This window comes from Patella vulgata, chromosome 7, assembly GCF_932274485.2.
Source record: "Patella vulgata chromosome 7, xgPatVulg1.2, whole genome shotgun sequence".
NCBI lineage: Eukaryota > Metazoa > Mollusca > Gastropoda > Patellidae > Patella > Patella vulgata.
In genome coordinates, this window is record NC_065885.2 from 35,045,617 (window position 1) to 35,622,332 (window position 576,716).

At 35.4% G+C, this 576,716-nt stretch overlaps 13 protein-coding genes across 33 annotated transcripts in view; 6 read left to right on the forward strand and 7 right to left on the reverse strand.

Annotated features, from left to right (window-relative positions):
* Positions 1–49,610: 49,610 nt before the first annotated feature.
* Positions 49,611–237,421, reverse strand: LOC126827477 (pleckstrin homology domain-containing family G member 7). Of its 5 annotated transcripts, none has more exons than XM_050556841.2 (20): positions 237,289–237,421; positions 138,876–139,785; positions 131,088–131,287; positions 128,841–128,881; positions 96,661–96,774; positions 77,008–77,087; positions 72,673–72,845; positions 68,196–68,239; positions 65,326–65,424; positions 61,064–61,216; positions 59,394–59,489; positions 58,842–58,943; positions 58,300–58,416; positions 57,776–57,950; positions 57,502–57,617; positions 56,718–56,811; positions 55,368–55,450; positions 54,357–54,495; positions 53,949–54,046; positions 49,611–53,408 (listed from the first exon to the last, which is right to left on the reverse strand). In XM_050556841.2, exons 1-20 carry the CDS (start codon positions 237,299–237,301, stop codon positions 53,202–53,204), a joined length of 3,054 nt encoding a protein of 1,017 aa, XP_050412798.2. In that variant the 5' UTR covers positions 237,302–237,421; the 3' UTR covers positions 49,611–53,201. The 5 variants fall into 5 exon arrangements, with proteins under 5 accessions (XP_050412798.2, XP_050412796.2, XP_050412801.1 ...); XM_050556839.2 differs by lacking the exon at positions 237,289–237,421 and adding an exon at positions 183,760–183,841; XM_050556844.2 differs by lacking the exons at positions 128,841–128,881; positions 131,088–131,287; positions 138,876–139,785; positions 237,289–237,421 and adding an exon at positions 117,205–118,259.
* Positions 237,422–249,714: 12,293 nt separating this feature from the next.
* Positions 249,715–265,228, forward strand: LOC130010525 (E3 ubiquitin-protein ligase MIB2-like). Its single transcript, XM_056102604.1, has 18 exons — positions 249,715–249,955; positions 250,919–251,090; positions 252,737–252,843; positions 253,067–253,261; positions 253,688–253,812; positions 254,410–254,517; positions 254,980–255,087; positions 255,254–255,470; positions 257,405–257,541; positions 257,794–257,942; positions 258,651–258,807; positions 259,610–259,776; positions 259,992–260,121; positions 261,038–261,137; positions 261,845–261,921; positions 262,426–262,580; positions 263,047–263,280; positions 264,184–265,228. Exons 1-18 carry the CDS (start codon positions 249,748–249,750, stop codon positions 264,590–264,592), a joined length of 2,955 nt encoding a protein of 984 aa, XP_055958579.1. The 5' UTR covers positions 249,715–249,747; the 3' UTR covers positions 264,593–265,228.
* A 9,713-nt stretch (positions 265,229–274,941) lies between these two features.
* On the forward strand, positions 274,942–291,414 carry LOC126827478 (E3 ubiquitin-protein ligase MIB2). Of its 3 annotated transcripts, none has more exons than XM_050556848.2 (19): positions 274,942–275,073; positions 277,287–277,575; positions 278,516–278,687; positions 279,499–279,605; positions 279,872–280,066; positions 281,135–281,259; positions 281,878–281,985; positions 282,447–282,554; positions 282,716–282,932; positions 283,673–283,809; positions 284,061–284,209; positions 284,889–285,045; positions 285,679–285,845; positions 286,055–286,184; positions 287,088–287,187; positions 288,013–288,089; positions 288,407–288,561; positions 289,029–289,262; positions 290,124–291,414. In XM_050556848.2, the coding sequence occupies exons 2-19, from the start codon at positions 277,368–277,370 to the stop codon at positions 290,530–290,532; spliced, it is 2,955 nt and encodes a 984-aa protein (XP_050412805.2). In that variant the 5' UTR covers positions 274,942–275,073; positions 277,287–277,367; the 3' UTR covers positions 290,533–291,414. The 3 variants fall into 3 exon arrangements, with proteins under 3 accessions (XP_050412805.2, XP_050412814.2, XP_050412806.2); XM_050556849.2 differs by lacking the exon at positions 274,942–275,073 and adding an exon at positions 276,638–276,817; XM_050556857.2 differs by lacking the exons at positions 274,942–275,073; positions 290,124–291,414 and having other exon boundaries at positions 276,610–277,575; positions 289,029–289,266.
* Positions 291,415–344,095: 52,681 nt separating this feature from the next.
* LOC126827033 (uncharacterized) lies at positions 344,096–365,673 on the forward strand. 2 transcript variants are annotated; one of them, XM_050556189.2, is made up of 4 exons: positions 344,096–344,285; positions 361,825–362,132; positions 362,749–362,856; positions 363,333–365,673. In XM_050556189.2, the coding sequence occupies exons 1-4, from the start codon at positions 344,255–344,257 to the stop codon at positions 363,807–363,809; spliced, it is 924 nt and encodes a 307-aa protein (XP_050412146.2). In that variant the 5' UTR covers positions 344,096–344,254; the 3' UTR covers positions 363,810–365,673. The 2 variants fall into 2 exon arrangements, with proteins under 2 accessions (XP_050412146.2, XP_050412147.2); XM_050556190.2 differs by lacking the exon at positions 344,096–344,285 and adding an exon at positions 358,855–358,962.
* Positions 365,674–367,921: 2,248 nt separating this feature from the next.
* LOC126827031 (uncharacterized) lies at positions 367,922–372,432 on the reverse strand. The gene is made up of 6 exons (XM_050556187.2): positions 371,835–372,432; positions 371,397–371,662; positions 370,844–370,924; positions 370,137–370,253; positions 369,510–369,628; positions 367,922–369,087 (listed from the first exon to the last, which is right to left on the reverse strand). Exons 2-6 carry the CDS (start codon positions 371,634–371,636, stop codon positions 368,262–368,264), a joined length of 1,383 nt encoding a protein of 460 aa, XP_050412144.1. The 5' UTR covers positions 371,637–371,662; positions 371,835–372,432; the 3' UTR covers positions 367,922–368,261.
* A 26,608-nt stretch (positions 372,433–399,040) lies between these two features.
* LOC126827030 (ribonuclease D) lies at positions 399,041–406,791 on the reverse strand. Its single transcript, XM_050556186.2, has 6 exons — positions 406,749–406,791; positions 404,169–404,424; positions 403,316–403,396; positions 403,086–403,202; positions 401,195–401,316; positions 399,041–400,863 (listed from the first exon to the last, which is right to left on the reverse strand). Exons 2-6 carry the CDS (start codon positions 404,406–404,408, stop codon positions 400,026–400,028), a joined length of 1,398 nt encoding a protein of 465 aa, XP_050412143.2. The 5' UTR covers positions 404,409–404,424; positions 406,749–406,791; the 3' UTR covers positions 399,041–400,025.
* Positions 406,792–410,001: 3,210 nt separating this feature from the next.
* Positions 410,002–419,916, reverse strand: LOC126827032 (ribonuclease D). 5 transcript variants are annotated; one of them, XM_056102203.1, is made up of 6 exons: positions 419,780–419,916; positions 415,161–415,437; positions 412,761–412,841; positions 412,531–412,647; positions 412,098–412,219; positions 410,002–411,800 (listed from the first exon to the last, which is right to left on the reverse strand). In XM_056102203.1, the coding sequence occupies exons 2-6, from the start codon at positions 415,398–415,400 to the stop codon at positions 410,963–410,965; spliced, it is 1,398 nt and encodes a 465-aa protein (XP_055958178.1). In that variant the 5' UTR covers positions 415,401–415,437; positions 419,780–419,916; the 3' UTR covers positions 410,002–410,962. The 5 variants fall into 5 exon arrangements, with proteins under 5 accessions (XP_055958178.1, XP_055958177.1, XP_050412145.2 ...); XM_056102202.1 differs by lacking the exon at positions 419,780–419,916 and adding an exon at positions 416,544–416,637; XM_050556188.2 differs by lacking the exon at positions 419,780–419,916 and adding an exon at positions 416,456–416,633.
* A 5,405-nt stretch (positions 419,917–425,321) lies between these two features.
* LOC126827493 (ATPase family AAA domain-containing protein 3-A) lies at positions 425,322–445,620 on the reverse strand. 2 transcript variants are annotated; one of them, XM_050556882.2, is made up of 15 exons: positions 445,361–445,620; positions 444,327–444,403; positions 443,396–443,557; positions 442,637–442,706; positions 442,340–442,505; positions 441,716–441,785; positions 441,085–441,240; positions 440,386–440,442; positions 439,737–439,862; positions 434,163–434,287; positions 432,685–432,736; positions 429,566–429,636; positions 429,103–429,270; positions 427,880–427,988; positions 425,322–426,972 (listed from the first exon to the last, which is right to left on the reverse strand). In XM_050556882.2, the coding sequence occupies exons 1-15, from the start codon at positions 445,551–445,553 to the stop codon at positions 426,772–426,774; spliced, it is 1,803 nt and encodes a 600-aa protein (XP_050412839.2). In that variant the 5' UTR covers positions 445,554–445,620; the 3' UTR covers positions 425,322–426,771. The 2 variants fall into 2 exon arrangements, with proteins under 2 accessions (XP_050412839.2, XP_050412840.1); XM_050556883.2 differs by lacking the exon at positions 445,361–445,620 and adding an exon at positions 444,895–444,962.
* A 3,900-nt stretch (positions 445,621–449,520) lies between these two features.
* LOC126828537 (uncharacterized) lies at positions 449,521–469,448 on the forward strand. 6 transcript variants are annotated; one of them, XM_050558345.2, is made up of 10 exons: positions 449,521–449,639; positions 454,753–454,892; positions 457,581–457,758; positions 457,990–458,083; positions 458,288–458,429; positions 459,196–459,352; positions 459,884–460,054; positions 460,827–460,955; positions 463,519–463,632; positions 464,533–469,448. In XM_050558345.2, exons 2-10 carry the CDS (start codon positions 454,788–454,790, stop codon positions 464,835–464,837), a joined length of 1,395 nt encoding a protein of 464 aa, XP_050414302.1. In that variant the 5' UTR covers positions 449,521–449,639; positions 454,753–454,787; the 3' UTR covers positions 464,838–469,448. The 6 variants fall into 6 exon arrangements, with proteins under 6 accessions (XP_050414302.1, XP_050414303.1, XP_050414301.1 ...); XM_050558346.2 differs by having other exon boundaries at positions 449,548–449,635; XM_050558344.2 differs by lacking the exon at positions 449,521–449,639 and adding an exon at positions 449,651–449,768.
* A 1,241-nt stretch (positions 469,449–470,689) lies between these two features.
* On the reverse strand, positions 470,690–521,225 carry LOC126828536 (msx2-interacting protein). 2 transcript variants are annotated; one of them, XM_050558343.2, is made up of 19 exons: positions 521,024–521,225; positions 516,535–516,807; positions 495,530–495,658; positions 494,148–494,279; positions 493,547–493,740; positions 493,169–493,280; positions 492,458–492,546; positions 492,136–492,284; positions 491,543–491,668; positions 489,859–490,086; positions 489,432–489,589; positions 488,947–489,096; positions 478,821–488,440; positions 476,526–478,153; positions 476,210–476,324; positions 475,303–476,072; positions 474,895–475,095; positions 474,527–474,685; positions 470,690–474,139 (listed from the first exon to the last, which is right to left on the reverse strand). In XM_050558343.2, the coding sequence occupies exons 1-19, from the start codon at positions 521,104–521,106 to the stop codon at positions 473,996–473,998; spliced, it is 14,460 nt and encodes a 4,819-aa protein (XP_050414300.2). In that variant the 5' UTR covers positions 521,107–521,225; the 3' UTR covers positions 470,690–473,995. The 2 variants fall into 2 exon arrangements, with proteins under 2 accessions (XP_050414300.2, XP_050414298.2); XM_050558341.2 differs by having other exon boundaries at positions 476,517–478,153.
* Positions 521,226–521,908: 683 nt separating this feature from the next.
* LOC126828835 (deacetylase Oant_2987) lies at positions 521,909–554,995 on the forward strand. Its single transcript, XM_050558832.2, has 5 exons — positions 521,909–522,291; positions 545,155–545,271; positions 550,080–550,230; positions 553,546–553,631; positions 554,357–554,995. The coding sequence occupies exons 1-5, from the start codon at positions 521,991–521,993 to the stop codon at positions 554,992–554,994; spliced, it is 1,293 nt and encodes a 430-aa protein (XP_050414789.2). The 5' UTR covers positions 521,909–521,990; the 3' UTR covers position 554,995.
* A 1,741-nt stretch (positions 554,996–556,736) lies between these two features.
* LOC126828836 (uncharacterized) lies at positions 556,737–569,761 on the reverse strand. Of its 3 annotated transcripts, XM_050558843.2 has the most exons (4): positions 569,531–569,761; positions 567,464–567,593; positions 559,059–559,160; positions 556,737–558,694 (listed from the first exon to the last, which is right to left on the reverse strand). In XM_050558843.2, exons 3-4 carry the CDS (start codon positions 559,150–559,152, stop codon positions 557,604–557,606), a joined length of 1,185 nt encoding a protein of 394 aa, XP_050414800.2. In that variant the 5' UTR covers positions 559,153–559,160; positions 567,464–567,593; positions 569,531–569,761; the 3' UTR covers positions 556,737–557,603. The 3 variants fall into 3 exon arrangements, with proteins under 3 accessions (XP_050414800.2, XP_050414798.2, XP_050414799.2); XM_050558841.2 differs by lacking the exon at positions 567,464–567,593 and having other exon boundaries at positions 569,531–569,760; XM_050558842.2 differs by lacking the exons at positions 567,464–567,593; positions 569,531–569,761 and adding an exon at positions 564,192–564,311.
* A 1,891-nt stretch (positions 569,762–571,652) lies between these two features.
* LOC126827368 (CTD nuclear envelope phosphatase 1) overlaps positions 571,653–576,716 on the forward strand; it is a 20,434-nt gene continuing 15,370 nt past the window's right edge. The window contains exons 1-2 of the mRNA XM_050556661.2: positions 571,653–571,885; positions 575,699–575,765. Coding sequence (XP_050412618.1) covers positions 571,787–571,885; positions 575,699–575,765 — 166 coding nt within the window. The 5' untranslated portion in view covers positions 571,653–571,786. The remainder of the gene's footprint in view (positions 571,886–575,698; positions 575,766–576,716) is intronic.

Here is a 576,716-nt window from a genome sequence, read left to right on the forward strand (position 1 = left end):
TATTTCTAATTCCAACTGTTAAGGGTTTTTTGCGTGCATGCACTTTTTTGTCCAATCCGAGCGACTAGACACCGTTCCTTGCCATGCCCTCCATCCTGCAGCACTGACAAGAGGAAGCCACTCAGGGAAATCCCGAGAGACTTTCACGAGGAAACCTAAAAACAAGTGAGTGAACTAGAGCCGTACCCCCTGAGTCACCGCGGCACCCGCTAAGCCGTTGAAAGTATTACCCTAGTATTACTAATTTATTGTACACATAAAACAATAACACCAAATAATATGAAATTCTAATCGGAACTACATTTCTACAAAGTTTTTAACCTTCATTCTTGCCCTACACAACATACAAGTTACAAAATTAGTAACTTCTTTCTCAGACTGAACTTTATTGTAAATTAACGTAAACGAATAAACGAAAGTGACGTTAGGTCTTAAATTGTTGTGATTTTTCTATAAACACAAGGTGTGGTCTTTTATATTATACAATAATAGACCTATATACATTTATATAGTTACAGAACTCGACCGTCATGCCGGCATTTTTCAAATTCTAGAGTATTTTTTTTTTAATTTTTATAAAGCTCACCTGTTGAAAACTAAATACTTAGGATACATTGCATAATGTTTATCTTAGCTCTTATTACTATCTGAAAAATCAATGCTTTCCAAGGTTAGCCAGCGCTTTAGAGGTAGTTGCCATTGCTATAAAAAAATAATTATATAGATTTGAGGTGATTTGACAAAACAGTCAGATCGGGGACGTTTAAATTAGGTTGTATGCAAAATTTGATACAAACCTGTTGCCGAGATATAGACGTTTTGCCTCCACGAGTAACACAACACTTTCAAAGTAGCAATATAATATTATATATATTTTTTTCAATTTACAAGAACCAATCACTATCTTTTCATAATACATACTAAATTATGGTCATCTACAAACTTATTGAATCTCACAGACTGTCACATTTCTTAAATACGTTTGAAAACTCTTAAATTGGCTGGCTACCAAAATAACGTTAATTACGTTTTAGAGAGATAACCAATGGCCATTATTAAGAATATTGCAAGTACTGGAGCTTAAACTGTTAAATTTCTAAACCAAAATTGCTTTATTCGTCCATTATAAAGTAGACTAATGAAAACAGGCTATTCAGGGGCGGATCCGAGAATTTTTGCAGGAGGGGGGTTGCCAGGTTCATGTTAAGGAAATTTGACAGTTTACAATGTATGATGCCATCATCGTCCCCAAATTACCTAGGCATACATACACGCTGAGATTTTTAGAGAGAAATCCAACACCCCGTTTGACGTCAAGTTTTATTATGAATTATTAGGATCACATTGTGATTCACTTTCATTGATGCAAAGCATCACATGAGTAATATCATGTCTTTTTCATTATCTCGTGCTTTGAATGCCCATCCCATCCCACCATCGATGATGAAGGACAAAGCACACGACCGTAGCAGATAGTGATAATGACTCTTTAATTACCTTTATCTTTTAAATAGTTTTCTTATTTAGAAAGAACATTACCAGACTATTAAGCTCTCGTATTTAGAGCCTCTCTTCACCGAAATAATTTCTAAGTAGCCCTGCTGATGAAATGGGGAGGTCTACTGATATAAGAGGAAAAGGAAATTAGCTGATTTTCTCCGGATAATTCGGAGCGTTCTTTTATTAAAACGTTTTTAGCTTACTCCTAGACAACAAACCTTCTCCCAGAAATGCTATCCACTTCGAAATACTGTTGGTGTATGTTTCAACACCTTTTCATAGAAGGCATAGAAGACGTAGGTCAAAATACATCAAGCTTTTTTGGCACCGGGATTCGTAGATAAGCCCCGAACTTTTTGTCGTTAAAACTGAGTTTTTAGTTGTCAAGCTTACTAGATAAATAAACAAAATTAATCATTTTAAAAAGCATTTCCCCGGGTTAATCTCGCATGGAGTATTACTCTAAACAAAGACGTCTTCCGGTATACGCAATGTCTATTTTCCCACGGTGCATCATTCATGTTAATTTATAAACGTGTCCAAAGATACATTAGAAAGGTGGCGATGGTTTGCTTAATTGTCAGCCAATTTATGTTAAGATATCCCTTAGCGATAATATAGAACAGAGATCAAGACAAACACATTTAATGCATTAAAACAATCCAGCTTACGGTTTTGAAAAACATTTTACGAAACTGTGTCTGTTTACACATCACGACAGAACTTGGGTCAAAAGTCACCCTTGAAAGATCCTTCATTCTGCGATTAGATAAACTTTTCAAACAGGTTTGTAAACCACATTTAGTTTAAGATCATTTAGTTGTCGCAACTGTTGTTTTATATAAGCCATTAAAGATAGGATGATATAGGAACTTGTTTATGTAGATATTAGTCTATTTCATAACATTGGCTAGACAGCCAGATTCGCATCCAGAATTGATGACGTGGTAAACAGTCTTTGTTATACATCATGATAAAACTTACGTTCAAAAGGGGCATAATTATTATGTATTAATCATAAAATACCTCCAAAGGTCTGTTGTTGAGTAGAGGTGAAAGATAAAAAAATCTGAAAGTACATAAATTGTTTGGATGAAAAAAGGGGGTAGGTGTGTGTGTGTGTGTGTGTGTGTGTGTTATGGTTAGTAAGATTATGAAGTTTACCGTCCCGATCTTTAAATTCTCCAAAATATAAGCAATTCAATACCCATATGATCGAACACCTAATGTAACGTTTCTGTATGATGTAACTTCACATTTGTGTTATATAAAAGGGACGATGCAAGCCGCTAACCTAAGCTTTGAGAAGAAACGAGTCCCAGCCAGAATCAGCAGCGGGGACCTCCATGATTGTTATTATTATTATTATTATTATTATCAGGTTCATTCATCAAAAAAAAGTTATAAATTAGCGCATCGTCTGTGCACCCTGTGGCATCTAATTAGCTGTCCCGATGGAAGAACATACTATACCGGTATCAAAAATAGCAAAGGTTCAAGTACTGACCCTTGTGGTACAATAATAGAGATGGGCTTTGGTTGTGATAAGATACCATTTATGTGAACTTGCTGTCTTCTGTTTGATAAATATGATTTGATCCAGGCGTTTAAAGAGAATATCATGACTGACGGTATCAAATGCGACACTCATGTCTAATAATACAAGATTGATTCCATGATTTTTATCAAGACTTTTTCAAGAATAAGCAAACTCGACATTGGGCGGTAATTTTTAAATATTTGTTCATCAAGTGGCGATTTCGTTAATATAGGTGTTACAAGCGCATATTTGACAGATTCTGGTACTCCAGATAAAATCAGTGATAAGTGGAGAGAAATGGTATCCAAAATTGAATCTTTCTTGAGAATCCATGTTGTCAGTGGATCCAGATTTGCTGTCCAAGATGATCTTGCGAATGTTTTCAGTAGAAATAGCATCAAATCGTTGAAGGTAGCGTTACATTCTGTAGTGCAGTATCAATACTAGTTTTTAGTTTTGATATTTTCTTATCGAAGAAATCATAAAATTCATGGACGAGGATTTGATCCGAATCTGCCGAGGGAAGCTTAATATCAGTGTTGGCTGTAACAACTTTAAAGAGACCGACAGGTTCTGTCCAAATATTGTGAGTGGTCTGAGATGATATCAGGAACAATAGTTCTGACTGCATTACTGTATAATATATCTTTTGAAGCTGTCTAATGGTATCGTGCTTAAGTGGAAGTCAACCCAACTCCTTTACTCATTTTAGTTCCCTCTTTAGTTTTGGACGAATTAAACTGGAACTTAGTTTATACTTGAAGGGGGGGGGGGATCCAAGATGTCTGTTTTGTAACATAATGATTTATTGAAAAAATATGAGAAATATTTGTTATTTCTCTGTCTGTTGGGTTTAATCCGCAATTTGTACCAAAGTATTACCTATTACCGATGATTGACAGACGGTAATTAAACAGCAAGGTGCTCAATTTTAAAACAGTTATTACAAGTGTCTAGTAGCCTTGAACTAGACCACGCAGGTCTGTTAATTCAGGTGTTCCGTATTATCTTATACATAGTTAAAACTACAATGTATTAGTTATGAAAGACGGACCAATATGACCGAATAAGTAATAAGAGTTTCATGATTTTAAAAATATCTTACATATACCATGGGCCGACAGGCTGGGCCAGATGTTGGGGTGGAGTGGAGTGGAATTCCCTGAAAAAATTTCAATATTCGACGGTCGGTAAACTGTAAGTACGCAAATCATTTGACGAGCGCATACTCGTATGTGTCCCTCTTTTGGCACCCTGGGTCTTAAAGTAGTCACAATGTCCACAACAGGAAGACAATACGATGTATGATTCGACCCTTTCGCAATCTTGAATGTCAGTGCCCTCTGGCCCGTTGATTTCAAGACGGGATCACTTAAATTTCAAAGGACCGAGCTATCGGCCTAATTTCAGGGCCCGTCGATGTATTGATGATGGAAGTTTAATCTTTTATATATAGGTTTGACTTTTTACAGTAAACTATACTAGCTTCTGTCTCTTTAACGTGTTATAGATCACTGTCAGTTATATAAATCAAATCTTCTCTCGGTTTACATTCTCAATGACGTCAATTCTCTAACCAAGGTGTTCTTGCAGAATTAATTGTGTAACAGGAACCATGCAGGGAAGTGTATTTACTTCAAAAGAATGTGTTTTGATATAGTAAACCCGCGATTCAATCAACTCAACACAGTAAAAAGGTGAGAAAGATTTAACAAACCTTGCGCCCTTGCACTGATTTCATTAATCAAAAGAAGACACGTGAATGAATATTTCATACCAGTTCAGGGTCTTTGGTATTTTCCGTAGCATCTTTGTATATATCCCAAACTGCCCATCGAAGATAGTGAACACACGGTCCACATACAGGCACTTAAAAGTGGCGGACTAAGACTCCCGACCGCTCATGCACGCCCCGCCCTCTTTTCTATTGACCTCGGAACACATCACGGAGGTTATCCCGGTTTTTGTTCTCGGACAAATCCTGTATCGGTTACTGGTGTTGTTAGTGCCACACGCAAAAATCTCAAAGATGTTCGCATACAAATGTACAGAGGGGTACGGAAACGATGACAGAAACGGTTACAATAGTATTGGCTGTTACAATTCAATAACTGTTAACCCACACATTTCACTTTCCTTTGTTTCTTTAAGAATTGGATTTTTTTGTCATCACCGTTGGCGTTGTCCCACCTCGACCCACCTGTCCTGATGTTTTTACAGCTATAGGGTGTTCTACTACACGCATTCTTATTATCGTTTTATTAGTTAGATAACTAAGGCATTTTAAAATATCATTTCGAATGACCTATCATATCTGTATCCGTTGACTCTTATAAATACTTGGAGGGAAGATTACCGATACCCATAACGGTCAAAATAAAAATTAAAAAGTACCTCACCCAAATCTTACATTTCAAATAATAATATCATAGATATTTCTTGCTAAATGTGTCCCCAATTCGTCACCATTTGAAGAAATACTTTGAATGATACTAACCGATGCGACCAAGCGATAATTAATTCAAAATGTAAAAGGTGGAATAAAATGTACCCCGCCCAATTATTGAAAACATCTAGAAATAACATAAGAATTTGATGATGGTTACAACAAGTCAATTTATAGTATATCAATATCTGACATGTAGAATTCTTTTAACATGAGTAGCACTGTAACATTCATTTAAAGAGGTATTGTCACTCTTAAAAAAAAAACCATTTAATTAATTATGAATTATATCATAGTAAAGTTATCTCTACACCTACATAATCATGAGGGGGAAATTGTTTTTGACTAACTTAAGAATAACATATTTTCACGAGCGTTGGTTAAGTTTTAAAAATTACAAAAAATATGTACTACTCTTAAATTGATTGTTAAAACGTCCATATCTCAGCTATGGCTTGATAGATTTGTCTCAAATTTGCACAAAATCTGGAATGAAATGGGGTTTAACGCCCCACTTTTCTGCTCTATCCGGGTCAATGAATATGGGCACACGCCATACAGTGAATTTGCTATAAGAAAGTTTGGCGATCCGACATACTCTTATTTCGAATTCCAACTCTCAATGGTTCTTTTACGTGCAAGCCAGTGTGTACACGGGCTGTCCGTCCTGCATCAATGACAAGAAGAAACCACGCAAGAAAATCGGGAGGACCTTTCTCGGCAAACATCGGGATCGAATTCGGGACCTACAGGTTAGCGAGTCAGCGCCTTGGTCACTGAGCCACCGCGGGTCCAATCTGGCACGAACATATCTGATGTAACAGTATAGTCAAATCACGTCAAATTGAATTATTGATTTTTCCAAACGACCAAGATCTCTGAAGTGTTAATGCCTCTTTAACAGATGTTTACATTCTTACAAATAAAAATAAAACATTATATAGGTGTATCAGTGGCTCGTTGGAGTAAGATTTTTAAAATAGAAAACACCCTGATTGTATTGTTTTTGGTAGATGTGTATTTGTCAGATACATTTCTGACATAATCTTGACATAAGGCATTCCACTGGCACTCCTTTTGCTTAAAGTCGCAAGAGAAATCCTCTCCAATATCCAATCTGATTAAAACACAGATCCTATTTCGTTTCGTTTTTTTATAGTTCAAAATTTCGTTTTACTTGTCTTTACTACACTAGGATCTGGAAGAGTTGTTATAGAACACGCGTTTTGGTTCATGTGAGGGATTAGCCAATGAAACAGTCCGCTGAAGCGAGTTCTTGGCGTGCGATGCACGGAACTGTGGGTATCCTACTAGAAACATTAACGCTGATCGGTTAATCAAATGGCTGATGTCATAGGGTCAAAAGCCGCTCGAATTACCCTTGCCGCGAACTCCCACTACACCTGGTCAGATCTTCAGGTAGTAGAGTATATATAAACGAAACGAAATATAGATCTGTATTTTAATCAGATTGTCCAATATTAGGAATCGATGGGGAGAGAGAATGGTAAACTGACGTACGTTCGTTTATAGGGCTTGACATCCGCTTCTACCGAGACAAGACGTAAATGATTTTGCTAGCCCCGTGCCACGATTTAAAGCTCTGTAGCACTTTCGGAGGCATGCAAACTTAGAGTTTCCACATGGGGGTTGGTCAAGAGTCTCAAAATTCTTTGCTGTATCATGACTTCTTCCGAAGCAGCAAGTGTTTGTGGAGATTAGCAAGTCACTCATACAATTGAAAAATGACTTACGTAAACCCGTTAGGGAAATATAACTGCCATTTCCGAACGATGCAATATTTTGATTTGAAAGGTAAATTTTGCATTTTGCTGTTGAGTTTACATAATTTATTCAAATCCACGTGCATTTACTGTATCCGGGACTTACCCTTTAATACTTCAAAGTTACTGTTCGATCTATTATGTCCATATTCTAACAGGTATAATATGCAAAATGTCTGTTGAATAATCCCGCATAATAATAATCATCCCGAAAGGTATTTTCTGTCTGATTATTATGGCTTACATGATCGAGCAATCAACTGGTATGTAATGATGTCATAAACCGTTATCTAAATAAAAACATTCTTAAAATATTTTTTTATTTTTTGAACCGAATGCTAGCAAGAGATACATTTTGTTTTAATTTGGAACGATCGTTGAACCAAGAACACAGAACGCACCCGCCGTCCATAACAGTGACTTGCTAATGGTTCGGTTATTAATGAGCATTTTATCCAGTTTTAAAGGTATCGAAACAATCGTTTTACAAGTTTATTTCCGAAACAATGACGACAAATACATAACTAATCGTAGAGATAAGTTGATTTTCAAAAGGCCTGTCCTTGGGATTTGATAATGCAAGTTTCGAAAAAATGGCCGAGTTTTGATATGATACGTAAAACGGACTACGTGTGAACACTCGGCAAACCTCATCTAGCCTCGGCTGTATGACAAAGTACGCCATTGGAGAACTACTTTCAAGTTCCGGGATTACCAACGGCGTTTCCCATGACGACGCCTTTGAAAGATGTTTTATCATACAAATATTTCAAAGTCTGAAGCTGTTTTTCTTTCAAGTTTATCCGATTTTCTTCAAACAAGGACAACTTTGCACTGACAATTCTACACACGCTTTGAACGACGCAATTTTGATAACACCTTTTTAAAAGCGGCAAGTTTTCCTAATAAGTAAACAGGTGCCGCTTTACTTATTAGGAAAACTTGCCGCCCGCATCGCAATTGTATAGGCGTAGGTACATATCACTTACCGTCATACAGCCGAGGCTAGATGTAGAGTAACGGAAACTGCCGAGGTTTGCCGAGTGTACGTGTGAAGTGACGATTCAGCCGAACACAAACGATGGAACATTTTAGCCGAACATTCACGAAAAGATCAATTTCTGCAGGTTGAAAAAACATAAAAAACTGTTCGTGAAATCGAACGTGTTAGATATTTAGACATCTGTTCGTCGTCGACGTTGAAGCCGAACAATTCGCGGAACATTAATTTTTTCCACGCAGCACCAATTAGCTTTCACATACATGTCATGTGATATGTATGCCATTTTGAAATAACGTGATTTTATATTGCAGTAGCAGTGACGCATGTTCGAGCTAAAACATTCGTTCATCTGAGTTACCATGTTCGTTGTCTGCGGTGATTTCATGTGGCGCTAAACTTACTGTACGACCTAAAACATTCGTTCGACTGCGTTACCGTGTTTGTCGTCTGTGGACAAGAAAAACAAAAATATGTGTTCGGTGTTTTTGTTCGTCGACATAAATGTTCCATCGTCTTCATTCGACTTTAGCCCCTCGGGATTATTGCCATATGCCAGTTCGTTGTCTATAACATATTATATTTTCAACTTTTTCTTTAGAAGCACTAAATGTATTTCTTGTTGGTGATTAGTTAGTAAGACCATTATTGTCCATATTTAAATTATCTGTAATTTTATCATTTTTTTTTAGGAAATCATTTAAATTTGGGTGTGCGTATAACATATATTATCTTTCCTGTAATACTTAAGACAATATTATCTGCAATAATTGGGGAAAAGTAGACAATTTAGCGCGCTTTCGGCCTCTTGTCATAGACCTCTGCACAGACTGCGACCAAATAATGTTGAGTAGCCACACTTTTTTCCAAACCATATTTGGTAGATAATTCGATGGTGCTTATTCAGGCTGGATGGAATAAAGTTTGCTGGCCTCATAGGGTCTATATATTTTGTTTGTACCAATGCAGGCGTGTTTAAAAGTTGCTTGGCGACAAAAACAGACAAGTGTCGTCAATTTTCAATTGGTGTATTGATATATTATAGTCCTAACACAATCCACCGATGAGCGATTAAGTTCACATAGGTCCTTGTTTTAAAATTTAAAATTAGAAAGATGTTTTTCTACCTTTAAAGATGTATTCCCAAGAGGGCTGCAAATATTTAAGCAAGCACCGCAACAAAAACAATACGACACAGACATGACATTTCACCATCTCACAAATATTTCAAACATGTTTTTCGCTGCCAACCTTTGCATTGTAGGTTGGTTCCAAAGGTAACATTAAACATGCACTATGCAACAAGAGAAATTAAATTAACAAAATACGAAACTAAATCCAGAACACATGAAACGTCAACAAGTGCGAACATACGGCTTTGATTTACACGGAGCTAGGGAAAAAACAATATTACCGAAGGAGTTTTTAATATTATTATTTGGGTTTTTATTACAAAATACTTTTGTTTGTTGTATTTGTAACATCGTGATCAACGTGCTTAAGATTTCAAAAACATTCCAGATTAAGGGCAGGGCGCAGAACTACCCAAACCGACCAGCAGTAAATGTTCGCTTGGCGAGTCGATCAGCAGCAAATATTCGCTTGGCCGAGTTAATTAGTCTCGGTCACCCAAAACCTCCTGGTCTGCAAATATTCGTAGAATATTTGTCTGAATGATAGAGACTACGATTTTATTGGCTCTCAATATTAACTTTTTTTCTTCAGAAAATTAAATTCTAAAGATAAGAAATGTGTTGGGAATATATCTTTCTGGATACAAAATGTTTCCTAAACATTTAATTTTTGTTAGATTACTTCAATGGCTACTTTTACTCCACCTGGATTTGGCTATATTCATTAAAATGTCTTACCATCTTCCTTGCTGTAGTTGAATAATTGGCATTGAATCCTCAAAAAAGGAATTATTTCGGTTCAATGCTCGTTTAATCCCAATCTCAAGGTGATTTGTATAACCATACAGTCATGTGGCAAGCAAAAACATAAAGTAACAGTAAAAACTGTCAGTTTTAACTATATTTTTGGGATTTAAAAGAGCTAAATCGCTATTCTTTGGCACCTAGAAATGGACACAATTAATGGGTCGCAACACATATAATAATGTAATATGAATGTATATAAACTGATTTACATTCAATCGTTTCTGTTTTAATGTAATTTTTAATCAGTTATGTTTGGCGAATTACGCGAAGAGTCCAAATTGAATGACATCCTTTGGTGTCTGGTTATTCAAGTCTGCACCGTTAGTATTCTCCTATGGGGTATGTTTAGCCTCATTCATCGAGCCTCTTCATTACAAAATGGCACTCGAAAGCATTCTGGCATGCGATTTTGTCTTAAATTTTGTATATCAGAAGCCAATCTTTTCGCGGTAAGATAGACAACCTCAATGTAGATTTAAATTGACCAATAAGTCGTGTCTGCAATGTCGAAGACTGTAGATGATATTGCGTTCTTTAAAATAGGCTAAGTGACATCTTAGACAAATAATATTACCACTTATTACACCATTGGCATAAGAAAGGTTGTGTTTAGTTTCGCTAGCATGACGAAGAGTAAACCAAGATTCCGCCAACAAAGTGAAACAACAAATATTATTTAATTGATGAAATTCCACGCCAATTATCCTGATATATACGGTAGACAACGTGAAAATAAATAAATCACAATCTTACAAACTACTCTAGGGTTATTCCGGTCGGGGGCTCATATAATACCAAAAATATACAAAACACATACGCAATCGTTGAAAAAATCCTAATGTTTTCTTAACATGATACGAGAATACACGTTATAATATTTACGAAGTGATAAACTGGCTGCAATTTAAACAAAATAACATTATAACCATCTATATGCCATTTTAACACATCTAAACCGTTTCGCAGAATTCAAAGAATGTGATCTGAAAGACAATATAGAGGGCTCTTAATACATAGTTATTTGTTTGCCAGGCAACCCAAGTAATACGTTCACAAACAGCTAAGTCGTCCGCGGTAGCTTGTAGACACATATTTACTGGTTAGATAATTGTTTGACAGGCAATACCCAAACCAACAGCTAAGTTGTCCTTGGTAGCCTTATAGACACATGTTTATTGGTTAGAGTTTTGCGGATTTGAAATCCAAGATATGACCCAGTAGGCAACCCAGCCATTCATGTTTCTTAGCGAACATTAGTCTCAGACATTTGATATAAATTTCAGGTTGATATTGCATTTGGAACTTCACACGCTTATGTATCATTTTTTTTTATCTCTTTTTAGACTGCATGTTCCATTTGTTGTTTGAAAACAAGTAAGATTCTTATGAAAGATCATGAGTTCCGGTTGTAAAATATATGCCACGAAAAGCTTTTACATGGCTTTTAATTCATTAAACAAACCATGTTCGACAGAGACAGTTTTTCGACACATTTCTCAAACCCAGTGTGTGAAAACTCAATTTTTTAGTATTTCTAAACGATTACTATGATTAATGGCAAAGACTCATTGCTTCTTTAATGACAAAATCCCACAGTCTTTCAGTTGTATAATATAATATATCTATTACTTTTTATTCTAAAACATGGGCGCCAGTCTGTGTGTTGCAGCAAACCTGCACCCATTTGCGGTTACACCTTAACAGTGTTCAACTGATATGTGTAAATGTTTTCCAGACTGTGGTACGTTTATAAAAGAGGAAATTAACTATCTTGTGGATGCAGATTAGCTTAAAAAAATATATGGTGTGGGTGTTAGTGTTGTCCAATATGTATTAACCATGATAAAATTATTCTGGGGATGAGCATCCAGATGGTGAGTCAGTTTCACGATTTAATGATAAACGTTGTTTTGTGGTATTCAAAGTATCACTAAAGATGATTTATATTTCTAAAAGAAACGATCTTATTCGTCGCCATTCTTAAATAAGGTTTAACGTCTTACACTTCTGCACCGACCAAAATAATGATGACTGGGACATATCATACAGAGTTCTATGAGAGACACCGGTGCTACATCCTTCATTTCAATTTCCAACTGTCAAGGTATCGTTACTGTGACTGGAAATTGTTGGATCGTACCAGAAATGTCCTGTTTAGTGAGTAAACGCCATTCATCGTCGTTCTGTATAAAAAAAAAGTTATAAAAAATTTCGACAAAAGACATTTTCGGAATTTAGGTAAGCAATTCTCTCGATTATTGAAATCCATACACTTTTGTATTGGGGATAACGCAGATGATCTATTCGTTTCATAAAATTTTCAATTTTGTGTAATTATTTATTGTAAAATAAATGTTGAAACATGTGTAATGCCAATCTTCAAAGCGATATAATTTTAAGCTTTTACGGCAAATACACCATAAACATTGCGACAGGGTAATGGCACTTTAACACAATGTTCCAACCCGACAAATCCGTTCAGATGCCATAAAACGCACCCATTACCCCTGAAAAAAAAACTCCTAAGAAAACATGTTTTCGAAGAGGATTATCTATTTTCTTACTATAAAAAATCACTTTCCTTCTTATTATTCAACAACCAATCAAATTAATTCTACATCAGAAGTGCAGAAGAAACTACATCCTGACTGATGACGTCCGTTGTTAATAGGTTGATTGAAAAAATGTCAGTCGTCTAACTCCTTTTCTTTGACACCGAGTTAATGAGGAAAACAGAAGTTATTCCACGGTTGTTTTGTTAAAGTTGATATTTTTGTCAGAGTTTTGAATGAGATATGGTTGCAAATTGGCGTCGTTATAGTAAATGTGACAACACATAAACAGGGGGTTATTCAAAAAGTGTTTCCACCTAATTCTTTAGTTTATTTCTCGTCTAGAGTTATTAACCTAGTCAAGGTGATTCAGTGTGTCGAACAAAATAACTACAACAATAACCTTGAATATAACCACATATTTAAAGCGAAGATGTCAGACGTTCCAAATCATTACTAAAACTGGGTGAGGTGTGGATAATATTTAGCATGAAATAGCTTAATAGCGATTCTAAAATTAAAGATATTTTTAGTTACAAAACCCCTTTGAATTAGGTCAAATAATGTGTAGGATTAGGATTATTGTAAGACAAGTTCCATAACTTTTTATTTCGTGGAATTCAAGTTTGTTTACTTATTTTTTGTGGATTATATTGTCAATATGGCTTAATCTGGGAACCTAAAATTTTACATGTAAACAAATCAACACTTATTTGCTTTATCCAAATTAATATCCAAAACAAACAGGTCCACTCATTTTAAGAACGCTCATCGGGTTTCATAGATGTTCTTCTCTTCGAAATAATATCAATGACTGATTCATTTGGATACATACTTGGGTTCAATAGAATTATATGCCCAACGAGATTCGTTTTTATTTGAAATTAAACTCACAACTGACCTTTAAGGAAGTCATTAAATATCAACGCCTTTTGAGACTAGATACAAAAATCTGTATTGTACGTATAGCCAGGGGCGGATCCAGGAATTTTCGCAGGGGGGGGGGGGTGTGTGTGTGTCATGTTCCTGAGACAATGTATCTTCCCCCCCCCCTCCCGCTTGGTCTCTATCGTCATTTTGGTGTATATACATACACATTGAGCTTTTTAAACAGAGAAATTCAACACCTCGTTTGACGTCAATTTTTATTATGAATTAATACAATGACTTTGTGATTCAATTTCATAGATGCAAAGCATTCATTATGATATCACATAATGTCTATATCATTATCTCGTGCTTTGAGTGCCCATCCTGTCCCAAATCTGACGATAAAGGATAAAGCACACGGCCGAGAAACCTTTCTCATAAAAAGTGTTGATTTACAAAAAAATGTATGTAGCTGAGCAGGGTGGTGGTGGGGGGGGGGGTTCGACCCCCCCCTCTAGATCCGCCCCTGAATTAGCGAATGTAGGGACCGTGTTTAATTACCTGTTGGAAGCCATCTGTGGTCAGATTCGGAAATCACTACTATTTTGAGACTATGGTACTTTGTATTTTAAGACTATGGCAATTTCTATTTTGGGACTATGATACTTTGTATTTTGAGAATATGATACTTTGTATTTTAAGAATATGGTAGGGCCTACTTTATATTTTGAGACAATGGTACTTTGTATTCTGAGAATATGATAATTTTTATTTTGAAACTATGGTACGTTGTATATTGAAACTATGGTACGTTGTATATTGAATATATGGTAATTTATATTTTGAGACTATGGTACTTCGTATTTTGAGAATATGGTAATTCATATTTGAGGCTATGGTAATTCATATTTTCGTGCTATAGTTTGCAATGAGAGGGAGAGGGGAGAGCTATAGCTGTTTCCTCATACTTAATTTTGCATTCCAACTGCTTAGCGATATTTAATGTGTACTACCAATATTTGCGAAGCAACCGTTCGTGTCCTTTGGGCTCCACATTGGGATTTGAGACTGGTGAGGTGTCATAATAAGGCTGAATGGGATATGGAACGGGAAAAAATACCCGTCATGCTTGATTAAAAGTTACTTTATTTTATATTACAATGCAATGTTTGTTTTGTATTTTTCTTGGTTTTTGTTTTTAATACTATTATTATCATCATGTATTGTTAACGTACAAACAAGTGAGACGAAAATACATTGTTAGTTACTTATTTAGTTACTTACAAACATATTATGATAGATATCTATATATACTTCAAAAAAAGTAGGGAATATTTAGAAACAATACAAAACTGCGAAAATGCACTGCTGTTTTTATTACAGGTAACCAGTGTATGTTAATAACGGGCCAATTGCCTACACATGCACATAAACAGTTTATATGGGCAGGTTATCTGACGGCCCCATTTCACTCGCAAAACGATACACTGTCAAAAATGAAAACGGACGTTTTTGATTTTTGTCTTAATAATGAATAATTGCTCCACCAATCCTCAGACATTCAACAATTCGTCGTGGCATGCTCCTAATCAACTGTCCAGTCACGATTTGGGACAATCTGACCCACTCCTCTTGCAGTGCCATGGCCAATTGTCGGTTGACGTTGACGTCGACGAACACGTCTCCCGATCATGTCCCAGACATGCTCTATAGGGAAAAGGTCCGGTCTCATGGCTGGCCAAGGCATGTGGACAATATGGTTACGCTGGAGGTAGGCATTCACGACACGAGCGCGGTGGGCACGGGTATTATCATCTTGAAAGATGAAACGTCGACCTGCACGTTGAGCAAAGGGCAGAACTATCAGTGCCAGGATGTGGTCACGGTAGTACACACCAGAAACCCTTCCTTGAACAATATGCAAGTCCGTTCTGCCAGTCATGGTGATTCCTCCCACGCCATAACAGACCCACGCCCGAATTGGTCATGTTGTCTGACGTTAACGTTAGCATGACGCTCACTTGCACGGTGAAATCCAGACTAAATCTGGACTCATCTGAGAGCATTACACGCGCCCATCGACAATTACCCCAATTTCTACGCTGCCTACACCATTAACGCCTGGTTGCCATGTGCTGGCTAGTTAATGGAGGCACAACACGCTGCATGTAGCCGATTTCTAATCGTTTGGGGTGTAACTCGAATTCCTGTAACTTGGTACAAATTTACAGAAAGCTGATTGGCCGTTTGTCCTCGATTTCGCATGACCTGTGTACGAATGTATCGATCCTGGACTTGTGTAGTGGCTCTAGGACGACCTGAACGAGGTCTATCACCAACATTGTGTTTTGTTGGTATCGGTTCCACAGTCTGCTGATCACAGACTGTGACACATTAAGCATGTTGGTTACTGCCAGCTGTGTAGAACCCATAAGCATACCAATAGCACGTAGACGTTCATCATGTTGAAGACATCTACTTGCAAATTAAACGTAACACACTGAAGCAAAGATACGCTAAACAGTAAATCTTATGCAAGAACCGATAGGAAAGCAAACATGGATAGGATAAACCAGCACGCGGCAGTTTCCATCAACCCTTCCTTGAGAGTGTCAAATTTGACAATGAACCCCTCCCACGTGTATGGCGCTATTGCGTGTCGCATGTGCAGCTCAGTGGTTCTGTTGGGGCGAGTGTCAAGTGTCCATGACTGTTTATGAAATCACAACCTGCATAGGTGTTTGCATTTCAATTTCCCCTACTTTTTTTAAGAGTATATCTTTGCCTAGCTATACTTTTACTCGAAGATTACATCAACGGACAATATGTGAATACTGGAGCTGTTCTTGATGATTTACAAATCGAACTCTAATATACATCTGAACAACTGGGGTATAGTAGGGCTGAGGAGGGGGTCTTCCCAGGGAGCGAGAAAATCTTTGAGTTTTGGTATACAGTCGACTCTCAACACCGGGGAGGAGCGTAGAGAGTACTCGGGGTAGAACTTCAAAATAAACTGCATTGTCCATAACAACATGGACGTGACAGACACTAAAGGGGAACCAAGAACCAAGAAGTCATAAATACTTTAGATATTTCAAGAACATCCAAAATCTGCCATTTTTCATGAATTTTTTTATAACCGAAATATGATACTTCCTTCTTTTCAATACTCAAAAGCGCGTGATTTTCACTTGACAATACCATCGGTATTGTCCACAACTTCTTTGTATTTTTAATAAAGCAATATCCTATTTAAATACCATATTAAAAGATGGCCAGAATACACCCAACTAGGTAACCAGTTTAAAATATACTTGTCCTAAACAATTTATCCAACTTTTTCACTGAAGAAGCAATGATATGTCGGGGGACAATCCTATTCTACACGGTCGTGAGTTTTTATAGAACATATGATAAAGAATTTTATTTGAAATGGCGCCTATAGGAGTAACTATATGAAAATAAATTCGAGTTTTCGATAAAATCGATAAGGCAGTTTTATTTATAGTAAAAAATGTCATTTTTAAAAAAATAAAGAATAAACTGTTATATCTGCTCTATAAACAAACAAAGGAATTCTTTCTGATCGTTAAGATTTTATGATATAATATTTGACTCTCAGGCACAGAAAATATACAGTTTATTGGAGTTCAGATAAAACTTATTTACATGTGTTTTTAAATGATGTACGATATGAACAAGTTAAAAAAAAAAAAAAATTAAAAATGACTTATGAATGAATTGGGCTGATGCATATACGCATCGTCACCATGCCACGGTATTTACTTTTTATTCTTCCTTATGACCCGACAACAGGTTTTTTTTAGTCGATAGCGCCAAAGTATTGCAAAAAGTGGCCGACTAAAAAAGATATAGCCTGGATATCATATTATCCAAAATTTAAATAATTTCATACATTTTATAGTGCAAGCAGTTATAAAAAAAATATCTCCATTCAAATTTATCCAAACGTAATTATTTTTGGATATGATAAGTGGCATATATATTATAGGGTGTCCCAAAAGTTTCCGGTCTCCCTATGTAATATGCTATCTTTATGAAAAATGTTATAATTATTTTTCAACATCATGCCCTTGGTTCCCCTTGCTATGAATACACTTGTTCCACCGTTTATTCAGTATATTTAACCCGTCAGAAAACCGCTGTTTGTCACTTGACCTTAAAAACTACTGCAGTGATGACCTCGTCACCTGTCCCAAATCTGCGGCCCCTGGAGACAGATTTAAGCTGTGGGAAGAAAACGAAGTTAGAGGGAAGCTGGGGGAGGGAGATTTTTGATTCACAGTCTTGTGCAGCGCTCACTGTTACTTTGGCGATGTGAACTGGAACATTGTTCTGTAGACAACCAGACACCTTTGCGAATTTACCTCGGCACTTTACTTTGAATCGATCACGCAACCTGCACTATTCATCTGTGTATATATAATATGCACCATTTATGGTGGAACCCTTCTTTAGATAATCTATCACGAATATGCCCTCGGAGTCACAGAACTGGGGAAACATTCTTCCTAGAACTGGGAAGCGTTCTTCCTATAACTGGGAAACGTTCTTCCTAGAGCTGGGAAACGTTCTTCCTAGAAACGTTCTTTTGAACTTTTTTGGGGGGCGTTGGTGACGCCATGTGCTTTGACTGCATACTTACATTTCAGTCAACATTCTTGGCACCCAACGGACTGACAACTTGTTTATGTATAAAAGGTTTATCATATGGATTATTCGTTCCGCTGATGTTTTGCTAATGTCACGTAAGTTGCTAACTGTCTTAACAGTTTAACGTCCTATTGTTCTGCTCCGACTGGGCTAATACGCCATACAGTATGCTATGAAGGGAATATTGCCCGGGCAGTGGCACTATGGCCCACTCTTATATCGAATTCCAACTGCCAAGGGATCTTTTATGTGCACACCAATGTGTACACGGGACCTCGGTTTTTCGTCCATTCCGAACGACTAGACAGCTGTCCTTTCCTTTCCAAGCCCTCCGTCTGCACCACTGACAAGGGGAAACCATGTCGGAAAATCCCCAGACTCCCAGACTAGCGAGCCAGCGTCTTACCCACTTACCTACCGTGGCTCCTAGACGAAGAAGCATTATTATTATTATTATTATTATTATCGTTTCATTTATATAGCGCTACATTACATATCAAAATTTTCCAAAGCGCTTCACAAAGACTAGTCATATCTCTGTTCAAAAAGATGGGTTTTCAGTTTACGTTTAAATATATGATACGAATTTGATTGTCGAATGGTTACAGGAAGATTGTTTCAGAGTTTGACTGAATTACAGGTGTATGAGAATCGGCCTACTCGTTTGTTAAAGTTTGGGATCAAAAGGCGAGTTCTGTCATCGGCTGATCTCAGATTAGATCGTTGGTTGGAATAATATGTGTATAGCGAATTGTATGTGTTGCACAGTATTTTAAAAGAGATGTGGGATTTTACTGGTAGCCAATGAAGATATTTCACATAGGGTATGATGTGTCCCCTTTTTCGTGCTCTACATATAATCGGAGTCCGGTGTTTCAGCTAATAATGAATTAGCGTCAGTCTAGATGCGATGTTACAAGTGCAGAAACTACACCGATGGCACAGTCCCTATTCAGACACTTTCTAACCTTAGAAATATTTCTCAACTGGAAATTCATTTTGCTTACGATACTGTTTATTTGAGGTCTGTTGGAGAGGTGTTTTTCAAAGATATAGCCCAAGTTCTTTGCTTTATCATTTCGTCCGATTACCACTTTACCAATTTTGATCGACACATCTGGAGATAACTTTTATGACTGATGTTTCAGACAGATCGCAATGAATTCGGTCTTTTCATCATTAAGTTTTAAACTGTTGACTGTCATCCATGAACGAATATATTTAAGGCAATTTTCTAATTTTCTCAAAGAATGATTTAAACTATCAGATTCATTCATCGAAAAGGAGTCATAAATTTAAGTATCGTCTGCGAAACCGTGATTGTGCACACCATGGCGTCTAATTAGCTATCCTAATGGAAGAACATAATATCAGGAACAACAAAGGTCCAAGTACTGAACCTTGTGGTACACCAATAGAGATAGGTTTTGGCTGTGCCAAGATACCATTTATCTGGACTTGTTTGATAAATATCCAGTTGATCCAGTCCAAGGCTTACCCTTTTATTCCAATATTGTCAAGTATAAGGAGGATGTCATGACTGACGGTATCAAAAGCGGCACTCATGTATAATTATACGAGATTGATTCCATGATTTTTATCAAGCATTGTCATCATGCTATCTTAAAGCTATATATAGAAAACTGTATATTTTGCTTGCCAAGCACATGCTGGGATACTTTTCTAGCAACATAAGAATTCATTTTTTCAATACTTTTGGCGTGTTTTACATAAATAGCGCTCTTATCGGTTCTCTTATAGGACTCCGTTAATGAATTAAAATATGTAGGTGTGTGCCATGCCTTGAATATAATATGCACTTTGTTAAGAAATTATTTCAGAGCAGGGATTGCCTTACTCAAGCCCGTGTCTAATACGTTAATTTAATAACTGATTCTGATGCACACCTTTTTTGAACCATGAAAGACATTTATTCATCATGTACATTACTATAAACATAATCACATGACCTTTTAATGATAAAATTTGTTAGTTCATGTATTACTTATATGTCTTCACGTATTTAATATACTTGCTAGGTTTTAATCATATTGTTAATTTACAACTGACATTACATTGTTGTTGTCTCCTGACCTTAGATTTACGGGTCAACCTGAACAAATATTTTGGGTATAGTGTAACAAGTGCGAGTTCAGGTTGACATCTCAATTAACTGAAGATTGTATACTCTTCTTGTGATTAAACTTATAGATTTTTGTCAGGATTTTCCCAAGTTTCCGTCAAAAAAGCAATAGAGGTCGTCTACGAAAATGACTAATTACAGCTTGAAGAATGTTTGGAAAGATAAAGATAAATTTTGTTTGCCTCGTACGCTTATACAGTTCTAATTTTCACGTCACGATTACAGCGGATAAACGTCGTTGGTTCGGTTCTCATTGGGTCCACCCATGTAGGTCCGATGCTCATTGGTACGACGAGGGTGGTGCTGGGACGTTTTATTAGTACAATGTGTGTGTGCAGGGTTTGCGGAATAATTAACTTTAGAAAGGACGAATTTCAAATTTTGTAAATTGCTTTATTTGACATAACATATATAACCAACTGGGGTCAGGTGAAGGAGACTCGGACTAACGACTAACAAGCGTCAGGCCAACAAGCGTCGTACCAATGAACGGACCCCGGTTACAATGACGTTTAACTCAACTGGTATGCTTAATTGTTCCGGTACAACTGATATCATTTCTCATTTGAAGCATGCGTATAGAAAACACATTCTTATTCTGCTTTTGTATTAAAGCAAAACTTTCAAAACGATACAATATTATGGTTTCATTTTGAAATAAATTTTTTAATGAGGGTTTATCGTCCGACTTTTCTACAACTTTGATTTGGAAGCTATAGTGACTAAATTTGAATCCTCTAGGTGTCTTTCATTAGATCTGATAATACATTTACAGCCGACAGTTGGACTTAGAATATGACATAACAGGGACCATCCTTCTATTACAGCAAGTGAGTTGATGTTATTAATATTGGTCTCTGACGCATCACTGATGTATTAACGCCATCAACTTACATAGCAACTGGTACATCCCACGGGTTCTTTTTGCCATTGGAACTATAGATATGTGTCATTCAAGACTTTTGTTAATTAGTTATTGAGTAGGACGTTAAACTCCATTTCATTCATTTCATTTCAATTAGTCATTGTGCTTGGCGAGAGCCGGAAAGTAACCAGAGACAATCAGGGCTCCTGACTAAGGAATACACCAGTTTACACGTCCCCAAAACAAAATAAATTCCCTAGAACATTTTCTGGTGTTGCCATGATCGATTATTTTCCAATCGAAAAAATCCGAATGTTGTCAATAGTTACAAATATAAATGCGGATAAATACAATATACTTAACTACATAAAATTTGTTTTTGACATTCTGTGAGATAAAATGATGTTGTTCTGCAGACCTTCAATGACTACAAAATCTTCCATTTGTAGACATAATGTCAGGATAATCTTGACTCACCAAGGTAGATGACTAAATATTACTCATCCCTTCTTTACCAAATAATATCATTTTACACATTTCTCTCGATTGGGGAACAAAACATCAGCCATTTTTAAGATTGATATTCCATATAAAGACTTAAGAGTGTATGCATGCAAATAAATTTTCATTTATATTTATAAAGTCAGTGATATTATGTAAGATGTAACAAAAAATTTAATGATGAAAAGAAATGGGTTTCTTTGATTTAGGCAAAAATATAGTAGCGAAGTACCCAATTGACGTTTTGTTTCGTGCACGGGACAGGGTATGCTTACTTTTCCAGAACACCCGATACCACTTCTCACTTAAACCACGTGGCCGTTGATTCTGGTGGTGGTCTTCGCCTATCGTATTTCATGTCAAAAACAATTGCTCCATGCTTACTCTTTCTGGAACGCCTAATATCTCATTTGAGGAGTTCGCATGGCTATAATGTATTCGTTGGGTTTTTGTCACATAATTATATGAAAAGTTCTACACGATTAAATTTTATATCGGCAGAGAAGATGAAAGTAGATGTGTTTATAACTTTATTTTCTTTTTAACTGTCGAAAATCGGTAATACTTTGCCAGTGGACCAATCTACGAACATGATTTTAAGTTTAGACATATTGCCATCTCGCCAGAGCCTCGTTTAACATGGTGACTAGGCCAAACTGGCCAAACTGTGCCGCCTACTGAGCCCAAAAGTTGAAGACTGGGCGGCAACATACATACGTTTTGAAAATCGCTGACAAGGTTTTTCCCATGTGCCAATACTATATCATGGTGCGTAGGTTTACAAAATCGTCTTTTTGATTGTTTTATGGGTAAATTTCTGTCTGAGGGTCAGCCGCAGCAGTGTTTTGATCTTGATGTTACAGGGTATTAATCAATCCATGGTTTAACAAGATGCCAAAACTAATAGTGTATCAAATCTCCGAAACTATTTTAAGTGCTCAGAAATCGAGTCTAAGGGAGTCAATTTTCAAAATTTTCTGGGGGACGGCCCCAAGACCCCACGCGCTCTGCATCTCGCAGAACATATCAAGCCATAAGATTTAACAAGATCTTTACTTAATATTATTTAGTTTTTATATCTGTTTTTGAGTGTGTGTAGCAGACTATCAAAATGGCGCCATTTTACATCTTATCAGTGACAACCATATTATAAATAAATTAATAAAATCTAAAAATAAACAAAATGGATGTTTTTTAAGATTTATTGATGTATATATATGATTCACTGAAAATTCTCGCTTTTAATATTAACACATCAACACGACAGAAAATAGTAGCATTTGATTACAGACTTCAAAATCAAAATCATATTACAACTACTTCTTTAAGGTAAAATGTTCAGATCTAAAGTACATACTTTTCAGGCCTCTACTATGATTTTAATTTGAAGGTTTCTAAGAAATTTTAATTCTGTTATACTCGATATTAACTTTAAAGTTTAAGACAGTGGTGATGCGTTATCGTGTCAGGTAGAAATATATTCTTAATTGTAGTTGCGGTAGGGGTGGTGGGGTTGATTAAATAAATAACAATAATCAATCTTTTTGAAGAAAAATATGATAGCTTTTGCTCAGTTCATGCTGTTAATTCACGAAGGCTACGTTAGATAGTACGCTTCCTTATCTGGAGACACAGCAGCGTCTTATTTAGAAGCAGTCCAACTCCCGGTTTACCTTAAAAATTTATTTAGGCCCTTTTAATAATTATATAATAATATAAAATCATAAACCTACATATTTTTTTCATTTATGATCCGATTTCAGTAGCTGAAAGAGCAACATATTCTCAAATATCTGGAGAGTCTGAACAATTAATGAATTTATGATGAATCATGTAAATACAAATAAGAACATTTAGTAAAAGGTTTTTTAAACAGCCTCTCTTGAGTTGATTTTACCTTTTGAGAAATTTGTGCTACTCTTGCTACATTTTGGTAACAGAGAAAATTCATTGTGGATCGTCTTACTGATATCTACAATCATTTAGAATAAAGAGGCGACCCAAGATATAATGAGACAGATGTGACGCTTTAGACAGATTCTTCATTTATTCAATAAACGAAGCTTTGCATAATATAAAATCATAAACCTACATATTTTTTTCATTTATGATCCGATTTCAGTAGCTGAAAGAGCAACATATTCTCAAATATCTGGAGAGTCTGAACAATTAATGAATTTATGATGAATCATGTAAATACAAATAAGATCATTTAGTAAAAGGTTTTTTAAACAGCCTCTCTTGAGTTGATTTTACCTTTTGAGAAATTTGTGCTACTCTTGCTACATTTTGGTAACAGAGAAAATTCATTGTGGATCGTCTTACTGATATCTACAATCATTTAGAATAAAGAGGCGACCCAAGATATAATGAGACAGATGTGACGCTTTAGACAGATTCTTCATTTATTCAATAAACGAAGCTTTGCATTTTCTTGGTGAATTATGATATTGTCAACATATGTCGATAATTAGAGGGTATCGTGATTTTACCTGATCGAGTACAAAGTTTCATCAAGGTGATACACATTTCATTGGCCACTATCGGTCATTTGATACGTCCACCGTGTGCAGGTAAAGATCAAATACGATTAATTCAATAACCAACGTGCAGTATGGTGTGATGGATATGGAATAGATTATTCGTTTGTCTCATTTTACGTGACTGTACATAATATTATAGTTTTTCAAATGAAGTTTTAAATGAACATTGTAGATGGATATGGAAGATTTGATAAAACCCATGAGAAAAAAAAAGAATTATGTATTACAGTGGGGAGATAGCTGGAGATAAAAATTAAGTTATACAAATGTAATGGGCCTTGAAAATTTGTCCCTTCCGAACCACTAGGCATATTTTCCTTGTCAGCCCCACATGCGCCACCATGGACAATCGAAGGTCGTATTTGAAAAGAATATCTTCTAGGTCATTCCACTTCCAGACGAGAGTTCAGCACCCGACTATCGCTCTCCTTCCCAATATGTAAGAATATATACAATGCTAAATCTAATAACACGTATTACAAAGATTGTATATCAAATTGTACAAGTATTGTATAGCCGTATTAAAATAGTCAAGTATTACATAGTTTGTATATCAAATTGGCCAAGTTTTAATAGTTTGTAAATTAAACCAGTATTACATAGTTGCCTTCGTTTCGAAATAAATATGCAACCAAAAAAGAATGCCATTTTTAGACTACAAATAATCAATGGTATAACAGATTTTGTTGTTCCTGCTTCGTTTTCTATCAGGCACATATTAATGCATGCGTTGTTGCTTGACCTTTCCGTTCGATATGCATTCGATCTGTAATAGCACGGATTTGATAAGGGATGGGTTTTGGAACAGTGACGGACTGTGCAGTCTGACATTTCGGGTCATTAAGCAGTTTTGCTCTCTGTTTTGTTAGTTGAACGAGTGAGGTCGTTAATATCGCCAAGAATATCAACATGTCCCCGTAATTGATTAAAATCTAATCTATGTTTGACCACCCACGACCTGGCCGGACAATATCAAATTGTTCATCCAGATTCGTCATCAAGATAATACGGTCAAGTGGACACACAAATTGGCGACAGTTCAAACACAAAAGCCACAGCGACACCATCATGTGTGGAATTGTTGAATAGGTCATCAAAACATGTTGCTATTTTAGGGGATTTCCCCATCACAGTCACTGCACACCAAATGTTAAACACGTAAAACTATTCACGTATTATGAATGAGATATTCCAGATAAAAGATGTTATTTTGGGGACTGATAAAACGCGTGTCATTATTAAAGATGCTGTCTAAAATTGGTTTTATTGTGGTCGTCTGCGTCCAGGCGTCACAAACAAAATGGTCATCATATCAGGCTTGTTTTAGATTTAATAGATTGAATAAATTAATCTCCAAACAAATAAATAATTTGCATTGGGATTTTATATCAGGATTAAAAGGGAAAGGCCAGAGGGTTGTCATGAATGATTTTTGTAATCAACCATTCTGAAAGGCATTATTTGAAAACATTTGGAATAATGGTTGGGGGGGGGGGGGAGTAGTTACATAAATGGCAAGGCGTGCACGTATTAAGTATTAAGGCCCGCTTTCCATGTGCGCGTTTCCGTCGGCGAAAAAGTCGGTCTAATATAAATTTAAAGGAGCCGTTTCCATGTATGCGTTTCCGCGCACAAGAAAGCTCGATGAGCGACTGTTTCGCCGGCGTTTTTTCTCAGGTGAAATGTGAGCATGCGGATGTTTAAGTTCTGGCATACAAACACGGGTTCTCCTCCATTAAGTCAATCAAACGCTCTTGTTTCTGCAAATACATGTACATATAAAACGGCGGCGACTGAACGTAAATATATCGGTTCTCGTGCTGTACAGAGAAATCCTTACTTATCACGTCATTTACATGGGATTCCCCATGGGATTCAGCGATTTTTCGGTACACATGGAAAGTGTTTTTCAGTCTTAAATTATTGGTTTTGTTAAATTATTGGAATATTGCTCAATAGCTATTACTTTATCAACAAATATTATGTATTTTGTTGTTTTCTTCATGGGATGGCTTCCCTTTGTCAGTGGTGCAAGATGGAAAGCGTCTTATTCTTCGGATGTGACGAAAGGTCGAGACCAATCGTGTATCCATTGGCGCGCACGTAAATGAGCCCGTCTTACTTAGAGTTATCGATGCAGATAAGTAGGACGTTAAACCCGATTTAATTTCCATTTTATTTATGGAGATTTCTGAATCTCCTAACGAACGTCGGAATCAATGATATTTTTAAAGAACATAAATAAAATATATAAAATCGACTTGACCAAGTTTAACAAAATGTGTAATAGATGTCATATCAAATCTATATATAATCAGTGATTCCCACGGCCAACCATTTGTAATATGATTATAATTCAATATAATAAGCTATAATTATCTTTGACTAGTTAAGCCAAGGGATTAAACCGAGGAAAACTAACACCACTGACCAAATTACTGACCGTGTAATAATGATAAATATATGCTCTTCTATTTCATATACTCTATATTAAGACGATAAGACAATCTTGGAAGATGTCATTTTCAAGATAGATATAGCGTACTTAAGAGTAAATGTACAGCATATACGAATACAACTTTCTTTTATAACGTGATGATGATTCTTAAAACTATATAGTCTAACGGTTCTCTCTGGGGATTTTAAAATATTTATATAAGAAAAGGGTTAGTTATTTAACTCGTTTTAAAGATATATTCTATTAAGAATCGGGAATGTAATTTACATTATATAAAGAATATGATTGTTATTGTCACAAATTCAATCGGTTACAGGGGAGTAACAGTGATTTAATTTTCAGATAAACTGTTTTATAATATCTGCTATTTATCACACATTCTCTTCTTTTGCCTTTAATGTTACCTACACACAGTCTTGTATTTGTTTAAAATTGAAAATTAAAACGAAAAGAATTGTTCGTAATACGTATAAATCTCTGGAAGGTCTACACAACGCTATTAGTTGTTTTGAAATATTTTCTTTTTATTTTCTTTAAAAAGAAAATCAATTACCTTTATGTCATTTTCTCGTATGGTTAAGGTTAAATTAAAGCCAAGTCACTTAAAATACTATTTTTGTTCTTCAAAATACTATTAAGTATATATATATTTAAAGAAATCTATCGTCTGGTATAAGTAATTATTTCTTAAGAACTCACGCCCAAAAATAAATCAACCCTTCATGTGAGTCGAGTAATAATTCAAGTTAGAAAAGAATTATTGACGTACCATGTTAAAATGGAAGGTACATGTAATGGAAGGTAACATCGGGACCAGTATTGAATAGTATTTATTTAAAATGTGCATTCAAAATGAACTATTTAAGAATATCTGAATTTAAAATGTTCGCAATTAGTCAAATTTGCTTTCCTGTGAAAATATGTTTAACATTCAATTACATATGCGATATTTTAAGACACGTCATAAAATTCTACTGCTATAAATACGAGGACATGAAGTAAACTAACTTATTTTAATCATTCTGTACTTGATTAGGAAACTCTCCAATCTTATACATTCTTGTAAAATATTATGTTTTAGTACATATATATATAATTTAAAACATTTAAATATTGGATTGGAAATATTTTGAAAGTTATACATTTGCTATTTAGAAGACTGAAAATGGCCCACAAAACAACTCAAACACGGACCCGAGTGTCCATCCCATTCATTCATCTTTAAGTCGTCAATTACGAAAATAAATCCAACATTGCTGTCTGATCTCGTGTTCGTGTCCTAGGGGCATCATTACGTGGTATTGTCTAATTATTTTAACAGAGCAATAATACAAACACTTACTGACACCACGTAATGTCATATAGGCTAAGTAGTATGTTTTAAGTTTTGAAACAACGCTTATGAACGCAAACACCATTATCCTCACAGTGTTTCGTTTGATTAATCTGTTGACGTTTCCTAGAGAATGGTAATCTGAGAACTGAGCGGAAGTTGTTAAAAGAATGTGTGGCAGTGGTTGAATCTAGACTACATGATCATAATTAAACACATTGATAGACTGTAATCTAAATAACCTTCACCAATCATTAAACTTATTTCAGTTATTAACAGTCCTACAACAAGTGGAATTGTTACTAAAGCTGAATTTCCGACCAATCTTTACTGTTGTCAACGCAACCAGATTGGTGTCAAGGATGCTACTGTAGTCATTATTAGATAATGTATGGTCCTGTAAACAAAGCAGGTATCAAATATCTAAGTTAAATGGTTGCTTTCAGTAAATATTATGTCTTTAAAAAGCCAGCTGACAATAGAATCTAGTCGTTCGGGTGTGACGAAATACCGATGCCTGTTTTCATTAGGTTGGTGCAGAAAATAGGACTTTAAACCCATTCCATTTCATATTTATTTATTTCGGGTCAAATTGAAACTCTCGTTATAAATTAGAATAATTTCCACGTACTATTTTTATTATTATTGTGAATGTGAAATGAATTTAAAATGATTTATGTGTTTACAACATCGCTGTTTACAAAAAATTATTTCATGCGTTGTGACCACAGCATACAGTGACGTGTGAAAACAGTTTTTCTTATAGAGTGGAATGGCAGAAATCTAAACCGTTTTTTGCGTATTATAAACTGCTTGGATAATAGGAGTATAGTTTAAAGCCCCGTTAACACAATTACCGAAACGTAGCTTTTACGTGCACTGTTATTTTGCAAATGGAACTCAATACTCCTATACATGAAACACCATGTTTTCAAGTTCGGCGTACAAATAGAAAGCAAGAAGTGGCATCAGATGTCTTAGGAAAGGTAAATGAAATGGGGTTTAACGTCCTACTGTTCTGCTCCTATACTGGGCTAATGAAGACGGGCATACGCCATACAGTGTGCTATAAGGAAAATTTTGCCCGGGCAGTGGCACTATCGCGTACTCTTATATCGAATTCCAACTTCCAAGGGATCTTTTACGTGTATTCCAATGTATACATGAGACCTCGGTTTTTCGTCTCATCCGAAGGATTAGACAGCTGTCCTTGTCAGGCCCTCCGTCCTGCATCACTGACAAGGGGGGACCACGCCGGAAAATCTGGATGAACTTTCTCGGCCAATGCAGGGATCGAACACCCGACCTCCAGACTAGCGAGCCAGCGTCTTACCCACTTAGCCACGTGATCCCCTCTTAGGAAAGGTATATATAATGAAAAATGCAATCCCAAAAGTTAAAAGTGGTATCGGATGTTTTAGAAAAAGAGAATGAAAATTGTTACCATGTGAACTTCCACAAAAGTGGTTCCAAAAAACTAAGTATGCCTCGGGGCAATGACCACAGCAATGCTTTATTATGAATACATTAGTCGAGATTTGAAGATTTCTTTTAACAACCCATTTGTGGAACAGAACCAACACATTATTCATTAGAAAAAATATTAATTCAGAAATAAAAATAAAGTAAGCTTTTCTTTCTGTCTTACTCTTATTCTTGCAATAAATTTAAGGTGAAAAAAATGCAAATAAATGTGTTAAACAGTAGAAAATGTGTTTAACATGTTTTAAAGATGGTGAAATAACAAAGTGCTGCTGCTTTAATGTCATGTATATGTAATTTGATTTGTGTGAATTAGAATAATTTCTTTGTTCTGTAAGACAGATGTTAGTTGATAATTGTTAGGTATAGAATAAATAATGTATCTTTTTCTCAAAGGAGATAATATGATTCCTAATTATTTGCATCTGGTCGCACGGACGAACATTCCTAGCAACTGAAATATCTTAAATATCTTGAGAATTGTGGCTATTATACAGAGAATGAAAATTATATACACGCCCGTGTACTCGTTGGTGTGTGTACGTAAAAGAACTATTCTCTCCTAGCCGTATCACAGTTGGCGTAGAAAAGCCGGGCGTCAAATCCCTTACCATTGTGGTTGTTTTGGAAATATTCTTGCATAGCGCGTTATGCGAAAATACAGAATTTAAGAAGAAATTTATTTCCCGTTTCGTTTAAAGAGGTTTGCCATTCTCTGTGAGATTATGTGTTGTATCCTTGTACTGTCTGTTGTGTATTTTGTTAGATAGTTGGACGTCATTGTTTAATAGGTATATAATTTGAATCACATTAAGATCCAAATGAAGGAATGAATGAAATGGCGTTTAACGCTCTACTTCTCTTCACCTACTAGGAAAATGAAGACGGAAGAATCCGATAATCTAATAAGCAAAGTCTTAAGTCAATCAGATATCATAAATCTCAAATAACACAGTCACTTAAATAGACGAGAGATGTCTATTGCACAGGTGGATTCTTCTAGTCCCCCTTTGTTAGTACTGTTTGCATTCGTACATAAAATATCGTTATACTATAGTATTCTGACAGTCAGTTGATATTTGTACTAATAAAACGACTTTTAATGAAACATTTGTGAACTCCGGTTGTGATTACACTCCCTGTTCCTTCAAACCCTAGTACGACTTGCGGCAATCTGAACAGTTCATCAATGGGTTTATAGAGCACAGCAGAGATTGTCATCTTATTTAGCGTCTTGCTGTAAAGTATAGTAGTTAGCTGCAGGTTTTCAAGTATTAAAGAAGTAGAATCTGTCCTGAGAGGGCAGTACTGTGAAAAATTGACAAACAAGGGTTATACACTCTTTCATGGCTGATGTAGCTATGTAACAATAAAAACTGTAATTTTGCATGTGGATTTAGTCATGGGTGTGGGGGTGGGGAGTAATATAGTGTCCAGATGATTAAGACTACATTGTCCACATGATCATTCACATCACGTTTACTCATCAAGTGATTCTAGAGTCTGGGTAATCTGGATGGTATATAGATATACACGACACCTGAGGTTGCACAGGTGGATGCACCTGCGAGAATGGTTGGTCATTTTAGTATGATGGATACATATTGCAAAAGGGGGGGGGGGGCATGTTTCAAAATACCCCACTGTACTGGTACTCACAAATGGCTTTAATGATACTTAGTGATTGAATTTTTTATCAATTAATTGTCGAGACAAGTTCGGTGGAATTATTTTGATGAAATTAAAGGTTCAATATAAGAAGCAAGGGTATACTGGTCTAAAAATCTATTAATGCTTACGTAAGTTACGGTCATTGTTCACAGGCCCGTCAGAAGAAAAATCAAAGGGTTGGGAGGAGGTGTCAAAATGGGGTTCCGGGCGAAATTTATCTAATCTACAATTTAAGCCCCTTGTTTGTTTTTATAATATTGTTTTAAATAACGAATGTTGAATACAGTTTGACAAGTTTAATGGATACAATATACTTATAAACAGATGCGAGGGGTGTGGTTAAAATTTGATATGATCGACAATATCTATCACTTAACGTCTTTCATAATAACTCATCTATAGGTAAGAACACACAACCAAAACACGCAAGATTTACAGTTATATGTCAAAAACCGACATTATCCTTTGATGTTATGAAGATCAAAGGGTCACCGACAGCTCTCACCTGTAAAAAGGACATGATTAATGGTGGTCCACTGCATCCTTCATTGTAAATATGGTATGTAAAGAGCAATAATAACAAGTGGTATTTGATAGTATCCAACAATAAATAACCACTCAATCGCACAATACCAACAAATAAATGACCATTTGATAAATGACCCCATGTAGATGTTTATTATGGTCGGGATTGGCTGACCACTGGTCATCGTATGTCCGGTATGCCACATGGATGGATGATCATTGTTGGTTGTTTTTATGAGAAAATAACCAAATCTTGTGGATATTCTTACTTTTATTGTAACAAGGTTGTTACACATGCTACATTTAACAAAACATTTCAGTTTTCACGACTACGGACTTGTATATACAAATGCCTTTTAAATCGACCCCCCCCCCCCCTTGCGTTTTAAATTGATTATGCATGATATCATCGAAACTTCACACACACTAGGCATGTGCTGGTGTTCACGATTCTGACAGATTTAGGACTGGTTTGAGCACCAAGACGCTTTTTTAAAATTTAAATCTAAGCAATGTCGAGTGTGTATAAATACCAAAGGAAAAGTTACAACTCGGTCTGACAAAACTTTAATTTAAGGACATCGAAATGAAATGAAATGAGATTTAACGTCCAACTGTTCTGTCCCAAATGGGCTAATGAAGGCGGGAATACACCATACAGTGTTCTATGAGGGGAATTTTGCCCGGACAGCGGCGCTACTGCCTACTCTTATATCGAATTCCAACTGCCAAGGGATCTCTTAGGTGCACGTCCTACAGGGGAAACCACCCCGGAAAATCCCGATGAACTTTCTCGGCTGACGCAGGGATCGAACACTGGACTTCCAAGTTAGAGAATCAACGTCTCACACACTGAGCCACCGTGGCTCAAAAAAGACATCGAGCCAAGGTGTGATTTTAATACCTTTGATGATTAACTATAGGCTTTTTCGTCCCATCCGGACGACGCTTTTCCCTGTCAGGCCCTCCGTCCTGCACCACAAACAAGAGGAAATCAGGTCAAAAGATACCGTGGGATATTTTAGACCAATACCGGGATCGAGCCCGGGACTGCCTGGTTAGTTCCCCAGTAGCATGTCCACCAAATATTATGACTCCTTCTGATTATGACTTCCATAATACATATGGTAGGTTTCACGATATTAGGCGACCCATATATACATTTAATTTTTATTCGGGAAGTTTAATAATTATATCCAACGGTGTGGGCAGAACATATCCTTTAATTTGATTATTTCATATAGGATTGTCCATGGAATGAATCAGCGTTGAGGATATCCTATCGAGTGTTGGCTTCCAGAGCAGTTAATATTGATTCGTTTCCCAGTGCAATTTCAACAAGTTTAATTAAATTAAAAGGAGAAACTTTAAGAGGAAAGTTTTTTTTTTATTAAAGACTGTTGTTTTATTGTCGTAATCAATGAATACCATAAACTCGTAGAGGTCTATATCGCAGGATGTATCCAATTAGTGTTTTCCTTAATACGTTAAGTGTGTCATAATCGTCTGCGATATTCAGCATAGGTTTTATATTTAAAACAAGCATTAGTGGACTCTACAAAAATTATACAACGTGGGTGTTGTTATCCCTTAACTATTTCTTAAAATCTGACAATTATATTTAATAAACTGATTATAAATTTTTTTTTTCAATTATATAAAACTGTTTCCCTCATCTTAAATTCTAAATGTGAAAGAAAGTCAATAATCATTTTCATTATTTAATATTGACAATATTAATGTGGTGTCTGTCTGTATATTATGACTTGTGTAATTGTTTGTGTGTGATGGATCCCCCCCCCCCCCCCCCGTAGTTACTATTAAGGGTATTAATTATTATATTAGTTTAAAGAAAACGTCGTAAATAAGATTCTATCTTGAGATGTATGTTCGTGTATATAATTAAAAATGAAAATATCGTTCAGGCGTCAGTTAATGACCGTAGAGAAAAACAAGATGGCGGCATGAAATCAATAGAAATAACTGGGCATATTAGACGGCCATAATTTCAATTAAGATTGATCGATTTGAATAATTATTGGCTTGTGTATGGCCCGAAAGTCTGTCTATATTTGCTCTTATGTCTGGTATTGTGTGTCAATAAGGGCTATAAAACATCAGTATAATATTTTACCAAATATTCCACCTGATTTCCTGTTTACATCTTTTGAAAGTCACCTCGAGAAAAATTGAAAACATGTTTTACGATATAAAGATATGTGTCTGGGCTTTGTCACCATTATTCTTTGAGGTATTGTCATCTACCGCGGAGTCGCATTGATGTTTTAGCTTTGAAATGGTTTCGGGTTCCAGATTAGCTGATGACACAGGTGTAATGAGAAGGTTAACACGGTTCATGGTAAATAATACTTATCTCTGTCAAAATACAATGCAATAAGGGAGCGCAGTGTTCCCAAGAAAGAATTCTCGATCTGGAGAACGCTTTAAAGTTACATAGTTTATCTTAAAGCCTTTTACTTTATCCGATAATGTAACCAATGGAGACATGTATCTGTGTATTTTTAAGTTAGTGTGTCTTTAAAATGATTAACATCTCTGACCATGAATGGAAGTCCACGTGGTGAGTCAGACGTGGACACAAATACATGTTTTATTAACTTTGACATACGTTAAGAATAGTTGACTTTTTAACTCGTGTTAGATTTCACTGCCCCAGGGCTATTTTAACTGGGTTTAAATAAATAAAAGAATTTATTGACTGACTGACATGGAAATTTAACTGAAATTTGAACTTAAAATGTAACAATAGTTTTGATCAAAGCTCATCTTATCATTACTGAATTCTTGTCACAATATAAATTGATTTTTTTTCTGGACAACATTTGACAAATTTTCGCTTTTTCGGTCAAAGTGTTTGGTGACCAAAGATGATAAATTGACCCACACCCTTTTCAATAAAATGAGCTGTGGTATGAGGTAATGATCAAATTGGTATAAAAACGAAAGTTGTTAGATTCTAATGAAGGGATACGTATGTATTTAAAATAGCATGATATTTACTGCATTTAAATAATAAATTTCATAATTTATTTCCACGTTTCAGATATTGCTGTTTACTCCGTAGACGTATGCAGGATTTCCTTAAAAGAAAGTGGCCAAACAACGTAAAAACAAAATGCATAAAGAAAGAGATTTGGGAATGGTCGTATTGAGCCAATATTTTACTCATATGTATATTTATCAAGGGAAATTAAATTTGCAGATTTAACGTGTAAAGATTAGGGCATGTTAGAGAAACGTGGTAGTATGACAAGGTTCGGTATTATAACCCCCCCTTTTCAACTAGTTTTTAAATTTACTTTTGTTCGCTTGACTGGTCAGTGTGTAAATGGTAAAGGTCATGTCCATGTCTGTCCCCGTCGCGACTTTTCGGATAATACCATTTAGTCCTCTGTGATTAATATTACACGGGAATAGACAATTAAATATTTGAGTCTCGAAAGGACAACCTATCATGTTACCGCTACACAAAACATTGTAAAGACGATGTCGTGATGCTGGTAAAAATTGTCGGCCGTGAGCCCAGAGAGGGCGTGAACAACTTCGAATCGGCTGGACAGTGGCTAGGTCATGAAATGAACAAGTAGCCTGTAAGTGTTTGAAGTGGGCAGGCAAACGCCAAAGTGATAAACGGTTTTTAAAACAGGTCAACGGAATTTGACCCTTTCTCACCTTAGCGTTATAGTAAACCAGTGGATGGAAGATCGCTTAGCACCTTTCGTAGAAAAATTGCACCGGTCAATTTTAACCCCAATACGACTCCCATTAAACAAGCCAATAATAAGCCTTTAAGAAATTGAAAATACATTTTTAACATATAGCAGTGACTATTCGGGTGGTCAGATAATTTTTGTTTGCATAGGATGAACATGAAGAATGTGTTAGGAAGGGAGCAACAATGGGCATAATCATAGTGTGCACGCGGGACATTCTGAGCACCGAGTAGTTAACTCGCTAACATGTTTGTAGGACAAATAATGGCCTTAAGGTATAATTTCGAGTTGAATTACATTAGTCGTTGGACGATTGTCTGACATGCATTTGGTCATTTTTGTGTTGGGTACGAGTATTTAAGGTATGTCCAAAGCTTGTCACAAAATTAAAAGCATACATGCGAAGAATTTACCGTGTTATAATTGCCCTTTAAATACTGAAACAGCAGTTCACACGGTCAGTTTGTTTCTGTTACAATTTGCTGTTCTAAAACATCATGGATTCGATTGCGCATTCTTTAAATAGAAAAAGCGGTCCCATAGTTTAAGCTTTCAAATCAAAAACCAAAATTGCGCAGAAACAACCCAACTACCAAATCTGTAAGTTTCGAATCCAGACTTCGAGATCTTCAGAGTTGCATAACTAACGTGAAGAATTTCATTGTGCCATTGTGTAAAGTGACATGATTATCACCTACCATTTGTATTATACAGACACGTTATCCAGATATTTGGGGATTTATTTTGTCATTTTGAAAATTGTATTTCTTCGAAAAAGTATCCCAGAGCTTCGGATATCTCTACAGGACTAGGACAAATTATTCTTATTCGGCTGCTTTAAATCAGATGAACCCTAGTATTAAAATATATTTAGGAACGTTTATGACCCACATTACCGCCTCTCTATCCCGCACACCTAGTTCTTCTAGTTATTTTCTCCCATACAATATTTCTCTCTGTAAGATTAACCTTGAACGTTTCTCAAGTCTATGCATTTTCACTTCTTAAATAACGTGCGTTTATTTCCTTATTACCATATTATGTTTTCAAGAGACGTATCCCTTTACAGTTCCATAAAATATTAAATTCACTTGAACATTTAATTGATAAAGGGTATAAAATAACATGTGTTATTTAAAAGATCTATTTGTAATATATTTATAGAAGAAATGTGATATACGTATGTTAACAAGTTCAGTTGTTTTAGAAGAAAATGAGCCATGTCTAGAAGCATCATATAAAAATTATTATGCACTTCTATTAGAATTCAATTTGTTCAATAATAATCGTCATATTTCAGTCAATTATTTTGTGAAGAGGAACTCACACGAACTATGAGATTTGATTTCATATTTAATCTTTCATTCTCCACTAATCCCAAGTCACTCCGCAATATGATCATAAGTAATGTGGCACAAGGGGCGTAACTCACTGCATAACCCCTACAGTACACCCACCTCCACGCCTCAAGAATATAATTTATTAAAGTTTTAAAATCTACATAATATATAGTTAGGGCATTTAGAACAGCTTCTGGGAACTGGAAGACTACATAAATAGATTGCCAACTACCCCCAGTTCGATTAAATTTGTTTTTGATTAATTCGAAATAAAGGATTTCGCTTTTGAGAAGAGAACAAACAAATCGAATATTTCATTGAAACTAACTGGATTGGGAAGGAATGAAATGTGGTTAAGTCCGACCTTTCTACCAACCGGACCTAATGAAACGGGTATACTTAATGTACTGAATGTATGCATCCTTTGTTTCATGTATATTTATATTGTTTTATTTGCATATGCACATAACCTTGTAAGGTTTTTTTATGCAATAAAGTTTCTTCTTCTTCTTCTTCTTCTTCTTCTTCTTCTGTAGTGTACAGTGTCAGGACAACTTAGCATTTCCACCTACTCTTCATTATGAATTCATACAATTAAGAACTCATTGACTCTACATGAGATTTTTTTTACCCGGTTTGCATATGACGACAAGAGACAAAAATATTTGTATGGTTATAGTCACGACGTTTGTTAATGATTTTAAAATGAATAGTCCAGGCGCGGATCCCCCCCCCCCCGGCCCTAGTGAGACTGGTCATCACTGTTCAGACCAGCACCTGCAGCCAGCAATGGGATTCCCAGATTTAAGTTTCTGTTTAGGGTCGGTATGATTACCCTTTGCTCCAATATATGCCCCCCCCGACAAAATCCTGGATCCGGGCCTGTAGTCACATATGTATTTAAGTCTTAAGTTAGCATGCCGTTGCTGTTGTCATGTAGCCAAGTAAAATTCATTTTTGGAACAATTTGATAAAGATCTTTTTATACACGTTTTGTACACTCGCAACAGAACAACACTCATCCCAGTGATATTTCCACCCCAGCGACTGAAGAATGACACGCGTTCAAAAGTAGCCATCAAAGTTAAAGGCGAATTGTAAACAGCAGATCAGATAAGAGCTTTGACCATGGGAAGGGGTCAATTGACCGATCGTCAGGACACTGGACAACAATTTAAGTCAGTGGAGGGTAAATTGGGAACGGCACAGATATGGATAATCAAATTCCACTCGATCACAGCGTGAAATGTCAAGGATGATAGCCATCTTTGATAGCAGTGATAAATTCGTTAAAATTCCTTTCAACATCTCAATCGAGTAGTACTTAAGTAGGATAGTTCACCTCTATTGCTGAATAAAGATACATTTATAGATGTATAGTTGGAATTCCGCTGCGATTTATAGCTACCAGAATGAATTAGGCCAACAATCGTTTTCAGACAGTGCGTTATTCCACACTCCCCCCTTAGGCTCTGGATGAAATGCAAAATCTTTCCAACTAATCACCCACAAGAACCGACAAGTGCGTTGTTTTGACAATATCGCCTAAAGTATTGAAATATGTGACCGATAAGGATAGATATGTTATAGATATGCATATTATAATATCATATCCAAAAATTATGGATGGACTCATACAAACCACACATTTGCATTTTCGCAAAAATATCAAATTTCTTACGACTAAATATACTCTAAATATGTACCTCAGATTGATTATTTAACATTTAATTAATAAACAAAATCAAAATACCAGCGCTAGATAATCGCTCGGATTGGTTTCAATCGGATTTAAACTCCGTTGCAAATAAAACATAGAGTCGTCTTGATACACTCAAGCTGCATAGATCGATGAAATTTCAATCCCACTTTAATTAGAAATAACTTAACTATAGAAAATCAACAAACTGACCTACTTAGAGTAAAACATTTTCATGAGCTTTATCTGATGAAAGTTGAGACTTGTATATTATCTCAGCTATGGATTTAGGCGATTTGTCTCATAGTGTACACTCTAACTGATTTAAACAGGTTCGATGTAACTGTACCGTAAAATCCTGCAAAATCGAAATAGCAACACCCCCTCCCTCCGCTAACTCGCCTTTAATAATTCGTTCTGATTTAAATTCTCATGTCAACGTAAAATATAAAAAAAACGGGACGAAGAGCCACCCTACACAACTGCCGATTGTAAGCCAGTCTAATATAATGGTATTATATTGCGACTTACTTTCCAACTTTACCTAGGGCCTACTTGGTTATGTAGTCATCCTGAACGGATATTGAAATGTTAGTCATTAATAATTAAAAATAAGAAGCAGTAATTAATTAAAACGGAAATGTTTCAATCTATTGTTCCGTCTGTCTACTTAAACTTATATGGTAAGTAAATTAAATTGCTGGCATCAAATAATTATTGTCTGGACGCCTGCATAATGTCAATGACACCGCGTTACTTAAAGGAGAATTCCCAGTTTCCTCGGTGTGTCTCAAAAAGAGGATATGATTAAAAGCAATAATACGTCGAAAGTTTCAGCTCAAATTAGAGAGCCAAAATTATTTATAGGAGTTATGCACTTGCATCTGTGATCTAATTTTCATTGGGTAGTTTGATAAACACGATTAGTCGAAAACACCCCCACCCCCAAACGAACACGAAAAGACTAGATTAACTAGGCACGATGTGATTACTAGATTAGATCGTTGGTATTTCTCTGAAAACGTATCAGAGAGCTTCCGATGTTTTGAGCTTGAATTAACCAGTTTTATTCACTGAAATTAAGCTGGGATGTCTCCTTTAATATTTTAACTGTACTAACCAAATCACATAATGGAAACAATCTGACCCATTTACAATCATACATAGTTATTTTTATGTTGCCTTTTCATTTCTCTATTATCTTTGATCAAGTTTCTGTCAGTGGGTTCATTTAAATCATTAATATACTGCGTTTGTGGTCTAATTGGTGGCAAAACACCTTCGAAAGATTTGCTAATCAATAGAATCTAAACTTCCTCAAATCCAATACGTCTTACATCTTATTAAATGTGGTCAAATAAATAAATACGTCATTGGTAGCGGAAGAGTTTAACAAAGGGGATATCAAATGTTCAAAACTACTGTAAGGCAACCAGGGGGAATATGCTCCGGAATATACTCCTTTCAGCCAGCGGCCTCATGCAAACTTACGTCTGCCCTGTATAAAGATTCTTTTAGGGCAGTCATTTTTGTCAACATAATGGAAATTAAAGTAAAAACGGATGACTCTTAATAAAACACCTAATGCCACTGCACATTTAAGGGGTTTACGAAACAGGATATGACGACCCGATATCACTCCACATTTAAGGGGTTTAAGGCTGTATGATTGTATATAAACCCGAGTAAGATACACGAGTAGAATACATTGAATCAGTTACATAGTTGTGTTTGGTTTAGATTTCTTATGTGAAACATATTATTAGATCACATGTACAATAAAATCTTTGTTATTATTTCAGTAGGCAGTTATTATGGAAGTGGACTACTTGCTTATATGTATAGATATTAATATTTTAGCGTCTATTTAAAACCGCCCTGTCTGGACTGGCTTGATAAAATAACTCCGTCTCAAGGTCGTTAAAAACTGGCAGATATTGCCAAAAATCGTACAATTGTCCCTTTTCTTACTGGGTGTATATCGTTTTCATGACTGTGCACCGAACAACTCAGGAAATGCTACACAATCACTTACAAAACATTCATCTACGCACGTGCTTTCCATCTTGTTCCAGCAAGGGGAAGTGACGGAACTACTTTTTTTCGAAAACAATGACACATGAATTCGTAATCTTTGAATTAATTGTTTCAGGAAGGACGTAAAATAAACAATATATCTAAGAACCTTGGCTCGATTGTTTGTTTTTCTTTATATAAAAAACAGAATTTAGCACATTGGATTATATTCTACATGTATTGCCTTATATGCTAAGGTAGTTGGGTGGCCGAATGGACTAACGCGTGCTCTTTAAATCATCTGTCATTGAGTCAAGTGGTGTGGTTTCGATCCCAAACAGCGTGCCCCCCCCTCTCCCTCGAGCTGAATAAATAAGTGATTTAATAAATCTAAGGTATATATACAGGCCTATATATGTTGTCAGCATTCCCTCGACGATTAAGACCAACTGATACTGATTAAAACCGTTATATGAGGCGAGATAATGAAAAACAACTATTAGATGGAAGAAGCTTTAAATAATATAAAAAAACAGAAATATTTTTTGTCTCCATTGGTCGTTAACTGAAAATTCATCTCATCCATATATTTTTCTTAACGTATTACAGAAATGCTTTCTCGTTCTGGAATTCTTAAAACCACTCTCATATAGCTAACAACTTCTGCATATTAACCCTTGTATTTATTATTTTTATTTCTTAAAGACCACGTTTATATTCCGAGACACGAAATATCTACGAGTCGACAAAATTAATGTCACGTTTAGAGATTTAGCCATACTAAAGGACCTTAACCTCTAACCCAAATTTTCCTTAATATTTGAAATTAAAAACACGATTTAGAATTCCATATTGGTCCATTTCAATCAATATCGATTTGTTATCTTGCCTTGAAAATGTGGGATCTTAATATCCAATATTTAAGACACAGTGAACAACTTATTATCAGACGCCAGTTGTTATGTTACCATATTAGAGACATTGTACCTTGTAACTGTAAAAAAAACCCAACAACACGGCTTTATCTTTTAAGTAATTGTGTTCGTGGTACCTGATAGATGTATTAAGGCTGTGTCAAAGTATTTTAATGATTTCACAGCCAACAAATATTTTTTTATATAACTGAAGTGAAAAAAAATGATCAAAAACGCACTAATAACGGGTGATTTTGTTTGCAGTATTGTGATGTTTATAATAAGAAGGTAACATTTTATCTGGCGAGGTACTTGTCCTATACAAGTATATTGTTAATACATTTGTAAACCTACTTTAGGCAAGTCGCATTGCACCCAGGTCAATCTATGGCTATGAACATCTAACCTACGATTTGGTTCTTGATATGCTATCATACCATACACCAAAAGAGCTATATTAGTTCTATGACGACAATATGTGTCCTTGTCGGCGATATCACTTTGGGGGAAGCGGATGTTAAACAAAGCTATTTCACACACACACACACCGTTTCCTTGATATCTTTTGTTTATTGGAATTTGTCGAATTCGTCCGTTGGACTTATAAGTTTCCTCTGTTCAGATTGATTGCGCTTAATTTGTATCATATCCAATTTTCACGGCCGATATGCATTCTATCGTATTAGTTAAGCCCAAATTTAATATTTGACACACTTTCTAGAATGTGGAATATACTCTTTCTAGAACAACTAACTGTCCTACATTTGAAGAGTATATTATAGATTTTGTTATATATATTATTATGTACTTATGTCTTTCCATCTGAGTTACAATTATAAAGTTTATAGGTATATTGACTTGTGTATTTTCTATATTCTATGGCAATAGTTTAAAATTCAGCCTAGAAGATTTAGTTTCACAATTTTAAGGATATTGGCTATTAGGTCAAGTTACAAGATTCTTTTAAGAGCTGTTAGTACCAAAATACCTCATATTGTGAAACAATGGCTAACAAGAAGTACTAAAGTGGTCATTATAGTTTTATTCTCATGAGAAAATGGTCAGTTATTTCCTTCAGGAGCAGAATTTTATTTTATCTTTAGTTGAGAATGCGAATAAAATAATCAACAACCCTTCGGTCAAAACAACGTCCAGATGTTGAAGTTGATCTTGTACAGTTGAGAAGGAAATACTTCTAGTTTGTAGGAAATGAAACTGGAATGGGGCAAGGAGTCGTACTTGTTGCCCCTGTTTTCCTTGTTTGTGTTGTCGATATTGTGGAAAATGTTGTAACTATTTGACATTGTGGTATAATTATGACTTATTGTTTACTGAAAGTGTTTCACATCTCACAAAGAAAGACGTTGATGGAATTGTGAAGGTTAAGGGTCGTGTAAATAGCTACATCAATTAATTCGGTCATGGTTATGACTTGGAACAGAAATAGCTTTATACGTACGTATAGGTGGAACGGTGACGGAAGCAGATAAAGCAATATCGGAAATTTTGAGTAATATTAGTTTAGCATAAGACTTGACGACACTCCCACACCAATTCTAATCATATACCATTGAGCTGTTTTTCACGGATATTTAAAGAGGCGTTATTCAAGAGCTAAATCTGCATATTGTAGGTCTTTCTTTAGGCCTTAAATGTTATATACATGTAAATTATTAATTCAACATTTATTAGCATGATAAGACCATACGGTAATAAACAATCAATGCAGATATCTTGGCAAAACTACAAACAGTGATTACTTCGCTCAGAATAAAGTAATTTGAAGGAATTTTCAATACATTTATTTTGTATTATCTATTTTTGAACTATTATAGCAAGACCGACCAGTTCTTTATCTAAATCTTAGATAATGTATTTTTCATTTAGATTCAGATTACGTTTCAATATATTAGAACCCCCCCCCCCCAAAGATTGGTCAAATAAACAGTGAATTTCCACGTGTACGATATACATTATACCTCGATAGACTTCTAGCATAATTGGTAGACCCCATTTCAGCTGATTTCTAATGTCACTTTGCGTACTGTGGTCTCCATAAACTAGTGTTAGCTAATATTATAGCCCGTTCAGACGCTTAAGTTGAACTCGTTTAAAAACTCGGGGATCGTTAAACCAGTTTAACTTTGTCCTCTGAACTCAATGTGGGACATTTTAAATAGAAGGCTTGATCTCGCTATAACTACGTATATCTTATCAAGGCCTTCACGTAATACCCCACATATTTCAACTTTCAAGCTAAAATCTCTACCTGTGATAATCGAGTTGCAAAGTTCAAGGTTCATTCAATGTCAAGGTTTCCGTGGAGGTCGCGATGTCACAACCTCTGATTGGACGCTACTGTTCACGTGTCTGTAGATAACATAGCTATAAGTTCGGGAATTGTGAAGGTAAACAAGCAACGGCCAGATATTGTGAAACTCGTAGTCGTTGCTTCAGGAACATCTATGTGGGGCAAATAAGCCAGTTTATAAAACCCAGCTCGCGACCTATTTCGAGAAGGCTTTTTATTTTAAACTGGTTCATCGTGGCCGTATGAACGGATTGGCTTAAAAAACCCCGCTCCAGCACGTTTCTTTGGACATGCCAATACGCGGTATGTTACATTCCTGGGAAAATGGCGGGGTAACGCAGTGCCAGTGTTATCGAAAGCGTGACAGAACCGAATAAAAAATGCGAAGCTATCCTAGGTCAGTGCTTATGTGGAGACTTATTTTCTCCCCAAAATTCTTAAATCTAACCTCCGACCGAAGAGGTCAGAATAGTTAAACTGGTCTGGCTTATAGTATGTGTGAACGCAACACGACCCCGCATCATAACCCCCCCCCCCCCCCAAAAAAAAAAAAACAACAAAAAAACCAAAAAAAAACCACGGCGTCTGAACGGTATATAAGTGACTGGTATCTTGTAAATTGTCTCTGACGGTACCTCCAATGTTATGCTATGGACGGCATAAGTTCATGCAGCTAACACCCAGAATTTACTTTGCATCCGAACGACTAGACGCTGCGATTTGCCAGAATCCCCATCCTGCACCACTGAAATGGGGAAATCATGCAGGAAACTATGAGTGTCAGAACGATATAAGGGGCTATTTTTGTTGTTTTCCGAGCCAACCATGAAGATGTTGTAACTTTTTGACATTGTAGTATAATCCATAATAACGGTTGACGAGTTTCACATGGATGCCCTTCGAAATATCCCTCCAATAATGATCAGGGATTTGGATTATATAACTATCCAGATGTCCGATCTTTCTGTCGCTTATATCTTTGAACAAAACCACATAAAGATTAGAGACGCATCTTTGGTCTTTTTAGAGGTAAACAGTCGTTCGAAAAATAATCTATAATTCATGGTATTTCAAGAATGGATTCTAGTTAAAATTCTTAATTAGGAAATCATTGACAAAATCAGTTCCCCGTCAACCATCACAATAGCAGTCAACAAGATTAAGGGAAAAGTCAGACACTTATGAGGGGATCAGGTGGCTAAGTGAGTAAGGCGCTGGCTCGCTAGCCTGGAGGTCGGAGTTTGATCCCTGCATTGGCCGAGAACGTTCATCCAGATTTTCCGGCGTGGTTCCCCCTTGTCAGTGATGCAGGACGGAGGGCCTGACAAGGATAGCTGTCTAGTCCTTCGGATGATACGAAAAACCGAGGTCCCGTGTATATATTGGAATGCACGTAAAAGATCACCTGGCAGTTGGAATGCGATATAAAGAGCAGGCGATAGTGCCGCTGCCCGGGCAAAATTTCCCTCATAGCACACTGTATGGCGTATGCCCGTCTTCATTAGCCCAGGTTAGGAGCAGAACAGTAGGACGTTAAACCCCATTTCATTTCATTTCAGACACTTATGACTGATGATGACATTGGTGGACAGATGTTTCGGCCTAGGATATTTCGGCCAGTGGACATTTCGTCCTAGGACATTTTGGCCAACGGACGTTTCGGCTAATTTACAAAAACATTTTAGAAGACCTTTTACCTATACTTATTAACTTGCTTTTGATTTACAAGACTTGTTCTAGTGTGTAATGTTTAAAAATACAAGTTATCTAACTTCAACTTAAGTAGGGAACCACGGTGGCAAAGTAGGTAAGACACTGGCTCGCTAGCATGGAGGCCGCGTGTTCGATCCCTGCATTGGCCGAGAAAGTTTATCGGGATTTCCCCTTGTCAGTGGTGCAGGACGGAGGTCAGTTGGAATTCGATATAAGAGTAAGCCCGTCTTCATTAAACCGGTAGGAGCAGAACGGTAGGACGTTAAACCCAATTTGATTTCATTTTATTTACTTCAATTTTAGTGCATGAATGTTATTATAAATACTGTTATCCTATGAAATATGAATTATATAGTGCTTAATGAAAATTAATACATCTGATTACTTATTTTTTGTTGAAGTGAAAACAAAAACAAATGAATCTGTCGAAGAGAAATAAAACAAATAAATCTGTTGAAGAATAAATAAAAAATAAAATTAGCCGAAAGGTCCTCTTTCTTAAAAAAAAACGGCCGAAGAGTCCTTGAAAGAAATATCCTAGACGAAATGTCCTAGGTCGAAATGTCCACTGGCCGAGGCTGCCTACATTCGATGACAGTACACGAGATAACGGTAGCATGAGACAGAACATCTTGACAGTGTCAAGTTATTACGATATACGTCTGATACTTCGACTCACAGGATCCAGAATATTTTATATATATGTTACTGAAAATGGTTGAATCAAGAAAATTAGAAATGTAGAAATGTAATATATAATATCAGTGCGAAGTTAAATCGCCTTCCGTTATCCTCCAAACATGTGGCATCTGAAAAATATCTAAGAATAAGGCGTATTTTCAAAATTCGTGAGACTACAGACTTTGACCGCCATTCCAATCAGCTGTATTGTTAGTGTCGTGAACTTTCGGGTTCGCCTACCCCAGATAAGGTAGAGTATTATTGTTAAAAAAATAATGATGGACAGATTTTGTAACCGTTTCTTCGAATTTTAGGACGAGTAACGCCTTATTCGCCCCTTTTTCTGGAGCTCTTAAATATTTTATGTGACGTAAAGGGGGCTGAGGATGCTTACCGGGAACTACTTTTCAAATCGGTACATCCATTAGCTAACTATTGCTTCATTTTATCTGATTCGTCCAATGGATTTTGTTTCTTGACAAGTTGTTAGGATCGATTATTGATGTTATATTTATAAATTGTATAGTTGTTTATTTAGGTCATGGATTATCTATTAGTATGGAAGTTAATCCCCTGTGGTAATCTGAGAATATAGAGTGACCATTCTGGTTATTGTTAACTATATAAATCATGATTTAAAGCTAGCTTTAATGTAGAGAAGAGATTTAGTTATACAGGCGAGACATAATAAACCGTCGCCAACATGCTCTTAAAACAATATTATGTATTTAAAGATACATTATGGGAGATTAGATAAAGAGCTGGCAGTTCTCACTATAATAGTTAAAAACTAGATAATGTAAAGGGAATTTGATGAAAATTTCAGTCAATGTGATCCACTCTTAACCGAGAATATAGCGATTGAATTTTCGGCCTAACTACTAAAGTCGGTACGATAAAAAAAACATACTCTCGATTATCCAATTCATGATTTAATTATGAATGAAAGTTGAGCAGCAAATCGGACCCTAATCCAGTAAATATCGCAGGCTAGCGATGTCATAGAGAGTTGATTATGGTCTGGATAAGTTAATTAATGTCTAATGAATAATTTTGATAACATTTCAGGCCCAAAGAAAGACCTGCAATAGGCAGTTTAGCTCTTGCATAATGTATGATTAAATGAAAACATTTCAAGTCCCCCCCCCCCTCTTTCTCTCTCTTGTTGACAGTGTTTACAGAAATAACGCATCATTATAGACAGAACTGACATCATTCACGCAACCTATAAAGTAGCTAAGCCTCTAACCCAAAATCATTAAAAGTCTTTGACATCCATATAGACAGAACTGACACCATTCACACAACCTTTAAAGTAGCTAAGCCTCTAACCCAAAATCATTCAAAGTCTTTGACATTGAAAACACGAATTATTTGTCAATTATAATCAACATTGATGTTGTGATCTTACTGGGAAAAGATTGGCTTCTGATATCCAATATTTAAGTCAAAATAAACACTTTGCGTTTCAGCGCCATTTGTAACAAGAGACTCGAAGAACGAGGCTAGACATATTCCACAAGTCATGTCAAACGGTGACGCATATTCTTATATGGAGAGCATGCCCAATAAATACTATCGGTGTAGACTGGAATATAGATTGACATTCGATTGAGAGTTCTGGCCTATTTTGCCTAACATAACTGATTTGGAATTAGAGTAAAAACGGAAACGATTGAATGTAAATCAGTTTATATAGATTCATATTATATTATTATATGCGTTGCGACCCATCTGTGTCAATATCTAAGTCCCAAATATTAGGGATTTAGATTCTTAATCTTAAATATAATATATTACTCCAGATGGTCACTCATTTAAGGTGCTAAAATAGTCAGAGTAGCGAATCGGCACGTGGAGAGGTTGACCACTGTGTGATGGGTATGGCTTGAAGGAATTAACTCATTGAATGACCTTGTGTCAGTTAGTTGACCCCTATCTAGTGAAAGGGCCTATTATAGAGGGCTAAATTGGCGTCAAATTGAATTGTCCAGTCTTTTCATATCTATATTTATTCTACACACGCCTTAGTCAACTCCAATCAACCAAATGTGTGTGTTTGTAAATTCACCTGCGAGCGAATAAACGGCTAACGTATAACAAATAAAGCACCCCACCTCCCAAAAAACCCTTAGAGGTCATAGTTCAAATATTCCCCTTCTAATACCGAAATGCTAAGATAAATAAATATATTATTAAAGAACTTTAGAAAGTCTGGTTGCTCGGGGGTTAACTGGAAATTTTATTAGGATCAAATAAAGTGAGCGTCGTTATGATTGAGACTATTTTGGTCCAATCTGAATATAAATAAACATCACCTTGATTTATCACCTGAGAAATTGATTGACCGATCCAATGTATTTATTTTTATAGACCTCAAAACAGAAATCGACCAGAAATGTTATTTGTATAGAAAATAACTCATAACATAATACACAGAACTCATGGACAGTCATTTATTGTTTACCACGTCGGTATTCTAAAAGTTCGGTTTAAAAGTTTTACAGATGTTTCGATTAAAATTAATATTCAGCTATATGAAAAATATTTCCAATTTCAAATTGTATGAAGTCATATTAATAACTTGAAAAATGATACTGGATATTTGCCTTAAAGATAAATGGTCTATAGAAACCTTTGATGTGAGAACGTTAATTTATCAGCAAGTACCCTTGGTGGTTTATATGAGGCCATTTAACCTGAACAGTTGACCTGAAAGTATCACTGTGTACAATATTGGAATAACCATGAAGGGTTTTTCTCTATCATCAAAGAATGCAGATTAATGATAGTCAACTAAAGGGAGACAACTCGATTTTGTACCAGTAAAACTGTAGGGTTAAGACCGCTATAATATGATACTTCGAAGAGCAATTTTTAAGACGTTAGAACTTGAATCAAGATACAGTCAACAATAGTATTTTCTTTATCGTCATTTTGTAAATAAAAACGTTTAGGTTTAGCCTAAAATGCCATTTCAACACCAGGAATTGCTTATTTGGGACACGTGAAAACTATGTATGCAGTTGAGCTTCATTTTCAAACGTAAGTAAATAAAAGCCTCCGTACAATTTCGGAGTACATGAAAATACAGTACACCAAGTTCAATATGCATTCTAATTTCTTTGGCCTTTCTTTGCCCCCATACACATAAACTCTAGTCAGTTTGGTTGTATAGTTATAAGTTGTGACGGATGTCCCTTCAAGACTGGGCATGATTTTTTCACCCGACAGAGAGTAAATGTGTCAGCTGACATTGTCTTGTGGTGCGATAATAATCAAATAGCCTACGATTTGGATTGTCTGTGCTATATTAATAATATTGTTTACTTTATGTACCATTGGCCCCCAAAAAACCCAGTAAGACGACTATTGAAATATACCTTTATATTATCATACATATAACAACAATGGACACATTGTTAGAGTTTTAAAATAAAAGCTCATTGTTTGTATGTAACAAATTGCAATACATAAATAACACAGTCATAGCCTAGACACAGTAAATAATTAACAATCATGTATAATATTAAAACAATGCTTAGAAAATAATAATAAAAATGATTACGGGGAGCCTTAAACTATAGTCCTACTACGCCTTCATGACAACCAAATATAAGCAAGGTTCACGCTACAGAATTTAACTTTTTATGTTAGAACTTAGGATTAACTCCATGTGTTCATAAATCCATAAAGTACCACGGTTCACACTACAGGCAAGTTGCAGCGTCAGAGTGAATTATTGTCATCATGGTCGGTGGGCTAAAACTGATGACTGCCATAAATCATCGTTTTTGCTGTTCACATTTACGATGTTATAATGCAAAATCCCAAAATCGATAAAAATCGGAAAGGTTGACGTAAAATGAAAAATTATAAAATTGATAAAAATCGGGAAAGTTGACGTAAAAGCTATAGTGTGAATGTAGTTTATCACCCGATAATACATTCCACAGTATATCGCTTGTGTGATAAATTTCATAATCTACTGCGATATCTGAATTAGATTGTTCAGTTAAAAAGGAACTACTTTTTTTATTTTCAAAGAACAGTTCATTTTTTATTAAAAGTAACTTCTTTTTTTTTTTTATTAAAAATGAACTATTTTTATTTAATTGACCTTGATGAAAACACTGGGGCAATATAAAGGACTTTGCAATGGTTGAATTACTGTCAAAACATGATGTATCACTACGCCGTCATGTTATCAGGTTCAGTAAAAGTGAAATCTATAGCAAAGAATTATATTTATTTATTTGTGCATGCAATAAAGGATTGGGTGATAAATAAAATCTCCTACTCGTCTTTTTTTATATAAAAAAATATCAACACTTGTCGATAAAGTATAAAAATAATCGGCAGATCTTCGTTTTTTTTATTTTACTTTATTGACGTGTTTTGATATTTTTTGATATCAAAAAAGACGAGTAGGAGATTCTCTATTTGACACTAATGGGTTATTCATTGACATATGTATATCTACTTGGTCAGTTACAGTTAACGATTACATTTTCTAACCGTTGTCGTTATTGTTTTCGTTTCTGATAAAACACCACAGTCTGTAGCTTACACTGCCGACATTTCATTAAATTATACGATCCATATAGAAGTTTGTCAAGTGTAAACCAAACACAACGTGTACAAACTACTTGTCTTAGCCTCGATCACCCCATCTGAAATTTTCTCCGCTTCGATGACAAACTAAAATTTGTCTGGACAAACCAGCACCTAATTTATCTAACAGAGATAAGGACTCTCGATTGATTCAACATTTCACATGTGCGTGAACTGTATAAAAGAACAGACTTGCAGCTAACATCACGGTTAATATTCGTCGTAGTCGAAGCAGAGACAGTTTGGACTGGAGAGATCGAAACCACAACATGCTGATTTCAGAAAAATGTAAAGCTTATGTATAAATATGTAACAGTTATGAACACGATTGAATGAAGTATTTCAAAGTACCAGTAGGTCAAAACGCTGTTCATATTCTGTGTATTTGCTACAGAATTCTAAAAACTTAGACATTACTCAAAGTGTCAAATTGTCTTTCGTATTAATAAATTAAGGCAAACTCTAAAAAATATTCAAATTTCATGTTTGCGTTAAAATACGTAATATGACAATGTGTGTAAGAATATTATTAAATTTTTGTCTGCCAAAAGAAAAAAGAAAGTATACCTAATTATAATCTCTTATTTATGCATGTTGCTACTAATAATCCGAGAAACACGTGAAAATGTGAAAAAGGACAAGGTTTAGTAATCTAAAATGGAAGTTTATAATTATTTGATATTAAACTATCTTAAAAAAAGCGTTATATACGTTAATGAGACGTCGTGGGAATATAACATGTAATTATTTTTTGAAGCAAAAATGTACAGTTTTTGTACTTATACCGCAGAAATTCCAAATAAAATAATAGCATTGTTTTATAAAAGATAACAGATACATTATGACTTCGCTGCTGCAGAAAACCCGTTGATAGAATGAGTGAGTGAACTTACGATGCTACATGTAGGACAAGACAGAATGGTGATTATCATACGTTACGTTTGACTATCATACAACTTATTTACAAATGATCATATAAACAAGCTTATTTACAAATAATAATATTGTTATTTACAGTGAAATATACAAGCAGTCGAATTCGTTTTTTACAAATTTACATTCATAATTATGATATATTATTATCTCTATGGTGAAATGTACATTTTTATTTCAATAAATATGTATTAACATTTCGATATTATTACATAGAAATATACAAGTAATGTACATTTATGGTTCACAGAGAAATGATAAACATGATAGGTAGTCTGTAAAAAACGATAATACTACTGAAGGTCGCGGGGATATATATTATTTAATATCTAAGGTCATTTATTTTAAAAGTTTGGAATGTTTGTTAATAGTAAGGATTAAACAAATACATCCACATTAAACTAGACGACCATGTGCTAGTAGACCATATTTCATTAGCCCAATTTACAATACTATCATTGTAATATACTGACTAGGGACCTTGCATGGTACCATGAGACCCACTCGCCCAAACTATGCCTTGGTCATGACGGATCAAAAATATACGAACGTACTATGGACCAGGAATGGAACCGCATTCTTAGAATTGTGACGTCAGATCAAAAATCGAAGTCCATCAACAATCGATGGGCAATTGTCCAAGGAACAAACATGCCAATTTTCATGTCGATCGCACTTGAATTGGCGGTGCCATGGACGCTTTTTCGAAGAAGAACAAGAACACATTGGTGGCTTTGTAAGTAATGTATTCCACACAATGCATTGTAAAGTCTACAATTTAAATTTTCGCTGTCATATCAATATATACTTTGGAAGGGGGTGGGGCTGTGAACTACAAATAATATAGAAAATATCAGTTCACACAACTATGTCTTTCAATGGTAGATTTGACTATCGGAGATAATAAATATCTAAAGCAACACAGGGGTTGTTGGCTTGGATGGGGTGGGGAATAGGCATGCAGTAATAATATCACGACGAATGTCGTTATAATGTTCAGGAACACATAAAACAGCCATATGTGACTGGCAAACAAAATAGTTATATTTTCAATTCTGCTATTCCATGGACAATATGAAAGATATGAAAAATAAAATAATTTTTCGAGACAACAATATTTTAATCATGTAAATCAAAACACGTCTTTTCAAAATAACCTCAATAAAAACTGCGCCCAAGACATTGCTTCCTTTAAACTTGTTGTTACTGGCCCAGAAGTTATCTCATTCGACGTAATGGTCTGGTGCGCCTTATGTCCGCGTAGATTGGAAACATTTTATATCAAGTGCGTCTTATTTTCAATTAAGACCCCAACTTCAACTTTCTTTGCATCTCAGTCCTCTATCACAGTAAGCTTTCGGTTTCCTTACAGTTGTTCGGATGTTTAAACCTCTTCACGTCACGTGTCGATTAGCATCAAAGAAATACCGCGTCCATTGATCGGGACTTCCCGTGTATACGGCGCATAACACTGTTTCTTTTCACCCGTCTCGGTGATCGCGACACACTCACTTCCTTTTCCTCCGTTTTTGGGTTGCGATTTTCTTTGAACGAACTTTGACGACTCGTAGAAGTAGCACAAAATTTCTCTTTGGCTTCGTTTATATTTGTCACCCACGTTGCCTGAAAATTAGTTTAAAGTTTAAATAATCACATGGTGATAGATAAGTTACCAGATATTAAGTAAGTTGGTTCCTTCACGCAACATTGCAAGAATACAGTTTTTCAATAATCTTTTACCCGAGTTAACTAAAATATTTAAGGGATTGCTCTTTAAAATGACCAGATCCTAAGACTACTCCGGGTCATATGTCTTAAAAGCAAGGAGAATGAGGTGGGGGAGGGGGTGCGTTGCATCATGAGGTCTGTCACTGAGCCAAGTGACGTGGTTTCGATACCCCGCTTGTACGTGACAAGGAGTAGAGTCGCCTGTTCAACATCGTGAGTTTCCCCCCACTTGTAAAGACCCCTACGCGCAAGCGAATTAATGAAATAAAATTGAACCATACGTTAGTCCCGAAATGATAGACCTCTCTCGGTCTCCCTCTCCCCCTCTCTCTCTGTCTCTCTCTCTCTGTCTCTCTCTCTCTCAATGCGGCGTATAGAAAAAGCGTAGTGCACATGTCAAATATTTTGCACCTGAGTTGATAATGCATCACTCACCTTAGTTGTATCACAAGATGCCTGTAATGTATATACTCCTATAATCTGCTGGAAACGACTAAATTGTGCCAGAACAAACGCATTCTTCAAGCCACTTGCTGTAAAATTAGAATGACATAACTTAGTTATTAGGTATTCTAACATAGAGTTCAATACCAAAGGGGTTCATTTTGGGGTTATTTGACTAACCCTAAGTTCTCTCAGCATCTACTGCACGCTAACAAATAGTTAGTAGAATTAAAATCGATTTTCGTGGATTTTAAAGTTGTTTAGAACGTGTTTAACCAGTTCTATCACATATGTGATATGTGATAGAAACCATCGAACCCCGAGAAAACAATTACGTCACCCAATGTCTTGGCAAGTACAACCGCACCACTTTAGACTATTTGAACCTGATCCACCCACCTGTAGCATCAGAAGATGTGATGTCATGTAATGTAAATCTGTCTAAAGCTATAGGTTGTCTATACACAGTATAAGACGCTTTATCAATACCACTTCCGGTACACGGAGATTTGGCGCCGGAATCCGTAGTCGTCTGCTTCTGAAATGATAAATAAATGATTAAGATGGAGTATATAGTAAGAGTACTAATACACAGTGTGGTAACACGTGGCAGACCAATAAGTGACAACATAACGGATCAAGTCAGAGATTATTATTGATGTATTGATAGTTTCATTTCAAATGGGGACATACTTAGTCGACGCCGGTAGGCTTATTTTCCCATTTCTATGTCATTAGGTGTAGGTTTAGATTATTTGCAAAATTGCTGGGTCAACCGGCCAATGTATTACCAATACATAGATAAGACGATTACGCTAATTCGTAAGCCTGCACACACCAAGACCAGTATGTGCGTGTGCTGTGTCACACTGATCAGAAGTGAATATTCGCTTGGCCGCTACAATCACTGATAAGGATGAGATCGATGCGACTTAATGGGGCACAAATATTAACTTTTTCCACCGACAAATTAAATTCTAAAACATTTTTTTTATGTCTTAGAAAAATATATAAAGACGTTTGAAGTATTTGTAGGTAAAGGTTATTTCCTATTTAGTGTAAATGGGTATTAAAACAAGGCACCATTCTGCCCGAACTAGTAACGTATATAATATGTAAACAATACACGCACCATTGAGCCAATGATTGACGCCGCATGCTGTGAAGCCACGGGTTGAAGGCGGTCATCTTTTACAGAGATATTAGAAAACTTTCGTAATCCTCTGTGAAACAGATCGGTGCTGTGTAGGTTACGCTGGTTAGTCCAAGGTAATTTTGAATATGATATTCGAAGAATTACAGAAATCTAGTAAATGTTCTTGCAATCTGATTAAAACACAATATTCTATTTCATTTCGTTTTTTATAGTTCAAATTTCGTCATATTACAGGTTATAAATTAACAACAAACCTTTCTGGTTCCTTTCTTTGGTTTTGTAAGTAATAATATGTCATGAAATAAAAACATGTGTACATCAACTGCTTTTGTTGGTTCTGAAAATAAAGCAGATAAATTACTATTAACAACAATGATTATCGAAACGATGCGATTTAATTACAATTAAATGAAAATTTCGTTTAGTTTATGTTGTATTATGTGTTAACTGACTGGGCAACATTTTAATCTAACCACCATTATATACTCCTAAAAAAAGTAGGGGATATTGAAATGGAAATACCTATGCAGGTTGTGATATGATAAATAGTCATGGACACTTGACATGCTTTGAAAGTATGTTCACAGATGAAGAACTTATCGCCTCAACAGAACCACCGAGCTGCACATGCGACACGCATGGGAGGGGTTCATTGTCAAATTTGACACTTCAAGGAAGGGTTGATGAAAACTGCCGCTTGCTGTTTTATCTATCCATGTTTGCTTTCCTATCGGTTCTTGCATAAGATTTACTGTTTAGCGTATCTTTGCTTTAGCGTGTTACGTTTAATTTGATCGGGACACGTGTTCATCGACGTCAACGTCAACCGACAACACTGCAAGAATTGGCCGTGGCACAGCAAGAGGAGTGGGTCAGATTGCCCCAAATCGTGATTGGACGGTTGATTAGGAGCATGTCACGACGAATTGATGAAAACCTGAGGATTGGTGGAGCAATTACTCATTTTCACTTTTGACCGTGTATCTCTTTGGGAGTGAAATGGGGCCGTCAGATAAGCTGCCCATATGAACCGTTTATGTTCATGTGTAGGCAATTGGCCTGTTATTAACACATACTGGTTACCTTTAATAAAACAGCAGTGCATTTCCGCAGTTTTGGATTGTTTCTGAATATCCCCTACTTTTTTGAAGAGTATATCACCATCACATTTACAACAGACCCCCCCCCCCCACACACACACACACACCCACCCATCCCACATAACCCATAATGACACCAATAATACGCACCCCGTATACCATCACATAGTCAAAATGTTCACGTGATCTGAACGTCGACTTCAAACAGAATATGTCAGTCGTTAACATGACAAATTAAACGAAACGGAAATTAACATCTTGGCTAAATTAGAGATGGAACTTTTACAAGCACTAGTAAATCATGGAAGAAATAGAAATGTGACAATAATTAGAATGAATACTGTTAATTTGATAGTTTTGAACAATTTATAAAGAATTCGTATAAATTAATGATATCATTTATTGACGGCCAATACAACTTGAGAAAATTAGTCAGCCCAAATAAGTCATTATTAATACAAATAACAACAAAATAGGTAAATCATGGACATAAAAGAAATTTACCTATTAAAATCAGTTGACCTTCATAAACTAGTTGTCTTTTAGGACAGGATAAAAGTTTTTCACACGGCTGTCGACATAATGTAGCCTTCAAACACTGAAATATAAAATTGTGACATACAGTCAGTCTTCCTATAATTAAAACAAAAATATATCGTCTACCGTTCCTCCGGTTTATTTCATTTCCATTTCAATAAATTATAAAACCTAAATACAAAAATAAAAAAGATTACCTTTGCCGACATGTCTTTTTACACGAACAAATATATAGGACTCAGACTAGTAATTATTTCCCCTTATTTCATGATGAATGTAGTGCGAGTTATAAATAGACAATTTATTCCTTAATTTTTTTTCTCCCCTCTTCCTGCATTTTTGGGTTGACTTTTTGGTCTAGAATTGGACAAAAGGGATCAAATTTCCAATTTGGGTAATACTGATGATATGATAGGGGGTGTAAAATGTCTTTCTGCAGAGCAATCATTGTGTCGGAAGTGAGATTTTCACCCCAGTCAACTGCAAATCCCTGTAGCAAAAAATCTAAACGGTCAACCCCCTACAAAATTATGATGAGGAGATTGCCAAATAAGGTCCCCATTGTGCCTATAGAGATTGGAACCAACGGAATGTTGAGCAAAAAGCTACATCCTGTGATGTTACAGCCATTTAACATTGAAGTCAATGGGCAAATAATTGCTAGTCGGAGTCCGTATGCTAGACTGAAGAGCACTGTTATGTTAAAAGTTATCCATCCCTACTTACATTATAAATAATAATTTAGCCTTACCTCTGGAATATATGAACGAGGGTCAAGTTCACTAACTGGTGGCCACGTGATCTGACGTTGTATTTCTTGGACTCGTTCAAAATTCTTCACCCATTTCATCTTCTCTTCTAAATTTTCTGTAAATAAATTGAAAAATCAGAACGATTCTTGAATGCCAAAATATTTTAGTTTATAACCATAATTTCCACATCAAATGCAAACCACAGAAATGGTGTTTTTATGGACGTGTCACAGCGTTAAATTGGTGGTGTACATCAGATATAGTTTTACTTACTTAACGAGGTCTCCATTTTTTGTATTGATTCTGTGACGAGTTGTCTTTCAACCTCGTCTGCTGTATATTTTCTGATATTATTTAAGAGTAGAGGAAGTTTGGTACAGTGCTGCATTGGTGCCACAAGGAGGTCGGTTAGTTGAAGACGATTACATCTGGGATCAAGTTCACACCACTGTCAAAATAAAAACAAATGATCCTGAAATTTCGGAATCATCCGTTTTTGGACATTTTGATTCCACGATTTGCATGGCGCACTTGAACTAATACGTAATTTAATAACAGTGCGGTTAGCAATAACAGTTTTCTGAACTACAATCCAAGATCCTAGTTTACACTTAACAATAATATAAATCTCAAAGTGACAGGTGTCGTGTACTAGCAGATGGCTTATTCTGTGTTGATCACCGGTTACCACTATATAATGTTACCATTTGATTCATCGAAGAATGGTCTCACTTCAGGAGTTTATAACCATTATCACCACGATTCCGAACGCGAGTTAAAATGGATTCCATATTTACCTTTGCGAACTCAGCAAATTCAGGATATACACTCAGTTTATCTAAATAAGATAAAGCATTGGTGTAATTGAGGCAGTAGGTATGGTAGACAGCGCCATCTTTAGTATGGGTTGAAAACTGAGAATATAAAAGAAGCAAATTAAAGAATGAATAAAAAGAATTTTGAATGTTTAATGGCATTTATATTACACGGTTAATTGAATTCCTGTTGTTTAGGGTTGTTTTGCGTGTACGTCAACGAGTACACGGGTGGACAATGACTTTTCGAATCATCTGAAAAACTAGACATTGTTCCATGTCAAGCAAGGCAAGTGAATAAAGGTTGGGCTGAAAAGTATCCTGGAACTTTCTAGGCCAGCACCGGGACTGAACCTCCTGGGCCAGCACCGGAACTGAACCTCCTGGGCCAGCACCGGGACTGAACCTCTTGGTCACTAAGCAAACATGACTAACGAAACGCTAAGGCAGTTTTATGAAGATAAATCTCTTTTATTAATAACTATTATGTTTTTGAAAAAAAAAGAAAAAAGAAAATTACTCACTCTTTGAAATGCTTTGATTAATACTCTTGTTCTACCAAACTCTGTAGAACTCATATCCTTTAGTAACGCCGACAGAAAGTCTTTACAGAACGTATAACTCACCTACAATACAGCATATTAAATGATCGTAATACAAACCGTTAATACCCCTTTAACATAATGAATAAGAATTGAAATCAATTAATAGTTTAGGTAAGAGCCCCCCAAAGTTGTTAGCCATTGGAAATTGAACACAAATTTGATTTGAAATCCAAAGAATGAAAAAAAATATTAATAATGAAAACGATAAAACGAATGCACTGAAGAACCATGCCATCAGAACAGAACGCTGCAACAAACAATAAATGGTATGTCACTTCGTCATTCCTCGATATTTCCTTTTAGTCATTCTTAATCTGGTACCTCCATTTGTGAATCGACATATGATAAGGCTTCTACTCACATTGAATCTAGATTTGATCGAATGTAACACGGCTGCTTTGAAAGTACATGTATTATACATTCATGATTTTGATTTAAATTAGCTTATTTTGAATAAAAAAATCTACTCACATAGCACAATTCATCTAAATTTCCAAAAATATCCTGAGGTTCAGCATACATTAAGTATCCTTCTACTTGCACTTTCTTTAACGGTTCCAGAAAACTCTAAAAAATGAATGGTTAATTAATCACAAGACGGTATTTGACAAATAGTTTTACCAATGTCGGTTTAATCAACCAAGAAGTATAGACAGTCCACTAGTTAAAATACGCAACCCTCAAACCAAATGGGAAATAATATAGATCGTAATATAGTTTTATTTCCATTAATAGAATCTATGACATTTAAACGGGCTAAAATTAACGAACCCTATCTCATAAACTGCAATATGTGAATCTGTAGAGAACGTGCACCATTAGTCATAATTCGTAAGTTTGCAAATTGTTCAAACATTGCAGTTCTAATATGGGGTTCAAATTAATATGGTGCGAATCTAATCATGGTCGATCCAAATTCACACGAGAATTCTATCAGCCTTGGTAGCAATTGATCAAATAAATGCAATCCGATTTAAACACGAATCTTATTTCGTTTCGTGACTTATTAGGTCACCGAAAGTAGCGAAACGAAATAGAAATCCATATTTTAATCACATTGAAATAAATAAGAACCGGAGTCACATGTTCATAAACTAAATAAAAAATGGAATCACGCTACGAGAATATAATTTAGATCTAGTATATTCGTTATCTATTTTGAACTATTATAGAAAGAATGGCCAGTTCTGTATCTCAATATTATATAATGTATTTTTAATTACTCGTAAAGTTAATTAATAATAATTATTAGACGAGAATATCTGTATCTATATGTGTTGAAAAAAAAGACACAAACAACTAGTGGCTATTCTGGTTTATAATTAAATCATTAGCAGTTATTCCAAATTTAGATATCCGAGTTTCCTCGAAAATATTAGATAACCCGATTTCGTCCTCACTAATAACGGGCAAATTATCACGTCAGAAATGGAATTATTCTCTCATTATCTGCAGATTAATACACCTATTTTACAAAGTTAATTAACACAGATATCCATGAAAACATGATATACGTAGAGAATATTTTATTTTAAAATGAGCCGCGGTGACTCAGTAAGTAAGACGCTGGTTCGTTAACTGGGCGGTCCCATTTTCGAAGACAATGTGGGCCGAGAAAGTTCACCTGGATTTTCGGGCGTGGTTCCCCTTGTCAGTAGTAAAGGGCAGAGGGCATGGCACTGGTCAATGTATAGTAGTTCGGGTGTGACGAAAAACCATACACATTAGCAGGTTAAACAATTCGCGGGAACTCTAAAACCGATTTTCTCAAATATTCTAGCCCACCACATCCTATTAATTCATCGACAGTCTTTGTAATTATAGTGAATTTATCAAAATTGGAATATTATTATTAAGGTATATTAAAGTAAAATTCTTTTCAAGCGATTCGCTAACATATTATATTGTAATAGTTTAGTAATACTATTTTCTAAAGAGAAAGCTTTTAATACTTTTCTTAAAAGTTAGTAAAGTGTGGAACATTTTCAGATCAAGTTCCAGTCTTGCAGCATTCACAATCACAGGAAAATTATATTCACCAATTGTTTAACAATTTCAGAATAGTAAGTTGTTTCGGTTGGAAAACGCCGATTTTGTCATTCAATACTGCGTCGCATTTCTAGCATACATATTATACTTACATGTTTTAGCACCATAAGATGATCGATTAGGAACACACATTCACTTTTAAATATTTCCCATACTGCTTCCCGCCTTTTTCTTTCTGTGTCTGAGATTGGTATATGTTGGTTCTGTTTGTCTGTGCTGGCTATCAAATCAGACCAATGCAGATTCTGAAAACGAATTGGTATACACGGTTAACCAAGAACTTTTAGTTTTCTTATTCGATTAAAATGGAACAATCGTTCTGTATTCATGAAAAGTGCCCTTCTATTGAGTGTTTTAAATCTAGTGTTGATTGTTGATTATTTTCATATCATTTTCCCAACTTTGATTTTGGTGATGGTCTGTGACAATGTGTTGTATATTAGAGGTTGCAGGAGTCGGTGTGCGTTGATAGCAATCTGACTTCACTTGCACCACCAAAGGTCTGTCTAAAATTCAACTTGATTTGTTAGGGTTATTCAACGAACGAAAAAAACCAACGCAACAACGCTATCGGTCGGTTACAAGCAGATGTAACCAGGCTGCTGAATGTTTCCAAGAGTAACATTTCTCGCCTTTTGGATAGGCGTCGACAGCGAAGTTCAATACGTGACCGCCCAAGCCAAGCTCAGGCCAAACAAGAGTGATCCCACCTGTCCTGGATCATCACATCCTGTTACGTCATTTGAGGAAACGGTTCACAACAGCAACCTCAGCTGCAGCAGCAATTCCTGGACGGTGTAGGATCTGAGACCAGACAGTCCATCCATAATCGCCTACGTGAAACCGGATTACGAGCCAGACGTCCCGCTAGAGCTGTTGTTTTGAAATACGCCGACGTCGTCAAATCCGACTTCAGTGGGTTCAGACACATAGGGTATGTCTTCAGCAACGTTGGAGTCGCGGTTCCCGTTGCAACGAGGCAATGGTAGAGCGAGGGTATACCGACGACGAAATGTCACGATGCGTTTCTTTTTTTGAAGAGTATATGTGTTGTTTAATATGAATGCAATAGACAGACTTTGACATGAAAACCCCAAACAAATAATTATAAAGGGCTAGTGTCATTATGATTGTAATAAAATCGTACACTTAGAATATGACTATATTTTTCAACCACACTTCTCCATATTGAGTATATATTTTTATTGGTGAAGATGGGGGTTGAATGGCCGAATGGTTAGCACAAGAGCTGTATCATAAGGTCTGTAATTGAGTCAACTGGCGTGGTTTCGATTCCCCGGTTGTACGTGACAAGTTTGCTTGGACAGGATATCTTTGATAGGACCAACATACTTGCCTACAATTACCCAAAAGGTGACACGTGTAATCTTATTTATTCATTTAGACGGCTATTCATAATTTACAATGATATTTACGAGATGACAGAACAAGAGAAAGTGAACAACCTAAGCCTATGTCTGGTAGTGATATAGTTGATCAATATTTGATTGAATCAAACAGAGTTAAATTATATAATATCTATTCATGAGAATAATCTTATCGTTCAGACAGTAATTACACACGTTGCATTTTGTGTCGTATACAGTCGTACATATCTATGATGCGTCTAGATATTGTCTTGCTAAATAACTATCATAAATGATATTGAAATTTACTGTAAATCTGATTGAATTGAAGTTTACTGCAAATAAAAGTTTACTGTAAATTGAAGTTTAATGTAAATCGAAATTTACTGTAAATCGAAGTTTACTAAATTAAAGTCTACTGTAAATTTGACAAAATTTTACTGTAAATTTGACTAAGTTGTAAATTTGACTAAATTGTAAATTTGACTAAGTTGTAAATTTGACTAAGTTGTAAATTTGACTAAATTGTAAATTTGACTAAATTGTAAATTTGACTGAATTTTACTGTAATGTGACTGAATTTTACTGTAATATGACTAAATTTGTAATATGACTGAATTTTACTGTAGATTAAATTGAATTTTACCGCAGATTAAATTGAATTTTACTGTAGATTAAATTGAATTTTACTACAGATCAAATTGAATTTTACTGTAGATTAAATTGAATTTCACTGTAGATTAAATTGAATTTTACTGCAAATTTGTAAATGTGATTGAATTTTACTGCAAATTTGTATGGATTTTACAGTAAATTTGATTTAACTTTACAGTAAATTTAATTTAAATTTACAGTAAATTTAATTTAAATTTGTAAATTTAATTTAAATTTGTAAATTTAATTTAAATTTGTAAATTTAATTTAAATTTGTAAATTTAATTTAAATTTGTAAATTTAATTTAAATTTGTAAATTTAATTTAAATTTGTAAATTTAATAGAATGTAAATTTAATAGAATGTAAATTTGATAGAATTTTACTGTAAATTTACAGTATAGAATTTATAAATTGTACATATTATTAAGTTACTATCCATTATCATTGGAATGTGTCAATTAAATCATTAAAGCAATTTTAAATGCATTGTAACTTATAGGAGTTTAGCAGCGATACATATATGTTAATTTGCCACCCATTATGTATTTTATTCATGAGGAGAGTTTGGTCATTGTATCAATGTTAGCAACTTTGTCGAGAAGTAAAGCCAGGGACTAATCTCTGATACCGATTCCATTATAAACTATAATAAATAACACCAAACGAGCAAATTACCCACATTAAAGTGACACAAAAAAGAATTCCCGAAATTTCGCAAAGCTGCAAGGATGTTTAAGAAACTTTTCTATGTTAATGAACAGCCGCGTCAAAAACTCTAAACGTCAGTATTCAATTACCGTAAATTTATGTCAAAGACGTTGACAATTTTCTTGTTCCTGAATGAAATTAAAGTTCTAAACACGATCCCCAGGAAATGAGTGAACCGTGTTTAGTATCTATTCTCCCTTTACCTCCAATCCAAATCAATTTATTTGGCGAGTAATTTGATTGTAAGGGATATAAGCTCAAATATAGATTATCTATTAGCTTGTTGTGGTCACCTCCAAGTTAACTACAGGGCAAGGCTAAACCAAGTTCAATGTCCGTAGAATTGCCCAATGAAGTGGTTGTTGTACCATTGAAGAATATGTGATTGCCAACAACTAGAAAAACTGTTTTGAAACGCCAGCTTTCCATGAACGGCAACACAGTGGAAAGTACTAAGATTGACAGAAAAAAATATCTATATATATAAAGTATGTCCGAGTCTAAATCTACCGCTATCCAGCACTGTGACAAGTGATGAATCGATACGTTGAAACAAATTTACAGACAGCATTTTAGACAGTGATGGGCATGGTGTAAAAGTTAATAAGTTTGGGCTCAGTTACAACTTGTTTCATCAATGACTGGTGTCAGCTAATTTCAACCTGTCAAGTAATTGAATTGACCGGACTGTCAGAATATAATGCCTGAATAAACATACAGATATACACAAGATGAAAGCTCTAAGTTGAACAACTAGAAGTTTGAAAATGGAATGCGTTCTAGAATGAATTAGAACCCCCTTTTTTGCATGACAATCTTTAGTATTTATACGAGTGCGATCAGTAGTGGTCTCGGGTTGTTGTGAACAATACCAGTATTAATATACATTTTTCAGTTAAAATTTATCAGAAATCTTTGAAATTAAATAATCAATGAGCATCGGCTGAATACCATATCACATACGCGATGTGGCAATTAATAGCTGAAACTTAATAGCCCATTAATATCAGTAATTTACAATTGTCCAGAATCAAGTTAGTCAGAAAGCACATGGAATGAAAGCTCAATATTTGGTTTAGAAAGGCTCATATTACATCCGACATACGCCTTACAGTTTACTTATATGAGAGACAATTTCCCGGACAGGAATTGCATTCTAACTGTAAAGCGTTCTTTTACATGAACGCCAATATGACCCATCCGAACGACTAGCAATGGGAACAAAAAGTCCACTGTAGTATAAAGTGGTTAAAACGACCAGGAATAACAAGTTTACAATAAATCAATGCACTTAGGTTGGTAATAACTAGCTAACACAACATATCTTGCCATAAATTAACGATGGCACGAATCTTTGAATTATTAAATATTTCTTCGAGGTTAATGAGTTCATCTAAGTACTAACCTGAAAACTTATTTATATATATTTCTTATCACCTAGAAAAATAAAATTATGGACGGGGGAGTTATAAGTAAGCCCACAATTAGAATCCCGACGCCGATAAACACCTACAAGATCAATTTGAATTTCTTATGACCACATGAGTAAGTAAGTTCGAGAAGACCGCGTGATAAAATACACCAATTAAAAATTACGTTAATTTACTTGATGTAAAATCTTACCTTATACACAGCCAAATGATTATCTTTAAATTGGGATGGTTTCATCTTAGCAAGAACTTCTTCCAGTTGCGATAAAGATTCTTTACTCCTGGCTTTCATCTGGAAGAAAACAATTGTGCCAGTCTAATATAATGGTGTGATAATCTGCCAACCACTAAGATAATTAAAGTTTCTTAAATTAACCATTTTTAGATCAACTAGCTAGTAATTCGTTAACATGTCATCACTTTTCAGGCCACCATTGGGTAACGACTAACGACGTTAATCCCATCTATTGTTTTTGTTAATTTATTATATGTTTAATCCTTTATGCATTGTTCATCTATCGATATGTCAGTTTTAATTACAACATTTACTTTTATCCTAAGGGCAAAATTATTCATGCTAATGATTTTTTGCTTTCGTATTTTTTTATCGCGTTACTGCTTGTTATTGGGAAGGTAAGAAAATTTTGTAATTGCATTTTAATCAAAATTTCCGATTCTCTATGAAGGTTCAAGACAGACCTTTATTCATGTTCTTGCCAGATCTGATGGTAAAATCCCCCATGAGTCATTTCGTGTTTACTTAAATATGAATACACAACACGAAACATTGCTCAAGTGGGCGAACACTATTTTGGAATCCTAAAATTGTTTATGGCAACCGTTTCTGCATTCTATTAATCTAATAATACCATGTTGACCAGTTGAGTACCTTTTATAGTTCATGCATATATTCATATACAGGTCGTCTGCTAGAAAATCACAGCGGATAAACAATGCAATATAAATGTATGAGATATCTAATAAATATTCCGCTATTTTTGTAGCAGACGATAAAACGAAGAATCTCGTTAAGATTTCGCAAGCTGGCATGCTTGCTTAAAACAAACGTAGCAAACGATAGCAGTTCGGCATCTTTTACCCTTTTGTTCATCCCCAGTATTTAGTTCACGATCAGCAGTGCACTTATTCGAACTTAAAAATTGAAACCAACAGACAGAATGATAAAGAGGGGAAAGTGATGACACGCTATTCTTGGCGTTTTTGCGCTAAGTTCGAATAATAAAATCAGACAATACCACCGTTTCGTGTCTTTCTTTTTTATAAAGTAAACTAGTATGTTAAGGAATGTGTGTTCTGTTTGAATTTAATCTGATAAATGACGCTAAAGCTTTGTTCTCGACGGAAAGTGTTAGATGATTATCCAGTAAACAATAATCTAAACAATATGATTGCTACCGGTTTATATCTGCAAAGATACCGGGGTTCAAAAAGAAAATGATTTGACATCGCAGTGGGCCATTTCCTTTATTGCATCTTAATATTCATAGCATTCTTTAAATATAAACAGCATTGAAGGTTATCTAGTATATCTCTATATAATAATATATCATTAAATACTGATTATGTCAAAATACTTATTGAGTTATATGATTCTACCACGACAACAATTTAATGGACAAATCTATTATTGGCTTTCATTCATAAAATGAGTTGGACCACCGGTTGTTTTGAACTTAGCATTCATCTCAAAGGGACTGTTTAAAGTCAATGGCACATTTATCTTGTTCCCGTGGGTACAACGCCCATTCATCATTCTTCAACTTAGATTAACATCACGATCATACAACCTTCGCCAATTATCTACCCTTGATAAATTAGACTAGATGCAAACCAAACCGTCACTCCAACATGTTCTCAGACAATTTGTATCCAGTCGTATTGATGCCAATGTATACACACTTCAACTTTAATTATTTTGATTTTTTATAGTTTCTTAGCAAATCAGCTCGAAAAAAAAACAGTATTGCCAGCCAAGATAGCATATGACCGTCAGTCAGCGGATATTTTTCCTGTGTCGCAAGATTATTTTTGTACTTGCCATTTATTACAGAACAAATTGAAGCCTTTTTTTATTGGCCGAAAGTGAAATAGTAAATGAGAATGAAAAGTGATATTGTGAGACATAAAATATAATATTTACGGGGATAATAAAGTACGATAAAGAAAACGATGGTAATGCCGATATTATATTGCTGCGATGTTTGTAAAGGCGCAGACCATTAACAACAATCACGTTTTTAAAAACAATAACAACAACCCCACCCCCCCAAAACAGAACAGAACAGAACAGTAACAAAGACCCACCCACCCACCCAATCTATAATTTTCTGATATGACTATACGCAGTAATAATGTACTCTCATAAATCTTAATAAAGGCTTTGCCCAATAACCACACAATATTGGAATATGTATCAATCATATAACTTTTATGTTACATTGTTAAAAGGGCAACAAAATGGAGTGAACCCTCATATTTCGTCCGTAAACCCTCCCGCCGACGCAAGACCATATTCCCAATAGCCCATAAATCAAGCCACGACCCATGTGTACTGAGTGGCGAGGAGTCTGAACCTGTTTAAATAACAAAACACTTGAGAGTTACGTTAGTCACGTACTTTGATTTTAAAAGGAAATGCACAGACAATGTAGTATCTGCTGCGATAGAAAAGTAATGTTTCATGCTAAAACCGTGGATGATAAATAGCACTTTATCTTCTAGTCTTATTTAAAGTATTTTCCGACAAGTCTAAAATATCCCAATAGGTGCAATTCTTTTCAGATGCGTATGTTGGTGTAAAAATGTTCTGATTTGGGATAAAATGTCACTTTTATTGCTTTATTGCGTGGAGCCTTCATAATAAGAAGCTTTATTGTCGATCACTGGGCTTTCACACGACCAATTATGTGCTATTTTACAGTTTCTAAGGATTCCATCCAGACGGATTAGATATAGCGCGGCATTAAAGCGATAATCCAATTTGCCAGGAACAAGCTGATAGAGTAGACACAGATGCCAATAGATTTCATAAAAGCCTCTTACCAATTTTAATAAGGAAAATGGCTGCCGACCTTTCTTATTTGGATCTGAAAGGAGAAATAAGATACATATGGTCAAATAATCATATACTGACGAATGCCGTTAACCAAGTTAAAATAATAACAAACAATACCCAAACCACTCAATGTATTTGATAGACTGTTGTATTTTTTTCTGGAAATGAAATGAAAATGGGTTTAGCGTTCCACTTTTCTGCACCACTTTTTTCTGGAGGTAGAGGGGTTATATGGCGGCTAACATGACATATATCATTTGTTTATTTACATAATACAGAACAATTGTTTATATACATGATACAGATCATCTGTTTATATACATGATACAGATCATCTGTTTTTATACATGTTACAGATCATCTGTTTATATACATGATACAGATCATCTGTTTATTTACATATTACATACCACCATACAGATCATCATTGTATTATACTTAGCATAGATCATCTGTTTATTTACATGATACAGGTCCCCTGTTTACAGATCGCAAACAGTCATTTTGCTGCAATCTGTTGTCTTTTAACTACTCGCCATCCTTTAAAGATGAACTCCGTTTGAAGCCCGATAAGCATGTTTCCCGTTTGAATTCAACAAAAATAAGGAATGAAAAGTGTTTTTATTTAGAAGCTATCGTTCAGACGCCGACATTTGATTGCAAGAGCTTCAAGATGGCCGCATAAATCAATAGTAAATAATCTGAACTGTAGCATTTATCCATTTAATCATTTCTCGACTAATATTCGTTTTGGAAACGCCTACACTTTCTGTATTGCCGTTAATGCTGGGATTCTTTGGCTTTTAACTTTATTATTGTAACAAAATGTTTATATCCCGTATTTATATGTCAATATCAATTATGTACCGAGATGTCTTGACAACGCACCACTTTTATAAATGGGTGATATTCTGAATGTAACAACAATCTTTCATTGATTACCAGTCACTTTAATGACACCATGGGCATGAAGGAAGAAGATTAGACGGATCTTTAAAGGAGTATATACTAAGACGTAACGCATCATATATAAATATTATATCTGTGTGTGCGTGTGTATGTGTGCGTGTGTGTGCGCGTGGGTGTGTGTGTGTGTGAGGCGCACTTTAATGATGTTTTCAAGAGCGCGCATACGTACCACACAAAATCTGGTACAGACATGGGGTGTAAGATGTAAGTTTTAAAAGCAAGGGCCAGTAAGCCTACATTTCCTACAGTTATGCCAAGGTTGGAGCCTGGGTACAGAGAACGCGCCATTGCATTAATTCAACAGTAATCCGTCGCCCGAAGGTTGGGTGCTATCACACCATCCTTCTGCGACTAACCGATCGTTTCCAGCAGACAGGGTCCACTAGACAACGCCTAGACAGGACCGGCCCATTAATCCGGCAACATCTGGTTGATTGCACGATATCATCTGCCCCTACCGCTGCTACTTACTGTGTTGGGTTCACATGAGTTCAGCAATGCTGACACTGTTCGACGCAAACTATGCTCTACCAGACTGTGTGCCAGACGACCTTATCCTGGACTAATTTTGACTCAACCACATCACTGTTTCGGCCATGGCTTCCTCTGTTCTCATGAATTCAGATTCCATCTGATTAACGCTAGCAGGAGGGTGCGAGTGTTGCGTTAGGGGAGGAGGAAGTGCAATTGCTTGGGGAGGCATTAGCTACCATGTAAGGACAGAGTCTGCATGAACGCCTGGGACCTCAGGTACAATGTTTTGATACGTCACATTGTGCAACTTTTCGGTTGTCATCAAGCGTCTGCATTAACTAAAATAACGTAGCAGTGCTCGAATTACCACCCCTCTCTCCTGATCTCTCACAAATCGAGCATTTGTGGGACAGTACTGGACGTTGTCTCTACCAGGGTCTCCAACAGCAACATTAATTATCTCCTCTATGTGGCTGCCAAGTGCTTAGGGTGGATACACAAGTTACTTTCTTGTCAGCACTTTCAGTCTAATCCGTTGCGCGTTTTCATTGTGTCTCAGTATATAATCTACATGTATATCATATTTTTAAAAGCAGTCTTAATCATCGATCACTATTAAGGTGTCTGTCTCTTTTTTCAATTCAATAATTACACCCCAGAAACTACTTGTTACAGTCGGGAAACCCCTACGAGATATTTGAGGTTAATCTAGTATTGAACCTGAGAAAATTATCTGTCCTATCACATCCCAAAGCCATTAAATAGCAATTAAATTTAGAAAAAATATAAATATCCATTAAAATGAGTAAAAACTGTTCGCGCTAAACTAGAATAACAATCAAGGTTGAAAAATGTAAGTTAGTAATTCAGTTTCTTTGACATATAAGTTTGTTGTTTATTGCTTGCAATGTCTGTGTAGTTTGTGTGTCTTGTCCGCAAGTTTGTCTTATGGTTTTTGTTTGTGTGTGGTGCGTTCCTCTTGCATGAAATAACATAATCTCTGTACCCTTAAAGAAAACCGATTGTCATTTGGGGGATTTTAACATCTTGCGTCACCGCAGCCACATTGGAATTGTGACGTCATATCAAATATCGAAATTTATCAATGCGTAAAAGTCCAAGGAACATGCATGTGAAGTTCCATTTCGATCGTGTATGAATTGGCGGAGCCTTAGGCTTTTTTTCGAAGAGCATCACCATCAAGAAGAAGAAGAACAACAACAACAATTCCTGGTAAAAAACAAATTGCTCAATTCCGTTCAGCATTTTGCAGATGACATAAACGAGCCAAAGCCACCTATAAACATTAGTTAGAATCATCTTCTGAGGGACCTCTTTTCAATACGATTGAATCCAAGCCATGAGAATATATACTGCTGATATTTTAGTTTGGGGTCCTTAATTAAATTTAAATAATCTATTACATTTTAGTGTGGACTGAGTCATGAAAATTAGATATGATCAGCGGCTTTAGTGTCGTTCATGGAATCTGTCTTAATCTGACCTAATAAATATATCTTATTATTTACCCTGACGCCGGATTTAGTTATTATTATATATAATATGATAAACGATATCAGAATTTTTCTTTTTTGAACACTGGATAATGGATATAGTTCTGAGAGTAAATAAGTAAGACGTATTTATATTACAGAGGTGGTGGTGTCTTTTCTGCGAGGGTTCATTGAAGAATGATCTTTGGGGAATACGTTTATATTTTCGGGATTCTTTTTTTATAAAACAAAATAGCATCGATTCAGTATATATGCAAATAAATGGAATGGGGTTTGAGATCTTGTCGACAATTTTCTTACGACATTTTGAGACTAATATATGACACTTTACATTTCATGGTTACGTGTGCACTGTTAGTTAATTAGTCTCCTTTTCTTTCAATTCCAACTACACCGGGATCATTTACGTACACTAACAAATTCTACATGGTTCTCGATTTTCGTCCATTCCTAATTATAAAATTTAACTACGTCTTTTTTGCTCAAACCGGTGTCAACCCCAATAAGTGGGAACAAGTCTTGAAAATGTTCCAAGTTATTCTCTACCTACATCGGGATTCCAATTCTGATTATTTTGATTAAAATTGTTTGTCTAAGTATTTCTATGACGGATGTTTTAAATACATTTGGAAGGTGTGATAAATCAACTTTTGTTATTGGTATGAAAATTAACCCTTTGTCAAATAAGTCCTGACCCAAAATATAGGATTTCGACTGAAAAGAAATATTTTGTTCAGATAATCGTTTTTTGTTTGGTATATAGATCTCCTAATCAATCTGAATAGAAATAACCCCGGGGACTGGGGGTGGAATACAGATAAAAGACAAGGTAATTACATCTGGGAGCCCAGTAAAAGAGCAAATCGAAGCATTATGTAAACAGAGTTGTACCACGAAAGCAAGAACACACTGACACGCATCGCCATCCCTAAAAGGTTTTCACGGCTTAATCGAAGTTTTACTTGTCTGCGATATTATGCTAGCTGGAAGCGGACCATAACCCCCATCTAGTATTAATTAATAGTTCGCATTTCATAGGATTATCAGATTTTCATTTGTGATGAAATAAAGTGATTAAAAGTTTAACTACAACTAAAATAGTCTCCCAGAGAAGAAACAGAAATTATGTAGTAGGACGCACAGAATACGACCAATACTGTGAGCAGATATTTCCAAAATTTGTGTGAGCTAATAAACGACCAAATAATCAATCTCGAAATTTCCATCTTACGGTACAGTGCAATCAAATAATCGATAATCTTAAACCCCATACGAATTGTCCTCAAGATTTTTTTCGACCTTTATCTTCAAGAGTTCAAAATACTCATTTCATTAAATCTTTAAATTGATGTAATTTATGCTAAGCTATTGTTCTATACGTCTTGACTGGTGTCGTGCACAAACCAGGTCATGTTCAGAATTCCTAACCCTCATTATTTATTTATATAACAATATACGTAGAGCAACCATTGTATGTACATCGATTCAAGAACAATAAGACTCTTACCTTCGGGATTAACTGGACCTCCTGTCGTTCCATTTCGCCCTGCATAGAAATCCGCGATTGTGTTGCGTTTGATAAGCTTTTTATGGTGTTCCTGAACCAAAAGATCTCCTGGATAAATATTCATAGCGAGATCCACGGAACTTCTTCTCCGTCTAAGTCGACCAGCGATATTACTGCAAAACATTATGAAAACAAAATTAATCATCAAACACTAACAATTTCTTTTTCAAAATCAAATCCCCTTTGGCAAGCCGAAACTTCTTTCTTGAAAACGAATTGACCAAATAAAGACATGAATCCGAATAGATCCATGTTATTATTGTTACCCTTACATCTCTGAACTAGATTAAGGATTAAGCTTAATAATAGAACCTTTCCTGTGATGTCCACAACAAACGCTAATTTCATTTCCCCTCTCACACAAAATGACCATTTATTCGATTCCTACAGTTCACTTACCCAGAACAAATGTGACTTAATCGTGACACTTCCCGTTGAGTTGTGTACGTCTTTGGGTTCTACTAAAAGACAGGTCAATATTGCCAGGCACAATTTTCCAATAATAAAATCTATTGCTAGAACGCACGGTGTTTAGTGTCGACATCTATTGAGCACCAGCGGCGAGAATCACAGAACATTTGTGTCCAATGGAAACATAGAAACTAGCAAAAAATGGTGGTAATTTATATAAAAGCGATAATGAGCCTGTATTCGCCCACCTTTTCAAGAGATACGTAAGAACTTAGATGATATAAGTAAAATATAATGAATATAATATCTACATAGCAACAATGTACAGCAGGATAACGGATATTGGTAATTACTAGTAGAGAGTTCTTGTACTTTGGCGAAAAGTAAACAGATACCCTTTAAAAACATTCCGAGTTATTTAGTAAAATACTTGACATTCAGAACAAAGAACATTGATTAACAAGCGTATTCGTCCGCGCTGCCCGCTAGACCTATTTAAATTCTATCAAATGTCAAAAGTCGATCAGGAGTTTTGTTTCTTTTAATGATTTAAATACTGCAGAAAAACTCTGATCTATATGGCGTCATTTGAACATAATTTCAAAAGCTAAAATATACACGGGAAGGCAACAGTTCGAGTTACACTATATATAAATATCGATAAGAATATCATTGTTTCAATGGCATTTAGTCGAAACGTCGCTCAGTAATTCATAGTAATTGCATTCCGTAACATTGGGTCCTGTGCATGTCGCCATTATATGTGGACTACGGGGTACTTCCTGGACAATCAATGGAGCTTGTTGGGTTTACATATTTATTTTGGAAATTCTATTTAAAGTCTTACTTTTCTGCACCAACTGGGTTAATAAAGACACGAATACGTCATGTAGTGTGTTATGATGGACATTTTGCCTGGACTGTCACGGGTTATGTTAGGGGTGCGAAATATAGGTTTTTTTTAACTATCCCAACGACTAGATACCATTTATTGCTCCCCTCCCCCTCGTTCTGCATCGCGGGGGTTTAACGTCCACTCGATACAAACTAGGTCATCTCGGGACTCACAAATGGTACAAATTTGTTTCATTAATACGTTTTGGTCAATACAATGTCGATACACTCATGTTCATAGCTTCTTGTTTTATTGAGCACGACAAAATTTACATGCAACAAAATAAATGTGTGGTTGCATTGGCGCCACTTTCTAAATCTATTGTCCATAACAAAAATATAATACAGTTACGGTGAAAATTTACATTATTAAATATACAAGGCATATAGCCCTTTAATAAGTTCAATGACGGCGTTTATTTACAGGGATTGGCAACGGGGAAGTGACGTGTTTCATGTAATATACCAATTTATTTATTGCCCACTAGATAGAGTTCAATAAATGTCAACGTATTAATTTACTAGAAATATACTCAATTATTTATGAATGAAATTTTGTGCTTTCCTTTCTAACTATTAGTATTCTAATTTCATTGCTGCACGCGATATCGTTCCATATAAAATTGAACTAAATGTATACGCGTGTACTTGTCCTATAATTAATAATGAGACCTATACATGTACATGATCAGTTTGGGAATTTGGGGGAAAGATATCAACAATCGAACACGGTGGAGTTTAACCCCTCATTAATACTTTACTAGATTATTGAAGTATTTAAGTTAGAAAGATAAGTCTGTGGGTTGGTGGGATGAGTACCCGAGACGAACCATTCAGATCCTTAAAACACCCAATCTGTACTTAAACGACTAAAATCATCCTATGTTCCCTTTAAGCACCACGATCCCGTCTTTATTTCCCTCCACATTTTAAGTGTTTTCAATAGACATTTAAAATTACCAGATAAAACGTTAACAGATATAAGGGCTCATTCCAAATCTATTTTCGTGCTACATTAGGGCAGGTAATACTGTTTGATATAAATATAATCTAATAAAAATTACAAACAAAAGCGTGAGCCAAAAGTTTCGAGTGATCCAGGTGGTCAACTTTTGAATAGTGCGATTAAATAACATTATTTTATACTTTTGAAACAATCATAAATGTTTTTATGCCGACTTCATTTTAAAATATCCAAAATAAAATATTAAAAGAATGGTGCCGAGTAAAAGTCAACCCATTTCTGATCAATGTCTACACTTCATTTAAATACAATACATCACTGAAAGCTCAACAGAAACTGGGACAATACAGCACTGAATGCTCAACGGAAACTGAGACAATACATCACTGAATGCTCAACAGAAACTGGGACAATACATCACTGAATGCTCAACGGAAACTGCATGAGAAAATACATCACTGAATGCTTAACAGAAACTGGGGCAATACAGCACTGAATGTTCAACATAAACTGAGACAACACAGCACTGAATTCTCATCAGAAACTGAGACAATACAGCAATGAATGCTTAACAGAAACTGAGACAATCTTATAGACCAAACCCCAAAAAATAATACGAAAAATATACACAATACAACCACCATGTGACAAATTACTTGCCAGAAGACAGTCAATTTAATGACAGGTGGAAAGTACATAAACATACCATGTCGCGTGCACAACATATGTCCCAACTTGTTACCATTATGCGAAAAGGGCCATAAAGTCACAACGAGATCTAGAATGCAGCGTGGATAAAAAAGATTGGAAAGTATACATGTAAAGAGAAAATACAAAGGTTAAACAATTGAGGACATTTCTGTGCAAGAGAGGTAATCACTTACTGACTCTAAACCGCACAGTCGACCTGGTCAGTCAAAATAACCGATAGAGTCAAGGAATATAGGGCACTTTTAACGATTTTATATATAATAAAAGAACAATGTAACTTTGACGACAAGGAGTTAGCAATAAGTTCTGTTGTGGGATATTTTTTCTTGGCGGGGGGAGCTAGGGCTAGTAGTACATTTGCAAAAGGAATTTTATTAATTAAAGGCACATTTTCCTAATTTAAATCTAACATTATTCTTTATGTAGCAATTTAGATTAAAACAAATAACATGGTCTTGATAGGGGTTTAGGGACACACCGATCAGCTACAATCACTGATAGGGGTGGTATTGATGCGGCTTAATGAGCCCCCAATATTAACTTTTTTCCTTCCGCAAATTAAATCCTAGAACATTTTTTTGTAAGCATTAGAAAAAATAAATAATGGTGTTTGACGTATATGTAGATAAACAATATTTCCTATTAAGTGTAAATGGGTGTGTAAAATGAGTAAAAGGGACCACTCCGCCCGGACCAGTACCCTTTTATGTAAACAATGCATGCGCCATTGAGCCAATGATTGACGCCGCTGGATGTGACGTCAGGTTTTGAAAGCAGTCATATTTTACAGAGTTATTGGAAGACTTTCGAGATACTCTGTGAAACCGATTGGTTTATAGATAGAAATGAATTAAGGTCTCTTTCAGAGTTCGATAGTCATAACGGAACGGGATGATAAAAAGGTTTGTATCAGTATTTATGTATGTGTTTTACTGTCAACGTTTTAAACAGCATTTTATCTGAACAAACACAACAACCCTTTTTCTCAAAATTGCAAATCTAACAAACGATGTAAGCTGATAGTAGATTAGGGGTCGCTTATATCATGGGACATAATTTTAGCACATAGTTTGGCAATGCACAGTGTCTAGTCGATCAGGTGAGGCGCAAAAATGAGTTACCTATACACATTGGCGTGCACGTTAAAGAACACTTGACGGTTGGAATTCGAAATAAGAGTAGGTCGGGCAAAATCACCCTTAAATAGCACACTACATGGCGTTTATACCCGTCGCTCATTAGCCTAGTCGATGCAGAACACTATTGCATTTCATTTCCTATAACAAGCTACTTACGTTGCTCCTTCCCCTTCGTCACATGAATTACTAGGTGAAACTTCCGGTGATAAAGTTGTAGGGGACACATCTCCACAATTCTACAAAAACAAAGAGAAAACATATCACGATTACGTTGTATTTAAGTGAAAAATAATATCAGGTGTGGTGCGACAGGGGTGACTTGAACTCGGTGCCATGCTTGTACCCACCTCCATACACTCTGATAAAGAGTGTTGCGCGCGATCTATTGCCATTATTAGAAAAATATATACCATATATTTGATCCGAAATAACCCAGTCTGTATCAAGGGCAAGAGCCCCCCCCCTCCCCCTCCCAACCCCCTCTCCATCTTTAGAGATTATAGTCCCTTTAAAAAAATAACCATATAAAATTCAGTTAATGGAACAAATTGTTCATGTTGACCATGGAATGGCGAGACGTGTTATTAAATAATGTTATACAACAATATATCTACACGATAAGAGAGACAAGAAAACAATTCATTAACCAGTGCTTTACAAGTAGAGGAGTGTTATTTGTTTTGGGTTAGGACTATACCAGCACTAATTTACATCAGCGACTACAATTTAATGTTATTATCTGAAATGACATTTAAAATAACTGTGCGAACACATGACTCTATTGTCATTTTACATCGATTGTGAATAATCATTGTTAACCCATTATGCGTAAACAGCTATTCAGTTATTGGAAACTGAAGTAGAATACAAATTGAATTACCTAACTTTATTGAAATATGAGCATGACATGCTATAGACATTGCAGATTTGAATAGAGATGCAAAAATACTAATTTGGATTCAACGCCATTTCAACATACCTAGGTCATGACAGCCAGCGAATTCGCAAGGCATCAAGTAATCATTTAATTGTGTCCGTTGTGTAAGGAGAGAAGGACACATTAGAAAATAATAGGATCCACACTTCTTCCGCGTTGACTCCTGTGCCATAGTATAGTCTAAATTTTCATTATCAAAAGTTTGAAGGGAAATAACTCTGTAAGTGTTCGATGTTCATGCCAGAAGGAAGTGAATTGGAATCCCCCTTGAGCATCAACCCTTTAAAAATTGGTTTGATCCCAGAAGGTTTTTAAAATCACTTTTATGATATGTACATAAAGTTTTGTGAGTATAGTTAATGGTAAGATAAGTAGATTTTAAAACTTTAAACTACATTGTCAGTTAAAATTCTGAATCTTTAATGGTCATGGCGTCCAAACATACCTCTCATGGGGAATATACGACCTTTACACAACAACAATTACTAAATGGTATTTTGATGGTCGATCGAAAAATTCATATATTCTTCCGTGGAAGAACTAATCGAAATATTCCCGATTGAAGACAGAAGCAATTATTTGTGATCAAGAACATATTTCTGGTTAAAGTTCAGAAAAATGTTTCATGAAATTGATGCAATATTTTAAATTAAGCTTTCCGCTTGATTAAACACAATTGTATTGTGCAACTTAAGCGAATGGCATGTTGACCTTCTTCTCAGCCCCACCGTTAGCTAACTACGGTAAATATGAATGTACTATTATCGTAATAACACTGAAGCCAATCAAATTCCTAGTTTGGCTATGATCCGTATTCGATAATAATAGCCCCAAATAGCGGACATAGAAGATTAGTCCGAGATGATCGGATTGATATTATCAATACAAGCTTAAAAGACACATAATTAGCTATGTTATGTCAAATAATGACTCGCTTCGTGCACGACATACGTCGGCACGTATAGCTAATTACAGCGATAGCTAGGACTTCTAAAATCTAAAGCTACATAACTGCAAAGGCTACAGATAGTTTCAAATAAACGATAGCCAACGGTAGCGGACATTAGTCCGAGATGATCGGATTAATATTAGCAATACAAGCTTAAAAGACACATAATTAGCTTCGAGCACGACATACGTATAAAGGCACGTATAGCTAATTACAACGATTTCTAGGACTTTTAAAACCTATATAACTACAAAGGCCACAGATAGATTCTTCCGCCAAATAGTTTAAATCACAGCAAAAATCACCAGCTGTATGAATTTTTCAAATAATAGAAGTTGAATCACGTGTTGTAAGATATATGAAAATGAAACGCAAAAATAAAGTATTACGCAATTCACATAAATACCAATACTGTTTGATCTACAAGACGAGGTGAGGGGTCGGACATCACTTCATATATATTTGTTCCGTGGGTTGTTTTAATTTTACGGTATAAATTCAACAATATTCCGAACAGGATTATAACATGTCAATACGCCAATCATGGACACATATGATGCCTGCTTACGACATGAACTATTGTTCCTTTAAGTCATCCAATTTGGTATTCCCGATGGCAGTTTTAAATCATAATCTTATGTTTTTGAATCAAGACGCAGGATATATTCCCTAAATTCCACCTTCTGTTCCTGAAATTCATAGATTTTATAGGAGGAAAGACGTTGGGGTACACATGTAACTTGCGACATATTGCGATTTTTGTGATAACGACCGTTTTCCTAACAAGACGCAGAATATTTTCCTTGGGCATTTTCTGAATTCCCACCTTAAATTATTACATATTATTTCATAGCTGTTTTTTATAGGATGGGGGTGGGGGGTGGGGGGTCCTGGACATTAAGGCTTTGCTGCAAAATGAAGTGTTTTTTGTGTCAGCTGTTTTATACCAAATTCGAATAAGTTCTCAATGTTCCCAAAAGTGAACTAAAATAGGAATTAATCTAGCACCACCTTCAAACACGTTCGGTGACAATAGTAATTTTTGGTTTATTAAAGAGATACCGTATATCTAAACATATTTCCCGTTTACGGATAAATTTTTATTAATTATATACATAACATTCAAATGCATAAATATCTGTATTAATATGGACTGCTTGTTTAAAATAACCCATATTTGCAAAGATATGCAATTAAAATGAGAAAAACATACAAATATTTAACGTTAATTATAATATTGGCCATAATAACCAAATTTACATAAATCTTACTTAGACTGAACTATATATATTTCATCATTTAATGAATCTAAAACTAGTATTATGCTTCTCTTAATCACTAAAAAAATCAGAGAAAGTTCTTTTCAAACAACTGGTCTTTTACTTTAATATTGAGATGAAAGACGTGCATTGAACCTTCTGTAGAGATTCCGGTTATTGGCGAAATTAAATCAGCTGTCTATTAACGACAAAAAAATCAACAGCGCCTTCCTTTCCTCTCTGTACGGCTGATTACGAATCTCGCGATAGTGGAAAGTCACTTAAGGGTAACACAATAACTTGAAGGAATAGCCATCGATTAGGTCGCACTTTGAGAAAATCCAATTTGTTGTAGAAAAACAGGTTATTACGGTAGATTTATTGTAAACTGATCAGTCCACTAGCAATCAACTGAAAAGTGAAAATGGGCTAAACCCACAGGGAACACGTGTTTAGGAAGCTTTCTAAAAGCTTGAAAAACTCGGCAAAAAGGCTCCAGGGTGGATCTGAGACATCGCCACAAAAACACTACAATTACAATCACACATTTAAAATTTTCTTAAGAGGATCTATCGAAAACGGCGAGTTGAACCAGCACAACCGCGGATACATCGAACTATCATTAGTGTGGCAACTAAATCAAGCTTGACAATAATACCTTCTTTCGGTTTCACATTCATTACAATCGCGAAAATAAAGTCGCAATTGTTCTTCCATAAGTATGTGTTATAGTATAAGTATTCTGATTCACATAATTGTCATAATCCTGATCCAATGAAACATGCAAGAAACAGGAGCAGGCTAGTATGTATGAACCTATACACGATGTAGTTATTCTGGCCTCACTCCGACTGGATGTCAAATCCAATCAAGACAGCTGTAATTGGGTACCGGAAGTACAGTGTTGGGTAAATGCTTCTTGCGAGGAAAAATTAGTAGGAAAAAATGAAATAATAAAGTATCAGTTACCGACATACCTCCCGGGCCGGATACAAGACATTAAATTTAAGTTATCGTTTTATACTCTATACGAAACCACGATATCATTCAAGATGCCATGACAAAAATCGTCTCCCTAATCGTATACTGTTAGTTATACATATTATTAAACCTAATTCATACACAGATTGACACCCCCACCCCTTACCCCGCCACCATTCGAAAAAGGGTCGATTACAGTGTTACATCAATTAAACAAGAGTCCCTCATTATTTTTGTCTACTTAGTTAGGGCTACGTATTTTAAGAAATTAATAAACAAACAAAATTTGTGTACTTTTTTATAACGAAGTTTTATTGTTACGGAATTGGTGAAATGAGCGGCTAACAGTAACACAACCGAAACTCGAAACTTCGAGTACGGATTTATTACATGCTATTGATATGGCAATTCGCTCTATGCTAATTTGCTATAATGCTGGAAGTTCTACATAGTACATACTTAGATATACCAGAAACTGTGAACCCCGTAAGAGATTACATCATAAGTATAATATCGTGTATAATATTTTGCATTGATATTAATTTGCGACATGATCAGACTGGTGCTAACAATGTTAATGTAGTTTACTCGGTCTGTGCTAATTTGATAATGACGGTAGTTTCCCATGTCTGAATATATCGGAAGCTTTCAACTCGATGGAAGGTTATAACATAAACCTACTTTTAGTAAAAACTAAAACGAATTATATGGTCTTATAAGATATTCCGCATTGATAATACATTTCATTTTGACCCGGCTAATGCTAAACGATTTCCAATAATTAAGAATTTTATCCGATCGCAATTTCAAATTGAACGCTTATCAAAGAGACAGTGATTGCATTTAAATTGACCTGAAGTAGTCTGTTCTTTATTCATTACGTGACCGAACTTAAGAATGAAAGCGGTTATAATTTCAAATAAACATTTATGCTATAAGAAAGGAGTCTTTCTGCGGATAGAGTCGTTCCATAATAATAATAATACCCCTATAATGTTATGGGAGTGTTTCCTCAAAGGTAATTTTCTGTTGTCATCTGTGCACAGCATAAGTCTTAAAGTGTTTTTTTTTTTGACAAATCAGTTGACTTAATTGAATGCGACACGCGATTAGAAAATCAAGGGGTGGAGTTTTTTAAAGTAGAAAAAGCTGTTACTACACTATCTCACAAAAAGCAACATCTGTGCCGATTTAAAGGTTAATGTAAAGCTCTATACCTTTTTGGTATAGCTGCTCTGCAATCCATGACAATTTGCAAAACTTGCGGAAGGATTTGGGTTAATCAGCATTGGAATATCACCGCTTTTTCATATAAACCAAATTTTTTCTAATAAAAACAATATGTGTACGTTAATTTCTACATCGCATTTATAGTAAAGTTGAAATAACAATGATCCTAGTTAATCATGTGAACTTCCCAAAATAAATGAAACTGGTTTCCAGGAATTCAAGAATGAGTTAGCACTGTTCCATGTACGAAACCTGCCACTAGTTATTGTTCTTGTTATCTAGGTATCGTTTATTTAGATACGGTTTTGTTTACTAAAGAAGAACTACGAAGAATTATAATAGTTTTTCCTTTCCGAACCGCCCCACCCCCTCACGTAACACCCACAGCCCCCGCACCATCACACATCCTCGCATATCAAAAGAATGTGTTTAAACAAAATAGCTGTTTTTATAACTGTTAAGTGCTTTAGCATCTCTAGAGGGGTAGAATGCTTCAAGTATATTGACGTAACTGTTAAATATCACGAAAGAAATCACTTTAAGCGAAACATCATCCCAGTTCCGTACCAATATTGATCAATGTAAAACACATTAATACGGCGGACTACCTTGCTAAATGTTAAGCGAAAAAAAGCAAAAATTAAAAAAAAAACATTGATCGTCAAAAGAGAGTTAAAACAACGTTTAATTTCCGAAGGACTTGAGGATTATATTAAAATGTGTTGTTTAGAATACAGGTATTGAAATTCTATTGTTCGCTATCTTAATCCGCAATAATCTGAAAGAAATGAAATGAAATGGGGTTTAACGTCCTACGCTTGTCCTCGCCAACTGGGCTAATAAAGTCGGACATGCGTCAGAGAGAGAGTGAGAGAGAGAGAGAGATAGAGATAGAGAGAGGGGTGTTAACGTTCAGTCGACACAAATTTTCGGGACTAACATGTGGTTTAATTTCATCTCAATGATTCGCATGCGCGTAGGGGTCTTTAGCAGTTGGGGGTAACCGGCGGAACCTGAGAAAACCCACGAGGTTGGACAGGCGACCATAGTCTTTGTACAATCGGGAAATCGAAACAGCGCCACTTGACTGAATCACATACCTTATGATCCAACCACTCGGCCAACGCATTTGAATTTGTTGTTACAGTTCGTCGCCATGTTTTCTACTGCCCTTTCTTACAATGTTACGGAAGATGCAAAAAAACTTCTAAAAACGGAAGAAGCCGAATCGAACAGTCAGAAAAAGTATTCTGTAGCAGCGGAAGAGGTCAAATCCAACGTGTCATTACCAGCGCCCTACCCACTGAGTCATCGCGGCTCCCTTATCCTACAGTCTAGGAAGTATACAATGCAGCAAGAATTCCATACAAGTGCATTTCGATATTAATAAGAGAGTTAAATGTCTTCGGCAAATATAAGATTAGGTATAAAACAAAACAATATACAAACAAAACAAAACAAGCGACAAACTAACAGATGAACAAGTTTCCAGACACGAAAAACGCCATTTGACCCTATGTATAGTCTGCAGCGACTTGAAAAAGACTAACTGGCTCTGGCGTTTTTTTTTCGAAAACGACATCCCTGTTAAACCCAAAGGTGATAGGAACGGCAAATGTACACAAAAGTCTTCGTTTCTAGACGGGGGGGTAACAATGGACAAATTATATTATATATGCCGGAAATACTGGAATCAATCGACTGTAACATCAACGTAACAAATAACATGATAGATCATTTCTTTAATAATAATATGTGCTATGGACTGCACATAACTTCAGTCTGCGTGTAGTCTCGGTCACCCAGAACATTCTAGTCTTCAACGTATGGAAGGTCGGAGACCGTTGTTAATATTTGACGAAAAGTTCCATTGCCCATGCGTAACCAGGAGTTTTTTTTTAATGTGGTTTGATTATCCAGTACTATTTAGCCAAGTCAAGTAAGAGTTGCACCCCTTCCCGAAATAAATCCCATAATTCATACATTATTATAAAAATACATGAATCGTGACGACGAATTAGGATTTATTTTAAAAAAACCCCATATATATGGCCCATAAAGAGAGAAATTTTACAATAAAATTTTTATAAGAGTGTTGGATATTAAACTGGCAATGCAAATGGATTTTCTGAAATAGCAACATTCTTAAATTCATTTCATGGGCGTCGACATCTTATTTTAGGACTAGTTACCTCCCTTAGACTTTGTTCATGATAATGTAAAAGCCTGGATAATTTAGCCAATGAGCTATTATTCGTAGAATATTTTTCTGGATAATAGAGACTAGTCTGCGTGGAGTTTGCCAATCTGAGTTACAGAACTTAGAATAAACGTATAATTCCTGATCGATCAAATCAGACAATTTGGATTTACATTTATGAATACGATTGCAATTATGACGGAATCAACAACACATTTTGTCCAACTCGTTCTGATTAAAATACAGATCTATACTACGTTTCGTTTTTTTATACCTATTCGATGGTTTCCACTTGAGAAGACAAGTAAAACGAAATTTTGAAAAATAATCAGATTGTGTCCAGGTTTGGTCATATTTATGGAGCGTATTTTGCGAATCATATATTGATTTCAGATAAAATTTATTGAACGTTGGCTTAATGCTTGATATAATGAGTTTGTTTTTATAAATGTCAAACGGCAATGAGGTGGGGCAAACTACAAAGATAATTAAAACTCAAATGAATGGTTGATTTGAATAATTACCCGTAATTAACAGTACACTTGTTTCTATTACTTTGTCTATATTGTCTTAAGAATATGACATGTGAATTAAGCCCTATCCACGCCAAAAATCTATTTTTGATTCGGGAGGGGGGGGGGGGTACTTTGGATCATAAGGTATGCCATTGAGTCAAGTAGCGTGGTTTCGATCGCAAGCTTTTTAGCTGAGAAGGAGTAGGTCGTCTGCTCAACCCCGTGGTTTTTCTCCGGGCACTCCGTTTTTCCCCAAAGCTAAAGACTCCTACGCGCCTGCGATTATTGAATTAAAAGTGTACCATCCATATGGCGCAGTGACCTAATTTGTGTCGAGTGGACATTTAACCCCACCCATCTCTCTATATGTTCATTTACTATTTGCTTTAAACAGCCTCCACGCCTTTGGTCGATATCAATGTGTAGCCAATACAATGGACATACACATGGATTTAATGTCCTTGAGCTCGCCGTTGGTCCAGAAAAACCAAGGTCCCGTGTACACACCACCAGCCATGTTTACAGTCTCGACACATTCATCATTCTAGTATTGATAATTCGAAGGTCGAATAGGTAAAATCCATATATACATGTGGAGAAGGTTTTGCCATAATATGTAGGCTAAGTGTGTATTATACTCTATCTTTATTAGAATCGCGAACACAATGACATAACTGAACTTTTACTAAATAGTGCTCGGTTATATTGTTAGAAACTGTGTTTACGGTAGAATTATGATGTTTTATAACAACCATGTCGACATCCGCCGTAAAACTTGCCTGGTTTATTAATTAACATGTTAATAAACGCGTAAGATTGATTTACGTTGTTAATGTTATCTATATATAATTACTTACATACTGTGCCAAATACTTGGTACGATAGGTTTATAAACACAATACAACAGACACTGATTGGTGGTAGAGTAGTTTTCTTTAGAGGAGACATTATTCCTTAAAATAGTGATGTGTATCGCCGTGCTCAGAGCTAAACAGTTTGACCCTTTGTTAGAAGAAGAGAAGGCATTCCTAATCAAATTAGTTCTTATACAAATTTTGGTTCAGTTTAGAGTGTTTTGCTAGTGCAAGTGAAGGGATTGAGTGTTTCTCCTTTCTAGAACGTCAGAACCCCATGCTCATTTACTTTGCCTTAAACCTTCTAGCTTTGATGGGTCACAAGGCTTTCAAGAACACTTGAGTTCTGATTGCCGTGCTTTTATATTGCCCCATCATGTAATGCTATAATTTATTGCGTTTAGAGAATTACCATCCCACACAAAAGTATATTTATAAATCCTTAGCCAAGTGAAATTGTTTAAAGAGATGAGAAGTAGTGGTTTCGGATGTTCTAGAAATGATGAGCATACTCATTATTCACACATAAATTTCCTGAGAAGTACACTGATCGCAAAATAACTTCAAAGAAAATCGTGTACAATGTAAAAAATTTCGATACATCATTTAAATCATACCGTCATTTTTGATCATCATTTCAGGAATCGTTTATAGTTTTATTTGAAGCACGTCGAAATCAAATATTAAAGTGGGCTAATAGCAAGTATCCATGGAAACTATTGTCTTTTAATAGCCTTTTTAAAATACAAAAAGTTTGGATTGATATCAACATGTGGGTTAATCAGTAACTTCATAGGGAACCAATATCTGATCTCGATAATTATGAGTTAATCAAGTTTCTTGCAGAGCATGGTCAGTTCAGTGAAGACTCGAATAAAACGCCTCGTCCTTAATAGGTGGAATTTTGACGTTTAACTGTATTGAATATTATCTAAAAAGATAATAACTTGTTAAAAGTTATAATTAGTATTCCTCGTTGACTATATATATTAATAGATGAGAAAATTCAAGGCGTGGTGGTTTGTTTTGTTTTTGGACAGTAATTCGTAGATGTCCCTGCCTAATTTTATTTAGGTAAACAGGAGAGAATATAGAATTTAGATTTCTTTTTTAGAAATTCAAAATTAAAATTAAAATTGGTAAAAATTAACTCATTGGATAGTCATTTATCGACCGCTTCGCCAACACAGGTAGATCGTTGAACTGTACAAATCGAAAACCACTATTCCACTAAATTAACGAAACTCGGATTCACAAATAAAGTTAACGAGCACTGACAGAGTAGAACAAGATGTTGATGAAAACATCGTTACACCATGCAACCATGCTGGGTTTGTTAAAGAATATTATGGCAACTCAAGTCTGGTCTTACTGGGCGGATACACAGGTAGCAAAGCGAATATATCAATCGAATTACATTTATATCCAGTTTGATAACCAGCAGTTAACTAGTTCTGACAATTTCTGTGATTTTCTTTGTGAATGTTCCAAGGTATGACGTAGTTTGTTGCATTTGTTTTCAAACCAATATTATGCCAGTAAAATGGCCGTTTCTAATTTTACCAGTCGTCTAGTTGTAAGAAGTCATAAAACAAGCGACCACCTACACGAATCAAAGCAGATAAAAGAACCGTCCTTTAATGGGGATCGAAATTACCGCGAATAAACATTTGATTTATATCCAAATTTTAGTAAAAGTATGACAAAAAATATCCTTTGATGCAAAGAACAAATGAGCCCTTGTGTGTCTTTAAAGGAGATCAAAATTTTCATTTCTATCGAAACTTTCGTAAAAATATCGACTAACAGTAGTGTGGAACATGCAAGCTTACATGTCCATTCACTAAATGTGTTCACCTCGAAAATTCAATGACACTGAACAAATTTGCTCTACAAAGAACGTCTAGTGTTAATACGTGGTAACTTCAAACAACTAATTTCACCAAACAGGACGGTGTCACACTGCCTCGCACGACGAGTGATATATGACCAAACACTTCCTTATGGCAGAGGGGGTTGGGATGGCCTAGTGGTCTAGAGTGCCGCGCTTCGACCTCTAGCTTTCGACCCCTGGTTTGAGCGTAAGTGGCTTGGAGAGAGGGGCGCCTTCTCTACCTCGTAGGTTTACTCGGGGTATTCCGGTTTCCCTCCACAGGAATGAAGCTTGCGTTAAACACTAAGAACAATAACAACATTATGGCAGGGCGGAGGGCCTAACAGGGAACAGCGTCCAGTCGTTCGGATATGACGAAAATGTGCACGTAAAAAAACCCTGATAGTTGGAATTTGAAATAAGAGTTTAAATTATTAAATAAGTTGAAACGATAAAGTGTGTTATATGTTACCATTTCGTCAAAAACAACGTAAACATCGCCGAAGAATGGAGATAGATTGTTATTCAAAATCAACAGTCAAATATAAGTTTATTTTACCCAAATACCGTTGTTTGACACATGCCATCCTTCAATTTGTTGTATTAAAGTTTATTTGTGAGACTTGTTTAAGTCAATAACAAAAAGATTGTAACAAATAATCAGTTTGTAAATTAACGATTCAGAATAAATATTTGTAAGTATAACGACGTCTTCTTGTTAAAAGAACAACCATGTGCGTACAAAATTCTAATAATTAAGACAGAAAGATATTAAGCGGCACGTGTTGAGCTGGCGTTCTCCTTTATCTAAGAAAATGATTAGTACTTTGTTGGTGTGGTCATTGTTGGTGGTCGCAACTCCATTCCACTGTTCTTGAGGTGGGTGTTTTTAAAGAAAATTGTTTCGAACATGACCTATGTGTGTGTGTGTGTGTGAGAGAGAGAGAGAGAGAGAGAAAGAGAGAGAGAGAGAGAGTAAATGGTTCAATTTTATTTCAATAAAAGAGGGGTCTTTAGCAGTGGGATGAATCCGCAGGACCCGGCGTAATCCCACGAGGTCAGGCGACCCTAATTCTTTTCACATACTTACCTGGAATCGAAAACAGACATTATGATATGAAGTGCAGGATTTAGACCACTCGGCCAACGATTCCCCTAAAAACATTAATATAGTTAATAGATAAGTTTCTGAAACATATCTTAGCTTCAAGAATGTCAAGTCGTCTATCTATCTGAATACATGACGCATTACAATATGGCTTCCGATTTTTCTAATATTACTATCTAATTCAATTTTTCAAGCGCCAAAACTATGCAAAAGATACCAGTTATGTAAATTCCGTCGAATTCATTCGCAGATCAATAATAGTTAAACCCAGGAAATCACGTCTCTCAAAATTAAAGACATTGACGGAATGATAAATAACCGGAAGCTGTTAGTCAACCATGAAATTAAAATGCAGTCACCTCAGTGCCAGTTACGGGAAATAAAAATTAGTTTTTGAGAAGGAAACAGATGCGATCTAATGCTATATGAACTTTAGTGATGCCTTTTTTTCAAATCACGACGTGTTAAATTAATGCAGTGACGTTCAAACACGAGGTCTAAAATATACAGTCTATTGGGCATTCTTCGAACAAGGTAAACATAAAATTCATCATTTATTTTTCTCCGACCTAAACTTCTATTGCGAATTTTTGAAATTGCGATGGAGAATTGATACCCCCCATGAGAGGTATCTGGAAGATTTACAACGCTATTGAGAGTGAACACCAATGTTGTCACGCGAATTAAAATCTCTCCAAACAAATTGTAACCAACTAAACTGTCAACTATTAATGCCTAACCCAACCTCATGGATAAAATATTGTCTGGGAACTTATGTCCCAACAAGCGAACCACTCAAAAGCCGCAATAAACAAGAACAATCTGATATTTCCAACCGCTATCAAATTACCCCAAGGATGAATAATGTCTATAATTCTGGATACTGGGCGTTGCTTCATCTATAGGCCTAAATGTACTGAAATTTTGTCTTTTTGTGACATAAGCGACACGCTTATAGTAACTTAGTAATAGTCAACCGTCTACCGAAAATAAGAATTCAATGCACAATTGGCTGTGTTGGGTCCTATTGCTATTCACTTGTTGCTTTCAGTACATGAATAATTCCACATTTCATATAAACGCCGATGGACTTTATGTATATGTATTGTAATCTACAGAATAATATCATATTTAGACAAATTCATTTATCTGAGAAAAGACACATTGACGAGGTCATAAAAAGGTTTAAGCTGCCACTCGTTTCCATATGAATAGATATCATAAACGTATTCATCCAATTGCATGGCCGTGGTTTTTATCTATCTCCATTGGAATTATCCGTTATGACTACTCATTACTGATATGAAGACATAAAAGTGAATTCAACGAGGGCAAGGTCGGGGTTACATGTGTATGGGGGCCACGTAAGTGTTTGCTTTCATTTCCTGTTAAAACATGTTTTGAAAACTTTGCTGTGCTTCGCGTCACACGACATGGAAGTGCCAATCACTCTATGATCAGTGGAATCGACCTCTGTATTTCAGAAGTCCTCGACCCTTTTTGCGACAAGTCTGTAAAAAACCCGATGGATTACGTATTAATAAAGTAATCATTCCCACCGTCCTAGCCTGTATTGTATTCGGCTTGCGTACGTACTTTAAGGCTTGTGATAGTTCGGGTTAGAATGCTAGTGAGGACGTTGAAATATATTCTCGAGAAATAGGAAATGACTTTTTCGATTGGAACATTAATAATATTGATAAAACAATAATCCCACATGGAACTTCCCGCGTTAATGGAATGTCTCCTCACAATATTAACAATAGCATAGTGGTGCCGGTTATAATAGCTATATGTTTTAATTTAATCTTGAATATTTAAGATAATACATTATTAATTTTAAAAGTGAAAGCCTTCAAATTAAATCCATTTAAACTTTCGTGACAATAACTATTATATTCGTTTGAAACATTAATTGTGTGTATGTGCTATTAAAAGGTAACTAGCAAAGGATGAAAAGTTATGTAATGCTAATCTATTGATGTATTAATTGTTTTATTCACCATTGTTTTATTTCTTATAATATTGTACATTATTATGTTTACGTCAACACTTGATCTCGCCAAGCGACAAGAAGTTATTCAATATAAATATGTGATTGTACTTGATACGTCAGTCTTTCAGGTCAATCCGACTTAGTAGCATAAGGTACTTGTCGGTTATCCGTGGTCCTGTAAGTGTATATATATGTAGATAATTATTTTTATAAGTTTCCAGTGTTAAAGATCTGAAGAACCATTTCAGCCTCTTGTAATATCTGAAGGACCTCTCGGTCACAATAGTCTTCACTTGTTAAAACACGTGACAGTCTCTGATACAGTAATTATTATGATCAAATTTATGTATTAAAATTAATTATCTGACATTTAAATAAAGATGTATCATGTAAGCACTAGATTCGCCTATTTCAGGTCTTTATATAAATTATTATTTAGACAATTTATTCATATGGCATACCTGTGATCAACTCTCTAGCTCACGATCGGGTGGCGGAGATTTAAAGGGATTGAAACACAGTGCCCATTTAATGTTTTATTTTGAAAAAGGTGAATCGAGGCTAAGTCTCGAATAACAAGTACCGTCGTTACGTTAATAAACAATCTATACTACATTTTCTCAAAGCTTCAAACAGTGATAAGTCGCTCAGAATAAAGTAATTGAAATGAAATTTTCAATATATCCATTTTGAATGATCTATTTTTGAACTATTATAACAATGTTCACATATCTTATTTTAAAAGTTTAGTTTGTACTTTTTATATAGCATATCGTAAAGCTACTTCTTCAGAACAATCAACACGAAAAGCCAGTGTTCAAAGACTGGTAGATTTCAAGTCTTCTATATTTCCCATTACTTGTTAAGGTGGAAACTAATCGTACCATCATTACGCCCTATTATCTATTCAACTTACCGTTAATTGCTATTTGCAAGTACTTGATAACGAATTTCTCATGAATGGCGGAATTTTGTCCGACAATATCATCAGCTAAATGGACTTGTGTAGGTCTTCGGGTTATCATCGATATCTTTAGCTGGGCATTTGTGCCAGAAGAAGATAAATGATCTATTAGCGTATAAACTCGTTAAGATGGAAATACTACTAGGACTAGCAGGTCAGTTGGGAATCACCCCCGACTTCAATCGACAAAGTTAATTGGCACATTAAAAATCTCAAAAGAAAAAGAAATCTCTGTCTGTTTCCTGCTAGAATACAAAGACCTGTATATATGGATTAGACATTAATTTTATTAAACCTCACTGCCAGAATATAAATTTAAACATTCATTTGGTCCAAAGTGATGCCTTTGTTAATCTTTTGACTGGCATGAGTAATATATCACGACTACGTTAGTAGCTAATCAAATTAAACGTGTAATTTCTAATGGCTGTAAGGTTTGGTTTATAATATTGATTTGAGACAAAAGATACAACAAAAATTCGTTAGCTATGTGAACACCACAAACAAAAAATTAAGCGATATCTGCATGGTGTCCTTGAAACAATGCAGGCATATGCCGCGTCGTACATGATGTCCGTCAATATAATAAGCTAAACCGGTGATGATTTGCACTTGGGTTAATATAAAACGATTGTACTGTGTATTGTAGTTTGTATCTTTTTTTATTAAATATAAATAAAATATACGGAACACAGTGGCTGATGCAGATTATTCGGTTAAAATTCGAGAAAGTTTGAAAAAATCAAGGTGTCAATAGCGAATTGTGGCGCATTTCTGGACCTCATTACGACATTTAGTTTCATCAGGTACAACCTCACTGTGCTGCAACATATAAAAAGATTACATTTACACGTTTCATAGAAATAGAATAAGAAATGTATTTAGGGGATCCCGAGCCACTAAGACCCTCACCAGGATCCCCCCAATGACAGAACAGTACTTCATCAAAAAGAACAATATCTAGGATGGGATACAAAGAGTTAAAAAAAAATAACCATGATTATAGCCTGTTTACAGAAGTGTTATACGTATTATACAACCAGTGATAAAACAATTAAAACTAAGCTACATAGTTAACCACGCAATAGAATCATTGATCGCATGTTTAATGGCTTTACGGCACTTACCTGATGTATTGTTTGAACACCAGGGTCAAATTCCATTATTGTACAAGTATTTTACTGAATTAGATATAAATATTTCAGAGCTTAAAATGATATCGTGTCTGGCATTTCATATTAAACCCAGCATGATATACTGCTGTACTGAAAGGCTGATCTAAATATCTGATTTGAGGTTTAAATGGACATGTCCAAAAGACATTAACGCTTTTCAGAAATATGTGATATATTTTCTACGCTATTCCTCTATGTGCCAACTATATGTACTCGAGTTTGGATCATCAACAAACATATTGAAGTCTGTGGCTCCCGCATTATTTTCCGTGTTGATATGCGGACAGCTGGACTAAAAATTGATTCAAACACACCAAAGGTCGCAGGCAATAATCCAATAAAATAATATAATGAAGGAATATTAATAATATTTCTACAAAAAAATCAATTATCGTTTTGGGATTTTAGCCTAAAACAAATACTTGAAGAACTCAAGAAAGTTAGCCTTTCGTCGTCGACCGTTAACTAAACACATAACGCCACTAACAAGCGGACCAGTATCTCAAGGAACGAGTTATACGTCCAGAATTTTAGGAAGAATTTACGTTAGGAAACATACGTCAAATATCCGTAGTAGAAGTTTAAGTTTGAACTTATACCACAGACCTTCCACCTCCACTCACGATTTCATTTCCATGCGTTTAAATCTACACAGGTGTGCGCAGGAGCTATCGAAGATTAGCAAGATTAGATTATTTCGTCAAATTGATATGGCATTTAAAAAGTTCCAGACAGGCCTACTGAGAATTGACGAGAACGGAACTAATATCAAGTGTCTAAGCTACCACTGTTTACTTAACTTATCACATGCTTAGCTTCAGATGAAGTGGTCCATAAAACTCGGTTGTCATATTGACGTTAAAATTAAAAAAAAATCCCAAGATTGTCTATTCAGTAAAAATGCTGGTTTAGCTCCAGTGCGTCTACAACTCGGTTGTTTTTTTTATACTAAGATGCAAGTGATACGAGTGTTAAATCAAATTTTGGGTAAGAAATCTGGTTATATAAAGGCTGATATCCAGCTATATGTATCTCAATACACATGAGCTTCTGATTTATTTTCATGCAAACAACAATACACAAACGACATGACAGCAGCTCGGGTGACCATTACAGACATGAAATGGTGTTTAACGTTCAACTTTTCGGCACCGACTGGGCTTATAAAGATGAGTATACGTCATGTAGTGTGCTATAAGGGGGCTTTTGCCCGGGCACCAGAGTTCCGGCCTACTCTTAGTTCGAATTCCAACTGTCACGGGTTCTTTTACGTGCACGTCAGTGGGTACAGTGACCATTACAACCTTACTGTACTGTATATGGAAAACATAAATCACACATCTAACATGTTTGTTTTACTGTTATTATTATAATACCTATTATATTATATGCCCAGTAAAGCTCATTAGTTACGAAAAGCAAAGCCTCAATTCCCCCTTTCTTATGAAACCATTCAGTAAAACGTATAGACAGAACATTATAGAACTCTGTTGTGAAAACTCATAGACTCTCATTATATTGTAAATCATCATTCTATTTGTTCAACATCAAATTAATATGTTATAAATAATTAATTCAGTAAACCTTTTAACCATATTCATCATTATAAATCATGTAAGTATACATTTTTCATAATACACTAACGACATCTGCTTCTCCCATGAAAATTCATTCCTGTCAATTTGTTATTTGAATTCAAATTTAAGACTTCCAGTCACACCACTAAAAAATAAATTCGTTGCGAAACTACGAATCTTGTCAACTAAACGCATCGACTAAAGCTTCTTCTTTATTTATATTGACTTAATTCTTATATATTTGAAAGTGTTTTAAAATATTTTTTACTTAAACAAATAATGTCTATTTTAATCAAGGCAACAAACGTTTTGCGTTATTCTAATTGCTAATAACACTTTATTAACCGGTAGTGTAATCAACCTCCTTCAATTTTGTAATAACTTTATTACAATACAGCATGGTACGGTAGAAACAAATACTTCCAATAAACGTTCATTTTGTAATACGCACTACCTTCAGTAACAAACGATATGTATATATCTAAATACATAGGCATAGCAGATTAAATGATTGTGTAAAAAAATGTAGAGTAAACTACACATGAACAGTAAAGAAATTCACACCTAGAAATAAAGCGTTATGCAGAATGAAATAAAGTGCCATCAACCCCAAACGGCAATCCATAGATACAATGTGTGTAGTACTACACGGGCTTCGAATGAGAAGTTTTAACGTATGTTCCTACCAGTGTTAGTGGAATGGATCAGCGATGATAAAATACACATTCTATCCAGTTACACACTAGGTTCCTATGTTTTGAGTAAATATTTAGCAAGGGCACCAACATTAAAAGTCCAAAAAGACAGGCAAATTATAGGCTAAATTAGTGGAACATGGCGTGTCCAAGGCAAAGTAGTACCATGTTTTCTGAAAAGAGTACGTGCACGATACACGCCACTATTTATATAGATTAATGTGCCAATAGTTCTAACATGACATTTATATAGACATAAATATTTGAGTAAATGAACCATTTGGAGTGACATATCTAAAAGAATCAAAACTTTCTACCCAAATATAATCTCACTATCTGAGAAATAATCTGAATCTGAGTTCTTTAAGTGCAGGTTAGTCATTTTAAACTGCAAGATACGGGAGGTAAGAAATACCCTAGAAACGATAAATGTGTAATAAACAGATGATGAAGATAACCACACACCTATTTAGGAGGATGTAGCTATTATATTATCAGATTATGTAAATAATCAGGGGAAAGTGAGCGATCCTTGTCAAACCTATTTGCTAAAGGCATATAATTTATGATTTACAGAGGCTAAAGGTAGCGGCACTTGTTAAACAAAATATTTATAAGAGAGATGCATTTGTTGGTTTTGTACAGGTTTTGGATTCATCTCAATTCATAAATAGATGAACGAGTGTTTCGTCTAGGTTAACAATTTTACTTGAACATATTTCTGGCGTGGATAGTGTCAACTTGAGTTTATCCAAATGTTCGTTGTTCCATTATATATACACTTTGATGAAAACCATACTCATTTAATTCGTTATAGATACAATCAATTTGTTCCAAGCATAACAAGACCGTTGACAACCACATGCTGTGATGTATATTGTTATGGAGTTTCTCTTCGAATATGAGAGGTAGTTTACATAATTATTCCTATGTCATTGTTCTTTTAAATCTGAATGTTGGTAGCAGTAGGAAACGACCGAGAGACCCTGAAAAACCCACGGTGTTAAACAGGGGATCCTACTTGGAATATCGATAAAGTTTCTGCTTATGACCAGGGGAACAATCTCAGTCAGTTTGAAAATAAATCATAACAACCTGATCTGTTAAACAGACAGACCGACACAGGTGACATTAATATACGCCCATATTAATTAAGTGTGGACGTAAAACATAATGGCCTTTTATTTGTTGTCTGAAATTATGCAACTTCCGCCTCCGCCAATAATGATTTCTTACTTCTTATATAATAGACGCCTGAATTGAAAAGACTCAATCACATCAACGACAATTTGGCTACAGTTTAAATCTAATCCAGATCTAACAATTTTGTTATATCCGAAGCAAAGATACAAGTATGACAGCATTGTTTGGTGAATTTATGTCATACTTAACATTGACTTCCAGATGGGAAGCAGCCGATTCACAGACTTTAAATTCCAAGTTGAGCAATATGGACACATTATACAAGATAACGGGATGTCATAATTTCCACTTACCTTCGTTTCAAATATGGCCGCTCTCCTGCCACGCCTGACCACTGGAGGATCTGGTTCGTTTTCATTTTCTTCTGAACCGCTGGTTAAACTTCCTGAGCTCAATCGTCTTGGTGCCTGTAATAAAAAAATAAATTGATCAATTCACTGATGAGATGAAAGAACATAAGAAGCCAAATAGCTCTAAATCGATTTTTTATATTTTATAAACGGTTTAAGATTAAAAATGTTCTTAAGGCGTGCTTAACAAAGAACTAGAAGCTGGGATATTCTCACCGAACGAACTACTGGACCAAAGAATGGTATGTCCTGGAGCATAGGATGCAATACGGTCTTCACAGACTTGCAAAATAATGTAAAACACGAATGTTGAGTAGAATACTCCAGTATGTGACGACAGATTGTTAATCTTTGTTTCGTAACACCTTGCACAGTTTGTTAACACAACTAAACAAAACTTTTCCTAGTGGCAACACGATTTTCTTTTAATTGTACATGTATGGGGGAAATGGTACTTGACACGTTTAGTTTCTTGCTGTCGAAAGGTTCGCATATTTTCACCACCGATAGTGAAATGCCAAATATCCAGTCCATCTCTTTGAAATAGTAGTTTAGTGAAAACATCTACCCTTTAGTCATTATCGGCTGCTGCATGTATATTAACCTGACAATCAGTCCATTATTGTGGTCCTTAGAGGACTCATTAGATTCTAGAGCCTATGTTTGCCACCTCTTCAACGAGAATGCTTTTATGAAAAGAGAGATTTGTTGTGTTTGTATTGCCAGAATGTGAACTAGCTTAAATGAGTATACATTTGTACATATCTTAAAAGGGAGAAATTGTTAAGAAAAGAGAAATGGACTTGTCGTTAAACAGCGAACCATTTTATCCTTTGTTAAAATGCCACAGTACTTCAATCATGTGGTAGTATTATAGCTTTCAATTTTATCATATTGTTTAAATTAGATTCATAAATGACCTTATCCCTTGTTTTTTTTAATGTTACTTTCAATAGATTCTATCAAAGAAACTGTGTGTGGTCGTTGTTTTGAGAAAGAAGTCTGTCTTATATTAAACGCCATTCATAAATAATATTGTAACATAATATCTAGAAAAGTTGCATGAAACAATGTGTCATTATTAAAGGAAATCAGAATGGTTAAAAGAAAGTAGAGTTACAAACTGCTACTAATGATGATTGCTACAATCAAGGCAAGCGACAAGATGATATAAAATAATCAATTCACGATGGCCTACTTAGTTAATACTACGATGTGAGCAACCATATTGGTTTCAATCCAATGAGTTGCTGGGCAGTTATCCCCATGGCACCCTTTACTCCGATTCCATACGAACCCCGATAATTGATGGGATTACAGTGGAATATATTGCTCTGTAATATCGGCCCAATATCATAAGTGCGTGCACTCTTGTTCAAGCAAACTAACAGAATCTTTAGAGTTTTAGCGGGCAAGATATCCCCAAGTGGCGATCAATTTTATCAATTAAATCTTCAATAATGTCACCGCCGTTTTTATTCCTGGAAGTGAATTATTTGCAATGTCTACCGGATCTTTTGTTGCTCGAACACTAAGTCTGTCTACCATTTATTCCCATATACAAAAGGCAAACAACTACTTCAGACCATATACAGAAATAAAGATAATCCGCCTATTCACAGTTAAGACTCGCCTCTCTCTATACCAACGGCTACCGCCATGATTAAGAAAATCTTTAAGATGTTCCGGTACTTTTGAAGTCAGTGTAACTCAGTTAATATCTTGTATTATTTGTTGGACCGATAAGGTATAACTAAGAAAACAGGATAAGACATCATAAGGCCATGTCATTTCACTAGGGAAATAGTAGAATCAGAATCTTGATTAAGGAAAATTGTATTGGGGTTTTCAAGCGTAAAGTCACACAAACTCACTGGTCGTATAACATGCCATTTGAAAGCTTTCCGTGGGACATGTCTTTATTTTTTTTCAAAGAATATAATTCACCCTATAAGCATGGATGAAATAGGGTGGTGATTTTTATTGTAATTTTCGAAGCTTGTCATTCGCAATTTTCTCCAAAGGTATGACCATACTATCATTTCAATTAAGGAAGGTGTAGATATTTTTGTGTTTTAAAACTAGATAACATTTGCACACGATAAACGTGCGACACCATGAATCTATAGTTTGAAAAGATTTAGAGATATTTTGTTCGGGATTTTAAGCCTTCTTTAAATATCACGAGATAATAGGAGAAATTGATGCAACATCAAGTAAAATGCTGTTAATAGAAGTAAGTTTACCCAGTCTTTGGCGATTCGTTCAATGACATCTTGAGACACCTTCTCACATTTAACATATGTCGTACGCACTTTTAAATCCAGCACTATATTTAATGCAAAGAATTATAGCCACTAGAGGTTAAACTGCGGGTCAAAGTTGATTGAAATAATACAAGCTATGTGTGCTGTCGTAACAAAAGGCACAATGTTTAACCTTTTCCAGAGTCATGTGCACCCCGTTTGCACCAGGAGTGTGTTAAATCACACTGAATGCATCTAATCACGTTGTGTATATATAATCACATTGAGTGACCTTTTCCAGAGCCATGTGCACACCGTTTGCACCAGGAGTGTATTAAATCACACTGAATGTATCTAATCACATTGTGTATATCTAATCACATTGAGTGTATCTAATCTCACTCTATCCTTTGTTGTATTTTAATGAATATGCACAAAGGACCCAGCAGAACCAAGTACCTAGTCAAACCGCGACACAAATACCGACATTTCAAGTAAATTCTATGAACTAACTGTAAAACAGGCAATACATTTTTCATTTAGACTGTTTGATTTTTCGCTTCAAAATAATAATATCTGAAAATTTCTCGGTAATTTAAGACTTTTTTGCTGCCATGTCGATATTGTTCAAGATGTCCAGCTCAGATTGTAAGGTTTCATTTTGACACTAGGGTTTGTTTGTCTAATGAATTGACGCCAGGTCTGGGTTATATATAAAACCGTCTATGATCGAGCGTTATTAAATCAAATAAAATTACCCTGAAAACTATCAAAACAGACATGTCTCCAGTGTCTGGTCTGGGGCCATAAAATTAGTTATTTTCACACTGAATATTACTTTTTCTTCCCGCAAACAATATTAAGTAATTTCCCGTCGACTAAATACTTGGTGTATTTTTACTCAATATTTTGCTTCGTGATAGAGCAACGGTGTGCGAGACATTGAAAATGATTTGTACGCCTGGCTAACAGTTAAGTATTTTAAAAAAATATTCCCCAGAATCCCAAAAATACAATTCTTTGATATATGAAGTGAGGTCTGTTGTCTGACTTAGTATGATTCAAATTTCCAATTACCAAATTTGACACTCAGTCAAAAATTTCTATATCATCTTAAACAACGCATCCAACGACATCTGACGATATTACTTTAGAAAGCGCGTGGGTGGGGTGAGGTAGAATTTTGTACTGAACTAGCAGACACGGCTGATTTTACAATACTGATATATTAGAAACTATTTCTCTCGGTGTGTTTGTTTTGTGGATTTCTGGTTAGTTGTTACGTTGTATGGTGCGGCTCCCGTGAACTTAATATTTCAATAAACAGGTACCTTAGGTCATGAATCGGAGTTTGCTATAACATTAAATCAAGACCCGACACCTGAAGGAGAACTATCAACGAAGTCTGTAACTTCAAATAATTGAAACTTTCTGGAACTTTGGTGAAAGTGCTGATAACAAATTGTCAATAGATATCGACCAGTTTAACCTGCAACAACTCAAATTTGAACGAATAAACACGCCCTTGACAGCTATAATGAAAATATTTGTTTACAGCCGTCACGCTATTAAAGGACAATTACCAGAGTCCACAGATTTTACGTTATGTGATATAATTGGTTGAGCTATTATAAATAGGATTTTAACATGGAAATCATCTTTCTTACGGTTGATCCGCAACCAGATTTGGGAGATTTCGGAAGTGACACAAACTATGAAATCATTTACTTTTATAATGATCTTATTGTATTTTTATGTAGTTTACCTCTTGCCGGATTTGCACAAACTATACAAATTACAAAGCAGAATTTCGCATGTGTTCGATTACTACAAACCAGACAATCGAATGTGGTATCTATATAAAAAAAAGATCCACTGAAACTGGTAATATATTCGAAGTGGTTTGAGGTATTTTAGAAAGAGTAAGTGTATGACACTACGGGGACAGATGTGACTTTATTCGGGACCTTCCAGAAAACGACCCGTCACACTATGATCGATTCGGAACTAACTTTGACTTCACGTTGTGCATATGATCAATTAACTCTAGAACACTTTTTACGTTGTGACGAAGTTTATATATCGAATACAACATCCATAATACAAAGGTTATATACAGGAAACCACATACACAGCTATGACATTAGATATAAGCTAAATATAACTTCTCTATCCTCTAGCTTGTGTTTTGCGCCGGTGTTTCCCAGCCTCTCAGCCGAGGAGGCTGTGGGAACGTCTTTCGGAGAATACGAGATGATGTCCTCGCCCTAGCCTCTTAGTTGAGGAGGCTGTGGGTATGATGTTCCCCTGAAATCCGAATGATGTCTGAAGGAAAGTTAACCCGCTCTTCTTATATAGAAAGTATGTGTGCCGTTTTACATCAATGTTATTCTATTTAATTGGACTAATCTGTGTACGAGGTGACAGGACGATAGTACCCTACTTTCAACATTTGATGGTGGCAGAAAATGTCTGTGAGTTAGAATAAGAAACTTGAATCTCGCAACATACCTACTTAGCCTATTTCTCGTTGTCACCCATTTGTTTAACCACTTCAATATATTAAACAGAGCATCTTTCATAGAACTAAAATAAAACCTATAGTATTATAGGTGTACCTTAGTTAGAGAGTAGGATGGTAATTGCTTTTTGTAATCTATGTGGTGTAGGCTGTGGCATTGTAATTCATATGCATAAGGCTTATTGTGATATGGTATCCATGCACGTGGCAGGGGCATAGTATTGTGGTAACTTTTATAAAGATAATAGCATGACCCTAGTTAATATATAGGGGTACGTAGAAAACCCCCCACCTATAATAATCGTTTAAAATATAATCAAAATTTATAATTTTTGTCGCCGCTTCTGAACTCGGGACAATCCAATCTATTTATGAATGGTAGCTTTGGAAATACTATTCTCTATTACATAAGGAATTATCAGTGAGATGAAAATCGTCTGTCTGTCTGTCTCTCTCTCTCTCTCTCTCTCTCTCTCTCTGTGATTTCCTTGTATTACTGCCGGAATCTCTCAATACTTGTAACTAATCAGCCATTGTAAAGATTTATGTGGGACAACTATATCATTCATCTGTTTAACTATTCCTATCACACATGTAATAATACGGAAGCTTGTATTGTCCTTTATGTAGACGAAGGAGTTTGTATACGGTGTTATCCTTACAGCTTGTGTTAGCGTTAGCTCGAAATGATCTCATGTGCACGACGAAGGCAAGAAGAAAAGAACCACCACGTCAAACAAAGATGAAGAAAAAACAGATTTTGGTAGATCTTAAAAAAGATTAGAGTCTAATAATGGAACAGCGTGGTGTTCACGGGATATCGTTTATACCTATACAAGACACCACTGTGATGTATTTCGTTGTTTTGTGACAACTAGACTTGGACACTATAACATAATGTGTCATGACAGCAATTCTTCCGGTAACGTCAATTATACTATTCTACAAGACGACATAAATAGTTCACTCCAACTTTAAGTATAAACCTCTAAGAGACTGACTTAGTCCAACGAAAGCATTTCGAATTTCTTTTCATTAACACATTATAGAATACACCCTTTGTCCATACGTAATCACTTTAATGGTATCATAATTAAAATGACAATTTAAAAAATATAAACCGGTAATTAAATAAATCACAACGGTATCAAAGAAAATGATAAGTATGTCTGCTCACTGTCCATGGTGTTAATATTTGTCAAGAACGTTGTTTCGAATATGATCTATTTGCCAGGACCCAACATTCACGCGTAGGGCGTTGGAAAGGGTTTATTAGGGACACTGATTCCATTTATAATCATCTTAATTATGGGAATTGAATATAAATAACATCACCAGATCTTACTTTTCTACACCGACTGGGCTAATGAAAACGAACATACGCCACATGGTGTGCTATGTGGGGAACTTTGCCCGGACAAAGGTACTATGATTTATCCTTTTTTCGAATTCTAGAACTGTTAATATCTACACGGGACCTCGATTTTTCGTCGATACATTTATAGATTATACATTTTTTTTCCAGATCTATACTTATTACCACGGGTAGTTTACTTTTAGTATTTGTTGAGTTATATTGTTACATTTACACCACATTAACTGAAGTTAATATAAACAGAATTCTATCAATTGCCTTTATTTAGAAGCCTTGCACTGATCAGTGATGTAGCTAAAATTACAAACCATCTAAGGATGGAACCAAGAACCTTAATGTTCTGATCAAGCATATTTTAAAACAGAACCAAATACTTGTATTTCTGATCAATTTCATTATAAATCAGTGATTTTTGGAGTTTTTACACATCGTGCGAACAGTTGTCTGACCGCTCGAAATTTTGCTGCCAGCTTAAAGAGTTCTTGATTTTCTGTGAACTTCCTTGGCGTTAACTTGTACAAAACGCTCCGTCCCTTAATCACCGTCGGATAGAATTGAGAATATATTCCAGTGCATAACCAACAACAAGCTTTAAATAATCTACAGGTCTACTTATTATTGTGATGATTTACATTAAAAGTGAGAAATGCCGCCTATATATCAGTGAATAGGTTACTTCTCTGAGAAAGATTCTTAGAGACCTTTACTCTAGCCACAAGCAACTATCCGAGTCTTGTCTCATAATACAGATATATTCAACATCCACTGTACTAAGAAATGTTCATATAGCGAGCTCCCGCGGATACAAATTTCATGACGAAAAATACCACTCCGCATATCTGAATTATTCATTATATCAATCTGATTCAGTATTAAAATTTTGAACCAAGGTTTTTGCCCGCATACTATTTATACCAGTTATATACACTACAAAACAACAACGCAACAGACCACGAAACAAAAATATTGCGTTGAGAACATTTAACTGTGTTCGGATTTACAATCCCAAGCGTCAACTCTGATTTCCATTGCAAACGACAAAGTCAATCGGAGGTATTATTAAGACATGAAAACATGCCCCACCCTCTCAGAAGAACTCGTCGTTATCAGGTGTTTAAAACATAGAATAATCTCCCTATTTCACGACACCCGTAACAGTCTGTAGTTATGGGGTCACAATTGGCCAGAGTTTATGAATGCCTGCCCCAATGCAATTTAAAATGCATTTCAATGTGCTTGTGGAAATGTCTCATATTATCTATTGTTATTTTGAAATGGTGTAACCCAGATGCCAGCTAGACATCATCTAAGGAGATACACAAAACTATAAATACAATAAAGATGATTTCGATTCATGTCATGAAATATTCATTACAGATTGAATTCTGTCTACAACCAGACGACAATATTAAATATAGGGTCATAAACAAAATATAGTTAAAAATCTATACTTTAAAATGCCGACTGTGGCGGAAGAGAATATTTGGAAAATAAATAAGCAAATTCTGCATTATAAATTTCTTATTCGTGAGTACAAGGAAGCCTTGGGGGTATTCCGATCCTTGGCTACCATTCTGTTGTTGTTGAGAGAAACGGATTTTAAAATCCACACAACACAAACTAAGTCATTTCCTGACTAACATATAGTACAATGTTATTTCAATAATTCGCTTGCTCGAAGAGGAGGGACCCGGAGAAAACTCGTGAGTTTGGGGACAGAACCATTAAGAATCTTTGGAGTACTGTCTTTCTAAGATTCAGTAGCAGGAATGGAAACTTTGAGATATATTAAAATATCAAAACTATGGATGGTTGTATACAAATATTTGGACGAGACTATATGTGAGTTGATATTACTGCCAAAAATGTGAGATCCGTCACTGGCAGAAACATTCTAGGACTAATAATCAATCTCCCTTAGACATCAGTACACATGAGATTGGTAAGTTTGTTAAAAATATTTACACAACAGTCGTGACATACACGAGTAGACTCACTGATTCTAAAGTGTGCTTATAGAAATGGGTGTAGGTTTTAGGTTCGTCAGTACCAAATAAGCTGAACCTACATGCACGTTTAGAATTTAATCCCATTATTAGGGTAACTGATTCATTTGTAGTGAACTTTTCTTTACATGGACAAAGGAAATTCGGTTAATCGTTCATTACCTGGTTTCCTATGCCATATTGGGTGACCAAGTAATTTTGTCTCCCGCCCAGTCTCTCGGCTTTTCTCCAGGTACTACACCAAAACCTCTACATCCCTGTTTTTCAAGCGATATAAGAAAAGAATCAAATGTAAGTCCAAAATAACCTTTGTTAATGTTTAGTGGACGTTAAACAATCCCAACGATGCATCCCTCCATTGTTAAATAGCTCTTCCATTTATTGAAGATGTTAGTCCCAAAATGACAAAGTTTGTGTTGAGTAGAACCTCTCATACTCTTTAACTCAGATCAATGTTAACAATCGCGAAAACTAACAATAACACATATACCATGGCGAATGGATGTACACCAAACTTATGTATTGGTATGTATCTCTTAAAACAACAAATGAATCCACCGCCTTTATCAACTATCGCGCTTTTAATTCGAAGTGAATGTTTCAGATTTTCGTCAACATTTCTTACCTGGGGTGACAATGGTGGAGTTATTATGGGCGAAGAAATCGGGGAAGTTTCTTCGTCGTCCATATATAAAACATCAAATTTCACAATAATCATCGATCCAAAGATTAATCCAATTCCCACGATAAAAATTAAAACTGAACAAAACTTTACCGTTGTCAAACATTCATAATGTATCCAGTTACAGATTATATATATTTCACAATGTCAGAATTCAGCAAAATATAGAAAAGTATCCTTTCCGGGGCACATAAATTCCTGATTAGTCGCAACACGTGGCCATATTTCTATCCTGGTCCTTTTATACAAAATATTGTAGAAAAATGTGTTGTAAGTTGTATAGAACATAGAGCGGTACCCATGAAAATAAGCTAGTCGTACGAATTACACAGCATCTTAGTAAGCCAAGTCGAAAGGCGTATACTATTCACCAAGTCAATAATTGAACACCTTGCCGACAAAACTAACATACGGAACACTTCGTTAAGTAAGAATTTACAACTCTCGAGACGGAGTATTCAGGTTATATACACACACTGAGGGTTAATTACTGTAAATTTTACCATATACCGATGGAATCTTATAACATACGATATAAAACTCAGCATGCAGAGGAACTTGAAAATAAAGACACGTATTGGAAACTGCGTAAAACATAAACAAACTTTGTTACTCGGGGTTTCCCACTGCGAGTCAAGATTTTTTCAATGGAGTACCAGCCTAACGTGAGCTCTAGGGTCGATTTGTGTTGGTTTACATTATTGACATTACCCGCATTTTATATTTGTTCAAATTAGCTTTAAGGAGTGGAAACTGAAGAATGGACGAAGAATTGTACCCATGTCTGCAAGGAGTCTGCTCGCAATATACAGACGTACAGCTACGTTAAATCATTGATTGATCTATGCTCTTGACACCATTACTTTCTTCCTCTAAAATACAATATTACATTGACATGTTTTGGGTGATCTTTCCATAATCTAGAAATCCAACTAGATATTAACGCGTTCGTGTATGGTTATGTTTTTATATATAAACATTACAAAATAACAAATGAAAATAAATTTCGCACATAGGGATGTACTTATTACGATTTTTATTTTCGAAAATCGCATTTGCATTACTATTCTTTGAAATTTTCGCTTGTAAAGTCCATGGTTTTCTAGCTGACTTTCGTCATTTCAATTAAACTCGAGCAATATTCGGTTCAGCCAAGGCATTAGTGTGGCTTATTGGGTGTTATTTCTAACGATAAACCGGATTAAGGACGACTTTTGTTATACAGTTTATGTCATTATAAATCATACAAGAGGTCAGCCATCGGAATTAGTCCATTAGCAAGAGATTACACATTTGTTCCGGCCAGGAATATGTTAAGTTATAAGTCTTCCTAATTACTATTATGTCATTTATCACTTCCGTGATATACAGCTAATTATGGTCAGCAATTTGAAGTCCAAAGCATGAATAGATTGATTAATGAATTTTGTGCCACGATGCAGATTATAACGACGCAAGACATATGCTTTGATCGAACATCACATGTCCTGTCCGCTTGCCTTGAGATTCTTGGTAGCAATGTTAAATTTTTAAACTTTACTTTTTTTCATAACTCCCAAATTTATTATCTTTTAACTAGTGCCGTCAATGCTTATTCAACAATAATCTGCAATGCTTGTTCTTAAAAGAAATACACGATTAATAGACCAACACTTAGCACCGATGGGCAAATATGTTTGGCTAAAACCAATCACAAGGAATGAAGTAATAACCCTTAAGTACTTTTTGAGTTCCTTAATGTTGGATCAATACAAATAACTGACATCAAATATCAAATGTTAACAGTGTGTTTAGAATAATACTATTATATTTGTATCAATAATGAATGATGTTTAATTTGTCGTAGAAAGTACAACTAGAATCCACAGAACCATTCTTAGTTTAGGCAAGTCTCAATTGCTCTAATGCCCGAGGGACTTTCTTCTTATAATTTCTCACAGAAGTAAACGATTACTTATCATTAAATATTTATTTCTTTTAAAAACAAGATCTAATATATTGATCATAGAAGCGTTTACTACTAACATGAGATCGCTTTCCAGTCATCTCAATCTAAAGTCATGTACAACCATACTGAAACGTCGGAATTGTAAAAATGCATCAAACTTGCACATGGTTTTGATGCATGTTTATAGCGTTGTTATTTGATGGCTTACTATCTGTTGGTGGTTGTTGCGCCAAGGTTATCTTCTACCCAGTATCTTCGGTTACCCCTACCCCTAATCAATTTAGATATGCGTAGTGACGGGTGCTGTACACTACGAAGTATACGATTATTATTTCTATAACACATGGTATACCACTTAAAATTTATTCGGGAAGTCCAATACACGGTATATATTCTTTGTTCCTTTTTGTATCGTATGTTTTGTATATATCTACTTCTGCTCTTTTACGTATACTGTGGATGAAAATGTCAATTTCTAAGTACAATTTATTAAAAAAACTAACTTTGCCACAAGATAGAACATTTTACAAAGTGTAGTCTAGTTTTTACAGTCAACTATTGTTTTGAAATTGAAATATAATGCAAAACATTAAGGCAAAAAACGCCAAAGTATAATTTTTTATGTTTTTAATTGATCAGCATAATTTATAGAGTTCGTTGAATAAAACATGCACACTTTTATTTACATAAACCACGAATATTACTAACTGATCAGCAAAAACGGAGTACGCTTGATAAATTGATTTGTACAATAAAACAGATTTATTCTATTGTTTAAACTTAACTTGAGATAGACAAATCGACGACTCCGTATTTCATTAGATAATGGTAATCGGGCGAAAGTCAGAAAACACATTGTCATTTAGAAAGGGTTTTTTTTTATTATTGCTCAGTGATTGAGTTTTGTAGTTTATCAGATAAAATTCAAGAGGCATTAGTGTTTCTTTCGGTTGTATGCAACTGGAGACAGTTGGTTTAATGTTGAAATTGGATATCATTCTTAACCAAATGACATTTAAGATCAGCCCGTTTCGAAATGAGTAAACATTGCGATCGATACGAGTCAATGATCTCGTCCCTCGGTTTGTTGCCTTACTTGCAAAATACAACTCGGAGATATTGGACCATATACATTTACATGTACATATCTATTGAATTTATTAATTATCAGTTCAGGTTAATTTATTTTAACCATTTCTACAAAGTTAAAAGTATGGGATTAGATATCGTAAATTTGCTACTTCGCGGAGATAGTTTGCATGGAATAGCCAGTTCCAAGTCCGTTTAGATTGAGATACAAACCACAAACACGTCTAGCAATGGTATCTCTTTTATACCATTTGCAACATGAGATCTAATTGTAGTATTGTAAAATACATCTGAATTAAATACAACAACAAGTAGATCTAGACATTGTTCTTGATAGCCCCCATCCCCCACCGCTGACAAGGGGAAACCACGCCGGAAAAATCTCTCGGAATCTTCTCGGCCAACACAGGGATCGAATCCGCCCCCCCCCCCCCCTCTAGACTAGCGAGTCAGCACTTTACTCACTAACCCGAAGTTCTGGTTTGATTTAAACCAGCTATGTGTTATTCAATTACTTTCAGTGGCACTATACGTTACTATCAGCACATTTTGTTGTCACTTTTTATTTACGATATTGTCAATTACATTCATCGTGAAGATCGGGTCTCGATTATCCTGTCCTAGGGCGCTTGCGACTTTATTATACTTATGAACCGATTGTCTTCTGATTGAACCGACTTTTTATATCAGGAACTAGTTATCTTATTGTTGCTGTTTTTCTTCTTAGGGTGGCGCTATTTGGAAAAAAATCAAAGGGTTCACCAATTCAAGTACGGTCAGTTGCACATTCATCGAGGGACTTCGATATTGGAAATAACGCCACAATTCCAAGATGGCGGCCATGACGTGAGGTTGTTTCCAGGCCCATATAGTATACTATCGTACTTTGTTCTGAACTGAATTTGTGTAGGAACGTGAAGAAATGCGCACATAACGTAGCATTTTCACCATAAATAACCTGTGACCTGTTTTTCTAGCTAATCGAGTCAAAGGCGACATTCAATTTTTAAACATAATATCACTCCAAATGGAGTTCAAATTGCTAACAAAATCTTGTTCTGTTTTGGTATTTAAACCATCCGGCTTATGCGTGCTTGAAAACCTTTGGTGTGGAGGTTATCTGCTATCCAGTAAACTTCGGTTTGTAAAATCGATTAAAATCATTGCTCTGGTTAGCTATGAGAAATGACGAATGTCATACACTATGCAGGTTTTCTACATGTTTTAAAACACATGGGCCGTTTCTCATTTAAGGAGTTCCCATAGCTAACATATTCTTTGTCTTTCACCATTTATTTTCAACCCGATTCCAAGAATAAAAACATCTCGATGAATTGCATCTTTAAGCAATCTGTTTCTCTCTAGAGATAGAATCGGTGAGAATAGTAAAGGCATTCTCGCTTTAGCAACGCACTGGAATGTAACTCAACGTAATTTCCTCAATTGTTTACAAGTAATGTATTTATTGTGTAATTTGATTGAATTGTATATACACAAAATAACCATGTATGAACTTTGTTATTTAACAAAGGTGTTGAATATACCATACGCGTCCTATTTACTCGTAATTTAAATCTATACTCTTTTGTTTTTCAACGTTTTAGTAACTTAATGGAAAGTTGGGTTTGATTCGTATGTAAGATTTAATATAATTTCCAGGCTGTTTGTTTAGTAATAAATAGATGTCGGGGGTGGGGGGGGGGGCATAAATCTTTAACGGGTTCTATGTGATCTGGAAGTTATAACGTAAAATTAATGAACTTGAATTCCAATGTTATTTTCTATTGGATGCATGTACTGAGAGTTTTTTTTCAGCAGTACCATATTTCTTATTGCTTTATTCATAAATTCTTTTAAGAGCATTCCTGAAGAGGATTAGTAAGCCAGTCATAATCATAAACATACAAGTTTGATAGCAGGGGGGGGGGGGTCTAACGCGCGCGCCTTAGAGCATAAGGTCTGCCGTTGTCGTGGTTTCGATTCCACACTCGGAACTGACAAGGTGCAGATTGTCTGCCTAACCCCGTGGGTTTTCAACGGGTCCTCGGATTTTCTCCCACTGCAGAAACCCCTACGCGCAAGTGAATTATTGAGATAAGACTGTACCAAAAATGACATAGTTTGTGTTTAACATCATTTCTGTCCTTCATACATGTGATCTTAGGTCCCAAAATTGAATTTCATATTATCTTCTGCATTTCCTTCCCATTTGCATGAAGAAAAAAATAAATATCACGAATTCCCAGATTTGTAAATGAAACCAGCGATAAATTGACCATATAAATTATGCTGATAGGTCTAGAAGCCCACTAACAAAGACAACATTGGAAAATGAATACAAATGGCGACATAATCCTAAATATTACATGGAGATATTTGCATAATCTTTGCATAATTTTACTATTACGGTTCGACGCGGTGACATTCAGCGTTCATTTAACCCATATAACATAACTTTCTTACATATACAATTTCACGAACTTTTGACCAATATGTCTCGTCATAATCAAATGATCTGGCAGCCATTCCCATTCGGCATATTAAATTAACCGGTGATTTGGTTAGCTGAGGAATCGTAGATATGACAACTGTGTGCGATATTAGCTTGACGAATCACTAATCACAGAGGTCGCTCCTCATTTCCATTCTCGTGATGATCTCGAAAGTTCTCGTCTATCTTGTAAAGTCTTTCATGTAGTTAGATCATTTTATGCAGAATTCTCATCAAAAAATATACCTAGACAACCTTGAATAATGTCACGCAAGGACGTAGACAGAAATAAATATTGAGAGAGAGAGAGATATGGAGAGAGAGAGAGAGAGAGAGAGAGAGGGGGGAGGAGAGGAGAGAGAGATGGGTTTAACGTCCACTCGAACGAACTAGGTCATTTCGGGACTAACACATGGTTCAGTTTTATTTCAATAATGCTTCAGTTTTATTTCAATCGTTTCCGTTTTTACTCTAATTTCGAATCAGTTGTTTGGCGAAATATGCCAGAAGTCTCAATCAAATGCCAATTTCTAGCGTCTGGTAATTCCAGTCTACATAGTATTTATTGCACATGCTCTCCAGATAAGAATATTATGGCGACGCCCAAGGAGTATTAATAGAATACTCCTAGGCGACGCCGTTTAATTTGGTGGAATATCTCCAGCCTCGTTCTTCGAATCCCTTGTGACAAATGTGTCTGAAGCGCATTATGGTACACGATTCGTGTACCAATGTTAAAATGTTTAGTTTGTCTTAAATATTGGATATCAGAAGCCCACCTTTTCCGGTAAGATCACAGCATCAATGTTGATTTAAATTGACAAATAATTCGTGTTTTCAATGTCGAAGACTTTGGACGATATTGAGTTAGAGACTTAGCTACTTTAAGCCTTAAATTTTATATAATTTATTAATTAGACTTTCATTAACACGACAAGGCCATAATCAACTCTCGATGCCATCGGATGGCTCCGATTTTAAGTAGATTAGAACGGTTCGGTCATTTAATGATTTACGTTAAAAATGGATAAGCGAGACTTTGTTTATTATCTTAACAACGGTAGCAATGACCATCGAGTCGAGGCTACACTGTTCTTCTAATGGCGATAACTCGGCTCATTGTGAAATAATTTGACTGAAAATTTTCTAAATATTCCCTTCTCATTATCTTTTTTTCAACTATTATGGTGAGAACTGCCAGCTCTTTATCTAATCTTACGTAATTCCCCTTTAATTCATATTCATAATTTGGCGTACCATAATAGAGTTTGCTTCGTCTTATGTGAACTAGTCACTGACAGGCAAATTTGATTCATCTATAGCGGCAAAAATTAGTTTCTGAATTATATACAAAATGTCACTGACTAAAGGTCAGTTGAAGTATTAAATTATATAGGTCAATAGGCGTCCTGTTTTAACAACTTACATTTAGCTTTCGGAACGACACATCACACCCTTCGTAATTTCTAGGTGTGTGTTGTGGTGTGGAGGTGGGGGGGGGGGGGTCGCGGGTGCTACTGATCTTGTTTCGCCAAATGAAGTACGATCCACACGAAACATGGCGTGATTGTTCCTTGGACAATTGCGCATCGATTGACTGACTTCGACTTTTTATATGATGCCACAATGCCAACCAAGGTGGCGACAATGACGTCATGTCTGTTGCCTAGTCCATCTCTTGCACTTGTTAAACGATTGGTGGAGGGGTTGGGGCGACGGCTTTGCATATACATCTAAATAGAAAACTGGAGTGGGGGGTGGGGGCGGATGACGTCCTTATACAAAACATTAAGTGACCAACTAGTGTAATAGTAGGCGGATTGGGCTAATGAAGACGGACGCGGACTGTACCAAAATAACTGACACAAGATGTAAGCAAACTCTGCCACGACGATATCTCCCGTCATGAACACTACCAGTACACTGAATCAGGAAATGCAAAAAAGAAAAACTCTTCATGGACTTTTATTCGCCGGTGAAGTATGGATTTTTCATCGCACTTTGTCTATGACGATTTTTGGGCTAGTACCTAATAACAAACTAAGCAATTTACTATCCGCGATAATTTGCAAGAAGACAAATAATTGCTAGTATGCGTAAACAAAACAAGCTTTCGGAGCACACTGAGCCAGAAAAATATATGAATCCCAATGTGGTCTTGACACATTTTCGATAGCTACTTCATTATCGTTAGCATGTATATGGATTATAAGGCAATCTAGTATCGATGTTCTATATCGCCGATGTCATTCCAAATCCCCATAAGCCGGCATTTTTTCGAAAACCTCTCTTTTGCATAACTTAATTTAATAACATAAAATACGTCATAAATCCAAAAATTAAAGTTCTGCGATAAATAGTTTAAGCAACTGACCAAACCTCGTATCACGATTGGCCTGATTTTGTTCATTTCTAATGCTCGTATCTCGTTAAAGCGGTGTATATGACAAAAATTTATAGAGAGTAAATTATTATTATTATTGTTCGATTTATGACTCTCGAAGAGTTTTTAGAAGATCATTCCACATTAAGTTAGCTGCTCTGACGGAGAAAGCATATTCACCAGAACGTTTATTATATTTAGGAATCCTCAATATGCTACGATCACTTGAAGAACGAAGGTTGGATCGCCGGGGAGTATAGAAATCAAAGAGTTCTTTTAAATAACTGGGTGCAGTATCAGAATAAATGGATTTAAACACATTCACAAGAGCTTTGAATTGAACTCATCTCTTGGTCAAATTTTACACGTTCTAAAATTCTCATATTGTTGTCAATACCCCTTTCTTAAGTTACCCCACTGAGTATTTTGACCTGTCTGTGAGCAGTGCCCATCAAGTAAGTTACCATACTGATTATCTTGACCTAGCTGTGGGTAATAACCTTCGAGTAACTTACTCGACTGAGCATCTACACCGACCCGTGGGCAATGTCCCTCAAGTAACAACTTACCCCACTGAGCATCTAGACCTATCTGTGGGCAATACTAGTCAAAAAGGTTACCCTACTGAACATCTAGACCTACCTGTAGGCCATACCCTTCACGGCAGTTACCATACTGATTATCTTGACCTATCTTTTGGAAATACCCTCAAGTAACAACGTGCCCCACTGAGCATCTAGGCCTACCTGTGGGCAAGACCCCTTAAGTAACTTATGCCACATGGCATCTAGACCTACCTGTGGGCAATAACCTCTCCTAGAGTAACTTACCCCATTGCGCATCTAGATCCACCCGTGGTCAATACCTCTCAAGTAACTTACCCTACTGAATATCTAGACCTACCCGTGGTCAATACCTCTCAAGTAACTTACCCTACAGAGCATCTAACAAATACCTATGGGCAATAACTCTCAGGTAACTTACCCGACTGGGTGGCTAGATCTAGACCTACCTGTGGGCAATAACCTCCCCTAGTGTAACTTACCCCATTGCGCATCTAGATCTACCGTGGTCAATACCTCTCAAGTAACTTACCTTACTGAAAATCTAGACCTACCCGTGGCCAATACCTCTTCAGTAACTTACCCTATAGAGCATCTAAAAAAAACCTATAGGCAATAACTCTCAGGTAACTTACCCGACTGGGTGGCTAGATCTGCCATTATGTAAATTACCCCTCTGGGCATCTAAACCTAAAATCTCTCAGGTAACTTACCCGTCTGAACATTTTACCCATCGGTATAGGCAATACCTTTCAAGTAAATTACTTTATTGAGCATCTATCCTACATGTTGGCAATACCCATCAAGTAACTTACCCTACTGGGCATCTAGACCTACCTGTCGGCAATATCCATCAAGTAACTTACTCTTCTGAGCAGCTAGACCTACCTGCTGTGAGCAATACCCTTTAAATAACTTTGCCCACTGAGCATCTAGACCTATCTGTGGCCAATGCCCTCAAGAAACTTACCCCACTGAGAATCTAGACCTATCTATGGGCAATTATGGGCAATACGCCTCGGGTAGCTTACCCCACTGAGCCATATTCCTCAAGAAACTTACCGCCGTCTAGATCACCTCAGGTAACTTACCCCACTGAACATACAATGTAAATACCTAGATGTAGGCAATATCTCTCAAGTAACTTACCCTCCTGAACATCTAGACCTTTACCTTCGATATCCCTCAATGTATTGAGCTTATAGATCTAGGTTGCATCTACACCTACCTACTTATAAGGATTTTCCTTCATTTTGATGCCCAATTGATCTCTAGCAACGCGAAAACATAAGTTCGTAAATTACACAGTTCTAATACAAAAATGTTCACAAACCTCGTATGTCGTAAGAAAAACAAACAGATTTGGGGTGAAAACCTCTTAAGTCCGAAATCTTAAAAATAAACAGACGATAGCTTGTATTTGACAGAACATCTAATAGGGGTTATTTTCAAATGTACAAAAAGAAACTTTTACGCAAATCCGCCAAATATCTGATAAGTTATGAAGTTATCTGTTCCTCCTGTAAAATTTTGATGATCGGAGTTACGAGGATTTTAAATGACACCGACAAAAAGCAAAAGTACAGCAAATATTGTTATGTGATATATTATTCAAATTGTACTTTTCATTTATCAATACATGCACTTCTGAGACAATGATGGTCACTGATATGACTGGTATGTGAGGAAGGGGATATGTGCTGTTAATTGATGTGATCGGTTTGTGAGGAATGGGATATGTACTGTTAATAGATATCACCGATTTGTTAATTGATGTGACCGGTTTGAGAGGAAAAGATATATACTATTGATTGATGTGACCAGTTTATGAGGAAGGGATATATACTGTTAATTGATGTGACCGGTTTGTGAGGAAGGGATATATACTGTTAATTGATGTAAACGGTTTGTGAGGAAGGGATATATACTGTTAATTGATGTGACCGGTTTGTGAGGAAGGGATATATAGTATTGATTGATGTGACCGGTTTGTGAGGAAGGGATATAATGATACTGTTAATTGGTGTGACCTGTTTGTAAGGAAGGCATATGTCCTGTTAATTGACGATTAGATTATATCTATTATTAGAAATGTAGATGTTAATTGGCCCCATAAAGTAGTCAACTATTATATAACACACTATTATCACCACCAAAAGAACATTAACACTAGGATCTATTATAACACAACCCAGTCATGGCTTTTTTCTGAATATTTAATTCCATCACCTTGATCTATGCTGTAGTAATAAGAAGTAAAGTCGGCCATTATCAACATATGTTGTACGTTTTGTCCATGTCTAAAATAGAGCTCAAATAGTATCGTATACAGGACCGAGTATGCTCATCATATTCTGGAATACCTGATACCACTTCTTATTTTTCAAATCTAAATCACCCAATTTAATATTTAACTTCGTGAAATAGTCAGTCTATAATCAACACTATTTCGACTAAAACAACTGCTTTCATATAAATACGTTTTGACCTACTATATTTTCTCCCCTCGATGCCAAAATAGAATAGTCGGTGCCTTATTATACATTTCTATCTTTGGATGTAAATCTGGAACAAATGATCTCTTGTAAGTCTATGAATTTAGTAAATGAAGATCTGCTTCTATATACCGGTATGATATCGGTAATTCTATGACAAAACAAAGCCCAATTACAAAGAAGAAGTGTACAGATCTTTAATGTCTATTTAAGGAATATTCTTTGCTGTAGCCACAGCATCTCTTCTAAATTTGACTTTATAAATATTAACCTAATCAATAAAAAAAATGAAAAAAAAACCAAAAAAAAAAAAACAATCTATATGAAAAAAATTTAAAACTAATAATTATTAAAACTTCCCAGTATTACTTTTCGTCGGTTTACGAAAATTTGCTATACAATTGTTTTCTAAATACGAATTAAACCGAGAAGGAAACGTGATACCACCACCACCCCAGAAGTTGAAATTCAATTAAGGTACTTCTCTATATTCGATTTTAATATACGTGGAATGTTGATTCTCTTACACCATGTAGCCATGTAGGCTACTTTCCACAGTTTAGGTCAACACTTGGCAAGTCAAACCAATTTAAAGAACATCCCAACAGGTTTCAAATTAGAACCAACAGTATCGGGACAAGGACAAACATTTAAAATTACGAAAATTAAAACACTTATCTCAACTTACCGGGGCTGGTTGTCCTGGAAACAAAATCTGGTCACAAGTTAATCCTCGTTGTAATTTTCTATTTTGTTTCCATAACTTTCTTCGCATGGACATACCTTCCGGCTAATAATGGGATGCCTCCAATTTTGATAGATTAAAAACTTTGCGAAGAAGCGGTTCTCGGAACACAGTGATAATATCCAAGAATATACTGCCTAAAGAACATCGCTAATAAGATTCGTGATTTTTTTTCATTTCATCAACAAATCTGTTCTGCAGCTCTGCAGTTACGTTTCGATTAAACCAACTGGTGCTGTTTCCTGAGAAAGGTGTATAATCCGAGTCACTGATTCACAAAGGCATGGCTTTATTTTCCCGGGTCCGAGAGACGTACTAGCACGCGAAGATTCCACGTCGTGACTACTCTTATTTAACTTTAAAGTCGATCGACAGTCACGTCTTGTCTTGGAGGAAAAGCTTACATGCATACCACACAATCCAAACACTACCAATAACTCACTGTTTAATATATTTCATATCTGTGTCATCTCTTGTTACATGTATTAGACTAATTGAACTAAAATAACATAACTGTTATATAAGCGTTAAGGAAGCTTAAACTATACAGATGTCCTACTACTTAAACGAACGAATATTTATACCAGTAAATTATGTCACAACTCAGCTATGAATATTAGAAAATAATCCCTCGTCGTTGTTAAACACAAGTGACGATTGTATTACGAAACAATGACGGAATCCTCGCGTGCCAATCAACAATTAAAGGGAAGTCTGAAATATATAATCCTGGCTATAATTTTAATTTTTTCAACAAAAATAATAACTGGGGATTAGATATGTCAAATCATACTGTGTATAAAACTTCGATTCGCAAATTAATATTATTCTGAAACTCTACGGTAACGTTTCGAACGGTTGTCAAAAATCTAATCTCTAAGTAATACAAGTTATTCCAACAAGTACTAATATAAACAGACAACAGGATACACACTTGTAATAAACACCCAATATATCATGATATGTACAATACATAACACATTACGCACACTCCTCTAGCGGTTTAACCTTTTCCCCCCTAAACACACAATGGCAGCAATTAGTAAATTACTACTAGTGCTGTTAGAACTACTGTCACTTCGCTGACGAACGTGGATCTGTGAGAGAGAAAAAAGAAGTATGCAACACCCTAAAGCTAAATACATGTCAACACAATATAAACACTAAGCTAGATAGCTAGATTTCCGATCTATACCTCTAATCACCATCCTGTCATCGTACGCAATTATCAAACAAACAGTCACCGTACTGGAATTAATCCAATGCGATGGATTTTCAGAAGTTCCCCGTCCACGTGTCTTTTGAGTTTGAAATCGTTCCTACCAAGCGTAAAGACGCTCTATGATTGGACATTCAAGAGATTTTTCCCCGCTGCCTTAATACCTATGGCCCTATTGGTATCGATCCGGTTCACGCAGGAGAATGTCAATTGCAGGCGCTGAAATTAAGGATAATTGTGTGTATGCGGCTAGATCATTGAGTCGAGAAATAAAACAAAGGGTGTCATATGATAAGTGACGAAGGATTTGTAGAGTACAATATAGAGTCATTGGCCGTTCACTCAATCAGAAATTTTCAATCAAAATACAAAGAAGATACAATCGTATTTCCATACAATTTTAATATTTTATATGATAAAAGTATAGTGCTCTCCATATAAAACAGGAATGTTGTTGTGTACTGAAGTCATAATAAAATACTGGTCTGTAAGAGACAGAGGACACTAATATGTTTCAGGCAAAATGGAAACGAAATGAAGCCTAAAATCCTTATTTTCTACACCAATGTGGCTAATGAAGACTGCCTGTGTGTAGACGGGACCTCGGTTTTCGGGCTACCCGAAGGACTATAGGCGCTGCTCTTTGCAGGACTGAATCAGTATGCCCCTCTGTGTGCTTTATTCTAATGGAGAAACTCATAATGTAGGTGGAAACGGTCAACACATTAAGTACACTCATCAATAGTACTATAATAACAGTCTTTAGTTGCCAAGACTCAAAGTCAGAACAGATCCCTAAAAAAACTAATAATTTTAGCAGATATCATTTGGATATAAGTCAAACTGTATTTAACGCTGTTTTCGTGTTTTCATGAAAACGTCTAATATAGAAACACTTCATTAAGAACAAGTACATTCTTAGCTAGGCCAAGTAGGCTTTATATAAAGAATTGTTGGTATAAAAATAAACCCCGCGAACAATGCAATGATTTATCGATAAACCGAAGAAAATAATTCTTCAGGGCTAAAGGAGTTAATGTCGGTTATGAAATCAACGTAAACGTGTTTATTTTATCTTTTATTTAACAAAAAAAAAAGATTTATGAAATCGAATGATCATGAAGTGTCTTTTTAGGAGTTGGTCGCAATAGTATTAGATCTTTATCCACGCATCCCGACTGACATGAAGAAAGTCTCTTTAGATTTTGAAATAAATCCAATAACATATATTGGCAGTCACGACTCGAGGCTAGAATGTATGGATAGCCACTATCAATATTATCTGTGCTAACACCAACATCACACAAAGACAATAGACCAACGAACGATTAATATTAGCAACAGTTCCTAATGAAGCAGTCAGCGTCTCATCGCAGCTGTGAAATTGATTATTATGTACGTAGACCGACTGTGTTATACTAGAACTATTTAATATAACTTAATCAATCTCACAGACACCAAATTACACAATAAAGTTGTACAAAATCATGGGGCAAGTAATCGGAAATAAATGATTGCACCGACTGTTTATATGGCATTATGGTATAACGGAACTATGTGAACTTTTTGTAAAAATGAGAAGTGGTATTAGGTGTTTTATAAAGAGTAAGCTTGCATGTCTTGTGCACGACAACCTTCGCTACTTAATATAGATGAAAAGGGGTTTTGTGTTGTCGGGACTTAAGTGCTATTTCTACGCGACGTGGGATGAATTTGGACGGACGGTGCGGTCAACGTACCCTTTATTCAAACATCTGTCAAGGATGATCAATTTGTACAGTATAAAATTTTTCTTGTCAAATGGGCTTGAAAATTTCTGATTGTTCTTCTTGGCCCAATACAAGATTCGAAGCATGGATATCTTTGTTGTCCCAACCAGTGTCCCGACCACAAGACCTCTCTCTGGTTATAGCTAATTCGAGTTATAGTTAGAACTTGGATTGCGTGACCTATAAGTGCTTCTAAGCTATAAATCTGGTAGTCTTTTATTGTATTGAGCACTAATGTTACACTCTTCTCGGTTCAAAATACTTGACTCTATCAATGACCTTTTTAATGGGTACTGTGATTGTTTATAACCCTTACCTGGAAGAGTCAGAGAAATTTAGGGACGCAGTCAAATGGGACGTTAAAGAGGTAATTTATGCTACATATGGGAGCACAATCTTGAAGTATGCTAATTATAGAAAATAGAGACATGGTATACAATATCGCTCATGGTCATTTGCAGAAAATATTAAAACAAATCTTTACGGTTGGTATTTTCCACTTGATCTGGATTAACATAGATTGCCCCGTAACACAATATACAAAATTTGGTGACAGAGGGGAATAACTCTGAACATAATTAATGGATTAGACAATCAAATGGAAAGATTTAATCATAACTGAAGCCTCTTCAGTGCCAACGCGATTTCGTCATAAAGGGGTACAGCTCTGGAAGGTTTTATTAAATATAACTCATAATATCAATTTCAAAAGGATAAATCGATTACTATCGTCTCTATTGAACAGACGGGCAGTGAGAGTATAAAAAATTACTTATTGTCCGTATTTATGGGTGATAATTGGGAGCTTAATGACATCGAATAATGGCAGGATAATTTATAAGAACCGTTTGCACGGGTCTGCTATCGAAACACGAGTTCAAATCCGTTGATGTTGTAAACCTCATATCTTGATTCTCACAGGAAGACAAGCATTTTTTTATGATTTTAAACATGGTGTACCTAAATCAGTTCTAGTCAGAGTTAAGAATCAGCTCTCTGGTATTTAAACAAATCCACTCGGTTGATACGTTAAAAGTGGTGGCAGTCCGAGTTTATTTAGATTGTCTTAGATAAAAGCGAAGGCCACTCAAGGAACCACAACACCATGTCCAACGGAAATATTCGACAAAATCATAACTCATCCAGCATATAGAAAATAGACCTGTAATAGAGGAAGTTGCTCCAACTTCTCCGACACATATAACCACACAATAATCTCAAAACTATAAATCACTATACAGCGGAACATGCAACTAAAACCAGTCACTTATTACAAAAAGAATCGATACAGGATATCAAAATGATAAAAGCTCTACGAGCAATGAACAAAATCATTATAAAAACTGAAATAAGCTTCATATTTTAATATCACACAGGAGAAAAATAAATCCTATCATCATGCACAAGAATCGCCACTTAAAACGTTTGTATTTGTTTAAGTTGGGCCATCTATTGACATCAGTAGTCACTTACAGCTTGAGAATGTCAAATATAAACCAGCTAATTGAATTCGTAATTCATGTAGTGGTAATAGATCACTACAATAAAAAGTATCTTTTAAAAAATCCAAACCGTTCCCATATTTTTTTATGCTTTTGGATTGTAAACCTATTGTCGGTGGTCCTATTTTTCAACATATTGCTCTCTGGGGATTCAATCAAAGCTCTCGACAATATCTTCCGGAGTAGGACTCCAGTGGGAGAGAGAGAGAGAGAGAGAGAGACAGAGAGACAGAGAGAGAGTTTAACGTCCACTCGACACAAACTAGGTCATTTCGGGACTAACATATGGTTTAATTTTATTTCAATAATTCGCTTGAGCGTAGGGGTCGTTAGCAGTGGGAGGAAACCGCAGGACCCGGAGAAAACCCACGAAGTTGGACAGGCGACCCTACTCCTTGTCACGTACAATCGGGTATTCGAAACCACTCCAGTTAACTCAATGACAGGCCTTATGATACAGCGCGCAGGTGCTAAACATTCGGCCATGATTTCCCCCGACCCCAGTGGGACAATCACCTGATTGTTTACGGTTCTAAGACCCCCCCACCCACCCACCCCCCCACACACACACACACAAATTCATAGAGATAAAAGTATTATTATGTTTTCCCGAAATGACATGGTTATGCTGAGAGCACCATCCGTTTCTTAATTAAACTCTACTAACCATTCCATTAATTCAAACTGACTATAGCCTTGGTTGAAAGAGCAATATTTCGTAATACTTTTAATCGTGTTTTCATTATTTGTAATTAGTCTGTTTTGGATCACATATATACGCCAACTTTTTCATTCGACGATTTAATTAATTACGGGTTATTCTAATCGATTTCAGAGTACGTCGTAATTTGAAAAACATTAGACTAGGCAATTTTATCTATATTTTTATTCACGCGAATGTCTGGTATTCCTGAGACAAATGCTTCCCGTTTATTTTATCGCGGATCATAAAAGCAGTAATCATTACTTGGCGGAAATCTAAAATGAAACAAATACAATGGTCCTCACTGCATTTTATTACATGTATTAAGAAATGTTTCAATATTCATTAAAAGTACGATCGTACTATGGACCAGGAACTGGCCATGTTGTTGGATGAACTTCAAAATTCTAATCCACCAAATCGATGCAGAATTCTTCAAAGAACAAGCATGCCATTGTTTAAGTCGATCGGACTTGAATTGACGGATCCTTAGACTTTTTCGAAGAGCGTCACCCCAAGAAGAATAAGAACAACAACAAGGAGAGTAGCGGTTAGCGATGGGTTCCTGGTCCAAAAATGAAAACAGATAAGCTACCAATTGAAAACGGGTCGAAATTAATGATTGACATTTGTTGAAGCATCGAATCGTGTAGTGTTTTAAAGTACATTGATGTATGCATTGATGTGTGTTTAACTATTTGATGTCCAGAAGACTTTCTGATCATATGGGTACTAGAATTAGTTAAAAGAATTTAGCTTGTTGAATAGAATGCCATTTCCTCCTTTCGGTATTTTACGACATCAAACAGAGACTTCAAAATCAAAAGGCAATATGTTCAATATCCGTGTTAGGTTAACGTGGAAGCGCAAAATAGAGGTATTTCTGTAAACCCACTAGATTAAATTATTTTGTCTGCGTTCAATACCTGGGACTATTTTCTTTCAACATGTAAAAAGAACTTTGCAAACTGTGATACAAGCCTCAAGGAGTGACTTGTGACTGTGTCAAGTATCTCAAGGACTATTGATTCCGCTCTGCCTTCGTTTACTCACCGAAATGAGCTCTAAGAATTCGACCTACTCGGAGAGTCTATTTTTACAATTACATTTGGTCGTATTCTGAACGAGACCAGACCATTAGATTATGCGTTCTTATACCAAGTTCAAAATTCGAGAAAATTAGATTTGTATTATTTTTATAACCGAAATGATTAAATATCGAATTAAAGTTGTTTATTTAGGCAAAAATGTACGACAAGTGGTAGGGGTTACTGTCTATTAGCGGGATCATAGCCACTGAAGTAATAAGACTTGAGTTGAAGCCGCAGTTCCGCCAATAAATCAATTATGTATTTTTGCTGTTTATTGCAGTAGACAAAACAACACGCCTAAGAATATCCCCTCCCCCGCCCTCTACCCCTTAAAAAATAGAAAAAACAAAAAAACAAAACAAAACAAATTTATTTGTTTATTCAATTCTCCATATTCTCAAATCAAGGCAGAACCAGATATATCTGTCCAATTCAGTCTGAAATGTACCCTTGACAGTAAGATTGGAAAACTGCTTTCTTTGATTCTCTATAAATTAAAAGCTGTGGTGGACATGTTGTCGTTTTTACTGTCCTTCAGGTCGCTGTCTTTGTTTGTTCGACTGGATTGTAGATAGACTGCGGACATTAATAATTTGATCGACGAGAGGAAGTTTCCAATCATGTCAGTAAAGGAGGTAGACGTTGTAATTGTTTGTTGGTTATAAATGGGCGATGCCAGACATAACCTAGCGGTAGTATGTATTAATCATAACCATTTATTTTTGATAATATAGTCTTATATCTATTCTCAAAATAATGAGAAAACATCAAGACTTTGGATATAACTGGGTTTTTCGTATGAAATTCGAACTACGATCATTAATTGGCATTGTATAATGTAAATATCATGTTACTCGATGTTTCAAATAGACGTACATTTGTAAGACAGACTATAAACCAAACTAATTATGTTTTTGTTTTTCTGTACCTGTGTCAGATGCTATCTTGTACAGAACTACGTGATGCACTCTGTTTAGAAGTAGGGTACATTTGCATAAATACAAATCAGTATTGTATGTCAATGCATTGTTTCATTCACTGGACATTGGTCTTAATTGAAAAACTAAATGACCATTTTATGGAAGACCTATAAACATCTACGAGGCGTGTTTCGAAATAGTATAAATGAGAAAGTATATTGATTATCGATTGATCAATTTCTTCAGATGGGTCACTTCCGGTTGGGGCTATTTGGAAAATAACTGACGTCAATGTATTCCCGATATCTGAACTATGCGACAACCAAAGCCGTATATAGATAAAGTTGCGACAACTGTGAAGCCAAAAATTTCAGGGATGAAGATAGATATGTCATAGAATTCCGCGAAAAAGAGATAAAACATACATTTTTTAAACGAAAAGTATAGCTGAACAAACTATTATTATTATTATTATTATTATACAACAAAAAGCGCACAGTATTGTTATAAGAATATAGTCTAATTCATAAGAAAATGAAATAAAAGATACACCAGATAAAAGCGCTATTAAATATATTTAACTTGCATACGCTTTTAAAAATAAGATTTTCTGTGCAGACGGGTAAAGTGAAAAATGAAAATTTAAATAGTAATTTGGGAGATAAAACCTTTTTGCCTTCTAGCCGGCAAAATAAATGCCTGAAATTCCATGATTTTTGGGTCTGGAGCCATTCCGAATTGTGTGTCAGTTTTTGGTCATCGATCATTAATTGTATCATCAATTATTCGAAAATAGAAATTTCTTTAATTTGAAAATCAGTGTAACTTAAAATCAGTGTAATTTAAATAAAAGGTGTCTAGCGTGACATGTGTTTCGGGCATATTATGTTTCATCAGTGACATGTGATACGAGATATAGCTCTCCGAAACTTCTTGGTTTCTTTTGCAATTTGTTTGGGGTAAGACGTTATCACTCCCCGCCCTGTGTAAATAATAATATTAATCTAATATATAAACCGCACAAATTTAACAGATACAGATAATGCACATGTTATTCCACAGGTAGACAGACATTGAAGGGGCCCAGTGAAGGAGACGCAGTTGGTTAAGAGTTTGCCCGACTCCTTTGGGTATTTGCGCCCCATTTCCAATGAAATAATCATGTTGTTCTGATGCTCAACTAGTATCAAATATATATTGTGTCTGAGATTTGTTACAAATCGCCTCGAACATGTTCCACACATCTCAACATTTATCAGATTTTTGTTCAATCTATAAAAGCCTACACTCCTTCAAAATGTTTTGTTTAGTCAAGTTAAACAAGAAAAGGCTAAATGGAACAATAGGACAAGTAATAAGTAATTTATTAAAATACACCATTTTGGATTTCATTTTGCCGGCCATTTTGAATTTCTACCATCAAGAATTCTCGAAATTAAATTTTTGAGATTATCGCTTCCCTTTTATTACCAAATTAATGTTGTTTTTATTATTATTATTATTATTATTATTATTTTTTATTTAAATGGTATTATATTACCAAATTTGGCAGTCAATTTGAAAGAAATGTCCGCCATCAAATGAAAAATACATTTTTTAAAATGATTTTTGTAAAATTCGATTTTTCGACACATTTCGCTTGCATTTAAAAAGAAATTATTTATCCTTCCACCACTGAAAGACAGTGATTACGAGATATCGCTCTCCGATAATTCCTGAAGAACGCCAAATTGAATTCTGTTAATCATGTATGATTTTGTCTGACATATTTATCATTGAACCAAACTGCATCGGTTTCTTTTGCAATTTGTTTAGGATAAATTGTAGCCCGTAAAACGTTATATCAAGAAAAGCTATATGACGCCATGACGTCATACTTTTTATGGCGTCATAGTTGGGACTCAAAATGGCGCCTGTAAATGGGTTGTCGTAACTTTCCCTACACAGGGCTTTGGCGACAACAAGATCCTAGATACTATAAGAAAAGCCTGTTAACTGACTTAAACGGCTTCCATGTTTAAGCTGTAAATAGTTGGGGAATAAGTGAGAATTATGGTACGCACTAAAGAATACAAATTGATTAATAAAGTGAGTGCATGCAGCTCAAGTACTAACGGCAAGATATAAAGTAGACGTAAGCAGATAAAAGAAAATAGATGTGGCAGAAAATGTCGTGTTTGTTGTTTACATCAAGTCAAAATGAAAAATACGTAGGTCTGGAAATGAAATTTTAACCTCGTTCACACGCGAATGAAAATTACAAAAAGGGATTACTAAAACATTATTAAAATCAAAATAGTTTTTCTTCGAAAGAACAACAAAAACAGAAATATTTAATCCTTGTGCATCAATGAAAGTGCCCTATAAAGACATGTCTTTATCTTAGTATGAAATAGGATAAACAACCGAAATATACTCTTAAAAATAAAAGTAGGGGATATTGAAATGAAAATACCTATGTAGGTTGTGATATGATAAATAGTCATGGACACTTGACATGCATTGAGAGTATGTTCACAGATGAAGAACTTATCGCCCCAACAGAACCACCACTGGGCTGCATGTGCGACACACAGTAGCGCCCTACACGTAGGAGGGGGTCATTGTCAAATTTGACACTTCAAGGAAGGGTTGATGAAAACCGCCGCGTGCTGGTTTTTCCTATCCATGTTTTCTTCCCTATCGGTTCTTGCATAAGATTTACTGTTTAGCGTATCTTTGCTTTAGCGTGTTACGTTTAATTTCATCGGGAGACATGTTCGTCGACGTCAACGTCAACGGACAACACTGCAAGAATTGGCCGTGGCACTGCAAGAGGAGTGGGTCAGATTGCCCCAAATCTTGATTGGGTGGTTGATTAGGAGCAGGCCACGGCGAATTGCTGAATGTATGAGGATTTGTGGAGCAATTACTCATTATTAAGACAAAAATCAAAAACTTCCATTTTCACTTTTGACAGTGTATCTCTTTGCGAGTGAAATGGGGCCTTCAGATAAGCCGCCCATATGAACTGTTCATGTTCATCTGTAGGCAATTGGCCTGTTATTAACATACACTGGTTACCTCTAATAAAAACAGCAGTGCATTTCCGCAGTTTTCTATTGTTTCTGAATATCCCCTACTTTTTTTTTTAACAGTATATAAAACGGAGGGAATCTAGTCCTTTATTTACTTTTATAACAAAAAGAGACCACAGTGCAAATAGATCGTTACAGTTCTTAACAATAATGATTTAAATACACTTGGGAAATTGAAGCATGTTAGTTGTACGATTCAAAGTCAATTTGATGCGATATACTGATATTCAGTTGTCAGCATGACTTTTAAATACATTTGTATACCATATATTCCAAATTCAATTTCCAGTCATATAAATAAATAATATAGGAATGTCTGGTTTCTTTCTTTAAACTAATTATCATTACGGTAATAATAACACAACGTGACGCGTGTTATATCATTTACCCGTTCAACCATCTCTTTTGTTAAAATTCTTTAATTGGTTAGTCTTGTAACGTAACAATAGTCAACATGACGTAATACGCTCCTAACCAACAACAAGATTGTTTATCCATAATATATTGGAACGAACATTTTTGTTTAGATAAAACGTCGATATGTTGGACATTGTTACTGTCTTGAATTATTTATATTATTAATCCACCTTCGATTTTGTATTTTGTTGAAATAATATTATTGAGTTATAACTCCAGGTCTCTGATCACGAGATGGTATGTCCGTTTAACAGAGAGTACGCACGACGTTTGCCAGAACGTTTCTATTGAAAATATATATACGAAACGCTACACTCCTTTTATTGCCACGGTATTGCAGATCATAAAACGGACGTGGTATCCTGATTGGTACATATTTTCTGTGGTGTATCACTTAACCTCAAACGGATGTTATAAACGCTTGTTCTATACACAAACGTTTGTGGGAAGTTATGATGGTCTATTGGTCTAGAATATCGAACTTTGAACCCTATAGCAGGCCGATACCTCTGGCTTGTGGTTGTCGGTTCGATCCCTAGTATATGTGAGCATATGTGACTTGGATATAGCAGTTTCTTCTGTACCTCGTGGATTTACTCTGGTTACTGTGGTTTAAGCAAAGGAATTTACTAATATAATTGGTTGTCTACAATATCACTCACAGTGGAAGCGCGTGTTAAATCCCGGATTAACCAATCGATTATTTGCTTATCATGAAAAATTAAATGACTAAATTAAAAACAAAAATCATATAAACTTGGCCATCGGTTCTTCACCTGAATCGTATCGGGGGTATAGTAATCTACTTTCATCTGAAAATATATTTGTTGATTACGAAACTATCGGACACAGTCCTGGAAATAAACATGAGAAGATCTTACCTTTCTAACTGTTAAACGAACTGGGGTTCTGTCACAACCATCTGTAATATAAACAACAAAAACATATGATGTTGTTCTAGTAAAACGTCTTGGATAACCTTTGTAATATCCTCTGGTTCGAATTTCTATATTAAATATATACCTCCATATCATCTTTAAGTCTAGTTAAATTTCAAAAGTATTTCATCGACAATTGAATAACAACAGTTTCAAAGTTTGTTTTTAAAAAGATAATTTAATAAATGTCATTTATTCACTCGGCAAATTTGATTTATTTCCAAATATAACAATCTATAGGAGTCATCTGGGAAAATTGTGATCTTAAAGGCCAAGGTCACCTTACAATTATTTATAGGTGATTTTTCATCCCTACATATCTGATTGTTGGAGATCAAGGCGTGGGTGAAACATTTTGTACGCAAACAGCTCGAACGTGGGATGAAAACATATACAGGAAGTCATCAATTGATAATGACTTCTTATTGCGCATGATCATCGGTATCCACACATATCCCTAATAAACAAAACGTGTCACTCGATTTATATTGCGATTTCTACATCTTAACCAGGCTTAGTGTCTATCTGTTCCCAAAAGGATAAGTGATGCCTTCTTTTCATTACCTGAACTCAGAAATAAACCTTTCGGGTATTTAAAACTGAAGGTTTATAAAGACGAAAACATTTGTAAACACTAAATGTTTCTCGATTACATCTTGTACAAAACGGTAGAGATTAAATCTTGTTTGACGTATGAACAGCCGTCCTACGTGACACCCAACTCTTTAATCATGCTTTAAATCAGGCATAATTGGTAGCCAGCCTTGCAACGTGTTGATATCGATGTCAAACGAGCCTCTTCGCGAGAGAGGAGTGAATGACGATAAAAAGTTATTGGTTCTAAATTAGAACATTTAAATGATTGATAAGGCTGTTGTAGTTTGGGATGATTGCGGTATAACGATTCTCGTTATAAACCAATATCATTATAACCCTTATCTCGAATCGGTGATATATAGATGTTATGATTTGGAACACTCGCGAGCCGACTGTCAAATGGCACTCAGTTTTCGCTACTGATGTTTTGCCATATTATGTTCCTTTGTTGTCACGAATCTTGATAAAGCACAAGTCATGATAAGCGACTGCGAAGAAGATTAATGTATTTTGTGTGCCCTAGCCACATATTCCCGATTGACAACCAAGCAATTATTACGTTCTGTATTCTAAAACACTAAAACCTGGATCTCTAGGGAAATATATAACGCCATTTATACAATTCAAACCCATTACATTGAATGGAGTAGATACATTTTTTTTTATGATTTTAATGGCATATTAGGTCATTAAAAGTACAGAGGGACTGCACCACACACCAACAATTACACATAACAAACCCATGGACAAGACACAATAGACAGACATCACAAACAACAAATGCACATATCAGATCAAGTGAAATTATCTGGGGGCTAGCCGTAAGTGTCCACTGCGCTGTATAGACCCGGGTCTGTAGCGATACAGACTTCAGTAAAATGAAGAAAAAAAATAACATAAGGGTAGCAACCCCTTAACAAAAGAAGAAAGGGAATATTTCCCAAACGTTGTATCATACCAGTTTGAGTCACGCTCGGCCATAAGCTATATAGATGTAGGCATATTGAAGGAAAAGAACTTTACAATAACCATTTTCATGAAATGCCGTAAATAGCCAAATTAAACTAAATGGCCTATGTAGGGATCAAAACATTATAAACGAGTAAAAGAATTAAAGTGTAATAATAACAAAAATGGGTTATAAGTCCTTAATTCTATAAAATAGAGAAAAACTATTACCGAATACTAGGAAGCAATCGCAAAAAAATGTGACTAGTCTTGACGGCTGTCGTATACTGAATGTGTACGGATATTAAACTTATCCATCATGTCCTTCGGTTAGTGTCACAAGTAATGCCAGTTGGCATTTTAAATTATATCCACCAGGTCTCAGATGGCTTCGAATCTGAACCAGGTGGTTACTAATTATTCGCAGGGTCATTGCCCTTGAATTGGAGAAAAATAGCTTGTGTTGGTTAATATCCATGGGATCTGCGTCGGTTTCTAATTCAACTATCATTGATGGAGACAAATCTAAATTAGCTTGTTTATTCAATTCACACTTCTTGGGAACAAGGTGGCTTAGTGGGTGGGTTGCTACTGTCCCATTTAATACATTTATAAATTCAATAGACCAAAAGCATTGTATCATACCTGTAGAGCTACCTGAATCTGATTCGTCTCCAGTTATAATGACATCACGCCATAATTGAGGCGATACACAGGGAGATTGTATAATGTCAAGATGCTCTTCATCTGAACTCCCGGCTAATTTTCTGATCTCTTCGCAGAGATGATATTCCCCGTCATCTTCATGTGACGTCACACTGGCATGTCTTGAGAAATCCGACTGACTGAAAAAACAAATCACAATGCAAAGAATGTGTTGCTCAAATGACAAACAAATACATAGGTTTTCTTTGTTTTATGCGAGGGGGAGGGGGTCAATTGTAACAGAAATGATCCAGTTGCTTAATAGTAGTAGGGGGTCCCAGAGCAAATACTGCAATGTTTTTGGAAGATGATGTGGCTCATTGTTATCGGATATAAACATAATATCTCAGCCCCAGGCTGTTCATAATGTACCGGAAATGGAAGTTACGGGTCTCGAAATTCACTAAAATAAAACCTCTTTCAATACCCAGTTGACTGTAAATTAGGTTATCCAGAAAAAAACGCGATACGGGTCTGTCTTATGTAGCGTTGTTGTAAGATGTTAAGAGTAAAATGTCCCTACCAGAATAGCGAGTAATGTTTGACGGTTGATCTGCCTTCATGCTTCAAAATATGTCTTTCGAAAATGTCTATTGGTATCACAATAATTGGATGTCATTTTCAAACGGCTAAATAGTTCGGACACAATTTTAACCTGTATAATTCACAAAGAATGAATTACTTTGACTCGAGCAATGTATAAGCCATTCGTACCCCCCCCCCCCCACACACACACACTCCTCCCATTATCGTCTTAGCCCTTTATAAAACATTTTAGCCATATATGAAACCTCTTCGCCCTTTATGAAACCTCTAAACGCAAGAAATACATACGAATGATTTAGTATGTTAGGTAAACGAGCAGTGATCGCTGGGTGCCTTATTACCTTCACGAGGTTACCATCACTGGGCCTTATCTGTATTTAATAATGTTGTCTAGAATGCTAAGCAATCCATTCTTATTATTGATCTCAGTCACATTTTGCCACAAAGACCAATTGTATTTAAAGAGCGATTCTATTTTCACGAAATTCGTTGATTTGCCCGAGGACTAATTGCGCTCATGTTGGCTTCCAGCTTCTCTTGGACGCCCGAAATTAGATTAACGCCATCACAACGAGACTTAATTATAGTTTGCGCGGCTACAAACAAATCGCGCAGACGTCACAAGGCTACCAATCAACCACCTTTTGTCGTTATTCACGATTATTGCCAGTGACTTGAGTCAATACCAATAACATGTAAATCGCTGAAAAAATGAGAAAGGTCTTGCGCGTAATTTCAATAAATGAAAATAAATAGCATGTGCCTAATGGCGGATGCAATGGGTTATCCGACCGAGGATGGTCCTTACCGCTCTGTATCTGCAGTGTATAATGTTATCGTTGACTGGTCTTTAATTCCCGATTGCTGGACCAAAATGGGAAATCAATGGATCAACCAAGTATACATTTACAAGCTTGACTTGCTCATTGACTATAACTTTAGTTAACACACATCAATTTAATACTTTACGTCCAAGATTATGGATCTTTCTAAGCACATTACATTAATAAATGAATGCCGAGTTATTGTCCGTTACAATTTAGATGGAAAAATGTGTACATTAATTTGTCTAATGTGTTTTCTCTTACATTAAAGCCAGATGCACTATGTTCCCAGATATTATTGAATATCGAGTTAATAAAAACAAATATACTGCTAGTCACTTTATATCTTATGGAAACAAAAATTAAAGGGAAACAGTTTTGTCGATGTTTTATTTCTCTAAAATCTGGTTACAAAATTTAAAAGAAGTAAATGGGTTCGGTAGTTACCGAGAAGGTGTTTATAACTATTCTAATAATTTTGTGATAGCACGAGCCGTTTGAATTAGTGACTGAACGCCTCTAAAACAACCCTCTATATACAGACGGCAAGTTAAAAAGTGTGAAGCCTTTTTAAGATTCCTCTGTTCTTTTGATAATTGCTTCGTTGATATTTATTTGTTATGCAGACGGCTTTTCTATCGATGGTTAGGCTGGTGGGGGCTTATTTACAAAAATTAAGTCCTTTCAATAACGTTCCTCGCTCGTTTGATTTCCCTTGTTAGGAATGCAAAACGGAGGGTCTGGCACGGATGGAACGAATTAAAAACCAGGGTAACATGTCCACGTTTGCATGCACGTAAAGGAACCATTGGCAGGTTAAATCAGGAAACGATTCCTTTGCACTTATGATCGACAGATATTTTAGAAAATATTTCGCTAGATTTTGGTAAAGTTACTATTATTTGAACATACACACATTGAATCCGCCCATGTTAACACTTGAGAACACGATTAACAATGCTTGGAAAAAGTTGCATTCAAAGTATTAATAATTCATATTCGGCATTAACAGCAGCTATTAACCTTTAACAATGTACATGTATCTTTATAAAAATTCAGATTATAGCGATGGTGACGTCAGTGGAATTAGTGACATTGGAACTGAAATAACATTTGTTTAGACAGTTAAATTTGTCTGGAATTTACATGTAAAGGTAAATTTAGATAAAAAAAAAATCGAAAATAGCTTAAGCAAGTATGATAAATCACATACAATAATATATTCCGAGTTTTTTTGTTTTTCCTTTGACGGGTTCAATATGACACCTCACTCCATTTGTTGTTTTCAGACAGAAGCTTTCATTATTTGTACAATAAAACGGCGAGAGTCGACATTTACACTTAACTGTAACCGTGTTTACATTTAGAACGCCCGGATTGTATCGCTATTTTTTTTAGAATAATATTTACATTTATTTATTCGATTTAATTCTAGAAAGTCAAAACGCAAATTCTGTGGATATAAAAACTTATTTATAACAAATAAAGATCTTCATCTCAAAGAATAAATTCGCATCTTTATCTGCAATACAGATTTTAATTCGAATTAACCAATGTTCATGTAAACCCATTATGACGTATCGTGTTAGTGCAAATCTTACAGTAACTAGCGCCACACTACACTAATTAGGTTCCGAATAGCCTCAATCGATAGGTTTTGAATCTGAGAATACATGTAGCACACATGTATAAATACGTCACTCTCCCCATAATGAACAGTTAATGTAAAAATATAAATAAATGGCGTTGTTAAAGAGTAATTCTTCGGACTTTAAATCTCATAAACTAAAGGATCAAGGCAATGACACATTTCCTGATGGACGATCCTAATAAGTCCAAACTAATCAATAAGCAATAAGTGATGGGTTAACAGGAGTCAAGGTAGTGAGAAGGGTTTATTAAATACTTGTAATCGATTCACATTACTTCTGATTAAATCTTCTATTTGATCTAATTCAATAAATGGATATTGAAATAAGGATACCACTATTTACTTTTAGCTAATTATCACGGTATTTATTATTTCTTAGAGTTTCATTACAAATAAACGTATCAACTCCACAAATGAGGATTGTAGATTTTTTTTCATCAATGTTTAAACTGAATGAAACTGTAATTTCAACTTGGACAAAACATGAACTCATTAAATGAAAAGTGGTATCCGGTGTCACAAATATTAATTAAATAGAACGATGGTTTAAGTCTTAGAATTCGCGTTGACTTGGCGAATATGGTGCTGGCTCACTAACCGGAAGCTCCGGGTTTCAATCACGGTGTTCGGTGAATAAGTTTCTCGGGATTTTCTAGTCTGGTTTTCCCTTGTCAATGGCTCAAGGCCATGTAGGCGTCTAATCGTCGGGATAAGACGAAAAACCGAGGTCACGTGCATACCATTGGCAGCATGTTAAAAATCCCCAAACAGAAATCGAAATAGAGCAGGCCATTGTGTATATCAGAGTAAAATTCCACTCATTGCACACCACGTGGCGCATGTCCGTTTGTCCATTTTTTCATAACCTGAATATATAGGGAAAATAAAAACTACAGGGCAAAACGTCACCGATAGTCACAATTGCAGTTTAATAGTTTAAAAGAAAAAATAATTTTTAAGAAATAAGACGTAAATCTCTAAAAAGATGTAGTTTCAAGAGTTTCACAAAAAAGAAATACGTATGTACCATCTGAAACTTTGGAGCATTGTTTTATTCCAAAAGAAAGCTTAGAAAATTTTCTAATTTCTAGAAATTATATCAATTTCTTGAGATTTTACTTTATGTATTATTTCTAGGTCACATCGTTTTATTGTCGCATATAGATCTATCGCAAGAAATCTGTCTCGTTTGGTGTATTCTTGGATTCTTCTTTTGAAACTGACTATAATGTAATGCTTACAGAGTTGCCTCCTCTTTTTCTAGAATATTTGATATATATATTACAATCTTTTTTTTTCTGTTTGCATAGATAACAAAATTAATTTGTCATTTCTGTCAATAGATTTTCACGACTGGAATTTACTGTGTCGAAAAGCTGCCTTTGGGATGAAACGAAACACTGATATCCTATTGTATTAATCCACTGCCACAGATATGGAATAATGATTTCTACCAACAAAACCACGTAAATTGTATATAAAGAAAAAGAAAAAAAAAGAATAGAAAGTTAAATTTTCTTCTCTAAAAAGGTTAGCCATTCTCTTATATGCCCCTCTCATCAATTTTGTAAAACATTGTTTGATGACCTTATTGTTTAGAATCGAAGAAATGTCAGGTATTGATGAATATTTTTGATTTTAATGCACAATGATCATGGTATAAACAGACATGTTATAGGGTAATTCCCTCCGAAAATTACGTCACAGGTTTAATATATCTTTCACCATACTAGAACAGACACCTAGCTAGTTGACCGACATTTTATGTCCTAAATCGGCGATTATAGTCCAAGTATACTTCGGGAATTTTGTTAAGTATTCATTCTGCTTTCATTTAATAAAATTGATTTTTTGGTCTAGAATGGACGAAAAAGGTTTTAATGAATTTTCTGTCAGGTTTTGATAAATATTCATGATTTAGAGGCGATAGGATAACAGAGTTAACGGGTTGGTTGCAGTGCTATGAACGGCTAATAATCACATATTTTTAGTATGCTACTTCAAGTTTGTGTATCTCAAAATTTTGGTGGTCAACCTCATGCAAATTTTGGTGCAAAGACATGACCATTTATTTCTAATGAAAATCATTCAGTCCAACCGAAATTTTTACCAATGGGGAAATTAATGGTGATCTGCCCCCGAAAAGGGTGTTAAAAACAAGAGTTATTCCCCTTGAAACAAAATAAATTTCGCTGAATATTAGATAACTCTATCATCTAATTGTGTGACATTATCTTTTCCATTATTTTTTCTTTGTCCACGATAACCTATCATTAATATTTTGTTATTACCATAATTAGATAATCGTTTAGTGCAAACTTCAACAATGCGCAACCTTCGACCTTCATTTCAAGATCTACGAAAAAACAATTTTTATTTAATGTTTTTCTCTTATAAATATATACCAAGGTAACAAGTGTACTCATTAACCACGCACAGTTGAATTGATAACCAAGCGAGGACTAAGCGACTGAGCAATATAATTTTTTTATCGGTAAAGTATATAGTCTCACAAAATTATTTCTTGACAATGGGAAAATATGCTCTACGGTGTAAATGTAACTGAAATTAAATGTTCAATTTTGTGAGGGCGGATAAAGTCAGCTTTAAAGCTTATATTAGTGTCATTGTTCGGAGAGTATACCAACCCCATAAATAGGATTTAATTACCTACAATAAATAAACCCCCAGGGGTTCTCAGGTTGTGTTATGTGGTTATAAGGTTCATGACCTTTATAATGATTGACAAGTAAAATATAAACAGTAGTTTAATGATTATCGATTTTGGTATATCTCTGTTCATACAATATATCTACGTCGAAATAAATATATTTAGCAAGTTTTATTTTACACTTTTATATAATATAACTACATTGCTGTATACTTTTGTGGGGTTTGGAGGCCGAATGGTTGACGCAAGCGCGTTGGATCATAAGGTCTGTCATTGAGTTAAGTGGGGTGGTTTCGATTTCCCGGTTGTACGTGACAAGGAGTAGGGTCGCCTGTCCAACCTCGTGGGTTTTCTCCGGGTCCCCCGGTTTCCTCTCACTGCTAAAAGACTCATACGCGCAAGCGAATTATTGAAATAAAATTGAACCAGATGTTAGTCCCAAACTGACCTAGTTTGTGTCTACCTTTATGACTGCACTGCTGAATACAAGTAAGGAACTGAAATGAAATGGGGTTTAACGACCTACTGTTCAGCTCCGAACTGGGCTAATACAGTGTGCAATGAGGGAAATTTTGTCTAGACAGTAGCACTACAGCTTACTCTTATATCGAATTCCAACTGACAAGGGATCTTTTACGTGCACGCCAATGTGGGTTCCCAATTTTCGACTAGACACTATTCCTTGCGAAATCCGAGTAACTTTCTCGACCAACACCGGAAACGAACCCGAAACTTCCTAGTTAGCGAGCCAGGTTTCTGCTTCTAATTTGCTTGCTACTTTAATGACGGTGTCGTGTAAGTGGCATGATATGCACACCTTTTTGGAACACCTGATTTTATTGAAATAGATTCATAATATTCTTTGTGTATTTATCAATGTAATAGCAATGTCAATGCCCAGTATTTGCCGATTTTGGTAAATCAACTCCAAAATAGAAAAATAAATCCACTAAAAATTTATATAATTTATATATATTTTCGAATTCCTAATGCCAAGATAATTGAAATGAGAATAAAAGAGGTCTTTTATTCCAGAATTAATGTAACTGATGATTTGATACGATTGTTATTTAAGTGACATCTTATAGTTAGGAACGACAGTTAAATAATCAATCATTGTTTGTCCTTAATATGTAATGGACTAAAATTACGTTTAGAGCAGAGTTTAATGTGAAGTGCGTGATGTGAGGAAGAAATAACCCGTCTAGTATTGCAGACATCAATTTCTTAATGCCACAGTGCTGGTAACACTAAAGGGAGAAGATTTTAATTTTGCCAACTAAACGAACCAAGGACATAGTCTTATCTCTTTGGGGAGCCGCGCTGGCTAACTTACGGTGGTGGCCGAGTGAGAGAGAGAGAGAGAGAGAGAGAGAGAGAGAAAGAGAGAGAGAGGGTTTAACACTCGACATAAACTAGGCCATTTCGAGACTAACATATGGTTCAATTGTATTTCAATAATTCGCTTACGCCTTGGGGTTTTTAGCAGTGGGGAGAAAACCCACGAGGGTGGACAGGCGAGGATTTCGAAATAATAGTAGGCCTCATATCACACGGAATACTTGCGCTGGGATACACTCTCTTGAACCATTGAATAACCCGAGCGGTATTCAATAAGTTCTATCTATTTATTTAAAGTATAAAAATGTTCAGTCCATAAGTTTCAGTGCAAAGTTTCTTATGGCATTCGGGCAACATTTATACCGAATAACAGCAGACCTGTAATTACTCGTTTAAAGCACACTTAACCCTTCAAGTGATCGCAGACCTTTAATTATCCATTTAAAGCCCACACCACCCTCGAAATGTTAGCAGGTATGTAGCTACCCATTCAAAGCCCATGCCACCTTTCAAATGATAGCAGACATGTTACCTAGCATTCGAGATATCCCGGCTAATTGATTTTTTTTCGGGGGGTGGGGGCTGATTAGTTCTCTCTCTGGTTGATTTTGAAGTCTGGAAGCACATCCTCCTATAGACACAATACTATCACTGACATAGAATGCTATAACTGACGAAGAATTAAGTTAACATACCTATCTGCATCTGGATTCTCCAATATGGATTCTAAATCCGATATAGAACCAGGGTCATCTGATAATATTAATGGTATCCGTTTTCGTGATCCAGGAGGAGACTGATATAAAGAGGGGTCTGATAGTCTATTCCGACGAGTATGCAAATCCCGAAACTTAGCTAGTTCATTCTCAAAGCGATGATTTTCGACGGGTCCAATCGAATTCGGACGATCTCTCATAAAGTTATGCTTTCGACGTCTAACAACAGATGTGTGATTAACCACGGTTGCATGTGTTGGTGCTGGTGGATATAGGGGACTACTAGGAAAGCACGGTGTTTCGGGACACTTGGGGCTGTACACAGGGGGGAGATCACACTGCACGGAGACATCACGCTGCCATGGAAATCGGGCTTTAAAGCTTTCGCCTACAATATCCAAGTGTTTGTAATTAGTTTTGCACACCCGACTTTCACTAGAACACCTTTGTAAGTAATTATTATTCAAAAGATGTTTCTTATCACTTGGACTAGTGGCACACATGGTAGTATCGGATGCTTGGCCAGGTTCCGAATGACTATGCTGAAACACTCGCGGTCTTCTATTGATGGTAAATCCACACTGTTCATCACTTTCATTCGAGGACTTTAAACTATTTGAAGGAAGGGAACAGGTGGATGGATGCCTCCGGGTGTTACGGGGACGATTCCTTTCACTCTCGTCTCTCATTTTAAACGATTTGTCTTCTTGTTGGTTCTTGTCAATCGTGAGTCCATTGTGATTCACTTGTGGATGATCGTTATCATCTGATGGACTGTCTTTGCTGTGGAGTATATTTTTGGTGGTGGATATGCGTCGTTTGCATACCGTTGATTTCCTATCGTCTGCGCTGTGTGTGTCAAAACTTGTATTGGTGGCGCTCTCATCAGCTGTAAAAATAACGAGAAGTATTCAATTAGACTCGTGAACGACTACAAGCGACTAACGAGATTATACTTATAGCAGGGGCTTACCTTTTGTAAGCGGGTATTAGGGGGTTGATTCCCATTGGTTTTAAAGTGGTATTAAGGTTCATACAGCAGCCATCTCATCTAATACCGTTGTACAACTTTAGGGAATGGAAAGCAGACCGAATAGGATTAGAAACAAGGGTTTTAAGACATTCAAAAGGATTTTAACCCAACCGACACAAGAAACCCTATGTATTTATCTTGGATTATGAACAAAAGTATAACACTATATGCTTGATTTTACAACTTGATCACAATACAGAATATTAAATATTACACGTCGTTGTGTATTGAACAACGTGGGTATCTCGGTTGGTCGTGGTCACGCCATGCGAAGAATTATTAACCCTATAAATACTCTGACATACTGGTTTCAACAAGAGTATATCAGATAGAGGCGGACGACGTTAAGATAAACTTAATTCTATAGTATTCTGTATACAACGTACGCATAATGCTGCAGGACACCATTTCATTTAATTTCATAATGTTGCAGCATTAATATTCATTTTTAGTAAGGGATAACCAACCAAAGGATTCATACATGTTTTAAAGTTTAAAATAAAAAGATGTAGTATTTCGAAAAAGACTATTATATTTTACAACCCAATTAAAGATGCAGTATGTAAAATTTAGATACGACCTGGCCTTGTATATCTCCAGGAAGTAGCTGATTGTCAAGAGCAATTGAGAGTTGACAGTCGGGAGTTGATTAGGACTTGTCATGTGAATGGAATTCTAAATGATAATTTATATAACATTTGAAACAAGAAAAAATTGCAATATTCAGATGTAGCTCTTGCATAATAGATCTTTAAGCGACTTTCAAGAGTACAAAAATAAAAATAAATTGTTAGCTTACGGCGATGAATTGCAGACAAATTGGGTTGAGTAATCTGATCTTTTAACTCTATGCGATAAAATTTGTTTTTCAAAGATTGGGCAGAAGTAAGTTTATTTACTAATATTAGTTTCGTTTTTGGAAAAAACTGTTGACTGTTGAGCACATAACCGGCCAATTAATCTCTATATTGACAACCGAATGGAAGCTAGTTGTCATTTCAAATAACAAATCAGCCCGTAAAATGCTACCAAATCAACAATTTTATTTCTAATCTAAATCAAAGAGTGGATTGCCCTTGTTGAATTTGAATATATTGCAACTGGTATATATTTTTCTGCGTCTTTTGTTTTAGTATGAGTTATGATCAAAGATTATATTCTGGTATGATGTCCCTTTACTGTTTAATGATGTCCCTGGAAAGTTAAAACACAGAGGATAGCATACTAGGATTTCTTGCCCACTCTATTTTATATACATTTTATTAGATGAATTTCAGCTAGAAACAGCCAACGGTGAGGCTGATATCGCCCCGTCGAAATCCCCAAATAAATAGATGACGCATATCAATTAATTTCACATTTATTTTTTTCAAAAGTATCAAGCAATCAAACTGATTATCTATGCTTTGTCTAAACAGAAAATGTTCTCGATAAAACTCAGTCCGGTTTTGAAGTACCTGGTAGTGAAACTATACACTAAGTTTCATCACTCTACATCAGTTAGAATCAAAGTTATCTTGCCCCAAGGCATCTACCAATGAAATTGCTTAGATCTATTGAGCTTTAGCGGGAAATAGTAATCATTGAACTCAGTCAAGACATTCACCTAATGAACATCTTTTTCTCAACTAAAAGCAGAATTGTTATGTTCCATAGTCTTGACCAATCAAATGACTTATCTCTACTTAGCCTAAGTAGAAACTTCTGATCGAACATAGTGGAGGTATTGATGTGAGGAAACTATACACCGTGTTTCATCACTCTCGCTTAATAAGAACTAAGGTTGTCGTGTCCCAAAGCATCAACCAATCAAATTGCTTATCTCAGCTTACCCTAAGCAGAAAATGTCCATCTTTATTGTGTTCCAAAGTCTTGACCAATCAAATTGCTTATCGTTCTGCTTACCCTGAGCAGAAAATGTAGTGAAACTAAGCACCAAGTTTCACCACTCTCACCATCGTGCCCCAAAGCATCAACCAATTAAATTGCTTATCTCTGCTTACCTTAAGCAGAAAATGCACATCTTCGAACCCCATCAAGGCATTCACCTAATAAACACCTACAACAAGTTTGAACATTCTAGCTCAGTTAGAAGGAGAGTGTGACGGACATACAGACAGACAGGTAGACAGACGGACAGACCCATTTTAATAGTCCCCTGCTTTCTTCGAAAGACGGACGACAACAAGAGTTAACATAACTATCTTTTTACAGATAGTATATTATATAAAAGGTGTTAGGCTCAGGTGCTGTAACGACAACGATGTGCTAAAGAGAAGATAAAACCAGATAAAACCAGACTACCCGAAGAAAACTGGCGAGGTCAGGCATGCGACCATACTTCTTGTCAAGTGCAAAAGATGATCGGTCTTTATATGATCTACAGCGCGTACGCTTGTCCAAAACACCCTGATGATGACAGATTTTCATGACAGTGTGGCTGATGTGTCCAAGGTGAGTTTGCGTTTCTGATGAAATATCGACTAAAGATATTAACATAATCATATATAATGAATGAACGAAATGGAGTTTTTTAACGTCCTACTTTTCTGCACCAAGCGGGATAATGAAGAATCGATATGAGGGAAATTTTGCCCACACAGTAATTGAATTCCGAATGTAAGAGACTCTTTTACGTGCACACCAACGTACCAACCGAACTCCTAGACGCTGTACCTTGATAGCCACCCCCTCCCGTCCTGCATTACTGACAAGGGGGAACCACGCTGCAAAAATCCTAAGGAATCGAACCCCCATATTCCTGAAGCAATGGCCAGAGAAATCCCTCTCCGGCCATTGCTGGATTGGCTTCTGATACTTGAGCTTTTGAGGGAGTGTGTCTATTCTTCCCGTTCAATCAAATCTATCCCAAGTACAGCAACATGACAGCCCTTCGTTTAATCTGGAGTCTTCCCTAAAACTTTAGACAGTGATTTAAGGTATTAAACACGGTGAAAGTATTGTTCGTCTCCAAACAGTATTGTTTACATTGTATCCGTATTGATAGCCTCGTTTGTCACGCAATAAGTTTTTCTCCAATATTCTGCTATTAATTGGGCATAATAAAATCGTGAGTCATGACGTAACGTTATGTAAGCATATTTAATCCAATTTGGAGCTCTGTTTAAAGCATAATGATATGATTAGGCAGTTAGCTATTGGTTGTTAATCGGTCTATTGACCAGTCATAATTTGGAACAGAAATTTTCTTCAATTACAGCAGTGTTAAGTGTGATTAGCTCGGAACACAGCGAGGAGTATGCGAACCCCGGACTTTCTAGCTATCGGACAGATGTCTTACTCACTAAGCCGTAGCTTCCAGATTATATAGAAAATAAATTTTGTCTTGTGACCTATTGAACAACATGGTAGTAATTGTCCTGAGGCTGCCCGACTACCCAATTTCGTTCTACTATCGTTTTGCTAAACAAAATAAATAGATAGATAATGATGCAAACCACAAAATTAGTTAGTCAAAATAATACGCTATAATTAAAATTACCTGCAAAAGGTGGCACATGGCTATACACAAGTTTAAACAGGATATGAATTATACTGCCACTTATCTTCATCTTGATAATCATAATAATACTAATTATAAGTTTTTATCATCCATTTGTTATATAACAATAAGCACAGTTTATTAATTCAGACAGAACATTCGAAGTTAAATTCTGCGCATTGCACAATGATGGTCAAATTATATATTAAAACTCACAACGAATGCACAAATGTTTTGAATGGAAAACACAAACAACTGCACTTTTAATGTCTTTTTTTGTTCAAATATGTATTGGGAATTATTGTTATATTCTTATCATAATTACCGATGTATACCGATGTCACTGAAAATATCCTCATCTTTTGAAGCTCCAACCACCTGTTGCACAGACAACATAATATTGATTTTTGTCCCCAAATGTTTTCCATTTATAATATGTATATTCATTGTGCTGCTGAGACATAAATATCTGACTTACAGCTAGTATGAATGAATTAATTAATCCAAATTAACATACTACTTAGTTTGAAGCCCCTGTCCATTGATTTGCAGTTCAAGCTTTTCACACATTGGTATTAATTATCTAATAAATACTGTAATCCAGTGGCATTCAATAAATACTCAAAACCAGACACATATGATTACAAGTTCGCTATCATTTTCAAAATATTTTCGGCAGTTCAACAAATGGTCTGATAAGCATACTTTGTAACATAAATAGATTTCAGATTCGAACATGTGGTACCCTTTGATGTCTCTGGACGATACAAATTCCTTAGAACATATTAATGACAGATGAGTCTCCAGCGTAATACGGATGACGACAATATTATGACATCACGTTGGATCACAGGTGTTTTACTATATTGATTGACATAATGTAATCTATTACACAGGTTTTGGTATGCATATTAGCTTTACATTCTGCTTATTGAAATACGTGACAATACATATTATTATAAAGCCAATTATTGAATTTCGGTTCCCTTTGTATTAGATATTACTAAGTTTACAGGTATGTTTTGACGCTAAATACTTCCACCGGGTTTCATATTTTCTTTAATATCAAAACCATGAGATCACACATCACAACTCTTTAAGGGTGACATATTGCACTGATTAAAACTAGTCTATAAAGAACTTTATATTAATAAAGATATTCTGAAACAAATCACAACTCTTAAGTGTCATATAGCATTTATTAATAGGTTTTATATTTAAAAAGTGCAAGGCCACAGATCATAACGGGAGGTATTTCCAATTCCACAGTGACACAGATTTTGTTAAACTAGTCCATATAAAGGGTTATATGTTTAAAACACACGATGGCACATCTAGATCACAACTAAAGGTATTTCCAATTCCAAAGTGGTATAGTAGCTGATCAAAGGTATTTATATTTAACAGCCACGATGGCACATAAGGCTTTTCCAATTCAAAAGTGATGGCATATAACACAATTAAAGAAGTTTCCAATAATGGTACAAATCATAAGGGAGATATGTCAAATCTGCTTAGCTACTTAACACATAATGTATACATAAACGATCGAAGATTGTACCAGATCACAATTTAACGGTTTCCAATTCCGAAAGCCATACATTTTTTAAAGGAATTTATGTATAAAGAATCTCGATGTCATTGATTGCAACTAAAAATGTTTACAACATAGTATAAATATGCAGTTAATAATGGGTTACTTTCCCATAAAATAATGCTATACTTACAACTACAAATTGTTTCTGTTCTACGAAAAACTAGAGGTAATGGACTATGTTTCCAATTTACACAAGAATGAAGAAAAATGATCAGATTATTATGAACGTAAGTGAATAGCGAAACATTTCGTGCGAGGTCTATGGTGATTTACTAACCCATCGTTTATGCCGAACAACGCAACCCAGCACTTCTACAGACAGTGACTAAAGTCCTATAAAACTGAAGTCTTGTCTAGATCTGTTTTGCAGATAAAACAAACACAGTTTCTACTTTTTGATTGCATTATTTACGACTTAATGTCAGAATTCATCTATGGTACGTTTAATGTTTAGAGTTTATGCAATTTAGTCTTACATACAATCAGTAGATAAATACGTTAAAATGGACAACTAGGCTTAATATTTTTAAACAGTTCACGTTATACCTCTATATGATTTGGTGGTGTTTTTTAATCGGATTCTAAATATGAATGCATATTATTTTTTCATACTTGCCAATCTCGCTGCAAAAGTTAAACGAATAAAATATATTTGCTAAAACTGAAATAAAGTTACGTTATTATTATTAAGGGCCTTTTATAATCAGGCATTGTGGCATGTGGCAAGCTAGGGTACTATAAACACAAGTTATTACTATTCTACGATATAAATCTGATTTAATCTACACACAATCGCAGCTTCAATGAATTACGGGAAAATGAAGCATTGTCAATGACAGGAGTTACTTGGATGAGAATATTTGTGTCGGCGCCGCGTGTAACGGGTAGTCTGTTATTGGAAAACATTCCAAATGGGCGGATAACAATACTGTGTGATATTGTAATGCTGTTATTTATCGATAGCAGATAGCTTATTAAATTTTCAGGTCAATTGCAACCATTTTGTTGGTTTACATGGCAACGTAAATAACGAATGAGGCTAAGGCACTTAGCAATTGCACCAGATTGATTGAATCTATGACATGACCATTTAAGATCAGAGACAAACCCAGATATGTGTTTTTCCACATTAACAACAGGATGCCGCTATGATTCCTTTCTCATTATTACGTGGTCCTTTAGTAAACTAGATAAACACAAGCCATTTAGGGGGTTAATCGCAACGTCTCACAATGTAAAAGGTGTACGGATACCGAATTCACATAAAGCTAAACTTATTCCATACATTTCAAAAGCATTCTGGAATTCGGGCCATGATAACACCGGACATGCTTCATAGAAGAACACAGTAATATACGTATTATAATACCTCACATACAGATTCCTCAAAATGTTTAGTAAAATAGTTATTCCTGTGTAACACGCTTAGATTTGCCAATACTTTCCTCTCGGAATTAAACTATAGAATGATAACAGAAGCGCAGTGAATGGCTTTCAACACGATACTCTAGTATATACTTATGACAAATTGAATGGTTTCACAATATCTTGCTCGGCAGTAGAAAGGTGTCATTGTTGACCTTTATCCATAATCTAAAAGTCAAGTGGCAACTCTCCATTTGAGTTGTCTGCGATAACACTTAGGTGGAAGCCGACGTTAAATAAAGCTATTTCACACACACACACACTCTTCATTTGAACAAATTTCAAATACAAGCTGTGAATATTGTTTCCCGGCGAAAACGTTAGCAATAGAAAAAAAGAGCATAATATTATTGAGTGGGCTAATAAATTAACAAACCCTTAAAGACGAGCAAATTACGTCATAAACACATCCCAATAACCCCATGTGTTTCTGATATCTGATATGAGAAAGCAATGCTTGTAATTAGATAACAAATATATCGCTCCATTTAGATACATGAAGTGACGGATATCATGCCTAGAGTAGGGTATACTTAATCTTTTAAGCACACGGGATGACACTTGTCAGTATCTGGAATGTCCACGTAATACCGATTTTAGTTTTACTTTGGTTTCCTAGCGTTCGGTAACTTCCAGAACAGATTTTAACCTACCAGACCGAATATATTTAGTTCCACGGATAGCAAGAAAGTTAATAGACGTCCTTTTATCGAAATTAAATCAGTATCTTTGAATACTGAACCCTGATTTTATGCAAACAGTTCCATCAAAGTAGTCCTCAAAGCTTTAAATTTGTAATCACTATACACAGCAAACATAGCTGGGCAGAAAGCACAAATAATTAACATCCATACGTTTACAAAATTGATCAATCGATGCCCTTTAAACTTTTATTAACATCGTGTCATCCTCCATCCTCCACACACGTTGATCAGTTTCTAGTTTGATGGTCCTTTGGATATACCATAATTATAACATCAGATCAGACTAACTGATAAATAAAAACGTGCACAGGATCATCAAGCATACATTGAGTCTAAACAAATAACTCTGGCCGATATCAGCACTCAGTAAATAAGTGAAAGTCGAATGATATTAGTTATGACTCTCTATTCGGACCAAAGGAAGAAATTCCTTATTTATTATTTAATTATCGCAATATTATAGTTTTGGAAACGCTGCTAAACGAGTTAGACGTTTTCCAAGATTTCTTTTAATTTGCCAAAATTCGTTATCAATATATGCATCAATTAAAGCACCATTATGACATCAGGAACCAACAATTTACATAAGATGATTGTTTTTGTTGCAATACGACAGCGCCTTCGGCATTCTCAGACAACTACCGAGACGGTGATTGCGATATTCATGTATAGGCTAATATAAATGATTCACCCCAGAAATAATTTAAGCCAATATCCATTATCGCAATAAACACTTAAATAACAAAATATATTCTAATTAGGAATTAAAACATGTAGTTCCTCAGGCTTCCTCTATTTTGTTTTTTAAAAAAAATGTGTTCTTCGTCTGGCACCCACACATTGGTAGTTTCCTTGAGTTTTCAAGGCTTCCTTGCTGATTTCAACAACAATACTCCTACTCCAGTTAAATTGTTATAGGCCACTGCCACGAGACATCAACACACAATAGACAAAATGGCAAATATTATCATTGGCGACTAGTTATCAGAGGTTTACATTGTATTTACTGTTCCCATAAAGCATCATTTATACCCGGGGCTATCCGAATGGAAATGTCATGTAATAATGTGATTAGTGAGAAAGTCGATGGTTAGGTTGGACGTCGATTATATCAAGCATGCAGTAAATAATATAATGTGACTGCCAAGCTTTATTATTAAATGGCGGTTATTAGTTTATTGCATGCCCAGAGAAACGTGCAAATGCTACTTAGGGTATAAAATTTCTTCCATTACGTTATGTAAAAACAAAACTGATATGATTTTTAGTAATTCTAGCCGTTTCATTATTAGACCTTTGCTGCTTCGTGTATCAACGCACCACTTCTTCATCTGGCCATTATTGTCATTCCTCTCAAAACGTCATTAAAGTATCAAAGTCCTGATAATTTGGGCAATAGAATATTTAAACCAGCGGTTGCCATGCCACATACGCCCACATTTTGCAAGAGATGGATAGAGAACAAGATTAAAAAAGCGATTTTCGTACAATCATTGGCCATAATCCAGGAAGTTATGGTCTGAAATGCGCGAATATCGAAAGAGATTGAGATGTTTGGGATGTACAGATATATTTTAAGTTTCATCAACAACCTTGGTATTACATACCTTTACACTATATGCATACAAGGAGCAGCCATTTTGTCCGGCAGTTTGGGTCAGATTTTTATAAAATTCGAACTCAACCTTCATTGATGTGTAACGGTGATATTTTTAAACGTTTTCTTAAAATTGAATACAAATTGTGACTTCTAGCGGGTCCACAAGCTAAAAGTGTGTTTTTTTCGAACAATCGGGGGCCATAATCCAGGAAGTGATGTTCGGATATGTGCGATTATGAAAAGGAACTAAGATCTCTGTGATATAAATAACAAATTTAAAGTTTCATCAAAATCGGATCAAAATTGTGGCCTCTAGGGGATCCAAAACCTTGATATATCATATATTTACACAATTTGCGTACGAGGGGTAGCCATTTTGTCCGACATTTTTGGTCCAATTTTCACGAAATTACTCAACCGTCGTTAGGGTGTAACGGATCAAACGGTTTTTAAAATGGGATAAAAATTGTGACCTTTAGAGGGACCACAAGCTAAAAACGCGATTTTTGCGTACAATCCGGGGCTATAATTCAGGACGTTACGATCCGATATGCGCGAATATCGAAGGAACCAAAATCTTTGGGTTATAAACATGCATTTCAAGTTTCATCAAAATCGGATGAATGGCGTTACCTGTAGAGTGTCCACAATCAGGGGCCATAATCCATGAAGTTATGGTCCGATACATGACAATATCGAAGGCGCCGAGATTTTGGGAGACAGACCTATATTTCAAGTTTCGTCAAAATAGGATAAAAATTGTGACCTGTAGAGTGTCCACAAACAAATTTTGGACGGGCGGACGTCCGGACGAACACGGGCGACGGTATAATACGTCCACATAAAAATGTGGGCGTATACAAATTGCCACGCCTCCGTTCCAGATACATGAAATGAAATGAAATGGGCTTCAATGTCCTTTTTCCCCACCAACCAGTCTTCTGAAGACGGGTGTATATTATACGAGGGAACGTTTCCTGTACAGCCACGTTTCCGCCTACTGTCGAGGGATCTTTTACGAGCACACCAGCGGGTACACGGGACCTCGGTTTGTCGACAATGCGCTGTTTCTGACAAGGGGAAACCAGGCTGGAAATACACGACGAAATTTAACGCAAGCTCCTTACTAACTGAGCCACCAGGGCCCCCTTTCCAGATAGAACGCTTATTGTACAGCTAAATAATTTCATAGAATTGTTATTAGTTGGTGTGCTATTTTTATTTCCAGTTTTCTCCCTCTCTGTTAACGTTTTCCGTCATTTGTAATTCGCAATACTGAGACAAAATCATCAAATGCATGCACAGGACTAGGAATTAACGTCTCGTCAACACAATACGTCGGTCATTCTGAAATGAGGCTAAAATACGGTAGATGTATTTTTTGAAAGGTCACGTGTACAATGCTATGGAGAGGAATTTTGCCCGGACAGTGGAGTTTCCGCCTACTCTTCATCGAATTCCAAATCTCAAAAGTTCTTTAACGTAGTAGATCTAATCATACCTCCTTTCTCTGTCCATAGAACGCTACCCCTGGTAACCTGCTTGAGATATGCCTCGTTACTCAAATGCAACATTACACATATCACAATTTTTGATAAACATTCAGATTATCGTAATGTTGGTGTCCCTGATCCTTGTCCCGTAAGACTATCCCAAGCTCTGCAGAAATACAAACTTTTGATGGGCATAATATTTTTTGTATAATTGTGTCCACATATTGCCATTGGTGTGGCTTTAAGTGATTGCAAAATCACTCATACAAATGAACATTCGAATAAGTTTGGTAAACCCGTCACTTCCGAGCAAAACAATATTGTAGGTTATATATTCATGTTTTGGTGTTTAATATATATACCTAAACGTATACCTTAACTTTAAATTATTCTTGGTTTTAAATATTAGAATGAAGTCAGTTGTTTTACTAATTTTACTAATTATTTTTACTAAATATTTGTTATACCTCGACATGTCCTGAAACTGAAATTCTAGAAACACAATAATTTTGTACATCATATAAACACATCAAAGGTAATTAAATCTACGCTTTTATGCTTTTATCCAAATCAAAGCGATTCAGTCCTTTTAATACAATTAGCCTTTGGACAAGTGTTATGTCGTATAAAACAAGACTACATAGCTGTTAGCTATCGAAGGAAGATATTAATATATACCCTTACACCGGAAATTCAGGGGTTTGTGAACTATACAAGGGTAGCATGTCCTTCCTCGTGCATATCACCTATCACTTACAGGAGATGGAGCATTTCATACATTTTAACTGTCAAATAGATTCCTGATAGACGCAATATTGTAGGCAGTCACGTACAAGTTGTCTCGCTACAGATTCCACACAGGCACCGATACGGAACAGAAATGAAACTCAGGTAGGTAAATGTCACAGAGAATGAAAAATCCAGCCTTCGCCATTGTAATTACACCACATGACAAGAACAATAAAATACCAAGTTAAGAATCTCCTGCCAATCGGTGGATGAAAAATCATTTACATCCACAATCACAAATGAATATAATTACCACACACGATTTTGGCAAACGCAGACCACAGATGTACATGTAATAAGCTAACGAGACATCGGACACCTTCCGAACAGACACATAAAAAAAATATGGATATCTAAGAGTTAAAAAAAAACTCTCATGGATAATATGGCTTCTAATAAATAAATGATTAAGTTACAAGCGTCCATATGTTAAGAAATTTATCTTATCATAACTCATCTCGAATTTATTTTTTAACAAGGATTGTAAATATTCGTTATCTAAGCACTTGAAAAATCCAATCTTGGCAGCCATCGATTCTTCCCCAAATTACCATCGTTTAAAAAAGTTCATTATGTCCTGTTAGTAAAGCAGTGGTTACAAACTCGTGTATTTTGATAAACAGTGTTTCAAATTACATGATTTATCTTGTTTTTTTACGGAATGGTATCTACAAAAATCAACAAGGTCACTTTGTTAAATTATTTTACTGGATTCTATTTTAACATAGAAATTGAGATCGATTGGACGATTTTCATAAACATTAAGCAACGCAGCTACATGAAAAATAATTCTAGAAATATTTAATGTGGTGATTTTCTCTTTTGTCGGTTAATTAATAAAAAAAACCCACTTAAAATGAGCACATGTTTTCAATAACGGGACGAACATTTTCCAAAAGAATGTCGCCGTACAACTCTGTTTATTGTGTCTGGGGATAGAGTAAAGCAGCATCAGTTTCGTATCTGTTTTCATAAATAACCCATTTTATAACCAAGCGATAATTGATCTATCATGCTGCTTTACTTTTCTTTTCATCGTCTTTATGAAGCACCCTGCTAGACAGCTTTTCAACAACCCAACTGTTATAAAACTTTATGTTCTATTTGCTATTTATTATTTATTTACATTTTATTTTTTTACATATTACCATTATGCATACTATACGTATGTCTATTGCACTTTGTATTGTATAATATGTATGCAGGGCAAAATATCAAGGTTAAGGTCGCATTTTTGTAATCAAAAAAGGTATTATGTTTTTTTAAAAATGAAATAAAAACGACTAATTCATTTCAATGCCGCCAGTGATCTGACTTCTGTTCCCCAGGTCTGGTCTATGAAAAACAAGTACGGTAGTACCATATGGACCAGAAACTGAGAATGACGTACCGCCGCCATCTTGAAATTGTGGCGTTAAAGTCCGTCATTAGACGCACAATTGCCCAAGAACAAGTACGCCATGAGGATCGTAACTTGAATTAGTGACCAGCAATGAAATGGAAAGTGGAACAATCATTATATCCTTTAAGTTAACAAACATGTTGGCTTTTTATACTTTCGATTATTTCAGTGAAATAAAATGAAACCTCGTTGACATTGGAGAATACCATTACTGTAAATAATAATATAAATAATTAGTTTATTCTGTCAATGAACTATGTAATTTTAAACATTTGTTTTGGATGGGATGAGTGGCTAATGGGTCCAGATATCACCATTGGCAGTTAGATTTTTCCAAATCTTCTCTCAGGGGGATAATTAGCCAAATATTCCACTTCCGCCACTACCTACGACATTTTTTTAAAATTATCGGCTCTTGTAACAGTATGAAAAGACTCATACGACCATCTATTAAACTCACAGTTATGGTTACAAGGATTCGATATAACTTACACAACGACTGCTCGAGTTGCTAAGTGTGTTGCTTGGTATACTGTATACAGATACCTTCTAATGTATTTAAATGTCAGCTAAATCTGGAAACGCTGTGACGTAAATATGTTACCTGATTATAGAAATTAATACACTCGAGATGGAAAAGCTATTATAGCTGTTAAAAGATAATAATACCCGGTGTCCATTGCATAATCTATTTATTATTTCTTATCATTTCAGCCTTGATATTTGTTTTGATTTTATGAACAGTTAAAATAACCAATACTTGACAAAGTTAACAGATAACCCACGATTGCAGAATGTCCTGGGTTCAGAATTTGTTATCAGTGCAAGTGTGAGAATTCATTATACCGGACGCAATATTTTACCATTGTTCGAGTACAAAGGTACTGGATGGATAAATGCAAAACTACGGGAGGCTAAAGGGGTAGCAATAAAAAGTCAAAATTTGGATATGAAATATCTAAGCTACCAGCCATCATTATTTGCATCAAACAAAAACAAAGGCTAAAAGGAAAATTTGAAGTTTTAATTTCCATTGCCTTAATGGGTGGATAAATGCGAATATACGGGAGGCTGGTGGGGTAGTAATAAAATGTCTTTACTAGATCCATTGACCAGTTACGCTACATTACACCTCAACAAACAAAGTACATGATTTACCACGAGGTCACAACTTGGATATTAAATAACTAAACTACCGCCCAATTAAACGTGGAAAATGACAGAAGGTCCATAAAAAAACCATTATTTGCATGAAACAAACCGAGGGGCCGAAAGGTGTCATTTTGATAATAATTGACAAGATTACATGTAGCATTAGATCTCGGCATGAATCGCTACAGACATGTTTAATCTTGGAATGCTGTATTTCGTTAGAAAGTAGTTAATGGCAGATCTGGAAAGAATGATTTTCTTTGTACCTGACAATATGTCAAGCACTAATGATCTAGCACGTTGACATTTCGAATTTTGTGCCGGACATGTATAACAAAGACCATTAAAAACACCGAAGAATGATAAATATGTGCAAGACAAACTGCACCTAACCAAAAGCTTGTATTTAACCTGCTTCTTGTTAAGTATAACACCATGATTTGCATAGATAACATACCTTATGATCTAAAGTGCACGCGTGATACTACGGTGATTTATGGCCCCACCACACCCCATGTAAAACAAAACAACACACCATACATAATTCAACCCCACATCTGAACAAACTTTAATTGAATAAAAAATCCAAACCAGAGAGAGAAATGGGGTTTAACGTCCACTCGACACAAACTAGGAAATTACAGGACTAACATATGATTCAATTTCATTTCATTAATTCGCTTGTGCGTAGGTGTCTTTAGCAGTGTGTGTGTGGGGGGGGGGGCAGAGTACCCATAGAATCCTCGCGGGCTTGGAAAAGCGACCCTACTCCTTGTCACCTACAAGCGGGGAATCGAAAACACGTCACTTGACTCAATGACAAGTCCTGTGATCTAATGCACACGCGTAAACCATTCAGCCATGCAACTCTCCCAAAATCCAACTCAACTATTAATATCCTCGTGGCAGTTGGCCGACCCAAGTAGATTTAGGCGAAATCATGTATAAGGTCCATGGTAAAATATTGAAACTCTGGTCAAGGATTAAATAATGTTCTTATATCAACATAAGTCCTTTGATCTTAATGGAACATTAGTTTCGTTCGTTTTACTTGTCTATTTTAATAGAACAACTCTATTTGTGATCTCTTAATTGTTTGGGGCATAATACAATTGTGTAATAATGATTAGATCAAACACAATGGAAAAAAACATATTTTTTAGTATTTACTTTACCGATCAAATCACGTGTTTTTGGTATAATTCGATATTATCGGCCATGATCAACCACTGTAAGTACACACTATAGTAATAAATACGATCACATAATAATTAACTATAATAAAACAGTGATTTTACCGTCTGGTAGGCAAGGGAGAAAACTATCGATAATGTCATAACCAGGAAGTAGCGTGCTGATTTGGTCAGACAGTAAGCCACTGAGACCAGTCTATCAACGAAGCCGTGCAGATTCCCTCATTAATAAAATGATAGTTATCAATACATCTACTCTGTCGGAATACCTGCTACTATTTTGTGGAGTTCGTATAATCAATTATTTGTGTTGTACTTTTAATTTTAAACCGCATGGTCACTGATTCTGTTTACTCTCTGCTGGCTTTTTAAAGGACAATATCGCCCCGTTTACCTAAAACGTAGTGCAGGTACCGTACAAGAGATTGCGTATGCTTATTCGTTCTAGAACCTCTCATGCCACTTCTTGATCACATGGTATGTTTGCACAGTTAACTGGTTTTGTTGTGTAGTATAACATGTCTCTTTATATTGATAATAGTGTAATTAAGTTGATAACAGAAATCACCTGCCCATCTCTTTTTAAATATCATTGTTCTTCTCATGTTCGCGACATTTATCTCCCTGCCATTGATCATGTACGTGTACACACATCATTAGTCATATAGTCATCATTTGTCAGTCAATCGATTACAAGTAGGTAAATTTATTTGCCATATCATGGCTGAGCCTCAAGGTAATATAACAAACACAACCTGACATAGCAGAGACCAACAGGTACAATATCTGTTTCACGATCCAATGATAACAACCCTTAATGAAATCAGAATCAATAGTATCCACTGACTGCACTTGGGTAGGTTTTGTTGCAATGCAGATATGAATTAAAAAAAAGAGGCAGGCTATTTTCCCAATACCACCCTATATTAACTAAATACTACCAAATACCACCACATACTACCTCATTATTGTGTAAAACTAACAGAAAAGTAAAACAAAAATTTGTTATTTATGTCAACTAATCAAATAACCAGGAGTCAAATCAGGTGTTAAAACAATGAAATGGAATGGGGTTTAACGTCCTACTGTTCACACATATTCAAAAAAGAGTAAGCGTACCCTACATCGCAAGATTATGAATTATGAGTAACTTCCGTGAACATTAATGGACTAAGTGTCCTTGAGAAAAACTGTATTTGTTTTAGATAATTGCTGCATTAAATCTAGTTGTAATATCTTCAGAATTGCATAGATATCATTTCAATAAAATGTACTTTGGCTCCAGTCCAGGCCCAAAATATAGATAGAGTCTGTAATATTCATTGATTGATTGACATTAGAACACTATGATCTATTGCACTATATCATTGATTGGCAGCTTGAAATGTGTATGAAGAAAGCAAATAGATGAAATGCAATTCTAACTATCAAGCACAAGAACAGTTTATGACTGCTTTAAGAATTTGGGCGTACGTGTTTTACCGTGGATATTATTATTATTATTAAAAAAAACAACAAATGACTGGGCATAGGTCGTATCAATTGTTGTTGACGGATAATCTCATGTTTCCAGTGAGCAAATAAATGAGAATAATAACCGATTAATAACTAGAAAGTAGCACCCGTTTGTAGTCAAAACATCTAGCCACTGGTCTTGATCTTGTTTTTAAAATAACTGGGGAATAAACTGTTTGAGCTCTTTCCATTGCTTTCCTTATGAGACTCCTATCAAAAAAAATGCCCTTGACATTTATTAATTGAACTGTAACAACACCGGGCACAATTCTATGGAATACGATTACCGTTTATTACAGAGTGATGTTTCAACTAGGCTTCTCTAGTCTCTATTAACATAGAAGCATAACTTGTGTTATGTTTCAAGATCCGGACCAGCTTTCCATATGGAATATTTATATATACTGTTCACGATACATTCTATTATTGTTTCCCCACTATATGCTAAACAGTAAATCGTATGCAAGAACCGATAGGAAAGCAAACATGGATAGGATAAACCAGCACGCGGCAGTTTTCATCAACCCTTCCTTGAAGTGTCAAATTTAACAATGAACCCCTCCCACGTTATGGCGCTATTGCATGTCAAGTGTCCATGACTGTTTATGATATCACAACCTGCATAGGTATTTGTATTTCAATATCCCCTACTTTTTTTGAAGAGTATATATTAAATATGATGTAAGACTTTATAGGGATTTTTTATTGTACATTTTTATCGATATCAGTATTAAGCCACTACTTCTAAATAAAAGAATAACAGAGCTAAGAAACATAAAACCGCACCTTGAAACTAATGGAAAGCAAAATCTGTATAAACAAACATGATTATGTGATTAAGTATTTGTAAACACTATCACACTGATAGTAAGACTGTTATAGACATAATAAAACCGAAACTTTCATGTCATAAAACATAGACGTAGGCTCCGTGTTTTTAAATAATGATCAAGTAAATGTGTAAGCACTAGCTGAAGAAGAATGTTAAAACGATTTTAAAATAACCAACCTGTGCTTTGAGTATCCTTCGAAGATAAAATTAATTGCGATGTATCATGTTGCGCAATATTCCTGGTGCAACAAGTATCTACTGTGGAACAAATAAACCATCTCCAACACTCATTAAGCTTTAATCTCGATAATCCCTTCGCCTCCATAACACGCCTTTCAGAGAAACCACGCGTAAATCCTTTAAACCGCTATTTGGAAACAGTACACGATCACCATATTATACACCTTACGTGAATAATAAACCAATTTAAGAGTCTGTATTTAGGTGGATTAAACTTATTGACTTATCAGAGTCATGCCCTTTTTTTTCTTTTGTTCGTAATCAGATGTAATAACTATATTATGCCAATCACTCAGACAGGATGAAATACGGGTACTTTTTAGCACTTTTACCAGTTTAGCTTTTTCTTCATCAATCCTTAATCTTTAAAACGAATGCATTCATTGCCTTAGCATGTTGATAAGCGAACGCCTTGCACATGGTTCTGTATTGTAAAGAGTTTTACATTGGGAAGGTTAAGCATTACACACACCCAATATCCTTCAAATATGTCCTTGTTGGTTTATAAAAAAAATTATCTATTCACAATGAGGAAAGTGGTCAACTTGACAAAACAAAAAAACGTGCAGTATTTTAAGAGTATGTTTCGTCTGCTATGTTCAGCTCACTTCAAATTAAGTTACTTAGGATCAAACACCCAACGACACGTATGGTATATTGAACTGTTAGCCAAGTCAATTAAACTTAAACAAAAATATATTTTAACATTATACCATATAACAAATTTACCAATGATTTCAAATTTAAATAAATATAACACATCCAAATCCACACCCAAATTATTTTTTAACATATGCACCAGAGTCAAAGTATACCATATAACAAATTTACCAATGAATTCAAAATGAAAGAAAATATATAACGCGTGTACATCCACCTCCACAATAAAGCTTTTAAGACGTAAAATAAAAAGTTCATCCAGACAGCCACTTCAAGATCTCATTAATCACCGATCATTAATTTATTTCACAGGTTAATATATTTCAGAGCCAAAATAAACTTCACGTTTGATTTATAATGCCACGTGGTTAAATACTGGCCATTCAACTAAAAAAAACAAAATATCCAACCATGCCAATTAGCTTTTATTACTTAGAAAATGGACGTGTCAGGGCTTCTATCAATCATAAAACGAAGTAGCCGGCTGAGTTTATCATCTATTGACCACTTATGTTATAATTTAAACTAATGGAGATTAGATCTTAGTCTTTCACCCGCGGCACAAAAATCGCACTTCGCTGGTCATGATACATAAATGTACGAATATATATCAATACAGAGCATATTATAGTAATAATCCAATCCAGATAGTAGTGACCACAAGAGAGTTCAAACACATATAAACATAATATAATTCATTCTAATCCCAGTGGCAACCTAGTCAGAAGTTATTACGACTTTCAGTACAACAATAAGCTGACCCCCTGGCATACGTTAACATAACAAAATACACATCTACAATCTTTAATACAAACTTATGGATTTACATACTGTTTCTACTTTTCTGATCATATGATAATACCTTCAATAAAATATATTTCTTCCTCGTGTTCCAATAGTATCCATCGTATATACTTATTGATGGTTTCCATATGTGTGAAAATGTTACGTTTTCTATTTTAAAAAGCTAAATCCTACGAATTTCCTGTTTGTGTCTTTAATTATTCTCTTTTTGAACATAATATACAATACATCCACTTATATTGTAGACATCCATGGGTACATCAAATAATCTAGATGGTTGTATAACAAAGGTAGTTTAGGGAGCTCCACATATAACGAATAATACACAAAAGGTGCTTCAGGGACCGCTATTATGTCCAGTTTTGTCACTATTACATACCAACATCCTTTCTTATCAATTCTCAAATTTACAGCCTAACGATTACAAACATTATTATTAGTCCAGAGATCAAGTTGTCAGTTTGTAATATAAATGCTTCCTTTAACAGTCCATTTTTCTATAAACAATATTAATTACACAAAATATCACATAAGACGACGTTAAGATATGCAATATGTTGTGGTTGTTGATTAGTCGTCTTAGAAACTTCTTGCCTACATTACTCAAAACAAAGGATATTGTGCTGTAATTCATCGATCATAGTCGAGTAGTCAAGAACAGTATCGCATATAATGATATTATTTTAAAACAACCTGGGGGACTGCACATGTTAATGCATGAATCCTCTGGCAATTTTCTTTGACACAATTAAACACTGACTTGACAGGCCACAAATTGAGTCCCTTTTCTAAACGCTCGGCAATCGATCATGACAATAACGTTGGCAGACAACGCGAAAGTAATTGTTATTAATGTGATTACATAACCCAAGAATATGCGTCAACAGGGAGAGCTACTTAGTCCGGGGTTATTTACAGCGCTATATGGAAAGTGTTTACCATATTAAAGTGATCGAAGGGACACCGCGTAACGTTATAAACACTACTAATATGAATAAAATGCACGCGTTTAAAATACTCTGAGCGTAATAAACATACACATATTTAGACTCGCTAATGTTATAAGAGGGTGAATATTGTATTCAATGTCACAGTATGAATTATATAATATTTCTCACGGTAATTCAAAGCGCTTCATGAGAATAGTTAGTATTCATGACTATGTTGATTTTTTTAAAAACAAAATATGATATATGTATGATATATAAATAATAAAGAGTTTGTCTAAAGTTTGCATTCATGCATGCATTTAAAAAAACATTCTAAAATGTATCCAGATTTTAAGAACTTTATTGAAATGAAACTATACAATGAATCAAACAATGTTCTTTATGCATGAAATTTGTGTGGTCTGTTGTCCGGAAAATGTAAAGAATACAAATATTGAATTAGTCAAATACAGAAAACAAATGTTAGTGGATATGTTTTCTTTTCTATAGATTAACATATATAACGCAAGAGAAAACATCCACAATGCCTATCAAAAAGGACATACATGGTTGGTATTTTTTCCCTACATTCATTCAGATTTCATATTTAAAGTATAAAAGATACAATGCGACAGAAGCCCAAAAAGCATTAAACGAGCAAAGCGATTTTAATAATCAATTGGTGGACCATTATGTCTGTGTAAAATTCCTATTTGCCGATTTCCATTATATAGATGTATTTAATTGAATAAATAATCCTCCATGTACCACTGAGCTACTGTATAGATTTACGTCTTCCTGTTTTAATATATATATATATATTGATAAAAAAAATCCAAATGAACTTCATTTGTGAGATTAAATAAAAACAAGACAAATCTAACCGCAATCGTATTAAGAGAAAAACAAGTATAACTCGATACCAAAGATTCTGTCGTAACATAACCATAACCTTTTAAAAAATGAAACTGACATTGTTAAATCCTCTACACGGTATAGTAGGGAGTCCCGGTGACTTGCTAACCCGGAGTTAGCAGAGGAAGTTCGTCGGGATTTTCCGGCTTGCTTTCCCCTTGTCAGTGGTGAAAGGCGAAGGGCTTTGCAGGAAACAGTGTCTAGGCATTCGAATGAGACGGAAAACCGAGGTCCCGTGTACACTTTGGCGTGCACGTAAATTTTCCCTCGTAGCACACCGCATGGCTTATGCCCATCTTAATTAGCCCAAACGGTGCAGGACAGTAGGACTTTTAACTCCATTTCATTTTTTAAAATTTAATTTCCATCTATCTATAGCTAGTGGCGGGTGTCGTGAACGGCCCTCACCTTTTTAGAATTCACACATCTATAAAGCTTCATTGCAATCTTGTAATTTTAATAAACGAAGCAGTATGAGTTTCTAGTATATTGCAGGTCTTTACTTTGGCTTCAGAAGTTATATTATAAACCATTATTTAAACATTTATTCACATGTCAAGCCTATAATCGACCATCTGATGGCCGATCGAAACGCGATCATCATTTAATAATTTAATTTTAAAATGGCGAATTGGGACAGTCTCGATTGTCAAGTACCCTTTCTACGTTAATAAACAAAACTTCAAGTACCGATAATTTGAATTTGAATAAAGTAATTTGAATAAAATTATCAAATATTCATTTATCATTTTCTTTTTGTGAACTACTTGTATTATGGTAAGAACTGCTATCTAAATCTTACATAATGCATTTTTAAATCTCTAAATTTAAAACAATCAGCATTCAACGATAAATTCTAGCGAATTCCGATGTACGGTTGAATTTTTAATTGGACATCGTACAGAAGGGTTAGTCTAGAAAATAGGACGGTTTAAAACGACTATGATTAAGGAATGGATAATCGTCAAGTGACGAAACTAACAGGTAAACAAATTAAATTCCTTGAGAGGCATTTAGCAATTGATTTATGATATAATACTAGGACAATTATTATGGATACAATCACTTGGTTTATTGTACTGCAAGGTTTCAACAAGATTTCACAAGTCGCTTTCAAGCAATATATCACAAAACCCGTCGTCAACTTACAGGGTGATAGAACCCTTACAGATGACCAAATCACATTACTGTCACGAGGCTTAAACAACTTATCAACCAAGAAACCAAACACAGACACGTACATAGCCAACATAGAGAAAGGACTATGTCAGCTGGCACCAGGCGGGAGAGTAGATTATTTACGTCACCAGATCGCCAACATACTCCAAAATAACAAGCCACCTAAGAACAACCTCACGACAAAACAACACCAAACCATGAAAGAACTAAAGGAGGATCAGTCCATTACCATCGTCTCAGAAGACAAAGGGAAAGCCACGGTCATAATGAACAAAGATGAATATTATAGCATAGTTGATGAGTTATTAGGAGACAACACAAAATACAGAAGATTACGGAAGGATTCCACAGAAACCAAACGCTGTAAACACTATAACATCCTAAAGATCCTTAAAGACCAGAAGAAAATCCCTGAATCCCTATTTCATCATCTGAAATCAACGCATCCAAGACCGCCATATGCTCGAGCGAGTATTAAGATACACAAGAAGCCTGTTAAAGCCCGTTTACTAGTCTGTTCCAGAGACTCTGTCCACTACAACACCGCTCAGTATTTATCCAAACAACTCTCCTTTCTAGGCAAGCACGCAGGCTCCTTCACCAAAGACTCTGCAGAATTTTGTATGAAACTCAACAACCTAAACAGACATGGAAAGATGATATCATATGCTGTCGTGGATTTGTTCACCAACGTCCCAAGAACCGAAGCTTTAAATGTCCCAAGGAAACGACTTGATGAATTAGATGAACCGATCCACCCAACCCTCACCACAGATGACGTCATCATGCTAATGAGAGAGTGCCTTGAGTCAACGTACTTCCAATGGGGGACAATTTCTATGAACAGATTCATCGCCTGCTCATGGGAAGTCCCCCTGTCACCTCAGATTTCTGAAATCTATATGACAGCCTTTGAAGAATCAGCATTACACAATTCCGCTATCAAACCAATCTTCGGGGCTAGAAAAGTAGATAATACCTTTGTTATACTGGAAGACCAAGACGACCCAATTGATCTATTAAACCACCTAAACAGATAGCATCAACGTATCAACTTCACTATGGAGACCGAAACAAATAAATAACTATCTTTTCTTGATGTCAGAATCAAATCCGGGGAGCAAACTACCACAACCAGTGTTTACCGCAAACCTAAACACACAGACCAATATCCATTTTCAATCAAACCACCCCTACAGCACACTAAAATAGCCACGATATCAGCCCTTGTGAAGAGAGTCAAAAACTTGTGCAGTAGAACCAACCGTCAGGATGAAATCCGGCACCTACATGAAGTATTCGTTGAACACAATGGATACCCACAAGAAGTGGTACAGAAAATAATTTAAAAACTCTATCAGATGACCCGAAACCACCGTCACCCCAAAAGAACCTGTACGTATATCAATCCCATTCAACGGCAAGGTATCATACCAAATAAGAAGAATATTACACCAGCATCCAGGGATTGGAGTAAACTTCATCAAAGGGTCAAGCACCATGGACATCCTAAGAGCAAATGGAAAGTTGAACCCAACCACACCCCATCAACCCAAAGGCTGCGTTTACCATATCCACTGTAGCTGCGAGAGTCATACGTAGGGGAAACTCGAGTGGACCAACAAACGGGTGGACCAAAACAAACCTACATCCTCCAACAGTGACTCGGCTGTCGCCGCCCATCTCCTAACCAACCGTCACCACAATATTAATTGGTCGAAGGTAAAAACATACAGAATACACCAGCATGACAAAAGAACGAGGAAAATTCATGAGACCATCCAGATACGCCGACATACCCCGACCCTTAATCGTGACCAAGGCGTTTATCTTCCCAGAGCCTACGACCAGATCATTTAAGTTACGGTCACCAATACAAACAATAATGTATTTGTTATAATTGTTAACTTTTGTATTATTAAATTTACTAAACTACAAATGTAATAAAATAATAAATTTTCCAAAAATTAAGACACCACATATTCAAATTATTAGGCGTTTAAAAATATCAAAAATATATCAAATACTGTAACTATTGTTTAAAACTTTATAACCAAACTCATCATGATATGATTATAATGATTTAAATGTCACTCTGAGTTAACCTAACGTTCTTATATCAATACAATAACTAAAAACTTACTCCAAGTAGACTTATATTCTTATAAAAACATTTAAGTAATCTTGTTGAAACGTTGCAGTACAAGGAACTAAGTGATTGTATCCATAATGAGTGTTCTAGTATTATAAACAAATTAACAGTCTACGGAGTTGGAGAACGTTCATACTACATTAAAGTTTGGAATAAGATATCGGCGTTATGTAGATAAATTTATTTGTCTCATCTTTAATGGCAGGCTAATCAATTTTATAGTCTGACTAACACGTCGAAGTTTAAAATACGGTTGTCCGAGTGGGCTAAAATTCTTTATAAATTTTCAATATGATTAGATATGACCGCGTTTCTAGACAATGAAGAGATACGCAATTGTCTTTGACACCTTTAAATTTTAAATTGCTGACAAGATGTTAAACAAGGATCCGTTTTTTTAGATAAATAGATGGCAGTTCTTGTTACAATCGTTTTAAAACAGATAATGAAAAATGAAAATTTTGACAATTTAGTCAAATTACTTTATTCTGAGCGAAATTATGAATGTTTGAAGTTTGGCAAAAGAAATATTTCCACGATGGTAAACGAAGTCTTAATTTTCAGTCTCTCAATCGACAGTCTTCGTGAGTGGCGTCCATATTAATGTTTAACGAAGATATGGCGGATACTGTCTAATCCACTCAATATCTTAGAGAGTTGATTATGGGGTCGGCATGTAAATAAATATCTAAATAATAATTTTTATAAAATTCGAGGCCAGGAAAAATACATGAAATATTCAGACTTAGCTCTTACGTAATACATAATTAATAGCAATAATAAATGAAAATCCGGCCACATTATCTTTATGATCAGCGGCGGCATCGCCCCGCCCCCCCACCTCCAGGCCTAGTCCCATAAACTTAAAAGATCAGCATATTATATGTGCGTAGCTACCAGAAAGTTTTTCGCTACTGCGGCGCTCGATTCATATGTCACCATTCTTCCACTCCACTGTGGTCTTATACTACCTCATCACTATCATATTCACGGTTATATTGAACCGCCCAGTTAGCAGTACCACTAGTAAATGGGTCGTGGGGCGACAGGCTGTATAAATGTTCTGTCAACTCTCACAAACAGGCAGGTGTGGAGATTCTGTCCCATTTCTGATCCTCTCGTCCACAAGAATTTGCTCCCACAAATGAACTCAAATGACAGGAAACTGACTAACATTTTCAGGCCCAGTCCCCCAAAATAAAAGCTCAATTACACACTTTATCTCGCTATCGTAAGTTTTTTTTACTGCCCTGTAGTCTTATACTATCTCATCACTAGCATATTCACGGTTATATTGGATCGCCGAGTTAGTAGTACCACTAATGAGCGGGTCATGAGGCGTACAAGTCAACTCTCACAAAACAGAAGTGACAGGCAGATCTCTAGATTCTGTTCCTCTCGTTCACAAGAATTTGCTCCCTCGTCCTCCTCTTCGGATTATTCGCTATGTCAACTTGCATAAAACTGCTTTCTGCCGAGATAACGATCGGCGAACAACTATTTAGGCAATACGATCTATGTTGACATTCATTGTGGACGGCGCTCTAGATTAGGGTTAGACTAAAACAATACCAAGGCATTCGTTAAAAGTAAAATAAGAATTCGCATGTGTAGCAAATCATTCTATTATAAATGAGCTATTGCAAATGTCACGTACACATATCATATGAAGTAGACAGTGCTTCCGGATGAATCCCTGTGGACTGTTTTTCAATATTATCAACCATTCATCATAATCAAGGGATTGCAATCCATGAAACCTACACGTATTTAACAAAAAAGAAAGAAAGAAAGAAAAAAAAGACAAACACAAAAAATTAATAAAAAAAAGTATGAAAAAACATGTAGGTTAATATTGTAAGTAATTAGCTGGTTAACTTCATCAGACAAAGGTTTAATGTAATACATAAAACACGTTTTGATCTTAATGAGAGGGATTTGGTGTTGGCGAAAATTAGTTGCAGGTAGAATAATATGGTTGGCTCCTAATATATTTGTCTTGACATTTAAAGTATAATGTAATACATGAAATGCTCTTACTAGAAAATTAAATTTTGTAACTTAGAAAAACATAAGTTTTATGTTAAATCTTCATAAATTTTATTCTAAGGTCCTTACTAATCAGATTTTTTCTTGAATATACAAAAAAACCTGTCTAATATAAAGGGTAGTAACTCTGTAAATGATGTTAGATAGATTTTGTTCTTTTTGATGAGTTCCTACTTATAATCATTATGGCATAGTTAAACGACGCAACGTAACATATTTATGCAAATACAGTAGACTGTTTATATGAAAATGGACGACAAATACGAATGTTGACAAATAAAAATAAACCATAGAAGCGATGGCTTAAATCCCACCTGATTTTGCGAGGGTTTTAACAATTGTATACAAACAAGTTGGTTATTGTCTATGCTAGTGGTCAGTATACCAAGTACCTTCTGACATCAATGTCCAAATAGAAGTGAGAGAAAAGGTAATTTGAATAAAAATTTTGAATATTATATTCATTTCACATTATCTATTTTGGAACGATTTATTCTTTATCTAAATCTTACATAATGTATCTTTAAGATATTATGAACATATTATATTCTAAAAATGCAACTATGAAATGAAATGGGGTCTAACGTCCTATTGTTCTGCTCAAATGTAACTATCCCTTTAAGGTCAGATTTTATATACTGACCAGCTGTGTTTCCCAAAGTTGCGGGGGTTGAGTTTATCTCCATTTTCGTAACAGTCATAATAACACAGTATTTATTGTCAATTTCGTCATTAAATACTGCAACAAATACATAATGAATAGCACTATTAAGTCTATTGTTAAAAAACACCCTAGTTATTTTAAACATATTGTGTACGGTTGACCCAATCTTACAAAAAGTCATGTCGGACAAAACTGTAAACTTCGTCAAAAAATACGGCAACGGATACAAAATAAATAGCATCGGTATATTCGCTGCAAACAACTGATTGTTATGAAGTTTATTTTTAATAGCTTTCACAGTTTGGTTTTATATAGCGAGGGGGGGGGGTGGCTGAATTGTTAGTGTGTGCGCGCTGCATCATGAAATCTGTCATTGAGTCAACTGGCGTGGCTTCGATTTCCCGGTTGTACGTGACAAGGTGTAGGGTCGCCTGTCCAACCTCTTGAGTTTTTTTTGGGTCCTCCGAATTCCTCCCACGTCTAAAGACCGCTACGCGCAAGCGTACTATTGAAATAAAATTGGATCATATTAGTCCTGAAATGACCTAGTTTGTGTCGCGTGGACGTTAAACCCCATCTATAGGGATAAACGATAACATGTTCCCCATATTACTTAAAGGTCAGTGCAGAATATAGATCTTGCAAAGTTAACAAGAATAACAGGTTTTCTTGACTGCTTGTCATGAACACAAACCCAAGATAATAAGTAGGTAATCCATAAACAAATCTCTACTGCAGAGATTGTGAACCAGCTAGGGAACTAGTGAGTGCCCCGAGGTATATTTAGTTCACACAAAATAGTAAACCAGAGATTGTTTATACGTCAACCCTTAAGCAGTTTTATCTGTCTTATTGGTTTCTATGTGAATAGAGAAGGCGATAGATGAAAAACCACTAAGATAATAATAATTTCAATAAATAATTCCTTTCGTGTCTGTGATTATTAGCCAACAAAGAAATTATGTTTAAATGATTTTGTAGTAACTTTAGACTCTTCTGAAGAAACCAAAATAACTTGAAAGACGTCACCGAGGCCCTCGCATTCTTACCGTAAACAGCCAAAGATGTAAAAAACTTATTCAACAAAATAACCGTTCTAAATTAGTTTGAGTTTATTAAGAATAAGCCTAATATATAATATTATATGTATATGTCCATAAAGATTAATTTTGCCCAAATACTTTAACTGAATCTAGAGGCTGGGTAAGACGAACCCATAACAAATTACCAATATCTAATGTTTATGATTACACCCCCCTGATTAAACCGTGGCTGCAAGATCCAGTCGCACATTTCAAAGTTTGAATTTAATAAAATGCGTTCATAAAATGCGATGCGGGACTTGTCATTAGCAAAATATCTAGAATATAACTGTATTATATCTATGTTTCCGAGACTATGCACACTTCAGCACTAGATTTATGTGGAACTAAGTAATTGCATATGTTAAAAGATTGGAAAAATACTTACATTCAAAACAAATGGCCAACTGTCGATATAATCCAAATTTACGCATTATTTTTACAGCTGAGTCAAGTTGACAAGGAAAAACTGCCATAATCGACTGAAATATCCTCTTAACAAGCACCTCAGCACATATTTGATATTTTGACTTAAACGCTGAACACTCATAACTGGCAAATCTCTAACCAAATATAGGTCTATTATAGTTCCTATTGATTGCTTCAAATCGATATAATTACAAGTATTCTCTGGTCATCCGCAAGTCGACTTGAAGATATACCACCAACACCTTTTTGGCATCCGCATTAGCAGCGTCTGTAACCTCAGTGTCAAATCTCAGAAACAGAAATCCATCTATTAATGCCAATGTCTTCAATGGCTTGCATGGAGCGCGCTCTGCTCAACACATCCCTGTGACTACGCTTTCTAGAAAGTTTTCTTTTATCAATAATCATCTATCATCCTTTTCGCACTTACTTAGCTAATGACGCCAGCGTACTGATTAAACGGTATATTGGAATAATGATATTGCGTAATTAAAAAGGGGCGCGATATCAAACGATAACGAACGATAATTAACCAATAAAAAGGGACTTATATTTTCGCTGCGAGGCATTGTACACCATAAATTTAAGGATTACCCAAAAGAGAGTACAGTTCATATTGTATTTGTCTTAAATCCTTCTAACTTGTGTACATTCTAATGAACTGAATGATTTAGGAGCATAGTACGTTATGTAATTATTATTTGTCCGTACCTTGCACTGAAGTACCGGAAACATATGTCAGTCATATAGAGAGTATTCGAAAGGTGCTCCATTTTTATAGAAGGATAATGAAATGGGAGTTAACGCCCTACTGTTCTGCACCGACTGGGTTAATGAAGACGGGCATGCCATGGGGGACATTTTGCTCGGACAGCGGCACTACGACCTACTCATATTTCGTATTCCAACTCCCAAGGGTTCTTTTACGTGCAAGTCAATGTGTACACGGGACTCCGGTTTTTCGTCCCATCCGAACGACAATACACGAATGTTTGTCAGGCCCGCCGTCTTGCATCACTGACAAGGGGAAATCACGCAATAGAAAGTAAACATTTATCTCGTTATAATTTAACTTTATAAAAAAAAACAGGACTGGATTTAATTCCATTCGTTCTATATAGATCTTAATTTTTCAAACAAAACCAGCTTATTTTTGTGTCAATTTTGTTAGTTTCAATTAAATGAAAAAACTATTGTCACTATTTAGCGTTAAGTAATTGGGAACGGAGATCCCAGAGATAACACACGAGACTAAGCAGGCAGCCTACTTTATTGTTACTATCTACTTATTTTTCGAAAATCAGCAATTGATGATCATCTGTACATGTATATTTTATATATTATATACGAGTAGCTGGAGATGAACCAGGCCGCGTTTCGTAAATCCTTGAACTTTAAAGTAGAAAATTAACGTACACGAGTTTGAGAATGTGGTAATTTTCTGGAATTAACAGACTTTACTATCCATTTGTTCAGATTAAACGCGATTTGAGGGATATTTATTGTGCGTGGCATTAAATTAACTTGGGCTTTTAAGTACATTCGCTATTGGCCATGTCCATATTACTGAACGTGTATTACTAAATCAGCTAGTATGTATATACACTCTTTGATCTGTAATTCACATATTAAGTGACACTACTGTGGCTAAGTTGTCATGTAGATAGTTTATTAACTTGTCACATGTTTACATGGCGATCTGACATAAAGACATTTTAAAGGCCGAAAAAACAAAACGTTTTGTTCGAACCGCTGCGAATTAAGAATAATGAATGAATGCATGGATGAATTGGGGTGTAACGACCTGCTCCAACTGGGCTAATGAAAACGGTATACGCCATGCAGTGCGTTATGAGAGAAATTTTTCCCGAACAACAATTCAATTCCAACTCTCAAGGGTTCTTTAAAGTGCACGCCAAAGGGTACACTGACCTCGTTTTTTCATCTAAACTGAACGACTAGACGCTGTTTATTGCCTGGCCCTCCGTCATGCATCAACGACGAGGGAAAACCACACTGGAAATCCCAGGGAAATTCTCGGCCACCAACGGGACCGAACCACAGACCTCGTGGTTAGTGAGCCAGCGCCTTTCACACCGAGCCACCGTTGCTCTCGAATTAAAAATGGACTATCATATCTTTTAGTAACGATTGGTCGAGATTAATTGTCTTCATATCAGACCAATATTCGGGCACCTGGCCAGTTCTGCACGGAAACAATCACGACTAATATCAGACGTATATCAGATTATGGATATCAGGTACAAGGCACTTAGTGGCAATGTTTGGTTTCATCAAAGATTCTCATTATCATGATTTATAGTTTCTTTGTGGTCAACAATAACAACAGGTCGAATTGGAAAAATTTAGTGGTTCAGATAGTACAAAAAGCAGGTGACACAGCACCAGTTATTATGTAACTAAAATCTCTAGACCACGCCATTACGATAGTAGTCCGAGAAGTCAACGATTCTGCGACGATTGTTTGATCTGATTTGAACCGAGTCCTAAGGTCCGGACTGGACGATGATATGTTGACTTGAATAGTTAGAATTTCTATGTCTCATCTGGGATCGTCCACTGACCGACTTCTCAAGACTCCAATTAAAATCATCATATTTTTATTAACCCATCTCTAATGATAAATGAGAATAAAGTCAAAGAAGCACTAAGAAGTCTTCATGATAAATGAGAAATTCAATTTTTCTTTAAAACACCGACAATCTTGTAACAAAGAGCCAAATATGAAATATTATGCCGTGCAAAAACAAACAAGCGTAAACAGTTCATTAACGCAATAAAAAAACACCTTAACAGACATCCATCAAATACGACTATGATTATAGGATTCGATATCTAACGCACGTGCAGCCGAATGCAATATTGAAGGCACTTTTTAAAATATTGTCGATTTACAACTAAGATAAAAATTGTTATTTCCTCTTTGATTTATGGGATTTGAGAATCTTCGAAATAAATTAAAGTAAGGGCGATCTTGGTTATAGGCATCTTTAATAGAAGGCTTGATCTCGCCTTAACTACGTACATCTTATCAAGCCCTTCACGTAATACCCCGCATATTTTAGCACTAATTTCGATTGGGTATAAGCCCAGCTTGTGATCCTATCAGATTCCTTCGTTAAAAATATGGTTGCGATTATCAAGTCTCGCACTTCTAGCTAAAATGTCTACATGTGACAATCGAGTTGGAAAGTTCATGGTTCGATCAATGTTAAGGTTGCTGGAAATCATGGTTGATCAACAAAGGCTGTAAACTTGTCTATTTCTTTTTCTATGGAGGCCGCCATATTTGTTTACAGTGTGTTATGTGCCACGACCTCTGATTGGACAATGCTAATTAGTCACGTGTAAACACAACGAGCGCAAAAATTCGGGAATTGTTGAGTATTGAAGCAACGACTAGATGTTGTAAAACTCGCGGTCGTTGCTTCAGGAACATGGGTTATAGGTGATTGTACGCGATATGGCTAGTTTGGCTAACATCGTGGGTTTTATCAGAGTGTTTCACCTGCCCCATCCCTCACCAATTCTTAATGGTAAATCGCCCTACCGCCCCACTAGCCAATCTTTGCCAGTCTGTAAAAGAGCTATTGTTTTAAACCCCATTTCTCTCATAGTTTCTAGCACCAAGACCGATAACAAAACAAATGAGTCAGGTGGGACTCACTGATAATATAACTGAACAGATTAAAAACATCAATTTTGTTCAGAAATTCAGACATCAATCATTTAGAGTTACAGTGTAGTGTTTACACGTCGTATAGAAGCATTTAAGAACCTGCTAGTCTGAGTATTTGAACAAATTCTTAGCATTCTATCCGGACTGGTAGCGGTCTTAGAATATATGACAATGCTTGTAATGGGAAAACGGTTACCCAAAAGAACAAGCAGTGCACTACCAGAAGCGGGTAGATAAAAATGACGTAACTTTGAACTCGGTTTACAGATCTTTATTTCTGGACATTGTAAAAATACACCTCATTATTTGGGGACTCAAAATACTTATAAAGCTGAATAGGAGACCAATATTGTTTCAGTATGAATTCATTCGTCTAACTCAGTGATTCTCAACTTTTTTTGCCAACGGCACACTTTGGAACACATAAAAAATAGCAGCGAACCTGGTTAAATATATATGAAAAATATCTGAATTTTGCAAAATAAAAACATGGCAAGTCATAGACGGCATACAACCGTAGACACAGACTAGTCATATACACATAGAATGATACGCCCACATTTTGCAAGAGATGGATAGAGAACAAGCTAAACAAAGAGCGATTTTTCGTTCCCGATATGCGCAAATATCGAAAGGAACCAAGATCTTTGGGTTATAAACTTACATATCAAGTTTCATCAAAATCAGAAGAACATTGTCACCTCTAAAGGGTCTACAACCTTGATATACCATATTTTTACTTTATTTGAGTACGAGGGGCGGTAATTTTGTCTGTCAGTTTTAGTCCGATTTTCACGAAATTGAACTCAACCATCCACAAGCTAAAAACGCGATTTTTCGTACAATCAGGGGCCATGATTCAGGAAGTTACGGTCCTATATGCGCAAATACCGAGTTTCATCAAAATAGGATTAAAATTGTGACCTCTATAGGGTCCACAAGCTAAAAACGTGATTTTTCGTACAAACAGGATCATAATCCATGAAGTTTTGATCCAATGCATGCCAATATTGAAGGCAACCGAGATCTCTCGGAGATAAGCCTATATTTCAAGTTTCGTCAAAATTGGATAAGAATTGTGACCAGTAGAGTGTCCACAAACAAATTGTGGACGCTCGGACGTCCGGACGGACAGGGGCGACGACAATATACGTCCACATGAAAATTTGGGTGTATAAAAACACAGCCATGAACTTACCAGTAGACACCAGTTAATACTCAATTGGGATCACGTGGTTTTTCGCATTTTCTTAGTGTGCCGTTCAAAATGTCGTGGCACACTTAAGAAGATCTTGACGCACACCAGTGTGCAATTCAACATAATTCTTCTATGAAGACCAAATTATCCTTTAAGTTTCAAAAGTCAGCTATTTTTAACGAATAAGTCAACAATAAAGTGTAAATATTTGATTGTTCCGGTAAAATATCTCTTATGAAAGCTCAGTTAGTGCAGAAAAGTCGGACATTAAATCCCATTACATTTTACTTGTAAAATATAAGGCGCATATGAGTTTGATTACATAAGCAACAAAACCAAAACAAATGCAAAAGCTAACCTTAATAAAACTCCCACTCCGCATATAAAAACTGGAACACAGCAAAAAAACGAAAAGGAAAAAAGCTATATCCGGGTGTTTTAAATGAATTACCACCCCCACCAAACAAGACGTTTGGGTCACAGGAAAGATTGGTATTAAAGGAAGCTGATTTGACAGATCGTATCTAATGAACCTTGACAGGTACACGATAACATGCATGTCAGATTTGTTGTTACAGATAACAAAAACCACCTAAAAGACCAGATTTTAATAAATCATTCATCTAGGACAAGACATAAACTAGGTTGATAAGAAGACCTATTTGTGAACTGATTTGACGAGTTTTAAGATTCTATGCGTGATGTATGAGATACTGAAAAGCTCAAAGGTTTCTGTACTGAAAACAAGCACATTCTTTGTCTAACCCGATTTGGCCAAAAACGAAAGCAGTAAAAGTAATATAAATCACATCATAAAAAATGAATTTTTTGTGAAAAAGCATTTTTATTTTTATTTTTATGGAAAAATACTTTTTTTTACATATAAGATTGAATCGCATTGCAACGTGTCACATTATGAAGTTAGATTAAGACTTCAAAAGCGAAAGGTATTCTATTAAATAAACCTTTAAATCTACAGATAATATTTACTAATTATTTGATGATAATATACCAATTTTCCCGATTTGGTCACATTTCCAAAGTCTGGGCGGTAAGAATTAACAGAAATCGGATCTTCCCTAATGACTGATTTTCCAAACACATCACCTAATGATGGTGCCAATCGTTTCGAGCTATATGCGACTTCCCCAAATAATCGTGAGATGGACTTTAACGTCCACTCCACACAAATTTTCGGGAGTAACATCAGATACAATTTTATTTCAATAATTCGCTAACGCGTAGGGGTCTTTAACAGTAGTGAAAACCTGGGGACGAGGTTAGGCAGGCATCATTTGGGATCGAAACCTGGCCATTTGACACAAGCCTTTGAATATGAAGCAATCGCGTTAGACCACTCGACAGCGCCCGCCTCCCCTCCATCCTCCAGTTGCCTTGAAAGGTAAGTATACTCTGAAATATATACCAACAAAAAGAATCCAGAAGATAAATGTCATAATAAATATTAAAGATAATAATTTGTACCACTACTTAAGCATAGTCCATGTCATAATTAGAGATATGAATATTAATTAGGTAAATGTACCACCGTGTTAATCTCTTGATCCCAGATCGTATATATACATAATAAACTCGGATAATACGATCAACACTCCAAATTAATACTTGGCTAGATAATACTAACGGCAATCTTTGATAAGAATCTCATGACTTCGTGCTACTCGACGTGCCAATATCTAATGCATGTATAATTAATGTATGGAAGATTAGGGATTACCCATGTTTCATGCCATATTATCAACATTCATATACAAGCCATCTGTATACATTTTATCTTTATCAATATCATTATGATCGTAGGCCATTGCATTTCCAGTAACATTCGCCATTAAGGATATCTGCCATCGATCTGACAACTATGCAGGATACAGTTCTTTGAAATACAGTTACTGTTTGTTAATGAAGGTTTACTAGTCTTGGACAAACAAAGGATGCATGTATAAAAAGTCACTGGACATTGCTTGATAAAGACTAGTAATAAATAGTAGTTGTATTCCATAAAATAGTGTCATACGTGTTTTCAGTTCAAGTACTAAGTCATTGACACAAAGGAAGAACGGAAGTAATTAAGGAATGGATACAAACTTGAAACGACAGATCTTCCTGATCAGCGAATGGAAACGGCTTTTAAATCATGTTGACTTGCTTATGCACCATTAATGAATTTGTAATTTTAAATAGGACGTTAAACTCCATTTCATTTCATTTCATTTCATTTTAAACCTTAAGAAAAAATGCAGTTTTCTATTTTTTTTCCATTTAGTTTCTTTATTCAGAAGATTTTGACAATGTTCAAGCTGGAAATAAGGCACCTGTCACAGACAATGTCAGGCACAGATTCAGGCTTTGCCAGGCACAAAACCTCTGGTGCCTGTCATTTTGTCCAGCACTGATTTGTCTTTTTTATTCATATTATAAATGCATGTCCGGCACTAAGTTAAAAATGTCAGTTACTATTTCATTAGTGCCTGACGTTTTGTCAGGTACATCTAAAACCGTTATTTCCAGGCCTGACAATGTTACATTTCCGTTTCACTGGCACAAGGGAGATAGTAACAAAATTAAAATAAATAATCAAAAACCCCGCAGTTATACTTTAAAAATCTTTTTTTTATTTCCCCACTACCCACCATCTTTGTGTCAGATATTCAGATTATACCAATGTTTCTAGCTTCCCTGTGATCCTCTGAGAAAAATCGTATATCGATTTAACAAAGGAAATGTCTTTTTATTTCTCTAGAATATGAAAGACAACAAAAGGGATTCAATAAACAGAAAAAGTGGTTTGTCAGTTCAAGGCAGATCTCTATTCAGAAGAAACCCGGTACGAATTTTAGATTTATACTACTTATCTTTGTATAAATACGGATGTAAGTTTTGTTTCGGTTTTTACATTCTAAGAATGTCGAGAAAAACTATTAAAAAGCTCTTGCATCACAAAAATATCTAAATGAAACATTGTAATATGTACATCAGACCGAAAGGAATCAGGATAATAATAATATGTATATTAGTATTGTGAAATTATTTATATTACCCGCATGCAAACAATATGCACTCCTCTAAAGATGATTGTCCAACTATAAGGATGGTGGTTGCTTAGCCACGATCTGACCACAAATGAGTTAATTTCGTATAATCCGCATACTATACACAGAACGCCGTGTGAGTAATGTTTTTTTCATATTGTCATATGGACATATACCTGTAAACGATCTTTCTTGAAAAACCGGTATTAAATAAATCAACTAGGCACGTTTAAAGATACGCGTATAGCTCTAAAATAAATTTGGCATATGCAAAACAAATATTGATTCGGTATTGTTTTGCGTTAAATAATGTTTTACTTTTGTAATTCGTGGTCCTTTACTTTTGGCCCTGACATTGACGGTCGCAAGGACAATGGCTAACGGAACTTTTTGATGAAGATCGGCCTAACTTTCAGCTGAGTGTTTGCAATATACCACCTGTTTTCACACGTTAAGATTGAGCATGGGTGGTGGGGAGATGGGATGGGAAGCGATTATAATCAAATGAGACTATACTTTGGCCCGTGACGACACTGACAGGCGTTCGGCGATGACAGACGTTAGCTAACGTTACGTTACGTTAACCTCCACTGATGCCAGACCTAACTTATCACAGGAGAGGTCAGTACACAATGCAGTCTTTATGCTTAGCAAATTAAACGTCTTAGGACGGGGGGGGGGGGGGGGCAGACTGGGGCTGCTGTCTGATAATCTCGTCACACGTAAAAACGATTGCGCTGCATTTCTTAGGATATTTCTTCGGATAGGTGTATTTGACTTAATAAACATCTTGAAAATTAGCCAATGACCCTACAGTTGTAAAAAAGTGGTTTACAGTTAAGATTATATTTCGCGGGGTTAGGGTGATATAAACACATGAAAGCGTTGAAATTGTAGAACAACGTTAACTTTACAATTCAGGTATTGATTTTGATACCGAAACGAGCGATTTAATATTTCAAGTTTCAACAATTCAGTCTGTTATTGAGTCGACTGGCGTGGTTTCGAATCCCCGGTTGTACGTGACAAGGAGTAGGGTCGCCTGTCCAACCTCGTGGGTTTTCTCCGGGTCCTCCGGTTTCCTCCCACTGCTAAAGACCCCTATGCGCAAGCGAATTATTGAAATAAAATTAAACCATATGTCAGTCCCGAAATGACCTAGTTGTGTCGAGTGGACGTTAAACCCATTACTCTCTCTCTCTCATATTTTTATATTTTTAAATTGAATGCGATAAATTGAAATTTTGAAAAATCAAATAACAAGGGCATTTTGACATTTCTTGACATTTTATTATTTTTCTTTACTGAATAACCAACAAGATTAAGGAACGAAAATAACACCAAGTTCGATCGCAGACATTGCCTAATGCAGTAAAGTACCCATTCTACTAGTTTTACAAACGTCTGTAATAGTACCCCCCCCCCCCCCACACACACACAAAAGTTAAATCAACGTATTATATAAAAGCGAATGTCCGTTTGTTTCTTTCTTTCTTGGCGATTGGAAAATTTTAAATAACTTCATAATAAGAAGGTTTAACAAGAAATTTAATTGTGCGTTCTATTTTGTGCAGTTTTGATGATGAAATTCACATTAAATGATTATTAACAATTTAGTCCGACATAACAGAATATCCAAGGGAGAAATTCCATTTAGAAAAATTGAGTCGTGGGAGTTATCCACCTTACACAATGTTTGTGCCCTTGAGATGGAAAGAAGGCTAGTTAAAATAGATTTGTAAAAACAAATGTTTTAAAGAAATTTAATGTTGCTATTCACTTTTTATTTGATGCTTTATTTAATACCGAAATTGATAATTAAAGATTATTTCGTTCTTATCGGTGTAACATAAATGGAGATAAACTTTACCCATATACGGCTCGACATCATGGGTTGTATTCTATTTAGGCATTGCCACTTTAAGCGAACCCGTATTGATCTAAATGGCGGTGTCAATCATTTCCCACAATATCAGATTTACTGACACTATATAAATATATAAATAAAGCATTTCAACTTCTCTTCGTGTCATTCTACATCATAATACCCAATGTTAAAGGAACGCAATCACCTTTAAATAAACAGTAATCTTCTCGCGTATCCCTTTTAATATTTTACAACCAATACAAATCATGACAAATAGTATAATCATACTCCGTCTATCAACTACTTTCTACCAAAACTTCATCTAACAGTCCATGATCAACTACAGAATAATTTTACCATTAACACTAACGGTCGATGATGACCAAGCAAAGAACAAAATAATATTTTATTAATTTTCACATAGAATGGGCCAGGATTCACTAAAATGGAGAATAGTTGTAATGGAAGTTTCTTTGGAGAATATGGCAAAATGTCTAACCACAATGTCGAATACATAAGTCTTAATAACTTTATAATAAAGACATTTTAAAAAGAAATTTTATACTTTTTCATAATGTCGATTTTCTTTTCATTTTAAAATTGAAAGCAGCGGGAGATAATTATACGATTTCTCTACGCCTTTAATGGCATACTGTATCAAGTTATAAAAAAGACTCGTGTCAAACATACCCTACAAACTCACATTACAGTCCATAAGAATCTTTCTTTTCTATTAAAAATATTTGCAACTTGACAGAACAACACCAGGAGTCCTTGTACTCGGGCGGTGGGGACACTGAACTCCAACTAAAATGCGTTCCGAGTTCGAATCCTTATGTGGACCGAAAAGAACGTTATAGAATTGCCAAGCCCGACCATCACTTGTCAGAGGTGGCGCTAGTAAGTCTGCCTGGTCGTTTGGCTGGGTAGTAAAAACGAGGTTCACCTGTGTACACTTCGGGGTGCCCGTAAAAGGATCCTGAACTTATGGAAAGTTGAAAAGACAAGTATTGTATGCGACAAGAAGATCAATACATTAAAAAATCGACCTGTTGTTTCAATATGCATTTTCACGAATATTCGCTAGACCGCGACAATCACTGATAAGGACGACATCGATGCGACTTAATGAGCCACAAATATTAACTTTTTTCCTCCGAAAAACTAAATTCTAAAACATTTTTTTATGTATTAGAAACATAAATAAAGACGTTTGAAGTATTTGTAGGTAAATATTATTTCCTTTTTTAGTGTAAATGGGTATTAAAATGAGTAAAAGGCGCCATTCTGCTCGAATCTGTAACGTCTAATGTAAACAATGCACGCGCCATTGAGCCAATGATTGACGCCGCGTGATATGACGTCATTTGTTGAAGGCAGTCATCTTTTACATAGATATTAGAAGATTTTCGTAATACTCTGAGAAACAGATTGATGCATTTTGTTCTATGATGGTGGGTTTAATGTACGGGAGTGTCGCTTTAAATACAGAAAGTAAATGTATACAAGGCGGATCTCTTAAAATATTTAAAATGAGTTTTCTAGATGGTTTAACATATGATGTCTAGTGACAGTCTCCCTTTAAAGTGTGTTTTGACACGTATATAATGTCTAGTATGGATGTCGCTTTAAATACGTGTGCGTTCAAAATGTTTTAAACAGTTTATTATGTTTAGAAGGAGGGCCCCTTTAAATATTAAACGTGTCTGCTCGAGATGTTTTAAACTGTCTTCGTGTAATATATTTAGTAGGAGTTCCCCTTTAAATCATTCAAAAGTGTCTGCTGTAGATGTTTTAACCTGTCTATAATTCTATTTAAGTGTCGGGTATTTCAAGTGAAAGGGTATCATTACTATGTCAACACCGGGTTTTATAATGCGATAATGCCAGATTAAACTGATAGTGCACATAGAATTATTTAACTAGAGGATAAAGTAGCGCTAAATGTCAGACAAGGTATATTTAGATGAACGAAGATAACATACAGTCAGACTCAACATCTTTCTCTTTGTAATTTGAAATGAAATAAAAGGTCGCACAGTACACTTAAAGTCCCAAAATACCAGAAAACAAGTGAAATTTGAATTTTTAAGATCATACACAGTCAACGGTATTTGTATTTTAAAAGGTGACATTTGGTCCAAGACTATTCAAGTCGATCAATTATAACCATTTAAAGTTTACATAGGTTTCTATCATGAAAACTTTTATTATGCTAATCTTTACATTAGTACATTCATGTCAAATCATTTAATAAATAATTGCCCCGGGCTTAGACATATGAAACCAAAGACCAAACACTTGTTCCGTTTAATAATGGCGGTAAGTATTGCCAGACGGTGTATGCTTACTCTCTCTAAAACATAATATGATACAATGTCCTATTTATTTTGGAATTTAGCATGGACACGAATTCCCAATGTATTTTCTTGGTAAACGGCCGACTTGTGCCAATTGCAGGAATAAGAATTTCCAATGATGTATCTTCTTAAACGACTGCCTTGGGTCAAAGCGTTCATGATCTTATTTATTGTGGAGCTTAGCATGAATAAGAATACCAAATGTATTTTCTTGTTAAACGACCGCCCTAACTAAGCCAATGGCAAGAATAATAATTTCCAATGTTATTTTCTTATTTAAAGACCGCTTTGAGCCAATGGCCACCAAAAGAAATATCGGGAATTGAGACGAGCCCCTCACCCCACCCTTTCGCTGCAAAGTGCATCATTCCCTATTGAAAATAATGCAGTCATAAATACTGAAACGAGATAAGGAATGCAAAACAATATGCATCTTTGTATATATAATATAAGTTCATGTTTATGGTTGAAATAGCTCTGAGAAGATATTATAGATAATTTTGTCATCTTTATTTACAAAACTGGTTATGTAATAATGACATATTTTTTATTAAATGCTTGATTTAAAACTTGTATATCATAAATTCATAATATAGGTTGTTTATATTGGCTATAGTAGGTATAAACATACGCAACACAATTTGATAAAATAAAATGTATGTTTATTCTAATCTATTATAGATTTGAACACTTGTATTCCATTTATAGTTTAGTTCACATTTTCCAGAAACTGGAAAATTCTTGATAACATCCACAATTTAAAAAAAAAGAAGTCTAAAATGAATTATTGTCTTGAAAGTGGACATATTGTTATGTAAGATTTTGAAGTTGGTCCTTCTTGCTATAATAGTTCAAAAATAGATAATGCAAAATGCATATATTTTTCATTTAAATTATTTTATTCTGAGCCAAGTTATCACTGTAGTTTTAACAAGATGTGTGCATTGATTGTTTATTATCGGATCCACGGTACGGGTATATTCGAGACTTATACTTTCTCTTCCATTTTTTAATCAAATCATTAAATGGCCGAAGCATTCTAATTTAGTTAAAATCTCAAGCATCAGATGGCATCGAGAGTTGATTATGATCATGTCATGTTAATCAATGTCGAATTTATAATTTATACATCATTTATAAGGCATAAAGAAAGACCCGCAATAGGCAAATTTAGTTCTTGGATTTTTTAAACAAATCACGTCCAGTCTTTTGCCTAGAATTAAAACATAGAGCTATGGCCATTTATAAAATAGGTTGTCAGGCATCGAAACATAAGCCCACAGCAGCCAAGGGTTGTCGCATATTTATTCCTTTGTAGGTAATTAGGGGCATACAGATCAGATTATAATTTTTGCCGTTTGAGGGTTCACAAGGTTCTACAAACTGAAACAAGGGTCTCAACTCTGGAAATTGTTGAAATTTGACAGGCTTTTTCGTTTTACTAATTTAAATAATGCATATAAATTTCATACAGATTAGATTATCACTTTTGTCGCGAGGTCCACAACCGCCATAACTCTAGAAATTATTGACAGAAATTGCTGAAATTCAATAGACCTCTGTTTCACAAATTTAAATGATGCATATAAATTTCATACATATCGGATGATAACTTTCGTCAATCGAGCATTAACAAGATTGAACAAAGTGAAACAAGGGCCATAACTCTAGACGTAATAACAGAAATTATTGAAATTAAATAGGCTTCTTCATCTCACTAATGCAAACAACATATATCAATTTTAAAACAACTGGATGATAACTTTTGGCGTTAGAGCCCTCACAAGAAATTGTTGACGATGGACGGACCGACGGACGGACGGGGGCGACGGCAATATACGTCCACATTTCTATGTGGGCGTATAAAAATAATTGAATCCTACAATCGCCCATATTTCTCAAATAAAAAGTTTGCAAACTCTAAACTCTAATTATTAAATCGGTTGGCAGACCAAACAATGTCTGTTTAGGACTTAAGGTACGTAACGTTTTCGAGGCATTGTTCTAGAATTTTACAAGTACCGGAGCGTAAACTGTTAGAATTTCTAAACGAAAATACATTTCAACAATATGTACTTTAAAGTTGATTAATGAGGCGTGTAGACACATTGTCGCTTTAATAATATATAAATGAATGATCATAAACTAAGGTAAATAAATTTACATACAAGATTTTAGTTGAACTTATTTTTCGTTCTCCACTTCAATAGAATAATAAAAGAAATACGCATCAAACTTGACAGTTGTTTATCCTTTGTACAGACTTCCTTGATGTTTGGAAATCCCAAGATAATACGTGTAAGTTATGGCGTGATATTACCATTTCGCAAATAATTCTGATGGAATTAATTTCAAACATTTTGACTTTAATTCCAGATTTCTCTGACCATGAGCTCCACAATACGAGAATAGTTCATGTAGATTTAGTGGAAATTCTACCATAGACGAAAGAAAACCCTTCTTGGTAGATGGGAATACTCTTGATAATTCATGTAGATTTAGTTCATGTAGTAATTCTAATGAGGAGCTCAAACAAACCACGCCGAAATACTGAGCCCCAAACATGAACCACCCAAAACCCCTCCCGACACAAGGATACTCGATAGTGATATCGGGTGTTCTTGGAATTGAAAGCATACGATTTGTACGCTTCACCAGGCATATTTTGTAAACCGAATTATGATATAATTATTGTCGAATAAAAATTAGAATGTACGGCAGAATATTGAGTTTGTATAATTTTGTTATCTTGTTTTTCTGCATTGTCTATCATCGACCATTTTGTTCAACCATGTCAATGTATTCCGTTACATTGACTCCATGGTATAAATCAATGCAATGGGGCGCAGGAAAAAACCCTTATATCACGTAATTTATTTAATTTATCTGTTTAGACATATTTAAAGTGTCTTGGTTTCTCACAATTTTCGAAAACCATGGTACCTCAGTGAGTAGGACGTTTGATCGCTAAACTGAAGGTCGTGTGTTCGATCCCTGCTTGGCCGAGAAAGTTCATCGGGGGTTTTCCAGTGTCATCCCCCCACGCCCCCCTCCTTGTCAGTTCTGCAAGACGGAGAGCCTGGTTAGGGACAACATATAGTCCTTCGGATGGGAGGAAAAATCGGGGTCCCGTGTACATATTGGTGTGCACAGTTGGAATTCGGTATAAGAGTGGGCTGTCGTGCCGCTGTCCAGGCAAAACGTCCCTCATAGTACACTGTATGGCGAATGTCCGTCTTCATTAGTCCAGTCGGAGCAGAACAGTATTTCATTTTTTCTCACAATTTTCAGTACAAAGCCCTGTTTGATTCTTGGGGGCATACAACCAAGGAGTTAAACGGTACATACCACTAAGTGACGTCATCTCTGGTAAACGCTTTAAGATAGCAAGAATATTATCCAATACAGTATAACAATGTATAAAGTACATTTAAATATTACAATAGTCGATGATAGTACCTAAACATTCCAACAACATTTATAACTACTTGTACACATCCTAATTTCACATATTTTCACTTAAAATGTTTTTTGTTTTTTTTTTAAAGTGACAGTCATTTGAATAACCACCGAAGTATCACGTAATCTTAAACAACTACAGCAGCGGCTACGTGTTAAACAGTCACATTACTATATATTAAAACGGATACCTTTATGAAGAAACCGTAAGAAATAATGATTGAATCACATGATGTGTGACGCAACTGTCAATATTAAAACCTTATAAAAACTCCATATAATATTATCAGCAAATAATTATAACTTGTTTTGACCCAGTCATACGACACTTTTAATAATGGCTGACTACATTATAGCTAGCTGTATACATAATCACTTCTCTAGCGGGGAAAACTACTATAAAACTACCCAATTTAGTCCCAATTCAATGTGGATAAAACATAATTGTTCATATTTCACATATTTTGAAATGACAAACTAGTAATTTATCCAGCTGTTGGTCTTTGTCTATCAATTTAAACCCAGTTGATATAATTGGGGGGAACACGTCATCACGTGACAAGCTTCTTAGTTCCGCTTACTTGAAGACAAGCAAACATGGCGAGTTATATTCGTAATTCAAACATACTTATATATTCACCAGCATATGCTCGCTTTATTATATGGGTGCTTCTAATGTATCCCGTATATATATATATATATATACATATATGAATAGATACATTGAAAAATTAAAAATACGCCCAGTTAAAAAAAAATATCAAACACTTTTATTTCTTCATTTTGATATACATCAAATCATATACGTATTATTTATAACGATATCTTATAAGGATAAAGGCTTGACGTCATATATTACTTTAACTACTCATCTTTCAATAGAAACAATTTATAACCAATTTTAATGATAACTGGTGATATTTATATATAGAAACCTAGAGCAATTTGTCAGAAATATATTCTACGCTAATGCACACATAAAAAACTGGTATTAAATTTATTAATCCTTTTTTTAAAACTGAGAATCAATTACGTGGAATCGAGAGACAGAGCAGGAACACGGAAAACGATGCAAAATGAATACTGCAGAGTTTATTTTTAAAATCAACATAGTACTGGAACCGAAATGGAAACCAAACTATTCACATATTCCACGAAAGTATCTGTTGTAACCAAGGAAACAAATCATTCTCAAAGCTATGTTATAACATTTGGCTATATATTTTAGAAAATGTCATTCATATATTTAAAAGTTAAATTTAAAGATGAATTATTTATATATATATATATGGCTGGTCGAACTTCCTCTTGTATATTGTATATGTAACAAAATAGGGTTAACGACCTATTTTCTACACCGACTGGGCTAATGAAGATTGCCATGAAGAGTGCTAGGAGCGAAATTTTGCCCAGGCTGCAAATGAATTTCTGTCAAGGGTTCTTTTACGTGCACACCAACGTGTACACGGGACCTTGGTTTTTCCTGCCATCCGAAAGACTAGAGGCTGTTAATAAAAAATAAAGAAATCGTACGTAAATGATTTACAAAATTAAACATTTAGACCAGATGACATAACCGTTTAATTTTATAGAAACAAGGGGTCGTTATTTTATTATATAACTGGTTTCTACAGTCCTCACATCAAAATAGGCATGTCGCCTCTAATTATCCTCATTCTTCTTTAGCCCAGATGGAGCAGGAAAGCAGAAAGTTAAACCCCATTTCCTTCACTGTTATCAGATTTCATTTTATTAATGTCGCAATTGATTTAACTCAAGCTATCATTTCGTATCAACGACTTTGCTGACGAAGACTCTTTTGGTTAAAACTAAAACGCCATTACAAATAATTATGCTAGTCTCTGCTAATGTGTTAATAATTCCTTCTTCGAAAGGTTTCTTATTCTTTGTATACTGGTAATGAATTTATGTTTGCTGTCAACGATAGAAGGCATATGGGGGTTAATGTCAAATATACATTACAGGGTTTGAAGGGTAGAGCTAGAATTAGTACATTAACAAATACTAGGCACATAATTATTAGGATAATGAAGACAGGCATACGCCATGCAGTGTGCTGTAAGAGTAATTTTGCACGGACACCGGCGATATGGCCTACTCTTACTCCGAATTCAAGGGTTCATTTACGTGTACACATAACCTCGACTGAGAATTGATTTCTAAATACCAAATGGAAGTTGTTATTGACAACAATAAAAGTCTCGGGTGAAACGAAAAACAGAGGTCCCGTTTACCGAGTGGCGAGCACGTTAAAAAAAAGCCTTGGCAGTTTGAATTCGATATAAGAGTAGGCCATAGCGCCGCTGTCCAGGTAAAACTTTTCCTCACAGCACACGGTTTTGTATGGCGGTGTGTGCCCGTCCTCATTAAACCAGTCGGAGCGAAACAGGAGGAGATTAAACTTCATTCCATTTCATTTCAAAACCCACACGACAATATAGAGATGACGTGAATATTGTTCTTCATTGAAAACAGCTCAAAGAAATACCTTTACATTTCCTTACCTTCCATTTCTTCAGACTAGATCTCATAAATAATAAATCATCAACCACAATAGCACTGCATATCTTGACAAAACTGCACTAACAGTTTCTGTTAAATAATTCTTTAAGATTTATTTTGGCATGGGAACAGATGTAAAAGTATATATCCAGATTAATGTACATCACATAAGACAAATGTTTTATGTAGAACACGAATATATCCAGGTATATATATAACAAGCGCATTAAGATGATAATGAACATGCACAGAAATTCTGCTAGCTTTACCATATGGCTTATTAATAAAATGTAAAACTCCCCTATACAAGTTATGAGAGGTAATATTTTAACGTTTCCCCTCTGAAGTGACCTTTTTATTGAGCCAAGGGTGATTCCTTATCAAAACAAGTCATTAATTCCTAACATAAACTAACATGAAAACCTGAATTGACCTAATTTATTGATGGTATCAGGTTTTTGTCGATAATAGCCCCCAAAATATAATAATGTTTCTAAATGTTATAATCTATAACGGTTATATTTGTTTTGCTTTACTTTAACTATACATCTATTCGTATAACCAAAATCTAGAACATGATATACCACTTATAATTTATTTGAAAGGCCACATACCTCCGCATGGTTTCGAACTTAGAAATCCAAAACACCATTTCCAGTTTTCAGATCGTCAAAATCCTTGAGAACAAGGGGGGAGGGGCGGGGGATCAGTAAGTAAGGCGCTGACACGCTAACCTGGTGGTTACAGGTTCATCCTGGTTTCCCCCATGTCAGTTGGGGGCTTGGCAAGATACAGCGTCTAGTTGTTCGGATGGGTCATAATTCCACGGCGTGAAATTTGAAACAAGAGTAGGCCGTAGTAGGCCGTAATTCCACCGTTCGAACAATACGTCCTTCATGGCGTATGCACGTGACAATTTGATAAAATGTATGTTTTAATAATTCTTCAAGGATATTAGGCTTTCATGATCATAATATAATGAAGTAAGCACAATGTTTTGCATTACGAAGGCTCTCTATTGATATTCTATCAAGCCATTTGAAGGCCACCTTCACACTGCCAAGATATACTGATACAATCTGATACCTTTAGAACGTAAGTGAGTACTATCGTGTCTTGGAAGGTGGTGGTATTGCACTGATCTCTAATATGCCCATTGGCTTACACAAAACTGCATGATTAATAACACTATGTTCCCCGAGGTATTGCCGTACAGATATGATTAATTTCTTGTGCTTTATCTAGTACTAAAATAATGAACGGTCCCGTAAATAAAAATTAATATTTGAGAATGGTAAAGTTCAAAATGTAACGAAAGATGGGATGCAGCTCCTTTAAACGTGCATAAAACGATAGAAAATTATATTATTTCGTTTAAACGTTTGTGTCCCTTTACAATTAGGTCAAGCGCCATTATTTCATCGTGGTCCTCCTTTGTCAATGATGCAGGACGCAAGGCCTGGCAAGGATAGCTGATTAGTCGTTCGGATGGGACGAAAAACCGATGTCCCGTGTACACATTGGCCTGCACATAAAAGATCCCTTGACAGTTGGAATTCGATATAAGATTAGACCGAAGTGACGCTGTCCGGGCAAAATTTCCCTCATAGCCCACTGTATGGCCTATGCCCGTCTTCATTAGCCCAGTTCGGAGCAGAACAGTAGGACGTTAAACCCCATTTCATTTCATTTCATTTCATTTCCATTTCTTCATTAGATGTCAATGTTTGATAAAAAGAAATATAAAAAATCACTGGGGATTTTTATGACCTTTTTTAAAATGTAATTTAAACATCTTTAAAATTTCAAAAACAATATATTTTGATGTTTGTGGTCTCGAGGGTGCTAAAAGTTTTCGTGAAAATGGTAATGTATCTGACACATTAAATGGGAATTGTGAAAACGTTGGTTTTTTTCAGATTAAATTAGAAATGCCACACAAATGGATAATAAATGTGAGGAATAAACGAAACCAAAGCATTTTTTACAAAGTTCAGTAATTTAGAACTATAAATACAATATGTGGTGATCTAGATTCTATAAGATGTTTGTTGGAATATGATGGCGTTTATGAAATAGGATTTTTTTTTTTTAGACTAACATGTGGTAGATTTCTTTTATGTGGTTACGCGTTCAGTTGATGTATTGCCGCGATTGGTACACAAGTACCACTAAACATCAGGTATTAGGTGTTCTAGAGAGAACAAGAATATCCTGCCACGCGTCCGACACTATTTAAAGCTATTATGAACTTGCCTCCAGTGAATGTGGCATTACATGTAGTTATCTCATGATAATGTGCCACTTTGATCCGTTGGAGCATTTTGTCCAAGGCTAGAATGAAATCCACCGCGGACACCTACCCTTTCGGTCTGCTTGGTTACATGACAATGAAAAAGAGAAGGTTTTCCTTTTGTCAGTAATCAAAAATATACTATAATTTCTACCAAACTCCGTACACAAAAAATGTGTAGTCCTTAAAGTGAGACGTTAAAATAAAGATAAAACGAGACGGGATATTAAACTACACAGGATTATATTAGACATGCTAATGATACAGCATTAAGAAGATAACGAAAGGGACATAACTCCAGTAATACACAACAGGAGGCAGACCACCATTAATTTCCCCATTGACTTCAATGTTAATTCTGGCCTCTTTGCCCACCTCCAACTTTTCCCCAAATTTTCGTTGGGCTGAATGCTTTTCACTACAGACAGAGGAACAAATGGTCATGTCTTTGCACTAAAATTTGTATGCGGTTGACCACCAAAATTTTGAGATACACAAACTTGAAGAAGCATACTAAAAACATGTAACTAGTTGCCGTACATATCGCCGTAGCTAACCTGATAACCCTCTTATCCTTCCGCCTCAAAATCATGAATATTTACCAAAACCTGGCAGAAAATGTTAATTCAAACCCTCTTCGTCCATTCTAGACCAAAGAATCAACACAAATGGGCATGCAAAAGGGGAGAAAAGAGAGAGAGAGAGAGAGAGAATTGCTATAAATAGACGAACTACAACACGGTTGTGTGGATATTGGCCAAAATCAGGGTCCGTATTCAAAGGATATCTTAAGACTAAGATAGTCACTTAACTACTAGATTTCACTTAAGTATACGTAACTTCCTGTAAGTTATGGGTAAGTGGTATTCAAAGGCAGTGTTAAGTATCGAATTTTCCCTTAAATTTAAGCTGTCTTAACTTATATTTAAGTGTTTAATCTTTTAGTGGTGAGAGAGAGAGAAATGGGGTTTAACGTCCACTCGACACAAACTAGGTCATTTCGGGACTAACATATGGTTTAATTTTATTTACATAATTCGCTCTCGCGTAGGGGTCTTTAGCAGTGGGAGGAAACCGGAGGACTCGGAGAAAACCCACGAGGTTGGACAGGCGACCCTACTCCTTGCCACGTACAACCGGGGATTCGAAACCCCGCCAGTCGACTCAATGGCAGACTTTATGATACAGCGCGCGCACGCTAACCATTCAGCCATCCAACCCCCCTCTTTTAGTGGTATTCAAAGGCCAGTTTAAGTGAGAAAAATCCACTTAACGTTAAGTGATCTATGGTAGATACCTTAAAGTTAAGTGAGATAATAATGACTTCTTTTGACCGGAGTACACAATGTAGTAACAGGGCCGTAATGGCGATTTTAAAAGTTAGGGAATTGAGATTGAAACAAAGACAATGTCGCTGAGCGTAGCTGGCATCAAACGTTTTTTGGTTTTTTTTCCATCATCAGCTTTGATGTTGTAGAGCCATAATAGTGTATAAGGTTACTATCATTGCTTAATCAATCTTGTTTACCACGACTGTCATATAATTAAAAAGTTTGATGCGTTTATTTTATTTGTAAATTTGACATTGCGATGACATTCCATTGTAGATTTCAGAAAATATTAAACTACCACGAGAAGCAAGGCATGGTTTATTTTTTTACAATTCATTCCCATATACATATTTGAAGTATATGATGATGACTGCTGACCGAAGCGTGCCAGCAATGATTTACAATGTAGAGTCATGGCCAGGCCTTTGGGATTCTAAAATTTAGGAACTGACACAATTTCTATCAATTTCTAAAATGATAGATTAATAAACAACACTGAATGGTTTGTTCAGTTTAACTTAAAGCCAACGGTTAGAGAGTAGGATTTGCGACCTAACGGTTGCAGGTTCGAGACCCGAATTGTGCGTCGAATTCTTGTGTCCTTGAATAAGACACTTCATCCCTGTATTCCAGTCTACCCAGCTGTAAATGGGTACCGGTAGGATGGTGTATGTATTACACGAAAAACTGTTGCGCTTCCTTGAGGCAGCATATGTTGCCTCAGGGGTAAAGGGAGGTAATCAGGCTTTACCTGTATCCTAGAGACCGGGATAGTAATTGTGTCGCGCTTTTAGTCCCTGCATTACCATGTTTTTATAAGGATAGAATGAATAAACACGCGTGAATGTGCGGACTGTTTCTATTTTATTCGTGTTCTCTTATCTAATGACATTCAATTACTTTTTTTGATTTGTCAGATATACTCTTACAGTCTCATATAACAACAGTCAATTTTTTTATCTTATTGTCAGATATCCTTTCACAGTCTCACACAACAACTTTTGGTCTTCGAAGGAATTATTAGTGGGCAGAAATTCGCCCATGTACCTGTTATCACCCGTCACTTCAATCAGTTATATAGAGGGATAACTCGTGTTTTCCTATTGCGTTCGTCACTTCCGATTGTTGAAACATTGATTCCACATCTATCGTGGCAATGATCTCTGTGATAAAATAATATTTGGAACGTGTTTAACCAGTTCTATTACATATATGATAATGACTGGCACCAATATTGTCCTTTACTAGAGTATAGTGCAGTGCTCTTAAGGGGACATAACTTGCGTGCGACGTGAGTAATTGGTGATTTTTGGCAGTGGAGGATATTCCATAAGTTAGAAATTCATGCTTTTTGGCTAATGTTGGTATTCCATATTTTAAAGATACATTATAGGAGATAAGATAAAGAGGTGGCAGTTCTCGCTATAATAGTTAAAAACTAGATAGTGTAAAGGTAATTTGCTGAAAATTTCAGTCAAATTGATCTACTATGAGCCGAGAAAGAAGCGGGTGAAATTTTTGCATAGTCTCGGTCATCATTACTAAAATCATTAATATAAACAGCATAGTCTCGATTATCCACTTTTTCTGATTTAATTATCAACGGCCGTTAGCGGCATATAGGAATCTAATCCAGCCAACATCGAAGGCTAGCCTTGACATCGAGAGTTTATTATGGTCTGGATAAGTTAATTAATGTCTAATTGATAATTTAGAAAACATTTCAGGCCTTAAGAAAGACTTGTAATAAGCAGATTTTGCTCTTGCATAATGCATGTTTAAGTATGCAGTTAAGTTTTTCCATAGCCAAGTATATGCAAAATAGAGCTTTGAGTACCGATTTAAGGTAAGACACTTGGTTAAGTGGAAAAATTGAGTATTTTTACTTCACGTTAAGAAAACCTTTGAATACGTACCCAGATCTTTGTTCAAAAGTCATCTCGACGTTTGGTTTCTTGGCAGTGCCATTTAGTCAACAGCGATAAAAAGAATGGTTGCACTTTCCATTGTAATGTTGTCAATCTTTATTGTTAATCCATTTTTATATGTCCACATGGAAATTTGGTCGTATATTGTCGTCGCCCCCTTCCGCCGTCCACAATTACTTGTGAATTCTCTACAGACTACATTTATCATCTGATTATTTTGAAATTGATATATGTTGTTTACATTAGTGAGATGAAGAATCCTGTGTAATTTCACTTTGTTGAACATTGTGAACCCTATAACGACAAAAGTTATCATTCGATCTGTATGGAATTTATATGCATCATTTAAATTATTGAAACGCAGAATCCTATTGCATTTCAACAATTTTCGTTAGTTACGGCTAGAGTTATGGCCCTTATTTGACTTTGTTGAACCTTGTAAACGCTATAACAACAACAGTTATTACCCAATCTGTATGAAATTTATATGCATCATTTAAATTAGTAACACAACGAATCGTATTCAATTTCAGCAATATCCGGTAATTTCATCTGGAGTTATGGTCCTTTTTTTACTTTGTTAAACCTTATGAACGCCCGAATGATGAAAGTTATCCTCTGATCTGTATGAAATTTATATGCATCATTTAAATTAGTAAAACAAAGAAACATATTCAATTTCAGCAGTTTCCTGTAATTTCTTCTGGAGTTACGGTCCTTGTTTCACTCTGTTGCATCTTGTGGATGTTCTAACGACAAAAATTATCATCCGATCTGCATGAAATTTATATGCATTATTTAAATTAGTGAAATGAAGAATCCTATTGAATTTCAGCAATTTCTGTCCATTACTTCTAAATTTATGGCCCTTGTTTTACTTTGTTGAACTTGTGAACGTTCAAATGACAAACGTTATAATCCGATCTGTATGACATTTATATGCATTATTTGAATTAGTAAAACGAAAAAGCCGGTCAAATTCCAACAATTTCTGTAAATTACTTTCAGAGTCAAGGCCCTTGTTTCAGTTTGTAGAATCATGTGAACACTCAAAGGAAGAAAAATATAATATGATCTGTATGGAATTGTCTTGTAACTAAATGCCCCCAATTATCTACAAAAGAATATAATTATGTGCGACAACCCTTGTCAAACCCTTGGACGATTTCGCTGCTGTGGGCGTATGTTTTGTTGCCCGGCAACCTATCTTAATATACGTATGCACAATGTCATTACAAAACATGCTTCGCCATCGATCAAAATGGGCGTTGTTAAAACTTGTTTACAAAATGCATAAAGTGTTTGTGTGCAATCATATCAATTACCATAAAATTAAGTCAGTCTTGTCTTTCCTTGGTTAATTTAATATTTATAAACAGCACCAAACAACCTTATGCGTGTGTACCATATTTTCCTTGCAATTAGTAGCTCATATCTTTTGACACATATTTATGTTAATATTACATATATCAAAGTAAAACGTGTGTTTGACTAAATGCTTGTAGGAATGTACTTTTAATATACCTTACATATCGACTATCCATATCTGTCAGTTAAGAACGTACATATTTGTCACTTAAAATAGCTAAGTCTTTAACTCCGTATCATCCACAGTCTTCGACATTGCAAACAACATTGATGGTGTTATCTTACCGTGAATAGATGGGCTTCTGTTATCCAATATTTAAGACACAATGAAAATTTTAAACTTGGCCATTTGTAATGAGCGACTCGGTGAAGGAGGCTAAACATATCTCATAACAGGTCGAATTCTCGGGTTGAAAATCCTGTCACCTTCGCTCCCACTAAACCGGTCTATAAAATCGGACAATCAAGAATCGTGCAATCAATATGTCAACAAAGTTTTCCAAAAATTTTTATAAATTTAATAGTTCAAGCTTGAAATAGGCCAGAAATCTGAGCCATATTTGCGTAGGTGTGAGTTGGATCCTGCGCAGCTATTTAAAATTTAGCCAATCAACGATCGCACTTGCGGGGTTGCGGTCAAAAGTTCTGGGGTCAAGTGCCAGGTCGTAGCATTTGTAAACAAAGCCATGTGCACGACTTACTTTGCAAATTGCTCGCGGTCGGGACGAACAGAGATCCAGTGAACCAAATAAACGTTCCATACGTGTAAAGAAGTGGTGTAAGAGAACCCCCAAAGATATTTTGATCACATTGACACCAACTGAGCATGCGCGTAGGTCGGATGTCCTTCAAATGAGCTCTCAATTTTTGGAATATTAAACTAATCTTGGAAATTATTTAAGTCTGCCAGAACACCAGCACTGTACAGAACCATTCTAAAAACACTACTTCATCAGTGGATTATAAAATATCATGGAATTTAGGTGCTATTCTCCCTCTTTGAGACTTGTTCCTTTGAACGACTCAGCGATCATCGGCAGGCAGGCGGATACAAAATGGCCACCCCAAGGAAAATGAACTTAAATATTACTTTTTGTGCTTTAGTAGTTTTCATAACTGCTATATCTTGCAAACACGGTAACTTGTACGATGCTAAAACATAATTATAGTAGTTTCACAGATCATGACCCACCTTGATACCAACAATATTCTACATGAAAACCAACATGGGTTCCGCTCAAAAAGATCATACGAGTCACAAATTTTCCGAAAGCCTTCGACAAGGTACCACATCGCAACAATACCTTGTCATGGGTTAGCAGCTTCCTTAGAAGACGTTTGCAAAAAGTAAAGTGGTGACAGACGGCGAAACATCCAATTTATCCCATGTCACATCTGGCGTCCCCCAAGGCACAGTGTTTTGGCCTACGCTGATTTTACTGTTTATAAACGACATTGCTTTTAATATATCCTCCTCTGCCATACACCTGTACAACAAGGCCACTGTTTCTATAAGTGTGATTCTAATAAAATCATTCATTTTACATAACAACATACATGTACTTAAAACATGTCTGGCCTGCCGTCGTAATAATGATCATGGATAGAGTAAAGCTAAGATTAAGAATGAAAAAAATCCCAACATATTTTGAAATAAAGGATGAGAACCGTTAAAAAGTTGCAGAAATACTAAGAATAAATACTTTAATAATTTGAACTAGCTCAGAATTGTCAGGGAACAGCTCAGATGGAAGAAATAAAATTTGGCATCTACAATAGTAGGCCTACAGTAGTAGTAGGCCTACTCTGTACAGTGCCAGTTGCAGTTGTAGTTTCGGTTGGACTAAATGTAGATGCTGTCTTCTCACTCTCTAATTCTGCTTTCTTTCTCACATCTTTTAACTGCTTTTAGAGCCTTGTTTTGCCCTTAAAACATCTACAACACGTTGGGTGAAGTCCAAAACCATACTGCCGACTGTATATTCAATATAATATCATTCAAATAATAATCAATTCCTTTGTATCGAAAAATGCTGCAATGGACTGGTCAATAACCTGGTCATTTCCATCCAATTGAAACCAGTCTATACCTCACGACATTTGTCCCACCTTGTGTTTGTAAAGGTTTCTGCATCTTTCTTCTTAACACTGTCTAAGTGAAGAGTACAAGTTAATTGAGCCTTTGTCACCATTTCGTGTAGATTCTATAACTGCAATGTGTTCCCCGTGGAGCACGCCATGTTATGTTTACCAACAACATAAACATGCGAATGTAGACAATAACGAGATCGGTCGATTGTGGAAAAAACGATCACGTGACGCGGCGAACAACTTTGGATTCTGTCCAGTAAACTCGCGCACTATGAATTTTTCTATCAATAAATAATCCGGATTTCAAAGAATAATACCATCGGAACTATTAAATTATTTGTTGAACATTTCAGCAAACGATTATCACTATATTAACTAAACACTGATAAAATGTCTTCTAGACCAGATTTATAGGAACGAAAATGTTTTTGCAACGACAATTTGTGCCCATGGAATGTGGCCTACAAGGGAAGACTACCGGAATAGATTGGAATAACCAGACGCCAAATTCTGCCATTTAATATGCACCCCTTGCGTATTTCGCCGAACATAACTGATTAGAAATTACAGTAAAAGCAGAAACGATTGAATGTGAATCAGTTTATATACATTCATATTACATTATTATATGCATTGCGACCCATTTGTGTCTATTTCTAGGTCCTAAATATTAGCGATTTAGCTCTCTTAGAACAATACACGTAAACTTATAAAGTTATAAGATAATATAAAAGTCGTCTAATATACACTACATATCAACTATCAATAGTCCTTTGGTAGGACGAAAAATATGAGATCCCGTGTACACTGTAGGTGTATATCCGGCTTCAATAACTCGGTAGGTATAGAAAAGTAGGACGTTAAACGCGATTTCCTTTATTCATTCATCAATAACTGCCAGTTAAATTAGCTAAGTCTTTAACTCAATATCATCCAAAGTCTTCGAAATTCAAAACACGAATTATTTGTCAATTTAAATCAACATTGATGTTGTGGTCTTAGCGGGAAAAGATGGGCTTCTGATATCCAATATTTAAGACAAAATAAACATTTTACCATTGGTACACGAATCGTGTACCATAATGCGTTTCAGTGCCATTTGTAACAAGAGACTCGAAGAACTTGGCTAGGCATATTCCACAAGTCATGCAAACGTTGACCTCATATTCTTATCTGGAGAGCATGCGCGATAAATACTATCGGTGTAGGCTGGAATAACCAGACGTTAAAGATTGCCATTCGATTGAGACTTTTGGTTGTATTTCGCCGAGCATAACTGATTTGATATTAGCGTAAAAACGGAAACGATTGAATGTAAATCGGTTTATATACACTCGACATATTACATTATTATATGCGTTGCGACCCATATTTGTGTCAATATCTGGGTCCCAAATATTAGTGATTTATCTCCTTTAAGAACGTACATAATATATTTCACGTTATGAATTATAATATGTAAGTTATAGACCAAGAGCCAGTGACGAAAAAACTGCCTCATAAGTAATAGAAGGTTTGACCATATTAATTGGCAGCAATTGATAGGGCAAATTCAAAACATCCAGTCTTACGAGGTTCCAGTGGGGCATTTGGCGGGGAGGGGCAGATAAAAAGGGCCAAAAAGGGCTAAAATTTGCCTCATAAGTAATAGGATCAGAATTATTTCTAAAATGTTGCCATACAATGTATGAATATAAAAGATATAAATCTGACCGGAAAAAGTGGGGCCATGCCCTTTTCTGACTGGCTTAAAAAGTGCCGACGGAGGCCAAAATTTGCCTCATAAGTAATATGGGCACGTCCCTAATCTGACCACTTAAAATCTGCCCGATCTGCCACGCCCACAAAAAAGGTCCAAATTTGCATCATAAGTAATACGATCAGAAATAGTTTTGAAATGTTGTGGTGCTATATCTGAATCTTAAAATGCAAAATCTGACCGGAAAAATTGGGGCCACGCCCCTTTCTGACTGCCGTAAAAAGTGTGGACGGGGCCCAAAAATGCCTCATAAGTAATAAGATTGGAATTGGTGCCAAATGTTAGTTAATTGTGAGATTGTTTTAAAAATATCAAATCTGACTGGTTTCATTGGGGCAAACCCCTAATCTGACCACTTAAATGTGCCTAATCTGCCACGCCCACAAATGGGGTCAAAAATTGCCTCATAAGTAATATGACTGAAACTGGTGTCAAATGTTAGCTGTGTATTAGCTGGTTCTAAAAATATAAAATCTGACTGGTATCAGTGGGGCATATCCCTAATCTGACTACTTAAATATCACAACCCACCACACCGGCAAGGTGAATACACATTTTGTTATCACTTAAAAGTTAAATCCACGAACTGAAATATGATTCAAATTTGTGTCAAATGTCTGTGAACCTTTCAGAACTTTCTATTTCTGGCCTAATTTACACTTGTTAAATGACATAATCCATATGTGCAACCTGAAATGGTGTATTCTTGGTCTAGATCTAGGGAACCAGCACGTCTATCTCTCTCTATGTCCTTTATCGATGGTTTTTAATTTCTGTCAAATACAGCATGGATCTCTTGACTCGACACACTAAATATTTTAACCAAAATATATAAGAGCAATTGCACCAATTGTTGCTGTGAGGTCTCCAAGTAGATGAAGAAAAACCATTCCATCTATCACTATACAGTCAATCCATTTAGGCTCACTAGACTATTCTGCTTTCAAGGGCCTCCAAAAGCAAAGATGTTTGAGTTATCATGGTTTCAAATGGCATTGTGTGAGCGGATAAGATATAGTAATCATCAGGTCTAATTTATTTTCGATAAAGCAATCTACTCATTATATCTTTCTCCATTTTCAACTGTAGCCTACATCTTGCCGTTCTTTTTCGTTTGTTTTAGGTACCGTTAGATGCAATTGGACTTGGTTTTGACCGTTTTATGGGTTTATCAAATCAGGAGGGGTCTGCAATAACTTCTGAAATAAATTTGTCACGAGACATGTCACCATTTTCAGAAACGTTTAAAAGGAAATCTGTTGATTAATGTTAATTAATATTTCTTGATCCGCATTATTCTTGAATGGATTAGACATATTTAGTATTCCTTCAGTAATTTTGATGCTACGTGCTGTGTTCTTCTGAATATTAGCTTGTCTCAGTTCAGAAGTTACATCTTTAGGTCTGGAAATGCCTAAATGTTCTAACTCCAACTATAGTTGCCCTCATATAATTTATTGAGATATGGACCATCTCTGTCTAGCTGCTATGATGATACTAATACCTGAAAAACAATTAGCAGCTTCTGCATTAACTGTCTGTTCTACTTATAGGAAGGACACCTCTTTGGAATTTGTCAAATATTTCAGGATGTGTTGCAACCAGAGAATCCATCTGCCATAGTTTGGCTGATATAAACTGAAGAATAAACTTGACATTTCAAAGCGGCGGTATGTAAATAAGTTGTTACCAACACGAATACCTCGTGAAAAAAGTGAAATATTCGAATTATTTTCACTTCCGTGTACCAATATTTGACTGTTTTCCCATGTTCACTGACCAGTGTCTTTTGTGCATAATCAATTATTTCATTCATTTCTTTGGAAACATTGTAGCTGTTGAAGAATTTGGTTCACAAAACTGTCTGAAATGTAATACCTCCAAAGATAAAGCTAGCAAAGGGTGGATGCGTTTACATCGATTATAGTGGGTACATGTTAAAAATCAAGTAAGATAACCATCAGCTATTATCCCAGCTTCCCTCAATTACGAATGGTCCTTCAGATTCTCCAATATGCTTCCCAACAGTTTTGAAATATGCCTTTGATAATAATAATAATAATAATAATAATCTATATATAAAGCACTGAATATCCAACAAACTGGTTGCTCAAAAGCACTATCTACCATTATGAAGAGGTTGTCAAATAAAGGACTTTCTGCAGTCTGAATTGTATATGCCATCTTTGCAATAGCCAAGTCATATGTCACTATCATGTATTCCTGACCACACTCTTCACCATTCTGTTGGAATCTCGTTATTATTTCCAAAACAAAATCGAGGGAGGTTGGAGTTTGATTGATTTAAGGACGATAACATATTTGTTGTTGAGGAAGGTTATCTTACCACAAGTGAATTCCATCCTACCTACATTTGTGTATCACTAGTTTCTAATGCATGTGATATCATCCATATGACATCCAAAATCTTGCCATCTGCACAACTACTAGGAATAATAGATCTTCTGTGATAAATCCACTGTTAGTCATACTAAGCTTCTTCCTATATGGTTCCAGATTTAAAAGGATTGGAGTAAATGACCATCTTGTCCGACAAACAGGAAGCTGGTTATAATTGTCAGTTGTTTCAGTACAGGCAGTACAGGTAACCAATGATATCTTCTGTAATCCATGTGGAGCCATACTCTGTTCTTCCTGTGAACTGCATGTTAATTCGTCTCCAGTTCTTCAATGCCGTTGTAACTAATACAGTGTCCATAACGATTTAAAATTAAAATATCAATTACTTTTCTTCGACTTCCTGTTATACTCTTCATCGCCATTACAAGAGTCCAATGTTTGGACGTTTTAATTTTACCACACAAAACATTGTACAGATATCCTCTCGTTGTCTCATATAACAACTTTTCATCTTCAACGGAATTATCAGTGAAATGAAATTCGATCGTTTGTCTGTTACCGCTTGTTACTTCAATCAGTTATAAAGAAGGACAACTCATGTTTGTCATGTTTGGCGTCACTTCCCGTTTCTTCACGTGCTTGTTACACAACTCCCGTAGCGATGATCTCTGTGTTAAAATTATATTTGGGATGTATTTAACGAGCTCTATCACATATTGTGTAATGACTGACACCAGTATTGTCATTTAAGTCCTGTTTTCAATGTAGAAAACTGGGGATGATATTGAGTTCAAGAATGATACCACTTGGAGGTCAGTCGTGCTGTATTGAATTTCCACTTTGTTGTCGAAAACTGCAAATTAATAGTGGGGGCGTCAAACTAGTCAGCATGAGTATTCAACCTCTGGGTGGGTAGTGACAATTAAGTGGTCAGATTAGGAGTTTGCCCCACAGAAACCCATCAGATTTGATATTTTTAGAACCGACTAATACATAGTTAACATTTGGCACCAGTTTCAGTCATATTGCTTATGAGGCAAATTTATACCCCATTTGTGGGTGTGGCAGATTAGGCACATTTAAGTGGTCAGATTAGGGTTTTGCCCCAATGAAACCAGTCAGATTTGATATTTTTAGAAAAGTCTCATAATTAGCTAACATTTGGCACCAATTTCAATCTTATTACTTATGAGGCATTTTTGGGGCCCTGTCCACACTTTTTAGGGCAGTCAGAAAGGGGCGTGGCCCCATTTTATCCGGTCAGATTTTGCATTTTAAGATTCAGATATAGCACCACAACATTTCAAAACTATTTCTGATCGTATTACTTATGATGCAAATTTGGACCTTTTTTGTGGGCGTGGCAGATCGGGTAGATTTTAAGTGGTCAGATTAGGGACATGCCCCACCGAAACCCGTCAGATTTGATATTTTTAGAATCGGCTTGTACATAGCTAACATTTGGCACCGATTTCAACTATATTACTTATGAGGCAGATTTTGGCACCCGTCGGCACTTTTTAAGGCAGTCAGAAAAGGGCATGGCCCCACTTTTTCCGGTCAGATTTATATTTTTTATATTCATACATTGTATGGCAACATTTTAGAAATAATTCTAATCCTATTACTTATGAGGCAAATTTTAGTCCTTTTTGGCCCTTTTTACCTGCCCCTACCAGCCAAATGCCCCACTGGAACCTCGTAAGACTGGGTGTTTTGAATTTGCCCTATCAATAGCTGCCAATTAATATGGTCAAACCTTCTATTACTTATGAGGCAGTTTTTTCGTCACTGGCTCTTGGACTATTATATTGGTATAAGATAATCTAAAATATAACATACATTTATATCACACTCCAGTAGGACGCTAAACCCCATTTCATTCATTCTTTAATTATATCACATTGTAATATCCAATGCCGTGACGGCGGGGGTTTGGGGTGGGGAAATCATTGTAGGTGGCTGTGATTTGTTGTTAGTAATATTTCGTAATCTCAGATAAAGATTATGTTCATAATCTACTGGAAATGTTATTTACAGCTACCAATTCTTCAAATAATTTTAAAGACTGTCTGATTTTTTTTTTTTTTTTTTTTTGACTTTTTTTTAAATAAATGTCTGGAAGTAATAGATTATTTTCATTGTTTTTCTTTTTCAACTAACACCAGTATGTATTTATTCAACAAAATGTTTATACGACTGGCGGCTGCAGAGGAAAAACAGCACGGAACTTTCAACAAAGATGTCAGACGTCACAATATGAATAATTATAATTGTACTGTCCATATTTTTTTTTAACAGAAACATGAAATGTTACTTAATGTTTATGTGATAAACGAGATACCATCAGATAGATAAAATATTGTATAAACATTGTTTAATATGTTTAGCGTCATATGAAGTATATATGTTAAAAATATGACCAATTAGTACAAGAAACTGGCTTATTTTCAAATAAAATTAATTGCATGAAACCGAAAAACATTTTAAACTATTAGTACACGGAATGTGACCAGATAAGTGTTCTTCAAGATGCATTACGTAATATTTAGATAAAGAGCTGTCCGTTCTTGATATAATATTTCAAAAAGAGATACTACAAAATGAATATATTGAAAATTTCAAATGACTTTATTCTGGGTGTTTGACGAGAAATAACGTAAATATCTTCCACTGTCAAGAAGGACTGTTGCTACTATAATAAAACTCTTGTTTCCATTCTAACGTTAAACTATTATATGACGCGGGTATTCCAATCCATTCAATATCTCAGCCATCCGATGTTCTATTGAGATGATTATAAATAATAATTTATATAACATCTGAAGCCAGAACAAAGACCTGCAATAGACAGATTTAGCTCTTACATAATGCGTCTTTAACTAAGTGATATTACGAGGATGGTTTCCATTGCATATTTGATCAAATTGGGCAGGGTATAGAAAGACGGGAAGGTGGGCATACGCCATGTCGTGTGTTGTGGTTGGAATTCTTCGCATTCCAATCGTCAAGGGATAGTTTTACGTGCACATGAGGGCATCGGTTTTTGTCCCATCGCAACGACTATACGCCATCTCATTGCCAGGCTCTCCGTCATACACTACCAACAAGGGGAAACCATCCAGCCCCATACTGACTGACCGACAATGACTACCCATACTGAAATAATATTTTTAAAAAACAGTTCTGTTCTAGATGATACTGATGAAAACATATTACCCACTTTTGATAAATGGTTTTGTTATAAATATTTCAAAATCAAAGTTAGACATTTACCGTTAAAGTATTTTGTCTCTTGTTATATTTATGCAGTTTTCACTAATTAGTGAACGTCTTGCATTCAACAAACGTTGTGTAATAAATGCAATATTATTCAGTTGTAGCAAATTTGTAAAGTTGAAATCGGTAGACTGATCTCTTCTATTTCGTTTAATGTACGGTGACCCACCATATAAATATCTCCAAATATCTCGACAATTATACCACAATATTTTTATATATACCAAGCCTTAAATCAGTTTCGCACATTTATAGTCACTAAATAAACGGTCATGTTGTACTTAATAAGCTATGACCATTTAACCATCTATAAATAATACACTGAAAGATGATTACGAGTGTCGGACATAACATCCGGGCACTTGTGAGTAGAAAATAGGTTACGTGCCCTTGTTTTGAAATTAGTCTCGTTTAACCAGTCTACCGACCATTCTATGTCTGATTGACAGGCCAGGATAATCAAGACTACTTTTTTTACGAAACATAACAGAAAGCTGGAACAAGAAATTGAATTTAGAAACACGCATGTTAGGCAACTCAACAATTGTTTTAATAACCTTGTAAACGTAAGATGAAACTACTGTTAGTATCATGTTCTTGCCTAACGAAAGTGTTTCAGAGATAGTATTTGTACTAAACCAAAAGATGCCGTTCTTTAAAAATAAAACGAACGTAATTTCTAAAGCAGCTGTAATAACCAAAAAGCTAAATTTTACTGCAATTCAGAATCGTCAACAATAGATATTTCACGGCTGTAGAGAATTGTACTTTCTGTAGAGAAAATTTTCACTCTACGGGTCACCCTATTAATGGTAAGTAATATCATATTAAGTTGACCCAATTAGTCCATCCGTTCTACGGTTGAATTTAATGGTTGAAAAATTTATATGACGTTGATATTAACTAATACCTAGATAACTAGTTTTATGTCCGGGAGATTAAATGCAAGTATGTATACGGGTGATACGGTTCGAATCGGTACCCGGTTTGACTTGGTTCCTTATATGGTTGGGACTCGAATAAAAGAGAGAGAGATGGGGACATTTAAATATCTATTTGATTCCCTTTTTACGCGGAATTTATTCTTTAACAACAGAGAATTGATTTACCATGTAGTTTCAGCTGTTTCAGTGTCTGTCTGAAACTCTATTGGCACATTTCGTTTCAATTAGTATTTAATTAAAACAGTTACATGGCATGGGTGATTCAAATTATAATGTATGCAAAACTTAATTCTGTCTAGCCATTGCTTAGATATACACATGTTTGAGCATCGATTTAAAGTAAGTTTTTTTGTAATCGGGTCTGCTACAATCAGGTGAGTATATAAAAAGAGTATACTAATTAGATAATGCGATTTTGTTCAAAACAAATTATAATGCTTCAAAACGAAAAATGCTATTTTCAAAAACTTGTTCAAGCGGATCAGGTCGAAAGTTAAGGCTATATGCAGTTTACATTGTTTTCACGCCATCATATTTATTATGCGATTACAAGTGTTCCAGTTTTAATCGTTTATTCTTTAATTTACTGTCTACATAAAACTTTTCAGCGCTTTTGTCCTTAATTAAAATAATTTGAATTTTATTGACTTTCTTTTAAGTTGCAACAACCAATCCATTCAAATAAGTTTTTGGTATGTTTTTACTAAACAGAGAATACGTGAGTAAAAATATCACAAAGAGATGTCTTGTAATTAACACATTTAAGAATATGTGTTCTAATTTTGTTACGATCGTTGATCGGAACATCACATGGGATTTAATACGTCAGCGAAAGAACAGTGAATCAAATGTTAACAATTGAGTATTCTTTAATCCAAACAAAACCTTTTTTTGGGTTTGACATTTAATACTACCAATGATTTGGTCCACTTAAAAGAGCGTTAAAGCTTTTGGGACCTTCCTCAGTTTCTGAAATCATTTTTGGATTTGATATGATTTGACTCTTTATATATACAGTTAAATCGCGTGCTGAAATTCAATTGTGTGTAAAATTGAAGACCATCCAGTTAACCCATCGTAAATATAGAGACTGTCAATATTTACAACTGTTTTTTGGGGCTTAACATTTTTTAATGAATGTTCTCACAAAACACCTTATAATGCCTAGACCAGTTAGTGTAAGGGTGTTTAAATACAGCCCATCGCTAATATAGAGGCTTGTTAACTGTCCATATTTACAAATGTTTGGGGGGCTTTAAAAATCTTAATAAAGACACAGTCCAGTTAGTGTAAGGTTATTTTAATATAATTCCATTTAAAGTAGCTAAGTCTCTAACTCAATATCATCCAAAGTCTTCGACATTGAAAACACGAATTATTTGTCAATTTAAATCAAAATTGATGGTGTGATCTTACCGGGAAAGGGTGGGCTTCTGATATCCAATATTTAAGATAAAATTAACATTTTACCATTGGTACACGAATCGTGTAACATAATGTGTTTCAGCGCCATTTGAAACAAGGGGCTCGAAGAACGAGGCAAGACATATTCCACAAGTCATGTCAAACGGTGACGCCATATTCTTATCTGGAGATCATGAGTATCGGTGTAGACTGGAATAACCAGACGCTAGAGATTGCCATTCGATTGAGACTTCTGGCGTATTTCACCGAACATAACTGATTAAAAATTACAGTAAAAACAGAAACGATTGAATGTAAATCAGTTTATATACATTCATATAGCGATTTAGTTCCTTTAATATCAATTACATGCATTTTCTTGATGAAAGTGATAATGGATCTTTAAAGATTCTAATGGTACTCAAATTGAATTTTACGAGAAAGCTTAATTATCATATTGATTCACGACACGCGGTACCTGAATTTTCATTTCCATAAGATTGATGACTGCATATTTTCTTTCTGGAAACTTCTGTTTCCGCACAAACAACTTTCTTTAAATGGTATTCTCTACAGAGTTGAACCGTTAGCTAAGCCTTTTCCCCTTCTTACGGCAAACTGATACTTGCACAATGATTTGAATCTCTGAGGATATCCTTCTACTAATATAACATTGTTATCATGTAAAAGCGTACACAATGAGTTGTCTCTAGTGAGCTGATTTGCAATTGATGTTTTAAAGAATGCCGTTCTACACGTGATACATTTTTAAAGATTTTTGGCGTGTTTTTTTTTTTTTCTTTTAAGGATGTACTACGGAAGAGCTAAAAATGACTATAAATCTTTAAAACAGCAGTTTTGTGTAAATACGACAAGCAGAATTTGTTTATGAATATTTCGCCGATCTGAAATTTACAGAGGTTTCTTACAAATACAATAGAAGATTTGGGGAACGAGATATAGAATAGACGGTGTTAACACAAAGACCAATACAAAATTATTAGATTGTTCGGGTGAAAATACGTCGGACTGTCACAAGACATACAGGTAGAGTAGCCCAGTGCCAAGTGGTATTAGATGCTCGTGAAATAGTAAACATATCCGACTCGTGCACGACATCCGCCACAATGTGTATCTAGGAGACATAACACTTTACATTAAGTGTGAGATATGCTATATTAGTTCCCATAATATTCATAAACCAGTAAAAGAGTACTTGTAATTTGACCCATCACAGCGAACCCTCCCCAGCCCCACCCCGCATCCCTCATCCCCAAATCTAATTAAACTTATACCCCACTTTCGCCTCATTTCCTTTTGGTTTCATTTTTACCGTCAGTCATCAAGCTAAAGTAAAGTGTAAGAATATTTTTAATTTAATGAGAATATTATCTCTTATACCCTGTAAATTTTGAATGAGAGTGTCATTGGCGTGTGTATTTATTACTTTAATCTGGTTTGGTTTGCTAATGAATAAATACGAAGTTGAGTTTTTTCAAACAATAATTCTAGATGACTTGAATGGATAGTCATTGACAAATAGTGGTGATAAATAACTGTTAGGTCTAATACAACCTGTTTCCTATTTCTAAAAAAATGAAAATATGTAAAGCTCGTAAATTGTGACACTTTAAGCAAATAAATGTAATACATATACACATGTTACCCTAGGCTATAATCTAACTGTAAATATCATTCTGGCAACTTACCTGAAGAAAAACTCCCTCCGGTTGCTTTTATTGTGTCATTGATAATAATCGTTAGTTTGTCTTTTTCTTGCTTTGAGAGTTTCCTCCGTCGGCGTCTTGGTGGAGCTTTGGGGGCAGCTCTCTGGTCATTAGCAATCCTTATCTTAGATGAATAATTCACTTTTCTATTTCGACATTCTAATATCAATTTCGTTTCGGTTGCCATTATTGAATAATTCCAGTTTTTGTAACAATGTCCTGCGGTTGAATGTAAATTCTTACACCAATACTGAGGTGATACGAAGTATCAATGATTATATTTAAGTAATGTAGCGAGCTCTTATTACTGTTGTAATAGAAATGATTTTCACCTTAAGGTGTTACAACGATGAAACCTTCTCATAACAATACTTTTGACGGATCTGTTCATTGAAGCGAGCGAAATTTATAGGCCAGAGACAAGATGCACTTAATAACCGAGTCTACGCCTATAAATTAATACATCATTTTAAAGGCAACGTAATCTCATTAAAAGATTTCGACTGGATATTCACGAGGGTAATATTTTAAAAAATCACAGTATGTTTAACAAATATGTCGATTTCGAAATAAGATTTTGTGTTATTTTAACAGTTTTATCAAAGTTTGCAATCACCAAATTTAAAAGGTGGCGATCTACTCAAAGGATAACATAGAAACAGAACTGAATGGGATAGCCATGTTTTATTGCTCATAAATATTACAGCCAGGCAATTATATTTCTGTTATTTCTCAAGTCCTTTTGTATTATATTTTCAATAAATAAAATTTAATAGGCTGTTTTATGAACTATTTAACAAATATTGCGGTAGATAATAAATAGGTTACAGGTCGCAAATAGTTATTCTATATAATTATTCAAGCTATCGATGCAAAAGGGTGTCCAACACGAGTAGAATGTCAATAATTTAATTAATACCTTATACAACACGTAATTACACTTTTAAAATATCCTTTCTCGTATATAAACAAAAACCATGAGAAATCAATTAACGCTAAATTAATCCTGCACTCTTTTTAAAATGAAATCCCCGGTGAGCCAACATCCTTTTTAAAGCAGATGATTTAATTAACATCTACAATACGTTATTACTTGTTTATTTGCTGTTTATTACAAGGCGTTTTAAAATATACCCTCTCAGATATAAAGAATATAAATAGATGGTCGATCTGTAAAATGATTGTTATGTTGTAAGGCATTTATTTATAAATTATATAATGCTATTTAATAAAAGTTAAATGTGTAAATTGTAATGCATTTTTAAATGTGTAAATCATTTAATGTTATTTAATAAATATTAAATTTGTTAAAATCAATATATTTTTATATGTGTAAGGTATTTAATGTTATTAATAAAAGTTAAATTTGTTAAAATCAATACAGTTTTAGTCTTAAAAAAGATATGGACTATAGTTTATAACACCATTGTTCTAGGATTAACTCTGGATTAGCGGCAAAATTTGACATCAAAGCCTGCGGCTAAGTGGGAACACCCCAGAATAACCCATCACAAATCAATTAACGTTAATTAGCTTTTTGCTTTGATTTATTACCAATTACGTTGTTTGTTTCACCGACATTCTAATCACCCCCGATTAGTTTATTTGGCTGTCAAGTGATCTACTCATGAATAGTCTCAGTGTCAGAAAATGTTGTAAATCATAGCGACATGAGTTCAAATTTGATCCTTGCATTTTTTTTACTTAGCTTTCGAAAGATGAAAAATGAAGTTGACTGAATGAAAATGAGCAAAAGGAATGTCAAGAGAATGTGTTTCAATCAATTATAAATTGACATTGAATAGGTCGATAACAAACCAAAATTTGAGTAAATCCATCTAAATAAATCAGATATCTTTCATTGCTCGAAATAAATCGACAATAAAATAAATACCACACATATAAAACCTTGCAAAATGTAATAATTGGCTACCCATATCTATAGATAACTTTAAATAAGGAATAAAGTTCATATTGAGTAATTCTGTATATTTATTTCGCAATATGAAACTATAGTGGTTGGACTCAGATACCTACATTTTATTATTCAGCTCCGGGGCTTATGCAAGTTTTTGTAAACAGGAAGCAGGAACAATGAGTACCCCAGCAATTTTAAAGGTAAAAATTTCCAACATCCAAACTCATCCTTTGTATCCCCAGTGTTTTCATTCCGTTCTACTCCACTATACCCTGGTTTAATCCATAGGGTTTCCACGATATTTCAAATTAGGTACGGTCTACGAACCAATCAAGAAACAGTTTACAAACCAGTCGTTACGATTTTATAAGGTTAATTAACCAAATTCATGTCCATTTACTGAATGATTTATGTAAATAATGTATATATTTCTAATTCATTTATAATTAATTGTATTATCAAAATATGTAGTATGTTTCGCCGATTTCAAATATATATAACATCTATATGTTTGACTTTTGTTATTATTATTACTATTCGTTCTTTATCTGAAATGTTTCATTATGTTATGTTTATTTTTATTGAACTTATACTTGGCAATTTCGTCTGGTCTTCATTAATTTCCTATTATGTAATGTGCTGTTAGTAAGTAGGCATTTAGAATAATTTGAACTTCTCTCATTCAGGCGAACTCCTAAACTTGTCCGATCAGAGTTAGCCTACTTGCCTTTGCCAACTTCCTTTTCAATTAACGATGCGTGGGATTGGTCGATAAAAATAGCACAATCATCAAGGGCCAATAATTTGAAAACGTGTCTCCCTATAGATTAGCCGAATCTAGGAAAAAAAGTCACAGGTAAAAAAGTCACAGTAAAAAAAACACAGTAAAAAAACACAGGTAAAAAAGTCACAACTTATATATATTGTATTGTAGGGTGAGTATATCTTTAATCTTTTAAGTTATTTGTCTTTGACAGTCCAGGCTGTCGTCGCCCAGGATGCCATCGGAAATTCACCTGTCAGGAAGGTCAAGAAGAAGTTTGTAAAGATGCAGACAAATGTGCTATAATGTATTAAAATGTCAGATGTGCTGATATGTCAGATGTGCTGATATGCCATATGTGCTAATACGTCAAATGTGCTATGATATCAAAATGTGCTGATTTCTAAAGACTAAAACAGTCTGGTTACATCTGTGTAATGAACATATGTGTAATGAAAGGTTAAATATGTGTTATTGTTTATATTGTTATTGAATTTGAATTTGAGATGTAATAAAAAAAACTGTGACTTTTTTTCCTGTGGTTTTTTTTACCTTGGCAAATTTGTGACTTTTTTACTGTGACTTTTTTTCCTGTGACTTTTTTTCCGCGCACCGATTAACCCAGGGGTTAGTGGAGTAGAACGGAATGAAGCCACTGGGGATACCGAGGATGATCAAAACTATACCTTACGGACGGACGATTACAGCGTCGATTCTAAAAAAAAACACTTGAACATGAATAATTAAAAGACCATTTGTACATTTTATGTTCTTCCTTCTATACAGGTATGTCAACCTTTCAACTTGTTGATGAATTCTTAATAAAATTCTAGCACAATAAAAACGTCTTACTTGATACGGGATGTGTATATATATTTCATTTTTTTTGTCAGGTTTAATAACCCTACCTGTTAAAGGATTCAGATCACCCAGTTTAGATTTTTTGAGCGCCTTAGGTTCAAACCGCGGACCGACCTCCTTTGTGTAATCCGGCTACCATAACTCTAAACAATCTATACATTGTTCACGACAACTTTTAATTTACTTGATAATCTGATAATTTGTCTGAGCATCTAATACATTCCTAAATGCCCCTAAACTTTTTATCAATACAGTCAACCATAATGACGAAGGTCATGCATTACTTTGTCCCATTCGCGGTTACAATGACCGTGAAACATGAACTACAAAATGGCGGAAGGGGTTAGACGCATGTAACTTGGTCTCCCACAACAACATGTGAAAATGGCTCATACACAATAATATACTCTGTGAAAATATGTTTATTTCCTACAAAATGTGGTCACTTGTATTGTGATATCCCTACTAAATCCCTTTTTTGAAAGTAAAGGCGGTAATTTATGAAAATAGCCAATACGTAGAAGTTCTTCAAGTTGTTTGTTTGTCTACTCAATGATGACGTCATCCTGCACGGACTTAACTCAACTCCTCACCCCATTCATCTGTGTCGCCAACAAATGCAATAAAATTATGGCATGAAACTGTGAAAGCTTACATATAATTATAGTGTGTTACCTGTGTGGATTTGTCTGTTTTATTTCACCTGGAAAAAGGCAATCTTGTAAGTACAAACAATCCTTATCTTTGTTATTGTGGCTCTGCACTTTGAATGGAGAAATTGTTCAAGCGAGGACTGTTCACCAGCTCCTCGTCCTCCAGCCCGCCTGAATCTGAACCCAAGCGTTTGAAAAGCAGGAGTGAATCAAATACAGACGACGAAGTTTTGATGGATTCAGTATCAATAAATGAACATGTCATAATGAATGTCCTCAATAATGACGCCATCATATCGAAAATAGCTAATGCCGTGGCATCACTAGTTGCTAACAAACTGTGTGAGAGGGTCGCAGAGCTCGAAAATAGAACAACACAACTGGAATCAATTGTCAGGACCAAAGATGCTGAAATAACGAAACTAAATGATAAATTAGATGATCTCGAGCAATATGGGAGACGGGAGGGGATACGGATCTCGGGGGTCAATGAACTTGTTGAAGAAACGACTGATGATATCGTCATAGATGTTGGCAAAATACTTGGGGTCGACATTGACCATTCAGATATTAACAGGAGCCACAGAGTGGGTGCACCAGCTCGGTACCATAAAACAGACAAACCACGCCCGATAATAGTCCGTTTCAAAGGCTATGCAACTAAACGTGCATTCATTATTAACGCTAAAAAACTTAAAACCGTTAACTACAGTGCATTACCTGAACACCTCAACAAACATAAGATATCAGTAAATGAAGATCTCACCCGCATAAGAGCAAAATTGGCATATGATGCGAGACAAATGGCTAAAGAAAAGAAAATTAATTCTTCGTGGACCCGCGATGGCAACATATTCCTGAAATTAAGGGACGACTCCATCAAAGTTATCAAATCTCAAACAGAACTTGAAAATTTCAAAGAAACAACACGGCTTAAAGTGGTTATACGACCTCAAGCACAAAATTTTGAACGTGGTGCAGCAATGAACACCGATGCCGATAATACTAGTGACGATTAATGAATTCCATGTATAACCATTAAATGGTTAAAATATTTTTTTCTTGTTGAAATAAGAAATGGAATAGTGTATCCATATATCAAACAAACACAAATTAATTTCGACAAATGCAGTCCCTTGAAATCCACCAACTTTTCCGTGGCACATTCTGCTGGCAACTATATTTTAGTACAACGTATGGATCATTACTTTTTAGGGAATACCACATATAAATTGTGATCTGTACAAAATTCTAAATATGCTTCGTACAAACTTGTCATAGGTTGTATGTCATTTAAACCTTACTCGTTGTTATAGTGTGTGTAGTATTGCCACTTTAACTGCGGAATTAGTCATGCATAGACAATCGTTATAGGTCAGCAGATGTTTTCTTAACATGTGTTGTTATAATTAACTAGGCCATCATCAAAATAAACAACCTTGTTTATAAACATACACATGTATGAAATTAATTGTCATAGGTTAAATGGCATGGGTTACATGTCAATCTATACTTTATTCTTTATTAGAATTGCCTGTGAGTACTGTCACCTTAAACCAATGGATTAGTCTTGCACTTGCACATAAAATCGTCAAGTCAACGAAAGTTATATCATTACATATTGTTATAATTCACTAGGCCTGGACGAAAGAGTCACTCTTCCAAAAAACAAAGTACACCAGCCCAATATATTGAAGCTTGTAGAACAAAGACTGCCTACCAATTAATTATTTAAAGTGCAAATATAACATTATGGTTTCTTGCATGCCCCTACTATCGTCATATTGTTGATGAATTGATCCTATTGTTAAGAGCGTGTATATGAAATAATCTATTAAAACACAACTTTAGCAGCAACTATATACTGAAACAGCATAATGTGGTTTTTCAGATAGGGGTCCCTGCATATGTTTTGTAGGATTCACCATAATCGCTCCGAGCCTTAAACTTCACATGTTACCCTACTGTTGATTGATAAGAAACCCAAGAGAATACTTGGGAAATATGTACATACGTTACTCTATTAGTTATCTTCTTATATTTAGTATTTATTGTCTTATTCAAAAGATTTTACTGTTCATTTCCGTTATTTTGTTAATTACCTTCAAAATAAATCTAATATGCCTTATTATGTGCACTTCACAACATATAACATCAACGCATTGTTTTAAAATTGACCAACTTTATTGTATTTCTCCATCTAAAATTTCGTGCTACTTAATATCTGTTGTCACATTTAACATTGCTTCTTCTTCGCCCATTTGTTTAAAACAAAGCATCATTTCAAAACAATCGCTAATGAAATAGCCTTATTGAAGAAATGGGCAGAAGAAGTATTACATGCCTTCCATACTACAGTTATATTTGCTCATGAAAATGTCAGATGTATTATACCTACTTCCGTCGGTATTGAAAATACGATTATTTTGTCATTAATAATTTATACCTTACTTTTACTTAGTGGCAACATACAGCCCAATCCGGGACCAGATAAACATCTGAGTCTCTTATACTTAAATGTACGTAGTATCTCACAGAAACTTGATCTTATACAAGCAGAATTTTCCGATAATGATATCTTGGCATTTTCCGAAACATGGTTAGGTAAAGACTCAAAAGTAGAAAACTTAAACATAGATGGTTTTCATTTACCTGTACTACGTAACCGTGATGATGGATTTGGCGGGGTGGGGATTTATGTTAAAAGCTCTCTATTTTACAAACCTAGACCTGATCTTCATATACCAAATCTTGAAGCGGTATGGGTTGAGATCAAAACTAAGATTAAAACCGTTCTCGTTGGCTGTTTTTACAGGAAACCTAGCTCCACCATTGATTACTGGGACCGAATAGCAAATAGTGTCTCACTAGCTAAAGCTGAAAACAAACCTTGTCTTATTGTAGGCGATTTTAACGTTAACCTTAGGTTAAATACACCATCCAGATTATTTGATATTATAAAACGCTTTAACTTAGCCCAACTCGTTAGAGACCCAACACGAATCACACCCCACTCTTCCACTTTACTGGATCTCGTTTTAGTTAGCTGTCCCGATTTCGTTTACTCAACAAATGTTCTTGAAGCAAGCCTGAGCGACCACTGCCCGGTTAAAGTGTTTCTTACTTTTGATAACCCCCAACCGAAAAACTACACTAGAACTATATGGTCATATTCTAAAATTGATTTTGAAGAATTGAATAGGCACTTTGAAGCATTAAATTGGCAAAGTATTTTTGAGATAGACGAATCCTCTAATAATTTGGCCAATGCCTTTTCTGGTGTGTTGATTAAAGCCATTGAAGATCACACCCCACACAAAACCGTGATAATACGCCCTCGTGATGCGCCGTGGATGAATGGTCATTTGAGGAAAATCATACGCAAAAGAAACCGTATACATCGTCACTCGAAACGTCATAACACGTATGAATCTTGGGAAAATTTCAGATCGTATCGCAACTTTGTTATTTCTGAAATTCGCAAATCGAAACAATTATACTATGATAAACTTGACCAAAACATTTCAGAGAATAATTTCAGTGAGAATAATTGGTGGCGACTTGTCAAATCAATTTCCATTAAACAAGGTAACTCGATCAAAGAAATACCTCCTCTCCATTTTAATAACACGATATTTTACGATACGAACGATAAGGCAAATATTTTAAATAATGTCTTTGTTAGTAACAACCAACTAAGCGACATAGACGATGAGCCGCCGACATTACCATTTAATGATTTCTCCATCGAATACATATTGATGACTTCTTCCGAAGTGCATGATATATTAACTTCAGTCTGCCTTAAAAAGGCCCCCGGGCCTGACAATATAAATAATTTGATATTAAAATCGTGTGCTAAAAGCTTATGCAGAGCCTTAACCAAACTTTTCAATTTCCTAATTGATAACGTCACTTTTCCCAACTGTTGGAAAGAAGCCAGCGTAGTACCGATCCACAAGCATGGTGACAGACATGACCCTCAAAATTATAGACCAATATCTCTATTATCAACCTTAGGTAAAATCTTTGAGAAATGTATTTTTAAATATATTAACAATTTTCTTATTAGTCATGATATCTTGACTCCGCTCCAATCTGGTTTCAGAAGTAATGACTCTACAATTTTCCAATTGGTTGACTTATATGACCAAATTTGTCGTTCGCTTGATAACGGTAAAGAAGTAAAGTCCATATTCTGTGATGTTAGTAAGGCATTCGACCGTGTTTGGCACAAGGGTCTCATCTATAAATTAAACTCTATTGGTATTCGGGGAAAATTACTTAAATTAATTGAAAATTACTTACAAAACCGTCAACAGTCAGTTGTAATCCGCAATCAAAGCTCTGATGTCCTCATGATAAGGTCTGGAGTACCACAAGGCTCGGTACTCGGGCCTCTTCTATTTTTGATTTATGTAAACGATATTACGCGTGGAATAAATGCAAATATCCGTCTTTTTGCGGACGACACGTCCCTATATATGGTAATCGATGATCCAATAGGATGTCAATCCCTTCTAAATGAAGACTTAAAGAAACTAAGTAACTGGTCGAAAAGTTGGAAAATTAACTTTAATCCGCAGAAAACAAAAACTATTACATTCTCGAGAAAACAAAACCCTACCCGTTTTGATCTTTACTTTGATGGAACAGCACTAACTGATATCAAAGACCACAAGCATCTGGGAGTTTATTTAAGTAGTAATTGTAATTGGACTGCTCATATTAATTATATTGTGACTAAAGTTAGTAAATTTATAGATTGTTTCAGAAGTTTAAAATATCGTTTAAACAGAAGGTCTCTTGAGACAATATATAAAGCATTTATACTACCGTTATTCGATTACGGTGACGTAATCTGGAATAACTGTACTAAACACGAAAGTACTGTACTTGAAAACTTAAACCTTGATGCACTTAGAACAATTACTGGATTAGTGAGAGGTACATCTCATAATCTATTGTATAAAGAATCCGGGTTCACTTCGCTTGAAACTAGACGATATCGTCATAAACTAATTTTATTTTACAAAATGGTGAATAAAATAACTCCAGGTTACTTGTCTATTCTAGTTCCTCACAAATCTTCGGACGTAAACCCTTACGAAACGCGGAATTCACAACTATATAGAAATATTCTTGCTAATACTACATTTTATAAAAACTCCTTTTTACCGTCCGTAATAAAAGACTGGAATAATTTACCCGAGCATATGAAAGCATGCCCTAGTATAAAACTTTTTAAAGCACAGTTAACCAATGATGATAAATTAGTACCTAAATATTTTTACACCGGAAAGCGTTCTTCTCAAATAATCCATACAAAACTGCGTCACAATAAAAGTAACTTAAACTACCATAAATTCGTCATGCACTTAACGGACAACCCAGCATGTTCATGTGGCCACTATATAGAGGATACGGAACATTATTTATTATATTGTCCAAAATTTACCAATGTTAGATTCCAAACTATAAATACATTACCAAATATTTTTATTAACTTACAAACGTTAACCAATGGTGATAGCAATAATACCTTACAAATAAATACGCACATTTTCAATACAGTCCACACATTTATACATTTATCTAAAAGACTACAATAACCATCGTAAAATACCATCTAAATTAATTACTTTTCGGTTAATATACATCTGACTTCCACAAAACATGATGCAAAGCAAGCGTATTATGAAATAGTAAGGCAATGTAAGTGACACTAACTGTTAAATTACTTGCATGCACGATTAGTGTGAATATTAAATATTGTACCGTTAAACGTATTTGTATGAGAAGTGTATATATCACAGTTGTATTTGTAGTATACTTAATATATAAGGAGACGAATTAATATAAGCCTTGGCTTGTTTTTGAATCCTTACCTTCAGAATTGTATATGTATACAACACTTATCTTATTTGAATAAAATATTGTTTAAATCAAACACTAACACCATAGTATAGAAAACTACCCCATAAAGATACATAATTGACCTGCTTCGAGATTTTTGATTTTATTAATGGTGACGTTTCAGAAATCTGGTTTCCTCCAGCTGCTAAAAACTCTCTCTCTCTCGCAACTCTAACCATAGGTACCGCCGTTTGTAACCCGTCTGTACTTCTTTCGGGCATTTCAGCCCCACCCACCCCCCAACATCCATCCAGTCTGTACGCCTATGACTATACCAACCTTGTTTTTCTTATAGAGGTAGGGTGAGCTCCAATTCAATTTATGTATAGAAAGTAATTCATTTTAACATAAAGAAAGAGGGCGTTAATAGTATAAAAATCGATCGCAGAAAGCAAATGGTCGATTTTATATTAATCATTTTTTCAACTTTTGATTACTTTCCAGTGCAAGTTATCATATAATGGTGGAATTTATGCAATCCTATATCTGTGTTTGATTCGTGATAGATCATTAAAAATATGTATTGGGTAAATGATAGTCTCTGAGAAATAAAGAATTCAATAATCCATTATCACTATCGGAAGTCGAGTAGTCAAGTCGTGTGGCTGTGGGGTCAAAATAAACTTTCAGGTTTTCTTGGTCCTTAATCAGGTTACAACCATTGATTTTCGTTCACATGGACCCAAACTGAGACTGTATGTTAGCATTATCTATGTATATGAACGATCTGCTTTCTGTAAGATTTCTTTAGATAAAGAACAGTCATGTGACACGTGCGCACCACAGTCGACCTACATACCAAACTCCATCCACCCCCTTTTGCTTCCATGTGGATTTAATAAAATTGTTGATGCCACATCCTTATGGTTCACATGATAATTATTACATACATCTTATAATAACATCTGATAACAATGGTTGTTGCATGATCTGAACATCTCATACCAATGGCTGTTGCACGATTTCTTGCATCTTAGCATTTCATAACAACGGTTGTTGGATGATCTCTGGCATCTTAACATCTCATAAAAATAACTAGTCAATGGTTGTTGAATGATCTCTAGCGTCTTAACATCTCAGGTTATTTTCAAAGGAGATAAGGACGGGTTAATACGTTTTATCCATTGATCAGATACTGTGAAATCGTGAATTGTGATTAACAGGGCACTCTCATCAGTCAGTAAAGAATAATTTTTGATTTGACAATACTGTTAAATCGGTCGTGTTCAAATTAGATTGAATACACAATTAGCATATCTGACTGGTGAAGAAGAATCTTTAGTGCTTATAACACTTGTCAGGGCGACAACCATGAATATTTGTTCACGGAGTCGTGCCTAACATTAGCTGAATTACTGAGGTATTAACTTTAGACTGAATACGATATCATATATTTTATTTTCTTTGGCAAGGTAATAACCCCCTTTAATTTTACAACTAATAAAGACAACACGATTTGGCTGGACAAATACAATGCCAATAAGTAAAATTACTTAATCCCCTTAAAATTGACGTTCGTTAGCAGGCTTAATATTCAGATCTGTCCAAATAAAATTATTGTGGATAGTCTATGGCTTATACTATATCCCGTCTACGAATAAACTTCTTAATTACAGAAATAACAAGCTAATAGACCGTTTCTCTCTATCAGAAAAAAAGAGCGAATCAAGCACTGGAAAGTTATATGGTAGGTAAATTTGTTCAGTGTTAACAAGTTAAAACAATTTCTTTCTTCAGATGTTTAAGACGAACTATAAGAAAAAACCCACTACGAAATGATTTAACTTACTAACATCATACATAGGTAACGTCATGGGGTTTCACCACCTTAAAGTTATAAAATCAAAGAGATTGGGGAAAAGATGGCCACCCTTCGATTCATTTTTTTTTTATTTCCAAAGTAATCAAAAATGGATTTGTCAGGATCTTGAGTTTTGTAGTTTCAACTTAAAATATCGACAGCGAAGCATCTATGGTCATGCATCATATCTGTTGGATCTGTAGGAGTAAACACTTTATTTGAAGAGATAGTGATGTGCATCTAATCAAATGTAGGCTACAGACTAATTTTTACACCAAAAGATCTGCAATCCTAACCATCGCCACTTCCGGTCACCTACATGCACTATGTAGCTGAATCTGCGCAATGGCCATATAGTGGAATGAACCTGTCAGATGTTTGTAATGTTAAAAATATGACATTTAACCTCGAATTCATTGGTGGAAAGATCAGTGGTTTATAAATTGGAACAGTTCATATAAACCAGAGAAAGAGAGAGAGAAATGGGGTTTAACGTCCACTCGACGCAAACTAGGTCATTTCGGGACTAAAATATGGTTTAATTTTATTTCAATAATTCGCTTGCGCGTAGGGGTCTTTAGCAGTGGGAGGAAACCAGAGGACCCGGAGAAAACCCACGAGGTTGGACAGGTGACCCTACTCCTTGTCACGTACAACCGGGGATTCGAAACCACGCCAGTCGACTCAATGACAGACTGTATGATACAGCGTGCGCACGCTAACCATTCAGCCATCCAACCCTCCTAAACCAGAGAAGGACGAGGGGGCCGGAATACTTTGAGTCTGGTCCCGCTAAGCGGGTGAGGGATGTCCGGGGAGTGTATTATACCCTGTATCCTGTGTACCAAACTTTAGCGTGTGGCAATAATTATACCCAATTCATCTACAACGGCGTAATTGCAGTGCCCCCCCCCCCTCCGAAGAAAAACTACCCGCCAAGTCATTTTGGGAAGGCAAGTCTTAACGATGGAATTTCACTAGGGTCGTACAGGGCAGGAAGGCCACCATCCAACGAAGAGTAGGATTCTTTAAAGATCTACCATAAGTATTTAAATGAAAAACACCGACATGACATCACTGGAAGTAGTGAGTTAAATTGAGCGGAATGATTTGTAAAGTAATCAATATTTTCGCAAACTGCTAATGAAACGACGAAGACGTTCTAACCATGTAACCCAGACGATGAACATTGAGTAAAATAGATATTAGCTGGATATAACGACTGCTAACATTTTGGTAATGACTGTTCCAAATTGTTAGGGAATCAAACAGACGACAATTTCGACCCCTTATAGTAGAGAGTAATTTGTGATTGAAATCGGCTTGCGAGCTAATCCGTTATTACTATTATTTCTAAGTAACACTGTGTTCTTGGCGTGTTTGTAACGATAATTTGCAGAAACTTCAGTATAGCAAGAAACAATAATTTCATGTTTCTCCATAAACTTTGAAAGAAAGGTGCACGCATGAACTAATTTCTGAACACAGGAATCGATAATCACGTGCCATTCCCATTCAAAGAATGATGACCTCCTAGGATAGATAACAAAGCATCGTCTGCTCTCGGTCCAAGTAATACTTGTAATATCTACATGTACAGTAGGGCTTATTTGTATTACTCATCGCATGAATTATTACAATGATTATTGCTAATCTAGTAATAGGCACTAAAGTATATTAATTCTAACAAGATTACAAAAATATATAAACGTAATCTACCATGGCAAAGTTTATGAACATGTGATCTTCGAGATATATTTATATTATTGGTATTACCTAGAAGCTTCATGTGTTTGCGTTTTACTCGATACGTTCGTAACTGTAACTGTAGGATTGAATCGGTGATTGTTCTTTAAAATTAACAAACCGTATCATTAAATGGTGTAGATTATATTGATGCATTGGTTTAACGTCTACGCCCTAGGCCTTGAGGTCCGTCAATGAGTCAAGTGGCATGGTTTCGATCCCAAGCTTAGACGTGACAAGGAGTAGGATCGCCTCTGGTTTTCTCCGGCTGCTAAACACTCTTACGCGCAAGCGAATTATTGTAATAAAATCCCCCCTCCCCTCTCTCTAAGCGAATTATTGTAATATATATATATATATATATATATATATATATCCCTCTCTCTGTCTCTCTCTCTCTCTCATCTCCGGCAATCATTAGTTTCCATTTTTGCCAATTATTGTTTGTATGTTTCTTTACAGTTGTACTTCTAAGCTGTCAATTATAATATTAGCTTAAATGAAACATAACAATCAACACAGATATATAAACGAAACTAATATCGGACTTTATTACGGTCACTATCAATAAGCATTATAAATTAGCATCGTTTACTGGACATTGAATAGTTTTAACTGATTAATATTTTTCAGTAATTACTGTATACATTGATGTTTAATTCGTTTCTGTCTCTCAAATTATCAATTATCCTCTCATATTAGGACCCACCCCTTTTGTCAGGTAAAATGGACAGTATAATATACAGGTAAAGAATCTAAGTGTTGGGGTTTTGTTGAGGTTTTTTCATAATGAAAGCACACGTTATAACACAACAGAAATCATCAAATGCGATGCAATTTCTTTTACATATTTCGAATTCTAAACATTTGCCTTCCTACACCTCGATATTCTGCCCACATTATCTATCAAAAGTACAGTCAAGGGTGCCAAATGTTTTTGTTCATTATTTTACATACAAATTACAACGCGATACACGTCACCAAGTTGTGATCTAAATATAAAACACAATCGAAACGCCAGGAGCCGAAAACTCCTCTTCTGCAAGTCACCATCTTCGATTATCAGGAAACAAAAGATACAGTGTATTTGAGATTTAAAGGCAAATTTCTAAACGTCACGAATTTGTGATCTAAAAATAAAAAAAAATCGAAAAGCAGGAAAGCGAAACCTCCTCCTTTGCAAGACCATCTTTGATTCGATTCTTCTCTTTTTTTTTACACAAAAGATATTTGTGATTCAGAGTCAAATTTCTAAACGTAGAAAGATGGAGAATGGAGGCCTTGTCCTCCAACCGAAGCTACAATCTTTGGGTCGATTCCATTTTGTTTTGACGAAACAATAGATATATTATTATTCATACATTGTATTAAATCAACAATATGGTAACACCCTGATAACGTGATTTAATTATGTCAACAGAAAGTTATTAACTTGGTAAGTATGATTTATCCCTCTATATATAATAAATGACAGTTGAACCATACGATAAACTACATCTAGTAATTTATACCATGACATGTAAAAGGTAAATCAGCTTGTATGATAGTCATTATAAATCTAACTAGCTTAATAATAATATAGTTGTGTTTTTATTATATTTATATCTTTATTGATCCTCATAATATGAAAAGTATTACTGAGCAGTGAATATAATAATAATAGTAATCACATAATATAAAATAAAATATAACAAACCCCCCCCCCAAAAAAAAAGTTTAAGAGTTAAGTTTATAGATTAGCATTGTCTAACGAGTCACATTTATATACTAAATGGTGTCATACCAATCCTTTACACACTAGGGATATAAATAATACTGTTTGTTTCCGAACGTAATCGTCGACGTTACACACACAGAGAGAGCCTTTTCACGAGGAATCTATTGTCACTTACATCGCCAAGAGAATACAATTCCACTACATCCAGTCATTTTTGCTTAAATAGCACACAGTCGACAATAGCATGACAGAGATTATATGTAAGAAAGTAGCCACAATATTCACAAGTAACCTTTCCAACGATGTTGGATCATCGACCCTAACGTACGCACACACCTTCACAAATACTCTGCAGGCTGTGCTAAGAGACGGATCTCTAGACCACAGTGAGAAGATAGGTCGGGGCTCTAAGGTCTGTTGGCTTTTACTAAATAATCACATGTCGTCATCCTGTTTGTTTCTATCAGTTTTACAGAATATTTTACTAGTTTTATCCGACATACTTTACTTGGGAAGGTTCTAGATACGATAAAATCCTCGATATAATTTGAGAGATTATAACGTTTTAAAATTTAGTAACAACAGCAATAAAGCCACGTGGTTGTTCTCAACAATTGTATCTGTATTCTAATATACGATTCATTGAGATCTGATAGGCCAGGAAATGTGCTCTTAGTATGAGCGTACCCACTCAGCAAACCTCAGCAGATTCCAGTATCCTACATCTAGCCTCGGCTGTATGACGAAGTAAGCCATTGGAACTACTTTCAAGTTCCCTGATTACCAACGGCGTTGCCCATGACGACGCCTTTGAAAAATGTTTTATCATACAAATATTTCAAAGTCTGAAGCTGTTTTTCTTTCAAGTTTATCCGAATTTCTTCAAACAAGTTCAACTTTGCACCGAAAATTCTGCACACGCTTCGAACGACGCAATTTTGATAACGTCATCGCTGCCATCTTGGAATTTTGACTTCATCGATGTCCCCCAATCGATGCGCAATAATGTGCAACTGGCAAGTCGATCATACTTAAAATGGCGCAGCCTTGGGCTCTTTGTGAAGACCAACATCACGGACAGCCCTTGGGGTCTAGTTGCTTCTCCAAAATGTACCATATATGCTATGTTATAGTCCCGAAATGGCCCGCTTTAGATGACCTACTTTGTGTAGAGTGGATGTTATATACCTCTATCCTATCTTTATATTATTATTATTACTATTATTCAATACTGACATCAACATAATGGGCTTGGTTTCGTATATATATATATATATATATATATATATATATATATATATCCCTGTACTCGGTACTTTGGGGGTAGGTAGGATATTCGAATTTAAGGGTTTGAGGTTAAACACAGATTTTGTTGAATAACGTAAAATGTAGTGCCAAGCGGGGCTGGTAAAAGCGTATGTGTAGATGAAGTGGGGGGCAAGAAGTTGGAGGAATAATACATGATTAATGGCCTAATTTGATTAAAATCAGATGTGAATTCAGTTTGGTTTTCGGTATAGTGACACGTACATCTGACATATTATTGTTTGAAGTCAGCGTTCAGACCACAACAATCTTTTGACCAATAATGTTGTCTATTGGTATACTGTGAATTATATGAAAGTGTAATATGAGTGGTTTGGGAATACACCTGTCAATATAAATGGTGCTCTTCGTGATCATAGAAAGTTGGTTAGATTACAATGTAGTGTAAAAAGAAATGGTCCACATAATTTAATTATAATGGCGAAAGGGTAATGTGGTCTCTGAAATCAAATTCGATTTCTAAGCCCCCTATTAATATTTACAAAAAACGACTATCTCATAACGACCCCAAGTACATTTAAAAGCTGGTATAACCAGCTTATTCATTTACTTTCCACTGGAGATGGGACAGAATTTTCATCCGGCATTTTATAGCTGTCTACAGTATCACAAAAAAGCTAAGAACTTTAAACCACAGTAAAAAACGAAATTGTGTATTTGTCACTTTATTGCATGGTAAGTTCATATTAATGTCTTTACGCTTTTATTGTTGTTTAATCATTGGTTTCGTTTTTCATCCTTTGTTTGAGATTTTTTCTGTCATACACGATGTCGATAACTGGAAGGTTTGTCTTTATATTATTGAGCGATAAACAACGTTGATAGATACGAAATAAGACGAGCCGACTATATTGAAATTCACTTATCGGATGACCAATTTTTCAATAAGGAAAGACATGCCCAATTCCTGCTTGTGTGTGGAGTCGGCCAAGGTTTCACATCATGTCATTTTTAACTAATAACCTCCAGTCAATAATAATAGGACACCGTATATCATCTTCAGTGTGGTGTTATGTTGTTTCGTCTCCGCGGACTCGAGGTAATCAGAAATCAGTCGTGGTCTGCTATCACTTAAAGACCTAATCACACGAGGATATATTACATACATATATCACCCCCTCAAGAAGTAAGAAGAGATAGAGAGAGAGAGAAGGGGGGGGGGTAACGTCCACACGGAAGAAACTAGGTCATTTCGGGACTAACATAAGGTTCAATTATATTTCAATAATTCGCTTGCACGTAGGGATCTTTAGCAGTGGGAGGAAACCGGAGGTCCCATAGAAAACCCACGAGGTTGGACAGGCTACCCGACTCCTTCTAACGTACAACCGGGGAATCGAAACCAGGCCAATTGACTCAACCCAAAAAGTAATACCTGTGTTTAAGGTTACTATGCCAAAAACATAGGGTCGCTCCGTCACTAAACTTTGCGTTTTTTACATGGTTATAAACAGGACTTAAACCGTGGTTTGGTGTGGGGGAAGGGGGATGGGATGGGTAACGTCGGTAACGATTTCGAACCTTTACACAATATTATGGTTAAATATTTTCACCTAAAGTAGAGTCTTTTTATAATCTGGTGTGTCCAATGGTAGAAATTGGTCGTTAGAATCATGATGCCATTTAATGTGGTACATGTATATCACATTACCTGGCTATTGATCTTAAGAAATCAATAAATACTTCAAAGCAAGTTTACTTTTTAAATTAAACAATCTTATTTAACACTTAAAATGGTATTGTTATCACTAAACAATTTGTTCCTAGGGTGGATTAGGAGGAGTGAAGGATGGGCAGAATAAATCTTCATAATCCAGTCCTGTGCAGTCGACAGAATAGAAATCGTTGGTCAATACGAATTATTCTCGGTAGTAGAAAATTGTAAACGGTGTAGTTAATATAAAGGAAACGTTCCCAAAACAGTGTGACTTTCACACAGCATGTTCAAATTTGGCTGTTCTTGAAAACAAAAAACCGAAGTTTGATTTAATAGAAGCAAAACACAAAAAATTTTCTTACTAGATTCAACATTTTATTCTAGCAGAAAACAAAGCTGAAATACAAGAACATCCTGCTGACAATTCGAAATTCTGCATGTATGTACATGTGATTAATTATCGGACAGGTAAATTTGAGGAAAAGACACACACCTGAAGCAACACTATTTTATACAATCTATTTGGAATTAATCCCATTTACACCTTACGTATAAGATATATTTTAATGTGTTTTACCCTTAAATAAATGCACATTTACCAAACAGTTATTTTGTTTTATATTAACTAATCGTTCTTAAATCAAATGACGTACATAAGTTAATAAAATACATTATACAACTAATTTGTAAGTTTGTATATTCTCATTGATTGCATTATGACGTACATGAGTTAATAAAATACATTATACAACTAATTTGTAAGTTTGTATGAACTCATTGCTCTGGTAGTTAGTAGGATGTTTTAGCGAGACAAACTGACGTGTTCTAGGGCTTCGGCTTTTCATTCTGGCGGTCATTTTGAATCTGTCAGAAAAGTTTCCAATATCTATTAACTTTGTCGATTTATTTCCAATACTTAACATCAGTGTAATTGATTATTAATATCCACCTGAACCTAAACGGAAACTATATTACCCTGATATTTGTTTAACTGGTCACTCTTCTTATTCTAGGCACGTTCTCTCTTGCTGCTTTTCTCGTCAAATCTCAGAATCACGTCGACAAACGTGAGACTTGATGAAAACCGCCAGAGTGACGCGATCTGTAATCAGCAGGAGAACCAAATGAATAATAAGACATTTCATTCTGACGTTTTGATATCTACACGTAAAAAAGATTTAATGTTCAAAAGTGTAATACTTTTATGTTGGAATTCTGGCAGACATTTTTCACGTTCGTGAATCACTTTTTAGAAGTTTACATACGGCCACCAAGTTATAATATTTCTTCTGTAAGAATATTTTAAAATTGAACTAGCTTAATTACAAAGCAACTTAAAGGGGACAAATCTAACCTCAAAGATTAATACAAATCAAGGTTTATGAATTTGAAGAACTGGCACGCCCATGTTACTGAAGCAAAAAGGGAAGTAGAGATAATTATAAAACAAGAACGAGTTTATGGGCCAGGGAATATCGAATGGAATTGTAACGTCATATCCTTCAATCGATGCGCAATGTTCCAAGGAACCAACATACCAAGTTTCATGTCGACCATACTTGAATTGGCGGGGTTTTAGACTTTTTTGAAGAGCGTCGCCCGAAACAAGAACAGCAAGATGAGTAACGAGTTCCGGAACCTATGATAAAATGTGGCCATACTTGTATTTGATACACACAAAAAATGGCAATATATATATAAAAACAAGTAATAAAATACATTTCTTACAAAAGAATAACAAATATATAGTTGTGTATTCAGTTATAATTAGACCGTTGTTGTTGTTGAAATTAGTTCTAGGAAAGTGCAGTTTTTATTTTCTCTGAAAAGATTTAATTTGTGTTTTCTCCCTACTTGAATGTCTAAAATCCTGAAGAAAGAACAGACAATTGCTAAAATGGCATTGAATTAAATCGGACTTAATCTGAAAAATTGACGGCAACCAATTTGTGAGTAATAATACCGATTACTGGGAACTTTAGATAATTTAACTGCAAACTAGTTTATCGTCTCGTCAACACAATGGCAATATTTATTCTATGGTTACTAGACGAGGGGTACTCTTTCCTGGATAGTGGCTTCCACCTATTCTTCTTCCAATTCCATCTGTCAAAGGATCTTTTATACGCACTCGTTTTTATAGCCTATCAGAACATGACAAGTATCATCAAACAATAAATATCAGGACATGATAAGTATCATCAGAAATCATCAACCAAGTATAATCAGAATTGACAAAGGAGACAAATTAACGTATGATCGAAGTAACTTGATTGAAAGTACAAAGCAAGGCGCCTTGACATAATAAAAGCAAGTGAACTCGATAAAATCATTTTATAATTGCTATGTAAACATCTTAAAAAGCGCTATTTATTACAATATGTCCGGAAGTCATAATTTACAATCAATTGTAAGGACTTGAACGCTGAAAAGGCGATACCAAACAGTAAACGCGTAAGGGGGGGGGGGGAGGGCGTCGGTCTCAAAATAGATTCAGTCCGTCTCAAGATTATATATCGGCGACTAAATGAATTAATGAGGTAAACAAACACAAAAAATGATAAAATAGAAGGGGAAAATCACAAATACTTGATATATGTATGAATATATCTGTGTATACGTTTGCGTTTGGTTGCTTTGATTGGATATCACAATACGCGCCAGTTTTTCGAAGCTCAAATTAATAAAAACATAGTCATATCTTTGCTAATTTATATACATTTACCACAACAATATTTCGAAAGTATAGGTCCATGTAAATTATCACTTCCAGACGTCGAACAAATTCACAGTCCTGTGTACGTTCTTGCAAAATTCTTAAAAAAAAATAACACGAATTTCCATGCGTAGTACTCCATTTTACTCATGTTATAAGTGTTTGATGACCATCAGAATTCTGCAAAATCCAGAAAATGGCATTTCAGGAACTCTAAATTCAAAACGTGGCTGCGTCATTTGTATTAGAGGTCTGTGCATCAGTCGGGTTCATTTTTGCTAAACAATCCCCTAAACAAAATCGATATGTAGGCCCCTGAGTAAACTTACTGCAGGTCTTTCTTTTGACTTCAAATGTTATATAAATTATAAATTAGACACTTATTAACACGACAAGCCCATAATCAGCTCTCTAAACCACCGTCTGGTTGTGATTTTGAACGGATCGAAACACGATCGCCGTTTAATAATTTAATTTTAAAATGGATAATTGAGACTTTGTTTATTATCGTAGCAATGGTACAGTAAACTTCGCATAAGTCAGATCTAAATGGACTGACTAATTTTATCCGAGTTACGCGAAGATCCGAGTTAGCCGAAGACCTAGTTCATTATCGCCCTGTACGTTCAGGAACCGTCCTATTGAATCCTTGTCGAAATAAAATCGGTTCCCAGTCCATTTTACTGGGCAACTTTTTACTGCTAAACGGTCGTGTGTCAGTCTCAGTGAATGCCTGGACAATTTAAAGGAACATTTTAGTGAGAAAATAAGACCTAGCTTACCTCGCTAGAGTCAGTATGTGCAACACAACATGCTGATAAAAATCTGTCCCCTTCTGCTAAACGGCTTTGGCGGACACCATTGAGGTCTAGATGCGGGGTGGCGTACGTATTTGCGTGGCTTGGCCATATAAGACGAAACGAAATTAAAGAATTAGAGTTTTCAAACATTACAGTTGGGAAATGTGAAGGTTTGTAAAATGAAATTCAACAACGTCTGTAGAAGACCATATGCTATTATGCAAGGATTGGATATGGTTAGATTTTTAATAGATAAATAACAACATCGCTACTACATTTCTTTCCTTCTTAACATCCGCTTCCACCTATGGCGATATCGCAGACAATTTGCTACCACAGGAGTACAGTAATGCCTATGTCCCACTGGCCATTTTTTGCCTCGGTGATGTACTACCGAAAGAAATTAATGAGCCTGTTTTCCCGACAATGCAAACTGCCAATGGTTCCATGTGGCTCGCGATGCCCCCGGAGTTTCGCTTGGACGCCGTTTAACCTGTTCCCGGCGCATCCCGAGACTCATCAATTTCCATCGATAGTACATCCCCGAGGCAAAAGATGCCCAGTGGGACCTAGGCATAAATTATATATCAACAGATCAGTGGTAGTCAGTGTTTATCTATTAGTGTGAGTTGTTATTTTAAAAATAATTAATTGGTCCCTTAATACTTTAACAATTCACTAATGGTCCAATAACAACCCACACTAAAAGATAACCGAAGAGTGTTAGAGTTTTATTGTACTCACATGGTTCCTCTTAATTCCGAGTATTCTGAAAACATGATTTCTTCATTCTGATAGCTGAAATGATTTCTCGGTGTCATCAGTATGTTTTTTTCGGGGTAATTGTTTTCATTATCCTATGCGATAAAATATCCATGTTATGGTCATGTCATTTAATTGGCATATTTAAGGTTAAATCAAAATGTTATTACGCATAAAAATAACATTTATTGGAACAAGTACTGTGGACCAGGAACCGAGTAACGCGTCATCGCAATCATCTTGGAATCCTGACGTCATATCAAAAATTGAATGTGTAATTGCCCAAGGAACAACAGCAAGAAAAACAAGATGAGTAGAGGTTCCTAATTCAAAATCCTACCTAAATGTACTTACAGTCATGATACTCATTAAGATATCGATTTAAAAAAAGTGTTGGTGTGATTGTTCCTTAATTATTTTTTTTCCTTTTTCCCACCTTTACAAAAACATATTTTTATACATCTTTTTTAATAGTATACCCGAATATTAAAACACACATACACACACACACTCTCTCTCACACACCAAAGATAGAATTTTACGACACAGATTTGAAATGGCGCCAACGAGCTGCGTGTTACTAGAATTTAAATAAAAGAACAAACAATCTGTTTATTTGAAATCACAATTAAACTAGCTAGCTAAATAAAACAGGAAGCTATGTTTTACAACAAAATTGATGTAAACTGTTTGACAATCAATAGATAGGTTATACCGAACACCTCTTTCCATTTGATAAATCTCTTTGTTGTCACTTTCACTCTACACGAAAGAAAACGTCGGTTCTAAAAAAGGAGCACCCAGACTTTAGATAAGCGACTACAGATAAAGTAGAAAATGAGCGCTTATTTCGTAATTTTCAAGTCCATCCATTTCCGACGCTTGAAGTATAATATTGTTTAGGGGTTTGTTATGGGTGTTTATGACCGTGATTGCGCCAAATTAAAACTTCTGTATCCGTAATAAGAGAAAATAACAAAGCCGATAAAGATGCTTGAGAACAATTTCTAGTCCAATTCATGTAATAGATACAACCGTCAGTAATCGGGTTACTGGGTTATCTTACTAATTTATCTGTTAATCCGAGACAAGAAAAAGCGAAACGAATTTTAAGCATTGTTATTCTTGTTTAAGTTTCTTGTTTTGCAAACAAAACTTACAATTTAAATATTAACACTTCTTGATGTTTAAAGATTTTTAAGTTGTAGAAGGAAATAAGTCGAAAGTGTGTAATTTTTAGTTTGGTTTCACACCACAAACGTAAAAACGTCGATACCTGTATTTGTTGTTTGATTAAATATACGGCTGTATATACTAAAGTACAAGACAGGGTTTTAAAGCATTACAGGGGAACCGCACTACCGGGGTAAAACAAACAAACACAAAACCTGACGAATACTGGAAAAATCAGACCATAGATTTATTGCATAAAAACATGTACAAGATATATGGATGTTAAAAAACAGAAACAATAAGAAACAAAATGACATGACACAAAAATATACCTGGTCGCCTTGGGTGTATGGTTGCGTGTGGCGAAAGCTGAATGTTAAACATGATGCTAAGGTAAAAGGAATATGAACGATACTTGTGAAAGGTAGTGAGGATATATTTTAGTCCATATATATATATATATATATATGTGTATATATGTAACGAGAAAGCTTCATTTTGGTATTTCAACAATTGTAGTATTGGACCAGGAACTTTGCCCCAAGTGCTACTCATCTTGTTTTAGTTTATCGGGGCGATGCTTTTCCTTTGACAATTCCGCATCAATTGACTACGACTTATGACAATTCTAAGATGGTGCGATGACGTCATACTGGATTACAGGTCAATAGTATAGGTTTGCACCTGTATAACCGTTTCATTAGGAATAAGCTTGACACCGATTGTATTTTGTCTTTTATTGAAGGGGGATGGCCGAATTGTCTGTCATTGAATCAACTGGTGTGGTTTCGATTCCCCGGTTGTACGTGGCGAGGGGTAGGGTCGCCTGTCCAACCTCGCGGGTTTTCTCCGGGTTCTCCGGTTTCCGCCTACTGCTAAAGACCCCTACGCGCAAGCGAATTATTGAAATAAGATAGGTTGCCAGGCAACGAAACATACGCCCGGCTATATCGTCCGGGCAGTCAACAAGAGTTGTCGCATATTTTTACTTTTTTCGGTAATGAAACATTTATAATACATTAAAATCTGATTAAGAGTAACAACTCATTAAGTAATTATCAGAAAACCATTAGAATTTGTTTGTTTTTTATAAAGTTCTGCCCCATGCTAACGTTTAGTATACGAAACTTTTAACATCATGGATTTAGCTGTTCAAGTCATAAAGATTCATTGAAAATCAATATACTATTGTTCGTCTCAAGACCTTAAACTCTGTGTATCAACCTGAAGTCAATCGGATGATAACTTTAGCCTCTAGAGCGTCACAAGATTTTTCAAAGTGATCAAGGACCATAACTCTGGCAGCAATTATCCGAAATTGTTGAAAATCAATATGATTCTTTATCTCATGGCTTCAAACGGATATTAACTTTAGCCTCTAGAGCGTCCACAAGATTTTTCAAAGTGATCAAGGGCCATAACTCTGGCAGTAATTATCGGAAATCGCTGAAAATCAATAGGCTTCTTCGTCTCATGACCTTAAACACTGTGTATAAATTTAAAGTCAATCGGATATTAACTTTAGCCTCTAGAACGTCCACAAGATTTTTCAAAGTGATCAAGGGCCATAACTCCGGCAGTAATTATCGGAAATCGCTGAAAATAAATAGGCTTTTTCGTCTCATGACCTTAAACACTGTGTATAAATTTAAAGTCAATCGGATATTAACTTTGATCTCTAGAGCATCCACAAGATTTTTTGAAGTGATCAAGGGCCATAACTTAGGCAGTAATTATCGAAAATCGTTTAAAATCAATAGGCTTCTTTGTCGCATGACCTTAAACACTTTGTATAAATTTAAAGTCAATCGGATATTAACTTTGACCTGTAGAGCGTCCACAAGATTTTTTGAAGTGATCAAAGGCCATAATAACTTTTGTCGTTAGAGCATTTACAAGGTACAACAACGTGAAACAAGGGTCATAACTCACGGCGTAATTAACGGAAATTGCTGAAATTCCATAGGATTCTTCGTTTCACTAATTTAAATGATGCATATCAATTTCAAATAGATCGGTTGATAACTGTTGTCATTAGAGCATTTACAAGGTACATCAACGTGAAACAAGGGTCATAACTCACGGCGTAATTAACGGAAATTGCTGAAATTCAATAGGATTCTTCGTTTCACTAATTTAAATGATGCATATCAATTTCAAACAGATCGGTTGATAACTGTTGTCATTAGAGCGTTCACAAGATTCAACAAAGTTAAACAAGGGCCATAACTCAAGATGTAATTAACGGAAATTGCTGAAATTCAATAGGCTTCTTTGTTTTACTAATTTAAATGATGCATATAAATTTCATACAGATCGGTTGATAACTTGTGTCGTTAGAGCGTTCACAAGGTGCAACAAAGTGAAACAAGGGCCATAACTCCAGAAGAAATTTACGGAAGTTATTGAAATTAAATAGGCTTCTTCATCTCACCAAAGCAAACAACATATATCAATTTCAAAACAATCAGATGATAAATGTAGTCTGTACAGTGTTCACAAGAAATTGTGGACGATGGACGGACGGACGGACGGACCGACGGACGGACGGACGGGGGGTGACGGCAATATACGACCACATTTCCATGTGGGCGTATAAAAATTGAACCATGACGTAGTTTGTATCGAGTGGACGTTAAACCCATCTCTCCCCCCACCCACCCACCCTCTCTCTCTCTCTCTCTCTCTCTCCCTTATTGAAGTAAAGAGGCACAAACGTATCTAGAGTCATAAATCATTTATCTCAATATATTTTTTACTTCTCTGTAAAGCTTCATTTAGATTTCTTCTGGACATTTCAATCACACTTTTCTTTAGTTTATTTTACTATATTATGTTTAAATTCTAGATTGCCTTACTATCTTGTTAAGAGTAACGACCACAAACACATTCTCCAGTGTCATCGTAAACTCTATAATTGCGTTGAGATCAATGTAATGATAACAACATCTTGAATTATTCCAATCTTTAATCGCTGTTTATGGGATGCTTGTAACATGTTTGGGTTTTTTAAAAACTGGCCCCATGCATGGTAGAGGAGATACACCATCGGCATCCATTCAAAGATGGCGAAAATATAACTGTAAAAATAGCACACGGACGAGTTTTATGCCAGGTTCCCACTGTCGTGCGATGCGTTACGAGAGGATTGTCCATATAGAGTTCACGATCTGCTACGTGCAGATAGATACCTTTGGATACGTTTCGATACGGTCAACACGATCGTAGCATGAATTGTGATAGAGGGAATCTAGAATTAGGTGAAATCATTAGATAAGGGTTGCTTGCATCATGCTTTTCATTTTTTAACTGGTTCCATACATGGTAGTAGACAGAGAACAGCGACATATAATCATAAATGGCGAACATATAACTTAAACAGTACCACGGCGGCAAGTTTAATGTTAAACAGAATCCCTCTGAAATATCATAAGATTGGGTGAACCGCTACACCGAATTAAATTTTGAACCATGATGTTCTTACACCGAGCAAAATTTTCTTTCGATCGACTGAAAATTAATTCAGTTAAAGTGTGTAGCCTGTTGCTACTAAAACCGTTCTTTTATAATTATATATAGATACGTGCATAATTTAAATGTCCACCCATCCTGCTGCAATCAACGTTTCAGATTTTTCTATTTCAACAATGAATCGACGAATACATGAAGTTCATTCATTGCAAGACGAAATCCCATACGATAAATGAGATACCATTCAATTGAAGCTAAATTTCATTCGGTCGGTGCCAATGGGAAGGGTACCTTAGAGCAAAAACTAATTTTCTTTGACAGAAAACCGCCGGGCCAAGTCATATTATTATTTCTTAAGCCCGATTCCCAACTGGCATCAATCGAATAAAATTTAATTATGTCGACTTCTTTAAAAATCAGTAGCCTATTGCTCCTAAAACTGTTCTTTTATTGTGGACACCGTGGCTGATTTGGAATTCTCACTGCGATGAAAAATGGTAATTGCCATTTCAGATTCTCGATTCCATGCAGTCAGAACACCGAATCGACAAATATGTGACTTATAGTAGTTGCCTGAAGTTCCTTTATTGCATATTATTGACTTATGTGAACAATTTGGCGAGTGTTTCAATGGATTGGATTTGAATTTGAACCTTAAATTAATCATGTGTGCGCTTACCAAAGCCATGGTCGACGATCGAAATAGCAATGACCTATCGCTGATTATGGACTTTGATCAACTTGTCCTTACCCTGAAGCTTATTCACAAAAACTTATGAATTGAGCTCTTTCATTGTCCAATAAAATAGCTGCCCCCTTAACATATTTCAGTAAAAGTTTTCGTGAATTAGACCCCAGTATTATTTATCACAGTATTTAAAAGCATACTGCTTACCTTCTTCCACGCTACAACATGGAAACTTTAACAATTTTAATATCCCAATTCTTCTCATATCCCTTGCTAATGATGCATTGAATAGTTTTTGCATATTAATAATATTGCATTTCAAATGGATGCATCACCTAAGGCTAAAAATAATGCAATATGCTTGTTATGTGTCGACATGCCTGTTCGGAAATTACGGGTGTGAGCAGTGATTGATATATAATTTATAATTTATCATAAATATTTTTGATTACTTTTCGCCTATTTGGCCTGAAGCTATACATAGGCCTGCACCCAAATGCATAGGTAGAGTATATCCATCTGTAATAAATATATTTTTATCACATAATATTTATAAACTCCATATTCAATTTGAAAAACAAATATTTTGTATATATAGACCCATTTAATGTTATTTTGATTTGTTTGTACTAAGAATACTCATTGACAGTGGATAAGAAATTGACACTCTATTTGGTCTCTGGGTAAGCATGTCTTTAAATGCTCGTTCTTCATTATCCCGGTTCGTGCAGACAAGTAGGACGTTAAACCCTATTCCATTTTATTTCCGCACTAAGTGTGTCTGTGCAGTGATATCTTTCTGGTTTATTTCTCGTTTACGATTTACCTTTCCGGAAAATGTTTACACATACAAAGAACCACAATAAGCCCGTTGTCGTGAAACAAATCTCATATCCTAGTCCCGAAACCCCTTACTCTATTAGGGTAATAATTTCCGAACGTCTCAAAGTTTAATATGTATCAAAAAATCTTCGAATTGCTCTTTAAGTTGTATTTTCTTTCCAAAAATCAACTTAACTAAATGAAGAAGTAAACAAGTCAAATTGAAAAACCTAACCGAATCTCGATATAGAATGAAATTGGACAGAGAAAATGTAATTCAGTTTCTAAGATATGCATCTTCACGATCAAAAACTTCATTTGTAACAAGATAATATTCATAACTTGTCAAAATATGAAAAGCCTATTGCATCTCAATTTGTCCACTGTATATAAAAAAGTATTATACAAAAAGCGGTTATTAAAGGCACAGTCCTAGCCCTATTTCAGAGAATAAAACCGGTTAAGCCAAAAAAACTATCCGAAGATCTGTGATACGTTTTCAATTTTATAGCTATGTCCAGTTGTAAGGACATGACATATATAACATATTATGCTATATTTTCGGTTGCTTTCGGTTTATTTGTGTTGTTTTCCAGTGAGTAATAGAATGTTGCTGCTTACTGCTGCGTTCTGAATTACTCCTTGGCAAAGATTACAAACTGTTCGATTGATCATTTCCAAATGGGACAAACTTTTTTGCTGAAATTTTAGACAATATAAATAAGTACTATCCTCAAGTTTTGACTCTTGATTTGCATTCTTAAGCGAACTTTTTCGGAGACAGAGTGGTAAGTTTTCTTTTAAAAAGAAGACATCACCTCACTAAAGAAAAAATGCCGTCCGATATGCTCTACATCTGTGTTCTATCAATAACAACACTGATTCATTAAAATAAGGAACACGATCGGAATTTAAAAGATAAAGGGGCAATATTGAAGGAGGATTTCTCCATAACTCATATGGAGATAGTCGCGTTTAGTCCCTTCCTTAAGGACAGACACGTAGGCTAGGTCAAGAAAGTTCCTCGTGCTTTTCCAGCCCATTTCTCTTTTCAGTCAGTGGGGACCTCGTAAGGAACAATGGTCAATCATTCGGATGGATCGCACACTCAAAGTCCCATGTACATTTGGTGTGCACGTAAAAAAAAACTTAATTTGAATTCGGTGAATAATATATAGGTGAAAATGCTGTTACCGGTTCCCCACATAGCACATCATTGGCCCGGTTCGTGCTGAAAAGTAGGACGTTAAACCCCACTTCATTTTATTTGGCTTCACTAAGACTGTCAAGTAAATAGAGAGTTGTCGAGTTCCGCTGTGGACACCGAGTACGAGTTTCTATTGCCATGCTTGATTACACCTAAATAAATATGTGTGTGTGTGTGTGGGGGGGGGGGGGTTGATAGAAAGTTATTTGCATTTTTACTTAACAATAACTTACATTAGGATCGACTGATTTGAATGATATTATTTTTTTTATAACATTACTTTTGAAATATTACTTTTTAATGTGTTCTTTATTCCTAAAATTATGCCTTTAAGAAATAATGCTTGAAATTCACCAAAAATCTCTGTAAATGAATTTATCCACTTGGTGTCTTAAATATATAAATGATCTTACCTGTTGCGAGCATATGTTCTTCTTCTGTTTCTTTTAGTGGCAGGGAACAGTCATGTATACTGGATAAGTAAGATGTAAAAACAAAAGGTGTCCTGGTCTCCCATGTTGATCTATCCAACTTAACTTTGTACACATTCCCCTGCCCTGGGGGAGCGATATGTCCTCTTACAGGTACCGGAACTGCCAATTTAGTTAAAAGTGACGGCCGTTCCTTACACGAACACCCTCGTGGTGTCTTAGCTTTATCCTTCTTACTGCCTGTCATGTAAAACAGCCTAGCGCCTTTCTTAGACATGTTGAAATCTATAAGCAACATGCACTGTGCACTCCTTACTTAATTTCATTTATAATGCCAGTGTGATGAACCGCCTAGAGAGTTCGACTGACAGGCCGTTGTCGCTAACCGTTTCTATAAGTTGTTGAATACCGTTTCCGAGGTATCGCGATGACTGGTTAGTTCCATTGATGTTGAACGAATCGAGTCACAAGAAACTTCAGTCCCAGAAGAACGAGTTCCTTATTGATTAACAAAATCTTATAGCGACTTCTTAGCTGTTTGACTTCTTGCACACTGGCGTGTATGTAGTACACAAAACAATAGCACTTTAACAATGAACTTTATATAAGAACGTCAATGTCTGGCGCATGGGTAACAAATTTTATGTCAATATTGTCTACGTTTCACATTTTGCAAGAACCACTGAGATGATTTCTATGCGGATCATTATTCAAAATCATCGTAATGAAAACTAAACACCGCACGTCATGTGTTTAGAGAGAGAGGAGTAAAGTATTAAAGTTAGATTATTTATCTAGTGAAGATATTAAACATCTTCTATTGACGTTGATTTTCTTATCTTATGCCACACACAGAATATGCTCGAACGATTTCAATAGTATGTTTTGTATTAAGAAACCGGCACAGACCCGGCGTTGGATTGACATTATGGAGATGATCTTAAAAACTCACCGACAACAGTAGTCATGGTACTATGCTCGGATCGGTTAGGGCATCGATGTCTGCCTCCTCTGTGTCACGATATATTCCTTCTATCATCAGCTTATATCTATATAAAACGATCTACGGCTAGGGTACCTAGCGATCGGGTATATACACTGTTCCGTTATGCATCATGCTATCACCTTGAATTAAATCGACCCAAATGTAGCGATCAGTTTAGCGACGTAAAATTTCAACATTCGAGCAATATTTCTTCTTTTGTTTTGTGTGAAGCAACAAGTATCGTTACACGGTGTTTATGTTCTACAATGTTTCATAATTGCCTGCTAGGCTAGGATTTATGTTTTAGTCCGAATACAGAGACAAGTTTCCTCCCCTTACTTTCTGTGTTAAATCGTATTTGTCACAGATAATTATTGTAAAATCACACATTTAATACATTCTGTTGTTTTGTTAAACACTAATGCGCTTATAATGCTTTAAATGAGGAATCACAGTGTGAAAATTGTGAATGGCATATATTTTATCCTAAATAGACGATACTGATAATTACGAATTATAATGTCTTGCGTCAACGCCATTCCACGTTTGTCAAAAATCATATAATGATCAAACAGCCATGTCATAACTGATGAGAGTTGATAATAAAAGCTTTTTTTTCCGGCGTTTACTCGTCCGTCCATTAAATTTTATTTTTGTCAATTATTTTCTCAATCATGAATATTTGTCTCGGCGATGGTTTGGCAGACCAGCCTTTAATGTTGCTTAATTACAATAAAATATATATACATACAACCCCGGTGTAGCATAATTTAGTCAAATTACGAACATTTAAAAATCTTTGTCAGTTCCTCCTTAAAGTCTCATAGACAATGAGGGATAACTCCGAAAAGAAAATCAGGACAAACAATAAAAGATTATCAAATAATGATTTATAGTGGCAGCACATCTAGTGGTATATTTAAATTCCATCACAATGATTTGCTCAGAAACACAAAACACTGACCTTCATTCAGTATGCCTCGAATATCTATGATTTCTGTGTACTGGTATATATTCCATTGTGCGTTCCCGCGCGCTATCTAAAACAAAATGTAAATCTTTACGAAAAAGCAAGCTTTTAACACTGTACAGGTCGACAGGAAGATATCCGCGTAGATTCTGCTTTCTTAGGGACCCAACGATGCTGCTGGATCAGTAAACACGTAAAACATATCTGATGACGGTCAGTTGAGATCAAACGTTGTACGACCAAACACCACTGAACAACTGTTTTTCTTGAGCTCGGAGGATCCCCGACTTATATGTTCAAACGCGTTATTTCTTATAAGCACACAGTAATACTGACACATACACAAATCGTGGTCGAACTACTTAACATCTAAAATCGAAGAAAAAATTCAAATATATTATCAAACTATGACATCTTGATATTAACCCTCAAGCTGCTATATAGAAAACGAAAGATAGTCTAGTGAAATGAAACTGTCTGACTTGCTCTTAAATATCAATATAAATATATCCGTGTGGGCAAAGTGTATTTATATAGCAATATTTATTGAGGATTTTAATCCATGATTACGTCATAATTACGCGATCGGAGGAAGCGGTGCTTGGTATTAACAACACAGCACTAGACACTTGGGCGGAAAGCGGTGTGGGGGTATGCTGCATATTTGAGCCCTCATCAACTAAAAGCAAGATCGGACTGAAAACAATTATCAACAAATAACAATGATGGCAAATTGATTTCCCCATAATAAACAACCATATTAAATTGTTTTCTTTTCCGGAGTATTGACATAGCCCCGTGTTTTGTCCAAGATAACTGTTTAGTGTTAAGAAAAGGTAAGTCGATCACACTTATCGTATATTCACGATTAACAAATAACCCCAATAACCACATGCTTTGAATTTCACGCGCACAAGGTAAGCATCGCCACATACTTGGCTGTAATCTTCGTAGATTGTGTCAGTGAGTGTGTGCAAGTCACATAGCAACCCATTTCCATGGTTGCTATTCGAAATAAAACCTGCGGTCTCTGTCCTTTAAGGTGTTATTTCGAATGACACACATACCCCTAACCGCACATTTGTGCAATTGTCAAGTTGCATTTGGGTAGTTTCACCATCGAAATTATAAGTAAGCCATCTGACGTAAGTTGCCTGTTGTAGAGTTTGTAGAAACCGTATCGCTGATGGCTAAAATACTTTTTTTATATAAATTTTTAGTTGTGTTTCTTGTTTATCTGAGTAAGATTTGGAGTAAATCACGTTTCTAACTATGAGCATTGCTCTATTTTCTGATAATTTAAAGCCAATTTAAAGCCTATTTAACAACTGACATTCAAGCAACATTTCTTCTTTTGTTTTGTGTGAAGCAACAAGTATCGTTACACGGTATGTTTCATAATTGCCTGCTAGGTTAGGATTTATAATTTTAGTTCGAATACAGAGACAAGTTTTCTCCCCTTACTTTCTGTGTTAAACGTATTTATCACAGATAAATATTGTAAAATCACACATTTAATACATTCTGTTGTTTTGTTAAACACCAACGCGCTTATAATGCTTTAAATGAGGAATCACAGTATGAAAATTGTGAATGGCATATATTTTATCTTAAATAGACGATATGATTTAATGTTGATATACTTATATTATCTTATATTACATCGATACACCCTAGCTTTAAGATGTATTCCACTTTATCATGTAGGTGTTAATCGTTTCTATTTACGTCATTTAAAAAAAAAAGAAAAAAAGCTCAGAGGTGTCAAAAAGAACTTGCTGTTAAACTATACATACCGTTACTTAAACTGGAGCTGTGGACATTTAGTGGACAATGTGCAATAAAAGTGGACACATTGGCTAAGTGAAGAGGTTTATAGTTATTGCGCCTTATTGTGTTTTTGCACCACCTATCAGATGGAAAAAGTTGTTTCAATCAGGTTTTCAGCTCTGTAATCGTAAATATAAAGACCAACCAGTGTCTGACTTAATCTATGGCTGTGATATGCTTAAAATTGACTCTTACCGTGCATCCCCATCTGTCCCTGGACACTACGAACCATATAAGTATATTGGATTTTTACACTAGGGTTCTTAAAGTCCTAGTTGGCTTGTCCCACTTGCGTTCTACTTAATTCGAGCTTTTTTCCTGTCTGTTAGCGGTCAGTAGACTAGTTTGGCGCGACTAATTTGAAACCCAGGGCACATATCCGATTTTGCTGTGTACGTGCTGGTAGCTAGGGTGTATATTATGATAATGTATTTTAAGTCTACTTTTAGATAACTTATTAAACAAAATATGGCCGTTTATATAGTGATGATAAATGGAGAAATTAGAGTAAGGCTTATGGTCTCATAATTATCGATATATATCAATATATACTCTTAAAAAAAAGTAGGGAATATTGAAATGCAAATACCTATGCAGGTTGTGATATGATAAATAGTCATGGACCTTGACATGCTTTGAGAGTATGTTAACAGATGAAGAACTTATCGCCCAAACAGTGCCATACACGTGGGAGGGGTTCAATGTCAAATTTGACACTTCAAGGAAGGATTGATGAAAACTGCCACGTGCTGGTTTATCCTATCCAAGTTTGCTTTCCTATCGGTTCTTGCATAAGATTTACTGTTTAGCGTATCTTTGCTTTAGTGTGTTACGTTTAATTTGCAATGAGACGTTTTCAACATGATGAACTTCATATGGGTTCTACACAGCGAGCAGTAGCCAACATGCTTAATGTGTCACAGTCTGTGATCAGCTGACTGTGGAACCGGTACCAGCAAACACACAATGTTGATGATAGTCCTCGTTTAGGTCGTCCTAGAGCCACTACACAAGCCCAGGTTCGATATATTCGTACACAGGTCATGCGAAATCGAGGACAAACGGCCAATCAGCTTTCTGTAAACTTGTACCAAGTTATAGGAATTCGAGTTACACCCCAATCGGTTACATGCAGCCCATTTGCATGCGCGACGACCGCGTGGTGTGCCTCCATTAACTCGCCAACACAGGGCAAACAGGCGTCAATAGTGTAGGCAGTGTAGAAATTGGGGTAATCGTCGATGGGCGCGTGTAATGTTCTCGGATAAGTTCAGATTTACTCTGGATTTCATGCTAACGTCGCCATGACTGGCAGAACGGATTTGTATATTGTTCAAGGAAGGGTCACTGGTGTGTACTACCGTGACAACATCCTGGCACCGATAGTTCTGCCCTTTGCTCAACGTGCAGGTCGACGTTTCATCTTTTAAGATGATAATGCCCGTGCCCACCGCGCTCGTGTCGTGAATGACTACCTCCAGCATCAGCATATTGTCCATATGCCCTTCCCCTATAGAGCATGTCTGGGACATGATCGGGAGACGTGTTCGTCGACGTCAACGTTGACGTCAACCGACAACACTGCAAGAATTGGCCGTGGCACTACAAGAGGAGTGGGTCAGATTGCCCCAAATAGGGATTGGACGGTTGATTAGGAGCATGCCACGACGAATTGCTGAATGTCTGAGGATTGGTAGAGCAATTACTCATTATTAAGACAAAAATCAAAAACATCCATTTTCACTTTTGACAGTGTATCTCTTTGCGAGTGAAATGGGTCCGTCAGATAAGCCGTCCATATGGACTGTTTATGTTTATGTGTAGGCAATTGGCCTGTTATTAACATACACTGGTTACCTCTAATATAAAACAGCAGTGCATTTCTTCAGTTTTGTATTGTTTCTTAATATCCCCTACTTAGTTTTTGAAGGGTATATAATATGGGTTTTTGTTATCATCGGGCACCCTGCGGGTACTAATTTTAGTTCAACATTTGCTGTGAATATGATAGATATTTGCTCTAAGTCGCTCCATGTAGTTTCGGAATATATTTTTAAAAATGTCTTTAGAACGTAATTTAATATCCTTGCCTTGAATTATTTATTCCCTCGATGATTCTCAGTAAGTTAAGTAATATTCTCGCTGATCTATTTGTATTTATATATACCAGCTGTATATCAACGGCATAGAACCCACGAAATCATTCTTTCATGTCATTCACTAGAAATGCTTTGGTGTATATTTACTATTCACAGGACTTTTCTTGCTCTAATGTTATATTTTATTTCAATTTCCTGATTTGAAACATAAAACCCAGAAGAAAATCGATATTGGGGGACGTTTCGTCTTTGAAGCGGCAGTATCCCAGACTAAAAGACCAATCTAGAACTCATTTTGATTGTCTTAAACACGCCAGTCATTGTCTAAAGGATAACTCATTTCTATCCAGGAAAATAGAGCTAGATCAAAATAAAGTGTTGAATTGGGCTAATCTGATCTATTGAGATAAAAATTTTACGATTAAATATTTGTTGTGAATGATTATCCTGCGGTCGACTTGTTTTAATTATTTTTTAAATGTTGATGTTCTGTGTCGAAATGTATTATATCGCAACACTGGCTTAATCTATGGACGTAAAATTTTCAAAGACGACAGATTACCACCCCACTAAACAATTCGACATATAAAATGCAATGAAATCGTCTGTTTTGTTTATTTTTTTTAACCCAAACCAAAGAGATTTACTGATTTATAGAAGAGTGCACGGTGTCTTTAATTTGTACTATTTGTACTAGAACATAGTTGAAATTCCTCTGCTTGTTATCTGTAGGTGTATGCCAACAACTATACTCTAATTAGCTATTTTAATATCTTATAGTGACTAGTGTCAAATAATGATTGTATAATGAGAATTCCATGCTAATTAGTATACAGCATGTGCATTGCATCATAGAATTAAACTTTTTTATTCCATTTTTGCGTGAAGTGATTCTGAAAATGTGGACCTACATGTAAGATGCTTCACAAAAAAAGACTATGACAGAATGAAATGAATCCTCAGACGATATGTGCCAGAAAACAAATGCGACTATCTGGAAAGTAAAGAAGTAACAATGTTCACTCGTTGGATATATATTTATTTTTATTTTATTATTTGTATCTGGGGGTAAGAAAGGATAATCGATTACAAAATGTTACATTTTTATGTTTTAGAGGAAGCACAATCGTACAGCTTGATCAGTTTACATCCTTGAGAATTAAACAATTTGAAGAATCTATGGATTTGTTTAATATAAAAATATATGACCTAGCGAAAGGAATTGGTTGCTTAACTTGATTTACAGTTATCGTCCGCGAACGTAAATGACCTATAATCAGGGTACCCCACCATAAATAAATATCTCCAAATATCTCGACAATTACACCACAATAATTATATATATATAGCAAACCTTAAATCAGTTTCGCACATTTATATTCACTATATAAACGGCCATGTTTTACTTAATAAGCTATGACTATTTAACCATCAATAAATAATACACTGAAAGCTGGTTACGAGTGTCGACCATAACATCAGGGCACTTTTGAGTAAAAAGTAGGTTACGTGCCCTTATTTTGAAATTAGTCTCGCTTAACCAGTCTACCGACCATTCTCCGTCTAATTGACAGGCCGGGATAATCAAGATTACTTTTTTACGAAACATAACAGAAAGCTGGAACAAGAAATTGAATTTAGAAACACGCACGTTAGGCAAGTCAACAATTGTTTTAATAACCTTGTAAAAGTAAACTAAAACTACCGCTAGTATCATGCTCTGGCCTAATTCGAGTGTTTCAGAGATATTATTTCTACTAAACCAAAAGATGCCGCTCCTAACGGTATAGTTAATGATAAAGCAATTTAAAAAATAAAACGAACGTAATTTCTAAAGCTGCTGTAATAACCAAAAAGTTAAATATTACTGCTATTCAGAATTGTCAACAATAGATTTTTTACGGCTGTAACACAGGTACATGGGGACAGGTACGCCCTTATTTTTCAAATTTTTTAATCTGCTTTTTTTTTTCCTATTTGGTGCTAAATCATATAATATTTACTATCAAAAATATTCGTATCAAAAAAAAAATATACCTTCTGATGTATCTAATCTCTTTTATTAGATACATCAGAAGGTATATATTTTTTTTTTTTTTTTTTTTTTTTTTTATACGAATATGTTTGATAGTAAATATTATATGATTTAGCACCAAATAGGAAGAAAATAAAGAAGATTAAAAAATTTGAAAAATATTAAGAAAAAAACCCAGAAAATATTTTGAAAAAATCATATGTGACATATAGCATAGGTTCACCATATAAGGGCGTGCCTGTCCCCATGTACCTGTGGGCTGTAATAGTCGATAGATGTGTAGAGAATTTCACGTGCTATGACTATTATAGACTCATAGACTCTTGTGCTGAGTTCAACTTTCTGTAGGGAATATTTTGGGTGCATAGTGCACCCTACTATAATGCAATTCCAAGGGCGCGAATTGTCTTTCGGTCGGGGTTCTTCATTTACTAGCATTTCGTAACGACTGCAAATAAACGCTCAGCTATTCAGGGGAAGCAACTGTATTTTCTAAATTGAAACTAATTTTATTTATGTCTGAAATTTTACTAGATATTAATGTTTGTATTGGCATTTATTTATTAAATATTATACTGATATTTAATAAATATGACCATCAAGTAATCCATATGTACCAAGGGTAGGTAGTATACTGGTGTGTGTATAATGGGCTCCCAGTATATCTTAGTGCTCGTTATCCATCAAGTCTTTGGGTTCTGAAGGGCTATCTCCCTAACTTCGTGGGTTTTCCCCGGGTACTCTGATATCCTGTCAGATTTATTAATTTCGACTGAATCCACTGCGCCCAGTTACCATAGCCACATAGTCTTATATCATTTAATAAATACTATAAAGCTTGTACATGTGCTATCTACTTGTACGTCTTTCACCACAGTCACAGCGACGATTTATCTATAGAGAACGTTGACTGCATAGAATATTTGACAATGCTAACCTCAACGCCGGATTAACCATGGTGGGGGCCCTGGGGCCCGAACATGTGGGGGCCCCTTATCACCGACCGAGGAGCTGTGTCGGCCAACTCGAGCGCTGAAGGCGCGAAGTCCCGCAAGGGTGGTCTGGGGGGATTTTCCCCCCAGGAAATTTTCAGAAATTGGAGGCCGGAAACGTGATTTCCTGGCATTTCAGGCACTTGTGTCGGAGCCATTTAGAAGTACCTCCCCCAGAAAAAAATAAAATTCTGCCACAAAATTAGCGCATTCTGGCGTTATTTCAGTGGACCAATCCATGCGAGTGCTATGAAATGATGGCATTTCTAGAGCAGGGGGCTGGAGCCCATTGAGCCCATTAAATCCGCCACTGTAAGTGAGCAGAGCTACGTCAAACCTAATTTTGAAGTCGCTCAGTGATAAATAACGGGGTCACTTGATTCGGAATCGTATTATATCCCCTACGATGATTTGATGAATGGAGGCCGTAACGTTACGACCAAGCCGGACTCGATTTTTGACGAACGTCGAAAATATGAGGCGGCATCACCGGATTACACCGAATTCTCGGATGTCGATCGCGACACACCATGGAGTGAGGGGACCCCAGGGACTTCCGATGGAGGGCCCTCGGAGCATCGGAAGTCCCTGGGGCCCCGTCACTAGGTCACCGGCCGTTGGAGTCCTCGGTCCGACCATGCTCGAGGCGCGCAACTGATATTTTTGTGGGGGGCCCTCTAATGTGGGTGGCCTTGGGGCCTGGGCCCTATGGTGCCCCGTGATTAATCCGGCGTTGGGCCGTTGAAGTCCTCGGTCCGACCATGCTCTAGGCGCGCAACTGAGATTTTTGTGGGGGCCCTCTAATGTGGGGGCCCTAGGGCTTGGGCCCCATGGTGCCCCGTTGTTAATCCGGCGTTGGCTAACCTATATCGATACGTTATGCATTGTGGGTAGGAAGGACGTTATTAGGCTGCTATTAGTTTCGCTTAATGAGGAAGTTTTTTTAAAAGAGATCCTAGTTGAAGTTTACATGGTAAGTTGAACATTTCTGTGAATTATGATTTCCTAGATTTTGTTTTAAATTTCGGATAGATTGAAAGTTATTCCTAAAAAAATATAACCATTATTTAGGTATGTGTACATTTGATATCAATGATACATTGAAATAACATGGTTGAATGAAATATTGACGAAGATCATTTGAGGACTAGCAGTGTCGGTATGCGCGTTTGGTGGAGCGGGGAGGGGGGTGGATAGTTGAATGGTTAGCACCTGCGTGCTGCATCATGAGGCCTGTCATTGAGTTAAATACCTTCCTGTTTCATATTTCAATTTATGTGCGGTTATTCATAGATTTGTTAGTGCTTTTCTGTGTTTTCGATTTCTTATCACATCTAGATAATTTTCATAATTTATATCATTTTTTATAATTGCATATGTATATATATATATATCATATATTTTAAATCTCTGTTCTAAACTTAAAATTTTAAACTCTTCTGTGAATGAGTGACCTCCTGCAGATAAGTAATACACTATAGTTAAACAAACGATGAAAGGGTACTTATAACGATGTTGTGGGTGTGGTTTCCGTTATTTACATCAGTTGTTTTATAGGTTTTCAAGACAGAATTAATACGAGAATATTTTTATTGTGGATATCCTACGACGAATACATTAGCAACCCTAAAGTAATCAGGTTAAGTAGATGCTGAAAGAATCCAAGACTAGGTTCACTTCTGCACTAGTTAACCTAGTCACATAGGTAGCTACTAACAGGGCCCTCACAACAGGTCTCCAGGACAGACGTTTCGGTGACGCCCCCCCCCCCCCCGCCATTGCATACTGTATCTGCTTTGTTCAGTGTCTTCGCTCAGTGGCATTTTGGTGATCAAATAATTTTAAAATATAATCTTTTATACTTTTAACACCTTGTCTAAATAACAATTTATTAAAGTTATTAAATTTTTTATATTTATTTCCCCGTCAACTCTCGTTTAATCGAAAAACCCTATAATATGTCTTGGGAAAATCATAATTCTACCCCTCTAGTCGATGAAATATGTCCTGGTTTACACATATTTAGGAGAAGCGAAGGGCGGTGATTTGTTATGTCAACCTCCAAGGTGAGCACTTAGATAAATTGCCCCCCCCCCCTTAAAGAAGAGTCGCCCCGGGCGTATGATCCACTCAGTACCGCCCCCCTCCCCTTGCTAATATATTCGTCTTCGGATATTCTCGTATTAATTCTGTGTGTAAAAATGTCAAGGAATACAACACTTGAGAACGGAAACTGAAACGGAAACCCACAACGTTATCAGTACCCTGTCATCGCGTGTTTAACTGCAATCTCTGTCATAGATGACTGCCTTAACACGTGCTGTCACAGCACGCGGTGTGAATCATTGGCTGAATGGCGCGTGCATTGTTTACATAAGACATAACTGCTTCGGAGAGAATGCTGCATTTTAGTCATTTTAATACCTATTTACACTAAATCGGAAATAATTTTTAACTACAAATACGTCAAACGCCTTTATTTATTTTTCCAATATATCCAAAAAACGTTTTAGAATTTAATTTGTCGCAGGAAAAAAGTTCATATTTCTAGCTCATTAAGCCGCATCAATGTCATCCTTATCAGTGATTGTCGCGGCCAAGCAAATATTCACTGCGGATCAGTGTGGTTTAACTGTAGTGTATTACTGTCTCTGCACGAGGTCATTCATTCACACCAGAGTTTACGATTTTAAGTTTAGAACAGAGATTTAAAATATAACATATACTCTAGGTATTATAGAAATGTATTGTTATATAAAGGATATTAATGGCAGTTCCCGGTGTCCAGCATAATTACCGTATTGAAGATTAATACCAAGCGGCAAATAAACTGCAAATGAATTATCCTGGTACATGCTCATTTCATAAAGGCGACGCGGGAAGTGGCCGAAATAGAAACACCATAAAATCTTCACAGCTCAGTTTCTTTGTAAACTGTGTTCAGTTCACATGAGCTTATTAAACAATGAATTGGTCTGTTTTGGTATATGGTGCTACGTTTTGTGATGGGTATTGGGAATTTTAAGACTCAGGCATATAATAGTGCATCATATGGCATTGGGGGGGGGGGGGTATAGTATATACTATAATATAAAAAAATCTGTCTCAGACAGAACATGGTGGAGATAGAAAGTATGTTACACAACATGGTGTGACAACAAAAGAAATTATAATTTAATTTGGATTAGCGTGTTAATCGCCAAAATCTTTGGGGAGTAGGGGTGATCATCGAGTCAACTGACGTGGCTTCGATCCCAAGCTAGTACATGACACTGAGTAGGCTCGCCTGCACGACCGCGCAGGCTACTCCCCCCTCCCCGACTAGCAAGAATGATTGAAATAAAATTGTACCATAATTATGTTAATCCCGAGGTAACTAGGTTTGTGCCAAGTGGACGTAATTACACCACAGTTCGCTCTTCGTGATTCTAGATAAGCCTACATCTCTGGCTGCACGATTCAGGACAAACACGTTTTCAATTAAAGGTAGATAATACATTTCAATACGAGTATCTGAATTCAAGCATGAGATGTCGACAGTAGGAACTAGAGTTATACGTGGTCCTGATTGGGCTGGCAAATCCGAAGACAGTGGCGCTGGCAGTCTTGGAACCGTTGTCGCTGAATATCATACTAAAGCCAAGGTGAAGGTCGTTTGGGATGTAGGGAACCAAGGAATATATAAAGCTGGAGCCGACGGGAAACATGAACTGTACATATACGACAATGCCCCTACAGGTAAGGCGAGTAAATCAATAATTATGATTTAGAATAACTAATATATATCCATATTTAAATCCACTTTTGAATTCTAAGGTGAATGAACCCGTTATAGAGCTAAGGAAATTGCATCCGTATTTAATATTCTATTTTAAAACAATGTTAATAACTGCTACGTAGTTTGTCGTTAACCATCAAATTTAGTAATCCTATTCTGTTCAAGTAATTACAAAAGCAACACAAGATACAGATTTATGGATACACAATTACTGAGTTTAATACTAAGCGACGTTTCGACGAGGATATTCTTGTCTTTATCAAGCAAACGGGTGTGTTCGTTCGTTCATTTCTGGACTTTAAAGTCCACCTCCACCAAGGATGATATTGTAGACAAAACAGGTATGTGAATAGTAGTCAAATATATACAGAATATGCAACAGAAATAACAATCAAATACTATTAAAGCTTAAAACCTACACAGCGGAAACTCTTACAAGGTTTAAAGGTGGGGGGGGGGCGTGAATATTATTAAAACTTAACACCTTTGTTTAGGGGGCCATTTACAACTAAATATACACAGCGGAAACTCTTACAGGGATTAAAAGGGGAGGGATCCTATTATTTATAAAGATCGATGTATTGGGAAACCAATTAACCTGAGCTATAGATAAACAATAATTTAAAGAGAAGTGTGAATGTACGGGGTATGAGTGAATAAGAGTGATCGCTGATGCAAGGGAATTAAAAAAATATATTAATTCAATAAACAGAAAATCATGAAAGATATAAACCTATTTTTAGACTATAAAACTCAGTAATTGTGTATCCAAAAAATTGTACCTTATGTTAATATATGTTCAATTACTAAATGTCAATCAAAGAAGATAATTACAACAGCTACAGAAATAACCATTTCAATTTACCTAGCCTGTATTAAAGATACATGAACAACAAATTTAGAAGTTTCTTACATTATTTTAGGGGTTATTCAAAATGGAGTGGCATGTGATTCGTGTAAAAAAAATCCAATAGTAGGAATTCGATGGAAATGTCGACAGTGTCATGATTTCGATCTGTGCACACCTTGCTACATGAAACAGAGACATTCCAGTGATCACACGTTCCTTAGATATATGACGGAAGTATCCACAGTGTAAGTATACAGCAAACATTACAACCAAATATTTGAAGGATATGGGACTGACTACTGAGGCTTTTGATATGAATTCGTATATAATCTCAATTAATGAAAAAATTAGAAATTCATGGTTTGGGATGAATATTATTATTATTATATTATTCCAATGTCCACGGTGCAAAATGCTTATGTTAACAGTACAAAATACGTATTTTAGTTTTACAATTTGCAATATCTATTGCTCCACAACACCGATGTCACAGTGTTAACATATAGAATACACTTTTGAATAATACAAGATACGGTAATAGTTGTTTTGCACATTACACTTCTCCATTATGCATTTTGCATGTTCATTTCTCGTTTAAAATATGTTCGATCCCTGCATTGGCCGAGAAAGTTCATCCAGATTTTCCGGCGTGGTTCTCCCTTGTCAGTGATGCAGGATGGAGGGGCTGACAAGGAAAGCTGTCTAGTCGTTCGGATGGGACGAAAAACCGAGGTCCCGTGTACACATTGGCGTGCACGTAAAAGATCCCTTGGCAGTTGGAATTCGATATAAGAGTAGGCCGTAGTGCCGCTGCCCGGGCAAAATTTCCCTCATAGCACACTGTATGGCGTATGCCCGTCTTCATTAGCCCAGGTTAGGAGCAGAACAGTAGGACGTTAAACCCCATTTCATTTCATTTCATTTAAAATATGTAAATAATTTTCTGGCACAATTATATTTACATACCTTGAAAAAAGCCTTAAAGTTAAAGTGAATGGTATATGAAGTAAAGATGCGGGGCTTATCGATCGAAATCGGATTAGCCATACGGAGCGCATGATCTTGCTGAAGTCATGGTCATCCAGCGAATCTGTGTTGCATGCTAGCTTGATTCGCCCATATTGCTTGATGACTTATATATACCAGCTAGGCTCGGTCACACAGAACCTCCTAGTCTTCAATATTCGTAGAATATTTTTCTGGATGATAGAGACTATATACCAGCTTGATTTCGGCTCCTCCTAGTCCTGACATTTTCCCGTATGCAAATGAAGTTCGTTCTAGATTACATACATGTATAAGGTATGTTCTTATATGCTAAGTTCTATTATGCATTTGTCTATAATGCAAAATGCAGAATTGAGAAATGTAATGTGCAAAATAACTATTACCGTATCTTGTATTATTCAAAAGTGTATTCTATATGCTAACACTGTGACATTGGTATTTGTGGAGCAATATAGATATTGCAAATTGTAAAACTAAAATACGTATTTTGAACTGCTGACATATGCATTTTACACCGTGAACATTGAAATAATATTGGCAACGTTATTCTTCCATAGGATTGTTTTCTTTTTTACATACCTCACTGACGACTGCGGATCCTGAAATTCCTGTCAGCGTCGGCTATGTTATGTACTAGACTCCAGAGAGTTTATAAATAGATAGATCAGTAGATGTATTGGCTTAAATTAAAAAAAAAACAACACTATTTAGTTTGCTGTGTTTAGTACACAAGTAAAAAAAAATCAAATAAAAAAAAAAAAAACAATATAAAAATTCCAGATTCGGTATAATATTAGTTATGGAAAGTTAAACAAACCAAAACAAAAGACGAATAAAAAAAACATGTAATTTTAATCAGGTTAATATTCTTGTTCTTTATCAGTACACCTGTATCAAGCCAGGGTAGAAGTAAAAAGATCCAGTTACATGGTATATTACCAGGATCTGACGTAACACGAGGATTAGATTGGGAATGGGGCGATGATGATGGTAAGTGATTTATTGTAAAACAAGATTTAGGCAATCTAATTAAAAAATAGATCTATATTTCGTTTCGTTTTTTATACTTTCGATGGCCTACACTACATGTAGATCTAACAAGTTATAGTGGGAGTTCACGTTCTATGACGTCAGGTACCAAGCAAGCGACATTTGACCCGATTACGTCAGTCATTCGATTAACCAAATATTTTGCTGTGGTGTTTTATTTCAGGGGGCAATAATAGCAGTGGTACTGTTGAGAAATTGACCAAGTGGGGTTCCAACTCATATAGAGGTGGCGTACGGATTAAATGGAGCAATGGAATTAGAAAAGATTGTAGAATTGGTGGAGACGGACGTGTTGACCTAACACTGATTGGAGAATCTACAACGCATCATTGTTTTCCAGAGCTACTTCCGGTTTTAGGTACATCATTTGTTCCACGCTAATGGTAGCGATCTGTGTGTCCAATATCCATGTTCCTGTCTGTTTATTACTAAAGTTACCGGGACAAATTAAACGTGGAGGTGGAGGTGTCATGAAAGAAATATAATGTGAACAGGGTGTACAGGGGTTTATGAAGTCGCTCAATGAAAAATTGGAGGCTATCGCACCAAAAGAGTTATATACAATTTCAATAAATCCATTTGGCGATCATTCCCAAATGGTTCAATATTCTGACGTTTTATGGTTTGATTTCATGACCGAAATAAAGAAAAACATGTGTTTTAGGGGGTATAGCCCCCCACCCACCCCTACCCCCTCCCAAAATCTGAGGGGCCCGCGGGGGTCCACTGTTCGAATGCTGCACACATAAACCCTTAAAACACTGTGTGTTTTTTTAATTTGTAGATATAACTAGATCGGCGGAAGATGAATTAAAAATAGGTGATAAAGTCATTATTATGGATGATGCTGTTACTGTAGAAAAGGTGTTGAAAGAGTGGAGTGGTGCTTGGAATGCAACAGTCAGAAAAGTAAGTTTAAAACACAACGAATTGTGTCAGGATTTTTTTCTACAATAAAATGATTGGTCCAGGTACTGGGCCCAAAGAGATGCTCATCATGTTACTGTTGTTCTTATTCTTGTTGACGACGCTCTTCTAAGTTACAATTCCAAGTTGATGTCGGTGACGTCATGCTCGGGTCCTGGACCAGTGTCAAATAGTGAAATGTATATAAACTCGAATCACTGATACGTAGATCTTCCACCAAGCATGTTTTGAAGCTAGTAACGCCCCAATGCTGAAGTGGAGATCAACAATATGCTGAATCCTCTAGGTAACTAACTAGTCACCAAATAATGGACCACATTATCAATCCCTTTTACCATATTATTTCCATTTCATGAAAAACAAATTTTTTGTCCATCTATATATCATTGCTTTGCATGATGTACACGAACTTCATGTTTAGTATTTCTAACTTCTTAAATTTAAATTATATTCAAACAAAATTGGCATGGATTATCCTGAATAATAAGAAATCTCCGTTTCGCGGGTTCCATATTTAATTGTATAACAATAAAAGGTGTTTGTTTGCATTATATAGTATGAAACTTATAATAATTTCAGTATATTGGTGAGCAAGGTACTGTTATAGATTTAAAAGGACATCGTTTAGTTGTTATCCAATACCGAGATCTACAAAAGTGGACAATGTTTCGCCATTTGCTTGTAAAGGTATGTGTAATTAGTATCTTATTTTGAAAGTTTAATAAACCATGCGAAGCAAGATTTGACTATACCCATAACCAGTGCAGAATTTGTTATGGGGCAGTAATTGATCTTCGCATGAACCATATTATGTTACAAATTGGTCTTTAAAATATGTCACCCATCAACAATTAGCTTCAACATATTGATCCTAAAATGTACACCAAGACATTTCTGAAAAAATTGATTTTCAAATACACATCAACACATTTATGACAAATTGATCTTCAAATGAATATTATAATACACATTTATAACAAATTGATCTTAAAATGAAGAATATGTTATCAGTCATGGGCCGATTGTATTGCACTGTAATCGATCAAATTACAATTGCTTTCATATTTGTATGTTTACAATTACATTATGATTACAGCTAGTTTTGTTTTCAACATAATTGATCAGATTAGTGATTGTTCATTTTTACAGACACATTCTTTAAAGGAAGGAGACTTGATACGTATTATTGACACCCCTGATGGTAAAATGGAAAAGCTTCAAAAGGGACATGGTGGTTGGAATTCTGTAATGACAACGGTAAGGATATTTTTTCCGAGCATTTACGAAAACATACACAATTATAATAAATAGCCCAAACAGAAGACAAAGTTATAATGTTGCAAATCGCTAGTTCATTAGATTGAATGTATTTAAAACAATTAAAATGGCGTATTGTACTGATTTTTAATGGTGACAATTTTAGATAAAGGGAAAACCAGCTAAAGTAGAAAGGATAGATAAAGACAGAGATATAATAGTTAAGTTTCTTGGTAACGAGATGCACCTCAATCCTGTCTGCTGTGATCCTATTGATATTGTGTCATTGTCTGAAAGTGAGTTAAGTGTCATCAATGAAGAAGGCCCTGTTTCTACCAGTAGCAGCACATCCAGCTCCAGTGGTTTTGTTTCCGGTTCAGACAGTAAATATACTCTTCTTATTGTCATGATACACATATTTCTCTATTTTTTTTCCTATGCCGTTGTTCCATAACAAAAATACTGTCTACAAAATTGAGCAAACACCAATACAACCCCCAATTGGGAAATTATATCAAAATAACAGTATCCGATAGGTAACCCGTATCAGTTGTATATGAAAGAGAAATCATACTCTGTCCCTCACACGGCACCGAGTCATTTATTAAAATGTACCTGAACGTATCTGAACGTCTGTGGTTGTGAGATGTCCTACTATTTTTATTGATAATGACTAATATCGTTGCCCAGCTTTTGAGAATTAGACCTTTTTATACGCCCACATTGAAGTTTGGTCGTATATTGTTGTCGCCCCGTCCGTCCGTCGGTCCGTCGGTCCGGCGTCCACAATTGCTTGTGGACGCTCTATAGGCTAAAGTTAATATCCGATTCACTTTAAATTTATGCACAGTGTTTAAGGTCATGAGACGAAGAAGCCTATTGATTTTCAGCGATTTTCGATAATTACTGCCAGAGTTATGGCCCTTGATCACTTCGAAAAATCTTGTGGACGCTCTAGAGGTCAAAGTTAATATCCGATTGACATTAAATTTATACACAGTGTTTAAGGTCATGAGACGAAGAAGCCTATTGATTTGCAACGATTTCCGATAATTACTGCCAGAGTTATGGCCCTTGATCACTTTGAAAATCTTGTGGATGCTCTAGAGGTCAAAGTTAATATTCGATTGACTTTAAATTTATACACAGTGTTTAAGGTCATGAGACGAACAAGCCTATTGATTTTCAGTGATTTCCGATAATTACTGCCAAAGTTATGACCCTTGATCACTTTTTAAAATTTTGTTAATATCCGATTGACTTTAAATTGATACACAGTGTTTAAGGTCATGAGACGAAGAATCCTATTGATTTTCACCGATTTCCGATAATTTTTGCCAGAGTTATGGCTCTTGCTCACTTTAAAATATCTTGTGGACGCTCTAGAGGTTAAAGTTAATATCCGATTGACTTTAAATTGATACACAGTGTTTAAGGTCATGAGACGAAGAATCCTATTGATTTTCACCGATTTCCGATAATTTTTGCCAGAGTTATGGCTCTTGCTCACTTTAAAATATCTTATGGACGCTCTAGAGGTTAAAGTTAATATCCAATTGACTTTGAATTTATACACAGTGTTTAAGGTCATGAGACGAAGAAGCCTATTGATTTTCAGCGCTTTTCGATAATTACTGCCAGAGAATTATGGCCCTTGATCACTTTGAAAAATCTTGTGGACGGTCTAGAAGCTAAAGTTAATATCTGATTGACTTTAAATTTATACACAGTATTTGAGGCCATGAGATGAAGAATCATATTGATTTTCAACGATTTCGGATAATTACTGCCAAAGTTATGGCCCTTGATCACTTTGAAAAAACTTGTGACGCTCTAGAAGCTAAAGTTATCACCCGATTGACCTCAGATTGATACACAGAGTTTAAGATCTTGAGACGAACAAGTATATTGATTTTCAATGAATCTTTATGACTTGAACAGCTAAATCCATGATGTTAAAAGTTTCGTATACTAAACGCTAGCATGGGGCCGAACTTTATAAAAACCAAACAAATTCTAATGGTTTTCTGATAATTACTTAATGAGTTGTTACTCTTAATCAGATTTTAATGTATTATAAATGTTTCATTACCGAAAAAAGTAAAAATATGCTACAACTCTTGTTGACTGCCTGGACAATATAGCTGCTGTGGGCGTATGTTTCGTTGCCTGGCAATCTATCTTTTCTATTAATATAATATTTTTCTAGTGAAAATAAGTATTTCCAATATACCCTTTTTATGCACCAAAGTGTTACGCGGCCGACGAAGCTACTGACGAGTTTATGTTACCTTGCTGTATTTTCTTATTTGTTCAGAAATTCAAGAAAACATTCAAGAGGCGGTACTACAAATACTTCAAATGGGTATTGGCTCGAAAGGGGACTTAGTAGCCGCTGCTGCCCAAGGAGATCTTACCCTAGTCCAGAAATTGGTGAAGCGTGACCCCTCAAAGGTCAGTTTTCAACTAAAAAAGTATCATTATATTTATTGTTACATGATTTCGATTTACGAAAGCGTACAGGAATCTCTAAAGGGAATACCTGTCCACAAATGATGAAAAACAAGACATTGTGGGGGAAAAAGGATAATCAGCCGCTTGAACTCAAAAGATGAAAAATAAAGGCACTATAGGTTCGTAAGATATTTTATCACCCAATAGTCAGGAGTTATTTATAATTATTCATATTAATAACTTTTTTAATAGGTTGATAACATGGTTAAAGAAAAAACAGCTCTTCAGATGGCCTGCTATAAAGGACACAAAAAGATTGTTGAATACTTGATTTCAAACAACGCATCGCCTGAACTTGCTGATAGTGATGGAGACACTCCACTGCATCTGGCTGTTTCAGGGTGAGGGTTCTTCTAGCATCTAGATTCAAATAATTTATATACCCTGATATTCCTTTCACATAATAATGAAATTTCACCGAAATCATATACGCCAGTTACTCATGATACCAGGCCTTCATCAACGCATAGCTTGAAAATGCCTGAGGAAAGATTAATCAGTTTTCTGTCTATTTTAACCAGAGTGCAAAATCATTTATGCAAACATATTTTTACATTTATTCATTTGCGGCTGCATCCTACCGCCACCAAAAGCAGGCCCCACCATCCGACGAGTATTTAAACTTAATGGGACATTTTACTTCCTCAGTTAATCCGTCCACATGCGTGATATCCGAGAATAAATTCCAAACACGTCATACATTAACAGACTTATCGAGTAATGTTCGATTTAGTATTTCTTTAGTATTATAACTCATTATAACTTTTATCAAGAAAACTTAATTTCATATAAACCTCTGCTAATTATTGGAAATCACAGAACTTGCCTATACTTTCATTAGTGTCCGGTTATCTTTTGAAAATTATTGTAAGCTAGAGAGTAGACCATTTACCTCAGCAGTCTATTTGCAGATCTATCGAATGCAGTCAATTGCAGATAAAATGATTTTTCAACCGAAGATATCAAAAGTTCTAATGTAAAAAAGGACTGTAAAGGCGATTAATACACTAATTTATAGAGGTTTAATTCTTACTTTATTCCAATTACAGACAACAATTTCGTGTCGTTAAAATATTGTGTGAGAAAGGTGTAAATGTGAATCAAGGTAATAAGAAAAAACAGACTCCATTCCATTTAGCCATTTGTCATAATAATTATGAAATAGCTGAATATCTTGTCAGTAAAGATTGTAATGTTAATACACAGGTAAGTAATGTTTAGCCAAATCTAGACACTTTTATTCTGGACAATACGTACACCAAATATGTAAAGTTAAAGATACATTAGTTAAAAAAGAAAATATTGAAAATTTCAGTCAAATTACTGTATTCTGAAAGAAGTTGTCACTTTTGGAAGTTTGGGCTAAAAATAGGCATCAACCGTGTCCATACCGTCTACCAGCATTGCCGATCGTTTGATTGACAGACGATAACTCCACCCACATATTCTCGATTATCAAGTAGCATTCTGAATTGCAATGGTACAATCGCTTGGCAGGACTTTCATCATTAGTCTCCGGTAGTGACGTCTGTGACTAATGGTAAACGTTAGCTTGGTCAGTCATTTATTGATTTAATTTTAAATGGACGACTGTTTAAAATCCAAGCTGTGTCCAAGCCATCCGAGGGTCTATAGAGTTGATTATGAGCTTGATATGTAAATAAAGGTCTAATTATTCATTTCTATGACATCTGAAGCCTAAATAAAGACTTGCAATAGGCAGATTTAGCTCTTGTATAATGTATGTTTAAGAGCACAACACTCCAAAAATAAAAGACAAATAAACAGTTGAGAAGCATGCACACAAGAAAAGGACATTGATATTTATGTTTATCGTTTATACTGCCATTAAACCATAGACCTTAAAGTACATTTAAATATTGGATACTTGATTTCGGTTTATAATTCCATTGGCTTTAGTTCGCCAGGAACCAAACATACTATTAGAGTATTTGTGGTGGAGGTGTAACAATCTGGTTTCTTTATATGAAATATATTTTTGTCTTAGGATGAAGATGGTGACACGCCATTGCATGAAATATTGGATGACCCGGTTGAACTGAATGATTCTATGATAAACATGATGTTATCACTTGACTCATTACGTTTAGATATAAAAAATGGAGCCGGGTTTACTGCAATACATTCTGCCATATTGAATGGCATAAAGAAAAGGTAAACTTTCTAATTTTTTTAATACAAATTTATATGGTTTAATATCATTTTGACAAATCTTTTGTACCATGTTTTTATGAAACGTTGTGCTTGTGTATAATAAACCAGTGCTTGTTGTCCTATATAACTGTGTTCATTTTTGTTATATTTCAGATTGCTAAATGCCACTGAATGATTACGACTAATTCTAGCTTATATAAATGTTTATCTTTAAGGGTTTTTGAAAGACTAATAAAGAAAGTGAAGAAATTAGATAGTTTAAAAACATCTACTGGTAACTACACACCTTTACATATTGCTGCTGTTAATGCTAAAATGGAACTTGCTGCACCTATGATTAAAGAGGTAAAATCGCAGTAACAATAATGAATGCTTGGAATTAAAGTAACACTTGCACATTAATTTCATCAACATCAGATGCAACATGCATGTATCAAGATGTAATTTCTACATAGCTACACATGTAATTTCCAAAAACCAACCCAGACAATTTGCTAAAAGAGGTGTCATTGGCCATACTTGATGAAGTGGGGGGGGGGGGGGTACCTTCTTCTATTGAAGTAAAAACAACACATAGTAATTCAATTGTCTATTCGTATTATGTTGTTCAATTAATGTTACGACGGCTATTTAATCTGTTTCCTATTATATTCATTACTGTTACAACAGATACTTTAAAATCTGTTTTCTATTATATGGCATTACTGTTTTCACAGATACTTTATCTGTTTTCTATTTATATTACATAACTGTTTTCACAGATACATACTCTGCTTTATATTATATTACGTTACTGTTTTCACAGATACTTAATCTGTTTTCTATTATATTACATTAAAATACGTCACTGTTTTCACAGATACTTAATCTGTTTTCTATTATATTCATTAACTTTTACCACAGATACATAATTTGTATTCTATTATATTATTATATTACATTACTGTTACATATCTGCTGTTATTATTTTCTATTATATTACATTACTGTTATATTAGGACCCCCCCCCCCCCAAAAAAAAAACGATTTGAAATCATAACAAATAAAATTGTTGATTTTAATATCCCTATTTTTTTTTTCGTAGAATATGTAAACTAGACTATAACTATACGTTTATGATATACATTATAGTTTTCTCATACAAGTAGAAATCATAATGAAAATTAACAAATTATGATTGTTTTAAATATAATGATAAACCAGATACATGCATATATTATACATTGAAATTCCCCAATGGTTTACGCTTATTATTTATTAGGGACATGCAGTAGATGTGAATGACGATGATGGTAGAACACCACTTCACCTAGCTGTAATTAAAAAATCAGAACCAATGATTGACCTTTTATTAGCCAATAGTAAGTTTTACTGTTTGAATATTCATTTTACATGAATTTCTTTTTTCATAATATTTAAAAAGGACTAACTTAATCATAATAACAAGATAGTGTAGGATAAATGCCCAGCAATATACATTATACATAAAATGTAAACATATAATTCACCAGATTAAACCGAATATACAGAATGAATACAGAACTGCCATCTACTTGAACCTGGCCCGGGACATCTCGCTCACAGATATGAAAACTAATATTAGTTACATTCAGAAGTTGCGCCAAAGTCAAATCGTGTGTATGAAAGCACAGCGTGTTACGACCATACATACAACCCCAATTTTGCTATAATAAAAAAACAAAAAAACCCCCAAAAAACAAAAAATAAATAACGAAAGCCCAAAACATTATTAAGATGGGTCTGGGTCATCGCTAACCTGATTAAAGGATAATCTGACGTTTACTTTACTTTGTGTTAAAATCATGCCAGCCATTAGAGTTTGTCTATTATTATATTTTGTTGGCTGTTAAATGTCCCCCATTAGATTTTATCTCCCATTAGATCTTGTTGACAATTAGATTGTGTCTACCATTAGATTTTGTCCACTGTCTACCATTGGATTTTGTCTACCATTAGAATTTGTCTATCATTAGATTTTGTCTACCTTGTTGCCCATTAATATTATTTGAGTATCGCTTCAAATTTATTATAAATTTATATATTTTAGATGCCGATATAAACAGTAAGGATAACAATGGTGATACACCAGCACATTTATCTGTAACAAAGGTTTCCATTGATCAGGTAAACAACGTGGCGGTTCTGTTTAATCTCAAATTTAAACCACAGTGCCCAGTTTATCTGTAACAGACACTAAACCTTAAATGCCAACTTTTCCCCAATTATATGCTATATAATCTCAGGTTCATACACAGTTTTATGTCACAAGTTTTGTAATTTGTCTTAAATATACACATTTTTTATATTCAAAAGAATCATCGATTGATTTATTTCATTGATTTAAACTAGCATCTAAGAACAAACTGAAAACTTGCCCTTTAATTAAATCTATACTAATATTTGTGACTGTCGTTTGTCTGTCTGTTCGGGGTTGGCGGCTACACTAGGTCTGCCCCGAGTCTGAAATTTGGGGTATAGGGGTAGCTCGGACCGGGGAGTAACATAGGCCTGGTGGCGTTAGTCTACCACATCCGGTGTCGGGGTTATGACCCTCGAGCGAAGCCGGACATTCTTCTAGTATTTTATAAAAAGAGAAGAGATGTTCACTATATATTATATATATTGCAGACTGTAGTAGCTAAATTTACTAGAACTGTTGATGAGAGTCTAGATATACCCTATATTTTGGTGCTTCAAGGTGCCAGATTAGATATTAAAAATAGAAGTGGTAAAACACCGCTAGATTTAATCCAGAATGTGGATCGTAGAGACGAACTGTACAGGTAAAACACAAATTATAATTTGTCATTTCGAACCTATACTTGTTACTTGCATAGCGTCTGAACCTTTCTATAAGAAGCGATTAGAGGTTAAAATATGCTGAAGGAAAAAAAATAATGATGGTATTGATCTGAGCTTTGTGCAATTTTAAACTTAACGAAGTGATTCATAAAATATTTTCTGACGTTTCGCCTGTTTTTTTTAAGCAGACCCACTTATTGTTGCTGTAGTTCGGCCACATGATTTTGTTACTTTATTACTAATTAAGCGTTCGCTATAAAAAAAAAGTTTTGTAGTTTTGTTACTTGACTACAAAGCACTCATTCGTTGTATAAAACAACATCTTGTAATTTTGTTACGTCTTGTAATCATTCGCTATAAAAACAAAAAAAAAACGTCTGGTAGTTTTGTATTTTGTTCGATGAGTGAAGTTACATTATAAAATAACAACGTAATCAATATTAACAGGATTTGGTTGAAATTAAGAAAAGAATGTACTGGTACTGATTGTGATACTCCGTTTTACTGGAAATCAATGAAGTCCAGTGATCGTTATATTAGAGTAGAATTAACTCCAAGTACCAAGGGTGCATCAGATGAACGAGAAAGAATACTGAACCTGTTTAATAAAACATCTGGAAACAGACGTGTTATAAAGTTAGAAAGGATACAGAATATTGACAGATGGGAGGCGTATGCTATGTAAGTCCAATTTTATTCATGATATTTAGGGCGAACTGTTGATAGCACACTGTATGGCGTATGCCCGTCTTCATTAGCCCAGTATAGGAGCAGAACAGTAGGACGTTAAACCCCATTTATTTTTATTTCATTTCGACTCTTTTCCTGTGTTCATTTCGATGGGTATGATGACAAGGAGAGTCAAAAACAGGGCTCTGATTTTGTTATTATTTTGTTCACAAAGTTAGGGTTTCTTAAAATAATTTTTACACCTTTACATACTTTATTTTATTATACTCGATTGTTCCAATGAAAGGTCATCTACCTTTCCAAAAAAAAACAAATCGTCGACCTTTCCAGAGACGCATCGTCGACCTCTATATGGCCTACCTGCCCAAACGTATGCACAAAACAACAGACATACCTTTTGTCGACATTTCAAAATTTGCCAACGGGGGATTTCGATAGGTGGAATAGTTTTAGCATACATTTATGGAACGGTTTGGGAAATCAGACATTTTGGACGAAATAATTATACGTGTCGTCCTTGACAAATTTGGTTTTAAGTTTGTTCAAAACTATTGAATGCAGACAAATTAAATTGGCCAAGAAACTCTATGCCTGGATAGCTTTAGCAATAACCCGTCTGTTAAGGATTGGTACGGTTAAAAGTAGCTATTTTCTGAATCATAACAGCAAGAGATTGCAATATAACCGAAAAAAAACAGCATTCTTCACTCTTTCATTTTTTGGGGGGTTTTTTTGTCGGTTTTAGAGAGGTCAGCGACATTCAATAAACAAAAGGAACGTTGAACGTTTTTCAACGACTAGACAGTCCTGCAATAAATAAATAAACATAATCTAACTGAATAAAAAAGTACAATCTAAGATAATTATGACGATGCATTATCAATATTTTTTCAGAAAAAAGAAATCTTTAGAGAGGTCATATGGTGTAGGTTTAGCCAATGAACGTCACTTATTCCATGGAACAAAACCAGAAAAAGTAGAGTCCATCATATCACAGGGGTTGGATTGTCGACTCGTCCAGAATGGTTTACATGGAGACGGCGCATATTTTGCTTTAGAGTCGAAATTATCCGATGGTTACACCGAAGAGGATGACGACGGCAATCGTTATATATTTGTCGCCAAGGTGTTGGTTGGTAAATCTTGTCTGGGTAAAAGGGGAATGAAGAGACCAACGGTCATGGATAAGAAAAGGCAGGATACCTTTTATGACTCGGCAGTAGATAGTGATGACGAACCGAGGATATTTGTTTTATTTGATAATAGTCAGATTTATGTCGAGTATCTTATTACATATCGATAATCTAAAGATTTGATTGGGTCAGATTTATGAATCCGATTTATGTCAAGTATGACACTGTATATAATTCATAATCCAAAGGTTTAATTCAGTCAGATTTATGACGAGTATCTCATTACACTATATAAGCTATATAACGGTTTCGTTCACTCAGATTTTTATGCGGAGTATGTTATCACATATAATCAATAATCTAAATGTTTGAGTCAGAAAACCTTTAAATTTAATTGTGACGTGAATTACGGACATAATCTTGTGTCAATATTTCAATTATTGATGGGATAAACTTAATTTTCGCAAAGGAAAACTAATAAATCCTGTATAATTTTAAAAAATTGTAATATCTAAAATCCACCAGAGAAGCACGAGTATAGTTTTAATAATTGTAAATTAGACAAACAATTATATAACCATATTCCTGATAGATCAAATCAAACGAAACGCTGTAAGGAGCAGGCTTTATACTCCCTTTTGCGCAAAAGATATTGTTTCGGATTTAAACGTTGGCCATATCAACAAAAATGCGTAATAACATACAACAGTGTGGAATTATATGGAAGCCTATAACTACCATTCATAATTTCTACTTTTCGCTTCTTCACAACGCGAAAGTCGAAAAGTAGAAGTTACGACAAAATGTGAGGCGACAACACGGTATACAAGCCAAAATCAACTCGAAAATAGGAAATTAAGAAATAACACACAGCGATAATAGCGCCCCTCGTTTTTTCCTAATTTCTTATTTTCGACTTGCATTTTGCTTGTATACCGTCTTGTCGACTTTCGACTTAGTCATATTTTTGTATTTATTGATATCAGTAAGAAGGCGCCAACACGCATACCAAGCCAAAATGCATCTCGAAAAGTAGAAATTAGGAAATTAACACACCACGCTATTAGCGACTTTCCGACTTTTCGCCTCGGAAGTTGTTGTAGTCTCAGTTTTCCAAGTCGCATTAGAATACGTGAAATCATGGCTCACACTGTATTTCATTCTTTTCCGTCAAAATGGATAATAATTTTTATATACACAAAATGTTCATATTTTTATCCGCCAACTGGGATATTTTATCTGCCAAAAATGTCTGATTAAAATAACCACCTTAGGCTACAACAATTTTAATTTATTATATAGGCCTATTATAAAACAAATTTCCCGTACCGATATATACAATATACAACAACATACATTGGGACAAGACGGTATACAAGCCAAAATGCAAGTCGAAAATAAGAAATTAGGAAAAAACGAGGGGCGCTATTATCGCTGTGTGTTATTTCTTAATTCCTATTTTCGAGTTGATTTTGGCTTGTATACCGTGTTGTCGCCTCACATTTTGTCGTAACTTCTACTTTTCGACTTTTCGACTTTCGCGTTGTGAAGAGGCGAAAAGTAGAAATTATGAATGGTAGTTATAGGCATCCATAGAATTATGGCGTATATAGCGTACCATAATTTCTTTCTAAGGCCAATTCCATAAGTAAGCTTATTGAACAGTAGAAGGTAGAATTATTGACGGATTCGAAAATTATGAGACCAGTTTTAGATTCAGTATCTGGAGTGCGTCTTTCACAGAACTTGTTGTGTTGACCCCGTTTTATACCGTGTCTGTATCGTAAAATCGTGATTTTCAAAATTCCTACCCTGATCTGTGGTGCGTATACTTGATCGTGGAAATATCATTCTCATGTGATATCGTTATTATCTGTTACATTCAGTATTAAAGTGTATTTCTTAAACGAGATTTATAATGATCCATTTATTGAAGTAGTTTCAGTATATTATGTTTGTATTGTTTCGGTCAATCTGGTTAAAACACAGATCTTATTTCGTTTCGTTGGAAGAGTTATTTAACTCGTGTTCTGAATGGTGTCTGTTACGGCGAGCTTTAGGCGGATAATCCACTAGTAACATCAATGCTGATTGGTTAATCAAATGTCTGACGTCATAGGGTCATAAGTCGGTCTTTTGACCCCTGACGTGACCTATCGCTATAACTTGTCAGATATTCATGTAGTGTAGGTCATCGAAAGTATAAAAAAACGAAACGAAATATAGATCTGTATTTTAATCAGATTGTGGTTTCGGTATGCTTGTTTTGTTATATGTTAAGTGATTTCAGTATATTATGCTTGTTTTGTTATTTATTACATAGCTGCCGTGTTAAACGAATCTTAATATGATAATATTTCAAATGTATAATGGATGTTGAAAAGCTAGTCAAAGGCGGCGATATCAGCCGGAGGCAAAATGTTATGGTAACATGATTGTTTTTAATAAATTTATTTCAAAAATAAGTTCTTAATTTTATGTATCCATATATTTTAAAACTTTATTGTATAGCCATACGTTTAGACCAAATGTTTATTTGAGGCCAATGTCGCCATTTGACTTGAGACCTACCAGATGTTGCGGTTTGATTTGGTACCCAGTTTCGCCCGGCCCCTTGTTAATGGGACTGGTGTAAAAAGTACCACGAGTTTCTCTAATTGATTCCCTGTTTCACTTTTTCACTATCTTTATAAAACAACCCGCTAGGAATTTTATAGGCACCCGATTTTTCTCTCCCTGGTAAATACACAAATTGATATAAAAGCAATCCATATCTTAGTCCGGAAATGACCTAATTTTGCGCTCAGATAATTACAAATCTACGTCGGCTATCAATCATCAAAAATACTTTACACTGGCGTGATCGAGTATTTTAAACTATAAAACAAAGGGTTTATTGCTGAAATTTGTTAACATTTCAATAATAATTTGACGTCTGTCTGTGTTGACCTGCCCTTCCTAATTGTTGTTGGAGTCTTTGAAATCGATTAATCAATTCACGATTTCTACGTTTCTCCTCTTCATACTGTTTTTCTATGGCTTCTTTTTCAGCCAATAATAAATCCACCTTCTTTTCCATTTCCGGAATCTTTAGTTGCAATTGAGTAAGATATATCGATTTATCTTGCTTGGAATGTTTCAATTTCGCAAATCGTTTCGCAAAATTCCTTTTTAATTGTAAAAATTGTCTGCGGGCACATTTGAGTTGGAACTGGTAAAACTTCTTTGTTGTTGCGGTTTCCGATGCGCCTCCTTTCTCGTCCGTTTGCGTGCCTGTGTCAGAAGAGTCAGGCGATTCTTTAATAGGATCAATCGCAAATTTTGTGCTAGAAAAGGAATCGTTAAGTTGGTCTAATGTCCAATTAAATATTTGGTTACGTGATAAATACACTCTGGTAAACAATAAAATGGCGAACGTCAACACAACCAGCCAAAATGTCTGACTAAGAATGGTCTTAGCAACAGCAACGAATTCCATAGCATGGCAACGTATGGTAAACATATCATGATAGACAGCAGCAAGAGAATTCCAGCCTTTAGGTCTAAATCATCTTCTCGTTCTGAAACGTAAAACAAAACCTATATGCGGCCAACATGATACAAATTCAATTGAAAGTAAAATAAAATATAAAAATGTTGATTTATTTACCGGTACTAATTAGATCTTCTAAATTACATTTAGCTAAACTAAATGTAATTATAATGTTTGGGCTATAATACTGATGCTCCGATCTGAATGAATGACGAAGTAGCCTACTGGTGTGAGAAAAGTAGGCCTAACCTACAGTACATAGCCCATTTGACTGGACTACTCATTCCGACTAGATTAGAAACTACATTCACCGAAACAATCATTCACATGATTCACCCGTACCTCAGACGGGAAAGTGTATAACTAACCAACAGATTAACTTAGCCACTTACTTGAATAAGACTAATAAGTAAAAACAGGCCATGATGATATTGACCAGCTCCTGTCGACATACCTTTACTTTCTGTGACTTCGACTCCTACTTCGTTTTCTCCGACTTGCTCTGTTTCTTGCGTGAAGGATAATGTGTTGTTCTCGTGAAAATTCAAATATCAGTTTCGGAACATTTCTCTCGCACATTGTTACATCTCATGCACTGCTCCATCCTACTGATATTTCGCTACCATCGAATACTTCATCGACGCTTCTTTGTTCATTCTGTACGGGGGACCTGGTTCTGGGGGATGATATTGCAGACGACGTTCCACTGCTTGCAATCCCAAAAGGGGAACCAAGTCTGGTACTATTTTGATCTTCAACAGCCGAAATGTACGTTTCTGAACCAATTTGATTACATGACTGATATGGCGGCACGTGGTTTTTACCAAATACGGGTAATTCACATGGGCAACTTGCTTTCGATTTTCTAACGGGGATGTACGCTGTTTCTGGGTTATTTTCTTTTCTGTAAAATAAAATAGATTTATGTCATGTATCTAATTATTCGATTCACCCTAATTAACGTGTAATCCGAAACCATCAAAGTAGCGGGGCTGGGGTATTTAATATGACTAGACCGCTTTGATTTTGCGTATATAGATAATACCCGTGTTGAGATAGATCCGATTTTGTGTTCCACTGTCGACACATTAAGATAGTAAACAAGCTAACTTGTTGTTTTAATGTATCAAATACATCAATAAGAAACTATGTACAAAGTTTGGTGTTTCTGGATCAAAGCTATTTTCATAAACAGTGATTGGAAATTGAGTAAATTCCTAACTTAAGTTTAAAAATGCTTTGTGAACTCGGCATCAGATAAACCCAAATTCTAAACTTGGTGTTGACCTAAAATAAAGAGATATATACATCATTAAGATAAATCATTAAAATTTTCAAAGGGGACGTTGGTTAAATCAATATTGATGGAATACTCACTTCTGAACTAATAGTTTGTCCATAAACAGTGTTATTTGTCGGGCAGTATTCAATACGCCGGTCATGTCTTTTGCAAGAGTTAATTCCCCTTGACTACATCCCATTTTCCAAGAATTTTCAGGTAAATACTTTATCCGTTCCCTTATCAAGCGCCTTAAGGCTTCTTCATTTGCAATTGTCTCAGCATTTTGCTGAAAGATACATATGATATGTATTCAATTTTTGATAATATCTGGATTTTGTCTTTGTGGGGGGGGGGGGGCTAGTAATTCCAGATTGTTTTTAGTGATTTTAAAAAAAAATAATCTGTAATCAGTAATGTTTTATCCTAGGTCATTTAGAAGCTCCGAGATAACTTTTAACAATTGTGCCATGCTATTAATTATTACACATTCCGATGGCATCAACGTGTATCATAAGTCATAAGTAGATCTGGGACTGTTACTTTAACTAATCTAGGATTTTTCCCACTGCTTTTGGCAAAGATATACTAACTCTCGTAAATGGATTGAATGGGATTAACAACCTTCGGTCAACATAGTACATGGGCCATTTTGAGAAAAAGATACTGTTATATTCGAGAGAGAGAGAGAGAGAGAGAGAGAGAGAGAGAGATTGGGTGTAACGTCCACTCGACTGACACAAACTAGGCCATTTCGTGACTAACAGTAACACATGGTTCAATTTATTTCAATAATTCGCTTGCGCGTAGAGGTCTTTAGCAGTGGGAGGAAACCTGGGGACATGGAGAAAACCCACGAGGTTGGACAGGCACCCCTACTCCTTGTCACGTACAACCGGGGAATCGAAACCACGCCAGTTGACTGAATGACAGACCTTATGATACAGCGCTCACGCGCTAACCATTTGGTCATCCAACCACCCTTATTAAAGATGCGGTGAAGTGTCCATTTCAGTCACACAATGGGTAGTCAGCAAATGGACAAAACTAAACAATAACAATAAGTGTCCTTCCAACATAATCACTATTTTAAACGAGGTGCCAGATGTTTCAAAGAAAGTAGGCATACCCCACGCCGCGCCCGACATGAACCACCCAGACATTGGAAGACATTGAAAACTGGTACCTTTTAAATTTAAAATGACATCTAGAATCTCATGTATAGTCTCCTCTGAAAAATAACATTCTTTCTCTTTTTCCTTTACTTCCGGAATATTTTCATCGTTATATCTTTTAAGTCGATCATCTAATACTGTACGGTTATCTTTTATTTCTGAAACAAAAAAAGATCTTTCATGATAAAAACAAAATGGCATTTTGTCCGAAGGAATGCGGATGAGAACTAATTAAACGTTACTGCAGCAAATCCAGGGGCAACTGATTAATTATAATTTATCGGCCGATAAATCCCAATGAAATGATGGCATTTTAATCTAAGAAAAACTGTCTAATATTATAATGTTGTTGTTGTTCTTTGTGTTTCACGTCCGCTTTCAACGGGTTGTCTTATTTTATTATACTTAGCGCACGCGTCTTTGCTGTCGTAAGAAACCGTAGTAAACTCACGAGGTTGAGAAGGCAGTTCATCTCACACCAGGGATCGAAACCACGATTACAAGCCTGGTGTGACCTGTCAGCAAGGCCTAGACCTAGCCTAGAGCTCGTGGCGAGACTCTAAAACACTAGGCCTATACGGTATATCACTAGGTCATCCCATATATAATCTATCCAGTGCACTTTTAATTATAGACTATAGTATCACGTCTTCGAAACGAATGGATGGGGTGGGGGAAGTGTAATGGTGTGGGGAGGCTTCACATGTCATCACCGGACCGCCCTACACATTTGCAGGGGTCGCGTTAATGCTGTAGCTTACCGTGATGATGTCTTGCAACCAATTGTTGTTCCGCTGTTTCGAGCGCACCCACAACTTCAGCACTTCCAACAGGATAATGCACGTCCGCATACCGCCCGTTTTAGTAAGGACTACCTGGCTGCTAACAACATCAATGTATTGGACTGGCCAGCCATGTCTCCGGACATGGCACCGATAGAACATGTCTGGGATGAGATTGGACGCCGTCTGTATCGTATCGGAGACCACAGATGCACACCATTGCTGCTTTAGAAGCTGCTCTTGTCCAAGAATGGAACAATTTGCCCCAGGCCTTCTTTCAAACATTGGTAAATTCCATGCGACGTCGCTGCACAGCGTGCGATCTGTTGAGATAAAAATTTTACGATTAAAAATTTGTTGTGAATGATTATCCTGCGGTCGACTTGTTTTAATTATTTTTTAAATGTTGATGTTCTGTGTCGAAATGTATTATATCGCAACACTGGCTTAATCTCTGAACGTAAAATTTTCAAAGACGACAGATTACCACCCCACTAAACAATTCGACATATAAAATGCAATGAAATCGTCTGTTTTGTTTATTTTTTTTAACCCAAACCAAAGAGATTTAGTGATTTATAGAAGAGTGCATGGTGTCTTTAATTTGTACTATTTGTAATAGAACATAGTTGAAATTCCTCTGCTTGTTATCTGTAGGTGTATGCCAACAACTATACTCTAATTAGCTATTTTAATATCTTATAGTGACTAGTGTCAAATAATGATTGTATAATGAGAATTCCATGCTAATTAGTATACAGCATGTGCATTGCATCATAGAATTAAACTTTTTTATTCCATTTTTGCGTGAAGTGATTCTGAAAATGTGGACCTACATGTAAGATGCTTCACAAAAAAAAAGACTATGACAGAATAATATGAATCCTCAGACGATATGTGCCAGAAACAAATGCGAGTATCTGGAAAGTAAAGAATTAGTAACAATGTTCACTCGTCGGATATATATTTAATTTTATTTCATTTTATTTTATTATTTGTATCTAGGGATAAGAAAGGATTATCGATTACAAAATATTATATTTTTATGTTTTAGAGAAAGCAGAATCGTACAGCTTGATCAGTTTACATCCTTGAGAATTAAACAATTTGAAGAATCTATGGATTTGTTTGATATAACTTGATTTACAGTCAACGTCCGCGAACGTAAATGACCTATAATCAGGGTACCCCACCATAAATAAATATCTCCAAATATCTCGACAATTACACCACAATAATTATATATATATAGCAAACCTTAAATCAGTTTCGCACATTTATATTCACTATATAAACGGCCATGTTTTACTTAATAAGCTATGACTATTTAACCATCAATAAATAATAGACTGAAAAATGGTTACGAGTGTCGGCCATAACATCAGGGCACTTTTGAGTAAAAAATAGGTTACGTGCCCTTATTTTGAAATTAGTCTCGCTTAACCAGTCTACCGACCATTCTCCATCTGATTGACAGGCCGGGATAATCAAGATTACTTTTTTACGAAACATAACAGAAAGCTGGAACAAGAAATTGAATTTAGAACCACGCACGTTAGGCAACTCAACAATTGTTTTAAGAACCTTGTAAAAGTAAAATAAAACTACTGCTAGTATCATGTTCTGGCCTAATTCGAGTGTTTCGGAGATATTATTTCTACTAAACGAAAAGATGCCGCTCCTAACGGTATAGTTAATGATAAAGCAATTTAAAAAATAAAACGAACGTAATTTCTAAAGCTGCTGTAATAACCAAAAAGCTAAATATTACTGCTATTCAGAATTGTCAACAATAGATTTTTTTACGGCTGTAACACAGGTACATGGGGACAGGTACGCCCTTATATGGTGCACATATCTGATTTTTTTAAAATATTTTCTGGGTTTTTTTTTTAATATTTTTCAAATTTTTTAATCTGCTTTATTTTTCTTCCTATTTCGTGCTAAATCATATAATATTTACTATCAAACATATTCGTATCACGAAAAAAAAATTATACCTTCTGATGTATATAATAAAAGAGAAAGGTAAAACACTTTTCTGTTGACATTTTTTTCTCCGTGAGGTACCCCTGTTGTTATTTAATTCAAAATTGTGAATAAAATTGCCCTGCCTTAAAATTCAACCTCTCGGTACCTTTCGATATATATTCCTTTCGATAAAAACACATATTTCAATTTTTTTCAAAAATGCTAAGTCAGTTTATTTGCCATAAATCACTCGAGTTTTTTTTACAATTCATCGACATTTTGAACAAGTTGAATAAAAATGACGGAAGTGGTAATACGGGAGACAACTCTGTCAACTGGCCCGAATAAATCGGCGTTAAGAACAGGTAGGCCGAATAAAAATACGAGAAAATCACAGGTGCATGCGGACAGGGATATTGTAAAACACTGTGACAAAAACTGTCTGTGGGGAAAATGGATGAATGTCAAACAAATGCGTTTAATTTAGTTTCAAATGGACACAACTTGGTTATTTTTCATTCGACACACCTTTTCGTAATACCGGTCCATTCCGGCCAGTTGACAGAGTTGTCTCCCTTATTACTACTTCCGTCATTTCTACTGAACTAATTGAAAATGTCGATGAATTGTAAAAAAATCTCGAGTGATTTATGGCAAATAAACTGACTTAGCATTTTAAAAAAAAATTGAAATATGTGTTTTTATCGAAAGGAACCGAGTGGTTGATTTGTAAGGCAAGACAATTTTATTCACGATTTCGAATTAAATAGCGACAGGGGTACCTCACGGAGAAGAAAATGTCAACAGAAAAGTGTCTTACCTTTCTGTTTTATTAGATACATCAGAAGGTATATTTTTTTTTATACGAATATGTTTGATAGTAAATATTATATGATTTAGCACCAAATAGGAAGAAAAATAAAGAAGATTAAAAAATTTGAAAAATATTAAGAAAAAAGCTCAGAAAATAATTTGAAAAAATCACATGTGACATATAGCATGGGTGCACCATATAAGGGCGTGCCTGTCCCATGTACCTGTAGGCTGTAATAGTCGATAGATGTGTAGAGAATTTCACGTACTATGACTATTTATAGACTCATAGACTCTTGTCCTGAGTGTTATCGAACCGTGTGACTAGCCAGAAATCATTTCGAGACAAGGCACTGAAGCGTGCACATTCGCCGTGTCGAGTTCAACTTTCTGTAGGGAAAATTGTGGGTGCATGGTGCACCCTACTATAATGCAATTCCAAGGGCGCGAATTGTCTTTCGGTCGGGGTTCTTCATTTACTAGCATTTCGTTACGACTGCAAATAAACGCTCAGCTATTCAGGGGAAGCAACTGCATTTTCTAAATTGAAACTAATTTTATTTATGTCTGAAATTTTGATAGATATTAATGTTTGTATTGACATTTATTTATTAAATATTATACTGATATTTAATATATATGGCCATCAAGTAATCCATATGTACCAAGGGTAGGTATAGTATACTGGTGTGTGTATAATGGGCTCCCAGTATATCTTAGTGCTCGTTATCCATCAAGTCTATGGGTTCTGAAGGGCTATCTCCCTAACTTCGTGGGTTTTCCCCGGGTACTCTGATTTCCTGTCAGATTTATTAATTTCGACTGAATCCACTGCGCCCAGTTACCATAGCCACATAGTCTTATATCATTTAATAAATACTATAAAGCTTGTACATGTGCTATCTACTTGTACGTCTTTCACCACAGTCACAGCGACGATTTATCTATAGTGAACGTTGACTGCATAGAATATTTGACAACGCTAACCTATATCGATACGTTATGCATTGTGGGTAGGAAGGACGTCATTGGGCTGCTATTAGTTTCGCTTAATGAGGAAGTTTTTAAAAAGAGATCCTATATAGTTAAAGTTTACGTGGTAAGTTGAACATTTCTGTCAATTATGATTTCCTAGAATTAATGTAATTCAGATTTTTGTTTTAAATTGCGGATAGATTGAAAGTTATTCCTAAAAAATATAACCATTATTTAGGTATGTGTACATTTGATATCAATGATACATTGAAATAACATGGTTGAATGAAATATTGACGAAGATCATTTGAGGACTAGCAGTGTCGGTATGTGCGTTTGGTGGAGCGGGGAGGGGGTCTCTCTTTTCTGAGTGGGGGGAGGGGGGGTGGATAGTCGAATGGTTAGCACCTGCGTGCTGTATCATGAGGCCTGTCATTGAGTCAACTGGCGTGGTTTCGAATCCCCGGTTGTACGTGACATGAAGTAGGGTCGCCTGTCCAACCCCGTGGGTTTTCTCCGGGTCCTCCGGTTTCTTCCCACTACTAAAGACCCCTACGTGCAAGCGAATCATTGAAATATGTTAGTCCCGAAATGACCTAGTTTGTGTCGAGTGGACGTTAAACCCCATCTCTCTCTCTCTCTCTCTCTCTCTTCTGAGTGTGGAGGGGAGGGGGGTCGTCTTGTCAAATATGCAATCATGGAACCGTTACTTATAATCGGATATCTAAATATCTTAATTAGTTCATCTGATTTCATTTAGTCCATTATGTGATGATATTCTGGAGTATAGCTTAATATCAGAATGCGGAATTATTTCACTTAAGTAAAACCCAAAATCTATTTTTGCAATTGGTTTTGACAATACATTTTCCAAGAATTTTCTAATGTTTGACTAGAGTGAAAATTAATTTTTACAAAACAAAACAATTCACCTCTGTCTCGAAGCGAGTTGTCAATATTTTATGCCATGTTTATGCGTTTAGCTTGTTTACTTATTCATAGTCTCGATTATTAGTTGAAGCTGAGACAAAATAGGCTGAAATAATCGAGACTTACCTATACGATGTTTTATTGTTACTTGTTTATACATGTCTAAATAGAAACACGTTGTACATTCTCAGGGTTTGTGTTAGCATATTTGTATTGAATATAAAGTATGTCAAATAACAATATGATATCTAAACCAAGTACACTCACGCGTAGGTCAGACGTACTTTTCACTTTTTTTAATTGTCTGTCTGTTTGTGTTTTCCTGAGTATGATGTCTTGTCCGTGTATTTGTTTTTGTGTAAATTTTGTGTGGTGCAATCCCCCTGCACTTACTTTTATGAGAATCAGAGAACAACTGAACGTTTAGATGTCAACATTTACGAACTTGCATCGCGTAGTGTGAACATGGAGAACGTAAAAATGTCGAAATCTTTGCCGTTATTCATTTGCAGTTTATTTGCCGTTTGGTATTTTTTCTTCAATACATTGATTTATGCTGGACACAAGGAACTGCCATGGAAATCTATTATATAACAAGACATTTCTGTTTAGAACAGAGATTTAAAATATAACATATAATCTGGGTATTATAGAAATGTATTGTTATATAAAGGATATTAATGGCAGTTCCCTGTGTCCAGCATAATTACCGTATTGAAGATAAATACCAAACGGCAAATAAACTGCAAATGAATTATCCTGGTACATGCGCATTTCATCACCTTAGAAAAGGCGACGTCGTGTTAAAAAGCCGACGTCGCTTTTTTTTCTCGATAGCTTAACATTGAAAACGGCAACGCGCGACGCGGGAAGTGGCCGAAATAGAACACCATAAAATCTTCACAGCTCAGTTTCTTTGTAAACTGTGTTCAGTTCATGTGAGTTTATTAAACAATGAATTGATCTGTTTTGGTATATGGTGCTACATTTTGTGATGGGTATTGGGAATTTTAAGACTCGGGTATATAATAGTGCATCATATGGGATTGGGGGGTAAATATAGTTTATACTATAATATAAAACATCTGTCTCAGACAGAACATGGTGGAGATAGAAAGTATGTTACACAACATGGTGTGACAACAAACGAAATTGTAATTTAATTTGGATTAGCGTGTTAATCGCCAAAATCTTTGGGGTGGGGAGTAGGGGGTAATCATCGAGTCAACTGACGTGGCTTCGATCCCAAGCTAGTACATAACACTGAGCAGGCTACTCCCCCCCCCCCTCCCGACTAGCAAGCGAATTATTGAAATACAACTGTACCATAATTATGTTAATACCGAAGTAACCTGGTTTGTGCCAAGTGGACGTAATTACACCACAGTTTGCTCTTCCTGATTCTAGATAAATCTACATCTCTGGCTGAACGATTCAATTAAAGGTAGATAAGACATTTCAATACGAGTATCTGAATACAAGCATGAGATGTCGACAGTAGGAACTAGAGTTATACGTGGTCCTGATTGGGCTGGCAAATCCGAAGACAGTGGCGCTGGCAGTCTTGGAACCGTTGTCGCTGCTTATCTTTCTAAAGCCAAGGTGAAGGTCGTTTGGGATGTAGGGAACCAAGGAATATATAAAGCTGGAGCCGACGGGAAACATGAACTGTACGTATACGACAATGCCCCTACAGGTAAGGCGAGTAAATCAATAATTATGATTTAGAATAACTAATATATATCCATATTTAAATCCAATTTTGAATTATAAGGTGAATAGATCCGTTATAGAGCTAAGGAAATTGCATCCGTATTTAATATTCTATTTTAAAACAATGTTAATAACTGCTACGTAGTTTGTCGTTAACCATCAAATTTAGTAATCCTATTTTGTTCAAGTAATTAAGTATGGATACACAATTACTGGGTTTAATACTAAGCGACGTTTCGACGAGGATATTCTTGTCTTTATCAAGCAAACAGGTGTGTTCGTTCGTTCATTTCTGGAGTTAAACGTCTACCTCCACCAAGGGTGATATCGTAGACAAAACAGGTATGTGAATAGTAGGCAAATATATACAGAATATGCAACAGAAATAACAATCAAATACTATTAAAACTTAAAACCCACACAGCGGAAACTCTTACAGGGATTAAGGGGGGGGGGCGTGAATATTATTAAAACTTAACACCTTTGTTTAGGGGGCCATTTACAACTAAATATACACAGCGGAAACTCTTACAGGGATTAAAAGGGGGAGGGATCCTATTATTTATAATGATCGATGTATTGGGAAACCAATTAACCTGAGCTATAGATAAACAATAATTTAAAGAGAAATGTGAATGAATGGGGGCATGAATGAACAAGAGTGGTCGCTGATGCAAGGGAATTAAAAAAAATATATTAATTCAATAAACAGAAAATCATGAAAGATATAAAACCTATTTTAGACTATAAAACCCAGTAATTGTGTATCCATAAAATTGTACCTTGAGTTAATATATGTTCAATTACTAAATGTCAGTCAAAGAAGATAATTACAACAGCTACAGGAATAACCATTTCAATTTGCCTAGCCTGTATTAAAGATACATGAGCGACACATCTAGAAGTTTCTTACATTATTTTAGGGGTTATTCAAAATGGAATTACATGTGATTCGTGTCAAGAAAATCCAATAGTAGGAATTCGATGGAAATGTCGACAGTGTCATGATTTCGATCTGTGCACACCTTGCTACATGAAACAGAGACATTCCAGTGATCACACGTTCCTTAGATATATGACGGAAGTATCCACAGTGTAAGTATAAAGCAAACATTACAACCAAATATTTGAAGGATATGGGACTGACTACTGCCGCTTCTCATATGAATTCGTATAATCTCAATTAATGAAACAATTAGAAATTCATGGTTTGGGATGTATGTTATGGAAGAAAAACGTTGTCAATATTATTCCAATGTCCACAGTGCAAAACGCTTATGTTAACAGTTCAGAATACGTATTTTAGTTTTACAATTGGCAATATCTATTGCTCCGCAATACCAATGTTCTATTATGCATTTGTCTATAATGCAAAATGCATAATTGAGAAGTGTAATGTGCACAATAACTATTATAACGTATCTTGTATTATTAAAAAGTGTATTCTGTATTTTAACACTGTGACAATGGTATTGTGGGGCAATGGAAATTGCAAATTTTAAAACTAAAATACGTATTTTGAACTGCTGACATTTGCATTTTGCACCGTGAACATTGAAATAATATTCGCAACGTTATTCTTCCATAGGATTGTTTTCTTTTTTACATACTTCACTGATGACTGCGGATCCTGAAATTCCTGCCAGCGTCGGCTGTGTTATGTACTAGACTCCAGTGAATTTATCAATAGATAGATCAGTAGATGTATTGGCTTAATTGAAAAAAAAAACAACACAATTTAGTTTGGTGTGTTTAGTACACAAGTAAAAGGTCAAATAAAAAAAAACAATAGAAAAATTCCAGATTCGGTATAATATTAGTTATGGAAAGTTAAACAAACCAAAACAAAAGACGAATAAAAAAACCATGTAATTTTAATCAGGTTAATATTCTTGTTCTTTATCAGTACACCTGTATCAAGCCAGGGTAGAAGTAAAAAGATCCGGTTACATGGTATATTACCAGGATCTGACGTAACACGAGGATTAGATTGGGAATGGGGCGATGATGATGGTAAGTGATTTATTGTAAAATAAGATTTAGACTGGGCGACGCCAGTGATCTGAAGCGTGCGCTTTAGATTATTAGGTCTGTCATTTAGTCAAGTGGCGAGGTGTCGATGGAAACTCCGATATCGCCTCACCCACCCATCCACTCACTCACATACCCATAGAAAGGAAACTTGTCATATTATGCTAGTCTCAAAAAGTTCTATGGAGACATTAACCCCTTATCAATTCCTTTCAATCGCAATATTTTGCTGTGGTGTTTTATTTCAGGGGGCAATAATAGCAGTGGTACTGTTGAGAAATTGACCAAGTGGGGTTCCAAGTCATATAGAGGTGGTGTACTGATTGAATGGAGCAATGGAATTAGAAAAGACTGTAGAATTGGTGGAGACGGACGTGTTGACCTAACACTGATTGGAGAATCTACAAAACATCATTGTTTTCCAGAGCACCTTCCGATTTTAGGTACATCATTTGTTCCACGCTAATGGTAGCGATCTGTGTGTCCAATATCCATGTTCCTGTCTGTTTATTACTAAAGTTACCGGGACAAATAAAACGTGGAGGTGGAGGTGTCATGAAAGAAATATAATGTGAACAGGGTGTAGACAAGGCTCTACATGGCGACTAAATCACTCGCCATGGCGACCAAATATATTTTCTGGCTAGTTAAAATTTTCACTTGAGTCGCCAGCTGGCGACTGTAAGATTTTTTTCTCGTTTTAAAATAATTACAAAGTTTTTTTTTACAAAATTGAATTTGTTTATTCAGCGCTTCGTAAAACCGGAACTTACTAGGGGAAATAACTTCAATTTAACGACAATATTTACGACATTCATATATTTTCTTACATATGCCGAAAATCGTTCTAACTTCTAACTTACGGCAATGTGTACAAAATGTCCGACTACGCATGTTGTTGACCCATTTTTCTAACCCAAACATTAAAGTTATTCCCTATATATTAATAAAATGAATAAAAACAAAATCTTTTAAGCTCTTTCTTTAAAAAAAAAAGGAAGATTCCTCTCAGACACAGATTAAAAAAAACAACGCGTAATATCTAGTAGTGATTTACGTTACAGACTACAGTTAATAGCATTGTAATTTCTGGCTACTAAAATTTTGGTTCTGGCTAGTAAATTTTTAGCATTTAGTAGCCAGTGAAGACTAAATTTTCCATGCCCATATTGACCCTTGGGTGTACAGAGGTTTATGAAGTCGCTCATTGAAAAATTGGAGGCTATCGCACCAAAAGAGTTATATACAATTCCAATAAATTCATTTGGCGATCATTCCCAAATGGTTCAATATTTTGGTGAAAATATAAATAGGTCATTCTGACGTTTTATGGTTTGATTTCATGACCGAAGTAAAAGAAAAACATGTGTTTTAGGGGGTATAGCCCCCCCCCCCCCCTCCATCCCTCCATCCCTACCCCCTACCGAAAACTGAGGGGCCCGCGGTGATCCACTGTTCGAATGCTGCACACATAAACCCTTAAAACACTGTGGGGTTTTTTTAATTTGTAGATATAACTAGATCGGCGGAAGATGAATTAAAAATAGGTGATAAAGTCATTATTATGGATGATGCTGTAACTGTAGAAAAGGTGTTGAAAGAGTGGAAGGGTGCTTGGAAAGAAGCAATCAGAAAAGTAAGTTTTTTTTTACAATAAAATGATTGGTCCAGGTACTGGGCCCAAATAGATGCTCATCATGTTACTGTTGTTCTTATTCTTGTTGACGACGCTCTTCTAAGTCACAATTCCAAGTTGATGTTGGTGACGTCATGCTCGGGTCCTGGACCAGTGTCAAATAGTGAAATGTATATAAACTCGAATCATTGATAAGTAGATCTCCCACCAAGCATGTTTTGAAGCTAGTAACGCCCCAATGCTGAAGTGGTGATCAACAATATGCTGAATCCTCTAGGTAACTAACTCGTCACCAAATAATGGACCACATCATCAATCCCTTTTACCATATTATTTCCATTTCATGAAAATTATGACATAATACGTGTATAAATATTATTATACCCAGGGTGTGAAAAACAAAGGTTTTGTCCATCTATATATCATTGCTTTGTATGATGTACAAGAATTTCATGGTTAGTATTTCTAACTTCTTAAATTTAAATTATATTCAAACAAAATTGGCATGGATTATCCTGAATAATAAGAAATCTCCGTTCCGCGGGTTCCATATTTAATTGTATAACAATAAAAGGTGTTTGTTTGCATTATATAGTATGGAACTTATAATAATTTCAGTATATTGGTGAGCAAGGTACTGTTATAGATTTAAAAGAAAATCGTTTAGTTGTTATCCAATACCGAGATCTACAAAAGTGGACAATATTTCGCCCTTTGCTTGTAAAGGTATGTGTAATTGGTATCTTATTTTGAAAGTTTGATAAACCATGCGAAGCAAGATTCGACTATACCCATAACCAGTGCAGAATTTGTTATGGGGCAGTAATTGATCTTTGCATGAACCATATTATGTTACAAATTGGTCTTTAAAATATGTCACCCATCAACAATTAGCTTCAACATATTGATCCTAAAATGTACACCAAGACATTTCTGAAAAATTGATCTTCAAATACACATCAACACATTTATGACAAATTGATCTTAAAATGAAGATTATAATACACATTTATGACAAATTGATCTTAAAATGAAGAATATGTTATCAGTCATGGGTCGATTGTATTGCCCTGTAATCGATCAAATTACAATTGCCTTCATATTTGTATGTTTACAATTACATTATGATTACAGCTAGTTTTGTTTTCAACATAATTGATCAGTTTAGTGATTGTTCATTTTTACAGACACATTCTTTAAAGGAAGGAGACTTGATACGTATTATTGACATATCTGATGGTAAAATGGAAAAGCTTCAAGAGGGACATGGGGGTTGGATTTCTGAAATGTCAGCGGTAAGGATATTTTTTCCGAGCAATTACGAAAACATATGTAATAAATAGCCCAAACAGAACACAAAGTTATAATGTTGCAAATCGCTAGTTCATTAGATTGAATGTATTTAAAACAATTAAAATTTGGTATTGTACTGATTTTTAAATTGTAACAATTTTAGATAAAGGGAAAACCAGCTAAAGTAGAAAGGATAGATAAAGACAGAGATATAATAGTTAAGTTACTTGGTAACGGGATGTACCTCAATCCGGTCTGCTGTGATCCTATTGATATTGTGTCATTGTCTGAAAGTGAGTTAAGTGTCATCAATGGAGAAGGCCCTGTTTCTACCAGTAGCAGCACATCCAGCTCCAGTGGTTTTGTTTCCGGTTCAGACGGTAAATATACCCTTTCTTATTGTCACGATACACATATTACTCTATTTTTTTCATATGCCGTTGTTCTATAACAAAAATACTGTCTACAAAATTGAGCAAATACCGATACAGTATCAGATAGGTAACCCGTATCAGTTGTATATGAAAGAGCAATCATACTGTCCCTCACACGGCACCGAGTCATTTATTAAAATGTACCTGAACGTATCTGAACGTCTGTGGTTGTGAGATGTCCTATTATTTTTATCATCTGCTCATTTTGTCAAGATGCATTATGTACGAATTCAAAATGGAGCCGACAGTTCTCGCTATAATAGTTTTAGAATAGATAATGAAAAGGGAATATGTTGAATATTTCAGTATAATTATCTCATTTACGGCGGTTCTATAACATTTCTCGCTATAATAGTTCTCGCTATAATAGTTTTAGAATAGATAATGAAAAGGGAATATGTTGAATATTTCAGTATAATTACCTCATTTACGGCCGTTATATAACATTTGGGGCTAATGGAAAGGTCTGCATTAGGCAGATTAAGCTCTTACATAATGCATCTTTGATTGATAATGACTAATATCGTTGCCCGGCTTTTGAGAATTAGGCCTTTTTTCTAGGAATATAATATTTTCTAGGGAAAATAAGTATATCCAATATACCCTTTTATGCACCCAAGTGTTAGGCGGACGACGAAGCTGCTGACGAGTTTATGTTACCTTGCTGTATTTTCTTATTTGATCAGAAATTCAAGAAAACATTCAAGAGGCGGTACTACAAATACTTCAAATGGGTATTGGCTCGAAAGGGGACTTAGTAGCCGCTGCTGCCCAAGGAGATCTACCCCTAGTCCAGAAATTGGTGAAGCGTGACCCCTCAAAGGTCAGTTTTCAACTAAGAAAGTATCATTATATTTATTGTTACATGATTTCGATTTACGAAAGTGTACAAGAATCTCTAAAGGGAATACCTGTCTTAATGATGAAAAACGAGACATTGTGGGGGAAAAAGGATAATCAGCCGCTTGAACTCAAAGATGAACAATAAAGGCACTCTAGGTTCGTAAGGTATTTTATCACCCAATAGTCAGGAGTTATTTATAATTATTCATATTAATAACTTTTTTTTAATAGGTTGATAACATGGTTAAAGAAAAAACAGCTCTTCAGATGGCCTGCTATAGAGGACACGAAAAGATTGTTAAATACTTGATTTCAAACAACGCATCGCCTGTACTTGCTGATAGTGATGGCGATACTCCACTGCATCTGGCTGTTTCTGGGTGAGGGTTCTTCTAGCATCTAGATTCAAATCATTTATATACCCTGATATTCGTTTCACATAATAATGAAAATGTAGGAAAAAGAAAATTTGCAATTATCGTCACAGTTTGAAATTAATTTCACCGAAATCATATACGTCAGTTACTCATAATACCAGGCCTTCATCAACGCATAGCTTGAAAATGGCTGAGGAAAGATTAATCAGTTTTCTGTCTATTTTAACCAGAGTGCAAAATCATTTATGCAAATGTATTTTTACATTTATTCAGTTGCGGCTGCATCCTATAGCCCCACCACAAGCAGGCCCCACCATCCGACGAGTATTTAATCTTAATGGGACATGTTCGATTTAGTATTTAGTATTATAACTCATTATTACTTTTATCAAGAAAACTTAATTTCATATAAACCTCTGCTAATTATTGGAAATCACAGAACTTGCCTAAATTTACATCAAAGCGATTTTCATTAGGGTCCGGTTATCTTTTGAATTTTTGTAAGCTAGAGAATAGACCATTTACCTCAGCAATCCATTGGCAGATCTATCGAATGCAGTCAATTGCAGATAAAATGATTTTTCAACCGAAGATATCAAAAGTTCTAATGTAAAAAAGGACTGTAAAGGCGATTAATGCACTAATTTATAAGGGTTTAATTCTTACTTTATTCCAATTACAGACAACAATTTCGTGTCGTTAAAATATTGTGTGAGAAAGGTGTAAATGTGAATCAAGTTAATAAGAAAAAACAGACTCCATTCCATTTAGCCATTTGTCATAATAATTATGAAATAGCTGAATATCTTGTCAATAAAGATTGTAATGTTAATACACAGGTAAGTAATGTTTAGCCAAATCCAGACAATTTTGTTCTGGAAAATACGCACACCAAATATGTAAAGTTAAAGATATATTAGTTAAAAAAGAAAATATTGAAAATTTCAGTTAAATTACTGTATTCTGAAAGAAGTTGTCACTTTTGGAAGTTTGGACTAGAAATAGGCATCAACCGTGTCCACACCGTCTACGAGAATTGCCGATCGTTTGAATGACAGACGATCACTCCACCCACATATTCTCGATTATCAAGTAGAATTCTCAATTGCAATGGCACTATCGCTTGGTAGGACTTTCATCATTAGTCTCCGGTAGTGACGTCTGTGACTAACGGTAAACGTTAGCTTGGTCAGTCCTTTATTGATTTAATTTTAAATGGACGACTGTTTAAATCCAAGCTGTGTCCAAGCCATCCGAGGGTCTATAGAGTTGATTTTGAGCTTGATATTTATGTTTACCGTTTGTACTGCCATTAAACCATAGACCTTAAAGTACATTTAAATATTGGATACTTGATTTTGGTTTATAGTTCCATTGGCTTTACTTCGCCATGAACCAAACATACTATTAGAGTATTTGTTGTGGTGGTTTAACAATCTGGTTTCTTTACACGAAATATATTTTTGTCTTAGGATGAAGATGGAGACACGCCATTGCATGAAATATTGGATGACCCGGATGAATTGAATGATTCTATGATAAACATGATGTTATCACGTGACTCATTACGTTTAGATATAAAAAATAGAGCCGGATTTACTGCAATACATTGTGCCATATTGAATGGCATAAAGAAAAGGTAAACTATCTATTTTTTTTTAAATACAAATTTATATGGTTTAATATCATTTTGACAAATCTTCTGTACCACGAAACGGTGTGCTTGTATATAATAAACCAGTGCTTGTTGTCCTATATAACTGTGTTAATTTTTGTTATATTTCAGATTGCTAAATGCCACTGAATGATTACGACTAATTCTAGCTTATATAAATGTTTATCTTTAAGGGTTTTTGAAAGACTAATAAAGAAAGTGAAGAAATTAGAAAGTTTAAAAACATCTACTGGTAACTACACACCTTTACATATTGCTGCTGTTAATGCTAAAATGGAACTCGCTGCACCTATGATTAGAGAGGTAAAATCGCAGTAACAATAATGAATGCTTGGAATTAAAGTAACACATGTACATTAATTTCATCAACATGCATATATCAAGATGTAATATATACATAGCTACACATGCAATTTCCAAAAAACAACCCAGACAATTTGCTTAAAGAGGTGTCATTGGCCATACTTGATGGATAGACGGGGTGAAGGGGGGGGGCGGTACCTTCTTCTATTGAAGTAAAAACAATATATATTAATTCAATTGTCTATTCGTATTATATTGTTCAATTAATGTTACGACGGCTATTTAATCTGTTTCCTATTATATTCATTACTGTTACAACAGATACTTTAAAATCTGTTTTCTATTATATGGCATTACTGTTTTCACAGATACTTTATCTGTTTTCTATTTATATTACATAACTGTTTTCACAGATACTTAATCTGCTTTATATTATATTACGTTACTGTTTTCACAGATATTTCTATTATATTACATTATAATACGTTACTGTTTTCACAGATACTTAATCTGTTTTCTATTATATTCATTAACTGTTACCACAGATACATAATTTGTATTCTATTATATTATTATATTACATTACTGTTACATATCTGCTGTTATTATTTTCTATTATATTACATTACTGTTATATTAGGACCCCCCCCCCCCCCAAAAAAAAACGATTTGAAATCATAACAAATAAAATTGTTGATTTTAATATCCCTATTTTTTTTTTCGTAGAATATGTAAACTAGACTATAACTATACGTTTATGATATACATTATAGTTTTCTCATACAAGTAGAAATCATAATGAAAATTAACAAATTATGATTGTTTTAAATATAATGATAAACCAGATACATGCATATATTATACATTGAAATTCCCCAATGGTTTACGCTTATTATTTATTAGGGACATGCAGTAGATGTGAATGACGATGATGGTAGAACACCACTTCACCTAGCTGTAATTAAAAAATCAGAACCAATGATTGACCTTTTATTAGCCAATAGTAAGTTTTACCTTTTGAGTATTCAATTTATATGAATTTCTTTTTTCATAATATTTAAATAAGGTACTAACACAATCAGATAATAAATAACAAGATAGTGTAGGATAAATGCCCAGCAATATACATTATACATAAAATGTAAACATATAATTCATCTACTTGAACCTGGCCCGGGACATCTCGCTCACAGATAAGAAAACTAATATTAGTTACATTCAGAAGTTGCGCCAAAGTCAAATCGTGTGTATGAAAGCACAGCGTGTTACGACCATACACACAACCCCATTTTTGCTATAATAACACCCCCCCCCCCCAAAAAAAAAAAATATAATAATAACGAAAGCCCAAAATATTATTTAGATGGGTCTGGGTCATCGCTAACCTATTTAAAGGACATTTGACGTTTACTTTACTGCAAGCAATTAGAGTTTATCTATTATTATATTTTTTTGACTATTAAATGTCCCCCATTAGATTTTATCTCCCATTAGATCTTGTTGACAATTAGATTTTGTCTACCATTAGATTTTGTCCACTGTTTGTCTACCATTAAATTTTGTTGGCCATTTAGTTGTATTGTACCATTGGATTTTGTCTACCATTATAATTTGTCTATCATTAGATTTTGTCTATCATTAGATTTTGTCTACCTTTACATTTTGTTGACCATTAGTTTTTGTCTATTATTAGTTTTTGGATTTTGTTGATCTTTAGATGTTGTTTTACTTTTGAATTTGTTGAACATACCCATGAAACAACCGGCTTGTTGCCCATTAATATTATTTGAGTATCGCTTCAAGTTTATTATAAATTAATATATTTTAGATGCCGATATAAACAGTAAGGATAACAATGGTGATACACCAGCACATTTATCTGTAACAAAGGTTTCTATTGATCAGGTAAAAACGTGGCGGTTCTCTTTAATCTCAAATTTAAACCACAGTGATTAGTTTATCTGTAACAGACACTAAACTTTAAATGCCAACTTTTCCCCAATTATATGCTATATAATCTCAGGTTCATACATAGTTTTTTATGTCACAAGTTTTGTCATTTGTCTTAAATATACACATTTTTTAAATTCAAAAGAATCATCGATTGATTTATTTCATTGATTTAAACTAGCATCTAAGAACAAAATGAAAATGTGCCCTTTAAATAAATATTTTGTAAAAAGAGAAGAGATGTTCACTATATATTATATATTATATTGCAGACTGTAGTAGCTAAATTTACTAGAACTGTTGATGAGAGTCTAGATATACCCTATATTTTGGTGAATCAAGGTGCCAGATTAGATATTAAAAATAAAAGTGGTAAAACACCGCTAGATTTAATCCAGAATGTGGATCGTAGAGACGAACTGTACAGGTAAAACACACATTATAATTTGTCATTTCGAACCTATACTTGTTGCTTGCATAGCGTCTGAACCTTTCTATAAGAAGCGATTAGGGGTTAAAATATGTAAATTGCTGAGGGAAAAAAAAGAATGATGGTATTGATCTTAGCTTTGTGCAATTTTAAATTTAACGAAGTGATTCATAAAATATTTTCTGTCGTTTCGCCTGTTTTTTGAAGCAGACCCACTTATTGTTGCTGTAGTTCGTCCACATGATTTTGTTACTTTATTACTAATTAAGCGTTCGCTATAACAAAAAAGGTTTGTAGTTTTGTTACTTGACTACAACGCACTCATTCACTGTATAAAACAACGTCTTGTAATTTTGTTACGTCTTGTAATCATTCGCTATAAAAAAAAAAACGTCTGGTAGTTTTGTATTTTGTTCGTTGAGTGAAGTTACATTTTAAAATAACAACGTAATCAATATTAATAGGATTTGGTTGAAATTAAGAAAAGAAGGTACTGGCACTGATTTTGATGCTCCGGCTTACTGGAAATCAATGAAGTCCATTGATCGTTATATTAGAGTAGAATTAACTCCAGGTACCAAGGGTGCATCAGATGAACGAGAAAGAATACTGAACCTGTTTAATAAAACATCTGGAAACAGACGTGTTATAAAGTTAGAAAGGATACAGAATATTGACAGATGGGAGGCGTATGCTGTGTAAGTCCAATTTTATTCATGATATTTAGGGCGAACTGTTCATAGCACACTGTATGGCGTATACCCGTCTTCATTAGCCCAGCATAGGAGCAGAACAGTAGGACGTTAAACCCCATTTATTTTTATTTCATTTGGACTATTTTCCCGTGTTCATTTCGATGGGTATGATAACAAGGAGAGTCAAACACAGGGCTCTGATTTTGTTATTATTTTGTTCACCAAGTTAGGGTTTCTTAAAATAATTTTTACACCCTTACATACTTTATTTTATTATATTCGATTGTTCCAATGAAGGGTCATCTACCTTTCCAAAAACCATATCGTCGACCTTTCCAGAGACGCATCGTCGACCTCTATATGGCCTACCTGCCCAAACGTATGCACAAAACAACAGACATACCTTTTGTCGACATTTCAAAATTTGCCAACGGGGGATTTTGATAGGTGGAATAGTTTTACCATACATTTATGTAACGGTTTGGGAAATCAGACATTTTAGACGAAATAATAATTTGGTTTTAAGTGTGTTGAAAACTATTTAGTGCAGACAAATTAAATTGGCCACGAAACTCTATGCCTGGATAGCTTTAGCAATAACCCGTCTGTTAAGGATTGGTACGGTTAAAAGTAGCTATTTTCTGAATCATAAAAGCAAGAGATTGCAATATAACCGAAAAAAAACAGCATTCTTCACTCTTTCATATTTTTTTTTTTTTTTTTTTTTTTTCGTCGGTTTTATAGAGGTCAGGGAAATTTCAATAAACAAAAGGAACGTTGAACGTTTTTCAACGACTAGACAGTCCTGAATCAAAAAGTACAATCTAAGATAATTATGACGATGCATTATCAATATTTTTCCAGAAAAAAGAAATCTTTAGAGAGGTCATATGGTATAGGTTTAGCCAACGAACGTCACATGTTCCATGGAACAAAACCAGAAATAGTAAAATCCATCATTTCACAGGGGCTGGATTCTCGACTCGTCCAGAATGGTTTATATGGAGACGGCGCATATTTTGCTTTGGAGTCGAAATTATCCGATGGTTACACCGAAGAGGATGACGACGGCAATCGTTATATATTTGTCGCCAAGGTGCTGGTTGGTAAATCTTGCCTGGGTAAAAAGGGAATGAAGAGACCATCGCCCATGGATGAGAAAAAGCAGGATACCTTTCATGACTCAGCAGTAGATAACAATGACGAACCGAGGATATTTGTTTTATTTGATAATAGTCAGATTTATGTCGAGTATCTTATTACATATCGATAATTTAAAGATTTAATTGGGTCAGATTTATGAATCCGATATAATTCATAATCTAAAGGTTTGATTCAGTCAGATTTATGACGAGTATCTCATTACACTATATAAGCTAACGGTTTCGTTCACTCAGATTTTTATGTAGAGTATGTTATCACATATCAATAATCTAAAGGTTTGAGTCAGAAAACCTTTAAATTCAATTGTGACGTGACTTACGGACATAATCTAGTGTCAAGATTTCAATTATTGATGGGATAAACTTAATTTTCGCAAAGGAAAACTAATAAATCCTGTATAATTTTAAAAAATTGTAATATCTAAAATCCACCAGAGAAGCACGAGTATAGTTTTAATAATTGTAAATTAGACAAACAATTATATAACCATATTCCTGATAGATCAAATCAAACGAAACGCTGTAAGGAGCAGGCTTTATACTCCCTTTTGCGCAAAAGATATTGTTTCGGATTTAAACGTTGGCCATATCAACAAAAATGCGTAATAACATACAACAGTGTGGAATTATGACGGATATAGCGTACCATAATTACTTTCTAAGGCCCATTCAATAAGTAAGCTTATTGAACAGTAGAAGGTAGAATTGTTGACGGATTCGAAAATTATGAGACCAGTTTTATTGGTGTTATTGTCCCTTTAAGTGCTTTCGGTATGCTTTCGGTATGCTTGTCTTGTTATATGTTAAGTGATTTCAGTATATTATGCTTGTTTTGTTATTTATTACATAGCTGCCGTGTTAAACGAATCTTAATATGATAATATTTCAAATGTATAATGGATGTTGAAAAGCTAGTCAAAGGCGGCGATATCAGCCGGAGGCAAAATGTTATGGTAACATGATTGTTTTTAATAAATTTATTTCAAAAATAAGTTCTAAATTTTATGTATCCATATATTTTAAAACTTTATTGTATAGCCATACGTTTAGACCAAATGTTTATTTGAGGCCAATGTCGCCATTTGACTTGTGACCTACCAGATTTGGTACCCAGTTTCGTCCGGCCCCTTGTTAATGGGACTGGTGTAAAAAGTACCACGAGTTTCTCTAATTGATTCCCTGTTTCACTTTTTCACTATCTTTATAAAACACCCCGCTAGGAATTTTATAGGCACCCGATTTTTCTCTCCCTGGTAAATACACAAATTGATATAAAAGTAATCCATATCTTAGTCCCGAAATGACCTAATTTTGCGCTCAGATAAATTACAAATCTACGTCGGCTATCAATCATCAAAAATACTTTACACTGGCGTTATCGAGTATTCAAATTAATATTCAACTTAAACTATAAAACAAAGGGTTTATTGCTGAAATTTGTTAACATTTCAATAATAATTTGACGTCTGTCTGTGTTGACCTGCCCTTCCTAATTGTTGTTGGAGTCTTTGAAATCGATTAATCAATTCACGATTTCTACGTTTCTCCTCTTCATACTGTTTTTCTATGGCTTCTTTTTCAGCCAATAATAAATCCACCTTCTTTTCCATTTCCGGAATCTTTAGTTGCAATTGAGTAAGATATATCGATTTATCTTGCTTGGAATGTTTCAATTTCGCAAATCGTTTCGCAAAATTCCTTTTTAATTGTAAAAATTGTCTGCGGGCACATTTGAGTTGAAACTGGTAAATCTTCTTTGTTGTTGCGGTTTCCGAAGCGTCTCCTTTCTCGTCCGTTTGCGTGCCTGTGTCAGAAGAGTCAAGCGATTCTTTAATAGGATCAATCGCAAATTTTGTGCTAGAAAAGGAATCGTTCAGTTGGTCTAATGTCCAATTAAATATGTGGTTACGTGATAAATACACTCTGGTAAACAATAAAATGGCGGACGTCAACACAACCAGCCAAAATGTCTGACTAAGAATGGTCTTAGCAACAGCTATCGCTCCTTCACCAGATACCAAAGAATTCCATAGCATGGCAACGTATGGTAAACATATCATGATAGACAGCAGCAAGAGAATTCCAGCCTTTAGGTCTAAATCATCTTCTCGTTCTGAAACGTAAAACAAAACCTATATGCCGCCAACATGATACAAATTCAATTGAAAGTGAGCTTTAATTTAAAAGTAAAATAAAATATAAAAATGTTGATTTATTTACCGGTACACTATTAGATCTTCCGTATTTGTTTTAAGATTGCTAAACTAAATGTAATTATAATGTTTGGGCTATAATACTGATGCTCCGATCTGAATGAATGAAGAAGTAGCCTACGGGTGTGAGAAAAGTAGGCCTAACCTACATATTTGACTGGACTACTCAGTACTCAGTCCGACTAGATTAGAAACTACATTCACCTTGTGACCTAAACAATCATTCACATGATTCTCCCGTACCTCGGACGGAAAGTGTATAACTAACCAACAGATTAACTTAAGCCACTTAGTTACTTGAATAAGACTAATAAGTAAAAACAGGCTATGATGATATTGACCAGCTCCTGTCGACATACCTTTACTTTCTGTGACTTCGACTCCTACTTCGTTTTCTCCGACTTGCTCTGTTTCTTGCGTGAAGGATAATGTGTTGTTCTCGTGAATATAATTTGGCCTGGAATACTCTGGGACTTCATTGTTGTTATTCCGTTGTCTCTGGTCGATGTGAGCATAATCGTGTCCAGCCATAATTATTCGAGTTTTTTCGCTTTCTTGGCACTAAATTTTTTTCAGATTTTCGTCACAAGGAAATGACGTCAAAAGGCCCTTTGTCTCCATGACACTGACGTTATCGTTTAACTCCTCACGGCGCATGTGGGAAAACAGTCCTATGGACACAATAAAATAACTTTGCTCAAGCTTTGGTTCAAGCTAACTTAATTACCTATTTGATGGACAGACTTTATATTACCGTTACTAAATCTCTATTTACGCAGATTGGGGTTAGCACTTTTATCAAGATTCCGATCAAACCGGACAGAGAGCGACATATATACTCTTTAAAAAAGTAGGGGATATTCAGAAACAATACAAAACTGCGGAAATGCACTCCTGTTTTTATTAGAGGTAACCAGTGTATGTTAATAACAGGCCAATTGCCTACACATGAACATAAACAGTTCATATGGGCGGCTTATCGGACGGTCCCATTTCACTTGCAAAGAGATACACCGTAAAAAGTGAAAATGGACGTTTTTGATTTTTGTTTTAATAATGAGTAGGCCTAATTGCTCAGACATTCAGCAATTCGTTGTGGCATGCTCCTAATCAACCGTCCAATCACGATTTGGGGCAATCTGACCCACTCCTCTTGCCTTGTCAGGGCCAATTCTTGCAGTGTTGTCGATTGACGTTGACGTCGACGAACACGTCTCCCGATCAAATTAAACGTAACACACTAAAGCAAAGATACGTTAAACAGTAAATCTTATACAATAACCGATAGGAAAGCAAACATGGATAGATAAACCAGCACGCGGCAGTTTTCATCAACCCTTCCTTGAAGTGTCAAATTTGACAATGAACCCCTCCCACGTGTATGGCGTCATTGTGTGAGGCATGTGCAGCTCAGGGGTTCTGTTGGGGCTAAAAGTTCTTCATCTGTGAACATACTCTTAAAGCATGTCAAGTGTCCATGACTATTTATCATATCACAACCTGCATAGGTATTTGCATTTCAATATCCCCTACTTTTTTTGAAGAGTATATTCTTTGTAATCTAATGTAAATTAGATTGGTTTAAAAGACTTGATTTATACCTTGGCCTATACCGTTTCCCATATACCGTCGCTTTTTCCGAGGACAATAGCTACCATTTCATACCCTACCTCAGTTACAGTAGCCTATATAAATCTTATGTTCAATAATACATTTCTTATTTTGGATTTCTCAAAAAGCTTTTATTTAAGACCATTTATCATTCAAAACCTCATTGCTGTCAACAAAAACCAAACCAATAATTATAGCATTATTCATACATAGGTATCCCGTATGTTTTCCATACTATTATTAAAAAGAAGTTGCATTTTTTCTTCGCATATGTTAGACAACAAGGCACCTTTATGCCTGTTCCCCACACCCTATTCAGATACAAATCTTAATAAAATATTGCTTATAAAAAAAACACCTTTGTTCATCTGATATACTGAAATATACGCAAACTATGACCACATCTTAGTGTGAAAGCGCGGGACCTGGTATTCGTGACGACCGAGGAATCTGATAGGCTCACAAGCTGGGCTTGTACCCAATCGAAATTAGTGCCGAAATATGCAGGGTATTACGTGAAGGCTTTGAAAAGATGTAAGTAGTTAAAGCGAGATCAAGCCTTCTATTGAAGATGTTGTAACGGTTGTCAAATTTCGACAAGTATTTTGTTTTTATCGACCAATGAAGATAGATCTACACAGCTATTTTTGGTGTTTTGGGACAGAGAAAAAGTGATAAAGAAGCCTGACTATAAAGATAAAAAACCAATAGACCCTGGTATTAAACAGGACTTTTATCTCCGGGTAAACAAACACCCCACATTAAAGGGTAACTGCATTGTTGAAATCATAATTACAGCATAAGAGAGGCCGCGTTAGTCTACTAGAACCAGTAGAGTTGATGATATTTAGAAACAACTTTATAAGTACAAGATGAGACAGCCAGTGTTGGTTTTTTTTTAACCTCGAGTAATGGTTTTCTGGATACAAGGATTGAATTCATTTTAAAAGGGTGGCATATCAATATGTCTTCTTTCGGTATGCCTATTTATACATTCTATGATAGACCAAATATGCATAAATTCGATTCTTGCTATGTTATTTAACAAAGATTTTGAATGACACCTATCACTCGGGTAAAATAACCAAATAACAACAATCATAGTTATGATTGACGTAAGCAGACGCGCAGTACAGAACGCATTAACTGATGACAAGAAACGCTGTCGTATCCCAATCTGCTGAAAACGAACTGGTTTGGGTCGAGTTATAAAGGAATAAAACGTATGTTCACTTCTTGTAAGGTAATATTCTGATTCAGAAATTTCGTAATACGGCGTGGGTGTTCTGGAAGGTGGTATCCAAGAAGTTGATTCGAACATTTCAGGTGTTTTATTGGGAGTGTTGCCTAGCGACATGGTGTGAACTGGACTGGGCGTATGTCTTATATTGCTGTGGCTATATGATTCAAATCGATCTTGGGTTTGATTAAAGTCTGTATGTTCGTCCATTTGTGTTAGATATGGCGATTTGAATTCTGATGACGCACGACGGTTTAATGTTGAGAAAGCAGAATCCTGAACCTGGTTGGTGCTATCATGAGAAATTATAGAGAAATTTCTATAGCAATGAGTATGATGTGTATGATAACCTACAGAACTTGTTACTGATTCCATCGAAGAATCACAATGATGACTACACCTGCTAGACGGAAGAAACGCCGCTTCTGTTGTATTATTTACATCGCTTGCCCTTGGTGTATCGTTTAGAGTTCCTTCGGAATCGGGAGAAATTGTCGAGACCGATGGATTTCCGGTGGGATAATTCTTGTTGAAGAACTCATCCTCACCGGAAGTAAGGTCATTTTGAATGGGGCGGAACAAAAGTTGATTATTTTCCAGAGAGGAGGAAGATCGATGTTTCTGCTGAGTCTTTGTTTTGTCAATCATCTTATCCGAAAGTTTGTTAGTATTAAATCTCCCACGTTTTTTCATATTCTTGACAAACTTTTTGTCTCGCGATTCTTTGTCCGAATCTGAAAATTCAAATATCAGTTTAGGAACATTCGGCTCGCGCATTGCTACATCTCGTGCACTGCTCCATCCTACTGATATTTCGCTACCATAGAATACTTCATCGACGCTTCTTTGTTCATTCTGTACGGGGGACCTGGTTCTGGGGGATGATATTGCAGACGACGTTCCACTGCTTGCAATGCCAAAAGGGGAACCAATTCTGGTACTAGTTTGATCTTCTACAGCCGAAATGTACGTTTCTGAACCAATTTGATCACATGACTGATATGGCGGCACGTGGTTTTTACCAAATACGGGTAATTCACATGGGCAACTTGCTTTCGATTTTCTAACGGGGGTGTACGCTGTTTCTGGGTTATTTTCTTTTCTGTAAAATACAATAGATTTATGTCATGTATCTAATTATTCGATTCACCCTAATTAACGTGTAATCCGAAACCATCAAAGTAGCGGGGCTGGGGTATTTAATATGACTAGACCGCTTTGATTTTACGTCTATAGATAATACCCGTGTTGAGATAGATCCGATTTTGTGTTCCACTGTCGACACAGTAAGATAGTAAACAAGCTAACTTGTTGTTTTAATGTATCAAATACATCAATAAGAAACTATGTACAAAGTTTGGTGTTTCTGGATCAAAGCTATTTTCATAAACAGTGATTGAAACGTTGGTTAAATCAATATTGATGGAATACTCACTTCTGAACTAATAGTTTGTCCATAAACAGTGTTATTTGTCGGGCTGTATTCAATACGACGGTCATGTCTTTTGCAAGAGTTAATTCCCCTTGACTACATCCCATCTGCCAAGAATTTTCACGTAAATACTTTATCCGTTCCCTTATCAAGCTCCTTAAAGCTTCTTTATTTGGAATTGTCTCAGAATTTTGCTGAAAGAAACATATGATATGAATTCAATTTTTGATAATATCTGAATTTTATCTTTTTGGGGCTAGTAATTCCAGATTGTTTTATTGATTTTAAAAACAATCTGGTAATCAGTAATGCTTTAGTTCATTTTAAAGCTCCGAGATAATTTTTAACAACTGTGCTATTACTTATTATACATTCCAAACGCATCAACGTGTATCATAAGTAAATCTGGGACTGTTACTTTAACTAATCTAACGGATTTTCCCACTGCTTTTGGCAAAGATATACTAACTCTCGTAAATGGATTGAATGGGATTAACAACCTTCGGTCAACATAGTACATGGGCCATTTTGAAAATAAGATACTGTCGTATTCGATATGGGGAGAGGGAAAAAAATTGGGTTTGACGCCCACTCGACACACAAACTAGGTAATTTCGAGATCAACACATGGTTCAACTTTATTTCAATAATTCGCTTGCGCGTAGTGGTCTTTAGCAGTCGGAGGAAACCGGAGGACACGGAGAAAACCCACGAGGTTGGACAGGCGCCCTTACTCCTTGTCACGTACAACCGGAGAATCGAAACCTCGCCAGCTGACTCAATGACAGACCTTATGATACAGCGCGCACGTGCTAACCATTCGGCCGTCCAACCACCCTTATTAGAGATGCGGTGAAGTGTCAATTTCGGTCACACAATAGGTAGTCAGCAGTTGGACAAAACTAAACAATAAGTATCCTTCCAACATAATCATGTTTCAAAGTAAAGTGGGTAGGCATACCCCACGCCGGGCCCCACGTGAACCACGAAAGTCTTATGGTTAGCCAAACAAATCCATGATGAAGACATTGAAAACGGGTACCTTTAAAATGACATCTAGAATCTCATGTATAGTCTCCTCTGAAAAATAACATTCTTTCTCTTTGTCCTTTACTTCCGAAATATTTTCATCGTTATATCTTTTAAGTCGATCATCTAATCCTGTAAGGTTATCTTTTATTTCTGAAAAAAAAAAAATCGCTTTCATGATAAAAACAAAATGGCATTTTGACCGAAGGAATGCGGATGAAAACTAATTAAAGGTTACTGCAATGAATTCAAGGGCAACTGATTATCGGCCGATAAATCCCGATGAAATGATGTACAATTAAATATCCATGCGTTTTTATACGTAGAATTGAATAAGCCGAATTAAATAGATCATAGTCTGGAATTCTGCACAATTCCAATAAAACCAATTATTACAATACCTCTTAGAATTTCTTCTTTGGCTTCTAAGGTAAACATTTTTGAACTGCCATTCATTTCTAGCGATATCAAATATTGCAGAGTGTGATATAAACGTAGTAAACTGGCTGATGTAAGATGCAGTTCAATTTGCTGAAACCTCGAGATTAAGGCAAGGTCACTAAATCGTTCATGGGTTGACGCGTTATGTTCTTCGATCCATTCTTCGGAAACATTACCAAATCTTCTGATCTGTTTGGTCAGTAATGTTTTAAGATTCTGCAAAAAATATTCATATTTCTGCCTCTTCATCAAAATGAAACAAAGTTGCAACCCTGAAAGAAATCTAGAAAAAAAAATCTGCAATGATTGACGTCGCCAAGATACATCAATACAATGACGTCATTCTACTGTGACGTTTTCACACTGTGTCGAGATAAAAAATACGATAAAATTATTGGCCTTTAACAGGATACTCTGATTTCGTTTGTGGGTTAGATATGGATTATATTCTCAGCACGGTCGTATCGGACGTTATCTTTTACATTAATTTCACATTGATAGTAGCAGTGACATTCAAAGATCTTTATACCCCACCCCAAAACCTCAAATATTTTGATGCCCCCGTCGTTTTCCTTCATCACCTGGCGGTATATATGGGCTGTTTCAACCACCCAGATTTAGTCAAACTCATACCGTTGGTGATCTTTTATTAATATTACTGATAAAAGCCTAGCCGCTGTTGCTATAAGAAAACAGTCTGTTTTTACTGGCTTGAATCCATAGGTCACGCCAATAAAAAAAAAACACAGCCAAAGATCAAATTTTTACTCCCTCGGTCCAGTCCGCGAAAAATAAAACGTCCAGTTTAGTATTGTTATCGCCCAACGCTGTATGTCTACAGTTAGCCCCGTTTGAGTGGAGAACAGACACGAAGCTGGTTGATCGACATTTTAATTGCTAAATGGACGATTTTATTCTGCTTCCATTTAATAAAATGTGTATGAATAATGTAAAACAGATTAAAACCGCGTTGCAAAATAGTATACTAGTATATCTTTTAAATATGGCGCCCATTTAGGACAGAGATCTACTCTAAAAGTAGATAGTTCTCTGTGCGCAGAATGTATTATCGTGAGACAACTAGTATGTCCATAGCCTGGAAGAAAATATAACGATTGGTGTTCCGATAATTAACTATTAATTATTTTCTAGTTTTCAATATTTTAAATTGTTATATAATGCTGTGTGACATTTTTTTTTAATTTCCAGTGTGCTAAGTAGGGTATATAAACTATAGTTCACTGATAACAGTTGATCTTTGCCCAGATAGTTCCAATTCAGTGAATGTGGAACCATGTGCAGAAAGCGATTTAATATTGATCAGCATTGTTTTGCTTATTATCGCTATACAATATGATACGAAATAAATATTGGTTAAAACCAATTGTCAAAAGATATGAACAACTTGTATACAGCTTTCAAACCCAGAATCAATATCAAAATGTGTATCTTGTTGGGGAGTACACAATCCAGTAAATCTATGACATTCAATCTAATAAGCTTATTTTGTGAATTTTCGTTTTAACATAGAAATATTCAATATATAGACTCAATTGTGTATTCAAAATGAAATGATCTTTAACGCCTTACCTTACTGCACCGACTTGGCCGAGAAAGTTCCCCGGTTTTTTCGAGTGTGGCAAGTGCAGCGTCTAGTTGTTCGGGTGGGTCGAAAAAACGAGGTCCCGCGTACACATTGGCGTGCTCGTAAACACATTGGCGTATACACATTGGCGTATTCGTTGACGAAAGTGCACAAAACATTGAATTTATATATATTTTTATATTTTTTTAATGTCTTTGCTGGTATTCCATTTTTAATGATATTTTATTTGATTTGCCTCTGATCACAAGCCTATACTGCAACTAATAGCCTGTCTACCAGAAAATGATTTTGAATTGCTAAATCAATTATGACATCTATCTGTATAACAACTTCCAGATAGGTTTATTTAAAGATACATTATGGGAGATTAGATAAAGAATTGGCAGTTCTCACTATAATTAGTGCTGATATCAAGTAAAATTTTACGCATCGATGCATCGGACGCAAAGATCGATACTCGCATCGATGCATCGAAAATATTTTGCCTCCATTTTGTTAATCAAAAATTACAGAAATAACATTAGTATTTCCGATAGAAACATAAATTTCCCTAACATTATCATTATACCTATTATAGAAATGTCGATGTATTTGAATAAATTTATTTCAAAAATATTCTTCTGTTATTTATTATGACATGAATATCGTCCGATTCACTTCAATTGACACTCGTTAGCCATTGTTCAAATTTGTTGTGAAGGCGTGAGGGAGGGGGGGGGGGTGTAAGGTGATTACAAGAGCCGGTATGCATTATTTATACGGATCGTATCAAAGCCTGTCTATAGGGATTTATGAAGTACATTCTCTATTGCCCGTGATAGAAAAAAAACTAAATCGTTTTAAAACTAGAGTTAAAAACCGACCAGGAAATATTATCCTGGTGTTATTTATTCTAGTGGACGAACTTGTGAATTCCTCGGACACATAAAGCTAATTATTAGTATTTTTTGCCGATGCATCAATAATACAAAAAAGGACTGAGAATCGAATCAGCACTAACTATAATAGTTAAAAACTAGATAGTGTAAAGGGAATTTGCTGAAAATTTCAGCCAAATTGATCCACTCTGAACCGAGAATTGAGCGATTGAATTTTCGGCCTAGCCTCGATCATCATTACTAAAGTCGGTACGATATACAAACATAGTCTCGATTATATATTTCATGATTAAATCATGAATGAAAGTTGAGCAGCAAATCGAATCCTAATCCAGTAAATATCGAGAGTTGATTATGGTCTGGATAATTAATTAATGTCTAATTAATAATTTAGATAACATTTCAGGTCTAACCATAGATCGTATATTCTAGTACAGTTCTATGGCCTAACGAAAGACCTGCAATAGGCAGATTTAGCTCTTGCATAATGTGTATTTAACAATTATTTGAAAAGGCCCCATGCCTACGTGTATGAATAATATTATTAAGTTTTCTGTCCAACATTATTACGGCATTATGTCGCCACGAACATGATACCGGTATCCAATGTTCAAAGCAAACACTCCTCAATGGAAATGAACTGAATGAGGTTTTGGGAAAGTGGGCATAAGCAATGTTTATGGGTGGGTGGGGGGTGATTTTATCGGGAGGTCGGCGCTATTTCAAACTGTCAGTGAGACCTCAGTTTTTGGTTTCATTCGAAAGACTAAATTATTTTCCTTGCCAAGCCTACCGTCCTGCACCACCTGACACGACGAAATCTGACCGGAAAATCCTGAGGAGCCTTCTCGGCCAACACCGGGGTCGAATCCCGGACCTTCTGGTTAATGAGCCAGCTCCATGCTCACCGAGCCACCTATGAAGCCTTGTCATTAAACACTGGGCTTGAGAACCGGTTAAATCAGGATCTTTCTTCCAAAATCCAGCTCAAATAATCATTGTGAGTACTGTTCTGTGAAGCGTTAGGAAAATTGATCTAATAAAGAAGTTGAAGTTGTCCTTTTTCTTTTTAAAAAAAACTAAAATATGATTATTGGTATTAACCTAGTTTCATTATCTGGGTATACACTTTTATACATTCGTATTTCTCTTTTACCTATATAAGTATAAATCTACGCTTTATCAAATCCGATCCGTGTAATTAACAAATTGAACTTGTTCCATTTTTTAAATGAAGGTTATGGTGTTAATGGCTTAAGTACAATTTCATATCTGATTATTATTAAATTATTCATCGATTTTAACTGGAACAATATGGCTTTGGGAGCGCAACGTACCAGCTTATAGCTATTAATATCAACTCTAAAGGAGAGAAACGCGTGAGTCAAATCAATGAATATGTTAATCCGCCTATAAAAGACGTAGTGGACATTGAATTCTGTGGTGATTATAACAAAGCTACGGCAAATTTCGTTAATTAATCTATATATGTTTATAGGTTATTGCCCGTATAAGTATAGACCGCCGGCTCTTTTAATGAATCACATAAAAAGACTGACAATTAAAATGTTATTAATATCGAGTTCATTGATTCGTCTATGGCTTTTTCCCTAGTTTTTAGAATATTGGTAGGTATATGAATCAATTTTCAGTTGTGCTCTATAATAAAGAATTGTTCAGCCCTGAAGACATATTCATGGTGCATTCTTAGTATGCTACAATGATTATTGTAAAATCAGTGAGTAAGCGGCTTGCTCACTAACAAGAAGTTTCTGGGTTCGACCCTGCGTGTTGGCCGACTGGTTTGCTCGTGACTTTCCAGCGTGATTTCGCAAGGAAAAGCATCTGGTCGTTCGGATGGTACGAAGACCGTGGAAAATTAGGAGGAAATGCCACTTTCCGGGCAAGGTTTCCCTTAGAATACACTACATGGCGTACGTCCGTCTTTATTTGCCCGTGCAGATAAATACTACGTTAAACCACATTTATTTACCTCTAGTAAAGAACATCGCCCCAAGGCCTTGCCAATAAGATTGACACGAAACTTGGCATGCTTGTTCTTTGGACAATTGCGCATATATAGACTTTTTTTTTCTATGACATTTCCAAGATGGCTGCCATGAATAGGTTTTATTTTTATCCGGTAGACCAAAAATGGCGCCCCAAACAACCAGTTTGTCGGTCCCTCGTAACCTGATAACGAATTCTGTACTTCCAGGAGAAAAAAAGCAGCAATATCATATTGTTTTAAAGTTATCAGGATGTCCAGGAAATTGTATCCGGTATATGGAACATTTGTACTGGTTTTATTTCGTTGTCCATTTTATCACAACGGGTCAATTACCTTAAAATGGTCATAGCGGGGATTCTTTCCTATATGATCAAATATAAAACACAATTTAATCTGTTTTATTGTTTTATTTATTTCCCAGCACATCTGTTAGCTGTAGGTATAGATTATCACTGTCAGACCTACTGGAGCTTAAATAGGTCAATACTTATACTGACCTATATATTCACAAATAAATAATAACAGACACAGTGGGTTATAAAGCAAATATATATTTTTTAAAAATATATTGGATTAGATTAAAAACACTCTGGTTTGTTTATTTTATTATTTTTTTATTTTTTATTTTTCTAACTGGAAATATCATATAAGTTACTTATTTAGTAGTTCAAATATTCAGGTGTAAATGATATCCGGTTTAATGTTCTACCTTTTTGCACCAACCGGCATAATGAAGACATACGAAAGGACATTTTGCCCGGATAGTGGTGTTTCCGCCTAGTTTTCATCAATTCTAACCGCAAGGGTCCTTTTACGGACATGCCAACGAGCTAACTACACACAACAAAACTCAAACACTACTCAAAGACTATGGAAAAGAGGGGGTTGGATGGCTGAATGGTTAGCACGTGCGTGCTGTATCATAAGGCATGTCATTGAGTCAACGGTTGTACGTGACAAGGCTAAGGGTCGCCTGTCCAACCTCGTGGGTTTTCTCCGGGTCCTCCGGTTTCCTTCCACTGCTAAAGACCCCTACGCGCAAGCGAATTATTGAAATAAAATTAAACCATATGTTAGTCACGAAATGACCTAGTTTGTTTTGAGTGGACGTTAAACTCCATCTCTCTCTCTCTCACTCTCCCTCTCTCTCTCTCTCTCTGGAAAAGCACATGAAACACGGACATTTTGAGCAATTATGTGTCCTATGTACACTAGTGACAAACGCCGATTTGTACAGAAATGAAAAGAAATAAAATCCTGGGATTAGAGGTCTACTTCTCTGCTTTATCCGGTATAATGGAGACGGATATATGCCATGCATTGTGCTATGAGGACAATGTTGCTTGGACAGCAGCGCTATGGCCTAATTTCGAATTCCAATATTGTCAAGGGTTCTTTTACGTGCATGCAACTATAGACTTCCGTTCTGTGCCACTGACAGTTGGAAACTATGCTGGAAAATCCCAGGATACTTTCTCGGTCAACACCCGGATCAAATGTGGGGCCTCTTGGTTAGTGAGTCTGATCAGTTTTTATTTGAATAAAATGTCAGTATTAATCCATTTGCGTATTCCAGACTGGGCTTCTCTACTTTATGTTTGAATAAACGTCATGATTTATTTAGTCTCGGTTGTCACTCATACTTTCACACTATTATTCAGCAAGATATTGGCTCGCTAACCAGTTCGATTTCGGTGTTGGCCGAGAAAGTTCGTCGAGATTTCCCGGCGTGGTCGCCCGTTGGCAGTAGTGCAGGACGGGGGGGGGGGGGGCTGGCAAACGACAACGTATATTCATTCAGATGGGATAATGTCCCGTGTACACATTGACGTGCACGTAAAAGGACCTTTTACAGTTGGATTTCGAAATAAGAACAGGCCGTAGTGGAGCCCTCATAACAGACTGTATGGCGTATGTCCGTCTTCATTATCCCAGCATAGGAGCAGAACAGTAGAACGTTAAACCCCATTTCATTTCATTTCATTCCATTAGCCCAGGCGGTGCATAACGTAACCCCATTTTATTTATATACGACCAACTACATCGTCTACCTTTAAAAAGATATTATTTGAAATGCGGTCGATATGTAGTGAAACTCGGATCTAGGTTTTTATACTATAGGACAAACCACGTGTGTATATATATATATACGTATACGTACAGGTATGTACAGAGTATTGTATGCCTTTTAATACAGGTTTAATAAGCCTTCAGTGCGTACTGAACTTCCTAATGGTGGGTTAAGTCACGCTTCTATTAAAGTATACATCCATACAAACAATTGTTTTCTTAAACAGATTTTACTTCAATGGTTTTCTTTGTGCGATTTACTTATCTACAAACAATTCTTACAGACACAGATGTTGGGTTGGCGCGTGCATGCCCCCAGGTCAATTCGTGCTGGTGACACATGCGTACTACACGCCCTTTTTCGCGCGCTTTGAATCCACCCCAAGATGTAAAGATATTCACTGTTTTAAGTAAACATAAAGACAATTAAGAACAATTATTTACAAAGTGCAATTATTTTAATAAATGCTACAGATGAATGCGATCGCACACCTGTTAATCATTAAGTTATTATTAGTAGTTCGTTAAGAGCCGATTATTTAAATTCTTTGCCTAAGATTGTCTGTTGTTATTGTAAACTCTAGTTTGGAAATCGACATGCACTAAAATCCATGATTGGGTGTAATTGGGCGATTATTGTTGAAGTCTATTTCTGTAATACAATCACATACTACACTTGGGTTGAATATGGCTAAATATACTAACAACAAGGTATCAATACATCGTCAGTAATTTCAAACCTTTAACAATCATTGTATTTATCAAAAACTACTGCGTACATTATGTATGCCGAACTGAAATGAAGTAAAATGGAGTTTAACGTCTTACTTTTCTGCTCCCACTGGCCTAATCACGACGGATATACGCCACGCAGTATGCTATGGGAGACATTAGTCTTTTACGTGTACGTCAATGTGTACACGGGACCTCAATTGTTCGTCCTGTCAGAACGACTAGAGGCTGTTCCTTATATGGCCCTCCGTCCTGAGGGGAAACTATGTCGAAAAATCCCGAGGAACTTTATCAGTCAACACCGGGTGCGGACCCGAGACGCTCCAGTTAGCGAGGCAGCGTTTTACTCACTGGGCAACTGCGGTTCCATAATGTGTGTCCCAAACGCATCCGTTGCTGTTGTTTTAAGTACTACTATGACTACCAGTCTACCACGTACATGAAAAAAAAGATTATGGTGTTTAACAGAACGCCATAAAAAAGTGTGCTTTGGGGGAAATATTGCGTCGTTTCCGCCTACTCTTCTTCAAAATCCTACTACTACTAAGTAGGCGGGGCAAGTTAATCTCGAAAGGGGACGGCCCCTACACAAATTGCAAAAGAAACGAAAGCAGTTGGGTCCAATCATACTTATATTAGACAACATCATACTTAAATTCGGCCGAAGTCGGCCAAGGAGAAATGACGTAATTAACATAATTCAAAATGGCGGTCTAAAGGAGTTTCTGGGAGCGATATTTCGTAACCAGTGCGTTTCAGTGGTGAGACAATAAATATATTTATAGAGGTGAAATGTTCCGAAAAAAACAAATTTGACCAAACCAGTTTTTTTTTGTTTTTTTTTTATTTGTTTTTTTTTTTCAAAAAAAAAGGAATGTATTTTTCACATAGTGCCGATCATTTCTTTAAAAATGAACTGCCAAATTTGCTAATAAAATTGCATTGTTCCCGTAAGATATGACTTTTACTATGTCTTTAACATGATGTTCGATGTCTCGGAATTTAAAAATGATTTTTTTTATTAAACCCAACAAAGCAGAAATTCAAAATGGCAGCCATAATGGAATTCAAAATGGCGGATTTTAAATTAATCGTCAGTTTCCCCGTTGGGCACAACTTAATACATGTCTTTCACGAGGTTTTCGACGTCATTTGGTTGAAGTCTGATCTAAAAAAAATAATTTCAAATTCGTCATTACATAACATTGAGGTTCTTGCGGTTACTGAGTTCAATACAGACTCCTAAAACTGACTTTGAATAACCTAGATGGTATAAATTTACAACGGCAATCAAAATAGAATCCATAATGTCGATTTTGTCCATGTAGATATTGCTTTTAAAATATTTTAATAAGGTTTTCGGGGTTACTGGATTCTATTTGGTGTTTAGAAATAAATTTAATAAATCCAAACATATGTTTGGCCTTCTTTTCTTGGTGCAATTTTCTCCATTTGGCATGTTTTTGCACCATCTTCACCGGTTGCAATATATCTATTTGCGAATTGCGCCCCTAATATTAGTTCAGAAATGGTTATGCGATCCGTGTTTACTGTGATGGACTGAAAAGATGTATGGTAGTTTCAGGGGTCTCTAGACTAGTTAATGTTGTTGTGTACGTGTTTTTGATGAATTGTTAAGACCGACGCATGTTAAATACGCGCATAAACTATAGAAACACCAGGATATAACCCAGAAAGCACCATTTATAGTCAGTTTCAGTTTTTCAAAAGAAATTTCGCGCCTGGTTGGAGAAAAGTCCGTCTGAGCCGATCCCCCCCCCCCCCGATACGATGGGAACTGCTCAGAGCCCCACGGAGCAAGAATCGGTCCCCTAGTCCGTTAGCGATAGTAACCACAGGTTCAGTTATGAAATTACACATTTAAACAGCCTGTAGCACTTCCCCCCCCCCCCCCCGAACTAGAAATAGATAGTTTATTGGAATTTTCGATGATACGGAACCGTTTGTTCCGCATAGGAATTAGCTGAAGAGGGATGAGGAGATAATTATTCTCTAGTGCCTCATGATGGGTATAAAAATCTTTTGTAGAACCAGATATTTTATGTCAGTGAACCTTTTGTTTCCAGGATATCTATCTTACATAAAATTGTATTTTTGTGTCCAGGTGGATCTGCCATATATTAATCTATCTGTATAAAAAGTTTATGAAAATACACATTTAAACACTATTTAAATATGGTCTACCACTTGTAGCAATTTCACCTCCAAATAAAAATAAACTGTTTATTGGAATTTTCGATTCAACGTAGACGTTCTTGAAGCTGTTAAATACTCGATTAAAATACCAATTGTTAATTTATATAATTTAAGGTCTACCATGTAATACGGAAATTTGTAACACCTTTCAAGACTATATCTTTCTACGCGAACTGACAATAAATTGTTTATTGAGGAAAATGGAAACATTTAGCTTATAACGGTAAAATAATCTACGAATTTTATATGGCGTATTGTTTATACTGATAAATAAAGTGATCATGTAATTTGCAACACGTTTTAACATCCTATCTTTTCCCTCGCTTTTCAGTCCAAAAGAAGTATGATAGTTTCAGGGGTCCCTGAAATAGTTAATGTTCTTGTGTAGTTTGTGGTCCCCTTTAGTTATGAATTAACGTCATTTGTGATGAATTGTTAAGCTTGGCACACCTTAGATATATGCTTAAGCTTGAAACACCAGGACATACTCTAGAAAGCACCATTTACAGTCAGTTTTTCAAAAGAAATTTCGCGCCTGGATTGAGAGAATCCCGTCAGACAGCCTTATTTTACAAGCAATATCCCCAAGAACAAAAAAAAGCCATTTTGGATTGTCCTTTGATTGTCGTTTTAAATTTTCACCATCTGGGCTATTCATAATTAGTTGGTTTTTTTAGGAAGGCATTGAACTCAACAACCTCAAAACCCTTAATATAAGACACATTACAAGCCATATACAACGGAAGCAAATGGCGATTAATTAAAAATCCACATATTGGATTTAATTTTGAATTTCTGAGATCATGGATTCTCGAAATTCATTTTTGAGATTAGAATTGCGACGAACGACATGGAAAACCATGTTAATGACATGTTACAAGTCATATCCAATTTGGATTTCAATTTGAATTGCTGCTGGATTTTCGAAATTTATCTTTAAATTCAAAGGCATCAAAAACTATTACAAAAGACATAGTGAAAGTCATATCTTACGAGATTCTTGCTGGTTATATGGGGAATATGCCATTTTATTAGTATTACGGACAGCCATTTTGAAAGAAATATCTGGCACCATGTGCAAAATACATTTCTGTATGACCATTTTGAAGAATTTAAAAAAGAATTAGTTATTCCGACACCACTAGAATTATGTAGAATACACTGGTTACAAGACATCGCTCTTCGAAACTTCCTGAAGTCCGCCATATTGAATTATGTTAATTACGTCATTTCGCCGTGGCCGATTTAGGCTGAATTTGAGTATGATGTTGTCTAACCGAAGTATTGTATTGGCGAGACTTTAAACAACATCCCTTTCCTGTATTGTTTATTCTACTCGAGTTTTTACTATTACTTAATTAAAGGACAATATTGGTGTCTGTCATTATAAAATATGTGATAGAGCTCGTTAAATACATCCCAAATATAATTTTAACAACTTTTCATCTTCAACTGAATTATCAGTGAAATGAAATTTGATCGTTTGTTTATGGAGGCTGATAGTGGCCATGTTAAATCTCGCCCTTTTCATAACGCGACAACACGACATCACGACAGTATTGACGCAATCATACGACACTTTATTCTGTCGTATCATCGTGTTATTTTTATCGTAACGTCGAGATGTCGACTTATTGTCCTAGTCTCTTTCTACAAGTCACAAAAATACAGCTGTACTCATTAGATCATATATAGGCCTAAGTAGTAGATTTGATAAATATAAAAGAGATAGTAGGAAAACGTTGATTAATTATTTGTTTTCTCAAAATAATGAAACATTTTGTGTCCACAAGTGAATTATATTTGGTATTATATTTAAAAAATCTAGAATTACAATAGCAGGACCAAAGTGAGTTAACTAAGTTAATTCCTTGAAGAAAAAGTGGTGTCGGGGGGTATCACACAAGTAAGCATTCATTGCCATGTGTACGACACCCACCAATATTTATAGATGACTGGAGCGATAGTTTAAAAATGATTTCAGAAGACAGGGTGGGAAGGGGATTGTAAAAAAACCAAATCGGGTCACATTCTTTAAAATCACAGCATTATCATAGTGCAGCACGTCACCCCAATAGTTGCAGGAGTCTTTTTTTTTTTTGAATGAGGTGGAGAAAACGATTCACAGCCTGTCATTGAGTCAACTGGCGTGGTTTTGAATCCCCGGTTGTACGTGACAAGGTGTAGGGTCGCCTGTCAAACCTCGTGGGTTTTCTCCGGGTCCTCCGGTTTCCTCCCACTGCTAAAGACCCCTACGCGCAAACGATTTATTGAAATAAAATTAAACCATATGTTAGTCCCGAAATGACCTAATTTGTGTCGAGTGGACGTTAAACCCCTCTCTCTCTCTCTCCCTCTCTCTCTCTCTCTCTCCCCCATTTGACATCACTAATGGGATTGAGTCCTAGATGAGTAAAAATAGGCCCAGTAATATCTTCAACTATGAACACACTCTAAAAGCCTCATACCCCCCCCCCCCTCACGTCACCCAAATAGATGCAGGAGTTTTTTTATGAGGTGGAGTAAACGATTCGCAGCCGTTATTGACCTTATCGCATATAGGCTTGCATCCGTTTGACATCACTGATGGGATTGGGGCCTAAATGAGTAAAAAAAGGCCAAGTAATATCTTCAACTATGAATACACTCTAAAAGCCTCATACCCCACCCCACGTCTCTTATTTAGTTTTACAAATAATTCCAGAATCAATAAAATGGTATCAATGATGTTTGATACAACTGGAAAATAATATGTCAAAAATTGATTAAACATGAGAAATATTATTACATATTGAATCCGTATCAGTGATAACGTACATTTACTCAATATGTTCCTTCCAATGGATCATCATTTAACATGAAACAAGGAAAGCAGCGATCAAGAAAAAGATTTAAAAACACACACATTTCAATATGACAGTAGTGATTCGGTCATGCATTTACATTCGAGAGTGTCATGCTTTCTTTGAAAGTAATGATTGTGCCAAATTTGAACAAAGTCAGTTTACATTCGCGGCCTATAGGTAGAGTGTTGACAGATCAAACGTACAAAAAAACAAAGAAAAAACCAGACCTATAAAAATATATTTCTAAAACTCTTTTAATTTTGAAATAATATTGTTTTCGCGTGTGCTAAGTGTTTCAGCGAATACATGTAGTTACAGAAAGGGTCTTGTAGATTAAGACTATAGCGCATGTGCAGTTTCAAACTTCCGAGACGACAAGTCGACAAGTCGATGATACGACAAAACCAAACTGTCGTATCATCGACTTGTCGACTTGTCGTCTCGGAAGTTTGAAACTGCACATGCGCTATAGTCTTAATCTACAAGACCCTTTCTACAACTATTCGCTAAAACACTTATCACACGTGAAAACAATATAATTTCAAAATTAAAAAAGGTTTAGAAAATATATTTTCATAGATCTGTTTTTTTTAAGGTGTTATCTGTCAACCCTCTGGTATAACTACAGACTGCGGAACTAGATGTTCAAATTTGGCATAATCATTACTTTCAAAGACAGGATGGCATGAAATGAAATGAGATGGAGTTTAACGTCCTACTGTTCTCTCCTAAACTGGGCTAAAGACGACGGGCATACGCCATACAGTGTGCTATGAGGGAATTTTGCCCGGGAAGCGGCGCTACGGCCCGCTCTTATATCGAAATCCAACTGCCAAGGGATCTTTTACGTGCACGCCAATGTGTACACGGGACCTCGGTGTTTCGTCCCATCCGAACGACTAGACAGCTGTCATTGTCAGGCCCTCCGTCCCGCATCACTGACAAGGGGGAACCACGCCGGTAAATCTTGATGAATTTTGTCGGCCAATGCAGGGATCGAACCAATCTGTGAAAAAAGTCGTCTAATATCTCTGTAAAAGATGACTGTTTTCAACACATGCAATCACGTCACGCGGTGTCAATCATTGGACCAATGTCGCGTGCATTGTTTATATAAGACGTAACTGCTTCGGGTAGAATGATGCCTTTTACTCATTTTAATACCCATTTACGCTACATAGGAAATATTTTTTACCTACAAATACTTCAAATGTCTTTATTTATTTTTCTAATACATAAAAAAAAATTTTTTAGAATTAAATTTGTCGGAGGAATAATGTTAATATTGGGGACTCATTAAGTCGCATCGATGTCATTCTTATCAGAGGCCTAGCGAATATTCACTTCTGATCAGTGTGGGATCGAACACCCGACCTCCAGGCTAGCTAGCCAGCGTCTTGCCCACGTAGCCACGCGATCCTCTGAAAGGATGATACTCTCGGGTGTAAATACATGACCGAACCAGTACTGTCATATTGAAGACGGGCATACGCCATACTATGAGCGAAATTTTGCCAGGACAGCGCACTATGGCCTACCATTATATCGAATTCCAACTACCAAGGGATATTTTACGTGCCAGGCCCTCTGTCCAGCACAACTGACAAGACCTCGTCGGAAAATCTGGTTGAACTTTCTCGTCCAATGAAGGGATCGAACACCCAGCTTTCGGGTTACCGAACCAACGTCTTACCTGCCTAGACACTGCGACTCCCCCGCAAAATATCAAGCACCAAAAACAATGGATCGAGGCCTAGATGATTACACACTATGAAAGCCTCATACGCCCCCCCCCCCACGTCTCTTATTTTGTTTTACAAATAATTTCAGAATCAATAAAATGATATCAATGATGTTTGATACGACTGAAAAATAACATGTATAGCATTGATTAAACAACATAGGTAGTAATGAGAAATATTACATATTGAATCCGTCTTAGTGATAGCGTAGATTTACTCAATACGTTCTTTCCAATAGATCATCATTTAACTTGAAACAAGGGAAACAGTCGATCGAAGAAAACAGATTTTTAAAAAAAAAAAAAACAGGTTTCAATGTGACAGTAGTGCTTCGGTCATGCATTTACCTCCGAGAGTGCCATCCTTTCTTTGAAAGTAATGATTGTGCCAAATTTGAACAAATTCCATCTAGATTCGCGGCCTGTAGGTAGAGTGTTGACAGATCAAATGTAAAAAAAACAAAAAAAACAAAAACCCCAGACCTATAAAAATATATTTTCTTAAACTCTTTTAACTTTGAAATTATATTGTTTTCACATGTGCTAAGTGTTTTAGCGAATATTTATAGAAGGGTCTTGTAGATAAAGACTATAGCGCATGTGCAGTTTTAAACTTCCGAGACGACAAGTCGACAAGTCGATGATGCGACAGTTTGGTTTTGTCGTATCATCGACTTGTCGACTTGTCGTGGCGATAAGTCGATGATACGACAGCACGACAAAATAAGGTCGATGATACGACAAAATCAGACGATCTTACGACAGTTTGTTCTGTCGTAAGATCGCCCGATTTTATCGTAAGATCGTGTGATTTTGTCGTGCCGTCGTATCATCGACTTGTCGTGGCGATAAGTCGATGATACGACGACACGACAAAATCACACGATCTTACGACAAAATCACGCGATCTTACGACAGAACAAACTGTCGTAAGATCGCGTGATTTTGTCGTGTCATCGACCCGATTTTGTCGTGCCGTCGTATCATCGACTTATCGCCACGACAAGTCGATGATACGACGGCACGACAAAAAGCGAAACTGTCGTATCATCGACTTGTCGACTTGTCGTCTCGGAAGTTTAAAACTGCACAGTGCACATGCGCTATAGTCTTAATCTACAAGACCCTTTCTATAACTATTCACTAAAACACTTAGCACATGTGAAAATAATATAATTTCAAAATTAAAATAGTTTTAGAAAATATATTTTTATAGGTCTGTTTTTTTTTTTTACGTTTTATCTGTCAACACTTTACCTACAGGCCGCGAATCTAGATGGACTTTGTTCAAATCTGGCACAATCATTACTTTCAAAGAAAGGATGACACCCACAGATGTAAATGCCTGGCCGAACCACTACTATCATATTGAAACTTGTTTTTTAAAATCTTTTTTTCTTCGATCGGCTGCTTCCCTTGTTTTCACGTTAAATGGTGATCCATTGGAAGGAACATTTTGAGTAAATGTATCATTGATACGGATTCAAAATGTAATATTTACTACCCTAAATGTATCATTGATACGGATTCAAAATGTAATATTTACTACCCTATGTTGTTTAATCAATTTTAGACACATTAATTTCCAGTCGTGTCAAACATCATTGATAGGGACCTACCATTTCATTGATTCCGAAATTATTTGTTAAACAAAATAAGAGGAGGGGGGGGTGCGTAGGGGACTTTCGGAGTGTGTTCATAGCTGAAGGCAATACTGGGCCTATTTTTAATCATCTAGGCCCCGATCCCATTAGTGATGCCAAACGGATGAATATGCGATAAGGTCAATAACAGCTGCAAATCGCTTTCTTCACCTCATAAAAAACCTCCCCTGCACTTATTGGGATGGCGTGCTACACCAATGCGGTGATTTTATGTGGTCTGATTTGAGGTTTTATATAATCCCCTTCCCACTCTAATAAAATAAATTGGAAATCTTCTGAAATCGCTTCTAAACTATCGCTTCAGTAATCTATAAGTATTGGTGGGTGTCGTACACGAGGCAATGCATACTTGTTCGATACCTACCGACACCACTTCTTATTCAAGGAATTAACATAGCTGACTCACTTTTGTCCTGCTATTATGATTCTAGATTTTTTGAATGTAATACCAAATATAATTCAATTTTGGGCGCAAAATGTTTCATTTTTTTTTAGAAAACGAATCAACGTTTTCCTATTATCTCTTTTGACGAGTCTTATTTATATGTATCTATGTATATGTATCTGATGTAATGAGTACAGCTGTATTTTTGTGACTTGTAGAAAGAGACTAGGACAATAAGTCGACATCTCGACGTTACGATAAAAATAACACGATGATACGACAGAGTTAAGTGTCGTATGATTGCGTCAATACTGTCGTGATGTCGTGTTGTCGCGCTATGAAAAGGGCGAGATTTAACATGGCCACTATCAGCCACCATATTTGTCTGTTACCGCTCGTTACTTCAGTCTGTTATATAGGACAACTCGTGTTTGTCATGTTTGACGCCACTTCCCGTTTCTTCACGTGCTTGTTACTCAGCTATCGTAGCAATGATCTCTGTGTTAAAATTATATTTGGGATGTATTTAACGAGCTCTATCACATATTTTATAATGACCGACACCAATATTGTCCTTTAAAACGTGTATGTTGTGTATAATGCGGGGGCCTCGGTGGCCCAGTGAGTAAGATACTGGTTCGCTAATCAGGAGGTCTTGGGTTCGCTCCCGGTGTTGGCGTGATTGTCTTCACTAGCCTAGAAATGTAAGACGTTAAACTATATTTCATTTCATTACTGTATAATGTGATTTACCACATCGTCAACTCCATGCAACTACCAGACCAATTTTTACTGTATAATGTGATTAACCACATCGTCAACTCCATGCAACTACCAGACCAATTTTTACTGATTTACGAGAAAAATATGTTAATATTTAATGTTTTTATAAATTTACACATGAAATGAACTAGTTATTAAATTTTAAACTACAACAAAAGTCTGAGCAAACATAACCTGGTTGGGATTATAAATGAAGGGGAATAGAAACCCGGATTCCCTCAGTTCTTTTTTCTGCATCGTCAGCGCACATTCGAACATTCACCGACATAAGTAAAGCCTGCGACGTGCATGCGTTAACTGAACCCAACAGTACAACTATGTGAATTAACAGAACAGTGCCGTTAATATACAAGTTATTCTGGAATATTACAGGTCTTTTGATTAATAATACAATTTATATTGTTAATAAACAGTTTTTATCAGTTAATATACTGAAAAGTATGTAAAAATACCGACGGTTCTGTGTCTGATAATACGGATAATTTCTTTCAAATAACAAAAAGTTGGGATTTAAAAAACTGATATTTTTTGCAACTCCCCAAACTATAACCAAGATATTGCTCTCTGATCCATTCATAAACTCACTTGAATCTGACAGCCCGTCTGAATTCGTAGGAAATGAGAACCATAAAGACACATCGAAAAAAAGAGAGGTTGCTTAGAAAACAACAACATCAAGGTAAATTTTATTCTCAAAAAACACAACGCTTTACCTCGACGTAGATAATAATTTGCCGGTCCCGTTTTCAGAAAGTACTCGCAATACATACGTACACAATCTGATTAAGATACAGATCTATATTTCGTTTCGTTTTTCATATTTGCGAAGGCCTAGACTCAAGAAGACAAGTAAACAAAATTTTGAACTATAAATAACGAAACGATATGATCTGTGTTTTAATTAGATTGCTGCGTAAACGTAAATCGAACATACAATACAACTGTTGCGTGTATCTAACTTTACGTACCCTTGCGAAATGAGCCCGGGGTGCTATATAATCGGATGAAATAGTAAGTTTTCGTTGCATCCTTAAAATGACTCCAGATTTTAGAAACTTAAAAGAGGCATTAGTGCATCGATGGTCTTGTCCACTTTTTCAATTTAAGGTGATTTGACTATGCAGTTATCTCGGGGATGTTCAAATGCGACTTTTTGCACAGATGTAAGACAAATCCGCCAAGCCATCGCCAAGGCATGTTTTAACTTTTAATTTATGACGTATACGAAAATTTGGGATGGGCGTGCGAGGAGCGAGTTTAATGAAAGATATCTTAAATAAAGTAGGTTAATGCCAGAGTGTTCTATAGTGGGTCATTGTTAATATGAAAACATTCAAGACAAATGGCATTACAGGTAAGAGAAAAATCCACTTCCGGGTGGTTGTGTGTGGGGGGGTGGGGGGGGGGGCGAGCGAGTGAAAACATGAAAGATAAACTACATTAAATAGGTTAATACCTGGAATTTCGATAATGGGTCATTGGTAATGTATGTACATTCAAAATTAATGATATTAACGGTAAGAGAAATAATTTCTCTTTAAATTTCATGGATATCTGATTTATTGCTCCCGCCCTTCGAAGGAACAATAAATCAGGCAAATTTCATCAATGTAACGTATAAGATTTAATTAAAAAGTATAAGGGGGTGTTAAATTTCAGATTATGTATGGCATATGCCAAGATATATAATTCAATGTCCTACTTTCTAGAATTATATCAATCAATAAACGTAAATGATAGATTAAGATATGTTTCGCTGTTTTCTATTATTTCCAAGCCAGTCAATGGCTATTGTTCGTACAGACATTACAATAAAACTATTCTTCAAATTAAGTCTTATCAATTAACCTAGATACTTGTCTTCCTAGAGAAAGACATAAGAATCAAAGGCATAACAATGTAAATCACCATGTCTCAATAAATGTATTAATAAACAAAACATTCCACCTTTGTATTCTTTTCGTTTTCATTGCCAATAATACGAGTTAACTAATTACCCACAATGCCAAATAATTATGGCGTCCCGTTACAAATGTAGTCATCGTGTTCGGTTTAATCATGATAAAAGTATATCCAGTCGTTACTCATTATTTTATTAACCTCAATCTGTTAAAAGTCGTCTGTTTATTTTTCTATTATAATTAAACCCTGCTGTGTTTCATTTCCTGACATATTAATCAAGCTGATAGTATCGGAAACATACATTTGTATATATTTGTAACACTTAATACTCCTATCTGATTAAAAAAATTTTTTATTAAATGAGCCACGTGTACCTAGTAAATATTTTATAGGTCAATTTCCATATTTCCAGTACCAATTATGATGCAACAAATTACACGGTTTTTAAATTTTAAAAAAAAATGTAGTATTATTAAAATATCTGTTCATCCGCAATAAGGGTTATTGACTATAAGGCAAGTATGTTGTTAAATATGATTTAATATAAAACATAACGTTTTCCAATCGAGATATAACACGCAGTTTCCCTTAAGATTTCTAATTCGAACAAATCCCATGGAAACCCGTTTTATAAACTCATTTTTAATCCCTTAATATGCATTTATTGACTTAATTAGACTGATGTGTAGACCAATATTTATTAAATTTTAAAAAAAAGACCCCGCTTTATAAACTCATTTTTAATCCCTTAACATGCATACTGACTTAATTAGACTGATGTGTAGGCCAATATTTATTAAATTTTAAAAAAGAAAACTGTATTACTATTAGGGGGTTGGGGTATATTATAATAGGTTGATTAGGGAATTACTATCAGCTTTGATATTTATCTCTACTTAAGATCAAAGGCGCCTTTCTGTTTAGAATAAAAGTAATTATTCAATATGCTTACTATAAACATTAATTAGATATACACCTACAGATGTCACTCATTATAATTTTCTCCACTAAAATTGGGTCACTTGGCACGTTCTCTTGTTTATCAAGTACTGACCTGATTGAATAGGGTTAAAACATCGCCCTTTGCAGCACCCCGTTGACATGTTTAGTAAGATGACACAAACAAGGATTTGTGAAAAATAAAATATCGCAATAAAAATGAAACGTCTATAATAAAAATATATATATTTTTGACAGTTAAACGAACTAAGCCATAATATTACGATAAAACAGTTGAGTTTGAAAATTGTAAATAAATATAGGTAATCCGAATTTGCATACTGAAATCCTTTACATGTATTTCCATTTGATCTTGTTATTTTATTGTACGGTAATAAATTTCCTATGGGATTTTACATCAGAATATAATACTGAACGTATAAGTATTTGATAGTGTATATTAAAGCATACTAAACAACTTAAATTGATGAAATCCTTCCTGGTGATTTTGGTTGTTTTGTTGAATTCTTATCGAAGAGTACATTTGCCGGACCAACTGATCACCGACAAGAACTGACAAGAGCGTTTATTGTCAACAGCGCACAACGTTATTGCAAAAAGGGGCGACATGGAAAGATATGTTATTCTTGTCTGTGGGTTTTATAAATAGTTTATCTAGTTTAAGCTACACTTACGCCGCTTTATCGAAATTTTAATTATCCATAATTTTCTAATTTTTCCGATATCTTTTCCTGGTGGTCGGGTGATTGATCCCTGCATTGGCCGAGAAAGTTTCTCCAGATTTTCCGGCGTGGTTCTCCCTTGTCCGTGATGTAGGACGGAGGGACTGACAAGGACAGCTGTCTAGTCGTTCGGATGGGACGAAAAACCGAGGTCCCGTGTACACATTGGCGTGCACGTAAAAGATCCCTTGACAGTTGGAATTCGATATAAGAGTAGGCCGTAGTGCCGCTGTCCGGGCAAAATTTCCCTCATAGCACACTGTATGGCGTATGCCCGTCTTCATTAGCCAAGTTCGGAGCAAAACAGTAAGACGTTAAACCCCATTTCATTTCATTTCATTTGTCGGTCGCTTTTCGTAATATTGACACACAAAAAAACACTCTTATCGATGATTATAAGGACCTCCTTCTTTTCTCTACAAACTAACTATCTAATTATTTCACAATTAATATTTATCACGGATATATGTTATTTCGGGATTCGAAAGTCGTGGCCTCATATGAATTTAATAATCCGGTAATACACAGGATCGAAATATTAATGGGCTTAATATTTGTTAGACATACATTTTTGAAGTTCTAAAAAAGTTGAAAGCACCCTTGCCGCAATCAAAATACACCTTTTTCTACTACAATTACCAAAGAATTGAAGCCGAATATTAACTTTATAAGATTATTTTGATATCAGTTTGAAATCGTGGATTAACCCAGGTATATTATGATGTAAGGACCTTTTAATGTTTTCTTGAATGGCGAGCATTAGTTTATTTATACTTCTTACATCAAAATTTAGATTAACCTACTGCCCATTCTTTTTATGGATTGCCTAGTATTATCTATTTGATAGATTTTTTTTTTAATTTCACGAATCATTAGCGATGATGGGATCAAACGAGAATTATTGTATATATATATATTTTATTATAATTCAAAGTTATAACACCCCAGACTATATGTATTCTACACATGAGTATTTTGGGGATTAGGGAGGTTGAGATTGAGGATGGAGGAAAAGGTTAAAATAGCGCCTTCAATAAAACGAAACTAGATTGACCTCGAGGTCATGACACCACCTTTTCACCGTGTGGAACAATTTAAATTGTTATACGGAACTTCATGTGATTTGATTTCCTTCCAACCATTGTTTGAACAACCCGGCGGCGGTGAATTATGAATAAAACATCATGCGACGCACGTTCTTACGTTCTTATCTTTTATTATCAGAGGTTCATTTTAGCCCGCTAACATTGTCCTTCAAGTCGAAATGGACTTTGGGAGTAGAGGCTTGGTCTTCTTGACTACATAGGTTGTGTCGTAATCAACCAGACTTATAGCTAATAATTAAACCCCCTTTCGTTTCAGACAGTGAACCGCAAACGGGGAGTAAAAGGGGTCTGCTTATAGGTTTCTAAACCTCCCGTACCACAATTATTACAGAAGTTTCTAGTATACATAATGACATAATCACTATATATAGACCCAGCTCGTGCAACACCTGTACGTCTGATTGTTTGATAAAGGAGTCAAGTTTTTATCTACATTTATTGTTTGACAGCTTGACATTTATTTCTTTCTTTCTGAATGTTTCTTTTTTTAAAAAAAAAAATAAAAAAAAACATGAAAAAAAATATCGGAGGCTATAATCCCCGCCCTTGTTACTATTTTGATTGATTAGGAGAGCATCTATTATATACCATGTTTGGTTATGGTAAAACCACAATACGTGTACATGCATGTTATTGTAATTCATGTGGATATAAAAAGACCCATATTTGGCAATATTTACGCATCAGCACTGAAAACATGCCCTGTTACTATAAACGTAAAACGTATCCACAATTTGTGGTGACATCAACCACATTGTTGTGTGTGTGTGTATGAGAGAGAGAGAGAGAGAGAGAGAGAGAGATGAGAGGGGTCGAGGGATGGGGGCTTATCGTACACTCAACAATAACTAGGTTGTTTCGGGGATAACATATAATTAGCTTACACACAGGGTTGTTGAGAGGAAACTTAGTGAGAAGGTAAACCTTGTCAAGTACACGATCAAATACGTGCTTATTATAAAATAAAATGCATTTTAAACCTGCAGTATAACACAACCTGAAACCGTCAAGCGAAAATTATCTTTATATTTTCTTTCTTTGGGAAAGTATCATATTAAATTTCTTCCTAAAATCATTGAAATTATCTGTAATATTTTTCTTTCTTTTGGAAAGTGTCATATATTTCTTCTGTATTTACCTTTCATTTGAAAATGTAATATATTTCTTTCTAATATTATAAAAAGTATTTGAACATTTCTTAGTAAGCTTTGGTCTATTTTTGAATCGTCTTGTACTATTGTAAACATATTATTTTGTAATATTTGAAAGAAAGAAATATTGCTTATTGGAACATATAGTAAATACCCAACCCAACTCCTTACCCCAAGAATACGCTTCCGCCCAGACAGGAAACTGAAGTAACCATACAACCATGGGATCGACCCTGTGACTTGCATGGACAACAAGCCCACCCATCGCACCCCCGGAGACGTTAATCTATTTCGGTTTATTGGGCGGGACCAGATCGTTGTATGATTTAGTTTGACTATTTGGGTTCAATTTGCCCGCCCCATTTTCATGTTAATACTAGATTATTTATTTTTATGGCGTTAAAGTCTGCTCATTATTTATGATCTGTTACCTTAGTGACATGGAATAAACAAAATAATAATTGAATAGATAGATAACCATGTAAAAACTACTATTACCCGATATGATATCCATCCAAAAATATTTCTTGGCAACAGAAATGTATTTATATGATATAACAAGGTTTTGAAATTGAACATATGAGATTGAACATAAATTTAAAAAAAAAGGATTATATTGACTTTGTTTATAGATAAGAGTTTACTTTTTGGGCAGAGAGAGAGAGGGGGGGGGGGGTAACGTCCACTCGACACAAACCAGGCCGTTTCCGGTCTAATATTTGGTTCAATTTTATTTCAATAAATCGCTTGCTCGTAGGGGTCTTTAGCAGCGAGAGGAGACCGGAGGACCATGAGGTTGTACATGCGAACCTTCTCCTTGTCACGTATACACAACCGGGGAATCGAAACCACGCCAGTTGACACGATGACAGATCTTATGTTGTGCACGTAAAATAACCTTTAATAGTTTGAATTCGAAATAAGAGTAGGCGGATGTCCGGGAAAAAGTTCCCTTATAGCACACGGTATGGCATGCCCGTCTTAGTCAGTGATGCAGGATGGAGGGCCTGACAAGGACAGCTGTCTAGTCGTTCGGATGGGACGAAAAACCGAGGTCCCGTGTACACATTGGCGTGCACGTAAAAGATTCCTTGACAGTTGGAATTCGATATAAGAGTAGGCCGTAGCGCCGCTGCCCGGGCAAAATTTCCCTCATAGCACACTGCATGGCGTATGCCCGTCTTCATTAGCCCAGGTTAGGAGCAGAACAGTAGGACGTTAAACCCCATTTCATTTCATTTCATTTCTTCAGCCCAGTCAGTACAAAATAGTAAAAAGTTCAACCCCAATCTACTTCGTCGTTTTACATGTATACACACACATCACTGAACATAACCATTAACTGCAAGCAGGCCGGAAGTAATTTCCGCTTGTTGAATATTAATTGGGGTCAGGGAAGACCAATATTACGCTAGAGTAGATAGTTAGGGCATTGTTTAGCGTAGACACGTCGTGTAGGTTTCCCCACGATGTATTATATAGACCGTGTTCGTCTTAATTGTTGTGTCAACATTATGATGATTGATAGCCGCGTTTCGTAATTGAAATTATATATTTTACGTATCTCGCCAACATGCTAGTGGCTCAGTTTAAGACGTTCATATAGTAACATGATATAACCGCCATTTGTCTCCGTATCTTCTTTTTATTGTGATTACCAAAAGGCGGCCATAGCCTTGATCATATTCCTGAAGCAATGGCCCGAGCTCTCTGGCCATTGCTGGCATGGGCGTGGATTTAGCGGGGTGGGGTGCCTCTCCCCTTAGAATCGGAAGAGGGGGACGAATAGGTCTCTGCCCCCCCCCCCCCCGATGACATTGATCGCCAGGACAGATTTTCAGGTTTATATCCACATGATGGTGAGCTTGTTTCTACGTATCTGGAACTGAATCGGGACTTGGAACAAGAATTGCCATTCTTCAAGCTCCAGTTTTCGGCGTTCCTCATTATGTCACTTGAAGTGAGGCAGACATTCCCTTCGGTCGAAGCTGTTCTCAGCTCACACTGCTGAACCCCGCTATAGTTCCTGCTCAGCCGAGCGATCCGTCAGCACTCTGCGCTGTATCAAAACTCGGCTGCGCAACTCCATGTCATCATATTACCCCTAGTTACAGCCTTCATCAAAATAACACTGGTACAGTAAACTGTTCGTAATCAATTATTTCGTTTGGTAATGAAATGTTCCAGATTCCAGGGTTCGTCTGCCCCCCCCCCCCCCAAAGTTATGATAAATCCACGCCCTTGATTGCTGGATTGTCTAATCTTCGTCTCCAAACAGCATGGTTTACATTGCATCCGTCTTGATAGTCTCGTTTGTCACGCAATTAGTTTTTCTGCCATATTCTGCTATCCACTGGTTACTTGGGTATAATAAAATCGTGAGTCACAACGTAACGTTATGTAAACATATTTGGTCCAACTTAGAGCGCTGTTTATAGCGTAATGATGTTGTTACGCAATTAACTATTGGTTGTTAACCAGACTATTAACCAGTCATAATTTGGAACAGAAATTTGCTTTCATTACAGCAATGTTAAATAGGATTAGGTCTATGAAAGTGTTTTAAACACAACTAAGCAAATCCGAGAATGACGGGTATTTAAGACTAAAGTGCGTGTAAGAATACTGTGTCAAAAATGTTATACAAACTTGGCCGGAAGACCCCTAGATCTTGGTACCCTAGACTTTAGTACCCTAGACTCGCACCCGATTAGATTTTATTACATACTTCGAGAAGGTATTTGTTGAGTAATAAAACCTTCTAGTAGTTTATCGAGGGCTGGCCGTCCTTACCGCACGGTACAAATATTATCACCACTAGAAGCACTGTTATATATTAAAAGTAATCATGCTGGAGACTCCACCAAGTATAAAAACAAATCCAAGCATGATCAAAAGAGGCCAACAATGCAAAAGTATAGTACAGCCCAAAAATTCTTATCTATACATTTCAAATGCATAAGAAGTGTTATCAGATCATATATTAATATTAATTTTAGCATACCCTACTACGGACACGGTTTGAAATAGAACGTGTGTGGCGTCTCTTCTTTGTGATGTAAAGAGTTGACTTGGATGCCATAACAATTTGGTTTTGAGTTTGCTTCAACGACACCACAAGAGAAGGTGCTGAGACGTTTGCGTGACTTTGTGGGTACACGAGCAGATGCTAGATCTACTCAAGGTGACCAGAGCAGCTTTCCCAACAACCAAGCTCTTCGCCACACAGATCCCCACTTCTTCCCGACTCCGACAAGAAAATCCGATCGCCTACCAAAACATCACCAGCTACAACCAACTGATCTCCACTGCACCTTCACCAAACGCCACCACATTACCAACCTTCAAGGGCAAAATAGAACTGAAAGGTAACGACGCAATCCACTGGAGCCCAGACACGGATAGAGAGATCATCAACTGCTGGATGAGGAATTTAAACTAGGATTAGGGAAAAGGAATGAGAAGCCGTCTTTAGGACAGACAGTTGTCAATTTGAGCGACAGACTTCTCAACCCCCTAGAAATGAACATTCTTGATAAAGGCCTTAAATTCATCCCAACCCCCACAATAACATCCATAGACCCCATCACCCAGGCAACCGATCGCTTCCAAAGAACACTTTCGTTGACTTATTTTTTTAGGAACAAACCCGGCAGAGGTAAAAAATTATTCACAGTAAAATCCACATGGAAACCACCTAAAAAGTCATTATCACCAGCCATCCTAAAGACTTTCGACGAAATGAATATAGAAATATCATCCATTCAACCACAGTCACAAAAACCAAATCTCAACCGAGCAACTAAAACGGCATTAAACACCCTTAAAAAGGACAAAAACATAATAATTAAGAAAAGCGACAAAGGCTCGTGTTGTGTCATAATGAATCGTACAGACTATATCTCAGAGGCAGAAAAACAATTAAGTAATCCTATACATTACACTAAATTAGACCAACCAATCTTTAAGGACACCGCAAATTTAATAAACAACATCTTATATGAATTGCAGGATAAGGAATACATAACAGCAAAACAATATGATTATCTATCTGCTAAATCTGACTGCCGACAAAGACATCTCTATACACTACCAAAAATACATAAAAATCCAGAAACAGAATGGTTTATACCTAATAAAATACCCAAGGGACGCCCAATAATATCAGACTGTGGCAGCGAATCATACAACGTATCACAATATATAGACCATTTCTTATTACCCCTAGCATGCCAACACCCATCCTACCTTAAAGACACTAACGATTTCATTCAGAAAATCAAACAGTTAAGAGTCCCCGAACACACCGTTTTAATATCCATCGACGTACAAAGCATGTACACGAACATTGATAATAACATAGGTATTGAAGCAGTTAGGAAAGCATTTCTTAGGAACCCGCAAGCATCCAGGCCGGACGAAGAAATCCTCAAACTACTCAACATTTGTCTGAGGAGGAATGACTTCGCTTTTAACGACCAAGTATACCTTCAGTCTTCCGGAACTGCGATGGGAAAACGATTTGCCCCGAGTTATGCAAATCTCTTCATGGCGGAGTGGGAAAGGGAAGTTCTGCCACTCTGTCCATTAAAACCAGATTTCTATGGGCGGTTTTTAGATGACGTTTTCATAGTCTGGACCTACACACTAGACGAATTTTGGACGTTTTTCAACATCCTGAACAATCATCATCCATCTGTCAAATTAACCGCAAATGTAAGCCATAACAGCATAGATTTCCTTGATACTACCGTTTTTAAAAGTAACAACACCAAAATCACAGGCCAATTGGAAACTAAAGTATTTTTCAAAGAAACCGACACACATCAATTATTGTTCAAAAGCTCCTTTCACCGAAAACATACATTCTCTGGCATCATAAAATCTCAGATTCTCCGTTTTCATAGGATATGTACTCAGAAGACCGACTTTGAGTCAGCATGTACATTGGTATTTAGCAAACTACGGGAAAGGGGATACTCCAAACGCTATCTACGACGTATAAAAAACAACACTCTAGCTGAGCTTGCCGCCAAAGAAACAAATAATATACAATCAGCACATAAAACCAAAATTTGTGGCCATCCAAGATGTCAAACATGCAAAATCTTAAACATATCCGACCATTTCCATAACAAAACATATGGCACAAAATTCCCAATATTAGACCAACTTTCATGCAGTAGTTCAAACATAATTTATCTAATCTCATGCAGAAAATGTGACAAGCAATACGTAGGGGAGACTCAAAATGCACTTAGGGAAAGAATTAACGGTCACCGGTCTGACATAGTCACCAAAAAAGACAAACCTGTCTCAATTCATTTCAACCAACCAAATCATGACATTTCAGATCTCATTGTCACGCCAATAGAAAAGACCAAGAGCGACTTTGAAACTTCAGAAGAAATTAAAACGTTTAGGCTAACAAGAGAAAAATTCTGGATTGACAAATTGAAAACAACAGCCCCCCTAGGTTTGAATATTCATACGGCTAGCGCAATAGCTCCTTTTGTAGTTCCATTTAGCGCAACAGCAGCAAGTGCGTCCAAAATCATCGGAAAACACTATACTGATCTCCAAGAAAATCACCCGAAAATATTCACACAGAAACTTATAATTGCATATTCTAAAAATAAAAATCTGAACGACATCCTAGTGCACAGTAAATTAGATTAAATAAGACCAGTCTCCACCCTGACCCAAAACAAACCATATATCAAATCCTATGCCTAACCGTTAGTAATTAAAATCAATTAGATATAAGAATCCCTAGCCGTAACCCGGTGATGTGGAACAAACACGATTTTTTTTAGAAAATCCAATCCGTTGTAGGAAACACACTAATGTGGCTCTCTCCCGAGAGCCTCAAATTTCTTTTCTTTTCTCTTCAGAAACAATAATACCAGAATACCAGAAGCACCACCCAAGGAAGACCATCAGCGCCACCAACACCAATAAACAGTGAAATCGCCTTTGTATATAAATCTAATGTATTGTATGTATTTTAATAAAACTAGGAAATATCACGAACTAATTTTTCATCATCCTAGGTCAGTGCTTATGTGGAGACTTAACCTCTCCCCCCAAATTCTTAAACCTAACCCTTTTTAAAAGACTGAACTTGGGTCTAATTTAGTTTTTATTTCTCTTAAAAGGGTTAGGGTTAGTATTCCCCTAAATACTCATTTGTATAAAGCGGCCATTTTGGTATGAGTTCTGGCTTGTTCTGGAATTTGTTGCTTCTAGTGGTGATAATATTTGTACCGTGCGGTAAGGACGGCCAGCCCTCGATAAACTACTAGAAGGTTTTATTACTCAACAAATACCTTCTCGAAGTATGTAATAAAATCTAATCGGGTGAGACTCGGTGGTCACTGATCTCTATTATTAGCTTTATAAAAGATATCCGGACATCTAATTTTTTTGACCAAGAACTGGTCCTTAAGCGCTACGCATCTAGTTGCTTTTCTTGGGAGCGACGCTCTTTCAAAAACCCCAAGAATCCACCAATTCGCGTACGATCCAAATGACACGAGACATGCTTGTTCCTTGGACAAGGGCTTCGAGTTTTAATATGACGACACAGTTCCAAGATGGCTGCGATGACGCCATGTTCGGTTCCTGGTCCACATAGTACGCTCGTGCCTGTTTTTTTTAAAAAAAATTATCGATTTTCTTGAAAGTAAAGGTTGCTATCATTTCATTAGCTATACGTCGTGTACGTCGTGTGAGTATGCTCACTCATTTGCTTCAGAATCTCCGTGAGCCATTTCCTGTTTTTATTTTTGTCTGAAGTTTTACACACTGCCCAATCTCTTTGCTGGTTGATTACAATAATTCACAGTACCCGTAGAGAACCCGGAGAAAACCCACAAAGTCACGCAAACGTCTCAGCACCTTCTCTTGTGGTGTCGTTGAAGCAAACTCAAAACCAAATTGTTATGGCATCCAAGTCAACTCTTTACATCACAAAGAAGAGACACCACACACGTTCTATTTCAAACCGTGTCCGTAGTAGGGTATGCTAAAATTAATATTAATATATGATCTGATAACACTTCTTATGCATTTGAAATGTATAGATAAGAATTTTTGGGCTGTACTATACTTTTGCATTGTTGGCCTCCTTTGATCATGCTTGGATTTGTTTTTATACTTGGTGGAGTCTCCAGCATGATTACTTTTAATATATAACGCGGCCGTGTCTATATAATGGATTATTTCTGGGTTAAAGTGAAATTCATAGCATACTACATTCTATATTGAAATTAATTTAATTGGAATTATAAATAATATATATTTTTTCTGGACTAAATATTTCAACAAATTACAAACATTTATATATTTATTCTGTATGTCGAACTTGGCTTTTGTGATAATTTTCCGTCCATTGTAACTATAGTTTTATTTCTGGGCTGACCTAGTTTAAACAGTAACTGTTATATGATAACACGCATAATACATGTGCATATTGACTCTCTATATTAAAGATACATTCCGACGAAAGCATTTATCGAGTAGCTATTTCTATTTCGATAAGCTTTGGTTGTGGCATGCATGGACGCCATCTTAAAAAATGTACGAAATGATTGTGACGGCTCGGTGTCTTTGATCCTCCGAAAAGTACGAACGGTGAACGCCGAAAAACTTGATGATTGGGATTTGTTTATTTCCCGCGTATCTGCTGTAAAATTAGAACTACCGGACATTTCAGAACGAAACGAAGACATGCTACCTGCTGATATTTTAAATACCATTTAAAGACATGTCTTAACTACACTAATCCATCAAATATTCACTTATCAGGCATTCATTTACGATGTGTTTACGGGCTCGGACTAGCTTGAATGTCTTGATCTGCACAGCTTTAAGCGTTGAGCGGGAATGGGAAATGGCCATTTCTTCTTCTTCTATTAGTGTTTAACGTCCGCTTCCATCGAGGTGATATCGCAGACAAATTGTCTTATTTTACTATGCTCAGTGCATACGCAGGGGTCTTTCCTGTAGGAGGAAACCGTAGTGCTTGGAGTAACCGCACGAGGTCGAGAAGGCACCCTGTCTCCAAGCCACATACGCTCACACCAGAGATCGAAACCACGACCGCAAGCCAGAGGTGACCGGCCAGCTAGAGGTCGAAGCGCGACACTCTTGACCATTAAGCCTCTCTCCCCTCCCCGGAATGGCCTAAAAGCGCTGGGTTTTTATAGCCCTCGAGTCATGACGGGATTACACACGCAATATGAGCGCCGTCGAGCGCACTAAGAACGAGATGAGGGTGCGTTGAACTGTCTCGGCGTGGTCGGGTTACAAACTAATTAGAACCAGTTCTGGAAGTATTGCGAACGAGGTAGATTTGGTTACGAACGGATTTAAAGGAGGCAAGACTCTTAACTCAATATCCACAGTCTTCGACATTGCAAACTTATTGGTCAATTTAAATCAACATTGATGTTGTTATCTTACCGTGAAAACCGTGAAAAGATGGGCTTCTGCTATCCAATATTTAAGACAAATGAGAATGCTTTCGAGCACCATTTGTAATGAAGCGACTCGATGAATGAATGTAACATATCCCTCTAGAGAAAACCAATGGTGTAGACTGGAATAACCAGACGCTAAAGACTGTCATGCAATTTGGACCCTTCGCTTTTTTCTAACCGACTAGAAATTACAGTAAAACAGTAACGATTGAATGTAAATCAGTTTATGTACATTCATATGCGTTGCGACCCATTTATGTCCATTTCTAAGTGACTACGGACGGGCTTGGACCGCTTGGAAATGACAAATTTACCCGATCTGAACTTGATAAGAACTGACTGTGAATGGGGTACAGATGAGATGGATGTATTGAGAACTGTTTATGAACGCACTAGGGTCGTATTATAGACATCGTTTACACATTCTACCCGGACTTCAACCCGGTTTACCATTTTCTAGAACGAAGTAGGGCGTTTTTGAGAACTTGTTTGGCGTGAATGGGGGGGGGGGGCTATATATTTGCAATGGTCAAAAAACACGTGAGGACGTTGATGAAACACATACAAAATGTCATATTCAGAAAGTCAAAGTGATATACATCCGTGACATTGAGATAATGTTGAAATCGTAAACAATTTGTTCATTATTTTATCATCTATATAATATTGATTTCGAGGTTTACTATACTATTTTGAAATTATGCATGAAAAAATTCAGAATTTCCCAGCTGTTAAATTATTTCCACGTCCTTAAATCTATGGCATAATGCATGCGCGGATATTTAAGTCTGTTTTTATAAATAATTGGTTAATAATTATAACGATAAAATAAGTTTCTCTCCATTCGAGAAAAGCTGTCAAGTGAAAACCGGTTGAGTCTGATTTTGGAGCGAGACTGTCTGGACTGTTATTATTCTACTTGAGTGAATCCATAACAAGTTTATACTTATATAATGTAGATATTCTGTGCGTAAATATATAAATTAGTCTATATAATATACAATGGAAACAAGAAACATAACTGACGATTCAATTACCTTCTTTATTTAGACCCACCAGAAATTCGCATTTATATCATTTTTTAAAGTCAACACCTGTGTGTTTTGTGATAAAATTAATCAAAAGTACCCGTTTTTATTGTCTTGTTATATAAATTACAAAACACACGTCTTTGTTCGTAAATTAGTTCCATGAAATTGCTTTTGGTCACCAGACACATAAAAGTATATTCAATATTTATTCATTATATAATTCCTGATCTATTATAAATTAATTAAACTGTGAACAATACAGAGATATATAACATTTTCGCTATAGATTTTTATGTGATTTATGGGTTGTAAAATTACTGTCTAGTCTAGCGACCTTGAGAAGTATTAAAATGTGTCACGTATATGCGAAGTAGTCCAGCTCGGAGCACACGTGAGGTTTTAAAAAAAATGTCTTATAAGTGGTCCCTTTACCCATTACAGGTTGTTTTGCCAGTATAGTATGTTTTACCCAGCATAGTGGGGGGAAAAGGGACCTTTTGGTCTCTGTAATGCACCGTATTTCAAGAAGACATCGCTCACAACGAAATATACATACATATATTACAAAACATGACTCGCTTTTCTATTTTTATGACTACATTTGCGTCTCACTACGTAAATTATTTCACTGATTCGTCTGCATCTCTGTTTTTGCTAAGTGGACAAGCGACCTTGTGGCATTTCTATTGATGCGTGAGGAAATGGGTTAACGTGACATCAACACAATAATTGGGTCATAAAATACCAATCGCCAATAACTAACCTATATGGTTGGACCTTGATTTTGTCCCACCTGAACAACTAGGCATCAATCCCTGTCAAGTTTAATCTGGGGCATTGAAGTCGAGAGAGTCTAATTCTACTACCGAGGCCCATCTTGGGAAAGAATTACGGTCAGGTAAGACTGGTGTTTCAAGCGAGACTGATGTTTCAAGTGAGGGTAATGTTTCAATGACGACACATTTTATTTCAAAACATCTCGACAGCTAAGCGATTACAATAATTCCAATTTTCAGAGTTTGTCATCTGAAATAGAATAGAAAAGTCCGATAGAAATGACATTGTAGAATGAACAGGCGTGTCAAAGTGTTGGTTCAATGATGATATAATGCTTTATAGCTACATGTGTCAAGAAGTTTCATCTGGTTTATGCTATAAAATATGAACTCTTAGGCTATATTACAGCGTTTTAGTAAAGGGTCCGTTTATACCCAGTTTCCCCAAATATCAACTCACCGAATATTTTGCCTCGAAATACATGTACCACAAAAAGATTAAATTAATTAAAGCATTAAAAGCATTTGAACTTTATTAGGTTGCTAAGTACATGACCCCAGCCTGATTCTTAGATAGGGTCAGGGATATGTTTTACGCAAGGATCCCTCTTGCTCCATTTTCCCTCGGCCTATTTATTATGACACACGGGTGTGAATAGTCTGCAAGAGATTTTTGTTTACAGATGGAAACATTCGACTATGAGATGAACTAATGATATTATTATAAGAGCATGCTCTCAGTTGGGCATATTTGATTCTAATACAAAAATCTTGATTTTTGGTCACTATACAGCCTAATTTAAAACTGTGTCCAATAATGGCCTACATGGCATGTGTCTATTTGTCTGCCATGGTTCTATATGACAACCTTCAGCAGTAACAGTCTTTGCATGACTACACAACAAAACTCAAATCATCTTATTCTGTTACGAAAGTTGATCTTTTTTGCTATGTTTATGATCATTAGTCAATAAAAGTGATAGCTAGGCTAGGCCCTGGGCATTCAGACTCCAAGTTCTTTTTGATCGAGGAAGATCTTAGTTGGATTTTGTACAATCACTAAGCTATGTAATACCCACATGACTATATTGGTGGAAGCAGCATCAGCATTTGGCTCTCTAGATTTCAGTACAACAGACAATACATCCTGGCATTCCAATAAAACAAACAGTTCATGAACACAGCACACATAGGTAAGAAAGTGTTAGAGTGGACTAACTACAAATCACACACTCACAGAAAAGTCCATTAGCAAGAGGGGTCCGGTGTTCTGGACAGATTAAATCTCATGAACGATATAATTTCTAACTTGTAGCTAAAGGGACCAAAAGTGACTAGTACTTTTAGGAGGCAGCATTGTCCTAAAGAAATTCAAAATGCTACCGGTTGTTCTATTTTCCTCTGGGTTATGGGGTGTTATGTCGTGAGAACCAGACTGTTCTACCTCTCCCTGATTAAGAACATAGAATACCCTGGTTCCAAGAATGTCGCCAATTAAACAAACGTATCACCAACCATAAAACTATGCTCTGGTGATAGAATGAATGTAATTGACAATATTTAGATGCGGGGGGGGGGGCGAAAGGTTAGCGCGTGGGCGTTGTATAATAAGGTCTGTCATTGAGTCAAATGGCGTGGTTTCGATTCTCCGGTTGTGCGTGACATGGAGTAGGGTCGCCTGTCCATCCTCGTGGGTTTTCTCTGGGTCCTCTGGCTTCCTCCCACTGCGAGTGGACGTTAAACCCCATTTCTCTGTATATATAAATATATTTAGACCAATAATAGAAATACCAGAAAGTTCCCTTTTCATTGCAATTGAATAAATCAGAAGTTCTGTTGTTCTGAAACTTTGAACTACAATTTCTCGGAAACGACTTTTGCGGACAATAGTCTTGGTTTCGTGTAGCTAATGAAGACGGAGGTACGTCATATAGTGTGCTATGCCGGACATTTTGTCTGGACAGCGGCGCTAATTATTTCGAATTCCATTTGTCTAGGGTTCGTTTATGTGCAAATCTAACTTCGGTTATCGTCTCATCCGAACGACTAGACACTGTACTAACCAGGATCCCCCGCCCTGCAACCACTGCCAAAGGGAAACCACATGGAAAATTCCGGAAAACTTTCTCGACCAACAACACCTTATTTACGGTCATCTCGGCTTCTATTTCCCATTGACAAACAAAATATTTAGGTAATTCTTGTCATTTTGTAATGTATTGTAAATATATTCATTTAATTCGATCAGATAACATTCCGCGACAACGACTCACCAACACATGTTACTTGGCCAACTGCAAAAATATGAATTCAAACTTGGTTGATTATAACAAAAAAAGCCAACCTGAAATAGATTACTTTTTGTGTCTTACTATTGGTTTATGTATAGGATGAATGTGCCACTGACCTAAATACATTCAAATAATACGACGACTGAAAGTATTTAAATAGATTAAAGGTACCTTTGCAATCTGCAGTCGAAATAACCGAACATAAAAACTTTATTAGATCTTTTTAATTAACAAAAAATTGATGTAACTCCTAGTGTGGCAATACGTCTGGTAATTCACATAGCTAATAGTAAATACAGGAGCGCCCCAAAACTATAAGACAAACCTGCGAACAAGACACACAAACTACACGTGCATTGCAAGCAATAAACAACTTAAAGGCCCAATACCACTCTTGTTGTAACTGAATAATATGTCCCAATCTTTATTCTGGTCAACAAAATGTACTATTTTACAGTATTCCAATTAATTGATGATACAAATTTTATCTTAACACACCTAATTTAAAAAATTGGAAAAATTCAACTAAATGATTTGAAAAGTCTAACGTAAACCTTTTCAACTGTGACTTGGATTTTAAAATATTTTCGAACCTTCTGGACAAGTAAAATAGGATTTAATGGATAATTTATTCACAACAGGTAGGACAATTAAACATCTAATACTTAGAATAAGGCTATTATTTATCTTCTGGAGCTGCCAAGCCAGCAAGAGTGTTATTGTCCCTTTAATGAATAATATATCAAATCAGGTGAGTAGGCCCAAATTTTGCATACAATTATGTTTGAGTATCCTCGGCGTATTGCTAATACATCTTTCATATAGCCACCACTGTGTGGGATACAAGTTAGGTGATGAGAAAGTGTCGGATGTGTGCTGGCATTGCCATGCAACGTTTTCATATAACAATGGCAGACACTGGGGTTGTCGCTGTGTACTAGTTATATAATTTTATTGCGGGTTTATTATGTAATTTGACAAATGGAAATATCCTACTTTCAGATTAAAATAAGTATACGCAAAGGAATATATCTTTAATGTATTTTTTATAGACCGCTCTGTTAACCCCACGTCTATAATATTGTTTAGTCGTTCTCCCTAGGACTCGTCAATTCCTTACTGGGAAAGAAAACTGATGATCCTGGGCATTAGAATAATTGGTGTAGGGATTGGAAGGGGCGGGGTCTCTCGCACCCTTCCCTACCTTCTGCTGGTTAAAGAACAGGAATCTCTCGTTTGGCATATCCGGTCAAAGACGAACTCTCTCCCTCATTGGCCTACCTCGTTCTATTTTTAGCTTAGCTAGTAACTTTTAGTCCCTGGAGTTACATAATGCCTATAATAAAATTGTAAATTAAGGTTTGTAATGGTTGTAAGGCATTTTACCAGATTGTTCTGTATTTCCTGGCTGTTTTTATCAAGAGTTGACAAAACCCATCAAATTACTTGTGTGGCCTTCACACTATTCTACACATTTAATCGTTCGTGGTTGAAAACAGTGTTGATTTAATAAAACATTGAACATGGAAGCATATTTATGTGTCCTCTTCTACAATTCCTCATCTGCTTAGAGCACGAAAAGGAGATTGGGAACCATAATGGTGGACTAAATGATAAAAGAGAAACAACTATTTTCTTATACATTGCATTGTCCGACTGCAAACTTTGCATTTCATGTATTTCCGCTTTCAAGTGGTCAAGGGGTGTCGGGTCCATGAAATCCGACACTATTACACTATAAACCTCAGAATGCCTCGTTCGGCATTTTTGTCCAAACGTGGCAAAAACGTGCTAATAAAATTTTTGCCACAATTTTGCCACGTTGTAACAAAGAGATGTGAGAAATGAAAAACAGCCAAGTTCTATGTTGCAGTTTCATATGTTCAGACAATATTTCCAACAAAGAGATGTTAGAAATGAAAAACAGCAAAGTTCAAAGCGAAGCGAACTCAATAATTGTTTTTTAGGCCTTTGAATATTATTAATTACAAATATGCTGCTCCTTTTTTATATAATAAACGATATTATATTTAATATATCTCATGAAATTTATTCAATTGGCACTCAGTTGTATGTTTAAAAATTTCAAAAGCAATTAAATTAAAATCCATCGAAAAATGAAATAGACACAATTTATGTTTATATAATGACATGCAAAGCGGGGCGATGCGAACAACTATATTAAAAATGATAATTACATTTCCATCCTTCAGATGACCGGCCTACGTCTGGATTTTTATATAAAGGATCGATCTGGACTATATTTTGGAGAATAAAACTGCTTAATTTTGTGTTAAAAGCCATTACAATCTTCTACCTGTGGACCGAGCAACTAACTCAATAGACATGATACGTTTTCATCTTAAACCCGTCGTTTATTATATAAAAACAGGAACAGCATATTTGGTTTGGCTGAACCCCACCCCCAACCCTTTTGAAAAATCGTGTATCCAACCTTGTGATCAGCCTCGTTCTGGACAAAATACCTCGTTCCAAAAACATGGCAATTTAAAAAAAACCCAGACTTTTTGAAACCCCAGACAAACGTGGCATTTTGTTTTTACGACGTTACAACTTGGCAAAATTATGGCAAAAATTTTAATACGTTTTTGCCACGTTTGGACAAAAATGCCGAACGAGGCATTCAGAGGTTTGTAGTGTTAGGAACTCTGCTTTGAGTTCAACCTCGTAGGTTTTCTCTGGGTCCTCCGGCTTCCTCCCACTACTAAAGACCCTTACGCGCAAGCGAACCTTGTGTCAATCCCGAAATGACCTAGTTTGTGTTGAGTGGACGTTAAACTCTCTCATCCATTTTACCCAACATTCAATAAAAACTGGTAGTAGGTTGGTCAGATACCCCGAATGAATATGATCGTGGCTATTGACAGTTTTCTGAAGTATGGGATTAAATATCATATTTAGTTTTATTTCTCTCCCAAGTCACAAAAACAATAAGTATTTGTGTATAATCATTGAGTTGACACATTATCTTCTCACCTGAAGGGAATTCATAACAATATGACTCTTTCAACCTTTCGTATAAATACCATAATAAATAAATGATGAAATTAGAAGAATAGTGTTATTTGAATCAATATTTAGAGATGTGATAATGCAGTCAGGTGTATATAGTATGACGCATGGAAACAAAGACTGAGGGAGTTGTAGTCGCCTGTAGCTAATTGACACGCACATTATTATTAAGTGATTGTGTAATAGTTAGATCGAATTTCATCTGTAGTTAAGTAAATAATACAGCTGTGTGTTACAAAGTAGTATCTTTCGATGACCTCATTTTAAGCCTCTTGCTTGACAAGTCGAACATGGTATGGCACGCGTCCAAGTTAAACAGACATCTTGGCGCAAGATGTTAGAAAAGAGGACAGCCAGTTTTAATTACATTAAACATGAACAAACTAACACACCTGCTTTTTAAATAAGTGGATTAGATAAATATGACTTTCTATTAACTTTTACAATTGACCAATGATTCAGTCGTTTAGACAAGCCGTTTCAGAGCTAAAACACTGTTGACGCAGTACGTTTGCTCTCTCCTTAACGAAATGATCGCACTATCGTTTGTTAATACTATCATGGACCTTATAATACCTGGAACCTTGAACATTTGTGGGCCCCACACTTACAGATGCCACCCGTCCCTTACTGTTGAATAGAAATGAAAAAGGAATCATGATGGGAATTGAAAGGAATGTGTATATGCGGAAGGACTGCAACCTGCACGCTTTAACCGACTGAGAGGCTTTTGATTATGATTCATCGCTCATTTGAACTTTACTTGTCAGAAATCAAACAATTCCTTTCGTTTGAACACGTAATTCGAAATAATCATATATTACAACTTTAATTCACAATTCTCATATTAAAGTCCAATACCTAAAGGCAAAACGTGATGTTGGCGGTTCCACCAGGACTCTTTCGGGGAATCCTCAGATCAAGCCTAGCTACCTTCACTGCATTTTACGCGTTTGGTCGCCGGTATGGAAGGGGGTGGGCCGGGGCCCCAACCCCACTAGGCTCTCTTGCCGTTCCGGTACTGAGTGGCGTTGATTACATCATGGACCTGTTCTTGGAGCAACGCGGGGTTGTTTGATTTGTTTGTTGCTGTTTCTTGGGGGGGCGATCGTGCTATGGACCAGAAACTGACCATGTTGTTAGATGAAATTCAAAAATCTAATTCACCAGATCGATGCAGAATTGTTCAAAGAACAAGCATACCAATTTTCATGTCGATCAAGATTGAATTGACGGAACCTTAGGCGTCACCCCATGAATAAGAAGAACAAGATGAGTATCGGTTAGCGACCAGTTTCTGATCCAAAATAAATATTATAAGCGAACCTATCATTCTAATATCTTATTATAATAAAGAGTTCCACTTTCGAATTACGTTGCAGAATATGCTTATGCATGAACTATAATATGACGAGAAGAAAATGATTATCACGGACTCGACACTTCCGTCATTAATTAATGGATTCAATTCCCATTGATGACCCTTTTCTGTTTTTAAATAGATATGAATGCTGGCACTTGTGCGGACTATTGCAGTAAAGCTTTTTTGTGTATTGCACTGATAGGAGGATACAAAATCCTCGTGGGCATCTAATAATACATTGCAGCATTGCAGGAAGACAAACAAACAACTCTGGATTGACAGATTGGCTATTTTGTATTCAACAGTGACACTATATAGTGCGAGAGAGAGAGACTTTATCAATAAATGCGTATGAATTGATGATATTAATAACAATGGATTGTCAAGAGCGTGTATATATAAATAGTATCCTTATCCGTCCGTTTCCTCATATAGTTTGTTTATATAACTAGAATATGAAATAAAGCTAGGTTACCCAATCATTGGCAGATGTTACATTAGTGTACTACTATTTTTCAAAATGTACGACCTATCACAGGTTTGGTTTCTTTTTTCTTGGGGGGGGGGGTTATTGTATGGTGATCATTTTACAGATACCAACCTTTATATTTTTATCGTCCACTGTCCCGACTTTCAAATTAGCAGTTTTCTATATCATTACCAACACCTATCATAAGATATAAACCTATAATCCTTGATTGGCATTTAGCGTTTCGGCACAATAAATTAATATGGCAAACAATCACTGGTCTGCCCTCAATACCAACATCTCCTTTCGTAGTCATCTACATCATCAGAAACACATCTAATCATAGCGTTCTATTGCATTACAAATGTCTCATATCATAGGCATATACATCAATACCAACATCTCATATCATACCCATCTACATCAAGTCAGGCACCTCCTTTCATAGTTTGTTATAACATTGCAAACACCATATATCATAGCCATGGCATCTTCATCCATACCGTCACCCTATATCATTGTCATACCGTCACCACATATCACAGTCATCTACATCAATACCAACACCACCTATCATAGTCATCTCACTATAAACCTCAGAATGCCTCAATTTTGCCACGTTGTAACGTGGTAAAAACAAAATGCCACGTTTGTCTGGGGTTTCAAAACGTTTTTTTTTTTTAAATTGCCATGTTTTTGGAACGAGGTATTTTGACCAGAACGAGGCTGTTCACAAGGTTGGATACATGATTTTTCAAAAAGGTTTTTGCCACGTTTGGACAAAAATGCCGAATGAGGCATTCTGAGGTTTATAGTGTCTACAGTACATCACTACCATCACTCCATAATAGTCATATCATAGTCATCTTACATCACTACCATCACCACATATCATAGTCATCTATACCAATACCAACTCCACCTATTATAGTCATCTACATCACTATCACGACTTCATATCATAGTCATATCATAGTCATCTACATCACTACCGTCACCACATATCATAGTCATCTATATCAATACCAACTCCACCTATTATTGTCATCTACATCACTATCACGACTTCATATCATAGTCATCTACATCACTACCATCACCACATATCCTAGTCATCTACATAAATACCATCATAACCATCTACATCATTACCAACACCACATATAATAACCATCTTAAACATATTTGCGACTTTTGATTGTTTCAAAATATCGACATAATATTAAATCGAAACCTTTGCCTTTCAGCAGATAAAACCAATTTAATTTTTACATCGGTTCAGAATGTACCAAATCCTTCCTGCATTCATCTATATTGTATTTGGGAAAAAGTATTGGCGAGTGTTACGCACTGTGTATATTTGTTCGTGGGTTGTTTTATTTTTATATGAATATTTATTTCTTTATAAAGTAGCGTATGTAATGTTCTGTACGTATTTAATGTTCTTTATATCATTTTCTATGTGTGTATACATTAAATCTTTTATGTAAATATTGGCGGGTGTCAACATAACCCAAGCCAATTCCGCAATCCAATTTCATTTGAAATAGAATATTGTTTATAATACCATGCACTGTGTTATGGGGACAATTTTGCCCGGACAGCGGCACTAGGGCTTACTTTTATTTCGAATTCCAACTGTCGAGCGTTCTTTTATGTGCACGACAATGTGTACACAGGACCTCGATTTTTCGTCCCATCCGAACGATTATACGTTGTCCCTTGCTGGGCTCTTCGTTCTACACCACTGATTTTTTTACCTCCAGTTTAGCGAGCCATCATCTGTTTATTTAATAATATTGGTATAATAATATATCAACAGCAAAACTATCTTACTTTATTTTGATCCCGATTTAACAGTCAAAGAGAAAGCGTCTCTTGATTGGCTTGGCTAAACGACGGTTCAGATGATTTGAAACCAAACTTCTTTTAAGAAGATGTTATTTATCGGGTGGTTATTTCCAATAAAAGAATGGCAATTTTGGTATATATGGAAAGTAAAGATATCCAATCTTACTAGAAAAATACTGGATTCCCCGAAAAACACTCATGGAGCGTATACAGGACAAAAATGTAAGGGTTCCCCTAATCGACAGCCCGACGATTAGGAATTTCTGCACGCGTGATGTCAAAGGTCACACGCGAACATTGAGCGCTTGATGTAGAAGTTGATAAACATTATGAAGAGTTAGACGTACAACATTTTCTGAGATACAAATGACGGAGAAAGACGCGGGTAGTGGATAATCCGAGAATTTAAATAGGATTCGATATTTGTAATAAATAGTAAGCGATTAAAGACAACGTCGTCTTGTGTATGCAATGAATTCTCCTCTGACTTCCAAGAGAGGTAAGTCACGTGACGTAAACATGACCTGGTTTGATCGAATTTTTATAGCAGGGCATTCCATCGCAATTACAATGTTTGAGAAGGATTTGAAGCAAAATTATGACCAATTAATTAGTTTGAATATGTTTTAGTCCATATATACCATTAAATCGCCCAGTTTGTACGCGGGAATGTATCTTTAAATTTCTCTGAAATTATAAAATTATAGATTAATTTGATTTAGGCTGATAACTATCCAAATAGCCCACGTCAGGTACTTAAATATAAAAGCCGTTCATCTCATAATTAACGAGTAAATCGTGTTATAATATACTAACAACATCATTTCACCTGCTTTTCTGATACAGTCCTACATGGATTTTGGCAAAATCTAACCACTGTCTATTGTTAATCGTTAACTGTCATCGACAGCCATTAATAATTACTGGACCTACCATATTTAACTACCATATTAATTGATATCATATCCCCGTTTTTGTTTACAAGAATAATATAATGGTAATGGATCATCTCTTATTATAATGGATACAGTACAAGAGGGGTGTTGACAACAATCTTATATAGAAGTAGAGATTTTTATAAAACACAAAATCGTGTAGCTTTTACGGATTATCAGTAGGATTACATAACAACGTTTCAAAACTACGGCATTTCAGTTGTTATAATGACAAGATCAAAGTATTGAATACAGTTCTTTAAAATAATCTCTTTCGTTAAATTTACATAGAAGACCCCCTGTATTAAAAATAGGGCATTTCTTTTCATTGCTATTGTTTTGATTTTTTTCTTTTATTTCGTTTAAGTGATTTTTTGGCACTATATTTATTTTTGATAAGATATACCGCTTACCAAGTTGATAAGACAGGGTGTCATAAATATGATATGAGCATGAGGTCATGATCCTATAGATATCTATTATCTATTGTTTCTTGACTGATTCTACCTATAGTTCATTGTTATTTAACAAATCAATGTTTAAACATGCATTATGCAAGAGCAAAATCTGCTTATTACAAGTCTTTCTTTGGGCCTGAAATGTTATCTAAATTATCAATTAGACATTAATTAACTTATCCAGACCATAATAAACTCTCGATGTCAAGGCTAGCCTTCGATGTTGGCTGGATTAGATTCCTATATGCCGCTAACGGCTATTGATAATAAAATCAATAAAAGTGGATAATCGAGACTATGCTGTTTATATTAATGATTTTAGTAATGATGATCGAGACTATGCAAAAATTTCACCCGCTTCTTTCTCGGCTCAGAGTGGATCAATTTGACTGAAATTTTCAGCAAATTACCTTTACACTATCTAGTTTTTAACTATTATAGCGAGAACTGCCATCTCTTTATCTTATCTCCCATAATGTATCTTTAACTATTAAATTGGCATCAGTGGCATCAATAAATGATCAAACAGGATTATCCCTGAAATCACTCCAATAAAAAAATAAAAATTATGACGTCTGATGCAGCATTTTTGTCGTTTGGATCAGACTATTTAATTTTTAAAATGTTCATATAACGATCTTTATAAATACACAAGTAGTCATTTCAAGTATTCTGTAGATATACCCTGCCTCGTGCATGACACAAGTATACAAGTATTTATTTGTGGCAACTAAAAGAAACAAAATGAAATTAAATGAAATGGGGTTTCACGTCCTACTCCTCAGCTCCGACTGGGATAATGACGTTGGGCATACGCCATGCAGTGTGCTGAGAGGGCAATTTTGCCCGGACAGCGGCGCTACGGTCTATTCTTATATCGAATTCCAATTGCCAAGGGATCTTTTACGTGAATGCCAATGTGTACACGGGACCTCGGTTTTTCATCTCACTGACAAGTTGAAACTACGCCGGAAAATCCCAATCAACTTTCTCGGCTAACAACGGGAGCGAACCCGCGACCTCCAGGCTAGCGAGCCAGCGTCTTACTCATATAGCCACCGTGGCTCCCTAAGATTAGATATTGGTTTTAATTAAGCCGGTGATCAGGACACTGAACCGCATCCATTGATCATTGAGCACTTTTAATATAATATTATTGTACTTTTAGAGTAATTTACACGATCTTCGGTTAATTAACTTAAATATCAATTATTTAAAAATTAATTTGGCGGGATATATATAAATAAATCTAAAAATGTAATTTACATATTTTCATTTTTATGTTAATTGTTCCGAAAATGGTCGAATACGCACCGGACAAGTGAAAGTCGGACCAATGAACGTCGGACCAATGAACTATTGAACGTCGGACCAACGATGTAAAGCCGTTAGAATACAGCACGGATCGGAATTATGTTATTAGCATTCATGTGCCAGTGAGACCTAGAACACTAACAAGTTGACGAGAAGTGTTAAATAAAATAAAATATCCCGGATTAGACGAATTTACTGTTTATTTCCAAAGTGTGTTTTGGAAGTAAACCAATAATTACGAAACACAACAATGTAAACACAAAAACATTGATGTTAGCAACAGAGACACGACCCTGAACAAATAAATCAATTTCAAAATCTACAATTGACATCTTACAAAATATGGGCGTTTTCAATTACAGTTTGCTATTATGAGATCTGTTTTAAAATAGACGACACTTTTTTAATATGACCCATGATTTGCCCTTAGGGTTTGTTACCAAAACAGCTAATGAGTCAAGAAGCGTGTTTAATTGTGATATATCTATATGTCTACTGGTTTTGATATTTGCTTTATGTAACTAGGGCATGAGACTAAATATAACCTTCCGATAGCTCGATCCAGGGAAACCCCTTCTATTTATAAAGCTTATGCCATCTTGTTGAGCGGTGATATGAAAGCATGTCGCTCGCGTGTGTAGCTATCATATAGTAGGCTTTGTCGTCCTGTAGTTGTAGTGAGCCTACGATCATGCGTGTCTTGACATTTATAACTGTTTAATTTTTTTTTAGATCACCCAGTAAACGAATTATATTTATAATTGCTTATTCATCTACCGAATCACTGACACACACAACCGCTACGTGGAGAGATGATATCACGTGATCAAAACAAATGGGCGGGCCTGACAGCGAGTCTCGGTTGTATTGGTCGCGTGTTAATAATTGATTTGTTATTGACCTGAAAAAGACTGGTATATTTAAGATTGAGAAAAAAAAAGGTGCAAGATAAATCGGTGAGCGTTCGCGAATCGGGTAGTTTACAACTTGTATTTACTACGACACGATTTCAGTTCATCGCCGTGTCAACTAAAGTGGAAACAATATCATCTCGGCTTCTTTTGTTTTTTCTCTAATAACAGCGAGTCATGTACGGACGGGACACAGAGTTCGAGGGAGGTAAGGGTCAACGCTTGTATCTTTTTTTGTTGTCATGATTTTTTTTTTTTTTTTTTTCCTAATTTTAAGATATTACTTATATTTGAAATACTACATGAATTTTATGGTTAATATTGTTTGTATCGGTGCTAGCAGTATATACTAGTATTCAAATAGTTTGCTTGTTTTCTATGCACATGTTCGACTAACTAGACTACTTAAAGTATAGTTTATGTTTAGTTATGTCACTTAACGTGTATTACAACTTGACGAAAGGTCCACGTGTTGGATATAGAGCAATTAAAGTGTAACGTAAATACTTGAAAACTTATGTATATTCAGTATAATGTGTATTTATTTAACGGTATTTTTAACGGTATTTTTTATAAACTGTATTGCATACTATATATTATGTTATGAGCAGATGTATAATTATTTACTATTTTCTATACAGTTCAATATTATTAATGGTTTGTTTTTTACGTTTGAAAGTTTGAATTGGAAATGATAGGAAATGGCATTTTGAATTGGCGTATTTCTTTGAACGTCTAACTTGAACAGCTTTGTGACATTTTAAAATTCTAATAGTTATATTACTTAAAATTTCTTGATGGTCGTTGATCTTTCAAGAAATGATTAAATTAAAATTTGTTGCTCGTAAATAATGATACACTTATAAATGGATGTCTATTTACGGGGTGTGACCAAATGTACAAAATCAAACGTTTGCTGTTGATAATCATTAGGTGTTTACGGACCATTCTAGAAATTAAAATATAAGGTTTAAGTTGTATTGTGCGTTGTGATTTTAGGGTAGAAGTTCACGGAAATACTTTATAATTTCCTGAGGGTTGTTCTTAATTTTCTGGAATACACTATTAGACTTCCTTTTCTTGGCAAGGACACATAATAGCTATAATACATTGTAATGCTTTTGCTTAAATTTCCTTAATTAGTTTATGAAAAATTAAACTATTTTCTTCCATCGGATCTTTTAGACCTCGTAAAATATAGTAGAAATAGAATATTTTATTAAACAAAATTGCGTCAAAGTCTATACTACATGTATATTAGTTTTAAAATGAAAGAGGTGTACCGAAAGGGAGCCACTGTGGGTCAATGGGTAGGCGATGACTCACTGATTAGGGATTTTCCTAAGTAGCGCTGGGGGAACTGTTCATATTGGAAGAAAAACCATCGAAATACATGCAAAACAGCCATTAACCACTGGATGCACAGTAGGCGTAAGCACCACTGCCTAGGCAAAATTACTATCGTAGGACCCTCCGTGACGTATGTCCGTTTTCCTTAGCTTCCTTAGCTGTTAAAAGTTGGAAGTTATACACCATTTTATTTCATTTCCCTACCCCGAAAATATTGGTCAGAAAAAGTCCTATAATAAACAACTTGTTATTCTTTAAATGTATGATACCACTTCTACATTTACTAACCAGTGTGTATTGTTATATTTTCAATGCCTTTAAAAGTTTAATTACGACTGCTATCAGTGATGTAAATCTCGATTTGCTAATGTTGAAAGTATTTTAAGTAGAATTTTATTTATCAGACATACCGTTGTAATTTATAAATGTAGTAACAACTCTTAAGTTCACGTAAGTTCATTTTATGATTCATTAAATATAATAAAATCACATATTTAAAGAGATATGTTCTGCTTCGGAACTATCACCTATAAATAATAATAATAGTTAATCATATATTCATGCAAGTCATCTTTGATTTTTGGATAATTAGGTATATATTGTTTCAAGTTTGGAAAAGTTGAAAGCAAGATTGCATTTTAGCTGGAAAGTTTATAGTCTGCTTCAAAGTTGATTTCGCGTTACGGGGTAGTTGACATTTGCGATTAAATCTATAACTCGGTGTTCAGTCAGACGTAATATGAAACGTATTATAGACTAATGACAGGGGTTTGTATCATATGGCAGACAGTCTGCTTTAACCTTTCGGCTTGTACAGTGAAATTTTCTGTTAGCATTTACACAGTCTGTAAACATTGAGCAAGTCGAAACTTGTCTTCATCGACGTCTTTTGTTTTCTTCGGTTGCTTTTTTTTTTTTTTTTTTTTATTGGCGACACGGTTTTCGGGTCATCGCTCTATAACCTCCAGCTATCGGCGTCTGCCTTTGATTGTGACCTCACGAGACATTGACGAAAATAACGTTGAAAGTATTGCACCATATTAGGTCATTATCATAAGGCCCATTTTAGGACAGAATTTCTCTTTAGGAGGTATAATGATATCCATGAAATGAAAGAGGATTTAACGGCCTACTTTTCTGTCCCGACTGGGCTAATGAAGACGGGTATAGGCCATCGGGTGTGTTAGTACTTGAGCGGAATTTAGCACAGAAAACGGTGCTACGGCCAACTCGCTACGGCCTCCTTTTATTTCGAATTCAAACTGTCAGTGGTTCTTTTTCGTGCACGCCAATCTGTGCACGGGTTTTCGCCCCGTTATCCCTTGTCACACCTTCCATTCTGCACTACTGACAAGGGGGAACCACGTCGTAAAAATCGGGGTCTAACATTGGACCTCCAGGTTAGCGACCCAACGTCTTACTCACTGAGCTGCCGCGGCTCCGCAATGATATCCACGCAGGTGATATTGATTTGAAAATTTTAAACACACATGTAAATATAAAATTAATATCTAGGAGACACTATACGAATGTATTGTGTTGTGAAATATTTTCTAATGAGTTTGATAGGCCGTTAACCTCGGTATACTATTTATTGATTCAATCCAGAACTCTATGTGGCATATATACGTATTAAAATACTTATTGAACCTGGGGATTTAAACATTTCATTTCCCATTTTATCGACTGGGTTTTGGTTTCCCCTTGTCAGTGATGCAGGACGAAATACCGAGGTCCCGTGTACATATTGGCGTGCACGTAAAAGATTACTTGGCATTTGGGATTAGATATAAGAGTAGGCCGTAGCGCCGCTGCCCGGGCAAAATTTCCCTCATAACACACTGTATGGCGTATGCCCGTCTTCATTAGCCCAGTTTAGGAGCAGAACAGTAGGACGTTAAACCCCATTTCATTTCATTTAATTATTTCCACTACTAAATTACAGTAGAAACCAAATAGGTTATTAAGCAATAATGATGGGTATTCTAGTAATATAGGCAACACAATAACAAACGTTTTGTAATGTAAATACATGTATATACGCTCTCTTAACGTCATAACAAACCACACCCAATAGTTTGTATACATGAACTTGACACGATTAGGCAGCGCGACGTGCGTAAACTTAAGTGCATTATAGTAAAAGTTTTTAATATGTATAAGGCGTGTATTAAATAGCTTTACTCACTCGAGACCTATAGTTATAATACCAAGATGATAATATACTATGAATTATGGATTATCTGTTATCTATTGTGTGCCAGTTAAATGCACGTTTCATCTTTTTTAAATGTCAAACCCAGATTAAAGGGACATTCCGTAACATTGTGTTTTTACATGTATGTATATGTATATTAAAAAGATTTAAAACTTTCGAGAGGTCTCGGTAGTCGAGCGGTAATGAAACTGGTCACAGGGCTGGAATATTACGGGGTTTTTTTTCAAACTCGGCCACCACTGGTCAGGGTAGATCCCGCAGGGCGGACGAGGAAAGTGTTCTTTTCGTATGCATATCGAATTCTACAAAGAGTAGATTAAAACGCCGCTGAAATATGCAGTTGTGTCGAAATGAAATAAAATGTGGTTTAACGTCCTACTGTTCTGCTCCGAACTGGGCTAATGAAGACGGGCATACGCCATACAGTGTGTTATGAGAGAAATTTTGCCCGGACAGCGGCACTACGGCCTACTCTTATATCGAATTCCAACTGTCAAGTGATCTTTTACGTGCACGCCAATGTGTACACGGGACCTTGGTTTTTCGTCCCATCCGAACGACTAGAAAGCTGTCCTTGTCAGGCCCTCCAACCTGCATCACTGACGAGGGGGAACCACGCTGGAAAATCTAGATGAACATTCTCGGCCGATGCAGGGATCGAACACCCACTTAGCCACCGTGCCCCCTGCAGTTGTGTCAACAAAACATAGTCATAGTGTGATACTATGAAAATGTGTTCTGGATCGCTGTATCTTTAATACCAGTTCGGTGATGTCACGAATCATCACAATACAATACGGATGTTTCAGTATATGCATACACATTATTCTGGTTATTTTATTGATTTTTGCACTTGTATAAAATGTAATGGGATGTAATGTCTATTCAACATACTATTTAGATAATTTTCAGACAGGCATATGTAATTTTGTATTCCTATGATAACGTGTAAAAACCGTGGCGGGCATTTCCGACCTGTCTTCTTCGATTTCAAATTATCAAGGATTATTTTACTTTAACATCAATGCAATACGTAGAGTGATGTGTTCCATTTTGCATTTTTCATAAATCATTTTATCTTGATTTGTTATATTCAACTGCATGATATTTTTGTTAGCTCTAAATGGTGTACGCGTATGGCATAACAGAAGAGATTATGAATATTACTATTTCATACGCAAATCAGAATTATCAACCTAAATAACAAGAAATAAATCACATTTCCCCGACGTATCAAAGGTTTCATTTACAATTAATAAAAGGGATCAATACACTGTAACACCTAAACCAAAATGCAAAATTGTTAGATCCAAATAATTATTATCTGATAAAATTTGATCAACATAAAGTTCGCTAAATAACATAAATATGTACATGTATGTATATTACATTTATGTTATGTAAATTAATTATTAACACAATATGGAGACCTATATGAGTATAGACACGAGGATGACATACATACCGGTAAGTATATAGGTTTTTGTGGCGTTGTATCTACAATATCAAATATGTTACATTCTGTTCTTCATTCCAACGTTTCCAATTAACAAAATTACTTTGGCGTGTTGGTTAAGCCTATATTCAATATAATGCCAGTAGGTTTTGGTATTTTGGTCGCGATTTCACCAATAATTATATAGCATACATTAGTTATTCTCTGTTTGATGCCAGTATGTCACAGAGATTGACAAGTTGGCAGGTAGTTATATATCCACTATGTATACCACTGGTGAAATGTCAGTATATATAATATAAGTAATAAATAAGAAATAATTGTATATATATATATATATATGTCACGTTATTACCCTGTGTAATATATGAGAGGGAATAATAGTTTGATGTTTAATCTCTTTGATGTTTAAATATTCGGTTTAATTAGTTCTAACAATATTGTGCCATATTCTTTGCCAACCAATTCGCAGTTTATTATCTAGTCCATGTTCTTACCAGTTTCGATACGTTACTAATAAGTGTATTTTACCAATATTATATAGTCTATTTTAGCAATAAAGAGATAGTCCTCTTTACTAATAAATATATAGTCTACTTCACTTCTTCTTCTATTGGTGTTTAACGTTCGCTTCCACCAAGGGTGATATCGCAGACAAGTTGTCTTATAATTTATTATCTTAAAGAACGCGCAGGGGTGTTTCCTGTGGGAGGATACCGGGGTACCCGGAGTAAATCCACAGGGATGAGAAGGCGCCCCTATCTCCAAGCCACATACGTTCACACCAGGTATCGGTACCACCACCGAGGTGACCCATCAGCTAGAGCTTGAAGCGCGGCACTCTAGAGCACTAGGCTACCCAACCCACTTTACTAAAAAATATATAGTTATATAGTCTGTTCTTGTTTTACGGTTATATCATGTCTGCTATATTGACAATGGATTCTATGAAACACAAACCAGTTTCATTACAACTACTAACATAAAGATTATTAGTCTCTATCATCCAGAAAAATATTTTACTAATATTAGTCTGGATGCGTTGTTAACATTTGAGAATAATAAGTCATCGGCTAGATCAGTGATTCTCAACCAGTGTGCCACCACACACAGGTGTGCAACGAGGTCTTCCTAAGTGTGTCGCGAAATTTTGAACGGCACACTAAGAAATTGCGAAAAACCACGTGATCCCAATTGAGTATTTACTGGTGTCTACTGGTAAGTTCATAACTGTGTTTTTCTTTATTTAATTGGAGTCATTCTATGTGTCTATGACTAGTATGTGTCTACGGTTGTATGCCGTCTATGACTTGCCATGTTTTTTTATGTGTTCAAAGATGCGCCGTTGGCAAAAAAAGGTTGACAAAGTTTAAGGGAGGTAACTAGTTCTAAAACAAGATGTTGACGTCCATGAAATTAATTTAAGAATTCCATTTCAAAAAATCCATTGCCCGTTCAATATCCAACACTCTTAATTTTTTTTTATCGTAAAATTTCTCTCTTCATGGGCCATATATATGGGTTTTTTTTAAATTAATCCTAATTCGTCGTCACGATTCATGTTTGTTTATATTAATGCAAGGATTATGGGATTTATTGCGGGAGGGGCGCAACTCTTACTTGACTTGGCCAAAGATACTGCATAATCAACCACATTAAAAACCAAACTCCCGGTTACGCATGGGCAATGGACTTTTCGTCAAATATTGACAACGGCCCCAGACCCCCGTACGTTGAAGACTAGGAGGTTCTGGGTGACCACCGAGACTAAAGGATAATTATCTAATATTATGCAAATCAATGACTTAAATATTGAAAGGGATAAATAGAGAGCATTAATACTGTAAACAAAAGTTATTGCATGCACACTATTAATGCGCAAATTGGTAATGAAGATTTTGCCCAAGATTTCATGATCTTCCGAACTGATTTGTTTTAAACATTTTCAATATTACTCTATGTTACAATAGTTTACATTGGGACAGCGTGAGATCACCCTTAATATCTATAACAAAAGTCCTTAGGTATACAATCGATGACGTATGGGAAATGAACGTTATTCACCGAGAAAATATATCCGTTAAAGAAGTATCAAGTAAGTGTGCCTTTTGGTACTAAAATTTAAATTGAGAGTATTGCGTGACGTTATACCCTGTCTTCCGGAAAAGAATTAGATCGTCAAATGATAGCGTATCTGATTCCGTCGTTCTTAACATATTTGCTCAAAAATGTCTCTATTTATACAAATGTAGTAAACTGATGGATACACCATACACAGAGTGGGTCAAAAGTTTTAGCAATATAAATAAAGAATGATGTAGAAACAAAATCTTTGTATTTGCTACAGCCTATAAGCATGATGCGCGGTTCTCGTGGATTTCTTTTTGACGTTTCATCATAGATATGAGAAAGTAATATTCAAAAAGTAGGACGTTAAACCCCATTTCATTTCTATTCAGTAAGTATCTGGTGTTGGTGACTACCTTCGGTGTCAATTTGACCCAATAATTTTATTTTCAAATTGTTATCTTTTGTATAATCGTGCTTCCCTTTCTGTATATGTTTACTATTACTTGCAGTAAGCTGATACCAGCTTTACATAACTATATAACATGATTTATAGACTGTTAATTATATGTGATTTTAGATAATGGTTATAGCTGTCAATGCATAATAAATATTACTGATTTCCAAGATATACACATGATTTAATAGAGTGAATGACACATCTAGTTCATCTTAATAAGGTGTGACTGAACTTTTATTATACGATGTTAGCCCAGTTAACTACCGATGAACATGGCGGTATACAGTAAATCCTGTTTTTAGCTACCGCTTATAGGAAGGTATATAAATGGTCGCTTCCCGGAATCGATCTCAAATGTCATAGACCCCCCCCCCCCCCCTATAGTTTATTCTGTGTCTTTAATGTGCACTATTAGTCCGTATAGGTTAAATTAATTCCCTGTGTTATTTATTAAGTCAGACACGCATTCTCCTGTTCGAGGAAAAAAAACATAGATGATACTTGGTCGAGGCTAGGAATGGTAGTTTGCCAACACAATGATACAGAATGTCATAATCCTTTACCAATTAGTCACACCCTGTTGATTTTGCGCTAAAAATAAAAAAGATATTACAAATTGATATGTAATGATAAATTAAATGTCTTAAATATACTTCATATGATCGATTAACTTTTGAAATTGACACGGCACTGACATAATTGAGAACAAACCATGCACTTTAATTTTACTGTAGGTTTATTCACTTCCCTTTAGGCTGTATATTAATAATAATATTATAGCTTTATGACTTGTCCTATAAAAACTGGATGTTTATAAATGCGCATTATAAATGAATATTAATCTTTAATAATAGTCACTTAGGAAAGGTTTTTATATAGCACGATATTGTTTAATGCATAGTTATCTCAAAAGGGGGCATTAAAGGGACTTATCAATTTTGTGATCTGCTTTTAAAATGGATACTTGAAACGTGACTTATAGCTTTAAGTTAGTGAATACGACCGTACATGTAAGTTTATTTTAAGCTTGGTAAGTTACGAGATCTAAAACGTTGTTTTTTTGCCAAAAGTCAAAATGCTTTTCGTATTAATTTTAAATTAGTAAACTGTTATTTTTCTTTTCATTATGTCCTTCCTTGACACCACCGGGGGGGGGGGGCTGAATGGTTAGCAGGTGCGCGCTGTATCAAAAGTCTGTCTCTCTCTCTCTCTCTCTCTCTCTCTCTCTTCTCTTGACACCACCGTTTTTAATTTGACTATAACTTTAGCTATTTAATCTTGGTGCGTCTGATTAGTCTAAAAATATCTCGACGGACTGAATCATGAAATACAGGTATATAGTGCCATTTTATATCACCTCCACGCTTCTGGGACGTTTCGCCTACGTTTAGTCACGTGATGCTACCCTTGAAATGTTCTGTCATAGTTCAACAATTGACTACCACGCGTACAATAATAAACATTGATTTATCGTGTATAATAGTTGAGTATAATATAATAATAATTATACAACTATTGAACAAAACATTTAATAATATTTTAATGCTATATTTATTTGTTTGGGGTTTAAATCATAAAGAAAACTTTGTTTTTTTACAGATAAGGAGTATTTTGTTAAACTTTTTACAATTTTACCTCTAAGTATATGAACTCATTTTTGTGACACTTGTGTCAATCTATTTGAGGTCTACAATTCTGTTTGCTTTGTAGTAAAACGTTTATTTGGTCGAACTCAATTTTACGTCATCCGTGACCTTTCACATTTACACAATCTCTTTGATGTAGGCCGTCGTGACACAAAACAAATGATAATTTTTCACAATGGTGGCACATTTGAAAATCGTACATTACAGTGTATCTGGGTTATATTATAAAATGAACTATGAGTTAGAGAAATGAATCGATGAGTAATTCCTCTGAATGTTATTATAATTAAATGAAAAAAAATAGAGAGGTATGGGGTTTAAGTCCACTTTACACAAACTAGGGCCTTTCAGGACTAAGATATGGTACATTTTTATTTCAATTATTCACTTGTGCGTTGAAGTCTTTACTCATTTGGGAGGTGGGGGCGGAGAAAGTATCCCGAGGTTAAACAGGCGACGCCACTTGGCTCAATGACAGACTATATGATCTAAAGCGCTCGCGTTAGCCCCCACCCCCTCTCCGCACACGCACACACACACACACACACACCCACACACACTCCACATCGATGTTTGCGCCATGTTTAGTAAGTAGGGTGAAGGGTTAATGACGTTTGAGTCTACGTCAATAGACCAACATTTGTACCCTAGTACATTAACAATCATTTGTTCTCACTTTAACAATAGTCTCTTTATACACCAGATTAATGATTGCCCAACTTTCTTTTTGATATATCAACAAAATGCCTAAACTTTTAATTTGATGACACCAAATTGCGTCTTAATAATAATACGTTTCTTGATTTAACTACGCCTACGCATATTATTTGAACATCCAGACACATTTCCCTGTTAAAACCCAAGAAACGGAGTATTCCTGTGAAAAAAATATTTTATTACAAATATAAATGAAGATTGGGGTTTTTCGTCTTACTTGTCTAAACCATTCAACGTATTATCGGTGCTACTGGATACTGGTCCTCGGTTTTCCCTTTCATTCTAATTTGTTTCGGTCAGCCATTACACTCACCGTGGCTCCCTATTAAAAATAATCTTTTATGATAAGGACATCTACGTAATCTTATATTTCTGTAATGGTTATTCAGACCTATAGCAAGATAACGATTATTAGCATTCACTGATTAAAGTTTTCTGACCCCAGTCCAATAAATCTAATAATATACTTACTTAATGCAATCCTTTTTTTTTTCACGGTGGTTAAATGACTTGTATATTAACGATAGCCCAATTTCTTTTAGAACCTAGTCGTTCGGATGCTTCGAAACCCCGAGGTCCGAAACCCCGAGGTCTCGTGCACTCATTGGCGTGCACGTAAAAGAACCCTTTATAGTCTGAGCCTTAATGTAACATTATTTGAAAGGTGGGCATTTTGCGATAATATTCCAAGAAATATTTTGTTTTCAACTTATTTATAATATTATCGAAATACAATCTTATTTCGGTTTTTTATAGTTCAGACTTTCGTTTTATTTGCCTGTACTACGGTAGGATCTCGAAGAGTTGGTATAACCTGCATTCTGGATAGCGTGAGGGATTAGCCAATGAAATCATCTGTTACGGCGACTTCTTGTCGTGCGATGCACGGAACTGTTGGTAAACCAATAGAAACGTCAACGGTGATTGATTAATCATTGTCTGAAATGAAATGAATTGAAATGAAATGGGGTTTAACGTCCTACTGTTCCGCTCCTAAACTGGGCTAATGAAGACGGGCATACGCCATACAGTGTGCTATGAGGGAAATTTTGCCCGGGCAGCGGCGCTACGGCCTACTCTTATATCGAATTACAACTGCCAAGGGATCTTTTACGTGCACGCCAATATGTACACGGGACCTCGGATTCTCGTCCCATCCGAACGACTAGACAGCTGTCCTTGTCAGGCCCACCGTCCTGCATCACTTACAAGGGGAAACCACGCCGGAAAATCTGGATGAACTTTCTCGGCCAATGCAGGGGTCGAACAAATCATTGTCTGACACCATAAGGTCAAAAGCCGCTCGTACGACCCCTGGCGTGACCTACCAATGCAACTGGTCAGATCTTCATGTAGCGTAGGCCATCCAAAGTATAAAAAACGAAACGAAATATAGATCTGTAGTTTAATCAGACTGACCGAAATATCAACTGTGATTTGGCAATGTATTAGTATTGACAGGGGTCATGACTATATTTCAGATTTTTTTCCATCACCTCATGAAACTATTTCCAAGTTGACACAAAATCAAAGTCTGCACATCGCCCCATTTCCCGGTCACAAATGGCAGTCATATTAGAAATAAGTTGGAATATTATCGCAAAATGGCTGCCCTCACATAATGGCCTAGAATACTTTGAAGACCTACTCAGAAAAAAATGTCAACATTGTTTTTTTGTCATTAAACACCAAAACCTTCAACACAAAGCTTATTCCACGATTTCTACCCGAAAAGCCGACGATGGAAATTATGTAACATACCTAATCGGACTATTACAGTTGGCATTCGAAACAGTAGGTTGTTAACCACATTTTATTGATTTTTTTTTTCATTTCTTATAGAACCTTGTTATTGATAATGCCCTGTCGGTTTTTTATTACCAGATTTTTGTCATTAAACACCAAAACCTTCAACACAAAGCTTATTCCACGATTTCTACCCGAAAAGCCGACGATGGAAATTATGTAACATACCTAATCGGACTATTACAGTTGGCATTCGAAACAGTAGGTTGTTAACCACATTTTATTGATTTTTTTTTCCATTTCTTATAGAACCTTGTTATTGATAATGCCCTGTCGGTTTTTTATTTTTCCTCGGGACTAATTTTTTCATCATCGCTCAATTCGACGACTCTGTCGTAGTTTCCTTATCGGTTATTGAAATGGCATTCATTATGCAGTATAGAAAGTTCAACAGACATAAAAACACTGTCCCTTTGGCCTATTGCCATGAATACTAAATTGATACTGAATAAACACAAAGGTTGACTTGTAAAATAAATAACAAATACAGCTGTCCTTATCGTGATCGATAAACATTTAAAATTTACAAAATACCCTTTTAGATTTAAAGAGATTCGTGGAAACGCGGTTAGCAAAAAGTCGACCACTGAATGAAAATGGGGATTTACTGCTGTTCATCCTGAATGGCAGCAGAACAGTAGGTAGGAAGTTAAACCCCATTTCATTTCATTTCTTCCTGATGGAGACAGTTTGTCCCCCCTTAAAGTTCCGAGAAGAGTGAAATCACGAAATACCTTTATTACCTTAGACAATGCATGATATATTTTAAACGATCGTACGTAAGTTATGGGTTTTCTAAATCGACTAGATGAAAATCCTGGGTTATTTATTTCCTATATGTCAAAAAAAGAAACCGTTATTAACTTCCGATGAGAGCATAGTTACGTTTTTGTTACGATTCCTGATTTCTATTTCCTGGAAAAGCTGTATATAAAATATGATTAACATTTATTAGTTATAGTAAAACGAAAATATATTCTCCGAAAATCATGACTACTCTTGACAAAGTAGGTATTTAAGCTTATATCAAAGTGTTTACAAAGTATTTTGCTGATATATGATTGTCAATATGTCGGTAGATGCATTTAATAGTAAGTAATGTCTCAAAATTAAAACAGTTATATTATGGCACAAAAATGACTGGTTTATTATACACGGGCACGATGTTTCAATAAACCATACATAACTGTTTTCGTTTTGTTATATTTTCAATCGCTAAATACCACTAAAGAATTATTAGTCTTATTGATATAACTTTATTTAACGTCTGCTTACACAACGAAGTGATATCGCAGATATTAAATAACAAGCTTAACAAGCTAGGTAAGGTATAATGTTACTTTATAAAACGCAGCTATCATATAGATATTATACAAGCTGCCAATCATTTATAATCATGTTGATGTCTGTCACTAAGTGTCACACAACTAGCACTTGCCAATTTAGATTAAATAAATTTGGCAACGTTTTCTTTTCTAAATATATCCACGTTTCCTACTCTTTCCATTTAAAAACATTTGTTTTCCTCCGTATACATATAATGATGCATTTTTTAAGCTTGTTTCTTTAAATACAGAAATATTTATATTTTTCTTTATTTCATCTGTTAATTACAAAACTATTGTTTCAAATGTATTGGAGATTTATTCTTGCCAGTTATTGTGAGGCAGTAAATGGTCCAGGCATTTTTTTTTTTTAATATATCGCGTCTATTTCATACTTCTCAAGTGGTTTTGCCCTATAACTGGAGTATAATAACCTCTTTGTGTATCCGTTTTACTAATTCAGTATATGCACTGTGAACCTACGAAGGACATCGTAATTGATTAGCGATTGGAACATATTTTAGGGTAAGAAATTATTGATGAATAAACATTAGCAAATACTTATAGAAGAATAAATAACTAATTTATTTGGACGAAGATTCGAAGAGTGTTCTTGAAGCTTGAAAACGTGGAGAGAATAGTCTTCAAAATATCGCCCAGGTGAAGTAGCAATTGTTCATAAGTATGGGTTCTAGCTTTAGCCAAATATGAATTAGTGGTGAGTGCAGGGGTGGGGGGGGGCTCCACGCACACTCAATTACTGCATACTATCATTTACAAACTGAACATAACCTCATTGATATTGCTTACTATATGTTGCAAACTCATGTACGTCATTGTGTTTTAGTGGATTCGCAGAAAAACATACGGGAATAGTAATCTAAATCTCCATGCGTACTTCATAGGGGAAGCCCAGCGATATGCGTTGGGTTGTTTTGGGGTTTTCTTTTTGGTTTTTTGGTTTTCCTTTTTGGTTTTTTTTTTACCAGGAACCAGAAACTGGTCGCTAACCGATACTCATCTTGTTCTTCTTATTCTTGGGGTGACGCCTAAGGTTCCGTCAATTCAATCTTGATCGATATGAAAATTGGTATGCTTGTTCTTTGAACAATTCTGCATCGATTTGGTGGATTAGAATTTTGAAGTTCATCCAACAACATGGTCCTGGTCCATAGTACGATCGTACTTGTTTTTAATTGTTCCTTGCATATTTCTGTTGAGAAAAATTTTATGGGGAATTGTGGAACTGGACTGTTTTTAGAATTAAAAAATAAATTATTTGAAGTGTATGGCCCCACAACTCGAAATTCGATATGTATTCTAGCTATAAAATATAGTTTTATTGGTATGCCTGAATATCATTTTCTGGAATTCCCGATTTATATTTTGCTTGTCATTGTCCGGGCTTCACTTTGATAACTGGTTATAAATAGCAACAATAAATCCTTATAACTTCCTGGTTTCGGAACGAGTTCAAAATCATGGCTGCCCAGTAGTTTAAAAACCCAGATAGGGTCAGGTGAACCGTTCATGACGCAAAGTGGTGAAATTAAACAAGACTACGCCCTGTGGGGTTACTGTAATCAAAGGTCACTCACCGATCCTTGTCTTCATATTGTACCATATACGACTTTATTGTATATCTATTGTTGATATCACTATGAAATACGCCTCATAAATTACAAAGATGCGCGTAGGCCGATAGAGTAGGCTTATGAATAATAATATGTAAAAGGTATCGAAAGCAAATTTCTCGCCTACCGGTAATAATTCAACAGGGTAATTTGTTGTTGATAAGGCGACATTAAAGCAATCTAGATGGTATATGTGGAAAGAAAGGGTATGTTCTGTTATTTTTTTAGATCATTTTAAGTGTATAAATTCGTTCTCTATTGTTATATTGAAATAATTATATGTTGATCACCATTACTGTGACTTTGTCATATTTATTATTGAGATTTTACGGCCGTTCACAAGAGCAACCACTGTCCACCATTGCCTACGTTGTGACCTCCCGACTAATGTTAATGACTAGATCAGTAAGAATCGGTACAGTAAGTAAATCCTTGAATCAATGCGGAATTTCTAATTAATTCATCCAATGCTATATGATCTGGCCTTTATCGACATCATAATCACCCTTGATTTTCGGGCCATTGTGACCTTGGTGGCCTATTCTATGAGTATGACGTGAAAGAAATCGGTGCGATCATAAAAGTTAAAGACAAAAGCATCGAGCCATTGAATTATGATCTGCAAACGAATTGGAAATAAGGGTGGAAATAATGAGATAGCCAAGCCAACATGTATTGAAATTTGTTTTAAGTAGTCAAATTAATGCAAACAAAAGTTTTTAATTCTGATCTTAATGTTATCATGTCTATAACAACAACTTTCTCCGATAATGAAGGGATCCACGATGGCTCGATTAGCTGGAAATCCTGTGTTCGAAAGTTCCTCGGGATTTTCCAGTCTGATCCCCCAATCTTAATGGTGTATGGGGCTCCGAGCCTACCAGGAAGGTGCCTAATCCTTTGGATGGGACGAAAGAGAACCAAGGTCCCTAAATACCATTGATAATACGTTAAAGATCCCCTGACAGTTGGCAATCGAAACAGATAACGTAGGATGTTGTACCGTTGTCAAGTCAGAAAATGTAGGATGTTGTACCGTTGTCAAGTCAAATTTTCCCTGGTAGCACACTGTATGGTTTATGCCCGTTTTTATTAGTCCTATTGGTGCAGAAAGGTCAGACGTTAACTATAATTGCATATCTTCGATGAGGTGAGCAATTGAACTAGGTCGTTGTGCAATATGCCTCCATACTTTATTTAATCCATGTCATGGCTTTAAAAAAGTTTAATAGACGTCAGTTGTATTTGATATAATAATACAAATATAACATTTATTGGCAACTTGCCAAATTTCTCTTAAACATCTGTAATAAATGATATATAGATAAATCTTAATAAATTTGCATATAAAATGATTATAAATACTCCAGAACGAGCGCTGATTTATAAGACACTATTTTTAAAATGTTTTTTATTGGATGAAGTTGAGTCGTTTCGTAGATTGTTTAAGTAAACATTCACACGCTGGTTAGCGACACGAAAATTAAATTACGCATATAGTATACCTTTACATTACGTTTATGTAATTGTTAAATTGATATAGTTTAATTTCTAGGATTTTTTTTTAATTTAAACGTTAGTTCACTAAGTGTGTATTTTTTATTATTATTATTTAATTATTTTGTATTTTTCATAATAATATAAATGTTCCATTTTTCATTATAGAGTCATAATAGTAACCCGTAGCTTTTGCATTTTTATTACCATTGCACGCGCAGAGATTGGTTATTCCCCTTTGCTTGGTATAGGTATTTATGTATCATTAGTAATATATATTTAAACATGTGTATATTTGTAATCATTACAAGAATACCTGTAAACACCTAAGTTTTACACACATAAAGAAAACCTACTCTTTGAAAAGCATAGTTTGCGTCTAACCAGTGAACTGAATGGACGTTGTACCTGAGGTCACCAAATGCCCTTATTCTGTGGTTTTTTGAAGACAATACCAAAATATTTGTCAACAAACTGTTATTATTTATTTGACTTGTATTACTTAGTGCGACATAAGTTTATTTTTTAAGAATGTAAGTTTAAATTCCTTTGTTTATAAATTTATTTTAAGCATGCGTACTTGCAGTTATTTTACACGTATAGTGACACCCACCATACTGAAGAGTACGAGATGTTTTTGTTTTAATTGTAAAATGCTTATGGCTGTTTTCGTCAACCTAGCTCGGATAGTATCATATAATTTGTGTTGATGCTAGATATTCGAATGTCTTAGATATTTAAGAGTGGTGTTTAAAGATTTGTTGTTAATTCGGGTATTCGTGTGGAATTGTGTCATGTGTCTTTCTATTCGATAATGTTTGAATTAGTTGGTGGCATTGCAGTGTTATTTGATGTGTACAGTGACATTTTATTTTAAAGGCTTAATTCTATGTATTAGAGTCTTGTCTCTGATACTCATAACTAGACAATTAGATGATTAATATTTAGAAAACCTGCTCCAATATTTATTTATTTCAACATTTCAACGTAATTCCTGTTTTGTCGTAAACGTGAAGACAGGTGGACCATCTCCATAACCCCAACATAAAAAAGCAGAGATACCATTTTAACCTTTGTACATTCCTTTCAAATCATTCTACTTTAAATGTTTTGTCTTTTAAGAAAATGAGTTAAGACAATTCTACATGACTGATTTGTAAAAGAATCGCTATTTCAAATTGAGAATTTTATTCTATTTTAATTTATTTAATCACCATTTCAGTTGCGAATTTTATTTCAGATTGATTTATTTTATCTCCATTTCAAACTCAGAATTTTACTATTAAATAATATTTTCAGACTAAGAATTTGATATCAGTTTCAGACTGAGAATTTTATATTAACTTCAGACTGAGAATTTTACATTAATTTCAGACAGAGAAATTTATATTTATTTCAGACTGAGATTTTTAAATATCAATTTCTGACTGAGAATTTGATATCAATTTCTGACTGAGAATTTGATACCAATTTCTAACTGAAAATTGTATATTAAGTTCAGTTTAATTCACTGAGAATTTTAATATTAATTTCGGTTTAATTTATAATAATTTTTCTTCCTCTTATTTCAGTATTTATGGAGGATTTGGATGTATCCGATTGCTCTGACAATACCTTTTTACCAGATTTTGACGGAACTTGTGGCAAACTGCAGATAATGGCGGATTCGGATACGTTTGATGTCAAGCCAAAGTTAGAATATGGTATAGCCAAGGATGAATTTGGTGATCGTCTGCTACGCGCAGCTCGTAGGTCGGAATCGGAAAATAGTCTCACACCGATAGTTAAAGAGGAACTACGATGTTTCATCGCAGCTAAAAGACACAAAGAAGGAAAACGGGAAATCAGAGCAGAATTCTATGAGCCCCAGCAACACCCGGTAGGCTTAATACTTTTGTTTTCCTTACTTTAGCAATCAATTTGAGAACTTTATCTTTAATTAATTTCGTCACTTTAGAAAAGACTGAAGACTTTAGAAGCGGCGGGCACAATTGGTAACATTTTTGATGGGACCACAGTTTCACAACTGTGGTATATTTTAGTGAAATGATTGATTCCAAATGAGGAGAAATGACTGCTTTTTTACTTACGTACGGGGTCATTTGCCTGACAAGACAAGATTACTATGGCGCGGGATCCAATTGGCTTAAGGCGATCCTTATTTCATATCTTTAGTTTTGGACCAATGTCAATGTGATCAGTTACGATTTTATTTTCTAAAGCATTCTAGATTCACGTCGTTCATATTTTGATTCTTTGAACGTTTTGAAAATGCCGAAAGTTACCGTAGGCCTAATCTTTCCATTCCATATCTGAAATGTGGTCGAAGGTAGTCAACACCAACAATTTTGATTTTGTTGGACAGTATTTGGCGTCATTTGGACATGGTCGGATTAGGACTAATCGAAGATTACTATGATCTGGTACGCTACTCCTATATATCCGTTATCAGAACCCTGTACAATATAATACAGTATTATGTCTTTGATTCGCAGTTAACACAAGAAGAGATTATGAAGAAGGAAAGAAGAAGAGAACAGAATAGACGGGCTGCTACTAAATGTAGAAAGAAGAAAAAGGAAGCAAGGATGTCAAAAGAAAGCGTAAGTTACTTTTTAATGTTTTTCATTAAGCATGGTAACATTGATAACGTTCGTTTTGATCATCAGGAACCTAAAATATTGATGATTACGTGAACGGTATTAATCAGATTCTGCAAAACGCACCTCTCTGAGTTTCATTATCCCTTGTCGATATACAGGGTTGTCTTCGGTTGTTGTTCGATATACTACTTTGTCCGAAACTGAAACGCAAGAAAGACAATTCCTTAAATCTTCTCGATATACAGGGTTGTGTTCGGGTGTTGTTCTATTTCTAACTTCATTCCAAAATGTAACGTATGAATGATAATTATTCTGTTCAGCATTACTAAGAGACAAGCTAGTTTTGTCGAGATGAAGTACGAACATGGTGAACGAGTTAAAATTATCTGGCCAGTGGTTCAATTATTAATATTTCCTTGAAAACATCTAAAATGGTTTTATGGTTGTGCAAATATATTTTCCCTTTTTATTTCCAGGAAATGAGTTCCTTGAGACAGTCAAATACCAGTCTACAAAAACAAGTGAGAATATTGAATCGCGAATTGAAACAGTTAAAACAAGTGATTGAAAAGCATAAGAAATCTGGACAGTGCCGAATTGAACCTATAATACCATTCCTAAATACCTCGATGTACAACCAACTGGAACTCCAATATCAAGAGGAACAGGTTACCTCCGATGTCCTGTACAGTCCATGTAGTCCAAACTCGTTGTTCCGTACCACCAACGACATATGTGGCGCCCAAATCGACGAATATTCCGGCTACGCAAATCAATTTACCGTACCAATGCCTCTGGAGCTACCCAATTCAATATCGCAAACACACCCGATTACCTTGAATGGCACGTTAAGCCTTACTCCACCCGTCTCTCCTTACGTAACGGAATTTCCCGACAACGCGATTATGGATCCTCAATTATCGGATATTCTTCACGGCATTGATTATAACTAAGGAATGTTGAGAGTGACGCAGTGTGGTAAAACCGCTATAAAGACTGAAACGCCATCCCAAAAAACTATAGGTGATGATCCTGTTAGTGCTCAAACTCAAAAGGCGTTATTGTTCATTAATAGGAAATTACAATATGTTGAAATTTATGAAAGAATCAAATTATGATGTATAGATATGTAGCCTATGTTCTTTATTTGTTTTTGCTTATTGTATATTTCAAACCTTATAATCTCTAGGTCTATATTATAGTTACCATAATTATTTTAAGTGCTTATTTTGATTTCTTTTGTCCATATGTATATATATAAATAAATATAATATATAAATCATTTTTATGTAGCAATTACTTCATATAGGCCTAATGGCATGTTAATTTGTTTCTTTACGTGATGTCTTGGTTAATCAGAGTTATCTCCCCTTATATTTCTCTAAGCTGTATCTTTTATTTACAAAACGTCTCGAATTATTATTAATAGTTCCTTACATACATTCAAGACACTTTCAAACTGTTTAATGTTCATTTAAGCAGATTGTGTTTACTGGGCTGGAAATGTATTTTTGTCAATTAATATCAAATGACTCAAGTAATATTTACATACATTGGTATGAAATTTTTGCGGATATATTTTTCCATACATCAAAATATAAAATTTCACATGGTCGCCCCTGATTAGATATGTATGAAATGAGACATCCGTATATTAAATTTAAATATTTAAATTGTATATTCGCATATTATATTACACTATGCAATGCTTATTGGTATGTTGCAATTTTAACGGACTAGGAAAATTCTCGTTATTTTGGTGCAATCTCGCAATATGGCGCAATTCCTCGTGCAATCGAACTGATATGCGTCAAGTCTCTAGTTAGCTGACTACGTCAGATTGTGGTGTGTTCAGAAGCTTCGATTTTGAAAGAAGTTATATTTAGTCTTAGGCTCCACGTTACATATTGTACTTTTAATTTCGTTTGAAATCCCTCATCTTGTAACTATTAAAAATACGCACATTTGTATGTTACACAACCCTAAATAGTGGGTCCAATTCAAATAACAGGTTTGTTTTTTTAATTTACAAACGTTATAGCATTACGTTAACAATCATGTTCTTATTCATATCATAATTTCATGAGTCTATGTCGTGGATTGACCGTCACAGAACCATCAATGTATATTTCCGTCATTGTATATTTCTTTCTAAAATCAAAGGCTGTTCATAATCAATCGCTGAAGGTCCATGGAATGCTAGAATTTCTGTGTTAGAATGTCACTTATTGTTTTACCAGTGGTAGGGGTTGTAGATGAACCAAACCATTATCACCATCATGATTTAGGTTAATAAAGTGAACATGACCATCATAATTTAGATAACACCTGGTTGCTTTTATTAATTATACGAGAAAAAATGACCCTAGTCGAATGGAATGGAATGAAATATTGTATTATTTGTAATTTGCAAAATATGTTTTAAATGATTTATTTTGTCCCCTTGTTTGAATATATTATTTGTAAATAATTTATATGTATATATCTTTCTTTGTATTATATATATTTTTTAAAAGTGAGGTACACTTCATCTAACATAAAAGTTATTAATCTTGTAAATATGTATTTGTAAATTAAGTCTTAATGGCTCTCCATTTAAGAGATTTTTATCAAGTGCTAAACAATCATTTTCCATTTTCATCAGTTTTCAAGTTTGATCTCAAAGTTTTCAGTTTTGGTGAAATATTTCACTTATTAATTTATCATTTCGTACTATTCATTATAAATACATCGAATGGGAGTATTTTGCCAAAATGGTAATAATTAAGGTTGAATATGGAATTTCAAATATATCTATGAAAATAAACTACATTATGATAATGATTTTTGTCTTCGTTGTTATATTTATTCAGTATGACCACTGGACCAATCCAGTAGCGTTGACTTCTGAAATCCAAGTCTAAAGTATCGATTTGTTTCTGTATTGACGGGTGTCGTGCTCGAGGTCAAGTTCATTAGAGGAGTTCACATAGCTAAAATACTATTATATTATCACTTATGTTCGTGTACTATATATCTTTGGCCAATATATCAGGCTAACAGGAAATGAAATGAATAACCTGTGTATCATCGCTTCTGATTACGAGAATCATCAAAATCCTTGTGTCCGCTTTCTCGTGGTTTCTGAAACGATAGGCGGTTCTGTGCGTTCAAGTGGTTTTCGAATCTGCCAAGATCATGATACATATTAATTCCGTCTTGTTTTGCTCAAACATATTGTTATATTACTTTTAAAGGTGGTCAGACCATTGTATTGATACAGAACGACAGCCATGATATGTGTAGTATTTTTACCATTAATTTGTAATCAATCTGATTAAAATACAGATCTATATTTCGTTTCGTTTTTTATACTTTCGATGGCCTGCACTATGAAGATCTGACCGGTTGTAGCGATAGGTCGCGTCAGAGGTCATGCGAGCAGCTTTTGACCCTATGACCTCAGACATTTGATTAACCAATCAGCATTGACGTTACTAGTGGATTATCCACAGTTCCGTGCAAAACACACCTAAAGCTCGCCGTAACCGACCGTTTCATTAGCTATTCCCGCACATCATTCAGAACACGTTAACAACCCTTCCAGATCCTAGTGTACAAGTAAAACAAAATTTTGAACTATAAAAACGAAATGAAACAGGATCTGTGTTTTAACCAGATTGATTTGTAATAGGGTTATCAGTTCAAAAATGGTTAAATTCCATTCAGTCTTGACAACACTATGATGAAGCGAAATTCCATGTAAATGGTACATTTTACTTCTTTTGCTCGACTTAATCTGTGCACAATACAGGTTTGTATTTCTTGGAAGTTAAACTTTCCGAATTTGCAACCTACGATAGGGGACGTCAGGGGACGTCCGCCGTCATCTTAACGTTTTCGCGAAAACTAAATGATGGGATTTAACGTCCACTCGACACAAACTAGGTCATTTCGGGACTAACGTATGGTTCAATTTTATTTCAAAAATTCGCTTGCGCCTAGGGGTCTTTAGCAGTGGGAGGAAGCCAGAGGACCCTGAGAAAACCCACGAGGTTGGAAAGGCGACCCTACTCCTTGTCACATACAACGGGGGATTCGAAACCACACTAGTTGACTCAATGACAGACCTTATGATGCAGCGCGCACACGCTAACCCCCACCCCCATAGTCATGCAAAGAAATAACAAATTCTTTGTGTCGGATGTTGTATATGATACTAACATGTATTTAATGGCCGTACGTGCATATCATTGCGCACCAATCCGTCTGATTTAATTTGACTGTTAGAAGATGGTTAAAAGGAGTGGCGTTTTGAACTGATCTCCAATTGCCATTGTGAAGCATGCCAGTAGTGGTCATTTTAATTTTAAACGCGAATAGAATGACGAGGATTACGAATCATTCTATGCAAGCTCAAGGTTAAGGGATATGCAAAACAAATCAATTAGAATTTAAAGCAGCAAGTTAGGGGGAAATAGATGCAATATGAATATTTATTTGAATAGGGCAACGTAAAAGTATGGCACATAAACTTATTTAAAGTCCTTTGTCATTAATTGAGGGAATTTTAATATTGTTAAAATGTTCAGCATTTACAAAAATAGGTATCCAGGATATCTTCCTGAGAATAAACTGTGTAATTTGATAGGGCTAAATCACATTCCAACTAAGTTTGCTTCAAATCCCTCTCAAAATATTTTAATTGCGAGAAAGCAACCCCATGACGCAAGAATCTATTTAGATGCTTTGATTGTCATGGGTCTTGATGGGGGCGAACCCATTTCCAGCCTGTATTTGTCGTTAGTCTCTGTCCATATATTTGGAAGCCTTAGTAAATTCTTGGATTATTTTATGCCAACTTCGTTTTCCGCCGTTTAATCGTAGAGTCACTGTATTTGTAATTCTCCCAACGCTCTCACTACCGTCAGCTAAGAAGCGCTCCTTGTGTCACCCGAGGTCTTTTTCGGGGAACCCAGCATCGTTCGTGGGAATATATATCTTTTAAAATCCAATGACTTTTTTTTTTAAAAAATGTGTATGAAATAAAATGACTCAAAAATACTAGAATGTTAATATAAATAAATGTAAAGCATATTTTTTATTACGAAAATAAAAACCATAAAATAAACAATATTGTATTCATAAGAAATGAAATGGAAGGAGGAAATGGCTAGATATGAAAACTATTTTTCTTTGAAGATTGTTGTCAGAAATGGAAATAAAAATAAATATATCAATTAATTCATATTTCTATATAACGTTTTATTCAGAGGAAACCGCCATGATTATGGAGTATAAGAGTCATTTGTGTTAGGGTAACATAAGCAGGGATTCGGAAACCATACAAAATGTCTTGTATTAAATGGATGGCCGACAATAATTTTGTCTCAGTGTAATACATGGCTTTTCGTCAAATATCAAACTTAATTTTGACCAGACGGTGGTCGGCCAGTTGATCGACTATTCTTTTTCTGAACAGGACCCTTTCCTGCTTTATCAATAGCTTGCTTAAGTTGTGTTGCAGCTTTACACACATTCACGGGAACAAATGATCGTTTGGTTTGGCAGGATAAAAAAGAATAATACCCCTTAGTAACTATAACTTTAGAAGGAATCTCTATAAAAGTTTGATGAAACTGTTTGATACAATCTTCAGTTAACTTAAAATGAAGATCCACCAAGACCGAATGATATCTTGATTTGTCCTTAGAACTATTAATACGAATTTCTTTTAAGAGCACTTTCTCTAACGACCCCAAATAATACAGAGGTGTTTGTTTATTATATTTATTTACCATATCATTAAATATAAATTGACGAAATCTCGTGCACAGATCGTTAGCTAACATTTTAAGCATCGGTTTGGGGTATAATTTCGCTTTACAAAGTTTAATGTAGTCTCTGACGTTAGCATTAAAATCATCGCCATCTCGGTCCATTTCACTCTGGAGTTCCTTGAGACCGTTAACAAAGCCTTCGTAGTACATATACTGGACAAAGGGGTTCATATATAAGTCAATCTCTTTTTCAGTCCACGTTGTACCAAGAGCTGCCTTTTCATCCTCATCAATCAATGTTTCACTGGAGACATACGTTTGATATTTTAAGCACATGTTTCGCAATACTGCTTTCCGGCCATTTGCCATTCTCTCTTTCCTTGTCTTTTGAAGATTCGGATCCCTAAGGTAATTAGCCATTTCGTCCACCCTTTCACTGAATATTTTCATGGCATTCATGTCCTTTAGCATTCTAAAAACGATAAAAAGAATTAAATTTCTCTCGTCCGAAATATATGACCATTTTGGGCCTCTGATAGCTTTTCTGACAGATATGTGCCGGAAGTAAGGTGGGAACTTTCGGAAATCTTACAACCGTCATTGGCTGCAAGTGTCTTATTAAAATTGCACCAATATTTCCGTTTCGTTTTTAGGTCGCTTGGGTCGCTTTGAGTAGGACGGGATTCAATGAACAGATTTGCCTTAGTAAGCAAGGCCATATTATTTCAGACTGTCACGAGCCTCTGGCCAACATCTGTCACGATATATTATCGGAAGAGGTTAGATACCATTTACGAACAGTATTTTAAAATGTTTACGGTACTTATATAGAAAAATAGAGATCCTTGTACATTAGTTAACAAACAAAAGAAAGTAATTTTGTATATCTTTTACCGTATTTGGTTTTCATAGATTCCCGGCACTAAGACTCTCACATCAGCACATGCGTATTCAATCATTTCCTCTGTGAGCGGTCTAATTTCCCAGTAATCAAACACTTTGTTCCATTTTTTCTGAAATTTGGGATAACTAAAATAAGTAAATATGCAATCAGTCAGTAATGACGATACCACAATGTAAATAATAACAAGACTATGTGTAAATAATAACAAGATTACTTGAACATTATAACAAGACTCTACATGTACATAATAACATGCCTACGTGTACAATATGAGAAGATTTAAGTACACAGGAATTAATAAAGCTGTTTTCATCTCTGGAGCTATAGTTCAGGCCTGGATTTCAGAAACTGATGGCTACTGGGTTTAATGGAAACGATTCATTGATAATGGTCCCATTCAAGAGCTACTTTTTAAAGACTGCGTTAGTGACACCATAAATACTACAAGACCTTTTAATGAGGCGTCCTCAAGGTGAGATTGAAGTTATGTGACGCATCATCGCAGCCAGATTTTTTAATATGGCGCCCTCAGCTAAAACTGTTTTCGTAGAAATTAATTGTAAGTAATGTTTCTATTGACAGTAGTTACAATAACACAAGTATTATCACGCACTTACATGCATACCAGTCTTTTCTTCCATTTTAGTGGTGCCGTAGATTTCACATATCTTTGATAATTTTAACATTTGTGGAATTAAACGACCTTGTTGTTCAAGTATAACCAGATGAGCCACCTACAATTCCACAAAATTTATTATTTACATAAATATATTGTTTGGAAAGGTTTGCCCAGTAGAAGTATAGGATACCTTGATCCGTTTGATAAATACACATCCGATATCGAACGTTGGCTGTTTTGTTTTTTAAAAGCACATTGGCTTTAAATAGAAATATTTCGTATCATCACCCCATAATCACTTTCTGCACTGACCCGTAAAAAAAGTTTAAAAATCAAATTCTAATAAATTAAAAAGAGGTTGGTCACTTTCGAGATATTTTAAAGTACAAGACCGCAAAATCCCCCAAACCTAACAATAGCCATACGTGCATATAAAATATCCCTACAAAAAAATTAATAAGTATAAATATACTATAATATGACGAAGAGAGACGGTGTCCCACCCTCCCTTCTCACGACATCGAATTTTAACACGTTTTTTTAAAGTGGCATTTTAACATACAATAACTTTGTTCTTATGTATATACCCATTTTATTTTATTACTCCTTCATATGTAAATAATCTGAATTAAAACAACATGTCCATAATATCATGTGTAATGTATTGGACGATAAATTTGTAATAAACAGCAAGAACATATATACCTGAGTATCAAAAACATTTTTTAGAGAAACACCAAACTGATACTCCAATGCTTGGCTATCACTAGAACATGCATGAAATACCTGAAATAGATTTAAACAACTTAAGCTGCTAGGTGGTTTTAATTTGTCGAAAAAGAATTCGATTTTCATGAATGACAGTATCTAGAGGTTAAACAAAATTCTAGTCCATTTCAATTTACTCATTCTTCCGCTCCAATTAAACGATTTCCGTTATTATCTGTGGGGACCCTGCTTCCGAAAGATTTCACGGAATTTTCTGATTCATTAGTTTATATTGGTAGGTTGACCCAGAGACGACTTAACTAATCAGTGTATTACTGAACGAGTTCCAATCAACCGAAATATAAAATAGAACAGCATGTTAATATAATTATAATTAGACTGTTAAGCCAGTGACGTATGCAGGATTTCCGAAATTGTAACGTATGTGATTTGAAGTCCGGGAGAGGTGGGGGATGATTTTAAATTACTTTATTTCAAATTAAAGGGGTGTAAGGTCGGGGGGGGGGGGGGCGACATGGTTAATCTTTACCTTGAGAACATGATTACTCTCTAAAAGTTGTTTTAGTCCACCATCTTGGAACATACGTTTTTCTTTATGGATATCAAATAAATATACATGGCCGTCAGTTGTAGCTATTTGTAGAAGTGTTAATGGGCCATCTTTGCCTAAATTGATACCTTCTGCGTCACAAGAAATTATTTCTTCTTTCATCAAAGTCTCTATAACTCTCTGACATTTTCTTACATCCTGGATTATTTCATAATCCATTCTTAATATCCTAACTCTACCTTAGTCTAATAAAGATAAAAAAAAAAACATAAATAATTGCCAAACTTGATCTGTAATAGTTGATTATAAAATTTGTGTTCATGACATCAATTATTGAATGAATAGGTCTAATAAATAGTTATAATGATAAAGACAAAACTATGATTTCATTGGAAACCATGTATTTTAAATACTTACATATTCGTATATGTGTTTTCTGTTTTAGTAGGTCCTTGCCGTCAAATCAAAATCCCAATTTACATACTTTTATGCAATGATTAATACTTCTACTAATTTTAGAATTCGCTGAATTGATATCATTTCATATTTACTTCTTCCTTGTACATAGTTTCCTTTTAATCAGTAAGTAGATATATTATATGTACACTATACAATATATGTATACATATTTATATACATGACATACCACTTGATAAAGCATGCATGTGATTATGTAATTGTTATGATAATGTTTAAAGGTGCACAGTACACTCGAACGGAGCTAAACAACATTATCTATTTGTTGAGGAATTGTCCACACATTTCACTCCCAAGATAGGAGTATGTGATTTGCTTTCCAATAATTCTTAACTATGTTTTATATGTCCTCATTTTCAGCGATCTGTGACCTTCTGTTCTAGAGTTATCCCCATTTTTCGAAAACATTGTGGCGGCGATAGAGGGTACAGTTTTTAACATATTTTTTTCTAATTCTATATGAAACATTGGAACAATGAGAGGATGAACCCTATTAGTTTTCCTTGTTCTCTGGGCGTATCTTGTTTTATTACATAGTAGCCTATACTTTGTTCACATCCTCTTATGGACTTGAAGACACGTGTAGGTAATAATAATTCTAAGACAATTTGATATAATAAATTTTAAAGTAGATATAAGATCACTTTGAAATCGATATGTATTTAATTTTAGATGATATTTGTTTAAATATGCAATTATATCAATTGTATCTTTCCGGTAAATTTATGAATTGATATGTGGTCATTTGCACTCATTTCTTGGTTACTTATCCTTTGAAACCATGATATCATTTTAATACGTCATTCTTTTTCCAAGAATACCTCTGGAACTAGAAGTTTTACTTTCGATTCTGAATAATTCAAAATAAAATAGTCATTTTACTTTCTTCTTTATGATAAAAAAGAAACTTGCTTTTTAGGTTTTAAAATTCAAATTATTGGTGTGGTCGTCATTTCATATATAGTTATTTCTTCGAAAACAGATGATATCATTGTAATGCTCAGTACGTCATGTAATTCCTTGAAGCAAAAAGATGAAACGCCCTACTGTTCTGCTCCAACTACGGGGCTAATGAAGACAGGCATACGGTATACAGTTTGCTATGAGAGAAATTTTCCCCCGACAGCGGCGCTACGGCCTGCTATTGCATGTATATCGAATTCCAACTGTCAACGGTTCTTTTACGTGAACGCCAATGTGTACACGGGACCCCGCTTTTCTTCCCATCCGCACCACTATACGCATTCTGAACACCAGAGACACACTACCTGCGGAGAAAAACAGTCAGCTACCAACTGACAAGGCGGAACAACGCCGGAAAATCCGGATGAACTTTCTCGGCTAAGACCAACGTCTTACTCACGAAACGAATGGGTGCCCATTCCCTAAAGCCGTTGAAAGTAGAAGAATTACTTTAGATTCCAAATATTAGAAAATGAAAGAGCATCTTTCTTCTTTTTTCTTGTTTTTCTTTGTATTCTTTTTTTAAACTAAAAACAATCAGTGCCACCGCGGCTCCCATTCCCTGAAGCCGTTGAAAGTAGAAGAATTACTTTCGATTCTAAATATTAGAAACTGAAAGAGTATAGCCTTCTTCTTTCTTATTGTTTTTTCGTCGTATGCTTGTTTTAAAAATAAAACAATCCAACAAAACAAAGTTGCTTTTGCTGCATGGTAGAGGACAGCCTGCGATTCACAAATTATTTGGATCTTCACATTCACAAAGAGTCGTCACCATAGCTACCCCCATGTTAATTATTGAAAACATTGCTTAAAAAACTGGACAAAAACATGCTTTAAAACTTTAATAAGACATGATCATATAAAGAATGTAGAACAGGTTAATATATAATTGTACAGTGGTACATTTCAGAACTTATTGGAATTGGTACATCCTAATGTTTTAGTTTTTCTATATCTCGCTTTGTTTGTGGCAAGAATGACACGCCAGACAGGGTAAACCTTACACCTTATTCATTCGTCTATTCCAATATTTACTTTGGGCCCATTGAATCGTAACATTCATTGTTCTCTAAACAAACAGACGATATAAACAAACCAGCACCACTTATAAGTATTGTATAAAATCCATTATAGTCTGGAGGCTCAGTGCTGGGGGGGGGGGGCATCAAATGGGCACAAAACCAGATCCAACTTTTCTAGAGTAAAATTTTGCGTAGAATACGATGCCGAGTGGTAATCAGTCTGCGGTTGGTGCGTTTTCAGGACATTCGGGTCAAAGATCAAATGAGATCATTTGCACTGAAAGTGAATGCGCAGAGCGGGGCTATAATAATTTTTAGAGGTCATGTAGATTCTTTTGTGTTAGACACCAGGCAGATTCTAAGAAAGGAGAGACCGCTGAGGTTCAACGGGCACTATCTGGTTTCAGAATGCCCCGTTCAGAATGCCAGAGTGACATTTAAAGATACGTCCTAACCAGTTAAAGAATTACGAATGCGATCAAAGGCAATACTAGACGATCAAGGGCTGTTCCAAAATATGTAGTAAGTAACGATGCATGGGTTATACGCCGGATGTGGCGATCGTTTTTAGTGCGCTGTCCGCTTTCCACGTCTGACGGACGACCCATGGTGCTACATCGATCAGCAGCTTCAATATACATCAATAGTTGATATTTCTGTTAACATGTTGTTGTTTACATAGATATAAATGTACATAATCACTAACTAATGAATTGATATTAGACCTTAAAGTATGAAATATTCATCACTATAAAAACCCATCATTCATAAGAAATAGAGTAGTAGTAGTAGTAGTAGTAGTAGTACAAACACAACAAGCTTTTATACGGAATTCTTGAAAACGATAACGCAAAATGTATCACAACCAGTGATGTGTATTCCACATATATGTTTGTTGTGTCTTATTACATTACGTCCTAGTAATAGGGATCGTATTCGTCGACCCTATAGTCGTCATAGTAATCATCATATCCGTCATACCCATAGCCATACCTACGAGATCGGCGTGGCGGCGGACTTGGGGGGGGGGGGGTTCCTGCTCGGTCGATAGCTTGCTTTAATCACGTAGCGGCTTGCCAAACGTTTATACGGGGATGTAAGATTTCTTGGTTTGATAACGCAAAAAGGTTTTTAAAAAAAAAAACTTTAGTAACGGTCACTTTAGAAGGGTTGTTTGCAAGATTTTGTTCAAACTCTTTGAAATCTTCTTCATTTAATTTATAATAAAAATGTACCAACAGAGAATGGTAGTTATCTAATTTATAATAAAAATATACCAACGGCGAATGGTACTTTGAGGCGCTCATGATACGAATATCCTTTATTTATAACCGCCCTTTCTTAGTCTCTTAGAAAATATAGGGGTATTTCTCTGTTGTATTTGTTAAAGATTTCATTAGATATGATTTGTCGAAATCTATTATAGAGATCGGTTGATAATTCCTTAATGTTTGGTCTCAAGTATGTTTTGCCTTTATAATGTGCATAGTAGTAATTAGCGACAGGATTGCAATCTACAGGTCACAATTCTATGGAATACAATTACTGCTTATTACTGAGCGACGTTTCGACTACGCTTCTTTAGTCATCATCAAGCAATGATAAGATGTGAAAATATATATATGTACACAATACTTAGTTAATGCTGACCAACCAAAGTTCCCCTTCTAATTACATGTGCTTAAAGGGAATCTAATTTAATTAAGGATTATAAAGTTTAATGCTAAGAACAACATTCAATACGACCACTTTACCTGAAAATTAACACAAATTGATTAATTGATTAATGGGTAACTTGTTATGGAGTAATACAATGATTTGATCAGGTTTTAATAATGACCAATACTGAAAGAAGATAAAATTTGATAAAATGTTATCAACGACCACTTTACCTGAAATAAACACCAATGATTAATAGATAGCTTGTTGTGGGGTATTTATAATGATTTGATCAGGTTTTAATAATCACAGCGCCCTAAAAAGATTAAATTTGACTGGTATTATAACGATAAATGTTGATAATATATGCATGTTGATGTAACTGATTCCACTAATATACGAAAAACCTTTAGAAGGCCGACTACTTGAATTAATAAGTAGTATCTTCACTGGATGCTATAGTGATTTAGAAGGCAGGATTTGAATTATTAAGTGCACTGAATTTCAATAACATCAGCCCTGAAAAGCAAATAAATAGCCAATTATTAAACATACATTATGCAAGAGCTAAATCTGCCTATTGTAGGTCTTTCTTTTGGCCTGAAATGTTATATAAACTATTAATTAGACATTAATTAACGTATCCAGACCATAATCAACTCTCGATGTCAACGCTAGCCCGCGATAATTGTTGGATTATGATTCGATTTGCTGTTTAAATTTCCTTCTCGATTTAACGATTAATTGGATAATCGAGACTATGATTTTTGTCGTACCGACTTTAGTAATGATGACCGAGGCTATGCGGAACTTTTGATCGCTTATTTCTGGGTTCGTAGTGGATCAATTTGACTGAAATTTTCAGCAAATTGCCTTTACATTATCTAGTTTTTAACTATTGTAGTGCGAACTGCCCATTCGTTATCTAATCTCCCATAATGTATCTTTAATTATCATTTTTTTTACAAATTATAGTAATTATTACAACTTTAGATTATTTATCTTGAATAGTGGTGAGGATATTGTTAAGTATTAAATATTGATTACATAGAATTTATTATGCTTAGTCTATGATTATGTAATAAGAGTGTCATACGCCCTGGGGAGGAACAATCCTTGATCTCTATTCATCGTCGGTTTGTGTCTTCGTATTTGCATGGCTTCATGCAATCGGCTCGCTCTCTTGTTGCTTATATTCTTGCATAGTGGTTTAACATGGACCACTGGACTCTGTGGCGGGGGTTGGAGGTCAAGTGAGTTATTGTTTGCTGCTTTTGACTTGTGGTCATCTATCCTCTTATTTAATGGGTGTTGAAATCGTCGCCATCTTGATCCATTTCCTTTCCCAATTCTTTGAGAACTGACATAAGTCAATCTCTTCTTGGAACCAGTTTCTTTTGATGGCAGCTTTTTCATCTTCGTCGGTTAAAGTCTTGCAGGTGTCGTATATTTTTTGCCCATTTTTCGCAGGACTGTTTTCTGGCGTTTTCCATTCTCTCTATACGCCACTTTTTCAGTTCCGGGTCAAGTCTATGAATAATCGTTTCTTCAACTCTTTCTCTGAATAATCCCATTGACAAGTACTGTCGCCGGATCTTATTGCAAAAAAATAACAATTCGACATCTTGTTTCTTGAATATGTATCAAGCATATTTTGTGGGATAAGGCACTTTTAAACAATATCGTCCATATCATCCATACCAAATAATAAATAATACTAAATATTTATGTTACCTTTATTGGTTTTCATAGATTTCTGGTACCAAAATTGTAACGTCTTCACATGCGTAGTCAATCATTTCCTGTGTAAGTGGCCTACGTTCCCAATAATCTGGCAAAATTTTATTCCATTTTATCTCAAATAACGAAAATAAAATCGATAACAAAAAAAAAAGTTAATAAAGCGACAATGTTGACGACAGTAACAATGGTAACATAAAAGTCAAAATAACAATAAAGGCTATATAGAGTAGTGAAATGAAATGAAATGGAGTTTAACGTCCTACTGTTCGACTCCGAATGGGTTAATGAAGACGGGCACAGAATAGTAACACACTAGTGATAAAGTAACAATGATAAAAGGTAACAATGTTATTCGTTGTAAACCCGAACAATTATAATGATCGCAGCAAAAATCACGTAAGATAACACGTTGCAATATAAATGATAATGTAATGATGACAAAATCATGTACAAATAACCATAATTAGAAACAAACATAAAAATACCAGCTTTTCCTCCTAGTTGTGCACCGATCCTCAGCATGTCAATTCCTCCAGCTTCCAGAAGTATTAAGTATTGGGGAGCAATAATGCGATAAATCTGAATGCCAGAGGATCAACACAACTAAAGAACGTGGATGCGATTGGGTGGGAAAATCGACTAAAAAGATGGACATAGTTTGCATATCTCATGTCCACCCGTACAACTGACTACCGCTCTCGCTGTCTTAATGAAGAATGAATTCAATACATCATACTACGTCATCATCGGAAATGTCACGTGAGGATCGGCACCAATCCTCAGAAATGTCAATTCCCCCAGCTCCCAGAAGTATAAAGTATTGGGGAGCAATAATGCGAAAATATATTCTTCAAAAAAGGTAGGGGATATTCAGAAACAATACAAAACTGCGGAAATGCACTGCTGTTTTTATTACAGGTAACCAATGTATGTTAATAACAGGCCAATTGCCTACACATGAACATAAACAGTTCATATGGACGGCTTATCTGACGGCCCCATTTCACTCGCAAAGAGATACACTGTCAAAAGTGAAAATGAACGTTTTTTATTTTTGTCTTAATAATGAGTAATTGCTCCACCAATCCTCAGACATTCAGCAATTCGTCGTGGCATACTCCTAATCAACCGTCCAATCACGGTTTGGGGCAATCTGACCCACTCCTCTTGCAGTGCCACGGCCAATTATTGCAGTGTTGTCGGTTGACGTTGAATAACACGCCTCCCGATCATGTCCCAGACATGCTCTATAGGGGAAAGGTCAGGATTCATGGCTGGCCAAGGCATATGGACAATATGGTGACACTGGAGGTAGTCTTTCACGACACGAGCGCGCGGTAGGCACAGGTATTATCATCTTGAAAGATGAAACGGCGACCTGCACGTTGAGCAAGGGGCAGAACTATCGATGCCAGAATATGGTCACGGTAGTACACACCAGTGACCCTTCCTTGAACAATATGCAAGTCCGCTCTGCCAGCCCATGGTGATTCCTCCGCACACCATAACAGAGCCACGCCCCAATTTGTCATGCTGTCTGACGTTAACGTTAGCATGACGCTCATTTACACGCCTCCAAACGCGAGCACGCCTATTTGTGAAATCCAGAGTAAATCTGGACTCATCTGAGAACATTAAACGCGCCCATCGACGATTACCCCATTACGCTGCCTACACCATTGACGCCTGTTTGCCATGTGCTGGCGAGTTAATGGAGGCGCAACACGTGGTCGTCGCGCATGCAAATGGGTTGAATGTAGCCGATTTCTAATCGTTTGGGGTGTAACTCGAATTCCTGTAACTTGGTACAAGTTTACAGAAAGCTGATTGGCCGTTTGTCCTCGATTTCGCAGGACCTGTGTACGAATGTATCGATCCTGGGCTTGTGTAGTGGCTCTAGGACGACCTGAACGAGGTCTATCATCAACATTGTGTGTTTGTTGGTACCGGTTCCACAGTCTTAAGCGTGTTGGCTACTGCTCGCTGTGTAGAACCCATTTGAAGCATGCCAATAGCACGTAGACGTTCATCATGTTGAAGACGTCTCATTGCAAATTAAACGTAACACACTAAAGCAAAGATACGCTAAACAGTAAATCTTATGCAAGAACCGATAGGAAAGCAAACATGGATAGGATAAACCGGCACGCGGCAGTTTTCATCAACCCTTCCTTGAAGTGTCAAATTTGACAATGAACCCCTCGCACGTATATGGCGCTATTGCGTGTCGACGTGCATCTCATTGGTTCTGTTTGGGCGATAAGTTCTTTATCTGTGAACATACTCTCAAAACATGTCAAGTGTCCATGATTATTTATCATATCACAACCTGCATAGGTATTTGCATTTCAATATCTCCTTCTTTTTTGAAGAGTATATATTCTATCTCCCGAACCCCCTTCAAATGCATTAACGCCAGCGTATACCCTCGACCATTCCCAATACTCAAAACAAAAAATATCAAAACATCACAAAAATCTCTTTATTCCATCGCAAGTAAATCAAGAATATTTAAATAATTAAAAACATAATTGAAATAATCTTTAAGTAACACTTGCTCAGCTGTCGGGTGTAAGCCACGTGATGAGGGAGTACTGCCCCCAGTGTAATCCACTCTGGTTTAGTTCGGACAGAAATCGAAGTAGGATCGTAAGTGATCACGCCACATTGTCCCAACCCACAATCATGACATACACTACAATATCTACAATCAAGTATGTAAACGATTTACACACAAATAAAGCGCTTGGTTAGTCTGTTTGCCTTTAATATATCTATTGTTACAAATAACATTCACCAAGAAATTTCTCTTCTCAAAATTACTAATTCTGCCGCACAAATAATTTTACGCCGCCAAGGCTTTCCTATTTCCATCAACACTTTAAAAGTTAAATACCAGCAAGTCCAGGGTACAACCGAAAACCACCAAGATTATTGGCTACCTAAGCCAAAATCAAAAGGCCACCAACGGTATTGGCTACCTAAGCCAAAATCAATAATATGCCACCAAGGCAATTGGCTACCTAAGCCAAAAACAATATACCACCAAGTTATCTTCAAGTAAAAATAAAATTTATTACCGTTCAATGAAACAAGAACACGTCTGTCCACCTCGCTGTTTTAACGAAGAATGGATTCAATACATCATACTACGTCATCATTGGAAATGGCAAGGGAGGACCTTGTTTTTTCTTTGAATTCTTTTTGAAACTAAAAACATCCTAACAAAAACTCGTTCTGCAAGTTTTGAGACAAAAGGCAAAATCTTGGTTTTGCTGCATGGTAGAGGGCAGCCTACGATTCACAAAATATTTGGATCTCCACTCTGTCGATGCTAGACAAATTCTGTACATGATGCCTTGTACTAGTTTAAGATGCATACAGTTCAATTATGATATTTAAAGATAAAGATGCAAACCTGCATTAATACAAGGACATTTATTTACAAAGAGTCTAACCATAGCTACCACCATGTTAATTATTGAAATTATTAAATACGTGGACAAAAATTGGTTCTGAAAGTTGATAAATTTAACTTTCTTCCTCTTATTGGTAAGCCCAAATTATCTGTATTTTCAGGCCACCTATCAAAATGTCCCTTAAAGCAAGCAGAGCCTTAATCCGGCACTGCACACTAGCCAGGGAAAACTTTTTTTATATACACTGAAAAAAAACTTGTGTTGGATCTCAACACAAGTACTTGTGTGAAAATTATTCTACACAAGTTATGTGTTGTTTTGCATTGCATTAACACAAACTTGTGTTCTTTTTAATGCATTAACACAAATCTTGTGTTTTTTCCATATAATTAACACAAGTAATGTGTACCGTCAACAAATATTTTTTTTTTTAAATTTGAACTCCATACAAAGTCTTAATCCGGGGTCCACAAGTAAGAGAAAGGTATTTTTTACTCAGACAATATAGCCAGACAGACTTGAATGCTAATTGGTGTTAAGATGTCTGTAGTTAAAATAAAGTTGGGCCCAATAAACTGGTAGATCAAAGGCCTGTTGAGCGCTCATGCCCGGTGTGATTTTAACAATTGACTCCAAATGCGTTGACAAGAAAATAAGTAAAACTGTTATTGAATGTGATTGGTGATAAAATCAACGTACTATAGGCTACATTTTGTCTGCGATATCATCTCGGTGGAAGCGGACATTAAATGAAGTGATTTCACACAATTAATTTAACATTTAACAACGTGCTGAAATGATTTTGGAGCAGTGATATGTTTGACAAATGTAAGCTAATGGTCACATAGAATACAAGACCGCAGGTTTGTGAATATTTATATAAAAAAAATAATACCATGTATGTAATTTAGCATCGATATTGTTTCTCTGTATAATGTTAGTATTTCGTTTCCTTAAAAAAACCTCCAACAATTTAAACCGGAAGTTCATGTTTATAATATGGCGCGGTCAGGAAAAAAATTTCGGCATGTTTTCTGAAATCATGCTTAATTAACATTAGTTGTTCGGCGCTACGATGTTGTTCAAATATACTATTCAAAAAAAGTAGGGGATATTTGATTTTTAAGTGTTATTAAAGTCACCTAATGAAACTGACGAAGAAACAAATGAAAAAATGAAATGAAGTTCACATTCATCGATTTATTCCAAATGATCGTTAGACTAAGTAAGGCACAGACTGACCATTATAAGGGTAAAATGATACCCGGGGTCAAACAGCAAAGTTACCACAGCATCACAACCAAGTCAGTAACGGGTAAATCCTCCTCTGTTTGCCAAACAAGCATTGATCCGACGTGGCATACTCCTAATGAGACGTCTAAGGTCATATTGGTCCAGATTGTCCCATTCCTGTTGCAACGCAGCAGCAAGTTCTTGGACATTGGCAGGACGTTGTTGACGTTGACGTAACCTCTGTCCAAGCATGTCCCAGACATGCTCGATGGGGGAGAGGTCGGGACTCAGTGCTGGCCAAGGTAATGTGGTGATGTTCTGTTGTTGGAGGTAACCTGTAACGATCCTGGCCCTGTGACATCTTGCGTTGTCATCCTGGAAGATGAAACGGCGGCCATGACGTCGTGCGAATGGCACAACATGGACTGCCAAGATGTTGTCCCGGTAGTACTGACCTGTAACACGCCCTGCAACAACATGTAAAGCCGTTCTTCCAGCAACAGCGATGCCTCCCCACACCATAACAGAACCACCCCCAAATCGATCATGTCTGATGACGTTAACGTCTTGGAAGCGCTCGTTTCGACGACGCCACACCCTCCTACGTCTGTCCAAAAAATCAACAGTGAACCTTGACTCATCTGAAAACATCACATTGCTCCAGCGTCGATTATCCCAGTGTTGACGACCCCTACACCAACGACGTCTTGCCTGAATGTGATGATCTCTCAAACAAGGGATCACGCGAGGACGTCGGGCGCGAAGGTGACCCCTATGCAGTCGATTCCGAATCGTCTGGCCACTCACTCTCACACCGGTGTCTGTTTGAAGACGAGCGCTGATGACACGATTTCTCAAGGCCAAGGTACGGATAAATCGATCCTGGGCTTGAGTTGTCGCCCTTGGTCGACCTGAGCGTGGTCTGTCCTGTGCAGATTGTTTATCACGGTATCTGGACCATAGCCTGCTTATGACAGACTGAGAAACATTCATCGTCCGCGCCACAACCGCCTGTGTTGTGCCGATCTGTAGCATGCCAAGGGCACGTAACCTTTCATTTTGGGTAAGCCGACGCATATCAAAATTTGTTTTCTGGTCACTAAAACAATTAAACTGATGTTTCCACCCTGGAATTCAATGCCACAATGACTGTAACATTCAAAGTCAGAGTCGTGCAAATCTTGGGTTGGACCCCCATGATGATCCCAAGCATCACCTGCATTCCATGCGGTAGCTATTGGTGCGTTTGGGCGTCACATGTAACTGGAAATGTTTCTTCTGTTAGGTTCTATAGTGACTTTTTTCGTAGTCATTTGCATATTTTAGTATTATGCCCCCAAAATCAAATATCCCCTACTTTTTTTGAATAGTATACTTACATTACAGAATCACATTATGATTAAAGCAGAAACGGCTCGACTTGAACCAGCAGGTAAGAATCTGTTTTGAAATTATATCTTGGGAGGTTGGATTGGCGTTGGAGACCCGATTGGCGGCCATTTTGATTCTTGTTTCATGATTTTTTTATATTATAACGATTTTGCCAAGAGTAGACATAAACGCGGGCACAGACTAGAAAAAAATCTTTTTACACTTTTGTGTTAGTTGAATTGTAATCTAATTTATGTTTAAAAAAACAACCTTAAATCTAATAAGCAGACGGAAGATATGGACGAACAACAAGAAGAAGTTATGGAGGTCCCAACAACTGAACCTATGGAAGTAGAAGAATCGTTTACAGCCGAAACCCGATACGATGTGCCAGTTCCGGTCATGGAGTCCTCCATCTCAGACGATGCCGACGTTAGTGTCTTCTGCGACGAAGAACCCGTAGTGGTGTATACGCAGGTAGAAGCTGGTTCCTCCCGTGGCAAGTCCAAGTTGTTTGACAACCAAGGGTTTAGTTATACAATTAAGGTAGGGTGATTTATTTTACCTAGTTAACTACCTTGTATAGAAATGTATTTCAGCTACAAAATGTAAAGATAATTAACTCTAGTTAACCTAGTTAACTCTATAATAATAAATGAATTTAATATATTTTAGACAGAGAAGAAAACTACGATTTGGAGGTGTTCCAAAAGAAGCGGACCAACACGATGTCCGGCAACAGTAATCCCAGATGGTGATACATACCAACCAGGCTTAAAGAACCATCTTCACCCAGCAGAACCCGGTATACACACATCAATTAAATTAAAATTTTATATATGTGTGTAAATAAATAAAATATAAATAAACCAATAATATATTTGTAGTTTAATATGTTTTATCTTATCATTACAGGCAAAGCATGAAGCCAAAGAAAATGTTTTTACCAAGTCATGTTCCTCAATAGCGGAGAGAGTTTTATCCAGTGTCGGTTCTGCAGAAGAACCCATTCATAGCAGACCACCCATGGCAGCACTTGTAAGGTCGCTACAAAGAACCCGACAGACTCTGCGACCAAAAGATCCCACTGACGTGTCGTCAAGCGTAAGTACTCATGCAATTAAATACCCATGTATATAAGAATTTATTAACATGTAATTAAATGTACAATTTTATTTATTTATTAACATGTAATTAAATGTACTTTTTTATTTATTTTTTGTTTTAGCTTGACGAAGATTTCATCGATCATAGTGCACCGGGATTTTATCAAAAAAGAGTAAAAGTTGGGGAAAGGCGCCATCACATTTTTTGTACTGATAGACAGATGCAACTACTCGCACGCGCAAAAACTTGGTATATGGATGCAACTTTTCGGGTGGTGAACAAGCCATGGTCTCAGCTGTTTTCCATCCACGCCTTCATTAAGACTGGAGAGACCACCCGACAGTTACCATTGGTGTTTTGTGTAATGTCGGGTAAAAGCCAAGACGACTATTATAAGGTAAATAGCACTTACTGATTGAATTACTATTAATAGTAAAAAAGGACTATTATTTGGGACCTTGAAATTGTCACAAATGGGTCGCACTAACAGCGACATTTGTTTCAGGCATATTTGTTTCATCGGTGACACGTCTGGTGTCATGTGAATGCAACGACAACAGCCTGGTTGATTGATTTGTTGATTGGAGTTCAGATGTCTACATTAAAATCGACCACTTTCAGGTTGCCGTATTCACGGCCAGGCAAGACCGACTTGAAATTTCTAGAAATTTTTCTGGGGGAGACAGGCCCCAACAAATTCCCCGACGGTGCGTTTCACGACTTTGGCGCAAGACGGTGACCTTGAAAACCATTTAATAGACATAGTAAAAGTCATATCTTACGAGATTATCGCTGGTCTTGTCAGAAAATGCTATTTAATATATGACCAGTTTGTGTTTGAAAAATTTAAAAAGAAATTATTTATTCTCCCACCATTAAAGCACACTAATTACGAAATATCGCTCTCAGAAACTTCATGGTTTCTTTTGCAATTTGTTTGGGGTAAGACGTTATATAAATAATATCAATCTGTCTACCACACAAATTTAATAGATACAAATGCATGTTATTCCACAGGTAGACAGACAGGGACTCAGTGAAGGGAACGCGGTTAGTTTAGAGTTTGTCTGACCCCTTTGAATATTTGCGTCTCATCTCCAATGAAAACATTCATGTTGCTCTCATGCTGTTCTCAACCAGAATCAAACATATATCGTACCCGAGATTTGTTAGCATGTTCCACACAACCCAACATTTATCGGCACCGGGATTAAGGGTGTATATCTTTGTTTCTAACGCTTATTGGGAATACGCCACGGAAACTACAATAAAAGCTTATTTACAAAAACATTCTAAAGAGTGAAAACTGACATATTTCAAGCTTTACTGTATTTAAAGAAATAATTTAAATCAGCCGGCTGAAACCCCGTCTCCGCTATTTGTTCAGTCATTCTTTGGGTATAGTGCCAGTTTCCACCGACAATGATATTGCAAACAAGTGTCCAATCTATAAAAGCATACATTCCTACAAAATGTTTATTTAGTCAAGTGAAACAATAAATTCATAACTATGCGAGGATGTGGTGAGTAAATTCGTGGTAACAAGTCTGAAAAGGCTAATGTGACATAGAACAAGGTCACATTGATGTTGACAAATACGTAAGACGATATGAACATCAACTAAAAAGATATGTAATGTGATTCAGCTGCAAGGTGATATATGCATATATGCAGCATAGATAATTAAAACTTCTATTCAAGTTAAACCAACTGTATCTATTTATTTAAGTCTTACGTCGAGCTGAATACATTTTATGATTTATTGTCATCTATTGGTGGTTAACAGTGTGTAACTAAAAACTAAAATTGGATCTTATTATTGCCAATGATATAATGTACATGTAATAGCAAGTGTATATATATTTTTTGTTCAGTCTGTACACAGTAACATATCTGAGAACCATATTATTATCATTTCTGCCCAAGGCTCCCTGCGCCTTATAGTTAGCAGTGATACAAGGCAATTACCAATTTTCCATCACTATTGATCATTATGACGTTGTTGTTTTTAATAAAGTCAAACCTCTTAGACACTTATGAGACAACAATAATTCTGATGTAGCTTAAATCAGAAAAATGTGGTTGACGAGGGTTTTGCTTTTTTCACTGTAACGGAAATGGTAGAGCAAGTTTGTCCAGAGTGCTGATCGACCATAGAATTTGTATCTGACCGGGATCAATTTCCACGACTAAATCACAAAAACATACAGGAAGAGAAATCTACCACGATAATTGGTTTTATTGCTTATCTTTTGTAGTCACCGCTGCAGTTTACGTGATCTACTAACATTTTTGTCAATTTCAATTTTGTAATAAGACGAGAGAAAGTGCGACAGACACTTAGTCTGTGTCGTTTTACTAGTAACAGTGTGTGGATTAGGAGGTATAAAAAACTAACACAATATATATTTTCAAAGATATCTTTATATTATTCTATACATTACAGTCACAGAAATATAATGATAATAATGTACATTTGTAGAGCGCCTAATCCATCCAAAAGTACGCTAAAAGCGCAATGAGACAATAGTTATATACACAGTGAACAGATAGTTCAATTTTCATCGCATTCTCGAAATACGTGAGTCTTCAGCTGTGATTTAAAAGTAGTCAAAATATCACAGTTTGTGAGGTTTTCAGTGGTAAATCAACAAATATACAAAGAAAGAAGTCGTTAAAATGTTGAAACACAAATAATCATCGAATTAAAATTAAATTTAAAATAATATATATTTCGAAAACATCACAAAGAATACAGAATGGCAAAGTGTTTTTGTTATTTGTTGGTTTCGTCAAGTTTGATACCTATTAGTATTAGATAGGGTTTTTTTCAAGGGGTTTCGTAACGGACTTTGTTATCTTTCAATGACTTGTTGGCGAAGAATCTGCATTTTAAGCTTGTGTTCGTTTACGATCGAGTCTATTTTTGCATTTAACAGGTTCAACCGCAGGTTCTGCTCTGTCGTTACACTCACTGGTTCGGAAATGACCGAGATGATAGAACGTCATTGGTTTAAGAAATAGGGTTCAAAATCTAGTGTTATGATTGGCATATTGTCTATATTCCATTGTTTGACTTTATCTTCTTTGAAATTTCACTCGGTTAGGAATAAATAGGGTCTACCCATACTATCAATTCACTTTCTTAGCAGCGTCAATGGATTCAGCTTTACACTTGTACAACACAAGCTAGTATTCCATTGTATTCCCAACAGTATCCACCACTCAAAGACAATTTAATCATGGTCATATATTGGCAAATTCGTTGATATTTAGCATGCTCGTGGAATGGGTCGTCGAATTTCTCTCAATCCTTCAATATTAATTTACAACTGAAACACTGCACGCGATCATTATCCCCATAATACCCAAATCTTGCTTCACTTAACTTGGGATCCATGTACGCCCAGTAATGAATCGTAATGTAGTGTGAGTACATGTAATAACTAATAAAAACATTTATTTCCTTTTGAAATATAAAATGACACACAGATAAACATGTCGTGCTTTGTACGTAAATATAGTGAAACTATGAACAAATGCAATCTTGCCGATTTTGACCGTATATTATATACAGCTACCGTTTGTACTAAACTTTGGACAACATTTGTTGAAAACTCGCTTTTTGGTCATTTCGTTCTATTGAGTTATGTTGCTGTAAGTATTTTATTTATATATAAAAAATTGAATTGTGATAGTTTTCTCAGTACACAGACATAATTTGTACGTGATGGCTGAAAAAAGAAAACGCGCACCGTCAATGACAGTTTTAGAGAAAAAATTCCTGCTGGACGAAGTAAAAGAATTCCTTCATATACTTGGTACTAACAGAAGGGACACACATTCAGTGGCTCTTAAAGAACAGGCTTGGGAGGAAATTGAAAAACGTTTCTGTGCACAGCCAAATTTCACTGTTAGAACGCGGGCTCACTTAAAAAATTACTGGCATTATCTTAAAAGAAACGAAATGAAGTTAACGAAAACGCCAATTAAAAGAAGGAAACCAAGGTTGACTGAGCGAGTAGAAAATGGTGCATCTTTTGGTAAGTAATTAACGACCATTTAAAATATGATAAGATGACAGTCAACAACCATAGAATGTTTGTTGGGCGGATCGGTGTATATTTGTTTGTACATAAAAGATTTTAAGTTGCCTGTTTAAAAACAATCATCATATAGACTTAAACTGATTTTTTGTATCGTATAGACTCGAACATGCTTATTTATATTATCTTTGGGGTCTGTGACCATTCTCAATCGGTAGCGATAGAAACGTTTTATCTTCATAATACATTGCAACAACAAGATTATTCGTATTGTGTACACGCTGGTTTGTCCATTTCTTATTAATTTATTTGTATGTATCCTTCTTTTCAGAAACTATCCAGAACAATGACAGTAACGAAGATGGCTACCCTAAAAATACAGAGTGTAACGCAGATTTGAATGTAATCAAACATTACCCGCCCTCGGTCTTTTCCGAACCAGTGAGTGTAACGACAGAGCAGAACCTGCGGTTGAACCTGTTAAATGCAAAAATAGACTCGATCGTAAACGAACACAAGCTTAAAATGCAGATTCTTCGCCAACAAGTCATTGAAAGATAACAAAGTCCGTTACGAAACCCCTTGAAAAAAACCCTATCTAATACTAATAGGTATCAAACTTGACGAAACCAACAAATAACAAAAACACTTTGCCATTCTGTATTCTTTGTGATATTTTCGAAATATATATTATTTTAAATTTAATTTTAATTCGATGATTATTTGTGTTTCAACATTTTAACGACTTCTTTCTTTGTATATTTGTTGATTTACCACTGAAAACCTCACAAACTGTGATATTTTGACTACTTTTAAATCACAGCTGAAGACTCACGTATTTCGAGAATGCGATGAAAATTGAACTATCTGTTCACTGTGTATATAACTATTGTCTCATTGCGCTTTTAGCGTACTTTTGGATGGATTAGGCGCTCTACAAATGTACATTATTATCATTATATTTCTGTGACTGTAATGTATAGAATAATATAAAGATATCTTTGAAAATATATATTGTGTTAGTTTTTTATACCTCCTAATCCACACACTGTTACTAGTAAAACGACACAGACTAAGTGTCTGTCGCACTTTCTCTCGTCTTATTACAAAATTGAAATTGACAAAAATGTTAGTAGATCACGTAAACTGCAGCGGTGACTACAAAAGATTAGCAATAAAACCAATTATCGTGGTAGATTTCTCTTCCTGTATGTTTTTGTGATTTAGTCGTGGAAATTGATCCCGGTCAGATACAAATTCTATGGTCGATCAGCACTCTGGACAAACTTGCTCTACCATTTCCGTTACAGTGAAAAAAGCAAAACCCTCGTCAACCACATTTTTCTGATTTAAGCTACATCAGAATTATTGTTGTCTCATAAGTGTCTAAGAGGTTTGACTTTATTAAAAACAACAACGTCATAATGATCAATAGTGTTAAAATATAGATATGCATTTCAAAGTCATCTCATTTAAAACAAAAAGACAGCTGTTGATAGACTCTTCATGTAAATGGATAAAATGATCTCGATTTAATGGTATTTTCATAGATTACTGTGCCAAATACTCTAATTCAGATATTTCATGGAAATGTGGTGTATATCATTAGTATTATTATTGTTCGATGTTTATAGAGCTTCATTACACATGACTGTTTCTAAGAGCATTCGCAACAAAACCGTTCAAAAACATTTTTGAAATAAATATGCTTTTAGGTGAATGTTAAAGCCCGGGATGGAAGAGAAAGATAATTCCATATCTTAGCGGCACTGACATTAAAAACATATTCACCAGAAAGCGTATTATATTTCGAAATCCTCAATAAGCTGCCATCACCTGAAGTACACAGGTTGGAACTGCGGGGAGCATAGAAAGCAAAGTTCTATTAAATACTCGGGTACGGTGTCAGAAGAAATCGAATTAACACATTTACAAGGCTTTTAAATTGATTCCTCGCTCGAACTGGAAGCCAGTGGGGTTTCTGTAATGGTGGTTTCCATTTATTGTTTAACTAAAAATCATTCATCGTGAATACTTTTTAATTATCTAGACTACAAAATTACAAGCACATAATGCGTAGGCCTATTTCTATGACGTTCTAACACAAACCCATCACAATATATACCCTCAATAACATCTGCACCACTGTCCTTCAATATGGACGGTAATCCGTCATTAGCAGAACATCTACACATTGACATATCATTGGCACTGAACGGTAATGGTACTAATAATTCGCACTGAACGGTAATGGCACCATGAGTCAGTTAAGAGTTAACGAATAATAATTCGCTTGAACCAATGTAAATCTATAGTATCTGGTGATGTAAATGATCGGATACCCGACCACCTTTTAAAGATATCAATACATTAAAATTCAGACTATTTTGTATGAAAGAATAGATTAATTAACAATTTAATCGTTAATTCAACGCAACTTATATTAGTTAATATTCCGCATGCTAACGTTGTTGTGATATTGAATATGTTAAAATTTAATACAGCCAAAGGGATTGACATGTACAAATAATGTGTGAATAAGTGCACTGCGATGTGGGTGGTTGTTTGTGAGGCTGTATATTTTGGTTGATTGGTGTGTGTGTGAAAGGGGTGTGTGTCATCATTAGTCGATTTGGTGATACGAAATATGTTACGTTTAAGCAAATCTATAATCTACCTGTTATCATCAATTAAGTATGTAAGTCCTGAAAGGCATCTAACTTTTTGAATTATACTAATTGCCAACTTGAACTAATTTGTATATTTTATTTATTGATTGATTTATTCATATTTACAAGAAAAATGTATGATTGGTTACATATTTCAAGAGATAACATATAATTCGTATAATGCGTGTAGGATACATGTTTATGATTGGTTAGATTTTTCAAAGCAAAGACAAATGTGTAAATTTTGTGACGGGTAATTTTAAACGATATAATTCGCGCCATGTGTTGTAGTGGGGTCATTTGGTAAAGATTCGTGCTCCCTTATAACATGATTATACCACCGGTAGACACTCTAGATGAGTGTTACATGTTGTGTTCAGCATACATTGTTCCGTCCCGTAAATGTATATGTATGTATTTGAGGAAATATATTCGACCTGTAAAACGACGATAGAAAAGAAAGCAAAGTTATTACATTTTGCTCAATTAGAATTACGACCTCTATATTTCACTGTAAAAATGCTGTGCCAACATCTGTGCGTTGGTATGACAGTGTGTGGGTGTGTGTGCATGGGAGCTGTCGAGTATGAATATACAGTTCATATTGACATATTCAAATAGGTCACATATATTTTAAGTATATCATTCAAATGATCACCCACGACACGATAAAAACATCAATTAAAACATCTTGTTAAGTACATAATGCAATGTCAGCCTTGTTTTCAAAGAGCTAACCACTTTTGTTTTTCTTAAATATATATATATTTCAAATACTAGAATAGAAACATCCTTATTCAAGTAAGTTGGGGTTGTACTAACCTCGAGTAACATAAAACTTGGCGCAGTGGTTAGAGAGTAGGATTTGTAACCGAACGGTTGCAGGTTCGAGACCCGAATTGTGCGCCGAGTTCTTGTGTCCTTGAATAAGACACTTTATCCCTGTATTTCCAGTCCACCCAGCTGTAAATGGGTACCGGTAGGATGGTGTATGTATTATACAAAAAACTGTTGCGCTCCTTGAAGCAGCATATGTTGGGGCTCTTTCTAAGAGTTCAGGGGTAAAGGGAGGTAATCAGGCAAAAAATTTAAAGTAATCAGGACAAAAGTTAAAGCACATCTTATAGTATGGTGTCATATATTTCCAAGCGCTGGGAAATGTGTACATTTTATGACGGGTATATAATTTGTGCCACGTATAGGTAAGTACGTTTTTTAACATTGAATTACATTCTCTATATTTGACAGTTAAGATGATTTGTGGGTGATTGTGTGTCGGTGTTCCAGTCAATTAGAGCGTGTGTGGTGGGAGGGTTGTGTGTAAGTGTGGCAGTTCATGAGTGTAGTGGGTGTGTCTGTGTATGTGTGCATGTTGAGCACTGTGTGTGTGTTGGGAGGGTTGTGTGTGGGTGTGGCAGCCTATGAGTGTGGTTGGCGAATCTGTGTATGTGTGCATGTTGGGAACCGAGTGTGTGTTGGGAGTCATCATTTATTAAGATGGATTTACTTAAGCAAAATCAAATTTTCTTTGTCCAAAATCTTTTGTCAAAAAAAAGCAAATACTTTGAAAATATTTTAAACATCTGGCACAGCTAAGGCACTGGCAATAAAAACGCCTGTCAAACTTTGCCACGCAACAGACGCATTCTTCAATTCTCAAGAATATCAGATGACACTGGTTATATAACGCATGCCAAACTTTCCCACGCCAAAGACATATTCTTTGGTTCTCAAGAATATCAAATGACACCAAGGTGCTTGACTTTTATTTTGATGATTAAAACATATGTCACAACTAAAAGACTGGTGTTAATTAAACATAGTCACCAAATTGCCTTTACAGAAGACATTTTCTTTAGTTCTCAAAGATATTAAATTACATGGTGCTAAAACATGTCATAACTCCATACAAGATAACAGTGACCACCGCTATAATATATAAATCGAATCTAAAATACTGTGTAACGAAAATAAAACCCATTTATATAAAGAACATATTTCGGTCATGGAAACTTGGTCATACTATTTTCATAATTCAAATATTGGAACAGATTCATCATACCACCACATTTTATTAAAACCTTTCATTAAATATAAAACTATCAGCAGATGAAATATTGTTCAAATTTCAAACATTTGACTACAGAAGCAAACTTTCCATCAAATTAAAAAAAAATATCTACAAATAATCGGTAAATGATTTCAACAAATTAAAATAAATCATATGTACATCACTTATTGAAAAAAACAACAACTAATGAATGAAAAATCTATAAGGATAGAAGGGTTTCCTTTGATACACAAGTTTGAAAAATGGTAAGAAGGTCTTATAGAATCGTGGTTATATACCACAGAAACAAAGTCATTTACATATACGGTTCAGACGGCATAAAGTTCATCTAACAGAACCAATGAGAGAGTGTATGTCACAAATTATTTGCATGTTCGGTGAATTTCCATTTCATGCAAGACCTAAGAAACCAATGACAATTGTGTATTTCGCAAGTCATTTGCATTTTAGATGAATTCAGGTCATTGGAAAAATTTACAAAAGTTCATAGACATATTTTAAATAGTTCCAGATTAAGTTTTAGTATATCGGTCCAAAGGTCACCCACCACGTGAAAGACTGAAAGATTGGCATTGAACAAAGGAATGGTGCTTTGTCATCAGCTTTTAAATAAGCCACTCCTTTTTTTAAACAGATCACATGATCACATCTGTATGTAACACACATATATGTGGATGGAATGTTTTACTGCAAGATATTATGTTTTATCTAGTTTAAAATCAAAAGCCATAGGTTAGAACATCTGTTAAGTACATTATCTAGTGTTAGCCGTCAGTTTGTTTTAAAAGAGGTCACCTCTTATATTTTTTGTTAAATATATTTCAAAGGCTAAAATAAAAAAATAAAAATCTTACTGAAGTATGTCGGTTTTAACTAACCTTAATCAATATAAAACAATATAATTAATTCGCATATTAATTATTACATTAATTACTACAATTATCTGGTCATTTTTTAAAAAACATTTTCTTACGCGTCAACAGCATAGAGATTGTAATTTTTTAACAACTCAGCAAAAAAAAAAAAAAAATAAAAATAACTGGCCTAGAAGGAATATAGAGGTTATTGGCATATTTAAAAAGGTATATTGCATTTTGTAGAATATCGGTCAAAAGTTCACCTACTACCCCGAAAAACATCTGTTAAATACATAATGTAATATTAATATTATTAACCTGGTTTTTAAAGAACTAACCACTTTTATTTTTCTTAAATATATTTCAAATGCTAAAATAAAAACATTTAAGTAAGTTAGGGTTAGACTAACCTGAATTAATATAAAACAATTAATATACTAATTAACATATTAATTAATACGATAATGACTACAATTATCATTTTAAAACATTTCTCATACCTTAACGATGTACAGCTTGTATTTATTTAAACAAGTACACGAGTTTAATTAACCGCAATTAATATAAACAATTAATATACTAATTAACATATTACTTAATACTACTTTTACTTTTAAAACATTTTCTCATCTGTTAACGACATACAGCTTGTAATCTTTTAACAAGTACGTGAGTTTAATTAACCTCGATTAATATAAAACAATTAATATACTAATTCACACATTAATTAATACGTTAATTACTACAATTATCTGGTCATTTTTGTTTTTTTTAAGGCCATTTTCTTACGCGTTAATAGCATACAGCTTGTAGTTTTTTTTAACAACTCGGCAAAAAAAACCAACAAAAAAACTGGCATAGAAGGAATATAGGTTATTGGTTTATTTAAAAAGGTTCATGGCATTTTTTAGAATATCGGTCAAGAGTTCACCTACTACCCCGAAAAACATCTGTTAAATACATAATGTAATATTAATATTATTAACCTGGTTTTTAAAGAACTAACCACTTTTATTTTTCTTAAATATATTTCAAATGCTAAAATAAAAACATTTAAGTACGTTAGGGTTAGACTAACCTAAATTAATATAAAACAATTAATATACTAATTAACATATTAATTAATGCGATAATGACTACAATTATCATTTTAAAACATTTCTCATACCTTAACGATGTACAATTTGTATTTTTTAAAACAAGTACACGAGTTTGATTAACCTCAATTAATATAAACAATTAATATACTAATTAATATATTACTTAATACTACAAATGACAACAATTATTTGATTGGTGACATCTGAGAATATTCAAGTTCCAAAATATTAATCTAGTCCCTATTAGTCAGTATGGACGTTAAAACTCGTTTCATTTCTCTTATTTAAAACCAAATTTTGGTCGTGAAATTCAAAAGATCAAATTGAGAACTACCGCCAGACCAGTAAATAATTTCACCAAATTTAAATAAATAAAAATAAATTTAAAAAAAAAAAAAATAATGAAAAAAAAAGAATTAATAAAAAAAAAAAGAATTAATGAACAAAAAAGAATAAATGAAAAAAAAAGAATTAATGAAAAAAAAATTAATGAAAAGAAATTAATTAATAAAACAAAATAATGAAAAAAATAATTGAATTATGAATAATAATCATTTCCAATATCCTTTCGATACAAGTCGATACTCATGATGTTAACCTCTTGTTTTCAACTTCATAAAACAATTCTACATTTGAACGTGTAATCACCCCCCTTTTATACCTAGATTTTCGAAACTTAAAACCAAAATTTAACTACACCCTGTCACAAATATGTAGATTAAAACTATTGGCTTAGAACAAAATCGACAAAATCACCTGTCAAGCTTAATGGCGGAGGTCATTGTCCCTTAATGCAGGTATAGCTACACTTGGCGTGAACTCAATGTAACCTCTGCACACCTGCCTATAAAGCGAAATATCTTCCCCCCTACCCTCCAATAAACAATTCGTGGACCCCATACCCTCGTTACAAAAGTCAAACACGATCAAAGAATACAACACCTGCATACCTTTTTTATTATTCATAACCTCATTGTTCAGTCAACAATAACCATATTCAAACTATAAATAGAACACCTGTGGAATGCTCTGACGTCAGACCTTAGGATTGTGTGACGTCAGACCTTTGGAATGTCTGGAATTCCAAAATTGCTCCGAACTGCCCTCTCTACTACTGCGTCGCTACAGCCTACTCTTATATATCGAATTCCAATTGCCAAGGAATCTTTTACGCGCACGCCAATGTGTACACGGGACCTCGGTTTTTCGTCCCATCCGAACGACTAGACAGCTGTCCTTGTCAGGTCCTCCGTCCTGTATCACTGACAAGGGGAAAACACGCAAACTGTAAGTAACATATATATTTGTATTTTTAATCAGGAAGTACTTCTAGTTATTCTTCTTGGGGCAATGCCTAGGACTCTGCTGTTTCAAGTACTTGGCATGCTTGATTTTTGCCAATCACATCCATTGATTTCCTTCAAGTTGCGATAGGCCCTACATAGCAGTAAAATAATGATGGACAGTATTTTACTTTCAAATAGATTTCAATAGATTTTAAAGGGTAATATCCAATTTGTTGTCAATGGAAATAAAATAAGAATGGGTCCAAAAATAATTAGACATTGCCAAGTAAATAGGTGCTGCCAAATCTGGATTTGCAGACAATACATGTATGAAAGGGTGAATAGTTGACCTATTATGAGACTTCAGTCCCAAATCTCAAGACTTTTTTCTGACTTCTAACTCATTTGATTTGAGCATAATAATCTGCCTGGGTCTGTAACTGGACAAGACACAATAAGCGTTACGCAAAGTTGAAACCAAATAGAGACTCGGTCTCGATGTGGCAAAATAAATTGTTTATTTAAACGTTGTGAACCATAGAAAGTATTCTTATTGCCTACTTTTTATTTTTTAGGCTGGAACACCATTGAAAGAGTATTTGCTGTATGATAACAACAAGAAAACCCAAGCATCAATTTATTTTATACTTCTGGGAAAGAATGCATTTGACCCAATTTTTAAATATTTATTTTTTGTTATTAATGTTAAATTTTCTTCCAAAACACAATTAGATTTTAATTCTCTTCAGAAATGTATGTATAATGTAGCAAGTAAAGTGACATATAAATCACTTAGAATTTGGTCAGAAATCATAAAGTATTTAATAGGCATTACTAGAAACCAAATGTAGATCAAATACACCCAGAATTACAAAAAACCTTGACCTACATAAAGGTGACTTTCCCTTGCTTATGAAATGAAATACGGTTTAGTATCCTACTTTTCTGTGTTCTTAGAGTGATTCTGCCCTACACCCTACTCTTATATCAAATATTTCAACTGTCAAGGGTTCTTTAACGGGAACCCGGGGGGGGGGGGCAATGATTAACACGCACACATTTGATCAGGAAGTCTGTCATTGAGTCAAATAATTCAATTGTCAAGGGTTCTTCTAAGTGAACGCAGTGGGGATGGTTTCGATTCCGGGAATGGGGGAGGGGGTGGTGGATGGCCGAATGGTAAGCATGTGCGTGCGGTATCATACGGCCTGTCATTGAGTCAACTGGCGTGGTTTCGAATCCCCGGTTGTACGTGACAAGGAGTAGGGTCGCCTGTCCAATCTTGTGGGTTTTCTCCGGGACCTGCGGTTTCCTCCCACTGCTAAAGACCCCTATGCGCAACGAATTATTGAAATAAAATTAAACCATATGTTAATCCCGAAATGACCTAGTTTGTGTCAAGTGGACGTTAAACCCCATTTCTCTCTCTCTCTCTTTCGATTCCGGGCTTGTACCCAATTATCCCTTGCCATATCCAACACTACTGACAAGTGGGAACTATGCCCGAAAATCCAGTTGAAATTTCTCGGCCAACACCTTATACTCACTGAACCACTGTGGCTTATGACTTGTGATTGTATATAAATTTTTTGTATATATGATATTTTTTTATTTCAATCTTGTAATCTTGATGCTTTGCTTCTTTTATTTCAAAATATTCATTTTGTTTGGGGTTTTTTTAATGAGGAAAAGGTTTTACATCATTTTATTACTCCTGCAAAATAGTGCATTTTTCTTTTGTTAGTTTTCTGTGTATATTAGTTATTTCTATATGTCTCACAAATCACTTGTAGTGTGATTTTGTAGCACTTTTCAGTTTTTGAAATCGTTTCAATTTAGTGCATAATTAATCTTAGTGCTTGGTTTGGATGTTATTAAATTTAGATATTATTTGAATTATATATTTTGGAGTATGGGGTAGGGATACTGTGTACATATCTTTATATTCTCAGTTCTTGTTTTGGGGTAAAGAACAATTTATATAGCTATTTTATATTTTGTGATAGGTAAAGTGTGTGGGGTTAAGAACAATTTAAATAGCTATGTTATATTTTGTGATGGAAATGAAATGAAATGAAATGAAATAGGGTTTAACGTCCTACTGTTCTGCTCCTAACCTGGGCTAATGAAGACGGGCATACGCCATACAGTGTGCTATGAGGGAAATTTTGCCCGGACAGCGGCACTACGGCCTACTCTTATATCGAATTCCAACTGCCAAGGGATCTTTTACGTGCACGCCAATGTGTACACGGGACCTCGGTTTTTCGTCCCATCCGAACGACTAGACAGCTTTCCTTGTCAGCCCCTCCGTCCTGCATCACCGACAAGGGAGAACCACGCCGGAAAATCTGGATGAACTTTCTCGGCCAATGCAGGGATCGAACACCCGACCTCCAGGCTAGCGAGCTAGCGTCTTACCCACTTAGCCACGTGATCCCCTATTTTGTGATGGGTAAAGTGGGGTGTGTGTGTGTGTGTTGGTGTGTGTGTGTGTGTGGGGGGGGGGGGTCATTATATATAACACAATATAATTAGTATTAGAATTCTGTTTTTCTGTTAACATTTCAAATATCTATTTAGTTTTGATGTATTAATTTACTTTTTCCTATGATTTTATGAATAAATAATAATCTTACAAAAACAAAAAAAAATTTTGTTTCCTTCTTTTATCAAACTTTACAGGTCTAACAGAGCAAAGAGATGGGTCCTGCATAAAAAGGTTGCTATACTGTATATAAATTGGGGAAAAACACAACACAAGTTTTTGTGGATGGTTATACACAAGTTTGTATGAAACCACACAAGTTTCAGAAATTTCAACACAAGTTTCAGAAATTTTAACACAAGTTTCAGAAATTTCAACACAAGTTTCAAAAATTTCAACACAAGTTTCAAAAATTTCAACACAAGTATTGTGTAGATTTTCACACAAGTTTCAACACAAGTTTGTGTTGTTTGATAAATTTTAACACAAGTTTTGTGTTGTTTCAACATTTAACACAAGTTTTGTGTTGTTTCAACACAAGTTTGTGTTGTTAAATAGAGACACCTTACTTGTGTTGAAAACAACACAAGTTTGTGTTGTTTCAACACAAGTTTTTTTACAGTGTAGCATCTAAAGCTTTTCCATAATAATTCATAGTCCATGTGATAATCTCATTCGTCTATTTACTTTGGACCAACCCCTTCAGCAATATTCAGCGTTCTCGAAACAAACAGATGATACAAACAAACCAGCACCAGTTATAAGTATTGTATAAAATCCATAAATAAGATGAATGCAAGGCGGGGGATTATCAGCTGTCGTTGATATTTTAGTTTGTGTACAGATTAGCAAGGATTACTTGGCGGAAAATGTGAATCAGGCTGATCAATTAGCAGATTTATATAAACCAATACATAGTTGATATTTTTGTTGGCATGACGTTGATTACATATATTTAAATAATCACTAACTTGTGAATTGATATTAGACCTTAAAATATGAAATATTCATCACAATAAAAAAAAACATCACCCGTAAGAAATGTAACACGTATAGTAGTGGAATTAGTAGAAGTAGTAGCCCTAATCCTAATAATCTTATTCGTCGTCCTCATAGTCACGTCTACGGCTGCTACGAGGTGGGCGTGGCGGCCTTGGGGGAAAGGGGTTTTTTCCTGCTCTATCAATAGCTTGCTTTAATCGCGTAGCGGCTTGTCGAACGTTCGCCGGGATGTTAGAGTCTTTGGTTTGATAACCTAAAAAGGTATAGAAACCTTCAGTAACGGTTACCTTAGAGGGGTTGTTTGCGAGTCTTTGCTCAAACTCTTTGAAATCTTCTTCATTTAATTTATAATGAAAATGGACCAACAGCGAATGGTACTTTGATTTGTCCTTGGCGCTCTTGATACGAATATCCTTTATAACGGCCCTTTCTTGGTCTCTTAGAAAATATAGGGGTGTTTCTCTGTTGTATTTGTTAACGATGTCATTAGATATGATTTGACGAAATCTATTATAGAGATCCGTTGCTAATTCCTTAATGTTTGGTCTCGAGTATGTTTTGGCTCTACAAAGTGTATAGTAGTAATGAGCGACAAGATTGAAATCGTCGCCATCTTGATCCATTTCCTTTTCCAGTTCTCTGAGAACTTTGAGAAAGGCTTCGTAGTACATATTTTGTATGACATGGGTCATACATAGGTCAATCTCTTCTTGGGACCAGTTTCTATCAATGGCAGCTTTTTCATCTTCGTCGGTTAAAATCTCATACGAAGCAGGCGTCGTATATTTTATACCCATTTCACGCAAGACTGCTTTTCCGGCATTTCCCATTCTCTCCCTACGCCTCTTTTTCAGTTCTAGGTCCAGTTTATAATTAATCGTTTCTTCAATCCTTTCTCTGAATAAGTCCATTGCGTCCACCAACTTTAATTTTCTAAAACAAAATATGAAAGCACGTTTAGGCTAGAATCCCATTTTCAACGTAACGTATTTTAGTCGCAAAAGAATAATTTCTTTGCTTTAATAATATTGGTCATATGTTACGCCGACATCCCACAAAAAGAGACCTGACTTACTGAAACCGATATTACTTAACAAGTATAGTCGCCGTATTTTATTCATGGGTATTGCAGGAACTAAAAAAAACAATTCGGCACCTTGTTTTTTGAATATGCATCAAGCATATTTTTGGTTAAGGCACTTTTAAACAATATCGTCCATATCATAGATACGAAATAATAAATAATGCTAAATAATTATGTTACCTTAATTGTTTTTCATAGATTCCTGGTATCAAAATTGTAACGTCCTTACATGCGTAGTCAGTCATTTCCTGTGTAAGTGGCCTACGTTCCCAATAATCTGGCACAGTTTTATTCCATTTTTTCTGAAATAACGAAAATAAAATCGTTAACAAATAACAGTCAATAAAGCGAAAATGTTGACAGTATCAATGGTAACATAAAAAAAAGACCAATAACAAAATAGGCTACATAGAATAGTAACACAGTAGTGATAAAGCAACAATGATAAAAAGGTAACAATGTTATTCGTTGTAAACCCGAACAAATACTACATTAGCAGATAAGGAAAAAAGGGGTTTTACTGATGGCCAAACCAATAGAGCACAACATATAGGAAAAGTCTTATACAGATATCTTATAGACCTAATTAACTCAGGAGAATTATCGTCATGTTTGACTGAATATGGTGTTAATATAACTAGGGTAAGTAAATAATAAGATACCATGCATGGACAGACATGACCATGCTTTATGCATGTTTTAAAAATATGAATCATGTTTTATAAATTCCCGAAACACACACACAACTAACATATTATGATTGTATGTGATAATTCTCAGTAGTTTTGTTATCGAAAATACTATAAAACTACGAAATTAAAGAGATTTAGTTCATCGATATAGAAAAATTGATTTTGAAAATGGGTGTCTCTTTTCCTAAAAAAAATGTTAAGAGCAGTGGAACTGGAAAAATCAAGTACATCATCACTAAACGAGTTATTACAACCTCTACAAGGTAAAAGTTAATTTTGATACAATGTATTTAAAATCTTTATACATGTATTCCATAAATTGTTATATTTACACAGACTTCCGACTGCCATCCTAATATATTGTAGTTTAATTTTCTAAATAAGACATTGTTCCTGACCATGTTTAATGGTTTATTACTTTATGTACATTATATGAATTGTAAAAATTTTAGTACAAACAGTATTATTTTGGGAGATGTTTTATAATATATGTTTTAGACATAACTATAGAAACAGTTGATGCATGGATTGAACAAGAGAAAGCAGAATCCAACTTTATCATAGGGCAACATTTAACAAATTAAATATAGTAATTATCAAATTGTTAACATTAATTCTAACTCTCATCACTTTCACTTTATCATATATATATAACAGCATAATATACTGTTTAAATATAATGGTCGTACACAACTCTTTGGATTATTTTATTTGCAAAATAAAGTCTGATTTCTGAAATAGATATTATAGGTAAAATTAATTATATTTATGATGTGTTCGTTAAAAAAGTATTAACATTAGTGTTACTTTGCTCTTATTTTTTTTAACAAATTTTCACAAGTTGATTTCCTTTATTTTGTTAATGTAGAATGGTAATGAACTGCTCTTTTCATTTTCTTTGTTTTATTTGTTTCGTTTGAATTTGATTTATCAGTTTAGTTTTTGATTGTTTAATTTTTGTTAATGAAGTTGATTCTTTTAAACTTCGTTTTTATTTTTGAACTCTACTTGGTGTAGGTGTTCATCAGGTAATACCTCGACTGAGTTCAATATAGAGATTAGCCGGTTGATTTGTTGGATATAAACATTTGAATAATAGCGCCTAACAGGCAGCTGTGTTTAATTATGTTCTCCTGATTTTGATTGTTTTTGTGTGTTTGAAGTATATGTTTGTGATATGCGCTTTGAAACACTTCACGTGTAATGAAGCACTATATAAATCGAACAATGATAATAATAATAAAACAATTATAATCGCAACGAAAATCACGTAAGATAACACGTTGCAATATAAATGATAATGTAATGATGACAAAATCATATACAAATAACCATAATTATAAACAAACATAAAAATACCAATGAAAACATTCACTTACCTGCATATCAGTCTTTGCTTCCATTTTGTTCATGCCGTAGATTTCACAGATCTCTGCTAATTTTAACATTGGTGGAATTAAACGACCTTGTTGTTCAAGAATAACCATGTGAGCCACCTGTAATTAATAAGAATATAGAATAAATCATTCCTCAAAGGTAGATAAGAACACAACAGATATATAGTACTATTTCTTTTTCTATATCTATGCATATAATATAATGTCCGTACCTGAGTATCAAACACGTTTCTCAAAGAAACACCAAACTGATGTTTTAATGCTTCGCTGTCCCCAGAACATGCATGGAAAACCTGAAATAGATTGGATAAAATGTTTTGATACATTGGTGAGATTTCCATCTACTTATCAATTATTTCCCCGACCTCCATTTTCCGATACAATGGTATTGTCAGAGTACAGGAAATAATTAAGCTACACATGGCGCACTCTTGTAAGGTTTTAGCCGAGTTTTGAATTCGGAATATTCGTATATCCCCGAGAAGGAGACCTGGTTACCTATCAGTAACACTCATTACCTATCAATAAAGGAGGTTTTGTGCTAGAAAATAAATTGTGTTATCTTACCAAAATTCGTTTTAGAGAGAGAGAAATGGGGTTTAATTTTTAACGCCCAATTTAAATCAACATTGATGTTGTGATCTTACCGGGAAAAGATGGGCTTCCGGTATCCAATATTTAAGACAAAATAAACATTTTACCATTGGTACACGAATCGTGTACCATAGTGCATTTCAGCGTCATTTGTAACAAGGGACTCGAAGAACGAGGCTAGGCATATTCCACAAGTCATGTCAAACGGCGACGTCATATTCTTGTCTGGAGAGCATGCGCAATAAATACTCTCGGTGTAGACTGGAATAACAAGACGCTAGAGATTCCTATTCTCTCGAAATTTATGGCGTATGTCGCCGAATATAACTGATTAGAAATTACAGTCAAACAGAAACGATTGAATGTAAATCAGTTTATATACATTCATATTACATTATTATATGTGTCGAGACCCATTTGTCTCAATTTCTAGATCCCAAATATTAGCGACTTAGCTCCTTTAACCCTTACCTTGCGAACATGATTACTCTCTAAAAGTTGTTTTAGTCCACCATCTTGGAACATACGTTTTTCTTTATGGATATCAAATAAAAAAACATGGCCGTCAGTTGTAGCTATTTGTAGAAGTGTTAATGGGCCATCTTTACCTAAATTGATACCTTCTGCGTCACAAGATATTATTTCTTCTTTCATCAAAGTCTCTACAACTCTCCGACATTTTCTTATATCCTCTATTATTTCATAATCCATTGTGTCTTATTGTTTGCTGATAAAAACAAAATAGACCATCGTAAGATTGTATAAGATAACACTATAATAATAACATTAAGACGTCACGGTGCATCAGTAAGGCGAAGGTTCACTTAGCAGGACGACCCGGATTTTAGGCTGGTTGTCTCTTGTCAGTGGTGCAAAATAGAGGGATTGGCAATCAACAGAGTCTAGTCATTCGGATGGTATGAAAAACCAAGGCCTTGTATACACGTTGGTTTGCATGTAAAAGAAGCCTTGGCTGTTGGAATTCGAAACAGTGGGCCGTACGTACATGAAATCAATTAGGGCTGGGTAGATATCAATAATGATTCGACACACAGCCAGCATTGGAGTAAAACGGTGTAACCAACGCCCACACCTCCATTACATTAAAAAAAATAACTCAAGTGCTGTGTGAGAGAGAGAGAGAGAGAGAGAGAGAGAGAGAGATGGGGTTTAACGTCCATTCGACATAAACTAGGTTATTTCGGGACTCACATATGGTTCAATTTTATTTCGATAATTCGCTTGCGCATAGGGGTCTTTAGTAGTAGGAGGAAACCGGAGGATCGGTAGAAAACCCACGAGGTTGGACGGGCGACCCTACTCACGTACAACCGGGGAATCGAAACTACGCCAGTTGACTCAATGACAGACCTTATGATACAGCGCGCACGTGCTAACCATTCAGCCCCCCCCCCCTCCTTCCCTCAGGTGCGGAAGAGTAGACATAAATATACGTTTATACGATTTTATCACCCAATAATACATTTTACAGTAGATACATGTATCGCTTGTGTGATGCATTTCATAATCTACTGCGATATCTCCTTAGGAGATATCTACGAAAGCCCAGAAGGCTCATTCCAAATTCCAAATGCGAAATTCCAAATTCCAAATTCCAAATGCGAAATTCCAAATTCCAAATTCCAAATGCGAAATTCCAAATTCCAAATTCCAAATTCATGTCTTACCGATAAAATAGCAAATTGGCAGCCCCCCTCAATTAAAAAAATTAGAATTTATATAAATTGTAATTTTACACAACTAATTACTTCTAGTTTACCTATCTGGGCCGGATAAATACCCGTTCCAAATTACTAGATTCCAAATTCCAAATTCCAGATTCCAGATTCCAAATTCCAGATTCCAAATTCCAGATTCCAAATTCCAGATTCCAAATTCCAAATTCCAGATTCCAAATTCCAGATTCCAAATTCCAAATTCCAAATCTGATCTGACCAATCGGATCAGGTTTTTGCTTTTGACTAATCAGTTAGAGAGAGAATGAGAAACGGGGTTTAACGTCCACTCGACACAAACTAGGTCATTTCGGGACTAACATATGGTTTTAATTTTATTTCAATAATTCGCTTGCGCGTAGGGGACTTTAGCAGTGGGAGGAAACCGGAGGACCAGGAGAAAACCCACGAGGTTGGACAGGCCACCCTACTCCTTGTCACGTACAACCGGGGATTCGAAACAACGACAGTTGACTCAATGACAGGCCGTATGATACAGCACGCACGTGCTAACGATTCGGCCATCCGCCCCCCCCCCCCCCTAATCAGTTAGAGTATAATAACAATATTCCAGTTCGGGTTTGCTTCGGCAGATGTGAACAGTTTGGGGCAAAGTTCCTCTGCAGTGAGCTACTTTGCTACTCGGTATCCTAGGACTGGCATTTTTTTTATTTATTTTTTTGCTACAGCAGCAAATTTGGAATTTGGAATTTGGAATCTGGAATTTGGAATTTGGAATTTGGAATGAGCCTTCTGGGCTTTCGTAGGATATCGCTTTACATGCATTTGATTGTTTAGTTGAAAAGGATCTACTTTTTTTTATTTTCAATTTCTTATTAAAAGTAACTTTTTTTATTAAAAATGAACTATTGTTATTCAATTGACCTTGGTGGAAACACTGGGTCAATATAAAGGACTTTGCAATGGTTAATGATTGCTGTCAAAAATTGATGTATCACTACGCCGTAATGTTCAGTAAAAGTGAACTCTACAACAACGAATTATATTTATCTATTTGTGCATGTAAGAAGGGGATAAATAAAATCTCCTACTCGTCTTTTTTGATATCAAAAAATATCAACACTCGTTGATAAAGTAAAAAAAAACTCGGCAGAGCCTCGTTTTTTGTTACTTTATCAACTTGTGTTGATTTTTTTTTAGATTTTCTATATAACAAGCCATTTTGAAAATTGTGTAAGACGCCATTGAACTGTAAGTTATTTAAATGTTGTTAGTTCAAATTAAAAAACCCCCATTAAATTGTGGTTAGTTTTTCTTAAAGGCATGCTGCCTTAAAGACATAATGATTACTTACCTCGACTCTACAACTTCAAGTCACAACAACGACGAATATATCGATTTGAATATGTAATACCTTGAATTACCTACTTTAACGCGTGTATACGCCGTGTGTGTCCTAGATATTATTTTATTGATTGATTATATGCATAATAAATCCCAGAAATTCCTTGTCAGTCGTTTGTGTCCTATATAGATATCATTCTTTTTAAAGTATTGATCATTTGGGCGGTCAATTCTAATTTTATTCAAATGTCAATCGCTTGTTGATAAAATTAAAATGATATGAATATTTTCATTTTGGAATATTACCTCAATACAGCTCAAAATAATATGTTTAAGCTATTGTTTCTCACTCGTTCGATTAGGTATCTATTCTTTTTAGTAATAAAATATATGACCTTAAATATGACATTTTGTAAGTAAAATGTTGGGCTTTTTTTCAGATCCAATAAAAATAAGAATATATATAAAGAAAGAAAGAAAAGAATAAGAGAGAAAAAGAAGGAACGAAAAATATAAGATAAATAAATACATAAATTCTCAGCTGTGATAAAATATGTATCATCATATTAGGGATACAAAAATATACGTAGTAAAAACTCAAATCCAATGCGCAAGGAACAGTGTCAAATCGGGTACTTTGTCAAAACCGAGACTTTTGGGTGTTCTCGTGCTATTAGTGTCTTACCTGGTTGTTCACTTCAAGTCCAATACAGTAATATTAGAGAATGAGTAAAAAGAATTGTCAGGATTCTAGCCAAATTAGAAACCCATTGCGGAATGCCTGTGCAATTCCAAATAACAGAGTGCGTAGCGGTACTTAATTAGACTGCGTCGTATTTTTTGGATGTCATTACAGTATCATTGTGCAATTCAAAATATTGCCATAAATAGCCTAGCTGGCCAATTGCCAATACTTTAAGGCGGTGTAGTAAACTGTACCCCATCTTCTTCAGCAAAATATGTATTTAATTAATCAGTATTTAAATTACTTCCCAATGTAGTATTTGTGTGTTCTGACCCTAAGTTCACAAAGCATTCTCAGACATAAGTTAAGAATTTACTCAACTTTCAATCACTGTGTATGAGAAATATCTTTGATCCAGAAACAAAGAAACGTATTGATGTATTTGTTACATTAAAACGACAAAGTTTTGTAAAGGGCTATATTTTAGTTAAAATAAGGAGAACAATTTTGAGTAAATTCTTAACTTAAGCCTGAGAATGCTTTGTGAGGACTCGGGGCCTGGTCTATTTTTATTGCATCATTGTTTTTAATATCCACTGTCAATTATTGATAATAAATGGGCTATTCAGTTTCATATCGCCCTTAAGTAAATAAAAGATTATAGACTGTAGGCCTATCATTATTTATTTCATGTAGATTATGGTAAATGTAGTAAACTAAATATCAAGGTTTTTTTTGTCGAGTTTCACTTTTGGTGTAAACCACATTTCTGTGAAGCGAACTATAGTTTTAATCCTATTGTATTTGATGGTCTCTGTGCTTGACTCTGCTCCTACCACCAGAACAATAGCGGGGGGTGGGGGGCATAACGGGATGACACCTTTTTAACCGAGCAGATAGAGAATATCGCTATTTATTTTATGATCAGTAGTGGAATACCGCGTTTTATCAGTGAAATAAAAGTGTTATTCCACTGGCTAGCAGTAGTCCATGTTGTTTTTACCTAAAATGATTGTAAAATCATAAAATAAATAGAACATTTGTCGTTTTGTCGTGAATGACATATTTTATTTCATCTCTAAGAAAGAAAACGTTTATATTTTCACTCATGCTACGCATTCGTGAAAATATAAGTTTTCTTGCTTCTCGATGAAATAAAATATGTTATTCACTCTAAAACGACAAATATCCTCTATTTATCATCCGTTTTATACAGTAAATTCTTGTAGAATGTTTGTTATTTTATTGAACATATAGACCCCGAATATTTTTTTAAATGTCATTTTTCGGGCAGATGGGTAAAGTACACAAAACTATTAATGGATTAAAAGTTAGAAAATACCGTTCCACCCCCACCTCTTTTCTAAGACTATTTTGGAATCCTTACCATCTATTTTTCACCGTTATTCTTTTTTTTTAGGGGGGGGGGGGGGTCACCGAAGGAATCATTTCTCGCCACATCTGACACCTATTTATAATAATTCAACACTATTTTCAAGTAGGAAGTAGGATTTTGGACAAAAACATGCTTTAAAACTTTAATAAGAATGTAGAACAAGTTAAACATGCATTATGCAAGAGCTAAATCTGCCTATTGCAGGTCTTTCTTTAGGCCTGAAATGTTTTCTAAAGTATTAAATAAAAGTTAATTAACTGATCCAGGCCTTAATCAACTCTTGATGGCATCAGATTTCTCCGATATTAAATAGATTAGAATGGTTCAGCGATACTTTGATTTAATCAAATATGGAGGACCGAGACTTAGCTTCGATCAACCAGTACGGTGGTTGAAATTATTGCTCACGTCTGTCAAACCTTCAAAGGCTAATATCTTCGCTTGCAATAGAGTAATTTGAATGAAATTTTCAAATCATTCATTTTACATCATCTACTTTCGAACTATTATAGCAAGAATGGCTAGTTCTTTATCTAAATCTTACATAATGTATCTTGAATATATAATTGTACAGCGCTAAATTTCAGAACTTATTCGAATTGGTGCATCCTAATGACGTCCACTATATATATATCTTGTTGACTAAACTGATCATTTCCGTCCTTTTTACAAGTCCCAATTTTACATTGGTAACAGAGAACAACGTAACAGCAGTATTGTTTGGTTTTTTACTTGTGGTAAATGGAACATATCCCCTAACTGTATTCAATATACCTCTATTTTGTTGAATACTAAAAATGTTTCTCACTTAACTTACAGCTTTTAGTTTTTAGACTACCTGGGTTTTTTCACCGATATGGTTACTTATATAGGTAATTTTTACTTCAATATGTTTACATTCATATTTCTCGTAACATATAACAGATCATGACTCATGCTGGCATTACACAATGGTTTCTCTGGGTTATGTTCCTGATTGTTTTTAAATTTGAGTTAGGTCTGTATCGCTACAGACAGGCCCGGGACTGTACAGCGCAGTGGACGCTTACGGCTGGCCCCCGGATCGATTCACTTAATTTGATATGTTCGTTTGTATGTGATTTCTGTCTATTGTGCAGTCCCCCTGCACTTACTATTTGACTTCACGTTCTGCATATGATCAAGTAACTCTGGAACACTGTGTGTTTTTATAACTATGTTTATTTATCAAATACAACTACAACATCTATTATAGATACTTTAGGAGTTTGAGTTTAATATCCTTTATAACTCTGACCCAACGGCTGAAACACTACATATTGTCTCTATTCCGGCCTCGAACCAGAGGCCGAGAGTACGTCCTAGGAACGCCGGATGATGTCGGTATCCCTGGCCTCAAAGCCGACGAGGCAATGATGTTCCCCTCTCGGACCGCTCTATGATGTCTGAAAGCAAATTTAACCTCGCTCTTTCTTATATAGAACATATAGATGTATCAGCTATTAGGGCGGAGCACTTACCATTTTTGGGTAAGTGTTTCGTATGGGCACTGTTTTACGTCAACATTATTCTATTTAATTGGACTAATCTGTGCACGAGATGACTGGACGATAGTACCCTACTTTCAGCAATTGATGATGGCAGGGACTGTCTGTGAGTTAGTCTAAGAAAGTTGAATCTTGCAAAATACCTACTTACATGTAGCTGATTTCGCGTTGTCACCCATTTGTTTAACCACTTAATCAATATATTAAACAGAGCACCATTCATAGAACAAAAACAGCCCCTATAGTATTACAAAATGAAATGAAATGGGGTTTAACGTCCTACAATTCTGCTCCTAATACTGGGCTAATGAAGACTGGCTATAGTATTACAGTAGTAGTAGTAATCTTTTAGAGGCATTTAGTAACTGGATAGAGCAATAAACTATAACACATACTTATGTAAGAACAATTACTGATTTATTTGGGCGACGTTTCGAAGAGTATTCTCTCAACGTTTTCAAGCAAGTACAGTAACAAGTGTGTAGAGCAATTATATATAGACAAGCAATAACAACAATTCAGAAACCAGTAGTAGTAGTAGTAGTAGTAGTAGTGGTTTGTTGTGTCTTATTACTAGATATAGTATACGGTCCATGGTCCTAGTCATAGCAATCGAATTAGTAACCGTCATAGTAATCATAATCGTCATAACTACGAGGTGGGCGTCGCGGCCTTGGGGGGAAGGGGTTTTTTCCTGCTCTATCAATAGCTTGCTTTAATCGCGTAGCGGCTTGTCGAACGTTCGCCGGGATGTAAGATTCCTTGGTTTGATAACCTAAAAAGGTATAAAAACCTTTAGTAACGGTTACCTTAGAGGGGTTTTTTGCGAGTCTTTCCTCAAACTCTTTGAAATCTTCTTCAATTAATTTATAATAAAAATGGACCAATAGCGAATGGTATTTTGATTTGTCCCTGGCGCTCTTGATACGAATATCCTTTATAACGGCCCTTTCTTGGTCTCTTAGAAAATATAGGGGTGTTTCTCTGTTGTATTTGTTAACGATGTCATTAGATATGATTTGACGAAATCTATTATCGAGATCCGTTGCTAATTCCTTAATGTTTGGTCTCGAGTATGTTTTGCCTTTACAAAGTGCATAGTAGTAATTATAGACAGGATTGAAGTCGTCGCCATCTTGATCCATTTCCTTTTTCAGTTCTCTGAGAACTTTGAGAAAGGCCTCGTAGTACATATTTTGTACGACATGAGTCATACATAACTCAATCTCTTCATTGGACCAGTTTCTATCAATGGCAGCTTTTTCATCTTCGTCGGTTAAAGTCTCATATGAAGCAGACGACCTATATTTTCTACCCATGTCTCGCAAGACTGTTTTAGCGGCATTGTCCATTCTCTCACTACGCCTCTTTTTCAGTTCTGGGTCCAGTTTATAATTAATCGTTTCTTCAACCCTTTTTCTGAATAGTTCCATGGCGTCCACCGACTTTAATTTTCTAAAACAAAATATGAAAGCGTGTTGAGTCTAGAAGCCTAGTTTCAACGTAATGTATTTTAGTCCCAAATTAATTGATTTAATAATATTGATCTAAATTACACCGGCATCCCATAAAATGAGACCTTGCCCACATATTACTAAAACACATGTTTTTTAACAATTAGTGTCGCCGGATCTTATTCATGTATATTGCACCAACTAATAAAACGAGTTCGGCACCTTGTTCTTTAAATATGTATCAAGCCTATTTTCTTGGTCAAGGCATTTTTTAACAATACTAAATATTTAATGTTACCTTAATTGGTTTTCATAGATTTCTGGTACCAATATTGTAACGTCCTCACATGCGTACTCAATCATTTCCGTTGTAAGTGGTCTACGTTCCCAATAATCGGGCTCAGTTTTATTCCATTTTTTCTGAAATAACGAAAATAAAATCGATAACGAATAAAAATAATAAAGCAACAATGATGACAGTGAAAATGGTAACATAAAAAGACAAATAAGAATAACAGGTGCATAGAATCGTAAACAAATGGTGATAAAGTAACAATGATAAAAGGTAACAATGCGATTCGTTGTAAACCCGAACAATTATAATGATCGCACCGAAAACCACGTAAGATAACACGTTGCAATATAAATGATAATGTAATGATGACAAAATCATGTACAAATAACCGTAATTATAAACAAACATAAAAATACCAATGAAAACATTCACTTACCAGCATATCAGTCTTTGCTTCCATTTTGTTCATACCGTAGATTTCACAGATCTCTGATAATTTTAACCTTGGTGCAATTAAACGACCTTGTCGTTCAAGAATAACCATGTGAGCCACCTGTAATTAATAAGAATATAAAATAAATCATTCCTCAAAGGTAGATAAGAACACTACAGATATACAGTACTGTTTCTTTTTCTATATCTATGCATATAATATAATGTCCGTACCTGAGTATCAAACACGTTTCTCAAAGAAACACCAAACTGATGTTTCAATGCTTCGCTGTCCCCAGAGCATGCATGGAAAACCTGAAACAGATTGGATAAATGTTTTGATACATTGGTGATATTTCCATGTATCCATCAATTATTTCCCCGGCGTCCATCTTCAGATACAATGCCGGAATATAGGTAATAATAATGTTACACGCGGTGAACTCTTTTAAGGCTGTATATTGGCTACCCAACTGAGTTTCGAATTCGAAATATTCCTATAACTTTCCCTGGAAGTACACCTAGCAACGTTATCAGTAACCCTTGTTCGCTTCAATACAGGTTTTGTGCTACTATATAAATTTGGTTATCTAACCAAAAATCGTAATAACTACAGGATTATCTAGGAAGGGTCTGGCGACTATTTCACTTGCTGTCTGGCGGTTGGGGCCTGGACTCTCGACTAGTATGTTCCGGATTATAATCCTTGGGATGAGAATGGACGTTTTATTGGGCGTTTAGTTCAAGAAAGTTTAAGCGGAAAAAACGTAAACGAAGTGGTCAAAGAATAAACTCCCCGCCTTTGTCCTTGTGTGCCACAGTGGCATCAGTTTCAATGCAACGTTTAACTCTGGCGGCCTACAAACAAATTTACCAGAAGTTGTTGGGATGAGGACAATTTAGGAATGGCAGATCTTAATTATGGGTCTTGAACAGAAATAGGCGCAAAGCATTTTAGTTTTGGTTTCATTATGTAGTTTCAAAATATTCCAGGAAATGACCAATTACGCATCTATTTGAGTTCACTGTTAAAAGTAAATTCATATAAATACTAGAAAATTTAAAGAGCGTATGGCTCTAGTTTTTAGAACGTTGAAATAGACCAAAATGGCCCTAAAAGCGAGCGAGAGAGAGAGAGAGAGAGAAATGGGGTTTAACGTCCACTCGACACAAATTAGGTCATTTCGGGACTAACATATGGTATAATTTTATTTCAATAATTCGCTTGCGCATAGGGGTCTTTAGCAGTGGGAGGAAACCGGAGGACCCGGAGAAAACTCACAAGGTTGGGCAGGCGACCCTACTCCTTGTCACGTACAGCCGGGGATTCAAAACCACGCCAGTGGACTCAATGACAGACTTTATGATCCAGCGCGCACGCTAACCATTCAGCCATCCAATCCCCCGGCCCTAAAAGCACATATTAATGTAGTAATATGAATGTATGTAAAGTGATTTATATTCAATTTTTGAAAAAAAAATTATTTTAATTTCTAATCAATTATGTTCGGTGAAATACGTGAATGCTTAGTGCATACTACACGTTATTTAAATTATTATTTTGTCGTTTTTGAATCAACCATTACTAATTACTTATGTTGTAGGATATGTTTTTATGTGTTCATTACAAAATAGCACCCGAAGCCATAGGATACACGACTCGTGTACCGATTATAAAATGTTAATTGCGTCTTAAGATATATTGGATATTAGGATCCCATATGGCATAGTTTAACTGCAAGATAACAACATCAATATTTATTGAAATTTATCAATATTGAATTCTAATTCGTGTGTTTAATTTCGAATATTATGGAAAATATTGAGTTAGAGACTTAGCTCTTTTAATCTCTATATGCGCGAAGAAATTCAAGGAAATACGGGATAAACACAAACCGAGGACCTCGCGAACAATGTAACGGAGGATGAAGAATACAAAGATCAATAATTTACACTGACACTATAAAATTACAACGAATAATTGTTCTAGAAAGAATAATAATGGGCTGTCTTTTTCGCGACACTCGCCACTACTTATAGCTAACTCGTGTGCTGTTTTGGACTGCAGAGTCCGAAGGGTCAAAGGCCAGAAGTACAATCCCCAGCCAAGCCCTAATAACTTCTCATCTGAGAATATGGGTATATAATAACTAAACCCTACACTGGGTACATCTAATTTGCTAGAAGTTGTTTACTATATTTACTTGCTATAGTACCCCTTGTTAGAAGTTGTTTAAACACTGTATTTACTTGCTACAAGTTGTTTAGACACTACAGTTAGTTGCTAGAAGGCCCGTAGCTACGAGGGTGGGGTGGGGGCTTCGTAATGGAAAGGGCGCCTTGCGCCAATTTTTTCCCAAGTGGTGCAGCTGCCCCCCCCCCCTAAACTACGGGCCTGGTTAGAAGTCGTATAGGCCCTTGTTAGAAGTAGTTTAAACTTGCCAGAAGTTGTTTAAGCCCTACACTGGGTGGACAATCATTTTCTATAATTTGTGAGTTTTCTCAACTAGTTGTTCTATACCCAACATTGAATTTACAATAACTTAAATCTTACACCGGGGAAATGATTAAACTCTTTAATCATACAGTGAGTACACGATTCGTGATGATTTTACCTTTACGGTTAATCCTTACCTTGAGAACATGATTACTCTCTAAAAGTTGTTTTAGTCCACCATCTTGGAACATGCGTTTGTCTTTATGAATATCAAATAAATATACATGGCCGTCAGTTGTAGCTATTTGTAGAAGTGTTAATGGTCCATCTTTACCTAAATTGATACCTTCTGCGTCACAAGATATTATTTCTTCTTTCATCAAAGTCTCTACAACTCTCCGACATTTTCTTACCTCCTCGATTATTTCATAATTCATTGTGTCTTATTGTTTGATGATGTGTATAAGCCTATATCTATAAAAACAAAACTGACTTTATATTGTAGACAATCCTCGGCAGTGGCTCCCTGGCTCCCACTCCGGTCGAGGTAGGTCCCTAATTGGCTCCCCTTCCAGTGAGGTGGGCCCCCGGACGACAAACAGGAAATGCTGTGCTAAACCACAGGCATGACTCTGTGGTGGAGCTTAGGCCCAACGCGAGGGCCCACGTGTGAATGTAATTGTTATTTGTGCATAAAACCCGCTCGCCGTTAAGTAGTAAGTCACGTGACCCCAATCAGCTGTTTTGTTTACATCCTTAATAGAATGAACTGTTAAACTAATACGATACTTATATGCATAGTATTTTAACCTAGGATTTGTAGTAGTCATATGTCAAGGTATTTTCTGTTTATCTGTCAGACTTGTCATATTTCTTTTGTTATACTGACATGATAGATGGAATTTATCTATGGTACTCTGTTATAATAGTATGGTTAGCTTCAGAAAGTATATTGTATATTATATGTCTTTTCAGCCAATCTGTATATTTTGTATCACTACGATGCTGCTACACTACCCGTAGGTATCCTTAATCAGGGTCAGAAGGGTCCCACTGTAATGTATTTGGGCTCACCCGTCTGCCGTAGGGGTCGATGTACGAGAAAAATCGCGCTTTTAGCTTGTGGTCCCTCTAGAGGTCACAATTTTTATCCGATTGAAAAAAAAAACGTTTGAATATATCACGTTACACCTTAACTGCTGGACCAAAACTGCTGGACAAAATGACCGCCCCTCGTACGCAAATAGTGTAAATATATGGTATATCAAAGTCGTGGACCCTCTAGAAGTCACGATTATAACAAGCCATAATGAAAATTGTGTAAAACGTAACCCATGCCCTCACCTCATTGCATTACACTGTAATTACAGAATTAACTTAAGTGCTGAATAGTAGATATAATACGTTTACACGATTATAGAAAGCCATGCTCAAGTAAGATGCCGTTGACATATAAGTTATTTAAATGTTGTTAGTTTAATGGTTACCTTACCTCGACTCTACATCTTTAAGTCACAACTACAACGAATATACTGATTTGTATGTAATTTTCAATCCTTGAAATTCCTGGAATTACCTACTTTTACGCATGTGTAAGCCGTTTGTGTCCTATAAAGATATTATTCCTTTCAGATTACTGATTATATGCATAATATATCTATCGTCTGCTTTATTTTAAAATGATATGTGAGTCATTTTGCCAATAATAGAACATAACTAGAACTGCGATGCAGTAATGACGGGTTTCACCGGTGCCACGTTACCCTAAACATATGTCACTTCCGGTACCAATGAAACCATTAAACAGGTTTCCACCTCATCATTGCACACATCAAATAAAATGGACGCCGAATCAACCAAATCCAGCAATATCAATTCATTTTATATATTTGTTACATGTAAGTGTACAGTACTTCCGGTGATAATGAAAATATACAATTAGTTTTATGAAATCAGAAATGGCATAAGGCATCACATGGTGAAAATTTTATGTAAATCGAATAATAATTGCCACTTTTATAGACCAAAAACCTTAAAAAGTGACTTGTAGAAAACCGTCAATTCCTCTGCAACCATACAAGTTAGAAACCATTTTCTGGAATCTGTATGATCGTATGGGTTTATTGATTGGAATCAAATATCATAATTTTAAAAACATAACAACTCAGACTCATTTGAATAAAATATCTGTTTTGAAAGCTAAAAATACAGTTTTTGCCAAAATGACGTTACTTCCGGTGATAATGAAAATCTTAAATTACTTGTATGAAATCGTAAATGGCATTAGGTATCACATAGTGAAAATTTCATGAAAATCGAATAATAATTGACACTTTTATGGACAAAAAACCTTGAAAAGTGACCTGTTGAAAATTACCTATTTCTCTACAACTGAACAAGTTAGAAACCATTTTGTGATACCTATATGATCGTATGGGTTCATTCTATTAGTTGATTAGAATCAAATATCAAAATATTAAACAAACAACAAATACGACTCATTTCAATAAATTTTTTGTTTCTAAGGCTATAAATACAGTTTTTACCCAAATTTCGTCATTTCCGGTGACATGGAAAATGTTAAATTGAGTTGAACTAGTCACAATTGACATTATGCATCAAATGGTGTCACTTTTATGAAAATCCAATAATAATTGACTCTTTTACAGACACAATAGCGTTAAGAGTGACTCATGCAAAATTGACCATTTCTCGGCAACTGCTCATATTACAAACTAATTTTGAGATAGATTCTCTTCGTATGAATTAATGCTACAAGTTTATGAAAGTTGCGAAGAAATATTTTAAAATATGAAAAGCCTGAATGGGTTGTAAATGGCTCATTTTTTCACATTTTTTCACCTTTAAATCAAAATGACCCGAAAACGAAATCGAAATTAAAAAAACTGAGTCATACCAGATTTGAAAAAAAATAATATTTGCTTTCAAAAAGTGGTACCGAACTGTCAAAATTGTAGTTTTTGCTAAATTTACGTCACTTCCGTTGCCGAAAGGTAACTTTACCGGTAACAAAAAAAATGACATTTTGGATTACCGAGCATATGAACTTTGTTTTATACAAATCGAGCAATAAATAATTAATCCAGGACTGAAAAACTGAATTAGCCAATGGGGGTCAAGGAAATTTACGATGACAAAAAATGGTGCCATTTTTGGTCAAATCAGATGACTCTTTAACCCTGGGTAAAATACCACATTAAAATATTCATGAATAAAAAAGTTTTTTGTAAAAATTTAAATTTTCAAAATTTGGCGCCTAATATCTCCGACGATTCGTGGAAAATCAAAAATCTAAAGAACCGTGGCTATGTGCCTTGTCTCTGGCTATGTCATAATGTATCCAATGTTAAAATCCGACGATTATTGTTAATATTACGGCAATATTTCAAAAATCGACAAATTCGACGATTTCGGACATTTCGCATTGTCGCAGAACGTTCGAAATAGCTTTAATCTCTAAGTCACACCCACTTTTCTAGTAAAACCGAAGACATCGAATCAATCCGACAAGTAGTTTCTGAGATACAATCAAATTGGAAAAAAAAATAATAAGAATAATAATAAGAATAATTTTAACAAAAACAATAGTGTTTCACACAAGCTACGCAGTGTGAAACCCTAATAATAATAATTCTTGGAAAAAGCTCAAGCAAATTCTATGAAATGCTAAGTTGGGGCCTTTGACATCGAAAGTGTTGTCAACAGTTGAGAGCAAAGGTGTGCGGGTTCGATGAATGTAAGGGGGCAGAACCTGAATTGTCCCTAGCAATTTTATGTATAGATTTATCTGATATTTTTAGATTTATCTTGATAAAAGGACACTAGGCGAAATGTGAAACCCCCTTCATAAAAGGCTTCTGGTTATTAAACTATTTAAAATTCACGCCATGCTCTAAATGTATAAATATTGAATTACACCAACCATATATTTATCGTTGATGTTATACACATTCACTCATCGTCAACAAGGACGTTACTCAATATCTATTTTATTTTTAAACATAGGGGCATAAAAGATCTGACTATTCATTTTAATCGTACAAACCAGTGAGGTGTTACAATAGAAATAGAAGATGTTAATACAACTGTCTTAATGCTAGATTCTCACTATCACGACTCGAGCCAGGAAAACGTGTCTCCGAACGTCAAATTTTCCATATTATCCTTAAATGGGGGGGGGGGGCCTACATTAGTAAGCTCTGCTCCTTCACCTCCGGCACCACCATCTGTAACGCGCAATTATATTTTGGGGGCAACTCAGGTTATGCCCCCCCCCCTTATTACATTCACCGAGCCCGTACGTATATACGCCTTTGCTCGCAACTGGGGGTCTCTCATCCCAGGGATCAGTATAAAGCATTTTTCTTCTAAAAGCCTACGTTCTAGAAGTCTCACTTCTATGTTAAAATCAGACCTCGTTGTCATTGTATCTAACGGCATAATTACTTGCGCGCAATAACCCGGAGAAAAGAGTACTTGCGGCCATTTATTGGGGGTGGGGGGGGGTAAAGCCATGAGTCCATACTCCCGTCTCCGCTCTCCTAACTACATGTAAGTCTCTTTAATTATAAAAAACCACAGGTCTGGTCTTATATACCTTCAAACAGAGGAGAAATGGATACTCGCAGCTTATAAGGAACTGGGTATACACACACAAGGTCATCATCATATATGAAGTTTACAAGTTATATAATGAATTTCGCTGACTGGTTTAAATGTACACAGGTCATACATGCACATTGTCAACAGTATCTGGGATTTATTAAGTCTGTAATAAAAACACGCGAATACGTACTTATGAAGTGGTTTGTAGATGTGAATAGCCAACATCACATTTTATCAAAACACAGATGGGGTTTAATAAGTTCAGTGCATCTAAAGCCCGGCCCATACCGCTACGACTATACACAAGCCGACGGGACTCGGCGTCTTGGGTAGTTGTAAAAAAAAAATCGGGTCGCGCCTTTACTTCACTTGCCTACGACGGTACCAGTCCACACAGGCCTGACTCTCACAGATTATGCGTCGTGAGCTACGCCACTTCCCTCTAGCGAGTGATTCCAAAAGTTAATCGGAAGCAAAGAGCACATGACCTGCACAGTCACATGACTAAATGCTACTCTCTGATTGGCTAAACATCAGTAAGACAATTGATCGCGTCGTGTGAGTGTCCACACAAACACGATAAGTTACGACTGCAACCAACTGCATCCGACTACGATTGAACATGTTCAATCGGGCCGACGGGCCATGACGCGACGGAAATCGATTGAAACGTGGTCGTGGGACTGTCCACACTGCACTGATTATCTGAGACAAGACGTTGCGTTGGATAGAGTCTGGGCAAGTCGTGGCGGTATGGACCGGGCTTAAATAAACGTTTGTATTTTATACTATAGAAAATTTGATGAAAGTTATGGAGAACTTTATCACAATCCTCCGTAAATTCAAAATCTCACGCGCCCCACATAGCGTATTCGTAACTGAATTCGACATATTCGTAACTGAATTCGACATATTCGTAACCGATTCGTTACTGGATCGCTACAATTAGTAGATGATTCTTTCATTTCGTACCTTTATAAATCGTAACCGTATTTTGACATTCAGCATATTTTCTCCCAATTGCCCACGAATTATCATAAGCCATTCGTAAACTATTCGTAACTGCTTCGTCGCTACTGCCGATCCTCCACGATTCGTGGTTGAGCTACGAAATACTGCAAACAATACGAATAAGCAAGAATCAAAAGAATTATTCACGAACTTCAAGAACCGTCCACGATTTATCTACGAATCGGAAATGTTTGGATTTGTGACAATTCGTGACATTCGTAGCACACGTAAAAGCCCAGCATAAAGCCAGGCTGGCACTTGCACGACTTTTGGCCTCGATTTTGTCGTGGCAAGTCGTGCCATTTTGGGGCACGAACTGGAAGGCTCCCGCACTGTTCACGGCTAGTTCACGCATAGTTCACGACGAGTTCACGAATGCGTGCCCATCAGTGTCCACATTGACACGGACTGGCACGACGAGTTCACTCATAGTTATCGCATAGTTTACGCACTTCCCGCATTGGCAGGACGAGTTTGCGCAATTCGGACGGTGTCGTGCCGACTTGGGCACGCCATATAAAAAGGGGGCCTCCCCAACCCCTGGTCATTTTTGGATTGGCTGTGGAAGAGAAAACATGCTGAATGTCCTGGCAGCTGCTCTAGCCATTGTTCAAGAGCAGCAGAAAAGGCTGGAAGAGGAAGAAGAGCAAGAAAAGGCAACCTCACCTCGAAGAAAGACATAAAGGAAAGTGTGGGTCAGGGAATGGTTGACCAGAAGGCAAGAGTTTGGACAGTATGACAGTTTACTGACTGAACTCCACATGGAAGATCAAAGGGGCTACAAAAATTACCTCAGTATCACACCTGACCTGTTCCAAGAGATGGTTGAGAAGTTAACCCCTCGCCTCCAGAAGCAGTCCACCTTCATGAGGGAACTGCTTCAAGTTGGGCTCAAGCTAGCTGTCGCCCTCTGCTTCCTAGCCACTGAAAATTCCTATCCAAGTCTGCAGTACAGCTTCAGGGTTGAAGCAAGTACCATCTGCAAGTTCATACCCGAGGTGTGTAAAGCCATCATCGCGGTCTACAAGGACGAAGTGCTGCGCTGCCCCAAAACTGAAGAGGAGTGGAAGGAAGTTACTGCCAGGTTCAGCTCCAGATGGAACTACCACAACTGTCTGGGGCTGTGGACAGCAAGCACATCCCCATGAAGAAGCCACCCAATGCTGGCTCTTACTACTACAACTACAAGGGCTTCCACAGCATTGTTCTGATGGCAGTGGCAGATGCTACCTACAAGTTCCTCTATGTGGATGTTGGGGCAGAGGGTGTTGCGTCGGATGGAGGAACATGGAGTAACTGTTCCCTGCTTGATGCTGTAGGAGAGCAGAGCTTTGTTTTATGCATGTTGTCTCTGTGATAAATTGTCTCTTCGCTGGCGATCTCTGGAATGGCGAGCAGTGTCCAGGAAGCCCTATATATACACCTGCACCGACGCACCCGATTAGATTTCATTACATACTTCGAGAAGGTATTTGTTGAGTAATAAAACCTTCTAATAGTTTATCGAGGGCTGGCCGTTCCCAAACGGTACAAATAAAACCTTCTAGTAGTTTATCGAGGTTCGGGTGCTTCCGGAGTCCAAAATGGCCGCTTTATATAAATGAGAATTTTGGGGATAACTAACCCGAACCCTAACCCTGTTTAAATGACTGAAATTGGGTCTAATTTAGTTTTTACTTCTCTTAAAAGGGTTAGGGTTCGGGTTAGTATTCCCCTAAATACTCATTTGTATAAAGCGGCCATTTTGGTATGAGTTCTGGCTTGTTCTGGAATTTGTTGCTTCTAGTGGTGATAATATTTGTACCGTGCGGTAAGGACGGCCAGCCCTTGATAAACTACTAGAAGGTTTTATTACTCAACAAATACCTTCTCGAAGTATGTAATAAAATCTAATCGGGTTGCGAACGCCACTGTCGCGCAGTGAACTAGTCGTGAACTATTCGTGGCAGTTCGTGACAGTCGTGGCATAACGCGCACTGCCACGCATCCTCCTGCATCGTCCCGACGAATTCACGACGAGTTCACGAACAGTTTGCGCATAGCTCACGACCCGGTCGCTAAATTTTGTCGTGACCAAAATTTTGAACATTTCAAAATTCTCGTCCCGACATGACACGCAGTCACGGCGGGTTTACGCACACTTCACGCCAGTTTACGACTAGTTTGCGCATGGAATCGTGCAAGTGTCAGCCTTGCTTTACACTCGACCTGGAGTTCAACTATGTCAGTTTTGACGCGCTCAATTAAAATTTTATTCAAAAACCAATCGCTTGTTGCTAAAGGTCGGTATTTAAAATCAAAATGATGTGAATGTTTTCAAGCTATTGTCAGTAATAAAATATATGACCTTAAAAATGATGGGCCTTTATCAGAAGGAAGGAAGGACGGATATAGAGAATGTCAGAAGACTTAGTGATAAGAAAGGTACATGTATCATCATATTTGGGGGAACTAAATAGATACTAAACAACTCGAGTCCAATGCGCTTGGTATCGACTCAAATCGGATACTGAGCCACCCCCCCGCACACACGGGCACACAAGCACTTGGTTTTTCTCGCTCTGATGTTTTACCTGGTCGTTCACTTCAAGCCCATTATGAGAGGACAATTTGTCAAGTTTCTAGCAAAATTGGCTGCTGTTAGCTATATTTGGTGTGTATATGGAAACCACTGTTGAATATCTGTGCAATTCGAAATAATCGAGTGCGTAGCGGTAATTAAAATTAGATTGTGTCCTATTTGTGTTTGGACAGTCATTACAGTATTGTTATGCAATTCAAAATATTGCCATAAATAGCCTAGCTGGCCAATTGCCAATATTTTAAAACGATTGTCAACGATTATTAGAATTTAATTATTTTTACTTTATTGTGCGGTGTTCTGGGAAGTCTTTACATGCATATTTATAGTCTATTTTATTACAGCACTTTGGACTGTGGTGGTTAAATAACGGCAGCTACATATATATTTAACCCACAATCATAAGACATGACACACACCAACCACTAGAGGTAAACCATATGTACTGAAATATCCAATTAATTCATGGTTACCAAGACATTAATTTGACATTTTTGGTAACTATAGGCGTACAGGCTCGATGACTGGTAGGGGGGGGGGGCAGAGCTCGAAATGCCCGAAAAAAATCGGGTTAGCCCCCCCCCCTCCCGCCCACTGAGAACAGGCCCTAAGCTAATTACCTGACATTTTAATTCTTACATCGACGATTTTAGTTAAGTCGAAAACACTGAGTATGCTTTTAAAATTTTTTAGAAGTATTTATTTCTCTTCTATTTTTATTTTGAATGAAATTAAATATGATTATTTAGCCGTTGTGTGTATGAAATATGTCAAACTGATCAAAGCGGAATCACGAAAAAGTCCACTAATTATTCAATATGGCGGCGCCCATGAAAGATAATTTCACAGAAGCGGTTTTATTTGCGAAGACAAATTTAGGAGTATCTAACCTTGTTTTGAAAGATAAACATATTGAAACTGTAAAGACAGTTACAATGGTAAATACTGTATTGCATTATTACTCACTAGCACATTATATATCGTTTTACCGGTGGGGGGGGGCAAAAGTCGACATTTTCGCTAACTTGACATTGTTTACATAAACCATGTGCTTCGGGTGTACAGCCAGTCGATAAGTCCCGCCCCCAAATGATCATGTGAGCGTTTTAAATGGCCGGCATTTAGGGCAGTGATGTTATTCTCAAAGTTTGACGTAGATGGATCGCTGCGTGCAATATGTTCCCCTCCTGGAGAAAATTTTGAAAATGTAACCGTCGCAAATGCGTTATTCTGCTATTCTAGCCCGTGAGTTAAGCAACTCCAAAGTTGTCGAATGGTTTTTTAATCGAAATCCCACTCAATGCCGACCTGAATTCCAACCATCCAATCAGATTGTTGCAGCTGCATTCAAAAATAATAATCGATGCCCGAAAATGTCGCACAAAGTAGAGTGACTCCAGACAAATTGTTTTAATCCATAGTCAATTCAGTACAAATTCGTGGTATTCAATTACAAGAAAAGTTTCTTGAATCCCACTTAATTGGAACTAAAGTTATCGTGTCCCAAAGCATCAACCAATTAAATTGCTTATCTCTGCTTACCCTAAGCTGAAACTGCTCATCCTCGAACTCCATCAGGGCATTGACCTAATAAACACCTGCATCAAGTTTGAACATTCTAGCTCAATTAGGAGAGTTATTGTGTCCCAAAAAGTGTGACGGACTGACAGTGTGTGTAAGAAAGGCACATGAGCTTCAGAGAAAGAGATTATAACTGCGTCTACTCTACACAAACTAGGTCATTTTGGGACTATCATATGGTTCAATTTTATTTCAATAATTTGCTTGCACATAGGGGTTTCTAGCAGTGGATGGAAACTCACAAGGTCGGACAGGCGACCCTACACCATGTCACATACAACCGGGAAATCGAAACCACGCTAGTTGACTTAATGACAGACCTTATGACACAACGCGCGCACACACTAACCATTCGGCTGCCCCCGCCCCCCTGGCTTCAGCCTGTCAAGCCTATTAGTAAATCCCACACTGAATACACCTTCCTAACTTTCTTTGGCACAGTACAATAATTATAAGTTTTCTGGCTTCACATTGATGATATTACGCTTGTATTTATATTTCTGGCCATTAAAAGTTATTCAGCTTTGAATAAATAAAAAACAAGATTTACTCTTGAATATCATATTTGATTTTATAATTTATTCATTTTTACTTCAACACATCACTCCACTATAATTATACACATCTTATAAATCATGTGTATCTTTGATCATTATACCATATAATTACTTGTACTCCTTTAAAGGCCTGTACACACCCAGAATGATTATTTGTAGCCAACGGACCTATTTGTTGGTGGCAAAGAGCTGTTAGTGTTAGGCAAAAGATGCATGACACACCCTATCAATTTTCCATTATGGATGATTATCAGCCAATGGCAAGAAATGTTTTCACCTTATAAAAACCACCTCTTGTTGTCAGCAAATGTTGGGGCACAATGATTATATGCTGGAGATCGAAAATAACCTTGGGTGTGTTCCGGGCTTTAATAAGTTCAATTTGTTCTACAGAGAGTATCTAAGAAGTGGAAGACTGAAATCTCCTAAATACATAATGTTCCATATGCCAACATGGTATAATAATTAGAATATATTTAGTAAAAGATTGTTGCTTATATGGAATTTAACCTCACAGCTTTCTCCACTACACAAATTTCCTTTTACGACCCTACAAATGATGTATCATGGAGACTTTTACTACAAAGATTATAATTAAATGATCCATAGCATTTTGTTTATCCCATATAAACTTGGATCTGCATTGACTTTAATTAAATGATCCATAGCAGTTAGTTAAAAGATCCATGACAGTTTGTTTTATATATACCTAAATTTCTACATGGTTTATAAGTAGTGTATCAATTAGCATCACATAATGGGTTGTTTTATATTTGCTGACTCTTGTAAGATGATGTTAATACACAACAAATGGTGGGGAGCCTCTTTTTGATATCTCCATGTGATGTCAATATTCTTTCTATACATCAGCAAAATTTTTAACTTTATATGTCCCCATATAATGATCATATATCTCAAAAATGTCATTTTCTTCCTAAAATTTGAAGAGTTACAGTTTATATAAAGCCAACATTAGTCTCAAAGTGAAAAACGTATCAAATCACATTTATTTCAAACCAACTGACGGTTACGCAAAAAGTGCCTGGATTCGATATCTGTGAATTGTTTATTGAAACAGACCTAGAATTTTATGCCAATTGAAACTACTGTCCAGCCACAAACTGGTTTGTTTAAACTGATTGAATTATTTGATTAAGATTATACTTCACTGATTAATTTGAATAGTTCTATCTAAACACAAAACAGTCTTTCACTATCAACGCCACAAATTAACAAACAAATACTCTCATTGGTTAATAACAACATACTCTCTAAAACCACTATAGATTGGTCCTTGATACACTAAAACAGTTAATATATATATTAAATGCCGTCACAGTCATTTTTACAAGATGATTCAATCATCCGTGAGATATATTACAATGACTTCCTTAAATGGGACGATGAATATTTACGTAACGAAGTAGAATAACCTATGACCTATGTCTTCCATCAAGATTTGGTTTTCGGTGAATCATGTCTAGAAAATGAAGCAGCGTCTTTAACTGAAATATATTCTGGTGCCCCAGGGTTACGTAGCTCCTGTTCCTTCTGCCAATTGACTTTCTTTGTGTGTTGAGCTACAGCATCAGCTACAATGGCGTCAATCATTTTCTGTGTTAGTACACCATCTTCTGAAGCGTATGCTTTGGCCTGAATAAAGATAAAGGTATTAAACATTTTACAAAGAAAATCAAAGTAAAGGAATGGGGTTTAACATCTTGTCAACACAATTCTTTGGTCATTTTGAGACTTAAAGGAGCTAAATCCCTATTCTTTGACACCTAGGGTTGCAACATATATAATAATATATGAATGTATATAAACTGATTTACATTAAATCATTTGTAATTTTACTGTAAATACGCGAAGAGTCCAAATTGAATAGCAGTCTTTGGTTTCTGGTTATTCCAGTCTACACCGGTGGTACTCTCCCGTGGGGTATGTTTAGCCTCGTTTATTGAGTCGCTTCATTACAAATGGCACTCGAAAGCACTCTGGCATGCGATTCGTGCGCCAATTTCTAAATTTTCATTTTGTCTTAAATATTGGATATCAGAAACCCATCTTGTCACGGTAGGATCACATCAATGTTGATTTAAATTGGCCAGTAAATCGTGTTTGCAATGTCGAAGATAGTGGATGATATTAGAGACTTACCTCCTTTAACATATTATCATTTTGATTTCAGTAGTTATATGGACAATGTAAGGGGGAGAATTGTGCCTGGAAAGCTGCATTTCAGGTTACTTTTCTGCCCTGGTTCTTTTACTGGCTTGGATCTTGGTTTTTCGTGCCATCTGAATGACTAGACAATTTCAATGACAGCCCTGTATAGTTGCTATCCGTGATGGGGGTGGGGGGACCAGGGTTCAAAAACCCTAAGGTTAATTTTGGCCTACGACACAATTCAAACCCAAGACATGGTTGAGAGCCTTGTGCCAAGTCGCTCAACTGCAGTACCATCAGATCTTTATCTTTCTTGTTGCTACATTCCAGTTTAAATAGATTCATCAATTCAATAAACCACTTTGTATTATATATATAATGGTAAACTTACCTGCCAGGCAACACCTAACTTAGCTATTTCTCTGCCAGATAGACCTGATGTTTTCTTAGCAATCTCTGCACATTTAACACCATAATCAAACTGTTCCACCTTTAATCTTCTGTAAACAAAAAAATCAATTTTTTAAATTAAAATTTCATTATTCAATAAAAGACAGGTTGCCAGGCAACGAAACATATGCCCACAGCAGCTAAATCGTTGCATGTTTTTACTTTTTTCGGTAATGAAACATTCATAATACACTTAAATCTGATTAAGAGTAACAACTCATTAACTAATTATCAGAAAATCATTAGAATTTGTTTGTTTTTTAAAAAGTTATACAAAACATTTAATATCATGGATTTAGCTTGATTGAAAATCAATATACTTGTTCATCTCAAGACCTTAGACTCTGTGTATCAATCTGAAGTCAATCGGATGATAACTTTAGCCTCCAGAGCGTCACAAGATTTTCAAAGTGATCAAGGGCCATAACTTTGGCAGTAATTATCAGAAATCAATAGGATTTATTGTCTCATGACCTTAAACACTGTGTATAAATTTAAAGTCAATCGGTTAATATTGGTCGTATTTTGTTGTCGCCCCCCCGTCCTGCTTGTGGACGCCGGACAAACAGACGGACGGGGGGCGACGACAAAATACGACCACGTGGGCGTATAAAAACAGTATTTTAAACCGGCAAACAAATTAACAATGAAGGCCATGTAATCACAACACTTGCACAAGACATACCTACACTATTGACCTTAAAGGTGCAATATGACAGAACAAACGGAAAATATAGTTTCTGACCGTGATCAATAAGAAGTAGTCTTACTAAAAAGTATATTGGTCAAATTACTATGAAAATGACAAGCTAATGTCCACATCTGAAGGATAACTCAATTCAATCAATGATAATTACAACATGTGACAACTACAATATTAAATAAAATTCCAAGGTAGTGACAAATAAACCTTTCACTTAATAAAGTGGTAGAAGGGTGGAAGAATCCCTCTAACAGCGCATGCGCACTAAAAAATCTTTTGTCTATAGATACCCCCTAAGAGGAATTATTTATTTTGTACAAGTTGATGAAGGGCTGTAGCCCAAAACACATCCTGGATTAAACCATCATACTTTACAGTCTTATCAAGTTTGTCGCTTGGATATTTTTAAATTGTTTAGGATTTTGTACAACATTAAATCATATAGAACAGTGTTATACTACCTTGTTCCTTCTGTAGCTGGTTTTAACACATATTCATGGAAATAGTGTCGACACATTCTCTCTCTTTCTTCTAGACTCGGCACATCAAATTCTACCATTTCATCTAACCTATCATTTATAGCCCAATCAAATTGTTCTGGCTGATTACTAGCTAATACTAACATAAATCTGAAATACAAAGTAATAGTTTTATATATAGTTTATTTTATATACCTCAAAATAACATTCTACTATCCTTCATATATATCAATTTTACAATCTATTATATTCTTCTTTATAAACCTTCAACTTGACATTCCACTATCATTCTCCTGAATATACCTAAACTTTTCACAATGTACGACAATTAGAAGTGAGAGGATACCAGAAAACAAACATGACCATTCTAGAATTTAACCCACATTCGCAAGACTTGACACACACCACCTTCCTTCTACTCTAGACGTCAACCATATGTACTTACTTTTTAGATTGTTCACCAGTTCTATATAAAAAGGCATTCAAAGTAGCTCTCATATCTTCACTTATAACTTCCTGAAAACAAATCCAATTTTCATGGTTCATTCAATGAAATGGTGTATTGTGAGATAAGGGAGAGGGTATTAGGGTTGAAAGGTCACTCAGGTTATCATGGGTGTAGCTATATATTTCTATTTCCATATTTCACTTCTGTGTGCAGAGATGGAAAAGAAGTGAGGGGGAGAACCCATAAGAACAACCTTGACACATAAAAGTCGAATTGAAGATTAGACAAGATGACTAGTCGTCACCAACCCGCGCCCTTGCACTTGTTTGGAAGGCATAAGGAAAAACAACCTCTTGGAATATCAATGGAACTAGTCACAAGATTTATACACTGATCACAGTAACTCGGCAAGGCTCAGTCGCTACTCCCTGTAAAGTTTGCACAACGACCTTTGCCTACCTCAATCAGTTGCTGTATGTTGAACATTAAGCTTATACATCAGAAAATAAAATACTATAATAGTTTGATGTTTGTGCAAAAATTTCAAAAAGATTTCTTGAACGGATAATGAAATATGCACTAGAAATGAAATCGGGACGGAAGAATGGTCATCAGAAAATAAAATAAAAGGTTGATGAATGTAAAAGTGTTATAAAGGTATCTTGAACAGTTTTTGAGATATGCTCTAGAATAATAATTATATACCAAAAACTAATTCAAATGTGTAGTAAAATTTCAAAAATCATTTAAAAGAGCATTTTGTTTCGATGGAAACAAAAAAATTATCAAATCAGACAAATTTCTAATTAGCAAAAGGCACAATTACTGTAATATGATGATGTGTGTGCAAATTTTCAAAAAGATATTTTGAACGGTTTATGAGAAATACTCCGGAAACAAAATTGGACAGCGAAAACTAAGTCAAATCATTAAATCCCAGAAATTCCATATTAGCAAAAGGCACAAATACTATACTCCGCCAAATTAAAAACTTGACACTGATGAATTTCAACAAATTTTTTTTTCTGGTAAGTCAAATAAATTTTAAAGTGTTTCTAACGATAGTAAGTAGTAAGAAGCCTTTCATTTCATAAAATTGTAAAGTCACATGGATCACGTGACTTTTGAGCATATAAAGATGAAAAACCTGAAAAACACGTGCAAACACAAACTCGTGAGGTCAATCGATGCAAGTTTGCTTAAACTGAACACGCACGCGTAACTTGAACTGGAAAAACAAATTAAAATTGTTATTTTCATCTTTGTTAGAAAATGCCGCGCCTTCCAAATGTAGAATGTCTACGTGCTATAGGTAGGCTCTATGCTGGTCAGTCTGTGGTCACTGTTGCAAGAGCCTTTAATTGTTCACGCCAGACAATAATTAATCTTAGAATGAGAGTGCTTCAAACTGGAACTATTGCCGACTGCCCAAAGGCCGGAGCACCACGTGTGACGTCACTCCAGGAAGATCAAGCAATACGATTACGTCATCTTAGAAACAAAATTGTCACTACAACCTCCACAAGTAGAGATGTTTGGTTGAAGGGTAACTGCACAAACTGTTCAAAATCGCTTGCAGGCTGCTGGTCTTCGAGCTCGGAGGCCCTATAATGGACCAATATTGACACCTCTTCATCGCCGTAACCGACTTGTGTGGGCCACAAGACACATAAGATTTACTCAAAGACAGTGGAATTTGGTTGTCTTTAGTGACGAATCTCGATTCACTTTGAGATTTGCCGATGGCAGGGTCCGAGTGTACCGCAGACGAGGTGAACGTTACGCTCAAGTATGCGTCAGAGAAGTTGACCGATTTGGTGGCGGCAGCGTTATGGTTTGGGGTTCTTTTTGTGCACATGGACGTTCTCCTCCTGTTGTTGTCCAAGGGAACTTAAATGCTGTCCAGTACAGGGATCAGATTTTGCAACCTGTTCTTCTTTCGTTTATGCAGGGACATGGGCCTGGACTAACGTTTCAACAAGACAATGCTCGACCCCATACAGCAATTGCTACCCAGAATTTTTTAAGAAATGGCGGTGTCCAAGTCCTGGATTGGCCGTCGCTTAGCCCCGACCTTAATCCTATTGAACACATCTGGGACGAACTGGGTCGCCGTGTTCGTCAGCAAGTGAATCCACCACTGACGTTGCAGGACCTTCAACATGCTCTTGCTGAGCAGTGGCAACGTCTTCCTCGGGTAGTGTTTACTAATGTTCTGAGATCCATGAGAAGACGTGTGGCAGTACGAGACGCTAGAGGAGGCCACAACCGTTACTAAACACTTTATTCCGATTGTTCTCCAAGTCTGTGAATTTCATTTTGGGGGGTACTGTGACATCATGAACGTTATCAATGTCAAGGACTTTCTGCAAGACGTATTCTTGCTTTCTGTTGATGTCAAGGTCGTCTGTGCACAACATAACACTAAAATAGTTGCCTTGAACCAAATATTAAAAATCTAGTCCCCAAAATCCTGAGTATCAAGTTTTTAAATTGGCTGAGTATATAATAGGTTAATTTTTTTTACAAAGTTTCATGAAGATATCTTGAATATTTATGAGATATGGTCCGGAAACAAATTGTACACCAATCTAAATACAAATTTGTTTCCATGGAAACACAAAAAATACTAATCCCAGAAATTCCTAAATAGCAATAGACACATCTGCTATAATACATGTAGGTTAATGTTTGTACAAAGTTTCATGAAGATATCTTGAATGGTTTTTTTTAGAAATACTCAGGAAACAAAATTGTACACCAAAAACTATGTCAACTTTGTTTCCATGGAAACACAAAACAAAATAAATCCCAGAAATTCCTAAATAGCAAAAGGCACAACTATAGTAACAGGTTGGTGTGTGTACTAAGTTTCAGAAAGATATCTTGAACGGTTTATGAGAAATGCTCCAGAAACCAAATCGGGACTGACGGATGGACCCCATTTCAATATCCCTCCCTAACTTCGTTCAGCGCTGGATAATAACAGATCTGTTGATCCACTCAACACACCCATCTCCCCAATTCAGAAACAAAAGACAATTGGTACAAGTCCATTTTTTTTAATCACCCAAATCAACTGGTTTTAGCACCCAAATTAAAACTGCATTACTTACTGTACTTCTTTTTCTAAGAAATGCATCTGCTTCATCAACAAACAGTAAAACGCTGAAACAAGAAGTGAAAAGTATCAGACCAAAGAATAGTTATGAGATTTTCCTAATCAAGATATATTAGTAAGTGTCAGGAAATTCTAATAAAGAAATAAATTTATGATAATTTTTATACTGATCCTATTTAGTTCATTAAAGGACAATATTGGTGCTAGTCATTATCACATGTGATAGAACACATTCCAAATATAAATGAAATGAAATGAAATGAAATGGGGTTTAACGTCCTACTGTTTTGCTCCGAACTGGGCTAATAAAGACGGGCATACGCCATACAGTGTGCTATGAGGGAAATTTTGCCCGGACAGCGGCACTACGGCCTACTCTTATATCGAATTCCAACTGTCAAGGGATCTTTTACGTGCACGCCAATGTGTACACGGGACCTCGGTTTTTCGTCTCATCCGAATGACTAGACAGCTGTCCTTGTCAGGCCCCCCGTCCTGCATCACTGACAAGGGGGAACCACGCCGGAAAATCGGGATGAACTTTCTCGGCCAATGCAGGGATCGAACACCCGACCTCCAGGCTAGCGAGCCAGCGCCTTACCCACTTAGCCACCAAGATCCCCATTCCAAATATAATTTTAACACAGAGATCGTTGCTACGATAGCTGAATAATACAGATTTCCTGAATCGGAAGTGACGAACGCCAAAGGAAAACACGAGTCATGCCTCTATATAACTGACTATTGTGACGAGTGATAACAGATACACGGCCGAATTTCTGCTCACTAATAATTCCTTCGAAGACCAAAAGTTATTATACGGGACTGTAAGAGGATACCTGACAATTTAATAAAGTAATTGAATGTCATTAGATAAGAGAACACAAGAAAAATAGAAATAGTCCGTACATTCCCTTGTTTATTCATTCTATACCTTATAAAAACATGGTAATGCACGGACTTTTTCTGTTTTTCTTTTGTGTTCTCTTATCTAGTGGCAGTCAATTCTTTTTATGAATTGTCAGATATCCTCTCACGGTCTCATCCAACAACTTTTGGTCTTGGAAGGAATTATTAGTGATCAGAAATTTCCCCATGTATCTGTTATCACTCGTCACTTCAGTCAGTTATATAGAGGGATGCCTCGTGTTTTCCTTTGGCGTTTGTCACTTCCAATTCAGGAAACCTGTATTACTCAGCTGTCGTAGCAATGATCTCTGTGTTAAAATTATATTTGGAACGTGTTTAATTAGCTCTATCACATATGTGATAATGACTGACACCAATATTTTCTTTTAAAAAGAACTAGACTGCTTTAATTTGGGACAAAATTAAAACTGTTGATTGCATTCTTCAAAATAACACATCAGATGAACCTCAAATTATATTTTGAACCAATTCAAAAAGATCAGACCCCTCTAAATTAAGAGCTCAAAATTCACAGGGAAATGTTTTATTATATAATTTACTTACCCTCTCCTACTTGTCTGAGCCCAATCAAAAACTTTATGCATGGCTGTTACCCCTTCTTTTCCCATTGGAGCTACGTCACCACCAGTCATTATCGCATAATCCATTCCTGAGTGCCTGGCTAAACTCTGTTAAAAAGTCAAAATTTCTGCATATTAATTGCTTTATATGGTTGAAATAAAAGATAAATTATAGCCAATTAGATTCGACTAATCTGAATATGAGCAAGACTTCCATTTTGTCGTGTAAAGTCAGGTTCAGATTTCTATTCTTTTTTTTGATTTTTAAAAAGATAATAGGTAGAGATCTGTGCCAAAAAATGATGGAATGATCTTGCAAAAAAGTTACAAGTCCTAGAAATAGATAAAAAGATAGGGTTGAATACCCACTAAACTAAAGTTGGTCTGACCACGAAAGAGCAAAAATCTAATGTAAGTATAGCCCATGGTTACTATATCAACTTTACGACAAGTTCACACCAATCTGGTTAAAATTCAGTCGGCTGTTAACGTTTAAGTGTCCGACACGCCAAAACGCTTTTCGATTTTTCAATTACGACCTTAATCCGGTTGATTGGCTGGTGACGTCACAGGCACTACACATAGGATATACATTATCTATACAATATCTCACTGTCTGTACAATATAGCACTATCAATACACACAACAAGTTGACAAGCGTCTATTGACGGTCCAATTACCACATGACTGGCCTAATCATAATCACCGAATTATCGTCTTTCATTGGTATAGATTAGACATTTGTGTTCGGAATATTTTAGAGTGAATTTAAAATGCTGTATCATGCCTTAGATCAATTTAAGCTGCCTTTGTTTAAATAGGCCACGTGTCAAATGAAGACAACTCAAGAAATTAGCGCATTTACCGGTAATTTGGATAACCCAGTAATACTCGATATCCCAAACTTAAGTACAGAAATAAAAATGGTGCCAGTCATTTGTCGATATATTCATTATTAGCTATATATAATAATAATAACCATTTCTATACATAAAGAACAACTTTTATCATAATTCCATTTGAAATTTACAGTGAATATGGAATTTTCCAATGACTATGCATAACATGTACAATAGATCGCACTCATTTCTCTGCCAATCAACGCTGGGAACCTTATTACCATGTACCGTTCCATGTACTATGGGTGTAGTAAATGATGTAAAACTTCGGCGCGAAAATTGCACGGGATCATACGTGGAGTTCCTGGTGCCGTTTGGTGAGTGATTAAACTGTCAATGCAATTGTAAAATACTTTTATTATAAAGAAGATAAACGATTTTAGACATTATAACCTTATCGTATCAAAAACGTTGATCCATCCATCAATTAAATGTTGTTTAAACGCCAATCAACAAATAATACAAGGCTACTTGATTACAAAAACACCGGTGAGCAATAATTATTGGGTAAATAGTAATTATAAACAACTGATGAGTAAAACTTAATTATTTTATACAATTAATGTGAGTGTGTGTACGATTCTACCATTAGTTCGTTCGTGAGGTATTACGCACACGTTCCGCTTAGAATGATGTCTTTGATCTGGCCGGCGTAAAAAAAGATAATTACCTAATCAACATTCTTAATCCCACTAACACTCACTGCTAACACCAACGTGTAAATTAATTTATGACCCATGCCTGTATAACTTTTATAGTGGGATTGATTAATTAATGACAGATATTAACGACACTACACTTTATGTTGAAAAGCGAAGTGCTCGCAGTAAAAACCACATTGCTGGACCCGTATATTATTTACATATTAAAAGTGTTCGTCCAATAAGTTCCATATTTTAAAAAAAATAATTAAAGATACATTATGGAAGATTTTTATAGAGAGTTGGCCATTCTTGCTATAACAGTTCAAAAGTAGATGATGAAAGAAGAATATATTGAAATATTCAGTCAAATTACTTTATTCTGAACATAGTTATCATCGTTGTAATATTTGCCTAGAAATGGTAGCGAATTGTGTCTTCACCTTCGCTGACCGTTTGATTGACAGGCGTTAACTCCACCTACATATCTCGATTATCAAGTAAAGTTTTCAATGGCATACCGAAACGCTTTACAGTGGCCTCGCTAAGTACCAGGGGGCAACTGTAAAAAAAAATGCAAACAGCAACTGGGGGGGGTGGGGGGGTGTCTGCCAGCCAAAAAAAGTGCATTTCCGGGTAAGAAAATTGGGTGGTCTAACTGAGTTCTGCAAGAAAAAAAGCATTTCCGGGTAAGAAAATTGGGTGGTCTAACAGAGTTCTGAAAGAAAAAAAAAGCATTTCCGGGTAAGAAAATTGGGTGGTCTAACAGAGTTCTGAAAGAAAAAAAAAGCATTTCCGGGTAAGAAAATTGGGTGGTCTAACAGAGTTCTGAAAGAAAATTGCATGAAACAGGATACAAAGTGTTTCAGTTCATATCAATAACAACTCCATCAAAATAAAATCGTATTTTAGACCGTATTCAAAATTAAAATGCTTGAGTCTTGGGTCGCTGGTAAATAAATTATGAAAGAAAATGCTATTCGAATATTTCAAATAAAATATTTTTAACGTTTGAAGATTTTAAAAAAGATTAGTAAATTAGCCATAGTGTGGCCTTTTTGACCGGTAGTGCCAGTCGTGAATGAATTATTTACGGCCTGTTAACCGAGACTACACAGGGATAACTCTTGGCAACAACCGGCAACAATGATGGCTACACTTTCGAAGTTTTGATAACTTTAACATGGGTGAGTTTTTAGCCTTTATTATTTTATTTGCAGACCGTCAACACCATTTTAATGCTAGTTCTTGCTCAGAGAAGAGCAGTTCTTGCATACACCCCTCAGAATACCCTATAAAACTATGTGATGCCTAGGATTCAAGTGGTTGCATGTATATCGTTCTGACGTGTTGTCAATCATTGTCATTGTCAATTTTAGCATAATTTCCTGTTATCCTAGGCCCAAATCAGCTGCTATTTCACCTCCCCTAGTGACTATATTTTCAAACAATTTCTTGAGACTAATGACTCATTATCAGGCTGATCATGTTATTCAGAATTTGGGCAAACTTTGATTTAAATTGTCCACTTTAAAGTAAACACTGCAGAGTGCAAAAAAAAAAAAAAAAAATTGTCCACACTGCTTAGTTACGAATAATTTATGATGCCTGTATATGACTGATTTTCTTCTGTTTTATATATTTCAGAGATGTGTTTGGATGAAGTTTGAAAAAAGTGTGATGGTCAATTGAGCAGAATTTCTTGAAGATATTAGTCAATATAGATTTGAGTTGAGGAAGATGACTGAGCACAAAATGAAAAAAAAGTACACTGTAATATGTATATACGCAGTTATTCGCCTTGCTAAAACAGGGGGTGTTATATATTGTCCAATCGACAGAGTCTAATCCACCAATCAAAACGCAAGATTCACCCGTAAGCATGTTACAATTTACAATGCCGTGTCGATACTGTTTTTTTCCCTGTCTCGGAGGTGGTGTTGGGTAACTATGTTTTTAGGACAAGTGTGATACTTAAGTGAATGGTGAACTTTGTATCATAAGGTGAGGACTGTGATTAACTTTATAATTCCTCCGGGAAAGTGAACTTTAATTTCATGAAAACCCATGCTTTCTAACATGGCGGATCTCCATAGACATCGTGAACTCTGAACCGTGAACTCTGTGAACCGTGAACTCTGTGAACCATGAACTCTGTGAACTGTGAATTCCGTGACTCGTGACCTCTAATTATTGAATTAGAACTGTCAACAAAGAAAACTGTCAACTTATTTATGTTAGTACTGTAACTCCTGTTTCTTGTATATGTTTATTTACATAAATATTCATTAATATTTCAAAGCCTTATCATTTCATTCAAGTGTTATCCCGTGATTTGATCAACTGTTGTCCTGTCAATTTGGTTTGCCAGCCCACTCAGAATAAACACATCGCGTGGAGAGGGTCAACATCTTTTTTACCCACAACACCGCAGCGTGCCGAGATGAGATTTTGGTAATCTTTTACTTCTTCACACTCTGGTCAAAATTGGTCAACCTGTGATCAGTAGATTTGAGTGGATATGGGAAAGCACAATAAATGAATAGGTACAAGCCTAAGTTCATATATTTTAGCCTGTCTCTGCATATGGGCAGTCTTAGACTATCTTTGCTAATAATTCAGACTCATAATTTTGTCGAACATCAACTCAATAGAAATACTGTATTTATAACATATCGTCTTGTCATTTGTTCTATTGCTCAGCCTTTTAGTAGTTAGGTATTGCACATACTTTTGGTCTAAAATGAGATATTTCAAGAAACACATTTTCTTGCACAAGATTTTAGGGTGGTCTAATAAGCAACTGTGAGGAACATATTTTCTTGCGCATGATTTTTGGGTGGTCAATTAAGCAACTGTGAAGAACACATTTTATTGCGCAAGATTTTAGGGTGGTCTTTCTTAAAAATGATGGTGCATATTTTTTTACGCAAGATTTTAATGGGTAGGTGGTCTACCCAGGTCCAGTGCATATTTTTCGACTTGAGGTATGATGTTTTTTTTACTACTGCCCCCCGTAAGTACACTCTATCATTTAGCCTCGATCTAACTGATGTATTTTCATCAGGTTATCCCTTATTTGATTTAATCAATTAGTAAAATCCTATTTAAATCCGAGCTCTAGCCGAGCCATCCGTGGGTCTACAGAGTTGATTTTGGTCTTGTTGTTTAAATAAAGATCTAATTTATAATTTCTATAAAATCTGAAGCCTAAATTAAGACTTGCAATAATCAGATTTAACTCTTGCATAATGCATGTTTAAGAGTTCAAGACTTCAAAGTTTAAAAGTTGTAGGCACTCTAAATTGGATCTTAAATTAAAATGAATTACAAAACAAATTATTCCGTAGTCAGGCGTTAAAGAATACACACGCCGGCTGTATATAGGTAATTAAGGAATAAACATTCCGAATGCATTCGGTCACTGTGACGTCACTGGCGTCTGAGGGGATTAAGAGTGTTTTCGATAATTGCCAAGGTCTATTTCTACGACTTTGAGTGAAGATAGCTGAATTAATTTCAACCAGATTGGTGTGAACTTGCCGTAAAGTGGATATAGTAACCATTGGCTACACGCATTAAAAAGTTTCTTCCCCCATCTTATCTGCACTTTAAGTAGTCCAACTTGGCATATGAATGCATCTTCCACAGAACTGTAACAGTTGTACTGACCCTAGCTTTTTAATAAAAGCCACATTTTATACCCCATGTCTGCACCATAAAATCACAAATTTCAACATTAATATTCTGTTGATTTCATTTTGTTTGTGTTTGAGAGAATTGATCTGTGGTGCATTTACGTGACTGTGATTACGTCAGTCTCACATATTATTGTCTTGATCTGATGTAGTTACATTCAGAATTGCAAGATTAAAGTGTATCTCTCAAACAAGACTTACAATCATTCAATTATAAAAAGCTGTTGTGTAGTTTTCCAGCAATGTCTAAGCTCTGGACTAAGATACCAATGTTTGTTATATATTACAAGTACAGAACCATTCATATAAAATTCTTACCTTAGCAAACATAGTCTTTCCTGTACCAGGTGGACCATACATTAAAATATTCCTGTAATAACCTTTGTTCTTTCTCGTATGTCTGGTAGCTATAGCAACGTCTCGTAATCTCTCTTCTAATTGTGGCTGAAAATAGAAATCATAGTTAAGAAAGATGAAGATAAACACAATGCAATTCTTCAAATCAAATTGTTATTTTCTATGGTCATCATGTAAAATACTAGGAAGGACTATTTAGCTTGGACGTCAACATTTCTCATTATTCTTATTCGATTGGCAATGTAACGGATTGGGCTTGAATATCTCGTTCACACAATATTTCTATGGTTACATATGCAATGCAGGTTAAGAGAATTTTGCACGGACAGCAGCATTTCTCCAACTTTTTTTGATTTCCAAATAACAAGGATTTGAGTATATCTGAATGTTCCTTCTGTAACATGACAGGATTCGAACCTGGGACATCTTTAAATTCGCAACATCTATGGTTCTTTTATGTACATTCTAGTCGAGCGTGATTTTGAAATATTAAAACCGACTTGGATTAGTTTCTTTATCAGGCACTATCATTAACAAGCAGGAATTGGTTTTGAAAACTCATTGAGGTCCTTTTTGTGGAGATATAGAAATAAATAATAAATAAACTCACTTTTAATATGATACCTTGTAAAGCATCTTCAGGTTTTGTAGACAATTGTTTAACAGTCTACAAATGAAAATCAACAAATAAATTATGAACCAAGGTAATGCTGTAAATGGAAAGTAGAGACAATTGTCAATAACCTGTTTCAACATACTATATATAGGGCAGTGGTAGTTCAATCTGTTTTGGGGGGTTGGATGGCCGAATGGTAAGTAGGTGCGCGCTGTATCATAAGGTCTGTCACTGAGTCAACTGGCTTTGTTTCGATTCCACGGTTGTACATGACAAGGCATAGGGTCGCCTGTCCAACCTTGTGGGTTTTCTCCGGGTCCTCCAGTTTCCTCCCACTGCTAAAGATCCCTACGCACAAGCAAATTATTGTAAAAAAACTGAACCATGTGTTAGTCCCGAAATGACATAGTTGGTGTTGAGTGGATGTTAAACCCCATTTCTCTCTCTCAATCTGTTTTGCTACTGTATGCATGGTGAATTGTATTGTTAAACACAGCAGTAACAACTGACAATATCCCTTAAAGGCATATATTTTTAATCGCTCTGTGACTAATATCTTGTTACCCATAATTTAGGACACAAAACCGAAATGTTACCTCCCCTGAGAGGCCATTTATCTGCAACAGCCATATTTTTAAACCACTTTTCATGATGCACTAACCCTACTTGCATTAAGAAACATAATATGTTTACCTTTATTGGATGCTTGATAGCTTCTAGAACTGTTAATCTGGATGTATCACGTACAAGTGAAGGTTTACCTAATCGTGATTCAACATATCTAGCAGCCACACCTGTTCCATATTTAGCAGCATATACGCCAATAGCTACTAATGTTAAACCAGCAGCCTGCAAAAGTTGACAAGATGAAAACGAAATAATCACATTGTCAAAAAAACTGGTAGTAAACATATTCGGTTACCTTGCTGCAATTAATGTACAAGGAAGTGTAGACACCTTTTGCTAAAAACAGGCTACACTCAATTTCTAATGAGATTTAAAATAGACTTTGAGCTAAATGGTTTAGCAGACTACTAATCAAAAATACGAAGCAATTATCGAGATTATTTGAAACCATGGCGCATTTCACCTAGTGTTAAAACAACACCTCACAGCCTTTGAATTCATGAGTATTAGCAGACATCTTCTAAAAGTGCAACACTTTCAAGGTCTCCCATCTTTACTTGTTCAATTTTATTCATTTACCAGTCATAAAATTATATTTCTCAATCATTGCAATGTCCGAACTAGGACATATCGATGAAGATATATGCAATATATATTTTATCAATTTCACTAAATGATAAGAGAAATACCAACATACCGATGCTGAAACTTTATCCCAATCATTTATAAAAGCTTGAAATCCAGTTCCTAAAACAGATCCAGCTGTCCTGAAAAGTACCAGTCATAAATGATGCATTAACAGAAATATGAACTCTTGTCTCTAAGAAGATGTCACGGTATATTATTCTTGTACCATGTTAGAATCGGTATATCTGGTAGTACAGTTATACCACAGTTTTGAGTAAAGAATAGGTCATTCATCTTTGACCGGCTAGGATGGATCTTAACCACACTCATTAAACCTAACCATGATTTGGAGAGAGAGAGAGAAATGGGGTTTAACTTCCACTCGACACAAACTGGGTCATTTTGGGACTAACACATGGTTCAATTTTATTTCAATAATTCACTTGCTTGTAAGGTCTTTTGCAGTGGGAGGAAACCGCATGAGGTTGGACAGGCGACCCTACTCCTTGTCACGTACAACCGGGGAATCGAAACCACGCCAGTTGACTCAATGACAGGCCTTATGATCCAGCACACACTTGCCAACCATTCGACCATCCAACCCCCTCCATGATTTGGAAGCTTTGCTTACATAAATTACAACTGAATAAGAAATCCACTTTTAAACTGAATGATTACATAAAGTTTACCATACTTAATTGATTCTAAAACTGTTTGTCGATTTTCAGCTGCTTTTAGACGAATTTGTTCTTTAATCAAATCTTGATTTTCACGATCTACTTTGGCTTTTCCAGACATCTCGGCCTCAATTCTTCTCATTTCATTTTTATGTCGAAGTTCAGCTTCATGTTCAATTGTGCCTGGGAAAATATAAAAAAAACTTTAGAGCTGTAAAAATTTGACAAAAAACACTTAAAGAGAGTGTATAAAAAAAGTTTGAACATCAAAAATGACCCAGCAACCATAAAAAATAAATTATGTATATATATACCTCTTCTCATAGATTCTTGTTTTTGTACCGATTCTTCTTGCCTTCGTAAATTTTCTTCATTCGTCCTTGCCTATAAATCAATATAATCTAATCAAGCATGGATCCAGGACTTTATGGGGATGGAGTGGGGACTGAGACTCATAAAGAGCACATTTTGTGTACCCGAGGCAAAGCGCTGCAAATTAGTTTGCCCTTGATGATGATAAAATACTACAAACTCACCAGAAAACAACCATTTGCCTTTGCAATTGACAGATTTTTAGTATATAGGTCATTATTTTGGGGTTCTGTTATTTTTCATTTGTAGCACTCATATTTTTCTAGTTTTTTTCTTGGGTGTACCTGGATCTGCCCTTGTTGATAAAAGTATATATATATACTCGTCTGACACATTATATATGAACTTGAATAGTTCTCTTCCTAAATGCAACCACAACTATCCCTTTTATCAATCGTATTTTCATATTCCGTTTTCTACCTATCCCACACAAGGAAATGTTATACATTTCATAAAATACTTCCATCTTTTATTAAGATTTTTTTGAATTTGAAACAGAATTTAAGAAAAGAGCACTTTGTTGTTTTCTCAACATTAGTATGTGTAGTTTCACCCCAACCCCTGTGTGTTTAATATGTATAATTTAACTCTAAACTAGCTTACCAGAATTATCTGGCAAAACAGCTCTATACATTAATTTGTTTTATAATAGTCAATGCTGTCTTAATGCAAGAGTATTCTTTGTATAATTTAATTCTTACCTGTTGAATTAGCTGATCATCATATCGTTTCCGAGCCAACTGATCTTGATACTGAGCTCTCTGTTGATGCTGTTTTGTTTCTTCACTGAGTGTTTTCCGCCTTTCCTCTTGTGATACTTTAGCCTGCTCAATTTTCAACTGTTCCATTTGAGCTTCCAGTTCCTTAGAAAAACATTAGAAGGATTAGAAATGAAATGACATGAGCTGATCAAGACGGGCTTATGGCATACAGTATTCTATGAGGGACATTGTGTCTGGACAGTGGCAGCCGCACTACGGTCAACTCTTATGCGCACCCCAATCTGTACAAGGGACCTCGGTTTTTCGTCAGATCCGACCAACTAGACACTGTCCTGCACCACTGGCATGGGGAAATGGCACTTGAAGGATTTTCTCAGAAAGCATCAGGATCAAACCTGAGACCTCCTGGTTAGCAAGCCATCAACCTTTAATCACTGAGCCACAGCGGCTTCAAGAGAGAGATTAGAAGTATTAGCAATAGTTTGCAGAAATCTATTAGGATTCTCCTGGTAGAAATCGGCAAGAATATATTGAATCCAAAGATCTGTTTACATAATTTATTGTCTAACAAGTGGCGGTTACAGGAGGTGGGTCGTAATATTCTCAAGTAAAGCTTGTCCATTCAAAAGATTTGTAATCTAATGCTAGCCAATATAGGAGCTATATTTTAACAATTATAATGCGATATAATGCCATCTGACTACATATTGGGATATTTTAGTAAAAATGTCTTAACAATTAATGGGCAAAGGATAGATCCACAAGACAATGGCAAAATATATGTCTTTAGATTTATGAGCTATTTATTCCCAACATCTGGTTTTGCAACATGTAGATACATTATCATTATGTAGTCCACAAAAGATATCTCAAATTCATATGAAACATTATTATAGTGAAATCGACATACTTTGATTTGCTTCTGCCGATCCATCTGAGCAGTTTGCTCTTGCATCTTTGTAAGATCCAATGCATCTTTGGCATGTTCTGGTTATGAAAAAGAAAAGACAAAATTACCAAAATATCAACGTGTTTGTTTTTTCAAATTGCAAAAAAGATTATGAATTTCATATCAATTAAAAAGTCACGATCTATATATATATGAACTAAATTAAAAGATCATGTTTCTAGTTTTCATTAAAGGAGGCAAGTCTCTATAACTCTATATCATCCAGTCTTTGACATTGCAAACACGACTTATTGGTCAATTTAAATCAACAACGAAGTTGTTATCTTAACGGGAAAAGATGGGCTTCTGATATCCAATATTTAAGACAAAAACAATTTTTTTTCAAATTGGCACCCGAATCGCGTGCCAGAATGAAGCTAAACACATCCTACAGGAGAATACTTCTAGAGTAGACTGGGCCAGATGTCAAAGACTGCCATTTGCGTATTTTGCCAAACATAACTGATTAGAAATAACAGTAAAAACATAAATGATTGAATGTAAATCAGTTTATATACATTCATATTACATTATTATATGCGTTGCGACCCATTTGTGTCCATTTCTAGGTGCCAAAGAATAGAGATTTAGCTTCCGGTTCTTTAAAAGATCATTATTTCTGTACCGGCAGACTACTAGTACAGATACATCCTACTAGTACAGATACATCGTTCTCATAACAGCTGGGGCAATAACTTTGAAATCGATTAATTACAACTCTGATTTTTTTTTTTTTTTTTTTTTCATCTTTGGGCTAGCCAAACTGAAAAATCCAAAAGTATAAAATCTGATATCGGCATCTTGGACTTGGGCCCTTAGAATTAAAGGGAGCTAACTCCATTTATGAACAAAACTACCAGTTGCATAAATTCACTATTCATTTATTTACATAATATCATTATCCCATGGTATTCGAAAAATAAATTTTAGAGATGAGTATACACGGACTATTTACAACCTTGATCTAGCCTAGTTAATGATTAGCCTTTACTTACTTGATGATTCCAATTCCTTTGCGGCGCGTGCAGCCCTTTCAAGGGCGGCCGAGTCAAAGCGGTATGCATCCATTTTGGAACCTTGTCCCTTTCCAGACCCCTTGTCATCTCCATCTGGTGGGGGAGGGGGTAGAAAGGGCGACTGTGGTAGTTGTGGGTTTTGCCCACTGTTGACTCCAAATAACCACGACATTATTCTTCTTTCTTATGAAATATATCGGACGATTTCACGTGTAGAGATACTCATATACGTGATTAACCAGTCTTTTCAACTAAACATACTTTCTTTCAATGATAATCGAGTACCAAGCACATGTTGCAAAATTTGAGATTTACATAAATCTTGATTGACAGGGAACGAAGTAATATAAATATTTGCCTTTAGAAAACAAAATACGGTGCTTTTTATACACATCTCTGAAATACTATACTTTTTGATAATAAAAACTTTAAACAAACAATAGCATTTCTGTACGAACTACGTTTTGGTTGACCGTATACTTTTTTAGTTCCAAAATTTGTAAGATTCGTGGCTGTACTTGCTTAGCTAATGCTAGGTACTCTGTAAATTGCTAATAGTCTATCGTCAATGCTAAACGTGATCGACATGTTAAGTCGAGAACTCGCCCGACCGACCGACTGACCGCCTGAATTTTGTTAAGGGGTCACGGTGGCTAAGTGGGTAAGACTCTGGCTCGCTAGCCTGGATGTCGGGTGTTCGATCCCTATACCGTTTTTTTAGGACTTCGAATTTTGTCTAATGGTTTGGATTGTTCGTACTTGTTTTATTTTATTTTTATTATCCCTGAATTGGTCGAGAAAGTTCATCAAGATATTTTACAACATTTTAAAATAATGATATGTAAAATGATTTTACGTGTAGTTTGAAACGCAGGCTATCCGTGACATAAATATATTAAATATATATACTAAAGTACAGATCTTTATGACATGCATCGTTAAAATATTTCTGATTTAATTACAGGCATATTTTCATAGCTGACAATTAGGTAGTTCGACAAGAGCATGGTAGGGTTATCATTTCTATTCTAATAATTGATATAAAGAAGTTTTCATTTTATCAGGATGTATGATATATTAGAGTTTTATTTTATTAATCCGCTTGTGCGTAGGGGTCTACAGCAGTGGGAGAAAAGTTGAGAACCCACAAAAAAACCTCACCAGGTTGGAAGGGCGACTGTAATGCCTTATCACTTACTATCCTCGGTATCTCCCCAGTGGTCATCATTCCGTTCTACTCCACTATACCCTGGGTTAATCCATAGAGTTTCCACGATTTCAAATTGTCTGCCCAGGCCTTGATTGTAGCTAAAGTCTACAAACCAACTAAATAACAGTTTACAAACCAGTCTTACTCAGGCCCGTATCTAGCCAAAATTGTTGGGGGAGGGGGGGGGGCAAAGGCTTCTGGGGGCGCCGATGTATCTACACTAACGTTCCACAGCGAACAGTACACCGTGGATACACCTGTTGGAAAATTGGGTTTGCGCTAAAAATGACGGAAAAATTCAATTTTGAGACTGTATTTGCGATATTGGCGTATTATGATATTTTGATATGTACATTGTAAAATTTGAAGGAAGGAATACGACTTTAACGTACCTATAATATTCTCGTCGTGGGCGCCCAACCATTGTCACTCGGCTTTATGTGGCGCCCATACTGATATTGGCACGTTGGTCGTTGGCTTCGTAATGCGTCCAATGGGGGAGCTGATTTTTCCCCAATGGGCAAAGGGCGCCAAATCTTTCCGGTGGGGGGGGGGCAGCTGCACCCTTGCCACACACACACCCACCACGCTAGCTACGGGCCTGCAGTCTTTCTTATGAAACGGCCTTCGTTTCTCGTTCGTTTTATAAGGGTCTAGATAACCATATGCCCATTTACTGAATGATTTACTAGTATGTAAATAATGTATATTTTTCTAATTCATTTATATTTAATTATATTATCAAAATCTGTAGTATGTTTCGCTGATTTCAAATATGTATAAATATGTATTACTATTCGTTCTTTTTCTGAAATGTTTCATTCTGTTATGTTTATTATTATTGAACTTATGTTTGGCAATTTGATTCCCAATAAAACTATTGAACCTACATGCTATTTCACACACATATAAACACCTGTCCGGTCTTCGTTAATAATTGTAATTTGTTGTCAATAAATACGCATTTAGTATAATTTGGACTTCTCTCATTTAGTCTACCTGCTGGCTAATTCCTAACCTTGTTACTTGAAGGAAAGCCTTTGTGTTTTGCTTACTTTACCCGATGAGATTTACTTCCCTTTGCCAATTTCCTTTGCAATTAACTATTTATGGGATTGGTCGATAAAAATAGCACAATCATCAATGGCAGATAATATGAAAACGTGCCCCCCCCCCCCCCCCCATAGATTAACTCAGGTGGGCTTACTGAGGATGATCACTTACAATTGTGACGCTAAATTTCACCCATTGCCGACATGACTTCACACATAGGTCCATAATTATTTATTATCCCACCTGTGAATGGGGTCGTCCAATTTATGTAAAATCAAGTACAGTGTGGTTAGACTAATCACCGGAATTCACTTATAAAAACACCGGAATTCACTTATAAAAACACCGGAATTCACTTTGAAGATATCAGAATTCGCCCGCAAGATCTCCTTTTTACTTATATTTTGCATTAATATCAATATTGAATTACTAAAAAACACCGAAAATCCCCGACATTTACTATGAAAACATACGAACACCGGATTTCACTTTCAAATACGGGAATTCGCACTTAAGACCTTAATAATAATAAACAACATAATAATAATAATAATTATCTATTTATAAAACGCTGAATATCAAACAAACGAGTTGCTCAAGAGCGCTATAATATTCACTAATATTTTGCATTAATACTAAAATAACTTTAAAACACCTAAAATCACCGGAATTCACATTGAATACATATAAACATAGAAATTCACTTTCATATATCGGAATTTGCACTTAAGGCCTTCCTATTTACTAATAGTTTGCATTAATAATAAATTACTTTAAAACACCGAAATTCACTTTGAGAAAATCGGAATTGGCCCTCAAGACAATTGTATTTACTTATACTTGGCATTAATATTAATACTAGAATACTAGAATGCACCAATTGTAAGCAATTAAAACAAATAAAATAAAATCTCATAAAAACAAATCAAGAACTCGATCATTAATATGTCTAGCGATACGGTTAAAACGATATTTCCCGATGGTCAACTCGGGAAAGAAAATATTATGATTAGATTGCATCAGTATTCCATGTAAAATGTCAAACCAACCATTTCTCGGATGTAGAGCAAAACGTTCTCAGTGTAGATGAGCTAATTAGTTTATTCGAGCTAAGTTTATTCGAAAATTAACTCGGTAATAATAAGCCAATCAAATAAAGTTTTTTATTTTATGATCAGTAGTGGAATACCGCGTTTTATCAGTGAAATAAAAGTGTTATTCCACTGGCTAGCAGTAGTGCATGTTGTTTTTACCTAAAATGATTGTAAAATCATAAAATAAATAGAACATTTGTCGTTTTGTCGTGAATAACATATTTTATTTCATCTCTAAGCAAGAAAACGTTTATATTTTCACTCATGCTACGCATTCGTGAAAATATAAGTTTTCTTGCTTAGAGATGAAATAAAATATGTTATTCACTCTAAAACGACAAATATCCTCTATATACTGATTATTCCTTAAATCAACACCTGATGCGTTGACGTGTTCAGTAGTTATTTTACTAATTAATCTGCAGTGGATATGAAGTTCAAAGTGAATATCGGTGATTTTTGGTGTTTTTAAGTAATTCATTATTAATATTAATGCAAAATATATGTAAAGCTTGTGGGCGAATCCTGATATTTTGATAGACGATAGTGAATTCCGGTGTTTATATGTTTTCAGAATGAATTCCGGTGTTTTTAAGTAATTAATTATTAATATTAATGCTAAATATATGTAAATAGACAGGCCTTGCGGGCAATTCTGATATTTGGTGAATTCCGGTGTTTATTATTGAATTTCGGTTACCCGCACATTTATCAATCGGCAAAACTAGCGAGTTTGGGAACATTGTAAGAAAAAAACGGATGATTACGAATGATGTCAAGGGAGATAACAACAAAAATAAATCTGGGAAGAAATGACGATGTGATTTGTTGATTTGTTCTTCGTGTAAAAAACTAAAAAGGATTTATGTTTGAGTTGACGGATTTCTTCAAATACGTGTAGGTATGCATATTGTGATAATCCTATAACTATAACACTGTGATAAACGATGCGACATAGCCATAGGACTAGGAGGTCAGCGTATGATCGTATCACTTGTTCTGGACGGGCTGGAGCGCCTAGAAACTCTAGGTAATTGATAATGATAATAATGGTCATCGTGAAAGGTCACAATCACGAAACATTAGATTCCGTGTAGCCTTTAACGTTACATGTAGCTACGAGGATAAAGGCGATGGGTTTTCATTAGGCTCAAGTTGATAGCTTTGTTCAAAATTGATTGTTGTAAGGTTGAAGACCGGTAGGCAGTATACATACTTATACTATTACTATAGCTATAGGGCCAATACTGGCAATAGAGGTCTAAACAGCAAAAAAAACAAAAAACGTCAGTACGATTTAAAAATCAGAGAGGCACTTTAATCAAATCATTCTAGAAAACGACTTACTAAATGGATCAAAGCAATTTTTTGTGAACAGTATATATGTTGACACATTATTTAGTGATTAATCATCACCATTACAAGAAGGTTTAGAGTCTGTACACAGTCTATACATCTGGTGTGTCAACCGCGAGTGTCAATAACAGCAGCACAGCATCTGTACATGGAGTGGACCAGACGATTGATGAACGCCATTGGCACCTAGAACCACACTCTCAGGAAAAGTCTGGCGCAACCCATCAGCTGTGTTTGGTCTCGGTATGACATTATTAAGTGTCCAAAGATGTTCAGTACTGATGGGTCTTTGGTGTGTTCCCACAGTCTCAGACTGTGAATCATTAATATGCCTGTCATTTTGGATATTGACGCAAAGATTTATACAATAAAAACATCTGGCATGTTTTATGCAATGCATCTATTCAGAGTAACATACCAACCTGACGTTTCTTTTGCTGCTTAGTATACCGGTAGTATGTTTTTATAAGAATCAAGATAGGCTCTATTCTTTGGAATCTTAAAATAGACGAAAATGGGTCTAAAAGCACAATTAATTTAACATTAATGTACAAACATGTAAAGCGATTAATATTAAATTAAATTGTAATTTCATGGTAAAGCGATTAATATTAAATTAAATTGTAATTTCTAATCAATTAGTTTCGGTGAAATATGTGAAGTCTAAATTGAATGACAGTCATTTATGCTTGCTTAGTCCATTCTTCACATTTTTTAATTATTATATTGCCGTTTGTGAATCAGTCATTACTTATAACTTCGGCATTGTCTTTTTAAGATATATGTTTTTTGTGTTCATTACAAATGGTGCCCAACACCATAGCACACACAACTCGTGTACTGGTTATAAAATGTTCATTGTGTCTTAAATATTAGATATTAGGATCCACGGCAAGATAGCAACAATATTAATTGAAATGGACCAATTTAAAATTCTAATTCATGTTTTTAGTAAATAATATTATGGAAAATATTATTGAGATAGGTTTAGTTCTTTTAACCCTATGATTGCTAAAATAGCTTACAGACTACACAACATACAGTTTCAATAACCTTGCTATATTCAAAACTATATGTTTCTTACAATCCCATGCAAAATTGAATGTTCCCTGTACCAGTAATAAAAAAACCTCTCTTGTATTGTAACAAGTATTTTGGCTACATGCCAAGCTGGGAATACTTGGTTTTAAATCAGACGTTTTTGTGAATATGGTAACGGTGTGAGTAGTTTTGGGCAACTAATTATTGAAGGAATATTTGGGGTTAATTAAAGATGCCTTCCCATCTACTTCCCATGTACAAACTGGGTGATTTGATGATATATTTGGACTAAAATCATATTCAAACTAATTAATCTATCAAAAATTTGCTTCTTATCCCTCTGAAAACATTGTACTCGCAAGGAAATACCCGAAGATATAAAAATCTATTTTTAGAAGCCATGTTTCTCCCGTAACTTGATTGAGGGAGGGCCCATTTTCAGAATGTATTTGTTGTTAGTTTGTTACTTACACTGTCCATTTACTATACATATTGAAGCCTAAGTAAATTCTTGGCTTATCTGTAGCCAACTTCTTTTTCCGCCAGTTCCCAAAACCGCTTAACCATTCAATCAAGAAATAACAACCGCTTCCTAAATCCGGCTGGCAGACAATAAGCCAACAGGCTGACAGTTAGTGATACCCTGACATTTTTGCCACATGGGTGTTTTTCAGGGAATCCAGTATTTTTCTAGGAAGATTGGGCGTCTATACAATGTCATGTACTTTCCATATACCAAATTTGCCATACTTTTATTGAAATGACTGCCATATAAAGACTGGCACGCAGACTGTCTCTTTAGATTAGTTTTATAAGTAAAGCGTGTTGATTTCTCTACGAAATATAGATATTTAAAGATATGAAAATTCAAGTAAAATTTTACACAAGAATGGATTCAATTATGTTTCAGACTTTTCAAAATTCTCACCCTATAATTAGACATGTTTTTCAAAAGTAATAATAAACATTAAATATTCTAAGAAATCTGAGTTTTTGTTTTTAGAATTATTTGTTCCAAATTTTCATTCATCACCTTTTTACTTGAAAAATTAATAGCAGTTTGAAATTTTAATATAAAAAAAATATTTAGAATAAAGGATTGTTCAATGGTTATAAACATCTAACAAATAGAATTTAAAATAATTGAGAATAATCACATGGTTTAATCCTAATTACCATATTTTACACAAAAAAATACCCACTGGGTTAAAAACAACATTGGTAGAAACCAATGAAGAAAACTAGGGTGTAAATGTAATTCAATTGTTAAAGAACACAGAATTGACCAATCTGGCATATCTTTGAAATAACAATTAGTAATTTGGCAGGGTAGTATTACATGTACCTATATACAATATCTTTCATAGATTAATAATAGCCTGCCGCAGTAGGATGGTATATTTTATGACATACATGTAATTTTATATTTTAGTTGAATATAAATTAATATAAATTAATATTTTGTTATTAATTTTTATATCATAATAGTCATAATCATGACAAATGAAAGTATTGATTTTACATTAATTTAACATCATGTCATTAACAGGTTTAATAGACATAGTATTAGTAACAGTTTATATACTTGCTGGGATTGTGTGCACAATGCACATCCATTTTACATGAAGCTTTTGCCTTGGTCACAGCTGTCTAGTGGTTCGAATGGGACGAAAAAATCGAGGTCCCCTGTACACATTGGTGTGCACATAAAAGATCCCTTGACAGTTGGAATTCGATATAACAGTAGGCCATAGTGCCGCTGTCGGAGCAAAATTTCCCTCATAGCACACTGTATGGCGTATGCCCATCTTCATTAGCCTAGTTTGGAGTAGGACGTTAAACCCCATTTCATTTTATTTCATTTTATTTCATTTTTATACCAACGACCGGAGAATACTAAATCAACACAACTTTACACTTTTGAGTGTATGTACATACATAGTACATGTATTTACATATTGGTCCCATGGTCAACAGAATGACTATCAATTATTTCACTCTCTACGAAAAGTTTCATTTCATTTCATTTCAAACATGCTGGGATTGTTGACTAGCTACATGGATAAATGCCACTCAAAGATTATGTTCAGCGTCAATATGGGGATAACCAGATATATTTATCTCTGCCACATACTTCAACAACAAGCGTCTTCCAGATTAGTAAGCTTAAAGACAAATTATGCAATAATTTAACCTTTCTCATATGATGCAGAGACAGATTATGGATTCTGTTAGTTACTATTATTTAATCTATGTAAATAGTTTCACTATGAATTTCATATACATTGAACTCAAGTTTACTATATGTCATTGTGCTTGATTAAACGATAAGACCTAAGAGGATACTTGTCGAAACGTTATACTTTTAGAATAAAACTAGTGATTGTATCCCATAAAAACTGTGTTTTATTAATGTATAAGGAAGATCGCTATCAAAATTCAAGGGTTGCTAATGGATTTTGCTTGGAAGTATGTATTGTCTTTGTCTCCAGAAAATTGTAGACACCTTATACATGTAGTTCTCAAGTTTTTTTGATAGTGTGTGCTTAAGATGAAATTTCAATTCTCCATATTAACAATTACAAATGAGTATTTGTTTACATGTATGTATCCGATAAACAGTCGTGATATATTGAGGTTCAAATTTTTAGTGCTTAAAAATATTTTTTTTAAAGGCTATGACACCTACAAAAGGAAAGTAAGAAAGGCCATACACATTTCTCTATTTCCATTAGCCCAGTTGGAGCAGAACAGTAGGATGTTAAACCCCATTTTATTTATTTTCAAGAGACACTTTTTATTACTGCTGCAATGGTTTTGTTTATAATTCTGGTCATTTTGATTAATTCAATAATTTACTGTTCAAATTTACATAGTCCCGAGCTGTAGTTTCAATATATTACACAATGGTTTTGTTTATAATTCTGGTCATTTTGATTAATTCAGTAATTTACTGTTCAAATTTACATAGTCCCGAGCTGTAGTTTCAATATATTACACAATGTCTTGCACGAGACCATTAAACAACGCAAAAAAATAAGACACTATCCCGCACGTGCTTTTCAATGAAATACGTCACGCGAGTCCAATATTTCAACTAGTATAAATGATGTATGGTTGGCACTATCCCGCACGTGCTTTTCAATGAAATACGTCACATGAGTCCAATATTTCAACTAGTATAAATAATGTATGGTTGGCACTTTGCCCGTACCATTATTTGAAATAATAATTTGAAGTTACATAAATATTTGAAATAATGGTACGCCAACATCAAAACTGACGTCACATCTGTGTTTTAATGGTAGTTAATAGTACTGACAATATATTGTGGATAAGATTTAACATGTAATGTAATTGTCAACCATAAAGATTATGAATATTGATATGTCACTTTTGTTTTATTAGAGTTTCCATAACGGATATGAATACTTAAGTTTCCAGTTCTAGAATCAGGCACTTTAAATAGATATCACGTGAAGTTAGTCATAGGATATGATTACACTACAAACAGCACTATTTGTTTGTTTTTTTATGAAACTTTAAAGACTTCACAATAGTAGGCTTATATTAAGTTTTGATAATTGATATTTATTTTGTTTAATTTATTTTGACAGGATGGGTAATTAATGAACAGATAAAAATTTGAAAGATGGCTGACAAGAAAGAGAAACAAAAGGACAGTTTGTCTATTGCGTCTGCTCCTGATTTTATTTTATCTCAGTATGACTGTGAGAGAAATGGAAATCTGGAGATGGTTTGTACATTTTGTGATTTTTATGGGACTTCTTTTTTATATAGGGGTCCACTGTGGTTGAGATTGTATGGACATGAGCCTCACAAGCAGTTTCAAAGTCAGACATGAGTCGAGAAGATCCTTAGTGATATTTCAAGCCTAGATCTCACTTGTCGTCGGGTGTTCGATCCAGATTTTCCGGCTTGGTTTCCCCTTGTCAGTGATGCAGGACGGAGGGCCTGACAAGGACAGCTGTCTAGTTGTTCGGATGGGACGAAAACCTGAGGTCCCGTGTACACATTGGCGTGCACGTAAAGATCTCTTGGCAGTTGGAATTCAATATAAGAGTAGGCCGTAGTGCCGCTGTCCCGGCAAAATTTCCCTCATAGCACACTGTATGGCGTATGCCCGTCTTCATTAGCCCAGGTTAGGAGCAGAACAGTAGGACGTTAAACTCCATTACATTTCATTTACAAATTACATAAATATCTTAAACTTAAAGATGCATTATGTAATATTTAGATAAAGAGCTTCACAGTTTTCGCTATAATAATTAAAAATAGACAATGAAAATAGAATATTTTGAAAATTTCAGTCAATTTACTTCATTATGAGCAGAGTTATTGCCATTGCCATTAGAAGAACAGTGGAGTCTTGAGTCTTGATCATCTTTGCTACCGCTAATAAACAGTCTCACTCTCAATTATCCATTTTTATACGCCCATATGGAAATGTGGTCATATATTGCCGTATTTCCTGTCAGTCCGTTGCACTTTGTGAACGCTCTGACAACAAGTTATCATCCATTCTGTATGACATTTATATGACTGATTTGAATATGTGAAACAAAAAAGAAGAAGCCTGTTGAATTTCAGCAGTTTCCGTAAATTACTTCACTTTCTTGAACCTTGTAAACGCTCTAAAAACAAAAGTTATAGCGCTTGTTTCGCTTTGTTAAATGACAAAAGTTCTCATCTGATCTGTCTGAAATTAGATTTGTGAAACAAAGAACCTTATTGAATTTCAGCAAATTCGGAATTTCTTCTAGAGTTATCACCCTTGTTTCATTTTGTTGAACTATGTGAATGTTCTAACAGACTTAGATTATCATCCGATCTGTCTGAAATTTATACACATTATTTAAATTAGTTAAATTAAGAATCTATTAAATTTCAGCATTTACATTAATTACTTTTAGAGTTGAGGTCCTTGTTTCACTTAGTAGAACCTTGTGAATGCTATTACAGTTGCAAATTGATTGGAAACTTTTTTAGTTCATGGGCTACAATAGCAAAAAAATGCATTTGCAGCGGTTAAATTTTCTAAATTTTCTCAGTGACTGCAACGCCCTCATACCAAGCAACGATTGATTGGTTGTTAGGGATTTGGGATTCAGGTAAGTCACCTAAGGTAGGCTATATTGGACCACATTGAACGGGCTAGAATAGCAGGAAAACGCGTTGCGGCAGTTAAATTTTCAAACAATTCTCCCGACGGGCTCATCTCTGTGGAATGTAAACAATTGATTGGTTGATTGGAATTCGAGTCAGACACCCAAGTTAGACTATATTAGACCTCTTTTTAAAGGGTCAGTCTCCATTATATTTTGGAGAATAAAACAGCTTAATTTTGTGTAAAAGCCCTTAAAATCCTCTACCTTTGGGCCGAGCAACTAACTCAATATACATGATATGTTTTCAAAAGGTGTCCCAAGCTGTATCACTATTAAACGGTGCCTGGATAAAACCAGACCATTATTTTATGAAAATAACGTGTAGATGAAATTTACCTTTCATTATCAAGTAAAGCACGTAAGTCATGCACTATATAGACCTGTAAATGAACGGCAATAGATTATCAGGTCACCCAACGAAAACACTGACCCGAAATCTTAAAAGGGTTACGTGTTTGAATGAGTGGTTTTGACATTCACGTGCAAACAACTAAATATTTTGAGCTGAAATTTTGAGACAAAGTCAATACACCATTCCTCTATATTTTGGTGCTAAAAATTTCATACATACACAGATTTTTATTTCCGAGACGGTCCCTTTAAAGTTGTTGTATTCACGATCTGAAAAAGCAGGAAAACGAGTTTGCAGTTGTCAAATTTTATTTTGAGGGCGGGGGTCCTACAAGGTACACTCTGCTCCTTCGCCTCACCCAGACAACCGCTGTCTGTAACCCAAAATCTTTTCTGACATTTCAGGTTTTGTGTTTTTATCAGATTGTATTATATATTATTATTGGTATAATTATTCAACAAAAGAAGTCACACAAATATCTATTTTATTTTTACACATGTGATGACGTTAAAGAGCATAAAAGGTCTGACTATTCATTTTAATCGTACAAACCAGTGAGGTGTTACAATAGAAATAGAAGATATTCATACAACTGTCTTAATGCTAGGTTCCCACTAAGATGATTTGCGCCAGAAAAATGCATTTGCAGCCATCAAATTTTCCAAGTAGTCTTTTGAAGGGGGAGGGGGGGGTACCTACACAGTAAGCTCCACATTTTCACCTCTCACAGACGCCTATAACCCAAAATTTTGCCTTGTATTTCAGGTTCTGTCCCCTTCTCAACAATCATCGAGTCTGTATACCAATGCAAAAGATCTACATTAGATAGATTTAGATATTACATAATGCATCTTTAATAAAATCTTAAGAACCAGTTTAATTTGATTTTATGTTTTTTCTTCAGATGACAAGTTCTCTTATAGTGGTACCTGATGAACGAGATATGGAACATTCATTATTGGGTTTGGCGCCACGATATTGGTCTCATCGATGTCTCTCACATCAGGCAAGTTTGGAATCAGTTACAGGAGGGATTCATATGACAGAGATTGCTCCAGTTAATAGTAATATATATGACCCTGGTATGTTCTTTCTACAATTTTGTCGATTTTACTTAAAACCAGATTTATTTTTACAGTTGGCATTTATGTCATTTGTTAAATGAAAAATAGGCTACTGTAATATCAACATAATACTGTTCTTTGCTTCTTTTTACGTCAACCCAACTCAAATACCGGTAGTACGTACTAATCTTTTTTCAGTAGATTTTACTCCTTTGATTTGATAAATGAGTCCATTACTGATTATTTCAGATATTGAAAGGTCATGGCAAATGTCTATTGATATATTTACTTCAAAGAAAGGTCCTAATTCACCGTCAGGAACTCAATTTTCGCGAAGAATACGGTAATATATAACAGTTCATTGTAATTATATCAGAACATTCTTATGCCTACATGTACTGTAATAATTGTGCTAAAAGATTGTATTATTTCTGTTACAGATGGTATTTTAAAGATTGGATTATTTCTGTTACACATCATATTATAAAGATTATACTACTCCTGTTCAATAGATCATATTCTAAAGATTGTATTATTTCTGTTACAGATCGTATTATAAAGCCCAGGATGAATTAATTACTGCATATGAAAATTTACAACATGGGCCAGATAATAACAGCCAAGAAATGCAGTCCGATATTGAACATATGGCACTAATACTCTCTAGGATATCATTTTTTGCAAATTTGGTAAGTTACAGGAGGCACTTTGACTTCAAACTAAACAATTAGGGTCTATATTCAGTTCATCAAGAAATTGTATATTACAACAAGACATGATGATGACAGCTACTTAGATTAACTTTTAAAAACTTCCTAGGTACTTCCTTTTAAATGCCACACTACAATATAAAGACAACATTTATAATGTTACTGGTGAATCCCGAACTAGCCATTGATAATTGGAAAGACTGGAACACATCCAAACATTCTAGAGTTTTTGAGATTACTTGGATTGTTGGTCAAGTCCTAAGGAGGATCTATTGAAATCAATAATCGCACAATGATTTATCACAGAATTACTGCTCTGTCGCCACAACCTTAGAACACAAATTAAGATTTGCTAGGATTCTTTGGAACCCAATCAGAATTCTGATGCATTGCCCATGTCGCCATGATCTTGAATGGCATGTATGGACTTTTTGAGGGAAAATCCTAACTTTAACAGAAACAGACAGATGAATGTAGGGATTGTTCATATAATCTTATCTTTTGTTCTTAAAGGAAGAGTCCAGAATAATCCCTTTTCTAGTATTGAAATACATGTAGTTTCAACCATTCTGAACCCTACAAGAGTTTTTGTTTATAAACCATGAGTGACAGTTATCCTCACAGCCATCGTTTTTATTTTTAATTAAAAGCAATATGGGTTACTTATAAGTAAACAACATCTTTGATTCATGTTAAAAAAAAAGTTTTTTATGATGATATTAATATAAATGATTTTATTTTCTAGTTATTGTTAGTGGGTAAATCTATAGCTGTATCAATGTCCAGTTCTATATCTATAATATCTAGTTTAGTCGATTCATCAGTAGATCTTCTCTCTGGTATTATTATATGGTGGACTAGTAGTGCCATGAAAAAACGAAATATTTATCTTTATCCTAGTGGTAAGTATGTATTGTTCAAGTAGAAATTTTGATATTAATTTATGAAATAAATCTTTTTCGGATTTTGCATACTGTCTAAAAATCAGTTTCTTAAAGTAGTCAGAAAGAGGCATTTGTTTACGGTAAAGCAACATTATGGGATAAACAAGGGATATTGTCCAAGAATTTATGGGGGCCAAATGAGCATGCATATTGAAATTGGCTCTGTCTATCCTTCCATCCCATTTTTGTTTCTGAATTCTGTAGCCATTTATGATATCTTTATGAAACTTTGTACACACATCTTCAACCTATTAGTTGTACTTTAATGTTATTATAAATTTCTGGGGTTTAAACATTTGGGTCATTCCATGTCAAGTGGACCTAGCATTAATATTGACTGAGTTATGACCTTTTATATCTTCTAGATAGACAATATTCTTGAAATTTGGGGATTTTGAAGCACTTTTTATATAGATTAATAATCCTCCATCCTCCAAATTTGACTTTATTTTTGGCACAGGATTAAAAACTTTTTCTATTTAAATACAGGTAGAACCCGTCTGGAACCGGTTGCTATAGTTATATTATCTGTAATAATGTCCTTGGCTTCCTTCCAGTTGTTAGTAGAATCAATACAGAAGATTGTAGGATTAGTAAATAATTCTGGTGATATTCCTACATTTAATTTAACCACTATTATTATAACTAGTACCACAGTAGGTAAGAACAATTAATAATTACAGCATTTTATAGTAGAAAAGATAGGGTGAAGTTGTGGCATAAAGGAAACAACCTATATGAATGCAGAGTCACCCTTGAAATCGTACTGCTGAATGAAAGCACATTTTTTTTCGTCTCACTAGCAGGCCTAGAAAAAGGAATCCAAGATAGCTGATTTCATTTGAAAGTACTGAAAATGAAATTAACCTGTGTCTGTTGCATTAAATATTTAATGTAATGTCAACAGAAATGTATAGTATATTGTCTGATTTACCTGTGTGTATGTCATGTGCAATGGCAGGAGAGTTCAACATTTTGAAAATATTTTATTTAGAAAATTTGAATAGTTCTTCTAATATTTTGATAATTGTGGTTATTTATGATTTCCAGATGAATACACATTATCACAATTTTGTAGCAATAAAGCATGTAATGCTTTAAAAATAAAACCTCTCAACCCTGTTGGACTGTATTTATTGATGGCCAGAAACCACTCAGAATATATTTACGTTGTGCCTTTTGCTAATTAGAATTGTTTCAGTTGAATAAATTTGGTATTTCAACCAAAACAACCACTACTAATATTTATTTGTTGATTATCAATAACACAGAGATTATCTATGCCACTACCTTCCAAAAAAGAGCAAGGGCATGGGGTGCATTGACTTAGTCTTTGTTTTTATTTGTTCAGGTTTTGATATCTATCAAAACAAATTAATGATGTTTTATCTAAAGTAATAAAGTCATCAAATTGTATTTTGTGTATTTGCAGTAATAAAGTTTGGTTTGTTTGTGTTATGTTATTGGAAAGGTAAAAATAATCCGTCTGTTAAAGTTTTGATGCAGGATCATAGAAACGACACTCTGTCTAATCTTATAGCTATTATATGTGGTTATCTAGGTAAGTAATCAACTCCTCAACCCTCAATTCTTCATTCTTAGTATTGTCTTCTACTGAGAGTTGTTGTCGATGGTTACTTATATGTTATGTAGTTCTGTAAATATTGTTCTCTCTATTTGCGAATCAAATCAGTTCATTGATCTGGGTTGTTATTGCTACCAGCAAGGTTAATTAAATTTTTCCAGAAACTAAACCACTGATTTTATCTCATTTTCAAGGTTTGATACCAACATTAATATCAAATATGATGGTCTTAATATCAAGGTGGCACTGGGCTGCCTGCAGAAATAATAAAGTTCACTTAAGTATATGCTAATAGTAGTAGCGTGCCCCACACAGCTACATGTAGAAATGAGCTTTAATAAAAGTTGACCTTTCAACTCAAATGACAGTTTTCAGAATCTATCAAATAATAAAGCTCTAGATAATGTACTTTTTAACATGTTTTAATCAGAGTAAAATTTAGATTGTATGTTGTGACAGACAACAACTGTAGAAAATTATTTGAGGTTTATCAATCACCTTTCCTCTACTCCTTTGCAGTGCACGAAAAGACATGGTTAACAAAATTTCTTCAGTCAAAATTATTAACTGTGGGTGTCTTCCTGTAAGTTGTCTCCCCTTAGACCACGAAAGATGTAACCAAAAATCAATGTTTACATTCGAGCCATCATTCAGGCAGTTACAAGTCAATGTCTAGCCAGCAGTTAAAATATCAGGTTTAGAAATACATCTAATAGTTGTCTTTGCTGTTAAAATAAAACAGGTTTATTTCTTAAGACTTGAATTGAATATGAAAGATGAATCTCTAATAGGAATATATACTATTCAAAAAAAGTAGGGGATATTTGATTTTTAAGTGTTATTAAAGTCACCTAATGAAACTGACGAAGAAACAAATGACAAAATGAAATGAAGTTCACATTCATCGATTTATTCCAAATGATCGTTAGACTAAGTAAGGCACAGACTGACCATTATAAGGGTAAAATGATACCCGGGGTCAAACAGCAAAGTTACCACAGCATCACAACCAAGTCAGTAACGGGTAAATCCTCCTCTGTTTGCCAAACGAGCATTGATCCGACGTGGCATACTCCTAATGAGACGTCTAAGGTCATTTTGGTCCAGATTGTCCCATTCCTGTTGCAACGCAGCAGCAAGTTCTTGGACATTGGCAGGACGTTGTTGACGTTGACGTAACCTCTGTCCAAGCATGTCCCAGACATGCTCGATGGGGGAGAGGTCGGGACTCAGTGCTGGCCAAGGTAATGTGGTGATGTTCTGTTGTTGGAGGTAACCTGTAACGATCCTGGCCCTGTGACATCTTGCGTTGTCATCCTGGAAGATGAAACGGCGGCCATGACGTCGTGCGAACGGCACAACATGGACTGCCAAGATGTTGTCCCGGTAGTACTGGCCTGTAACACGCCCTGCAACAACATGTAAAGCCGTTCTTCCAGCAACAGTGATGCCTCCCCACACCATAACAGAACCACCCCCAAATCGATCATGTCTGATGACGTTAACGTCTTGGAAGCGCTCGTTTCGACGCCGCCACACCCTCCTACGTCTGTCCAAAAAATCAACAGTGAACCTTGACTCATCTGAAAACATCACATTGCTCCAGCGTCGATTATCCCAGTGTTGACGATCCCTACACCAACGACGTCTTGCCTGAATGTGATGATCTCTCAAACCAGGGATCACGCGAGGACGTCGGGCGCGAAGGTGACCCCTATGCAGTCGATTCCGAATCGTCTGGCCACTCACTCTCACACCAGTGTCTGTTTGAAGACGAGCGCTGATCTGATTTGCTGTGATGACACGATTTCTCAAGGCCAAGGTACGGATAAATCGATCCTGGGCTTGAGTTATCGCCCTTGGTCGACCTGAGCGTGGTTTGTCCTGTACAGATTGTGTATCACGGTATCTGGACCATAGCCTGCTTATGACAGACTGAGAAACATTCATCGTCCGCGCCACAACCGCCTGTGTTGTGCCGATCTGTAGCATGCCAAGGGCACGTAACCTTTCATTTTGGGTAAGCCGACGCATATCAAAATTTGTTTTCTGGTCACTAAAACAATTAAACTGATGTTTCCACCCTGGAATTCAATGCCACAATGACTGTAACATTCAAAGTCAGAGTCGTGCAAATCTTGGGTTGGACCCCCATGATGATCCCAAGCATCACCTGCATTCCATGCGGTAGCTATTGGTGCGTTTGTGCGTCACATGTAACTGGAAATGTTTCTTCTGTTAGGTTCTATAGTGACTTTTTTCGTAGTCATTTGCATATTTTAGTATTATGCCCCCAAAATCAAATATCCCCTACTTTTTTTGAATAGTATATATCGAAAAATGGTTCCGTTGAGTAGTTACAGAGTTAGGTTGAATTGCATTTCATTGATCTAAGCCGCAAGAAATTCAATATTTTAGCGATAATGAAAATGACACATCAAATTGTTAAGTCCCTTTTCAAAGATCAAATCTTTAACATGTATTTTAGATTACACACTATTTACCATAGTTCATACCATATGTTATCTTATTTTTCTAGGATCAAGAGAATTTGTTATCAAATCTTCCACGGAAGATGTGAAGTACATCGATCCCTGTGGTGCTATTGTTATAAGTGGATATATTCTGTTTAGTTGGTGGAGAACAGGCTGGGGTATATATAATCTTATTTTATATATTTCATAGCTATTAATGCCTCTAATTTCACCTATAAAAAGTTATATGTTTTTGTGAAATAAAAGTTCTAACTGTAGATTGTTCATTTTCGTTCACCTTCAAAATGGTTTTGTGTAACTGATTAACTGTATAAATGTTATGATTTTAAATGAGAGAGTTAACCATATCAGAACTGAATTTTGGTTATAAGCTTTAAGCATACCATAAAGGATATCATAGCATAAATGTGGCTATAATAAATATGGTTATTAGTTTAAGCATATACCATAATTGTCAGTAGTAGCTTATGTGGTTATTACAGGTAGTTTAAGCATACCATAAATATTGTCATTAGTTTAACATACATGTTTAATACAATAAATATTGTTATTAGTTTAACATGCATGTATCATACCAGAAATATGTTATTAGTTTAACATGCTTCTATCATACCATAAATATGTTGTTAGTTTAACATGCATGTATCATACCATAAATGTGTTATTAGTTTAACATGTACATGTATGTATCATACCAGAAATGTGTTATTCGTTTAACATGCATGTATCATATGGTATATGTTATTAGGTCAACATGCTTGTATCATAATATGTTATTAGTTTAACATGCATGTATTATATCAGAAATATGTTATTAGTTTAACATGCATGTATCATACCAGAAATATGTTTAACATGCATGTATCATACCAGAAATATGTTATTTGTTTAACATACATGTACATGTATCATACCAGAAATATGGTTACTAGTTTTAGCATATCTTACCATAAATGAAGTATCTGTATATTTTTTGTGGGTCTGACATTGTAGGTGTTTCTTATGGTTTGTTTTTCTTTTTAGCATTTAATTTACTATTTTCTGGTCTTCTGTTTCAGAACAAATCAAAATGTTAACTGGTCATACAGCAAAACCAGGATTCCTCAGTAAGATCACCTGGATTTGTTTAAATCATCATAAATCTGTATTGCTAATAGACACTGTCCGAGCTTTCCATTTTGGTAATAATTTTTTGGTTGAGGTAGATATTGTGCTTCCAGAAGAAATGTCTTTAAAAGAAGCCCATAACATCGGAGAAACTCTGCAACAGAAACTTGAGAAATTAAGTGATGTGGAGCGTGCATTTGTTCACTTGGATTATGAAACAACTCACAGACCAGAAGAAGAGCACAAATTGTTGTAAATTCCCTGGAATAAGAATGTAGGGCTAGCGACTAGCCATGATGTGAAGTGATAGATGAAGTGTTCACAATGAAAAAATGTATACAAATTATATTACAATTTTCATTCCATAAATATACAAAGCAAAAAGAAGATGGAATAAAATCAATGAAATTATTATTTTTTTTAACCGTGTTGAAGTTCAAGTGTTTGAAATATAAATATTTCATTCAAAATATGGAGTATTATTGTTATTCATTGATATTGGATGTATTTCTGATGGAAGAAATGTGTGATTGCTGTGTTCATTTATTTCATACCATAAAAATATCCTTGGAGATGATTTGGAGTATCTGAATATTCCTTTAATTGAAGTTTTATTGCTGTGTTTATAGTGTTATTTTTGCAGTGAAATTTGTGTGAGCCAGAAGAAAGGCTATACTATAGACTGTGTTATCTGTTCATGTAATTGGGAAGAAAGTCCATGTTATAGAATAAACTCTGATCTATTATTGTTCCGTAAAGTGTAATCTGTACACAATGTAATACATACCATACCTACATACACATGTTATACAGATAATTAAAGTTACACATGTACATGCACACCCTAATTGTTATAAAAAGTTACTTATTGTTTATCGCATAGATTTTAGGATTTTATTTTTTACTTACAAAAATGTTTTTGATAATACTGTCCCTACCTAATCTAAAGTTTATATGCTTTTAAGAAACCTTCAAAGTTTATCTGACAATATGTTTTAAAACCAAAATCTGTAAACCTTTATTTATGTACATGTAAGGATCAGTATTTTTCTTTGGAATAAGATCCCACTTTGCCCCTAGGTTGAATGATTTAAAAAGAACCTTGAAATTCCTTTATTTTTAAAAGCATATGAAAGTTAACTATCATTATTATCTGATGTTTATTTTATTTTGATTTACTTTTATATACATTTATATTACAAATGAATTTTGAGCTTCGTGTTTCAAATCCTATATATGTAGATATTTACATATTTTATTGTATTGATGTGATATCCTTTTGTAACCTTTATACCACCTATGGACAATTGAGTGAAGGATGTGTACTTTATAAGTGTTGTATAATAATAATAATAATATCTATGGACAGTCTTCATTAGCCCTTTTGGTGCAGAAAAGTTGGAGTTTAAACCCCATTTCTTGATATACGGTCTTGAATGTTTTCATATTTAAGAAGGAGAGATATAACTAATGTTTTGCTGTAACTATTATTGAGATGAAAGTCTAGAATTTAAGTAGGGCCTAAAAATCAAAATATAATGTAACTACATGTATTTTAATAGCATTTCTATCATAAAATCTAGCATCTCAAGATGTGTAATATAGCAATATTTGGTTTACAAAATGTAAGTTACTACATCACTTGACAATATACATGTATACAGTGTAGTATTATTAATATCTACTTATCCAAATGTATAATCTCTCTCGCTCTCTCTCTATGTATTTAAACATAGGTACATATTGCATAATGCTTTTTTTAAACTAATTCTATTCTATGTTTTATTATAATCAAACTCAGGTAGAACTTTACGCTTTCAGTTAAGGATATGATTTATTGATATTAATAATCACATGTATTCAGGGATGTCATTTATTGCTTTTTTAGTTATTTCTAATTTGCACAAAATAAAACTTATAATTCAATAGAAGTAGAAATTAAACTGAAGGTCGAATTCATTATTGCAGTGTTTTGATTGACACATGCTTTACTTGCTTTAACATCAACACGAGATATTTGAATTTGTCCTCCAGATGTTTCATGTTAAGAGTGTTGGTACATGTAGTTGTCATCTTTATGTTCAGAGTAGCACATTCTTTATATGGTGCAATGTCCAGGTTTGGATATCAAATTTGATCAGATTTTCAACCCGTTTAGAAATTTACTGGAAATTTATTAATTAATTACTTAGTCAATAATAGTGAGTATTTTTGTTAATGGTGATGTCATTAGAAGTAGGATAAAGATTTCTGAAAGTCTTCCTGTGGAATGTATATAGATCTATATTTTATTATTATAATGGTAGAGATTATTAGTGTATTGTATTTGATTATTTGTTCAGTTCATAGTGTTTCAGTGTATAGAGTTTGTTTATTTGTTCTGTTTCTGTGTTCCAATATACACGTAGATGTATATAATCATTTATAATTAATTAACTATTTTTTATTTGCTATATTTTTAAGAATTGTATATAAGAATCTCAATACCACTGTTGATATTAAGGATATTATTTAGTGTATCTAAAGTTTAATTTCTACTTTATATATCAATTATCATGTGTTTCGGTACCTTCGGCTCAAAACACATATTTTTTATTTTTTTGCCGATCTTAGTCAGAAGTTGCAGCCAAAACTGCATGGTGCAAACATTCTGCCAATGTAGATATAGTTGGCCTACGTGGAACTAATTATTAAATATAAATTGGGTCACTTTTGACAAACTGGATGTGTTTTAACGGATGGGACAAAATATGATCTCAGATCGCCCATATCTCGGTTATTTCTCAATGGACCTTCGCCCTGTTTTCATTTTTTGATCCTTTGGATGAATCCCATAGGGGCTCTGACTGACAGTTTTTCGAAATTCGGAAATTGACTCAATTAGTTTTAGCATCAAAGAATTGCGAAAGTTTTATTCAGCTTTTTTTCGACATTTAAGATGGCATATCTTCGTTAGTATTTGAAACTTGGTAGAAATAAGGAAAACGTTGAGGCCTTCAAAATGGTATATTAAAAAAAATTTGTGACAGCTTCCGGAAATTACAGAGGTCTTCAGATTTTACCCAAACATCAATAGTTCTCTCCATTTTAAAAATAGATTAAAAATGACATATTATGGTGGTGTTAGCCTTAGCCCCAAATGTTATCTTTCATTTTCCAATACCTTGTTCAATAACATTTTCAACCTTTTGGCCTCCATATTGGATTTTACAAAAAACCTTCAAATCGATATTCAGTTGCCATTTTGATTCCGATTTATGAAAACTTTTTTTTGTTTGGAACTTGGTCCAAAATGGCAACAATTTTTAGGGAGCCGATTTTTGAAATTTGGTTTTTATTTACTTCCAGTTTCACTTTTGACCTACTATCTGGTGACCTAGCCACTCATTGACCTTTGACCTTTGCAAATATTATTACCCTGATGTCTAATATAGTTATGTTTTGGCAACAGTAGTGTTCATTTATATTATTAAAGTGTCCATAGTGTTGAAGTTTACACCCATCCAGCAGAATTGAATGTACTTTTCATTTGATGCAAGTCATATCCGAACTCCACAATAATAAATTTCCTGCCTTCTGATACATGTAGTTGCTAAGTTGAAATTATTACTGTTGATTTTTTTTCAGGCCTAGGAAATACAGGCATGAGTATCTCTGCTTAATAAAACATTTCTTTGAAATCTGAGGTATATTCCTACATCAACACTTGCCTGTGAATCTTTTTCCGATAAATTAACAATTCTGACACAACAGAAAAAGAAAGATAACAGAGAAAAACTATTTGATAATCTTCTGACTGAGTTTTTATCTGAACCATAGGGGCCCAGGTGTTGTTGCACTTGTGTGAGACCATAATGTATTCACATCCCCTATCTTATAAAAACTTATTTAAATCATCAAAATTTTCAGAAATAAATTGTGCCAATTCCCCAAATGTTCACTTTAACTGGGTAGGCCTACATAATTTGAGTGTACCTATTTATACCTTGTAGATTAAAATAGTTTTGGAAAAAAAGGATTTTATCAGTTTAGAGGCACACAGAGACAATACATGTAGTTGCTTTTAGTCAACAACAATATAAATTTCAATCATATGTAATCAACTTTTTGTTAGATATTAGAAATAAAGTTGTTTTAGGAAAGAAAACTAGGTTTTTGCAAGTACTTTCTGCTTTAATTAGCTTCTTCAGGCAAACTTTTTTGGAATTAGTAAAGTTTGCCTCAAGAAGCTCAATAAAGCAGAAAGTACTCGCAAAAACCTAGTTTTCTTCCTAAAACAACTTTGCAATCAGATTATTTTATTCTGAGTTTAAAGTTTTGACAAGAAATCATGTAAATAGTTGTGTTCATCTACACTATTGAGATAATTTAATCTCTAATAGGAATATCAGTCCAAAAATAGACCAGTTCCTTTCAGTATTTACTGAACTATGCTGCTTAAGCGTAACAAGACGGCCATTGGTAGCAGAGAAACCTGATAGACCTAGTTTAACTCGTGAGATTTGATATTGAATTGAAGATGCAAATAAACATGGAGCCTTTAGGTAAAAGTTTATGGACATGGGCTCGGAAAAATCACAGGATGTTAAACAATGTGAGCTCCCTTAGATTTTGTAACATTAATGCGGATGAAAAAAATCCATAGTATTTTATCTGGTAATTTTAAAATACCCTGTGTAATGTACTATAAAACTACGTGTATTTCAAGCTATGCTTATTGCATTTATCTATTTTAAAATCTGTTATGATGTATTTACTGTTAATTGTTAACAGTTGTTATTGTACTCTAATTCTTTTATTACCCACTATATATTGTGATATTTTAAAGTTATAATAAAAAAGCATGAAATATAAAATACCTACATGACATGTATCTTGTGTGTGATTAAATATAGTCCATCTGCTTGTTAACTGTGAGCAGGGTTGTTCACTTCAAATATTTTGTCAACCTGTCAATTGTTTTGAGCATTCTCCCCAAACATATCTACATATTTTTATTTTATGTGCTTTTAACTTTTACACATAAAAATGATAAAGTTAACTGTATTTATTGTGCTTTTAGGTTAAATTCTTATTTCATTGCATATAAATTGACTGACAGAAAGTTACTACAACCAGACTAGGAATATGACTCAAAATTCTTCAAAATCAATTTTTACTGCCCTGGCTGAAAATTTTCAGAAAACTTAAAACACTTTTGTACACTGTAAAAGAGTGTACATTGAAAAAGACATACGTTTCATACACCACTTAAACACACATTATGCAAGAGCTAAATCTATCCTATTGCAGGTCTTTCTTTAGGCCTGAAATGTTTACTAAATTATTAGCCATTAATTAACTTATCCAGGCCATAATCAACTCTTGATGGCATCAGATTTCTCCGATATTAAATAGATTAGAACAGTTAAGCCATATTTTGATTTAAGCTAAAAATGGAGGAGAGAGACTTAGCTTCGAACAACCAGCGCAGTGGTTGAAATTATTGCACACTTATTCATTTTGCATTATCTATTTTTGAACTATTATAGCAAGAATGGCTAGCTCTTTATCTAAATCTTACATAATGTATCTTTAAGTTTCTTGGGACTAAGTCATGGAGACTAAAGAAGTTAGCCTTGCAGTTGGAAGGTGATATACTGGTTTAGGTGCCTAAACAATTAGACAGTATTGTGGTTTGTGTACAAAAATTGGAAAACATATTTGTTACCCCAAAACACGTTTTGTCAATCTTATGTACAAATTTTAACTTTGCCATGCTCCATTATGTATTACACTGGCAAGAATTATCTAATTTATCTACAGTCTATAATTTAGTTCTTCCTGGTCGCCACAAATATAAAACTTTTGGATTAAAATAAATTATAGGGAAGAAGAGAAGACCATATTATGGTGAAGGAAATCGATATATATCTGTCTACATATAAATGTCAAAATGTGCAGCAATTCAATGATAAACCATTCTTACCAAGTTTAGTTTCTTCCCCCCGGCTATAATTCCACATTGCTCAATTAATTGTCTACATAATCACAGCATAAACAATTTACATTATATTCTTCATTCACCCCAAACCCAATGCTTTCTAGAACAAATCAAAACAAACTATATTTTATTTTGTTATTTTTGTTTACATTTATTCATTACGAATTGACATTGTCATCTGTCACAGCATTACCACAGTATATATATGTACAATCTTCATTTATTCTTGACACACACACGACTCACACTCAGAAAATATACCTCTTCCTTCTCACACATTCATTTCATAGATGCTGCCTGCCATCCAGCAACTTAAATTAATTCTCTAATATTAAGTTTTATTTAAGGAGAAAATGAGGTACTACATAAAAAAGATGGAATATTTGAAGCAAAGAGAAAATAATTAGCGAGCTCAATTGAATATCAATGTGCAGAAATACATGTAGTCTATATTAAATATAAGACAAAGAAATCAAGAAATAATAAATATAAGAGAAAGGGACTACTGTATGATAGAAAATAGGTTGCCAGACAATGAAACAGACGCCCACAGAAGTTAAGTCGTCTGAGCAGTTCATAAAGTTGGTTGTAACAAGTATTGTGAATTTTTCAGTAAATAAAAACTAAAAGCTGTATACTGTAAAATATGGAGCGTTGACAAGTTACTACAATGTAATCAAGGGTAATAAGTCTAGAAGTAATCATAAAAAAAAAACAGATTTAATTTGATAAACTTAAAGTAGATCAGAGCATAACTTTTACTGTTCAAGTGTGAAGAGAGTATAAAAAAGGGCAATAACCAACCGAAATTGTTGAAATTCATTTGGCTTTTTCTTTCTCAAGCAGTTTTAGATGGTAACTTCTGTTACAAGCGTGTTCACAAGATTCGACAAAGTGAGCAATGGTATGAACTTCGGAAGTGATCAATAGAAATTCACTACCGGTAAACCGAGCTGTGCAGATCGGAACATAATTGATTTTGCTAGATCGTTTACAAGATTTTACAAAATGAGCAAGGGTAACAACTATAGACATATTTAACAAAAATCATTGCCAAGCTTCTTTGTTTCACCAATTTAAATACAGTAATGCATATAAATTTGAAACTGTTTAAATGATAACGGATGTCATTGAGTCTTATTAGATTCTACAAGTGATCAAGGGTAATAACTTTGGAAATGATTATCAGAAATTGCTTCTTAATAGTTAATTTAAAATGATTAAATGACAACTGCAGTCTAGGATTAACAAGAATTTTGAATGACGGATGGACAGCACAGCATGGGTGACGGCTATATGTAACCATATTTCAATGCAGGCGTATAAAAAAAAAAAAAAGAAATTATGTCTTAAGAGAACAAATTGGCTACAAAGAGGACTACTACTATCCATTTTATAGTCTCATTTTTAGGGAGATTATTTCATAAATGGGAAATAACTTCTCATTTACTAATTGTTGGTATAATATAGTCACAAGCATGGTTGAAGGAATACCAAATTACATTTTGTAACTGTAATGCTTTGTAAAGATAAGATGTTATTTTTCTCTTTGCAATATGGTTCTTCTGATAAAAATCGATTTATTTACTTGGAAAAAAAAACTATAACTATTCAAGATTAATTCATAATAAATTATTTTTGTAAAAAAAAAAAAGCTTAATAAATTATGTTCTGTTCTCTATTTCAACAAAAACATGCAATTAGTTCAATCATAAATACAACAAAGAACAGATTTGCACATTTATAAATGCTTGACAAGTTTTGAATCTAATAAATAATTGAATTAATTTTCGCAATTAATTAATTTCCGCCATGATTAAATAAAAGTGATAAAAGAATATTGACAGAGAGCACCATGTTAAATACAGCAGCAGTTAATAGTTTAAAACATACAAGTACAAGTAGTAGCTTTAATTAGTTTAAAGGAAAGGAAAGAGAAAATATCTCCCATAATAAAACTACACTAGGTGGGGGCAAAATAAGAAAAGCCATCACAAATAACCGCTGTAACAATATACATACGAAATATTTTTTACAGAACTTAGAAAAATAGAACCATTTTCTCGTATTACTACATAAAAACAAATTAACTCTTATAGTTAACAATATTTATGATTAACTTATTAATGATATCTTACATGAAATTCATTAACACAATATTTTCTCTCTCACTTAGCTTATCAACAGCTATGCAACATGTACACACTACACGATTCAAATATACATCTTAAAAAATAAAAACTCGACCACAGAGGACCAATTTTCTCCTCAAATGTCGTACATTTTAGTAATAAATAGTTAAAATATATCACACTTTACAGAAACAAGATTGAATAGTAAATCTAAACTTTAAAAAAAAAACCATCCTCTAGATGAATTTCAAAAAATTCTTGGAATAACTCAGCTGGTCTCCTGGAAGCTAGTATTATTCTGACATGAACCCATTTCACTTTGTTCCTAGAAAAAAGTGTATGACGTACTGAAATTGAAAAGAAAAGGTAAAGAGTTTTGTCTAATTGAAATCGCCTTATTTAAGAGGGTGATGATGAGTTATGTACAGTGGTGTCAGTATTCCTTTACACCATTATTATATTCTACCAATGCTATTTACAGTCTATATACACTAGCCTATATACACAGTACCAAAGCCGATTTGAGCAATCTAAAACACATTAGATGATGGCGGCTCTGGTTGAACTTTTTAATGGCAAGGTCGGAACCATTGTTTTCTTAAGTTCCTGAGATCAAAGTTTTCTCAAGGACAACAGTTTCCATATGATCACCATGAGAACAGGTTTAAAATATGTAGCTACACACACATCTATAGATACACACCACACAATCACACTTACTCAATAAGCTTATATCGTCATATAGCTGCCTTTTAAATTAGCCATGTTTTTATATATAAATAAAAACAGTCTAATAATGTCTAAGAATCATTGTGCTTTTTTTTTTTTTTAGATAAGTTCCGTAGTCATTTCTATTATCCATTAATCCCTATACGGTAGGTTATAATCCAATCACTGATGTAAATCTACACATATACAGGATCTATTGTCTATAGATAATATAGAAGACCACAATAAAATACAAATATATATAATACACATTATTATCCAGAACAAATCTTTGGTACAATATTATTCCCCACAAGATTCAAGATATATTCACTTTGAAAAAGTCTACATAGTAAATCCAAACAGAATATCTCATATCCAAAGGGAATTCACTATAATTAAAACAACATATTAATATATAACCCTGTTTTATCCAAAAATTATTGTGTCCCTTCCAACAGGAATTTGCACACATTAAATAATATGATGATTTGAAGCATTTTAAATGATTCTATAGCACTTTTAAGCTAAATATATAATAAGGTAAAATCCAGTCTCATTCACAAATTATAATCCATAGTCTTATCCATATTAGGCATGGGAGGCATCACAATGGACAATTATGATGACAACATGTGGCATATCACGGATGTTTTCAAATAGAACTGGATTAGCACGAGCCACAGCATCATGGGAAAACTCACATGGTGGAAATATATGAACCACATAAGCAGGCTGAAATAGACAAGAAAAAATATAAATTCCAACAGAGGTAAACAATATTTTCTTAAAGAAATGGGAAGATCATTACAAACTTATCAACCATTGCTAAATCAGACAGAAATTATTTTTGATTAGTCTACAAAGTTTGAAATAATCCCAAATCTACAGATACAGCAAATTGTGTATTTATGAACAACTATGGTTAAATGAGTCATGTTGCAGGCAAGGTATGTACATATTTTTTTTCTATATTAGTGGTTTTGAGTTTCACGATATATGTTAAAAGTTAAGATATATGTGCATACCGGTATGTGCATTTTGATTTTTGATCCACATTTCATTTGGCCAGATCGGGTCACATCTCATCAAGAAAAAAGTGAAATAAAAATAAATACTAACCTGTTGCGATCCAGGCATGGGAATATTAACTATACCAGCTGCCTGTTTTAATTGTAAATATTGTATAAATCCTTCTGTTAATCCTTTAGTTTGTTGAGCCACATCTATATGATCACGACCACAAGGTACAGCTAATAACAAACAATAGTCAGAATCCATCTACAAAACAAATGTTCAAAATTATATTAAAGTAAAGAGAAATTACAGTATCCCACTAATTTGGTGAGACTTCGATACAAAGATAATGAATTTTGATGGGGTTCATCCCTTTAACCCATGAACAATGTAGGTGTAGACAATACAATTTCATGTCAAATTTCAGTCTATTAAACATTATAAAATGTTAACTTAATAAGAAAGAGCTTTACCTGCATTCTCTTAGATACACCTTCAAGCTGAGTTTGTTCCATTCTCATTCTTTGTGCAATTCTGAGTGGAACTTGGTCAACTGTTGATAACTGCGGTAAAGTTAGTTTTACTAGTTCTTGGTTACCAGCGACAAAGTGCATTTGCACAAATGAACTGTCATTTTTCAATGCCAGCGGTCCTTGCCACATCACTGGGTATCTCTGTAAAAAAGAGAGACATAATATCCATTAACATTAATGTCATTTAACTTCAATGTTTTACTATAAGCAATATTTCATTCATTCGAAAAGGACTGAACAACAGGCAAAGCCTATATCAGTACATAGTTAAGGCGAGATCAAGCCTTCTATTGAAGATGACACTAACCCTAATTACAATTAACATGCTATCACTTTTCAAATACTTACATGGAATACATTTCCTGAACCTTTAGGGGACTCTCTTGGTATACCTGGTCTCATCATTTCTGCACGCACAATGGGTGATTCTTGGCGATGACCATGAGGACTAGATTCTTCTGCTCTGCCCACAACAGCTGGTACAGCATGAGTATCTAGTGGATAACCGGGATGAGGTGAGAGAATTTGTTGTGGAAATGGTGAATGATGAAGTGGGACAATATCTCTAAATTGTTCCCTGTGAACTCCTCCTTGATAAACGCCATGTGGATCAACTGGTAACCGTACACTAAAAGGTCCATGTGGTGAAAAGCCAGGCATTTCAACTCCATACAATTGGGGAACACTCTGAGGTATTCCCCGCGGAGGAAAACCTGGTAGAAATGCTTTAGACTGTGGGAGACGACCATCAATCTGATTAGATACAGGTTGCAAGTGTTTGCCATTACCAGGATAGTTGAAGGAATGTGCAGCATTGCGAGATGGTGCCTTTTCACGAGATGACCTAGATTCGGTTTCTGCTAAATTGAGGGGAGACTGTTGCTGCTGAGCATGAGAGATAATTTGTTCTCTTGTCATCATTGGGTGAGGTGAAGGGGACGACGTCTGAATACGATGAGCTTGTTCAGGTATCTGACCACTCTTCAGTGCAGCAGCAGCTGCTGCTTCTTGCTGTTGAATTATTGCAGCTCTGTGTTGATGAGATTGAGACATAAACATCATTTCTCTTGACCCTCGAACATCACCATGTATGCTAACAGGACGGGGACTTTCTGGTTCTGCAATGTAAAAGAAAATTGAACTTGAGAAATAGGGTAATAAAATACAAACCTTAAAACAAAGGTGTACTGTAAGTGTTACAAACCTAGATTAACAATTAATTTAATCAAATCAGAAAAGCCTGGAAATGACTTACCTTTACCAGATCTAATTAAATGACCTTCTGGGAAGTTGCCTTGTTGATGTTTTACATGGTGAGGTATACCATGATGATCAACTGGTCGGCCTGGGTTTTGTATTCTCTCAATTGCCTATTTTTTTAAAAAAGAAAATAATCATAAAGCTATTCACCATGATAGAAAGAGATTTAAAAGTCAAAGTTAAGTACTGAATTGAAAATAAAGTTTTTGAGTGGAAACCAAATTTGAGTAGTTGGACATTTCAGACATTGGCAATTGAATACTTAATATGTCTTTTAACCTACAACTAAGAATAATAATCACCTGGCCTACCGGACTAGCAGATTTTGGTGACAGGGATATTGGTTGTCCAGCTACTACTCCAGCATACAGCGTGTTTGTATTTGATGTTGGTGGTATCATTTTCATTGAAGCACCATCAGGAGTAGAGGAAGTCTTTCTTTGCTGATGAGCACTAGTTGGCACCATGTTTGGTTGCATCATACCCCTGCTAATATCCATGGGACTAGATGTATGTGCAGGTCTCTGTTCTATTCTTCCCATTACAGCCTGGTGGCGTGAAGGCTCTGGAGGAATACTGTGATGTCTTGACTGCTCCATGTGTTTTAAATGATCTCCACTTGGGTGTCTGGTTCTCTCAGTAAGGGCTGGACGTTCAGAATGAGGGGGAAGTTGATGTACCAAATCAGAACGACTAGTTGGTACTGAAGGACGATGTCTTTCATCCCGGTGATGCCCTGGTACATTGTGAACAGCTGATTCACCAGGCAATCCATGTTTAGGTAGTTCACCAGTCACTCCCGGTCTAGGATGTTCAATTGGGATTCCATGTCTTGGTCCATCATTAGGAAATACTGGTCTCTGCATCATAAACCCAGGTGCAGTTGGTTGCCGATGACCAGAATGAGCCGGGAAAGGATATGGCGATAAATTGCTATTACTCTGACTAGGCAATCTTCCTTTTTCGGTTGATCTCTTAGGTTCCTTGTGGTCTCGATTTATTGGAGATTCCTGTTGCTGTGCCTTTTGTTGTTGTTGGTGTTGTTGTTGCTGTTGTTGTTGTTGTTGCTGCTGCTGCTGCAGTTGTTGTTGTTGTTGCTGAAGCTTTTGCTGTTGCTGCTGTTGTTGTTGATGTTGTTGTTGCTGCTGTTGTTGATGTTGTAGTTGTTTCTGATGTTGTACAAATTGTTGTAACTGTTGTTGTTGAATTTGCATATGCTGCTGTTGCATTTGCAACTGAATATGAGCAGGATAACTGTGGACACTTGGAGATCTTTGAACTATATTCTCTGGTTGAGCATGCTGAACTGGCAACTGCACACTCTGTGGTCTCTGTGGCTGCATGCTGGTGTTAGGAGACATTTGTGGAGGTGGGGGAGTAAGAATTGGTTGGACTGGAACATTCCATGTTTTATGTTGTAACAGATGAGGAGATGGCATTGACCTTGAAGATACTGTGCCATGACTAGAACTAGCAACAATTGAAGGTGCAGTCTTTTGAACTGGTGAAGATTGGGTATTCTGAACTGTTGTAGGCTGAGAAGTCTTAATAGCTGGAGTAGATGGTATGAGAGCTGGTGCTGGGCCTAATGGCTGACTAACTGTTCTTTCTGGTACATTAGATGTTATAACACAGGTAGGGCTTGGACTGGAAGTAGATACAGATGTTGATGCGGTAAGTGTCATATCTACTGTTGTTAATATTGGTTGGAAAGGGAGAGTTTGGGCTGAAGTCAACGACCATGGCTGTTGTGGTTGTGACTCTGGACTCGACTTTATTACTGGATGAGGTTGTCCCAAAGCTCCTGATTCTGCACTAACTTCAGGTTTGGGTGCAGCTTCTGTTGGTGGAGATGTAAATCCAGAGTCCATCCTTGGTGGTGTTTTATCCAAAAAGTCCATTCCACTTGTAATAAACTGTGAACTGTATATATTTTCAGCTGAATGAATAAAAAACATAATCAAATACTCATTTATAATTGCGAGACTGTGATAAAGAGAGGGAGACACAGTTTTAATATTACCCAACATCAAATAGTTTATTCCTGGATGAACAGTTGATACATCTTTATTTCAATAATCATATAGGGGTCTTTATCACTTGGAGAAAAATAGAGAACCCATTAAATTCCCACATGGTTTGACAGGCAATCCTTCTCCTTATCACATGAGAATCCATGACGGACCAAACGCCCATATATATAGAGAGAGAGAGAAATGGGGTTTAACGTCCACTCGACACAAACTAGGTCATTTCGGGACTAACATACGGTTTAATTTTATTTACATAATTCGCTTGCACGTAGGTGTCTTTAGAAGTGGGAGGAAACCGGAGGACCCGGAGAAAACCCACGAGGTCGGACAGGCGACCCATATATAGACAACTTACTCACACCTAACCCATTAATTTCTAGAAGAATTATTTGAATACTGAATTTTTAAAAGATATGTACTCATACTTTTCAAGGTTCAAAATTACTATGGATCAGTTTAAAAATATAATTTTACAAAATTTCATTCCAAAACTCAGTAGCGAAAAATTTGAATAAATTTAACAATTGAATTTAAATTTTCATAAAACATCAACATAAAAAGTAAAAATGTTACCTTCAGATTTTTTAGATACAGGAGGTGAAGAAACCCCACCAATAGCAATGTGTAATTTAGGTTCATCATCATCTTCGTCATCAGATTTCTCAGCACTTCCAAAGATACCTTTAGATACAGCATGTATTATCCTCTCAACATTACTCATTGATGCAGATGAATCATCAGAGCCATATGCCTGTGCATTAGCAGTCTCTGAAGGATGTATTTCCATGTTGACAGTATGTAAGGGGTCTTTTGGAACTAGTTGAGTAAGATTAGGTTGGGAAACAACAATTGGTTCTTCTGGTTTTAATGTTACGGGCTGAGATTCCAGTTCATTCACTGGTTTCTTTTTGTTCCTCAATCGTAAGCTGGTGCAAGGATTTGTATTGAATTCTTCACTTTCTTCAAATTCGTATACATTTTCTTTTGATACATTAGGCTTTTCAGGTATAAGCGATTGAGAATTCTTCCAGTCTTCAAAAGCTGTCGTTCTAAGTTTTTCTTCTGGAACATTTTGAACATTTTCATCTTTGACACTCAGATCTTTACCAAATATATTTTTCTTGGCTTCTTCTCTTTTCTTTGATTTGGAAATATCAATAATCTCCAATTTAACAACTGGGGAAACTATATCGGAATATTTTGGTGATTTCTGACCTCGTGGCGAACTAACAGGTTTTGGTGCCATACCACTGCGTTGAGCTCTTGGAGAAGATGCAGAAGCCCTTGTCCTAGGGGATGTCACTGGTGCTGCGACATTAGTGACTGCTCTTGGTGATGCTCCTGCTCTTGTAGTTCTAGGTGACTGTGAAGTATTTGGGACTGTTCCAGCATGGATATCTTTATAGTTTGTAGGTTTCCGTTTTCTCGTTGGTCTCTGTTCTTTATATGAACCACAATCTGATTTTTCAGCATCTAAAGTGGGGGTTTCTAGTTCTTTTTGGAATGATTCAAATACTGAGTTCTGATTATCTTCGTCAATTACTAAAGAATCTGAATCTTCTTTCAAACTAGTTTCAAAAATCGAAATTGGATCTGTTCTTACTGGGCTGCCAAATTGAGGTCTTTCTTTCTCAGGTTGGTTATCTTTGACAGGTAACCTTTCAATGCCTGGTTTCCTTGTAATAGCGCCTCTTCCGCGACGGCTAGCCTTTCCTTTACCCCTATTTCCTCTACTCTCCCTTTGATACCTTGTGGTCCTTGATTCATCTGCATTTGAACTAAAACTATCATCTAATCCAGAAGACAAATTATTACCAGATTGGTTATGACTTCCAATGTCATTGGGTATGTTATCGGTCTCACTATTGATGTGGTCAAAATCAATTTTTAGTTCAGATTCTGGCTCAAGCAGATCTTCCGAAATCGGATTAGGATTGACATCTGGCACAGCCATTTCTGGTGCAGTATCACTGTCATCTTTGGATCCTTTAGAACCTTTTGAGCGTCTTCTATTCATCACTGACTTAACGGGTGATTGTTTCTTTGGCTCATCAGCAGATACGCTAGCAATCGTATCTGAAAAGTTAACATCTGGAAATACCAATTCCTCCACTGGTGGCTGGCTGTGAGATGTGGGGTCAGGAAATGATCTTTGGTTGTCTATTTCTTGCGCAGAAAAACCAAATGGGTCTGGGTCTGAACTTTCTTGGAGAAGGGATTCCACAGCTCTTGCGGCTTCATCTGATGCCTCTTGAACAGCTTTTTCTCTTTCATCACTATCAATCTCATCCATAAATGGTGTCTCTAAATCTTGAGCAGTTGAAACTTCAGCTGGGATAGAAGGCTTTAGACTGCTTTCAATATCTGGAATAATCAAACTGCCTTTCAATGGGTTAACTGGCTTTGATGGTGTCAAAACAGGAATTTTTACTGGAGATGCACTCGATTGTAGCACAGTTAATTTAGGTGATAATATCTCTCCTTTAACTGGTACATTATCAACAGCAGGCCTGATAGGTGACAAGCAGGTTGTTACAGATGCTTTTTGAGGAGATATTCCACTATGGTGTGGTGACTTCCCAGGAGATGATGGAATACTCTGTGAAGATTTGTTTGGTGAAGTCACAGGTTTTGTAGAAGAAATAGGACCAGGATGTCTGGATGGTGATGTCATTGTGATGGGAGACTTTAATGGTGAAATAAGACTTGGTACTGTCTCACTTAAAGGTGACAAGCAGGACAAGCCTATTTTAGTTGGTGACATTGAATCTGTTACGTTAGAAGAACTAGCTACTTTAGGACTCAATTTTGTCACCGGACTAGAAGATGACGTAGCAACAGGAGAACTCTGTTCATTTTGGACTGGAGATTTAATGGCAGAACAAATATCCTTAGATAAATCTTTTGATGCATCTGCAGCAGTGTCTTCAACCATTTCTTTTACGGGTTCTTTGGCACTTTGGGCTGGTTCTGGCTTTTTATCAAACAAAATATTCTTCATTTTCTTCATATGGACAGCTTCAAAGAACTTATCAAATAAACCTTCTGGTTTCTCTGGAGGCTTAGGTGGTTCCGCAGGTGCATCACCAAGTTTGGGTGAATCAGGACACTTCTCATCTTCAGAGTCATTTAACTTTTCACCAACTGAATCAATAGCTTCCTCTGTAGTGGATTCAGACATGGTCTCATGTTTGTCTAATTTGTCAATTTGTTCAGCAACATGTGGAAAAGATTTAACATCTAGCCTTGTTGGCAAAGAATCGTTACTTTCTGATCTATCAAAGGCATCAAAGTCAAAGGGATCAACTGGTTTGGATTTAGGCTTAGTGATAGGCTGGGATTTACTACTGGTATCCATTTTCTCTTCTATCTTTTCTTTTGTCTTTTTCTTACCCTTCTTCTTTTCTTTCTTATGATTTGAATCAGTTACTTCTAAGTCCTTATTCTTAGTGTCACACTTTTTAGTGTCCTCCTTAAGGTCTTCAAGAACACTTTTGATTTGTGCAGTTTTCTCTCCTTTTTTATGCTTCTTTGTCTTCTTCTTCTTGATCTTTTTGGAGGACTGCCGATCCTCATTTTCTGAATCCTCATCTCGACTAGAGTATATTTCAGAAGCTGGTCCAAACTTTGAGAAGAGATTGTCTTCTTGGGCTTTTAAATCAGCACTTATTTTGGCTTTCTTGGGTTGGCTTGGTTGATCCATTTCAGAAATATTATTGAGAATTATCATATCTGAATCTTGTGCATCCATTTTCTCTTCATCATGTTTTAACTCTTTAATAGATGTATCTATTTCTTTCACAGATTTTGAAGATTTCTTTGCATCAACTTTGTTTTTGTTTTTCTCCTGTTTCAGTCCCTTGTTCTCTGACTTAGTTTTGCCATCAGATTTATTTCTATCATGTTTTTGGTTCTTGTCTCCATCCTTCTTTTCTGATTTTACCTTTATATCATGTTTGACATAATCTTTCATCTCAGCTTTTGTCTTGACTTTTATTTCAGATTTATTGGAATCTGACTTACTTTGTTTAGTTTCAGATAGAGAATTGTATCTACTATCATTTTTGTTGCTGTCTTCATTAACTTTTTCTTTCTTGATTTCGCTGTCAAACAATTTATTCAAATATTCAGACTTGGGCTCCTCTACTTCTAGTATTTTATCATCTAGCTCACAGTCCTGTATGTCAATGGACTTATTAGATTTTCCATGCTTCTTCTTCTTCTTATCTGATTTAGACTTGTCCTTCGATTCAGTTTTGATATCTTTGCTTTGTTCAATTTTAGATTCTTTTGACCCTTCCAATTTGACCTCCTTCTTCAATTCCTTCTCTTCTTTGGATTTGTGGCTGTTATTTTTCTTGTCCTCATCTTTTTTGGTATCAGTTTTCTTCGAGTCTGTTTTGGGGAGTTTCTGATTTTCGAGTTTGTGACTAGAATCTCTCTTAACAAGTTCATCCTTCTTATTTTTTACACTTAGTTCACTTTTCTCCTCCTTGTGCTCACTTTTGCTATCATCACTCTTCTCCTTGTCTTCAGCTTTTGTTTTGCTAGGCTTCTTATGATCCTTAGTGGATTTCTTAGATTCAGACTTTTTATTTTTCTCCTCAAAGCTTTCAACTTTCTTAAATTCAGCTTTAGTTTTGACTGGTTCATGTTTGACTTTCTGGTCAATTTCCATAGGTGCATCAATTGATTTAGACTTTTGTTTGATTTCCTTAGAAACATCATCTTTGTCTTTCTTTTTCTTTCCTTTCTTTTCCTTGTCACTTTTACCTGCATCTTTCTTCTCCCCTTCATCCATTGTTTCAGGTTCTGTGACACTCATTTCTGATGAAACAAATCTGTTGGTTTTGTTATCGCCTCCGTCATGTAAATCTATTTCGCTGGATTCTTCTCTGGATTTTCTCTTCTTTGCTGGAGACTTCTTGCGTTTGTTTGGAACGTATTCATCCTCTGATTCTTCAGTTTGATAGTCCATGGTTTTGTCTGACTCAGACGATGAGTCAAATATTTTTCTATTTTTGATAGATGCAGTCTTTGGCTTTTTTTTCCTTTTAACTTTGTAAGGCATATCATCTTCATCACTGGAAAAACTATCAATAATCTTAGCCGGTCTTTTCTTCTTGGCCTTTTCTTTAGGTTTTTCATCATCACTCATGATGCCAGGAGATGTGGCACTATCTGAGTCAGACATTTCCTTACTAAAATCACTGTCATCACTTAGTCCAAAATGTTCCTTTTTTCGCTTATCTTTTACTTTTTTATTAGCTTCCTCATGTTCATCTCTCTTCCTTCCCCTTTTCACTTTATCATACATGGATATGAAGGGTAAAAGTTCTGTTGGGATCTCATACGGTATTTCAGGTTCCTTCTCTTTTACCCTTTCCTTCTCTTTTGCATGTTTTTCGGCTCTTTCTTTTTCCTTTTTTTTCTTCTCTTTCTCTTTCTCCTTAGAACCCATCTCCTTATTTTTGTCTTCTTTCCCTTTAGATTTCCCATCCTTTGCCTCTTTCCCACTCTTATCCTTGCTGTGACTGGAATGTTTCTTGTGATCTTTCTGGTCTTTGGATGTTTTCTCACTTTTACTATCAGTCTTGGATTCGGTAGATTTACTAGATGTCTTATCAGATTTACTAACCTCTGATGAATCTGTTTTACCTTTTGGGGTTTTAGGGTCTTGATGTTTGACTTTCTCCTTTTTGTCCGGCTTCTTATCATCATGTTTCTTGTCCTTATCTTCATGTTTCTTGTCTTTGTCATCATGTTTCTTGTCCTTGTCCTCATGTTTCTTGTCCTTGTCCTCATGCTTCTTATCTTTATCTTCATGTTTCTTGTCCTTGTCCTCATGTTTCTTGTCCTTCTCCTCATGTTTCTTGTCCTTGTCATCATGCTTTTTATCTTTATCTTCTTGCTTTTTATCTTTATCTTCATGCTTTTTATCTTTATCTTCATGCTTTTTGTCTTTATCTTCATGTTTCTTGTCCTTGTCCTCATGTTTCTTGTCCTTGTCCTCATGTTTCTTGTCCTTGTCTTCATGTTTTTTATCTTTATCTTCATGTTTTTTATCTTTATCTTCATGTTTTTTATCTTTATCTTCATGTTTTTTGTCATCAGATTTCTTGTCTTTTTTCTTTACTTCTTGAGATTTTCCTTTATCAGAGCTGCTTGTGTGTTCTTTCTTGTCTTCCTTTGATTTAGATGATTTAGATTTATCTTTGCTTGAAGAACCTTCTTTTTCTTTGGACGTTTTATCTTTACTGCCTGAATGATGACGACTTTTATCTTTTTCATGTTTTTTATCAGAATCCTTTTTGTCTCCATCCTTTGATTTGGATTTTTTGTCTGGGGAAGTGTTCTTAGAATGTGCATTTTTATCATCAGTTTTTCCTTCCGTTTTCTCTTTTTTCACATGGTCCTTGTTATCTTGATGCTTCTTCAAATCTGGTTTCTTTTCATGAAATATTTCAATCTTTTTCTCAAACAAATCAAAAGAGGAATTGTGGGAGGTTGACAATCTGGAATTTTTCTGTGGCCGATCATCTTCAGATTTGGAGCGGTTCATACTAGATGGTTTAATAATGGTTGTAGATGATATAGATTGTGGTTCAGCTGGTGGCAGTTGGGCAGGTGCACCAAAAGTTGTCTCTGAGTTATCAACTTCTTTTTTAAGAACAGGTGGTTGAGACTTTGAATCAAATAGGTTCTTTTCAGGTGTTCCTTGTGTAGATAATGCACTGCAGTTGGAAGATGAATCCATTCTCTTTTGCATACTTGACGTCACATCACTGTGAAAACCAACTGGAATTTGGACACTAGCAACTGCATCAGACGGTCGGCGACTGAACAGTCCAGAAGGTTTCATAACTTCGGGTCGAACAGACTGTTGGAATCCCATTTGAGAAGTTTGGGATTTTCCAAGTCTGTCATCGTCAGTCTTAAATCTATTCATACCTGGCGACTTAGGAAAAATCTGAGGTGCAGTAATCGGTATCTCTGTGAGGTTTGTTTCTTTTTTTAAGACAGGAGGCTGTGATTTCAATGTATATTCCTTCCTATCAGCAAATGCTGGGCTGGAAGAAGAAGAAACATTATCTGTCGAGGGCATCGAGTCACTTCTAGGCGGAAGAGCAGCAAATCCCTCTGAAGACTCTTGCATTCCTAGTGGAATTTGAATACTAGCAACAAAATCGGATGGTCTTCGGTTAAATAATCCAGCTGGTTTCATAGCTTCAGGTCGAATGGGTTGTGGAAATCCCATCTGTGAACCAAAAATAGGTTGAACAGCTCCTGGGCTGTTATTCTGCTTTGTTAATCCAGTAGATAAAGACCCATATTGAGCTGGTAAAGTCAAGAGAGAGCTACTTGTTTGGTCAACCAGGGGAGATGACGGAACTTCAGAAGCTGATGATGGTTGTGAATAAATAGGATGTTGAGAAGCCATCTGTGATGGGTTGTTACCAACTGGATACTGAACACCTGATGACAATGAATATGGTGGTGCTGATGTAGATTCTGTTTGAATGGTTGACTGCTGAGAGACAGGCAATGTAGGATTTATATTTGAAAATGTGTTACCTGGACTCAGCTGATTTCCTGGAAGACTAAACTGATTAGCCAATTGTTGTGTATGAAACTGAGGGCTTTGTGATGGATGGAATGGTGAAGAGGAGGCTGAAAATTGAGATCCCGGAGAAAGAGACATTTGTCCTTGTTGAACAACAAGTGGGTTTGCTGCTGCCATAACTGATGTCATGTTATGTGCTAAATTGTCTGACTGGAGAGATTGTGATGGACTTTCTAACCCAGTGCTATGAGCTGGTTGAAATCTCATGCCTCCCATCTGACCCTGCCAATAACCTGCTGTAGTAGGTATTGATATCTCCTTGGCTGCTGCCTTGGTTCTAAACTGCATACCAGGTGGTGTCGATTTCCTTTCTTCCAGCCGCTGAGAATCCTGGTCAAGTATACTCCCACCCCTACGAGACAATACCATTTTCATAATGTCTGATGGTTCACTTTTGTCTGAATTTGAAGAATTTGCAGAGTTCGTTGAAGCTTCACCACGCTTTTTAATTTTAAACTTTGTATAGATATTTGAGCTAATGGTAGGAGTAGGTGTGAGGGTTGAAGCCAAACTACTAACAGCAATAGCTGGAGGATCAGGTGCTTTATCCAATTGGGCATCCAAAAGTCTTATCCTCTCAGATATTGATAACTCCCCTGGAATCTTCGGTTCATCAATACTGCTATCCGATAAAGAATCATCTCCTTTGGCACATGTGTCTTTATTGGATTCATCAACAGAGTTACAAGACAGTCTATTAGCATACCTTGAATCACTACCAAGTCTTTTTTCATCAAGCCTTGGGTCTGTTGGCACAACCATATCCTCTGAATTATTTGTGTTTACATCCTGATTCACAGAATTTAAAGAATGTTTCTCACCACCTATAGGGGGGCTCATTGGAGAAGCTATATCTCCTGATTTATTAGTGTCTTGTCCAATATTAATATGTAAATGAGCACGAGAGTAGTCTGGGGGTTTAGCAAAAGCTGCACTGACAGGTTCCCTGTCAGGTGATTGAGCACTTCTACTACACGTTGGGGATAACAAATTGGGAACAGGGTGATCATTTGTTTCATGTTTAGAGTCTTGTACCTTTACTTTGTTCTGGATTTCATCGGTGTCACTAATTAATTTGAGTACACTGTTAGTGTCTATACGATGAAGACGACCAGCGTATGAATCAGATTTTTTCTGATTGGAACTTTCCATTTCTTCGTCACTACTTAAAGCACTACCTTTCCTACGATAAGGACGGCTTTTTACCACACTTTCCCCCTCCTTGTCATATTTACGCCTTTTGGTCTGACGAAATTCGGGAGATATTTCCTTTGGTGAATCGTCAGCATATTCTTCTGTGTCACTTTCATCACCATTAAAATTAATTTTCACAGAACTTTCAGGGGTCTTTGCACTAGGATTTTGTAATTTCCGTAACTTTTCCATTTGTCTACGGTAACTCTTAGAAGAGTCAATCTTTTTGTCCTCAGTTCGAGTTTGTTTTAAATTATCCTTTAAAAACAATGTCTTCGACAAAGCACTTTTCTGATTTCGAGCAATAACATTTCTCACATCTTCATTAGATTCATTATCACTTGTACTTCCGCCATCCTCTAACTGTTGAAGTTTTTGTAATAAAGCTTTCTTTTCCTGAGTTAATTTCAACAAATCTGACTCTCCCATGGATCCATTTTCAGAGTCTGGTCGACTACCTGAAGAGCCAGGTGAACTTGATAACATAAATCCTGCCTCGGTAGGCAATAACAATTTTTCATGCTTCGCGTATTTAGCTTTTTCAAGTTTTTTATCAGTATGATAAAGTTTCTTTTCTATTCTACTACGCTCCTGAGAATTTGAAGTTTTAGTCACAAGTGAACTTATAGTAGAGTCAATTTTTCTTGGAATTTTGTAATCCGAGCGTAATGTGTCTTTAGATAACATAGCTTCACCATATGATCTTTTACGAGTAGCACTTTTATCCTGTTTTTGAACTTCTGTGACAGGTTTACACACAACACTATGCAAACTTTTATTAACAGTTTCACCCTGAACCGGATGTTGCACAAATTCTGTTGGTTTATCTAACCGTGATTTGCGCTTATAGTCTGAGTCACCGTAATACGAACTTCGGTACATTGGAGGTTCTGCTTCTGTGGGTGTTGGAGGAGTAGATGATCTCCGCGGTATAGGAGTTCTACTGGGACTATGGAATGAGGATGGGGATTGACTTCGCGAACCATCATCACCATCCCCAATAACATCCAAGTCATGACAACGTCCCTTATCATTCACATATTTCCCGTGTGAATAATTCTTGTCCTCTGCACTACGACTATGATATTTACTATCTGAATGATACGAGTTCCTTTCACTACCAGCACTATCACTATCCCTATAATGATCATAATGTTCTTTATTCCGATCATCATATCTATCTAGCGACACATCACGAGAACGATGCGAGCGGTCGTCAAAACTTATTGACAAATGTCTTTCATCACGACGTGGGCTGCTAGTTCCTCGCTCTCTACGTTCTCTTCTACTTCTGTCATACTCTCGTAGTTCTTGCTCATAAGTGTCATCTGCTTTGTAATAATCACCACTGTTGGAATATTCATCTGAGTGACGGCTGAAAAAAAAAGTGAGGAATTGTTTTTAAATATGCTTAACAAATGAATAATATCAATCATCTCTAAGCATTCAATTTATTGAAATACTGTACTACTCCATTGTGATGTGTTGTGCATGCAGCAAGGCATATTTACTCTGATCTGAACAACTAATTCCACTTCTAAATTCTGGAGCTCACGTCAAAACTAACAATTTTTTTTATTGTACCCTTGTCCTTATATCAAATAATGTACATTATATAAAGTAACTCAAATATTACTAAGTTAAAAAATTTCTCTTTAAAGGTATCTTGAGAAAGATGTATTTTTGGTAATAAATATTTTCCTATTAGTTCTGATATATTTCCCAACTGATAGTCATGTATAGTATCACAATTGATGAGGCATTTATGATTTAACTCTTGCATGAATTGGTGCGTCCTGACATTTGAAATTGTCACATTATTTTTCTAGAAACTTATAAAGTCTTAAAATATATGTCTTCCACAAATAATAACTTTCATACCTTGCCCTACGACTGGGATACTCTTCTGTAAATGTACTGGCCTCGCCTGTGCTACGAAACCTTGTACCACGACTTGATGATCGACTTCCCCTGAAAAATGTTTGACTTCGGTTATTGGTAAAAGTTTGACTTTGGCTGTAGCTACTTCGACTGAAATGAAGAACAAGAATAATTATTTCGTGAAAAGTCCTGGAGTAAACTTATTGAAACTGATATCAAAAATCTAAAAAACAAAAGCTTTTTATTTTATAAAAATGTACATCCTTAGTAAGGTACTCAAAAGAAGAGAAAAAAAAAAGATAGTCTTTAAAGAAAAATTTGTAGTTTATAGTTATTTTTATAAAGGTAAACTTATAAAATATAAAGATCTAATGTTGAAGCTTTTTGACACCTGTTGCAAATTATTTTCCAAACAAAAAAAAACAAATGAATTCAGCTCATACGATTTTAGAAATAAATAAATGTACAATTTTATATGTATTTACCTGTCATCACTGAAATTTTCATAATCACGTGACTGTGTTCTGTGAACAGTAGGACCACCACGACCTCGTTCATCCGGTCTCTCACCAGCTCGTAACTGTCCAGAAGATTCCATTTTATCAAAAAATTTATTTTGGCATTCGCGACTTGCAAAATCAATCTGAAAAAAAATTATGAATAATCAAAACCTTGTCTAAATCTAGAGATAGGTACTGGTAATATAGTCTATAAGTATAACACAATAGAGTTAAAACATAATAATAGTAATTTAACATAATATATGCGTGCATCAAATAGCCTACAACAAACATTACAGACTGGTGTGCGTTAACAGCAGCCTTAGTTGAGATGAAGTAAAAATTATTAATCACATACCATAATTATATTTTTGTGCCACCCGTACGAAGATGGTAAAGTAAGCTTAATTACCTGTATTTTCTTGCCACCCACACTCCGATTTTTCATATCCGCCACAGCGTAAATAGCATTATCCATGTTAGTAAAATAAACAAGACTCCTGCCTTTCACACGGTCTATAACACTATAATTCACTTCTCCGTAACGACTAAACACACGTAACAAAAAATTATCACCAACATTTTCTCCTATATTGTCCAACCAGATACAATTAGTTGGCATGCTCTTACCAAATCCAAGCTGTAATATATAAAACATTAACAATAAGTCCACAATGAAAATAATATGGAAAAAACCCAAAACAAGTTATGTCATCAATCATGTCTGAGAAGAAACACCAGTTAGATCTATTCCAATGATAACCCAGATTTTTAAAATGTCTGTAATAGAAAACAATTACTTTCATCTTGGTACCAATTAATTAATCTTGTGGTTGCTTATTATAGAGAGAGAACTTTCATCTGCAAGTGCAATAGTTTTTTTTTTCATTTTATGAAGCTTCTAACACATGGCTACAGTTAATCCTAAGTATGATGTCATCACATGTATGACATCATTATGTCGTTATAACAACTATAAAAACTTAAAATACTTTGATAAAATTGAGTGAATCCATTTTTCCTGACTGTTCATCAATTAATTAAAATCAAAAATATAAATTGATTAATTCTGAAGAGAAATGAAACATCTGCAACAGCCATTATTCCCCCATGCAGACAAATTAAAAATTAACTCTAAACAAAACCTAATTTGAACAAAAAACTCAGCAAATAAATCTTGCATGATATTCTCTTACTAATCTGATGACTCAAGAGTACTGAGAAATCTGTTGATTTACAGAAACATGAGAATCAAAAACAAAAAAGTATATAAAGAGGGAGGGAACCCTTATCATCATGCCATTCATTGCAAAAGTTCAGGCTCCTTAACACTACTTAACCAAAGATAAACCGGTTGCCCGTCTGGCAATGATGGCAAGAAGTACTATTAAATTGTAAACAATAAACTAATGATAGATGTATCATACCAGCTAATCTGGTCTCCAGTCTTTTGAAATACTAGCAACCCCATGACACTTTATTAATTTGTCATATTTTCAGAGACTGGACCGAGCAAAGTGAAAACAAACTTTGGCTGAATTTTTCAAGTCGGACATTTCAAACTGGTCCCTCACTGATGTGACTAAATGATTCAAGCCAGTGAACAACATGCCTTCAGTCAGCAGTACAAAAAAAACAATGTGCAAAAGGTACAGTTCTTATCCCGATTCGTCTTCATAAGACAATTCGGAGCAGAACAGTAGGATGTTAAACCCCATTTCATTTATTTCTTATCCCGATATTATATGCTAGAATTTAAAAACGGAACAAAAAATAGAACTAAACAAAGTGTTGATACTATAAGAAGGACTTGTACATGTATCTACCTACCAGCACAGAATTTTACATAGGAAATTCAGAGAAATGTGGCCATTGGCCATGTACAGGGAGAAGAGCATGTTTATCACAGGTAATCAATCTACACCTTGTTGCTATGGTACCTATTATTTATAATTATAACTTTATTCAGAAAAGATAATGGCCTATTTCACACTAATGAAATACAATTAACATAAATGAGTCACATATCAGTTTCAATTTTTGATCATTGCTTGATGATTTTTAATTATGTGTGTAGGAATATAATTGATTCTTACCTTGATTTTATTGGCACCTATATGTTCTCCCTCCATTGATCGTAAAGATTTAACAACACTAAGTATATCAGCATACTGAACAAAAGCATAAGCTGAGGCGGCTCCCTGTCTCTTGATGTCTACATCCTGAAATACATACATATATATAAAAAAGAGTTCACTGATATATTCCGATCCTAACAAATACACTATACAGGAACAAACATGTAGATTTGATTGCATGTATAATCCCAGATTATTGTAGTGCCATATGGTCAAATCTATTTGAATTTTAGTATTTCAGGGTATTAATAAATAAATAGCCACTCTCATTCCATGTATATTTTTAAAATTCCAGAATTTAAAAATTGGGAACATAAAGACTTTGAGATAAGCAACTACATATTTTGGGGTATCCTTTGTTTTCTTAATTTATGATAAGAGGTGGGAATGAAGGGTGTATATTTTATAATTCCACAAAGTTTAATCTAAAAAATATTTCTGAAAACTTGATAGGTCTATTACATGTATTTGTCCTGATTGCTATAGGCAGAGTTAATAAGGAGTAGTGCAACAACAATACAATTTTTATTCAATTTAAAGGGGCTACTTACAATGATTTCACCAAAGGGTTTAAATTTATCCACAAGTTCTTGGATTGATGTGTCTTTCTCCAGGTTTCCCACAAAAAGTGTTCGTGTAGATTTTGGATGATACTCATCTAACTCGGTTTCTATTGGACGGAAATCGGCATCATCTACTTCTATAAAAAAATAAGAAACAACGTTATGTACATAGGACATACATTTTGAAACTAACATGGTCATTTTTTTTATGATGGATGAAATTATCACTAAAAGCCTGTTAAAAATAAAGTGAGAATATTGTTGATATTGTGATTTTATACGAAAATATTGAGGTAAGACTTGTACTCACCTATACCTTCATGTGGTATAACATGTATTTTAGTACCAAAAAACATTTTATCTTGGGAAGCTTCCATAGCCTTGGATGCATCTTCAGGTCTACAAAGGAATAAACAGTTTTAATATAAGAAACTAGTCTTACTATAATCCCAGTTGCATTAAACTTATATTCCTTGGACATCTCAGGTTCTACATTGTAACTTATATATTAATTAATCAGGAGATCGAAATTACAATGGAGAATATATTGGTTAAAACAATAAACATTATGAATTATTTGTAGGGATGTTCTTTCTGTTGAAAATCTATTAGTACAGACATTATTGCTTATGTATCATTGCACACAAGTCTTATGATTAAGCAAGTAGCAATTCTATGGAGATATGGCCTGTGTGTAACCTTTAATCATCCTGCTCCAGTTTGTATACCTTCATATTGTGAGATCTAGTGGTTAAAGGATAGGGCTTGTTTGACATTTTATTTATTATCAGCCTACTATTGTCTATAATTTTATTTTCCATTCAAAATAAATGAACTTTTTAAAATTCAGGGAATACATCTTTAAAAAGGGGGATATTTTCTGGTTTTCACTCAATGCATACCTTGCCTCCTTATTATCTGTGCCTTTAAATTGATATATCGATGAACAGTAAATGCCAAAATAGACCATGAATCCTATAAAAGGACAATATAAAAATTTTGTGAAATGAATTCAACTTACTTTCTAAAACTAACAATAGCATAACGTTCCCCATCATCAGATATCACTTGAACTGAAGTAACTTTACCATGTTTTTTATACTCGTGAAATAATCCATCTCGTAAACTTGTATCTGAAAAACAAAATTGTTCAAATCTCTGCACTATTACAAATTACTTTTGAAAACAATACTTAATTTGATAGTACAACTAAAATCCAACAACACTTCATCCTTTTTAGTTCCTAAAATGAATTATATATCAATTTCCACCACAATTAAAATTTTTCTGAAAATTTAATGAGGTAGATCTCGCATTTCACCAATATATTTTTTAAACAATAATCCAGAATTCAAAATAAATGATAGCTATGCAATAAATTAGATCTATTTAAACTTACCACTAGAACGAGTAGGTAATTTTGTAACACAGATTCCAACCGGGCGTTTTTCAGAATTTGTGGGCTGTGTGCTGGTAGAGCCAGCTTCACTGGCAGCTTTTTCTACATACTTCAACTCCTTTTCTTTTGAAGGGGGTTGACCAGGGGACTTCTTTTGACCTGGAGGACGCATGCTATTAGGACTGCTAGCTCGGCTGAAATTTGATAAATATCATTATGTAAAGCTACAGTTTTTAGAACATTAATATGTATTTATGCAAAATATGAAGTAGTTATTTTCAGGCAGAAATAAAATGAAAATGGGGTTTAAGGTGCTACTTTTCTACACCAGACTTTGGATAATGAAGATGGCAGACATAAAGACTATTTGAACATAGTAAAAGCAAGTGCAGGATAAAGGACATTGTAAATAATAAATAACAAAAGTCCTAACAAATCAAGAGACTAGATTCGTGGGAGAGGTGGGGGGGGGGAAGAAACTAGAAATTTAGCAGAAAGGTGGTAGTTGGTTGCAGTTAGCATTTATTTTTTCTTTGCAGCACACCAGATAAATCCTAATTCTTTATTTATAAAACATAAATATGTAAATATGTAGGCCTACCTGCGTGACTGTGAAGGGGTAGCAGTACTATCCGATGAACTACTATCACTGCTACTTGAATGAGACCGAGATCTCGGGGACCGTGATCCACTTTTACTACGATTGGCAGTTGTCTCCAATCCATCACTTTGCCTGTAGGAAATAAAGGAATTTTTTAAAAATATTTGATGTAAGATAATACTACGGCATTTAACATCAATGTATTGCATTCAGGCCTTTACACTGGTAAATCCTAGAAGAGTGACACACATACATGTAGGTTGCCAGACAATCAAACATATGTTAACAGCAGCAGTTTTATTCTTGTGGATATAATGGTATCATTTACAAATACTGAAGTATAAAACGTACCAGTAATCTGAGCTCAACCTTAGCCTTTCCAATTTATTGTAAATGTTTCAAATCAATTGGCTTTAATAATGTATGAACATAAACACTGTGAACAGATTTGTCAATTGGATGATAACTTTAACCTGTTTAGCATCCACAGACACAAAGTGAGTGTCTACAAAAAAAATATGCCAACAAATTAGGGCTGCAACGATATGCCAGGCATCACGATTCATAGCCTACGATACGATTAATATCACTATATAGGAAATAAATTTTATAATACTGTTAAATTTTGAAAGTTTTTCAGTGTGAAAATTCAAAGGCCTACTTTTATGATTTACTTTTAATGTGGTGTTTTCTTGGTCAACTAAACGAATTTCATTGCTGTCATGCTTAACGGGAAATCCTAAAAACTCCCATACTTTACTTGTGACTTATATACTCAGTATGGGGGATATTGATCACAATATTGCTTTTGTTGATCGTGCGAACTTCAATTTGGTGAATACATTATGAAAAAATTTCAGCTGGCTGGCTCATATTGCCACAACAATTTCTGCCATTGAAAATCATTCTCATGGTCAGGTTAGTCATATATCATAGAACAGCAAAGGAAATTACGTTACGAAGATTTAATATCAAATATTAATATACATATTTTTCTCATTGACTTATTTACCCATTTAAAGGAATATTAGCCTATTTTTTAAAAATTATTATTTGAATAACGAATCGCAATATGGATATTGATTGTATCATGCATTGTGGATTTTAAAACATTGCTGTTCGTCGATGAATCGTTGCAGCCCTCCTACAAATCTAGAGGGGAACAATTATGAACCATCATTTGTGGTTTTATAGTCGTTACATTCTATTTAGATATTTTGGTGCTATACTGTAAATTTTATAATGAAGAACGATACATGAAAGCATGATTTTCGATGAAAATCACAATGGCTCACTGGAATCTTTTCATACAGTCTTCAATCCCAAAAAGAAGTTTTTCTGATGAATGAACATTTATAGCTATAAAATTTCTTTATACATACCTGCTGTGGTTGAATTTACCATATTTTTTCTCACGTGGTCGACTTCTATTAAATTCAGATTCTGTTGAAAAATTTGTTGGGGGAGGCAACTCTCCAGATTCTGTTTCATGACGACTATTTTCATCTTGTCTGTAATTAGAAAAATATTAACCTAATTAATTAACTTCTACAATAATTCATATCAGACTCTGATATATAAATAATCATCAGATGATCCACCATTAATGAGATACAATAAATGATCAAGCTTTTCTAAATGATCTCTAAATCGAGAAAAGACAATGGCTAAGAGGTATCTCAATCAAATGCAAATTCTGTATTCACCACTGTCGATTCATAAATTGTGATGAAATCACACTGTATGTAACCGTGGTAGATCATTCCATATTTTCAGTTGCAATGTACTTTTAAACTTTTAAACATAATCAAACAATGAATTCATAAAATTGGTAGAATAAGCAATTGGCAATATTGATGTAAAATTATTATACATCACGCTCAAGTTGAATAAAAGAGTCCAGAATTGTAAAATTTGTGCATGCATTAGTCATATATATGGGCTTTTGACTGAGGTGTGTAAGTCAGCAAAAACTGTAACTCGGACTATAGTATTGTTTAAATGTATCCTTTAAATGTACATTCCGTTCTGACACGTCATTTTATCTCTGGAAATAGTTATGGGTGTGATCCATGTAGATTACCATGTTATAGAACCATAGAGAAGACACGAAAAAAGTAAAACTGTGCATTTTCTTTAAGGGATAACTAAAATTAGTAATGACTAAAATAAAATGTTTGGCAGGAAGCCAAATTGACAAGCAATAAGTGTAATTACATAATAAGCCAACAATATTTAAATATTAATATAGGTATTAATAGACCAAAGCTTATATAATGTGTAACATTTTAAGCATAACCTTCAACAAAATATATCTATAACAATAACAATAATATTCTGGGTTATATTAAAGCAGGGTGTGGTCAACTTATAACAAAATGTCCAATTTCATATAATATGAAAAAGATCCAGAAAATGGCTCATTTCATTTTCTTCCCCCCGTTTTTCATTTATACATTTAATAAGTTATGACTTACGGTCTCCAGAAACATCAATATGCTACTCATTCGCATATTTGACTTTCTAAATTAATTTTGCTTTGACATGAAAATCTTTATCAATTATTCATGTGACAATAAATTATGTCATTTACAATGGTGTGGTCGATATTTTATAGAAGTTTTGAGCATGTAGTATAGACCATTAGGTACATGTACATTAGATTTGTAAGAGTGTTATTTTTGATATACAAGGTTGTTTTTATAATCTATTCATTGTTTGTTAAATCATGTACAGGTTTAATCTTAACTACACAATACACATTGTAACTAAGGTACTTAAAATCTGATTGAATCAAAAGGTCTGTCAGTCAGCTATCACAAATATTTGCTTTCTAGGCATTTATTTATTGAGTAAGTATTCCCTAAACAATTTTAACATGTGGACATATACACATCCATTTATGAAACATGACCCAGAAGAAATGATCCATTTTATTACATGTAATATGCTTCTAAAACAAAATTCCCCTGCGATGGTTAGTTAAAATGTTTATTTTCTTTCGATTAATAAGATATTTTTAACAAGCAATAACGATCAAAATCCATTTGAATGCTGTCATCATATTTTATGAAGTCATTTACATAGAAATATCATAAGCTACATGTACTATATAGATAAAGAAAGTCATATCTATGACAAATAAATGTATACTGGCAAGTCCTTGGTGTTAACAGTACACAATTCAATATGGCTATTTAGACTAGTTCAAGCTAGTAAAAGAACAGTGTTCTCTATATAAAACTGTTCTTTGCCAACTCAGAAATACATCAATATAGCCAGATCCCACTCAATAGTCTGCTATCAAAATAACAAGCTAGATGTTGGCAAGCTGCCAAATTACATTGGCAACCTGCCAAACAGACATTATTTTCAACCCAAGATGAAAGCTGTTCAATCATACAATGACAGGGTGAAGTGCAATCGTCATGGTAACCATGTGTAGAAATCAATATTTTGTGTAATTACTGTTTGAATCAGGTGAGGAAAAAGTCAACAACTCTACATGGATTGAGTTTCATCCTATATTTTACTGGAGGAATTATTTTTACAACATATTGGCTGGAATTCAACATGAACTTTTCTGCAGCTTACATGATGTCTATTATCATCATAATGTATCTGACATGGACACTTAAATTTATCAATACACTATTGTCATTAAAAATCCTGGACACAAATTATTTTCACAAAGCATGATATTTTGAAAAGGCTTAATCAACCAAATCATTCATATTTTCGCACTGCGTTGGAATGAAACAATCGATCATCTATACCAGGGAAATATAATTGGCTGTTCTCAAAGCAACATAAAATATTGAGATTACATCTGTGACTCGAACGGTGATCCGACAGCTTTTCATCCCACTCTGGTGATCGATACCTATTCTGGACAAAAAGGCTTTACTCTATTTCAATTTTTAAATGGATTTTTAGATAAAATTACTACAAGGGCAATGTGCAAATCAATAAACCAGGCACTTATTGGTCAAAATAGGATGTTACATTTTTATATCTGATGTCACTCTTATCCCGATATTGCACAATCGTGTGTAATCCCATCTACTTTAGAACAGCAACTACAATTTATCAGACCACTTTTGACAGTGACACAAGTGTATATGACTGTAGACCATGATCAAAACCTAACAGTCTCTAATCATCATTTAAGGAATGAAATGAAATGAAATGGGGTTTAACGTCCTACTGTTCTGCTCCTAAACTGGGCTAATGAAGACGAGCATACGCCATGCAGTGTGCTATGAGGGAAATTTTGCCTGGGCAGTGGCGCTACGGCCTACTCTTATATCGACTTCCAACTGCCAAGGGATCTTTTACGTGCACTCCAATGTGTACACGGGACCTCGGTTTTTCGTCCCATCCGAACTACTAGACAGCTGTCCTTGTCAGGCCCTCCGTCCTGCATCAATGACAAGGGGAAACCACGCCGGAAACTCGGGATGAACTTTCTCGGCCAATGCAGGGATCGAACACCCAACCTCCAGGCTAGCGAGCCAGCGTCTTACCACTTAGCCACGTGATCCCCATCATTAAGGAATTGTTAATCCGTTGCAAACTACAATATTGTGAAAATTGAATTTCCTGTTTAACAATTACACATTTGGCATTAGTAAATATCAAGCCTTGGTAACCCCGATTATGTTGTATTTAATGTGACATTTATTAACATTGACACTATTATATTAGTTGAAACAAAATTCATTTAGCAATAAAACAAGAGCATGCTGTCATCCAAGATTGTTCTTTTAAAATATGTTGCAAACTGTAATAAAGTTCAATTTTGAGATATGTTTTTTAGTTGGAAAATTCAGGAATGTCTCCAATATATAAATATTTAATGGAAACAGCAGTATTATTACCACTAGTATATTGAAAGTATCACATGAGTCAATTTTGATTTTTCATAAACAATGATGACAACAATTTACCTCCCTCAACAATGGACATCATTCAAGCTTCAAAGCAACCTTAAATGATCTAACCAGGTTTGCCCGCAGGCTATCTCACCATCATGAAATAAAGTGTTCTAATAACATCAAAAACAATTTCAACCAGGGAAAGCCATAAAAATTGACTCAATTGTCACAAAAACTGGGTTAAACGTGGGTGTTTTATGTAACTTTTGTAAACAATGAAAATGGTTTCTAACATTTGTAGAGTGGGGAATGTAAATAAAAAATGCTGAGCAATTATTTTAAGCGTATTGATGATAAAACAGTAGTGCATAAAAGAGTGGATATTGATCTACATCAACATTATTATTTCTATAGAATGGGTAATTTTAACTAATAACAGTCTCTCCCGAGAATAGAAAATGATTTTACTGTTTTACATAAAACTCTAGTAAACTGTAGTAATCGAGAAATGTTCCATCCTAGAGTTCTACTACTTGCAGTTATACAGGTACCATTCCATATTTCAGAATAACAGAGTTCTAATAAGGGGGATTAATGTTAACCATTTTTTGTATAAAATCTTCTAACACAAACTTATTTCTTCTTTGTCATAATATTGTCCATCTGTCATTTTTTTTTATTAACAACAGCAATCAGAAGTTTTCATATATAAAGAACTGGATTTAATGTAACCTAACAACATATGTCTCCCTCAGAAGTACACAGAGAAAACCCATGAGGTTAAGAAGATGACCCTACGTCTTGAGTTAACTGTATAGATAATATGTTTCATAAATCGAAGATCTCATAATTTAACAACGCTTTTTATCCATATATCATCCATTATTGGAATATATAGAGAAAAAAAAAATAAACCTAAATGAAAATTTAATTGTACAGAATTTGGCCCATCAGAAAAAAACACATCAGAAAAATCTAATTCAGAACTTGATTTTGAACTTAGTGAAAGAGATTCAGGTCCTGTAAGGATGAACATACTTTAAAATTATCCAATAAACAAAGAATTTTATCAAATGTATATTGGGAAACGAATTTAAGCATTGTTCTTTTTTCTTTAAAAAGATAAAGAAAGGTTATAATGTATAGTCTCGTTCATACAGGATTTGTGTTATCAACATACCGTATGTATAGGCAAGATCATCCAGATGTTTCATGTTCTGAACTTAAAAAGAGCTGAGAAAAAACAAAGGGCATTGTTTGGAAATAACTGAAAAGATGCCAGAAAGATGATGTAACATTGTGTAAAATGTCATAGCATGAATAATGACAGACAGATGGTATGAAAAGCCATAAGGACAATCTAGAATGTATTGTTAATATCTATCCTGCATGAACCATGAAATGAACATAGGGATCAAATAAATGGCCAGTCACTTTTTAAAATGGATCTTAATCAATTTATTTTTTTAAGATTCATTAACACTATCAATAAAACTTGGAGCAGCATAACGACCAACCAAACATATTGGGACACATTTTGTCAAACTTATTGGGACATTTAGGCCTCATTAACACAGTAGTCCAATAAAAAAAATACCCTTTTTCTTTCAAACTTTTAGACAAAATGACTTTTCCATCAAAATATAAGGGTACGGTTTCTAATCTACACAGTAATCATGGGACCAGTAAATTCAACCCTGCCATTTTATCTCATCTTAAAAACTTTACTAGACAAAATATTTCCAAATGGAACAATGGGTCATTTTCTTCCTAAACTTTTACTCTCCCCAAATCTTGCACATAATACAATTTACTGCTTTTCTTTTTATGTGAACATTTCCTTTAATGTATTTAATTTTGATTCTGTCTTAAAGGATGTTTTTAAATGTAACATAATATCCATACATGTATATGAATATCAGTTTCAGACCACTCTGTACTATTTTTCATTGTGAGAATTACCTCAAGTAGTCCCCTTCAGAGCTTTAAATTCCAGCCCAGCTAGGGTGTTATACCCCATTTCACTTCATTTCATTTTTGATATCCGTCAATTTTTCATGCATTTTGATTATCTTGAATTGGCAAGATATTTGTTTTCAAATAGAGATAGTGAGAAATGGGGTTTAACATCCACTCAACACAAACTAGGTCATTTTGGAACTAACATAATGGTTCAATTTATTTCAATAATTTGCTTGCGTGTAGAGTTCTGGAATACAATAATAATTAGCATTATTACAATTTATTTTTAAGTGTTTTCACAAACAATATAAAGTTTACTGTATTTATTCTAATCTTATTTCATTTAAATTGACTTAAAATTGGACTGCCAGTCAGACAAGACTGGCAAATATGACTCTTGGTTCACTTAGAGTACATTTACTGGACTTTTTACTACTTGTTAGTATCAATTATGTCTGTTGACTGTTGTTTATCACCGACTCTTATTATCATTAAGTTTTCCACAGGAATTGTTATCCCTACGGTGCCACCTATCAACAAATTTAGGTCAGTCAGATGGCCAGCTCTATCCCTAGGAAATTAATTGTTGTTGATTTATATTACAAATTTAATGTCCCATACATTACAATATATTATGGACAGGTTGATTTAATTAAGTTATTCACATATGAAGGCATAATATAAAAATAAGGAAAATGGGTAAAAACAAATTGTCACCTTAAACACTGTTTTAAAATTCACTGTTGTGAGAAGAGAGGGCGGGTCCATCTTCTCCCATTGTCATATTAAGAGATTATTTTATTGGTGGCTGAGTTGTGTGTTTAGCTAAGAGGGAGAAGTCATTTGATACAAAATGTGGGTGTGTTCAACAAATTGAGAGAGAGAGAGAGAGAGATTTGATAGGTTGTTGGTGGATTTCTGTATTTCCTTGTTTTTAGCTATTTCAACAAGGTGATATATATTTATCAAATATAAAAGCTATATTAATAAATTACAATTCAGGTACAACAAACATTTTTCTAAAAATGTTCCTATTACAGACCCCCAGGCAGTTGAGTCCAAATATACATGCCACATAAAAGTCTTCATGCCACATCAAGCAAATAATAAAATTGATCCGAACTCGTTTGTCATGTAAGCCAATCCTACAGTCGAATTAGACCTTATAAATGGTAATATCTCATTTGAAAATTAGTACTAGCAAACAAATAAACATATTTGAAAGAAAAATAATAATATTGCCCCTGTTGTTAAATTGTACAATTTGTACTACTATCTTACAATATCTGCTTTACATATACTAATTGTCTAATTAACGCAAAATTCCAATTAAACAGCAGCTGCTATGTGTTATTTAAAGGAGAATGCAATAGTAAAAGTTTAATTTTATCATTTACTTAGCTCATTGTTTAACGCATTTTAGAATTATTTTCAACAAAAAAAAAAGTTTTAGAAACAAATAATGTTAAAAATCACATTTGGATTTCCACAATTATGGAAACACCCGACAATTAGTGAGCTGAAGCTAAATCATGTGACATGAAGTAAGAGGCAACACCGTGTAGCAGACGATGTATATTTCAATATGGCATCGGCAGAAAGTGACAGCTTGTCAGACATTGATTTCGCTCTGAATGTTTTTCCCTATCACTACGAGCCAATTAGAAATGCGAGCAACAACGGTGACCATGATGGTTCGTAACATTCTACCATTTCTAGCGATGAAAAATGACAAATAGGCACTAAAAACGGCGTAGGACTACCTTGTCTCATCACAGTCTTCCGATTCTCGACAACTTTTCGCTTCATTTATTGATCTTCACGCTTCATCGGCAAAATTATATCAGAGAAAAAATATTAATTCCAATAAGTTTACCCTAGACATAGGGTAATACGGTATTATATGCCCTAGACTATTTTCTTTGTACAACAATTGAAAAACAAGGGTCATGTATAGGCCTATCACTGAAAAAAAAGAATTTCTATCACTCATGTATCTAGTCAAATCTGACGGACTTCCTACATCTAAGATTGTAATATCATCGACATAGGCCTACACCTACTACTGATGCGGAAGACACCTACCTAGCTACATTTCGTTGCTATGGTTACATGCAGTTTTAACATAGAAAGATAACATAATTGCTATATCTTGATCGACATCATATTATTAAAATTGCACTCGTTTTGATATCACCTTGTTGACATCACTGTGTCCATATCTTTCTGCATGTTGTCTCACTTGGAAATTTAAAAAAGAAATGACACATTCTTCCTGATTTATTGTTGGTGGTAATTAGTACATCCCCATGCAACACAAATGACCATGTTTATGTTTCGACTTAGTCAAAACGATGGCGTGCAGTGCTCAGTTGCAATAGCCTTCTATAGGGAAATTCACTACGCCTGACGTCACTGACGGAAAAAATCAAAACGAGACTGCAGATATGCATAAATGTCAATTCGGTTTTTTTTTTGGTAAATGTATATTCTTCCTTTGTAAAAATATTCAGAATGACTTTTAAAATTTTGCAGGGCCAAAAATATTCTAATATTAACATTATTTTTCATACTAAAATAACTTTTTGCATTAGTATTCTCCTTTAACATGATAAATTAACACAAACTGTCTGCAGTTATTAGGTTCGTCAATAACCAACAAGTTTCCAGTGGTTTCTTCAATCGATTAATGGAACTTTTACATACATATTCAAAATGTACACGTATAACAACTGATAACAATTCCAATACATAGATGTACATCACACAGCACAGTAGATGATCGATTTAGCTGCAACTCTAAGTCAGATAACTAAATGACTGCAAATCTGTATGTGTGAAATACATTTACTTCTAATCAGTAACCACAAAAAAGTAATATGGCTATCTGGCATACACATAGACCCTCTATAATCAAACAATTAATTAATTTGTTGACATTAAAACATATGCAGTATTATAACCAAAGACATTAGTATCATAACTATTCAACAATGAAGGGTTATTAAACAGTGTAATTAACATGCTTATCTCCTTAGTGTCACTAGCCAGGACACTTTAATTACTATCTAATATTGACTGGTCATTGTTTAACTATTATCAGATAACAAACAGATATATCACACACACATATATACAAAACATATATTGAGTACAAACTGTATATTCTATGTCTGATAAAATACTGAAACTATACAACACAACACAAGCACTGATTTGAGAACACAAAAAAATCAGAATCAATGATGGGCATACCTACTGATATAGAAAAACTAACACAAATCATCTGATACTTAGTTCGACAACTGAAAATATTAGTTAAACAGGCATTATGCAAGAGCTAAATCTGCCTATGCAGGTCTTTCTTTAGGCCTTAAATTTTATATAAACTATTAGACATCTATTAACATGACAAGACCATAATCTACTCTCGATGCCATCGGATGGCTCCGATTCTAAACAGATAATACGGTTTGGCCATTAAATGATTTAATTTAAAGATAGGATGCCAGGCAACAAAACAGCAGCTAAGTGTCCAGGGAGTCAACAAGGGTTGTCGCATATTTTTCCTTTTGTCGGAAATGAAAACATTTACATCACACTAATATCTGATTATGAGTAACAACCCATTTTGCTTCTAGTTCTGCCCTATGCTAACATATAGCAATAGCATACAAAACATTTGATATCAATTGCCATAATGATCGGAAATAGTTGAAATTGATAGGGTTCTTGATCTCATGACCTTAAACATTGTATAAATATAAAGTCAATTGGATATTAACTTTAGCCCCTAAAGCATCCACAAGACATTTTAAAGTGATCAAGGGCCATAACTCTGTCAGTAATTATCAAAAAAATTTTGAAAATTAACAAGCTTCTTCGTCTCATGACCTTAAACACTGTGTATAAATTTAAAGTAATCGTATATTAACTTTAGCCTCTAGAGCGTCTACAAGCAATTGTGGATGCCGGACGGACAGATGAACAGAGGCGACGACAATATGTGGGCGTATAAAAACTCATTCCATTCAACCTATATTATTGTTCTTCATTATCAGAAACCTTAAAACCACCTTCACCAATGGAAATATAATACCCTGTCTTCACTGGATGACCCAAACCCAATATGAGAAGCAGCCATTTGTCATTATTACTGAGATAATGAAATTGTCTGGAAGAGTTGGAAAGAACTGACCTTCCTTGTACATGTATTGTCCTGGGAGACCACTACTAAACCAAATCAAACAGTTCATATGGCTTTTATCACGAACCACTCAAACCATACCCTTAAACACTAATAGAACTCATTTTCTTTGCATCAGCAACTTTTAAAATGTCTGCCGTTTAAACGAGTTCCTTTACAGACCCATAGCTAGCCCAACAAGCCAACAGTAAGGCTGATGTCCCCCCGTCGAAATCCGCCCCGAAAAACAGAAGACACATATTAATTAATTGCACATTTATCTTTCTCAAAAGTATGGAGTAATTAAACTGATTATCTATGATTAGTCTAAGCATACAAGCCAACAGTGAGGCTGATGTCCCCCGCCGAAATCCCCAAATAAATAGATGACACATATTAATTAATCGCACATCTATTTTTTTTCAAAAGTATCCAGCAATCAACTGATTATAAACTATACACTAAGTTTCATCACTCTCTATCAGATAGAATCAAAGTTATCTTGTTCCAAAGCATCGACCAAGGAAATTGCTTATCTCTTCTTAGCTTTAGCACGATATGTTAATCATTGAACTAAGTCAAGATGAACATCTACATCAAGTTTTAACATTCTACCTCAATTAGAAGAAGAGTTGTTATGTTCCAAAGTCTTAACCAATCAAAATGCTTATTGCTCCTTAGCCTAAGCTGAAAATTCTCATCATCGAACTTAGTCAGGGTATTGATGTAATGAAACTATACACCAAGTTTCATCACTCTCACTTAATTAGAACTAAAGTTATCGTGTCCCAAAGTATCAACCAATCAAATTGCTTATCTCTGCTTACCCTAAGCAGAAAATGCTCATCTTCACACCCCATCAAGGCATTGACCTAATAAACACCTACACCAAGTTTGAACATTCTAGCTCAAATAGAAGGAGAGTTATTGTGTTCCAAAGTCTCGTCCAATCAAATTGCTTATCGCTCTGCTTACTCTGAGCAGAAAATGCTCATTGTCGAACTTAGTCAAGGTATTGATGTAATGAAACTATACACCAAGTTTCATCACTCTCACGTAATTAGAACTAAAGTCATCGTGTCCCATAGCATCAACCAATCAAATTGCTTATCTCGGCTTACCCTAAGCCGAAAATGCTCATCTTCGAACTCCATCAAGGCATTGACCTAATAGACACCTACACCAAGTTTGAACATTCTAGGTCAATTAGAAGGAGAGTTATTGTGTCCCAAAAAGTGTGACGGACAGACAGGCGGACGGGACAGACAGGCGGACAGACAGACAGACGGACGAACCCATTTTAATAGTCCCCTGCTTTCTTCGAAAGGCGGGGGACATTATCAAACTTAGTCAAGGTATTACTGTAATGAAACTATACACCAAGTTTCATCAATCTCACTTAATTAGAACTAAAGTTATCGTGTCCCAAAGCATCAACCAATCAAATTGCTTATCTCTGACCTAATCAACACATACACCAAGTTTGAACATTCTAGCTCAATTAGGAAGAGAGTTATCGTGCCCCAAAGTATCAACCAATCAAATTGCTTATCTCTGCTTACCCTAAGCGGAAAATGCTCATCTTCGAACTCCATCAAGGCATTGACCTAATAAACACATACACCGAGTTTGAACATTCTAGCTCAATTAAAAGTTATCGTGTCCCAAAGCATCAACCAATCAAATTGCTTATCTCTGCTTACCCTAAGCGGAAAATGCTCATCTTCGAACTCCATCAAGGCATTGACCTAATCAACACATACACCAAGTTTGAACATTCTAGCCCAATTAGGAAGAGAGTTATCGTGTCCCAAAGCATCAACCAATCAAATTGCTTATCTCTGCTTACCCTAAGCGGAAAATGCTCATCTTCGAACTCCATCAAGGCATTGACCTAATAAACACATACACCAAGTTTGAACATTCTAGCTCAATTAGGAAGAGAGTTATTGTGTCCCAAAAAGTGTGACGGACAGACAGACGGACGGACAGACGGACAGACAGACAGACAGACGGACGAACCCATTTTAATAGTCCCCTGCTTTCTTCGAAAGGCGGGGGACAAAAATGTTCACTATCAAACTGAAGTACCTGGTAGTGAGTGAAACTATACACTATCACTCTCCATCAGTTAGAATCAAAGTTATCTTGTCCCAAAACATCAACCAAAGAAATTGCTTAGCTCAGCTATGCTTTAATGGGAAATATTAATCATTGAACTCAGTCAAGACATTCACCTAATGAACATCTCTCAATTACAAGCAGAATTGTTATGTTACAAGGTGTTGACCAATCAAATTGCTTATCGCTACATAGCCTAAGCAGAAAATTTGAATCATCGAACATAGTCAATGTATTGATATAATGAATCTATACTCAAGAGTTTCATCGTTCTCAGTCCATTAGAACCAAAGTTATCATTAAGGTATTGATATAATAAAACTATACACAGTTTCACCACTACCACTCAATTAGAATCAAAGTTGTCGAGCTCTCAAGTCAAATTGCTTATCGCTTTGCTTACCCTGAGCCGAAAATGCTCTCCTAATCAAACTTAGTCAAGGTACTGATGTGATGAAACTATAAGTTATCATGTCCCAAAGCATCAACCAATCAAATTGCTTGTCTCTGCTTACCCTAAGCATAAAATGCTCATATTTGAACTCCATCAAGGCTTTTACTGAATAAACACCTACACCAAGTTTGAACATTCCAGCCCAATTAGGAGGAAAGTTATTGTGTCCCAAAAAGTGTGACGGACAGACAGACAGACGAACCCATTTTAATAGTCAACTGCTTTCTTCGAAAGGTAGGGGACAAAAATGTTGGGGGGGGGGGGGGGGGCAAGGGCTTCTGGAGGCGCCAATGGGGCTTCTGGGAGTGCCGATGTACCTACACTTGACGGCCCACAGAGATGGCACAGTGGACGCATTTCCCTTCGGAGAAGGGTCTAGGGTGCTCTCTCCACAGTAAAGTTGGGAAAATAGAGTTTGCAACTAAGGAAAGAAACTATGATAATGATGGAAAATTTCAATTTTGAGGGGTGGAGGGGGCCTAGCTACAGGCCTGCTTTAGAGTAGAACTTGATGGAGAAATGTTTATTAATCTTAATTGCAAAATTTAAGAAAGCAATATGAAAGTTTACAAGTAAAAGTTAGAAGATAATTTACCTTGATTACCATGATTTGTGTGTTTTGAAATGTAGTATAGGTACATGTGTGTACATAAACAGACATAAACCAAAAGTTAGTATTTCCATATAGACCGTGTTATTTATATTATGGAAACATTGTTTGAAATAATTCACAGAAATGATGTAGGGACTAAGATATGATTAAAATAAGGCAGTTGGATCTGTGGCTAAGTAGTTTGATGTGTGCACTTTAGATTTTACGGCACAGCCTGTAACCGATAAAACTGCTGCAGTTGTCATTCCAAGCTTGTGTATGTCAAAGAGTAGGTTCACCTCTTGGATTTGTTTTGGTTACCTCCTACTTCTAAGGACCGCAATGCTCAACTGAATTGTTGAAATAAAGATATAATATTATATGCAAGTCCCTCGGTGACCTAGTTACTGTTGAGTGGTCCCTCTTTATGAATAAAACAGAAACATTTTGACATGACCAATCAAAAAAATTAATCCGAAACGGAAACCTAATGGATGAGACCGTGTGTGCTTGTGAGTTGTGAATCAGACTTCTTTAAAAAGTATTTTAGTATTAAAAAACTTTCCTCTATGACTAAACTCTTACTACGTATTTTATCCTGTTGGGTTCAAGTAACAAGGAAATAGACCAAAAAATGACAAACAGTAGTTCAAATAGCAACTATTTATTTTTGCCACAAAAACCAAAAAAGCATAAAAACAACAGAACTCTAATATTGATACAAGAAGGACACGCTTGTTTGGAGAAACCAGTTTTGGAGATGGGCCAGATTATATCAAAGGACAATCAAACTGGTGGGAAAAACAGGTCACTTCTCCATCTGACAAATTATACTCTCCTTGATTCAGTGATAATATCTTAAAAGCTTTATTAATACGCTAAGATATTCTAATATTACCTCTGTAATGATTCTGTGTGTTCAAATTTTTATTAGTTTAAAGATGGGTTCCCCGCGTACAAACTGGGTGATTTAATGGTATATATGGACTAAAAAAATATTCAAACTAATTAATTTGTCATAACTTTGCTTCAAATCCTTCTCAAACATTGTAATTGCAAAGGAATGTCCTGCTATCAAAATTCGATCAAACCAGGTCCTGTTAACGTCACGTGACTTACCTCTCTTGGAAGTCAGAGGAGAATTCATTGCATACATAAGACGATGTTGTCTTTAATCGCTTACTATTTATTACAAATATCGAATCCTAATCAAATTCTCAGATTATCCACTACCTGCGTTTTTTTTCCGTCATTTTTATCTCAGAATGTGTTGTACGTCTAATTCTTCATAAAGTTTATCAACTTGTACATTAAGCGCTCAATGTTCGCGTGTGACCTTTGACATCACACGTGCAGAATTTCCTAATCGTCAGGCTTTTGATTTGAGAACCCTTACATTTTTGTCCTGTATATGCTCCATGAGTGTTTTTCGGGGAATCCAGTATTTTTCTAGCAAGATTGGATATCTCTACTTTCCATAGATACCAAAATTACCCTACTTTTATTGGAAATAACCACCTGATAAATACTTTTCTGGGAACCCATCTTTAACAATCCATCTTAAACTAGCCCACAGGTTTTCTAGTTGACATTACCTGTACACCTCAATGCGCTAGATGACAAATAATCATCTTCCTTATCGAAATATAACAAAATAACGACATGAAAGTGTTTTTTAAACAGTAATCTTCTCTTAACAATTAAAACATGTCGTCTTGACCTGGTGGGTTGAGGATAAAAATAAAATATTATTCAGGCATCAACTAAGTGAAAACAATAGATGGGCATAACTTAAGACAGTATTAATCTATTTGAACAATTTTTCATCCTATATGCATTTTGGTAAAACCACATTTTATTGTGCGTAGTCTAAAATGTCTATCAATTTAATGTTATTAACAGATCCTAATCAAATATTTCTTCTACATTTGTATATGCTTTATTTGGATCTAAACATAGTATCCCAGTGTTATTAACTGGTTTGAGAGAAATCTAGCCCTCAGTTTATTTATGGTTTGTTTCACAGATGTTAGCTTTATGAGTCAGCAATTCAACCAGAACAAAAAACATTCAGGGCAACTAGCCAAATCTATTATATTTTAACTTTTGGCCCATAGCCAAAAATTATGTGGCAATATGTCTGTGGAAAGCAGATGAAGGCAGGCAGGATTGAGATCAAATTGTGGCTTGTGTTACATAATAATAACATTTAGATGAGTCCTGTGAGAATTTATTCTTAATATCAAAGTTTAGTTAGTATTTGATACATGGCAATCAGTGATATGTGCTAATTTCCACAACTCAGATGGTTTGATATGACAGTTGTACATTTTTTATTAAAGTTTGTCTGGGAACAGGATTATATACAATGACTCAGGTTTCTTACATATCATAAATCTACCTGAATTATGAATATGTTGGTCATGTGCTTGATAAGTTGTTAAATTATCTAGGCTGTCATTTATAGATTGTGATATGTCTTCATCAAAATCTACTTGGCATAAATAGGTTTCAAATTGCTGTTGGTGTAATCAATTCACATGCAGTCAGAAAATAACAAATTGATAATCCCCTCATTTTTCATCTTAAAGACTGTTTATAAGTTTATTTTGTTTGTTTGATGCATTGAGTCCATACTGCATAGTATAACAATGCACTGAAAAAATAAATTTTCTTCTAAGATTCGGTAGTCAAGCAAAGACTAAACTCTTTCATTTAAAAAAATTATCAAAATCAGTTTTTTAAGTTTACATGTTTAAACATATGACATGTTATAGTAATGTGTGTGAATACATATTCTTCTCGGGTCTATGGGTCAATATATTTCACAGATACCGAATTTCATGTTTATGTAGATCTTATTAATGACAAACAATATATTAAAAATAACTTTAAAATCCCCTGAAAAACATGCCATATTGTTCTTGATAATTTCTTTTCAGGTCCTAATAACTTCTGATTTGTTCTTTAGAAATTTGTAACTTTCTTCAAAGTTTTAAAATAAGTAATGTAATGTAGACTGGGGGAGATTGATTACCAAAGTAAAGATACATGTAGGTGTGTTATATTCATGACCTATTATATACCAAGATCCTTTAGTCTAAGTTTGTAATATGTAATAGGATTGGCTTCGGGAAACTCAAGTTATATAAAGCATTTTCACATACAGGATTTTCAAAAATATTTAGGTCTTTTTCATACTAGATAAGAATCAATTTGATTACAAGTTTTAAAAAATAAAGATGACATGGACAAAGACACAAAATAGATCACCTCTGCAACCCACATACAAGCCGCATTTATCAATATTGAAAGTTTTACAACCATTTGTTTATATGTGATGCAAATTTTAGGAAACACTGTTGGACTATAGCTATAAGCTTATTGATAGCTTATCAGTGTTTCAGTCATTAACTTGAGAAGTTAATCTTATATTCATGATTTTACATCTAATCATAGTATCAATGTCCAAACGTAATCATGTGACAGTCTTATCCATTATATCTAATGACCATAAAATTATTCCCTTTTTTTTATACATCAAGACACCTACAGAAGTATGTTAACTTTCCAATTTCGCAAACAGTCATATATTCTGTCCAGACACTATAATTGAGCTAGTTTTAAAATGTTGTCTGAATGCTAAGGTGGGAAAAACACATGAATAATAACCCATGGCTGTCAGAAGAGTTTAGCTAATTTTGCTTGTAATGCATGTACATGTATGTGTAAACATTACACCCTCCTGGCTTAAAAACGCTGAGTTTTCAAACTAGCTAAAACAGGTTTATGTCCATCTGAACTGAAATTTAAGCACAGGCAATACTGACCAGCGACCTGGCATTTTTAAACTAGCTTATATTTGACATTCTGAAGTGAAATTTCAGTACAAGCAATAAAGACCAGCGACCTGAATATCTGCTTGTATGGTTACGAAAATAATCCTTTATGTCTGGTAGGCATGTGATGGAAAAAAATCAAATTAGAAATTTCTAATCTAATTATAATTGCTTGCCGTGCCAACACAACCATACCATTATAATGTAATCAAATTTACTTGCACCTGATCTAGGAAAGTTTTTTTCTGGTTTTCTACATCAAGTTCAAAATGCCAAAGCAAATGGTACTGATAAGCTAATTTGGGAAATGTCTGACAGTTCTCAAACAAGTTGGATGTATCTGGCATTGCTGATAAAAATGTCTGTTTTAAAGAAAGTTCTTGGAAAATTACCAGAACGAAACCAGGTAGTAAATGAGAATAACCACATGTGGTTTCTACATCAAGAATGTGCCAGTTAATGATTAACTCAACTGGTATGTAGTGTGTGCTAATTTCTGTTGGTTTCGTATAAAAAACACATATTTCCTTTATTTTATGCCTGTAGAAAACACAACATTGAATTAGTTTAAAGGAGCTAAATCGCTAATATTTGGGACCTAGAAATTGACCCAAATGGGTAGCAACGCATATAATAATGTAATCTGATTGTATATAAAATGATTTACATTTAATTGTTTCCGTTTTGACTCTAATTTCAAATCAGTTATGTCCAGCGAAATACTGCATGTGTCTCAACCCTATGGCAATTTCTAGCGTCTGGTTATTCCAGTCTATTGAGCAGGCTCTCCAGTTGAATATATCTAGATTCGTTCTTTCTGGTCACTTGTTGCAAATGACGCTAAAACACACTCTTGTACATGATTCGTGTACCAAGGGTACAATGTTTATTTTGTCTTAAATATTGGATATCAGAAGCCTGCCTTTTCCTGGTAAGATCACAACATCAATGTTGATTTGAATTGACAAATAATTCGTATTTTCAACGTGTAAGACTTTGGATGATATTGAGTTAGAGACTTAGCTACTTTAATACACGCACATGTATATGTATTGTTGAAAAGTAGGCTTTACAAAATACCTTTAACTCAATTTTGTGTACAACCTAGAATTATTTCAATGAGAATCTTTATGAAATCTGTCAGGAATTTTATCTATGGTTACAATGGCTGTACTTTAATTTGCTTAAAATAAAGTGTCGTCAAATTGGATTATTCATGTTTAAGTTACAAAATCAAACATCTAATGTCAGTACACACTTTGTTTTTGTTAATTAGTTTCATGATGTTTTGACAAAATAATAAAACTTTGTTTTAAAAGGTAAAGTCTAATGAGTTTTGGTCTTGTGTTAATTAAGCAAAGACCTGGATGAACCTCAGATATTTTTATCTATTTTAATTGGCAAGTGTTCAACTTTTCTTAAACAGCTTGTATTATATTTTTTTGCAACTAGTAATCGCCTTTTATAAGTAATAACATGTCGTCTGTTTGGGGTTTTTATTTTGTGTAAGGACCATTGTAAAAGGTTAAATTTTGAATGGGGGTGGGGGTGGAATGTAATCTATTGGTTTTAATTGAGAGACATTTGCACTTATTTAGATCTCCGTGGATCAGTAAAAAAATTATTTATTTTGATTTGGTATGAATTGGCTATACAGACTATATCAGTGTTTTCAATTTTGATTGTGTGCAAAATTTGGGAGAAATTTGTATATGCAACCAATCAGTGAGATATACATTTAACATTCATCAATCGTCTACACATTACATTGTGTAGTGTTTTTCACAGTGTTCAGCAAATGCACAAACAAAATTCTTTACTAAAGGTACAATGCTAGGCTTTTCAATAATTAGGTCAGTTTAGAGGGTTTTTTAATATTAGTGTTATGGTTACAGTACATTTATTATTTACAGTGTGCTCCTTTCACCAAGTTTATCACCAATTTGGTGTCTTTTACTCTAAAAGTTCAGATAAGTGAATAGATATTATATTATAAAAGTAATTTCTTGATCATTATTGATAGTGATAATGTCCCTTTAAAGGACTAATGAATGAGCTCTTATTATCCAATTACATGTGCATTGATGGTATATTACTGAATCAAGAAATATGAGTTATGTGTGCTTTCTATATTTAATTCATAAAAAACACAATTACTGATTGTGTTTCGAATAACATCAATTATTACCGTACAACATATATATTACATAATAGTATTAAAATAAAATTCTTGCCATTTGTGTAAATTCACAGGAGACTGCTGTACATGTATATCAACAGTGGATGCACTTTATCATAAAAGTACAATATATTTATTTAGTCTGGGGTACCAGGATTAGACAAGTCTGCTGAAGGCAATGCCTGCTGATCAGAATGATGTGTTCAACTGGAGGTGCATTACAGGATGTCAAACTATAAATGTCATCATATTCATTTTCTTCTTCAGATAAGTTCTGATGCAGACATGGAATAAGAGTTACAGTAGCTCTGGTACTGAATAACATCAGATCAGAATCAGACCAGCAATTAGAAATAGAATCTCTATATACATATAACCTGATGTTCAAATTGAGGTATGAAGGAAACATATATTTTGAAGATTTGTAATATAAATGCCTGGATTCACAATAATATAAATTAGGATTTGTGTACCCTTCTTTTCAATCTGATTTACTCCATTTAGTAAGAATACTTTCTGAATATTTGTTGGACCAGGGTATGTGATACTTTTAAGATTCAACTGTATTTTTCTTTTTATTGAAAACATAATAATCTTACATGTATTCAGTTCCTGTGATTTTGATAAGGTGGTCAGAGATTCAAAACATATTCATACATATAATTTTTTGTATTTAAAAGCAAATTTCATTTTAAATACGTGAATACTCCACCCCCAACAGTCATCAATAACGCAGGATCAAGTTCTTATAGAATGGATTACAGCTAATTAGTCCTTAATAGATAATTAGTCTTTAAAAGTAAAATATTGTGTCCTAAAACAGCTAATAAGATCCCCAATATATGTGAAATCCTCTAACGGCTACATGTAAATAGCCTCCAATAGCTAGTTAGTCTCCAACAGCTAATCTATTACTATTCCATAGTATAATAGCTAGATATTACATACATTTCGTCCTCAACAGCTAATAAGTTTTCCAGTAAGTGTAGTCCACAGTAGAGATTTAGAATTGAAGAAATACTCCATGGCATTCATGTACATATACATAAGCTCATTTTAAATTATTCCACGCTGCTAAAGTAATTCCAAAATTCTGCTATGTCCTTTGTTAATCCGGCATAATATCCAGAGCAGCTAGTCCAAGATACAGTGTATTATTATAATACTCCATTATTCTGCTAGTCCTAGGGGGATCGTTTTTATATACTGTGATGTAGTCCAACATGTATACTCCAAGGTAAAATTCTTCCACATCTGTTAAAGCTTAGCTGTGTAATCCCTGAGTTGAGGTAGACTTTTTCTTGTACAGTACTCCAATTCTGTAATACTCCATCCATTGGTGACATTGTCGCCATAAAAGATCGCGTCTTTAGTAAACCTTGTGTAGATCTTACCTTATCAATCTACTATTATAAGTTAGGCATTTGCGGCACTAAAATCAGACTGAAAGCATTTTGATACTCCATTGAACACATGGCAAGGGTAATCCAAGAGGTGGCAGTGTATATTTATATATATATATATATATAATATCCGAGTGTGTTAGGCTTATATATATAGATCAAAATATCTAAGTAAAATCCAAAAATTGGAGTTCCACAACAAAAGGGTATAATAAAATAAAAGAGTTCGGGAAAATTGAAATAGCAACTAAAACACACTGTAATTTACTGATAAACACAGCACAAACAAAGAATAAAATTAACAGGCAAAGAGTTATTTACAGAAAAGCTCCCAATTTTTTATTGTTAGTTTTTCTCGGTGATATTTTAGGTTTTTTTAGACACACATCTAATAAAGTACAAAGCCATGTCACCTCTTGGAATAAAAGTACAGAACAGAGCAAACATAAGTTGATAAATTACTAGTATAGTGTATGTTGTGACTAGTCTAATCTAGGCTGCTATAGTTATGTTTATCCAGAATGAAGGGGAAGCTAATAGTTATAGTTTAACCCTCATTCACTTTTCTAGCAGTGTATGTGTAAGTTAATGTGTTTGGTAGCAACATGAGCAGAAAAATTCACCATTCACAAAATGATAACTAATGTTTACATAAGTTTGTAAAAAAAAATTACCAACTACAAGAGTCAAATCAGCCTCCTCAACATTTTCATTGGCTTGACTCAATGTCGACCATTACGACAACATCACTACATCACCAGTCATGTGACTTACCCCTTTTGCCAGTTTGAAAATGTGGCCGTGGTGGTGCTGCTACTACTTCGTGGAGTCGTGGCATGGTAAGTTCCACGTTCTGGTTCACGGGTTCTCGTCACCACACTGCCTGTTGCTGTCCCTTCACAGTACTCGGTTTGGACCACACTGCCATCTATGTTATTCTCTGCATTATGAGCTTTGGCTGCAGATTTGATGTCCATAAATGCCACAGTGGCACCCCCCTCATTTTCTTTGCCATTATGGACTCTTACACTTTGTATTTTACCATATCTGTAATGAAAAGTAAAAAAGATTCATGATTTGGTTCTACAAAATTGACTTTAATAACATTTTGTTGATTACAGTAGAATTTCATAATGATAAATTTATATCACGTGTTCAGTGCATGAACTATGTTTTAGAGAGAGGGTTTACATGTAGGCATAGCCTGTTTCCCGATTCAAATTCTGATATTTACTGAATAAAAATATTGTTTATAAAAAAAACCTGTGTTTTAGGTCTTCTATTCCATTTTTTATACTGGTAAATATGGGAATTAGCAATTATTCTTGAAAATACTGTAGGTGGAAATTACATCGGTATGTTTGGAAACCCAGTGTAACAATGTAATAAGTTTCATTTTTATCAGAAATAAAAGATATACTTTTCCAAAAAATACATGTCTTTTATTTGTTTCTGCTACGTTCTTTAGTGAATAGGGGTCTTGGTTCATTTTCTTCAAGCTCTTTAATCTAGTCAAGAACATTAGGCTTTCAAGTACAGTATTAAATTTAATAACTGGTTATAAATTATAATACATGTCACAAGTTCATATATGGGGATTATCAATTTGACCTAGGTTATGGTTGCACTTATGAAGTATGACCTAATAAAACTAAGTAATATTAAGTCAAAGTCACGATTTCCTTAAATTAAGATAGTCTTACAATAATACTTGTATGGATTTAATTCAAGGTCTTAAAAAAAAAAGGTGGAATGTTTTAGTAGTTCAAAACCAAACCAGGCACTACTAGTAAAAATTTCTATATTGCTAACTTCATAAGAAAGCTTTAATGTATGAAAAGACAAATAAAGACATTAATGTTGATGGAGGGCAGTGATGTAGATGTTATGGCTTGTTTTCTATGCAAGTATGATACAATGTGTGTATGTACATGACGGAGCAGAATCTGCTATCAAGTCAATTACTGAAATGATATAACATTTGGCTCTAAAATGAGTAAGTTAGTGTTGTAAAGATGTTAAACCCCTTTTCCCTCCTTATTGATTGCCTATTCTTTATAGTGGGCAAGAAGTCTTAGATATTAATGCAATAAGAAAGCTCTATTTTCAGCATATTTATCACCTTACCATGGGCGTTTACCGATAACATATGTTACTCAATATAATTCTCAAGCCAAAGCTTGTTTTTTTGTGTAGCTAAAATGGATTCTCTTGTGCTTTCATGAAAATCAATAATCAATACTTCTTATTGTGAGATTTCACAAGCAGTCCAGGTCACAATAAAAAGAAACCTTCTTAAAGCAAGAAACGTCAATTAAAACAGCTGAATATAAGGATAGAGAATAAAGCCGAACTGGGAATTGTAGCTGTACATAATATATAACCAGTCCAGCAAAGCTTTATAATTTCAAGAGGTGATTACTTGGCAGGCAGCCAAAACCTTTCATTGGCTAGAGGCTGTAATACAAATACCATTAATCCATGTTTCTATGGCAACGGTCATTATCAACCAGTTTACAATAGCAGGCTGAAGAAAGGATCTATTTTAAGATGGTTTTGCTCTGTGGAGTTTCAACACCAACTTGAATAACAAAACAACTTTTGTAGCCTACAGGCAGAGCTAAACTACATTTTATATAGTAATTTACTGTTTCAGCCATATCCCAAAACACACCATGATAGAAGTCATTCATTATTTAAAACAACTCTTTTAATTCTCATTTTAAACCTATATAATTGCCATTAATGCAAAATAAATCAACATTTAAGAGATGTTAATTGAAGTGATTGATGGATGAACAATATATTTAGAAGTCTTTTTATTTGAAGGTAGAAAAGAATACCCTACCAAACCAGTACATAGTTTAAAGAGGAATAAGAACATTTCATATTTTGATAGCTTATACAGCGACATAGGCCTACATTGTATGCAAATTTGAGCCACCTCTGCTAGGGCTGTCAAAAAATATTGCTATATCGATATATTGCAATACACTGTATTGATGCATTTTTATCGTATCGATATTTTTCTACTTTTATTTTATATTCAAATGTAAGCTAGATAAAGACTTCATAATAAGTCATATTATTTAGGCTTTACAATAAGTCTGCAAAGACAAGACCAAAGTTGTAAAATCCTATAAAAAGAAATATGTATTCACATAATTCAGTCATATTATAGGCTTTGCATTAAAAAAATAAGTATCCAATACCAAAGTTGTAAAAACAATAAAACTATTCAAAATAAAACTGTGCTTTCTGATAAAACCCGACTTTATCGAAGTATTGCAATAATGAAATATATTGCAATACTTTTTGTCAAGTATCACAATATATTGCAATATGATTTTTGGCTGGCCGCAATACACAGTCCTAACCTCTGCTCATCCATTACTGATTCGGTAGTTTTAAGATTTATTACACATGATAGCGGTTGGATTTCCAAGACGTAGTTCAGTCTAGGTAGGGTGTCTTTAAACAAGATATGATACAAAATTGATTACATTTCATTTTTTGCTTGAAGTTATAATTCCTCTTTAAACTTAAATAAACATCCTACTCCACTCAAAATTCACATTTGAATCAACTTGAACAACTTTGTATTACATGTACAATGACATAAAAACGTGATTCTTATTCATTTGCTTCAACGTCTCTCTATAATACTGTAGTGTAGGCCAACGTTCACAAAAAATATTCAGGGTACACCCTTATACATGCAGATCAATAGAATATGCCTGCCTTACTATCAAATACATATAACATCCTAAAATTTATTCAAAATTTTCATTTTCAAGCTTGGGTGTTCCTATTTATAGGTATATCTAATTTAAAAGGGGATCGGGAAAGTTATAGCGTTAAAATAAAAATTGGTTGACAGATTCTGAAATCACTCCTACAGTGGTTATAGATATGCAGAAATTATTCAAAATAACGCCCTTGATAAAGAACTGAGTTCACGACAATTTGGACTATTGAAGCCATTTTGCTATATACATATAACTTTCTATGTCATAATACTACAAAGATTCTCTGCTACACATGTAGTAAAAACATCATACTTAAACATGGACATGGGAATATGATCAAAATAGATGACTTAGATATAAAGTCTAAAAAAAAAAAAAAATCATTGATTTTTCGAGTGCAAGTAAGTCCTTTTTTCAGACACTGCTTATTGACAATTTTGCCCTTGCAATATACAGGTAAAAAGTTACTACACTTCTTATTATTTGCTCGCCATATCTTATTTTGATGATTTTATTATTTAAATGGTTAATCATATAATTTAAGTGTGTATCCACTGCGTTAAAACACAAGGTTTACTGTAAATAACTCAAATCATATATTATTCAGTATTTCAATTTCATTCTCAATTTTAGAAACATGTAATTTATGGCCATATTTCCACCAAGATTCTTTTGACTAATATTTTTATGACATTGGTTAGAAATAATAAAATATAATATACAGTATCACAAATTATTATACTGTACATTATATTTCTTGTGATATTTTGATTATTTCCTCGCAATGAATATGAATACACTGTCAATAAACATTGTATTGTATTGTGGTGTAGTGTATACCATACATGTACCTAGTAGCATACAAGAATATATTAAGGGGTATATATTGAATATTGCACTCTACAATTCAAGATACATTGTTGCAACTCAGTTTGGTTATATTATTTACAACCTAAATACCGTTATTTGACCTAAATAATTTATTCATTTTCGTCGAATTACTGTTTTTGATAAATGTGTGGATAGATTGTGTGAAATCAAAATAACAAACTTGCTGTATTTTTGATAATAGTAACACGTTTAGTTTATAATATGAATATCGTTTGACACACATTGTACAATTTCGATATTGTAATGTGGCAACGCCTATTTCTAACCATATAGTTTGCTACATGTACCATGCGAAAATAAATATCACCAATCTACTGACTCGATACCCCGATATAACTAGAACGATGTTTCCAAGCGTGTAGACCCGATAGAGTACAATGTTTTGATACGACTGCAGATAATTATGAACGCAGTTCGTCATTCTTTTCGTCTGTAACAGTAATCATAAATTTGCACAAATGTACATTCTTTTATCATAAACGTTACCATTTTTTGTTGACAAGAAAGGACAAGCTTTTACCGTATGGATGATTATTGTCAGTAAAGCCAGCACACACGAGGCGTTTCAAATATGGCTCCTATCAGTTATACACTCGCCTTGCGCCAATATAAAATGCACTTACCGTTGAAAATGGTTGATAATACTTTCCTCGGTTGACTTTTCTGGTAAATTACGTACCAAAAGATACCTTGTGCCACGTACCATTATTTCAAAACTACATCATCAAATGCAAAATTTTGCTAGCGATATAAACGCTATTATCTTGTACATTCATTACTGCTATACTGCTATTCAAAGCGGAATGCCGAGCGTGACGTCATCGTCGCTTTGGTTTGTATTCCAGCACTGACCTTTGCACCTATAGCCCGTTTCATTTTGTTGGAGTGAAAAACCCCAGCAAGCGCTATGAATATATAGCAATTTATCACACTTTAACTATTTCTATTAAATTTTTGTTTAAGAAAGAACAAATTATAGTTCTACTGTATTGATACAAGAAAAGGCATAATTAAACATAATGAGTTTTCTGGCTTAATTTAACGTATTTTGACACAAAACATGTATAAATTTCATTGACCACAGGATACTTTTTTTCTGCGAAAGGATAATTTCTGCTAGTGCTAATTGTTCGTACCACATACAGCTGTTAGCCTACAAAAAATATGCCAATAAATCCTAGATGTTTCGTATAAAAATGTGAGATTTAAAATTTGGCCTAAAATATTACATTTGATATACCAAAAAAGTAATAAAAGGTAAGAAACAAGCCTGCATGGCTGTTCATGGTCAGTCTTTAATCTCAATGTTCCAACTGCAAATGTCTTTTATTGGATCAGATATGTATAGGATGTGATATAGTTGAATTGGGCGGATATAAAACAATGTCCATATTATATCGTGTATATAAAACAAACAGTGTTCAGATTCCTGCAACATTTTCATTTTTACATGCATAAACAATGAAAAAGACTATACAGTCTCGTGACTTTGATGTGGCCTACTTAGAATAGTAATGTATGGCTGAGCGTGCACACGGCAAGTAGTCGTCCCCGGATAAAAATCAATTCTTTCAAAATAGCTTAGTGAAAATGGCCACGGATAGCTTTATAATTAAAAACGGACGGATAATAAATAACAATAGTGTTGTAGATATGATTGGGGATGTATATGTGAGAAAAAATGAGATAATTTCCGTCGGTGTACCTATAAACACTGACTGCCATGATAATGGAAATGTAGCAGTCTTCGATGCTTCACAGTGTCTAATATTATCAGGATTAATTGATTTACACGTACATGCTTATGAATATGCAACTCCCCTGGGTATCAACATTGATAAATATTGCCTTGCTCGGGGAGTAACTACTGTGGTAGACGCAGGCAGTTCAGGTGAGAGGCAATCCAAAAACTTTCATCCCAAAACGACAACCCGCCGCCATTTTGTTCTTTGTTTCGCTACGAATCCAGCACATTCCTGCCGTCATCGAATAGAAATTCAACCTTTCTGTGTAAATGACACTTTAATATCCCAACAAACCCTTTTATGAGACGATTAATAAATTTGCGATATCTTCCGATGCGAAGAAAGCCTTTGAAAGTAAGAGAATTTCAAACAAAGAAAAATATAGGTCAAATTACGTCATCGATAGAATATGTAGTTGGCGTTTTAGTTGTTGGACCAATTTAACGTGTTTATTGTAATGGAAATTGTTGTAAGCTTCATCAACAAGCATCCGCATTTACCTTTGGTTTGATGTACAATTATGAAATGGGAAGCCTACATGTTTTTTTTATGAATGATACTGCTGCTACAGGATTTGTTTCCATTGCTTTGAATCGACTCCGTCGACAAGAAGTTCAGATCCTGAAACTTTATTAGGCTACTGTTCATGTTCTTCTAAGGGAATCGGAATTAAGTTTTCTTTTTCGAATTTTGTTCAAGTTTTTAGAGTCTTGTTTGGATTGTAAATGGGTTGATTTAATGTCTGTGTCAGATGTTGTTACAGTTGTATTGGGTTGTTGGTCTCGAATACCTCAGGCAATGTTTCAGGACATAATTGACCAAACCTCTATCTCCAGAAGCATAGGGGGTAAACGTGGGATTGGTTGACCCAGACACACCTGTTTAATTATCATATTTTGTTTTGTTCTATTCAGAGATTTTACATTGGTGTCAGAAAGGGGATTATTGGCTTATAGCCTACTGTAGTGTACCCGGAGGTGACATACTATTTTTGTATCTGCAAACACATTTCAATCCTATTTTCTATGATCCACAAATGATATAATAATATTAATAGGCCAGTATTGATTATTTTATAGTTAATCTGATGTTGACAATGTTGGTTTGCCAAGTATGTGTCCTGGGTTTAAGTTGGATTAAGATGGGTTATCAATGTTGTGTAATTGGGGTTAAGCTAGTATAAATTTCTTCATTAATAGCATAATCCTTCACGTATCATGGATTGTCTTTGTACGTCTATATTTGCTGTTCTATATCATCCACTAACGAAATTAAATGAAATGAAATAAAATGGGGGTTAACGTCCTACTGTTCTGCTCCGAACTGCATCCACTAACATACTTTTAGTTCTATAATACTAAGTAGTATCTACAGTTGTAAATAACTGACCATATAGATGACCTTCCTAAGTAAATAAGTGTTATAAAAATAATATCATATATGCACTGCCTCGTGTATGACTCTTTCAATAGGGTACACCTTGGACTGGATTTCAGAAGTGGAATCGGGTTGAATTGTTATATAGTGTGTTGTATATCTAGTCTAAGGAATCAGTGGGTGGTCCCTAATGAGGCACAATATTTCACACCTTATCCACAACAAACAAGTACTATGATTTCCGTGACCATTTGATCAGACCCCGCTCTTCTGACCCTGTGTATATTCTCCCAAACCCAAAACATTAAACAGATACAATAAGATGGTTTTGGGGAATTGCTTAATGGCGAATGATATAAAAATAAACCATATCAATTTTAGTATTGTAAAGTCAGTCTTTGTTTTTGTCTATGTGTAATTTCCTTTATTTAGAAAGTCGACGTGATCTGACACGTCTAATACAGATAATAGCTGAAATTACACGTTTCCTGCAGTTTTTGTAAACAGCAGCTTAACCCCGAGTAACCTTTTTCAATCTGTCTAAAATAACCCAAATCAAACAATAAAAGCACATCACTTCCGCTTTCCCAATATGATTTTTCCTTTCTGTGACCTTTAATCTTCTTGTGTGTCTACAATTCTTCCAGTTCTGACCATTTTATAATTGTTTTAATTCATTTTATGTATGTCAACTAACCTATAATTTGACGTTCGTTTCGCAATGTTTTTCGACTGGATAAGTCTAATAAATATCTTACGTCCTCGCGCGGGAGTCACGTGGCTCGTGGAGTAAGATCGAGTAAAACGTTTGGGGTTTTACGCAGGGCCGTAACTAGCTCAGAGCGACGAGCGGGCGGCAAATGTTCTCAGGTGTGTCGTAAAATTGACCGACAATGTATATCTATTGTTTTTTAGGTCGACAATTTTTTCACAGGTGGTGGGGTCCCTTCGACACAAACTATAGGTCATTTCGGGACTGACACAGGTTCAATTTTATTTCAATAATTCGCTTGCTCGTATGGGTTGGACAGGTGACCCTACTGTTTTACATGTAGATCCCAGAAATATAACACGAAAGAGAAACTTGTGTTACTGAGATTAGGGAAACATAAGGCTAATAGTATTACACCCAAGTAGTTCAATTGAGGGTTAATTATTTATTGATAAAGTGAACACGCCTTCAATTGACTTCCAATTTTTCAAGTTCAATTGAAAATTCAGTATTTATTGATAATGTGCACGTTGATAGCCTTTCTCTTGACTTCTAATTAAGATATTCTGACTGAATAAGCTTTTGTCAACGAATCTGATCCCCAGTTAATTTAGTTCAACAGACGGATCTGACGAGATTACCCGTAGATTGCTCATTATAATAATAGACGAGATTTCTGTGACGACCCTCCATGACATGACACTGTCATGATTACACCACAGCTTTCAGAAACGTGACATGTTGGCTTGTCGCCAGGGAATTTGTTACGCTCATCTTTTCGAGTTTTGATTGGAGCTCCACTTTCAAGATTAGTTTACAAAGCAACCAGAACACGTCGGTGAATACCATTTTCTTTAGGACTCACTATTTATTTGTTCAAATTTTGTAGCGATGTTACCCCGTGAAGGAAGCGGACGTTAATGTCTATTATTTATTCAATATATATAGCGTGTTTGTCCGTGTCTATTTATTACCACGCCGGACGTTAAGCGTCATTTTGTTCGTAATTACATTTGTTCGTTTCTGTGAATGTTTTTATTGTCCCCCGCCTTTCGAAGAAAGCAGGGGACTATTAAAATGGGTTCGTCCGCCTGTCTGTCACACTTTTTGGGACACAATTACACTCCTCCTAATTGAGCTAGAATGTTCAAACTTGGTGTAGGTGTTTATTAGGTCAGTGCCTTGATGGAGTGTCTGGATGAGTATTTTCTGTTTAGGGTAATTAGAAATAACAAATTTGATTGGTTGATGCTTTGGGACATGCTAACTTTGGTTCTAATTAAGTGAGAGTGATGAAGCTTGATGTATAGTTTTATTACATCAATACCTTGACTAAGATCGATTATGAGCATTTTCTGCTCAGGGTAAGCAGTTTGATTGGTCGAGACTTATGAATACAATAACTCTCATTCTAATTGAGCTAGGATGTTCACACTTGGCGTAGGTGTTTATTAAGGTCAATGCCTTGATGGAGTTCGAAGATGAGAATTTTCTGCTTAGTGTACAGTTGATAAACAGTCTGATTGCTGGATACGTTTGAAAAAAAATAATAAATGTGCGATTAATTAATGTGTCATCTATTTATTTTGGGAATTTGGCGGGGGACATCAGCCTCACTGTTGGCTTGTGATTGGGTTTTTTTTTGCGGGGGGGGGGGGGGGGTAGTCAGTTTGAGCAGCCAAAACTGTACATGGCGGAAACATTCTGCCAACGTAGATGTGGTTGGCCTCCGTGGATCTATTTATTAAATATAAATTGGGTCATTTTTGACGAACAGAAAGTATTTTACAGATGGGACAAAAAAATCATCTCAGATTGCCCATATCTCGATCTTCTTCGGGTTTTCATTTTTCGATTCTTTGGACGAATCCCATATGGACTCTGACTGACGGTTTTTCGAAATTCGGAAGTTCGCTCGATTAATATTAGCATGAAAGATTTGCGAAAGTTTTCTTCATCATTTTTTTTCAACATTCAAGATAGCATATCTCCGTCAGTATTTGAGGTATCAAGTTGAAACTTGGTAGGAATAAGAAACACATCGATGCCTCCAATATGTCATATTAAAAAAAAATGTGACAGCTTCAGGAAATTACCACGGCCTTCCAGTTTTCCCGAATATGAATAGTTCTCTCCATTTTAAAAACAGACAAAAAATGACGCATGGTGGTGTTGGCCCCAGATATTATCTTTCATTTTCAAACACCTTGTTTGATAACATTTTCAACCGCTTGGCAGCCATATTGGACTTTACAAAAAACATTCAAATCGATATTCAGCCGCCATTTTAGTTCCGAATTTCGAAAACTTTTTTTTGTATTGAACCTACTCCAAATGGCAACAATCCTTAGAGAGCCAATGTTTCAATTTCGATTTTGTTTACTTCCGGTTTCACTTTGTTTACTTCGACCTAAGTTTGGTTACCTAATCTTTCCATGACCTTTGACCTAATCTTTCCATGACCCTTGACCTTTGTATGATGACCCTGATGTCTACTAACAATATAAAAAAGTTCGGTCATGAAGTATAGCTCCCGGTTTTATTAAGAGTTCAAAATGACAGGTTTTTCCACGTTATTAGGTATTGGATGTTATTATACTCAATAATTTATGGTGTAACTTGAATGTTGATGTGACAAGGCGTGACGTGACGTGACATACCAAAACACGTCAGTACTCCCCAGGAGTTCTAGTTTGTTTTTGTATGCGATATCACCCTCTAAGGAACCGCAACAAAGATCAACGCACAAGTTTGGTCATTTTGAAATTAATATGTACACTTCATCTCTGTGGTTACGCACGCATGCAGTTCGGCGGGAGAATTGTGTCTGGGCATCGACCTTTCTGGATTCTAGACAGGGCCGTATGTAGGATTTTAAAAGTGGGGGTGCAGCAGAGTGATGGGGCGCCATAGCCTCACGTATGTGATATAAGAAAGTTTCGATCAGGGCAAACGAACCCATTGGCGTATGGGCGCCCTTAAAACCGATCGACTGATCATAATCAAGTGTATTATTTTATAATTGAAAGATTGTCAAATAATTTGGTTTTTTTGGATGGGGTGGAGGGCGCAATTTCTCGGGGCGCCTTATTTTTCTGGGGGTGCAATTTACTCCCTGCACCCTCGCTAAATACGGTCCCGATTCTAGAGTGCCTTTTCATGTACAAACTGTGATTTGATGATCTATTTTGATTAAAAACATATTCAAACTAATTTTACTTAACCCAGGAGGGATCAGTATAGCATAGCAGGGTTTTTTCTTTTGAAAGCCCCACTTTATGTTTAAGTCATGCAGGCCTGGTCCAGTTAGTCACTGTATTTAACTGAATAGTTACTTGCGTGCATTAACCTGGATAAAAGAGTACTTGCGGCCAAATTATTTTGGGAAGGGGGGGGGGCTACCCCTTAGCCCCTACTCTGCCGGGCCTGCATTTGTCACAGAATAATTTAAATTTTTATCTATTCAAGAATTGTATGATTCTTCGCAGGGATTATCCACTAGGCGCAACAGCTCCCAGTGGATATTTTTTAAAGATTATTGCAAAGAAAAACAGTACACGTTCAAGTTTAAAAAAAATACAAATCCATGTAAACACAATAAACTATTCCATTTTACAGAATGTAATATTAACATTAGAAATGAATTAAGAGTGCAATTAATACTGTTCGTGATAGCCTATACGTTCTTGGAGTCGATGTTCTCGAGTCGGAAGTTAAAACGTTTTTCTCTTACGGATAGATCAATGTACTCATTTATGTTGTTTTATTGCCTTTCAAGTGGTGGTTGCTTTCTATATTTATCTTCTGATATGTGTCTCAATTCTTTCACAATCACAGCTCATGATTTTCTCTTAATTTAACTTGCTTTGATATGTAAGTATTCTATTGGCTAATATAACCAAGTTTGTCTTGAGAATTTTACAGTACCGTACAGTCTAAAAATCGTTTTTCCCAAAAGTCATTTGTGTTGAAAACGTATATTGTCATTTAAAGAAGCATTAGGTGAGATTTTGATAAAGTGCTAGCTATTCCTGTTATAATAGTTCAAAAATAGATAATGCAAAATGGATATATTGAAAATATCATTCAAATTACTTTATTCTGAGCGAAGATCTATAGCCTTTGAAGGGTTGACAAGATGTGTGCATTGATTGTAACCACCGTACAAGTTGTTCAAAGCTTAGCCTCGCTTCTCCATTTTTAAATTAAATCATTAAATGACTGAATCGTTCTAATCTACTTAATATCGGAGACATCCGATGAAATCTAGAGTTGATTATGGTCCATGTCCAATTAATATGTAGTTAATGTAACCTTTAAGGCCCAAAGAAAGACCTACAATAGACATAATTAGCTTTTGCATGCCTGTTTACAGTTCACACCAGTTTCTATTGGTTTTATAATTGCTCTGGGAGCATTTGAAATACATGTGTATTTGATTTGCACCAGCCAATATCGAGACCAAGATATTATCTTTTTGTTGTTTTTAATCCTCTAAATTACTCTAAACAGCACATTATATATAGCCCTTATATTTTTTTTATTAAATAAAGAAATGTTTTATTGTCTTTCTGATTATTTAACGAGTTGACTTATTTTATATGCCATCTTTCTTTCCACGAGGAATATTTCGTCATTATATCACTTGTTTAAATTTAAAACGTCATTTAAACACCGGTATTTATGACTGTTTTGTGGGTCGGCTGAGGGGATTGTGTAGAATTAACTTGTCATCAATGATATGTGAGATTAACTACATGTTTAATAAAAAATATGGCAAGCGAAACAATATTTATAACTAATTCAATATCATCCACAATCTTCGACATTGCATGCACGACTTAAATCAACATTGATTTTATTTTACCGTGAAAAGTTGTGTTTCTGATATCCAATATTCAAAAGACAAAATGAAATTTTAAAATTGCCACACCAGAATGCTTTCGAACGCCATTTGTAATGAAGCGACCCGATCAACGAGGCCAAACATATCCCACAGGAGAATACTACCGGTGTAGACTGGAATAACCAGTGCCAAAGACCGCCATTTAATTTGGACGAATATAACTGATTAGAAATTACAGTAAAAACAGAAACGATTGAATGTAAATCAGTTTATAATTTATATACATTCATAGGCCTATTACATTGAAATTATTATATTAGCCCAGCCGGAGTAGAATAGTAGGACGTTAAACCCTATTTCATTTCATTGTCATGGCATACGCGGCAGTAGCTGTTTAAAGCTGTTTAACAAAATAAGGCTAAAAAGTAGATCGAAGTCCTCCGATAATACCTTTGTGCTGATTGATGTAAACGTAAGGACAGAATGCACGACAATTCCATTAAGTTGTTTAAAGATCCGCATTGCAGCTGTCATTTGTACACGCCCACATTTTATATGACAGAATTTTTGAGATTTTTTCTTTCAAACTTGCCACGACTGTTGGGCTGGTTCTAAGAGGACCCTATCGGAATTCGAAGTCGCGAGTCCTATAAAGTACCCTATCGAAATTGCGTTTCGTACAAAAGGATTTTTTTTCGCAGGGTTATTGAAATTGGCCCTTTCACTGAAACCTCAGACTTAAGTTTAGAATTCATCCAACGTTCAATCACTGTTTATGAGAAATATCTTTGATCCAGAAACATAAAAAAATGCACATAGTTTTTTATTGGTGTATTTAATACAATAAAACAGTGAGAGTTTCACAAAGGCTATATCATAGGTAAAATAAACATACATTATGCAAGAGCTAAATCTACCTATTGCAGTTCTTTTCTTTATAGGCCTGAAATGTTATCTAATTTATTAATTAGACATTAATTTGTCCAGGCCATAATCAACCGTCGGTGGCATCGCTAGCCTGCGATGTTTATTGGATTAGGTTCCGATTTGCTGTTCCGACTTCCATTCATAATTTAATCATGAAATGGATAATCGAGACTATGTTTTGTTTTGTATCGTACCGACTTTAGTAATGATGATCGAGGCTAGGCCGAAAATTCAGTCGCTAGATTCTCGGTTCAGAGTGGATCCAATCTGATTAAAACACAGATCCAATTTCATTTCGTTTTTACAGTTCAAAATTTCGATTTTACTTGTCTTTACTACACTTGGATCTGGAAGGGTTGTTATTTAACTCGTTTTCTGCTTGAAATGAGGTGTCAGCCAATCAAATGGTCTGTCGAATCGAGCGTTTGACCTTTTTTTGCGCGGAACTGTGGGTAGACATTAGCGGCAATAGAAATCAAAACAAAGCAAAAGTAGATAAAAAAAATACACGCGGTCGCTAATTGGTTAATCGAATGACTGACGTAATCGGGTCAAATGTCGCTTGCTTGGTACCTGACGTCATAGAACGTGAACTCCCACTATAACTTGTTAGATCTACATGTAGTGTAGGCCATCGAAAGTATAAAAAACGAAACGAAATATAGATCTATATTTTAATTAGATTGGAGTGGTTCAATTTGACTGAAATTTTCAGCACTTACCCTTTACAGTATCTGGTTTTAACGATTACAGTAGAACTGCCAGCTCTTTATCTAATCTCCCATGATGTATCTTAAGGCGAACAATTTTAAGTACTTAAATTCTTAACATAAACATATATTATGCAAGAGCTAAATCTGCCTATTGCAGTTCTTTCTTTAGGCCCGAACTTATCTAAATAGCTCTTCGTCAGGTTGAATTGGCAGAGTGTCAAAATTGAAAACAACATCGAACTTGATATGGTTTGCAAATGCAATTTCAAATATAAGCTAAACAGCATTTGTTCAGTGCAGGATTCGGAGAATTTTATTTGATTATTTTTTACAATCAAGCCAATTAATATTTATATACTGTTGGTCTATGGTCTTTTACTGCTCTACAAAATGTCTCTTTATACCTTCCGAACGACTATAGCCACTGTCGGTGCAAGATCCCCCTGTATTAATAACAAGGGAGGAAGAAACACGCCCAAAAATGGTATCGGTTATATCACAGAACTATATATGGGTTATATAACATCGTCAGCTAGTATACACACTGGCAAAATTAAGATTTATATTATTTCTGACATTATTAGTTTCGTCCCTGTGATTTTTTGTGGAGGCTGTCGTTATTGTAGGCAGGGGCAGTGTCTAGCCGTTCGGATCAGACGAAACCCTTGGCAGCTGTAATTAGTAATAAAAGTAGACCGTGGCGCCGCTGCCCGGGCTAAATTTCACCCATGGCACACTGTATGGCGTATGTCCGTCTTCACTATCTCTGTTGGTGTAGAAAAGTAGGACGATAAACCCCATTTCATTTTAGTTTAATTTCGTCAAGAACACCGCTATGAAATTACGTATCGCTTTATGCAACTTGAATAAAATATCGTTGAAGAAAAACTACCATTAGTTAGTCAGGTGGGTATAATGACGGCATCAGAAAAAAAACGTCATCGCTATCCAGGCCGTTTCATCCCCACAATATGGGATTTCTAAATTTATATCTTTGAACCATTTCAAGAAAAAGTTTATCATTATAACGCGACATTTTTGTTAGAGCAGTTATAGATCATTATATATAAATATTAATATTGGCTTAACTGTAAAATAAATCAATAAAATTCTCCCCAATCTGATTAAAATACAGATCTATATTTCTTTTCGGTTTTTTTTATACTTTCGATGGCCTATACACTACATGAAGATCTGACCGGTTGTTATGAAAGGTCGCGTCAGAGGTCGTACGAACGGCTTTTGGCCCTATAACGTCAGACATTGATTAATCAACCAGCGTTGACGTTTTTAGTGATATACACACAGCTCGGTGCATCGCACGCCAAGAAGTCGCCGAAACAGATGGTTTCATTGGCTTATTCCTCACGCCATCCAGAACGCAGGTTATATAACAACACTTCCAGATCCTAGTGTAGTACAGACAAATAAAACGAAATTTTGAACTACAAAAAAAAATAAATAAAATAATAATTTAAAAAAAGAAAACAATATTGTTTAGCTTATATTTGAAATATTATTTGCCAACCATATCACATTCGATGTTGGTTTAAATTTCAGCATCGATTCCCCGGTTATACGTGACAAGGAGTAGGGTCCTTCGGTTTCCTCCCACTGCTTGACCCCTAACGCACAAGCAAATTATTGAAATAAAATTGAACCATATGTTAGCCCCGAAATGACCTAGTTTGTGTCGAGCGGTCGTTAAACCCCATTTCTCTCCCTCTCTCTCTCTCTCTCTCTCTCTTTAAATTTCAGCACTCCGTCCAACCATCAGACGAAGAGCAAGTCCAATCTGTTTCACAGAGAATTACGAGTCTTCTCTAATATCTCTGTAAAAGATGACTGTCTTTAACACGTGACGTCACAGCACGCGGCGTCAATCATTGGCTGAATGGCGCGTGCATTGTTTACATAAGACGTTACTGCTTCGGACAGAATGCTGCCTTTTAGTCATTTTAATACCCATTTAAACTAAATACAAAATAATTTTTACCTACAAATACGTCAAACTTCTTTATTTATTTTTCTAATACACCAAAAAAATGTTTTAGAATTTAATTTGTCGGTGGGAAAAAGTTAATATTTGAGACTCATTAAGTCGCATTGGTGTCATCCTTATCAGTGATTGTAGCGGCCTAGCGAATATTCACTGTTGATCAGTGTAGGGTAAGTCGTTTAGATCAACATCATAGTCCCGGTCAGGTGCGCAGTGGCGACACCAAACGGCTTCATAATGATGGTTGCTAGGCAGAAGTGTAAAAATTCTAATTTCGTTGATGTTCATGCTAAACGTGTAAAGCATCAATGAAGAAGACGTTTTTCGTCTAAATAATAGAAATAAGATGAAATAGAATTAAATTAAATTTACACTGAACAAATAAAGAAGTTGGATTATACATTGTCTTAATTTAAAAATTACACATAGAAGTTAGAAATTACATGAATAAAAGTTAAAAATTACATGAACAGAAATTAGACGATAGCACGTTAGAAATTTTGAATCTAATATACCGCTATAGAGAGCTTGGGTTAGTGTTCCTGACACCGAAACATTGACGTAGTATCAAAATTAAGAATTGTCTATCAGTAAGTTTTTCGTAGTTATTAGCCCTGACACCGGAAACATGAACGCCACTGTTCAAATGCTTCTGGTGGGCGTATATTAATTGATTAACAAAGCTATTTTTGCGACGTGTTATAATTATTATAACACATGTTACTTATAGTCTTAGTTGACCTTACAACAAGGACGACCACAAACGTCTCTACAACTTTCAATGTAGGTGACCCGTCTTTTTAAACTACTCCTTTGGGGTTTTCTTAATGTCCTATTTAGGATATATATTAACATACAATCTTGAATAACAACGAGTAACGGATATCGTGACCTTTTTAAAGTACAAACACCCGGATGTCGCTTAATCATGTCGAGTATACGGTATGCACATTAATCCATTTGCAAAATACCACCTTAATGATATGAGCCATGCGGATGCTTGTTGAAAGTGTAAGGTTTTTCTACAACTTTCTTTTATGTCAACGCAACGTGATGATTTCTACCCCCAATGTTTACACCATAGCTATTCAACCCACATGTATAATATATGGCGCTATTTAAAACTTTCAACAAAGACATCATTATTACTAAAATCCTATCCAAACTCAGGTATGCATAGTGTGCCTTTTGAGGGAGTATTATTTTTTAAAAAGTCAAAAATATTTTCCTTTGGATTAATACACCACACATTCACGAAAGTTTTAATAAAAATCAAATCCCGACAAGAGGGACAATATTAAATCCTCTCGATATCGGTGGCCTCTTAAACATGACTGTGCAACATAAAATTGCTAACCCGTGTATAAGTTTTATGAACTCATTTTTTGTCATAATGCTAAAGATATTAAACCGATCAGCAGATAGTTGAAGGTATTTTGTAATATGCTTTATCCCAACTTTAATCATCTTACGACACTTTCATTGTGCCACTTTTAAGGCGCTAAACCTCTTTGATACTTGGTTGATCTGAATATGTGTATGATTAAATTGTTGTTTCGAGAAATTAGGCTTATTTTTGATCCGAAGCCCCAAGCTAAACCTCTTCCATTTTAAGCACGGATTACTATGACTGCAACACCCTTCCATTTCAACCCTTCTGAACAATTAGCAGTCCAAGACTCATCCATTGCCACGTCTACCAATCTACTTTCTTTACCAATCTAATATTGTCTATCATCTGAATTCATATTGATCTAACACTGTCATCAATCTGAATTCAAAGTGATCTTTGCATTCATATTAAACCACCACTGTCATCCATCTGAATTCATGTTAACATACCATTGTCAACCATCTGAATCCATTCCCGTTCATCATACAATCGTTCCTCACCCACTGGTTGCCATACCTTCCACCGTCTTCGAAATTAGTTATTAGACTTCTTCTTCTTCAGTATCAATCATCAGAATTGTGAAGGAACGACGCTTTCTTCAGCTCAAAACCACAAGTCTCTACTATAAGAATCTTCATTCAAATGCCAAATGTCGTTAAATATTTGAACAGTTGAATTGTCCAGATCGCAGAAAAATGTATATTTTGAAGTTGTCGACTCCCTCATATTGAAACGCCACTGATTCTGATCACCAGACGTGTTTTTTGGTTTTCTTTTGTCCCCTATATGGTCATTTTGATCTGTCAAGTGTGATATTAGTACTGACTGGCCTTTTAATTGGGGGGGGGGGGTATATTTAGGACGTGTAGTACATGTCAAGGATATTGTTCCTTCGAACTGTAGGCACACTGACACAAATGACAGTCACATTTTCAAATTCTTTCGAAATATTAATGTGCAATAATGTAAGATGCAAAGGCGACACATGTTCTTGGTATACAGCTTGGTGTCCTAATATTTATTGAAGTCATATATTTATAACCACAATGGACGTGTATATATATTTATGAATAAATTAATATTTATCAATATTAACACAAGCTGAGTACCAATATATTATAAAGAAATTCAGACATAGAAAGCAACTAGAGCGTACACGTCTTTGATACCACCCTCTAAATATATGTATGTAGTAAACATGGTTTCTAAGAGAAGATAAGTACTTCTTTATTTATAGACCTATACGAATCGAGCACGACTTGAAACGGTTGCCGTGTGATGCGTGATTTATTGGCCTAACACGCGATTTTATAAGCTGTTTACCGTACGAATGTCAGGCGAAGGTCATTTCTGATAATATAGGTTGCATGAGTCATTGTGCGGTGTAGACGTGGCAAGGTCATATCTCGTCCAGGCAACGCTCAGGAAAAACCACTCGAAATCGACCCTCTCTAGAACACTGCTGTCACTTACAAGATGGGCGTATTGTCAGACTGATATTTTCTTGTGCGAAATGTATACCCATTTGTCACCGAATACTTCCCGGCTTACATTTGTTTACCCCATCTCTGTGTATGTGTGTGTTCTGTTGTTGAGAATTAAACGCTATTGTACTATGGAGCTAATAATATGGTCCATGGTTGTACACTATGGGAATATACACCATACTGAATATAAATGATATTAATTATCATTATAAAATAACAGAGAACACCTGTAGGGCGTGGCGAGATCGTGACTCAGATCTTGTATGATATTAATACACCAGTGTGTCGGGTATATATTTAGAATACCTTTCTGCGCATTAAATATTCAAGTATACGAAGTTACCACTCTACTCGGTATTGAGCCCGGTGTCCAATTAGATAGAAAAACACGTTAGGGCTACGGATTTCTTTAATGCACAGCTCTCTGATACTATGACTAGATGATTAATAAGTTTGCTGGTCTATTCCTCTATAAAGGTCGATTATGAATACCGAGTTGGTAGTAAAAATCAATGTTAACTGCTGACAACAGAAAATCGGATTTAATCACGAATTTATTATCATTTTGGCTTTAAGGTGCCATAGCAACCAAGAGGATTTCCCGTAGATTTTAAATGGAGATCGGACATCGAACACAAAGCCTGGGAATAATGTCAATGGATACACAATTTCTAAGCTACACGCATAATGCACGAGATAGTTTCTATTCATTCTCTAAGTCACGGCCGCATTCAAATAATCTAGTTCGAACTGGATGTTGTTTTCGTGTTTTTATTCTATTAAATGGAGTAAAATAACCGCGAATTAATCAAAATCGTCTTTTATCCTTTTTTAAATTTAATATCTGAAAAGTTTTATCACAGTGTCATGTTCTCACTTGTGTACCGTAAACAGTCAATGAACATGCAGCCATTCCAATCACGCTTAAACGTCGCCCAATTATCTATTTAAAAATCATTAAATCTTAATATTGTACAATAACTCCATTTCGGATCGTTTTATTTCTGATAACGGATTACAATGGTTTCGGACTAAACTACATTACCTGTAAGAACCAGGTTTTATAGGAATCAGGCACTTAACCGTTAGGGGCGATGGCCCTTCCAAGATTTGTCCAAATATTTTTGGTAGTCGAATGCTTCTTATTTACGATTTTTTCTCCTGGTCTCGTATTAGTTGACACAAAAAGGCGAGAAGAGGGTTAAACAGTAAAACTCCACAAAGTTAATTTTAACACATATAACACATGGCTTCACACGATTTGACTTCGGGCGCAAGAAAATATCACTGGGTATAATGATAAATTGGTTCTTAAATGGTGTACCCAAAGAACTTTATCGTCAACCTTTTCAATACTAGTTTCTACAAGCCCACTAATGTTTCTGGTGTAATTTGAATGAATGAATTGACGCGACGGTGTTTACCGTCTCGTCAACACATTAATTGGGCCATTTTGGAACTAACGTGGTATTTCAGTGGTAATGCTTTGTAAATGTTCTCATTACTGACAAAGAAAAAATATGCCACAACACTTGTTGACTGCACGGACGACATAGCTGCTATGGGCGGATGTTTTATTGTCTGCCAACCTATCTTTGTTTCTGCTTATGCTATGGTTCGGCTGGAGACAGACCAAACAGTCCGACGTCGAGATAGTTTGGGATTTATTCGGTCGTCATAATGTCATGCGCCGCAAAATGTCATATTCCTCGCAGTGTTTCGTTTGATTAGAGCTAATCCCACTTAACACTGCTATATCTGTTCCAAATTATGACTGGTTAATAGTCCGATTAACAACCAATAGATAACTGCGTAACAATTACTATTACGTTTTAAACAGAGCTCTAAATTGGACCAAATATGTTTACATAACGTTATGTCATGACTCACGATTTTATTACGCCCAATTAACCAGTGCATAGCAGAATATTGCAGAAAAACTAATTGCGTGACAAACGAGGCTATCAAAGCGGATACAATGTAAACAATACTGTTTGAGACGAACAATAGTTTCACCGTTTTAATAGCTTAAATCACTGTCCAAAGTTTTAGGGAAGACCCCAGATTAAACGAAAGGTTGTCATGTTGCTGTACTTGGGATATATTTGATTAAACGGGAAGAATAGACACACTCCCTCAAAAGCTCAAGTATCAGAAGCCAATCCAGAAATGGCCAGAGATGGATTTCTCCGGCCATTGCTTCAATAATATGCAAAAGGTGATCATCCAGAACTGTCGCTTATCTCTCTGTAGAGTTGTAACAGCCACTATCATGTCTCCCGCACAATAGAACCTACTGTACTTTTTATATATACACGTAGTAAAGCTGTCAATTTCTCTCAGTGTTACCGCTATTCAGATGTACTATTAGTACAATCGGTGCAAAATTCGAAGTACCATAGTACAGATGAATTCTCAATAAAAAAGAAAGTGTTGTGGAAAATTGTCAATGCGCTGCCCATAGCCCAATCGGTTTAGAACAGTACAGGACGTTTATCCCCATTTTATTTTATTTTTTCTCTGCGCTGATCTGCGTTATAAACAGATTTCTCCAGGTACAACGTGATCACTATAATCAAACTTCATCTGGCAACTGGATGTTCCTGGTACTTTGAAATCGTATCACAGAACCACATGGTTATAATACGAGCATTAACCTTTGTTTTAAAACTGAACTACATCTCTTATTTTCTTTTTTAAAATTTATCACAAAATCTGAAGCGACGGTTATGTATGTAAATTGGGACCACTGCGGATTCTAGCGACCCCCACACCCACGCCTTTAAATGGAAGAACAAAACAAAGTAAATGGGACGTACTTTTAGTTTCATACCCTACTGTATACGTTAAATTAGATTATCTTGTCGACCACAATATTATTGCCTTAAGAAAAGTTTTATGGTCACGATATGGATCTACTGAGATGGTTACATTTAGCTGATCCCATAGCTTTTAGCAAATCGATTTATCACCAGAAAGACACTTTGTTACCAAAGCAACGTGGTATAATAAACCTATGTATAACTATGTGATTTTAATATTGGTTGGAATAATGTGGTTACAGCTGGTTACAGATCCTCTCCCACGGATATTTAGGAAGTAAATGTCAGGGCATGGGTTTATTATTAAAAGGGTGTTTATAAGAAATCGGGGTAAAAATAATAGTACGTAGAAGACAAGACTTCGAATAAATGGTGCATATATGTCAGAAAATGTTAATAATATATATAAATTATGAAAATTATTTAGATGTGATAAGAAATAGAAAACATAGAAAAGCACCAACAAATCTAAGAATAAGCGCACCTAAATTGAAAATTGAAACAGGGAGATATTTAAAATTAGACGTTAACGATCGTTTGTGTAATGTATGTCAGGAGGTAAAAGGCGAAATTCATTTGATAACAAATTGTAAAAGACATGACGAAAAAAGAAAAGAACTGTTCAGTTTAATTCTATTTCACGAACGAAATTTTTATAAACTGAATGATTTACAACAATTTAAAATACTGATGATGAATAAAAATATAGAAATTTTAAAATGTTTAGGAGCTTTTGTATACTAATCCAAGTTGAATAGGCCTTTATCCTGTAATCTACACGGCGGACCGAATCCCTAGCCCTTGAATTGCATTGATTCATGGCTTGGCGGGCAGATGTAGGAGTCAAGAAGGCATTTTACACCAGTTCTTATTTTTCTGAACACCCAACCACAATAATATATTGTGATCTTAGTCTCAAAATGACCAAAGTACTGTGTGAATGAGACGTTTAGCCTTATTCCTTCTTGTGCATAGAAAATATAAATATGATCATTGCCCGGAAAAGGACTGTTACTCTGAATGGGACGCAATATCTCTTCATCACTGTATATAAATGATGCTATATTTTAACGGCTTATGATTGTTATTAATTTATAGCATTTCATCGCTTTTTCACATCTATCGAAATCGTTGAAGAGAAGTCAGTGTGGTGGTACCAAATTGTCAAATACCTAGTTTACATGTTGACATTACAAATATAGGTTTACAGGTCATGAGCGTGTTTTGAAAGAAAATATTATTTTGCCTAGTAGTCAAGATGAGCCTCTGACGCACGCTGTCACCATGGTTATACTATCAGTCAGATTGACAAGATACCGTTATCTTTTTAATCAGAATTAAATGTCTATTTTCGTGATCCACATTGTCCAAATTCATTTCTTTTCTGTTACGTACATCAAATGTGAAGCATGCTGTTATTATACCTTACCATCTCGGCACGCGGCTTTGGTTACCGGTAGGCCTATGCTATTAAAAATGCAACACAATATACACAGTTGTAAATAACTCAAAGAAAACAATTCAATATAATTGAAACTTTGCCATTTACAGAATGACATTACAGATGTGATAATATTATCAACTATAAATACAGTAGTCTCGGTTACTTAAATCACACATTCTTCAATATTCGTAGAAAAGCCTGTATAATTCGTCTGAATGAGAGGCTATAAATATAGCCATTTTATATCGCTGAAATGTCAATGTTACGTTGCTATATAATTATCCCAATGAAGTAAAGAATGAGGGTTTTGTTTTAAAATATCTAAATGTTTGTAAATCAGAGTTCTCAAATACGCCATTGATTAATTTTAAAATGCCCTTATGTTACTTATATTAGGCAGTTACTTCTTTCTTAATTTGTGTTCCTTGACATTTGACTTTTGGCCATCAGATTTCGTTGATGATAAGGGCAAAATAAATGATATTTAATCGTGGCATGCTTATTGGTGCATCGGTGTTTGTTGGTAATACCGTGTCTGTAAGTTGACAATATAGCCTATCGAGTCTACAGGAAAGGGGAGAGGGCGTTTGTTCAGTGTGAAATACACCAGGGCGGGGTTGGGGGTGGTTTGGAGGTCCTGTGATCGAACCCTGTGCTTGCCGAGAAAACTCCTTGAGAGTTTCCTGACCTGATTTGCCTGAAGGGCCTGACAAGGAACAGTGCCTATTTTAATTAAACCCCATTTCATTTCAGCTGGTTCTTTAAAGATTCGATTTGCTATCTGTATTTCTGTTGACATTGGTTATCTACATGTTGAAAATATATGTCGGCATTATCTATTGGTTATCTACAAGTTGGCAATATTTATTGTCATTTATTAAGTTATCTCCAGGCTGACAATATTTTGGCGTTTACTAAGTTATCTCCAGACTGGCAATATTTATTGCCATATACTAAATTATCTCTACAGGCTGACAATATTTATTGGCGTTTACTAAGTTATCTCAGAGTTGACGATATTTGTTGTCATTATCTAGGTTATCTACATTTTGACATTTACGAGTCAATCTACTTTGTTAAAATATGTGTTGGCATTACCCTTTTTATCTACATATCGGCAGTATAATTTGACATTATCAGGATATCTATATGTTAAAAATTGACATTACTCTATCTATTTATTTTGTTGCTCAGCATCTACATTGGGGATACTCTTTATCTGAATGTAGACAGTATCTGTTGACATTTACAAGGTTATCAACACGTTGATAACATTCTCGGCATTGTTAACAATGGTATATTGACAATATCTCTCTTCAAAATATCTGTTGTTTACATGTTGACAATATCTGTTGGCATTTACAAGGTTATCTAAGCTTGGAAATTGTGGTTTAGCATTTGCCCCTGTCCCATATATCTATACATACTAATAATACTTATTGATATAGCCCCTCCTATACTTGTTGAGCGAGTATATCTGTTGACATTAATCCAGGGTATCAACAGGCTAAAATATGTCAGCAATACTTCGTTAGCGATAGATTGATTGGCCATATCTGTTCACAAAACCTAAATTATTTAAATAACATTACAAAATCCAACATAGTAAAGCAGGGTTTATGATTAAATAATCTCCATATAAATCTATACACAGCTGACAAGTTCATCGTTTATTTTGCATACCACCAGGATATATTATGAATAATGTATTATTATTCATGTAAACGGCCTTGGCATAGTGAAATATTTTTCTCACGTGTACTGTGTCTCGGGTTACGTTTAATATTATTAAATGTACACATTGCTATTTTCAAGTATGGCTAATATGGCCGCATAAATGAGTATTTGTTTTGTGAAGGTAGGCAATAGTAAATGAATTAAATATGGAGTTGATAAGAGTTCATCAAAATGTTGCTTAATTTATTATCTTGGATATTAGGTTTTGCTCAGTCATGTGTATAAATAATACATTATCTCGGCCATCTCCTTTCTATCATCATTAGGTTTAATTATGCATGCATCATGGCCATGAATATTGGGATTGTAAATTAGACACGCTATATAACGATGAACTTCGAGTTAAGTACAGTACAGAATAAATTGTATACAGATAGTAATGAAATGGGGTTTAATATCTCGTCAACACAATACTTCGGCCATTTTGAGATAAACATAATATGGTGGTCATCTTTAATTGTATGATTATGTGTGTAATATTCGGACTCTTTCTAGATTTCCAACTGTCAAGGTTTCATTTTCGTGCTGGGGGGTTGGATGGCCGAACGGTTAGCACGTGCGCGCTGTATCATAAGACCTGTCATTGAGTCGGTTTTTCGTCCTGCATCACTGACAAGGGGGGACCACGCCGGATAATCTGGATGAACTTTCTCGGCCAGTGCAGGGATCGAACACCCGACCTCCAGGCTAGCGAGCCAGCGTCTTACCGACTTAGCCACGTGATCCCCGAAAAAAAAATTGTAAGCACATAGTCAACCAATTGGGTACAAGGTAATAACTTGTTTACTCTTTATCAAAAGAGATAAAACGAACGAGGCTATGTAGATGTATCCTGTCAATGTTACGTCTTTGGGGAGTAAGCTATAATATACTGTATCTATAAAGGTACATTGTATCCTATCAACGGGAATATCTTTAGAGTAAACCTCAGTAAGCTACACTGTATCATATCAATGGCACATCTTTAGAGTATGTTATAATGTATCATATCAATGGAATATCTTTGGTGTAAGATATACTGTATCCTATCAATGGTATATCTTTGGTTTAAGATATACTGTATCCTATCAATGGTACATCTTTGGTTTAAGCTATACTGTATCCTATCAAGGATACACCTTTGGAGTAAGCTACTCTGTATTTTATAAATGCTATATCTTTGGTGTAAGCTATGCTGGAGCCACTCTGGTGCTACGAGTGAGATTTGCCACTACAGCGGCGTTGCCATCTAGTCTGTCGAATTCCAACTGTGATTTTTTAGCGTGAATTCTTAATGCCTGTGCAACAGGACGGAGGGTATCGTCCAGGCTTTCGGTTTGGACGAAAAAACGAGGTCTCATGCAAACTTTCTATCATAGCACACGTCTTCATTTCTTATCCAGTAGATAATAGCTGTATGACAATAGTGTACTCACCTAGTCCGGTTTCGCGGTCGAACTCAATACCCACTTGCATTTGGGATTTCAGTGAACCTGCATCGGTTACATTTCTATCTGGTTTCACGTTTTCTATTGGAACCCATTTTTACAAGAGCCTTGATGTAGCCTAACTCTCAGTCAGTTTACTATTCATCAATCCCAACTGTTTATAATTAGTATGGGTTGGTATGTGTTTTATATTTTCCTATGTTATTGATAAGGTATTGTATAGTCATAACATTGGTTAATATTGTTCCTGATTGCATAATCTACCTTAAAAGTAAGACACCGTAGTAAACTGGGTACCGAGTGTCAACCCGCGAAACTACAAGCCCGAGTCGATTCTGATTTTATGACAAATTATACGACAAAGCTTATTATAAAAGTACGGCACGTTCTTTCTTTCATTTGGCCATATTGAAATTCTTGAAATCTATTTTTTACAGACGCTTGAGTAGGGATTATAAGATATCTGTTTTATTCTCCCATTCTCCTAATATTGATTTCATACGGTACAGACAAACCAACCCATTCCAAATCTGTCCAGGCCAATCCCATCCATGACAGGTTGATTTCAGAAATAAACCTGGTTGCCCTTTTTAATCGAAGCCTGGAAACTATGAACATATTGTGCTATCGATAATTACACGATCGTTTTACGGCACATGCCCAAAGCTTTCCTTCAGATTTGATGACATATTAGGCAATTTTCACCACCTCTATCCCCCTTGATCAAGTTTTATTGCTCTCACATTTGCAATTAGAGACAGTCATTTTGGATACATGATAACGTTTAATTAAAGGCTGATCTCCAGTCTACGAGGAAAAGTGGGATTTATAAGTTGTTTACTGAAGATTTCTACTGGTAATTATATGTATACTTAATATAATATCGACCCCGTGTGGCTTTACTCGTCACGAGGAGCTCTCGCAAATCATTACATCCAATTCAATATGGCGTCGGCTTCTGTCAAACGTGATTGATTGCAAATCCGCTGTGTTGTAGATTTCTCATTACATCCATCAAATCAATACCCACGAACGGTTTCATATTAAACTGGAAGAATAGGCAGAGTATTTTCAGACAAATTGACTGTATTGATCAAGCGTACAAGGACCAGACGACCTCCAAAATCCTTGAATATCCAATTCAAATATATTTTAATGGATTGGTTTTCTAGTTCTATGAGTGAGGCAATAATTAACATCTGATATAGCCTATATTATTTAACATGGAATAAATAAATGAATAAGATGAATATTACAACTGTCTGAAATCTAATCGAACAATACTTCGTAACCATAACATCAGCCATTTTAGAAATGTCAAATCGGTGTTATGTTCAAACGACTTTTATGTACGTATAAATGTATTCACACATTATATACATACTGTCGTTTCCTTACTTATGTCCCCACTTATATAAAATAAAATGAAATGAAATGATGTTTAACGTCCTACTCCTTTTCTGCTCCCACCCAACTAATGAAGACGGACATTATACGCCATAGAGTCTGCTATGAGAGAAATTTTGTCCGGAAAGCGGCACTACGGCCTACTCTTTTACGTGTTCGCCATCCGCCGTACCTTGTCAGGCTCTCTGTTTTGGTTTTGCGCCACTGATAATGTGGAACCACGCCGTAAAATACCGATGAACTTTATCGGCCAACGAAGCGACCAAACACGGGACCTCCAGGTTAGCGAGCCAACGACTTACTCACTGAGCCACCTCCCTTTATATATAATATATAAAATCCCGATGAACTTTCTCGGCCAACGCAGGGACCGAATACGGGACCTCCAGGTTAGCGAGCCAACATTTTCTTTTTTTACCGACCAAAAAAACCCCAACCGAAATCAATTTTTACAACGTTGGTTCTCTATTCCACGATCCCTATGGTTATAAGACTGAGGTGGTGCAGGGTCGTTAACGATTGTTTTTGATCCAGGAGATATGCCAGAATGCACCTAATCACGTCTCATTATTAAAAAAATTCTCGCCCCCAAAAACATCCATTTTTCAGGCAAGTCCCACCACTTTACTTCCATTAAAAATTCGCTGTATACCCATGTCTTGTATAATAAACAAGATCTTCTCATTGTTTATACGGTTTACATCTTTATATTATACAGGTGCCTGTACGTTTCCTGGTTTGAAGAAGTTTATTGCTGAAAGAAGTGAAACAAGGTTATTATGTTTCCTGCACATTGCCTCGCATGGTCTTGCTGCGGCGGGATGTTCTGGCTTTGGTATTTATTAAATCACCTTGTATGTTAGATATGCCTATCCTGCTTTTCATACCCCCCTGTCAATTGGACATATGTTTTTTCTCTCATTTTAGAAATAATCTCAAATTACAGCACACAATAGAATACTGTTAATTTTAGAATCATTTTAACTGAGGCAATTAACTGGAATCTGCGCTTTAGGAAACTACAACCACACAACATTCCTTCTATTCTATTACTTCAAAATAGTTTTACCCGTCAATCTTGACTGATTGTATTACTTTCCCTTGTGAAATCGTTTAGCGCGGTAAGAATTGTCACAATATTTTTTTTTACTCAGAAGACAGGACTCAAAAGAAGACCATAGCCCTAGTTCATTGTATTACCCTGGGGTAAGAAAGATGGCCTAAAGAGAGGTGTGGGGAGAGCAATGACACAATGCTCTCCAGAGAGCAATAGCCCATGCTGTCCAAGATAACAAAAAAAGAGGGGTGTCGTGAGAGCAATGGCCCAATGCCGGCCGAGATAAAAAAAAAATAGTGTCAAGATACACTGGCTTGATCATCGAGTAGTTGATAAAGCATACATAGAGTAGCACCCGGGGTATCGGTATTTGGTTTTGAGCAGTCGATTTTCAAGGTGCTGGTTGTTTCTGGGTTCCATCAAGCGCTTGAATCTCGACCAATTATACTTTTTGGCCAATTGGATTAAAACACAGATCCTATTTCGTTTCGTTTTTTATAATTTCAAAATTTCGTTCTACTTGTCTTTACTACACTAGGATCTGGAAGAGATGTTATATAACCCGCGTTTTGATTGATGAGGGATTAGCCAATGAAACGGTCTGTTACGGCGGATTCTTGGCGTGCGGTGCATGGAACTGTGGGTATTCCAGTAGAGAGAGAGAAATGGGGTTTACCGTCCACTCGACACAAACTAGGTCATTTCGGGACCAACATATGGTTAAACTCTATTTCAATAATTCGCTTGCGCATAGGGGTCTTTAGCAGTGGGAGGAAACCGGAGGACCCGGAGAAAACCCACGAGGTTGGACAGGCAACCCTACTCCTTGTCACGTACAACCGGGGATTCGAAACCACACCAGTCGACTTAATGACAGACTTTATGATACAGCGCGCGCACGCTAACCATTCAGCCATCCAACCCCCTTATTCCAGTAGAAACATCAACGCTGATTGGTTAATCAAAAGTCTGACATCATAGGGTCAAAAGTCGCTCGTACGACCCCTGACGCAACCTTCCAGTACAATCGGTCAGATCTTCATTAGGCCATCAAAAGTATAAAAAAACGAAACGAAATATAGATCTGTATTTTAATCAGATTGATTTTTTGTTGATCACCTTGTACAGCTGAAAGGCACTATTATTTGAATATTACATTTTATATCGCCATGTATGCTACTTAGAATGGTGTTTTGGTTGGTATATATCTACCCGCTCTGAGTACCTATCTTAAGAAATGAAATGAAATGGGGTTTAACGTCCTACTGTTCTGCTCCTAACCTGGGCTAATGAAGACGGGCATACGCCATACAGTGTGCTATGAGGGAAATTTTGCCCGGACAGCGGCACTACGGCCTACTCTTATATCGAATTCCAACTGCCAAGGGATCTTTTACGTGCACGCCAATGTGTACACGGGACCTCGGTTTTTCGTCCCATCCGAACGACTAGACAGCTTTCACCTATCTTAAGATTGGCGGGAATCACTCTCATTGTTAGTATTGTAATCCAAACTCGGACAGCAGTTTTAAGCAGGGCCATTTTTGACTTTTACAAATTAAGGAGAGCTGTGTTCATGATTTCACTGACTGAATGGTTTTAATCGTTTGTTGAATCTAACCAAAACGGAATCTCCTTGGAACACATTTCGATTAGACCAAAAGCTCCAGTCCTTTGGAGAATATTACAATACTGTCAACATCGAAGATGTAAAACCTCATCCGAATTAGAACATCCGGGAATTAAGAATCAATACCAGGAAAAGCATCAGGCTCATTACCAGGGAAGACATCACATCAACTTGTGATCTAAACTTTTGACCCGCACACCGTCCCATAATGTAACTTTTCACTAATCCTCCCACTACTCCCTTAGATCCCCCCCCCGCCCCATTCTTCCGATTAATTTATGTGATCTAAGTACTTTCTTATCAGTAGTCTGTTTTGTTTTGAATTCGATTGACGCCTTTGCCAAATACTAAGCACCCCTGGTTGTCCAGATATAAGCAAAACAAGCGAAAAGCTAACCGAAATTATTGTACATATTTCATATTATATCACTTTATCAATGTCACAAAATCCTATAAATCTGTTTCCAATTTGCACTAGCACGCAACGAATACGTCTAATACAGAACGTGGGTATACGGTGGAAAGTGGGTGTAACGTCTACTTAACCTAAATCGGTCAAGGCCTATGGTAGTTTGGACAACTGACATTTACAATCATGGGGTTGAAACCCACAAGCGCATTTGTGACAAGCATACTGCACTCTGCTTTGACTACTTACCCACCACTATAACGCCCAAACACAATAAAATACTTTCTTATTCAATACGTTTAAATGTACTTTCCAATTTTAAATGCCGAAACTGGAATTTTTCATGGTAGGTGTTGTCTAAATAATTTCCTTATTTGTCATATGTATTTCGTCTAGCAAAAGTTTTGTTTGTTAAACCTTAGATCAGTAGGCGTTTAAACCTAAAATTGTGCAATTCCAACTGTATCAACCAGCCATAAAACTCTCCAAATATTCGTGATTGTCTGACTTTGCAGACATTTTGCACTCAGTGGATATTTTTGAACTTCCCTCCATGCTATAAAAGCTAGTACATGAATGTTTATTCAAGTGGTAGACACGTGTAAAGCATCATACCGTTAGTAAAATATTGCCGATGCATACAGATAAGCCATGCTATGGGCCCAAATAATAGGTTTGTTATTCGTTTTACAAGTGTACTTACACGCCGAATTGTTTAGCGAGGGTCTTATTGTTTTTTTAGATTTCAAATGCACTGACCCCTACATATCATTTTAAACGTTGCATGTATAACAGTTTCATTGGTTTCGGCATAACAATCGCCCAAATCTTGACCAATCCTTCACCCTTTGACCGAGTACTTAACTAAGTTCAACCTTGTTTTTGTTCTGTACAGTTAATTTATGCTCAAAGAAAACTTCTTGTTGATGACAATAAAATCCCTATGGATGTCTATCTCCATCAGTACAGCGTATAACAGCCGTCATCTGTCTTTCTCTACCAAAGAACATATTGCCCGCAAATTATTCAAATCTATCAACTCTAACGAATGTTATGGCCATCTAAAGTTCTCATTACTGCCTACTGTTTCTCTTAAACCGTTAGCCGATGCTTTATCATATTGATCTTAATAAATATTCAAATCCATCAATGTTAACGAATATTATGGCCAGATAAAGTTCCCATTATTATGTTCTATTGATTTAATGCCTCCATCTTTTTCTTTCTTAGACAGTTATAAACGGACACGATAATAATGTATTTCTCTCCTCGAACATTGAGACACAAATGGCATCTAATCTATGTTTTTGCTTTCATTGTCTAGATTATAATCTAAAGCACACTTTAAACCATTACTTTTTGTTAAATTTATATAATTAAAGATACATTAGTTAAGAGTTTAATAAAGAGTTGGTTATTCTTGCTATAATAATTCAAAAATAGATGATAAAAAAATAAAATATTGAAAATTTCATTCAAATTACTTCGTTCTCAGCCAAGTTATCATTGTTTGTAGTTTTGACAAGATGTGTGCACAGTGGTAACCAGGGCACGGTTATAATCGGGACTAAGCCTCGCTTTCCCATTTTTAAATTAAAATTTTAAATGGCGAACCGTTTTAATCTAGTTAAAATCTCGAGTATCCGATGCCATCGAGTGTCGATTATAGTCTTGTTTTGTTAATACATGTCTAATAAATAGTTTATATAACATTTCAGGCCTAAAAAAGACCTGCAATAGGCAGATTTAGCTCTTGCATGGTGCATGTTTAAGGAAAACGATTATTGGCCGTGTTGGCCTTTCTCAGTCTGTAGCATTTTATTATCAAGAATATATATTGGCATTTGGCTCTAAGCTTGACTTATCCTAATCCTAACAAATGATGAGTTCTGTATTATAATTGATTATCCCATATTCGTAATTTGAGAAATTGAACTCTAATATCCAATGACCGAACATATATATTATAAATTAAATTGTAATAACACAAAGTAAAAACTGGTTTGATTATGTTGCTATCAGAGCTAACCTAATAATTTAAACAAGTTTCTCTTACACATAATAGATGTTGCCTATGACTCACTATGAGTTTTACAATTTATAAATTCTCCATTACATTCTGGTAGTTAAAGGTTGCTTTTTTTGATAAACTTTGACCCAGCGAACTGATAATGTAGCCATTTGTAAATAAACCGTGCACACGTAGCCAAAGTATATTGACTTTCAAATCATAGCATGTTGATTTATTCTAGTCGACAGGGTATTATTGTTATATATGTACAGGTCACAAAAATTCAAAGCCAAGGTTGAACATGTCTGCTGTACACAGCCAACAACCCAAAGCGTCGCCATCTTGTTCAAGTTGTTGATAAGCCGCCATGTTTTCGAGTTGAAATGTCGAGAGTGTAATGTGAAATCACCGTGAACTAAGCCAACCTAAATTCCAATACTTAATCACTTAACATGGCAGCAGACCACTGATTGATGTGAAATTGAAAATAAATTAATCACAAAACTAAACGTGTCCAATTCTTGTACTCCTTTCAGGAGCTGGTGGCGAATGCGACCATCTTAACCAGGTCGATGTTAACGCCTGCACAACCACCATCGCCGCCAACCAAGATGCAGTAGTGGGGGTCAAAGTTCGACTCAGTGCTGATGTCGCTGATAACGGAAAGCATGAAGAAGAAGTTTACAGGTATGAAAGAGTTGTCTCCCATAAACAGTATTAAAATGACATGACTTCACCCAGCTAATGTTTGATACTAAAGTACACCTCTTTTCTTTGCCTCAAGTTCTGAAATGAAATGGGGTTTAACGTCTTATAGTTCTGATCCGACTGGGCCAATGAAGACGGGCATTAGCCTACAGTGTACTATGAATGGCATTTTGCCCGGACAACGGCGCTACGGTCTAGTCTTATAATAATATCTCGACTGCCGAGGGACCTTTTACGTGCACACCAATGTGTACACGGGATCTCGATTGTTTGCCCCACCCGAACGACTATACATGGTCCCTTGCCAGGGCCTGCGACCTGCATCACTGACAACGGGGAACCACGCCGAAAAATTACCGATGAACTTTCTCGGCCAACACCGTGACACAACATGGGACCCCTAGGATAGCAAGCCAACATCTTACTCACTGAGCCACCCTTAGCTTCGAGAAAGTAGCTAAAACGTTGAGATACTGATGTGCTTGTTTTTAGCTACGGTTGGGAGCCTTTAGTTTCACCTGGTATACTTAATTTCATTATTAATGCATGTAACATCTTGAAAATAAGTTAATTTTATACTATTAGCACTTATTAAACATCCACACGGCCGAGAAAGTTCATCCCGATTTTCCGGCGTGGTTCCCCTTGACAGTGATGCAGGACGGAGGGCTTGACAAGGACAGCTGTCTAGTCGTTCTGATGGTATGAAAAACCGAGGTCCCGTGTACACATTGGTGTGCACGTAAAAGATCCCTTGGCAGTTGGAATTCGATATAAGAGTAGGTCATAGTGCCGCTGTCCGGGCAAAATTTCCCTCATAGCACACTGTATGACGTATGCCCGTCTTCATTAGCCCAGTTCGGTGCAGAACAGCAGGACGTTAAAGCCCATTTCATTTCCCCACTCTAGTCAAACAACTTGAGTTTATCTGCAAATATTGTCAATAAATTATATCAAGTGTTGTTTTTATCAAAACTGATACGGACATTCATAATTACGGTGTATTATTCCTGCGCAACTCATATCAGGTTAGTACTTTGATTAGTTGTTGTACACGGTGCCCCACCTTCATGACGTCAAAGATGTCAAATTTAAAATGCCGGAGACCCACGCTCTTATCACTTCGATTTAAAAAGACACGATTTGTACCGGTGTCAGGTAGGATTATATGTTTAATTGTAGTTGAATATGGCAGAAATGTTTTGAATAACAATAAACAATTGTTGTTTTGATGAAAAATATTGTCAATTTTCCTTACTGAAGCCCAATGTTTCCTCGTTGGGTTTTGCCAGATGGAACTATATAGCACCATCTCTTTACTCGAAACACGGAGGGTTGAGAGATGAGGTTTCTTATCCAAGCCACAGTGTCTGCCGGCTCAGAATCTAGGGGGCCACCAGCCAATGTGTATAACTTTTTTGACACGTCATAAATAAGCCTTTCATACGCGTATTGTGGTCTTAAACACCCGTCATCACCCTCGACTTTGCTCAGTTGTATTTAAAACATACTTTCATTTTCCCCTGTTCGTAAGGATCATGGACTGGGAGGGGCCCCATGACTAAAATAGCCTAGGACCTCTCTTCATCTAAAACCGGCACTGGTTATTAGAAATCAAAGACGAAAGTGACGTGGTTTAGACGCTGAATTCTTTTACATCGTATGACACCACGAACATGGCCCAAAATATACCCGGGCTTTAATGGGGTTTAACGTCCCACTTTTCTTCACCAACCGGAATAATGAAAACGGGTTGGTCGTCTGGGCAGATCACCAACCTAGTCACCAAGTACAACATGATTTTACATATGAAACCTCGTCAAATGGTATCATATGTATTCTAGAGAAATTATTACTCCTATAAAAATGAAAAAAAACCCTACCCTTCTGTTATTTTTATACGCCCACATTGTCATTTGGACGTATATTGTCGTCGCCCCTGTCCGTCCGGAGGTCTGCCCGTCCACAATTTGTGGACGCTCTAATCCGATTTTGACAAAACTTGAAATATAGGTTTATATCCTAAAGATCTCGGTTCCTTTCGATATTGGCATGTATCAGACCCCAACTTCATGGATTATGGCCCCTGATTGTACGAAAAATCATGTTTGTAGCTTGTGGACACTCTAGAGGTTACAATTGTATACGATTTTGTGAAACTTGTATCTATGTTTATAACCAAAAGATCTCGGTTCCTTTCGATATTCGCGCATGTAATTGGACCGTACCTTCCTGAATTATTGCCCCTGATTGTACGAAAAATCGCGTTTTTTAACTTGTGGATCCTCTAGAGGTCACAATTTTTTTATCCTATTTTACAATACGTTTAAATATACCACCGTTACACCATAACGATGGTTGAGTTTGAATTTCGTGAAAATCAGACCGAAATTGTCAGATAAAATGGTCGCTCCACGTACACAAATAGAGTAAAAATATGTAATAACACAATCTGATTAAAACACAGACCCTATTTCGTTTCGTTTTTATAGTTCAAAATTTCGTTTTACTTGTCTTTACTACACTAGGATCTGAAAGAGTTGTTATCATTGACGTGTTCTGAATGATATGAGGGATTAGCCAATGAAACAGTCTGTTACGGCGAGCTTTAGGCTTGTTTTGCACGGAACCGTGGGTAATCAATCCACTAGTAACATCAATGTTGATTGGTTAGTCAAATGGCTGACATCATAGGGTCAAAAGTCGCTCGTATGACCTCTGATGCGACCTATAGCCACAACCGGTCAGATCGTAGTGTAAGCCATTGAAAGTATAAAAAAAACGAAACGAAGTATAGATCTGTATTTTAATCAGATTGGTTATAACAATTTTTATCCGATTTTTAAATTATTTGTTAAATATATCTCAAAGATATATATCAGACTTCTTGGATTATGGCCGCGTTTTTAGCTTCTGGACCCCATAGAGCTAACGTTGTTTATCAGATTTAAAAAAGAAAAGAAAAGAAAAACGTTCAAATATCACTGTTACACCATGATGACAGTTGAGTTCGAATTTAGTGTTAATCGAACCAAAACTGCCCGACAGTGTAAACGCAAAAAGTGTAAAAGTATGCAATACCAAGATTGTGGACCATCTAGAAGTCACAAGTTAAAATACATGTTTATATCCTAAATATCTTGGTTCCTTTCGATACTGGATTATGACCCCTGATTGTACGAAAATTCGCTTCCCTTTTTAGCTTGTTCTCTACCCATCTCTTGCAAAATGTGGGCATATCTTGCATGACAACCGTTTGTTTAAACATTACATCATATATTGTTCTGTTGTCAGGAGAGCCTTGACTGCTGCTAGAAAATGTAACGTACCCTTAATGGTTCATCATATAACGAGTACAATACCAGTACAAGATTTAGAGGGTAAGTTGTACTTATAGTATTACTCACTGTCAAGATTTGAACATTTCCGATTTGAATTATAGTCATCTAGAAACAGCAATCTCGGTTCAGGATGTGTTAAACTATAGGGTATTTGTAATGTGTTATGGTGAAGCTATATTGTAAGAAGCTAAATAACCGGCTGATGCACAACTCAAAATAACGATGGCCAGGTCATAATCGATGTCGATGTGCGATCAAGGGGACATAACCACAATTAAATTGAACATACCGCTTTAAATATGTCTTGCCGTGTACAAACTGTGTGATTTGATGATATATTTGGACTTAAAACACATTCAAACTAATTTATCTATCAAACGGTTGCTTCAAATACCTCTCAAAACATTTTAATCGTAAGAAAATCCTATTTATTGTTATAGTCCTTGACCACTTTTAAAAATCCTGTTGACACTCTGGAGACCAAAGTTATCATCCGATTGTGGGATAACAATCCGTCTTCGTTTAAAATTTTACGTCGTTGATAAAGCCATTGATCCATATGATATTGTGTAAGGTAAGCTAAAGAAACAGAAATGTAATTATTATAGAGCTTGTTCCATCACTAATGCCAATGGAAATAACACAATGTATTTTTATATCACTACAATTCTACTCTTCATTGTCCCCCAAATCAAAGATGTTTAGCTACTTTAATCTTTAATTTTTGAGTTCTTCAGATAATAATGTTTATATGTTATTTACAGGTAGAAACGGACTTAGTTGTCCAGGTAATTTAGATGCCGGTGATGTCTATACACATACATTCCATGGCTATGCCAGCACTATTATAGACTCGGTCACCAAGACAGTTCTACCAGCCATTCACGATGCTCAAAGACGTGGAGTTATATTTGATGTGGGACATGGGCAGGGGTCGTTTTCGTGGACAGCTGCTGAAATTGCTGCCAAAGAAAATTTCTGGCCGGATACTATAAGTACAGACATGCACTCCGGGAATATCCACGGTCCAGTATACGATTTATCTTTGGTTATGAGTCGATTTTTACATCTTGGTATGCCATTATCTAAAATTATATCGGCCGTAACTTCAACCCCAGCAAACGTCATAGGACGGGCCAAGACTCTCGGTTCTTTGGAAGTTGGGCGAGAAGCCGATATCACTGTTTTGAAAATGGTGGATTGTGACATGACTCTAGAAGACTGTCAAGGACAGGTTAGAAACATTAAAAAGAGATTCGTTCCTGTGGCCGTTTGGAAAAATGGTCGAATGTTTCCGATTGTAAATATTGACAAGTGTCCCAATGAAAAGTCGCGCTGTAATGGCGTTAATGAATGGGATAAACTTAAAGTTAAAGATGAAAATAAACCCAGTTCTTTATGAACCATCTAATTCTTCTATGAACCAGTATGAGTTTTTGGACATTGCACTCCGTTCCTACTTTGGTAATGTTGTTGTGCCTTATTAAAATATAAAATATTTAGAAAAATTATCGACACTATATACCTAAAATGTCAAATATACGAACGAGCAATCGTTAGCGGGCAAATAGCTCTTAGGAACCTTAAAATAGACAAAAATGGCCCTAAAAGCACAAATTAAAGGAGCTAAATCGCTATTCTTTGGCATCGAGAAATAATGTATTGTGAATGTATATGAACTGATTTACCTTCAATCGTTTCTATTTTTACTGTAATTTCGAATCAGTTATGTATGGCGAAATACCTTTGGCGTCTGGTTATTCCAGTCCACGCCGGTAGTATTCTCCAGTGAGGTATGTTTAGCCTCGTTCATCGAGTAGCTTCATTACAAAGACACTCGAAAGCATTCTGGTACGCGATTCTTGTGCCAATTTTTAATATTTCATTTTGTCTTAAATATTGGATATCAGAAGCCCATCGCTTCACGTTAAGATAACAACATCGTTGTTGATTTAAACTGACCAATAAGTCGTGTTTGCACTGTCAAAGACTGGATGATAATTAATATTGAGTTAGCAACTTTAATGTAATAGTTTAATTTCTAATCAATTATGTTCGGTGAAATACACGAACAGACAATTTTTTTGTCGTTTGTGAATCAGAAAATTTTAATTACATCGGCATTATCTTCTGGGATATGTTTTTTCTGTGACCATTACAAATGGCGCTCAAAACCATTATGCCCGTAGAATACCCGTAGTGATTTAAAAATGTTCATTGTCTCTTAAATATTGGACAATAGAATCACATATTATTTCATCGTAAGATAATAACATTAAGGCAAAAATTGCATATTTTCTAAGAAAGTCAAAACATAATTATTTCTATATCTATACTTAATAGGATGTCAAATCACTACTATACAATAATAGTAATCATTCTATCACTTAAAAAATATTCACGTAAAAATTGGGAAATAATTTCTACTCGCCGACGGTATTTGGAATTTGTATCATTTCTTTTCACTGGATAACTAAGTCTACACAATGAAGGGCTGACTCGATTGTCAAATTCCGTGGTTAAACAGATAATGATAGTGATGCTTGGTTGAGCGAGACTTTTGAAACCTGCACACGTGATAATAACACCGTAAAAGTCAACGTTGGATTTAAAAGGAAAATAATATATTTGTCAATTTCTCAACTGACACAAGTGAATTATAGGATTTAGAATTATCCCTTAACAAGGCAGGACTGTGTGTATAGATGCCATGAATGTCATGCCATGAATTTCAATGCTTTATTTTAGAATATTTTAAACATGAAATTCTCGCTTTAATATTGATTGAAACAGGTCAATATTGAATTCTATTTCGTGTTTTTAATTTCCAATATTATGGATACTATTGAGTTGAAGGTTTAGCTCCTTTAAGGATTAAAATTCAGGTCACATTTCTGGGCATAATTTGTTCATACTTAAAAGGATTGTTCATTGGACCATTAATATTGTTTGATCACAGACGTTACCTTCCTATTTACTTCAAACTTGCACAGTTTTGCGAATACCACACAGAACTAGAGAGATCTTGTGTGATTTTCAAATGTTGATCATTGGGGCATATGGAAAAAAACGAGATAAATTCAATGATGAATTTTTAAATAATAAAACTTGCTGTGAATGTTGATAGAGCATTTGGAAAAATAATTAAAATTAAGATGTTTTAATCACAAATCGTGGAGTTATCCCCCTATTTACTTTAAAAATTGTATACACGACAAGATTGAGTCCTTGATGGAGTTTTTTAAAACTTGGCGGGAATGTTCAATGAGGCAGAAGGAAGCGTCCTATCGTATTTTGGTGAATTTCCCGTGGCTGAAAGTTTAAAGGAGTCCGACAAGCCCTCCTTTATTGTTCACTGGACATTCTATCAATTAATGTAAACATAACAGAACACAATTTTTATGGGAAACAATCACCAAAAAATTGTGTTCTGTTATTGTGTACCCCAATCACTAAATGCCACTTAAAGATTAATGTAAACATATATTATGTTCTTTGTTATTGTATATATATTAATTGCTATAAAACATTGACACCTATAAATATTTTTGTTTCTACATAAAGATTATCACAGGTTATAATATATTCTTCAAGGTAAACGTATAAAAATATAATCATGGCAATCGTTCTGTATAAAAGTTATTATCGTATATAGCTCCATATTAATTAAATTTCAAGTTTCCCCAAACTTGTAATTGCTTTATCTGGTGATAGACATAAACCCTCTATTAACACACACAGTGGGATATACCATGAGGTCCGTAAATAAGGCCCAAATTATCAGCAGGAATTTATCGGTTATGGCGTTTCCTCATGTTGGCACCGAACATAATATGGCAAAGTCTTCAAATGCTGGAACTATGCTGCGTGTTAAAGACGTTAAATTCACGAATCATTGATGAAATAAACGATTAAAACATCTTGTACAAGTAGATCCCTAAATGATTTGACATCCAACTGCCAGTTCTGTTTTTTTCAACAATGAGATTATCATGTTATGCTCAATTTCTATCAGGAACTGACTGAAGAAGTGGATTTTTTGGAACTCGTGGAGTTTTTAGCCTTTGGCTTTGTTCCTGCCTCGTATTCAAAGTCATAATAATCCCAAACCGGCGTTTCTGGTCTTGAGGCAGCAGGAGATGTCACATTCAGGTCCGGTAACTCGCTGTCAATTTCCATATCACTATTATCATCAATTTCCAAATCAACAGGCACGGATAGTTTCTTTCTTGTGTTTATTTCCGGAGACTTGCTGCCATTTTGTTTCGCTGTGTCAGGTTTGTAAACGATGGCTGGTTTCTTGGGTTCTTTAATATGCGGCACTTTTAATTGATTAGCGGACGCAATGACGTCATTAATTTCTAGGTCATTCAAGTTGACCTTAATGAGTTTTTTGTCTCCAAGATTTGCGGTTTCTAACCCACTTCCTGTTAGAGGCAATGGAGGAGATGGCGCCACCCGTTCTGCAATATCAACTGCTATTTCATCCTCCCGGTCAATGTCATGAACTTTAACCCCTGGGGGACAAATATCATTATTGTTATGATTTTTATGACGGATATTATTAATATACACGGGTTTGATTAAATTTTCATCGGGCACTATAACACCACTAACACCATTACCAGATAGTTGACGTAGCAACGGAGAGCAATCGAAAGATTCGCCATTACGTTCGAGTTCAAGCCCCGCTGCGCTGTAAACACGCATATTGTTAGGAGTTGTGTAATTCAGACAAGGTATAAGAGGTATTTTTTCACGAACTACTTTTTTCACTGCTTTATTCAGGGGTATGTTTACCATTCCAATAAGAAAACTTTTACGAGTTGTTTTCTGAATCATGCACACTTCAATCTGAATACTTCGGTCGCGAATCACATCCTGGGTTACACCATTATATTCCATGGGGGTAAGAAACTTAAAGTTTGAAGGGGTGAAGATGTGTTGTATTCCGGTAAGTGGTTTCTGTTCCCGAGGTTTAACATTAACGTGAGCTTCTAGATTTTCCACACGAACCTCCTCGGTTCGCACAAATGTTTTCTTGGCTGCTGGTGGAATGAGGTAACTCCGTACATACACGGACTGTATCATAGATATCTGTGCTGAAATAATGAAAAAGAGAAATCATGAAAGGCCAGATTACATCAGAGATCGCTTATATGTGCAAGGCTTGTACACACATGAATGAATTTGATTTCAGGCTAAAGTTATGCACCATGTCTATTTTCATGAAACCAGGAATCCTATTGAATTTCCCGTGATATCCAATAATTATTTCAAAAGTGATGTCCCTTAATTACTTTGAAATATCTTGTGAATGCTCTATGGCCTCAAGTTACCATCATCTGATTTTTTTACATTGCTTATATCCACGAATATTAGAACTATAATTTTTGTCGAGTTAAGACCGTTAAAGACTTGCGGACATTCTAGTTATAAATGCGTATTAATCAAAGAAGTACTTACGTGGTGGTAATAACAAGTCACTAAGTTGCCATATTTTTATCTTTAACATACTTTTATGTACATGATATTCAAACGACATGTGGATATGACCCATTATAAAGACTGCAAAATAAACAAATGTGAATTAAATCATTTTTAAAGAATTGTCAAGATGTTAACGATCACAGTACACAGTAGATCTATAATGAGACATAATTATTTAAAAGACGATGCAGCAAAACACAGAACAAACAGTGTAACACTGTAAACCCAAACTCAAGCGGTTAGCTACGTCAACCCAAGAGAAAACACCGGCCGTCTGACACGTGACAAGACTCGGAAGAGTAAGCAGAAACGACTTCAATTTCGCTAGACTAACTGATTGATTTAAACCCGTCTACATAAGTGATAATGTTTCAGTCTAGATTATGGATATATGTACACCTCAATATATTTTCTGAACCCCAAGGAAGCCATTTGAATTTAGACCTCGATCATTTCTGATCGAAAAACTGGAAATAAGTTTTTAAAAAATGAAATAACATGCTCCAAATGAATTTATGGAAATATTTGATCAAGCCTAAAAAAGAACTGGAGGGGGTGGGGCGAATGGTTAGCGCGCGTTTTGTATCATAAGGTCTGTCATTGAGTCAACTGGCGGGATATCGATTCCCGGTTGTACGTCACAAGGAGTAGGGTCGCCTGTCCAACCTCGTGGGTTTTCTCCGGGTCCCCCTGTTTCCTCCCACTGCTAAAGATCCCTATACGCACAAGCAAATCATTGAAATAAAATTGAATCATATGTTAGTCCCGAAATGACCTAGTTTGTGTTGAGTGGACGTTAAACCCCATTTCTCTCTCTCTCCCTGAAAAGAATTTACCCTACCTGTCTCTTCAGGCACTTCAAATACAGATCTATTTAGACAAATTATCAATGAAGTTTATAGAGTATCGAGTAAGACTAGTCATTTAAGTCGTGTTATGTAACTTTACGTATAACAAGTTACATGTGCGATTACATGTATAGATTGGGAACCTGAGATTATACCAAATCATAATATCACGCACTCACCCGTAAAGCAATTAAAGGCTATTTATCACAACCAATAAGCCACACATTTAGGTCATATTGTATCTGTTTATTACCTCTAAAGAAAAAATACTTTGTGAAAATCTACCTTAACTTTAAACATATTATTTATCTATTTATGATTTTAAGAAGATTACACTTCTAAGGGAGATGTTTACATATATGATGGACGAATTACTCCATATTATATCATCTTATATAAGGATTGCAGATATTAATTTGAGGATATGTAAATATTAAAAACCTGGATATCCTAAATCTAACGACGGTCTTAAATATTTGCTTAAGCATAACAATAGATTTACGTTTGGTGGTTCCTTAATCAAGCCATCCATTGAGATACAGAATAGAATAAAACGAATAATGATTTTAAACAAAAACAAAAAGCCAAAGGTTTATTTATTAATAGAAATGTGTTGATACATTAAATATGTATATAACTATATACGATGAGCTTGTTAGTCGTCTCAGAATGACCTGAGAACACTGGTGACCAGTAAATCCACGTATATTCTAAATATAGCTCTGTATATTATCTTATTAATTGTATAGGACTTGTCCCGTCCATTAATCGAAATGACACATCAGATCAACCCTAATTTCAACACTTTAGTTTGACTTAAATTAACTAGGATTAGCTCCTTTAAGCTTAATACGAATTCGTTACATTGATATTTGTGAAGGTGATTTGCACATTATGCAGACTAAAAAAAAACCCATTGCAAGTTGTAAAAATTTAAGTTATGTGACTTGTAGAAATCACTGAAAAAGGAAACCACAACAAAATCAACAACAGACTTCCTATTAAAAAATGTAGATATTTTCCTGTAATTCATTTAACTCGAGTTTGTCACGTTCTGTTATTTATTTTTGTCTCGTTAATTAAAGGTAAGTTACCTGTACTTATAAGTTGATATATATAAACCTATATACATACACACACACAGTTAATTTACCTGGTCTAACTAGTAAATATGTAGTTTCTTTCAGCCAAGTAAATATATCTTTACAAATATTGACTTAACGTTTTCACAAGAATGTGTCCGCTAAAATAAACCCTACTAAGATTCGCCGATTCGACAACACGGTTACAACGGGGATGCTCCAAATCGATTATATTCAGAAGTTGAGACAAATATGTCAATCCATTCCCGATATATACACGTTTTAATGAACGTTCGTGAAAAATACTTTACTATAGGGAGATTAGTCCTCTGATAATAAGGGGGAGTGTAAAGTTATTTTGAATGCGACATATCAAATTAATTACATTTATTTCCATGCCGATAATAGTAAAGCATTACATTAATGTTAAGCTAACAGACTAACCCAAAAAGGTAAACAAACATTACATAATGTATTCCTTTTATGCTAAGCAAAATTAATATGGGGTCCATTTCCATAATAACAAGTCCAACTTCAGTTGTTCACACGATATTTCACGAGCTCGAAACAATAAACTAAATTTACAAGAGTATTGATGAATAATAACTATCAAGAAAAGGGTCTATTTCCCGAGGGTATCATACGCCGCTGGTCAAAATATACTGGTTATCTTTCAAATATATGTTAGGGAGGTTAATTTTCCGATTCATTTCCTCTTTTGTTATTGCCCCAATGTCAAATTATGCCCTAAACTTACTAATAGTAAATACATGAAGGTAACTTAGCTTACAGTGGCTATGTCTTTAACTCAATATCATCCAAAGTCTTCGACATTGAAAACACGATTTATTTGTCAAATTAAATCAACATTTATGTTATGATCTTACCGGGAAAAGATGGGCTTATGATATACAATATATAAGACAAAATAAACATTTTACCATTGGTACACGAATCGTGTACCAAAATGCGTTTCAGTGCCATTTGTAACAAGGGACTCGAAGAACGAGGCTAGACATATTCCACAAGTCATGTCAAACGGTGTCGACAAATTTTTATCTGGAGAGCATTTGCAATAAATACTATCGGTGTTGACTGGAATAACCAGACACTAGAGATTGTAATTCGATTGAGACTTCTGGCGTATTTCGCCGAACATAACTGATTAGAAATTACAGTAAAAACAGAAACGATTGAATGTAAATCAGTTTATATTCATTCATATTACTTTATTATATGCGTTGCGACCCATTTGTGTCAATTTGTAGGTCCCAAATATTTACGATTTAGCTGTTTTAAATCCAATATATAACAGAACACTATATTGTGAAAATGCCAAATTCACAAGAATGTCAAGTCAGCTAAAAATTATTTTTTCAATTTTTAAAATTTGGTTTGTAGTATTATTGTGTCTAGAAATACAATGTATTGCTGACTTTATGAAGGGTAGACCTAGCTCAAAAATTTAATCACCTATCGCTAAAAAATAGTTAGACTTGCACTCGCCGACTGTATATGCAATTATTTCACGTGTAAATACAATGATTATAGTACTGTGAAGACATTATGTGCAACTGTATAAAGTTTATATGACAGTAGGTACTATGTATAGTTTTATGAGTCACATATATACCTTATGTATAGCCTAGTGTTGATGTATAGATATTATGAATATATATATATATACATATATATCTCAAGGTTTTTTATGGTATAAAATATATACCATAAAATATATAACACAAATCTATAGCCTGCAAAAAATATATTCTTCTTAACTGTTATATTAAATTTTCTTCTTCTTTATAGGTATTACAGTCTTCGATATACAAAATATAACTGCTCTCAGCCATTCTATAGTGTGCTATAAATTTATACATGGGTAATAAATATTGACAATAATTTTCCACTCTATTGTCAAACCTATATTTAAAGTACAATTTATTAGATTTGTTTCCAATAAATTTACTCAGAAATGACGTACCAAATTTCAGAAACATCAAATAGAACTTACATTTTATTAATTTTAAGAAAGCTATTCCTTATAGTTCATTTGGTTTGATAAATGAGTAGTTGAAAAGCAAAGGTATACAAAACGAAATCTAATCAAACGAAGATAACGCCAGTCTCTGATACCAGGACCCTGTTTCTCGAAATCTTAAAATCTAAATTTTTGTAGATACTTCAAGTTTGATTGTCTAAGCACTAAAATCAATCTAATATTATCCTATCAAATAACTAAAATTTGGATTTTATCTTAGTTAAAAATTTCGTGAAACAGGCCCCAGGAAATTACGTCGTATCCCACTTTGTAGGTGTTTACACCAGGGCCGGATTAAAGTGGAGGCCAACTGGGCTTCAGTCAGGGGCCGAAATCTTAAAGGGGTCAAGAAATGAGTTCTAAAATAATTTACACCATTATAAATGCCATGTGTTACGGTTGAGTCTAACAAGGGGAGACTAAATTTTTTGAAGCTATACGGCAAAACAACAACCACAATAATGCCACCCTTTCTTCACTGTTGAGGCAAGGACCCTTATATAATAACCCTTTCAGCCAAGGGCCCTATGAAAGTTTAATCCAGCCCTGAATTCCACCATCCCCTATACTCAAATAAATAATAAAACTGTAGACTTTGGACAGACTAATACCAGCGATCAATTTTGGCTTTAAATAGCATTTTAACATTTTCCGCGAGAAGAGAAATATGTAAGCCAACATTATTCAAGAGACGACAAAAAGGGTACAGAATACACTACCAATATAATAATAACAGAATGACGGTTCATGTACTTGAAATGGTCTCTTAATATGAACACGTATTTTAGCTTTTCATTACTGTGTCTTTGTAGCTCACTTTGCCCCTAAAAGGTCATTGTATTTGTTACTCAAAGCCCAACCACTGTCGATATATATTCTATTATTATGTATTCTTGGTTGTATGTAAACATATATACTAAGAAATATCATACCGATAAGAAAATATATAACATATAGGTAATTGAAAGATCGGCCTAAATGTAGTTTTCACATAAACACAGAAACAGATGCCACCTTACAAATAAAATGAATATACAAAGTATATCCAATTACATGTGTAATACATATTTAAAGGTATAAAAACATTATTTGAATATATAGAATAATTGAGAATATAATAAGTATAGTATGTATTTACCTTAAATACCTGGACAATTACCTGACAGGTGTCTACTACATACATATATGTTCTCGTGTTATACCTATAGCCTTATCCTCAACTAGTTGAAAATGTCAACATTATTAACTTAGGGGCCTCCACAAGATCTAATAAGTAGGCCAAACAATTTACAATACATGTTTTTCTACTTTAGACGAATTTGTAGGCCTAATATTTCTGGCTTACTTACACTTCAAAAGCTACGTAAAAAAAAAAATTCACAATATCATATTATGATAAAACCAAAATACCAATATTATAATAGGATTTTAACAAAATTGTTTTCGAATTTATTTAGAAGCCACTGCGATGAAATGAGAGGAAATGGGGTTTAACGTCTTACTTATCTGCACTAACTCCACTATAACGATCAACTATCGTAGATGGTGGGAACCAGATGAATCCCGGGATTTGTCAAACCCGTTCCAACGTATCAGGGTTAGAACGCACGGGACTGATACAGATTGACTAGTGGTTGGGATCGGACGTTAAATATTCCCCATCGATTTGTTAAATGCACTTTTTTTTTTATCAAACCCTTGCCACAATTCTAGTGCAAAAATGTTAAAAAGTCAGTTTAATGGTTTACCACTATAAAACCACTATGTTAATTGGAATCTTTGAATTCTCTTCTAACACACTGTAAAATCTTTATACTAATCAATAAATCATGTAAATTACCCATCCCATTGACCCTATACTTGTTCTAATTACATACTATTTACATCGTCATGTTTTACTCCAGGGAATCTGTTTAATAACTATCTAGAAGGACATCAGAACTATAATTTGCGTTCGTATTTAAATGGCTTGAACTCTTTGATTTGGATGAACAACAAAAATTGTCGATTTCATTAGATTGTGTTGATTTGATTTGTGAATGGTGGACACTTTGTCTTCGTTGAATATTTTACGTCTCAAGATGAAACTGGTTTTGTATTCTACTGTCGACACAGTAAGCCATATTTAAACAAAAATTAAAAACAAACCGACTTCCGCTTTATCTTTCCCCACAAGAAAAACCTTTGCGAACAGAGGTTGACTCCACCATTAAACCAAATAACAGGTTAGATCAACACAATTCAACACTGTATTTTGACCTAAATCAAAAAGGTGTGCGTCTTTTCATTGTCTTTCTTCAACTTATTGATTTTTCATGCATGTATCTGACCGAGCAAGTGGGACAAAAGTCATATCAAGATCCCGTGTACGTACAGAGGTAGTTGCAATTCCAACACGTGTATAAACACCGTTGATAGTGGAATATTTTAACCACAGAAAATGAAAGCAACGATTCATTGTGCTAGTTTCAAAATGGTGTTGACGTAATGTTAAATCATAGCTCTTTCATTATCACTCAAGCTCTTGTCTAACCTAATCATACTAATCTAAAGGTTGAATGCAAAAACAGTGAAAGAGACATTGATGCCTCGAGGGTTATCATCGCCAAATAATTTGACGTGATTTACATCAGAGGTGGTTCAGTGATTAACGCGTTGGCTCACTAACTAGGAGGTCTCTGGTTTGCTCCCGGTGGTTTCCGCTGTCTAGTTGTTGGGATGGGACAAAGGCGAGACGTGTACACATTGGCGTTCAAATAATATAACCCCTGACAGTTGGAATTCGATATAAGAGTAGGCCGTAGTGCCGCTGTCCGGGTAAAATTTCCCTCGTGACGTAACACACATGGCGTATGCCCGGTTTCATTAGACTAGGTTGTGCAGTCAAAGTTTATTGTATGTAAAAATTGAATTACGTTATAATACCTCTTTTATGGATAGGATATATACGAGTATTTATATTGGTAACATAGCAACACAATAGTATATCCTAAGCTACCCCGTTCTGTACTACACGAGTAACGTTTAAATAACAAAACAAACTCTTAAATTATCTTGGCCTTAGTGGGGGTCGCAGACCTGTGTCATTTTAAATGAAGGCTATCTTTCCGGCTAACCTTCTTTTACATCGCGTACTGTCAAACACTGGTTATAGAAAACACCATAAAATAGAGAAAACTGGGGGATGGGGGATTTGATAATTGGCAATTTTATTGTTCACGGCTTTAGCAATAAAACATTTTTATTAAAATACATAACTAATTCTTTATTTCATTATTTCTAATTCATGCGTTATAAACCCTTTGATATTATCAACTATAAACTATAGGCCAAACTAATTATAGATCAATAAACATGAGCCAGGGCTGTGAGGTCAATTTATAAAGGAATAAATAAATATATTAATTTATATATAGGTTCAAAATCAGGACAAATTGATATTAATCTTATTAGAGAAATATGTTATATACCACACAACTCAGTAAATGTCCACGCGCGGATTGTTGGAGCGGGGGTCGAAGAAATCAAGATTGAGCCCAGTTAGAAAATAAAAACGCACCAAAAAAATGTCATAGTCCTTGACGGATTGATAGTAAACGTTTCGGTTTTTCACTCTTTCTTTACAAAAAGGACACTTGATTTTTTTAAGAGGAAGACAGCACCCCTTTCTCAACCTTTAGATCCGCCCTTGTGGTCGGTAATCTATATTTTATACCAAGCAAATCAATAATGGTCATAATATACGTACATGTATATCGATTGAAGTATTATTTATAATGGACATGTACCTGAATAATATATTAGGATATAACAGAGATATACGTGTTGATGCTAAATGGATGTGTCAACTAAAACAAAAAAAAAATATATCCATCCATCAGTCTGGAAGCATATTCAATTCATGCTCTTTTTTAAACAGTCACACCTACTTATTGCCAACTCCGTTGACTCGAGTAGCTAATGGACTCGTGAACTCGATTCATTTTTTGTTAGTAGTTTTGATTAAATCCACGTTTGAATGAAAAAACTAAGAATATTTCTCATAGATTAAAATCATTGTAATCGATGTGAAACCATAAAATGATGTATTAATAATAAAAATTCAATTATGATTTATGTAGAAGGATATACGTATAATCACCTGGGGCTATTCGATTATTATTATCTGGTTATACCTGTCTCAGTTGTCTCACCTGTCAAGTGATCATTTAGGTAACAGTTTACCCTGGTCAACCATACGTGTATACCTTCACAAACTATGCACATAACTTAATAATATAGATAGTAAATTAAACATAAATGTAGGTCAACAATGAATGACTAATCATGGCCTTGGTCTTCAAATATATAAATTGTAAATTGAGTCACTTTATGCGATTTTTTTCTGTTTATTTAGTAATAATAGCCTACCATGGTGGTGCGGTGCATGGACTGTAGTAATAAGATTGGGTAGACTGTGAGTATTTTTCTTCGAAATTTTCTGTTGTTCTCGTTTAAAGATACATTATACCGGATTTAGAGAAATGACTGGCCGTTCATGCTGTAATAGTTCAAAAATAGATAATGAAAATGAATATACGTGTATTGAAAATTTCTGTCAAATTACAAGTTAATCTATAGCCATAATTGGCAAATGGAAACTCCGACAACAGTTCATGTCCTCGATTGTCAGCTACCATTGTCATGATAATAAGCTTAGTCTCGATTTTAAAGCCTTTAATAGGCAGTCAGTGGCTATATTGACGTTTAACGCAGACATGGCGGACATTGTCTAATCCACGTAATATCTAAGCCGCCCGATTTTATTGAGAGTTGATTATACATTTGTCAAGTGAATAAATGTCTCAACAACAATTTCTATAACACTGGAAGACAGAGTCTTGAATTCGGTTCATCTGATAGGTTATTTCCGCTTCTGATGTGCCAAGCTCTGTACGATTAAAACTTGTTTCGAGAGATTAAGCAGAGTACGATTTTTTCCCACTAATTTCGCTTTCATCTTACTGTGTATACATAGAAATATATATAATACTAGCAGGATACCCGGCTTCGCTCGGGGGTCATAACTCCGAAACCGGAAGTGGTAGACTAACGCCACCTGGTCTATGTTACTCCCCGGTCCGAGCTACCCCTACACCCCAAATTTCAGACTCGGGGCAGACCTAGTATAGCCGCCAACCCCGAACAGACCGGCTTCGCTCGGGGGTCATAACTCCGAAACCGGAAGTGGTAGACTAACGCCACCTGGCCTATGTTACTCCCCGGTCCGAGCTACCCCTATACCCCAAATTTCAGACTCGGGGCAGACCTAGTGTAGCCGCCAACCCCGGACAGACAGACAGACAGACAGACAAACGACAGTCACAAATATATATATAGATATATAGATAGATAGATTCAGTTATATATCAACATAATATGGGTGTTAAAATTTCGAACGTATAAGCAAATCGATTTATAAAAGACAATGAAATCGAAATTTTAATACTTAGAACAATTTAATTTTAGCTACTTCTGCCCTTTAGGATTGTTGTTTTGGTCGATTTCACATTTTCTTTCACAATATCTCAGGAAAATCGTAATACTATAGTTAATTCCGTTTACCAACTTCATGTATGATACAATACATTATCCATGACATAAAAACAAGGCTATCTGTTATAAAGAGACGATCTACCTTTCACCTTTAGAAAGATTTACATCATGTACCATTTCCACGTGTGTGCACTTTTGCTTGAAGATTATATAGGCCATATGGATGCACCTGTGTAATACAGGATGTAGGATGGTGTGTGTAATTTGATATAACCTAACATTAAAGATGGCATATAAAACACGGTTTCTATACCTATTTATTATTTACGTATGTTAGAATTTCTAGAACAAAGAATCTGACACATGCATGTATGTTCCCAGATTATACATGGATGCAACGAATATATTACAGCAAATCTCGATATCTGATATCTTTAAGTTGTTGTTAAGTCCTGTATAAAACTCAATATGTATGGACAGACCAATTAGTGAAGTTGGTAGAGAGAGAGAGAGAGAGAGAGAGAGAGTAACCTAGTCATTTCGCGGACTAATGCGTTTAGGCAGGCGACATTATCACTGAACCACTGTGGATCTCAAATCTATTGATGTACACCAAGTGTGGACAAATTAGAAGTTGGGGGTAACAGTATTATCTTAGTATACCACAAGGGTCCTTTTAATGTTGAATAACACTGTCAACTTTACAAACAATGACATTCATTTCTCGATGTAATCTTTTGAATTATACACGTCACAAAAATGTTGCAAGTCCGGTTGTGTAGAGTTTTAACGAATTACTTTGGTCTGTGTTTAATAAACATGGACATACATTACCAACCATATAAAACTAACAACAAGGCTAAGCAGGCCAATAAAAAGTCGCAGTCGTTCACAAAATAAGCCTGCTATTTCTCAACGCAAAGAAATTCAAACAATACTCACCTCTTCACACTCTATATTCACGGAAATCCTACACTTTAAATGTCAAATTTCCCTTTACCTTAAATGTGATGGAATGTTTTAAACTTAACCAACTAGCGACATTGTGTACAGGTGGGCCGACCAGAGAAACAGAGAGTTCTCTGCTGTCATTCTTCTCTAGTCAGTGACGAAACTATTCAAACATGTAATGAAAAGACAAGGTGTGGTGAATAAGCCCTGTTGTATACCTTGTAAGCAAAGAAACGTGAACGTACAATAACTTATTTTACAGCTGGCTGACTGTGATATAGATGTCAACCACTAGTATATACTAGTCTAAAATAGCCTAGATTTGCAAGGTTTTCTCACACGAAAAAAAGGAAGATAGTATTATCTTTTTTCGGCGGCCTTGTTGTAAATATAATAATTTCATAGTCACAAAGTTTTTGGTTTCATATAAGAAACAATCAATTAATTGTCACCTTTCGTTTATTATCTACACGCAATTCATATTGTAGGGGCAGGGTGGGCGGAGGGACGGGGGGGGGGGGCTGTCAGTGTACCGAAACCAAAAGAATGACAAAATCCCTAGCCCAATAAAGAAAAATAATTCAGTACCAGACGCGGACACAGAGGTAGTGCAGCCCTATGCAATTGCCACTTTTTTGGGGGGCGGGTGTTTTCACTGCAAAAGTAACGCCTTTCGGGATTAATACTGTGTGCAATTACTTTGTCAATTCTGTATAACATTGCAATATCCTTTTTCTTCATTTATCTATCCTTCTGTAATAGGATGCTCGTAATACTACACTTGTTCCGCCATTCTGGAATCTATAGGAACATATACCCGGTAGTTTTTTTGTTTTTTTTTAGCTTTATAAGCAACGAGACTCCAACAGCGTCTCTTATAACAGGCCGGTCGTTTGGGAATTAATGTAAAACTGTTTTCTTTTTGGTCCTTCTCTTCTGCAATGGACTGGTCGTTTAGACAGATAAACATAAACTGTACATCCTCAAAGAAGTTTAATTGTGCTTTTATATACTGAAATGAAATTGGGTTTAACCTCCTCTTTTTCTGTACCGACTGAGCTAATGAAGAGGGGCGTACACGGTGTGCTATTATGGTGGTAATTTTGCTTGGAAAGCGGCGCTACTGCCATACTCTTATTTTGAATTCCAATTGTCAAGGGTTCTTTTACAGACGCGCCAATGTATACGCGGGACCTCGGTTTTAGTCCGATCCGAACGACTAGACATTGTCCTTTCCAAGCCCTCAGTCCTACACTCAATGAATGTGAAACCACGCTGAAAAATTCCGAGGAACTTTAAAATCCCGGGGAACTTTCTTGACCAACACCGGGCAAATCACTGCTCGGGTTGAAATTAGTATAAGTATATCTTCGGCCCTAGCTACCCCTATACACCAAATTCCAGCTTCGGGACAGATCAACCCTGAACAGACAGAAAACCGATAGTCACAAATATTAGTATAGATAATACACGTATTAGGCTAGCATAATTTTTATGATAGGGCCTACATTTTAAAAATATTTCACTTGTGCGTTGTGGTCTTTAGCAGTGAGGAAATCGCGGAAACAAGAAATATGCATTTAGCCAAGGCCTACTCTGATTTGCCAGTATAGCCTATATTGTAACAAATGTTATAAAATCAACATGTCCTGTGTTACATAAAAAGTAAAAGGTATTGCAAAAGCGCTAAAATAAATTTATTTGGCTGGTTTCCGCTGTGACTTCTTTCTTTTGTCGGAAAAAGAAATCATAACTATGCTACGGACAATATTACGCAATCATATGAAACGGAAATAAGAAAGTCACAAACATGTAACAAACTGTAAATCTAGTCCACTTAAGCTTGGTCGGTTTTTTTTAACCAGAAAAATCGCAAGGTTCCAACATTTTGTCCACTCCCTGCGCTCGGCAAGAATCTGGCCTGCAATACGTACCCACAGCTTACCCCTGCCCCGCCCCTTTCAAACATTATGTATATCTGAATATAATAATACCCACATCATGATTTTTTTTTGTTCTACTTTAGCAGTTAGCACGCGTGTACATGTAACTATAGACGCTATTAAATATTCACGCTTTATATACCACATCCGTTCACAAGTGATATAGGAATTGTGGGATGCCAATGGCGGTCTAGATGTAATATCTTGGAAATTTGGCCAGCCTTGAGGCATTTATACAAAGATTGTACAGAGTGGCATAGATTAATTTTAATTTGCACAACAGTTCTTGATACAATACACACTAATGATTAAGTACATTGGTATGGGTTTGCGAGGATTTTTTGTTTTAGCGGCGAAAATATGGAGTTTCATTTGCTACTGTGTCCGTCGACAAGCGCGTGCGGTAAGTTGATTTGAATGCAATGCCAATGAATGTTACTGGGGGGATTGTAATGTGACCTATCGTAACATATTTATGTTTTGAAGAATCGTTTGATTGGACATAGAATGGATTGTCTATGTAATATAATATTATGGCATTTATAGTTAAAAATCCTTGATTTGAACACATTCAACATACCCGGAAACAGTAATTTACGTAAACATCAACAAATGTATTTTGACATGTGACCTACAAAAGTCGGTCAACAACACTGACTTGCTTGTTTGACTATAACATTAGGCCTAATGATGCTGTCTTAATGTCATAACAATATGTGTATTTTATACAAAGAATGGTTTGATTTAAATTAGGCGTAAACAATAACATCCCTATGCCATCCTAACAGTAGGCTACAGTACACATTATTTCAGTAGGCAGACAGATATGTTTTCAATCTTGAGAGATCAACCAAAACAACAAATCAATATTTATAATGAATATCAGGATGACATCATCGCGGTCAGTCTTAAAATAGGTAAACAGTAATTGGATTAAGCATGACAATGTCTGCAGTAATATTCCCGATAGTCCTTCTGCAAACAGGTACCGGTACTCAAATTATTATCAAATTAGGATTGAAAAAATAAAGGTCCTAGATAAATTCTACTTCTAGTAGATTTCATAAGGTACAATAGGCCTACTGTATCCGTTGATTAAAACTTGAAAGTTGCCAAATCACAAATCTTAAAATACAATGTAGCAGGGAAACATGATCCATCACAAACCCAAGCCTTTAGTAAAGGCAGTTAGATTTAAAACTGACTAGTCCTTCCATAATTATCCCAGCTTATAACCCAATCAGTTTTGCTACGGTAATTATTAAATAAGCTTACAGTACTTTCAATAGAAACATCTGTCGATATATAATTCATGCTGAAAAAGACAATTGGATCTTTTTCTTAATTTAAATTTTTATCAAACAAACAATAAAGAACTGAGTTAATGGGGTTTGGATTATTATTCAAATTATTATATACTCTTCAATAAAGTAGAGATATTGAAATGCAAATACCTACATGTATGCAGGTTGTGATATGATAAATAGTCACATGTGGACACTTGACATGCTTTGAGAGTATGTTCACAGATGAAGAACTTACATGTATCGCCCCAACAGAACCACTGAGCTGCATGAGCGACACGCAATAGCCCCGTACACGTGGGAGGGGTTCATTGTCAAATTTGACACTTTAAGGAAGGGTTGATGAAAACTGCCGCTTGCTGGTTTATCCTATCCATGTTTGCTTTCCTATCGGTTCTTGCAGGCTTAGTATTCGCGTTGATTGGGGAATCTGATAGGCTCTTAAGCTGTGTCAGTACCCAATCAAAATTTGTGACGAACTATGCAGGGTATTACGTGAAGGGCTTGATAAGATGTACAGAGTTAAAGCGAGATCAAGCCTTCTTGACTTCTGTTGAAGATGTAGCTCAGCTGGCCCAATGTCCATTACTGGAAAATAAGAAATCTGTTGGCTTTTGTAAATCTGCTGTTACTTGGTTGGATAAAACTGGTTTCAACTTGTTTTAATTTATGAAACCATAAGTATATGATAGTCCCCAGAGATTATCTCATTAGCTTTGGTAGTGATTTATCACTAGTTGTCCTCAGCCTTTCGAAGAAAGCAGGAGACTATTAAAATGGGTTCGTCTGTCTGTCCGTCAAACTTTTTGGGACACAATAACTCTCCTTCTAATTGAGCTAGAATGTTCAAACTTGGTGTAGGTGTTTATTGGGTCAATACCTTGATGGAGTTTGTAGATGAGCATTTTCTGCTTAGGGTAAGCAGAGATAAGTAATTTGATTGGTTGATGCTTTGGGACACGATAACTTTAGTTCTAATTAAGTGAGAGTGATTAAATTTGGTGTATAGTTTCATTACATCAATACCTTGACTAAGTTCGATAATGAGCATTTTCTGCACAGCGATAAGCAATTTGATTGGTCAAGACTTTGGAACATAACAACTCTGCTTTTAATTGAGGTAGAATGTTTAAACTTGATGTACATGTGTAGATGTTCATTAGGTGAATGTCTTGACAGAGTTCAATGATTAACATTTCGAACTAAAGCTAAGCAGACCTAAGCAATTTCATTGGTCGATGCTTTGGGACAAGATAACTTTAATTCCATCTGATATAGAGTGATAAAACTTAGTGTATAGTTGATAATCAGTTTGATTGCTGGATACTTTTGAAAAAAAAAAAAATGTGCTATTAATTAATATGTGTCATCTATTTATTTTGGCATTTTTGCGGGGGACATCAGCCGCACTGTTGGCTTGTTATTACTATATTTGGTCACAATTTATCTATGACCACAAAATGTATGAAGAAATCAAATGATTATATTTTCACTGAAGATATTTTTAATTTTATGAAGCAAATGTTGTATTTGTACATAATCACATTCCATGACATTGCTGCGACATAAAATATTGGCCTATCCACTTAATTGCAATAAAGAATTATCTGGATGCAAATATTATCAAACTTGCAGAAGACATACATTAAAACTTGAAACAAGGCTACCATATTATTATGAATTGTTCTCAGTTTGTTCAACTGACTAAATTCCCAAACAAATGTATTTCATTGTGCTCACCTACACGCATAGGTCTATGTATAGGACTTCTTCATTATATTGTTATGAAACAGTAGTTTTTGATAGGCTAATTGTCTTGTCCCCTTCCAATTGAGAGTACGCAGTCTTTAATTTAAAAATAAAATTGAGGTACATGTATCAAGAAAGTTTTTAAAGATGATTGTGGTAGGTACCGCTGAGATTTATTCAAGGTCTGTTCTTGACCAATTGGAGTGTCTGAATTCCAGCCTAACAATAACAAAGAAATACTCTAAATGTGAAATATGAAAACTAGCAATAAAATAGAATGGTTGATTAATAGAATGTAGCTGCACAATTTGTCAAATTAATGTGTTCCTCATTTTACAAACTGTTGTAATTTGTATAGTGGTATTTTGTAGACTGTTAATGTTATACATGTAGGAAAGGTTTCCCCACAGATGGTTTGGTCAAAACCATCTTATTTACATTTAGATAATGGGATTGAAACTGTTTTTGAACTACATGTTGCTGAAACTGAAATGCCAAGTCATAAAGATTTCTCGGACCTTCGATGACTCCAGCATAACATCACATTCTTATGACATTCGGTTTTAATAAAACTACATGTGTTATATTATACTAGTACATGTATATATATTTCTGACAATGCCAAAATTCAGGGGAATAATAACCCATGCTATCTTTCTATGGATAAAGAGCCCAGTGAGCTCATGTTGTCTTTAAACAATAAAAGTAACATTAATTTGTGTCAATTAAACATACATTTTCAATAGCTAAATCTTCCTATTGCAGGTCTTTCTTTAGGCCTGAAATGTTATATAATCTATTAATTAGACATTTATTAACAAGCAAGACCATAATCAACTCTAGATGACATCGGATGCTCAAGATTTTAACTAGATTAGAATGGTTTGCCATTTAAAAATTTAATCTAAAAATGGGAAAGCGAGGATAGGTCGCGAACATACCAGTGCCCTGGTTACCACAATGCATACATCTTGTCAAAACTACAAACAGTGATAACTTGGCTCAGAATGAAGTAATTTGAATAATATTTTCAATATTTTCATTTTACATTATCTATTTTTGAGCTATTATAGCAAAAATGGTCTGCTCTTTATCCCAATCTTACATATTGTATCTTTAACAAATAGATATAAAATCTACATTTAGTTTGTTTTCTATTTCAGATTATCCAACACCAAACAGTTAAATATGAACATATACCACTGTCTCCTTTATCCAAACATAGACTTAGTAAGTAGCCTTCTTTATTTGTTATACTTATTTGCATATTTACATAGATTAAACTTGTATTGATACAAATGCTTTGTGGATGTGCACCTATATGCAAACAAAAGTATTTAGATTTATGTAATATTAGATTATTTGGTCTGATATTGCAGTTAAGGTATGTTATGGCAGTGTACGATCTCTATGTATGTGTGTGTGGATGTGGTGGGGTGGCCGAATGGTTAGCGTGTGCGTGTTGTATCATAAGGTCTGTCATTGAGTCAACTGTCGTTCCAATTCCCTGGATGTACGTGACAAAGTGTAGGGTCGTGGGTTTTCTCTGGCTCCTCCGGTTTCCTCCCACTGTTGAAGACCCCTATGCTTAGCGATTTATTGAACTAAAATTGAACGATATGTTAGTCACGAATAAGGCTGGGAATCGATATGAAATTTCAATATCGATTATCGGCAAGAATTTGTCAGCGATAATCGATTATCAATCATTCTTCCGAAAAAACCGAACTTTACCGACCTGTTATTTGTGTTGATCGAGTTACAGTAGTGTTATTATCCTAGTCTAATACTGTGCCGATGTACGTAAAAAAATCAATTAATGTAAAATAATTAGTTGCTAAATGTAGGATTAACTTGAGTATTATTCTAAGTTTTGTTCTTGATTCATTTGAACCTTTTTTTTTATTCCAATATCTCCGATAAATACAAAGACAATACATGGTTTCTCTTTGCAAGTTACTGGCGATCACACAGTGTTACTAATAATAGAATAAAATATAATAGAAGGCGTCTATTGATTGGACAATAAAAAAATAATTACCGGCTTTCAAAGTAGAATTTTTATGATTGGTTAATTTTGACGAAAACCAAAGTAGAATTCTTCCAAGAAATTACGAGAGATATAGATATTTTCCCGGGAAGTCAAAAACGTGTTTTGTATGGGCTGTATCTGACATGATT

Excerpts from the sequence above, each read along its gene's own strand:
- LOC126827477 (XM_050556839.2), bottom strand. The coding sequence starts at position 183,841 with ATGTACTTTATACATTGTTATACTGTATTGGATAATATTCTTGCTATC. Across the intron at positions 139,786-183,759 it reads AGAGATGACGTCACTTAGTG|CTGATGAGAGCGCCACCAAT; the intron begins GTATGTACCGTT and ends TTATTTTTACAG. Across the intron at positions 72,846-77,007 it reads GACGAAGGGGAAGGAGCAAC|TAATATCGCTGGTCGACTTA; the intron begins GTAAGTAGCTTG and ends AATGTTTTGCAG.
- LOC130010525 (XM_056102604.1), top strand. The coding sequence starts at position 249,748 with ATGTCGACAGTAGGAACTAGAGTTATACGTGGTCCTGATTGGGCTGGC. Across the intron at positions 257,943-258,650 it reads CTGCATCTGGCTGTTTCAGG|ACAACAATTTCGTGTCGTTA; the intron begins GTGAGGGTTCTT and ends TTCCAATTACAG. Across the intron at positions 259,777-259,991 it reads TTGAATGGCATAAAGAAAAG|GGTTTTTGAAAGACTAATAA; the intron begins GTAAACTTTCTA and ends TTTATCTTTAAG.
- LOC126827478 (XM_050556848.2), top strand. The coding sequence starts at position 277,368 with ATGTCGACAGTAGGAACTAGAGTTATACGTGGTCCTGATTGGGCTGGC. Across the intron at positions 282,555-282,715 it reads GGATTTCTGAAATGTCAGCG|ATAAAGGGAAAACCAGCTAA; the intron begins GTAAGGATATTT and ends TAACAATTTTAG. Across the intron at positions 289,263-290,123 it reads AGATGGGAGGCGTATGCTGT|AAAAAAGAAATCTTTAGAGA; the intron begins GTAAGTCCAATT and ends ATATTTTTCCAG.
- LOC126827033 (XM_050556189.2), top strand. The coding sequence starts at position 344,255 with ATGTACGGACGGGACACAGAGTTCGAGGGAG. Across the intron at positions 344,286-361,824 it reads GGACACAGAGTTCGAGGGAG|TATTTATGGAGGATTTGGAT; the intron begins GTAAGGGTCAAC and ends CTCTTATTTCAG. Across the intron at positions 362,133-362,748 it reads ATGAGCCCCAGCAACACCCG|TTAACACAAGAAGAGATTAT; the intron begins GTAGGCTTAATA and ends TTTGATTCGCAG.
- LOC126827031 (XM_050556187.2), bottom strand. The coding sequence starts at position 371,636 with ATGGATTATGAAATAATCCAGGATGTAAGAAAATGTCAGAGAGTTATA. Across the intron at positions 370,925-371,396 it reads AGAGTAATCATGTTCTCAAG|GTATTTCATGCATGTTCTAG; the intron begins GTAAAGATTAAC and ends AATCTATTTCAG. Across the intron at positions 370,254-370,843 it reads AAAATGTTTTTGATACTCAG|GTGGCTCATCTGGTTATACT; the intron begins GTATATATGTTC and ends GTGGAATTGTAG.
- LOC126827030 (XM_050556186.2), bottom strand. The coding sequence starts at position 404,408 with ATGGATTATGAAATAATAGAGGATATAAGAAAATGTCGGAGAGTTGTA. Across the intron at positions 401,317-403,085 it reads AAGCAAAGACTGATATGCAG|AAAAAATGGAATAAAACTGT; the intron begins GTAAGTGAATGT and ends TCGTTATTTCAG. Across the intron at positions 400,864-401,194 it reads ATCTATGAAAAACAATTAAG|AAAATTAAAGTTGGTGGACG; the intron begins GTAACATAATTA and ends ATTTTGTTTTAG.
- LOC126827032 (XM_056102203.1), bottom strand. The coding sequence starts at position 415,400 with ATGAATTATGAAATAATCGAGGAGGTAAGAAAATGTCGGAGAGTTGTA. Across the intron at positions 412,842-415,160 it reads AGAGTAATCATGTTCTCAAG|GTTTTCCATGCATGCTCTGG; the intron begins GTAAGGATTAAC and ends AATCTGTTTCAG. Across the intron at positions 412,220-412,530 it reads AAGCAAAGACTGATATGCTG|AAAAAATGGAATAAAACTGA; the intron begins GTAAGTGAATGT and ends TCGTTATTTCAG.
- LOC126827493 (XM_050556882.2), bottom strand. The coding sequence starts at position 445,553 with ATGTCGTGGTTATTTGGAGTCAACAGTGGGCAAAACCCACAACTACCA. Across the intron at positions 442,506-442,636 it reads ACAAGAATCTATGAGAAGAG|GCACAATTGAACATGAAGCT; the intron begins GTATATATATAC and ends ATATTTTCCCAG. Across the intron at positions 427,989-429,102 it reads CCAGCTACAGAAGGAACAAG|AAGATTAAAGGTGGAACAGT; the intron begins GTAGTATAACAC and ends TTTTGTTTACAG.
- LOC126828537 (XM_050558345.2), top strand. The coding sequence starts at position 454,788 with ATGGCTGACAAGAAAGAGAAACAAAAGGACAGTTTGTCTATTGCGTCT. Across the intron at positions 460,956-463,518 it reads TATTATATGTGGTTATCTAG|GATCAAGAGAATTTGTTATC; the intron begins GTAAGTAATCAA and ends TTATTTTTCTAG. Across the intron at positions 463,633-464,532 it reads TTGGTGGAGAACAGGCTGGG|AACAAATCAAAATGTTAACT; the intron begins GTATATATAATC and ends CTTCTGTTTCAG.
- LOC126828536 (XM_050558341.2), bottom strand. The coding sequence starts at position 521,106 with ATGGTACGTGGCACAAGGTATCTTTTGGTACGTAATTTACCAGAAAAG. Across the intron at positions 516,808-521,023 it reads ATTATCAACCATTTTCAACG|ATATGGTAAAATACAAAGTG; the intron begins GTAAGTGCATTT and ends TTTTCATTACAG. Across the intron at positions 489,097-489,431 it reads GAAAATTTCAGTGATGACAG|TCGAAGTAGCTACAGCCAAA; the intron begins GTAAATACATAT and ends TCTTCATTTCAG.
- LOC126828835 (XM_050558832.2), top strand. The coding sequence starts at position 521,991 with ATGGCCACGGATAGCTTTATAATTAAAAACGGACGGATAATAAATAAC. Across the intron at positions 550,231-553,545 it reads CATGAAGAAGAAGTTTACAG|GAGAGCCTTGACTGCTGCTA; the intron begins GTATGAAAGAGT and ends TTCTGTTGTCAG. Across the intron at positions 553,632-554,356 it reads ACCAGTACAAGATTTAGAGG|GTAGAAACGGACTTAGTTGT; the intron begins GTAAGTTGTACT and ends TGTTATTTACAG.
- LOC126828836 (XM_050558843.2), bottom strand. The coding sequence starts at position 559,152 with ATGGGTCATATCCACATGTCGTTTGAATATCATGTACATAAAAGTATG. Across the intron at positions 558,695-559,058 it reads TGACTTGTTATTACCACCAC|CACAGATATCTATGATACAG; the intron begins GTAAGTACTTCT and ends TCATTATTTCAG.